The sequence below is a fragment of the Xiphophorus couchianus genome, chromosome 2, assembly GCF_001444195.1.
Source record: "Xiphophorus couchianus chromosome 2, X_couchianus-1.0, whole genome shotgun sequence".
Classification (NCBI taxonomy): Eukaryota; Metazoa; Chordata; class Actinopteri; order Cyprinodontiformes; family Poeciliidae; genus Xiphophorus; species Xiphophorus couchianus.
In genome coordinates, this window is record NC_040229.1 from 24,625,093 (window position 1) to 25,178,280 (window position 553,188).

Here is a 553,188-nt window from a genome sequence, read left to right on the forward strand (position 1 = left end):
GATTGGACATTACTCTTAGGAAGTGCTTCTCAATTCCAGTAATCAGGCCCCCCTGCTCTGCATGTTTTAGATGTGCCTCTATTCCAGAACATCCGATTCGAAGGATTGCTTGACCATCAAGTGCCGCGGAAGCCTGTTAATCACCTAAATATTCAATCCAGGTGTGTGGCAGAAGGGAAACACCTACAACATGCAGGTGAGGTCCGGAATTGAGAAACACTGCTCTAAGGGAAAAGATTTTATAACTCGGCCCTGCTTTAAATTTCCCCACAACTGCTGTGTTCTTTGGTCTTCACTAACGTTCCCTGACAAACCTCTGAAGCTTTCACAACTGAGTTTATGCTGAGATTAAGTCACTCACAGGACTCTTTTTTTTTTTTTTTTTTTTACAATCACTGTCATTTTTGAAAATAAATGATTGAAAGGGACTACATCTATGGCTCACTACACTTCTTTTATCGTAAGATATTCTGACAAAACACATTAAAGTTTGCGTTTTTAACGCGACAGAAATGTGAATGAGTTCAAGGGGTATGAACAACTTTTTTTTTTTTTTTCTCTTGCAAAGCACTGCAAAACCAACTTCACCCCCGGCATCCAAAGAGCATGCTTCAACATAGAGGATCAAACGTGTTTGTTTGATTATTCAGTGTATCAACTATGCATGAAGCAATTATGTCCTCCTGCCTTTGGGCTTGAAATTAAACAGATGAAATCCTGGTACAGCAATCCCTCCTCCTTCCCTGTCTGCACGTCCATTCATTAACCTGCTGGGCGGCCATTTGTTTGTGCAAACATTCATTTAGTCTACACGTTTGTCGGTTTGCTCAGTCACGGAAGTGTTCCCGTTTTTTTTTCCTTTTTTCCCCCCCATCGTCTTCATGACATGTCGGCGTGCTGCGACACAGTCTGCAGGGACTGAAGAGATGGGCTGCACTGACAGATAAAGGTCAGAGGTAAAACGGAGACCTCGGGACAGAGCCTGAGGTGACAGGAAAAGCGTTGAGACGGAATGCAAAGCACTGCATCTGCAGAAGCTTAGATTGATTGGAATTTGAGGACTGGGAGGGAAAATTAAATCTCAGGGAAAAGAGGGCGGGGAGAAGGCTGGAGCGGAGTGGATGGAGAGCAGCAGTCAGCATGATAGAGGCAAGCGACAAAATGAGATTTTTGCCCTGAGAGCACAGCCTTCACAAGCTTAAAGACGCATGCCTTAACACAATGTTACTCCTAATATGATCCCAATTTATTACTGTGTGTGTGTGTGTGTCTGGGTCAAAGAGCATGAGGATGTTGGTTAAGGAAACGTAAGAAACAAAAACATCGCAATGTGGAAATAACTCACCAGTTCAATCACAAAAGAAGAAGCTTTGCATGTTGAAGATACTATCTAGTGGTTTACAGAGGAGTAAAACAGCTGGGTACATAGGTAAAAAATTCCAGTCCAGGATTTTACAGTGTACAAAACCTTTAAAATGAGACATGCTAACTTAGCTCTTTGAGTATTTGGGTTTTAAGGCATCATGAAAGCAACTAATTGGCTGGTATTAGTATGCACAATGGTAGACAAGAAAGCTTTTATTCACGTTTGAGTTGCTGGGTGTTCAACCTTAACCTGGCTGGGGATCCAAACAACAGTACCTAGACTCCTCCTTTGTACCGTTTGAGAATGGTTTGTTTATGGTGGGAACATCATCAGGTGCACTTGAACCAAGCGCCTTTCTGTAGCCAGATGTACTTAGTAGAAGAGTAAACAAACTAAGAGGAAATGCAGCGTATCTTTTTCGCGATGCGTAAAGCCCACTGCAACTTTCAAGACATCTTTTCAGTCCACTCAGTGTACTTCTCAGGTAATCGTACCTAAAATAATAGACTTTTAAATTGACGATGTTTTCTACTAACGTGGAACATAACATCATCTTCATGTGTTTATATTTTGTAGTACTCCACCACGGGACACGTCTGAACAGTAAACGGACTGAATGTTCATTTGGTTTACTTTGAGTTTGTTCAGTTTTTAAAGAAACTGCATCACTGGGGGGAAAAAAAGTAAAGTCAACAAACTCATCAACTGATTTGGACGAGCCGATGATGGAAGCAACACGTGGCTCTGACGATGAGCATCTGCAGAAATTTAACTTGCTCTGATTTGCCTCCATGTATCTTCATCACCCATAATCACTGATTGCATAATCTTAAGAGTTATGTAATTTTGCACTGCTTGGAGTCTGAACTCATCATGCCTCGGCTTACCTCCGCTTCTCTCTTTCTGGCTGCCAATCATATTTCACATCATATTGTTTTTTTTCTTGCTTCTTACCGCTGGTGTTTACTTGAGTGATGACAATGCTTGGAGCTGAGTTGGAGGTGCATGCACACGGGGGGCTCGTTTTAAGACCTTGTTTACTCTCTGATAATTTACAAAACTGAAACTCCCTGCTCTGTTTTGCGCCTCCCTTTCACAAGCAAACAAGATTTTTGATAACTAAAATGGAGACTCTGTACAAAACCTGCTCAAAGGTGGAGTGTGTTTGTCTATATGTATGGATTTGATATTGTGGTGTTGTTAATTAAAAATAATGACACAGAAGCCCACTGACTAGCCCAACATGTCAGCTGTGATTTTCTCTACTGGAAACCATGACAACAACAGAGCAATTGTTTTAACACGTTTCTCCACAATCTATCTCTTTGTTTTGACTGTGGTTTTTTATTTATTTAAGTTTTTGGCTGAAACCATTAATGACAGAGAGCAAAACATAGAAGAACACTGGAGCTACAGCTATTTGTCCAAATAATAATAATTAGCCTAGCACTAACTTAGCCATGCACTGGATCTTCTTTTAAGTTCACAGTTGGAGCAGGTTGTGATGAAACATTACAAGGTATTGCAGGTTTTTCTTCCCACAGGAATCCCGAGGAGGATTCAGCACACATTACACTTCGGTTAAAAATGATAGCCGGACTAGCGTAGCAGGGGCTCAGGGGCGCCAGAGCTATTTCTATTTGAAGTGGGAAAACTCATTCAAACGTTAGTCCACTTGAAAATGTGAGTCTTGGTTCACTCGCATGTTATTCCTGATGCAGTGTAATTAATGGAGGATGGAGGGCTATCTGGTAGACCAAAGAGAGGAGCAAGATGCTGGCTAGCTTGCTGCTTGTAGCATCCTGCTGCTTTTTGCTTTAAAAGAAACCCAATTAGATTAGTACACCAAAATAAAAGCAGAAACGCCAGTCTAAATTAACTTAGTGTTGCTTCATTCTTGTGTTTGCTGAAAATGATTGATTTCTTCTCCTCCTTCATGCTTTTTGCCTTATCTTGAGCTGATGAATGAAGCCCTGTGTGATGTCACCAGAGGCAGGTGTGTGCAAAGGAACTTGTTTTTTTTTGTTGTTGTTTTTTTGGGGAGGCTAGATTTTATCATGATTGAAATAAAGAGGAGAGAGAGAAACTCACCGTGACATGTTGTTCTGTAAGTGATAAACTACACATCTCAAAGGAGTTGGGCTGATTTTCAGAGAAAAGCCCCGGTTCATACAGCTTCAGGATTCCTTCTCCATTTTGTGCTAACTGGATTTGGGGCAATGATTGATTTATTCTTAGGTTCCCTTTTCAGCCCATCTTAGATGTGTGAGAATGTGCATCCTATTCTTCCATCTGGATTCTTTAAATCCTTGTAATCCATCTTTCTCACTGTTTCCCTTCCTCACCTCCACCTCCTCCTCCTTCCTCCTTTTTTTTCTCTTTATCTCGCCTGCTTGATGGCTGCTGCCTTCAAGGGGAGGAGCTGGATCCTCCACGATTCAATTGGCAGCAGCGCGAGATAAACATGTTGTAGTGGACAGACGCCTGAGTCCCGGTGCGGAATAACAGGACGGGTTGGGGGACAGACTGGGACATGGGTGAGGCCCTGACCCCTAACCAGGTCTCCATCATCAGCGCACGCAGCATCAGGCGGCTCCGGCCCCTCGGCCAGCTGGTCCTGCTGGAGTTTGCAGCCCTCGCCTCTGTTCATCAGATTGCACCCGGCACGCTCTCCCCGTCTCTGCCTCATCATGGCCCCCAGCGTAGTGTCAGAGAGGAACCAGAGAGAATTAGCACCTAATTATAGGCTCCTCTCTGTGAAGAATGGTACTGGTGCCCATGGAGTGTGTCACCATGCGGGGGCTGCTTGGTTGACTCACTGTGGGACTCGGGCCTGAAAACAACGCAGAGGACAGAAAGAAGCACACACGCAGTTCATAGAGTGATTACACATGCAGACAGAGACGCAGAGCTGCTCCACCCTCCTTCTTCTTCTTCTTCTTGGTTGGTTTGTGCCTCAGCAGGGTCCCTTCCCCCTTTGTGAGGGGCGCCGCAACAGAAACCACTTGTTTCGTTTGTGATCCAACAGGATTAATTACACACACAATGGAAGCCTATGCCCTCAGGTTTCTGCTCTCCGTCGGCTCCCCTGTGTGCTGGCGGCGGTTCATCTTCAACGGGAACAATGGAGATTTGTGTTTAGGCATATATACAGATGTGAGCTTGAGTATGCTGCCATCTTGTGATTGCATCTGGACATGATTATAAATCAAGACGGCTGAGAGAAATGATGTCGGTGAGCTCTTGTTCATAATGCAACATCCAGTGGTGGAGGCGAATTAAAGATGAATGAGGAGCTGCAGGAGGCTCAGTGACTGGCAGAGTTCAGCCTGCAGAGTGTAGCTGCACACACAGCGCTCAGCAAAACCCTTCACACACACCTTAACGTTTTTCACATTTATTGGTCTCGTTCACTTTGACGTGTACTAATAAAATGAACATACAGCAGCGGTAAGTGGGAGAAAAATGATAAATGGAACATTCTAACCAATCAAAAACTGAAAAGTGTGGCGTGTATTTCTGTTTAGCCCCCTTTACTCTGACACCCTTAAATAAATACCAGCGCATTTGCATACAGACGTTGCCAAGTCAGTAAGTAGACCATTTTGTAATTCAGTTTTAGTATGAACAGAGCTGTTACAAAACAGTCTCAGTTTTTCTTGCGTCCTATTGGGACACAAGAAAAAAAAAAGATGCATGGTTTTCAAAATTGTTCAGTTTTTTTAAAAGAAAAAAGCTTATGCGTATGTATTCAGTCGATACCAAATCAGTATTTTGAAGTGCCACCTTTACGGATGCAAGGCATTTGAGGGTCTGAGGTTTTGCACATCTTAAGACTTAACATTTCTGCCAATTGCTCTTTGCAAAATACCAAAAGTTCTGTCTGACTGGACGGAGTGCATACAAGTCTTACCACAGTTCTTCAGCTTGATTTAGTTTGAACTTTGACGCATAAGTGTGATTTCAGTAGCAGCTCTGATTATATGCTTACAGCTAGTTTCATTAAACTGTAAAAACTCACATTTTATGAGTGTGTGCCAATCCTGGACTTAATCAAACAATAACTTCAATCACATTCATCAGGAAAGTTAGTAAACAAATCTTTATTAGGTCTTCAGAGACTTACCAAAAAAGGTTAATAACAAAAAAAAATCAATCTTTCATTCTTAAACCATACAAAAACCCCGTAACATCACACGTTAATACCTTCAGTAACTCCAGCATCTCTTAGCATCTGTATTTTGTCATCTGTCTACACCAAACAGTTGAGACAGAGAACATTTTATTAAACAAGCTTCACTCAAGCCCGCTAAGGAAGTCTGTAACGGCTACATTCCTGCAAAAGTGGATGCATAGCTAAGTTTTGAGTGCATTACTTGACTTCTGAAGTACATACACCGTGTTCAAAATTATTAGGCAAATTTCATTTAAGTGTCATAAAGATACAATTTTTTGTTGTGCTATTACATTTATAGGTGGTATATTGGCTCTTTGAATCACTATAATTAATTTCAGAGAGTTGCGTTGATTAGTTTGTCTGGTGAGCTCAATTAAAGGAAATCTACTTAAGAAGGATGTTCCACATTATTAAGCAGGCCACAGGTTTCAAGCAATATGGGAAAGAGAAAGAATCTTTCTGCTGACAAAAATCATCAGATAGTGTAGTGTCATATGACAAGGTATGAAAACATTAGATATTTAATGAAAACTGAAGCATTTATCGTACTGTGAAGAGATTTGTGGCTGATTCAGAACAAAGATGGGTTTGTACAGATAAAGGCATAATGAGGAAGGTTTCTGTTAGACAAATTCATCGGATTAAGAGAGCAGCTGTTAAAATGCCCTTAAAAGCAGCAAACAGTTATTTGAAGCTGTCCAGATGGACGCAGTAGTGGATTGGTGGTGGATGGCCACCACATCCCAACATGGCTGTGACGTCAGCAAGGAGGTGGTGGAGTCATGCTTTGGGCCGAAATCATGGGGAGAGAATCATTGGTCGGCCCCTTCAGAGTCCATGAAGGTGTGAAAATGACCTCAGCAAAGTATATGGACTTTCTGACTGATCACTTTCTTTCATGGTTCTTATAGAAGAGCTGTAACTTCAGTAGCAAAATCATCTTCATGCATGACAATGCACCATCTCATGCTGCAAGGAAAACCACTGTGTCATTGGCTGCTATGGGCTTAAAAAGGGAGAAACTCATGGTGTGGTCACCATCCTCCTCTGACCTCTGACCTCAACCCTATTGAGAACCTTTGGAGTTTCCTCTGGCAGAAGATCTGAATGCAGTTCATATCAAACCAGCAGCTCTGGGAAGGTTTTCTGACATCCTGCTAAGAAATTCAAGCAGAAACTTTCCACAAACTCACAAGTTCAATGGATGCAATAATTGTGCAGGTGATATCAAAGAAGGTTCTATGTTAACATGTAACTCGGTCTGTTAAGATGTTTTTGATTGAAATAGCTTTTGATTTTAGTACATGTGACCATTTAATGGTGCACATTACCGTTTGCAGTTCTTTATAATCCATAAAATGTTTAGAAAATCTGCTGTGCATAATAATTTGGAACAGTGCATTTTGAGTTTTTTATTTTTGAAAAAAATACTGTTCTCATGGGGAGCTTTGTTCAGTAAAATTTGATTTATACTGTAATAGTTCATGACTTGAAAATTATATTGACCATCATTTGCATTGACCATTTAAGAAAATCTGAGGAAATATCACTTGCATAATAATTTGGAACATGGCGTAAAATAAACAAAAAAACTTTGGCACATTTGATATTCAACCACCAGTAAAGTTGCAAGCAAAGATTTTCCTTGTGCTTCACACATGAAGACCCGAAGAAGCTTGACCGTTGTTTTGCAGATGATCAGAAAGGAGCGGAGGAGTAAAAAGGGTTGCATTTTGCAGTTGTTTTTTTTTTAAGGTACAGTCACTTTGTAGGGGCTCCCCGGGACATTATCGTCGCCCCATTTGACGATGACGGTGTAACTGCCCTTGTCCTTGACGGTGTAGGTGACGTTGTACAGCTTGTTGCCCATGTGTTTGACATAAACCTCCTCGCATGGCGCTAGGGGTCCGTGCACGCCCACCATCAACATGTTGGTACCTGGACAGAGAAGAAAAAAAAAATCCAGATTTAAAGCTACCAGCTTGACTGTTTTCCCAAAGCAGTCAAACTCGGGTTAAATTAAAACCTTAGAACTAGAAGTTATAGTAAGTTTTCTCATTGTTTTGGTAATTTGCTGTAAAAGCTTATTAAATCAAGACAAAGTCCAAAAACAAGCTCCCATTGGCAAGTGCTTCTGGTGACATCACATAAGGCAAATGGTTAATTGTGTGTTTATAATTAATTTGTTCCTCTACATCTGCAGCTTTTTAAACATATTTCACTTTAATAGAAGCAACAAAACACTTTGAGCTAAATGTGAAAACTCTTCATGGATTTCAGAAAAATTCAGTTTTAGAAACACTTGAGTCAAATTCTGACTCAGAAATGCAAAGTTAAAGTTTGTGCTACTCAAGTATACCTAAAATCGCAAATCTAGGTTGAAATCTGTCAAAAGTCACTATAACGTTTACAGATTAGCTCAATTCTTGCGCCTCTTGTGATGTCATCAAACCAAATACATACAAAGCAGATTTTTTTTTTTTTTCAGTTTTCTTTGCAAAACTGAATTTTGTAAAACCCTGCCGAGGAAGTCAAAACGTTACTACTCATGTACTGATGTGTTTTTACTCTGACTGTATCTTAGTGAGAGAATAACACTCCCGGATGGCATCACTAATGATCACGGTGACCGTCGGTCGCAAATGCATCCAAATAGATGGAAATTCTTCACACTTGGCATGTGTGGACAATTTTCCGACACTTCCTAAATTTATCCTCTCCTCACCTGCTTTGCTGCAGTCAACAGTGAAGTTATTTTTCTGCCCGACCAAAGCCTTGGACAGCCCCGCTCCGCGACAAACCACCTTGCTGGCGTCGCACGTCAGTTTGGCTGAGGTGGCGGAGGAAGACGAGCTGTAGGCGCCGCCGACTTTGGAGGTCTTTGTGACAGTTTCGACCAAAACGGAGGAGGTCTCATGGAGGCTGTGTCCCCCTGACAGCCGGGCGCCTGCGGGAGAGGGAGAGAAGAAAAAAAAAGAGACCTTATCTAAAACTGTATTGGTTTGGACACGGTTACATAACCACTGGGTATTGACAGCGAAACGAGGAAAGCTGCACCTTGGAGAAGTTCTCACAAAAGTGAGAGAAAGTGGCCTGAAAAAATATTTATTATGCCTCAAGGATAAAATAAACTTTCACAACTTGAATCTTTTGTATTTTTTTAAAATCACATTTTAAAAAACATGGAAATAAACTGGCAGCTTTTATCAAATAGGAGCAGAAGCAGCACAGACACACATTACATAACGTTGTTTTTTGTTTTGTTTGTTTTTTTCCAGAACTTCCACACTTTTTTCAGCAGAACATTTGTCTCATTATGGTGACATTTGTCGTCCACAGATCAGATGGGAGAGTGACTGTCGTGCAGACCTGTGATTTTGGCTTTGAAGGGGCTGCCCACTATGTGCTGCGGTCCGCCGTATTTGATGGTGATGAGATAGTTGCCGGGCGCCATCGGCGTGTAGGTGATCCTGTAGCCTTCTGGACACTCTCGACAGTCCATCTTCACCTTGGAAGGGCCGTCGATGTTGACCGACAGAGCGCCGGAGCCGGCGTTGCAGGTGTTTACCACGAACTCCGAGGGCACACCTGGAGGAACGGAGGGCAGGTCTTAATACGGCGGTGCCAAAATCGTCACTTCAAACATACATGCGGACCAAAAAAACCTGTCTAAAATGACAAAAAAATTTGCTTTTGTTTTTGCTCAACAATAAACGAAGCATGCAATACTTCTAATCGAACAAGTGAACGAGTCAGTTTTTGAAGGAAAGGAAGATTCAACTCACTGTAGATCCAAAACTGAGAGTTTTTCGTGTTACTTAAAAGAAAGTCATCCAGTCTTCACATTCTTTTGGACTCGGATGACAAAAATAAAGAAAGAAAAAGTCTGCCTATCCTCAGCAATAACAACTGAATTTCACTCTCTTTCAAAGTGCTTTCCGTACTAAGAGAGGTTTAATAAACTATATGGAAGCAAATTTGGGTTTTATAAAGTCTAAGTTGAAGTCAGTTTATAAACGTGATCCTATTTAGCATTGAATTTAAAGTGAAAGAAAAAACATATTTATTAAAAGACTTAATATTTTCCATTGTAGAAAATATTTGTCAGTAATAATTTTCTTCTCTGATTAAAGAAAAAAAAAAAATCAATAAAATCTCTATCTGCATCAACCACCTGTTGTGGCGGGCCAAACAGAGTCAGCCAAGCACCCACTAATGGCCCCCGGTCCGCACTTTGGACACCCGTGTCTTAAATATAACTCCTCATTTCCTGAACGTAAACACCCCAACGTGTGAGTGGTGTGTGTGGGATGTACCTGTGGTTCCTCCTAGCAGCCCGGCTCCGTGGGCCGTCACCAGACCGGGATCGGCGATCAGACCCGGATCTCCCACTCGCACGTTGAAGGGACTTCCGGGAATGTGGCACCCGTTGAACTTGACGTCGATGGAGTGAACGCCATTCTCGCGTGGAATGAAACGGATTGCACTTTTGTCTAAAAAGATAGAACAAAAATAAAAAAGGGAAAAATCATTCCTCCTGCAATAATCTTCTCCCTCTTGGTATAAATATGATCATCTGGGTTCTCTCTCCGTACCCCCGTCCAGATCGCTGACGTAGCACTCCTCGGACGATCCGGAGGGCGTGTGAACTTTGGCATCAACCACACCTCGGGCCCCGTTGCGCTGCACCATGAAGGAGGCCTCCTGAGTTACTTTCAAGTCCTTCTCCTAGAGGGAAACCAGATGAACACAACCTAAATTTACAGCCATCATCACCGCACAAACTAATTTCAGGTTTTTAATGAGGCGTTTGAAGTTAACTCACGGTTTTCAAATCCATATATGTTCATATATATACAAATATATGCACACCCACTAGTATTCGGATTAATATCCGTTAGCTGTGGAGAAGCCACGCGTTTTGTAGCCATCAACAAGCTTCTGGAATCATTTTTGCTGGAAATCTTCTCATCATCAAATTGGTTTGTGTCCAGGCACGAGTCCCACTTTTAATCATAGTCCATTAATTGTCAACGGGTTTGAGCTCAGGGCTTTGAGGAGGCCGTTTAGGAAGCCCAATGTAAGCCCTCCAAAGCTATTTTTGACTTGTGTTTAGGATTTTTTTTCCTGTTAGAAACACCAAGCTGCATTCAAGTGTCAGGCACCTGACCCAAATCGTTCCCCGATCACGTTATGAGAACTGCTCATAATATATATAATCAGGATCTACCCAGAAACCACCTTGGCTCTAGGTGATCCTAAGCTCCTGGAATGCCAAAGTCGCTGTCCACGCTGAAGCTGACCACTTTTTCCCCTTTCTTCTTCTACTACTTTGAATTATTTGCTGTCAAGTGTTAACGTTTTGCTTCCTTTTCAGTAACTTTCTCATCACAAAAGCTACATCTATCCTGGAAGAGAAAATCCAAAGTTAATATATGTCGTTTTTGTCCATGATAACTGTATGTGAGGCTCTCATAGGGAGTGATTGTGCCCACACCGGGAGGGGACACAACCTGTATGACTCATCAGCTCTAAAATAGCCCAGACTGAGTTTCTGAGAGGCAGAAAAAAGTTTACAGCAAAGCGTTGCCCCTTAAAGCGAAAACAACAATGGCTCCAACCGGACACACATAACTTCACACTTAAAACACTTCGGAGGCACTTCAGCTGGCTTTCAGTGTCATCCAGATCCCTAAAAACATTGCTTTTAGCTTTACGTCAGCATATAAAACAAACGCTCCTCTGCGATGGCTGTAAACTTGTAAAAGTATCTTTATCTGCCGCTCCTTGTTTTGCTGCCGCTCCAAGAGAGACGCGTAAACTGACGGAGGGCCCACATAGCACAGCTTGTTTTGCCCCACATTAGCGAGGGACAGTTAATCCAGCCCTTCATCGCCAGCCAGCGTCGCAGTATTACAGTCCTGCAGACTGCTCCAACACTGGCGTTCAATTACACTTCAAGGGCAAAGAGCTATGAGACAGAAATATCCAACACAAATCACACTCACCATCTGCTGCTCGGCTCTTATATTTTGTATATGTGTATGTTTTATGTGCTGAGAATTAATTTGATTTTTATCGCCGGGGTGTGTGTGTGTGTGTGGGGGGGGGTGCACCCACCTGAAGGCTCGTCACAGTGAGCCTGCGAGCCTCGTCTGACAGCGTAGCGATCGGAACGATGAACGGGCTGTCAGGGATGTGCTCGTTGTTGAATTTGATTGACACCTCGTAGTCACCTGGGGAAGCAGACATGTTATTTACTTTCACAATCAAGTGAACCGCGGGGAAGCGGAGGGGGAACAGCTGGAGAGCCGACTGGTGAGGAGACAAAAATAAACAGGCGGTGCATTGGCGAGGAGCAGCCTTCCGCGGGGGGGAGTCCTCACCTGGCTCCTTCACGACGTACGAGACGCCGCAGGAGCCGTCTTTCCTGTCCTCGAAGGAGATCTCCGCCTTGCTGGGGCCTTCCACGGCGATGGAGAGGCCACCGGCGCCGGCCTCGCGGGTCCAGATGCTAAATTCGGCTGGAGCGGGCGAGACAGAGGAGAAGCAAAGTCTGAAACGTCCGTCTAAATGAACGGACATCATCGAAGCTTAATAGAATATTACTGATATACTCGTTTGTTTTGATAAGTTAATTCTAAAAGAGCAGCTTGTACAAATTCGTTTACACAAAGGATGCTGGATTTTAAGCGTGTACTTCTGCTCATTTTGATAATTACGGCTCACGGCAAATGAAAACCCAAAATTCGGTTTCTCAGAAAAATTGAATATTACATAAAACCAACAAGAAAGCCTTTTTATAACTTCACAAGCAGAAAAAGCCATATTAGGTAATTGCTTTGTTATCTGGCTGCTTATCTAGGCCTATACAGGGAAAGTTAGGTGGAAGGAAAATGTGATAAAGAATTCCCATGTTAGTAATGTAAAGGATCCTGTAGTATCAGATAGTCCATGCACTCAAAGCTTCCTTTGCATAGCATGTTTTTTTTCAGAAAAAGCGAATTTGTTTTTTTTCTATCTTTGAGATAGAATTAAAAGTTTGAATTGTATCACTCTTTCTGTTCACTCAAATGACTGAGATTCTGTAAGGTTCTGACATCATTTCTGTCTTACATGGGGCTCCAGCTACGCCTCTCTCCAGGCCTGGACCTCCTGCGCGGACCTTGTGGGCCCCGCCTTCGCCCATCGGCCCCACGGTGAACTGGAAGGGGCTCCCCGGCACGTGCTGGCCCCTGTACTTGACGTTCACGGTGTGGGGTCCGATCTCCTGCGGGATGAAGCGGACGCTGTACGTGCTGCTTCCTCCGTCCACGATGTCCGCGTCCACCGTCTTCCCGCTGGGGCTCGTCACCTGCGCCGTCATGGCCTGTGAGCCGCTCTCGGCTGCCGGGTCACACCCACCAGGTTAGACGCAGTTGAGATTTTCACACCAAATAGTGCGGCTTGATCAAACTCCCACTCACGCTCGGGTCTGGCGGTGATGCCGGCGAAGCTGCTGAGGCTCTCTCTGCCCAGAAAGTCTCCGAACACGTCTCTGAAGGGGCTCCCTCCTCCTCCTCCTCCTCCTACCTGGGTGCTCTCCTCCACACGCACCTCCCTCTTGGTCTCCCCGCCGCGGGTCTTGCTGATCTCCGTGCGCTCCGTGCGAGTGTATGTGTGGCTGCTCCGGGTGAACGTCCTGGTTAGCCTCTCCTGAGCGGAAACCATCTGGAACCAGTTTCCTGCAGAAAGGAAGCGGCGGTGAGCATACGGATGGAGGGGTGTGTGTGTGTGTGTGTGCGGCGCTGGCCTCGTTTAGTCTAAAGCGCTCCACCACCGCTCTCCGAGCGTTTTCTGGCCGTGTGATGCGCTCACCTGGGATCTTGAGGTTGAGGCCGCAAGTGCTGCCCACTGAGGCGATGGAGGAAGCCTGTCTCTTCCTGGTAATGCTCTCCTTAATCCTCCCTTCTCCGGTCACCTTCACTGTGAAAGGACTTCCTGCAGGAAACACAGAGAAATGTTAGTTTTTTTGTTGTTTTTTTATTCCAAGTTGTGGTGGACATTTATTACATTGTTTATCATAATACGAATTATGGTTTATCATTGTCGTGATAAATTTTAGTTACTGATACTCAAAAAAAAAAAACAACAGTATAATCAGAAATGTTATTTTTGCTATTTTTTCCACTTTTTCTTCCACAAGAGCATCAATAAATATCAGTAAATTTGAAAACGTGAATATATTCAGTTGCTGTGAGCAGTTAAGTGATATAAATCCCTCTTCCTTTTATTAACCCTTTCATGCATAGTGGTCACCACAGTGGACAGCTATCTAAAAGCCATTTTCTTGTGCTTCTTGTGGATTTTTATGTTATAAATGCACACAGACCACTGAAGTGGACACTAATGCATCATAAAATATACCATCAACTACTGGCCATCAGCTGCAAATGCAGGAAATTACTTTTTGTTAAATCCAATATGGCCGACAGACAAAAAAGCACGCCGACCGACCCGGTCCCTCCTTCTACTGTAGACGACTCTTGCAGGTAAAAGAAATTACTGTGACATCAGATAGCCCCTAAAGAACAATACTACTGATGTATTTTTCAAATAACAACTTTGTATTTGGAGAAAATTACAACTGATTAGCTAAAAAAAAATTAGAAAAAGATTTTACAAACATTTTTTTCCCACCTTTTTTATGCCTTAAGAAAATAATAAAATTCCCGTTTGTTTCAAACGGGAATTTTTGTTTTTCAAGATCAGTGTTTATGTCTGTGGCACTATGCAGGCACTGTCCTGTAAAACTGTTTATTACCTAAAATAAGTAATAATACATAGTTGTTTTTTTTAAAATTAGAATATTCATTGTTATCACCATAGCACCACAAATTATTGCGATAAATTTCTAAGTCCATACCGCCCACCCCTAATTTGAAAGATCTGGTTTATTTATTTATTTTTCAGATAAAAATGACTTTTTCTAGTTAGTAAATAAAAATGTCCTTTTGTTTCATATGTTAATGCTTGTATTTATCTTAAAATAAGTTCTATTTCTAATAATACAACCAACACAACAAAAACATGCTGGCTTTTTCCTTCATGGTCCAAAAACTAAAGGTAAGCTAATGCTATGAATGCCAGTTTTAGCAACGTTTTTTCTATTTTCTTCTCAGTTTTAATGCAATATATAAAACATTTCCCCATAGAATGGCATTAATATTGTGAGGAATTTCCTTTTTTATGAGGTAAGGTTTTCTTTGTCAACAGGTTGCAATGCAAACTGGGGACTTTCCAGCACGTTTATATAATAATCTATACAAAATGGATTTCCCATTGAAGAAAATGTATTAAGCTATTGGTCTAAGTAGTTAGTTTTGCTTTTTTTGTTCAATTTTCTTCTATTCACACTTCTTTTCCCTTTCTTTTTTCCCCCACAATGTTATTTATTCTAACCTGGGATGTGCTTTTCAGCAAACTTGATGTTGACGATGTAACTCCCAGGTTCTGTGGGGCAGTAGGTCACCCTGCACGTCCCGTCCTCCACGTCTTCGCAGTTTATATCCACTTTGCTCGGACCCTCAATGGACAACGCCAAACCGCCGTAGCCTTGTGCACAAACCGGAACCAACGATCAGAGCCGTGTTTTGTCCAGACCTGCGTGCCAAACGGTCGGGACGCCGAGAGCCTACCAGCATTCCTCGTGTCCACAAAGAATTCAGCCATTTCGAAAGTGTGCGCCTCAACCAGCCCTTTCCCGAAGGCCTTCACTCGGCTGGCCTCGCCGATCTCCGACTGGCCGACCATTATTTTGAAAGGGCTGTTGGCCACGTGCATCCCATTCTTCCTCACGCTCACCTCGTGCTCACCAACCTCCTTCGGGGTGAAAGAGATGCCTGGTGCAAAATAGTCAAAGTGAAGAAAAATTGAAATCAAGACAGAAAAATTACAAAAACGGGCATTTCCTTGCAACTGACTACAAACGTCAATGAGCATCTCTGTGTTGGGATTTTATGAGACGAACCGAGGCAAAGCTGCGTGAAGTTACAAGGTGGAAAATGAAAATATTAAAGGGCTTTAGAATTTCATTAGAAATAAAAATCTGAAAATGCCGGCGTGCCTCCGTACTCCGTGAACAACAAGATCTCTGACTTTCCATTGGGAAGCATTATGCCCACCACGCTTTACAAATGCTCTGCTCTATTTTCGTCTTTCTGAGTTTTGCCGCCTCTGTCTCACCGAGGTGTCTGTTGGGCAGCCGTTTGAGCAGGCAGGGCTCCTCGTTGCCTGACGGCGCTCTGATGCTGGCAGTCAGGGAGCTCAGATCAGTCTCCGCGATCTTCAGGGACACGTCGGCTGCCGTGCCGACGTTGAGCTGGGATGTTCTGGTTATGGTGTCGTCCCCTGACATTCAAAGGGAAAGAAAAGATAACTTCAGATGTTTTTCTTCCCCCGGAATCTGGTTTACAGCCGTTTACTTTCACGTCTGCCTGCGAGACAGACGAGGCGTTTCCTCACCAGTGATCTTAGCGGTGAAGGGGCTGCCGGGAATGTGCTTGTTGTCAAACTTCACAATGATGTTGTAGTCTCCCGGAGCTGTGGGCAGGTAGGACACGGTGCAGGTGCCATCTTTGTTGTCCTTGCAGGTGATCTCGGCTTTAGAGGGACCCTCGACCGCAAGTGACAGACCACCTGTTTGAAAAAAAGAGAACTGGTGAGAATCGTTATGCAAAAGCACAAAATCTCACTAAGAATTGTGCTCTAGTTTTGAGATAATGAAATATCTTCAAAGAATAACTTGCAAGTAACTTTCCAGCAAAATACTTTAAACAGGAGCTTGTTTCAAGTCAATAACTCCTTAATATTGAAGAAAAAGTTGTAAAACGTTTACACTTCATCAATATTAAGGATTTACTAACATAAAACAAGCTCCTATTTCTTGCTGAAAATGTACTTGCAGGTTAGCTTTGTCTTTTTTCAACTGCCTCAAGATATTTGCACTAAACCAAAATACTTTGTAAAATGTTGTGTTATTGCAGCGTAAAACCTTAAAATCATGTAAAATGTTCTAAAAAAGGGCATTTAAAATTGCTTCACTGTCACCTTCTCCTGCGTTTTTGGTTACCACGGTGAACGTGGCAGCTCTGTTGACCATGCCGTAACTCAGACCCGGACCATAGGCGGTCACCACTCCGCTGTTCACAGCATCCACGAAGAACTGCAGCGGGCTTCCTGCAGAGGATCAGAGGGAGAAAAATAACTGGTCTGCTCATACAGTGGAATTGGGATACCATTAACAAATTCAAAAATCCTAAAAAAAGAGCCGCTGAAAGCCGACCTGGAATGTGATTTCCGTCGTATTTGATGTCCATCTCATGCAGGCCCCTCTCCGTCGGCTGGTACTTGATGGTGATTGTGCCGTCTTTGTTGTCGGTGATGTGCGGGCGGGCCGTCTTGCCAGAGGGCATCCGCACCTCACCTGCAGAGTGTTTAAATATCAGTGACCTGGGCAAAGGAGAAACGTTGCAGGTTTTTAAATGCGTCAGTCTCACCTGTGATCTCTCCTTGCTGTGGCGTGAACGGCACCAGGAAGTTAACGGGACGAAAGAGAGGATCCACGGGGTCACGGGGAACCACCGGCTCGTTTGAGGCCTGGTGACACGGAACGACAAAAAAAATAAGTTTTTAACGTTGGAACTTGTAGCGCACGCACCTGTAGCAGCTATTTGTTACTCCTGCACTCACCACCACATGAAAGGGACTCTTTGGGATGTTCTCCCCCCCAAAGCGGATGGTGATCACATACTTCCCAGGTTCTGGGGCCGTGTAGTAAATGTCAAAGGTGCCGTCGTGATTCTCCACCACGTCCATGTCCAGCTCCATCCCCTGCGGAGTCAGCACCTTGCAGGTCACCTTGCCTTTCCCGGCTGCCTTGGCATCCACCGTGATGACCGTGTCCTCAGAGGTCTGCAGCTTCTGGAGACTCGCTGTGTGGGGGCAGACAAAGGAGGGCATTTTAAACTTTGCTTCTGAAACAAATTCATGTAATTTAGCTGAAAAGAAAAGGGTAAACTCACAAACTCCATGTCCGCCAATTGAAACTGCAAGTTAAAGGACGAAATGAATACAACACTAAACGACTGGCTTTGAAAGTATAAAACCGCGGCACGGCTTCGTTACCCGTGAGGCGGCACTTGCTGGCGTCTCCCGTGGGAAGCGACTGGATTCGATACGGAGAGTAGGGAATCTCGTCTCCTCCGTACTTGATGGTGATCGTGTAAGGACCCGTGGAGTCGGGCACGTAGGACACGGTGTAGGTCCCGTCCCTGTTGTCCTGGATGGTCGCATTCTTCGGCTTGCCCTCTGGGTCCTGTGAACGACATGCAAAATGACGTTCGTTGGAGAAACAAGCTTGCGGCTCCGATGGTTTAGCGCACACAGCAGCGGAAGCTCACCAGAATCTGCACAGTGAGCAGTCCCTCTCCAGCATCCCGGGCATCAATCGTAAACTCAACAGGCAGGCTGGCAGACACTCCTTTGGTGTCTAGACCGGGGCCGCTGGCGCGGACCTTGCTGGCATCATGCCCAGGCTGAGACATTACCTTGAATGGGCTGTTAAAGGGGGGCAGAGAATATAGAGAGTCTGAGACAAAAAAGAAATAAGGACAGAAAAATTGCTGAAGCACACCTTTTTTATATATTTTAATGCAAGCAAGGGGAACTTTAATTAAGACGTATGTGAACATACAGCTTGGTTGTTCTTATTTATCTATATATAAACTCATTAATCTTATGCTGAACCTGTGCGGGACTTCCTGATCTGCATATTTAACAGCTACAGTGTAGGGGCCGTCCTGCGCCGGGGTGTAGTGAACTGTGTGGGTGCCATCGCCGTTATTCTTCACACCCATCGGCTCCACGGTGCCTGCAACACACAGAAATATTGCATTCTTAATTCGCTTTACCGAGCAGAGTGTGAAAGGTTAAGGGAATAATTCAGAATGTTTAAAGTGAGGTTGTGTGGAAAGGTTACAAGCAGTTATTATCTTAGTTCCAGTAGATAACTCTTTAGCATTTTTTTGTGTAGCAAAAACCCAGAGTCCCAGGCATCGAAGCTAACGGCTAGTCTGAAGTGGATTACTGTTTTAATTTGATCGGTTATTGAATTAATGAAATAATTTTCTGTTTGTTTGGTTCTTTTGCAGGCTGCACAGTGGCAATATGAAAAGTGTTCAACAAATAAAGTCTGATTTGCTTGATTCATAACATTGGAAGTACATGTAGGAAGTGGTGCACCACCAATTATCTTCCAATGTGGAACATATCTAGAGAACTTTACACAAAAAACGTCTCTAATTTTCTGACAGAAAAACAAAACCTTAAAAACAAGGACGTTCAAACGAATCACATGAATGCTAATCAGTATTTACACTGCTTTAGCTTTCTGTTAGAAAGTCATTCTGATTGGAAATGGTTTACATGTTTGCTTCTCAGAAAGTGTTTCACAGGGAAGATTATTTGTGGCATTCCCCAGTAGCTTCCTTTTCTTGAGTAAATAATCAGCAGATTTAGTAAATAACTTCCTGAAGTTAATGCGACAAAAGGTTCACTACATCACAAAGCTGATACTATGGTTTTGAGATAGACAATGATTTTAGACAGTCCTATTGCACCTTTGGGTTTTTTCCCCTCTTACCTAACTAAATGCTAGCTTTAGCATCCAAGACCAGCTGAACATTCTACTACACTAAATGAAGTAGAATGTAGGTCAGATATGCCTACAACCTTTTAACCTCCCTTTAAAGATTTGTATACTTGTCCTAATTTCTACCTGTGGGTCCGTAGAGTTTGACATCCAGTGGCGCCTGTCCAGCCTGGGTACAGTCTACTGTGAAAGTCTGAGGAACGTGGGCCCTCACTCCGGCGCCCAGTCCTGGACCGGAGCATTTCACCTTGGTTGGATCCACCGGGTCCTTCACGGGCACACGGAACGGACTGCCGGGGATCGGCTGGCCTCCGTAGTTGATATTTACGTCATAGTCTCCAGGAGTGAAGGGGACGTACTCAACGCTGCAGCTGCCATCTTTGTTGTCCTTGCAGGATATTTTGGCCTCTGAGGCTCCCTCGATTGTCAGGCCCAGGCCTCCTGTACCGGCACCCCTGAAGGAGAGAAGCCAACATGTTTCCTTCTTCTTTTCTCTATCACACCTCCTTATTTCCTTTCTAAAATCTAGTCCACTAAGGAAACAAAAGCTGAAACATCCATGATTGTAACTGGCTTACAAGTAAGTAACTTGTAACTAACCTGTATCTTTGTTAATTGTAACTAACATGCAAGTCAGTTCCAATAAACTTGTAACTGTTTTATGCTTGTTTCATTGAGCATAACACAAGCTCAATAAAAGATTTAGTATCCAAGACCAGATAAAACAAGAGCTTTTTTTAAAAGGAATTACTGACTTAAAACAAGCTATGTCCTGCTGAAAAGTTACTTGTAAGTTAGTTTTGTCTTATTTCAAATGCACTAAGATGTATGCTCTAGAACAGGGGTCTCAAACTCCAGTCCTCGAGGGCCGCATACCTACAGTTTTTAGATGTGCCACAGGTACAAAACACTGGAATGAAATGGCTTAATGACCTCCTCCTTGTGTAGATCAGTTCTCCCAGCCTTGCTAATGACCTAATTATTCTATTCAGGTGTGGTGCAGCAGAGTCACATCTAAAAGTTGCAGGACTGCGGCCCTCGAGGACTGGAGTTTGAGACCCCTGCTCTAGAAGGTAGAAAATACTGTGGATTTTGTGTTTTTGTAGTGAAGATCTTAGCAAAACAAGTTTGCACCTTATGATTATACTCTTTCTAGGACTTATATATATATATATATATATATTGTTTTACAGTAATACATTATAGGTCCCAGAGAAACTCCTTTCTGTTTTGTTGTGGGCTGTTTAATATAGATGAAAATATGATATTATTTCCCCTTTGTGTGATTAAACGTTACCTGGTTTCCACTGTGAAACAGTTAGGCCTGTTGGTTATTCCTCCCTCCAGACCCGGTCCAAACGCACGCACACGGGTTGGATCGCATCCTTCCACCACAAACACTCTGAAGGGACTCTTAGGAGCGGGCGCGCCATCGTACAGGACCTCAATCAGATGCATACCTGCGCACACGCAAAAACACAAAAGATCTTAACAACATTCTCATAACAGGCAGAAATACTCAGTTGTTGCACTCTTGCTTGTAATTATAGGCCAGCGAAAACTCCCTTTTAGGGAGATAAACATCTGTTTATTTATAAAAGATGCTATCTAGAGTGCAGACGCTTGGGTGAACATACAAGGCGTTACATCTGTTCCCTATTCATTATTCTGTTACAACATTTTTCTGACAGAGTGCTCTCAGTAGGCCTGTAAGGCAGATTCCCAGCCACACGGCTAAAGTATTAGAAGATGTCTGGTGAAACGAGAAGTGCTCTGTGATCTCTTAGCTTTGTGTTATAGGTCTCTATTAATATCCCCCTCTGTCATTCCCTGTGTGCAGGCAGCCTGCAGCATACATACCTGCCTGGTTAAGAGCTTCTGTTCCACAGCACACTATTTATAAAGCAGAGCCTGTCTACCTGATCTCTGTCACTCACATCATTGCTTGACTGCATCATTCTGTATTTATACCCCACACCTCGCCTGCTCCGTCTTTATTCCCCGAACGGCACCTAAATCAAGAAGCTGTTAGTGCTTTTTCTGTCCATCTGTGTGAGCTCTTTCCTGTCCAGGTAAAATCCTCTGCATTACACGGAATATTTAACATGTGTTTAAGTCAACGCAGTTAAATTAAACGTATTGAAGAGTCATGTCTTCTCTCTCTGCTCTTACCGTCCTCGAAGGCCGTGTACTCCACTCTGTAAGTGCCGTCTGCCTTGTCAGTGATGTAGGTGTCCGTGTTGGAGCCAGAAGGGTTGACAACGCGAACCTTCACGCGGTTGCCTCCAGCCTTGCTGAGGGCACGCGCATCCACAATGAAGTGGGTTGTGACTTCCCTGAGGACCCCTTGAAACACATAAGCACTTCTGGTGATTTGCTGCCCTGCATCAAATGGGCTCAATAACGCCAAGTCATCACGCGCCCTTACTCTTATTGATTTAGACACAAAGCGTTGGTGAGGTGGATTTTGTCGAATAGCAAACAGAATATTACCTCTCGGCTCCACTCCAGGCCCATAAACGTGAACCCCACTGGTGTCCACAGACGGTTCTACTTGCAGCACCTTTGGGAAGTAGGGAATGGCGTGCCCGCCGTACTTGATGGTGATGGTGTGAGTGCCATGGAAGGATGGGATGTACGTGACGGAGAATGTGCCCTCTGATGTTTTCTGGATGTGCACTTCGGCCTTAACGCCGGTCTCGGACACGATCTCGATGGTAAGCTCCGCGTCGCCCGCTCTGGTGCAGTCCACGGTGAAGGCGGCTGGTTCACCCGCCTTGGCCTTCTCCAGGCCCGGTCCGCTAGCCGTCACCTTGCTGGGATCGAAGGCCGGGCGGACCGCCGCTTTGAAAGGAGAACCGGGGATGTGCCGCTCGGCATACAGGATGTTGATGGCATACTCGCCCGCCTCGGTGGGAAGATACGCCACCGAGCATGTGCCATCGCCGTTGTCTTGGCACTCAATCTTTGCCTCGCAGGGACCCTCGACTGTCAGGCCAAGACCACCGGCACCAGCTCCTTTTGTATCGATGGTGAAGGGAGCTGGTTTACCCACAATGCCGCCCTGCAGGCCTGGACCAAAGGCTCGCACCTGTAATGTAACAGCCAAATCAGTTTGGAGTGAAATACCCTGAAAAAGTCATGTAAACTGTAAATCCATAACAATACAGCTGTTGGTTTTCACAAACCAGCTGTATTTCTACTAAGATTAAATTAATTTTACTAATAAAGTGATTTCTGAGAGCAATTGGTGGCACCATTCTTGTCCTCCAGAGCAACTTTTACATGCATTTCTGTTCCAACACAACTGAATCAAACCTTGAAGACGAGCGTTGAAGACTTCTGATTCAGGAGTGTCAAAGTACAAGCAGTCAAAGACAAATAATACTGTTTTTATTATTATTTATAAAACCATGTGCCATTAATCTTCCATTTCATAGTTATTCACAAGTTTGCAAAAGTCTCTATTGTTGAAGGGTGTAGTTGTAACTTTTACCTTTGAAGGATCAGCTGGCATGACCGCTTCAACCCCAAAGGGACTCCCCAGCACAGGGTTCCCATCATAGGTGACATCAACCTTGTACTGGCCCTCCTCTGGGGGAATGTACTTCACACCGTGAGTGTTTTTGGCTTTGTCTGACTCCAGCTTGCAGGGGATTGGTCGGCCAGAGGGAGAAGTCATCTTAACTCCTACGTTGCCCTGGCCACCGGCTCCCTTCGTGTTAACAGTGAACTCCTGATCCCTCCCAACCTCCACTTCTGCATGTGAGAGTGCAGCGAGGTTCTTAACTAGTACTCCTTATACACGGAGTGTGTGAAAATGTACAATATGGATGATACTTACTGGTATCTAACCCTTCCACTTTCACTTTTCCGATATCCAAAGCTGGTGCCACCGTGATGTGGAAGGGACTTTTTGGGATGGGATCTCCTCCGTGAGTCACGGAAATAGCCATGTTACCCTGATTAAAAAAGAGAAGATTGAATATTTACTAATATTCTAATATGAGGCGTCGTTACGCACGATGACACTTGTCAAACCAAAGCTTTCTGTACCTGTTGAAGAGCAGTGTACTTCACAGTGTAGGAGTAATCATGGTTGTCGATTATCTCAAAGTCCCGAACCGCCTCCCCGGGGCCTGACGCTGCAAAATGGACCTCAGGTTTGGCCTTCCCAGCTCCCTTTGTGTAGATGGTGAAGTGGGTTGGATTACCCACTTCCACACCTGAAAGAACAAGCATTTTCTAAGCGATGCCAATCAAACCATCAGATATAGCCGTAAATTCCCAATCAGACTCTGAAAGATCTCACCTGTCTTGTTGAGTCCAGGACCCTCCGCTCTCACTTTGCCAGCGTCATGGCAAGGGTCCACCTTCACTTTGAATGGACTGATAGGAATTTCCTGATAAAAGCATTAGAAACCGTCAGGATGACAGGGTTTGAACAGGTGGATGGATATAGCAGATGGCAGCTGTCTCTTGCATGTCAGCTCCAAATTCCTACCTGGTCAGCAAACAGCACCATGATGGTGTACCGGCCCGGGCCGGGAGGAGTGTATTTGACAGTGAAGGTGTCATTGTCATTCTTGATGATGTCAAAGTCGATGTCGGCCTCTGCAGGCCCGACCACCCCCGGGGCGCACTTGATTCCGATGCTGATGTCTCCTAATGGTACATATAAATAAAAATAAAAAAACAAAGTTGAGTCAAGAGAAGATAAAGTAGCCATCACCAAGCAGGGCTGGATTATGGGCTGGAATATAATGGCTGAAAAATGTATCACGATATAAAAGTTTCATATCAGTTGATATCAATAAGTATTGATTAGTTTTTTGTTTTAAATATCTCCAAAACGCTGCCAATCTGTTGACGTGACCTTTCTCTTTTTTATATGGAGTTGTTGTACTAATTGGGGCCTGCCATGCAAAGCAATGGCAGGAACCTATTGCTATTCTCCCAAGAAAAGTTTCTTTATTATTATAATTCTATATTTTTCATCCGTAACCGTTAATGCGGCTCATACCGCTGGGTGCACACCTACAAATGAGGTATCAAAACGTGCAGAAAATTCACGCCATTGGAGCTATTACTTTTGGTGGGATTTGGGGTTAACATGGCGACATAATTCGCAAAAAACTATGAAAAAAACCCCATTATAAGTCAATGGGACAAATCCTAGAAATACCCTATTTTTGAGGATTTTCCGTGTCGTCACGAATTCACGTAGAAATGCCATTCAAATTTCATTTTGTAGATACGTCTGTGATCTCTTCGAAAGTGAAGGCGGCTCGTCGATACCAGTTACGGTTTGTCCACAATTTGTCTCTAAGCGACCCAAAGTTTCTCATTTTTCCTAAAATTAGAGTGTGAATCTTCCTGAGTGCCCCTCTGCTAGAGTGAGAAATGAAGAGATTTTTTGAGCCCAAAATAATTTTGAAATCGCCATCACGCCCACAAATATCGCACGATTGGTATCAAAATCGGTCCTGACATTGATACGCCTGTCTGCTCCGGTAAAATGTTTTCGAAATTTATCTAGACCGTATGGTTTTCTGTCACGGTGCTTCAGAGCAAAGTCATGCGACAGGATTTTCTGAGGCTGTCTCAGGCTTTCTCCCATGTATTTGACTAGAATTTCAGATCTGGGCACAACATTTCTTTCTCTCATCGCTGTAAATGTTCTGAGTGAGGTACAGATATGAATCTCGGGACTATCGCAGAAGACACATAGGCCTCTCATACGCTCCAAACGCTTTTCAAATATGTATTACGGTTCCCGAACAGGAAGGATTTGTTTCCAATGCTTTTTTTCAGTAAAACTTGTTGGCTCAAAGAGAGTATTCTCTGTCCCAGCCTCTCTCACTAACAGTTCACACTTTGGTGAGAAAATTATTTACCATAGCAACGGAACTCAAGAGGCTATTGGCTGCTGATTAGGACTACAAATACGCATCACTGTAGTTCTATCTAACCCTTTACAACTACTTGCTGCTATGGGCTGTATATAACTGATTTAACTCAGTAACTGTTACACATGGGATTAGTTTGGCCCTTTGAAATGAAGCATACTGACAATTTCAAAATAAAAGCCTTGAATATTTTTACATCACGTAATTGCTCTTTTTGGCTTTATTTGACTTTTTCATCCAAAGCACTGTTACACATGGTATTAGTTTGGCCCTTTGAAATGAAGCTTAACATTTCAAAATAAAAGCCTTGAATATTTTTACATCAACTACTTGCGTTTTCAGCATTATATAACTGATTTAACCCAATGACTATTACACATGGGATTAGTTTGGCCCTTTGAAATGAAGTTTAACAAAAATTCCAAAATAAAAGCCTTTAATATTTTTACATCAACTACTTGTGTTTTGAGCATTATATAACTGATTTTATCCAATGACTGTTATTCCTGGGATTAGGTTGGCCCTTTGAAATGAAGCTTAACAAAAATTTCAAAATAAAAGCCTTGAATATTTTTACATCATGTAATTGCTCTTTTTGGCTTTATTTGACTTTTTCATCCAAAGCACTGTTACACATGGTATTAGTTTGGCCCTTTGAAATGAAGCATACTGAAAATTTCAAAAATAAAAGCCTTGAATATTTTTACATGACGTAATTGCTCTTTTTGGCTTTATTTGACTTTTTCATCCAAAGCACTGATAAACATAGGATTAGTTTGGCGCTTTGAAATGAAGCTTAACAAACATTTCAAAATAAAAGCCTTTAATATTTTTACATCAACTACTTGTGTTTTGAGCATTATATAACTATTTTAACCCAAGGACTATTACGCATGGGATTAGTTTGGCCCTTTGAAATGAAGTTTAACAAAACTTCCAAAATAAAAGCCTTGACAAAATTTTAAATCATACTGAATGGTGCACGTCCGCCTTACTTAACGTTCTTGTGGTTCTCCGCATGCTATTGATTACGTTGCGGCGTTCTTTAGCGTCGATGCCAATTTGTGGCGTGACAACGCCGGGCCCAAACCCACGGGCGCGCCTTGGCAGGCCCCGGCTAAATTTCTTCCGAAATTTTCTAGTTTTTTCTTTCCACTTCACAACGTTCTGTTTATTTACCAAAGAGGAAGCTAGTTCAGCTGGTCGTGGAGATTGAGCAGCTAAACCTTTTCTTCTGCCTACATCCCCCACAATGCTGTTTGGTTCTGGATCGGAGTTCAATGAAATTATTCAATATTCTTTCAAAGGTATTATCTATTGATATTGATCATGTGTTTATCCCCATAGTACTGTTGTTGGTTTATTTCCCAGCTAAGAGCATTACTGATACCTTTGTATCAGTAATAGTATACTGTGCTGCATGAGACTCTCCAGTTCTCCTTTTTATAAATCACAAGCTGGAGGAAACTTTTCAGCCAGCCAACACCCAGGAGAGCCTTTCCTAACCGCTCACATCAGCTACTCGTGCACGCTCACCTTGGCCGGCCTCGCTGCAGTCCACGGTGAAGTACGTCGGCTCGTTCGCTTTGAGCCCCGTCTTCTCCACTCCGGGCCCATAGACCTTGACTTTGTCGGGATGACAGCCCTCTCCAACCAGCACCTAATGAATTCACAGTGTACTTAAAGCAGAGGCAGGCGAGGTGAAGTGCAACTTCTGCAGTCCTCTTACTTTATATTTGGTAAAGTGTCATCGCATTAGATTGATTTAATTTTACATGCCGTATCCGTGGCTGAGCATGTATCTTACCCTGAAGGGGCTGTTGGGCACGTTGGCCTCCCCCCAGGTGATAATGATGGTGTGTTTAATGGGTTTGACAGGAGTGTAGGCACACACGAACGTGCTATCTCCCCTGTCTGTGATCTTGATATTGAAGGTGCAGCCTTCGGCGTCCTGGGTAGACACACAAGCCTCGCAGTCACTTCTGCTGTGTACCAGCCTTATGCAATATAAATGCCACATCCCTAAGAATAAAAACAAAGGCTCTGAAAGCGTGTGTGCAACTCCATACCTGGGCATAGATCTTCAGGTGGCCCTTCCCAGCCATGCGGGCATCAATGGTGAACTCTGTGGATTTGTTTACGATGACCCCAGTTGGCTGCAAGCCTGGTCCGTAGGCTTTTACCTGCAATTTTTTGTTTTGTTTTAAATGCAACAAATAAAGGTTCTTGAAATGTGGTTTTATACTGAAAGGAACAGGAGTTACATTTTCTGGGAAAATATCGTTAACAGCAGGAAGAATGTGAGCCATGAAGGGGCTGTCCTTGATGTCTTCGTCGTCACAGATGACGTGGACGGCGTAGTCGCCGGGCTCGGTGGGCCAGTAGCGCACGTCACAGGAGCCGTCGCCCTTGTCATCACACTCGATTTTAGCCTGCGACGGGCCTTCGATGGAGAAGCCTGGGGAAATTTAACATTCAGAGGCCGTAAAAAGCCTGGCTAGCAAAAGTATGCACATTAAATTTCTCACATTTTGTCTCGTTTCGCCCACAAACTTTCATGTATTTTGTCTGAGCCGTGGCTCTATGCAGAGATATTATTAGCTTTACAGTGATTGACTTCCTGTCAGCTTAGGAATACATCTGTGTTTTAGTGTCTTTGACGTTGTCCAAAATACTAGTCTGTATCAAACTACAAATAAATAATAAGCTTAGTAATTTTACAAAAAAGCAAAATACTTTTTACAGTTTCCAGGAACACGTGATTATAAAATATACCCAACGACTATAGAATAAATGGAAATCATAGAAAATTATTCATAACTGTTCTTCATTCAAGCCCTTTGGACTTTGGAGGTTTGGAGTTGCGTCGCACTATTTCCATTTTCAGATGCCGGACTGAACAGAGCTCTTTGATATATCCAAAGCTGGTGACGTTGATTTACAACCTAACCTCGCTTTAAACTTCTTCACTTCATCCCTGAGCTAGCTGCTGTGTTCTCTACGATGCTGTTTGTTCTCTAATGTTTCTCCAGCAAACCTCTACGGTCTTCTCAGAACTGCTGGATTTATACCAAGACAGAACTGCACACATGCTGAGTCTAGTTTCTAACTAAGGTGTATAATTTTCTTTACACCTCACAATCTCTGTGTGGGGTTGTGTTGTATATACAGAAACTTTAAAAGAATGCCAGTGTGCCCGCAAGAGGCTTCAGAACAGTTTGACAAGCTGAAAGTCTTACCCAGAGTTCCAACTTCAGTGCCGATAGCTTCGACCACAAAATCAGCAGATTTTCCCACCATGCCAGTCTTCAGACCCGGGCCCCAGGCCCTCACCTTCTGAAAACCTGCTTCGACTCCCACCTCCACTTCAAAGGGGCTGTGATGCACACAACACCGTCACTCGGCTTAAGCTTGATAATAGATGAGGACAAAGAGGCTAAAGGCAGCGCCGGGATCCTACCTGCGCGCGATTGGCTGGCCTCCCCAGGTGATGCTCACTGTGTATTTACCGGGAGTCAGTGGGTAATACTCGCACTCGTACACCCCGTTCCCGGCATCTCGCACTTTCACTTGCTCCTCCGCTCCAGCTGAGGATGAACACAGAGGTTTAGCACAGTCTGACTCTTCACTCAGAACCGCGTGATACGCAGATGTGAGTAAAACATTCAGACACCGAGCTCAAACTACAGAAGACGTTAAGAAAGGGAAAGAGAAGAAAGCGATGGAGAGAAAAGGGAGTCTGTGTGACTCACTTGGTCCTTTGACAGAGACGTTCAGGGCACCGCTGCCAGCTCCTTTGGTGAAAACTTTGAAGTCTGCCACCTCTTTCACTCTCAGGCCTTTAGGCTGGAGTCCTCTGCCAGTAGCTCTGCAAGCGTTGGGGTTTATGGCTGAAAGGAAGAAGTGCAAGAGAGAAAATTATTTTTTGGAGGGAAACGGGGACAGCGGTTTGACAGTAATGTTAGTATCCAAGCTGAATTCACTGGAGAGTCTTTAAACGCTGACGGAAAAAATGCTGAAAACAACAATGATGCTTTTTTTTTTTTTGGAACAACACACTAGACCAGATACACAACGCAAAGGGATAAACTAACACATTACGGTGCAGAAAGGAGCATCCGACAACATTTCAGTCAAGTCACTTAAAACTGTTGAAGGCAGGCTTTGAAAAGGAGAGATGGCTGATGCAAACTTTAGACATGATGGGAAAACAAACATGTCAACACCACAAGCAGAGATACCGAAACGAGGAAGAAAGCAGCAATTCACAGAAGTGCAAACGTAAAGACACTCTACGTCTATGGAACTATTTGTACAACACTGACGGTTTCTGAACAGGACTGAGCCACCAAGCAGCGAGAAGACGGAACAAGCGAACCAAGCAAGGCGTTGCGCTGCGGCGCCCTTAAGTTTCAGGAAAGCGCAGAGCCTGGCATAGGAAGGATGGCGCTGGGATGGTTTGACAAGCCCCTCCTATCAGATGCATACTAACTTGGACGGCCAGGTTTTGAGGGAGGGACACCCTTCGCTCCAGGAGGGGTGCACACTGACTGAGGAGCTATCTGCAGAGGAGCTCCTGGGGGAGGAGCAACTGCCGGAGCTAGAAATGACAGACAGCGTGGGTTACGGACAGTAGAGGAAGGCTCGGCTGTTTCCAGGGCAAAAACTAAATGACGGAAAATTGTGACAGATAGATCGCCCTGACACCAGGTTGCCCACTAAGAAATCTGATTTGTCTGACAGTTAATATACAACGCAGACGGATGGCTCACCCTCCGCGATGTTGACATTGAAAGGGCTCTTGGGGATCTCCTGTCCAGCAAACAGCACGTGGATGGCGTGAGGACCCTCCAGCACCGGGCGATAGGTACAACGGAAAACACTGTCGCCCTTATTTTCCAGGATGAGTTCCACGGTGTCCTTTTTACCCTGCGAATCAACGATGACCACGCTGATGTCACCAGTACCAGCGCCTGAGCATGACAAAGACATACAGGGTTAGCACCAAGTAAAGGAAGGGGTTTTTTTTATAAACAGTTTTGGTGAATAAAGTGTGTTTTAGTAAGTACCAGCTGTGTAGATGTCAAAGTAGGTTGGCTTGTTGGCCACGTTGCCTGTAGCATCCAAACCTGGGCCCCGGGCGTGCACTTTGCTTGGGTCGCCCATTGCTTTAGCCACATTGACGGAGTAGGGGCTCTTGTCGATGTCCTGACCTGCAAACAGCACCTTCACCTACAGTCGAAGAAGAAGAAGGGAAGGGAAATGAAAGACGAGTCTGAAATCCTGTGGAATCCAAGGTCTGTTTCCCATAAAAACATGCCTCGATTTCTGGCAAGACACGACAAGATTTGGGGGTGTAAGATTATTAGACAGGTTGCCCACATCACTAAACATTTCTCCTGTATAGGATGTTAAAAATTGTTATTAAAAGAGCATAAGATCACTGTTCTAACAATGTTTTCCTGACGCACTTTCATGTTTTTACACAAGTATGAGAAAAGCACATGTACGGTATACCATGACACAGAATGACATATTTCTGCCCACTTATACATTTAAATTTCAATCACATAATGTTAAAAAAAGAAAGAAAAAACATGTATTTATTTATCTTCTAAAATAACTTCTATTTTTTCATGTTTTTTTATACTAAACACTGGCAGTTTGGCATGACAGCAATACTGTCCAATTTTCTATTTAAAAAAGGCATTGATATTGCTATTGTAATTGAAAAAAACATTATTATTTGTCTGTATTTAACACTGAATATACTGATATAATAATATTATTTTTGCTCAAGTGATAATGATTATAAGATAAGTGCTATTTTAATGATAATACGGTATAATACTCATGTTATTTGGGTTCTTTCGTGGGGTTTATTGTCCTAAATAAAAGTAATGCCAAATAATTATGTTGCAAATATATTAATTAGTAACCCTTAAGTTAATAAGAAAAGAACTGTGAGTTTGCTCTTACCTTGTGGACACCCTCCACTTTTGGAAGGTAGGTGACAGTGTAGGTTCCGTTCTTATTTTTGTTGGGCTTAACTTTGGCCTAGAGAGTAAAAAAAAAAAAAAGTCAAAAAATTAAATCCCAAGAAAAGATGCCACACTTCGCAAAAACTTGAAGAGTCAGCTGAACGTCGATGTTGAGATTTATGACTTGCCTCCTCTTTGTGTCCTTCAGGATCCTCGACAAACACCAAGACTTCCCCGCTGCCCGCCTCCAGAGTTTCCACTGTGAACACGGCGGGCTGCAGGACTTTGTTGCCATGAGGCTCAATACCTGGAAATGCAACAGGAGGAGAGACGAGAGAGAGAAGAGGCTTTAGGTAAGGCAGCTTTTCAGAAACAGGAAATCATTAAAAAAAAATTTAAAATCTCAAATATATTATTCTTTCAAAAAATTAACAGAATTGAGCGATTCTACGTGAGGAAGGAGGGCACAGAGTTTCAGGAAGACTCAGACAAAATATTACCGTACAAAATCTTTGACATTTTAAATTTAGCTCATATACGGTGCCTTCTACTGACAATTTACCCTCTTTAACTTTTCTGCATGTGGACAGAAAGGTTAGGCTCTAGCTTGCATACCTGGTCCATAGGCTTTAACCTTGTCTGGGAAAAGCTGCTTGGGTTTTAGAGGAGCGCCGGGTTTCAGCTTGGCCTTTGGGAACTGAGACAGGTACGTCATGACCGAGTGCTCGTCCACATCTGGGTCCACGATTTCCTCAGGGGCGATCACCTGAAACCCAGAATGTGCTGCAGGGGTTAATTGGTCAAACTGCCCAGGATGTTTCTGTGCAAAGAGATGCTTTGGTTTTCACTTTTTTTAAAAAGAGAAAAAAAAAACAAAAACAAATGAAAACTGATTCTTAAATGAACTGTATGTCATTTTCAACAAGGGTGTGGATTACTCTTTCGGCATAATAGAATTGGATTTAAGGATTAAACGTATTTATTCTCTCCACCTCTGACTTCTCTCTCTCTCTCTCTTAAGGCACTTGTTTGCCTGTGTATCGCACAGTGGCACAAAGCCACGCTTCACAACGGTTATATTTAACCTTAGGACAACAGGGTTAAGCCACCATGGGGGAATTTATCCTGAGCCAGACCTCTCCCCACATCTACTTAACAACACCACACTGGATTCCAGTCCCCTCCACCCACCCACCCACCCAAAGGCCTGCAGAGCCGTGACAGTTCACCGCTGGCTATCTAACACAAGCAAATGCTCACTGGGAATAGATAACAACGTCTCTTAGCAAAACAAGTAAACAGCCCGCATGGTGCCCATTGTTATTCAGGGGAACGCTTACAAATGTACATGATTTAGTTGCTGGCATGAAGCGTGTTGAGAAATCTCACAACAAATTCGTGAACTTTACCAAATAAAATGCAATCGCCTACCGAGAGGTACAAAAAAAAAAAAAAACAGACTATGGAAGGGGTTGGGGGTGGAGGGAGGGAGGCAGAGCTGGGTAATAAATATTTCATTTCATTCTCCGGGATGTTATCCTGGGAAAACACCAGCCTCAAACATAATCCTGTTTTTAATTAATAATATTTTTTTATTAATTGTTTCCACTGGCAAACTATTGGCTGCTTTGGGTTGCTTTGTGCTTCTTCTGCGATTTCATTCTTGACTTTAAAGAGAACAGAGCAAACATCCCTGCTTCTGTTTGTTGTTCCTAAATGAGATCAGTCTCCTGGTGCTGAGCGGCGAGCCGCGCCTGGCACCTGGGACGGATCTTACCTGAGGGACGCCCAGCCAGTCGTCGGCCTGTTGCATGGCTTCTCTGGCATTCTGCACGGGCTGATTGGGGTCCCACCCCGCCCAGTCGGGACACAGACCTAGCAGGAACGCAAAAAGAGGCCAATTAGGAAGAGGCGTGCAACCGGTCTAACGAAGGGCAGCCGCTATAAAAAGGCCACTTAGGCTGTCAGTGCTATCTCTGCAGCGCTTGTATAGCACTGCGAGACTGGCTGACCTTACCCACGCTGCCCTGCTGCAAGCGATTCTGTATGTGTGACAGCGGATGTCTGTATCGGGAATTCACAAGAGGCAGCTTCGACAGACACAGCGGTGCGCTCGCTGCGGCCGAGCCTCGCATGCTCCGGGCTGCTAATGCCTAAATTGGATTAGTGCTGGCAATGGAGTGGTCTCTCACTCAGAGGGCCAATGAAAGCGCACCACAGAATGCTATGATCTGATCAATATTGACACAGAACCACTGGACACATGGGTTTCTTTAAAAAAACAAAACAAAAAAAAACTGAGTAGTGCATCATATTCAATAAATTAGAATATGAGTCTCGTTTATCAGACTTAAAGTACTTTCTGTTGTTAAAAATAGTTTTTTTATTGGTTTGAAGCAATATGAAAATGATGAAAGTTATCATAATTAGCAGAAGTAAAGGCATTCAAACATTCACCTTTGTGTAATTAATCGAACTTAGTGATAAGGTTCCTGAAATAAATTAGTTTTTCAATATTATTCTAACTTATTAGTGGGTCTATACTCTGTAGCAGTAAACATAACATAAAGAAGAACTACTGTATATATGGTCATAAAACAAAAGAGGAATTATCTATATCCTATTGTTCAGCTTTGTCATAGTCTGGTTAGTGAACATGCTTTTATAAATTTGAGTTAAATCAGAACTTTAGTGTTTCTGACAGAATTTCAGACCACAATTTCCAAAGTTCTAAATCTCACAATGAAATCACGTCAAGTATTTCTGTAGCGGTCACTTTGCAAAGGAAGAAAGTATGGATGAATTGCTACAACATTTATACAATAGTATAGGGAATAAGTGCAAATGTTTAATCCATGATCAATTTGCCAGTGGGTGACACATATCCCACAGTGTTCCAGACTTTTGCAGACTGTACAGAATCCCTGCACCCACCGCAGCTTCCTTCGCATCTTGTCTTAACACCAGCAGATGAGACAAAAACGACCTTGTATGGTCATTGCAGCAGCACTGTGTTTAAAAGATGCGTCTCCTCAGATCAATGGCTCCTATAAACACAGTCAAACACGGTGTTCCACGTTTCTTACTCCCCCACTTTGCTCTCGCCGAGGCAAACCCGAGGGAGGACTCGCTCTTTAGCATTCATTGTTGGAGGCGAAAGCCTCGGCTGGCCGTTGATCAACTCAGCGTCCTTGTGGTCATTGGATCTGAGGCTTAAGCAACTCCCTATGCCAGATTACGCTGCGTTTTGTTGCAGCCAAACATCCCCCCTCATGCCTCCCTCAACTCCCCTCGATGGAAGAGGAGGAATGGTGCCTAAATTTGGGAGTGTTGTGCAGCACCGAGGCTATAAACACTAAAGCCAGACTTGGGCCTGTGGGCTTTGTAACACTGGAAGTCAAATGGTTTAGTTATTATGGAACAGCTGACAGGGTAACTCTCCCAGCACAATCAGAAACCCCCTTTTTAATGCAACGAAACCCAAAATAGACACTCTATGACGACGATATTTGAACGGTGATCAGTGATTACCTGTTTATAAAGTGACCTGAGATCGCAAAGTGGGGTTTGAACTCCTTAACTGTCACTCAGAAAACACTTGAGGACACCGGTGTCAATAAGGGGTTAAAGCAGACAAAGGGCAACTGCGACGCACATTTTCTGACTCAGCATTTCCAGCTGTCACTTTGAGCTCCTTACCCGGGGCGCAGTTGTCCACCAGAGCTCCGAGGGCTTTCCCATCTCGCCAGTCGCGGTTGAAGTTGTTGATGGGCAGCTGCGGCACCTTGTTCTGAATCCAGCCCAGCAGACGCTGCTTGGGGGTCAGCTTCTTGGTCTCCTCGTCGTCCTCGTCGTCCCACATGGGCATCGAGATGGAGTAGTGGAGGATGAGCGTCCATATGAGGCCCAGGATGAGCTTTAGATTCCCGTCCACAATGGCTTTACTGTCTGCGGTGAGACAACAGAGACAATGGGGTTCATGAAGGGTTGAGCCGATGCACACATTTGGACAATCAAATGTATTTTGAAGTATTTAATGCAAAAGATTTTCTGAAAATCTCTCTCCCTTGCAGTTCTTAAGAGACGGCCGCTCTATTTTAAGAAAGAAAAAAAAAAGATGACTAGCTACAGAGGTGTAAAGAATGCAGCACTCCTCACAAGCCCCCCGTACCCACCAACCCCCCTGCTCCTCGAGGCATTTTCTCCAAGACAGCTGTCTGGCTGAAGACCCTGTGACAGTTTGTCATGCAGTCACAATAGTCCACTCTGAACGCAGTGACAGCTGAGGATGTGTGGAGAAATGGATCCTCCTCTCTGCATAAATGCCACTTGGATTTCAATTACCTCCCTAAAGTTGCTGCGCCAGAGAGAGATAAATCAAATAGGTGTAGATTAGAGTCCCCTCGCAGTGTCCACGCAGCTCATTTCCAAAAGTTCTCAGAGGGGAAAAAAGTTTGTCAAAGAGGCTCGCTGAGTCGCACTCGGATGCTGAAATTCAGCAATTAAAGCCAAACATTTACAACCTCTGGAGTTGGAAACTTTAAGGGTTTTTTTCCCCTTCTTCTACTTTTTCGATGATTAACAAAGTTGCTTAACTGAGGGCGGTTTTTAATGTTGCCTGCTTCGCTTTTCAGACGGTTATGTTTGATGTGTCGCTGCTCGACTGGCAGAGACAGGTGGGAGCAACGTCTGTCCGGCTTTACGGGTGACCGTGTGGCCAAAGAGGCATCCATCAAACGGTATCTAGTTACACGCCGTGACACATGTGCAACTGGCGATTCTTTTTGCCGTCCCCGATGCAGCGAGGCTCAAGACTGTATTTTCGGGGGGGGCTCCCTTCTCTCGCTAGAGTGTGCCAGGGAGTATAATGCCGGCGCTTTGATGATCACACCTTTTTTCCGTCAAAGCAATCTTGACCTAGGGCCAGTGAGGCTGTACAGCGGGGATGTCTGCGCCAAGCAGAATATTAAGCATGAGACTCATTAGCCGTGAGGAGCAGTGTTTAAGGTGTAATCTGTGATTGTGACCTTTGCTCTCCTGTGATCAGCAGCTGGGGCTGGAGATTGAATCTGGCTATTTGCAGTGTGGGTATACACACACACACCGGAAGGGTGTGCGGGGGGTCTCTCCTTCACAATCCGACGGCCAAAACCTCAACCCTGCCAGGAATTTCACTGAAATGTGGGAGCAACACTGAAACATATAAATACTGTCAAACTTTAAAAGGTGCTTCCTAGACAATTGGTGCTTTTCAAATCAAAACTCCCATTTTGAGCATTTATGATTCTTTTAAATTAGAAACAAAAGGACCTGCAGGTTGTCTGATAAAGTTTGGTCCTAAACAGAAAATGTGGGAACTCCATTTATCCTAATTTAGTCATCCAAGCATCAAGCCTGATCTATATCCGATTATAATTAGACTAAAACAGAGCAGATCAAAGTACACGCTGTGGGTCAGTGCATTTAAAGACCAATAACAGAAGGAGTTCTTAGTCGTAATGCATTTATTTAAATGATTTTATCCATTGACAAATCTGGTTTTGTTTTTATCAAAATTTTAACTTATTGGTTCCGATCAGAACCAATAAGAAATGAAAAGCCGGCTTGATGAAATTTTTAAGCCGTTTGACTCGTATGTTCAACTCATTCTGCATATATGTGCCATATATGTGACGAATAGCACATATATGGCAAACTAATACAACCTGTGTGACAGTCCCAACGGACTTAATGTGCCCGATATGCACAAGTGCCGTCGATGGCCTTAGATCGCCCAAAACGGGACCTCCCCCGCCCCGACCTGCCAGACACAGCTGTGTTTGTGAATGTGTGAGTGAGACTAATGCTCATCTGGTTAAAAACTGTATCATTCTCATTAGCACAACCTTGATACTTTTCCAGCCCATAGCTCAGCACACTGCAGCAGCAGGAGTCAGATCAAGCTGGCAGAGCAGCCGCTGGATAAGGGACCCGATCCAACTCTGCGACCTCGGTGACACATCCTGCAGTAACTTTCCAATAAAATCCTGACCCTCAACTCAACACTGTCAACGCAGAGGCCTCTGAAAGCCACGTCTCTGTTGCCTGGCACCTGGACTAATAAAACACCGAGGCGATTATACCTTTTTTTTATGAGTTATATTTCATTTTGGATTCCACAGCTAATTATAGGTCAGCATGCTTATCTAAACGTGACCAGCACGATGTTCAATCTGTCTAATGCAGCACATCACTCTGTAAATGCCATTGCAATAGTGAAACATGGTAATGGTAGGATCATCCTTTGGGATTACTTTTATTTAGCAACTACAGTGAGGATACTTAAAGCTGATTGGAAGATGGGTGGAGCCCGAATAAAGAAACCTGTTGGAGTCTGCAAAGGACTTCAAACTGATGAAGGTTTACCTTCCAGTGGTACGATGATGCTTAAAAAACTAGAGATGCAGTGGCATGGTGTAGAGCTATGGTTCTCAAACTGTTTGAGTACTCAGAAGAAATTATGCCATTAATTATTGGTAGAGTAAATACAAGCATAGTAACCACAATAGTGAACGATAGTGAGCCAATAATTGGTATCAAATCAGGCATAAACTGGTTCCAGAGGAAGTTCTTACCTGATAATTTCCCTGCATCTTTTTTGGTTTTTTTTAGCACCAAACCAAAGTGTTTACCGAAGAAGGTTACGCAGAATAGTGCGACTGATTAACCGGACACAATTCAAGAGGAAAAATTACAAAAAAACTATTTTTCAAAACAAGTTTTTAATTGCAAGGCGTCCAGGTTGGATTTATAGATCAGGATTGATGAGAAACCTCAGAACTTTCTGACTTCTAGGTGCCTTTCTGGTAGTTGTTTTTTTTAATTTTATTTATTTTGTATTTTTTACTTTAAGCATGTAAATATTGGACCCATAATTAAACTGTACCCTTCAATAACACCTAAAAAAAAGTCAAATTCATGTTGCATAAAACAGTGGTAATCTCAGCTGCATCCATGTCCTTTGAGAAGGACTGATTGAAATGGAAAAACACTTTGTTAGAATGCCCCAATTTTGCACTCAATCTAGCTCAGCTGTTTTTGAGGAAATTAGCAACTAGATGTATAAATAAATATCAGAGACACGATGACCTCCAAAGACTTGCAGTATTACCTGCAGAGAAAGGTCATTCCATAAATGCACGCCTGATTACACTAAATATCAAATCAATAATCTATATATGTTCAAATGATGTATAAAAAAATAAATTAAAAAAACCCCAGCATAGCAGCTCACCTATTGAGACCAGTTTGATGTGCTCCCTGTCCAGGAACTCCAGCGCCACGGACACGTTCTCCAGCTTCATCTGGCGGAAGTTGGGCCTGGTGTGGTGCTTCCTGTACATCTTCTTCTGACTCAGTACCTCCAGGAGCGAGATGAGCTTCAGGCCGTCGCTGAAATCCCTCTGCAGGTCGGTGATGGTCTTGTTGACGCACTTCAGGTGCTCGTTGCACCACCTGGTGAAGGTGTTCTGCTGGATCTTCTTCCACGGCGCGTCCTCGGCCAGGTCCTTCTCCGTGGCGGGCATCTCGTCGTCCTCCTCGTCCCCGAAGTCCGTGGCCTGGTAGTACTGCGGAGGCAGCTGGTCCTCGCCGTAGTTGTTGCTCATCATGACGGCCCTGTCCGCGTCCGCTTTCTTTTCTGACTTTCTTTCTTTCTTTTTTTTATAGCTCGGCGGTGACACCCGTGTGCGGAACTGCGATGGAAACTTTTAGCGGGTCGATGGCAAAAAGAGCGAGAGGGAAAAAGTTCAGTTGAGACTGAGCAAGGATTGTTCAGACACAGATGCAAAGAATCCCTCTCGTGGCGGTGATTTGGGGGGTTAAATGATCCGATAAATCAGGAGGCTTTTCTTCTTTTGGCACCTTCTGGAGAAGTTGTCCTGTGAGGATTGTACTTGGAGAAAAAAAAAAAAAAGTAGTGGATTTAGAGGCAGGTGAGCTGGAGCAGAGATTGTTTAACTTGCATGCAAAGAGGAGGACGGAGATGGGGTTTATAAAGGGGCCCCGGGCTGCGTCACTCTGCGTCTGTGATCATGGTCTATTTGTTAATCCATGAGGAAAACGGGAGTCTGGCTCGGGGAGTGGGGCGGGGGCTGTGATTGGTCAGACCCCTAGCAGCGCAACAGTTGTGGCATGCGCCTTATTTTTAGGAGCTCCAATTCGGGCGACTGAGAGGGAGGAGTGGACCGGGACTCACTGACCGATTGTTGTGGATGTGTGTCATTCTGCGAGGGGGGAAGGGGACAAGTGGATGAACAACTTGACTAAGAAAAGAAGGAGTAGTGAGTCCCTGGGGGCCACGGGGTTTTCATGTTACAATTCAAGATTTTTTGTTTCTCTCTCTCAAATGAAAATCCTCCAGTGAGCCCGACAAAGAAGAAAAGACTGTGGGTTTTAAAGAATGAGGTCATTATATGAGGTGACTGAATCGTGTGTCTGACCAAAAATGTGTTGGTCTGACAGCTATCTGCCACCACAGTGAGATATGCATTTCAGGCAAAGGTCAGCGTGCTCGCAGAGGCTTATGAGATTATATGTTGTACCATATGGGCTATGTTTAAAAAAAATAACTCCTTATTTGGACGGGCAGATTCGAGTTCTTGCACTTTGCAGTTGCAGAAGAACCATGCAAAAGGATTCATGGCCCTTTCACATTTTGTCTCAGTGTGTGTCAGCCACACGCTCAGCAAATCTGGCATTTGTAGAAAAAAGTGCTCTGATCGGAGAAAACTGACGTTCCTGGCCTGTACTGCAGAATGCCGTTTGTGCCAGAATGTCCTGAACATGTCATGCCTTCAGTGCAACATGGTGAGGGCAGCATTATTTAGTATTTCTCTTCAACAAACAAACGAAACCAAATTGGGGCTGTGGAAGACTGGAGGCTTCACCTTCCAGCAGGATAAATGTCCCAAACATACAAACAGAACCATTCCAGGTTTCTTCTGCTGTTGCGCTTTTGTTTCACTTATTTCACATCATCAAACTAATTCTGAGGAAATGCAGAAAGTCGTTTTCAAATCGTGATTTTATTTTCTAAGTGAAAAAGGTGTCCAAACCAGCCTGGCTCTATGTAAAACTTGCACCATGCCTCTACGATCATAAGTGAACTGTGATTAACAACAAAAGCAGAGTTCAGATTCACTGGCCACATGACAAGGAGCAGGTTCAATGATCACATCCTCTGGGGGTGTGCTGTGGTGGCGCAGGGGTTAAGCACAACCCATATATGGAGGCCTTAGTCCTCGATGCGGCCGTCGCAGGTTCGATTCCCAGCCTGGTAACCTTTGTCGCATGTCTTCCCCCTTCTCTCATTACCCATTTTCCTGTCAATTCACTATCAAATAGATAGAATAGACTATCAAATTCACTAGAGTCAATAAAACTTAAATAAAAAAAGAAAATATCCTCCCCTCATGTAAAGAAATCCAAGAACAGATAAGAAACAAAATCACTGACATCCATTAAACTGGAACAGGTTATAATCCCACATCCAAGGCTTTGGTGAACCACAATAGGAGCCATTATCTAAAAATGGTGGATGGGCTGGACTTATTTAGCACTTTATCAACCCCAAAAGCCCTTTACGCTACATTGAGTCATTACCCATTCACACACACATTCACACACCGGTGGCAGTGAGCTACTACTGCTATTGGGTCAGGGAAGTGAGGCTGCCATGCACCAGTGCCACTGGGTTCTCTGATCGCCATCAGTAGGCAAGATGGGTGAAGTGTCCTGCCCAAGGACACGACTGGCACAGACGGAGTTGGGATTTGAACCAGCAGCCCACTGGTGACATACTTACACACTCTTACCACGGTCGCCAACCTGACGACTTTATTCCAAAATTTCTCTGTGAAGTCTCAAAATAAGACAGGAAGAACTCTAAAGCATGGCAGACTTCCATTCATGATCCTAAGCTTTAGTTAAAATGGGTTGTAAAGAAGGACGATGCTCTGAAACGTGAAGTCTTCCCCTGAATGGCTCAAAAGACAAAAGTGAAAATTTTGGATTGGCCTAGTTAAAGTGTACACTTAATCTCTCTAATCAAGAGTCAAGCAGTTTGTTCGTGCTTGATATCCATATAACATGGCTGAAATAAAACTCTTTTGCAAAGAAGAGTGAGCTAAAATTCCTTCACAGCAACATAAAAACCAATTTCTGGTTATAGCAAATGCTTCGTGGCAGCTAATATCACTATGGATTGGCACAACCAGTTACTATGGATACATCTTACATATAACCAGGTTGGCTTGGGTAGAGCTGTTCTCAAAATGAAGGAAAACCATTCGTTGAAAGCATTTTGCATTTACTCAGGTTTTTGTCTGATGCTAAGCTACAGTAGATATGTCCAGTTTAAAGATTACGAAAATCAAATTTTCAGCCCAAAAAGCAGTTGCTGCAACGTGAAAGTTTGTTTTGTTGAATTTCCAGCAAGTGAAAGTGTCATCTCCAGATCTGCTCACTGACAGCACTGTGAGGAGGCAGTGCATAAGTTTATAGAAAAAATTTTTTAAAAATATCTTGAGGAGTCAGTAAATGTTGTGTTTGCAGCAGGTCCTGGGATTGTCATGGTGTTGTGACTCAGCACTGGTTGACACCAGCTGCTAGCTCCAGCTTGGATAAATAAGTGGGAGTTAAGAATAACTGTGACACATGCAGAAAGCGTTCTCGGGAGGGCGGTTGCAGCGGGGGGGGGGGGACCCCAGGTGGGTCTCCTGAAAGGTCATCTGATACCACAAAACATTTGAGGCGTTTCTTCAAACCCTACTTTCTTGTTTTACTTCCAGCCTACGTCGGCGTAAGGCAGTTATCTGATCTAAACATGGAGCATGTAGTCACTTAAAGTGAGTCAGCGCCTCTCTGAGGGCTCAGCGGATGTTCAGGTGTCATCCTGTTCAAACCAAGTTTGCTTCCAGACGGGAGTGCTCACCTCCTCACTTTCAGTCATGACGCAGCCAGAGCGGTTACAGGAAGGCCTGAAGCAGGCGCCGGAATATTCTGCAGTGATAAGAACCACTTAACAAATAGAGATATGCTACGAGCTGGAAGAATTACACAGCCAAATGAAAATCTTAAAAAAAAAAAAAATCACAAGACTTGGGAACATTTACGAGGAGAAACTTTGTTGCTATAAACTAACACCGCACGTCATCCTAAAAATACCACTTCAGACAGATTGGTGGCTGCATTATGCTGTGGGAAATGTTAAAAAAATGTTTGGATTATGTCCTCAGACTTTGGGAAAGTTGGCGTTATTTCCATTTATTTCAGTTCTTCTTCTTGCTGCTATATTTTACGAGTCATCGTTGACACACACCCTTTAAAGCTGTTCTAAATTATTTTTATTTAAAAATAAAAATACAGAAGTTTGGCAGAATGTATTTTCATTCATCATAGTTTTACAAATACAAAATTGCAAGACTTTCCCCATCGACTCCACCCTTGTTCATAAAATGCCTCTCAATGTGGTTCCAGCTCTTCTGCTGGAGGTAAGTGATCAGAATGGTCTGAAGCTCAGTTCATTTATTACCTTTAAAAAAAAAATAGTCAAAAAGTGATGAAAATAGAGCAATTAAATAAATAAATCGCTGAGCCTCATCTGTTGATCTGGCCTTTTGACTTTTTTTCTTTAAAGCTCGCCTGTGGCTTTTTCACTATCTGCCTCGCACCTTTTTTTTAATTAGCTTTTCCCCTGTTTGCCTGTCAGTTGACTGTATTAATTATTTAAAAAGGGATTTGGGGTGAATTTGCTGTGCAGATAGGCCCAGGGCCATAGGCTGTTTGATCAGCCCATTAAGACACTTTTTAATCCTTTAGCTGCAACTCTTGACAGAATGAGACAGGAACCTGATTCAGAATCCTAAGGGAGGTTTGGCAGACTTGGGGGGGAAACTAATTTACTTTAAACCTAGGCTAGCTTTTTACACATTAAGCTGCACATCCAGGGTACTTTCGGAACATTAGATTCCCCTAATCTCAGCAAACCCATGAGCTGTGTGCAGTGCAGCAGCGGCTTGGGGTTCGGAGGCCTCGTCGTCAGCCACGTTAACAGGCCACTTCCCCGCCGCCTGCCTGCGTCCAAACTGCGGCTGTGGGATCGTGTCACGTCTGCAGAGTTATTAATATCGATACAACCCGTGTGCAACACGATGCCTCCAGAGGGGCGACTCCTGCTCCTGCTGAATGTTTTTCATGAATGAGACTCCCGGACACCTTACACCTTGTGAGCCTGACGGTCGGTGAGGTCAGCCGCCCGGGAAAGAAAGTGCCTCTCAGACATCATGTGGGTTGGATATATTTATTTTCTCGACTCATTCGCAGTGCAAAATAGACATCCGGGTAACAAAATAGCCGCGACTATATATTGAAGAAGAAGCAACGCAATAAATATGCAAAAGCGGTGAGCTTCGAAACACTGTGCAACATTGACGCTTCGCAAACAATAGTAAGAACTCTGAAAGAAAATAAAAATCAAGACAATGTCCTAAATTGCCCGGCAGAGGCGTTTGTACTAGTTGATCTTTTACACGTTTTTGTTTTATTTCAAAAGACAGACTTTGAAGGAGTTTCATGAGGATCGGGTAAGACTGACGTAACGTTTCTCATAATTGTGACATGGAATAAAAAGGATTTTTTAGGCTTGTCTTCAGCCCATTTTACTCTGTTACCCCCAAAATAAAACCCAGGGGAACCGATTGGCTTCAAGAGTCTCCTATTACGTGAATAACCTCCACCTGTGTGACTTAATCTCATTATGAATCCAGCTGTTCTGTGAAGGCCTCAGAGGTTCGTTCATGAACAAACAACATCATGAAGACCAAGGGACGCAGTGGAGAACAGGAGTTGGGTTACAAAACAATATGAGCGCAGAACGGAACTTTTTCACCAACAAGCAAAACACCGTGTGGCAGAAAACCAACACTTGCAGGTCACCCTGAATGTACCAGCCCCACTTTGAGACATGGTAGAGGCAGTATCATGCTGTGGGGAGTATTTTTCTCCCGCCTCTTGCAGTTTTACGGAGGGAAATCAGCGAGAGACTGTGGCCAACAACGACCCAACACATACAGCTGGACGTACAAGGAAATTATTTAAACCGTTTTTCTTTTTTGGAATGGTCCAGTTAAAGTATAAATGTGAGTCTGTGCAAAGACTTGAACATGAATGTTCTCCCTTCAATCTGACTGAAGCTTGGATGAGTTGCAAACGTTTTCTTTCCACTTCATGCAGTCCCTTGCGTCGGCCCGTCACATAAAATGCCAAAGAGATAAAATGCAGTTTGCAGTTTGTAAAGTGACAAAACGTGGAGGCATTCAGAGCGAATGATTGCTTTTGCAAGGCGCTGAACATAATGCAATATTTAATAGGACTTCAGTTTGTGTGACAGGTGGGTCAAGTAGTGGCAGCTGCAGTCCTGTGGCACGCGTCTACTTCATAAAATCTCATTGAAGGCAGATAAAGCTCATTAAAACTCAGTTTGACAATAAAAGTGTCTGGAATTCAGAAGACTGACCAAAAAAAAGGAAGGTTTCATGTTGGGTAAATGCATGCGACGGCTGCCAGAGGGTTTTAAGAAAGACGTCTGGAAAGTGGTCCTCTGACTAACGATACCATAAATAAACATTTACATAGCTTAGAGTTTGGCTATCAAATATACAATGCTCTTTAAAATAGAATTAACTTTCTACAAAGCTAGTACAAATGGATTTAAGAAAGAACTCTCTCCCATAGTACTGCATGTTGCCTCTATTTACAGGAAATAGGAAAAAAACAAATTCACATAACCGACATAAATATAGTTTTGTGCTTCTATGCGTTTCTAGCATGCTTTGAGTTCGAAGCGATTGTCACAAAAGAAAGAACATTTCACAAATGTAAACTATGTCCTTTGATTACATACAGAAGTCAACAGTCGATGATACTTAGATAGGTTTTATGAACTCCTATGTACAAGATTCAGACACAAATCACGTCCTATTCTAAACTTCTAATAGATCCTCAAAACAAAACATTTGGTACTTTATCCGATCTTCACACTGAAACTGGCAGTAATCCTTTTCTAACTGTGTACCTTTAAAAAGCTGAGGAGGTTTCCCAAACATTTAGCCAACAAAGCCTGACAGAGTAAATATATATATATTTTTTTTTTTTACATGAGACTGAAATGCATCTCAATAAATTAGAATATCATCATATTATGGTCGCAAAGTTCGTAATTATAGCTTACAGCTGCTGCAAACCCAAATTCAGTTTCTGAGAATATTAGCAGATTACATAAAACCAATGAAAATACTGTTTCCATTCAGAAATGTTGAAAAATAACAGGGAAGATTACAGAGTTGTTCAGCAGACACTGACAGAAGCTCACAGGGTGCTCTATGCAAGGACACTGATGGAAAGTTGAGCGGAATGAAAAAATGTGGTGCTAAAAGTTCCCTGAATTTGGCGGAGTGATGAGGAACTGAATCCAAGACGCTTGAATGTAAAGTTTCCAGATATTCTGATAGTTTTGGGAAGCGTGTCGTCTGCTGGTGTCAAAAAGTCCAAAATTGGAACCGATGTCTACAAGAAAACATTGGAGCGGCTCATTCTTCCCTCTGTTGACAAGCTTTATGGAGATGCAGATTTCCTCCCCTCGCTGCCAAATCAGTAGCTGATTTAATGACCGTGACTGGCCTGACCAAGCTGGCCTGACCAAAAGCCCAGAGTGAATCCATGAAGTGGCAATTCATGCACAAGAAGCCTTGCATGGGACACGGTGTAGTATTTAGTGGGTCGACTTTTCTGCACTAAGACCGATTTATGAGTCTAAAGCGATATTCAAGTTTTCAAATAAACAGAATTTTGGGTTTTCGTCAGCTGTAAGCCATAATTATGAAAATCAACAGACAAAGAGACATCAAACAAATTCCTCTGTGTGTAATTAATCTCTAAAACTCCAGAATTTCCCTGTTTTTCAACAAAATTACTGAAATAAATTAACTATTTGATCCCATTCTTCATCAATTAGACCATTTACTGTGTGGGAGTTTCTTCAGAAAGCCGATGAAATGTTTGGTAAGGAAAGATAAAGACTTCAGAAAATTTTACTGCAGGAGTTTGATGCAGAAAGTTTGAAGTGCGAGAATTCAAGCCAGAGCGCTTTGTTACACGATTGTGAGTTAAAGGCGAAAGAGGAGTTGACTCCATCCATAAGAGGATCATTACTGGAGTTTTACCATAAGAAGAAGGGATTTATAAATACAGGAGTGTAAACTGACTGGATGTCACGTTTTGAGCTCGCTTTGTTCAAACTTACAGACAGAGGGTTATTTTCATTGTTATCAGAAACACCTACCTAACACAAGAAGAAACATAAAATTTAGTTATTCAATTTTACAAAGTAATTACATCCTAACTAGGGAATAATAAGAACAAACATGTCACATATTAAAAGAGAAGAAGATCATATTCACAGAGGACTGTCACAACACAAGCGTACGTCTATTGAACAGATTACTTCTCGTTCGGGCTGCAGCGCTTAGACCGAGCCCATCGTTCCCAGTCCGTGTTTTCGTGTACCATCTCGCTGGAGAACAAACTTCCCACGTTTTCACGTGTTACAATGAAATGATTTCTGTTCGGTCGGCTTAGGTGGCGAGAACGCAGGCTGGTCCGAAGCGGACGTCCGTCCCATCCAATCAGCACCGGACGAGAGCTCTCAACAAGCCGGCCATTGCCAGTAGCAGGGCTGTGGCTGCGGAGAGAGTCACAATGGAGTTCCAACCTACCTCACTCCCCTGAGGGGACAGACAGACAGAAAGTGTTAGGACATTTGGAGAAGTTTTGCCTTTACCCACGTTCTGGTAAAAAGTTCGGGCAAGCCGGTGATCCATCTAAATGTACATTTAAATGTTTGGCTTTAACTGACGTGCCTGAGCTGTTTGTTTTTCTCCTGGTGTGGCGATTAAAAAAAAACCAAACTCTAACATTATCCTGGATGGATGTTTTTTTGGCTTAAATCCAGCTTGTAAGCATAGCCCATAAATTTTCAATTAAGTTGAGGTTTGGGCCAAACCTGCTTTATCTGATCTAAACCCAGTTTTTTTTATTTGCTTTTGCAATCATTGTCCTGTCGGAACAAGCAGTTGTGTGCAAGTTTTAGCCAGCTACTAGTTGGGCTAAGAGTTAGAGAGAGTCCTCCTTCTTCATTTTTGCATCCGCATTATGTACGTAGCATGCTAGTACGACCTGTATCAGAACCCACACCATGATGCTGCCACCACCAAATCCGACAGTGGATGCAGTGACTTTGATCCTTCCTCTTGCCAGTATGGACAGCTGATTCAAACTTTACGTCTACTAACCATAAAACCCTTCTGCACACGGCAGCTGCAAATTATGGTCAAACTTAAATATATTGATTTTTGATCATGTTTTGTTTACTTGGTCTGCGGGTCGCAGTTTGGGTCCGATGGAAAATTGATCACTTTTGAACCACTACTCAAAGGCAGGTCCATACAAGATGACAAAAATGAACCACTTCATTTACACAGGTCCAACTCTCCAAGGGACCAAACGGTTCAGAAGGTGTTTATATCCAAGCATGTTAATTCTGGAGAAAATTCTGATTTGTTCACCAAAATCATGTTTTTGATTGAAAGGATTTTATTTTTTTTTTTTTTGCACCATGGAAAAGGAATAGTTCAGATGTACCACTAAAAGCCTAGAAAGTGTGACTTTCACACCCCACAGGGACTGAATATTAACTTCTCACTGGAATTGTATTCAAGGGCATTTAAAGAATAGTTCAACATCTTTAGGAAATCTGAATATTTGTTTAGGAACAGACAGGACATCTGCAAACATCTTGCAGATCATCACATTTTCAAATAGATTACAAACACTGAGGCAAATCCAGCCATATCAGACTCCACCGGTTGTGGTGAGGATCTCAACCCACCCTCACAAAACCACTAATTATTGTTTTCAGATTTCTGATTGCGTACACGCTGGATAAACATGACACAACGTGGTGTTCACAACTCAAGTATCCAGATGTTTTTAGCTCGGTGTTAGCCAAGATAAGTGCAGCCTGGGCCGAGTCGTCGCACACTCGCTGACACAAACTGCTTAGACGTCTTCCTCGGCTCTTAACTGAGTTTAATAGAGGCCAGGTAACAATGGCTGGATGGTTCAGACAGAAAAATGACCCAAACCCACCACACATGAAGAGCAACTGGACAATACAACCGCCTCATGCTGTACATGAGAGCCAAATTCATCCAGCCTGTCCAAACTTGGGCATTTAATGGTTTTTGTCAGTAAGTGTATCATAAAGCATCGCCAACAGAGTTCTGTCTTTCTTAAAGCTGTAAAACATTTTAAATAAAAAGTAGAAGAGCCTTTTATTTAGCCTATATATATAAAACTGGCAAGAGCGATAGCCAGGGATTTACTTTAAATTCAAAGTTTTCATTTAACAGTAGCAAAATCTTTAATGAAAGTAATTACCTCTCAGTTCTTAATATTAAGTCACGTTTACACCTGACTGATTAGAAACCACATTCAAGAAAAAAATATACTTTTTAAATAAAAAATAAATAAATAAATAACAAGAACAGCTATGAACATTTGTTTTAATCTATTGATATGGATATTTAAAAGTTTATCTTGTCTATTTGGTGAACTTTGATACACCATGAAGTCTCCAGATCTTTGCTGCAGAGAGTAATGCACATTTTAAAGTTTATGAGGCGCACCTGGAACCCTCTTATGGCCTTTTGATGCCATGTTTTCACTTAAACACAAAATAAATGTTTATGAGATCATGTTTGTCACTGGAGACAGTGCAGCTGCGCCTCAAAGAGGACGGCACTTATACCGAATGCAATAAAAGCTCCTCTTGCATCGTGTAACAGTTAAAACGATCAAAATAAAGGCGATTACAAACCTGTAAACTTGATAATATCATAATTTTTGACTCTTCTTTTCTAAAACTCAAAAGGGCATTTTGAGATTTAGAGGGGGTTTTGGTTCTGATTTGTCAAACTGCCCACCCGTCCTGTCATGTTGAGCTTGCATCATAAAACTAAATCATATCATTTTGATTTGCTGGATTAAGATTAGAATATTTCAAACATGCAGAACAAATTCAAATCACAGTCTTTCAATAATCTGTAAAAGTGGACAAAAAGGAGTGAAGTTATTAAACAGTTGCTCCTAAAAATATTCAACCACCACTTCAAATTGTTTGCAACAAAATGCTTTAATTAATTAAATAGACATAGCATTTGACATATAATAATAATAATAATAATAATAATAATAAAGATTATTTCCTGTCACAAGCAGAGGAAAGGAGGACACAACAAATTGGTAAAGGCCTTGAATTTTTGTTTGCGAGGCTAAACTTAAAGGAATATTACCTACATTACCTGGAATCAAGATGGATTCAGGTTCAAGAAATCCTGGTTGGAAAATGTCTGTGAGGACGCTACAGCTTGAGCCTCCCCAGATCAGGACAACAATGGTTACTGCAGACAGCCGTAAGCTTGTATACTTAGCAAATAAATATAATTTGCAGAGGTGATTTGTCTCATTTTCGTAAAACTGTTTTAAAACTTTTTGCTTAAAGATTAGGATCCTCCTCTTTTTTTGCCACAATTGAGTCATTTCTTTACTTTCTTTTTGAATTTGTTATTTAATTAGATACTTAGCTAGTTTGCTTAGCTCTACTGGAAGATTTTCTATGAAGCATCTCAGGTGATGTTTTGTTAGGAATGTCCAGATTAGCAAAAAAAAAAACCCAAAAACAAAACAATGCATCAGGTAGAGATAAGCTCCTTGCCATACCTTGCTCTCTGGGACGCCAGCTCCGACAACCAGCACCAGACCACAGCCACAATAATAATCATTCCTACGAAGGGGATGGAGAGAACAGGGTGCTCAGATGGATGGATGAATCTCTGAGGAGGGAACAGAAAACAAACACAAGGACCATGGAGGTGACAGGGGTGAATGAATGGATGAACTGATAGAAATAAAATAACAATAAATATACACACCAGAACAATCACAAAAAAATGAGACATGGTCTAATGCTGGGATTTACACGGGGAAGGACAGCAATGGAGCAATTTAAACGTCCTATAAAGCAGACAATGAGTGACTCTATGATGGCATAAGCATTAAGTCAAGATGAGAATGTGTGCTCAGGATTTGTTGTCAAGCGTGTGATGGTTTGAATAGCCCGGAAACAGAAAGACAAAACAATGCAAGGGGACGGTTTGGAGGCATTTCATTCTCTCTATCCTCGTTATGCCGCTAATTTGTCGTCTGACAGGCTGAGAGGTCATGGACATTCAGAGAACAAGGACAGCGTCAGAGACGGGCACGGGTAGACAGCTTGAAAAGACGCAGACACACTGCTTCACTGCTGTTGAAGACAAAACATGAGGTTTTGGTTTTTCGTCCTGTTTTTGTTTTGTCTTTGAGCACTAATGGATTCAGTTTTTACCTAATTGGTCCCAGCTTTAGAAGATGAATAAATATAAACAAGAAATAGAAAGGAAACGTGTGTTTGGCTGTTTATTTCCTTGCTGTAAGTGTTGAAAAGCTTGTTGATTTCCCCACATAGAGCTTAGTATGTAGGTTGCAGACATAAAAAAGATTTCTCCTCTCTCCCAAGGCCAAACGGCTTTTGGTCAGTCATTGTGGTCACTGTTCAGAGATGAAACTGTTTCATGACCAATATGACTCGTTTCTTTAAACTTCACTATCCCCATCTAGTAGACATGACCAACTAGCAGAATGAGCATAAGTAATTAGTTTTCCTTCCGGCTCAATTTGAAGCAGAGGCATTCAAACTGTAGCCTGAGGGTGGTTTGTAGCCGTTTGTAGCCGTTTGTAGCCGTTTGCGCGACTTTACATCAAAATACTACTCTTAGCCTGCCACCACATGCAGAAAATCGTGTTCAAAACAAAGTACTTGTCTTCGTTCATACTTTTGTCTTTGTTCACACTTTCTGCTTTCATTGGACGTTTGTTGCTGGACAACAAAAAACTTTGTTCAAAAGTTTGCAGACTTCCGCGCACACATTGATTACATTTAGCTAAATAGTGCAAGCGTTTTTGAGAGTAGACAAACATATTTCTCCACCATTCAAATCATACTTTAGGAGATTCTGTCTTTTAATAAGAAAAACATAGAATAATTATGTGTTAATTGATTACTCTTCTACAAAGATTTAAGCGCTTTGTCTCTTTTAATAAAATGTGGTGTGAAGATTGAGTAGGTAAATATAAAAAAGATCTCCCTTGAAATTATTTTTGCAATTTCATTTTAGAAAAATGTGAATTTTTGGACTGGAAGGTAAATGTTTTTTAAAAAGAAATAGCAAAGCTTCAGCATGGAATAACATTTACTTCTATTAAATACATTTTTCTATGTCTTTGCTCAACAGTACAAAAGAAAAATCGGGCTACGTTAGCGTCAGTGCGCTATAAACCTTTAGTTATGGAAAGCTCAACATCCCCACACTCTGAAAAATCGTTTAACACATTAATATGGAAATTAAACTGCATTTAAGTTTTTTGCTGAAATAATAATTGTGCAAAATAGAATTTAAAAAAAACATTTAAAATGGGTCCTCAAAATATTTTGATAATCATAATTTATTTAGTCATCCATAATCTTTTTTTTCCATTCTTATTTTTATTTAATAGTGTTTTTGTCCATCAACAGTATTCAAGCACCATCGTCACAGAGAGGTCAGGACACAGACAGCGTGGACGTGAGGGGACGATTTCCCCCGGCCCAAAGAGGAAAGCAAATGCTGATATGAGTCGACAGGCCAGATCAGTTCATATCAGAACGTGTATCTCCACAGTATGGGACACATAAAAAGTGAGCAACACACACAGGACACAACGAGGTGTAATGCGAGTGCTATGTGTTAGTTGTAGCTGCAGAGGAAAAAGCATTTCTTTCATTATGCAGAAAATGTCTGGTTTGAAAAGTTAGTTTAGAGAGAATGCATGTCATAAAGTAAATGCCAACATTTTTAACGTGCATTTGTTCAGAATTGCACTGTATATTGTCTTAAGCATAAGCATAGGCATGAGCATATTCATATGCCTGGAATGTTTTCACAAATTTTATTGAGATTTCATGCGACAGTCCAACATACTGTCACAATTATTTCCAATTATCAAAATAGTTCATAATTGTAGAGTCAAACTATGCTTTACTCGACACCAATGTGGTAAATTGCCTTAAAAAGTTACAAAAATGAGCTGTAACCGGAGCAAAAGATGGTTCTGCCAAATATTGACTCGGCAGTGATGAATAAAAACACAGTTTTCAGAAATCATTAAAATCCAAGAGTTCTTATCCTTCCACTTCACAATCTTGTCAGTCTCTCACATAAAATACCAGTAAAATACACTGAAGATTTTAGTTGTAATATGTAAAATCTAAAAAAAAAGGGTATAGATATGACTGAAAAACATAATACATGCCTAACACTATTTTGTAATTCATGTTTTCCCCATTTTGACATTGACGTCTGGTCACTCCTCACCTGAGAACCCCCTGACAGCTTCTGTAGCTCCGCCTTGCAGCGCTGCAGCTCCTCCTCCAGCTCCTCCCTCTCCCTCTGACTGCTGTCATACAGAATCTGCAGCTCCTGCAGCTCCATCTTCAGACCGTCACACTGGGGAGAAAAAAAGATCCAAACCTTTTCCTTGTATTTTATGTCCAGCCTCTGATCCACACAAAACATGTCGACAGACTTAAATATGAACATCCTGCCGATGTGTCGTACCTCTCTCTGAACCTGCGAGGCCCTCTCCTCGGCCTGTTTCAGCTGGTCTCTCAGTGAGAAGATCTCCCCGATCCCGCCGTTCCAGCTTGTCGGCGTCACCGGCTTCCCATCAAAAGAGATGTTCTTCTGAATGGAGGCATCCACCAGGCGACAGTTCTCAGACTGGGTCATGGTCATGTAACTCCCGGTCGTGACCTCACCCGAGCCAACCTCGCCCTCCTTCACCTCTTTGCCCTCCACTGCATCCTCCTCTTTGAGTGACAGATAGACACTGGAGCTGTGGAGAAGTGATTCAAAACGCCATTTGTAATTCGCTTGGGACAATTTGTTCAAACACTAAATGGTGGCATTTAAATCTCAGTTGTTTCCAATTGCACATCAACTAATAACATTATTTCAGTATTTATGCATCATCGAGCTAGGTTTATTTGTACAGCAAATTTAAGCAACAAGGCACTTCTGGGGTATTCTAAACGAGCTGCGGTAAATAAACAGGTGGGAGGTTTTTTTTTACATGACACATGGCAGTGCCTCGGGGTAGTATTCCAGAGGGTATCCCCACCAGCTGACGAAACGAGGACAGCTCATGATTGAGCAGCCATTGACCTCTCACCATGTTCTCTGTCTCTGCAGCAGCTGCAGCTTCTCTGTGAGCCCCCTGTTGTTTTCCTTCAGGGTCTGACACTCCTCCCGCAGCATACGGCACTCCTCCTTTAGAAGGTCTACATCACCTAAAAGAGACGACGGCAAAAGGTCAGGAGACAGAAGGGCTCACATTTTGCTCATGAAAAAACATACAGATATCATCGAAGCCTATTAATAGACTATGCATGCCTTAGTGTTCAAAGAAAGGCCTAATGTTTCACATATCCTGCTTACCGGTGTACAGATTGGGTTGAAGACGATTGTACTTGGGAGGCTTCAGGAAAATGTATCAATAATAGGCAATGAAATACACAACAACATTTCTTTGTACAGCTTCCAATGATTATTTTATTGAATTTTAATTTGACCAATAAGTAGTTTTGGTCAGCCTGAAGCGGGAGTTACATCCAGTAGCTTTTTGGCACAAGTGTAAAAGCATCTGCTTGAGTGTGATTGAGAATGAATATTATATAGCTGGTATAGTGTGGTACGGTACAGTATGGTACGGTATGGTACGGTATGGTACAGTATGGTGCGGTATAGTATGGAATGGTGCTTTTCTTAAATCGAAAAAAAACACCTAAGAATCTAATTCTTAATCTAATTTGCGCTCAATTTGTATAAAAATTTATACATAAAGAAACTATTTATTTATTAATTGATCCAAAACTATCCCGAAACCTTCAAGTAACTGATTGAGGGATTTTCTTCTACCATCCTGCAGCAGACAGCTGTGCTGCAACACTAAGCATGACTTGCATGTAAACAGAAACAAGTAAATATTCATTATCAATTGTGTTATTTATTTCTTCCTCTATAGCCACAGCTAACCATATTTTATCATCTCTGCATAATAAAAAATGACCCATTCAAGAGAATTATACCAAAAATTGTTTTACGGTATTTCTTTACCAGATTTTAGTACCAACAAACTGACATTTTTGTCAGTTCTCCACTGTAAAATGGCTGGAACTCTGAAAACCTGCAGACGAAGTGCAAACCGACAGCATCCGTGACTATGTTTCTGGAACTGCTGGGGCTGCGTGAGGAGGATGTTTTTAAGGGTGATGTATCATGTTAGTTTTCTTCCACACAAAGTAACGGCATGTAAGCCAAAAACTTAGATTTGGTTTCATCATCCAACCAGAGTGCATTCTACCACATGTTCGCCATGTCCTCTGTTTGCATAAACATAAAGTTAGGCTGATTTTTTTTCTTTCATTGAAAAAATTTAAACAGAGAAAACTATGAGATTCCCTTCCTCTGGCTCAGCTGCTGAACCCGGCGGTGAACTTGTGTGTCCCTCCCTGTCATGACTTCATGTTCCTGGTATCCAAACGACACACATGCGCCACTCCCCTTCCCAACAATTTGCAATCACATCTGTATGATGTGTTATTTATTGAAGCCTAAAGCTGATTAATGTGCTTGACAGCAGGATGCTAACATGATGTCAGGGAGGACTACCCAAACTCTTGTGTTTATTTCATGGCTCATCAGAGATTCTATGTGATTTTTAGAGAATAGGTTACATTTGATTTTAAAAGCACGTCTTTCACTCTGTCTCTTATTGACACCAGATCCATTTGTAAGCATTATTTGTGTTTTATTTTTTCCTATTTCTGCACCACACCGATTCCTCCTCATGTCCTCACCCTCTCTCCTCTCGGCCTCCCGCCGCTGGCTCTTCATGCTGATCTCCGCCCTCAGCGTCGTGATCTCCAGCTCGTACTCTTGGGTCTCCTCGGTCAGGCGCTGCAGCTCGGCCCGCCGGCGGCACAGCTCCTCCTGCAGTGACGCGATGTCGTTCTCGCGCTCGGCAGCGGCCTCCTCCGCCGCCTGCTGGAGCAGGAGCACCTCCTCCTGGGCCACGCGCAGCTCCTCTTGGGCCTCGGCCAGCTCGCTCTCCTTCTCCTCCTCCAAACTGTTCATCTCCTCCTGCACAGAGCGCAGCTGGGCTGGGGTAGAGCGGGGAGATGTTAGTGTTTCTTTATGGAAGGCGGGTGTGTGTGGGAGAGGCTGTGCTGTCAACCTGAGTGTGTGTGTGTGTGATCTCACCTGAGCTGTTGCTACTGTGGGTCTGTGTGTGTTTCTGGGTGGGTGGTGTGTGCTTGCAGAATGCAGAGCTGATGTAACTCAATGTAACCTTATAGATTTTTCAAGATAAAGTTAGGATTGTTTAGTAATTACAGGAAGAGAAAATACTCTGCTGAACGTATAACTTAGATTTCTACATGCCCTTCGAGTTCTAAAAATATTAAAGGCATTATAAACAAAATTTATTATTATTATTAGTAGTAGTAGTAGTATCTATATTTACATGGAAAATCTCAGAAAGATTAACTGATATTTGCACTTCAGACTTTATCCACTTCAAAGTTTTATTTGAATAATTTTTGACTGTCTAATACAAAAATATCAAATACGACAACTGTACAGTTTTTTTATATTTTCAATTTATTACAGAGGCATCATTCCTGAAGTTTTGCCATTTATCCTCCTCCAGCTGGACTTCTATAACACTTCTGAGGTAGAAAATATTGTTCGGAATGACTCTTTGATGATTCAGGCTACTCAGTTCAGTTCTTTGAGCAACTCTTTGGGCACCATGAGTGAGAAAGCAGCATACAGTAAAACTTGTATAAGGTAGAGTACAGTATAAGAACTAGTATAAGAACTTTCTCAGTTTAAAAACTTACTCCAGAAAAAGTGACATGACAAACCAAAGGATTTTATCTGCTGAGGTTTGTGTTTTGGTGATACCTTGTAGATTCTGGATCTGTCGAGTGAAGGCCTCGGCCTGATGGGCGCTGGCCAATCGCTCATCCTCCAGCAGACCTGAGGACATGTGAGAAAAGAAAGAAGAGATGAAGAGTGTGTGAAGAGGTAAGAGAAAAGAAAGAAACACACAACATATCAGAAGGCCAGAAAGAGAGAGAGAGACTCGATAAGCTGCTAGAACCTGATGCATGACTGGAGGCCACAGTGAAAACCTTCAGCATATTTCTCTGTTGGTATTCCTGTTATAGCAGCTCATAATCAGAATTTTTTTGTTTGTTTTTGGTTGCTATTTTCACATATTTATTTCACTTCTATTTTTAGTTAGTTTTTTTTTTCTCGTTAGCTTTTGGTTCCTGCTTGCATAACTTGTGCCAGCTATGTTGTTTTCAACCAGAGTTGTGGGATTTAGTGCTGAGGACAGATAGCAGACTGCTGAGGCTACCACTGGGTGAAAGACAGAGAAAACGAAATGCCTCAGGACAGTGAAAACCCAGCATAAATATGACAGGTATTATAATCCAGGCAGTATTGAGTCACCAGGTCTCTGTGTCTTTAGCCCTCCCTGCTGCTGGTCTCAGTCAAGGTCACATGTCTTATTTAATGCAACCCAATGCCATTTTTAGATGGCTAACAAGTGTGTTGCGTTTCAAACTCCTCTTTAGTTTGTCTCACCCATAAAGTCCAGACCTGTCCACTTGGAACTGAATTGAATTTTGCATGTTGTTTAAGAGTTTTCTTTGTTTTCTTTCACTTTTAATTACATTTTTGTTTCATTTAATTTATTCTTAATTAAGTTTTGAAATGCCATTTTTCTTAACTTATTGTTTTAAACTTTCCAAGTACGAGTTTATCAAATAAAATTTTTATTCAAAACCACGTCAATGTGGTTCATTTGCCGACATCTTTCCCAAGGTTTATACTGATGTCTGTAGTTATGGGTTTAAACTGCTTCAGTGTTCAAACTTCCTCTTTCTTCTTTCAAATGAAGGCAGAGATTCATTGCAGCAGATCTGTTTTTAAGTGAGATCAGACTTTTTTTTAATATGGTTTTATTATCCTGAACAGGTATAAAAGTGCCCAAGGAGAGTACCTTAATATCTACAGCTAATATAACCAATCTGAGTCATGCTATTAAAAAAAAGAAAGTGTCTTGTATGTCAATTTTAGGGGTTTTATTAAAAATTATCTGCCGTTCCCCAAGTTCTAAAAGTATTTTAATCTAACACCAAGTGTACTAAACCAGCCATGCACTGGGTGATCAGTGCATTAAAATTGAGCATTAACCTGGCTCAAATGTTTAATAGTCGCAGCTGCAGGACAGACACCTAGCATTACTTTTCATCACGTCACATCCAATGGGAGTAAGAAAAGCAGAAAACACACTTCAGAGTGGGCCTGGGTTTAAAGTCAGACGACCACGATGATGGAATGTTGCCAAAATATGCAGAAGAAAAAACATTGTATAAGTTAAAATTTGTATTTATACCTTTTTATTCTTCTTTTTTTGCTGATACGCATAAATGAGATCCAGTTAAACAAATTGTTAGAGCACATAACTGAACGATTAGTATCATGAAGGTCAAGGAGCACAGAAAACAGGTTTAGGATGAAGTTTAAAGCAGGATTAGGGAATAAAACAAAAATGCTAAAGCTTTATACAACTTGTTGAGAACTGGGCCAAGTTCTGTTTGGTGAAGCATAATGGTGACAGTATCATGCTGTGGGGAGGGGTTTTGTCTGCAGAGCTAAGGAAGCACATCAGACTCCACGAGGCGGAAATTCTACTATCAGCAGGAGAAAGACCCAAAATATTCAAACCAGACCTAAATCCAAATAACTATCCACGGAAACCTTTCAAAACCTCTAGATGTTAAAATATTGACTCAGAGTGGCTGCAAACAAATTCAAGCCACACGCTTTCGATTTTTATTTTAAAAAACTGGCATCACTTTGTCATCACCTTCACAATTATGCGCCACTTTGTGTCGGTTTACCAAATGAAATTTGAATGACTAACATAGAAGTTTTCAGCTAAAGCGAGGGGGGGGGATTTGAAATAGTTCAAGGCACTAATCATGTAGATTACTGTGAAATTTAATGGCTGCTGTTATGATCTGCAAACACAAAGTGTGCGGAGTGAAACACAGGAGCCATTCATTCAGAGCAAAAACTCATTTCTTCAGGCAGAAATTAAAACAGACATTAAAATACCATTTACTCTACCTTGAAGCTTTTGCTAACATGCCCCAATGTGCTTAGATATGCCTTAAAATAAAGATGAAGCGAAAATATAAAACACACCAAAATAATCAATAATCTTTCCTTCTTCCAAACTGAAAAGCCTTTCTTTTGTGGCCCGACTCTTGCAGAATTACCAAAGTGTCCAAATGTGCCTAATTAGCTTTGGCTTGATTACACTGTTAGAGAAAAATGCATCTGAATCACCCCAGTGCTAGCCACACCGAGTCTCTGGTTGTTCCTGACTTAACCCACAGCCATTTGTCACTGTGGTCCAGGACACTTGGTCTAGAAGCTTCTCTCAGTGGACACGTGGTTGTTAGAGGACCGCCCGCACCACTGCCAGACAAACCACTGACCTCATGGTGAACTCTTATGCTCACACTCATAAACACAAGCTGAGCTCAGAGCGGCCTCATACCTGCGGGCTTAACTCACTGCAAGGCTCCCTCAGCATTAAGACCGTCATTTCTAAGGTGTGAAAAAACACCCCGTCTAGCAGCTATGAACAATGGAGCTGGTCACTGGCTGCATTTAAATGAGACTGATCTGTCTTTAAAGGGAAGTTCAGCTGTTCAGAAGAAAGAGAGCTGTTTTTTTCTGGGGTTTTTTGTCATTTTGGGGTTTTTTTACTTTTGCTTGTTGGTCTTGATAGGCATCTTGTTCAAATAAAGCTGAGTCAAATAACTTAGACTTTATTTTTACTATATATAAAGTATAGTTTTAAACCTAGAGGGAATGCTAAACACAATAAACTGAAAATATTGCTCAAAATATTTTATTGGTTAGATCCTTTTTTTAGAGAGAGTTGAAAGTTATCGGCGAAAAACATTCAGCATGTTGTCTTAGTTTCTTTTCTTTATCTTTCTTTACTAATACCCTTTGTATCTAAAATACAATTCTATATTTTCTGAAATGTTCTTTACATTTATATAGTAGGCAGAATTGTGAAGCAGAATGAAAATGATAAATGACAAAAAATACAGATTGCAAGCAAAAATATGAAAGGTAGGTTGTGCATTTGTAGTCAGCCCCCCTTTACTCAAACACCCCTTAATAAATTCCAGAGCCACCGACTGTTCTCAGAAGTCAACAGGTGTCCACCTGCATTTAGCTCCAGCCATCGTCTTATTAACTTATCAACTGTCCGTGCTGGATGAACGCATCCCCACAGCATGATGCTGCTACCAACATTTGTTACCATTGGCTCAAGATGGTGCCCAGCATCCAAGGTTTCCCCCAGAAAACCTACTAAACCCGGTGGTTTGGGCGCTCGGCAGTCACTCATCCAGTGGCCCGCCGTGTTTTTGAGTTAAAAAATGTTTAAAGTTGACAGGAAATTTGAAAATATCACTTGATAATTATGTGTGATTGGAAAATTACCTGAACACCAACTATAAAGTCTTAAAAAATGCAAACATAAAAAAATAAATAAATAAATAGGCAATGCTAAGCCTGGTGGGGGTCCTTAGTAAAGCTTGGTGGCCCGCCAGGCTTATGATACACTGAGGGAAGCCGTGGCATCAGTGTTCCTCCACATATGCGCAGCACATCTGACTTTCTTCCACAAGTTTCAGTTGTTTCAAACATGACAAACTGTAAATTGTGCTTTTTACAGCTTCTATACATCAGCTTTCCATAAAGGTCAGATTTGTGGAGTCCTATTGAGAAATTCTTCCACTGGATCTGTGCATTTCTGCAGCTACACCGGTAGAGATTATCATTGCATTGAAAACCAATTCAGCATTTCATCTTCCTCATCACACCCGGTGGTCTACCACATATAATACTTGTGCAAAAATCTTGACGTTTAAAGTGGCAGTGAGAAAAGCATTTGTCTGAAGGGCATTCATACTTTTCCACAGCACTGTACGGTGTGTTGATTAGCTGAATTATGGTTCTCCACATGACGAGTGACGAGTTTATAAATAAGGTTTCCATATCAAGGCTGGATGTCTCACCTTGTAACTCATGGAAACTTTCCTGGTGCTTGTTGGACGTCTCCCTGGCCTCGTCCAGCTCCAGCAGCAGCTGCAGAACCTGGGCCTTCAGCTCCTCCAGCTCCTGCTCCTCCGTCAGCAATTCCTGCTCCTTCCTCCTCTTCTCCAGCCCTTCCCCTTCCCCTTCCTCCTCCCTCAGCTTCCTCTCTTCCCCCTCGTCCTCCTGGGACCGCTCCTGGTCCATCTCCTCCTTCTCGTTGTCCTCCTCCAGGACGCCTCTCTCCTTGGCCGTCATCTCGTTGTCCATGTTCGGGCTGCTGGCGGCTTTCAGATCGCTGGGATCATCTGATGGCGGGATGCGGAAAATAGAAAGAGAGATAAAAAGGAGAGGTTGATGTGTTATGAAAAAAAAAAAAATCTCTGACATTCTCTGGATTCAGCCATGCTTGAAACAACAGCACCATCTTGTGTGATCCAAGTGGCACAAATTGTTTTGCGCACCAACTCTTACTCCACTTATGCCATCTGAAGATTGTGAAAGAATCATAAATATCTGCTTGTATTTAAAGGAAAAAAATGGAAAATGTTTGGGAAAAAAATACAACACTCGCCTTAAAAGCAACTTACAGCGTCACAATCAGGATGTAGAGTTAAAGTCATTGAGCTGCACTGTGAATACAAATATTCAGCCAGTAGGTGGAGTGAGTTAGCTGACACATTGCGGCAAAGAATACTAAAAAAAAAGGGGGTGGGGGCGAGCCAGTGTGCTGAAGCAATCACTATGACTCACCATTTAGCAATGCACCTCAAAGTCCATAACAACACCAGCTACCACTCATAGTAAGACAGATGAGACACATGCGACTCTCACATTCACACAGCCTTTACAGAATCCTTTCTTTGCTTGTTTCACAGCCCGATACAAACATGACTGCTTATGTGTAAAGCAAAACAAACATGTCAAAACTGAGGTAGAACAATGCAAAGAGGCTTTATGTAGATGTAAGGAGGCCTGCACAGACAAAAGAAGATGATCGAGGCCTTTCCGATCAGTTGGCTGAGCCTCCTCTAGGGAGTTTGGTCTCTTTAGGGAAAGAGATTGCTCACGCTCCTTTTTCAGTATCACTCCAAAGAAGTCTGCTCACACTGCAGACGCACTGACCCGCCATCGTTTCTCTCTCACCTCTCGGCAGCGCGTTCTTTTAAGGTCGAGTCCGTTTCACAGCTAAATGAAGACGCGGCGTTACAAATTTGTGTCTGAGTGCCACAGAACTGCCGGTTAGTTCGACTCAGAGAGGGAGAGTGAGATGTGCAGAGGAAAAAGGGAGCAACAGGGGACGGGTGGCGTATTAACTACAGATCTACCTAATTAGGAGCCATACACACCGGTGTGTAATCATCACTCTGGGGATGCTTTCGCTTCTTGAGATAATTATTTCTCTCCCTCCCTCCTGACTGGATGTAACTATAGAGCAGAGTGGGGAGAAGTTTTACTTTATGAAACAATTTCCCAAGCCTCAGGTATCAAAACGGCTTACCAACACCGCAAATTTCCCTGTGAAACATGGTGGTGGCAGAATCGTGCTGTGGGGGATGGCTGTATCTAGAAGAGCAGGAAGGTCAGACATAGCTACCGTAGCAATTGAAGTTTACTAAACTCTACTGAAAATCAGATTTATTTTCCAAATTTGGCATTTGCAATAAGTACACGGTACACAAACAGTTAAAATAGTTAGTGTAGAACTAAAATCAAAAGAAGTTGCTTCAAATTCAACCACAAAAAAACGGGTTTCCATTACTACTAAAGTCTCTAAATTATTCAGCCCTCTGACAATAATTCTTTACAAAAGTAAAAAAAAAAAAAAAAAAAAACATTGCAAGGTTTGGTATCAGGCACAATGCAGGATGTTATTAGTTGTGGCAAGTGTCACTGAGATAGAAAACCTCAAAAACTGGTTAAGATGTTTGTTACACTGTAAGTTACAAATATAAGTCAAGAAAATTATCCACAAAGACTTGGTGGCAGCCGCTGAGGTATCAGTTTCCATCTTAAGGTTCATAATGGATATATCCTTGAACTCCAAGATGCAAATGCCTACTGACCCAAAATCACAAGAAACTCAGCTCAGATTTGTTAACAGTTTCATAAGTACAGCAAAATATTGGCCAGACCTACCACATTGAGAATCTGTGGCAAGAGCTGAAAGTTCATTTCTTAAAGATACTCTTCATCCATGCTGACTAAGCTTGAGATATTTTGGAAAAAAGAACAAGAACATTTTCAGCTTTTAAATGTACAAAACTAGAAGAAACATGCCTCATAAGATTTGCAAGTGTTATTGCGGTGAAAGGTTCTGCAAAGCATCAACTCAGAAGGCTTTAATAGAAATACTGGTAATTGCAAAATGAAAAAAAGAACTAAAGGAGTGTGAATACATTTGCAAGGAACTGAATTTGCATGACTATTACGCACTTGCAAAACCTGTACATGCTTTATACTCATGAGACCCAATTTCTCTTTTTTCATAATATTGTTAATTCAAAGAAGGCAGCCTCTGAGGGGAAAGTGAGAGGTTTCGTGAACACAGGGCTATTTTGTCATTAAACTTTGATGCTGGCGTAATGAGTTAGTCATAAAAAGCCGGAGCACATTAGCAGGGAGGGAGGGTTAGCTGCTTGTATAGCCAGCAGCAGATAATGGCCATCAAGAGACTGAACACTTCTCACTGAATATCACTCAGATTCTCTAGGATGTATGATTAGAAGAAGGATTCATTCTTTTAAATAGTCTCTGCTGTTTCTGGGAGTAATGCAGCCTCATTCAAGCTCGTTTTTATGGCTATCTATCCATCCACCCATCCATCCATCCATCCATTCATTAATCCAGACAACCTAGACATCCCTCTCCTTGGCAACATCCTCCAGCTCATTCTGGGGCATCCCAACACGTTGTCTCCTCCATATGTATCCCACAGGGAGTATATAGGGACCTATGAGATACATAGGTCTCCTCCCAGTGGGACATTACAGTAATTTCTCCAAAGAGAGATGCCCAGGAGGCATCCAGATCAGATACCAAAGCATCTCTGGTGGCTGACTCCTTTCGATACAGGAAAGCAAAGGCCCCCTCAGATGGTGAAGCTGTTTACCCTGTCTGCATGTGGACATCCTACTGAGGAAGCTAATTTCAGCCCCTTCTGTTCAATATCTTGTTTACATATCTCATGACATGATACGATACATATCTCATGACCCAAGGTCAGTATATGAACAGGCCGGCAAAATCGAAAGCTTTGCTTCTTGGCTCAGTTCTTTCTTTACTACAACTCACCAGAGCAGCATCTGCATTACTTCAGACGATGCCGCAATCTCTCCACCCATCGTCGTTCATCCTGCCATCAGTCGTGACATCAAGGTACTTAAACTCCTCCTTTGGAAGCAGAGGGAGTAGTCCACCTTTTTCCTGCTGAGAACCATGTTCTCATTCAAGCTGCTTCACACTCAGCTGTGAAAACCAAGGATGAGAGCCTGCGGTTCCCAAACCAGGCATCCTCCTCTCAATTATTATGTATTGAGATCTTTTTTATGAACACCTCAAGCAGTACCGGTGACAAGAGTCCAACCTACACCAGTACAGGCGTTTTTTGTGCCAAGAATGCAGACATATCTCTTCCTTTAGAGATACAAGAATTGGATAGTCTTCAATAACTACCCAGATACCCCATAATAATGGAATTACCTTCTCCCAAGTCCTCAGGCTCCACCTTCTCCATGGAGGACACGAAGTTTGAGGTCAACCAACAACCTGTCTCCACAGCCTCTCCCGAATTCCTCTAATAGACGAGTTTTTGCCTCTTCAACCATGTCAGCCGCTTAAGGAATCCCTTTAGTTTTGTACCCATACTGCATGCATTTCTTTAGAACAGCTACGTTATTGTAGTCTGTTAGTTTAATTAGAATGTTAAAAAAAATCACATCAAACATCTTGCAACTCCATAACACCTTTCTCCAACAGCACAACCACACCCATGGTGCAACATCGTTTGCCGTGTATTATTTGAAGCTCCTTAAATAGAGCTGTTACCGACTGTGCTGCACACATTTAATGGCTCCCTTCTGTTCCTCACTTCAGGCACTTTTGCAACACCATTTAAAAAAACACAGCGATTGTCACAGCCTAGCTGAAAATAAGTCACCTTCAACACAAAGCGACTACAGGTTGCAAATTCTCTACTTCATAAATGCTACAATGGAGAAAGTTCATATCTTTCAGAGAGTTTCCGTCCCCCACAGCTCTCACTCAGGTTTCCTCCACTGAAGTGTCAGTCATAAAGATTTTCAACTACTTTCCCCCCTCTAATGACTCAGGGAGGGCATCCGTCTTGCAGCTATTAAGTGTGACTAGTGTGGCATTTTAAGACTTGTGACATCGCAAGATTTGTTGGAAGAGTGCTCAAGCAAATTGGTTTAAGCTCATGCAATGACTAACTTTCATACATTTCATAAAATGAAAACAATGAAACAATTTTAAGGTGGAAGAGAGAAGACTTTCGGCATGGATAAATCTGGCTGTGCTCACTGTTGACTGAGACCTGGATTAAGAATTTTATATTCTTTTTGAACATCTCAAAAACTAAATCTATTAAAGAATATTACATTCAAATAGGACTTAGGAATATAAGATTCATGAGATGATTAAAATTTTTATCAAAAGGAAGGTCAATGACAAAATCAAGGATGTCCTGATTTGTGAAACTTTTGCTTATTCATATAATCCAGGATGCTCCCTTTTTGTTGAACTAGGAATCATTTTTGTTCTGAAATTGAGAACTCTCCAAACTTTTCAACGGTAATGAACCCAAACAGTGATTTATTGGTGCTTCTCAAACAGAATAACGTCTTTTAACAAATTAATTCACACGGAATAACTGAACCTCGTGACTTCTATTTTTATTTTGCTCATTGGCACCCAGCAGGTCCTGTAATGAGTTTCTGAATCCTCTGACTACAATAAATCATTATGTTCAGAGTACAAGCCTGAAGGGTATTTTAGATCTGGCCGTGCCCAAACAATATGGGCAAATTAAGCTTCTCTCTGCTGGAATCAGCTCCACTCCTTAAGTAAACATTGTTCAGAGCAAAGCTGCTTAATTTTTATTTCTCTTTGCAACTGCTTCTGAACAGCATGGCATCTTAACTTTTGTGCATTGTATTTCAGTAGTTGAATTTGTGTATTTTGATCTCTGCATAAACCCATGTATTTTGTGAAGGCTTTGGACATTTGTTAGAGAACATTAGGGAGCAAAAAGCATCATAGAGGCCAAGGAGCAGGGAGGAAGCTGCAGAGAAATTTAAAGGGTGAGAGGCTACGAATCAACACGTCAATCTCTGAACGTCTTCCAGATCACTGTTCAATGTAGGGCTGTAAGGATTCCTCGAATGATTCGAGTACCTCGATTATTAAAATTCCTCAAAGAAAATTTATCTTCCTCAGAAAGAGAGAGAGAGAAAGATTACTCAATTAATCGTAAAAATAATCGATAGATTACTTGATTACTAAAGTATTCTATTACAATAGCCCTAGTTCAATCCATTATCTGAAAAATGGAAACAGAGTGACACACCTACCAAGACATGACTGTCCACCTAAGCTTACAAGCTGGTGAAGGAAAGGCAAAAATAAGAGAACAAGAGAAGTCCCATGGTGAATCTGAAGGAGTTTCACAGATCCACAGCCGAGCTGTGAGAATCTCTTGATACTTGAACTTTTGGTGAATGATAATTGGTCCAGAAGACCCCGAAGCACCTCACACTGCTTTCAGTCATTCCCACATACATTCACACGCTGATGGTGGTAAGTTACATCATAGCTATAGCTGCCCTAGTGTCACTGGGCTCTCTGGCCACCACCAACAGGAAAGGTGGGTGAAGTGTCTTACCCAACGACACAATGACTAGATAGATTTAGTTGGGGTTTAACGACAACCCACCGGTTACAAGACAAATTCCTACCACTGTTACAGCCAACATTATGGAAGATGGATGAGAGAAAAGCCATTGTTGAAAGAAAGCCAGACAAAGTCCCAATTAAAGCTCGCCACAAATAACTGAGCAAACAAGCAGAAAAAGGGTCTCTAGTCAGATAAAACCAAAAAGTTTACATTAGATGAGAAATACTATGTATAAGAGAAACCTAACCCTGTGCCTCACTCTAGGATGAAGTTGGAAATTTCATGATTTGGGGATTCTCTTCATCAGCAGCAACAGGGAAACTAATGTGAAGATAGATGGAACCAAATACAATCCTGGAAGAAAACCTGTTATAGGCTGTAAAAGACTCAAGTGGTGTTTCACCTTCCAGCAGGAAAATGACCAGCCACAGCTGCAATAAAATGGCCCAGTCAAAGTCCAGACCTACATCCAATTTAGAGCATATTCATGATTACCATTCACGTACATGTTCCCCATTTAATGTGACTGAACTTGAGCTGTTGTTGCAAAGCGGAAAGGGCAAAAATGGTAGTGTCTGATGAAAGTCTCGGATCTGCAATCCCAGTGAAAGACTCCCTTGTTTAAATGTTTTTATTATTGTCCTTGTACTTCACAAACAGGCACCACTTTGTGTTGGTTTATCTTATAAGATACCAATAACACACAGTAATATTTGTGGTTGCAGCTTTACAAAATGTGAAAAGAATTCAAGGGGGCTGAAAACCTTTGCCAGAAATTGCAAACAAGTCAACTTTCCTTTCACTGTCTGAAGACCTCGCCTCACCTTGAGAGCGAAAGTCGGCTGCGGTCACACCTGCGATACTGGCGCCGCTGGTCCTCGGTCACGCTGCGATCGCGTTAGACACGGGGGCGCAGCACGCATGCGATGGACAGCGCAGTCATCTCAGCAGCTCCAGGCGGAGGGATAGCTTTATCTGTGTGCGGCACATTCCCTCCTAATCGCATTGCAGCAGAACGCATTCACCACGTTGGAACAAACAATCTGTCGCTTTAGAAAAGAGGGAACACATGCAGGTCAAGAGCTTTCTGTGGGCATCTCAAAATACCTGTCTGAAATTGAATTTGCACATTAATGAGGCAACACGTCCTCTTTGTTTCGCCTCTGATTGGGCGCTCAGTGCCGGAGCGGCTAACGTAATGGAATTTGCACTTTGCAAATTTGAATAGAAAAGTGAAAATTTGGCAAACAAAGGCGTGCAGTGAGAGGGAGGGATGCGACGCATGCAGACAAGCTGTTCAGAGATGAAGGAGCAATTCTGCGGCTGTCATGCTCACGACAAATAAAACCTTTATATTAACTGTTCTGACAGGAAACACCCATAAATTTAAGATGGAATGAATTTACACATTTTTACAGACTCAATTTGGCGAGAACTCTTGTTCTCTGAGCAATAAACTCTCTCAAGAAACTTGACAAATGGTCCGAGGTGTTGAATCCAAATGTGACCAAGCTCCTCCGTGAAGAAATCACAAGACTGACGACTTGGCAGTCTTTTACAAGGCAATACTTTTACATTGCCTCGTAAAAGTATTCACACACCCCAACTTTTTAGCATGAAGTCTCGTTAAAACCCCAAACTTTTTTATACGGTCACTTTATCTGAACAAAGCAGTGCATAAATCGTATTTCACAAAAAGAAGTTCTAATGAAAGGGTGTCCTTTGGGTCTTTAACACACATCACATACATTGCCAATGAACAATTATCTTACTCTAGTTAAATCAGAAGTTTTGCTTTAGAATAGAAAAAAATTTGAAGAGTATGGCAAGACAAAGGTGCCACAATTCACCACTTTTCCAACTAGAAAAATCATATAAAGCCTACAAATATGAGGCCTCCACAGAGAAGACCTCTGGCTGATGGACCTAGGAGTATCTCCCACCATTATTAGTATTTTCATACAAAATAATAAATACATAGTTTTTGATTAACATTTGATACTTCTGATGTGTTGATTTAATAATCTAAACTGCTAAATTAAAAATATTGTAAACAACTACCTTCAAATTATTATTAAAAATTATTATAATTTATTCTCAGTAAAAGAAAATCAATATACACTGCTCAAAAAAATAAAGGGAACACTTAAACAGGTGTTTAACACTTAAAGTGTTCCCTTTATTTTTTTGAGCAATATAGATTAAAGTGGAACTCTACTCCAAATCATCTCTTTTTTTATTTGTTTTTTTGCTGGTAAACTGTCTAAATAGGTCATTTAGACATTTCTATTTTCATGTTTTCATGTGAATTTAGACATTTTTGTGAAATTCTTTCAGCTTTGCATTTTGCCTAAAACCGTCTCACTACTTCCCTCTCTGGTAAGCGGTATGGCTTGGTAAGACTTCGTCACTTCAGGGTGTAAAACAAATGTGTGATTTATTTGCAATTTGAACACTTACTGGAATGGGTCCCCTCTGCTCTGACTACTGGTGAGGGTATGGTGTTGAACAGATGACTGTGTGAGACTGGCTGCAGTGCTGAGGAAGCAGGAGAAGCTAACGGCAGCTATCACTGCTAGCTCAGGACAGACAGATTGCCTGCAGCCATGAAAGCCTCCAACAACACAGAAACAGAGTTGCTAGATTTATCACAAGTTGTTTTGGACAAAAAAAGTTGCTAGAAGGGACTGAAAAATCGATAAATACAGCCACAAAGTGGATAAGCTGACAACAGTGCTTCTTTCCTCTTCATCAGAGCCCCGCTCACTCCGTCCGCTTCTGTCTCTCTTAGCTCCGGCCACTTTGCTTGAATTTTTCTAAATTTGCCAGAGGCGTGGTTTAGCTTTCAAAGGGGAGCTACTTACAAGTTAAGCTAGGAGGAGGAGGTTCACCTTCATAGCAAGACAATGGCCGTGAAGTCTTATTCTACCACAAACTGATTTATTGATCTTCCCTTCAACTTTAACCAGTTTCACTATTGTGCTTGATTAAATGCATTCCATCATCATGATGCAGCCACCATTATGGTTTGGTATGTCCTCAGGCTGGTATTTTTCCACTAAAAATAAGCCAGACAGCTCAATTTTAACAAACAATACCTTTCTTCTAGCTTCTCATTTGAAAAGTTAAGTGAAAGGCACAGCTAATCGTATCAGTAAAGGGGGATGAATATTAAGGCAAGTCATAGATTTGAGGTTTGCTTTGAAAAAACTAATTGAAAACCACATCTTTTTTCTTTCATACTTGTACACTATTTTGTATTGATGGTTTACATAACATTTACCAGTTTTATGATTGTAACGCTACAAAATGTGGCGATACCATTTGCAAGGTAGAGTGAACACGCCCCCAGTGGAAACCAACGTGAGCCGGGCGCTTGTAAGGCTACAGCAGATTATGTATTAAATATGGATGGAAATTTGCAGAAGGAGAAACTCAGAAGTGAGGAGCTGTCATTTCACCCTAACTTCTTCTGACAGCCTCCATCCAAGCTCCTCATTTCGCATCTCGGAGCCAGGTATAATATGATCCGAAGCAGGGTGCAAAACTGTTTTTTGAATGCCAGCGTGCACCTTAGCAATTTCCCAGACTAAATAAAGTCTGATGTTGCTGTTGTGAGAGCAACAGTTGGCTGCGAAAAGCAACAACAGCAGGCTGAAAACTGGAAATGCAGCTTTTCACAGGTGCGGTGTGATGGCGCCTTGTGCTGAAGCATAAAAATATGATTAGACAAGTGTTGGTGTCAGTGGTGTGTGTGTGCCACATATGTATCTAAATCTGTGAATACGCTGTTTGCAATAGCTTCTGTATGCGCTGTAGCCTTCCTATTTCTGCAAATATCCAGAAATTAAGGCACATGTTGAATAAAAGAGATAACTTCATGTCTAACAAACTTACACAATGCATATAGGGTATTGTTAGACCTAAAATTATGGCCTAACACTGGATTTCTGCTAGGGGACATGTTAGAAGAAGGTGCTTACCAAGCATTGTGGTTTGGGGTCTTTACAAACCTCATTTGCCTTCCAGAGCAATTGATACTATTGGATCGGTATGTTGGAAGCTTGGAGGCCGAACATACACATGCCGGTTACTTGGTATTATTAAAGACATTCCTTAGCAGTCTGTGAGACCCCACTGCTTTCCTGCTGGGGGTTTAGGGGAGAGGGAGGTGCTATTGCAGCAGCATGCCTGTGAGCACCAGAACGAAAGATTTTAAAGCCTTTTTAAAGCACTAACAATGCATTTGAAATTGTTGTATCACCTTTAAACCTTTTCACATTTATCCAGGCTGCAACAACAACCCTTAATGTTTCTTCAGAGCAATTGAATGTGATAGACCCAACACAAAATTGCTTCAATGTTAAATGGAAGGGAAATGATGCCAGATTAACAAAGGTTTTTACAAATTTTCTGAAAAAAAAACAAACAAACAAAAAAAAACATTTGGCTTGCATTTGTATTGAACCTCCCACTGGCCTTGTTCTACTTTCTAGAACCGCCTGTTGCTGTAATAACAGCAACATGACAAAAAAAAACAGAGTTTCATTAGTGTGATTTTTTTATTTTTTTTACAAGGTGTTTCATCACTTGCTTTATATTTCAGATTATTAGTGCATCTTATGGGCAGCAAGACAGCCATATCTTCAGCATGTGTGTGTGTAGGAGGTCATGCATAATGCACACCGACCCCCTCCTGCTCCAGCTCTGAAAGCAGCCCTTGCTCTTTCTGACGTCGTAGCTTTTCCCCTGCCCTGCCTCACTTTCTCAGCAACACATAATACAGAGCTGAGGGGGTGGAGTGGTGTGGGGGGGACAGGGAATTGCAAGTAAGTGAATGGGAGCGACAAGCGAAGACAATAAGAAACATGCAAGGATAAGGAGCTCTCACTTCAATCGAAGCTCCACATGCTGCTCCCTCCTTGCCGTTAAGCTGTAATCAGGAGCAGCCATGTGCTCAGGTTCATCCCCACCGCGACCCCTGTGGACCGGCGCTGAAACATATGGATCGTCTCCATGGTAATTCAGTTGGGTTTTCGTTCACGGGTTGGTGTACCATGGAAACCTGTCTGTCATTTCTGCTTCCTTTTCTTTTCTTTTATGTTTAAACCGCCTATCCTGAGAGATCTTATCAGGAGTCTGTTCACCGGGGTCGACAGTGCAGGAGATTTGCTGACTCTTGTGTTTAGTGACCAGCTAAAAGCAGAGATGGAGGTCCTGTGGGGTTAACGTGAGATTGTCTTTTTCTCTTTAGTGTGCTTGGAGTCGGAGAACTCTGGGGAGACCGAGGAGCAACAGCAATAAGGGCGACTAGAAACGCCAGACGCATTCATTTAGCTCACTGTGTGAGTTAAATAACAATAATAATAAAAATGTCCGTGTTTTCACTTTCCAAAAGAAATAAAGGGAAAGTGGGTCAATGGAAGAGAAAGATGTTGCGGAATGTGTCACAATTTGGCCTCATTAAATGAGCATGCAGAAAAATTGTGCGAGTCTGGATGGGTGATTTCTGCAGGGATTGTGTGTTTGGAGGACTTTGCGCATCCGTGCGGTAATCCATTAGGAGGGACGAACAGCAGGAAAGAACAAGGCATGAAAAATAAGTGATGCAGCAATAATCCCTTTGATCACATATCAGCAAATCCCACCTGAAAGCCATCTCTTTGCGAGGTTTGACATCGCTTCGGTCGCACCAACTGAAAGAGAGCAACACAAAGTCACAGCGAAGCTGCAAAATTTCGGAAAAATAAAAAGACTAATGGTGAGGAGGGGCACACTAATGATGGCGCTACAATGCCAGCCACTTTTTCCCCCCCCGAGAGGCTGGAAAATATGAAGTCAGCAGAAAGGAGCCGCACGAGTTCCCGAACTTTCTCAACTCACTGGAGAGCTTCAAGAGTTCTCCCATTATGGAACAAAGCAGCGACAAAACAATGTATGGCCCACTTATTTTTGCAGAGTGCTTTGAAATCATTTTTTAAATGGAGCACTTACATGTGCGCGAAATAAGTATTGTAAAGGAAGAATAATTATTAAAAACTTTAGACAAATCGTTTGGCTCGTCTTCTTCCTGAAAACCCGGGTCCTCTCAGCGGGCGGGGCAGCCGCTAGAAAGTGGAACCACCACACTGCGCGTTGATGTCACAGATCACAGAGTTTAATTCTATATGAAGCAACACATGAATCAATTAACAAAGCTGCAGAAATACAGAGATATACTCATTACCTGTAACAGGAAAAAATAGAGAAGGAAGAACACGAAAAGACAAAGACGCGTCTTTGGAGAAAGCTTATGTAAAAACCAAAATAGGGGTAACTTTCTGAATTATTACTCCTGTGCACGAACTCTTATACTGAAGGTGTGTTTTCCTTTTTAATATATTCAATTAAGGCGTACCTCTGGTTGACCAACTGGAAGCTACCTTGGACACTCAAAAAAACTTAGAACTCCTCCTAATTTATGCCAAAGATCAAAGGCCATTTGCTCTCTGGTTCACAAAAGAGCGAACAGCTGCATCCTGGCCTCCTGGTTTCTACGGTCATTTGGGTAAAGAAAAACATAAGATAAGATTTCACAGATACTTGTGGAATCCGGAGTCTCTCCCGTTATCTCTCCTTACATAAATTCTCAGGACAAACTTAAATCCAGTAATTTGGTTCAAGGAAAGGTTATCTTCACAAAACCCCATTTAGCATAAATCCTGAGCAATTTTCTAATAGTAAAACAAAACATTTCATTGTAACAATTTCCATTTGCTTCTAATATTGTCACAGATAATACAGTTTTCAAATACATTCATCATTTTGTAGTTTAAAAATGGAATAATACAATCTTCAGTAAAAACATGGTATTAATATTTAGAAATTAAATGTTAGGGTTTCAATCTTTTATTTTGCATTCATTTTACACCATCCCAAATGCTGGCCTCTGGCAGGTCTCCCCCACTGCCTGCAAGAATGTTAATTTTATGGCTCTGTGCTCTGGCCTCTGCGGGAGGCCCCATTTGAGTGATCTGCATTTTGACCCCTGTTTGTCTGATTCAAAATAAGAGTGTGAAATGTACCTTTTTCCGCCTGCCGTCAGATTAACTATTTTAAACACTAAAATAATAATTTTCCTCAACATTATGTCAACATTTTTCCCCAGGAAGTATGTTTCGAATGGAAACATTTCTCGTGTTAAATCCACTCTGTCAGTAACAGCCCAATTCGTCAACACATGCAAAGAAATCAAAGCAAATAAGTTTATCAATTAAGTTATGTGCATACAAGCAACAGATACCGAAATTTAAGAGCGAGACAAAAGAAAATTGCTGAAATCTGTCCGTATTTAGAGGGCAATGTTGCTTCTTACTGCTGCACATTAACATTGGCTGGTGTAGTCCTAATTGATGGCCTATAAAATGTTTCTCATTTCAAGCCGTCCATGACAAGTAAAAAGCAAGGAACCCTCTCTAAACCTTTGGAACATTATAGCTTGCAAAATATACTGATGGCATTGCCAACAAAAGCATATCAAAAGTTCAAGTTAGCAGCAACGGCTGAAAGCTCTCTGAAAAACTCTCTAAATTCTCGATTCTAAAGAAAAAAAATGAACCGAGTCAATGAATGACTCAACTAGGATCTAATTCAGATTATATAGAAGAAACAAAAGATTGGATTGTTTAGAAAAGGTGCAGACAGCCTTTGTTGGATAAAAACCACAATACATGAGAATGGAAACAAGATACAATGTGACAAAGGTTTGTCTGCTGCATACTTGATTAATTACAGTAGGATCGTTCAATACATATTCCCTGGCCATTGCACTTTATTACACATATCTTAAATCATCATCCAATTGCAGTTTTTTTTCTATTTGTGGATTACTAATGTTATTAACAACAGCTGGTGTGAATTTCAAGTCAACAACTTTAATTAGACATAACCAAATGAGAAAAACGCATTCAATACTATTTTCCCCCCAGCGTATTTCTAAGGAGGTCACGACAGATCAGCTTAAAAATACCAGAGGGATGGAAAAGCATGCACTTTTTATTTTCTCTTGGTGTGTTTCAAAGTTTCCCTAAGGCGGCACACTGTGCTGTTTATGACTTCCAGAGAGCCTTAGAGGATTCCTGTTTGTGCGCCTTTGGAAAGTTTCACTGCTGACGAGGGAAATTTTTTTTTTGTTGCACCAATGCTGGAGAGGAGCTGCGTGGGCCGAGGACACTGTCAGGTGCAAAAGGGTTTGTGCGTGAGTGCGCGGGCGTGCATGTGTGGGCGCTGGAGAGAGCAGAGGATGGCAGCGGTAACAGAGGGGGAATCAGGAATCGAGTGAGAACGAATTGAGAGAAATGCTTGGCGGCTCGAGCAAGTGGGAGGACCAGCAGAGGAGAATGTCTTTAGACAGCTGCAAATGTCTGATGATGTTTATTGATTAGTGACAGCATGTGTTTGTGTAAGACCTTTGTTTTTCCTTTTTGTCCTTGTGGATTGAGGAGCATTTTCCCCCCCACAGTGATTAGATAATCTTTCCAAGCATTACAGAAAAACAAAAAAATCTCTTTTCACATGCCAGATTGATGACTGATGTCTGGCTAGAAATGACCTCAGTCAGAATAAAGGCGTATTAAGACATTTAGACTCGCAACTCTGTGTAATTCTGAACATGAGCTAATGTCAGCCATCACTCTGTCCACTTTACGCTCGCTTGAGTGTTATTATTTTGAGGACGGTTATTACTGAAGAATACACACTTGCCATCACTGCACGCTGAATTTCCCGCGTTAACAGCAGGCCTCGGGCTATGATGAAAGGAAAGAGGTCCCTGGAGTTACCACAACAGGAACAAGCTTGTTAGGGAGGAAGAGTTTTCTCCTGAGACAGCATCCATGTGTTATGACGGTCAATACACAGCCTTCAGCAGTGTATTAAGCAGCATTAGCGAGTACATACAAATGATTCAGTAAGTCTATTTTGTGAGTTTCAGACGCTTAAAATGCTCCGGGATTTGTTTGTTTGTTGGTTTAGGAAGGTAAAATGCTCCCTGATTAACCAGAAACTGGTTTAATAAGTGATTGTAGCTGCAGATCCTTCACTCGTTAAATCTGGAAGACATTTCCCTAATGCCAGGCTCAGCATTGCATAGGGAGCCTGAAAGAAAAACCAAGTGGGTTTTACTCTGTAACCTACGGCTTTTTACAGCTGGCAAATCAGTATTTTATTTCAAAAAACAGAAAGTGTGTCTTCTTTACTGACTGTGAACAGCAACTAAAAGTGTTTCAAGTAAAGCCTGAAAAACTTTCAAAATGTGACAAGAACTAGTAAAGCTGGTTTACTAATTATAAATAGTGATTATATACATATGGAATCATACAGATGCAGATAATTATGACACTTGTACAGTGATTTTAATTAATTATTTTAAAAAACATGTTTGTCACAAACAAATTTCAACGTATTTTATTGGGATGTAACGTGATTTTTTTTAAAAAGTAGTTTGTGGTTTGAGATATTTTTACAAATAAAAATATAAAAATCAGGCATCCATTTGTATCCTGCACCATTTTACTCGAGTACCCTTAAATAAAATCAGTCGCTTTCGGGCGTTGAGAAGTTATCAGTGACCCTTTGTGTGTAAATGAATCTCAATACAACTGATTCTGGCCTCAGAGGATTTGTTGGAGAGAACTTGTGAACAAAAAGTGTTCACTAGAAAGAACATTTAGGTGACAAACTATTGAGTCGAGCTTGGAACATCTAAAGAAGCATCAACTCGTTATCTGAAACTAGCTAGCGAAGTACATCAACCTGAACACTTCATCCCACTGGTAAGGCTTGGTAGTGGCTGCATCATGCTGTGGGGAAGCATTCATTCAACAGGGAAATAGAAACTTGTGAAAAGTAGAAGCAAATCTATGCTTTAGACTGGTCTAGTCAAAGTTAAGACCCAATCGTGATAAGGAATCCATGTCCAGATGTGAAAACTGATTTTCAGAGACGCTCGTAATCAAATTTGACAAAGTCCAAACTATTTTGGAAAGATGAATATGCAAAAAAAATCCCACCCGACAAGAGTGGGACAACAATGAGTCTACAAAGTGTTGACCGAGCAGGGCTGAGTAAAAATAAATGCTCACACTTATCAGACTTTTGATTCACAAGCAAACATTTGGATGAAATCCCACAAAGTACCGTAGACTGATGTTTTTGACAAAATGTGAAAAAGTTGAAACCCTTTACGAGGCAGTGTGCGAATGATTTAGGCCTCACCCAGTTCACATACAGAGGCGGCCCTCTAAAGTTCAGTTTAAGGGCACGGCTTGACAGGAAGCCTGGACGCAGGCAGACCGGCAGGCCTCTGGACCTGGCTTTCTCTCTACACTGATAAACATCCTCAATGCAGAGTTCCTCACAGGGCCGCCCTGTCTGCACAACCATTCAAAACATGCAAAACAAGATTCTTCTTTGTTTGGACACACACACACACACACACACACACACGCCTGCATACACAGAAAACATTCCAGAGATTTTTCTCAGTAAAAATCACTGATTTAGAAAACAAGAATGCTCTGTGTTTAATGTAACAACGCTCCATGGAATAAAGCTGCAGCTGTTCAGCACGACCTTGCAGAGGAGGGAAAAAAAAGACAATTCTCAACCCTGACAATAACATATGCTACTCATGTAACAGAGCCAACACTGGGCCTACATTATACTATTGGCTGGCAGCCATGTCTCACCTCACAGTCTCCATCAAAAGTGAGCATATGCCCGTAGCTGACCCCACGGTGCCCACTCATAATGAAAACAATCATCTCCCTGTCTCCTCGCGCGCTATCACCTCTCCCCAGCTCCTCTCAACAACCCCTGTAGTAGCTAGAAACACTTCCTCAGCTGAGATAAACATCAAGCCGCTACCTTTTCTTTCCCCCTCTCCTTTCTCCTGAACCTACGTGTGCTGCGAACAGCAAAAAACGCTGACTAAACGAGCAGCAGCACCGACCTGTGGAGTCCAGAGCCTCTTCTATGAGTGGAGGCAAGCGCAGTCCATCCATATCTCCCCCCTCTCCTCTGGAGAAGGCGAGTGGGCGACAGAGGGTCAGAGGACTCCGCGCGCGCCCACCTCCGCCGCCGCAGGTGGACAAACACACGGAAACGTACCGAGTCGAGTGGCTGGCTCACACGGAGAAACCGAGCCGAGCGGTGTTTGCGTTCCCCGGGAGGATCTGGGGGAGTGGGAGCGTGGGAGAGATGCCGAGAGGACCGAGGGGAGGAGCGGAGAAGGAGGGAAGGATGCTGTTTTGCCAGACGGCAAGCTCCGTCTCCCTCCGCGCGGTCCCTCCCTCCTCTCTCTCTGTCTCTTTCTCTCTCTTCCTGTCTGCACGCTGTACTCGCTGTTTACTACATGGGCATGTTTTTTTTTCTTTCTACTTCACCCCTCTTCCTTTCATGTGCTATTTGCTCCTGTTTGCTTCACACTACTACATCTTATGAATGCTCACCACATGCTCACAAACACGCATTCACCCATTCATCACAGCACTGGGATAGGGCTCATAAATCAAGATGAATCCTGTTAATGGTTTCCATTCATCAGAATCAGATGAGACTAGACAGACATAAATCATAATCAAGTCTCAGCATCATTCGTAAAATCATAGTTCTTTCTTGTTTAGGGGAAAAAATATAATCCAAGTGCCTGCTGTAGGTAGATATGGAAGAGGCTGCATGCAGGGAAAGGTGAGGTTGAATGAGGATCTGCTCTGTCCTTGTGTGCAGGGTCGTATTGGATTAATGTGCTTAATGGCTTTTCTTGCTTATCCATGGTTGTTTAAAAAAAAAATAGGAGATCCTTCTTAACTAATCCACATAATGCAGACTCGTTTAACATTTCCCATGAATGTCTGCAAGCTAAAGCTGAATAATGCCTGAACTCTGGTGATCCCCTTTCCCAGGAACACTCATTTCTGCAAGTCAATTCAAGAGTCTTCTAGACCAGTGGTTCCCAGCCTCGGTTCTCAAGCCCCCACCGCCAGTCCTGTATGCTTTAGGTGCCTCTTTACTGCCACACAAAGAGTGGCTTCAGCAACTCTAGGTGGCATGCAGAATCATGTCAGGATCCACAACACCGTCTCCTCCTCCATCACCCTCAGCCCTGGCTCGCCGCAGGAGTGCGTGCTGAGCCCCCTCCTCTTCACTCTTATGACGTTTGACTGCTCAGCAAGACCCCAGCTGTCATATAGTAAAGTTTGCAGATGGGACGCATCATGAACAGTGATGAGTCCAAATACAGAGAGGAGGTGGAACAGCTGGTGCAGTGGTGCAGAAAAAATAACCTCTGCGTCAAAGTGAAGAAGACCGAGGAGATGGTGGTGGATTTTAGAAGGGACAAGGATCCTCTTCAGTCCCTGTACATCCGATTAGCAGCTGTGGAGGTGGTCTCCAGCTACTGGTACCTGGGTGTGTACATATCCAATGACCTCACCTGGAGTACCAACACCTCCCGTATGGTCAGAAAGGCCCACCAGCGTCTCTACTTCCTCAGGAGCTTCTATCGCTGTGTGGTGGAGAGCGTTCTCTGCACCTGCATTACCGTGTGGCACAGCAGCTTCACTGCTGCTGAGAGGACGGCTCTGCAGAGGATGCAGTCTTCAAGCTGCACAGAAGACTGTGGGGAGCAGCCTTTCCTCCACCTCGGACCTCTACACAGCACGATGCAGGAGGAGGGCGCTCCTCATCATGAAGGACTCCACCCATCCTGCACATAAACTGTTCCAGCCGCTCCCCTCAGGCAGGAGGCTGAGGAGCATCCAGATCAAGACCACCAGGCTGAGAAACAGTTTCTTCCCTTCAGCCGTCCGACTCCTGAACTCGGGCTGCACCAAATGCAGCTTCACCTCATAGATTATTTACACACATAACCATATATATAAATATATCACTTAAATTACTTTATTGTTCATTAGTTTATTTATTAGTTTTATTTATTTATTTTGTGTGTGTGTATGTCTGGATTTCTTGATCTGGGACCTGAGTACAAATTTCGTACCGCAAATTATCAAGGTGGTACGACAATATAATATCCTTGAGTCCTTGAACAAGTTGTGCAGTCATTTGAATCAGGAGTGCTGAAACAGAGACACATCTAAAACATGTAGAACTAGGGGGGCCAGAAGTCCAAGGTTGGGAACCATTGTTCTAGACCGTAGTGGGTTTACAGGTAAAGATCTGCATGTATCAGTGATGTAAACTTGTAGTGCTGTCACAAGAGGTGAGGCAGCATTTCAAAGAAAGACAGTGAAGAATAAGACACTATGTTGCTGTGCTTATTTTCATGCAGAGTGAGGTATTGCAAGTATTTATAACTTTTCAGATGACATATCTGTTAATCACTATCCAATTCCTCCCTCTGGTTTACTTTCTCTTTGCTTCACCAGATAGTCTGTTTAGGTCTTTTTGCACTGCAGGGCCTGGAATGGGTTCAAACGAGGGTTCGACGTAGGTGCGTTTTTGAGGATTTGGGTTTTCTGTGTGTTTATTTAGCTCCTGTGTTGTCCCGTCTGCCCCTTGATTGTTCCCAGCTGTCTCTTGTTTCCCCTGATTACCTTCCTGTGTTATACCCACCTGTGTCTCTTGTTCCCTGTCGGGTCTTCGTTTATCGCTTACAGTCAGTAGTCTTACTTCAGTTCTTGTAATTATTTACCAGTTGCTACCAGACTCAGAGCTTTGCCGCTGCTCACCTGTGCTGCCTGGATTTTGTGAATTGTTTGTTCATTAAAAACCATCATTTGCACCTTAACCTGGGTCCAACCGCATCTACCTCACCGCCTCAAACCTCAAATCATGACAGCATTAGCCTATGGCTCAATTCCACCCAAATCTTCTTTCGTCAGCCATTGACGAAATAAGTCACTGGCTGACTTCTTTCGGGCCAGCCCTTGAAGTCAGCCATTGTCAACACTGCTCATTCTCTTTAGTAGTCTGCTGCTGGTTTTTGCTTGAGCTCATTGTTTTAATTATTTGATGGATTCTACCCCATTACATTTTTTTTCTCCTCAGCTTCCTCGCTGACGTGCCTCAACAACAGAAGCTCAATGTTGCCCGTTGTTGTTTTCCAAATGAAATGCGCTCACATACAGATTGCCACGTTTTTGATATAATGATCCCCGCCATCTTTTGAGGCAACATTCAGGCCAATGCAAACACAACCAGGGGCAGGAAGTGCAAGAAGGCTCTTTGCTTTCCTTCTGTCCAGCACTTCCAAGTGAACCAAGACCCACGTTTTCAGTGGAAACAGAGTTTACTTGTTCCAGATAAGCTTTAGTCATATCAGTATTAGTTCCTTTGTAATAAAATTGCTTTTTATGGTCCATATTAGTAAGTATTACCCATCTATTGTTCAAGGAAAGGGTTTACAGAAGCAATGTCCTGAGTGCAGCCCAGGAGCTATTTATGGTCCTTGCGACGATTATGCAAACTCCATGACTGTAGTTGAATAATGGTACCAGAAAAGGCAGCTGTTACAGATGTACACTCAATTTAAGAATATGTCTTTATTGATTTTAATGTTAGAATAACTATGATCACAAATATGGGCATCCCCATTTACTAAACTTGGCAAAATTTACTTGGTATGTGTGATCTCGGTCCAAATGGAGAAAAGTCTGGACAGCACTGGTTTACTGGCTCCAACAGATGAATTGGTTTTAAATAGGCACCATGGGTGCTCTCATCTGCCAACTCACTGTTTAGCATTGTGGTTTCAACTATCTGTGCCACCGTCTGGTGGTTTTCTTCTCCTTTAGCCTTTGTAGTTTTCTGTTGATGTTCATTGTGGATGAACAGCTCTATGCATAGTTTTGTTAAACGTGTCGCAGTTTTACAGTCCCTTGCTCTTGTGGTAATGTTGTGCTTCCTTGTTTTATTTTGAGTGTCTGTACTTCCCAGTTGGTTTTGCTTCATGCTCACTTCACACTCTGATACAGTTTAGTTGCTTTCACATCTGTCTACTGTGACTTACTGTATTACTTCCTTCCGTGTCTCCCATGTTTCCTTTATTTTTTTGCCACATCTTTTGTCTTTGTTGTACTGTGTCTTTCTCTTCGTGCATAGACACCTTTAATCTTTTTTTTGTTTGTTTTGTTTTCTGCTTTCATGCAAACCCTGCCTCAAAAACAAATCTTGTTTCCAAAGATAATTTATTCATTATTCATCTGTCTTTAGGCCTCCACTGATACAGGACTAGAGCCGGTTACAGACATCAAACTGTTACAAAGGCTGTGGAGTACTGAGGATGAGTGTAGTTGGTAAAAGGGACGATACACACTGGACATGTTAACGCTTAACTTGAGAATGACTGGCATTGTGAAGGAGACTAGTCAAAGTATCAGAAATCAGACTGGGTTTAATCCAGTGATCAGCAACACAAGCTGTCTTGTCCAAGTGAAGGTGAACCAATCTAACTCCAATATTACAATTAACAAATGTGTGCACATTTGTACAATAATACGCAGAATGATTGGCGAGGTGGGGTTTTATAAGTGCCCTTGCTCAGCAGCATATCAACAGACAACATTTGGAAACCAACCCCCCAAAGTTTGGACTGAAAAGCAACTATTTTTCCCCCCACTGAGCCACAGTTGCCTCCAAACGATACAACCAGTACGTCTCACGCAACTATGTGGAAAGGAATAAGTACAAACAGAAGCAATTTTAAAAAGTAGCAATAAGCAGCTGAATGATTTAGGTACATCTATCAAGGCTATAAACAAAATTCAAGCAGGGCCTTTGAATGAAAAAGAGCTACCAATGTCTGTCAAAATGTGTGTAGTTGTGAACATTTCTTGGTTCTTATGTTGTCGTCCTTCAGACTCACAAATGTAAATCCAGGCGAAATCTGGCCGCTGTTCAGTTGGAGCTGGCTCGGTTCTGATTAGCTGGAAGCAGAACACAGTGCATGGTACCAGCATGACAGCCCAATCTTAGTAGTTCTGTTTTCTGAGAAATCATTGTTTGTTTGTTTTTGTTGTTGTTGTACATCAATTGGAAAAAAAACAGACTAAACATAGCAATCAATAACCAGAATGAGATATTTATTGTCTTACCTACAAGTTTTCTTTCAAACATCTCACTAACTTGAAAAATAAATACACTTCTCCTGTGCTCCACTCTTATTTCTGGCTGCAACAATTAAGCGGTCTGACAGAATACAAGAGCGGCAAAGCGTTAATTGCAACACTGCAACAGTATTTGAGCAGAAACTTGCTTTTCCAGTCGCAGCCAAGCCGCATGGGAGGAAGTCTCGTAATGAGTGCAAAGAAATGTAATAGAGCAAACTCGGTTTTCAGTGCCACTCAGGGAAATCACAGGACAAAAAAAAAAAAAAACATGAGCCAAGTCTTACCTCTCACTGTTTTTCATTGTTTCCGTAATCACACAGAGGCTCAGTTACTTCCTCAATTTGCTCATGAACATTTCGGTCGGAGGCTCTGTGACCAAATTAATTTACCCATAATGAGATCCAGACGGGCTGTTTGCAACAGAGGCTGACAGCTAGCTTTGCACATTACTGATCACTTCCCCTGCATTGTTCATTTCCTCCCCTTCTGCATGCCGAGTGTGTCTCACTGTCTGCTGCTTGCCAACGCCACGCTACAAACATAACACCACCCCCACCGATTTTCATCACCGGCATACTCTTTATCCTCTGTCTGTCCCTCACTTCTGTCTTTCAGCTGCTATCACATCAGGCAGCTCCTGTCGGTGGGGCACGTTAAGGAGCCAGAAATGTGAGGCGTGTCAGGAAACTCTGAGGACGTGTCAGCATGGAGACAAGAGAGAGAGAGAGAGAAGGCCAGACTCAACTTTTGTCTGTCCCTGTAGGAGGATATTCCTATCAAAGCGTTGTCAGGGAGCAGGAAGCGCTCAGCAGGCACACTGACACGAAAACGAGATACGAACACACATGTTTGGGTCTCTCTACAACCTGCTGACGTCTGAAAGAGGAAGCGTCGAGGAGGGAAGCAGAAGTTTCTGAGACGGAAACAGAAAGAGAGGCGCTCAGCGAGGGCTTGTTCCCACCTGCTGTGAGCAGCAGGTTGTTTTGCAGGAAAGGACAAGAAAAAAACTGATGAATAAAGCTTGTTCTAAAGCAAAACAAAAACAAGGATTGCTACAAACATTTTACCATGACTTGAAATTGTACCCTTGTTGACGTTTTATCTTCAACAAGGGTTGGAGATAAAACCCTTATCTTCAAGGTTCTCTTTTTTTTGCCGTCTCTTTTTTTTTTTTTTTTTGAGTCGGCAAACTGTGTCATGCATCAAAGCATCTTTAAGTACCTTAGAGAAAAATAAATACATCAAAAGAGAATTGGCTAAATCCATGGAGAAAATAGAAATAACCAGCGCTCCAAAAATATACAAAGATTTTAATATTGGCAAAAAAAAGAAAGAAAAAACACACACAATGTGTCTGTATAGAGATTGAAGGGCTTTTAAGCCAAAAAAAAAAAAAGGATCAACTGAAGCAATCAAAAACCATGAAGCACATAAAATAAGATGCAGGAATAGCTAAAATGACAATATGCAATTATCTTTCAGCCTCATGGCAAAGCTGCAGTACATAGAAATGTGTTCAGTTTCTGCACATCTCAGTTTTGTCAGGAACTCCCTAGCTGAGGAGTATGGAAATCAAATGCTGCCTCGTTCGTTTGTGAGCTTCATGAAGTGGCCTGTGGTGGCCTCTTACTCAGGGATGACTCAGGTGCATCTGGTTCAGTTTGGACTGAACCAGATGATATTCATTTGCGCTGCCGAGGGTTAGGATGGCTTTCTGATCACTGATAGATTTCAGCTGGTCTCTTGGCTTCTCATGCCTTCTTCAGCCTCCCTTTCTATATTTTTTCTCTCCGTTGTTTCACCTCATTACACATAACTTCATTTCTGAACTTATTTGTTTTGGTTTCTTTCTAAGTATGGATTGTTTGGGTTGAAAATGTCAATAGCACTATCATAGTATGTTTACTATCACCACTTGTGATGTGCTCGATATTTATTTTACCCACTGTATGTGTCAAAACAAGTTCCATGTAGCAAAGGCATCTCTGGTCATCTAAGACCCAAGTGTATTGTACAATGCCCATTCCTTTAGTGGTGGCAGTATCATCCTGTGGGGATGCATTTTCTTAGCAGGGAAAGGACGTTGGTCAGGGCAGATGGGAACATGCGTGGAAATACAGTACTAACTGATGCAAGTAAAAATAAGTGCACACCACACTATTCAGAATTTTTATTAGTAAAAACAACTAAAAGCCAATCACCTTCTGTGCAGCACTTGGAGTTGTTTTTCCACATAAAATCCCAATATTACCTCAAAGTCTGAGGCTTATATCTGATGAAAGTGTGAAAAAGATGAACGGGTATGACTGCATTACCACAGCACTGTATTGACTTCTGCATGGCCACACGCTGCGCTGCTCCCACAGTTATAATCCCCAGACGAGGAGCCAGAGCAGGGAGACATCTTTCAGTTCAAATTCCTCCCACACTTCGTTCACGCACACACACAGGCACGCACGCACACACACACACGCACAGAGAGAGAGAGAGAAGAAGGCAGAGAACTAGCTGACAACACATGACAGGGTGTCGATAATGAGCTGACAATGTCTGGCTTCAATCCACAAGTGTCACTGTGAAGTGGCAGCAGTCTGTTTGCAGAACAGACGACAAAGAGGGCATGGAGAAGCCATCAAACTCTGATCAATATATATACAGTACAGACCAAAAGTTTGGACACACCTTCTAATTCAATGGGTTTTCTTTATTTTCATGACTATTTATAAGGCAAGAAATCCCACTTATTAGCCTGACAGGGCAGGTTGACCTATGAAGTGAAAACCATTTCAGGTGACGACCTCTTGAAGCTCATCAAGAAAATGCAGAGTGTGTGCAAAGCAGTAATCACAGCAAAAGGTTGCTACTTTGAAGAAACTAGAATATAAGGGGTATTTTCAGTTGTTTTACACTTTTTTGTTTAGTGCATATTTCCACATGTGTTATTCATAGTTTTGATGCCTTCAGTGTGAATCTACAATGTCAATAGTCATGAAAATAAAGGAAACTCAATAAATTAAAAGGTGTGTCCAAACTTTTGGTCTGTACTGTATATATGTACAGTACATATATATATATATATATATATATATATATATATGTAATTTGATCTAGACTTTTGCATGTGTATTTCTCAAACTGGTTTTTGCTTTTACCAATTCATTTGACATGTTTCAACGTAACTGTGGCAATAAGAGGAAAAATTTACCTTATTTTTATTTGTACCTTAACATTAAATGGTCAGGTGTATTATATCAGTGTGTATTTGGATAAATCCTGATCATCCTGTAGTGGGGGAGTGTTTGAAAGACGGCGTTTGTTCTGTAACAAAGAGTACTTCCATAAGGTGTGAGATCAGGAATCTGTCCTGCAGCCTTTCCCTAAGTTTTTCTCCAAATGTTAAGGCATGCACATCTTCCCAAAGTTCCACTCCATTTCGCCAGAACACAGAACATTTTCCCAAGAGTTTTGGGGATCATCAAATTTCTTTTGGTTTTATTGTGAATCTGGCCCTTGAGTTATTTATGGTCACGACTGATTTTGGTCTTGCAACTCTCCCGTAGGTGCCATTTTGTTATTGTTGAATTATGAGGACTAAACTCAGCTTAGGCAAGTGAAGAGTCGAGGTGCTTTGGATGTTGTTCTGGATCCATTTGTGTCGTCATGGATGTGTTTTTGCTCATGTGAATGTGCACCGCTAACAGCTGTGCAGTCAGAAAGAAAGGTGGACATCCATCCAGGTCTCAGTAAGTTTGTACTTATGCCATACTTTGTCCATTTCAGACAACGAATGGAACAGTGATGTTGCTTAATTAAAAACCAAATCCCACTTTAAATTTCTCCCCAACCTTAGCCCTTTGCGATGCTGCAGCAAAACCTCAGAGGCCTTCACTGAAATAAGATTCAAATTTCACACAGTTGGATTCTTGTTACTAATTAGTCGATGTAATGCACTTAGTTGCACTGGATTTTATTTTGCAGTCACACCAAAAGGGATCGCAATAACAAAGTTTACACATTTTTCTTTCATTTTCATGCACTACTTTGTGTTGCTCTATCTCATAAAATCCAAAACAGAGGAAAGAATTTTCCACTTTAACTTGAAAAAGGTCATTTTTTGTCACACTAAAGATGGGTCTTTCTAAGTCATGTTTTGTTCAAAATCCTTTTTTTTTTTTTTTTATTCAATTAAACGTTTACCTTTTATTTGGTGTAATTGTGCTTGAGTCTTTTCTGAATCTCACAAAAAGTGTTTGTCCTGTTTGCACTTTTCAACAAACATTTCAAAGCCAAAGTTTGTCATGTCCAATCCGTCAACTGTTAACCGATTCGTTCTTCTTCTTCTTCTTCTTCTTCTTCTTCGACGGTAGTGGTCAAGTTGCAGCTAACACACATTCAGCTGACATAGCGTGTTAGCTTAGCATACACCGGAGGGACGAACAGCGCCGGATAATTACTCAGCGGTGACAGTGTATCATTGTCGCTGTCAGCCGGCCGTGTAATGGAACCTCGGAGCTACAAAAGACAGTGATTCAACCAGCAATCCACTTTTCTTCACCCCGCTGGGTTGTAAAGCCTTTAACTTCGAGCATCGCCGTGGCGCTCCGTGGTTGCCTAGCAACTAAAAGAAATTGGAGGTGTCTTTGAATTAGGGCATTATAGGACGTGATTTATACGAAGCTCTTAATGACAAATGTCTCCATAAAAAGAAAGAAGAAGAAAAAAAAAAAGTCCCCCATTTTTCACCAGCTATTTATATCTCTTCGTAATTTGAAGTTCTAATTCTGATCACAGACTCTGCGGCGTCACCGAGCCGCTTGTCTCGAGGTTAGTCGCGGGCAGCATTGCGTGTTTCTGTGGTTCTCCCTGACTATTTCCATGACACCATCAAACAGGAAATGGGAAGGGCGCTACACGACCAGAAGAGGCTTCGTAGAGCTGGGTGGAAGCTGCTAAAGAGGTCACAACTTTCCCATAATCCGAGTTCATTCATGGCTGGCCCACAAATTAAAGCTCGACGCAAACAGCTCTGGGGGAAAAAATGAAGAGTGCACTGCAAACCTCCTGGTTATTCCACCAGGTTTCTGAAATCTTCCTGGGTTAAAACATAAGCATTGTTGTTTCTAAATGAACATGAACTTCTTCTCTTTGCATTATTTGAGGTCTAAAGGCACTGCATCTTTTTTTTGTGATTTTGACTATTTCTCGTTTTCTGCAAATACATTTTTTAAAAAATTGCTTGGAATTTCGGAGACATGTTGTCAGTAGTTCATAGAATAAAAGAACAATGTTCGTTTTGCTCAAACATATACCTATAATGAGTAAAATCAGAGAACTGATCATTTTGGTCTCCTAATTTTTTCCAGACCTGCACTTTTATGCACTTAAGCTGAGTTATGTATACAGTGCCTTGCAAGAGAGATAAAAGAAAGCACTGTGCATTTCACTCTTTTTGGATTTTTATTTGCAAAAAAAAATATTTTTAAACCACTTATAATTGCTTTTGATAGTGTTTCTTTACTTCAAAGTATGCTCTGTTTTATGTGAGACTATATTAATCCCAGCCAAAACAAAGGAGACATCTAAACTTGTGTAAGTAAGGCAATAAAATATTAAAAACTCCAAGGTGTGTGAATATTTATGCACTTAAAGCCCCCATCCACATGGATAACACATTTCATTTCCCTTGTTCTGCTCCGAGAGAAAACAAGACAGTATGGCCGTCCTTTTGGTGGCCTCCTTCAGGTCTCCATCCCCCCCCCCCCACCCTACAGTCGCCATGCCAACCCACACAAGGAGGAGGCTTTGCTGTGGCCCCCCTCCTCAAAGAAACTTGATGAGGTCCTGGGATAATTAGGAGCTTATTATGGAGCTCCGTGAATAGGCCAGCGGGCTCCAGGAGCCACATAGGACCGCACAATGAAAAACACCAAATTGAAGCTGAGATCAAAGGGAAGCGCTCGGCCGCAAGATAAAGAGATGAGAGAGACCTGAAAGGAAATATTGCTCTACATTAACACCTACAAATATAGCTCATAATCCCTGTTTTTAAGCCTCTGTGTGAGGGCGTTGCAGTGTGTGTTAGGATCTTTGTGTCACAAATCAGAGGGGTTTTTTTTTCCCTCCCCAGGGGACTTGGATGCTGCAAAAATGTATGAAACATTGCTGGTTCTCCCACTCAGAGGCACACAAAGACATGCATGCATGCTGTTCCCCATTATACCACTACATTTGAGCTCAAACATGAGCTCTATGCAGAGCTAGAGAGTTCCCATTGCAATTTAGCATATGGATCTGAACAAACTATCACTACTGGCATTAGCAGACCTCAACGCAGACTCTAGTGCTGTAGACACCATCGTTCTATCAGGTAGGCTCAAATAGATTCAAACACCTGGTTCAAATCATATCCCACTGATGGAAAATTACTTGTAACTGTAGGAAATTGTTTATCAGTTATAGCTGGAACTATGGTGTACCTCAAGGTTTACTTTTACGTTCTCTACACCAGTGACACACAAGTCCACGTTCACCAACTGCGTCCTTACGCACACCTTCATAGTACCAGGTAGGACCGCCTCTAGCTGTTAGAACGTTGTTAATTCTAGAAAAACTTCACAAATGAGACACGACGGATCAATCCTTCCACATTGTTTACACCAAATTCTGACTCTGCTGTCTGAATGTCTGGGCTGAAATCAAGACCAATCAGACCAGGAAACATTTTATTTACAACCTGTTATTGTCAAACTTTGGTGACTCTATGCTAATCATGGTATCATTTTTATGTTCATATCTGACACGAGTGGCACCAAGTCTGATTTACTACTGCTGTACCCGATCTGCTGCAGGGTTAGCTGGGTTGTATGTTCACAGATGGTATGCTCCACGCCATACCAACAAATGTTGCCTGTGTATGACCTTGAAACAGTCTTCTCATTCTCGTCTGACCTTGGAAATCAACAAGCGCGATACCAACCACACCACTTGTCTCACCGAATAGTTTCTTTTTTTCAGACTCAATAGAGCTCCACTTTTAGAAATACTCAGAACCGCCCATCTGGCACCAACAACCACACGCTTTCAGTCGCTACAACTCCTGTTCTTTCCAATTTGGATGGAGAAGAACGTAAAACCACATTTTACGTTAAAACTTACCAGTGCATTGTGTTGCTGACATTTTAACTGGCTTATGTTCTGTTTGTGGTAACAAGCAATTGACCAGATGTACCTACGAGCTGACAAGTGGATGTAAATGATCATGTTTCCCGATGACCCAAGTCCAAATTATGCCATTTTTAACAGCCTTTTAGATATTAAATCTTGGGCAGCTGGGATTTTTCTGCTTAATCAGAACAAAATTGATGTGTTAGTTTTTGGCACCCAGACACACATAAGAATAAGCAATAAATAGAAAACAAAGAATGCTTTTAACCTAAGTCATTTCTTTATCAAAATCAATCAAATTTTATTTGTATAGCACATTTCAGCAGCAAGGCATTTCAATGTGCTTTACATCGTATTAAACACAGAAACACAAAGTCATCAAGTGGGGGGCTCTTGCTTTTGCATCCATAAAAGGTTTACCATTTACACTCCTACTGTGTTATATGGAATGAAATACCTATTGGTATTTTTATTCCCACTCACGCTCACAATCACGCAGTTTAAAACGATGTAAACAGCCTTTCAACTGGCTTCCGGCACGAGGCTCCGTACACATCTTTCACGGAATTTTGAGCAAGGACTCCGCCGTCCCTCACGGATTTTTGTGCAATTCTATGGTACCTGTTAGTGTCTAGAATTTACAGGGTTTCCGTTACACGCAGTGATCCTCAGTCACTTTAGTTCAAATATAAAACCTAAGACAATGTATACAGTTTCCTGTATATTTAAGATATTACAAAAACTGCACAAAGGTGTGCAAAGACATACTATTTTACAAGTATACCTGTGCAAAGAGTAGCAGTAATGTAAACGACTAACTGGGGTTGCCAGGAGCAGTGATGGTTACTCAGTGTCATAGGCGTAACTTCCTGAAGGACTGGTGTGGACATGTCCCCACCAACTCTGGCACGAAGGGGACAGTCCCTACCAATATTTCCTGGACCTTTTTTTCTTTATCTATGTAACTTCATCTATGTAACTCGGGTTACATACACGTTGTATTCAAAGCATTAACAGACAGGTAATGCTTTTTAAAACTCCTTTGTAAAACGTAAATGGCAAGTCCGCTCAATGATCTAGTGCCGCGGTCCCCAACCTTTTTAGTGCGCGGACCGGTCAGCCCTTCGCAATTTTGCTGCGGACCGGTTGTTGTCTCCGATGTTGTTCTGTTACTCATTCAGTTGCAAGTTGGCTCAATTTTGACGTGCAAGACGTAACCGGTAAGATCCGGTTTAGGATTTTCAAAAATAAAAGATCCGGAAGTAGTTCATTATTTCTTGCGCGGCCCGGTACGTCCGCGGCCCGGTGGTTGGGGACCACTGATCTAGTGGATTGGACATCACGTGACTAGCTGTTGCTTTGCATTGAGTCAGGAATATCGGTGGTCGGGGAAATGACACAATCAAGCAAAAAAAAATCTGAGAAGGGGACGCAAAGTTTTGATATTGTCAACACTACGATAGCAAGATAACACGGTCCAAAGGAGCCAAAGTTTGTTAAATTTTAAATCATGGCTCCTATCAAGTAAAATTAAATTATGGGCCACCATAAAGAGAAATTCGCTTTGTTCTCTCTTGTTTCTAAAACTGACAGAAACCAAACTATAGATTTATTAGCAGAGAGAATATATATTTTACATATCCAAACATCAGCATCTCAGTTTTAAGCCACATTTTATAGAATCCAGTCATATCGATGGTCACTCTATTCACCAACTGCCCCAATCAGACCCATAAAAGGTTTTGTGTCTTTATTATTTGTTATAATCATATCATCATTTATTGAATAAGACTGTCTGGCATTCACATGTAAGTTTTGGCTTTATTCTTAGCACTAGAAAAGAAAAGGCCTTGCTCAGTATGACTGCTGCTGGGAGGAAGGACATATGATGACGCTCCTTTGTGCATTTAGGATGCAGCAGCCTATCACTAATGGAGCTCTCCAGTGCTTTGTCAGGCAGCCATTTTTCCATGAGAGATGTTGGTTTTACTGGAGTTTTCCTGCACTGGGTTGAAGAGTCATCCCAGGACAGAGCTGGTCGTCTTGATGAGCTCAACTAATTGTTTCCTCTCAGCCGAAGCTAAACTGCAGAGTCATCCTAGAAATTCAAATGTATCCATTTAACTGTCCGTTTAAGCATTAAAGAGGCGATTTGATCTTTGCATAGTTGTCTGTTTTTAGCCTCTGTGAAGTAGTTTGTGCTACATCTGTTTATATGAAACGTATTCTACAAATAAACTTGATTTTCACAGCTACTTGTCAGTAAGCACCTCTACTTAGATCTAAACATTGTCTAATTCAAAAGTCTCTTTTCTTCTTCTGTTTTTTTTTTTTTTTTAATTATTATTATTTACTTCCACTTTTGCTTGACAATTTGATCTGTGCAAAGCTTTCTCCGCGTCAGGCTGGCACCTGGAATCTGAATATTTTTAGCCTCTGATTAACATTTGGCAGACAGTTTGTCTCTGACAATAATTCTCTTTTCATGACATATGGGTGGGGGTGTATATATTGCTGTCACTTTGTAGTTGAACTTAGCATTGAGGTTACAGGTTCCCTTCTGGTGACTCATCCGTGAAAAGCCTCTTTGTGCGTCGGTGCTGTGCAGGGAGCAGTGCACCTCCAGCAGCTTTAACAGCAGCAGCTACTATGGGAAGAGGGTCCATTGTTTTATCACCTTATACATTTTCAGAGGCAGCAGAGATTACAGGACGGAGCCATTGTGATACGTCCTTAAATATGCTTTATCAGAACAAGTCAGCTTTATTTTTAGATCTCAGTCAGCAGCATAGGAAAGTCCAGAGTTGCTTAGTGTTTCTCTCTGGTTTCCAAAGTCTTCACCACAGTGATCTAAAAATACAGCTGATGTTTGTATTTCCCATTTATCTGAGCCATAACTGTGACGCTGCTGACCACACTGGCTGTTTGACGACGCTAAACTCGGTCTTTAAAGTTGATTTAATTGGAACCGAATGCGTCCCTAATCGTCTGCCCTCCCGGAAGCTAAATCAACCCGCCGCATCACACGTTCATCATGCTACGGAAAGCATCCTTGATCACAGCTGTCAACACAACCTTTAACACTGACTCTCAGACTTGACACTAATGGACCGCATAGGAAAAATGTAGCCAGATTTTTATGCTCAGCAGCAGTAAGACGAGATTCTTGCTGCAGGAATTCTCCTTGGTTGTTTTTTTTTTTTTTATAAAGCACAGACTCTGACAAAGAGAAATCAATTTGTCATATAAAAAAAGAAAGAAAAGGAAAGCATGGTGGGATGAAGTCAGTATTCTGCAGCTCTTCTCAGCCCAGTCAGATCAACTGTGAAACATCTACGCCCCCAAGCGGTCGTATCAGGAAACTGCAAGCACTATTGCGGCACACTCCTATCAATTCAGTTTTTTTTATACATCTGAGAAAGACTGAGTGGCTGTAAAATGATACCGGGAACCTAACATTCAGCATTGATTGTTCAAATGTTAAGTACCTACTTGTATTTAAAATTTTGCACATCAACTACTGTTGTAAGATTCTGTAGCTGCAGCCAAGGAAGCCTCTTTGAACTGATTTTTTCAGCAGTTCTTAAAATTTAGGGATTTTTTTTCAAATTCAAAATCCTCCTGTCATTATTTTAACTCATATTTGTCACCCTTAACATTAAAGTGTAATGAAGGGTTTTCTTTTCATTTTCCCAGAAAGCTTCCATGTCCAATGTGTACTTTTTGTAAAAATGATGCTATCTAAATGCTTTATTTTGAAAGCGTGAGAAAACATTTGCCTCAGTTTTGTGATTTTAAGGAAGGAAACCTTTAAAGAAACATTCCCAGAATGTTTTGAACATCTAAAATGTTTTACCTGCACCTTCCATCAGTCTTTTTCTCCCACCACTTACCTGTGGATTATCTAATGTCTTGGTCTTTCAAAAACACAATAAAAAAAAATATACAAAAAAAAAAAATCTTGCTAATGCAGTGTTTGTAAAGCAAGCTGAACAACTTCAGTGTGGTTGCAGTAATATCAGACTCCTGTTGCAATAATCGCCCCGGGAAATAAAGGCTGAAAAGACAAAACCTGTAAGTTAATCGATGCAGAAAATACTCAACGTCCTCTTCGACCATATAAATAGATCCTTTCCTGAAACTGACTATGCAAATTTTTAATTTTCCTCCACTTCCCTCTTCAGAACAACGAAATAAAGACATGTAAAGCCTAATTGTCTGGTGGCATTTCCCAACTCTCTGTGCAGAAATAGTAGAATACTAGTAGAAGAATCCCAATCGTGCAATACTGCAGAAAAAAAACAAAAAAAAAAACAGGCTTCGCACAGCAGTTTTAAACCTGTGTAACATGTTGATTAAAAAGGTTTGTTTAATTTAACAGAAATGATCAGACAAAGGCACAGAATGCATAAACATACAACTGATTGACCACAGTGCACCAGAGAAAAATACAGAATGTAAACGAGATCATAGCTCTGCATGGAGAAACTTCCTCAAATGTGTCAAAAAAAAAACAAAAAAACAAACAAGAACAAATTTAACCTATAAAAAAGGTGCAACAAACCGTGACAAAAACTGTGCTACTACGGATTTCGAAACATCAGTGGTCCTCATACATTTATGTGCCGTCCTTCTAGACGATGCTCATAAGATAAACATAAAACATTACATTAGTGATTCCAAAAACATTGGCTTGTAGTTAATCACAAAACACAGTGACGCGTTCCTCTGAAACTCGAGGCAGTTTATTAAAAAGAACTGCCCTTAGTTGTAAGAAAAAAAAGCCCCATCTCACAGTATAATCCACCCGCTCCACGTTACATTATTAGAAAACAGAGTAATGAAACTGGGTAAGCCCTTAAGACTTTTATAACATAAAAAACCAAGCAACAAGATGTGGGTTTGTGCCTTTTTGTGCATTTGTGTGTGTCTGTGGCTCCACTGGAGTACTGCTGTATTGTTGTTACCAGGCTACCAGCAAGATAATGCAGCTCCATTGATTTTTGGCCTTTAAGAGAGGAGACAGCTGGTTTTATCAGAGTCCAGCAGTGGGTTAGATGTTTATGGATCTCTCATGTCAGCATTGATGACAACTTCTTTACAGGTTTCTTCAGCAATAAACCCCTGTCACCGCTGTAAATCGGTAATGTAAAACGCTCACTTCTTTAAGAATTATTTTAAAAAAAAAGAAAAAGAAAAACAGTGCTCCAAGACATCAAATATATTGCACATTAAACAGCAACAGTTAAATGAGACAGACGAACACAATGCAAACGGTAACAGAGACTAAGAATGATGCCCAGACACATTAGCTTTAGTCTGTAGTTTCTCCCTTAAATAGTTTGATACTTGGGAAAGCAGCAGTCTGATGGCGTAGCTCACACATACGGTGAAAAGCAAGTTGCTGACAAGAGTTCTGTCCAAACGCAACGAAATCTGCAAATCAAACTTCTAAATTGAGAGCCTCTGTTTCTACTTTGCATATTTTGGAGAACATGTCTTTTGAGTCTGTCAAATGAGGTTAGCTTAGCAATTTGATGGCGTTTTGTGGGCAGAACTCCGCTAAATAGCTATTAGCACAATCTAACAAACAAGTAAGTGTATTTTAAAAGTTTAAAATTTAAAAGTAGTTTAAAAGTAAGTGTATTTTAAAAGTCGGCAAACAATAGTTTCTGATGTTGGCTTGCTGAATTTGAACAACTCATTTGAGGATCTCAATGTGTTTGTTTAGCTTAGCTAGTTCAGGAATGTGTTTCAAATTTGATACTAAGCTACATTTAGGTTACCAGCAAGAAGGAAGCAGGTAGGCGTATTTGTGCAAGTTTCCAATTTCGCTTTTAGATAAAAATAAATTAGAAATGATCTCTTCCTCCTCTAAACAGCTTATTTCAAAATTTTCAAAGACAGAAGTCTAATTGCTTATTTAACAAATATTTAAAATAGGTGAAAGCTTCTAGCCTAGCACTGTTCAAAATTTCTAAAATTCAGACTTTCTCCATATTTTTTAAAATGCCAAATATCTAACAGTCAAATTAGAAGCTTAGCTTAGCAATTTGTTGCTTATTCATCGCTAAACTCAGCCAACTGCTGACCTGCACAGAGAATTAGAGGTAAGTAGAGGAAAGTGAATATTAGAAATGCCTGGAAACCAAACCCATCAGAATTTAAAAGTTGTAGTTTATATCTTTTAGGGAGCATTTTTGTCTTAATTGACGTGATCAAAATAGCAAACCATGACTAATGTGATGCAAAGTTAGTCTTACTTGCTGCTAAAGTAAGCAGTGTGTTAGCAGTTGAGAGAAAGCAGAAAGGTGTATTTTAAAAGTATTTTCAAAACAAACCTCTAAAAATAGTGTTTTTGGTTCTAGTTTACAATTTGGGGTAGAATCTAGCTTGTGAGTTTTGAGATCCTTAACTTAGCAATTTGCTGGTGTCTTAATGCTAAGCCAAGAACTTAACAAAAACAAAGGAAGAGTATTTTTAAGGTGCCCAACCACTCTTTTAGACCAAAAAGTGACTATTAGTATTAGTAACATCTTGTTCCTGAGTGTGTTTCCAATCATGTTGCGTCATAATCCGACTGCAACAAAATGGGACGGAATGGGCTGTATTTTTCTTCAGTAAACAAGCTTTCTCACCTTGTTTAATTCTGGCTTTGACCTAAAATATTATGTGAAAATTTCAATGAGAAAGTAGCAAAATTGACTGAAACATAAAAATAGTACTTTTTTTTTTATAGTTTAGCAGAGTTAAACACATTCAAATTCCATTCAAACAAACAAACAAAAAAAAGAATTTCAATTTAAATCGGCCTTTAAAAACGCAAACCTCTAAAGGTGACAGCGATCGTGTCCAAGAAGATTGTACAACCAATCTTCTAGACGCCTATTGCAACTAAAGGTGATTAAGTCGATCATAGTTTCAGAGTGATCTTCTCGTTGTTAATCGGCCATCAGCAGTCTGTCTATGGCATACTGTAAACGGTCCCAGTTCTTCCAGAACATGGTCAGAAAGCACAAGCCCAGCAGCGTCGCAACCATGTGATACCGGCTCTTCATCAGCGGAGCGGCGAACTTGGCAGCGGTGGAGACGCACACCAGGATGACGGTGATGATGGCTAGCATGATGTTAATGCTCTTCCCCAGTAAGACCCGAGCATCTGGGCTCTCGAGCTGCACCGTTTGCTGCTGGTGCTGCTGCTGGAGCTCCAGCTTGGAGACGCGAGTCTGACACGACTCCAGGGCTTCCTGAGACACACAGGAAGAGATGCTATCAGTCAAAAGGCTTCTCAGTTTGCTGCGGTTGCTTTGGGTGACGTTCTAATCATCAAATGACATTATTAAAAAAAACAAAAAAAAAAAACTATGACGTTGGAAGAATATCTGGCCACAAATATTTGAAATGTAGCATCTCAGTCACGCTCAGCTAACAGAAAATAACTGAATGTATCACAGGTCTATTGTGTCTTTTAGAGTAATTCTTCAGAGATTGTACAGCAGCAGAACATAAGTTTTCTATCTGACTCTCAACAATGTGTTCAAAAAAAATTTAAAAGGATGAAAAAGCATGAAAATCATTCAAACAAATTAAATGTTATTAACAGACACCTATTATTATTATAAATTAGGAACTACAAAACCTTTGAAACAAATGTGAGAAATGTAGTGATAAAAATTGTGGATCTTTTAACGCCGAACTTGGTTCATCTGGATCTTACCAAATTGATTTGGGCCTAAAATTAGGATTCAAAAAACCAACATTTTTTAAAACACCGACTGAGAGAGTGATCAAAAGAATTTGAATATCAGGAAATACAGAAGTCAAGTTACTTTCTTTGAAAGTTTTACTTAAAGTAGGCCTGTCACAATAACAAATTTTGCTGAGCGATTGTCTTTTTACACTGATTTAATAGAAATGGAAATGATGTAATAATGCATGCGATTTCCTGCCAAAGATAGATACACTTTATTTTCAAAAGAACACTTAACGCTGCAGCTGATAAAACAACCAAAAACAACAATAAAATGGATTCTCAGTCTCCATCAACAAAAAACGCACTTGAATAAAACCTAAACAACATAAAGCCAAAGTGGAAATAAATACTGCATTCAACCAAAAGAGTGCAGATTATGAAGTCTGTATATTATGATTTTCATTCAGTCAGGACTGACACTAGCCACATGCATTGCAGGTAGATTGTAGTAAAGCATTGATTAATGCCTGGTTTTAAAATTAGTTCACTGGACTTGTAGCCATTATTTGGTGCCCGTTGTTGGACACCACACAGCAGGAACAAACCCAATTTCTGTGGGCTAATGTGTGGTCTCTCAGGTTTTGAAAATAGGCCAACAGCTCTAAAATCGTGTAGTGTGCGCTGGGCATTACACTACGGAAATGAGGAAGGCAGAGGTCAGTGGAGAGCACCGGAGTTGACCCTTAACGATAAAGCCGATAATTAAAATGAGGTCGATAGTTTTAAGTTATCGTGCAATGAACTGATTTATTGTTTATCACAATAAGCATACGTAATAGTTTTTCAATCTAACTTCTAACTTGAAAAAAAGATGAACATGAAGTCACTCTTCTTGAGGTTTCGCATCAACCTCAAAAACTAACCTGGCCGCCGTGTCTTTTTTTGTTTGTTTGTTTTGATTCCCGATTCCCAATGGCTAATTTTGATTTAATCTTGCATCTAGATCCAAATTATAACTTCAAATTTGACTTCGCGTCTTAAAAACCATCTAAGAGATATCATACTGAACAAATAAGAAAGTTCTGAAAAATCAGAAAAAGACCGCAATAAATAGAAGTGTACTTTTTGCAGGTTCCTGCTTAGACTTAAGCATCATAAAAATGTATTTGACCTGTACGAACCTGTATGTCCCGGGCTCTTTCCTGGGCCTGGTAGGCCACCCGCTCCTCTATGCTGGCCAGCTCCTGCTTCAGATTTGCCATCTCGTTTTGATGAAGTTCTGTCAGGTCGTTCAGCTGATCCTCCAGATGCTCATACCTGCCAATCAGAACGCAGAAATACGGATTGAAGAAACTATTTTTGCTACATAAAGAAACATGCTCGGAAAGAGTTTACAATTCCTCATTTTAAAACCCTTCAAGTGCTCAAGTTCTCAATTTTGAAAGAATTTATATCATATACTTCTACAATGACTGGCCCTTAAATGCAGAGCACACATAAAGACGGAATGAATATTGGATGAATCCGAAATAATTTGAAGTCTCTAATTTTATCATCTTCAAACCTGGAGGAAACTTTAAATTAAATCAGATTCCATGTTCATACAAAATTCTCCACTTTATAAAGAAACTGTGTCTGTGCTTTTTCACATTTCCCCCCCAAAAACTTGGGTTTAGTTTGGGTTTTTTTAAACTCTGGATCAAATCAGGTCTGTTGCTGAACGTTGTGATCAGGAAGCGGTAAACAACTCACCTGTACCTCTCCTCTTGTAGTGTTTGGCTCAGAATACCGTACTCCCTCTTGAACTGCTCTTTAATCTCATCCATCTCTTCCTCCAGCTGGCTCTGGACCTCTCTCATCTCTCTCACCTCCTCGAAGCACAGCTCCAACCTGCCCTGGCCGTCTCCCGCCGGCTGTTGCCCCTGCCCCGCCACGGCTCCACCCATGCCGAGGTTCCCATTGCTGTCTGCTGAAATTGAGGAGCATTCGTCGTCGCTGGGATACTTGGCCTTGCTCACCAAAGACGTGCTGCTGCTCAGCCCCTTTCCCGCACCGTCGGACGACGCGTCCAAGTTGCTTTTGAGCTGAGCAATGTTATCTGCGCTGCCAAATTTGTTCCGGATGAGGTTGGCAAACTCCCTGGGCTTGCTGAAGAAGAAAGGAGGGGAGAGAGAAACGCCGGGCCCGATGGTTTTGATCTTGTCCATGGTCGGGTGGCGCCCGCTGCTGGTCATGTCCCTCAGCTGTCGGGGCGACTCTCTGGGTATGGTGCTGCGTTTGGCCAAGGGCGGCCGGGACGGTGAGCTTTGAAGGACCTCGCTGTCCTTCATCTTTCGATGGTACTGCTCCAGCTTCTTCTGCATCTGCGCGATGTTCTGTGACGACTTGTTGTTCTTCTTCTCAAACACCTGCTTGATGCGCCCCAGCTGCTGCTTGTCCACGCTGTTCACCAGCTTTAGATACTCCACCACGTTCTCATCTCTGGCGGCCTGCTCGATCTTCAGCTGCTCCGTGACTTTCAGGATCTTCTGCTGGAGGTTGTCCAGGCAGGAGCGACTCCGGTGGACCTCCGAGACGAGAGCCTGGCAGGGGCTCCCGTCGTTGAAGTCCAGATCCAGGTTGTTGTACGAAGAACCCCGACGCATCGATAGAGGCAGGCCGAGGAATCCGGCCTCTGTGTTCCGGTCCTACGGTGCAAACAAAAAGGAGAAGCTCTATTTAGGACCGATGCACTTACAGAGTACATGTTCTGCAACAGAAATGTGTCTCATCAGCAAAAGTGTCCATCCCAGGAGGAAATGAAAGTACAACTTCATGCGTTGACAGCCCACAGGGTATGGCTATTACTTCATAAATGATGCAATCCTTTGCAGGTTTTGCAACCACACATGGAAATTCCTGTAAAATCCTTCTGTTTCTAACTTGAATAGAAAAAAAAATCTTAATTATACTCTCAGGTTGCACTGATTGCAGTTTTCTGACTGATGATCGATTTTTTTAAAAGCATGACCCTGTTGTCTGAAAAGTCTCTACGTATTGCAACACAGTCGCAAAGTTGGCAAAAGTGTACTGACTGGTGCTAACTGTACATGGGCAGATGTGATTTGGAGGACGGGTCAGTCAGTCAGTCCTCTTTCACGGCAGAACAAAAGGGGACAGTGGCTGATTTTCAGACCTTTATGGAAGTAGATAAGATTGGTTTCTAATTCAAGTATTGGCCAATCGCTGACCTTCCAAAATATTGGTCGGCCGATTTATTGATGCAACCCATCTTAGGCATAGTTAAATTAAACATACCGTTTATTCACACCAGCCGCTTTAATCGAACTCTAGATTGATCGTGGCTTGTGATCTTTCGCCAAAGAGAAATCCTACATCTGCTAAAATCTGACGCTACTCTATTTTTGTTTACAATTTGCGAAGAAGACATGTGCTCATGTCTTCTTTGGAGGTTTTCGTGTCGTTTTCTCCAGTGGTACTTGGTGCAGTGCCACCACAGGCGAGGGGGTGAACAGGTTTTACAAAAGGTTTAGATAGTTTGACACAATGTAGTGTGAAAGTGAACCAAACCAACTGAAAATACAATACATGTTGCAACTTTGATCCCCAATCGAACCCAGTCCACCGGACTCTCAGGTGTGGAAAGACCCTTGGTTACATTAAAAACACTTTTAAAAATAAAAATAAATTTCTATCCTGTTAATTGTACATGAATTACCACATACTTTAATACTTTGAATCCTAATGTACCCAACTGTTCATGTTAAACTTTAATTTGTGAGTAGGTGCCACTGGTTACAAATGAGTACGTTTAAATTTTACCAATACTTCTCTATGTTCTCTAACGGCCTTCAATGCTTGAGTGTGAACCTCAACTCCAAATAGCATTTGCACGCTACTGCACTGCTGACACTGTGAGAACATCTGGGTGTGTCTGTAATGCTCTTATTTGGCACATCTGCTCCTTTTTATGAGCCAGTGTGTAATCCCATTTGTTTATGCTGTTAAACGCAGATGACATTATTCAGATTGCGTCTACGAAATATGTTTCAAAGAAGTATGGGCATGTAATGTAGGTCAGTCATAACGCAACGCAAAAGCCACGGGGCTCAGAAAATCCCTGTCCCAGACGCAGCCTTCCCTCCTTTTACAGTTAATTAGCGTTTCCCCCCAAAAGGACTGCACAGTGCACTCACTTTGTCACTGAGTCAAAGTCCAGTGACCAGAAGAGTACCAATGCTTCTTGGTTGCTCATTTTGAGGAAGTAAAGAGAGACGCTTAGAGGCATGCGAGCAAGCTTAATAATGACAGGAAACCAAAAGACGCTTGAAGAAGAGGAAACTGCAGAGAAGAAGTAAAGTTTGACTCTTATTGGGTTTCTGAAATGTGCATTTTATTTTGCAAAGGAGTGGAAATTAATTAACTTCCAGCGTAGTGGAACGGCAACAGCGGCTTGGTGTGGCATCTAAAGATCTGAATACAGGCTCAACGCTGGCGTTATGATAGGAAGTGTAAGCTGTTATAAACTACAGTAAAGTGTTGTACAGCGAGCACCGTGGGTGGTACGAAGCTGCGCTAATCCCCAGCAAATATAACGCCGTTATTCAAGCAAATAAACAGATCTCAGCTGAATTAAGAGGAGTTAGGCCCACAATCCTGCTTAGCATTGCAACATCGCCATGGACTGGTCACATACGGCGAGCTTCACATTTGAGCAACGGATCGCCACATTCTGACGTTAACGAACACATGACTGTCATGAGGAAATAAGCAGAGGCTTAACCCCAAAGTGGATGAATTATAACTAGATGTGTGCTGACACAGACTGAATAAATCCTCAGACTGAAACAGAAAGCTGTTTCTTCACACATCTAGACTGAAGTTTGATCCAGTTATCCATGCAGATTCCAATTACTTGCCAAATTATGCTAAGAATATCTGCATTTTACACAGACAAAAGCTTTTTTGACATTAAGCTGTGGATTCCAGTCCAGTGCTATCCCTCAGATCTCATGAAATGTTTTGAAGAACTTTAGCAAAATGTCCGATGTAAAGCTTTTCCATAATTTCCAATAGATATGAACGCAAATAGATTTTTCAGGTGATGTGCTTCTGAAATGGCAGCACAAGTTATCATCATTCCTGGATTTGATAAAAGCTTATAATTTATTTATTTTTTTATAAACCTTCCCTCATTTCAATACCTAATATATTTGGTAATTCAGGAGCCATTTAAGATTTATCCATTTCTCAACTGGTATAAAGGACAAATATTTCAAGTTTTTAATGTTAGTGTTATGCAGGCATGGGTCGGTTACAGGTATCAAGATTTTTAAAAAGTTCTCTAAGCAGAAGAAAACTGATGTTGCTTTTTAAAATAGAAGCAACTAGACTATGTTTTTCTTAATGTTATCATACTGCAAAAATCTCATCCCAGCCCAGAACTGATGTCAAACCCCTTAGGTTGCACCATGCAGATTCAGCTGCAACTTCTTTATGTGTGGTTCCTGAACAGAGTGGCCAATGTTCATATCTTCAAGCCTGCTGGTGGGGGTGGGGGGCATTTCAGCGTCTGTCCTCGTCCCACCCTCCCAACTGTCCTCCTTGGACACAGAACTCTTTTTGTGAGGGAAATAAAGCCACTTTGTCATGTCCCACTCAGCTCCGTCTCTGACCGAGCTCGATACATATGGATTGACGTGTGTACAGTCCGAGGAGCCCTGTGTCCAATCACAATCCAGCTCTGTCCAGTGTCTGTAGAGATTATCTAAACCACACACACATACCAAACACTGCCGTATCGTCAAACCAGTTTGCCATACGAAAGAAAGAGAAGCCTATCTTTATCCTTTAAAAGGAAGTGTGAACTAGGCTGGTATGTTGGTCTCTTATGCTGCCAAGTCTTTTTGGTTTACAAATTATGAACACAACAAACTGCCTGTGCAACCCAGCAGGAGAGGAAACGAGCTGTTCCTGAAGCACTGGATCTAAACCTTACCCTCAGGCAACCTCTACATCTGGTGCTTACTTTGTAAAAACATGAACAGCAGCGGTCCACGCATCTTCTTCGCGACAGCTCGATCACGTATTTAAGACACGGTGATCGGTGCATCGTGTTTGTGTCGATCAGTGTATTTACACTGCTGCCAGAGCGCAAGCCATCTCTCCGAGTTTGTGCTGCACAGCTGAGGGCAAGGGCCGCATACTTTGAGAGACAAAAAAACAAGGCCGACTTTGGCAAGACGAGGCCTAATCAACATAACAGGATTATCACACACAACCCACATCTTCATTCATGAACCACAACTCACTAGCGAGTATGACATCAGCCAGCTTCCCGGTGAGAGGTTTGATGGAACCATATTTCAACTGAATGAACCCCTTTTTATTGCCACTGCTGGATACTAAAGAGTGAAAGTCACTCTGATGAGAATTTGCTCCCTGGATGACTGGCTTGGCTTAAATGAAGTAGCCTCCCGCTGATGGAAATATCCACATAAATCTGATGCTGTGCTGCCCTACTTTTCACACTTTCTTTACAGGGTTAGAGGCAGCAGGGTGAGAAATGGTCTGTTCAGAAGGGCCGGGGCCACCGATGAAGTAATGAGGAGGAGGACGTCCTCACCAACTCAAATTTATGACTTTTTAAGACTGTTGTGAGTGGAATTTAAGGCCTATATCAAGGCAGAAATGTACAAAAGAAAATCGCAAATAAGTCACATTTGTATCAGAACAGAAGTACGTAAACCAATGGCTACGATGAATATCGTCAACCCAACTGGCAATAAATTTGCACTTATCCATGATGGATGTAAAAAAGCTAGCTTGCTAGCAAAGCTATATTAGCAGCTAGTTAGCGGTAGCTGCAAATGATTCCAGTCATAGAATGCAATGAAGTTTTTTGCACGTGACTCAAAGCTCAGCTTAACAGAAAAACTGCATAGACTATACAAGATTAAATAGTCATGCTAAGACAACATTTAAGACCTGTCACTAATGTATTTAAGGCCAACTTATTTTTTCAATTAACTTAAATACATAAATTTTAGTTAATTTAGCCAGACCAGGATACACGTCTGGCTACTCCTTAACTTAAAGGTCACTGACTAACACCAGGTATTAGTATAATGAGGCAGAAATCATTTGGTGTTTTTGAACAAGACAAAGCACTTGTGCATGTGTCTGGGTTTAATTAGTCACAGGTTTCAAAACAATCAAAACTACCCCTCATTCCATTCATGCGGTTTAAACTTCCAATAATGTATTGCAAAATATGGTAAATGGTTTACTGTGATCAATTGGAGTGTGAATTAATGCCCCTCCTCCACCTGTTGCTATGGGCAGTCAGTAGCTCAAATTGATATCAATAAGTTGGCGCACATTTAAAAAAATAGTTTAACAAAACTAGTCAGGTATTTTTCTGTGATTCCTTGGCTACCAGAGATCCACCAATCATTTCTTCCAATGACTCTTTTTAAGTTGTTGGAAGAAATTAAGAAATGAGCTACAGTGTGTTAAAATGCACAGCAGGAAAGACTTGATATTATTTGACATAAACATATCTGAAACAAGAGTTTAAACAAGCCATCATCATCATCAAGTTGAGAAAATAAACAGCACCTGCTATGAACCAGCTAAATACTGACCAACAGAAAAGCACAATGTTCTGTGGAATTAGTATATTTATCTCAGAACTTTAACTAAATATATTCAGGAACAATTCTTTACTTTTGTTTTGTAAGTAACCTTTTAGAACGTTGTGGTAGCTCATGGTAGACCTAACTTAAATTATGTCTTTAAAACCAATCTTAAATGTTTAAGACACTGAACGTAACCAGTGTGTTTTCTTACACAGTAAAAATAGTAAAAAATATATGAATAACTGCATGGGCTTTAACAATAATAATCAATGTAATGGCAATCTTTGAAATATTTTCTTGAGCAGAAGCCAATATAAAATGTTATGGCGTCATTAGAACCTTATGCTAGTTAATTGTAGCATTTCTTCCTCTTGATTTGTAACAACAAATGTCAGGGTTTTTATGGGGTAGGAGGGAGTTCCCTCAGGCTGAAATATAAATTGTGATTTCTTTGACATCTACACCCCAGATGTTCACCCACCGCCTGATTCCCAAGTCAAAGGAGATGAAAAGCAGATTCGCAGGAGTGGAAAAACTGAAGCAAGGCAGATAAGCGAGGTAAGCTAAGCAGCTCATATCTCAACAATCGCCATCATATATAGCGACATACTTCACTCGACTCTCCTTGTGACCTCTGAGTGGCTCTTCCATACCGCAGTCTGGTAAACCCCCGCCCCCTTGTCACTCACAATGCCCTACATATATCAAACCAAGCATCAAGACCCACTTAAATCCTCTGTGCACACAATAAAGATCCATCTGCCTGAGCCTCAATCTTAACACAAGACATACATCCAAATCTGAGCACAGTCAAAGGAGTCGATAAAAATCCTGCAGATGCTGCTTATCTTGCACTGCAGTATGTCCTCCTCCTCCTGGATCAATGATGTAGTTGGTGGTTCAATTTTTCTTGCAAAAGCAGCTGCAGCATTATAAAATAGGGGCAGAGTGTTGGTCTAGATCTGAACCAGAGCAGGGCTGAGAGCTTACAAATTATTTAAGACAGACTGGTATGCAGAGGGTGTTTCACTGACAAACTGGTAGGATAAATATTGGTCCAGGTTAGTACAGCGCATAGAAACCTCTTTGCTAACCTCGCTTTCCCACCCCTCCGTTCAGAACAGTAAAAGAAACAGACATTTTGGTATGCAAACAGGCTGTGCACACTGTTCCCTCGATGAGGAAGTTATGCTTCTGTCTGCGCACAGTTGCAGCTGTGTTCTCTGGAATCCACCAGGTCGGGTCTCCACGACATGCTGGGGGGGGAACTCCGGAACAGGTGTCAGCGGTGGCCCGAAGCCGTCTGATCTGCCTAACAAGACCCTTATGTGTCGCACATGAAGGGGCACCTATTAGGCCCGGCCTCTGGCAGAGGGCAGTCCACATGAGCATGAAAGGGGAATGGAGCTGGCATGCTCACGGAGATGGAACAAACCCGTCCCTTCAGCGGAGAACAGAACCGCAGAGGGGAAGAAGCCTCCGCAGCTTATTGGTATTCCCTCCAGCTGATCCTCATGGATACAGACTCACACAGAGAGATGGAGCGAGGACCAAAGACAGAGAGAAAAGGAGAGGGAGAGAGAAAGAGCAACAAGGGGCACATCTTTCATTTTAGTCCAAAAGCTGACCCAACATCTCCTCCTCCCAACTGCGTCCCACAGCTGCCTGTGTAGTCCAAACTTTGAATTCTTTCATCAGCATGAAACCAAACAACGACCCTCATTCAAAGCAGAAAGGAGTGGGGGGGGGGATAAGCAAAAAGGTTTCCTGAATGAAAAATCCCTATGAGATCAGGGGAATTAATCGCGTTAGGGCACATTCACTATTATCTCATACAGATGAGCTGGTCTGGGACTAAATCAATAACCCATTAACACTACTAGTGTCTGCTTGCTGTGTATTGAGTGGGATCTAATTACAGTAAATATGCTAGTGTAGTCAGTGTAATGATTCAAAAATGGGATGAATAATGGAGCCGGTGTTATATCAAGGCTGGTAAGGGCTTAAAGCGCCTAATTAACCATGAAAAATCTAACGGCCCGCCTGTCCTGAAAAAGGTTTGGAGCATTGTTTCAGAAAAATGTTAATGTGTGTGTGTCCTCTACCTGATGTAGAAGAGGTGTTCATACGGCGTTAGGAACCACATCATGACTCATGGCATGACCTCTGACCTACAAAATCTGCTGAAAAACAGTTTTTTGAGGAACAAACCTAGTGTGTCATGGGCAGCAAGCAGAATGTGAGAAAAAGATGAAGTAGTTAGGTAAGCATGAAGAACTCAAATGTTTGTCTCCATTGTTTTTAAATGTTGATATTTCCACAATGCCATCTGGTCGTTTAAGAAGATAGTTCAGATTTGTATTTTTATTTTGTGTGTGTGCGTGCGTGTGTGTGTGAGATTCTGATAAAAGGTGATGAGGTGTTTATTATGTTATCTTTTCATCATGTAGCGCAACCCCCGGCTGCGGACCGGTACCGGTCCGTGGACAATTGGTACCGGGCCGCACAAGAAATAATTAAATATTTCCGTTTTATGTATTATCCGAGTCTGGAGGATTTTTTATTTTGAAAATCCTTTAACTGGATTCTCTCGGTTACGTCTTGCGTGTAACATTGAGCCCACAAGCAGCAAAATGAGTAAGAAACAGATCAGACTTTAGAAAGTTTCTTTGGGAAGGAGAAAAGGGCCCAGAGAAGAGACAGAATGGATTTATCCCGGTAGGTGATTCCCACATTCCAAGCCCGCTCTGCATGATATGGTGACCGGTTCACTAATGAGGCAATGAAGCTTCAAACTGCTTCGCCATGTAGAGTCAAAGCTCGCTGTGAATAAGCTACACTTCTGGTGTCATCGTCTCTCATCACTCCCTGATGGGACCGTCTTGTTGCAGAGAAACAAGCTCAGGGCTCCCATTGATTTATCGTTATCATGAGTTAAAATTTTCATGAAAGTAAAATGTTCGTTTTTGTGGCGCATCTGTATCTTATTTTGAAGGTGTAAATGTTACCATAGCGACCAGAATCAGAGAGCGTTAGGGCAGTAGTAGAGAGGAGAGGAGTAGAGCTTGTGAGTCTTATGTCTGGTTCACACGATTTAAGGATTGTCGACCGATTTTCCAAACCTGTGATCACACAGAAGCCAATAAAAGTCCTACAGGTTCAATTGGTTTGTGTGTCCAGCCACACGGCAGGAGCAACACACCACAACACGAACCGATTCCACTCAGGAACATCCCGATTCCAGAAGAAGATCCAGTAAAACCACCAACATACTTGAATTTAGAATAAACAAACACAGATGACGATGTAGAAGCAGTAGTGATAGTTTGTGGACTCATTTTAAGCGAGCTAGTGTCAGCATCAAGTCCTGATTGAATGAAGCCTTATCGTTATAACCTATTTATGTCAGGTTAATGACAGCTGAAATGTCATTAACATTAACCCGGTAACAACTGAAAAGTTACCGGGTTTATCAACTGCGGTACCAGTTTTGCTCCAGTTCCTCTCATTCTCATTTCTGTTGATATTCCTTGTACGAAATGCTGAATAAACATTCATGCTGTTTCCACATACTGTATCATCTCTGCTGATGTCCGCCAGACTCTCAGTTGCGCCATGTCAACTGTTTGGGATTCCCCTCCGTGCTTACGTCACCGCGCTTTCTGATTGGCTACCTGTCACATTCAACAGGTTGCGTTCTCACTCCCAGTCAGGGAAAACCCCACAGGCTGCGATAATTGGGCCAAGACAATTCAACATGTTGAAAATGCCCGATGTTAGATCGGAGCGGTCCCGACGTTCTACATAACACACAGCACTGCGGGATGATCGGTATCGCAAGCGACAATCTTAGAACTCGGAACGTTCTAAGATTGTCATAAGGGGAAAACTGGGGCAAAAATTTTTTAAATTGTGCCATGTGAACTAGGCTATAGCGGGCACATGCAGAAGCCTGTCTGATGGATCACACTCCCCAAGGGCATAAATCCCATCTCATTATTGGGGGGCATAAACGGGGAAATTTTTTAAGAGCAATTTTGAGGGGGTCGGCAAAGTTGCATTAAAATGTGGTTTAAATTTGTGTGTCTGTGTGTTCCAGCTGCACCATCAAAAATAACTAGTAGCAATGAATAACAAAAGTGTTTTTTCTCAGTAAACAACCTGTTGAGACGCATAGAAGTCAAACTAAGATTCAAATGTTGCTTAGATATGAGTTTAGTTCAGTGTCACAGATCTAATCTCTGCTACACCTTTACAAAAACTTAAGGCTCTAAATAAAAACAAGTTTTAATAAAATTCCTCATAAATATTTATTTATTGCAGTGGTTCTCAATACAAGTCATGTGTTATTTAAATGATAACTTAAGTTGCTTTAAACTTTTTCTTTTATTATTTATTTTGCGGGGAATGGGGGGGGTTCTTGCCCTGGATGGCTGAGAACCTATAAATTTGTAGTAATTGAATATCTGGGAAGTACCGTCACTTAAACTTAAAGGTCAGCACCAGAGTTTTCTAGAAAAATATTCAGATTTCATTTTGTGGTTTCAAAGGCTCCACGTTGAAAATGTTAAGAAATAAAGGCATATTTTATTTTGTTTAACTGCCAGCTGCAACAGCCCCTCTGCTCTGGGCTCCCATACAGAGCTGTCGGCTAGTGCTAACGCTCAGCCGCTTCATCCCGTTTTAAACTCTTCTTATTAAAGTAAGAGTTAGAGAGCTAAATATAATTGAAATACTGGCTACCTTCGACAGAAAAAGAAGCTAAGTCTATGAAAGCAATGTAGCCAGTTTTGCTAGTTTTGATACAAGGCATAAGGTGGCAGTTGGTCGTGATTCAGCCAAAGTAATGAAATAACGAACGGTGGACTGATTTTTATTGTCAATGTGTTTCTTCCTATTGAGCAGTGAAAGTAAATAAAACGTTTTACATGTCTTATGCTTTAAGTATTTACTTACTTGAGGGGTTTTTTTTGTGCTGCAGAGCCACAGATGACAGTTCACTCCTCACTTCAGCGGCTCTAACGGAGCCTGTGCAGTTCAGCGCTGCTGTTGCTCCTCCTACACGTTGGACTGAACCATTGTTCTAACAATAGTGGGGGGGGAGACCTAAAAATTAATTCTTATTTTTTTCTTAGCTGAATGGCAGATTTAATTCGTTCTTTGTTTCTATTACCCTTTCTATTACCTTTTTTATATTGATATTGTTTAAATACAAGGGTTTCTTTTATAATTTCTTTTTTTTTGGGGGGGGAGGGGTACAATTCTAGACTTTTCCCAGATTGGGAGGGTCCGGCCCACCGGGATTTACGCTTATGACACTCCCCCCTCCTCCCTCGCCTCCTACCGGGCCGCAGTAAAATTGCCAAGCCTTGACCGACGGTCCGCCGTGATGAAAAGGTTGGGGACCACAGATGTAGAGCACAGTGAACAGCCTTGTGGCTGAAAAGTGCTACACAAAAGAAACATGTCTTTCTACACAGAATGTACTGGAACATGTTTTTGATCCAATTTATCAACCAGTCATATCAAAACAGAGAGAACGCAAGCTAATGCTAGGTTAGCCTCTCAGAAAAGTTAGCTCTGCAATCATTTTGAGTTGGACTGTTGTGGTTCTTTCTGAGGAAAGGCAAAAGAAAAGGCTAAAGTCTCCGGCAGTACTGAACAAAGTAATGTAGTGACACCCCTCCCCGACCTGTTTCTGACCAGACACAGTCAGGTGGCAGAATATAAGCTAGCACATTTTCCCCTCAATTGCAACAAAGACAAATCTGCCTGTTTGCAAAAACAATTTCAGACATAAAAAAAAACACAGAGCAGCACCAAGTTTCAAAACTACATTTAGATGCTCAAGTTGTTCTATAAAGAGCAGTATGGCTAAAATACATAGTAATAACAATAATAATATTCTTTGCATTACCACTAAATTCTGCAGGAGTCTGATCTATATTTTGTCTTGCATAACTGAATCAAAATCAAACAAATAAGTACCATAAAAAGCATTCTATACCTGTATTAATTAATAATTGATGGTTAATACACCATAATTGTTGGTTTTCTGCTGTTACAAAGGGTAGGGCCTCTTGGACCTAGTTCCAGCCACACCAACAACTTAATCTGGATTCATAATAAATGAAGGTGCAGAGAGGGTTTTCTACAGCAGGTAAGATATTTACTGCTTAGAAATTTTCAACAGAAGCTCCCTTCAGAAATCCTGAGCTGTCATTTTAAGTGTGAAGGTCTCAAACTTAAAATGAAAACACTTCACGATTTAATCAGAGTTTTCCCTTGTTTTGTAATGAGGTTCCTTATTAATATTTTTCAACCAAGCCCAGAAACACGGACTGGTGTGGCTCCTGACGGTGACTCAGCTCAGGTCTAAGGGTTGGTTCAGCTATAGGTGGAGACTTCCTTGTGGTTAAAGAATCCCAGATCCTCTCCTCTCTGCGTCCCGGCCACCTGGAAAACCTGCTTTGTGTCATGCTTTAACTGACCAGAGCGAAATATGAGGAAACTTCTGAACTTATCAAACATCACTATCAGGAAATGTTTCTGTAGCTCGAAACCAGAGAAGCAACCCCTGTTTCTATGGGATTTTGTGTATTCAAATTTGAGGTATCTAAAAAAAAAAAAAAAAGATTGAACTATTAATTGTGCAGATTATTGCTTTTTTTTCTTTTTTTTTTAAGAAAAGTGAAGTGGGGAAGAAAAGGCAGACAAACTGGAAACTTTACTTATAAATATATACTGGAAGTGTATATATTTAAAAGAAGATTTCCCAGTTTGTGGGTAATTAGAGTGTTTAAAATATCAAAACACCATCTCATACTACATATATTCACAAATTTGCCATTACAGTTTAATCAGTTTGTAGCACTACCTAGTCTATAAGATGATTATATAATAAATGAAAGTTGTTTTTTCTTAGAAAAAAGGAAGTATATGTTTAAGGAACTGCTCAAATCACGCGTTTGATGTCTCCTTATTGTTTCATATCCGACTTATCAGGGTGAGAAAAACAAGTGAATTATAACAAACGTTTCATGACATCGATTCGCACCCAGCTTGGGGATTCATAGTACCTGCTTTGATAACCTCTGATTTGAAATAACTTCAAATGGTCAAATATGGTGCCGATAAATATTTTCTACAAGCAGAAGGTGCTTTGAGTGGATCAGGACTCGTATTCTGTCATGAGAGCCAACTGGTTTATAGGCAGATCAGAACTGCAATCAATGAAAACAATGCTTAGCATAAACCTTTTGGTACGTCATATATAATTAAACTACATTATCTAAAAAAAAAAAAAAAATTACTTCCTAAAGTATATTTGTCAATAAAAAATAAACTGATATGCTTGGTGACATGTATTTTTTTAAAAACTGTATGTTGTATATTAAATTAAATTATAACAAATGATGAAATTGACAAACAGTTATGCGACTGGTTCAAAAACCTTTCTACGTTATTGGAAAAATAATTGTGCTATTGGGTTCTTTACATTAAAAAAACGATTAAAACAAATATTACAATATTGGTTACTATGTGGTGTACTAAATTGGTGAGGTGGCCTGGAGAATTCCTTTGTTTGTTTTTTTTTGTTTTATTTTATCATCACGACTGACACTTTGAGATTTGTGGGGAAGGAAATAAGAGGCTAATTAAATAACAACCTGGATCAGAAACTGACTCACTGAGTGACCACAAAAAACCAGAAACCTCCATAATCCAGTGCAACACTTTGTAATTACATTACTCAACCTTTTTAGTTTCTGTTCAGATGATTAATTTTGTGATGCTGATGACTCAGGTGTATTGTGTTAGCGCAGATTGACCCACTGTTGTGTTGAATTGCATTTGGCGAAACTAGAGCGAGCCTGGATCACAAACAGCAACTACATTTGATGCTCATCATTTATTAAAAAGTGAAAAGATTTCTAGGAAAATAACCAGATGTAAAGGCAATATGGGACTGGTGCGAAAGGAAGACATAGGGATAGAATTTTTCTACCTTTGACATAAATAATAAAAACGCATAAGGAAAATAATGAACTTCATTAATCTTTTGGACAGCCTCTTGTCGTGGCCATCTATTTCCCCCCTTCTCAGCATTTTGCTCGCAGACACCCACAGCCTGCATGTCCTGCCACATCTTCTGCATCCATTATATCCGCCCAAATGCATAACCGGGTTACTTAAAGCTCTTTGTCTGGAGAAACTGTGGCGCTTTAAAAGCGGCGCAGCTGCTGGCCTCGCATGACGGAGAGCCGAACGGACAACAATGCAGCGCTGGTACCGCGTGGGAAGAAGCTCGGTTCCGACACACGGCGACCCGCTAAAAGAAAGCCAGGGCAGCGAAACTCGCTCTGAAATTACTCACCATCCGGCTGCCGAGGTATTTCTCCACTTCAGACAAACTTCGCACGGACACGCTTACCCCGGGCATAATAACCTCCCATCTGGAGCCGGAGAGGCGCTACCGGGGGCTTCAGTTCGGTACTGGGACCAGTTTCCAACTCGCACAGTCTGAGGTCCGACGGCTCATGTTCAGCCTGTTTAGCGCCGTTTTGTTTTTTGGGGGGGGGGTTGCGCTCTGTGTGTCCCACGGTCCGCACACGGTGACTGTGCTCTTGCATACAACAACTGTGTGTGAAGGTAACTCCGCCTGTTCTTCTCTGCAGAGAGGAGGGAGGGAAAGAGAAGGGCTTAACCCTTTCGGCGTGCCTGCCTATCAGTGGTAGATTAAAAACCAGTCGAGCGAAAAAGGCACAGAGCCTTGCGAAAGTATTTACACTCCTCCTCCTCCTGCCCCGAACTTGGCCACATTTGGTAACAGAATTCTGCATATTTCATCGGGGTTTGATGTGATAAGAGCGAAGCAGTCCGTAATTGTGAACATCAAGTTGTCGACATTTCGTACAGACTTTACAGCAGACCACATGTTACATCTTTAAAATAACAATTTCTGAACATAAGATTTCCTGTATATCTAGGGCAGCCTGTTCTTCCCTTGCAGAAAAAAGGTGGTAACCTGTCGGTATGTCAGTCTCTGTAAATTGTGCGTACTTTCCCAAAGTTGTGACAAAATTGGTCAGGGAAGAGCTGAAAATGTGTTTAGATTTACTCTCACAGCACTTAAAGTGGTGAAGGATGTCGTAAGATGGCCGAAAAATATTGTGTAGTGTTTTTTTTTTTTTGACTCACCCAAAGGCATTGATACTGCTGATCATATCATCTCGGTAAATCGTTATCTGTTCAGGCTGTGAACTGGTTCTCAAACTATCTGGTAGAACACTGCGTCCAAGCTTTCGGGTATCTTTTCCTCCTCCTTTCTGCTTTAAAGGGAGTGCCTCAAGGCTCCTTATTAGGGCCATTGTACACAATTCATGTGAACAATATGTGCGATAACTTGCCTGATGCTAAATCCTACCAGATGGCATGGTTATTTGTTGTCCGTCTTCTTCAGGTTTTCAATCATTAAAACATTTGCAACCTGCATTTAACTCTGCACAGCTTTGTCTCACTAAGCTCAAGCAAATTTTGAAAGCAGAGAAATATCCAAATGTGATAGTTAAACCTCACTATAAACCAGGGAGAACCTGTTGCCAAGTAGTTGTGCACTCCATATATCTTGTATTTAATGAAAAAGTGGCAAGAAGATAGACATTGTTGAAATGTTTGCACTGAACTAATACTAAAATATTCTTAGTTGTACACTAGAACTATTTATTACTTTTTGTTTTTGAACAAAAAAAAGTATAAACACGTTTGTTTTGGAACAAGAATGAATACTTGCTGGGTGAGTATTTTCCATTCTGGTACATGGTATTCAGTCATGTGTGATGGCTTTCTCTGCCATGACATGTTTTTGAAGATATGCCCTTATCAATAATGCTGGTAGTCAGGCAGAAGCTGACCCTAACCCTAACCCTAGCCCTTATCAGGAAAAAGAAGAAGTACGAAAGCAGCAGCATCGTAGAGTAAGCACCAAGTTAAACCTGCTACTAAAGTTCACCAACTAATCTAATCGTGGGATATAATTTTAATATAAAGATTCAAAAACATCTATAGTTATTCACTTGGTAGCAGAAAATAAAACCATGAGGTTGGTCCCTCCTTGTTCATCAAGTGATAATTAGAGACAGTTTAATTATTTTTTGTACGTAATCCCTGGGCTTGATGGGTAAGTCCAAATATAAAGCATGATGACTGAGCTGAAATAGCCAAATCCGCGAATGTTCGAAATGAGGAACAATGAACGTTCTGAAAAAAATGTTTAACGTGTCAGCAGATATATATTGCACGACAGGAAGTGTGCTTCAGATGCCTAATGTGTATCATAAAGAGAAAGCAGTTTAATAAAATACTCTTTAGTTTTGGCTTTTCCAACTGGTTTTTAAACTATATTTGACCATTAGTGCCCTGCGACAGACTGGCGACCTGTCCAGGGTGAACCCCGCCTCCCGCCTGGAACGTAGCTGGAGATAGGCACCAGCAACCCTCCCGACCCCATTAGGGACAAGGGTGCACAGAAATGGATGGATGGATGGATGGATTTGACCATTAGTGAATTTTTTTTTTTTTTTGCTTTTTTTTTTTTTTACAAAGAACACACAAAGGCCTGACAGTCTCACCATTTGGCAGAAATGATCTTGTTCTTGTGGCACAGAACAAGATGAAGTCTGTAAGAAGAGAAACACGTTTTTCCACACCAGTGTATCGTTGTTTATTTCTGTAATCAGTGCTGCTATTTCGCAACACACCTCCCAGTGGGAACAATCCCACTGGTCTTTCAGCTCACATTCATGTAACTTGGAACGAGCTTATCCATCCTGCATGAAACACAAAGGCCTGAGTTGCATCACAAATCCCAGACCCCTTCAATGAGGGGCTTTGTCGTTCTGAACTGTTACGAAGCGGCCAGAACGTTTTCATAGGCGTGTCCATGCCGAGACCGCGGCTCTCAGGTTCACTTTCATCCCCGGCTGCTATTTAAGGATATTTGTTGTATTCATTCTGATTTACATATGCGTGCGTGCCTGCAATGTACTAGTGGAACGCAATCACTTGGAAAAGATCGGAAGTGGATTAAAAACAAGATGTGCTCTGAATTATTGTGAAGTTATTCAACGTGAAGATTTCAAGCACATAGTGATGGAGTGGAAAGCATCCATAAACAAGAGTAGTAATTATTAATTAATTATATATGCTTGCTCCAAAACATTGTGAGTGGGTGTATGGTGACAAATCTGTCATGGCAGGGTCTGCTCATTTTCCTGCTCCCCGCATGTCAGATGAATAAAAGAGATGCTGAGCAAAAACATAGTTCTTTTTAGTGATTTGGAAATTAAACTTTGGAAAATGTACAATATCTCAAAATATATATATAAAAAAAACAACAACCATTTGTTAGTTAATGTATTATATTCAATGGTTTGACTGGCTTTTTAGATTTATTTTACTTTTTACGATTGCTTTGCATCAAGTCAAACCTTTTTTTTGCTTATGCCAGCCACCTAAACATAATTGGCTCAATGTGATCACTACACAGCAGTTTTCATGTTATAATCTTGTGCAGCGTATTTATACATTTTTAACTCTTTGTGATGTTTCGTGTGAATGTGTCTTGATGCTGCTACATTTGAATTTCCCCACTGCAGGACAACAGATTAAGTGAAACAGGACCAGTTCCACCAACCAGTCGCCGCACCAGTCTCCCTGAAAGAATGGTGGGAGAATCTGTTGACAGGACAACAATTGGTTGTTCTCTGCCACAGATCTAGTGTTTCAGAAGAGTAGCAAGAGGAAAGCCGTCGCTGAGAGAAAAATAAAAGGAAGTAGCCATTTACAGTTTGCCGTCTGCCACGTAGAAACACAGCAAATATGTGGTCAGAAATGACTCAAATGTGGCTTTTTAGGAAAACACTCTCTGTCGAGAAATACTGAATGCGCTATCAGTTAAACTTTTTGGTGGTAGTATCATTCTCCAGCAGCATCAAGGACGCTTACAGAGTTAACGGGAAGGCAGATGGAGCTAACAAGGCAGTTGTGGAAGAAAACCTGTTGAAAGTTGAGGTTTAAAGAAGCTCTTCATCCAGTCAGCATGAGTTGTTTTCTGAAGAAGAATGTGCTGAAATTTCTGATCTCTGGATGTACAAAGTAGGCAAAAACAGAGCAGCTTTTTTTCTAAGGGTGTAACTTCAGAATAAAAAAGATTAGCAAACTATCGCCCCATGGTACAAACGTGCAAGAAGCATTATTTGTTTTGAATAAATTTGTAACTCACGTTATGTAATATTCCACTTCATTATCATGCCTTACTTTGTCTATCATATATTTTCTGTAAAGTACACTGAGTTTTGTGATTGTAACATGATACGTGTGGAGGTGTAAAAGTACTTTAGTATTATCGCACATCCAAAAAAACAAGGGGATAACGTATTTTTATATATAAAGACTTTAAATGGATGGTGCTCTATTATATCTCAATATTTTTCATTTTAATTAAAAAAAAATTGGGACCATTGAGAGCAACTAGAAGTCTTATAATAATCATTCACACATTTAGCAACAGAATTTGGACGAGAGACACCATGGCCACCCTTCAAATAGCTACGCCCCTGCTCGGGAGAGAACAGCTTAACGGTTCATACAGAGGTCACCCAAAGAAGCTGATAGATGGACCTCACTACCGCGTCCTAGAAACGGAGCAGGAAATCTTATTTATCATCTTTTATCACCGACACTACTGTATTAATTAGCTGGATGTCTTTTCAGGGTGACTAAAGCAAAGAGAAGCTCGCAGACGCCACTCTTTGCTGAGCCCCAATGAAATATTCATCAGCTAATAACACTCTGACAGTCTAGCCCACTCTGCAGCGCCCAGCAACAACTTACTCACAACAAGTCACTGGGGCAGGAGAGAGATTTGGCATTATTAATTCAGAACCAGCATGTAAACAATATACCGTTTACAGAAGGAGAGGCGAGTTCCAAGAAGCAGGACGAAGCTTGTTTTTTTCTTTCTTTGCTTACTTTGTAAGCGAGTCTGTTCATTGGCTACTTGGATCCGAGATAAACGTTGTCAGGAGGCGGTGTACTTCCAACAATGCACAAAACTCCGGAATAATTTTGATTAGTTAATTGAGTTGGTTGTCATAGCTTGATATCTGTCTGCAAACATGTTTAAATGTTTTTTACAAAGCTTGCCAGATTAATGATTTATATAGACCATTTTATAGGCATCAGCATTCATTACGTTCTCAATTCAAAACGTTTGTGTGTAAATTCTTCCTTCATGGCCTGTTTAACGTGATCTTCTCATTTTAAGCACAGGATTTGTTCTTAGCGTTACAGTGATGGGTGAGAAGTTTAATTACACCACCACCATCCGTCCATTTTGGTTATTTGGTTCATTCCTTTCCAGGAATTCCTGCTTACAAAAGCAAGAGTTAAGTGGAAGTAGCTCAACTTTCACAGAAGTCACTTAAATTTAACCCTATTTAAAGGCCAACTTTAACTACCAAGTTCATGGAAACTTAGAATTTAACCTTCATTGTGAAACACCTAAAAAAAAAAAAAAAAAAGACTGAAAGATGTTTTTATTTTCAAATGACACGACCATCTTTATCCATCAACATTTTCTTGTCCAAAATGACAGAATACACAAATTACCAAATGTTGACTGTATAGCTTTTTTTTTGGTGCATTTGATATATAAATATATATACAGTTACTTCAGATCCGCATGATGCTAAAATGCTGCTAATCCATCGGATTAGCAAACTAGTGAGCCATAAATAACCTTTGACGAGAAGAGCTCACAAATTTATTTCACATTTTCTTTTGTTGTAACCACCCTAACATAAAAAAGCATGGCCATGTCGGAGAAGTAATGAATACAAAAAAAACCAAAACAAAAAACAACAAACCATGCTGCTTCAATCAAAATACAAATGAGTTTTTCAGAAAAACAAAGGCGTAAAGGGTACAAAGCATAAAATACTATACAGTAAAAAGCTAACTCTGCTATGCAGGTTTTAAGAATTGAATTCTCAGAGTCTCTGCAGGTTGTCCCATTAGCGAGCTGAGCCCAGCTGACAGCGTATGGAGAAGAGAAGCTAAGAGAGAAAACAGAATTGAAAACGGATAACGAGCCATGAATCTAGTTTGTTATACTCATTCAAAAACCGGTTTGATGAGTTCTCTAAATGCTTTGTTTGCCAACCTTTTGCAATCCAAATGTTGACTTTTTCTTTTTCTTTGTTAAATGGCACTGTCCGTTTGTCAGACACCAGAGCCCGCTTGGCTGTTATAATCAGTGGATTCCATCTTGAGGATGTAAGGGATGATGCTGTCAATCTGCACGTTGCCGATGAGCCCGGCGAAAAACAGCTCCTCCGTGACAGCTGCGCTTATTAGCCTGAGGGCCGGAAGACGCAGCAACAGCTTGGATAACCTGGGAGTAATGAGGCAGAAAGGAGACATGGATCTAAAAAACACATGAAGCAAGCACATCTGGGACAACATCATCAATCTGTCCCACTTTAAAACAGCACCGCTGCTTTTTCAGCACCGTTAGCTTCGAGCAAGTACAAACCGATAAGAGTCCTCGGGGTAGGTCCTCGTAACGTAGTCCTGCAGCTCCATGTACGCTTTTTCCTGGAACATCTCGATCTGCGGGATGTTGTCTATGCCGGGGTGATCTAGCACAAAAACAACGCGAGCACAGAGTAAGGAAAAAGGAACGTGCTAAACATGCTTTATTAACAATAACAATACAGATAAAAAGAAAAAAAAGAACAAACTTGATTTCACACACCAGGGCTGAAGAGAACAATAGCTTTGAGGTAGGCATATTCATAAGAGTCTGGGGACAGCTTGGACATGCTGTTGCAGAACTCCTGCATCCTCCAGATGTGCTCCATTACCACTTTTCCTCTCTCCGGGGACAGCTTTTCTAAATAAGAGACAAAACAAACAACTGTGTTAAAATAAAAAAAAAAAAAAGAACTAAAACTCAGCACAACCAAATGACTTCCCATTTCAGACATTTGACTCCGTTAATGGATGCTTGCAGCCACCCGCAGAGCCCTCCTACCTTCCTGTAAGCTGGTCTGCAGATGGTTGATAATAGCACTTAGAATGGTACCAACATTCATAATGTTGGAGCACTGTGCCAGGCCCAGGGCAAAAAGTTCATTCCAGCAGGCTTTCATCAAGTTAATGTCATTGTCTTGTCCACTGTAAGAGAAGGAGTCACAGACTTATGCTTAATAAAGTGTGGGCAGAGAAGAAGAGTCTGATGCATTTTATTAGGATTTATGTGATTTCCTGAGTTAATGCACTTCATGGAGCGAAGGTTTAATATTCCTTCAAGAGTAACCACAGACAGTGTTTCTATGTTAATATCTTCCTGTTCATAGGGAATTATTCACATATTTTATTCTTTTCATCTTTTATTTTTCTAATCAGCAACCTAAACGGTTCCCGTTTTGTTATATTTTATAAATATGTCTAAGTTTATTCATATTAGAAAAACATGTTGCTGTTTACTCAGTCCATATTTAATACAGCTGAAACAAAATAATATTAAAATGTGTGTTTGGTTTTTTATTTTATTTAGCATCTTAAAATAAAAATGTAGCCCTTTATGTTCTGGAAAGACAGTCGGCCCGCTTGATACAACAGAAAAGTCAGGTTATTAAGAAAATGGCAGCTTATCAATTAATCATTAATCGGCTGATAAAATCAATCAACTTTAGATTAACGCAATCGACAACTTGCATCCACGTAGCATAATGCTGCCACAACCGTGTTTTACAATAAATGGCAGTGCAACAGTAATATGTTGGCCTCACACCGCATTGTAGATGGAGACCAAACCGTTTCATTTTGCTCTCTCTTTACACAGATGGACCCGATTCACCAAGTGGGTGACTGTGACACAAAATCCTAATAAAATACATTGAAATTTGGGTCAAATCTAAACAATTCATCACTTAAACAGAAGACATCATCTCACCCTAAGGCTTGAAAGGCAGGTATGGAGCGTGCCCAGTGCATAGAGAGAAAAAGTAGCCGGGACGCGGACTCACAGATGTAGTTGACATTGAGGTACTCTGGTACCGGCAAAGGCATCATAAGCTGGAGAGAAATCATTTCAAAGCATAAAGGGGGAAAACACGACGACATTGTGCATCTTAAAAACAAAAAAAAACTGGAGTAAATTTGAGTTGACACGAGTAGGAGCTTTAGTGCAACAGTTCTGCTTTTACCTTGAAAGGGATATGGCTCTCAGAAAGCACAGGCCCATCCAGCTCCACCACTGGACCCGACTGGTCCCCCGACATCAGCTGCATGGTGGTTTCTAAAGATTCTCCGGCCGAGCCGTCGTCAGGATGTAGGACTTTGGCCAACGTGTCGAAAGCTCTGGGCATAAGAAAAAATAAAAAATACAAGAATAGGCAGACATTAAAAAGATAAATGTTTGTTTCTTACATTTAGATTAAAGAAAGCAGAACATTTATCATATAAAAAAAAGGCACTGGAATAGACACCCCAATACAAGATGGAACCTTTTGGGTAAAGCTAATAAGATTCATATGACTGGAGTCAGAAACCACATGGCCCTGGAAGAAATTCAATTAAAGCATCAAGAGCAAAGAGAAAAAAAACCCAAATAAAAACAGGTCCTTGGTTTCACTCTGAACAAATCCAGTCATTACATTTAGTCATACGAACAGGACAACAAGCACAAAAGGCGTCGAACTCTAACCTGGTGATATCACTCGCAGTGTGATCTTCAACTTTGATGTCCGACATGGAGCCGTCGCCGTTGCTGAGCGTTTCGGCTCCCAATACGTCGTTCCCGCCGTCGCTCAGCTCCCTGGCCTTGTTGAGGTGGGCGAGTGATGACACTACATTTGCTAAAGTACCAAGGTCCCCTTGAGATAGATCATCCTGTCGAGAAGAGAGATTCTTCAACTATTTTTCTAATAAATACAGAGGTTACCTATGAATCTACTACACATAGTTCCAGGGTACCCAAAAATTGTACTCAAGTAAGAGTAGCGCTACTTCAATATATTTTTGCTCAAGTAAAAATAAAAAGTAGCCATCCAAGAAATGACAGAAGAGTAAAAAAAGTATTTGGTAAAAAGGCTACTCAATACTTCATCAGAAGAACCAAAATGTAACGTAGAGGTTTTTGGTATTTTAAAGACCAAAATGAAAACAATTCACGTAGATAATGTAATTACAAAATAACAAAATCAGGCAGAGGAAACATATTTTCAGATCAATTTCTTTCAATAAAACAAACCCATTCATACCGGTAACGCAAACATATTAAACGTTGAATGTTACCTTATCAGGGGAGGCTGGAATCAGGATGGTGTTTTCCAGCTTAGGGAAGGGCTGCTGGATGTTGAGCAACATGCTAGACTCAAGCAAACTCGTAGATCTGAAAGTAGACATTGATTATTGTTATTATTACACAACCATATTGAATAAATTCAACTGTATCAGGGATTCCCCCAGTGTATTACAAGCCTGGCGGGCCACCAGACTTTACTTGACCCCCCACTAGGCTAAGCGTTGTTTGTTTATTTATTTAAACATCAGAAACAGTGATAGCAGAGACGGGTTTTACGCTAGATTTATATATAATAAAGCATTAGCAATCTTTAGCAGACAATTATCCATTTAAAAAAAGGTAATGCATTTGATTCTACATACAAAAACTACAGAAATACTAGTTTTATTTAGTGCATCGCTATATTTTCTTTATTGATGTTTTATTTTTAAAAATTTCTGTTAATTTTTTCAAAAACACAACACAATGGGCAACTGGTAGACTTCCCAATGGGTGTTTGATTACATTCTGCTACGATAGTATTTAAATAGCTAAAAACAAACATGAAAAAGGATGTTTTTAAGTATGTCTAAAAAAATGTTTTAGACATATTTAAAATATTTTACTTCTGTGTGCTATTCTGCTATAAATATGCAAACAGAACATTTAATGTTTGATATCAACACTGCATGTATAGTTCAACGTCAACTGGACATATCATTACTGCGCTATCTTGGGGTGAATGTTACGTACCGAGCAGTTTCCTTCTCAGATACAAAAGTGGGCGTGGCAGCCAGAGGACTACAAAGGTTCTTTCGGATGTAGATCTTTTCCGTGGAGGCCGCACAATTCATCGATTTCTCTCTGGTGGCAACTTCGACGGGCTTGCGTTCACACTGCACAGCTGGAAGACGACACAGTACCGGACGGTAAGGCGCTTGAATCCTTGCCGACACGTTATCCAAAGTGTTTTGAGTAGTTAAAAAGGGTCTCTTACAATCCTGCTTCATGCCCAAAGCTATACAGCGCTGTAGTCGGCAGTACTGGCAGCGGTTTCGGTGTAGTTTGTTAATGGCACATTCTCCAGATCCCCTGCAGGTATACACCAGGTTCTTTCTAATGCTACGTTTGAAGAAGCCCTTGCAGCCCTCGCAGCTGACGGCTCCATAGTGACGCCCTGAAAGAGAAGGAAATGTTACAGCTTTCTACAAACACACACACACACAAAGGCTGGCTTAAAGTACACAAAAATACTGACAGTATTTAAATAAAGTGTTATTTCTACCTGATGCCTTGTCCCCACAGACAACACAGTACTCCACCACAGGCTTGATGATAGACTGGTCCGAGCTGTCAGTCACAAACTGACAAACAAGCACAACACGATGGGATGATTTAAAGACAAACGCTGCGGTAGGTTTAGCCTGACTAAACAGACCCATGATTCAGTCATATGCTCTTCCAGGGGCTTGTTTATGGAAACAGAATTGGGGATGAAGTCGACGTGCTTTGGACAGTTACCTGAATCTGCTGTCCTGCCAGTTCGGGGGCAGCAAAAAGCAGCTGGTTTACCCCGGAGCCATCCGAAGAGGCGAGGATCACCTTGTTAGGAGAGCATTCCTGCTTGGCCAGAATCACCTTCCCGCCAGGGGAATAGTCGGCATTCGCCAAGATGAACTGTTGCTTCCCCGGGGAGGATGACTCAAGTGCTGTGACAATTTGGATCTTCTGCCCGGTCTGCTGATCAGTTACGATCTATCAGAGGAAATAACATACAAAGTGTAAGGGGAATATCTAGTTGTTTCTTTTGCAGATAGAGCCTAAAAGCACATTAACATGAATTGTGAAAAGGGTGCAGAGGCCCCTCATTCACCTGGATTCGATGTCCTAAAGCCATGCTGTTGTCTGTTGACACAAGCTGAATCTTGTGAGTCTGTCCATCCATTCTAATACTGCCCACACCTTCATCCACCGCTCCTCACATCAGTGCCCCATGAGGCATACACACCTGTACGGCAGAAATCATCACACTAAGATACCAATCATTTTGAAGTCCAATTATTTATTCTGGTAAATAATGACATTCAGACAACATTTGCAGATTCATGTTACTGGGACCTGGGGGGGAAAGGCTTTTCAAGGTACAAATATTTTTATAATAACCTGATTAAGACTTCAATTTCCCATGGCTTTAAAATTGTATTGATATTTTGTAAAACTTGGTTTATTATGAGCTATGAGCCATAATCATTGAAATCCGCAAATAACCCTTGCAATAGATGAATACACTTTATTTATATTCTAAGATATTGATGTCCAGCAACAAGAAACAATAGATCCCGACATAAAGCAGCATGATAAACCAAAACAATGAAAGCACTATCTCAGCAAAAATAGATTCTGGTTGCGTTTCAATCCGACTTTATATGTTAGCATCTCATTCTCTCCCCTCTACATGGCACATGCAACACGCTAAAGCATCGATTTGACTTATATATCTGTGATTAAGGGTACACTTGTGTCAGTTCATTGAAAATTGCCTGGGTCGGAAAGTATAAACAACCACTTGGTTTATTATGTTGGATGTCAGGACGTGTTAATAATATGGAGCCTGCTGGAAGCAACCGAGCTAACGTTAGCCAAAACCCCGCAGAAACCGCTCAAGAGCTGAGTCCGGTGATATCCGATGAGTGGTAAAAACACTATATTTACACATGCCACTGACAGCCGGATACTTAAAATCTGTACGGAAGATAAAGGTATTTCTTTTCCTGTCGGTGAAAGGTCAACATTGAAGGGTTAAAGCACACTAGGGTTCAAGGCCCGCGATGCCAACAGAGACAGTTCCGTTTGCGAACCACCGGCCAAAATCCGTTTTGGGAGGCTTTGGATCTTCACCCACATCATCTAAATAACAAGACAGCTGTCGGGTTGACACCGCAAACCGTTGATATAACGATTACCTGCAATATGGATGCCTTTATTTAGGAATCTATGGAGCAGCGCTAGCACCGAAGGTAGCAGTAGCTCTATTAGCTGACGCTGCTAAGCTAACTAGCTGGCACCTTTTATCAACATTACCTTCGTTCAGTGTCTCTTAAAGTCCACCTACTGGCGCATGAGGCTAGTAAGAAAAAGTATGACTTTGTAGGAGCATTCACATACCAAACCTCAGTGTAGCTCCAGACTATGAGAAGCTATGTTAGCTGGTTGTTAGCTAGCAGCTAATGGCAACTTCCTTCCTGCTTCTCCAACAGCGCGATACTCATGAGTCTCGCGTACTTTCGCAGTAACGAATGCCTCCTACCTTTTGAAAATCCGATATGTAATAAAATGTATTGCTTTCAATGCAATAATATTGGAAGTGTTTTCTGAAATTGTCGAGAGGGTCAGAGTTCGTGACCTTTTTCATCCATAACGCTTTGACGCGCATGCGCATTAACGTTGCTGCGGTTTATGTGTGACAGCGGCTGCGGTATGTTGACAGTCTGTCAGCTCTGCGTCCGTCTGTCTCCTTTTACTGGTTGTCTATAAATAATGCTGGTGGCTTGGATTTAGAGTGTGAATTACAATAAAGGTAAAAATGACAACAATCAACATTGTGTTTTGCTTAAATTCATTTTTAAATTACTTGCTTGAAATAGATAAATGTAGATAAAAGTTTAAGCTTCATTTTATCATTTATGTACCTGGTTTTTAAAAGTCTTAGACATTTTTTAGACTCAGTGCTTAAAGTGTTCTTCTATAGACTTCCTCTCATATTTCGGATTGTTGAGTCCAATTGTTTTTGTGTTTTTTTTCAGGATTGTTTAACTGCATGTGTATTCCAGTAAGTTTCTGAATATTGTCTTGTATGGCTTAATATAATAAACACTGAAACAGTGTAATGCTATACTCTAGACCTTCCTTGTGTTTGTATCGCTGTTGTAACTGCAGGCATGTGACTCTTTTTAAGCCGTCTAATTCACTTCACCTCACTGAAATTTGTTTATTTGCTAGAAGAAGGACTTCACAATTTTTCTTCTTCAGTGGTTCTCAAAGTTGGAGTCGCAAATCAGCAAGTGTGGGGTCTCAATAGTCCCTTCAGAAATTAAACTAAATCACTATTAATGCTTTACCATTATAGTTCCATTTCCATTTTTGAACTATGAAAAACCCATCGACAACTGTGAGTCAGGAAAAAGTCAAAAGCCTGTTAAATGTGGTGTAAAAATAGAGGAGCATTTCATAAAAACAATCAGATAATGGTAGTAGTGTGATGTTCTGGGTCGGCTTCAGGACTTGGATGATTTTCTGGAATTAATAGAACCATAAATTTGTGTCCTGTACCAAGAAACTCTTAAGGAAAATGGATATCTGGTCCTTAGTTTACAGATATTTCTAGCCATTATTCAAACTCCCCTCTGAAAAATTTCCAAAAGACTGTTTTTTTGGAAACCAGTCTTTTGGTCAACATACCGCAGTTTTGGGTCATTCCAAGTCATGTTGTGGAATGACCCAAAACAGGCTCATGTTCAAAAATCCTCCAACATGACTGAATTTAGCCATTTCTGGAAACGAGCGAGTCATTGTAATGTACAAAAATACTATCAGATACCCTAAATAAAATGTAAATTATACAAAATTAGGAAAGCTGATACATATTTTCATAAATGACTGAATATTCAACATGGTATTTTTTCTGTTCTTTTTAATAAACACCAGGTGTTTGCCCTTGCATACAGTGCAGTAAAGTGAAAAGCAATGATACAAATATTCACAGAAGTTTGATTTTATTTTTCTCAGTTTACATGCAAAATTCTACATGTACATAGTTTTAAGTGACATAAGTGCAAAATATTTACAATATTTTTTTTTTTTTACAGTGGGTGTTGAAAATGTGTAGCATCTTATATAGTGACAGTGTGGTGTCAGGCAACAACAAACAACCTTTGCACGATTTTTTTCGACCTTTTAAAGTTAGAACAGAGCATAGGTCCAATATTTTTCATAAATTTGCAGCCATCATTAACAAGTCATAAAGTGCGAGACGAGAGCCTGACATTATTGAATACTATTAGTACTCAATGAAATACCATAAATCCTGTAGGCAAAGAAATTTGCTCATATATAAAAATAACATTTACAGGAATTTAAAAAATCTAACAAGATAAAAATGGAGGGAAAAAAAGTCACTTCAACTAAAATTGTGCCTCCAGAAGACTTTTTTCTTCTTTGTAAAAGCTATGGAGCACTGAGGTAAAATACAAACCCCTCCACTCAGAGATCTTCAACAGATGTTACAACACGACTGCCTCTTTGAACGTGTCAATCCATCTATTCACAAAACAAACGACAAAAAAGGAGCAAATATTTTTGAAATCACTGCTGTCTCAGTGTGCCACAGCAAGCTGCATTTATCTTTTCTGCTGCACATACCTTTGGGCTGTTTGCACATCGTCTGCCCTGAAAATGTAGTGAAGTATGTTTTTGTGGACGAGCTTAAACTGCTGCTTCTGAGAGGAATCCACTTCTAACACGAAGCCCAACAGGGGCAGACTCTCTAAGGCTGCCACATCCTGGAGGTAGAACCAAAACAAAGGTAAATATCAGGCTAGTTCACGTATCTTTCTGCATCGGATGAACACGGGGAGATGTGCCTACCTCACTAGCAGCGTACGTGTATAGGACTTTGTCTTTAATGACAAACCACAGCCTCTTCCCCTGCTTCTTATTGTGCTTGATCCTCTGCAGATATCCACTCATGGAGGAATTATCCGTGTTTGCGGACACCTGAGACAAAAAAAAAAGTGAGTTTTTCGGTCTAAATTAAAAAAAGCTCTTGTGTTGTGACAGTATAACAAGCTATTTTAGTTTCAGTCCTCAAAGCACATTTGAGAAAGTGAATATTCATAATTGTGTTGTGTGTTTTCTGCAGAGTGCCCTTTAAAAGTATACAAACGTGATGTATCCCCAACTTCCAATGTATTTTATTGAAATGTATACAAGGCAATTAAAGATTAAGGTTTTATTTTGCTGTATCAGAGTAATAAAGGGCCTGATACAAAACAGATGGCACATATTGCAGATTTTTATTTGTGAATTAATTTGTGTAGTTTTGCTTCTACTTTGCATTGATCTATCACAAAAGAGTGCGGCTTGTGGCTCTAAAGCACATGTGGCTTTTTAGGTCTTCCACACAAGCTCTGAATAACCTTGGCTAAAACTTATATTGTACCACATAATTTTTGAATGTATAAAGAATAAAAAGGCTAGTTTTAGTAGTTTTTAGTTAATATATGCATCAAATGCATGTTTGTTCTTTTTGGATAATTCTTGACAGAAATGGAAGGAACTGATAAGTTCCTCTCAACATTTTCTCTCCGTGGTTCTAAAAGTATTTTTCTTCTTTGTCCTAAAAACTAAAAAGAAAAATTTTACCAAAAAACAAACAGCTTTTCATACATTTGTATTTATAAAGCATAATAAGTTAACTTTTTCTTCCTTAGTTTTACAAAATTGATAATAAGTTAGGTTCCTCAGATTATTAAGGCTGCTGAGTTCAGGTATGTCACACTTCTTTCATTGCAAGACATAATAAACATGGAGCATGAATACTTTTGCGAAGCACTGTATGAACAAAGTGTCATTCAAATTAGGGCTGGGGGATATGAGGAAAATATAATATCCTGATATATTCTTGCTATATCACGATATATATCACGGTATTCTTAAATGAGCTCCAATGTTATTTTAAACTATACTTCTTGCAGCATGGTGTCACCCACGCAAGTTCCCGCCCCCATTTCCCTGCCAGACTTAAATGTAAGCTCATATAAAAAGGGATGCAGTGTTTTGCTATGAACTGTCTACACTATGACTAGATAACAAGGTGAGAAATAAGTTTTAATTAAGAGAAAAAAAATAGCGAGGGAGAGGGAAGTAGTTCAGTTGTGCTTGACTTTGACAAACTTAACAAATATATGTGCTGTGGAATAAGGTGTGTCTTGGTTCAGCTTAAAAATAAAAAGGCGACCTACACACAAACTGACAGAGCATCAGTAAAGCAGGTGTTTAAATTAGCTAATAAGCCACCGCTGTGGCTAATGGCACCAACAGCTAATCTACCACAGTGATGATCACTTATTAATAATCGCAAAATGCACATCAAGTCTAAAAGCATAAAACTGTAACGAACTGAATGTTCCGCTCTGTGTGGGGGTAATGTTTGAGTGTTTTTGGTGCTGAATCCTGATAAAGTTGCATTGTTGTCAGTTGCTATGGCAACGAGTCTGCGTGTATAGTAAAGCCGACAAAGAACAGAAAAAAGAATGAGTGGTTTTGAGTTATTATTCCCATTACAGATCACTAAACGAATCATACCTACATCTCCAGGTTTCACTTTAACGAAATAGTTCCGCGGCGGCGGCGCGGAAACGGCATGGAAAAGAATAGTCTGATTAGGCAGTGAAATTAATTTGTGATACAACCTTTTGTTGCAATAGTTTTATAGCATGTTTCGCAAATTACCTCATTTTGTTCGAAATCCTCCATATAAAAACCACTGCCAAATTTTTGGTTCAGCGCCGTTTCTCTTCGGAATTAACAGAGTTTATCTGATTCCTCTTCAGTTACCGTCTCATTCCAAGTACACCGCTCGCCTCAAACTCTCGCTGTTTGTTTTCTCCGCAGCGTGATTGGTAGAAATATTTCAAGTTGGGAGGCGGGAGGGACTAGTGATGCATTCATAGGGTGTCGGATACAGTTTATTATTTGAACGACAATTTATACTCGATGGTTGCGATATAGCCATTTTAAATATCGCAAATTGAAAATATCGGGATACATCGAGTACACTCGATACATCGCCTAATTCAAATCAGGACAAAGCATTAGTACCTCTTTCAGGGCCGCTGGTATCCTCTTATGTTTCCTGTTAAATGCAACTGTTGCCTTGGATCCAGGTGACAATGTTGCTGCTGAGGCAATTTCACCTGTTGAACAGAAAGTGCTTTAACTCTGAGAACATGTTTATGAACCTCCGGTGTCTGTTCTAGGGATATGTGACAACCTGAGAGTGTAGAAGAATATGCAAGAATGGCAATGTGTTGGTATCAGATTGAAAGCAATGACTCTAAACATGTTCAGGCTTACTTTTATGTTGAAGAATGTCGAAGCACTGGTCACACACTCGTGCTGACTGCTTCTTTAGATATGCAAGACCGTGTTTATTGGAGGAACAAGCCTGGCAAACCACCTGGGGGGATGAAACCGCAAAAACATTTCGGTAACATGTTATAAATGCCAATACATAAATCTGTTTAGTTGTTTTATTTAAGCACTTTAATTGTCAGTTTGGAAGTTTTGATATGTTATTAAACAGCAATTACATGTAGCAGAAAGATGTCATATCACTGGAACTATGGAAAAGTACAAAAGTAGTAGGGGAAGCTAACAAGCTAATCAGCCATACAACATTTGTTTTAGCAGACTTTAGCCGACAAACTGAAAATGTTTAAATCAGGTAGGTAGAAGTCTCTTTGATATGAACACTTAGACTACTGTTTTCCTAACAAGTCATTGTCAGAGTTGATGTCATTTCACTCAGTCAAATTATGTTAGCTTGTTAGGAATGTTACTTACTTTCCAAACAAGCTAACACTGAAATTACATCTTTTTATAACAGCTAATTAATTACCTCTTACTTCACAAAACAGCTCTTTAAAAATCTCCAAATAAACCCTTTTAATTTTCTCAGGGTTTCCCTTACAGTGTCCTACCAAAGTAAACATACACCCTGCAACCTCTTTACATTTAAAATAAAATAATAACTTCAATGTGTTTTGATCCAACTTCTTATGAAAGATCAACACAAAGTAGTTTCAGCTCAATAATTTCATCTAATCATCTGTTTCGTCCCACTTTTCACATCTAGAAACCTACAACTATTTTGCCTTTTTTTTTTTGCAAAATAGCTGTAGGTTGAAGAAAGAGCATCCAAGAATATACATTTTTAAGTAAGATCCTTATTCAGCCATAGGTCTGGACTTTGGATGGGCCATTTTAGGTTATGATTTAAACCTTTCCAGTGCAGCCTTGCTTCGGGTGTAAGGATGTTGTCATGCTGGGATCGGAACAAGTATTTTCCAGACTAACTTAGTTTCCAGGACTGTCCTGATTTTAACTCCATTAATCTTCTCCTCAACTCTGATCAGTTTTTCTATAACTGCTGTAGAAAAATATCCCGACAGCATGATGCTCCCACCACTGTGTTTCACTGTGGGAAAAGTTTGTTCAGAACAATGTGTATTCCTCCACACATTACCATGGTGCTTTTGACCTTTGCTGATGAAACAGAACTCTGTACGATTTTCAAAGCCAGGGAAATTGTTTTAAAAGCTAATTCTGCTTAAAATGTTTGCAAAAGTTTATTCCTGTGTTACCATGATGCTGTAACAAAACTCAGTTTGAACTCTGTTCGTTAATTATTTGACTGGTTGCACTAGGTATTATTTTGGAGCATTAGATGAAGGTTAAGAATGCAAAACTATTTAGATGTTCATTTGTAAACATATATAACGTGTCACTTCCTACCATTTCACATCTACACACCACTTTGTGTTAAGTCAAGAATGTATACAAATACTTTTGCAAGGCACCACACATTTTCTACTGGATGTATAAAACAGCTGCATAGTTCTTTTGAAAGGGGCAATCTATAGTTCTTATTTGTCAATAAAAAATGATTTCAGAAATTATACTTGTCCTTAAAGAGTATAAATAAAAAAATAACATAAAAAAATCCTGCATGTATTTGTCTACGAACCTTTCCACATGCACGGCAGTGGTGTCTCCTCCACGTCAGGGTAAAGTCACAAGTGCAGATCATGCACATGGTGGTCCGTGTGTCCGGGATCCAAATGGGGGCTGTGGATCCCAAAGGTGGACCATCAACGCTTTCGCCCAAATTTTCCTGGATGAAAGCAAAAATGATGCATTGAAGTTCCCACTCGCTGTTGAATCATGCACGCTAAAGTCTGAGTGTTTAAATCACAGTGACTTAGGATTTTAGATCACAAAACAGAAAAGCGTACGCTGAAAAATGTTCTTACCTCAGCTGGCTTATTATTAGATATAAAGCTAATTTTCTTCTTTGTATATTCACTGATGGCCGAGGAAATAGTCTTGAGCCATTCATCTCGCTCTGCAGCCGAACTTTAAAAAGAGAAAAGGTAAAACCCTCCACATAAAACCAACAGAGTGATCTCATATTGGCGATGGATTGAGAACAAAAAGCCTTTTTCAAACTTACCTTGCAGAGAGAATAAAGGAGCGCTCCACACTTTCTATGTTCAGCTCATTCTGATAGGCCTCTTGACTGGGTTTGCTAACCTGCAATTATTAGCATTGTGAACGGCTTTAGCAGCCTGAAACTCATCGAGATCGTATGAATGTGATTACATGAAGGATGGAAGAAAAAGGCGAAGCTCTCACCTTCATCCCAGCCAGAGACAGCATGTTTTTAAGCTTGTACTGGCCTGACTGAACAGGGGTGGTGTACAACAACACGTCGCTAAGCTGAAAGACAGACAAAAAAAAAAAGAAAAAAGCAGACATTTTACATCCATTATGTAGCATAATGGATGTAGCGGTTTCTTGTTCTCTTATGTCACCACCGAGATTTGCAGCAGAGTAACTTTGGTTTCTCTACAGACTCAGAATATGAAGAGTGATTCTTTTTTTTTCCACCTAGGTGACAGATTTATCATGTGGAATCCTATTGTAGGACAAGTTGAAGTTTTAATTATGGTGCTCCATTTATTAATGTGATCCTGGTTGAATGATTTTTGAAACCTCATGCTTAAATATTGGCAATCTTCCTGTTTGGATATGATTTCGGTTTGATAAATCAAAGACTTATGAGGACTTTTTTCTGATCTTATGTAGGAAAATATGTCTACCACTTGAGGTTGTTATAAAATTCCAATATTGAAAGATTACATCATTTAATAAAGCGTTAAATAATAGTGAATTACTTACTTATCATATAGTAATCTAATTTATAATAGCACTAATCGACAAGGCAGAGAGGAGAGGAATTAAAGGGAAGATTAATTTTAGGCTGAATGCCTACATGGTACTTAAAAAAATAGAGTAGTTCTTTGTTGTCAGCTTAATTCTGACACATAAGCTCCTTATATTAGACCACAGTGTTACTTAAATCACAAAATGTTCTGCTGCATTTGGGGGGGGAAAACCTTTCTTTTTGGACTGATTGTGGAACTGGTTGAGATAAGCAGCATATTTGTGCTTGCATTACTTTTTATTACCCAAAAAAACAACAAATATGAAGAAGGTAGCAGTGTACTCTACCAGGAAGAACATTCTGGGCTGCATGACCTTCCGGGACAGCTTCATCAGGACGCCCTCTTTGATAAAGCTCTGGAGCATAAACACCAGAGAAAACATGTTTATTTAATTTAGCTGCTTTGGTCCAACCGTTTTTATTCATAAAACGTGAAGAGTAAAACCGATTCTTCGGTGTCTCACCCGTCCTGGTTGGACGATCTCATGGTTGCCGTTCAGACGACACTGAACCTGAACCAGCTTCTGGAAGTTATCCTGGAATGAAAGCAGCAACATTAACAGGCGTTTCATATTTATGTTATCAAAATTCCCATATGTGTTTTGATGCAGCTCTCACCCCATGTTTCATGATGTCATTGGCATGATTGGCCACCTCTTTCACAAGAGAAAGGGCAGCTGGTTGGATTGAGAAAACGTGTTTTAATTTGTGTTTTCAGATGAAACGCATTGATTATCACACAGTGCCTTGCTCAATATAATCCATTCAAAGCAGTTCCCTTCACAATTTGTCAAATAGGTCATTTTTTAATATTCATCGCAGGGCGGACAGGCTTGATAGGAAGATGGTTAAGCTGACCAAGAGCCCTTTACCTTTCCTAAACCTTCTTTAACCTTCACCAAAAAGCCACAAGTAAATGGTTTAGATCAAGTTATATTGATGTGCTAGAGGGTTCCAGACCTAAATCCAATTAGGAATTTGTCTTAGACTTAAAAATTTATATCCACTGGCATTTTCCTTCCACTTCATGATTATGGACCAGCACATAGAATCCCATTAAGAAACATTGCAGTTTGTAGCTGTAATATCACATAATGGGGGAAAAAAAGCTATACAATATGAATACCTTTGCGAAGAACTTAATTTTACATTACGTAATAAAACACGGCTGTGAGTTTACCTTCTGTGTCTTTGTAGTCATCTGAGTCTACTGACAGATTTTTTAGGTACTCTGCAAAAGAGGAAAAACGATTTTAGAGTCAGGATCAACAGCAAAGGCGCATGAAGGGAAAACTTGAAATACCACTCCGGGTTTCAACTAATCGCTTTTTGGAGATGTAAATTCCAGGAATGTTGTGGAAATACAATCCTGGGTGAAAGGGTCTGCAGGTCCTTATGTAATGTAATTACACAAGAGCAAGTGACCTGGAGAATTGTTCACATTTTTGGACTTGATCCATTTGACGCACAAAACACTTCGAAAGCTTCTGTTATGTCACTAAATCTGATTTGGGCAGATCCTTAATAATAGGTGGACTGTTGAAGTGAACTAACTTTTAAGTTTTGGACACTAGAGGGCAGAATGGGGTAGAAGATGAAACCTTGAAGGCTGGTTAGACACAAACAGTTGATATTCCACAACAATGATAAAATTTTAAGCAAAATGAATGCAAAAAGACCTTGTCACTCAATAGTAGATGAAGATATTTGTGTTGGACGTACCTGTGAGCAGCAGCTGGTACTGAGGGATCCTCTGAACTGGCTTCAGCAGGTAATGCTTCACAGCTAGGTTGGCACAGCGAGGACTCGTCTTAATAAAACGAAACAAAAAGAGACATCCTTCTATTATATTCTGACACAAACAATGTAAAGCCACCAACACAGATACACCTCCCCAGACTGGTTTGGCCAGCAGGATTACCTCAAATTCTTTAACCACAGCGCCGAATGCAGAGTTCTTCTTACTCTGCTCTACTAGTAGGGCCACATTCTTGTCGAACTCGCGGATGTAAGTGGAGTACATCTTTAGATAGGGCCCTTTCTTCAGGAAGATATCAGCCACCTGAGAACTCTCATCCCTGTAAACGAGACAAACCGAGTCAACTCGATCTAATTAGGAGGTTGCTGACGTTCCGGTGGTTACCATTGCCTGCATATTTCTTTACAATCTCAAAAATTAAAACTGAAAAATGCTTGAAGATTTCGTTTTCCTGATTAACTCCGATTTAGTATTTATCTGTTTATCTAAAGTGCCTGAGAACTGCTTCACATATCTTTTGAACGGAGCTGACAGATCTCTGTCACCTGTAAGCCGGTATACCAGCCCAGGACCACTGGACTAACTCCCACAGTTCCTTTGCAGTTCTTGGTTTTGCTTCAGAGGCATCATGGTTTCTATTTCATGGAAGTTTTTTGGCCATTCTACAAAGCCAGTCTTATTGGTATGGAAACTAGACGTTACTGGCTTGCTGGTGTTTTTGGGGTTGTTGTCTTGCTCAAATGCTCATTCCAAACACACCATCTCTTCAGAGTAAAAAACACAACATGGCCAGTTCAAGTATTTTGATGCGTTTGAACTGGTCCCTGATAAGCAACATGAAAGATTAATTGTTGAAGAAACGCGTGCCTATGATGATACCTGAACAACCATTCTTCACAGAGAAATATGGCTTTAAATCAATGTTTGGGGGTCACCTGATGTGGCCCTTATGTCCCAAAACAACAGTCTCGCTCTCATCAGCTGCACAGTTTCTCTCTCGTCCAGTCAGTGTGTTAGTTTAGAAATCATAACCTCAATTTTTTTCAACCACGATGGGTCTTCATGCTAACAACTTGGCTTAATTTTATGAGTTAATTATTTTCTCCACTTGCATGTTGTCTAATGCCTTCATCCTTAGACAATGGTCGCCTGTACTTTCACACAATAAATGACCCGATTTATTTTATTACTTGCATTAATAACTTATTCATTATGCATGGATATAATTGCAATCAAAAACACATGACTGATCTGGTTAATGACATTGGACTGTTATTGTCCAATATCACTGACCAGGTGTTGGACAGTAGGAACATCTATGTAGCAGCAACAAAACTGCTGCTGTAAAGTCTGACTTTTAGTCAAATTCACAGCCTTAGGTGGGTTTGATATTAAAGGGACTCACACACATTTGTGCATCTAAAAATTCATAAATATAAAGTAACTTTATACCAGTTGGCAACTCTCTGCTCCAGCTCTTTAAGCAGATCCTGGTTGAGTTCATAGAGCTGAGGGAGATAGTACAGGATCTGATTGAGATGACGTTCCTCAATCACGGGCTTCCCGTTCTGACGAGATGCCTTGTGCACGGCCTCACGGAAGTCCTGTTGGTCAGAGACGCGGATAACATCAAATTCAGGAATTTGATGTTACACACACACACACACATAAAAGACAGGATTATGCTGAATAAGGCGCCTGTAAATCTGGTTTGAGTTACTACATAGGTTCAGGCATTGAACGTCCTGTAAATCACTAACCCTTGCCTTAAAGCTGACTCAGCCATACTAAAGTTTTCCATTTAAAAGAAGACCAAAGAGGAAGTCACGGGCTACATCTCAAGCTGATTACACATTAAGAAGTCTTACATTTCCCAAAACTATGACTCAAGGCTGAAACAAGAGGGCAGAGAAGCCAGAGGCGTCACTAAACAAATCTTTCAGATGACGTGGCATCTTTTAAGTGGTTTATAGGGCAGGTGGCAAATAAAACTGCTTTTTAGTCTAAGTGCCAGGAAAAACAACAACTCCTGTGGTGAACATTTTCTGCTCCAACAGCTGATGCAGAAAAAGTTGGGTCACATGGAAATGTTGCGGCAGCAAATTAGGGAAAGGGGATAAAAAAGAGAGGACTCTGCAGAGAAAACCGATAACTGAGAGTAAATAATTGTGTTAAAACTCCATAACAAGGCCAACAAACTGCTGTGGTGTTCTATTTGGTGGATTTTGATTTTTCTTTTTGCTTGTTCTCCAAACACCAGATCTGAATATGTGACTGTTCTGCATTACTGGACATTCTTCCTCCGCATATATCAGGGATTTAACCACTTCCCGTTCATGTGCACATGATTCAGCCCAACTATGCTCTCATTTCATAACCTTTCTTCTCCTGCAAATATCAACTACGAGGTTGCATGTACGTTTTAGAAAATAAGGATGTAAAAAATACAACAATGGGGGGAAAAGCAAGTATGTTTGTTTTGGGGTTTTTTTTTCTGTTCCCAAAAGGTTCAGACTCAACGTAAAGAAAAATAAATTTGTATGAAATGAATGGTAAATAATTTAAAAGTTTTCATTTAATAAGTAAGAAAATTGTCCTCCGTAACATTGTGAGATTTAGAACTGGCCTCCATTTTGTCCCTTCCTACATGTAAAACTATTTCTCACCCATTCGCCTGAACCTACATCTATCAGTTTAGATTTCTTTTTATTTCAGTATCCATATGAATAGTCAAAAATGCTCAAATCTCATGTATAAGTTAATTCAATAATGTATCATTTTCGAAGGAATTTGCAAAACATCATATTTCAAGTTATTCTGATCCAGATTTTCATTTGGATCACTTTACTCTTACGACTCCGACAGACATCTGACTAGGGATGTGCTGATTACTGGCATTAAACTTTTAAAAAATGATGGTTTCATACATATTAAACTTTCCATAGTTTAGAAGCACTCAATGGTTTGGGTTTAATTTCTTTCCTGGAACATTTACTGAATGTTTCACTTCTCTTTAACACTTTTTCTAGCTACTGAACTCTGAGATAAAGGCCATTGGTGACAGACAAACAAACAGACAAACCCAAGAACTCTGAGTAACCTTCTGCCAGTAGACATGACATATTATAGCTGCACGTCCCCAATGACAAAAAAACTAACTAAAGCATGGTCAATAAGAAACATCCTGTGGCAGGAAGCTGCATTTTGTGGCTGAGAGAGTCGGGTACGAAACAGTCAAAATTACAAAAAGGCATGAATGGTAAAGGGGCAAAATGACAGCACTCAAGACGTTCTCAAATCATTAGATGGAGCTTCAAGACTTTGGTGTGCCGGATTCTATAAAAAAGCCATTGAATTTTTGGCCATACAGATGGGTTTCCCCTTCACTTAAAGAAAAAAGAAATCACTATACTGTGACAGATGTATTTGTTACCATGGTGTAAGCTCTGTCTACCAGATGGCGTAAAAAGAAAAGTAAAAAGTTATAGTTGTTTAGCTGGTTTTTTGACTGTGGGAGGAAACCAAAGTACCCAAAGAGAAACCACGCATGCATCAGAGAGAATAATGAAACTCCATGCAGAAAAACCAGAGGCTTCGTTTCAAACCCAGGACTTTCTTGCTGCAATATGTGACAGTCCTGCCAACTGTTCCGATGCGTAGCCCTTGTTGCGATAGTTAAATCAAAATGTGCTTTTCATAGGCGTTATCAGTCATGTGGTCATAAAACTGGCTATGTCTCAAGACACAAATAAGGCCAAAATCTATGTCCATTCAAAAATGGCCCTAATAGAATCACTTCAAGGCCTGAAGACCATCAAGAAATGGCTGCGATGCATGCTTTTCTTACAACGTATGCTCTGCTAAGTTGTACATTTTTGAAAGAAGCTCTGCAGGAGTCTGTTTTTGTTCTTGAACTTTTTCCAAGTTGTCCAACAGTTCCAAATTCAAAGTGAAGATCTTCCAGACATCCAAGCCTTGAAGTAAGAAAGACCATCGCCACTGGCGTATGTCAAGTGACCTCAGTGGCTTTCTGTTTCCAAATGTGTCTCTAAGACAAAGAGACAATTTAAAAGGGAGCCCAAAGCCTGTGAGGGTGCAGCTGGTCACCAATACAGACAATAATAAAGGCAATGGCATGTGCTGAACTCAAACATGCTCTTTGTCCTTGGCCTAGGTGGACCCTGATGTAAATATTTAGTCAAAATATATGGTACTAGATGCAGCTAGTAGCTTTATTTAGCTTAAATATCAAGTCACATTTTAGTTTTTTAATGAACATTAAATCTGTCTGTGTCAATTCTTGGTGTTGCAAGTTTCACTGAAAGCTTTTCTTAATAATTCAATAAATCGTATTCATGTCACTATGGGGTTAAACAAAACAGGGCAAAAGTGAAGACGCGAGGTATGAAGGAACAGGGTGGGGATTGTTGTTGTCGGTCAACATATACAAAATACCTGCATTCTTTAATGTGCGCTGTCACTTGTAAAAAACACCTTACAGGAAATGTTGTGGAGGAAACTCATAATCATTTGTGCCTTTGATTAAAGATTAAATTCCTTAGAGGAAAGAAGAGGTTTGTCAGTCTAAATAACAAATTTCTTCCATCTGAGTTTACTGACAGTCCGGGGAACACCGAGAGGAATGTGAAAAAACAAAACTGAGGGCGGTTATGCTGCTCAGGGAGTGCCCCCGTTTCTGTCACTAATGAAACCCATCTGGAGAAACTGAGCTCAGGCAGCTTTGAGGCGCTCGGTCTAACAAGACTCTGTTATTGTCACGACAAAAACAAAAGGGGTTCTACGTGGACTAAAAGGCCATTTTGATTGGATGTGCGGTTACTTACAACATGAAGCAGCTTCAGGACGTCAACAAACCTACAAGAAACAGGAATGGAGAAAAAGTAAATGAGGGTGCAATCAGCGAGTGAGGAGCTAATTATTTTTAAAATTATACAAGTATTAGAAATAACCTTAGGCACATATTTCCCTGTAAAGACTGAGCCAAATCAAATGAGGCCTGTTGGTTCAAAATAGGTTAACATCATACATCACATGCATATTTATAAAGTGAAACAGCTTCAAAACCGTTTCATGGAAAATGTTTCTGAAATAAATTTATCTTCTATGGATATTATTTGAAATTTTTGTTAGGTTTCTGCATTTTGTTTCCATTTAGTCATTTCTATCTAAAATATACCAATCCAGAGGAAGTCATATATCTCAAAACTAAATTAAAAATAAAACCAAAGCTAATAACCACAGTTGATACAAACTCTTCAAGTTCCATACAAATGTTTTCATTGCTTTTTAAAATTGTGTCCCATTACAACCACTAATGATGAGAATTGATAGGCCAAGCAGGACAAACGTGTTAACTGGAAGGTCAAATTAAGCAGGTTTTCAAATCTGCCAAGAAGTAAAAATCTTAAAAGTGTGGCTTGCATATGCACTAAAGCAGGTTGTCTCTTGCTATGTGTCCCAGCTTTGCACATCTAGACAGTATGGAGCTTTCAGCATTACAAAAATGTCAGAACAGATGGAGAATGTCTGTCGCATCAATTTTCAAGTTTTGCCAAAGACTCTTGGTAAAACTTGTTATATTGAGTTTTGGGTTTTTAGCCACACAGAGTTTACATGTAGGCAAAACAGCTCTGAACTAATGAGAGCATAACCTGGCCTTTGCCTTTCTACACAATTCCACTAGATTCTCATCTTCCTTCATTGAGCTCAATTTCTCAGGATGAATTTTATCCGGGCCAATTAGTCCCAGATGAAATTCAGAAGGAGGAGTTGTGAAAGATGTCGATTTCCTGCACTGTTTTAGAATTGTAGCCTGTTTATGGATGTAGTTTGTTAATGTTAGCATAGGAAATGAACGGAGCCATTCAGCCATTCTCGTTTCCACCAAAGATTTTCTTCTTGACAGTTTTCCTTGAAGGCCAGGTTTGTAGAGTGCACAGCCAATTGTTGTGCTGTCCACAGTTTTCCCACCTCAGCTCTGTCTCCTGCTCCAGAGTTACCATGGAGTTATTGTAAGCTGCTCTGTTTCCTGGTTTCCTTGCTTGACCTGCCAGTTTAGGTAGACATCCATGCCTTTATTCCTGTCATCGTTTTGCTGTTTGTTCACTAATGTCCTCTAATAAACCTCTAAGGCCTCCACAAAGCACCTGGGTTTATTCTGAGAATAAATTAGACACTAAATACTAATTAGGTGACCCATGAAAGAGAATTGGTTGTACCACATTTTAATTTAGATGGAATGAGAGTATAGGATGCTGAGTACAAATGCATGCCGCACTTTGTAAAAAAAAAAAAAAAGCTAACTTGGAAGTCATGTATTATTATGCATTGATAGTCGACACTGCACCTATCAATGCTACTTTGCATTAGTCTGTGACAGAATATAAGCTTGTGGTTGTAACAAAACATTAAAGAGTCCAAAGGAGTTGAATACTTTTCCAAGGAACCACATAACCTAGAGAGCATGTGTGAGAGAGATTAATAACATTTAACTCACACACTCTCGGAGGTCATGATTTCGGTAGCGATGTGTTGTATCTTACTTTTCTTCTGTCCACTCTGCACCTATAAAAGATGCAGAACCAGAGTTTCATTCAGCACATTAAAATGTCTGTGTTACAGACAGTGAGCACATTCAAGCAGAGCTTCCATTTCAGTGCTGAAGTGAACAATGAGAAGAAAGGAAGGACAAATGCTGTGAGGTGATTCTAGATACACAAACCTATCGACGTCTGAACCTCACCGTACAAGGCGCTGGATGCTCGGTGTCGTCTTTGTCTGAATTGACGCTGCTATCATCTTCATCGTCCTCATCGGAGGTGTTAACTGCGATGTCATCATCGGAGAGAGAATCACTAATAAACGCCGCCTCCTCATCAACAGAGTTTCTGTTCAGATTGCATGAAAATGTTAGTACAAAATTAGCAAATTCTGTATATAACACACAGACATGTTTTGACACGTGGTTAGCAAACAGGAAAGAAAGCTGGCTTATTAAAATAGTGACTGAGCGAGATAAGAGGGGGTTTTAATTTATAACACTTGCTTCAGCACATTATCTGATGACTCGTCCGCTACAAAGAAAGCTTATTCTTTCTCTCTCTCTCTCTCTCTCTCTATATATATATCATGCTCAAATTGAAAGGAAGTTTTACAAACAAAAACCAAGAACAAAGTTAGCATGCAAGAAAAAAACCCCTCTGAAATACAAATGATCACTTCTGTCACGCCCCGCTAACACCAGTCCAGCTGCTTGTATATAGTCAGAGAGTGTTAATTTGGATTGATTCTGCCAAACCCAACAGGTGTCTTGAAAACATGAACCAGGCATAAATTACAAACCATGACAGAGATCAGTAAGCTTGCAGCTTACTGTGTTCAAAAAGATTACAGTGGAAAAAAAAAAAATGCTTTCAAGATGCCTCTAAAATTCCACAATTCCCTCGGGGAGCGCTGCAGCTGAAACGGCGGCGCCACCCTTAAAACAACTGCACAGAAACATTACAGCCAGCAGTTCAGAGTGTTTAGGTCATACTGTGTTGTGTTCATAGGAGCTGTTGCTCTTACCTATGAACCATTCTTTGAGATCTGCTCAAAGTGCTTTCAGTATATATCTGTTGCTCAGTTTGAACTACAAAGACGAGGGAGGCATGTTTGGCCGTACAAAGCAGAAACCCGACAGACTTTTACTGTGTTCATTCTTCCTATTTGTGTGCACACATGCATTTCTAGCAATACTAGTGCAACATGTAGACAAGCAGTACAAACACACAGACCATATTAAACTTGGCATTTTCTGTCTGTTAAGGGACGCAGTCCTTAATAATCCCTGTGGAATACCTCAAGAGTCCTTTCCTCTTCCTGTCATTTTACTATACAATTCTTTGAGGATCATCGTTTTTAATAATTCAGTTTGATCCACATTTCTTCAACAGTAGCTGTGCTTAGCAAAAACATTTGAGATATACAAACATAAGTTCCCATATTACAGCCAAGGCTTCTTGCGCAGTTGTGGAGTTGGACATTTATGTTTTAATTATATCTAGTTTAGATTACTGCAGCTCTTTGTACATTTGCGCTTGATTGGTCATCATTAATGTTTTTGTAAGCTGTATAAAAGAGTCAGGTTCTGCCAGTACCCAAGTATTTTGTAGATGAACTAACAGTGACATCATGCAGCACACATTGATGAAGAGAACTGAAATTTAAGTTTACCTGTGGTATTCTGTTGGTGTCTGATAATGTTCTGAGTTTTTCACAAGAGAGAAATATGGGTCCTGTAGCTCATAAATCCCCTCATCGTCATAAGGAGATCTCGGCCAGCCCTCTGTGTTGAAACCTGGAGGAGAGTGAGCCTTTCCCACATTTACATTCTCATATTGTGGAATATCGTCATATAGAGGAATGGTCTCGTAGATGGGAGACACCTTGGGTTCAGGGTAAAGCTCATCTCCGTCAACACTCTGTTCAACGTCGGTTTGTGAATGATGGAAATTATTATCAGTGCCAACAAATACTGGGAAGTTCTGCTGTACATAAGGATCCCTGTGAGGTTCCGGTATGAAATCATTCGCAGTGGATTCATTAGTCCGGTCTGGTTTTGCTGGCGTCTTTGGTGGAGTCTTCTTGACGAGCTTCAGTTCTAGCATTTTCTTGAAGGTATTTCCCCTTTGTCCTTCAGAGCGACTGCAGTCAGCAGTAGAAAAGGATTTCGCTTTCTTTTTGGCGGTGCTACTACGAGAAGGCTTATTGTTTCCAGCCGCTGCATGTTTTTTGCTGAGTTTCTCGTCAGGAGTTAAAGGCAGTTCCCTTCTCATCAAGTCCTTCGATACTCCATCTGGTGCAGTACTGGCTTGCCTTGCCTCAAAGTCTTCTAACTTATTCACACCTTTACCCTCTAATATTTCCTTCTTCTGAATCAGTCCCAATGAGCTTTTGTTTCTACGATGCTTCCTTGGCATTTTGTTTTCCATCCTTTTGTCCTCTGTTGGCAAAATGGTGGTTGGAAGATCTTTGAGTTCAGGTTGTTTAAGCAAGGTGTGAAAAAGCAGATGGTTACTTTCTACCTGATCATCCACAACTTTCTTCTGCATCTTGTCAACCTCACCATCAACACATAACTCTATCTCATAAATGCTGCTGCCCCTGCTCAAATCTTCAACGCGCATGTCCTTAGACGGAGTCTGCATAGAAGGGGAAGGTGTGTTCAAATGGTTAGATAGCAAAGGCTTTTTCCTGAAAGGAGGGACTGGTGGTGGACAGGCTCGCCTTGCAGACAGAAACACTGGCGGCCTATTTTCATTACCGGGTTCGCTGACGGATAAGGATGAGCATCCTTTTCCGTCTGTTGATACCTCTACCTCTTTGACACTTGCTTCCCACTGTTCCTGGACAGCAGTTTCATCCCTGTCGTTCTCCACCTTTTCCTGATGGGCAGGGACATATCTCCTGGGTTTCCATGGAACAGGAAACCCAGGCTTCCTAAGGACTGGTGGGGCACGTTTGGGTTGTAACGCACTGGTTTGCTCTGTGCCAAGACTACCAGCCTGTTGTCCTGGTCCACATACATCTGGATGTATTGCACTGGACTCTATACCTTCACTTGATGATCTGGGAGATGGCCCAACACCGTTGTCAGTACTGAGACTGTAAGAGTCAAAGTTGTGGTTTTGGGTCCTGTTGACTTCATAATGATTAATGATGTGATCATTGCTTGAGGAGTTGTTCATCACTTGGGACTTGGTGTTGTTTGTTTTCCCTCGGTTGTTATCCTGAGACCCCTGAGGTATAGGAACAGTCTTTTGATTTTCTTCTGGCTTGCCTACTACGTGTGATGATTCAAAGTCTTTTTCCCCCTGCTCAAGTTTCTTGTTCTTGACGCATGCACAGTTTTCTTGGCTGCACAGGCAAATGGGAATAATATAATCCCAGTCTGGCTTCTTACTATGTGAAATTCCATTGTGAGAGTTAAGAGTAGCGACTCTTTGATGGGTTTCTAAAGCAGGTTCTTGTTGCGTCCTCTTCCAAATCAGGGGCTTGGATTCTGAAGGAGAGAGAAGTTTAGCTAGGCAGGGCTTGGGCGGAAGCGCTGGTTTAACCTTTTTTGGAGAGCCAGGGTACAGAGGCGAGAGGCCATCTCTTTTGGGGACTGGAGAAGACAAGACTGGCCTCTGCTTGGGAATGAACTTTGGCTTGGGGGCTACAGGTGGCTTTTCCATGCCTGAGGACAGAAACGTAGACAGGGAGCTTAAATGACAACACCAGACAATAATCTCATTAACTGGAAAGAAGTATGCAAATAATTTAAGAGAAAGATATTGCAGACAAATTAGCATGTGGCTGAATCAATGTACAAATCCTAATCAAACACAAAGTAAAGCCAATGTCTTTGGTTTTATTTTGGAGTTCAAACATGTGGGTTTGATAATAAAAAAGCACAAGATCAATATTTCAGCTTTTATTTTGAAGTATTTCTATCTATAGCTGATCCACAACTCTGAATATAGCCTTATTTGGAATGCAATACCAAATTTTTTACTGAAGAAAAATATTGGAACATGTGACAGACAGGTGTTGCCCAGATGTCTCACATTATGCTAATTACTCAAATAATCCATCCATCCATCCATTTTCTAACACCCTTGTTGTCTCTTAGAGGGGTCGGGAGGTGCTGGTGCCGATCTTCAGCTAACGTTCTGGGCGAGAGGCGGGGTCACCCTGGACAGGTTGCCAGTCTGTCGCAGGGCAACACAGGACACACAACCATGCACACTCACACCTAGGGAGAATTTAGAGAGACCAATTAACCCAACAGTCATTGTTTTTGGACTGTGGGAGGAAGCCGGAGAACCCGGAGAGAACCCACTCATGCACAGGGAGAACATGCAAACTCCGTGCAGAAAGACCCCGGGCCGGGAATCGAACCCAAGACCTTCTTGCTGCAAGGCAACAGTGCTACCAACTGTGCCATTGTGCACTCAAAAAATAAGAAGTGATAAAAGTCTTTTCCCAGTTGCGGTTTACCTGTGGAGACTTTTTAGCTGAAGATGTAACCAGCATAAAAAGAAGTGAGCAGTCTGTGGGTGGAAAAAAAAACCATCAAGAAATGCCCCAAAAAACAAAGAAACCACTGGGTTACTAAGTCAGAGACAACAGCAGCTGATGACAGAAATACTGTGTGAGGAAAAAAATAATTAGAATAACTTCTGGAGGCAGCAATGACCTCCGGATGGGAGGACTGAAGGTGCCACAATGTGCTGTACTGTTCCAAGAAGAGTTATATACATACAGTGCAGCCCTTCCAGCATGTTCTGGGTCTTATTTCTGAGAAAAGCCTCCAAAGAGCAATGCAGAGGAAGCACCCCATCAGTTGCAAACCTTCCCCATCCGATGATGTAGCTGGCTGGATGATGAGTCCAGCCAGCTGCTCAATTCAGCCTCTTGTATCCAGAATCTCATTCTTTCAGTCATGATCCATGTCTCATGACTCATCAGAATCTAGACTGACTTGTAAATGGACAGTCTAGTCTCTTTGCTAAGCTCTTTTTTCACCACAGTGGAAATGACTTCCCACAAAGACTCCCCCCCTCATCTCGATTTACATCATGTTATCACTTGTGACTGAAACAGCAAGATATTTACCTTTAACTACCGGGTTGTTAAAGGTAAACCTGGTTGATTCGGGTTGAGATCAACCCTGAACCAGGAGGGAACAGTCCACATCATCAGAACCATGACCTTAGATTTAGAGTCTCCAGTTTTGATCTAGATTGTTTCATATTCAGCCTGGATCTGCTCCAGTCCATGCTGGAGGTAATAGGCTGAAGATGTAATCAGAATCATATCATCTGTTAAGCACAAAGACAATATCCTAAATATTCCAACCAGACACCATTTTCTCTGCTTGACAAGATCTAGTTAATGACCCAAAGCATCAGTTATTGAGGGGCATTTCCTCACCTAAAAATTTTATATTTTATATTTCAACTAATGTCTTCTTAGCTGTGTATCAGATCCAAATGTAAGTACCAGATAATATGAGTCAAAATGTTGGACTGTCCACTATTCACCCCACGCTGTCAAACCCTTGTTTGGCAAAAAAATAAAAATATTGGCCTTACTGCTCACTCTGTAAATCTACTAATCCCAACTACTAAAGAACCCTAAGGGGCTCCAGCGAAAGCGGTTTAAATATCACATGGCTTTCTTTATCAACCCCACTCCACAACACAATAATCCCACTAATGGCTCATGTCAACAAGCAAAGGAGGAGGAGTTGAAATGGGAGATGAAGAAGCTGGAGGCAAGCTGAAGAGGAAGGGGTGCAGGGAGTGTCAAAACAAACTTGCACATCTGGCTGAACTAGTGTCCCTGAATCATCTGTGCATGGCAGAAAAACATTCTGCCCTGTTGACAGAAAGGGATGAAGCTGTCGCAGACTTCCTTGTTTACAATGGCACAATGAGAACACCTGAATCAGAATAAATCATTCAGGAATAAAAAAAAAAAAAAAGAAAAACTCCATGTGTGTGTTTAATCCGCAGCCTAAATAAAGAGAGAAACGCGGTCAGATGCTTTGATAGTTTCATTCTAACAGTCTGTTAAATCAGAGATATTCTATACTTTAGAAGATCTTTTAACGGTATTGTTTTGTTTTTTTTATCTTAATTTACAAGTCATCGCAACCCTACAAGGATAAGCGTGTAAAATAACAGATGGCTAATTTCTAAGTATAGTTAAGAAAATACAGATTCCAAAAGAGGCGGTGAAACCACTAAAACTTACACTCTGTTTCTCAGCTGTGTAATATTGATACAGTTAAGCTGAACAGTTAATCTTTTCGGGTTGTATTGGCTCAGTTGGACCAGCTGTCACAATCAAAGCGTTACCAAAAAAAAAAAAAAAAAAAGAAGTCAGTCACTTACCTGGGTTCAACCTGTCCTCATTCACTTCGCCTTTAAAATGAAAACTGGAGCCCAAAACAAATCCTTCATGTCCGGAGAAGCTCCACGGTCGGCTCAGCGGAGGTTATCCGAGTCAAACGCTGACATTTTTATCTGTCTCGGGATCGAACAGGACTCGTAATGTTTCGACTCGGTAGAATGGACCCGCTCCTGTCACCTGAGACGCGTTAGTGAACTTCCTTTTTGTTTCCCTCGACCTCTAGGGGGCGTCAGAGGGCACATAATTCAGCAACAACCAAAACAAAAAGTGACTGGAGAGAAACTGGACTGCTATAAATATGGGGCGTAAAAGAAATTAAAAAATATATATATATATATATTTAACACAACATTATTTTCCCCTTTGTGTACCCTAGAGGCTCTTCCTTGTTGTATTAGGTTATAGTTTCTTTAAATTGTCTTTCATATAGCGTATTGTGTCATTGTAAATTTCCAGTCTCATATCTTTCCACATAGATCATCAGTTGTAATATTAACAGTATGACTAAGGAGCCACAAATATGATTGGAATCAGACTGGCAGACATCGTCTTCATTTTGTCTTCTACGTGAGATGTGTGAAGTAGAAAGTGTTTTCTCTTCCTGTTAGAGCCGTCGTCACGCTGTGCAGCCTATTTGTCTGCAGGCTGGTCAGTTGGTTCAAATGATGTACAGGAATTAAAACGAAAGAGTGGTAAGATCAGAAAAGATACTTGTCAAAGTGAAACAAAAAAGATCCAGATAATTTATATTTTAATAGATCTTTTTATACTTGCAAGTGTAATATACCCCCTTAAACTTGTATACATGTTACCATGGGCAACCATCTAATTCAAAGTATTTTGTTGTGATTATATGTCATTTGCCAACTAAAGTACCACATAATTGTAAAGCAAAAGAAAAATGATGCATGATTAAATTTTTATATCTAAAATGTGAATACTGAAGTCTATTGTCTCTACTAAATTTGCATATTATGACTAAAGATGTTTGCTCTCTCCAAGTAGAAGGAGATAATCTGTAAACAAAAATGACCAGGTCTCAGCAGAGATTTTTAATTAGACCTAGGTCTGGACTTTGACTGGGCCACACCTCTGCCTGAATGTTTAATAAAGGGTGTTGTCCTGCAGGAATGGCACCTTTGCCATAATTTCAAGTATTTTGCACTATAGCATGTTTTCTTCCGGTATTATTCTGCATTTAGCCACATCCATCTTCCCATGTACTCTGACCAGCTTCCCTGTCCCTACTGAAGAAAAGAACCTTATGACATAAAATGTATGAATGTTCAAGGAAAACTATGAAAACTAACAGCCGATGAAAAACGACTGCTTTGTAATTTATTTCTGTGGAGCATACATGTCGAACACAGAGGGGAACAACAGGGTGTTATTATTGGGATGGCTCATTAATTTACATTTTTCTTGCTTAAAAAAAGAAAAAAGAGAGAGAACACAGTAATATCACACCTTTATTATATATCCACATATTGTGTAGGAAAAAAACAGTGAATGAACTGAAAAAAATAACAGTATAAGCATATTGAACAATTTTTGAAGCTTTAAATCTGTTAAATAGTCAATAATGAGGAAGAAACTAGTTACATTTGCTTGTGTGCCTGTTAGGAATAAAAATACTTTTAGGTTTAGTTTTACTACACCACCACAGGATAAGCGGACAAAAATGGATGGACGGATGGATTTACTAAACCAGAGTTTTTGCCTTTATTTGAATAATACTAATATTTAGTAGTTTCTTGAGTAAAATTAAGCAGTCAAAACCTAGCAGAACTAATGTAATCATGTTTTACTCTGAAGTACAGAAATATCTTGGAAGCACTTTTAAATCAGCATTAGCAAAAACCAAAATAGAGTGTTTTAGAGGGAAAAGATATTTGCGTAACATGTCCAATTAGTGACATTCAATAACAGAAATGAGCAGTAGATGAAATCATGTATGTTGCAAAGTTACTTCTTCCTTCTTCCTCAGAAACAGCCGTCTTGGAGTCACATCCTGCTGTTCTGACGCAATCTATGCTTCTGTGGCTGCAGGAGTTTTTACCACATCACTGTGATATTAAGAAAAAAAATCTCACATGGGTCAAAATGTCATGTGCTTTAAACCCATCTTTTATTTATAGCTTAAACTGACATGAGGCCACATTTTCTCAATAGTTCTCTGGAACTGGTGACTAATTGGAATAACTTCTCCGTCCTTACTGCCTGTCAGGGTGAACGTGGCGCTAAGCGATACCTGAACTTGTGGTCCGCAGGGAGACTCAAACCCAGTCTGGAGTCCCTCCTGCTCCTGCAGATTTGCCTTTGAAGATCCACAGCAGAGCAACTATCACCTCTGAGTATGTAGCCCAGAAACAGCAGCTTCCCCTTGAGGTACATCTTTGGGGCACACACACAAAAATAAAGATTTTATGTTTTAACATGAGCTTTGCAAATTTTCCAGACAAGCAGCCAACAGATTGACGGTAACTTAAGAAAGGCTCCAGAAATCCACAGTTCAGGAGGGAAAGCATGTCTCAAATCTGGCGAGAATTACGATGGAATGGTTCAGAAAGATGTTAGAAAAACCCAGTTCAACTTCAGGCCTAATGAACAAAACGTTAAGACTCAAGATACACACTTTTCAGATTTTCATTTGTACAAAAAAAATAAAATAAATAAAACCAGGTGTTAAATCATGCAATACTTTGTCTTTCACATAAAATTTAAATACATTAAGTATGTAATGTCACAACAATTTAAAAAACAAATCTGTGGATGTAAAGAGTTTTGAAGGGCACTGTGTGTTTTTAATGGGTTGAAATATATGAAACCATTAGAACTTGTTCATATAAAAAGCTCTTATTTTTATCTCCATAAAGCAGATTGGAGCTTTTTTTTTTTTTTTACAGTGTAAATATTTTTACATCTCCCATATGTGTGTGCGCTAGCAGCAATCTTTTCTGAGGATAAGATCCCTTGAGTTGCAGAATTTAAGTGCTGGTACAATTTCATGCTGCGCTGACTTTGGTCACTTTTGTTTGATTTATGGAGAGAAGAGTCATTTTTCACTGCACGGCACAAATCAGCCGAGCAGATATCATGACTTTGGGCCAAAGATTAGCGCTGTCTTTAGTGATTAAGAGGCAGCTCTTCTTGATGCTTGTCAGCTCAAAGTATCTTCAGGATAAATGTGAGACACCGCTTCATTACTGACCCTCTGTGCTCTCTCACGAGAGCTGCTGCTGCCACCACGTGGCTGCAGTGAGGAGTTACAGCGCTTCAGCACGTTGCCGCCTTGCTGCAAAGTCTGCAGTGATCTTCACCTACCAGGAACATCCCAGGAGCGGCACCGTGTCGCTGCTGCAGCAGCAGAACGTTCTCCGGCCCACAGCCCGCCGTCCCGTCTGACATCTCGTACCTGACCAGGCGAAAAGAGTCCATCTGGCACTGGGGTTTGAAACACAAAACAACCTGTTACAGGGGTTTTCTCTAAACTGCTGACTGGTCTGCGTGTCAGTTTCTGTTCATCTGTTTATGCAACACAGCTTCTATCCTTGAAAAAGTGCATCAGCGTCAATAAAAAATCCTGCTGATTGAACTTGATGTTGACAACAGTGATGCGACCTGATGACGATGCATGCCCTTCTGGATAAATTAGAGACTTAGTTTGGTATTCTTGTGTGATTATGCATGCAGTGCATTTATCTTCTTTTGACTTAAAGCACTGCAGAGTGTTCTCACACCTGGGTGCATGGCATGGTCCTCTGCTCGTTCCTCCTCCTGTAGAGATCCTCCACATCAGCCCACCGGCCTGCTGTGTGTGTGTTAAGCGGCTGCTGAGGTGTGGTGACACACACCACCAGCATCTGTTTGCTGTCGAGAGGTTGGCCCATAATGAAAGCATCATACTCCAGGTCGGTGACCACTGGCATCAGTGTTGCACTGCAGCAGCACCTCCTCTGCCGCTCCTCCCCCCGCAGGGCAGCTCTCAGCAGAGCGGGGCACGTTGCGAGAGGGACGGAGGGAGCAGCGGGCCCCCCGTCTGCACCACAGCTAGCAGGAGGAGTTTCAGGCTCAATGCTGCGGGAGAGAGTCACTGACCTGGGAGACGATCGACAATCAAAATACGGTTGAAACCAGATGTTCACATTCGCTTTGTGCAGAAACACACACCAGATCTTAGCTTTTGACATTAAATCAGACTCAGTGTTTCCTGTTTTAGGTCAATTAAAATTATATATTTGCTGCATTCCCAGAATAATAAAAGAGGGATTTTTCTCATTTTATTTCACATTTTATTTTTCTTAGAAATGTTTACTCGCTTTCTTCAAATTCTCACTTTTTGTTGCATTTAAGTGAACCAGAAACACACCTGTAGATGTTTTTTTTTTTTTTTTCAGGTAACAACTCAAATCCAAACTGCACAAAAACACAAAATCCTACAAAGTATTTTTTGTCTAGTTTCTGGTGCAAAATTAACTCACAAGTAACTTTTCAGCAAGAGATATGAGCTTGTTTTGAGTCAAATATTCCTTAATATTGATGAAAAAGTACTACATATAAGTAAAATAATCGACGAGATTAACAAGACATTTTTATTAGTTAAAATGTCTTGCGCCACTGGCAGATTATTACTTATAGCTAATACCTTTTCATCAGTATTGAGGAACAATTGACTTAAAACAAGTTAATTTCTCCATGAAATGTCTCTCTGATTCTTCTAAGACGGAGCATGTAGAGATATTTCTGTTCATTCTCCCTGACCTAAAACAGGAAACTTCTGTCTGACTTAATACCAAACATCCATCCATCCATCCATTTTCTGTTCACCCTTGTCCCTAATGGGGTCGGGAGGGTTGCTGGTGCCCATCTCCAGCTACGTTCCAGGCGGGAGGCGGGGTACACCCTGGACAGGTCGCCAGTCTGTCGCAGGGCAACACAGAGACATACAGGACAAACAACCATGCACACACACACTCACACCTAGGGAGAATTTAGAGAAACCAATTGACCTGACAGTCATGTTTTTGGACTGTGGGAGGAAGCCGGAGTACCCGGAGAGAACCCACGCATGCACAGGGAGAACATGCAAACTCCATGCAGAAAGACCCCGGCCGGGAATCGAACCCAGGACCTTCTTGCTGCAAGGCAACAGTGCTACCAACTGCGCCACTGTGCAGCCCTAATACCAAACATGAAAAATAATAATAATTGTTTTAACAGTTTTTGTAAAGAGGGTCTTACCCTGGTTCGATGTTGCCATGGATTCGAAGGGGTCCGATTTGTGTGACAGGAGGCTCCTTTCTGCTTTCCTTTGGTCTCCTTGAAACAAACAGGTTTGAACTATAAATTGATCATTTGTTCAGGTTTGTATGCCGTTTTGCATTAAGTTTTGTTGTTGTAGTATTATTATTTTTATCCGTTCCCTCTTTCTGGAGAGCACTGGATTTAATTTAGGGCTCATGTGTCAAACTTAAGGCCCGTGGGCCAAATCTGGCCCGCCACAGCTTTTTATGTGGCTCTCTAGATTCTAGACAAACATTAAGTGTGCTTAAATATTATGTTATCAATCACATCAATGCCATTTTTATCTGTCTACTGCTAGATTATATCAATCAGTCCCTCCAGTTTCTTGAGAACTATTGTGGAAATTCACGCAAAATCAACAAATCTCCGACTTTTTTGCGCTAATACATAATTGGGAGTTTATTGCAGAATTTTCTGAAATTGTCAAAAACTTTCTTACTTGTGCTAAACAGCTTTAATTTAATTACAGTCCATGACCTATGCAGCGAGTAATAAAAAGTTGCATTTACCGTCATAAATAGGCGCAAATATAGAAATTATTACCAAATTAGTACCACAAGCACTTTGATTTTTATTGCAAAAAAAATCACAAAAAAAATCACAAAATCCTGGGTGCACTGAAAAGATGTTTGATTATATTATTGAATTCATGAGAATTCATTTTCTTAATTGAAGAAAGAAAAACTCTTATACTCACAAACTCTTATATTTCAAGAGTTTGTGAACAGGTTTTATCAATACATTCTGGAACAACCGGCCCTTTAAGAGCATTCAAGATCTTGATTTGGCCCTAAACAAAAATAAGTTTGACACCCCTGATTTAGGGGTATCATATTAAGGGGCCTAGCAGATTGTATAATTTCACTTCATATGTGTTTGAATATTTAATTAACTCTAAATAAAAACAAAAAACAAACTTTGAGGTTTTTGATCAATTATGAGATGGTTAGTGAGGTAAAAACAAATGAAATCTCTTTAGATATTTATTGCCCGAATCTTACCAAAGGTCACCCTGCTGATTTATTAATGAGCTAATAGGACACCAGCAAAACTCTCCACATCAGTCAGCACCTCTGCATCTGGACGAGGCGGTCCTGACGTTTCTCTGCTGATGCTGAGTGGCGTCCGTGACTCTCTCTGAGCTCATCCCTCCTGCTTCTCCCAGAACGCCGCGGCGCAGCCGCTGCGCTTTTGGGTGAGTTTGGGGAGGGTAGAGCAGCCGACTGCGGCGCTCGTCTCGGCCGGGCCCGCGGCGGGGCCCCTGGCAGTCGCTCCGCGTCAGGACACTTGATACCTGAAGGAGAGGAAGAGGTCACTGACGTGCGCAGCCACCGAGTGACACGAGTGACCGTGAACAGGATCCCGATGGAACTATTCGATAATGTTGAGTTTGCAGGATGAGGTGATACTGGAACGTTTTAGCTTCAGCAAACTACTCCTTACAAGCCCACCAGGTCGGATTGTCTCAGTTTCTGCGCTTTGCACCAGGGAAGAGCTTTCTGAAGTGTGCAGACACATTATAGACGCAAACAATCGTCAAATACAGGAAATGATGACTAGAAATGATTATCCTGCCATATTTCTGGCGCCCCGTCTAGTGTAGCACCCCTATGTGTTGCATAGTTTTTGCAGCACTTCCTTGCACCATGAAATGCGTCTGGCGTTCAGCATCCTTATGCCACGTTGTCATGTAGTGATGATGTGGGGATGAATTCAGTTTGTGGTTACCGACAGCAACGCGATAATAATCCAACCAGCCCTCCGCAGCATCCCGTACTCTCTGCTGTAGCCCCTGCAGCTCCCGCACGGCGTTTCTCCGTCTTCTCCACAGAGCAGACGGCTTCACCTGCTTCTCCTCCTCACTGACCGCCTGGTGAATGAAGCCGTAGAAACTTAATTTAGTGACTTAAGGTAGATGTTCATGTCAAAGGTACTGATAAAAAAAATACATTAAACCTGTGATTTTGATCTAAAATCCCTGCATTCTAATCAGAGGTGTGTAAAGTACCCAAAAATTATACATAAGTAAAGTAACTTTTACTACAGTAAACGGAAAAAGAGACAGTCCAGGAAATTACTCAAGTCAGAGCAAAAAAGTATTTGATAAAAATGGCCCTCAAATACTGCGTAACTGAACAAAACATAAAAAATTTTGATACTTAAAAATTACATCAACAGATGGACCAAAATATAAAGTTACTTTGGTATTTTAAAGACAAAACAAATAATAAAAAAATGTAAATAACATTTTTACAAAATAAAAAATCAGGCAAAATCAATCAATCAATCAATTTCCAAATCAATTTCTTTCAATACAAAACTTGTTAAATTTTGTTCAAAACTGCTGCTGTGTGTCTGTGTCTGGTGAATGTTTGGTTAAAACAAGCTTGTTGTTCATTCAGTGGTAGAGAGTCCAGGAATTTAACTTCATGATGAAGTTTTAATCAAGTAAAAGTAAAAAGTACCGTGGAGTAAAGCCACTGCTAAAAGAATATTTTTTCCAAAAAGGTTGTTCAAGGAAATGTAAGTGCGTAAACGTAACTAGCTAGTACCCCACTCTGGTTCTGGTGCAGTAAATAAAAGGTCCTCACAGGTGTTTCCCTCAGGCTCATTTTGTTCTCTGAGACGCCAGCAGGACTTTTTTGCTCCTTTAGCAGACGAAGCTCCTGAGCAGCACCTGAGCTGAATTTGTTTTCCGCCTGTAAACAGGGCTGCATGAAAAGCTGATTTTAGAGAGAACTGTTACGAAAACCTTTTTATTTTTGTAACTACAGGAGAGTTATGATCTCACCATTTTCTTCCTAGTGACAAAACGAAGAGGAAGGTGAACACGCTCCTCTTCACATCTGAAGCTGAGCACACCAGACTTCCCACTGAACAGCTTCACTGAGATCTCCTCTGAGACCTGCGGGAATCAAAGAGAAGAACTTATTGTTCTTCTCTTTGATTCCCGCAGGTCTCAGAGGAATGAACTAGTTCATAATCTGATGACCAGAGTCTCACGGTTTGCCGCTTTCAAGAACACTAAATCTACTTGACCTGTCAAGAAATCTCAAGACAAAATGCAAACATTTCCGTTGCCATTTCTACAACTCACTGCGGCCAGGTTGGGGTTATTTAACATGTCTGTGTGAATACTTCAACAACGTCAAGGTTATTACATCACTTACGATGTTATTTCATTTTTACATGGACAAATAAAAAAACAACTTTGCTCATCTTTTGTTTATTCAGCTGGTAATTCCCACCTGCATCATAATATTTCTCCTCAGTGGGCGATATGTCGGCCAGCTCCACTCCTCCGTCGTGTTTCCGTAATTGTCGAACCTGAATCCTCCGTCCTGATCCCACACGGCCGAGATGGTGGAGCTGCAGGAAGAATCCAACAAAGTGTGGCGACAGAGTGATAACAGGTTTAAAGCTTTACAGCACTACTTCTGCATTTGTAAATACAGACAGAACAAAAAACAAACAAAAAAAATATTATTTTCTGTTGTCATACAAATATTGCTACCTACCTAGATCGTTCTTTATTACATTATTACACTGAGCTGAGAGAATAATTACTGGCCCTCAAACAAAGTGTGAATGTTGAGTGATAAAGTCCAGAAACATCATCACCAGAAATGTTTATGAGACTTGAACAAAGAAACATAGCTATGAAAAAGTTCGAAAAGTAAATAAAAAATAAAAAACACCTAACAAGAATAGAAATCAATAAATAAATAAATTGGGGGCCTGAACTGACCTGACGGCGTCTGTGACTGCCCCGTGTCCAAACGCCGTGATGGTCAGAAGAACGGCGGGACGCTGGCCGTCGCTGAACACGTTGGTGTAGAAACCTCCGTGAGGCAGACCGGAGCGACTCTGGCACACCGCCACGCAGCCGGACGGGTAGCTGAGGCAGCAAGGTCAAGGGTCAAGAGGTCAACTCCTCTGACACATTTTACGCCGTGTTTACTTGGACTGCCACTTGACATAAAACAATTACGAAAGGATACTAAATAAATGAGGAGCCATCGTTTGTCCTGTAGTGCTGCTTCCTCTGGACCGGATTCATTTCTGGTATCTGGGGCAAAATGTCAACCAGAGGGGCAACTGCCATCCTTCTTCTTCTGTCATTAGTAAGCTCACCTCCTCCATCACCATAATCACGGAGAATAGGAGCTGTACTCGGATCTTGCTCAGGTGGAGGCAGATTTCTGAACATTAGGGCCATAATCATGTTTTAGATCCTTTCTTGAGTAGCTACAGTGCCTGGCTAAAATATTCATACCCAAGTACTGCATAATTCTAAAATTATGCAGTACTTTACGTTGGTCTTTCACATAAAACCCTAAATGTAAGGTGACAAAGTACAGTTACTCCTCGTTTAAATTCTCTTTAGCTTGTATTTGTAAGGCCTGAATAAAGTAAAGTAGCTCCTCATTAGCCACACAGTTGTTGAAGCTGCAGAAGAAGAGAGTAAAAACCCACTGTGGGTTCCGGGCCGCCCTCAGCCGCTCCGCCACCCACCGGCTCACTCTCATTATCTCAGGTTCGTCACAGCGGTGCTGCTTTGGCTGAGCGATCCCACCTGGACACACACCACATCCCGCTGAGGCAGCAGAAGCGCAGCAGAGACGCAGTCAATAACACAACGCTGCAGCGCCGCGTCGTACCTGCATCCTCGCAGCTCCAGACTGAGATGGAGATCGTGACGGCTGTGGAGTTCAGAGCGGGAATGAGTAGCTTTGTCATCCTAGTGGCCCAGTGTAATTTATTCACACGTTAGATTTGTATGAGCACGTAAGTCAATGAACCAGGAGCAACTCGATAGCCTCGCTGCCATCCATTCACAGAGAGGAGGGCCTCTGTACTGCACTCACACATCTGATTTGGTAAACCAATACCTTCACTTCCACCAGGCTGCAACTAAAGCAGCCCTACAGGAGCGTTTACAGCTACAAGCTTTTACTGAAAAGTTTGTAAGTTGGCTGTGGAGTAAATACTCAGATTTTAGTTCATTTTTAGGATGCTATTTATTTCTGCATGACTTTCTCTTTTAAACACAGTATAAGATGTGGGTTAGGAAGATGCTTGATGCTTGTCTGGTTTCATCTAGTTAAAAGGGCAGTGCTTTCACCCCACTGTCGCCACATGCTTGGTCAGCAGAAGGGATTATTGTAAAGTCAGAGGCTTGATAATAACAGCTGACTGTTTACCAATTAATTAACTGAATCTGGTGTCAGTATAATCCAACAATGACTATATTTGACTATGTCTAATTACCGTATTGTTTGGAGTATAAGCCGCTACTTTTCCCCCACGCTTTGAACCATGCGGTTTATAGCGCGGTGCGGCTTTTCTGTTGACTTTTCTTCAACCAGCAGGGGGCTCTTAAGCAGGAAGTGAATCATTGGAAGTCAAAATTGGAAATCAAAGAAGAAAGCCCTCATTTTCATTTAGAACAAGCGTATGCTAGCAACAGACACGACGGAGAAATTTCTTCAAACTAATATGATGCAGCTTTTAAGTTGAGGGAAATAGAGCCGCTGCACGTAAACTCGGCGTGAACGCAACCATGGTTCGGCGTTGGAATAAATCCAGCAGATTTATTAGTCTGTGGAAAACCGAGACCGGCAGAAATACCAGTGGCTTATATAATTTGAACAAGACAGATATTTTAGTCATCTTGCATCTATGCTCATTTTCACGTCTCCATCCGTACTCATTGGATTTATTTTTCTCCTCCTGTTTTGTCTCAGTTTGAACATTCTGTGGTAAAATTGGTCTTTTTGAGACTTATTGTGGCCACTGTCAGTGTTTCTTTCACTGTTTTGCTTCTCATTCTTGATCTTTCTGTTCCTTTTTGGACCGTTCTTTGCATCGCCTCCATGCCACTTCAACTATTTTAGATTTATTTGTTCGCCTTTTAAAACTCTGAAGACTTTTTTTCTTTGTCTTATTTATTATATATTCTCACTATCATCAAATGTCACTTTATCTGCCTCGAGACAACTGGATTATTATTTATTATTGTACTTTGACACGTTCAAAGTACAATTCACCTTATGCTAAATTCACCTTATGCTAAATTCACCTTATGCTAAATTTACCTCCTTTTGAGCTTCGTTTTTCCTTTCTTTCACTCTGATTTGCTTTATCTTTTGTGAGAAATGAACCAGCATTTCTCCCCACGGAAGAGGTCCTCTCTCCTGTTTCCTCCCTGGCGCCGTCAGACACCCGTCGGGGTGTTTTCTGCGTCTCTGGGGATTCTTTGGGCCTCCTCTGGTTCCCTGTCATCGCCGCTGGCCTCCTCAAGCGGAGCGCCGCCCCTGCAGTCAGATCGTGCCAGGAGTAATCCAGGATATTGACAATGCCGCGGGGGATGCGGTCGTCCTCCGACCACTTATGCTGCGAAAGCAGACGAGCCAAGTCGTTTAATAAATGAGGGGCCGCTCGCCTGTAGGCGTCCATTGGATCCTTTGGCGCGGCGCTGACAGATGATGATGAAGGATCATGTTCTTCATCCTCACAGGCTATACCTGAGGGGTTCTGGTTGCTTAAACTGTTACTTTCACCTTTTTGGTCCTCCTCTTGCTGACTGCGAGGAAATGGGTTGTTGTGTTAGACGCACAGCTCAGCAGTAAAACTTACAGGAAGGATCTTACCACCTCAGTGGCGCGTCTTCCAGCTGTGGTCCCGCACTTCTTATCATGAAATTTAAAATGTTGCCTTCAATCCGATTTCGCCTTGTTGGCTGTAGGGAGGTAAACAATGAATGTGGATTAATTTCTTTTAAAATGCAGTCTGCAGAGTGAATGTACGGAAGCCCACCTGGTCAAAGAAAAACACGGGGCCACCTCTGGTCGCCTGCGCGCCAGCAGAACCCAACATCTGGAGGAAACAACCCGAATTTAAGCAATAAAATTGATTCAACTGTTTGAACACTTTTTATTTAGATTAATCAATAACATTCTTATATAAGTTTAACACTTAACAGACACTAAAATAGGCAATATTTGTCAGTTTATTAATCAGCATCTGCAAAAGCAGCAGCTGGATTTAACAAGATTTCAGCAGATTTTTAATGCGTCATAAATACAAACTGTTTTAATTAATTTGTATCAAGTGTACAACGTTTCAGGTTTGGTTTGACCAGCATATATACAATGTGTCTCACTACAGTATAGGCTACGTTAGTTTAAATACTAATAGATAGGCTATTGAAAATGATCTTTTTAATAAAAAAAAAATGTAACAGACTGAAACTTTCTTGAATATCAAGCCGTGTTTTAAAGGCTCTTGGCTCAGCGTTGAACAATTCGGGTTTAAAGAACAATCTTATATTTAAAATGTTGAACCTGAAATGACCAAAGGAAGAACAAATTCATTAAAAATGGTGAAATCGCCCTTTAGCTTAGCAGATGAGAAATGCACAGATAGCCTGACAAGAAGTTTATTTGCAATCCATGTCCTGACAAACAGCTCAAGAACTACTTCAAACATTTTGCTACGCTTAGAGAGACAAACGCCTTCATGTTTAGGGCTTATAATGACAGCAGGTGTCATTTGGGGAAGTTTCATGGATGTAATGGATTCTCATCAAATAGAAATGTCTGCTGAGTCCTCCCTTGGGAGAAGAATCGACATTAGTTAAGGATTGTGACTGAAGTGTTTCCATCCAGACCAACTAATTGGAGGCTTTCTGCTCTTCTTCCCTCTACAATGGAAAAACTAGAACAATAAGGCACAAAGTTTCAGGAAGTCAGCAGGACTTCAAAAGCTGGACCCGCTCCACGGCACGGCAGAATTTGAGGAGGAACCAGAACAAAAGGAGAAACCCGAAGCTCTGCTCTGACAAAGCTGAGCTGTAACACCGTCCAGTCTGATCATCAGATGACATTTCTTGTTTTAAAGTCAGAATTGCCAGGTTGTGATATCGATGGGGCAAGACTTCATCGACGGAGAGCCTGGTTTTCTGTCTCTCTGTTGCCTGACAACCAGAAAGTGAGGTGGGCCCGTTTTCCTCTGCTCTGTTAATTCTTATAATATACAGTAGAAATAAGATCTTTATGTACAACATATGATGGAGCAATGATCATTTATTACATTAAAACAATCAGACGCAGAAATCTTCCATTTCACAAAGCATTTGTTTTTGCTTTGCGTCAATATGTATAATTGTAATTACCAAGTGTATTTAAGCCGATACTGAATACCAAATAAAAGTTACATTTTTATTCCACTCTCAGTAAAAACAAAACAGACAGAAAAACATATACTTTCCACTTCTACAGACCTACCTCTTTCCTACTGTGCTCACCTTGTTGCTAAGATACGCACTCCTCTGCACACGTCTCCTGGTTTACGCACCATCGATTCATCAGATGCAAAGGGTATCTGTCACAGTGCAAACAGGAAAACATCATCCCCGATAACAGTTGGGGCCCTGAGACGTTTGTAGACCCGCGGAACAAGAACCGTGCCGGCCGGGCTGCCGCTGTGGCAGTCAGGTGTTCACCGCCAGGTAACCCGAAACCCTGACGCGCCTGGAAGCTCAGAGAAAGTGAGGAGTGCAACTTTGGGAGGCCACCCGCCACGAACACACACACACACACACACACACACACACACATCTAAGCGTTTGAGCCAGGACAGGCTTAACGTTGAACTGGGGACCAAAGCAGGACTTGACTTGAAGTCCCGTCACTGTTTTCTTTTTTCTTCTTAGTTTGAACTTCATGGATTTCTCTACTCACTCAGTGTTCTTCACAAAAATGGTCACAAAAAATATGAATAAACGCCAGCAGCAGAAACAAAGAGTCTTCTGAGTTTCTTAATATGTTTTAGTTACATTTAAAATTAGTTACTAATGTCAATGTTTTTCAGTTTTTCTCGATTTCTCTGTTTAAAATCTTAATTCTCATCGCTGTTAGTTTAACCTCTTCGACATTCAGTCATTTGTGAACATCGCATTAGCAGTTCCTCATTCCTTTCAGCAAAATACAAAGCCTGATGATCAACGCCTTCAATTCTCTGCTGACCATAACATTATCGTTTAGTCATGTTATCTCGGTCCAAATGAACTGAACTTGTGAATAATCATTCCACGTAAAACTAATAGTCCTCATGTAATCTCCAGTAAAAAATACTGAACTAGTTGTCAAAATCTCTTTCAAGTGTCACCAAGATCTGAAACAGAGTGAACTGTAATATTATAAACAAGGTAAAACCAACAGACTATCTTCACGAACAATGTGTCGGATAGATACAACAAATGAATCGCCCATTTGATTGAATAATGTTGTCTGAATCGGCATGTGAATCTGAACAAGTTTGAGCAGGATAATCTTGATGACCAATGTGCATGTCCACAACTGCAGCTGCAGCGTTCCCAGCCTTTAGTGGACAGAATCTGTCAATGGAGGTCTGAGTATGGGGCAGTTGAGACCCAAAAGAATACACACTGATCTGCACCTTGAACAAGTTTTCTATGACTTCTATGAGTGTGCGGTCGCTGCAGGCTGCTGAGAATGAGATCTCAGAAGGAGGAGGTCGCCCACTGGACCACCCAGGGCTGGATTTACAAGGATGTGGGCTCCTGGGCCGCAGCCACCTTTGGCGCCCTATCGGCTAAGGAAAATTTATTTTACTAATCCAAATTACAATAAGTTGATAGGTAGTTCTACACTTCAGCGGATACGATTTGATGCACGGAAGGTTAAATATGTCTCCTAGCCAATAACTCCGTGTTGTTCCCAAAGAAATCAACTATAACGTCATAATTTTTAAATGTTTTAATATTGTTTATACTCATAAAGACCCTGAACTATTAATGCACCTCCTTTTCTCACCTAATTTGAAAAAAGCATTTTTTCCCCCAAACACACATTCATTGAAAAAAATAATATTTGAGTAAAATATAATATAAATATATATTTGCAGTGGGTTATTACCCCTTTAAGGCAAGTCTGGCCCAGGTACCGCTGATGGAAGAAACAGCTCTGAAATAGCAGCGTGGTTCACTTATGTCTGTGGCCGGCTCTGGTTGCAGTTTTGACCCAAATAATTGTTTTGTAAAAGCCTAAAAAAGCAACAACAAACAAAAAAACACGAAATTTTTTTATTGGTAGCTACAAAGACGCATCTCCTCCCTCTATTCTCACCAGGTGAAACTGTCGTTAATAAGTCATTACAGTCCGCTGACTTTTTTTTTTGTTTTGTTTTGTTTTATCGGCTTCGACCACTTGGAGGCTCCCAGCAGCCTTACTATGCGTCACTTCGCCTCTCTCGGTCGTCGATCATGGCGGAGCCGGAGCCACAGCGCAAAGTGGAGCCTCAACTTCTCAATGGGGACGACGACTTGAACGACGAAGAAAGAGAGGACGCGGACGCCAGCGAGGCAGTGAAGAGAAAGAGAAGAAAGAAGAAGAGGAGCCGGACGAGCGGGCCAGGTGAGGCGCATCACTTTGGTAATCTTGGGGGTTGCGGGTTGCGGGTTGGGAGGGTTGCAGCGCCTAAATGTTCCCCCCTTCTTTATTTCTCTCTGGCTCGGTGTAGTAAAAGAGCGTAAAACACAGGAGAGTTTCCAACCTGTCAGAGGGAGTTTTTCTTTTTTTTTTATTCTTTTAGGCTGCAAACACAGTTTTGGGGAAAAAAAAGAGTGATTTTCAGAAAATGATTCAAAGTTGTCCTGCAAGTACAAAATGAGGGGATCTCATATTAATTTAGTTTCATTTCATTTAATGGGAGCAGCAACAGTTCACTGCAGGAAAAATTATGCAAGAAAGAAAAGAAAAGAAGTCACCGCATTATGGCTACTTATTTATAAGAATGAGGCAAAATATCTTTAACAAAAAAAAGAAAAAGAGAAAGGTTGAGGGGCTTTTGCTGCATTATAAGCCGTGTTTATACCACAGCACTTAATGTCATAATGCTGCAAGATACATATGCCCTTGAGGATAAAGACTAAGGTGTAGTGAAGGAATTATTCACAAGCTCTGCCAAGTTCAGAGCATGGCGGATACACTTTCTTGGAATGAACCACAAATAATCAACTCTATGTGTGTGTGTGTGTGTGTGTGTGGGTGGGTGCACATGGATGCACAACAGTATGTGACTTTGCAGCAGGGACAAACGAAGCTGAGGGAAACTCTGGAGAAGCCGGAGGTGTCGGCGAAGTGGCAGCGCAGCTGGAGCAGCAAACCTTGGAGGAGAAGGAGAGGCCTGAGGATGCAGAGGAAGGTATCGCCTTCATCTCCCACAGTCATCCTCACCAGCAGCAGTGGTGCTGCTGGAGCTCAAAGTGTAGTAAAAGTGCCACTGCGAGACTCGGCCGCCCTCGTCTGCAGCGTGCGGACGCCCCGGGAAATGTGCTTGCATGGAGTAGGGGAGGGGGGGTTCATCAATAATATTTCTTCGCTTTAATAGTTGCGTCGCAAACTAATGGTTCCTTCAACAGATGGCGATGAAGGGGAAAACTCAGCTGTCAAAAAGAAGAGGAAGAAGAAGAAGAAGAAAGGAGGTAAGGCGCTTGAGGTTGGTGCTACAAAACGAATCAGTCGACAACCAACCGGTCGACAAACTGACTCAAACACTCAAAACTTATCCGCATTTTAACATGCGACAAGTTCATTTTTTTAATGTAGTTTTTTGTTTTGTTTTTTGAAGCTTTAGTTTGTATTACAGTCCAATAACATAATAGTGTACAACTGTGAAGGTGGAAGGGAAATGATGTGTGGTTGGCAACATTCTCAGTAAATATAAATATAGAAAGCTTAATCAGCCCTCTTTACTCTGATACTGGCAAATAAAATGAAGTTCTTTCAAAGCTTTTAACATGGCGGTGGCAGCATTGTGCTGTGGGAATGCAGGGGCAGGGAAGTTGGTCAAGATAGATGGAAATAAACAGGGGAAAAAAAGGCTGGAAAACAGTTAAAGACTGGGGTGAAGGGTCACCTTCCATCAAACCTCAGCAAGCTTAAAATGAAGCCATGCTCATAGAACGGCCCAGTTAAAGTCCAGACCTAAGCCGAATTGAGAATCTGTGGCAAGAACTTGAAAAATGATGCTTACAGAGCTCTGTTTCCTATCTGGGGTTAAGTTTGTTTGCAAAGAAGAATTGGGAAACATTTAAGTATCTAGAGGAGCAAAATACAGTATGTCAGAGGCGAACCATAAATCAGAGAGAAAGGCGGTTCTGCTCAGGGCGCTGAATACTGACACACAACAAACCCTTAAGAAAATTATTTAGCAAAAAAATAAATAAATAAATGTTGAAAACCACAGGTTACCTTCCTTTCTCCATGATTTTACACTGCTACAGGTTGGTACATCCCACCAAATCCCAATTAAAGTTACAAAAAGTGTGTTTAGCATGCATGCAACAACAATAAGCAATATAAGAGACAACAGAAGCCTTCCTTAATAGCAGGACAGCAGGATTTGTGTTCTGAAGTGTAAATATCAGTGTTCATTAACTTGTTTTCCTGCCCTGTATCCCTCTTCTTTCCTGCGTTTCTACTTTCCTCTATCTGGGCCACAGCGAAGGGACAGACTGACCCTCCCTCAGTACCTATTTGTGAGCTCTATCCCAACGGGGACTTTCCAAAGGGAGAGGAGTGTGAATACCCCCCATCGAAAGACGGGTGTGTGACCTCCACACTCGGCCAGAAGTCTCCTGCAGTGCCTAATTTTTTTATTTTATTTAGGTCCCCACATAAACCTTGAATACGTCTATCTGCCAAAGTGTGTCTTTTTCTCTTTGACAGCAAATAATAAGTGCCACAAACCCGTCTAGGCGCAGCGCCGCGTGGCGGACCACCAGCGAGGAGAAGCGGGCGATGGACCGAGCCAACGAGGAGATGTGGAGCGACTTCAGGCAGGCGGCCGAGGCCCACCGACAGGTGCGCTCCTACGTCAGGAGCTGGATAAAACCGGGGATGACCATGATCGACATCTGGTTAGAAACGAGCCGCAAAGCTTTCTTCAACGATTCGCCCCCTCGTGTTCTTCGTCCTTCACCGTTCGTCTTTGCTGCTTTCTGTTGGTGGCAGCGAGAAGCTGGAGGATTGCTCCAGGAGGCTCATCAAGGAGAACGGGCTGAGTGCCGGCCTGGCGTTTCCAACGGGCTGCTCCATCAACCACTGCGCTGCCCACTACACCCCCAACGCCGGAGACCCGACCGTGCTGCGCTACGACGACGTCTGCAAGATCGACTTTGGTACACACATCAATGGTAGGTGCTCTTTTCCCAGCCACGCCAGCGTGTTTCACACTTAGTGAGAGAAGGGAAATGGTTTCAGTGTTTTACCCCAGTAAGAAACAGCTTTTGTGTATAACTACACTTTTAGTTGTTTGTACCCGAAGCATTTTGTGACACTGCCACCACATTTTAATTGATACATCAAGTATATTGTTGCAAGATGGCAGGAAAATGATGAACTTTTAAGTTTTTACACGAAAAATGTTAAAAGTTTGACATGGATTTGTAATGAACCCATTTTACTGTAATGTCCCTCAATTAATCAATCTGTTGAAAGCAAACATAATTCACAGGGAGTAAATAAACCATGTCCTTCTATATGTGAACAGAAGGTAGTGCGGGGACATTTTTACGAATTACGCCTTAAAAGTAAATATTGTTAGAAAGAGGCTACGGGAAATCCACTGTTGAGTGAAGAGCTGAACGTCAGAGGCTGCAAAAGGCTTCGAAGCAGGTGGAGGTTCACCTTTCAGCTGGATAATCATCTTAGACATAAAGCCAGAGTCACATGGCTTGGATAAAAACCTTATTCATGTGTTGAAAGGGTCTAGTCAAAGTCCAGACCTAAAATAAATCAAGACTCTGCGACATAGGCTCTCCATTCTAACAGAGGTATTTAGCAAAGCAAAATGGGAAAAAATGAGACACACTCCGAAACAATTACAGAGAAAGGTGAAAGGTCAGATAGGTTCTGTAAGATATTGACTGAAGTCATGCCACACTTTTTAGCTTTTTATTTACGTTATTTTATTTTATTTTTTTTAAGTGTAATTATGCTCATTTTTCTTCCCACTCCACAAATTCTAATCTACACGGAGGGCAAAATAGGAAAAGAATAGCATATGTTTAGAAAAGTGATCATTTCATGCGATGTGAGAATGAGAATTTAAATCGTTTCATCTTTCAGGTCGAATAATAGACTGCGCATTCACCGTCACTTTCAATCCAAAGTACGACAGGCTGCTGGAGGCTGTGAGCGATGCGACAAACACCGGCATCAGGGTAACACCGTTTTTTCTCCCCCACACGTTTTTAAAAATCTTTCTTTTATAATAAGATACACAATTCAGATACAATAACTTAGATTCATGAGAGTCTACATTTCCTGCCTTCCAGGCATATTTACGGAAACCATCTTACTTAACTAAACAGAGCTTGTTTGCGATTTCACCTCTACCCTAATGCCACGGTGCTCTTGAGAACCTGCTTCAAAAGGCTGATTCAGAGAGAGAGAAAAAAAAAACGTCGCTGGGTAAATATGAGCAAATGTAACGGAAAAATGCTCTGTAAGCAAACGCCGTAATTCACAGGGGGTAAATGGGACATGTCCTTCTGTATGTGAACAGAAGGTAGCGTTGGGACATTTGTACAAATTACTCCTTAAAAGTAATTATTGTTTGGAAGAAACTTAAATAAAAGGGACCTTTATTACCTTAATCCCCTATCACATTATGCCACTTTATTTGTAAAGCACTTTAAGCAGTAATAAAGCTGGCCACAGTGCTGCACAGCATTAGAGGACCAATTCATGTAGTCACATATCGTTACGTCTCAGCTTATACGTCTTTGGGAACATTTAAAGCATCTGGTCCACTTGGTCCTGTTGGAACGAGACGCTTCATATCGGTGCAGCAGATCAGAGGGACAAATGGAGCAAAGTTATTGAGACAAACACGAAGATTTTTTTTAACAGGAAGCCAAAGTTGGTGAGGGCTTCCAGTTAAAAATCAATCGACTGTGTTTTATCGCAGTTAGGGGAGCAGTGGAAGCCGTACTTTTAAGTAGGAGGACAGCACTGCAGCGATCCAAGTGAGAGGCGACAGAAGAATGCATGTTATTGTCTCCTGGTTGGTTTTCGGAAAGGACAGGTTTCATTTTTGACACTTGCTCGAGTTTACTTGACTATCAAGTTTCAGGTTTCCATTTTTACTCCAAAGGGATTTCTCATAGAGAAGACCGCTCAGTGTAACGGATACTGCGTCGAGCATTAGGCCTAGACAATGTCGCTTCGTTCTTGCTCTCATTGAAATCGTAAACATTTTATGCCAACCGACTATTTCAGAGCTAAGAACTGAAACATTTAAGAGTTTCTCTTGATAAGGGTGGCATTTTCAAAAGTATCAAATCAGCTTTTAAATCCAACAGGAGAAGCTATTCTAAATTATTTTATTATGGCTATGCAAACCCAAAATTATTATCTTCAAGTAAAATCTCTACTTGTTAGGTGAGGTTAAAATGAAGCAAACCCTTCAGTTTTAAGAGTAAATATATTTCACGCACATATCCGCTGACCCAGAGTACCGGATCTCTCCCAGTGTGCAGGAATCGACGTGCGCCTGTGCGACGTCGGCGAGACCATCCAGGAAGTCATGGAGTCTTACGAAGTCGAGATAGATGGAAAAACGTATCAAGGTGAAAGGAGGCTCGTGCCTTGCATCCTCTGACCCGGTCAGTCTCTGTTGCGAACGCATGAGTGAAAGCTTTTTTTGTTTCCTTCGCAGTGAAGCCAGTCAGAAACCTGAACGGCCATTCGATTGGACAGTACAGGATACACTCAGGGAAGACAGTTCCCATCGTAAAAGGTGGCGAGGCGACCAGGATGGAGGTTTGCACTCAAATTAAGTCGTTGGCAAAAGTGTTTGTTCCTAAACTCTGCCGCATAAGAAGCCAAACGCTGCTGCTGCTGCTGCTGAAATGAGGCACTTCTTGGCTGTTTGATCTTATAAATAAACCTTTTTAATTCTTAAGTGTAATTGGATGAAGATTCAGCTGGCTGGGCTACAACAAGGTGTGGGGAGGCGTTCCACTTTGTTGCTCTGTAGTCGCACTCATCATCAGCACTTTAATCTTACATCTCTAATCGAACGGCTGGCCAAAGGATTCAGTCTCGTTGAAAACTGCAACATTTAACCTGCTATATGCCAATAAATACCAGCATCAGAAAAAAAAGTTTCTGTTCATATCACATTTATGGAGTTCTTTATTTAAATGTTGAAATCTAATCCATTGGGGGAAAAGGGGAAGAAAAACAATACATGGATTTTTGGCTATTTTACAAAAGGTTACTGTGAAATCCTTGAATAAACTTAAGTGCAGCTAACGTCATGAGGACTAAGTAGAGCCCTATGCAGAATTTAATCTTAGTATTACTTATTTATTCAACTTTTTAAAACAGGAAGAGATAAAACTGGGGTACTGGGGAAAAAAATTAACTCTCCACATGTGCAGTACGAATGGACTCACAAGATTTGCCACTGTAATTGTTGCAAAAGGTGATTCTAAAAAGCATTAAAACTCTTCAGAGTTTTTTATTTCAACAGATTCTTTTCTTTTAAGGATAAATTTCCTCCCAGCTCACCAATCGTGCGCCGCGTTGCGTCGGCCCATCGCCGAAAATCCACAGGCCAGGTTCTGCCACACAAAGAAACCGAGCCTCCTCTAAACACAGCTGCAGTAAACAGCTGCATTTGGACAGAAGCAAGCATTTTTAATTGGCAAGTTGCTGCGTCGAGCTTTTTACCTGAAGGCTGCAGGAGGAGAGGATTGGGAAAAGGGGGTGAAGGGGGGAGGTCGGCTGCTGATGTGGCACCTTTTGCACATTGTATTTTTAGCTGAAGTGTATCGGTGTAACGGGGCCATTACCCCCGCTTTTGTGATCAGAGAGTGGAGTAGCAGCTGGGCGTGCCGCGGGGCTGCGAGCACTTTGACTGATTATCGGTGCAGCGACAGAGGGCGGCGCGGCGTTATCAGCTAATACCACGGGGGGACTCCGACATCAACCCCAGGATGATAGAGGCACAAAATGTCAGCGAGACGCAGCCAATCAAAGCCCGGGGGTCTCTGCCATCCTTATTACACCTCAAGTGAATAAATCAGCAGCTCTGACAACTGGAGGTTTTAGTCAAATTCACTCTGTCATTCAGCCCCCCGTTTTTGCTGCGATGCCTGCGTCCTCTTGTTCCTGCCAATTTTTGTTTTTTTAAATTTTTTACGTTTACATGGCAATTTTTCACATCATGTCAGCAGGGTAATGAGTGCCTCTTTCGCTGCCTTTCAGGAAGGTGAAGCCTACGCCATTGAGACGTTCGGCAGCACTGGAAGAGGCGCCGTCCACGACGACATGGAGTGCTCGCACTACATGAAGAACTTCAACGTTGGACATGTGCCGATAAGGTTCGACTTTTGCGTTTATCCTTCTCACATGGTTAACTTTTTTCAGTATTTTATCTGTGGTTTTAAATGCTAAAGCCAACACTTTCAATTGTTTTTCAGACTACCGAGGGCTAAACACCTGCTGAACGTGATCAACGAGAACTTCGGCACGCTGGCTTTCTGCCGCCGCTGGCTGGACCGCCTGGGCGAGAGCAAGTACCTGATGGCGCTGAAGAACCTGTGCGACCTCGGCATTATAGACCCCTACCCGCCTCTGTGCGACATCAAGGGCAGCTACACTGCCCAGTACGAGCACACCATCCTGCTCAGGCCCACCTGCAAGGAGGTAGTGAGCCGAGGAGACGACTATTAAGACCCTCAGGCGAAACCCGAGGAACATGGCAGCTGAGCTACACCGAGCGCCTCCAGACTGACAGCAGTTATGCAATATCTCTCTGCCCTAACTTTACGCAGCTCCGGACCCTTTAGGTACAGCGTCTCGCAAACTATTCGTAGCTAAATCTTTTTGAGGCAACTGCAGCTCCAAGTTGTGGCTCTACTGGCTTTGCACGACTACAGAGTAACATTTTTGCCCATTTTGCTTTGCAGAACAGCTCAAGCTCAGTCAGACTGGATGGATAACGTCTGTGAATATGCAATTTGAAGCCTGGCCACGATTAAACAATAATCTGACCATTCCAGCTTGGGGGATAAGCATTGATCAAAATTGCAGCTCTGGCTGTACGTTTAGGGTAATTGTACTGCTGGTGTTCAACTAATAATCGGCCTATCAACATATTTTCCCACATGACCTATTGATCTCTGCAGCTCCTCCAAAGGTACCTCTCTGATGGAAGGGCTTTACATACTCAGTCTCACAGCTTGTTCTTGCCACTCCTTTGTTTCTGGTATTAAATTGGACAGAACTTTATGCAGCATTTTGGAAAAACATTTGCACTTAACTTTATTTTGTGGTTTAAGAGTAAAAAAGGACAAATACAAATGTATGCCACAATCCTTTTTTATTTTAGAGAAAAATAATTTTTTTTAAAGCCAGGCATAATTTTTTCTTCAGCTTGCCTTGTGTTGGTCTATCACATAGAATCCCAATAAGTAGATTTAAAGTCTGTGGCGATAATGTGAAAAAGTTCAAGTGGATCTTCTGTATCACACTGCAATTGTAGCAAAGCAAAAACCTCGTATTACAAAGAGTGCTTACTTTTGGTTTTCTTTTAAGGATCAAGCCAGCAGAAAAAAAATGGGTGTATCTTTAATGAATGTAGCATTGCAGGCTTAGTTAAAGGTGCTGTTTTTAGAAGATATGCAAAACTACTTTATGCAACCAAAAAAATAAAGAAAAGAAACATTGATTAGATAAGCAGCTGTCCAGAAAACACATTCAGCTTTATTGTCATGTTAGGACATCTTGAGGGGGAAAAAAACTGCTATAAAATATTTATATTATAGTATTCTGCTGCTTTGTTTTCATTTGATGCATTTTTTTTCTAAAAAAATAAAATAAATTGTTATAAATCTGGAACTAGTGACTATGCCTACATTTTGGTTTTGTGGATATTATAAAACTCTGCATTCATATCACTATGCTGCACTGATGGCTGTTCAGATAAAAAAAAAAATCCATTAAAAGAAATGTGGCAAAAGATATCACATGCAGTAGTAAGTCATTACTTTAAGAAACCTTTTACTGCTACAGTTTCCTCACCAAATTCTCTGTCCTGTTTGAATTGGGGATAAAATAATTATTGTAGTCAACTGATTTCTAACTCAGTTTTTCCAAGGACTTTTGAAGGGCGGCTGACCAAAAATATTTGGTAGAATTGGCTGAAATTGAACTGCTTAGTGATCAAACACTGAATTTAAACATTTTTAGTCTACATTTAACCACTTAAAAGAATCAAGGACCTAGAGTCCCACAATCCAGCGTAAAAATAATTTGTCAATTAAACGTTTATATATGTTGTAGTTACTGAAATTGTAACAAATATCTATAATAAATGAAAAATTGTATCAATCATTTACAAGTTTAAATAGTTTATTAAATCCACAATGCAATAATTAACCGTCAAAACATACAAATAAATTAAAACAGATGTTGTAAAATGATGATGATTTATATAAATGTAGGCCAACGTATTTATTTAATGCGTGTATACCCATTTCTATTCTAATAAATTTGTTTTACGTGTTTGACACAACAGAAGCTGCAACCGGAAAAAATGTATAAAAGGATTTCTTATTACACACCTAACTGTTAAGTGATTCTTCTTCCTCTTGGTTGCATTTTTTACTTTGTGTTCTTAGAGTTCACTAAAATGCCATATAAAGAAGTCAAGACTGTTTTGTTATCTCCTAACCAAAAGAGGGCGATAAACACACACGGCTTAATCAGCAACACATGACGTAAACATATTCTGGATATCCATCCTTCACAATCATGAACAAACAAATAAAAAGGTAGATTATGGAACAGAACAAAAAGAGACTTACTTGGAATAAACGCACTCTTTAATGATAATATCTTACTATAAAAGAACATTTACCCTGTTTGTTTTGTGTGTGGACGTCTTCAGGGTTAATGGCTGATGACTTAATTTCTGAGGAATTCTTTGCATCTCTGTAGGCTGTTTGTTGCTCTCCTTGGAGACAGAACATCAGATCTATTCCTAACTGGGCGAAAACGTCCAAAAATGTCCTGTTTACTCTGGTTCTGAAGCACAGCCAGAAAAAGACATGTTGAGCGGACGTCTACAGACACAAATATGGGCTTATGATCAAACTGTGCTCTCAGACGGAAGAGGATCTTTCATAAGAGACAGAGAGAGAGAGAGAGAGAGAGAGAACATCCTGATAATAAGTAATTGGTTGGCCGAAGAATCTGTGTTCAACTGAACTGGATGAAAGGCTAAATTAGCATATTGTCACCTTCCTAATGTATTGGCCGTTTTTTAGTCGTTTTTTGAAGAAAGTGACTGGCAACAATAAAACAAAAAGGTGCTACCAAAAGATGAGTTAGGCCAAAAAAAATTACATCTTTTTTGGAGATATTGTAGAGCAAAGAGGTTTTTCTACCAAGGAGTCACACACACGTTAATGTCAGCTTGTCATAATTTATTCATATCTGAGATAAAACAATTATATTGTAAAAACTGTGACTTTGAAAATGTTCAAGTACTTATCAATAAAATAACCGGGGACAGGACAATAAAAACTTTTTGCAGATTTTGGCAAGGAGACACAATATAACTCTGTGTGTAGTTTAAAAACAATCTGTAAAAAAAAGATCATAAGTCTTTTTCTGTCCTATAAACTCCTCAGTAGAGGAGATAAGAGTCATTCACTTCAGCATCCAAACAAAACAGTCTCTCTGAAGATTGTTGGACCAGATTTTGGTCCAACATTCAGATGGATCAACAAACCGTCTGCTTGTTGATCTGGGCAGCGTTTTACCTGCGCCCACAGTCTTTTCTGATAACGTGAAGGAGTTTGTGTCCCAGGCTCGACTTCCATGGTTTAACAAAACTCCTGGTGTTCACCATGAGCCAGCCAGTTTTCCAGTTCTTATGGCCAGCCACTACGTATTCATCTCCTAGGGAGGAGGACAAAAATGTAGGAAACGATCAATTATCCAGATACAAAAAACGATACAAATGAGCACCAGTAGAGAGAAGCCATCTTTAAAAGAAACAAGTGTTAAACAACTACTGCTCCAGCTTGAGCTTTCCTTCTTCTCCTTGGTGTTTTCTTAAACATTACAACTATTTTATATATAATACTATATATTTCTTTGACCTTATTCCGGTTGGAAAATGTCTGGGCCATGACTAAAAACTGGGTCTGTGCCAAAGGTTCAAATAAATCCTTAAAAGGCTCCGAGTTATTATGGCATTCGTGACGATGCTGAATGGACGTAGACGCCGAAGCTAACCTGGATTGAGGATGGGACACGTACAGCCTCGGACAGTCCAAGACTCGGGAAACAGTGTGACGTTTCCGTGCTGGATCTTCATCTGCGGGTTCTGCTGTAGAACCTTTTTAATCTTCGCCTCCACCTCGGCATGGGAGCCTTTATCATGAGCGGACATCACCTTCACCACCAGAACTGCAACACAAACAGTAGATTTTTAAAGAATCTGTTGGAAACTTTATTAAAGCTTCTTTCCCACAGCTGTCACGCTTTTGAACGCCTCCTGACATAAAACATAAACTATAAGGACTGTACTCCCCTATCCTCTCATACAACAATAACACATGGATTATACTCACACACACACACACACATCACGGACTGTTTTCTTCACACACACATACAACCTGTAAATTTTAGCTGCCATTATTTATCTATAATCCATTCCCTAACATTCTTGTATATTCTGTATAATCTGTATAATCTGTGCATATAGCTCCCATATTTATATTTATACACAATATCTATATCTCTTGCTATAACCCCTTATAGTCCATACATACATAGTCTTGTACATCTGTAAATAAATATTTATATCTCGTAGAGCACTTCTGGATAGATGCAAACTACATCTTGTTGCTTGTACTTGTGACAGTGCAATGACAATAAAGTCGAATTCTATTCTAAAGTCCTGCTGATATCTGCCTGTGAAACATATCGGTATTTTTGCTGGGTGGGAGGTTTTCTTATACAGTCAGTTATTTTTAGTTGAGACTAATTTCATTCATACAGACTTCTATGATAAACAACATCTGGATTCTTTCTTTTGGGTTGAGTCGTTTTGGGATGCCGTCAGATATTTTAGGTCACTTGAAAGTAAAAACCACAATGAAACAACTAATTTTCCTGTCTGATAAACCTTATGCTCACAAACAACACGTCAGAGTGAAATGATGTCACTGTACCGGTACTGTGGGTCAGAGTTCACTTCAAACTTCCCTGAGTTTCATTAAGCAGCAAATAATTATCTCACATTGTCCTGTTTCAGTTCTTTTGTGTCTGGAAAACAACTTTTTTCCCCCCAGTTTCCTAAATACAGTCATCTTCAATAAATTAGAATATACAGTCCAATGAGCCTCATTTGTCAGATTAAAAGTACTTTTAATCTGACAATGAAACATACTTTTCATTATGCCCACGGTTTTTTTTGTTGTTGTTTTTTGTAAAAGCTTTCTTATCGGTCTGATGTGTATTCACTCTAAAAAAATTTATCTACTTCATGTATTTCACTTGGTGATAAGGTTCCTAAAATAAACGGGGTTTTTAATAATAATCTAATTTATTTTCAGTGAGATTTGGCTACAAAGACAAACTTTTTTTTTTTTTTTTTACACCAGAGCATTTCATTGAAAAAAAATATATAAATATTAATAAAACAGCTTAGGCATCCAAGGTTTATGCTTCTTTTTTTTATCCATGTGCATTTACTTTAATAATATCAACACTGCCAACATGCAACACCTCATCTTTTTCTGCAGGTTTTTAATTACATCTGAATTATATGGTTGCCTGCCCTCTGTGTAATGGCTGTCTTACACAGCTCTGAATAATTAAAGATTTCTGCTTACCATAGTCAAACTTAGCTACGCAGAACCATTTAGGGCTGCCCAGGGTACCTTCAAGGCATTCACATTTCTCTGCAGCACAAAATAACATAGCATGATGCATATTAAATGGTACTTTCTTCAACAGATTTCTGGATGGAAACAGGTGACTAGTTCCTCACCAGAGTGGTGCAGTGCAGAGAAAAGCTCCTTTGCTCTTGATAGTGCTGTCTCACTATCGTTGCTGCCGTTTCCTGGGTTTCCAGCAGCTGCATAGAGGACCTCAGCACCTACGCTGCACAGCAGAGGTAAAGTCAATTAGACGCAACACTATTCAGCGTTAATACAGAAAAAACAAAACACAAAAATCTCCCTTCACAGTATGTATTGCCCTATCTTGATTTATTTACGCTGATTAATACGAATACGTTTAGGCTCTCACCCAGATACGCAGTCGCCGGTGTAGGGGTCGCAGTCTCCCGTGCAGTCACATGGACGGCAGCCATATTCGTGAAGCCCCCAGTATCCCATTATGCACTTGTCACAGTGGGGGCCTCCCACACCAGGCTTACAAGCGCATTCCCCGGTGCTGGGGCCACAGATGGTGCCACCAGCTGAGAGGACCGAGCCAACAGGGTGGCAGGAGCAGGCTGTGAAGCAGACAAGTACAGAAGACAAGTGCATGTTAATACGTCTGAAATGTTTGCAACTCTGGCACAGAGTACAATGAGAATTACGTCATAGTAGGGGAGGAGGGCTGGGCATTTATCGTATTGTTTCTCACTCATCGTGATAAATTTCTTATGATGAGACTTTTGATTTATCACCGTCACGATGAGTTCCAATTAATGATGTGCAAAACCCAACAAAACTGTCCACATCGTCAGGATTGATAGTTTTACTATTTTCGTCACTATTTGTTCAATGAAAGCACTAATAGATATCAATACATTTGAATATAGAGTTACCATGTGGAGCTTTGATAGCAAAGACAACCTGAGAAAATACAAAATACCTTTTAGAATCAATTACATCATCGATAGCTCCGGATTAGAAATATGACTTTAGTTGGATCATCTACAATGTTTTTTTTTAAATTTATTTATTGTTTTATGTAACTCTGAAACAGATAGTTTGTAACATTTATAATAAGCTACATAGTAAAATGTTTAGTTTTGGAAAAGGTGGTTTTCCCAGCGCAGCATTCGTGCAAGAATGACCGATTAGCATGATAACATAATTATTGTGTAGTGGGGACATTTTTTATAAACTAGCAATGTGGGGAAAACAATGAAAGTCCACTTAGAAAAGACTGGAGTTTCAGTGTTTTGATACAGTGGAAAGTAATGGATGCTGCACCAAGAAGCGATTAGCCTGATTCCTCCTTGATTCTCCAAACTGGGATCATTCTGACTTTTGTCTACTGCAGGTGAGTCACTGACTGCTTCAGCAGCTACCTGGAGGAATGATTAACGTGTTTTCAAAGGACGCAATGAAAACAAGCTTCATGAAAATCCAAAGTCTACTTGTTCCACTTGTGTCCCAATCTCCCAAATTTGTGACAAATGTTCTTTCCAAAAATGGCAAAAATAGACAAATGCAGCAGCATTCCTTTGGAGGGGGCGGTGAAAGTAAGAATGGGAAAAATGTGCCCAGATGGACCATGAGAAATTCCTCTGCTGTCGGACGTTACAGTCACGTTCCCAAGCGGTGACGCAGTTGGTTCAGGAGGGACAACGGATATTACAGCTTAAGATAAGGAAGGGGTCATCCTGTCACATGCTCCTATCGGGGAGATCAGCGTACTTTAATCTGGAGGCCAACAGGGAAATCAGCCTCTTAATGAGGCTTTTCTGCTGCCGTCCATTTATGGTGCGAGGCCACAGGAAGGTCCAGTCTGGACAGGTTCACGTCAAATGCTCTTACGTTTGCAGGAGTCTGGTGCGGTTTTGGGACGGCTCAGGTCTCTGTAGAAGCCCCTCTTGCAGTTTTGACAGTGACGGCCCTCTGTGTTGTGGAGACAGTGGTCGCACACGCCCCCTCTCCGCCGTCCCGTAGCTAGCCACAGTCCTCGACTGAAGTGGCAGCTCCTGGCATGGTCGTTGCACTTGCATTCTGCGTTCGATCGGAAACGCACAGGTCAGCAAAAACACGGCGGTCAACTGGCATCAGAAACTTCTTTCACTTTTTGCCTCAGTCAAATGCAACCTCACTGCCTTTTATTATCATTTTATGCAGTTGACAAACACAGAGCTATTCATCATTGTGAAGCGGAAATTGACTTTATTGTGCTTGGCCCCATTTACTCAGATACCCCTAAAATAAAAGCCAGCGAAACAGAGCACCATATCAGTCTAACTTGTAAATAAAGTAACGCTGACTGTAACTAAATCTTTTCAAATAAGTTTTGTGACGATCTTGACAAATCAAAAAGATGGCAGTGTCGACATCATGCCTCGTTATCATCAGAGGCAGGGAATCTGGGCGGACTTAAATACGCCATTTTGGGAGGAAACGTGTTAGGGCTCATGTGTCAAACTAAGGCCCGTGGGCCAAATCTAGCCCGCCACAGCTTTTTATGTGGCCCTCTAGATTCTAGACAAACATTAAGTGTGCTTAAATATTATGTTATCAATCACATCAATGCAATTTTTATCAGTTTACTGCCAGATTATATCAATCAGTCCCTCCAGTTTCTTTAGAGTCATCGTGGAAATTCACGCAAAATCAACAAATCCCCGACTTTTTTGCGCTAATACTTGGGAGTTTATTGCAGAATTTTCTCAAATTGTCAAAAACTCTTACTTGTACTAAACAGCCTTAATTTAATTACAGTCCATGATCTATGCAGCGAGTAATAAAAAGTCGCATTTACTGTCGCAAATATTGCAAATTGTTCCAAATTATTACCACAAGCAATTTGATTTTTATTGCAAAAAAATCACAAAATCCTGGGGGGACTGGAAAGATCTTTAATAATATTATTTAATTTTAAGAATTCATTTATATTTTAAGAGTTTGTGAACAGGTTTTATCAATACATTCTGGAACAACCGGCCCTTTAAAAGCTTTCCTGATCTTGATTTGGCCCTAAACAAAAATGACTTTGACATCGCTGTGATAGAGGCTTCAAATGACTTGAAATCGGGTCAAAGGTTATCCTTCAAGCAGCAAAATGTCCCGAAATAGGAAACCTGAAGTTGTTTCAATAAAGACATGTACTAGAATGGCCTAGTTAAAGTCCAGATATAAATCTAATTGATAATCTGTTGGAGAACCTTAAAGGGGCAAATTTACCGAGAAGAAACCAATAATTCTAGTCTGTAAAAGTGGGAAGTCAGTAGAAAAATATTCCGAAAGACTAATTCTAGTAGAATTTAATTGTAAATGCAGGGGGAAAAAAGACAAATACTGATTAATTAGTCTGTAAATGTGGAAACCACGCCTTAAAGATTTTATTTTATTTTATTTTTTTGTGGGCTCTAGTGTCCCTTTTTACAAAAGTAGGCTGACAGGAATGGGGAAGGAGAGGAGGGAAGACATGCGGCAAACGTCGCCGGGTCCGGGAGTCGAACCCGCGACGGCCGCGTCGAGGACTCAAGGCCTCCAAATATGGGTCGCGCTAACCGCTACACCACCACGGCACGCCCGAGATTTTATATTTTTGAAATAATTTTCGCTTCACTTCACAAATGCGCAGCACTCTGTTAGCATTTTGTGTTAACCTAACACATTTACGCTTACGGCTTTTGATGCAACAAACCATAACAAAGGTCATGGGGTACGAACACATTTGTGACCCAATCAGAGGCTGAAAGCTCGCATGTGATTTACAACACCCAATTCATTTTCAGGATGTGTCAACATGCAGATGCTCCCAATCTGCTTTCGACTTTCTAGCCCCATCACTCACTCTGGCATTCATGTGGTGTACCCATGATGCCGTTGGCCGCCTGCCACGGCAGGTCATTGTAGAGAGGGGCACAGCGCTCGCAGTGGTCGCCGGCCGTGTTATGTCTGCAAACGCATTTGCCATGGACCTGCCAATCGGACAAGAGACAGGAAATGATTTTAAGACATTTGGAAGTCGGATTGCATGTGCGCCTTCTTCAATAATCCTTGTGTTAGAGTTTAGAGCCGCCGCCCTCCTGCTGTAGCATTGCAACATTTGCACACCAGCTTTATTTACACCGAGTAAAAAGGCAGCGTGGCACATCTAAACTCCTTTAAGTTTCTTGCCAATAAACCAGTAGGCTGCAGAGAATGAAACACCCAAGATTAAAGGTCGTTAAAGTCTTAGGCTCAATACTATAATTGAGATTTCCACATCGTTAAGACCCTGTAATGGTAGGTAAAACAACAGCTTGACGTCAAGTCTTCACTTCATCTCTCAGCTCAGGCAGCACATAAAGAGAGTCAGAGTCGGTCTTCACTAAATCGAAACTCACCACACTGCTGGCCTTTTCCGGGCCGGGTTGATAGCCTCTGGCGGGCACGCAGTGGTCAGCGTGTCCGTTACAAAGGCAGCTGCCTTTGACAACAAAATCATAGATAGCGTAGTGGTCCGTCGGGAGAGAGGCAGCTCCCGGATGTTTGGTCTGGCACGGGCACTGCTGTCTCTGCAGGAGACGAACTCTGAGGTTGGTGACAGTGAGCTGGTTCTGGGCAGCTAGTCCGTAGGGGTCCACCGAGCGCCAAGGGGACAGGCCTCGGTAGATTACCTGAAGAGCAAAGGACAGGGCAAGATGAAAACCAGGCTTATAAAATGATCTATAAAATAAGTTTGACAAAAACAAAACTCGTGTCTCTTACAGTGATTGAAAAATGCAATTTCTCAGAAAATTACTGTATAAGCCACAAATATATATATATATATATAAAGGTCAACTTGATTTATATGTCAACATCTAAGAGTTTGAAGAGTTGAGATGCACAAAATTCACGTTGTCTGAGGTTTAGTGAGTCATTTTCACAGTCAAAGACAATTGGCAGAGCCGTGTCATCTGCTGTTTTTGGTCCAGTGTTTTCATAAGACCAAAGTCACTGCAGCTGCCTTCCAGGACTGCATCATAGACTTTTCAGTAGGTCCACATTTCTGTATGAAAATATTATTTTACTGGTTTTACATAAATTACTCATTTTCCAAAAAAACTAGACTTTGCATTTTTGTCAACTCTAAGCCATAATCTTCACAATTAACAAAAATAAACACATGAAGTACATCGGTCAGTGTGCAATGAACCTATGTGTACTACTTTCACTTTTTTTTCTCTGCAGAATTTGAGTGCATTACTTTTATGTTTCTCATACACAGTAAGAGGGTTAGAGAAAAGACTTTCGCGCAGTAGACACGATGAGTGAAGTGGAATTATTCCCACAGATTTAACAGAAGGTCCATTAAACAGCAGGCAAATCTGCTGATTAGAAAAAATGACAAATGCAAACATAATAGGTTTGGTATGTGCTAAGACACACAAAAAAAGGTTCAGTGACTTCAAACTTGCCTGTCAAAAAGCTGCAAAGCAAAGATTACAAAGCAAGCTGATTATGAACCAAATCCCTAAGAGCTCAATAGTTCTTCTGAGGGAAAAAAATAGAGAGAAAGAAAAGAAAGAAGAAGTAATTTCTTCCATTTGTTGCCAACTGTGGCCTGCTTGTGAATCAGACATTTTTGTGTCTCAAACCCCTGGAAAGGTTCTGCAGGTCTCTGTTCTCCTTAATAATGAAATAAAAAGCTGGACCGTGGCTTTATACATGTGCATGTCTGAGCAGCAGGAGGTTTTAGAGAGAGGAACCCGTCTGGAAGGACTCAAAATCAACATTCTGGCAATAAACAGAGAGCAGCAGACGGCGTCTGCTGCTACTGGGTCAGGATGACAGGTGGACACTCGCATCCCTGTGATATGACTTTTCTTTCTCTTTAAGATTTCCATTTTCTCTCACTGTACATTTAACTCAGAACCTTTTACTTCCTAAATTCCCTAAGCTAATATGGATTGACAGCTTCTTGCAAAAGAGTTTTTATCACCTTACGTTTTGTCACATTTGGACATGTTTTATTAGGATTTTCTGCGATAGACGAAGAAACAGTAGTGAGTAATGTAGATTTAATTAAAAGCTGGAAAGTGTGGCATGCGTTTGTTACCAGTTATCTCACTTTCATGGCATTTAAAATGGACATCTTTTTTCTTAAAGTAATAATTGACCATATATACATTTAAATTTTAGTGCTAAGTGTGAGAAAGGTAGGCTAAATATCAAAGAATTTAATCTTTTTGCATTCAAATTTTACACTTGGCGCTCCATACCTGTCTCTATGCACACATTTCTCTTCATATTCACACAGAAGTGTCTGAAACTTTCAACAGAAAACATCTAGCAATGAGTGTTTAGCTTTAGGCATTTTTTTTTCTCCCTTGCCTGTTTTCTGTGTTTCAGGACTATAACCGAAATCAGCTGCAGAATTTCAGTATTTTATTGTGCTCTATTTTGGCCCGCTGTTGCATGCTAAAGGGACCCTCACCTCTCCTCTGGTGCAGGGGAAAGCTGCTGAGTATTTAGAGGTACATGTCGCCCCGTCTTCCTCGAGAGGCAAACCCTCAGCCAGGCCGAACATCTTCTCACAGTCCTGGGCAAAATATCTGAGGGTCCTCCATGTGCGTCCAAAGTCCTGGGAGCGTTCCAGCAGCATGGCAGCGGGGCGGGGGGAGCGGAACACCAGGATCAGATGAGTGAAGAGAAACTTGGTCTCCAGGTCGAGCCGGAGCGCCTCCTCCTCCTCCAGCCCCCCAGCAGACTGCCACCAGGTGTCCGGGTGGCGGAACGAGGAGTCGCTCATAGCCGAGGCAGGGTGCGCCTGTGCGGGCTTGGCGGCGTTGCAGCGGGCGCATTTAGCCGCGGAGCAGGACGGCTTGCCGCGGGGCCCGGCGGTCTGTTTAAAGAAGCAAAAGCGCTCCGACGAGTTGGAGCCGCAGACGGACTGCGTGTGCAGCACTCTGCCCGCAGCCAGGTTACCGATGCCGGGGTTGCAGGCTCGGTCAAGGCAGCGGCTGTGTCCACCTGGGCTCTTCACTTTAGATTGTTCTGGTAAGAGAAAGTGGGTGGAAAAAAAGTAGCAAATATTTTATCCTGGGTAAAGAGTTTATTCCAACTTAAGTTAAAAAAAATCTGAAACTCACCGGCTGACAGAGAGAAAGATGAGCACGTCAAAGTAAAAGCTAATAGAGTCCCCAGTCTCATCCTGCAGGAAAGGTAACTTCCACAAACAGTGAAATAATCCGCTGCAGAGCATTTAAAGGCTGGATTTAGGAAAACCACGCATTAGTTACATTAGTTACCTCTTCCTGATTTAAAGAAATAGTTTCGAAATATTTGCAGAGGTGAGATCACATCTATGTGCGGGGATATGTAACCCTTGTTAATCCTGATATTGTTTTAGAGCCCCGCGGTTCATATCACGTCATTCCAGGATTCAGGATTCTCAGTGGAAAGTTTCATTGACATTGGGCACTGAAGGGCATTAGCTCCGCCCACCTCAGACCACGCCCACTATATCTCTTATAATAAGACTATAAGAGCTATAGCTCCTCTAACCAAGCAAATAATAAATCTTCAACGTTTTCTGTCACACTAAAAATACTTTTTTTTATTAAAAATAAATGTATGTTTTATAAAATGCAGTGCAGCCAAGTGTCTTCAAAGGTATCTTAAATAATAATTGGAGACCACCTGTGTGTAATTTTAGTAATTTTATCTCTATGAACGCAGCTGTGCTGTGAAAGTCTTATGGGTTTGTCAGAGATATTAGAAAAAAACAGCATCATGGAGACTAAGGAACACAGTCGACAGGTCATGGATAGAGTTGGATTCAGGTTTTGAAACGAAGAGTAAAGCTTTGAGCTGCACCAATACACAGACATCCTCCTATTCTAAACCTTTACACGCTCACATTTTCACGTCGTTTTAATGTTATTTTTGTAACAACATGGACTAAGTATTCACCTTGAATTTCTTGCTCAGAAGTCAGATCTCCATCAAATCATGAAAACACACAACGCTGAAACTGTCTTTCTTTTGTTTTCTCCAGAGTGATATTGGCCCATTTCACTACGGTACTTTTTTGGCATTTAGATGTTATTGTCTATTATGAAATAGACAATAGACAGGGTCTATTGTCTATTTCATAACCTTTGCACTTATCAGTTAGGGTTTGAAATATCCTAAAATAAATGTAGTTTCTCTAAAGAACATTCTGCACGCATAAATTCAGTTTGTGAATTTAATGGCCTTGTTGTGTATGTTTTATTTATTTTTTTTGGCATTTTCGCAAGAAACGTCGACAGTTCAACTTGAATCTGAACTTTAAATTTTTTTCTTTTAAATGAAAGCACATTTATTCAATGAATTAAAACCCAAATTACAGAAGGGTCAAATCTCAAAAAGGAGCAGTATAACATTTAAATCAGTAAAAAGAAAAAATCTGGAAAATCAAATACTTCAGTGCTCAATCTTTTTTCTATAATCATCCAGACCTGGAAAATTCTTTTAAAAAAAATCATGAATGCCTTTCAAGATTTTATGGGAACCTCAAGTTTTCTACAAGCCTTATGGTGAAAACAGAAAAAATGAGATTCTCTGGCCAACATGCGAAATATTAACACATCAACCTGAACATGTATACGGGACGATTTCCAAATATAACACATGTGGGTTTGTGGCTGTGAAAAAGTTCAAGGGGTTGTTTATGACTTTGGGAGGCACTTTTTTCTCATTTTAACAAATCAGTGGCATTAGGTGGAACAGAACGTTCCGGCACAAAGCGAGATTCATCTGTGACCAACATGCTGTCAGGAGAAGCTTTAAAGCTGCTACTGGTATAAAACATTAACTGAGACATGAAGATTGCCTCCACATTCCTGAAACGTATCATTAGGACTACCTGGCATTTATTAACCACACCTCGTCTGTCTCCTCAGACAGACAACAGCCCTGGACCTGGGGAGCAGCACGACCCTTGACCCATTAATCATGCGGCTGCATGCATGCCTTCTGGCCCGGTTATGGATTTCAAAGTGACATCACCTGACGGAGTCCAGAAAGATTTTGTCAAGATAATTAATACAATCTGCACATGTTTAGTTTGAATACACAGCCTGTGACAACTAGCCGTTTTGTTAAATAGCCTCGCAGTCGTCAAAAGACGACGTGGTGAACATTCATAGGTTTTTTTTTTTGTTTGTTTTTTTTCCCCCCTAAAGCGTGACATTCCTGGGATTCTGCTGCTCTCGTCACAACGACGCTTCAAAAGGAAACAGGCTTGATCTTGGAGTGTTTCTAGATTTACATGGTGCATTTAGTTTTTTCCCAGATCATTTGTCGCATAGCAGACCTCCTTTTTTTTTTCTTTCCCCCTTCAAGTTCCAAGAGATCACGATGAAAACTGTCTCAGGAAGGATGTCTGATTTTGGCTGATCTGTGTTGTATTCCCTTGGCTGGAAGAAAGCTCTGCACATTACAAGCAACTTCCTCTTGCTCTCCAAAACTCCCAACATTTATCCATAACAAGAAGAAAAAAATATGGAGTGGAATATGACTAACAGCCACAATTATTTAGGGAAGCTGACTTGATTTTGTTCATAATTGGCTCAATCTGGCCATCAAACTGAAGCTTAGGAATTAAAGTACGCTAATGTTTGATTTGACTTTACGGAGATTCAGATTAAGTTGCTCAAAAAAAAAACAACCCTCAAATATATCGATATTTCAATCTCATTTTTGACCTTAGCTGCTTCTAAATGTTGTCGTCGTCAATTCTTCATCGTTGGATGATCTGAGGAAGGGAGAAATGGATCCACATTTGAATGTTTTGGTTCAAAATCTTCACCAAGCGACAAGAAAAGGTGAGGAGAAAATTTTAAAAAGTGATTTCTTTTTTTATTCAACCACCTCTAAAGCACGGTGACGGCTCTGTCATGGTGTGGAGTGTGCCTACGCTAGGAGTGTTGATCAGCTTTTTGCTAAACTGAATGGCATTATAAAGATTTGTATCCATTGCTTTCCATTACAACACATCTAGATAACTACATGTTGATTCCTAAGCTGGAGAGTGACCCCACATGGACTGAAGGTTCGCGATACAACAGTCTTCTGCTTGTCTCCAAAGAGCTTTAAGAAATCTTAGGCATCTAGACTGGCAGTCTGAGCTCAAGGTCTGGAGTCTTAAGAAGGTCGGTTCAAATACATACTACATACTAATGTTAATTATTAAGTTAATTAAATGCATCTTTTTGCGGATACACAAGTAAAACACTTCAAATTAGTGATTTTTACATGGGTTCAGTTGCTAAAGTTCAACGGTACGTTTTAACATGAGATATTTGCAATATGATCTCTGTTGTGCCTGCTGTGTTGTCCTTGACCAGGCACATATGTGTTGCAGTGGTCTCCTCAGCAAGAATGCCAGACCTGGGTCAGACTGGCCAGCTTTATTTCCAGACTGTAAAAGGCGATGCTTCCCTCCTCTTTCACGCAGCCTGGTCACCTTCAGCTCACTGAACCCTAGCGAGAAATCTGTCCACACTTGTGCAGAAGCCAGACAAAAAGCCAGACATGCGACATCATAACTGCTTTATGATGTTTATACAACTTTGTCAAATGTCACAGTCTATGTTATTTTTTTCTGTCTTTGTCCAAAGTGCCGTCTGTTTCTGCTCTGTTTTTAACACAGAAGGATTTTATGTTAAACTTGTGGGTAAAATGCGGGCAGTTCTCTTATGATATTTTTGTTGAATCGGACGCACTGTTTGGTTCGATGAAATACACACATTTAAAAAATTAGTTAATCTGTGGTTCCTGCGAAAAATGTCAGAAATGTCGCTACTATTAATTGTGTTGAGCCGTCAGCGCCACTATGAGTCCCTTCGATAGCTCAGTTGGTAGAGCGGAGGACTGTAGAGGCTTACAGCTGAAATCCTTAGGTCGCTGGTTCGACTCCGGCTCGAAGGAGACGATGTTATTTTTGTTCATTGCGATTAATGCCTTTGGTTAACACTGACAGTTGTTTTTACACTGCTATGACGCAACGCACGAACCTTAGTATATAGGTTGCCCGTAACACGTTAGCTAAAGCAGGTTTTACCATAAGGTGAAGGTGTGTTTGCCTCTGTGTGTGTGAAAGATTACTGCACAGTGCTTAAAAGGCTGACGTTTACCCTCAGGTAACATATAACTGACTGCCTTTGGGTCAATCACAAAGCAGACGGTAAGTCTCGTACATCGTTACCTTCAACACAAGCATTAAGAGGTGCACGCATGTGCTTATTTTCTTTCGTGGTTACGTTTCTAATTATAGTTTTGGAAAAATAGAGTAGAATAAAATAGAAATATCCTTTGTTGTGCCACATTCAGGGAAATTCAGCAGAAAAGTCAAGTCAAATGTATTTGTTTAGCCCATTTTCAGCAACATGGCAGTTGAAAGTTGCTTTACGCAACAAAAGAGAGTAATTACAACTATAACTAGAAAATTCCTGAAGAAATTTAACCGGGGCCTGCCAAAGTGTGCCCGTCGGTTTGGACCCAGCGTTCTGATGCTAGAAATTAGCATCAATGCTAGAGAAAGCTGCAACGTAATCAATAGCATGTGGAGAATCACAAGAATGTTAAGTAAGCTGGACGTTCACCATTCAGCATGATAAAGTAAGTATATCAGCTAAAATTAGCAAAAATGCTAATGTTAGCGTGATTGCTGTCAGTAGCATGTGGGACATCACTAGGATGTTTTATATAATTGACTTACTCCATTCATTATACTAAACATGGCTAATAAGTCAGAAAAATAGCTAATAGCTTATTTAAGCTAAAATGCTAATGCTAATGAACCGCCTTGCTGCGCAAGGCAGTTCCCTAACCTGAGAGAAAAAGATAATGCAGAATAATATTATTGCACCGCCTGTGGCGGTGCACTAACCTGGGGGGCATATTGAGGCTTTTATTTTGAAATTTGCAGTAAGCTTCATATTAAATGCCCACAGTATTCCATTGTGTAACAGTGCTTTGGATAAAAAAGTCACATAAAGCCAAAAAGACTAATTACATGATGTAAAAATGGACAAGGCTTTTATTTTGAAATTTTTAAGCTTCATTTCAAAGGGCCCAACGAATCCCATGTCTAACAGTCATTGTGTTGAATCAGTTATATAATGCTCGAAAGAGCAGTTATGTGATGTAAAAATATTCAAGGCTTTTATTTTGAAATTTTTGTTAAACTTCATTTCAAAGGGCCCAACGAATCCCATGTCTAACAGTCAATGGATTAAATCAGTTATATAATGCTCAAAAGACTAATTACATGATGTAAAACTTCTCAAGGCTTTTATTTTGAAATTTTTGTTAAGCTTCATTTCAAAGGGCCAAACTAATCCCATGTCTAATAGTCATTTGGTGAAATCAGTTATATAAAGCTCAAAGGAGCAAATACCTGATGTAAAAATTTTCAAGGCTTTTATTTTGAAATTTTCAGTAAGCTTAATTTTAAATTGCCACACTAATACCATGTGTAACAATGGTTGGATAAAATCAGTTATAAAAAGCCCAAAACACAAGTAGTTCTAAAGGCCAGCTTAGTCCTCCTCTGTAGTAAGTGACAGTTCCACCATGTTGTAGTTCTGACATTAGAAGGGCATTAGAATGTTGTCTGTAATTGACTTACTGCACTCAGTATATTAAACATGGCTAATAAGTAAGAAAATAGCTAATAGCTTATTTAAGGTAAAAGGCTAATGCTAATGAACTGCCTTGCTGCGCAAGGCAGTTCCCTAACCTGAGAGAAAAATATAATGCATGCTAACATTATTGCACCGCCTATGGCGGTGCATTAATCTGAGGTGGATATTGAGGCTTTTATTTTGAAAAAATACATAAGCTTCATATTAAATGACCACACTAATTAAAATGTCTAACAGTGTTTGGGTTAAATCCGTTATTTACTGGCCAAAACAGCCAATAGTTCTAAATGGCAGCTCAGCCCTCTGTTTTAACTGAGTATTGATTAGAACTACAGTGATGCTGTAACAAAATCCTCGAATAAACGGGAAATGTACACGCTCAAGTGAGTCCTTTTACTTCTTTTTATACGAATTTGATAATAAGCATGACCATCAAACAATGCTAGAAAAACGATTTCATTAATGAAAAGAAAGAGGGGACACCTCAGCGCACTGAAGCGGCTACTAGCTGCCCGCTACATTTAATCATCAATTGTTTTCCTGAAATCATAGTATTTTACCCGTCATTCTTTAATTTTTTACAAGTACACCATGAAACAGTCAAATCTAAGACCATAACCCAGCCTATAAATCAAAAGAAAAAGAAATAGTTCATCAATAATAATAGTCCATCAAAAAAGTCCATAATTAGGCAATCCAAAAAAAATAAAGTTCCGTTTGCGCAACAAAAAAACAACGCTGGGGCCCAAAAATATTAATCCGTCTTCGTGCACCAAAAATACAAGAAAGAAAGAAAGAAAAAAAAAAATTGGAAGGGTCTCACCGGGTCGGCGTTTGTGTACCCGGGCGGTTCCCTTCGTCAGGCCTGGATCGCGAGCGCCTCGGGTCCGGTCAACGCTCCGTGTGGCTCTACCTTGCCTCCAGAAGACTTTTGACCCCTTTCTGAATTGCTCTGGCCACGCTTTTAGTCCAGCAGTCAGTTCTCTCCGGGCTAATCTTGCCAGCTCCTCGGACCGTCGCTCGGCGTCTCTTCCAGCGTGTTGCCCCACCCCTTTCTCCTCCGTTCCTTTTTATAAGTTCCGGTAAAAGTTGTGACCCAGATATATTTTTACTAAGTGGACTTTCACAAATAATATATACATACATACAAGACATCCTTGTATACATATCAATACAACAAAAATTATGTGTATTTTATTAACCTATATTTTATTCTCGGAGGTTAATTTTTTTTTTTTTTGCTTGGGATACCTTATTTCATTGTGATGTCACAGATCCCCCCCCCCCTGCCGGAGGCCCTTGGACCTGAACTCCATAATAGGGTTTTAAGTTCACCACATTTACTGTATCCGTCTTTCTATTCTGATCTGTCCACTGTATCTGGTAATTCACAGGACCCAGTTGTTTCCTCACTACTGCTGGACCTGACCATTTAGGCGCTAGCTTAGAGGAAAACTTATCAGTAGCTTTGGAGAGGGGATGAGACCGAACCCAGACTAAGTCTCCCGGAAAGAGCTGTACACTTCTCCTACGGGCATTATAATACTTAGCTTGTCTGGCCTGGCTCAACCCTATCTTCCGCTTAACCTGTTCAGTCATTTCTTTATGTCTGTCCAAAAGTTTATAGGGCGTCTGTTGAGGGCTAGGAGAGTGGCCAATGATTCTCTCCAGAGGACCTTTGAGAGGCCGACCCAGAGTGAGCTCTGCAGGAGACCTTCCAGTTGTCTCATGCTGAGCAGCATTGATGGCAAATCTAAACTCTTGGATCCATTGGTCCCAGTTGGAATGGTGTTCTCCCACAAAAGAGGCTATCATGGTCTTTATTGTTCGGTTTGACCTTTCAGTTAGATTGGCTTGGGGATGATAACTTGTAGTAAACTTTTGAATCACCCCCCATGTGCGACAGAACTTTTCCATCTCATGGCTTGTAAACTGAGGGCCACGATCTGATACTAGCTCTTGAGGGACACCAAAACGGGTAAATATTTCATTCTTCAAGATGCTGGTAATTTTCTGAGCTTTGCTGTCTTTGAGAGGAAACACCTCTATCCACTTGGTAAAATAGTCAATGATTACCAGCAGGTATTTATTTCCATTCTTACTGCGCGGTAGAGGACCCATTAGGTCAACACCGATCTTCTCCCATGCTTCGGTTACTGCAGTAGGCTGCATAAGCCCTGCAGGCTTTTTGTTGTCAGGTTTATATTTTTGGCAGGTGACACAGGCTTTAACGTAGGCCCACACATCTTTTCTGACCGAGGGCCACCAGGCGACTTCCAGTATCCTTATCAGGGTTTTTAACTTCCCTAGGTGCCCACTTAGAGGATGATCATGGAAGTAACTGAGAAACTGGATTATCATAGACTTAGGCACGACCAGCTGAAACTTTTCGCCTTGGTTCTTGATAAAGGATTTCCTGTACCAGACATCCTGTACTTGACAGAACCCTATTCTGTTGGGGTCTTTATCAGCTGACTTCTGGACCATGTCAAGAAGAGCAGAGTCCTGCTCTTGTGCCAGTTTGATTTCGGCCAATGATGAAGGTAGCTCTGACTCAGGTTTGGACGTGACTGCTGCAACGTACATCAGGTCGGTTTTCTGCACTGCTCTTGACAGTGCGTCGGGTACTAGATTATGTAACCCTTTTCTGTATCGAACACTGAAATGGTATTCTTGCAGCCGAAGCACCCACCGGGTCAACCGAGAGGATGCCTTTGGACAATTAAAGGCCCAAGTCAATGCTGCATGGTCAGTAAATAGTGTGAACTCAGATCCATCTATGAAATGTCGCCACTTCTCAACTGCCCACACTACAGCCAAGCACTCTTTCTCTGAGGTTGAATAATTACACTCTGCACCCCTCAGAGCTCTAGACGCATAGGCAATGACCCTCTCGCCCTCAGGTGTCATTTGCACAAGTACTGCGCCGAGGCCTACATCACTGGCATCTGTGTGTATCTCAAACGGCCTTTGGAAGTCAGGTTGCATAAGTATAGGGGCCTCCACCAGGGCCTGTTTTAACTTTTCAAAGGCCTGCTGGCAGTCTGGACACCAGTCCCACTTGCTGTCTTTTTTAAGAAGATGGTATAAAGGTGCAGCTATGTCAGCAAAATGGGCAATAAATTTGTGGTACCAGCCCACTAGCCCCAAGAATCGCTGAAGCGATCTCTTGTCTGTCGGTCCGGGGTAATTTGTGATGGCCAAGCATTTACTTGCATCTACTTGAACCCCCTGCCCAGACACTATGTGACCCAAAAATTTGAGTTCTGATTGGAAAAAATTACATTTCCCCAGATTGAGGGTCAAATTTGCCTGGTGTAATTTGGAAAAAACTGCCTCCAGATCTTTCATATGTTGTTCCGGTGAGGGAGAGAAAATGATCACATCATCAATGTAAACAAAACAAATTTTTCCTCTCAACTCTCCAAGCACTCGCTCCATGAGTCTCTGAAATGAGGCACCCGCATTTTTCAGTCCAAAAGGCATACATTTAAACTGATACAGCCCAAAAGGTGTTATTACAGCTGTCTTGGCTTTACTTTCTTCAGCCACTGCCATTTGCCAGTACCCCGATTTCAAGTCCAAAGTGCTGAAAACTGAAGCTCCATTCATGGACTCTAGCAATTCATGAATCAGAGGCATGGGATAAGCATCTTGGCGAGTTTTGGCATTTAAGGCCCTGTAATCCACACAAAACCTAAATGACTTGTCTGGTTTTGGGACGAGGACCACAGGAGATGCCCAAGAGGATTGAGAGGGCTCGATGATGCCATCTTGAAGCATTTTCTCAATATGCTCTTTGATTATCTGCCGTTTAAAGGGTGACACCCTGTAGGCTCTAGATCGAACTGGTATCTCATCTGTCGTGTAAATGTGATGCACTTCCAGGGATGTCTTACCCAAAGTATCGGTGCACACTGTTGGCCAGGCTTGCAGGAGATGCGTAACTTCAGGGGTTTGATTAAAAGCTGCTGGTCCTCTCTTTGCGGGGAAGTCATCCGTGTCCGTAATGGGCAGAGCCATGATCAGACTTAGAGAAGATGAGCTAGGACGCCCAGCGGAATTGCTCGGGGGTGGAGCAATGAAAGGGTAAAATGAATAACCTCTGGGCCCTTTGACTCCATAAGTATGATCACCTAAGTTGATGATGGTTGATGTTCTGGTCAGGAAATCCAGGCCTAGAATAATGGGAAATGTGAGGTTAGCATCTTCAACCACAAACGTGTCTAACGACCACATCATGCCATGCCAACAATAGAGGATAGTTGTTTTTCCCATGGCGCTGTAAGTTCTCCCATTTGCCAGGGCAAACCTTTGGTTGTCGGCTTGTTTTAAATGTTCTTCTGTCCGGGCCATTTCCTGCCACTGGCTATGCCTCATTAGTGTAAAAGTGCAGGCTGTATCCAGGACAGCATGATATTTCTTATCTCTGATCTCTACAGGAACATATAAAAGTGAAGACGCCAGCCTCGGGCCTCGTTGAACAACAGACACTACATCTGCTGGTCTTCTAAAGTTCCCTTTAGATGGAGGTTTTGCTGGAGCTTTGCCTTTGGACTTTTGATGATCAACCTTTCCCCAATATGCCTTAGCCCCTGCACAGTCTCTTTCCACTTGGGATCCTACTGTAACCAGCTGATCCATGGTGGTGACAGTCCCTCGGAGGCAACCAGCCAGTTTAGGATTACAGTTATTTAGGATCCTTCTCACCAGTTCGACCTCTGAGATATCAGGCTTCCACCTCAAGCACAATGCTCGGTAGTCGAAGGCGAAGTCTCTCAGGCACTGCTCAGGCAACTGCACCATCTCCCGCAATTTTTCTTCCACCTCTGAGAGGTAATCTGGGGGGAGAAATGCAGCATAGAAGGCTTCCTTAAAATCCATCCAGTTCTGGATTTGATTCTTGGCTACACACCACCAACTGTGAGCGGGTCCTTTTAAAACACCAGTCAAAGCCCCAATTAATTCAGGGTCAGAGAGTGGTCTCACAGACAGGAATGTTTCACACTGGTCAATAAAGTTCAGCACATCTGCTACGTCTCGTGCCTCACCAAATGTGGGAAAGTCCAAGTGGATGGGAGGTTTGGCATAAACTACAGCCGTTCTACTAGAAGAGAGAGGTACAGCCAAGTGAAGGGTAGATACTCCCCTACTAGTAGGTGGTACGGCTGGCAGCTCTTCGGAAAGCCCAGGTGCAGGTCGATCCTGATCGCCAGAGCATGCACTTTGATGATTTTCACTCAGCCTACATGAAGCCAATTGTGTTGAATGGATTGTGGGTGGCCTCTGACAAGTTGAAGTATACACTACTGGTGCCTGCCCTGTAGAAGGTGCCATTTTAGGTGTCCATTGAACATCAGAAATGTCCAAATCACGTTCAGCCCTGATTAGGGGTCGAGTAGTAGTAGATCGATAGGCGCGCTTCAATTTCTCTACCTCTACCTTCCACCTATCATCACGTCGTTGTAAACACTGAACCAACTTTTCTTCAAACTCTCTTAGGGTTGTAATCATACGCTGTTCTAATGCCTCAACACTACTATCTATATAAGTTCTTATATTTTGTTCTCGATTTAAGGCACTGGCCACCGAGTCCTGATAATTTTCCTCTAAAGTACTAACCTTCTCAACCACAGCTGTCAACTCATCTTTAAATCTAGAGAGATCTGCAGGAGTAAAACCTGGTATCTCTTCTTCCTCCTCCTCATTATTCTCCTCATCAGATGCATACAATGAGCTAAGTAAAGAAGTTATTTCCCCCACCGGATTTCTCCGGGTTACCCAGGAATCACCTCTTGGGACATTATCTGTTTCTTCCGTCTCTAAAATGGGACCTGAAACTCTGTCATCAGATTCCTCAGCTTCTGTTTGATGATGGGACATTTCTTCCATTATGCCAATAAAGGTATCCCTTTTACTGACACATTAATTGTTTTTAACAAAACCCCAAACAACAAAAACATTCAAATGCTGTACATCACTTTAGTCATACTCATAAAAAAAAATGTCCCCATACTGGCCACCACTCTGTAACAAAATCCTCGAATAAACGGGAAATGTACACGCTCAAGTGAGTCCTTTTACTTCTTTTTATACGAATTTGATAATAAGCATGACCATCAAACAATGCTAGAAAAACGATTTCATTAATGAAAAGAAAGAGGGGACACCTCAGCGCACTGAAGCGGCTACTAGCTGCCCGCTACATTTAGTCATCAATTGTTTTCCTGAAATCATAGTATTTTACCCGTCATTCTTTAATTTTTTATAAGTACACCATGAAACAGTCAAATCTAAGACCATAACCCAGCCTATAAATCAAAAGAAAAAGAAATAGTTCATCAATAATAATAGTCCATCAAAAAAGTCCATAATTAGGCAATCCAAAAAAAATAAAGTTCCGTTTGCGCAACAAAAAAACAACGCTGGGGCCCAAAAATATTAATCCGTCTTCGTGCACCAAAAATACAAGAAAGAAAGAAAGAAAAAAAAAAATTGGAAGGGTCTCACCGGGTCGGCGTTTGTGTACCCGGGCGGTTCCCTTCGTCAGGCCTGGATCGCGAGCGCCTCGGGTCCGGTCAACGCTCCGTGTGGCTCTACCTTGCCTCCAGAAGACTTTTGACCCCTTTCTGAATTGCTCTGGCCACGCTTTTAGTCCAGCAGTCAGTTCTCTCCGGGCTAATCTTGCCAGCTCCTCGGACCGTCGCTCGGCGTCTCTTCCAGCGTGTTGCCCCACCCCTTTCTCCTCCGTTCCTTTTTATAAGTTCCGGTAAAAGTTGTGACCCAGATATATTTTTACTAAGTGGACTTTCACAAATAATATATACATACATACAAGACATCCTTGTATACATATCAATACAACAAAAATTATGTGTATTTTATTAACCTATATTTTATTCTCGGAGGTTAATTTTTTTTTTTTTTTTTGCTTGGGATACCTTATTTCATTGTGATGTCACAATGCGTATTTGTAGTCCTAACCAGCAGCCAATCCCCTCCTGTGTTCCGTTGCTATGGTTATCAATCCTCTGCTAACTGTCGTGTGTGTGACACAGAGAGGTGGACAAAAAATTCTATCTCTGTGAGACACCCCATTGGTTTATATGGAAAAAGCAGTCCGAACAACTCCTTGCCGTTCAGGAACCGAGAGACGTATTGGAAAACCGTTTGAAGCATATGAGAGGGCTATTTGTCGTCTCCCATAGTACCGCAAGTCATATTTGTAGCTCACTCACAGTAATTGCAGTGATGAGACAAAAATGGTGCATGCAGAGCTCAGACATTTTTCAGAAATACATGGAAGTGAATCTGGGAGAGCGTCAGTTATCCTGGCGCATGATTTCGCTCTGAAGCACCGTGACAGAAAACCGTAAGCCCTAGAGAAATTTCGAAAACATTTTACCGGAGCAGGCATGCGTATCAATGTCATGATCGAGTTTGATACCAATCGGGCGATATTTGTGGGCGTGAGGGCGATCTCAAAATCATTTTGGGGTCAAAAATTCTCTTCATTTCTCACTCTAAAAAAGCGGCAGTTGGTGTCAGTTAGGCTCTGCGTTTCGGCAGTTGGAAATTTGGCTCGTTTTTCGCTTTTTACGTCGCCATCGTAAGTCCAATTCCTTATAAAAATAATAGCTCCCTTCTCGGCATCGAGCCGCACGTTTTGATACCACTTTTGTGGGGGTGCACGCAGCGGTACGAGCCGCATTAACGGTGACGGAAGAAAAATAAATAAAGATATAAATAAATAAATAAAGAGACATTCTATTGGGTGTAGAATAATAGGTGCCTGCCATGCAATGCATGGAGGCAGTACTGCTCTCCTTATGCATTGCTATGGGCAGGCCCCAATTATCTTTGTTAAGCAACCAGTTTATGCCACTGTTTGTTTTTTTATTGAGAAATGTACGAATTATGTTTCTTTGAGCAATTTTATTTTGAAGGTCTTCTATTGCGTGCAGTTTTCCACATGTCTACGTAACGTGCTCTCCCTCACATTGCCGCAAAGCATTGAGAAGGTATGTCATATTTAGAGAAATTGCTCCGGCTGTTTCTATAAAAAATGTTGTAAATATTATATTCTATGTTATTCCACTTGGACGTTATTCACTGGTTAATTTAAAGTGTTACTGTGACTATTGGCTGTATGGGAAAATATGTTTTATTTACGTTTTATGCTCAGTGGGCGTGCTTTACAGCCCCCTCGTGGCGAGTGCCTGTAATTGCGCTTCATTTGTTTGGCTTTTATTATTTGTGTAACAATAATTTCGTTTCATGTAGGAGTCAGAAGTGCACATGAAATCCAAAAGACAGCCAGTGTGTGGTTTTGATGTGCTCTGCAGATATATGTATCATGTTTAATTTTAAAGGGAAGTTCAAGTTATTTCATTCAAGATTTTTAAGTCTGTTAAGTGTGTATTGAAAATGCTTAGGCCTAGTTTAAGCAGTATTGTCAATTAAGTTTTATTTTATTAAAAATCAAATGAGAAAATACTTTCTTAACGTTTCTAAACTCCTGGGAATAGTTGTTTCTTTCTTGCATAGCAAAAGTTAATGTAACACTAATAACACACATTGTTGCCAAGCATTGTGGGGGAACCGGAAGTTCACATGAAACCCACAAGACAACTGATGTGTGTCTTTATCGTTTTTTTGTTTGTTTGTTTGCTTTTTTAATAAATGCAGAGCAAACAGTACACCCATGTGTTGGTCTTCTGTAAGTATCTGTTTCACAATCACTTGATGATTATATCTTATTCACTTACTACGTAGAGCCCTTAACCAGACCCTAAATTAAAAGGGTCCTTGTTATCTAAAAAAAAAAAATCTCCATGCTGCCTCTGAAATAGGTTAATATCGACACCTACTGGTGCAAATGGGAACTGAACGTAAAATGGTGATTACAAATGACAAAAAAATAAAAAGAAATCCTAGCAAAGCTTGTAATCAGAGGTGAGTAGAACAGTCAGCGATTGTTCTCAAGTAAAAGTCGCACTTCTTCGACAGGTTTTCACTCAGGTAAAAGTCAAAAGTAGCTGTCCCAAGAAATTACTCAAGAGTAGAGGAAAAAACATAATTCGAAAATCTGATTGGATGTTTTTAAAATTATGTAACTACTTCTTCCATTGACAGATTATTTCACTTATAATGACATTTTTTCCCATGTTGTAAGTACAATAATCTGCCAATGGAACAAGTACTTTTTACATCAATATTAAAGAATTTCTTTACTTAAAATAAGCTCCTATATCTTCCTGAAAAGTTCCAGTTAATTTTGCCTGATCTCAATTGTATTAAGATATTTGCACTAGAAACTAGATAAAAAATACTTGGCAAGATTTTGTGATGAAAATGTTCCGAAGAGATCAAATATAAATGTTTGCGTATGTTTGAATATAACTTATTTAATGAGTTATAGATGATGAAGGGTTTTACAGTTGCAGATATGATCAATCAGGACACTTATTGTAGAAGTAACAATGAAACATACAACAATTTCATCCATCTATCCATTTTCTAACACCATTGTCCCTAGTGGGGTTGGGAGAGTTGCTGGTGCCTATCTGCAGCTAACGTTCCAGGCGAGAGGCGGGGTTCACCTGGACAGGTCGCCAGTCTGTCGCAGGGCAACACATAGACATACAGGACACACAACCGTGCACACACACACACTCATTTAGAGAGACCAATTAACCTGACAGTCATGTTTTTGGACTGTGGGAGGAAGCCGGAGAACCCACGCATGAACAGGGAGAACATGCAAACAAGACCCCGGGCCGGGAATCGAACCCAGGACTTTCTTGCTGCAAGGCAACAGTGCTACCAACTGCAGCCCCAACAATTTCATGCAGTTAGAAATATAACAGAAAAATGTGATAATCTAGCAAGAGAAATGCAATTTAAAACAGACGGATGCATAAACATCACATAGCAGCAAATTACACACAAAACAATTTTATTTACGCCAACAAAGCCTGAAACTGAAGAAATAAAAACTACATTAGCAACCGTAGTCAAGAGTAATGCAAGTTGACTGCAGTGCTGTCAGGGTAAGTACAGAAAATTACAAAACTTAATTTTCCAGATAATAATACCATTTGTAATGTATTTCTAAGTAAGCAACGTATCGCCACAGATTTTCATGTCAGGAATCTTCCACTGTCTTACTAATAATTAGTCTTTGTAACAATGTTTATACTTTTGGCTTTTTGATCAGTAAAAATGATTCCAGCAGAACAGTAAGAAAACAGAGTGAACTTGATTTGAAGCTTTGTTTCACTCGTGACGGACGCGCTTCCTCGGTGACGCGGGGGGATCCAGCGAGAAGGCAGTGGGGGAATTGGGTCGAGACTCTGGGATGTATTCAGTCTGATATTTGTCAATGTAAGGCTTGGCCACCTTCCACACCTGAGATTGATAAGAAAGCATTTTCAAAAATCTTTTCCTTCTACTTCACAAATGTGGGATTTTTTTCCCTTTTACATCAAATTTCACTAAGATACATTGAGATTTTTGGTTTTGACTCAACAAAATGACCTAAACTTCAAATATTTTAGCCTCTTGCCTTCTGGTCCAGCAGGAGACGGTGAACAGCTTCGATGTCTGGCGACATGAATCGGTCTTTCATCCATGGCCTGTTACAGTACAAGAAAATGAGGAAATAGGAGACAAATATACTATGTGTACATACTTTTGTGGGCTTGAGATCCATCTAATTTACTTGACAACGGTGCGCACAAGGTCGTAGACCTTCTCCAGCGGGGTGGTGGTTCGAAGAGGGCGGAGGAACTCGATACCCTGGCAGGCCGCCAGCAGCTCTATGGCAAGAACTGATCACAAAAATCATGTTAATTGTGCTAAAGTGTAGAATATCTTTATGTGCGTATGTTTTGGGATAAAAATGGGCTAATCAAACCGACTTCTAATGTCGCTTTATTTGGTCATTTATACAACAGCTTCCTGTTAACTGCCAGGTCATGGTCGCTTCTAACATTACAAAACAAATACATTGTTGACTTGAACCAAATCTTGTGTAGAAACAACCCTGACCGACAAACTGTTTAACCGTTTCCACTCCACGGCTTGTTATAACCTTTGAGGTAACGGAGTGAAAATGAGTGAAAAAAACAGCCAGAATCTGAAATTGTTATTCAGAAAGGATGAAAATGTATTTAAGTCACTTTGAAAGATTAAAAGAAAATCTGGCAAGTATTAAGACATAAGGCATGACTCAAATTTTTCACTGAACTGCATTTAACCCCTTAACCCTCATACAATGGAGAAACAGCACACGAGCATTCCATTGCAGGTTAAGGGGTTAATGAACTTTTACTAGACTTGACTTACTTAACCGATATGCAAATATGCTGTTGTTGCATTAACCTACTTTAGCCTTCTGGTTCTGGTCTGGTTCTGCTCTGCGTCCCCATAATCAGAACCAAACATGGAGTAGCAACATTCAGTTTAGTGATTGCTCCACTAAGCTGGAACAAACTTCCAGAAAACTGAAAAACTGCTGAAAGACTGAGACTAAAAACCCATTTGTTTAACGTTGCCTTTATCGGTATTAACTGAAACATCATTTTAGCCTGTATTCCAACTTTTCCATACTTTGCCTGTTTCATGTAAAGCACTTTGAATTATCTTGTTGCTGAAATAAACTTGCCTTTCCTGTTGCTGCAAATTCACAGTGAACTTTTAATTTTAAAGTTCAAGAAATAAGTGAGACCTTTGGAATTTTATTCTGAAAAACCATGTAAACCAAAAAGAAATCTGCACTATGACCTGTTTAAAGCACAGCCTGAACATTAATTTATTATTACTTGTGTTGGTTTTTCTTCTCTAGTAGGATACTCTGGATTTAGCATTTAGATTTGCTGTGAAATATTCCGGTCAGAGCCTTTCACCTTGCTCCACATGTTCCACAACCCTCAAGGCCTTCCGAGCGGCCCAGCCTCCCATAGACACATGGTCCTCTGTAGCCGCGCTGGTGGACAGGGAGTCCACAGACGAAGGGTGGCACAAAACTTTATTCTCTGAAACTAACAGGAATAGATGTCAAAATGAGTTTTTACTGAGATTTAATGATTAAGAAGAAGCGCAAAAAGGGATTTTGAATAAAAAATGTTTTAAAAATGTGCATTTCCTGCGAAAATGCAGTGTCAATGCTGTCTCTTGCAGAAATGCAAGAAAGCAGCAGAAAAAATCAAAAGTTTCCAGAACCCAAATTGAAAACTGTACAAGAGTTTAAAACAACAAACAAAAAAACTTTCACTCAAAGCAAAAAGCCCACAAACAAACAAATTTGTGCAGAACACTGTTCACAAAGCACATCTGTTTATAAGCGAATATGGGGAAAAGGCTAAAACTAGCTTTTCTAGCCTCTATAACCGTAACCTAGAGGCTAATATTAGCTTCTAGGACTAGCATCTTGGCTTACAGCAACATACTCAATTCAGTGCGAAAAAAATCTAAAATCTAAAATTAGCTAGAAAATGGCAAAATAAGCTAAAGTAATAATGATAGCATCAAGGCTAGCGCTAGCATGCTGATCCACAGTATTCCATGCAGTGTGAAAGAACAAAAGAAGAAGAAACGCACAAAATGCAAGGAGAAACATTAAAAAAGTTAAGCACTGACTAAATTTAGTAGGCTTTCATGAAATGTAGACCAAATAATTTGATCAAAAATTTCTGCCCTCATGCCATTAGGGTTGGAAGGAGGGTTAGAATTAGGATTTCATGAAATATGTAATAGATGTGAAACAGCTGAATTAAGCCTTTTAAAGTTTGAACGGCGTTTTTAGCTGAAGTGGAAATAGCTAGCTGTGTAAGAGTGCAAAGTTTTTAGCAGAACCTTTTCAGAAATTATGCAGTGTTTCATTAATTTCAATTGGGCCCAAGATGATCACAAAAAGCTTAATATTTCATAAACCATAGACGATGTCAATACCAAAAGACATCGTCCGTAATGTCCTGAATGAGCAGAATGTGGTAAAAGTTGAATGACTGAAGCAGCACACAGGATGCAGAAGTTAAGTGGGGAAAAAGTGAAGATGTTACCTAAAATTCTCAGGTAACATTTTCATTTGTTATATTCACAAACCAACCTAAAGAAGCAGCGGTGCAGTGGGCAATCATGAAGCCTGAGTTGAGGCCGCCCTCATTAACAAGGAAGGCAGGCAGCTCACTCAGTGAGGGGTTACATAACCTCTCAATCCTCCTCTCGCTGATGGAAGCCAGCTCATGGACAGCGATGGACAGAAAGTCTAGAGCCTTTTAGAAAAAAAAAATATGGCATTAGGAGTTAATCACTTCCTCAAAGGTCATGAGGCTGTTTTATTACCCACAAACCTTTGCTGGGTATTCTCCATGGAAATTCCCACCAGAAATGGTTTCACCTCTTTCTGCAAATACCATCTTGTACGGCCGTTAAGGTAAAAAAAAAAAAAAAAAGTGGAAGTCCATGTGCAATCTTTTTTTTGAAAAAGTGTGATCTTCTTGGAAGACACTTGTTGTTTCATGGTTACATGACACTGAAGGATACAGGGTTGTCTGTGGCGCTGTTGATTTCTGTGTTGATGATGTTCTGCACAAACATTATTGTGTCATTTGCTATTCCATGCACCTGCATACAAAGACATATGCTAATCAAAAAACAAATCCAAACACCACATATTTAAATACAAACTTGAATCAATTCAAAGAGAAATATCTAAAACCAAAAGGTCTAAAACATGTTCTCGCTAAGTTCTGATAATTTAGCAAATAGAAACAATTTTGGTAATTCTAACTAAGCCAACACAAGAGAAGTTTGATCTAATTTAACTCCAGCCAGTGAGCAAAAAATGTGTCTGGTTGCGCAGCGCATGTAAACTTATGGTTTAAACTGCTTTCAAATCTTCTGAGAAACTAGGTTTTGGCTTTTGTCATCTGCAAACTTACGAAATCAAAATTAACCTGAGAGTAGTAAACGTCTGCAGTAAACCTCCATAGTTTCACTTTTTTGAATTGCTGACGTTTCTTTTTGTCTTTTCACTTAAAGTCAAATTTATTAAGACACACCTGTAAATGATCAGAATTCTTTTTTTTTTTTTTTTACCCTGATTACTAATGATGATAAATACCAAGTACTAAATCTTAGTTTGTTTTTACTATATGCTGTGAAAGACAACCAGGGCAAATAATTGGTTCAGAATGTCTTGTAACTTTATTCCCAAATTAGGTGAAACTTATATGACTTTAACTTGAAAGACTTCTGTTGCTTAGCTTCAACATTTTGCTACTCTGACTAATTAAACAAAATTTGACCTGAAGTTACCTGAGGACAGCAGCGCATGGTGTAGGCATCCTGGACCCTGTCACAAAACCTATGACTCTCTGAAAATAGACATTAACATTACACATATGGACATGTAACATAGCGACATAACCATGTTTTCCTAAATCCACATGCACAAAGACACCTTGACAAACCTTATTATGGGTAACAAATTTGATGTTTTAAAAAGTGGTTTCATTAATTAATGCTCCCATTGAGTTTGCGTCGCTCTGCTAACCTGCGATCTCAGATGGATGGTGGTCAGAGTCCAGCAGTGAACGAAAGCGTAGGGCAACTTCCGTCTGGCCTGGATGGGGACGCAGTGAATGGATGTCTGTGGGAAAACGACAATGTGTTGGCATGAATTGTGGGTAGATCCACGTCAAGTAGAAACTTTGACGTGGATTTATCCACATCTGCTCTTCCTGCTGTTGCTCACCGCTGTCAAAGGCCTTAGTGGTTCCCTTCAGCACCTCCAGCGTTAGAGCAGCAACGATATCCGCCTGCTGGGCGATGGCCCGGGCGCGCTCCACCGCCTCCGCCCCCAAAGAGGTGATCATCTGGGTACCGTTGATCAGAGCAATGCCCTGGGCGAAGGACGGACAGAGGAAACTGTCTATTTGTTTTTGACACGTTTACGAGGTGGTGGACAGTGGGAATGTAGGGCCTCAGCTAACAATTATCTTAGCAATTAATTTATCTATCGATTATTCTGACAATCCATTAATCAGATGGAAATTTCTGCAGATATTTTATTTAACCACTTCAATGTTTTTAGTAGTAGAGATACATAAGATTGAAATAAACAAATAATTAAATTCCTGTTTTAAACAAAATAAGCATTTTTTTTTCCTTTAAATGTGGTAACGCAGCCTTGTTTTAGTGTAAGTTTTATTATTTGTAGGAAAGGATGCATCTGCATCTTCAAACATCAACATGTGAAAATCATTCAATCAATACAGTGTCGGGATGATCTGATGACAGTTTTTTTATTTATTTATTTTTTTTACAGAATTTCAACCCAATAAAGTCAACTACAGTACATCACTTGAGAGGTTCTGGTTAGAACATATTTACAACGTTTTTCATTTCATTTTATCTTAAATGCAAAATATATAAAATTTTTGTACAATTTTGGCAAAATATCTTTTTGTCTAACCTGTATACTCCAGTTCACAGTTAATCAATCACTGACTTGTTATTTCAATAACTGATTCATCACCTTTAATCCATCATCCCTATTAAATGCATCAACTCAGTCATTTCTCATCAAAATAAATATGACATAAATCTGGGCATTCCAATGAATTTTTACAATTTTTCTTTTTTAGGTATGATGATGGATACGACCTCAATGATTTTTTTAAAAACAAAATTAGCTGCACACTAGCATCTACTGTAATTTTGTTTTTAATTCTCACAGGTCTAAATAATGGATAAATGCTCAAGTAGTAAAGGAATGGTTCAAACGTTTTATTAATTCAAGTGGCATTCATGATGACTGCCCGTACACTTAAGCAAACTGTATTTAGGTTTTATTTACTTTATTTTAAACCTGTTTTTTCATAAATAATTTAAAAATAGATAATCGTCTGTCTGTCCCACTTAATACATGAAAAAATATAGCATCCTGTAATGTCAGAACAAGTTGTGTACTTTGATTCCTTAATCTCAGATAAACAAATACTACACCACGTGTATATTTTTAAATGTTACCTCTTTGGGTTTCAGTGATATAGGCTTTAGTCCGTGGGCCTCCAGGACCTGACCAGGAGTAAAAGAGAGTGTGTACAAAGACAGGGGTCATCAAAAAGCAAACATGTTTCCCCATTGGACCTAGCAACCTTCTACTTTTCCAAGAACGACCCTCATTTCCTTTAGTTATCATTACAGAGCTGATGTGTCGAAACTATGGAAAGGTGACTGTACATATTTGGCATCTGCCCATCCGCTCTTGGGGGACCACATTTTCCCCTCTCCCATCAGTCCCAGGGCAAGGTGCGAGAGGGGGGCCAAGTCTCCGCTAGCTCCCACCGTCCCCTTCTCTGGAACGAAGGAGAGACAGGAGGCTGCATGGGGGCAAGGTAAGTTGGAGAGAAGGATTAGTCAGAAATCAACTCTGAGCCTTTTAAAGAAGTGATCAGAATAGCAAATCAGCTTGGGTAAAATTATTTGGCATCTGATGGGTCTAGTAAGTTGAAGCTTACCATTGAAGGCCTGGATCATGGCTTGAAGGGTTTCCAGAGAAATCCCGCTGTAACCTTTAGCTAAAACATTGATCCTCAGAGCGAGCAGCATGCGAGTCCTCTCGGGACTCAATGGGTTCCCCAAACCTACAAATCACAGCAAAAACTCTAGCGCCTTTCCAATTGCAACAAAGTCCAACATATTGAAGGCTCAGAAGTGTCAATCTCAAGGTTTTACAGATTTCTACCTGCTGAGTGCGACCGCACCAGGTTTTCCTGGAGTTCCCTGTGGAGCAGAAAGTGCGTGGCACATAAAAGAGGATCGTTCTGTATCAGTTTACAGAGATTAAACCAGAAAAGGTTGCCTTTACTTGAGCTTGCTGACAGGAATGACAGTTCGGGCAAATTTGCCGAAACCTGTCGTTATTCCGTAGACAACTGCAGGAACGACAGATGCAGAGAAAAAAGTTCATGGTGGCATCAAATTGTGGGAAAACGAAATTCTGCGATCACTGATTTACAGCAAGCTCTCCACAGTTAATCAGTTGTCAAATGCGGGTTTACCTCGGTTTTCTTTGACAATGGTGTCCAAAAGTTCTCGTGATTGCACAACCTTTTTCTCTGCCTCCAGAGTTAGCTGGAAAAAAATTTTGGTGGAAGGAGGGTGGTCAAAGATTTACCACAGACAGAAAAAACACAACAGTGTTTGATCATTACCTTTATCTTGTAGAGTCCTCTGCCTAAGTTGACCAGATCAGTGGAAGTCAGGCTGTTGCCATCCAAACTAATGTACTGCACAAGAAAAATGTGTGTCACAAAAACCAAATCGGACATCCTTTTTTAGGTGTTCAACAGAAAATATACCTACTTCTGCGGGTTCTTTGTATGCAGCTGTGCTGTTTTGAAGTCTAGTTAAGAATACACTTTATCCAAATGTGTCTACTGTATGTTGTTGCTACTTGGATTTACTTTAATGTCTCTAATGTCTGTTTTGCAGGTCTAAGGATACATATTCGAAACTCCAGGCTCACATGGGATGAAGTCAGAAGACATGGTGTCTCCCTCAATTGCTGGAAGCAATTTAGGAGAAAAATGATATTAAATTTTAAAAAATCCTTGAATTAAGCAATACTCATATGTACAGTTAGAGTTGTCTTGCATTTAAGCCTAAAGTCATTACCAAGTTCAACAAAGTCATTATCCTCCAGCACATCATCGATGGTGTCATCCGCGTCCAGCAAGCCCAGGCCCTGGCACCTGCGCACTAAGAACCGCGTCTCCTTCACAGACTGGATGCCGCCGTTGTCCGGTTTGTTCTTTATGTACCGCTTCAGCGCTTCCTGTCCGAGCCACTGGATGCTGTTGGAGGTGTCCCGGCAGGCCACTGCCACCCATTCATCTCGGATGTGGACGGTAAAGCGAGGCATTGCGCGTCAGCGAGGCTTGGCCGCAGTGAGCGCTGCGCTCTGGGCTCCCAGGTTTCACCTTCAGCCGAACGCCTCCCCAACACCAATCAGATGCGAGCTGAGGGAGGCACGCCTCGCCGGAATAGCACCTTTTGTTGTTGTTGTTTTTTTTCTTCTTTAGAGACCAGTGACCTCCAAAGGTCGTTCACATAGATGTTTGATCTCATCGACCAAATGCGGTTACAACAAGCCAAGGGGGAGGAGGCCTTACACGGGGATGTGCTCCAGTTTGAGGGAAAATGGCTGTTGTAGCAGAAATTATTAACCCTGGCAAAATGAAGTTAAGAGAATCAATATGTGAATATCTTTTGTAATTATGACAATTAATATTCAGGAAGGTCTTATACGATCACATGATTCCAGAACCATTTCTGCTAAATCTTTAAAAACTCAAATGAGGCACGCCGGTGGCACTACCTATGAATGGTGGCCTCGGTCCTAGACGCAGCCTGTCACGGGTTCGAGTCCCGGCCAAGTCTTCCCACCTACCCTACCTGTGAGGTAAAGGCCGCTACAGGAAAAATGAAAGAACCTGCTAAAACTGTTAGCACATTCATGTAATGATAAATGAATCGTTTTAGACTGCCTTTCTCCCAGAAAAAACATAGTGTCAGAAAAAACATCTTTCAAACAAATATTTATTCAGAAGTCAAACACTGATCACTTCGGTCCAGTTTCCCCCCCATTATTTGTATCAACTCACTGCGTCGGGGCTCATTTTTCATGTTGCCTCTGAGGTGGAGATGTGAACCTTCAGATCTGGTTGACAACCTTGCAGGTTTCCGGGGGGCTGGTGCCAAGTGTCATTGGGCAAGAGGTGGGGTTGATAGTCCATCACAGGGAAGGACATAGACTTGCAGGACAAACAACTGCACACACACACACACACACACACACACACACACACAAACATAGGCACACATAAGGGCAATTCAGAAAGAGAGAGAGTTCCCAGAGAGAATATGAACGAACAGGAAAAACATGCAAACTCAACGCAGAAAGACTCCAGGACCTTCAACAATGTTACCTACTGACGCTTTGTTAAAATAGGCAATGTATAATAATAATAATAATAATACAATCATGATGCAACGAAAACTGTTATCCAGTATTGTGTGATGCACAAACTTTAAACTTCATTCAAACTGCTGATTCAGTTCCAGATATTTTCTGGATTCATTTGATTCCTGTCCTCTTTTGCCCAGCTTTACCGCTGCTGTCTCCTCCACCCTTTGATGAATGAACATCCATAACTTGCTGTACATTTATCAATAGGCAGTCTGGGGTGATTGTACTGCAGCATCAGCCTGTGTAGTCAGCTTCAGAGCAGGTTGTTTGCAAACTAGAGATCATAATCATACAAGCAATGCAATTTAACTAAATGAAAAGATGAAAGAGAAAGTTGTTTTCTTTCTTTCACTGTTACGTCTTAATTTCACCAGGAAATCTGTCAGAGAAGAATCTCAACAAAATTGAAACTTAAGTAGGGAACGATTATTCTAAAGCTTACCCCTGTTGGCACATTAGAAACTTCCAGAAACTATTTTTTTTTCTGTTCAAATTTCTATATCTGAAAAGACAATTGTCATTTTCAACAGATTAATGAGCGCACTGTCTCTGCCTGCTGGACCGCAAGGTTTTCATCATGTTATATAATTCAATGTAAAGAAAAGTTTCTTTCTGCTTTGATCACTTATCTGTAGTGTCAAATAGGCCTGGGCACATAAAGCTTCTTCAACACTTTATGCATCACATAAAACTGCTGGAAAATGTTTCACTTGATGAAGCTGTACGTGCTCAACAGTGCCCCCTGCTGATCAAATGCTAAATGTGACTACAATAAATTGTCAAAAGTCTCATCGTCACTTGCTGGATGGTTAAATCTTTGAAGTTGTTGCTTTCTGGAGATCTGAATCCACATGAGTATAAATTTATCTTTAATACATTTATTTCTGATATATTTAGAGTGAGTAGGGCTAAATAACTCATCAAAGAATCCTAGACTACAGGTGTTTTACTGCAAATATAAATGAATATATAAATAAAATATATATTTTTTTATAAACCTATGTTTTAAGTTGCCCTGCTTTGTTCCACACCTTTTCTTAAATGGATTGCGATTTGCATTAGCATACACTTGATGAAATAACCCAAACGTCTAAATATACATTGTAACATAAACAGTAATGTTTTCTTAACTTGTTACCTGAAATTAATATGATTAGAGTATAGAGACACCGGGTGTGTGGAGAGTGTGGGGCATGTTTAACATTTCCATGCTGCTCTGCATTATGGCTCCCTGACAGAACTGGCTTACAGTATCCAAGTATATATTCAATTTAGTTCTCTGTGTTGTTGTGTTATTGTTATTATTACACCCCAGAATTTATTTAACGTTTACTGCCTGAATTAATTTACAAGTGCATAAAAACATGAACTTCTTGTATTTTTGCTGTTATGGAGATATTTCACTAAATTTGGATAGCTGGAGCACAACAAACATAATAGATCTAAATGTACATATTTAGGATGAACATTGGAAAATTTGGCATATAACCAAACATGCATCTCTGCACATAACAGCAACTGTTGTTTGACTTGTGGTGCTGCCCAGAGCAACACGCCTTGTATGTATTAAAAACTACCACCTTCCTAGAGCCTTTATGCTATTAACACCTTTACAGTAAAGCAGGTCAAAACTAGTAAAAAATGGATAAATGGTTTTGTTGGGTGAAGTAAAGTTAGGGTAATCCACGAACAGTGCTTTTCAGAGGTGGGTAATAACTAGTTACATTTACTTGAGCAACCTTTTGGGGAATTAAATACTTTTAGGTAGTGTTTTATATCGTACTTTCACTTTTGCTTGAATGATATTATAAAGTATTGCTACTCTTACTTGGGTAGAAATGAAGAACAAACATATTTTAACCAAAAATGCACCAGACACAAATCAACAGTTTATCTTAAAGTGAGACTGCAGTCTACAAACTGTTATTTTCAGTCTTTTCTGTTATATATATATATACAGTACAGACCAAAAGTTTGGACACACCTTTTAATTCAATGAGTTTCCTTTATTTTCATGACTATTGACATTGTAGATTCACACTGAAGGCATCAAAACTATGAATAACACATGTGGAAATATGCACTAAACAAAAAAGTGTAAAACAACTGAAAATACCCCTTATATTCTAGTTTCTTCAAAGTAGCAACCTTTTGCTGTGATTACTGCTTTGCACACACTCTGCATTTTCTTGATGAGCTTCAAGAGGTCGTCACCTGAAATGGTTTTCACTTCATAGGTCAACCTGCCCTGTCAGGTTAATAAGTGGGATTTCCTGCCTTATAAATAGTCATGAAAATAAAGAAAACCCATTGAATTAGAAGGTGTGTCCAAACTTTTGGTCTGTATTGTATATATATAAATATAAAAGTGTTTCTTCTGCCTAAATTTTTTAATTATGTTATTTATTTTTGTAATATTTTTTCATTTTTTAAAAAAAACCCCCCAGCATTTATGTTTAGGTTTTCGTCTGTTTCTCTTTGTCTACTCTTTTGAGTCATTTCTTGGATGGCTGCTTTTTTTTTAACTTTTACTTGAGTAAAAAAAAAAAAAATACACTGAATTAGCGCTACTCTTACCTCAGTACAACTTTTGGCTGCATTACCTACTTCGGTTCTAACACTTGGAAAAATAAATCACCAGATTTTTTTTGTCCCGTTGTAATTGCGGCAGCTTGAAGCCAACGAGGCGTTCCTGAACGCATCACAACGCTACCGGTGATTGTCAGTTCACGGACGGTAGGAGTTTCCGCCAGCGTGTGTGCGGACAGAGAGTAGGCCCACTGCTGGCCGTCGAGGAGGGGAGGAAACGTGTGTTTACACAGACGGCTAACTGCCTGGGGAATCGTAGGGGAGAGGAAGTCAGCCGGCTCTGCGTCTGCCTGCTCCAACTTCCTGCTCAGAAAAAGAAAAAGCCCAGGATCCGATTTCAGTCCAGCACAACCGTGCAGACCAGGAGTCAGCATGGAAAAACAAGGGATCACGCAGTCTTCGACGTAAAGTTTCGCGGAGTGAAGAGACCCAGCCGGAGATCGCAGGTAAAGTGAATCAAAACTGGCGTTTCTTGACACAAAAGGGGTCTTTGTTGGCTGTCGGGAGGTCTGCAGAGACGGGAACAATGCAGGGTGAGAAGTTCCAGCGGTGCTTATTACCCACTTTATTAGAAAGTGTCGCGGCTACGAGCTTCTGCTTCTTGGTGAACTTCCTTTAGAAATACTTTTCTAAGAGTTTCAGGCTGTGAAAGTAGAGATTCGAGTCGGACACGGTGCCTTCTTCCGGTCCGAGCAACATCTTGAAAATGAGTCAGTGGGGCAGGAGGATGAAGCAGACCTCCGTGGGTGAATACATACACCCTCTGGAGGCTCTCTAAAGTGGAGCTCGGGACTTGACTCTCCTAAAGACCTCCACAGCGCTCCGGGAAGCTTTTCAGAGGGCTTCTTACTGCGTTTTTCCACCGACTGTGAACAGGAAGAGAGCAGATTTGGTCATGGCCAAGTAATGTCTGCATACACCATCTAATCTCATTAGGAGTTTCCGTTCAGCCAACACACTGCGTGGCTTTGTGTTCACTGAGAAAGACCTCTTCTTCATCCGAGCATCAGCAGCAGGACTCCTCATCTTCACCTCCCCCCCCCCAAAAAAAACCCAGCAGAGATGTTCCTAGAAAGAGCAGGAACATGTCTCCAGATCTCCAGGCTCGCTCTAGGTTAGCACCATTCTCTTATAGATCACTGTGTCAGTCATGTTGTGAGGCTTGTGCATCAGGAAGTGCAGCATCTTCGGCCCTACAGGCGTTTCAGCTCGCTGGCCCTGAATGAACAAGCTTCACTTTGTCTTTGTCTAACAGCCACAGTGAAGTGCAGGTTCAGAGCAGGTCACTGGGTGGACCTGAGGAGACGGGACAATGATGTGATCTTTTGACCTCCTCCCTCTGGGATTGGAGTGGGAAGTGTGGCCGGATCGGGGAAACGCACCCCTGCTGCGAGATCCCCTCACCTCACCATTTGTCCTTGGAAGTAGAATAGGAGGAAGTCCTGACTTTGACAGGTTTGTGGTTTCACGTGGCAGACAGGAGACTCTGGGGCAAAAAGCTTGTGTCGGAAAACCAGTCCCAGTCCTATTTGGATGGTGAAAAAAAAAAAAGCTTCTCTCTTGTCACAGTTTTTCACTTGTTGCTTCTCAGATAGCATAATTGTTAAATCAATCTGTGTAAACAGTGCCTTTTTAACATTTTGACATCTTATAACCCCAAACTCCAGTGCATTTTGCAGGACCTTAAATGAATAGAACTGTGGAAAGGTTTTCAGGTTTAAAGTTGTCAATAGTCTATCGACCAGGAGAAGAAAGGCGAGACTGAAGGTCTGCATTACTTTCTCTTTAAACACCATCCACACGGTGAAAAATGGTGGCGGCACCATCATGCTGTGTGAATGGCGTTCCTCAACAGGGATAGGGAAGCTGGTTAGAGTTGATGGGAAGATTAACGAAGGCTGAACAAACGTTCAAGATCCAGCTGGACGACTCCAAACACCCGGCCATAGCTGCAATGGAACGGTCTATAGGTCGAAGCTCGTTCATGTGTTAGAATGGCCTAATCAAAGTTCCTAGTCTCTAAATGTGTAAAGCTGGTAAAGAAATACCCTGAAATACATACCATTATTCAGCTGAGTTACAATCCATTATCAATACACCAGTTTATTATTTTCTTATAAACCCCGAACATATTTACTCTGTAACACAAAACCAATCAATCCTCTGTTGCTTATCTGCTAACAAATTGATAATTTGAGCTCCACATTTGTGAGAACTAGAGCAAAAAAAAAAAAAAAAAAAGAAAGTAAAATGGATGCAGGATTTTTAATCCGGTCGTGTTGTTGGGGACAGAAAGCTCCTAGTCGGCAGACAGGAGCTCGGAGGCTGCACATTCCTCCATTAAAGGAATAACCCACCCTGGGCCCGTCATGCTTCCTGTGGAGAGAGGGCCAGGTTGAACCGCAGCATATTTCTGGCTTGAGCTGTTGTTCCTGCTTGTATTTTTTTTCTCTCCCCTGCTGCTGCTGCTACATTACACCATATTCTTTTACACACACTGTTCTATTCATGACGGCCTGCGCTCAGACGGGCCCCCCCCCCCCAGACACACACACACACAAGATTCAGTCTGCATGCGGCTAAGCCGTGTTGGCAGGAATACATTTGAATCAGAAAGTGAGAGTGATGCGAGTGAAAGTGTTGCCTTCCGCTGGCTGCAGGTATGGACAGCGCCATCACCCTGTGGCAGTTCCTGCTGCAGCTGCTGCTCGACCAGAGCCACAAGCACCTGATTTGCTGGACGTCCACGGACGGCGAGTTCAAGCTCCTCAAGTCAGAGGAGGTGGCCAAGCTGTGGGGGCTGCGCAAGAACAAGACCAACATGAACTACGACAAGCTGAGCAGAGCCCTGCGCTACTACTATGACAAGGTTATTCCAGCCAATCATGAGCCGCTTACCTCTTCCTATGCAATAGTCTGACTAATTGTTCCCCTGCAGTTTTTTTTCTTTCTTTTTTAGCTGAAAATTGCATTAAAAGATGATAGTTTCTAGAAAATACTCTTTACTTCCTACTTCCTCTTAGGTTGCATCCACACCATTCCTGTTTAGTCTGCTTTAATCCAACTCTAGTTCGTTTTCTCGGAAAGTTTGATTCGTTTGAATGCGTAATCGAACTCTGATGCAGATCTGGTCCATCTATAAAGGTGTTGTCACACCTGATAGTCCGGGAGACTCGGTTCGATTTGGCACCAAAATTGCAACATTTGTTGCATTTTCACTTTTGCACTACGCTGTGTAAAACAATTTAAATCGTTTGAAAAACCCGTTCGGTGCAAATGGACCCTTGGTCACCAATTGAACCGAGTCTACCGAACTATCGACTGATGCAGTTGACGCTATGATGAAACTTCAGCCACTTTCTCTTCATTGTTGCTAATGTTTGTGTTGCAGAACATCATCAAAAAGGTGATCGGCCAGAAGTTTGTCTATAAGTTTGTGTCCTTTCCTGAGATCCTGAAGATGGATCCGCAGGCGGTGGAGATGGGCTTAGCCTCTGGAAGGTTTCCCCTCCAAGAGGGAGACGCGCCTGAGCTGGACGTGGAGACAGAAGAGGAGGAGGACAGTGAGGAGGAAGTCCAAAGGAGGACCCTCGCAGCCTTGGGGGCACAGCAGTGCCAAAGGGACTACCTCCACTCAGGCCTCTACTCGTCCTTCGGAATTAGCTCCTTGCACAGGAGCCTGCGCGAGCGCCAGGACGAGCCGCGCTCCGTCATCCGCTTCGGTGCCAACACCGGCGGGAGGAGCTCCCCTCCCTCCGTCAAGTCAGAATCCTACGCCTCCCCCACGGCATCCAGACTCCCCTCGCACTCCCACTCTCCGTCCTCCTCGCCGCACACCCAGCCCAGACGAAGCTGGAGCCCCGCCGCCGAGGAAGAGGACTCGGAGGACTCGGACCAGAACCCTCAGCCACTCAATCTCTCCTCTGGGCACAGGGAGCGAGCCCTGCAGCCTCCTGAGAAGAGGAGCAGCAGCAGCAGTGGGAGGAGTAGCTCCATCAACAGCAGCGGGGACCAAGGGGATGAACTTCCACCCAAAAGCAAAAAGCCAAAAGCTTTGGAGATCTCCAGCCCATCCCTGCTCCTGGCGGGGAGCGACATCGGCTCCATCGCCCTCAACAGCCCGGCGCTGCCATCCGGCTCCCTCACTCCTGCCTTCTTCACCACACAGGTGAGGCGCTTATCTCAGTCACGCACAGCTATCTTAAAAAGTCCCATCAGGAAGCTCAATATGTGTGAAAAAAAGCAACACCATTTCCTTGTTTCCAGATGCGAGTCACTGGCTTAAGAATGATGGGAAAACCCTGAGTCTGTTACGTTAGACTCCTAAGGTGTTTTCCACCCTCAAGGGGATCAAATGCTCAGACAGAAGTGACACAAGCAGCTACAACATTAAACCCACGGACAGGTGAAGCAAACGGAACAGTCAGCGGATCAAAACTGAATCCCTCTAAATCGTTCCAGACCAAAGGTCCCGCTTCCTGTCAGTCACTTTAGATGAAGCTAAACATAGTCAGAAAGGTGTTTTGATGATGCGGCTGCTGAGTGTTGTATGAGGTGAACCGGGCTCTGAATCTACCTTCACCTCTAACATGCCACAACATGTTGCCACACCCTTCTCTTTCCCACTCTCCGCACCAGTAGTCAAACCGGATTCTGTCACTTTCTTCCAGCCGAAAGCGGTCCAGCTCATAAATCACGAAAACACAAGAAAGCGGTTCCCGTCTTAACGGATGTTCTGATCAAACTTTTTCTGGCTCATATCCATTTCCAGGTTTTCGCTGAAGTCTGCCCTGCTAATTCCAGTTTTGACGGACCTAGGAGAGAAAATAAATGCTGCAGATGTGAATTTAGCACAAAATGAAATGATTTACTAGGTTATTACCTTGTACTATCAAAGGGATTTTCCTCCAACATAAAAAAGTGCTTCATAGTACATTTTGTGTTCATAGATCAAAGTTTACGGGAGTTCGTAGTATTCATGCATTTAATGACTAAGAAAAAATGTCAGATTTTTCAGTGTTGGACGCAGCTGAAAGCATTTACAGCCAACTAATCCCTGAGAGCAGCAGATCTTTGCAGTGCTTTAAGAGTCCTTAATAGATCCAGATTACACTCATTCATCACAAGCTATTTTTTATTTTTATTTTCCTTTGTTGTTCTATTTTTGTCGCTAAAACCTCTCAGTAGATAAAAGGAATTGAAACAAAAATTTAAAAAAATTTTCACTTACAAAATGTAATAATTTAAGTAGTACAATTTATTAAGCTATTTGATATATATATATATCAAATACCATAAATAAATTTTAAAATAAAATTTATCAAACTATTGTACAGGTTAATCCAAGTTCATTAAATAACATGTTTAAATTTATCAAGTAGATTAAATATGACTGGTATTATAAAGTTAGTTAAAATAATAAGATATTTACTAGGTAGGTATAAATGTAATTCATTAAGTAAATACAAACTAATTTAAAAAATGTAATTTAATTAAATGGGATTCTTAAGTTATTAAATTGGTTAAAAATGAGTTTCAGACGAGTCAGAAAAGGCATTCAGTAAGTATTTTATAAATTTACTGTGTCTGATTTGTCGCCATATTTGGAATTTTTCAGACTGCAAAAAATCGGCATCGGCCTAAATCGTAATCGGCAGGCCAGGAAATTGCAATCGGTGCACCTGTAGTTAAAAGTAATTAATAAGAAGAAGAATCTCATTGAATATTCTGACAACCTGTTTTTTACCAGAAAAAAGGGAAGCAATTTTGCGTGGTGACATAAATGTTTACACCAATTGAGATTGATTTAACGACCGTTTGTCCTATTTTTTTTTTTCAAAGAGGTGTGTAATATGCTTCTTAGAAAATGCTGTGCTACAGGTAAGGAGCACTTGTAGCAACAGGTCTGTTTCTGACTCAAATATCAGTCACATTTTCATTTAAAATGTCAGCTCGCTCATAAATAATGGAAACCTACTAAATTAGCTGCCCGTGACCCGACAAGTCACTCTATGATGCTCATGTTCTCTATATTTGTTGACGGTGGCACACTTTTGGATTGTGGCAAAAATCCAGACTCGGTTCTGCATCAGCTAATATTTGATCATCCGTTTTAAATAACATCATGTTTACTTTGGAGGCCTTTTTTTAAAAAAAAAAAAAAAAAAAAGATCATGCAACACCGGCATTAAGAAAGATATTAATAGTTTTACAGCCCGCTGTCTGTTTACGGGTGGAGGAAATCAGAGGAAAAACAAGCAGTTTACTGAAATCTTCAGCAAGTGGGGCTGTAAAAGAGCAGAGGGGGGTGGAGGGGTGGTCCCTAAGCGATGCCATATGCTCCAATAATTCCATTAATAATGGGAGCAGGGCTGGGTCCGTCCTCTGCAGCTCTGGCTCACGTCGCTGAGGTGACACAGGGAGAGAAGTGTGTGTGTGTGTGTGTAGGGGGGGAGGGGAATAGATGTAGAAATTGATTTCATATGTTTTCTTTCTTAAGGATCAATGCCCCCCACTACCCCCGAAAAGCCCCCTGTATTCAGGAGGAGAAACCACAGACTTCCTTCCTGCTCCCTCAGTTTGTTTTTCCAAACGCCAAAGCGCATCCATTTACCGTTTCAGCATGTTTCACATTACTGAAACCTCTCAGAGCAACGTTTTCCCAACTCCGTTTCCCCTTCAGTCTTGGGGAAAACATTTTTTTTTATTATTATTATGTTTATTTACCGGTCTAATCCCTCATACGTTTTGGACTTCTCGCTCACAGACTCCGTCGGGTTTGCTGCTGGCTCACAGTCCGCTGCTGTCGGGGATCCACTTCTGGAGCAGCCTGAGCCCCGTCGCCCCGCTCAGCCCCGCCCGGCTGCAGGGCCACGGCTCCCTCTTCCAGGTAAGAGCTGCGGCGCATGTGGGTGTGGCGCCGATAAGCGGAAGATAAAAGGGGCCAAAAGTAGCTGAAGAGAACAACAGAAGGTGCAACACAGAGAGTAATTATTTACTGGAAGCTCTTAAAAAAAAAAAAAAGACAAAGGAGGAAGTGGCATGCTGGTAAAACACGTGCTTCTGCAAAAAAAAAAAAAAAAAGTTGGTTAAGATTTTGCTTTTCAGCAGAACTTTCATTATAAATGCTTTAAAAAAAAAGATTTCCAGTACGTTTTATTTTTTGTTATTTGCAAAGCGGCACACACCGAGAGTTGAGAGACATGCTCAGACTTTGGAAGCGGGTCTTGCAGAGGTGTCCTGTTTCAGAGCTTGTGAGAGGGAGAGGAAATCCTGTGAATACTTCCTGTTTGAGCCCAGGGGAGCCAGGCTGAACAGGGTGGACTGGTTTGAGAGCTGCTCCTCATTTATGAAACACACACACACACACACACACACACACACACCGAAGACACCATCTCTTCGGGCACACACAGATATAACACGGTGGATAATGTTTTGAACAAATAATACACAAACTCCTCATTCTGATGTGGAGCTTTAGGGTTACCGAGACGAAAAGGAAGAGGAACAATAAATTAAAAATTAAAGAGGAAGGAAAAAAAAAACAGGAAAGCAGAGCAGTGACAATGCTGCAGTTCCTTACCGGAAAGCAGCCACCCGCTAACTCTCAGCCTCGTCTCTCTCTTCCCTCCACAGTTCCCCAGCCTAATCAACGGACACATGCCTGTCCCCCTCCCAAACCTGGAAGGAACACCCTCCTCCCTGCTCCTGTCCCCCGCCACCCACAAATCCTGATCCAGGGACTGTGAAAGAAAGAAAGAAAGAAACACCGAGCATCATCGTTTAAAGTTTCTCAGTTGTCTGTTTGCGGTCGAGTTCATGTTCAAATTCAGCTTAAAAAAAACAATAAAAACAATAAAGAGACGTGACCTCACTCCTTTTTGCACTTGAGTTGCTCCAGATTCTAGTTGTTGAAAGCACTTGGTAAAAAGCCATACAGCAGGACGTCAGAGACGTCTGTGGTAGAGGAACAGCACATTTTATCCACGGACAGGCTCATTCTCTGCAGAAACTTTTTTTTTGTTTGTTTTTTTAATCTTGTACAAACATTATTTTTCTCCTCTTTACAAGGTGAAACTGCTGGTTTCACCAATGTGGTAATGTAATGTATGCACTATGCTTTCCTGATAGTACCAGCTGTGCCTTATTGTCTATTTGTTTTTTTGTTTTTTACTTTATTACAAAATCTTTTAAATGAAGACGAGATTTCTGATCAATAGAAAATTTGTAACAGTTATGTACTTTTTTAATACTGGACTTGGCATACAGTTATGCATTCTGTATATGTTTTGTATTGTAAAAAATGTCATTTCCAATAAATAAGGCATTGAATGCGTGAAAACGTAAGGTTTCTATTTTAACAGCCTTCTGAAAGTATTCATTCTCTGTTGTCCTACATGGAGATTTTAGGCAATAATTAGGAATTGGAAGGAAAATGAGACATGGTTTGCAACTTTTCCTTTTTTTTTTTTTTTTGACATATAAAATATGAGAAGTCTAACATGCATAGATTAAATTAATCTAGTTCAGAAGAAAACTGCTTGCAGGGCCGGCCCAAGCCTCCATGGGGCCCTAAGCGAAATGTGGTTTTGGGGCCCTCTAGTTCTGCTAACAACATGGACTGGCTGCAATCAGCAGCCCGATCATTAGATCATTCACACACCTGCTATAAACCTACTGCATCTCTGACAGTGCTTTTTACATTATATACATGTATAATATAGGATACATTTATTAGCCAACTGATTTATCCACCAGTTGATTTCTGGGCGCCGATTTCCTTAATTTTGGGGGATTGTGATCGGCCGATACTTAGATGTGAAGCCCATCTTAATCCCTTACCTGATCTTCGTCAGCAAAGGTTTATAAATCATCTCTGTCCTCTTCTGCTCTGCAGTGAGAGGTCTGACAGAACGACCCACCAGGTCGGGTTTGCATGTTTACACTTAACAATATTCAGCCCACTGTTGCCAACTCAGTGACTTTCTTGCTATATTTAGCAACATTTCAGACAAAAAAAAAATTCATTTCAGCCAAAATCAAAATCAGCAGATCAGGCTTTTTAAAGATCGGTAACCAGGGATCGGCCAGAAAACTGCAATCGGTGCAGCCCTGCACACATATTCATGACATTCTTTGATTAAATAAATTTCTCTTAAGCGTTACTCCAATAGCTAAAAATGTAATTTATACCAGGTGAGTCTTTCTCCCCTGAGAATGTGGACCGGTACCGGTACCAGGTTGATTCTCAGCCTTCAAATGATTTTAACAGAAGTTTCACATAACATAGAAGTTGATCTAAAAATAATGTTTGTTTTAGCCACAAAATGATTATGCAAACAAATCCCCAACTACAGCATAGAGCAGCTCATCGATGTAGCAGCCATGTAGCCTGACGTAGAAACATTTTGCTAGACAAAGTCAAACATTGAGAAGTTTTAATTATTGTTATCAAACAGTGTTTTGAAGCTAAAAATACCTCAGAAATATACAGAGATGAGAATCAACTCATTTAAAGGTTAAACTCAGTTTCACACAAAGACCCTAGCATAAATGTTTAGCTGTTGAACTGGATGTTCCAGGTCGCTATCAAGCTAAGTTTCTATTAGCAGCTTCACTTTTTATCCATAAAATAATGATTTCTACATACATTATCAAATATATATTATTGTAAAAACAAATCTCGTTAAAGTGAAATTGTGTGTTTTTGATATTATAATGACATAGAAATTATTACTAGAAAAAAAATTAATAAATCAGCTCCACTGAGGCGACCCCTTAGTGGCCCCGGGGCCCTACGCGGCTGCTTAGTTTGCTTATGCCTTGGGCCGGCCCTGACTGCTTGTGTTGGGTTCTACTCGGGCGTCAGATTAAAAGAGGCAGAATAAAAATTGCATGTCAGACTTTGTAGTTCTATTACACAAAATCCCATTAAAATACATGTTTGCACTTTAAAAAATAAAAAAATCAGCTCTTGTTCTACATTTTGCTTCGTACAGCGTGTCTGGACCCTGGACGGCTATTGAGAAGCTAATGCTAATGTTTGGCCGCTAACGTTTAGCCGTGACGCTATGAAGCTTACCGGAAATAGGCTGCGCTGTAAACAACCGTCCTCCACTGCCACGAGAAAGGGCAAAGTCGAACAAGATGATAACTCAATATTTGAAGAATGTGACCATCGCAGCCTGAACAGCTTCGTTTACTGCCACCGCCGCCATTGGTAAAACTACAATTTTTTTTTTTTTTAGTTTGGGATTGTTTTATGTTGCAGAGATTATTTCATCTATCACAGCTTCACACAGAGGAGTAAAACTCGTTTTCATTTTGGGCCATTTTGAGATCTTGGATGTCATTAAATGGCCGGTTGTGCAAACATATATCCATAAAAACCGTAAAACTTAAAATATTAATAAATTACTGTTTCTGCAATAGATAAGTTCTTAAAATCAAACAATGCTTAATGTCTTTTCACATTAATCGGACCCTTCATTTCGTCATTGTTTTTTGTGATTTTTTGCAATCAGAATCACATTTTTGTGATAATTTCCTTTTTTTTAAAAAAAAAAAAAAAAAAAAAGGAATTTCGCAATTTTTGCACTTATGGGTACGATACATGTTGTAAAAAGGCAATTTTTAGATAAAGGTCTGAAATTTTCCACAAAAAAAAAAAAAAAAACAAGTAAATTTATGGTTATAACGTCAAAGATTTGTTAGAAAAAACTCTGAATTGTTAGATAAATCCTAGAAATGTTGTAGAAAAGCAACAAAATTTTTAACTTGAAAAGTCAAAACATTTTGTGGAAAAAACACATTTAAAAAGAAAAGCAATTGCAATTGATTTTGTAGATTTTTGTCTACAAAATAAATGGTAAAATGGCAATGGTAAAACTACAAGCGAGTACAATTCTAAGAAAATTTACGTCATTGCTCACAACTTCTTCTGTTTGCTGATTGGCTAGCTTGAAAGCTCAGACTGAGCCGTGACGAGAGTTTCAAACTAGCGGCATTTCGTACGAAAGCAATGGTTAAGTACGACAGAGGAAGGTGGGAAATTACACGGAGTATGAACACTTCTCAGGGAAACAGAAGCTGATGTAAAAGACAAAAGCAAGACATTTGTTTAAACTTTAAATTTAATTTGTTTTACTCTGGAAAAAAAAAAAACTCAAAAATGGGAATCATCTCCAACAAAATCCCACACTTGTTATTCATTATTCACAAATAAAGTTAAAGAATATTATACAAAACATCTGTTGTAACACTGGCAGACGAACGATGAGACTGAGGGGGAGGCAGAACTAGAGATGGTATCTTCCTGTTTCAGGAGTTCACTAGCTGTGGCATGCAACATATAGATGGAGCTGAGAAAGAAAAAAAAAAATTACATGTCCCCCAGAATAAAGTAAAAACATTGAGGTGTTTCAACGAGGATTTCTTCCAGCAATGCCCGTTAGCATTTTCTTTATCCCTACTTTTGTCTCATTGGTCATGAGCGAGAGCATCCTGGGACGCAACCTGCACTTTGCAGCTCGGGTATCGTCTTCCCGTCGGGACGAAAGTCATCACTTGTCATACGAGACCTGGCTTTGAAAGCCTTCAGAGCAAGTGGTCACCGATGATTTATGCAGCACCGTTGATAACAGACAGAACATTTGACCTTCCTCCGAGTTGCTACAGAAACATTGCTGTCTGCAGGACAGCACAACAAGGAGCTTTCAAGGTGGGAGTGAACATGTTAACAGTGAGCAAAAAAAATGAAAAATAAAACTAAAAAAAAAATAAAACTAAAATTCAAAAATATATCACTTCAAAGCTCAAAAAAGAAAAAAAGTTAAAAATCTATACAAATGGCATGTATTCATTAAAGTGACTGAGCCAGTTAAATTCTAAACAGTAGTTTGACTTAGCAGCAAATTCAATAAATATAAATGTACAGTAAATAACGTCTCTTATTGGAGCCAGGCTTGGCTGAACCTGGGAGAAGGATGGAGGGATGGGGGTGGGGAGGAGTCGTACTGTGGACAGGCAGCTTTTCAAAGTATTTTGAGGGGAGGAAGGAAGAGGAGTGATGAAGATGATTAAAACACATTCATTCATCCATCCATCCATCTTGAACTGATCTGTCTTCAAGGAGGTCCTTCTCATCAAAAAACAAAACAAAAAAAAAGTAAACCCACAGTCCGGTCTGGAGTTTTTAAAACAGCATGCTTTGTCTTCTGTTCTTCCCATTGCCTGGTGGAGAAAAGAGAGGAAAAACACGGATCAGAACCATTTAGTTTCTGTGATTTAAAATAAATGGTTTTAAAGCCAGATGCGGGATTCCCTGAAGGTGAGTGTCTAAACTAATACAAAAAAAATAATCAGAGTGGACATAAAACAAAGCAACATGTTGCATTTTCTTGTTGGCATACGCAAAGGTTTGTGGGTAATGAGTCAGTTTAGGGCTTGAAGCCATTTCACACGGCGGTCAGGCTACTGTAACACAATGTGGAGACTCAGGGATTTTTATAACCACCGTTGACCAATCCACAGTTACATTTTCTAGCTGCAATATGTAACTATGGATTAATGAATATAAATAAATCAAGTAGGATTAGCAGTACTTCAGTGCATCATTTGGTTTTTTATTCACGTAGTATCCCACTGACAAACAGGATATTCCTTCAGGAAGCTGAAACATAATTTGTTATTACTGATCTCCACTGATTATTAGTCTGATAGCAACTCCATTTTACTTCTATATTAAATAAGTGCTAATGACATTAGCACATAGACTGCATAAAGTATGAGGAAAGAAATAACGTCAGAATAGTAGCTTGAATTTAAATTTGAAAAGATGTGACAGAAGAGTTTACACCCTCACAGATTTGATCTATCTTCGCTTCTTTTGTCACATATTCCAGATTTCCAAAATGAAATATTAACTTTACACCTTAGATGTTGTTCTTGGTTTTTGTTACCTCCCAAATGAGCTGCTTTTCCCCCCCATTGAGTCGTTTTGTTAGGTCAGCCACTGCTATGAAGGTCCACCACTGTTCTTTCTTTTTCTCCACTTGTGGGTAATGACTCCAATGGGTAGTTTGAGTCCCAAAACCTTAAAATGTCTTTGTAGCCATTTTCAGACTTGATATCAATGAGTTTGTTTTTCCTCCTGCTTTTGAATTTCTTCAGATCAGGACATGTTGTGTTGCTTTTTCAGGCCTGTTAGTCAGGCAGACTAAGTGTTTTGTTGATTGGACGTGAGGCGGTAATCGAACCATGGTAAGGAATGTGAAACTGAACCTGAGCTTTGCTTGAAAATTAGATCAACCTAAATAATATTTGTGTTAAACCACACAACTCTATGGTTGTTGTGTTGGTAAAATATGTTTTATTCCAAAGATTTTTTCACTATAGTTGCATGCCAATTAGAAATTATTACATTCATACAATGTAATGTACTGGAACACTTATTAAGTACTCGTCACAGTTGTTATTGTGCCAATACCTTCTTGGAAACCTAAATGCTTTTATTTTCAAGGATTTATGTAAGTAAATAAATGAATAATAAGTGAGTTTGTGGTCAATTCATCCCTTTGCAGGTTTGTTCCCCTAAACAGACCACTTTACAGTTTACTTAAGGTCATTTATCACGGTAGTTTGGTAATAAATGCTAGAAATATTTTTGTTTTGCTTGAATTTAAAAAGACAAATTCTATTGCAAACCATCATCAGTGACTGTGGCTCTGATTCCCATTGACTGATATGAAATATGAACCAAAACAACTTGCAAAAGTGTTCACACCTCTTAAATTTGTCATATTTTGCAACTACAAATGCTAGTATTTGTGTGTATTTGTGTCAGATTTCGTGTAATTTAATGTCAGTATAAAGACAGCTGTTCTTTAAAGAACAAAGAGAACCATGACGACCAAGACCGTCATGGTGCTAAAGACAGTCTGTGGTGTAAAATCCCTAAAGTGAAACAGGGTGGTGGCAGCATCATGCTGTGGGGAATGCACAAATAAGTATTGTGATGGGAAGAGACAGAGTGCTGCTTCCTGAAGGTAAACGTGTTACGGGCTGCAGAAACACATGCCTCACTGAAGATAATATTTTAATAAAAAAATGCAGCCTTATCCCATCATCCTCACTTTACAATCGTGTACTTCAAAATCCAAATAAAACACATTACAGTTCACGGTTATAGCACAAAACAAATAAATAAATACTTCTGCCAGGCAGAATCCTATGGCTCCTCTGAGCATCTCACCTGATTCTGCATGCGAGGAGCTCCGGTAGCCGGGGTCTCGCTGCAGCTGCACCTCCTTCAGTGTGAATATGGACATGTCTGCAGATGAGACACAGTCTGTCACCTTTCGGTATAAAAGCTCAGACCGATCCCCTCCGCTCTCTGGAAGAGCTCGTGAGCTGTGTACCTCCCTGGCTGCATTTCTGCATCACAATGCGATTACTCACTCTCTGGCAGCGTGTGCACGCGTGGCCCCAGGGTCCTGAAGTACGGCTGCCTCATTGCTTCATCAGCAGAGATCCTCTTTTTGGATTCGTACTGAAATTTGGGACAAAGGGTTGGCTTACGGTTATTAAAGAACAGCTTAAGACAGCACAAGAATCACTGCAAAAAACCCCGCAACATCTTACCAAATATTTTTTGTCCGGTTTCTGCTGCAAATATCTTAGTACACTTTAATTAAGACAACTTACAAGTAACTTTTCAGCCAGAAACACAAGCTTGTTTTAAGACAATAACTACTTAATATTGATGAAAAATACTAGTTATAAGTGAAGTCTGGGAAAAATGTGTCGCTCCACTGGCAGATGATTTCACTTATACTTTTTCAACAATATTAAGAAATTATTGACTTAAACTCCTAACTGGTACTGAAAAGTTACTTATAAGTTAGTACGTTTGAAATAAGACAACACTAAGATACTTGACTGAAAATACTTTAACAAAAATATTATCCTAACAGTAATCCGCTCTGCTGTTAGTATTGCACCATTTCTGTCAGGTAGTTAGCGACTCACTTTTAGGAATGAAGACAGCAGGTCGATTCCATCGTTATCCAGCCTGCATGGAAAGGGGGAAGAGGGGGGATGGGAGAGAAGAGGGGCGTGGGGTCAGTAAGGTGGGGTGACTCACAGATGCTGGCGGCTGTAAGGAAGGAAACTCGGCCAAACAGAGTCAACTATTCCACAGGATTTCCTTACAGGAAGTGGCAAAGCACACACACTCCTAGCTAAACAACCCAGCTACACGAACGTCTACCATTTAAACTGCTTTCAGTGAGCTCTACCGCTGTACCTCGGCATCACGACAAATACTTGCTCATTCCCACTTTCAATAAGAGGACTGCCAGGAATAAGCGGGGGGTTATGTTAGTGTGAAGGTTGTTAAAAAATAAACCCTCATATGAAGGATGCAGTGCAAAACACAAAATCTTACCAAGTATCTTTGGTCTGGTTCCTAGTGCAAATATCTTAGTACCCTTGAAATAAGACAAAACTAACTTAAAAGTAACTTTTCAGCAAGAAATAAGAGCTTGCTTTAACTCAATAACTCCTTAAATATGAATGAAAAGGTACTAATTAAATAATCTGACTTTTGTCCTATGTCATAAATTAAAATGTCTTGTTCCACTGGCAGATTATTTCACTAACTAGTACTTTTTCATCAATATTAAGGAATTACTGACTTAAAACAAGCTTCTACATCTTGCTGAAGAGTTACTTGCAAGGTATTTTCGTCTTATTTCAAGTGCATTCAAGATATTTGCACTAAAACTAGATCAAAAATACTTGGTAATATTTGGTGTTTTTGCAGAGTAACAGAGAATGAATATCTGTCCTACCTGGGAGCATGATTGATTAGCGGCTGTGGCTTGTACTTGGAGAACTTGTAGGACCTGAACTCATCAATGGAGGATATTCCAGGCCAGCTGTCTTCAGTAGGAGTGCCTGTGTGGGGACATTTAATCGGAGTCAGGCTTCACTGCGCCAGCTGGAGGGGCTTTTTCATGCACTTAAAGTGTGTGTGTATGTGGTGGAGGGGTTTACATGCCATGGTTGATGCGATTAAAGGCTCATGTTCAAAAAGTTTGTTTGTTTTTATTCCCCCGTCACCAGGGGGCAGCACTGACCTAACAGTCTGAAGATGAGATGCAGCTCGTCCTCCACTGTGGAACCGGGGAACAGGGGCCTGCCGGCAGCCATCTCGTAGAATATGCAGCCCACTCCCCTGAAAGGTCAACAGATGGTGGAGAGGGGTCACCAAGAGACGACCGAGTTCAACTTTCACCGACGTTCGGTGTCGGGTTCCCCAGAGCAGGGCATTCAGAGGCTGCTTTCAATTCGTCACTCATAAAACTCACACAGTGTCGAAGCGTCTGTGAACTCTTTAGCCTTTAAAAGTATTCTACACCTTTCCATGTTTTGTCAAGTAAGAAACAAACAAAAAAAACTCTTTCCATAGGATTTCTGGAGGAGCTGTAGATCAAAACAGTTTATCAGTGCAGATCCAGTCATATGCCTAGACAGCGATACAAAAAACATTTAGCAGCAATATGAAGTACCTTTAACCCCTTTATCTAAATTATTCTTCATTTCTGGCTTCCATGCAAAGCACTAAGCATGGCAGAAACCTTTGACCATCTCACCATGACTATGCTACTGTGCCACATGGTGGTGGTGACCTAACAGTAAGGTTTACCTGACTGGCACACAAATAAACCTTACAGGAAGAGTATGGTTTAGACTAAAGCTAACTAAAGTATTAACTCATGGGTGTTGAACACAAATGGATAAAAAAAACCAAACATTTTCACTCTTTTTCTTCAGATTTAGTAAAAAAAAAAAAAAAAAAGTTACATTTCACAAACATTTCATAATTTGTGTTGGACAATAAAAACTACATTATACTTTGTGGTTCAAATGTAACAAAAGGTGACAAAGTTCAAAGTACTTTGATGAGAAAATAATAAAATGAGAGGCATTACAGTGAACTCTTGCTATTTCGCGGTTCACCTTTCACGGTCTCGCTGCTTCGTGGATTTGCATCGTGCATTGTGTTCTGCATTCTGATTGGCTAAACAGTCTCTCTGCTTCTTCGCTACCTGTGTGTCAATAACTTTGCGGGTAATATGTACACGTACGTAAAACAGCTTGCCATATTTAAGTTAGCAAATTCTCTTGCAATTTCAAGTTTCTGTAAAACCCATAATGTCGACAAAACGTTCTGCACCGACAAAGGCACTTGCGGTCGGGCCCAAAAGGCAGAGGAAGATGGTCACTGTCGCAGAACCTTTTATAAGAACCTTTTTGCCCAGAAGAAAAAAGAGCGACAACAGCTACCAATAACTATGTTCTTCTCCCGAACAAACACACCTGCACCGCCGGCTTTAGAAGACAAAACGCGACAGAGCGGAGTCAGGAGGAGCAGTGAAATACAGGTGAGTCACTATTTGTCCAACTGCACTTTGTATATTTTTCATAATAATTTTTTCCCCGTTCTAATCCAATGACTCGGGTCGCGGTGGGGCGGTGTTGATCTCCGCAATTTGAAGCCTTCACTTCGTATTGATGATTAAAATTCTTATTTTTCAGTACAGTAGTTATTTGTAAAAAAAAAAGAAAAACATTTATACAGTACTTTTGTTAAAAAAATGCTTGGCCCTGTAAAAATGTTTTGTTCTTTGTTTTAAATATATTATGGAGTATTTCATTGTATAATAATTGTTAAAAAAATAAAGGTTCCTACTTCGCGGATTTCGCTGATCGCGGGTTCTTTTTGGAACGTAATCCCCGCGAAAAACGAGGGATCACTGTACACCTCTGTTTGCACACAGACCAGACTGAATCTGTGCAGAGGGAAATCTCCCTGTTTTAGAAATCTACCGGCCCTTTCCTCCACAGTGCAGACATATGGAAGTAGAGACTCTCTCCCCGCAGAGTGAGGCCCACTCACCACATGTCTATCTGCGTGGAGTATTCAGAGGAGCCCAGCAGAACGTCCGGAGGCCGATACCAAAGCGTCACCACCTCGTTGGAGTACGTCTTAGTGGGCACGGACTTGGCCCTCGCCAGGCCTGTGTAGAGCATGTAAAAAAAAAATGTTAAAAATCAGAACAACCACACAGAAAATTCCTCAATTAAAAAGTCAGGTAGAGATTTGGGTTATTTTTTTTCACAATAAAAAAAACAGAAGATGTGATTACGGCGTTGGACCTCACCGAAGTCGGCCAGTTTGAGCTCTCCTCTGTCGTTGATGAGCAGATTCTGGGGCTTCAGGTCTCTGTGGAGAACTTTCCGTCTGTGACAGTAAGCCAACCCTCTCAGGATCTGGTACAAAAAAATCTACAGGAAGAAACTTCTGTGATTAATAAGACAAACATGTCACAGAAAATCATCCAACCAAAAGCCTGTGAGTGCGTTGTAAATTGCTACTCCATCCAACAATCTAAGTTTTGCCGACTTTGGTCAGAAAAGTATTAAAATCTTTAACATTTTGCACTGATTATTCCAGTGTCTACACTTTGCCACCAGGGGGCACACAAGCAGTGTTTCTTAAACCAACACCAGCAGACAAAAAAAACAAAAAAACAATCTTGACAGTTCATTGAGGCAGCTGGGCCGGCAGGCTCACCTTAACGTTCTGCATGCTCAGGATGTTCCCGCAGTCGTCCATGTACTGCTTAAGGTCTTTGTCCTAGAAAAGAGAGCGAGGCCGTTAGAGCGGAGAGGTGAGGAGCTCATGAACTGCAACAGTTGGTAAACTAACCGCCTCCCCCAGACTCTGCATAAGGTCATGAATAATAAACGTTAAGAAATGCATAAATTTTAGCATCCGCGATGCGAGGAAGGCGCGAGTCGAGAACAAGGTGACAGCGAAGGTGAAGGCAGCCTCACCAGGTATTCGAAGACCAGGGTGAGCGACTTGTCCGTGTGGACGATGTCGTGCAAAGTGACGATGTTGGCGTGTTTCAGGTCCTTCAGTAGAGACACTAAGACGATAAAAGAGAAGAGGATGTGATCTCATCCAACAAAGAAAAACAGTAAGCAAATTTAAGACAAGACTAAATGCTATTTCTGACCTAGTATGGACGTTCTTTGTGGTTTTAAGACTGTTAAGGGTTAAAATTACAATGATTAAATTTAAGAACTAAGTCTTCTAATTTTTCTATAGAAATATTTGGGTATTCTCACGTCTTGCCTCTGCTGAGGATCTTTGCCCAGGGAGCAGGTGCTGGGCTAAAGCAAATCAGCAAACTGTCTTGATGCGAAACACGGACAAATGTAGTTTTTTGCAATTCCACCCAGTTTATAGTACACAGACAAAGCTTGTAGAAGACGTTGCTAAGTAATGTTGCAACTAATGACTGAAGCTGCGCAACACTGGAGCTCCCTTGCAACAGTCACTGTAGTTTCAAGAGTTTGCAAAATCACAAAGGCGAAGGACTGCCTGGATGCAATATTTTGTTGGCTGTAACATTTCAGGCGCCATGAATTCAAGCTCCGCTAGAACCTAATTTAGGTCCTAGCGACAGAGATGCTGAAAGATGCTTTTATAAGTCAACTAAGCTCCAGTTCCTGCTGTCTGGATGTTTTACCCTCACATTGCTTTAAGAAAGTCCTGCCTGTTATTGCTGCTGATCTGATCCAGATAGTAAACTCATCGCTCTCATCAGGCGTTTTCCCCCAGGCTTTGAAAACAGCAGTAATCAAACCACTGATAAAAAAGAACAATCTGGAGAAATCACTACTGCAGAATTACAGGCTGACCTCTGACCTCCCATTCATCAGCAAAGTTATTGAAAAAGCTGTGTGTAAACAATTAACTAGCTTCCTAACTATAACCAACCTCTTTGACTCCTTCCAGTCTGGTTTTCATGCTCACCACAGCACAGAGACCGCCCTCGTAAAAGTGTTCAATGACATCCATATAAATACGGACTGTGGGGGAACCACAGTGCTGGTTCTGTTGGACCTCAGTGCAGCTTTTGACACTGTTGACCATGACATATTACTGAATCGACTGGAGAGTTGGGTCGGACTCTCCAGTCCAGTGCTTAACTGGTTTGAATCTTACATAAAGAACAGGGATTTCTTTGTTTCAATTGGAAACTTCTCATCAAAGAGGTCAAAGGTCACATGTGGGGTACCCCAAGGTTCAATCCTAGGACCCCTTTTATTCAATATTTATATGCTTCCACTAGCTCAGGTTATAACAGGAAATAATATTAGCTACCATAACTATGCAGATGACACACAGCTCTACATTACGATGTCACCAGGTGACCTTTGACCCCATCCAATCACTGAACAGATGCTTAGAACAGATAAATGTGTGGATGTGCCAAAACTTTCTCCAGCAGAACAGAAACAAATAAAGACAGATACAAAGTCGGCCTTCTATCACCTGAAGAACATATCCAGGATTAAAGGACTAATGTCTCAGCCAGATCTAGAGAAACTCATCCATGCGTTCATCTTCAGTCGTATTGATTATTGCAACAGCGTCTTCACAGGTCTGTCCAACAAATCAATTAAACAGCTGCAGCTGATCCAAAATGCTGCTGCTCGCGTTCTCACTAAAACCAGGAAGATAGAGCACATAACACCAGTTTTAAAGTTCCTACACTGGCTCCCTGTAGCTCAGAGAATAGACTTTAAAATACTGTTGTTAGTTTATAAATCACTGAACGGCTTCGCACCACAATACATTAAAGATCTGCTGTTATTGTATCAACCTTCCAGACCTCTCAGGTCTTCTGGTTCTGGTTCTGCTCTGCATCCCCAGAACCAAACGAGGAGAAGCAGCTTTCAGCTTCTATGCACAAACTTCCAGAAAACTGTAAAACAGCTGAAATACTGACTTCCTTTAAATCTCGACTAAAAACCCACCTGGTTAGGATTGTATTTGAAACGTAATCAATTACAAAGTTAATGATAACATTTGACTTAATGTCATGTTTTGATTGTTGATTCTATGTTGCATGACTTTGTGCTTTTGTGTTTGTTATGATGTAAAGGACTTTGAAACGCCTTGCTGCTGAAATGTGCAGAGAAAAAAAGTAAATATTACACAACACGTGGATGATTTAAATATTTCATTAAATTAGGCAACTAGCAAGATTTGAACACTATTTCCACAGTAAAATTCAAGCACTTTTCAAGTGTTTCCAAGATAAGTTTTCAAACTTTTCCACTATCACATTTTAGAGCTAAAAACAATACAAATGAACTAAAACAGATGGTCTCAGTTCACTACTATACATCATTTATTACTATTAAAAATAAATTGTGATGATATTCTACATTTTACAGCAGGGACAAAGTAAAATGTCACAAATATTTATGTTTTGAAATGTCTCACACTACATACCTTATTTCTCTGAGAAAAGAAATGAAATCTCTAATAAATTATTTGTGGTATATTTTTCCAAAAAAAAAAAATATATATATATATATATCTCCTTGCTGAAGAAAAGCAACCCCAGAGCATGATGCTGCCTCCACTGTGCTTTACAGTAGGGAAGATGTGTTAAAGGTACGGTCTTCCTGTCAAACGTAGCATTTAGGTTTAGAAGTCTAAAATCTAAAGCCGCATTTAGCATTAAATTTGCTACTTTGCAGCAAAATGCCTTTGGCTGCTTGTTGCTGTACGCCCAAGTCTTCCCACCTTCTCTGATAGCCGTGCACGGGGCCCCCTCCTCGTGCTCCAGTCTGATCTCCTTCAGCGCCACCAGGTTGTCCGTCAGCTTGCTCCTCCCCTTGAAAACCGTTGCATACGTTCCCTGGAGAGCAGGAGGAGAGGAGGATGATCAAAAAGGCCTCAGAGCTGCTGGACAGAAGCAGCATCAGGTTAAAAACTTTATATCTGTCCACACGTTCAGCTTTTCAGCTCTCGCATCTTTATGTATATCTTAAAGTATTAAATGAGAAATTAAGCAAGAAAAAGAAGAAAGCAAAAGATCCAGAAAATAGAAAGAAAGAATGAAAAGAGGGAGCTGTGTTGGTTTTATCAGTCACAATGAGATCGTTTGCGCCCGGGTGACAAGAGGAGAGACGTCTAGCATACCTCCCCCAGTTTGTCCAGTTTGATGTACGTCTCCAGCTTCCCGAACCCGATTTCTGACTGGAGGAAAGAAGAGGACAAACAAGATTAATGTGGGAAGCATCTTTATAAGCAGCGACAACATTAACAGACATGGGGACGAATCCTTACGACTGCCTGGTGGCATGAGACGAGGGGCGATGTAAGGAGGTCAAACGCCCAAAACCGAATCAGAACTAATCAGCTGTGACAAAAGAAAGTTCGCTTTTGGCTTTAGGGATGAGTTCGCAACCAGGAAGGCTAAGCAATGACGAGCTTTCCAATCTCCAGATTGGTGTTTCTTCAATCTGGAGAAACATCAATGTGGATTTCTGAAGGAAACGTTTAAATTCTCTAAATTTCTTTCCAAACTGAGGCTGGTTCATGTATGAATGTGAGAGCGGTGCCTTTGCAGAGGCCAGAGCTCCTGCCGAGCTGAAAGGTCAGGGAGTCTAACACTTGACTGAAGCCATTCAGAGCTTTATAAACAACCCTGCAGGGAAGAATGTATGCTAATGAAGCCAACTGGGCGGGGGACAGGGTTACGTGTTCCTCAGTTCCGCTTTTTTTTCTTCTTCTTTTTTTAACAATGCAAATTCAAAGCAAAATCTCAAGCCAATTACTGACGCTTGCTCACAAAGGGAACGCTGCGTTTTAAAACACATGGCAACAAGCTGGGAGGATCAGATTCGCTCACTTCTGCTTTTAAGTAAGACAGGGCTCTCGCAGTCGGCTTTATTATGGAGCAGCCTCGCCGCGACCCGACCGCTCCGTTTCTATTAAACTCTCGTTTCTCTTACTCACAGGCCGCCAACCTCAGATGTTGGCAGAAGGAACTCAATTTTGTCGAGTTGTGTTTAAAAGGCGACAGTTATAAGATTTCCTATGGAAGTGCATTTTCAATGAAACAGCCGGTCCAATATTGCTTTTTACAATGTCTCAATTTACCTGAATAGAAGCACATTGAGAAAAAGAGAGGGAAAAACTTCTAATCAAACTTATATTTTTTATTAAATCCTCCCTGGTTCGGATGATTTTCTCTGAAGGGTCTTTGTTTTTTCTTCTTTTTTAAAATTTTTTTAATAAATATCAAGTCAGACGACATACCTGGCCTGAAAAAACCATTCCGGCAGCTTTGATTCATTGTTATGCAGGAATGTTGCTCCTATAAAAGCCCCTGGGAAAAATCTGAGTGTCTTTTCCCCCCCAGTCGGTTGCATTTACCGTGAACCCATCTCACCAGGCGCGATCCAAACGTGTTGGGATTCCAGTTAGAGGGAGAAACTGCATCTGTCTTCTAACCAAACAACTTGTTCACACCGCTCCTCTTTGCTGTTCTTAGGTTTTATTTACGCAGAGAGAAAGCAGCATTTACTCTGGATGTGGTTCAGAGAAGCTGACGTCACAAAATGTCAGATTCTTGAGGGGGAAAAAAAAAAAGAACCTCTGACTTCAATTTGTAAGTCTGAAGGAATCAGAGCAGGCTTTCTACAGAAGTGACTCTGGATTTTAGCTTCAATTTTAACACCTTTGAGAGCAATGCTTATGCTATTTTCCCTTTTTTCTTTTTATCAAAATGATTTTTTTCAGCTACTAAATAATCCATTAGTTAGCACAGGCTCTCTATTAAAATCCAAGCATGTTCCAGTAAAATAATTGCAATTGTAAATAAAAAACAAAAACGTTTCTGACCTAAAGACACACTCCCCGTGATCCCTACTTCTTATTTAACGTGTTTAATGTTGAGAACTGGAGCTGATTTGAGATGCTCCCTCTTCCTATTTGACCTTTCTGGACTACAACGTAATTAACCCGACATTAAAACTCCTCCTTTTGCTCACCAGCGATGCTCTGCGGGAGCGTCGGCTCAGCGGCAGATCGAAGGCCGGGCTGCTCAACTGCAGCTTCTGCAGGTAGCCGTCGGGTATCCGGATGTCGGCAGGTAGGGACAGACGTTTGTTCAAGTCCTGCAGATACACCCGGATGAAAATATGAAACAGATCTTAGGAAATGTAAAGAGAAACAAAAGTTATCAGGAATCTGCAGATCTTCAGCTTGATTGGTTCTGACTGAAACACAGAAGAGACATTTTTTCCTCCAAACATGCAAAGATGCGAGAATGGATTTTAAAGAATAGTATTTTCTACTATGTGGATATGTGTCTCCTGCTCATTCAGGCGACAAAAGAGTGAGAGAGAGCAAGACTTCCAGCAGACAGCTGAACAAACTGTATGTTTTGAATACTTAAGCTCAGCGTCTTGACAATATTCAAGTCAAAGGTTTGCAGCTATAGTTTTAGAATACATAAAAAAACGTCTGTTTTTAGCAATGTTATCTGTCCTAACCATGGAGATTTATCGTTTAAGACACCAAAGATAGCTCAGAGTCAACTCTGTAATCATTTCGTCTTTGCTTTGAAACAATCAAACCGTGTTTGTTCTGGAATCAGCCACAAAATTAGCTTCAAATCAAAATCGATGTCAAAAACCGTCTCAATAAAACATAACAGGTGTGTTTACATAACACACCTGCAGCAGAATGTTTCTTTTTTTATTCTAAAGCACCTTTTGTTATATTACAGGTTTGTCCCTTTCAGAAATCTGGAAGAGAGGTCCTGGAATGCCCCGCCAGTCCACTGCGATCCCACTGACATGTTATATAAACTCAAACAGACTCAACATCTGGATCCTACCCAAAATGCATCTCCAGTTGGTTAGATCACCGTTTTTAATCCGGCCTCTCTCGCTGCTTTGACTCTGCCTGCAGCTGGAACATTTACACCTAAACTTCCTGTTTTCAGCCAACGCCGACTTTTATGTAACCAACATTTCAGCACATTGGAAACTGATAGATCTATACCAGCCTTCTGGACGGGTCGGCTGACCCTCAACCTGTCATTCAAACACAACAGTGACCGAAGTTTTAGGCCGTTTGCAGCTCAAAACATTGAGGCAGGTAGTTTAATAAACAGGAAGTAGAAAGCAGAACAGGTTGATAATCTGCTGCACAAGGTGAACAAAAATGTGCTCCATAAGTGGCTGGCGAATTTGCAAGCTTATTATTAAAATGTTACATTTCCAATTCACATTTAAGACAAATTAGGTTTAATCAATGCAAACTGGTTTGTAAATTAAACTGCATAATTACTGATTAAATCTAAATCACTTAAAAGTGTGACTTTTTTTCATTATGGTAGCATACCATTAATTTTAATAAACTTTATAAATGTGTATTAAAAAAAACTTCAGTAGATATTTGGTCAAAATATTTTGTTCTGGAGCCAACTAGATGTTTTTAAATTAGATCTAAACTAAGGGATCAAATGATTAATTGCGATTAATCAATTATTAAAATAATAGTTACCTAATTTAGTAATTGAATAATTGTTAAAGTTAACAAAAAAGGACATTTGCTGAAAAATCAATATATTCAGAGCAGCAGTTACGCAAAACTATACAATATATATCTACATTTTGCATCCAAGATAAAAACAACTTGGTCTGTAAATAAGTTTTAGCCAAAACGTCTCAGGTGGCACAGTTTTACCGTCACCCAGTTCAAATGTACTGAAGTAATGCTATGTTGTTGCTTTTTAGGCACTAAAATGTAAAAAAATATATATTTAAAGTCTCTTTTTTTGCATCTTTTACTGCATTTCTAGTATTATATAAAAAGGCGTAAGTGGTAAAATGAAAATCCTGTAGAATGTGCCAGTTTTTTATTCGATTAATTGTCAGAATAATCAAAAGAATAATTGATCACTAGAGTAATTGCTAGTTGCCGTCCTAATCTCAGCATTTCCTTTGAAAAATGCTTCAGATTTTCACATCCTGTTCATCGGCGTCTTAGTTTGTTTTCATCTGAAGCCATCAACAAACACACTGCGGTTCTCGAACGGGCATCTGTCGCTCTTCTGTACATTTTTTCGAACAATTTGCTGATGGCAGATTATTCAACAGATGCTCGGCTTGGTGGCAGGCTGCTGGGATGTTCGCATGTTTCCAGAAACATTCCCCCCCGCCGCCCTGTCGTTCCCGCACGCGCGTCCAGATCTGGCGGTTTTGTTCAGGCGACGTCCATCCACCGCCTGATCTTTGCACCCACGTCTCCCCTCCTCCAGTCGTCCCGCTCTAATCCCTTACAACACGGGCCCATCTGGACCGCATTACACTAATCCTGGTGATGTAATCCCAAAACGGCAGGGCTTCCTCTGCAGAAACGCAATCCGCCACCTGAACACGCACAGGGACGCTCTCGTTTCTCTCAGTCAGTGAAGCCGCCACAAAAGACCCCAGTGGCTGCTCCTCATTAATAATAAGTTTGCGCTGTTGCCAGGTACCTGCCAGTTTCTCTGTGACTTTCATTGTAATGAACTTTTTCTGCTTGTGAAACAGGAAGTATGAGGTGTGCTGCTCTCTCAGAGTTCAACTCTGTTGTGTGGGCAGCACAAAATTTACACCACAAGTACGTAATGGGTTTTTTTTTTTTTCCAACCACATGCAATCTTCCGTGCATGGTGTCTTCACCGACTGTCTGCAAAAACAAGTGTTCATTAATGATGAAATCACCTTGTTTGAACTAATTTATCCCGTTTTCAGTTGGAACCGCAAAGAAACTTGACATGTGAAAACAGCGGAACATGCAACCTTTTTTTATTGCGCCACGTTTTAATGACAAAAATGACATCCGTTAAAATGTAAAGATGAAGGAGGGACGTTCGTCTTCCTGAGGATTCACTTGGACAGACATTTGTCCTGATTCCTGATTGATGTCGGCTGTTCATCCTTTAAATCTCATCAGCCCATTAAAACCTGAGGCGCCCTGCAAGCGGATGCAGGTGCCGCATTCGCTTCTAACGATCGGAGACGCACTAGATGCACTCACTACTCGGATAAACGCATATTAGACCTAAAGTACCAAGACAACATTTGCAGGAAGATTTTAATAAACATGTTGATCAATATCTTCTGGGGGAAAAGTTGGTAAATTTAAGTGAATAAACTTTTTCTTCAAATTTTATAAAAAAATCTAGCAGACTTTCACTCTCAAACATACATATTTTTTACAGGTTATGTTAATAAAAATCTTTGTTAGTGATATCAGTCTCATCAAGACGTCTACAACTTGTGGCTCCAAAGGAGCAAGAGGATCTTTGGACATTTAACAATGGTTCTTAATAACATAGAATAACAAAATAATAAACAAGCTAATAATTTTAAATATAGATGTAATAAGAAATGCAGGTTTTAGCTGCTTTTTATGGAATGATTACACTGAATTTCCACAACAGAATATCACTAAAAGTACCAACAACATGTTTTTAAACCTATTTTTCTTGTCATTACGTTGAAAACTGTTTTCAATATTTCCCACCCCATTTAACTCATAAAAGAGAGAAAAGCCTTTTACTGTGTAATGAAGAGCAATCTCATGAAGGAAACAAAGAGACAATCAGAGAGTTATTCCTTCATCTCTTTGCATTATGTAATCACAAGAGGTACGCCGAACTTGGGTCGCTCTCGGCAGGATGTGTGAGAGAGAGAGACGGAGAAAAAGGGCTCGGAGTAGGCGGACGTAGTGACAATAGTAAAAGCTTTCGAACCACGTTTTAAAACTCTGCTCTGAAGAACAATAAGTGGAAGAAGACGGAGGGTGTTCACGCTGAGAACGCGCTGAGAACACGCCTACGCGGCGATGCAGTTTGTCTGCTGAAAAGGCTTCAGTCAGATGATCAGACTTCCCTTTATTCCTCTGACATCTTCAAAACATACATCCAGCCACGAAGAGGAGGCCAAATAATCTGATTCGGCAGATCTGGCTGAGTTAATACGCCGGAGCGTTTTCAAGCGTCAGAGTTTGTTAAGACAGACTCGCATCCAACAAGACGTCCACAGTTTGACGAGCGGAGAGGAAAAGTGAGGACATTACCAGTCTGAAACGTGAGACTGGAGCTCATCTCACCTCAGCAGAGATGCGTCTGTTCCCTTTGTTCCTCAGACAGACTCCCGTGGGCGACTGCACCTCGTCGGAGGACGTCCCCGACGCCTGATCGCTCTCCCCGTCTGACCCCATGTTTATGTTCTCATGGACAATATCTGGACAATAGGAAGGAAAACAGTAAGGCAGGGATGTGCAACATGTGGCTCTGGACCAACACAAGGCTCCTAAATACATCTACAGGGGGCTTCTTTACCTTACATCTAAATTAAACATACAGAAAGTTTAATATGTTTATATATCTAACAGTTTCATGCATGACACAAAGTTTTTACACCAGAGTAACTTTCACAACATTTATCATGATGAAAGACCACATTACCAGCTTTCAAGCTAATGTAAACACACAGTGTACACATTATTTACACTGTGTACATTGGCTGCTATATTAGAACACTTAATAAATTATAAATAAAAAAATCTAAATTAGTTTGCATCACCCACCTTCAACTAGACATACTCTGATAGATTTAGATTTGAAACTGTTTAATTCCACCAGGAAGTTTGTCTCAGACAGAAACTGTCTTTTTGCAGAGTCGGGTCATCAGTTAAAAATGATTAATTAAGCTACGCTTGCCGAGCAAAGAACAGCGGTCTGAGACTCTAAAGGAAGAAAATGTCGTCGCTGCAAAAAAGGAAAATGTTTGATGATCTTTATACATGCTGTGAGTTAAAAAAAAATTTAACACAGTATTGTGGTTTGTGTTTTCAGTTTATAGTCATTTTTATTTAACAAAAAAGACTATTTCATGACTTCTTGTTACTATTACAAAAACATTAAATTTCCAATAAATCTGGGTTATCTTTCTATTTTTTTGTAAAACTGATCCCATTAACCAAAGCTAAACAATGTATTGAAATTAATTTGCTGATAGATGCAAAGTAATTAAGTTGGTCAAGTGTAAGTTCAAATTATTAATAAAGTTAGAGTTCTTGCCTGTTTGGTGTTGGAAAATGGAGCAGCTTGCATTTACATCGCATGAAGTGGCATTTATTTTGCTTCTGCATGAATCATATTTTGGCCCTTGTTCACAAAGCTTGTGCAACTTTATGTACAAGTTTATGTACAAGTATGGTTACACATTATTTAGAGAGGGAAAGAACAATACAATGCTGTTTGGAGCAGGATAGCTTCAGACCTTCTGTGTGTTAATGTCAGAGGACACAGAACAAGTAAATAAGGTTTAATTTGTGTGGCAGATTTTATTTATGTCACTGGCGATGAGCCTTATGGGGAAAAAAAGCACAGCAACAAATATAATTTTCCTCTTGCCTGAGCACATTTAGAAACAAAGCACATTTCTATTCCCTCTGGGCTTCATATTTATGTAAAGCACTGATGCATTATGAACTTGAACCCTTGCTTTGCCTTGAATAATCTCCATTATTTCTAGTTATGTTTATTACAAATAAACATGTGAAATAAAAACAGGCCTTCATTGGGGTTTTTGTGAACTCTGTGCATGCATGTGTTCCCACATCAGGAGGTTGCTCTATGCTCACGCTCGTTAGACACAGTTGAATTGTTTCTCTTCAGGGTTATTAAAATATGACATTTTCTGAATCTTATTTAAATGTTTTAAACTAAATTCACTGGGGTAAAATCGACAGAAGTTCAATATGGAAGAAAATTGAGATTTCCAGCAATATTTTCAGTTCTGAAAGCAGAGCTCACCGAGGCGGCTGCCGTTGCGAGGCATGACCAAACCCAGCCCTCCTCCGATGACGCTCTGCGGCCGTCTCATTGGCGGCTTCTTAAAGGAGCCTGTGCACTGGTGAAGGTACGAGTGGACACTGTGGGCCGAAGAAGGACGGCCGTTCCTCACCATGGGCTCTGCAGGACAGAGGACACTTCCTGTTATGAACACGTCCACTCTAAACAAGAATGTATCACTTAATGACATTCTAATAATCAATTTTATAGAGAAATCAACCTTTTCATACAACTAAAAGTCAAATACTTACAACAAAATATATTATAGTTAACACTATATTTTAAAAAATATAATTAAAACAATCTAAGACCGACTTATTCTGAGCTCTTTCAGTTTCAATTTATCATCAATTATTAGAAGATTTTCTAACATCTAACTTTTTGTAAAACTCAAACAAGTTAAATAAGGCCAATGTTTTTATATCGTCTTTTATAGGTTTGTGTCCAACACTAGTAAAAGGCTGTCAAAACTTATTTTATCGGAGGCAATGCATCCTCAAAATATTAATGTTTTTATTTACTACTACATCCCTCCTCTGATACTACATTACCAAATGTAAACATAGCGGTGAAACAGCGTTATCTGTTCTGCGCTGTGAGAAATGACCAGACAGAGATTAAAGTCAATGAGGAGAAAACGGATCTGCAGGGATGTTGTACGACTTGGAGACGGCATCAGGCTGCAGCTCTGAGGAGGATTGTTCCATCGGAGCTATGGATTATGCAGATTAGTGAGTGTCAATTCAGGGTCAGAGGGAAACATGTTTTATGTGTTTATGACTGATGGATTTGACTGGCTTCCAGCTTCAAATGCTACAGCTTAGGCTTTTTGAACCAGTAAAGCTGATTTTTGTCAGCAGCAATTCAACTGCATGCAAAGCTTATGAAGTTTACAGATGGCATTTTTCGTCAAATTCAAAAATATTTTATCCGGGTCTCAGTATGGGTCCTCAAACATGAAGGAAATATATTTAAATTTTAGATTTATAAGCCCACTCAGCTTGTTGAAGGAAAGTTATTACACTGGTTTTGATGTTGGTATGGAAATATTTCTGTTTGTAGGAAAAAAACACATTGTAATTCTACTTAATTAGGGCTGTTTCAAAAACAGACAGCTGGCAGCAGGGGCGGTCCTAACCTGTTTGGTACCCCGGATGAACAATCCCTCCAAATGCCCCCTACTGGACCCCCGGGGGGCAGGTACCTGCTCCACGGTCACTAATTGCTTAGATCACCTTATGTCAGCACAGACTTTATTTATTAAATACATATTTTCATCTGGAAAAAGGTGGAACAAACTAGAATAATAATAAACACCCGTAGCAATAAACAAACATACTGTACAGAGAAGTTCAAAGCCTACAATACAAAAGATGAAACATAAATATTATGGAAAATAGATACAATAAAAATAAGGCATTTCTATACTGAACCAATAGTCAAACATTTACTATTAAGTTTGTTATGTATAATGTGTACTACCAGTACAGTTAAAGGGAGCCACTGGTTGGCAGGCTAAGAGCAGCATGAGGCTGGTTACTGGAGAGGATAAACCAACTAATACCAGCTTGTCAGTCTTGAGTGACTCTACAATGAGCAGAGAAAAAAACCAAAAAAAAGGATGTAATATCCTGTACAGTAAGTGCAGAACTTTGTATTTGTTCTGTATTTCTAATCACGTCTATTGAACACAATTAAAATAAAAATTTGATCTTAATATAACAATAAACATGTACATGTTAAATTATTTTGCAGCAGTAGAAATATCTGTTTTTCAGTTTTCAATTAAAGCAACTAGGTGGCCTACTTTTAGGTGTTTTTTCTAGTTATGTCTTTCTCTTAACATAGCTGGTCTTACTTTGATTTTTTTTAAAAACACAATGAAAAACTTCCTATAATTCAGATGAAAACTGTGTACATGCACTTCCTTCTGTCACTTCCCCTTTATCTCTGGGCAGCTGCTGCTGCTGGCCTGATTTATGGGTGTTGCATAAGCAGATCAGCACCAGAACCAATCACACAGTTCAGATCAAATCTCATCTGGCTACTCCATTATGCCTCGTCTCTACCCTGCTTGCTGGTAAACAGGCTGCAATCTTTCCTTCTCCCAGAGAAACGCGGCGATTCTGCACCCCATTATACGAGCAAAGAGCGCCGCAAACCTGGTGTTAATCACAACAGAAAAAGCTCATTGCAAAGCCCAGTGAGTTCTCAGAAAGAGGAGAAGATGGGGGAGTGCGACCGGAGGGTCAACCTCTGCAGCCGAAACTAAAAGAAAGGAAGAGTTTAGAAATGCGGGGATTAAGAACAGAGGAGGCCATGAATAAAGATGCCTGGATGATTGAACCAAGTCAACCAAGTCGCCGTGGCAATGTCATGGAAATTCAAGACTGTTTCCAGACCTTGAGAGCCATAGCAACGACATGATAGCACACCGAGGCATGCCGGCCCCTCCTCCCCTCTCTCCTTCTCTGTAGATTTTGCAAAAAATAAATAAATAAATAAAGAGGAGGAGCACTGTGCCACCCAGCTTTAACCTGATGCCTCGAAGGCCACAACCTTCAAAAGGATTCAGGGAAACGGCAGTCTTCGCTCGAACAGTACAAAATGTTTTTACTCCGACATTAAAACATGGCAAAGTGGCTGCAGAGTGGAGCCGTGCAGAGAAGAGTCGTTTCTCTACAACTTCTCTTCTTATAGGCAAAATACCACAAAAGAAAGACGGCTTAAGGACTGCATGGGTTTAAAATAAAAGTGCAACAGTTACATTAGTCTGTTTCACTGATAAATGCAAACTGAAGTGAGAGGTTAGACATTCACTGATCCAGATTTTTTAGGTCTGCTTCAGGTTTTATGCAAAATCTGATCAACTCATTTCCAATTTGGAGAGTTTCCTTTTTTTACCGATGACAGATAAGCAAACTAGGCTAATATATGTTCCTAAACTACATTTGATTCTTATTAAAGAAAAAGAATGCATGTTTGGTTGATGCGCAATTTTGATGCAATTAAAAGAATCAGATTTTAAAACAAAAATTGGCTAATTCTACTCTGGTTGACGAAAGTCCAGATTATACATTTCAGTTTATGTTCAAAAATGCCCCATCATACTGAATTATTATTTATTAAATAAATATAATTCAAAGCATAACCATCACTGCACATATCTGCAGGAAGTTTAAAGTCAAATATTAAATGAAATTGACTTCATTAAGAGTTCTCTGTCCTAAACTCAGCCATAAATAAATGTTACAGAGGAGCTGAGCTATAAAGCTGTGATTTACCTACATGCAGTCAGATCTGTCTCTGTGTTGTTGAAAAATCACCAAGGTGATTCACTTCTCACCAGGCAGCATTGCTGTGGGAAACTATGCTCACCTTCTCTGAAACGTGAAACAAGTCAGGGAGATAAGCAACTGCGAAAGAACATCTTACTGACAAATTCAGTTTCTCAGGGAAGAAACGCTGGAATAAAATGTCCCTTCTTTTATATAACATAGTGATATAACACTGTTCCAATGCCGGAATTTCAACAGAATTTATATAAATAGAGAATCCGTTCCTTTACACTCTCTTAACCTGCTAATGTTATGCAAGACTTCTGCATCTGGCTCACAGCAGCTATCACAACTTCGTCAACGCTTTCTGCAGTGCATGAGGCTTACTGGATGATTTAAAATTCACCCTTGAAACAGAACGAGATGTGAAAATTTACATTTTAAATGACGCAAGGAGATAAGAGTCAGGCTTCATCAGCCCACATGCAGCAAAGGTCATTCTGACCCTAAAACACACAAAGCGCAGCATCGTTTTTGAGGCGCATGGCAAAGGATGCACGGTTTTGAACAATTTTCACAAATAAAATTCTGAAAAGTGTGGTGTGCATCAAGAGTTCTTAGTACCAGATTTTGCTGCAGTTACAGCTGGTTGTGTTTTGTGGTATTTCTCCAACAGTTTGCTCTTCTACAGCCTGAAATGTTGGCCCATTCTTCTTTGCTGAAAAGAACTAGCTAAACTCTTCCCTGCTGAAGAAAAGCCGCCCCCACACTATGAGGCTGCCACCAAGTGATGTGCACCGTTAGCCTACGTTTACATCAGCAGAAATCACACACTCTTATTACTTGTTTTGTAGTGTGGAATGGTAGAAAAGGCTCGATGAAGAGAGCAATAGTCAACAAAAATACATACGAGAACAACTGACCCATTTACTATTATCCTGAGTGCGGGATGCAAGCGGCGGACTAAATGCTGGAGCAAAGTGCTTCTATCGCTCATATTGGGGATTTTAGATGCAAGTTGATATAATATCAAACTAATGTCGGATCGGGACAACCCAGACTATTTTGTGTTAGTCTGTCACATAAAACCCATAATAAAAAGCTGTGACGTTAGAGGTTGTGGTGTGTTTAAAATCTAAAAAGGTTGAATAGTGGAAACGTTTCCAAGGCGCTGTCCCTTTATTCAACCTCTGCAGATTTTGTATTTCCTGAACTGGATTCACCACTATGCTTGTTTTGTCCTCCTGATCATTATTTTTTTATTTTAAAAAAAAGAAGAAGTTTTGGCAGATGTTTGTGATTGGTGATGTGTTGATCTCAAAGCCCCTCTACTGTTTCTTATATCTAAACATTAACTCGATGTGCAGTAATTGATGAAATGCGATGTTTGTAAAGAGTGTCAATATCGAGGACATGAGGTCGGAACGTAGATTCCACTTTACGTGACGACAATAGCATTTAAACATAAATGAAGCTCACCGCTGTCCTTCTCGTCTATCGTGATCTGCTCAGCCAGCTCGGACAGAGACTCGTCGATGGTGTGGCTGCCTCGTAGCGTCTGACTGAGACGTCGCTTGAACCGCTTCATCTTCTCCATGGAGCTCTCAGGAAGGGGAGGCCTTCGAAATGGAAAGAAAATAATAATAAAATGTTAGGGGCGGTAATAGATACAACTTGTAGACTGTCTTCCTGATACAGGCCTTGACATTTCACACGGTGAAATCTGTTACATAAACCCGTTCTGGGTGAAGACACCTCATCCGCCTGCTGTCTTGTTTCGCAATCCCACAAAGAGACGTAGTAAGAGATCACCAGGAATCCGACGGGGCAAACAATGAAACGGTACAAATCAACACGGTGACTATATAATCATGACTCAGCTCTGCGGGCCTCCCTCGGGGCGAAAAGCATGACAGGTTGGTGAGAGATTCCTACACGCAACTGTTTTACAGCACAATTACTGGCACACTGAGCTATGAAGGCCAATCACAGGAACCAGCGGGGGATCAGCTGCTGAATGGTTGAGGACGAGCCCGGGCTGCACCGAGTCCGCATCACACATTCCAGCCTCATTTACGGGCTGCGTGAGAGCGGCTGATTGGGGGCGTTTGGAGACGGTGCGAGAGTACGCGGAGGGTGAGACTCCAGCGATACGGTGTGTGTGACTTTGAATCAAGACCGGTGATATTTGCAGATTAAACAAACAGCCTCTCCCCGTGATCTCATGTAGGTATCAAGACGCCTTCAGCAGATCTGGACATGTGTCTGTCTGCGATGCCGATGAGTAAGGCCAGAGACAAAAACACAGGAGGAGCAACAGACCCACAGGGTTCACCGTTAGGTAACTGCTGCACAGGGCCACATATATCACAGATAAACTGACACAAGTCCAGAAAACCCGATCACAACCAGGTGCTTTTAGAAATTCACATAAGGAAACATGTTTATCCAAGCATTAGGCAACCTCTTGCAAAAGAATAACCACCTCCAGTCTTCCAGATGATTGTATAGGCCTCAAAATTGTCCCAACATCATGTTAGAAAATATTAGTTTCTGATCCAAAGTGGTATTTAGACACTAGAGTCAGCACACTGATTCAATTATTAAGATAGAAACTAGTGATCAGGTCCAAAATCAGAGTGTGGTGATGGACTCAGACCTGAACATTCAGAGACACACAAAGCTAGTTACAAAGTTGGCCTTCTATCACCTGAAGAACATTTCCAGGACTAACAGGACTAATGTCCCAGCAAGATCTAGAGAAACTCATGCATGTGTTTGTCTTTAGTAACATTGATTACTGCAACAGTGTCTTCACAGGTCTGCCTAAAAAATACTACTAATAAAATAAAGTTAATCAGAGAGTTGCAGCTGAGTCAGAATGCTGCTGCTCACATTCTGACTAGAACCAAGAAGATAGACTAACCATCTCTCAGGTCCTTACACTGGCTCCCTGTAGCTCAGAGAACAGACTATAAAATACTGTTGCTGCTTTACAAATTACCACAGTACATTAAAGATCTGCTGTTGTCATAGCAACCTTCCAGACCTCTCAGGGCTTCTGGTTCTGGTTCTGCTCTGCATCTTCAAAACCAAACATGGAGAAGCAGCATTCAGCTTCTATGCACCACAAATCTGGAACAAACTTCCAGATAACAGCAAAACAGCTGAAACACTGAGTTCCTTTAAATCAAGGCTAAAATCCCGTCTGTTTAGATTTACCTTTGATTAGCAGAAAGTAGAACATTGATCAGCATATTTCATGTGTACTTGCTTGATTATTCTGATGACCATCGGTCATGTTTATCGTTTCATAATTGGTCACCATCATGTTTCTATCATGTAAAGCCCTTTGAACTGTCTTGTTGATTAAATGTGCTACGCAAATGAACTTCACATCAAATTAAATTTGGGGTTTTCATTAGCTTGTAGTCATCAAGCTGAACTGAAATAAGTACTTCAAATATATCACCCTCTGTAATGAACCTAATGAGTATACAAGTTTCTTTTTGGCCTCATCTGGAATCGCAGCATGACGGACGACTCTTATTTTTAACAACTTAGTCTGAAAATAGAGCTGAAATTGAAACTGTTTTTTTTCTGGACTTCCTTTCTAATTGAAAGAACCGAGAAGAACCGAGGTCTATTTTCACACTGTGGGAACCAAATTGCTTTTGTTGAGCAACCAAACAGATTACTAAACAAGCCAACTCAGATATTGACCAAATGAAACTGAAAAGCTGTGGCATTTAAACAATTTTTAAAGCTTTTACTGAACCAGCTGTTGCTAAGGCGAGTTGCCGGAATACTCTCACTTTAGTAGATTTACAGTATTTACATGATCAATATTATTCTGATTTAGGTTTAAAGCAGGGGTTAAAGTTTTTTTTCCTCTAAAATCTGTCCTCTGAGGTGAGAAGCAGCGAGCCTGTCCTTATTCGCGCCACGCGCAGCAGGCCAAGACTGACCCGGGCCACGGGCCAAGGCAAATGGGGACAGTGCAGAGCAAAATACTAATCTGTACATCATGCATCAGTACATCGAGCTCCACATAAAACTGAGCACACCCATTCATCCAAAGAGGGTGTGAAAATAAGCAGAGAAACTGAGCAAGACGGTATTAATTTACTGCATTCAGTGACATTCCTCAGGAACAGAGTGTTACAAAGACCTGCTGTCAACATTTAGTCATCTTGTGATGATAACGGTAAAATGAGAAAGCTTCCAGCTGCAAGAAAAAACAGTCAAGAATTTCACAGTCGCTCTTTTTGTTGCTGAATGTTTGAACTTGGTTGTGATTGAATTGAAATTAGCATTAGTTGCCCGATTGGCTTGCCAAAACTGATTTTGTTTTATGTAACAATGTTGGGTCTATAAGTACATGTGCTGACAACCAATTGGCAGCTTAATAAAAATCAGATGCAGAAGGGTACTCTTGTAATTCTTTCATTTTCTGTTGGATTTGAACAGACTGCTTTTATTAACATAACCTGCAGCACATCTTTCCTTTTTTATACACAAAGAAAATCGGAAATTAGTAGGAAAATCCTGATCCACACATCTGTAACTCCAAAAATGTAAAATTCTGACAAAATTGAAACAATTGTATTAAAAGGGAAAGTTTATTAGTGAAGAAGGAGATTACATATCAGCAAATATCACTAAGTATTCTTGATAAAATGTTAAGTCTACCAATATTTCATTCAGTAAAAGAAGTCAAACAGCACCGCGGTTGCATATCTGAGTCCTTCAATCATCACAGCAAAGTACTGAGAGCATATTTTCACAAAAATAAATGTCACTTCAGCCTTTTCTCCTCGATTTGTTCCCAGCTAGTTATTCACCGAGTTATTCTTAGTAAAAACACAATCAATCTGATTTTCCGCGAGGCAAGATGAGGGAAAAGGACGTTGGCTCGCCTGTCACAACATCAGATCTGTCGGTTCCGCCTCGAGACACGTCAGCGGCAGCGTGGACCGGCAGTCCGTCATCTCCTCGCCGCGTCGCCTCGCTGTCCCGCCGCAGTTGCACACACACACAGCCTGCGACATGTGTGCAGCGCACTCACAGCTCCACTTTTCTCAGAAAACAAATGCTACTCATTACCGCAGAAGCTGATAACCTCCCCAATAGAGCACTCACTTTAAATGAAGTAAATGAGGGTTAGGGTAACCCTAACCCTGTCACTGCCTCCCATGCATTGCATGGCAGGCACCTATTGTTCTACACCCAATATTACACTTCAGTAATATTGCAGTGATGACCATGATGAATACGGCAAAGACATGAAGGCTTTTTCTTTAGGTAGTTTTCAGAAAAACAGCTTGACAGATGAATCAATGACCACCGTTACTGATAGTGGCAGGCCACATATATTGCTGCAATAAATCTGGAAAGCGGAAATCCCGTCTGTGTTAACAGTCAGAGAGATAAGATTATGGGATTATGTGGCTCCAAATGAGAACAGACGACCATTTCACTGCCGTTTCTCATTTTCCAGATTTTTATTCAGAAGTCCCTGTGCTAATTCATGAATCTAGATGACAGGAATGTAAAGGTTTGATAACTTAGGGTTATGTGAAAACGAATGTTTTTCTTACCATTTTCTCAGGTGTTTGTTTTTTTTTTTTTGAACGAGCAAATCAATAAATAAAAGCAAATTCAAAAATATGATTAAATGAAGTCTCTGTGTGCAGTTTGTAATTATGTGGCATCCTGAAGAAGCTTGTATCAAATGGGGGTTTTTTTGAAAGGCAAAAATTTATATTTGCGGCGCTACGAATACCGCGCCATGGAGTCACCTTAAGAAGAAGTAATCGATTTTAGCATCATTTTTATGGTTATCACAATAGTATTACAAAATATTGTGATAAAATTCTTAGTTCATATCGCCCACCCTAACAAGGACGGATCGACAGGTGAATGAATGAATAAATTGCTGGGGGGGTGAAAAGATGCAAACAGATGTAAATATTCACAAATATTTGCACACTATTTACTTTTCCTATGCTTAATTATAATCAAAAACATAATAATCTTCTGACTACAAACATCCAATTGGAAACTTTTCATGTCCTCGGACCCAGAAAATAAGACCTCAGTGAAAACCTAAAGGGCGTTGTAGCAGAAGAAGAGCGTCTCTGTAGCGCTCCAGTCCGGCGACCCACATTCCTGTTCCGGGGTTGAGTGTGGAGCTTTGTCCCTGCTCCCAGGAGCACACCGGCCCGCGCTCTGAGCTCCAGATCTGCCCTGGGAGGAGGAGAGAGACAGGGGGTGGATGTGGAGGAGAAAGGGAGCCCTGAGGTGTGGAACGGGGGGTGTGGGGGGTCCGAATACTGTGCCGTTTCCCCATCATTTGTTGCCACGGCAACCCCTACTGTATTTTCCGTGCCGTGCTAAGCACTGCGGGAAACTTGCATACGTGCTGCTTTTCCGATTCCCTTCCTCTTGCATCCGAAGCCAAGGCCTTTCTCCCCCACCGTGTCTCAGTCTTTATGCTCATCACAGGTCTGGGCCTGAGGTAACGTCTCCTTTAGCCTAACAACGCTCTGCTCCACCTATCCAGTAAGAGCGGGCAGAGGTGAAGCTGATGCAGGGAAACAAAGAGAGAGGAGGAGGAGATCGCTGCAGATGCTAAAACACATGGATTCTGTCCTTTTTTCACCCCCGATCCTCACGACAGCAGAGCAGAAACATATTTTTTTTTGAGGACATGAACTGCCAAGTGATCGCCTCCATCTGGACGAGCAAGGTCGAAGCCCCCACATGACCCCCGCAGGGCTCCGTAAACCTCTCAACGTCACTCCCTGAAAGGACAATGGGGGGCGCAGACAACACTCACGTCTCATTCCCGGCTGCTGCAGCGCTCACGCTCGGGAGAATGAAACATGGGAGAAGCATGACGCTTGGCGTGATTCATGGGTGAGCTCAGCCTCGGGTTTTCTGAATAGCGGCCTTTTCTCCAACCTGACCGAGACAATGAGGACACGAGTGAGGGGCTGCTGGGTCTGTTACTGAGGGTCTAATATAAAGGCTGCTCTGTGCCGAGTCAAAAAAATAAATAAAAAGTGGGCGCCTTCCTTAGATATGAGGAGGAGCGCTGCGTGGTGCTGAACAAACGAGCATGCGCTCGTCACTCACTGATGTAATGTGTCGTTTGTTCCTTATCTTGACTCTTTTTGTCTCATTTGACATATTTTCCCGCTCACGGCGCCATCACACCAGCCTCTCGTGTCGCCGGCATTCAAAGGCTTTGATTGGAGGCTGACCGACAGGTCAGAGATGATGGTTGTGGGGAACTAGGGATGCACAATATTAGTTGATATCCAATATGCCGTTGTACTAGAAATGATTTGGCCGATAACACAGATAATATCGGTGGTCATATCGGTGTTATTACTGAAACTAAATGGCTTTCTCTACTGTGGAGTTAAAATACTGCATTATCTTTTAGCCTGCTACAAAATGCTAAACAGGAGGCTGATGCAACACTTTCAACTTATTATGTTTAATGTCAAATGTATTCATGACATCCGCTCTCTCTAGGATAATGACAACACTCAAACGGCGCAAATTTGTAAATCTTCACAAAACTAAACTCAACCTGTTCAAAGCAACAAGTGAAAAGCACATCAGTCGCGCATTATATGATGCTGTGCTGCAGCAGGCATCATTGTCACTGGTTTGTCTTATAAAAACAATACTTTTTATATCGTTTAATTATTTTTGACAGAATGGCCGATGTCTAGTATTAGATTTTATAGCTAATATTGGCCGATACCGATAATATTGTGCATCCCTATGGGAAACAAAGTGGAAAAAAAGGAGCCAGAGGTGTCCCAAAGCCACAGATCTCAACAAGATTCAACAGCAGCAGATTTAACACTGCTGCTATGGTTACAGCAGCCTGAGTGGCAGGCTGGCTCCTCTCTGCTCTCACAAACCATTTAATTCACCATCATAAACACTTCCATGCTGAAAACAGCTTACAGAAAAGTCAGAGATCAGAAATCAACAACAGAAATCTCCAATCTGAGTTAGCAAATGAAAGCAATAAAATGAAACAAAAATGCCCTTGTGATTATGGAAATTCTAGCATAATTGCCTATAATTATGTTACAATTACTTATAACAATTTTCAGAATGACGACTACTTCATACAGTAATAGGCAGGAAAGGGCTGTGGCAGCTATCGTCTCAGTTTAAATGCCTCTGATTGCTCATAGTACCTGATCAACAATCCAGACTAAGTGTTCAGCAGAGGACAGGGCTCTCACAAAGAAAAGTTCTGCTGCCATGTAAAACACTGACACATTTCCATAAAGTATAAGATTTGCACCATTTTCCAATGACAACTGTGAGCAGAAATCTACACACTCAACCAGAGCTGCGCATTCTCTTGTAATGTGTGATAATTTGGTAAATAGTGCCAATTGACTCATGTTGACTCAAAATTAAAAGTTGATCAGAAATCAACTTTTAATTTTGTTCCCAAAAGGCTCTCTGTGTGTTTAGCATTTTGACCTCTATCTTAAGACTGGCCGTCGCTATCTGAATGACAAAATACATTACTGCCAGGCAAAATTGTGAACCCATGACTTCTGGAGATATCATAGCCTATTACTTGATTGAAAGTAGGTAACTTTACTGATATATTTGGAAAGTTTTATCTTGATAAATATTATATCCCAACAGGAGTTCCTTAAGGACAGCCCACAGCCTTCAATGAACTCCCATCTTGCTCCGGCTGATTAGGTCTTAATGTTAACCCGTTTGTGCTAGGCTAACATTAGCTTGCTTACTCTGTTTTGATAGGACTTGTTGAAAGTTTCAGTCGCTCGTGTGCAGGTCTTGGGGCCTTCCTAGTCTTAGCCATTAATTTCTAGAAAGGTCGATCAGATTTTTGAAAAGTGGAGCAAGAGGACGTCTGACATTTTGGCCTTGTTAATTGCTTCACTAAACCGGTTCTAAAATATGCTCACTTGTGTAACACGACGCGATTTGTCACTGTAATGACTGACACTTTAATCCATAAATATTCTTTTGTGAGCTCAAAGCAAAACAATGAACTGCTTCTAAGAGGTAAGCAGGCATTAGAGAAAAAAACATGACCGCAAAAAAGCCTGATTATTGAAGCATAATTAGCCAAGGGTTGAATTAAGACAAAACTAATCAAAGGTTCAACCATTTGTACATAAACAGGTCTTTGTGATGCAGTGTTTTATGAATGAAAAGTCATCATCAGATGTGACGTGAACTCCATCAACCCTGCATGCTTTAGAGGTCAACAGAGTGATTTAAAAATATATATTTTAAAATGTTGTTTTATCAAATGCTTCTATTTGGTATCCTACGAATTTAAAATGATTAAAGTTTTTTTTTGTTTTTTTTAAATCAAGAGGTAGCAACAGAGCTGATTTCAGGTACAACGATGTTATTAACTAGTTTGAATAGTCATGGAGATAATCAGACTCATCTGAGACTCGAGAGTCGCCGGTTCTCCGTTTGAGGGCCGGACATTAGCATCAGAGAGAGCGACAACGAGTTCGCCCTCGCAGCATCAGCAGCAACCCCTTTGTGGCTGATAAAAAGCGGAACAACAGACTGGGAACCAGTTGGGATGTATTCAGAACATCAGAGATTAAATCAAAGTGTAAACACAAACAGCGGCCTCTGTGGCAGCTTCAGGCAGACTCCGTGGCAGTGTACCTTTCCTTTCTAGGGCGACTAAATAAACATCCGTTGCAAAACTTACTTTGCTTTTGATTTAATCTTTAACATTTGAAACGGCACTGAAAAAGAAGAAAGAAAAAATGAAATTAATGAATCATCGAGCATCCACAACGTCACACAAAAGGTTGGGCTTTTCAGGTGCAAGCGCCTGCCTCTGTTTGTTGTGTAATGTGATTGTTATCATGCTTTTGGCAGCTGATTTGAGGGTTGTGAAATTGTCACGGCAGGCTGTTGCACTGGTTTCTCTGTGGCTCGATCAGGTAGTGAGTCAGAAGTCCCACTCTGCCCCCAAAATTTAAATTATAGATTTAATTAAAGGAAACAGAAGGTACCACAAACACAAGAAGTGACTTGTTACACTAGACAAGCCAGTCTGGAGTATGAGATTCAATCTTGATAAGTAGAAAAAGAAGTATAAATCAAATGAAGACTCATTAATTTGCTTCAGCTGTCATCTAGAAATCAGACGTGGATTTGGACGACTGGCTCGTTCTGTTGCGATCGGTTCTGAGAGCGAGATGTGACCAGAGTTGTGCCGTTTTATTCTTTTTGAGCTTCAATCTGTGTCTGGAGCATGCAGGGTTTTAAAATGCCAGCAGCCTTCTGGAAATCTCACAGATCTACATTTTCTCAGGCATACACACACACACAGGCGCACAGGCGCACACACGCAGAGAGACTGCTGTTGTGTTAGTGCAACCTGCAATGCTAATATAAGATGCTGAAGAATGTCAACTTTGTAAGCATTTTGTAAAGCTCTGTTTTACAGCCATGGCTCGCACTGAGGCTGTTGTAAACAAATATTTTAGTAATCGAGTAATCCATCGATTATTCTTACGATTAATCAAGTAATCACATAAAAAAAAGATAAAATAAAACATTGGTTATTTGTCATTTCTTTCTTAGAAAAGAAAGCAAGAAAAAAATAATCAGAAATTGGATCTGGTATGAAACAAATTTTTGATTTTATTTTTTAAGTGATGTTGCCCAGTCCTACTGTATAAGAAAACGGAAATGTTGGTGTATTATTAAGAAGTGATGAACTGTGTTCAACTAGAAAAAAACTTTGATTTTAACCCAAATGTCTGAAGCCCTGTGGGTCTAAATTTAGATCGAAAAAGGCAAAACAGACACTGAAACCCAAGTTGGATTTTTATTAAACCACGGAGAAGTTGATTATGAGCACATGACACCGAGCACTGGAAATATGCACAGCTTTGCTGGCTCTAATAACACGGGCTCAAATGAACCTGTGTTTGTCTCCAAATAAAGACCAGAGCGGTGTTCAAGCATCTCTCGCTAAACCTGCCAAGAGCGACAGGAAAAATAAAAAATAAATCAGGCAACAGTCGTCCATCACCTGTCTCTAACTAATGCAACAGATGACGACAGAGTTGCAGAGTAAGTCACTAATAGAGGAGTTAGACAAGTCGTCCGCCGAGCGGCTCTGGGCTGCATGGAGATCTGTAGGATCAACAGATACTTGAATTAGAAAGAGACAAAGAGTCAGGGAGTGGAGGCTGCCAGACATGCAAGCAGCGACCGCATGCCGACGGTAATGAAGAGAAAACGAGGAAGAGTTTGTGTTCATGGCTATCTATAGACGGGAGTGGAGGCTGCGACAGAGCAGCTGCCCCCACCCACAGAGAGGAGTGACACAATAACCTTCAGCCAGCTGTCTCAGCCTGCAGCTTTACCTCGCAGACAGAACTTCCTGGACTTCAGGCTACGCTGCGTTTAAACACCTGGACTTTTAAATTTCTTGTTGGTTTTTAACCTTTTTGTTCCCTGTGGCAACAGAAAGAACAGCTTCCATCTGTACACAGGTTAAAGAAACGGAAATAAAACTCCCAGCTGGACGGACTGAAAATATATTTCAATGAAATCCACTCGTGTGCATGCTTACACACCCTCACACGCCCATTCCTTTGCCGGACCATCATCTGATCCGCACTGGGACTCAGTTGGGATCAGCTCGGCAGGCTACAGCTGTTTCCACAGCGGGTCAGGTTACCCTGCCACCGACCGTCCCCAAGGCCTTCACCAGGGAGACGGCCCCGTGTCAAAACAGCACACACGTTCATCCCGCTGCCTCCGACAACTCCCTGCTGCCCTCCCGTTTCTACCCAGCCCTACAGCAGCTGAACGCTGACCCGCTCTGAAGAGGCCCTCGCCTACCAGCTCGATACCAGGTCTCCTGGCAGCTCGCTGTTGTCAAAATGAAACCTGCGCACAGGAAGTGAGCATGAAAAGAAGTGCTTGAACTGCACCTTCATTCACTCAAGAAAACATGAGAGGCAGCAGAGCATGCAGATGTGGCCTTACTTTATACCTCAACGAGTTTACCAGGTAGTTGGACGGAAAAGTTGCTTCTAAGTATTTTTGCTGATAACACAGATACTTAGTCATTTAGTCTGATCCACTTTCAACAGCCGGCTTAATAAATGGCTTTTAGGAGGATATAAACACTGCAAAAACACAAAATCTTACCAAGTATTTTTGGTCTACATTCAAGTGCAAATATCTTGGTGCGTTTGCAATGAGACAAAATTAACTTGCAAGTCATTTTTCAGCAAGATATAAGAGTTTGCTTTAATATTGATGAAAAGGTAGTAGTTATAAGTGAAATAATCTGCCAGTGGAATAAGACATTTTCCCATATCTTAAAATGTCTTGTTCCACTGACAGATTATTTCCCTTATGACCAGTAATTTTTTACATCAATATTAGGGAATTACTGATTTAAAACAAGCTTAAAAGTTACCTGTAAGTTAGTTTTGTTGTGCTTCAGGTGTCCTAAGATATTTGCACTAGAAACCAGACCAAAACTACTTGGTAAAATTTTGTACTTGCACAAAAATATTACTACGTGATTATAATTAAACAGTACAAAACACTGGTGCCAGAGTTTTAACTGTGAAAGATAAAACCAAATCAACAATTTTTGATAAGAGATGCACTAATCTGGGTTTTACTGGCTGGTAGAGATTATAAGGTTTTGTTTTTCTTTCCCTTTCTTTTCTCTTTAGACACATATTGATTAGATCATGACCAACTATTACTATCAATGCATAGTGAGGTTTTAAAAACTTGCCGTTTCAAAACTCCTTAAAAATTATGCACAATTCATATATTTTCAAATACGTTTCAATTCGAAATTAGTTGTTGAAGTGCCTGGAGTTTACTGTGGCGTAAAGTAAGGCAATGTTGTCATTGCCTTAATGTTTAATGTTATTTTTAAGCATAATAATCAAAAGATTGCTGCAATAACACTTTTTTTTTTATTTCCACATTAACACCATGAACCAAATGAGATGCTTTTACATTATCAAACCAGCCCAAGTCTAATACCAAAAGATTTGAGAAATGTTTGCTTTGATTCAACTGAAGCAAACATTGGCCAGGTTCCTTATTAGATGCAGCAGTTTTAAATCCAACAGAAAATGCCAAGATAATCTACATTTATGCATCACAACAAAACAAATAACATCCTGTCTGTTGATCCGTTCACAGGCCACAAAATGTACCAGGTGTGCTTTTTGTTACCTTTAATGAAAAGTTGAAAATTCAGTTCAGTATCTGACCTACCAATCATCAATCAAGCCCGGTGGTTGGGGAGCTCAGGCAATCATTCGGCCAGCGGCCCCGCCGCGTTTTTGAGTTAAATATTTAAAGTTGACAGGAAATGTGAAAATGTCACTTGATAATTATGTGTTATTGGAAGACTAAAGCATGAACACCAACTACAAAAAAGGCAAACATTAAAGAAAACGTAAATAAATAAGCAATGATTAACCTGGTGGGCCGCCAGGCTTATAATACACTGAGGAAAACCTTGCAACTCGTACCACTCAATGGGACCTTTTGTAGAAACTTTGACAACCGACGGCTCCCTGAGATGTTTTTGAGCTCCCCTGAAGCTCGTCTTTGATTATTCGTCAACAGGAAGACAACAGTTGACACCAGCTGTCTGAAAGACCTTCGGCGGAAAAGTAAAATCAATGAGAATAGCAAGATCCAGAGATAAAAATCAACAGTGTTACTCACTGTCCCTGTCAAAGGTTACAATGCTGGAGCAGATAACCTGGTTAATCACATCAGCCTGCACAGTCACTCAAAATGAAACTAACTTTTCTCATCTCTGATTTAATTAATTTTAATCTCGTGCTTCTAAAATACAGACGACCTTTTGAATCTTCTGCAACATCCTCTCAGGGTTTATCCCTGCCTCAATAGGAGATTGTAGGGATTCACTGAAAGCTGCAGGAGCGTTTCAGTCAGGGCCTTCACACAGCAGCCCAGTCAGGGCTTAAAAGCTCCTCTTCCGGGGCTGTGTGTGAAGGTTGAGGCCGGTGTCAAACCGCGGGGCCCCGAGGACGGGACACCTCAGAAATGTGGGTCACTGGATGTTTGGGTGGCCGCTATGCATGAGGATCCAGTTGGAGCAGCCGGCCAACCAGCCCTCCCGTTTCACACAGTCCTCTGACAGCTTCCCCGCAGGCTGTTCGTGGAGCTCCGGGTGGTGTGAAACAACAAAGCTGGCACAAATATTTCCCAAATCACAAACTCTGAGCCTCTCTGAACTTAGTTCCCCAGCATGCAGCTGCCCCGGTTGTGTCTCGGTAAACTGCGGCCACTCACTGGAGACGCACTCAACAGCTCTGCGTTCAAACAGAGCCTCTAAAGTCCACTTTTTTTTTTACACTGTTGCATCGTTATTAAGCTTTCTGTTTTTCACTTCCAGCGTCCGCGAGGCTCAAAGTTGAGCCAATTTAGCGAAAATGTAGTAAAAAATGACCCTCACCAGAAGCGACGCAGGCTGCTCCGACCGGAGTCCCCGACCTCGGAGCGTCTTTTTCTCAGGCCGGATGCCGTCGTTCCCTGCGAGCGTGAAAAAAGAAATACGGCGAAGCAGCTGCTTCTGCTTTGTGGCTTGTGTGAGGTCGATACTTTCTCCTCCGCAGTGTCGCTTACACCAGCGGGGTCGTGGCGTCCAGCACCATGATTTGTGGCTTACGCGTCAAAAGTTTCTCTTCCTGTAGAGGGCAGGAAACCTTTCGACGAGCAGACCATGGCAGAGGGGACGGCGGCGATTACTAGTGGATCTGTGTCAGTCCCTCCACGCCACAGCTGACGCTGCCTTCTGCCACCACACCGCCGCTGGAGCTGTCTATCACGGTTTCAACAGCGCCATCTACCGGCAGCAGCGAGAAAATACACCACACCAAGTTTGACTCAACGGCGACATCTGCTGGAGAATATTAATATGATGAAAATGATGTGGATAGAAAATAAAATCACACGCTTTGAACCGTTTCGTTTTTTTCTCACGTTACAAAGGTGAAGGATAAAATGGTTTCCTGATAAAATTCAGAAAAAATGTGGCGTGGATATCTATTCAAATGAGTATGCATATTCAATTCAAGTGGGAGAATCTAATCACAGGACTTCTGCTACAGGTGCAAAACGTTTCATCTTTGGATGTGCAGAGTGAAGGCTTAAACCAAAAATCTTAATGCTGTTTGCAACAAAGGTGACATAAGTTATACTTCATGTGGGACACAAATCATGTGGAGAAGGTGCCCTGAAGTGTGAAGATAATTCAATAAAAAAAATGTAAAGCAAAGTATTAATACATGACTTAAATAGTCAATGTCAAATAAGATCAGTTACAAAGGCAGAAATTATTAGAATATACAATAGGATAAACATATCTTGAATTAATGTATTTTGTCTAAGAACACACCATGAATTATTTCATGTATTTATTTGAATGATTCAATACAGAAAGTGTCATTGTTAATAGGCCAGAAAAAATGGTCTGTCCTAAAAAATGAAAGCAACTTTTTACTTAAAAACTTACTTAGTCAATCATTTAAATGGGCTAAATGCAGTTAAGAGTTTTCAAAGAGAGTTTCATGGGAATAAGCTAAGATTAATATTTATATCAACAAGTTAGGAAATTGTACAAATTTGAGATCCTATTTCAGACGTTTTTAATCAAATGGCATGTTATTGCTGAGCAGGTAAAAAGAAAATAATTCACAATAAAATTATTTGTTGCACTTTTACCTTAATTAAGTGTTTTCAAACAGGTAATTTTGGCCCATGATGAAAAAAGTTTGGACAGTGTTGATTTAGGTAAATTCAGGCAAAATCATTGGAAACTAGGCTGTGCGATGACGATGATGATGTTTGCACGCTCCCTTGAAAGAAGAATACCTTTTGTGTGGGGTTGAGTTTGTTCTAAGAGACCCCTGACCTTTGACCGGCATTTCAGGTTAACTTAATGTCGCAATTCAGTTTCATCCGTGCAAGTCAGAATCATTGACTCCGAACTAAGCGAAACATTCCCACTTCTGTCTCGCCTTCTCAAGTCCTCCCTGCGATTTCCTCTCACTTTCCCGTGAGCCAAAGCACCACCAGTTTCAAATTCCTCACCAAACATTAGGACATTCACTGTTTTCTGGGGCGCAGCCACGATCCACGTTGGAAAACTGTCAAGTATGCGCAGGGCTGCTCACTCCCTAGCTCTATTTATGCAAAGCAGACGGAGTTGGGGTGTGGGGGGTCGTGCGAAGGGGCCCACATTCAGGAGGCCTTTGGCTGGAAATCTGTGCATCAGTTCTTCAGCTCAGCTGTTTTCTGTCACTGGAAGTTAAATATTTATTTGTTCCTTGTCCATCTTTTTCCTACCGCTGGAATTACTCAGAGCACTTCTTCATAATCAGCCTGTATGACTGGGTTTGTATCCTTCGCCGACTGAAAAGTCGATTTAAATGAGCCTTATTTGCCATATGTAGAGTGGAAATCTAACACATCGCTCCTGAAAGCACTGTGAGCTCATTGCAGTATCATCCTGTGGGGGGAACTTTTCTTGAGGGGGATGCAGGGGAGCTGATCAGAGTTGATGGAAAGACAGATGGAGCTGCAGAAAACTTTAGCTAAGGGTTCAAACTTTTATCTCAGTTAAATAAGGAAAACAGATGATTACATTGTTTCATAATTTATGCACTTTCTTGCTACTTTCTCACTTGCTTTTACTCTCAGATGTGCAAGGACTCTCTCTCTCTCTCTTTGTCTCTCTCTCTCTCTTCTGACAGGTAGTCCAGATTTCCCTGAACTCTTCCGCCCTCCTCTAATCCCAGTCTCAGTCATCTCTGTCCCTCCTGCTTGTTTTTCGACTCTGGTTTCTCCGAACACATCAGGACACGGAGTTTAAAAAAAAAATGTCCTGGACGTATGCAACCCTCCTGGCTCTCCTCGCAGTGCTGCTTGCACTGAGCTGTGAGTTTGATGTTTATAAACTCTTATAAGGGACTCTGCTGATGTCTGTTTTGTCTCTGTTTTACTAAGATGTGCTTTTCTAAATATATTTTTAGCCAGACCTGTCTCACTTCTGTCTCCAAAAGCAGGGTCTCCAGAGGCAGCCGAATCCGCAGCTGTGGGTAGCAGCACGAGAAATGCAAAAAGCCCAGCAGGTGTGGAGATGCATTTCACAACCGTGTGTGACCTCTTGTTTTGTCCTTCAATGCTGAAAAAAAAACAAAAAACAAAAAAATCTATTCCCCCACCTTAGGTCAGCTGAGGAGGATCTTCATGAAAGAAGCTGATGCCTCCAACTTCTTCAGGAAGCGCAGCAGGCGAGCTGTGAAATCCCAGGACGAGATCATCGGTGAGTTGGTGGAAAGTGTCCGGTCAGAGAGGCTGAGGCGTATCGCTGCATGTGGATACGTTAACGTGGTCGCTGTGGGAACCTGTGTGTTACCGTCAAGGAGAGGAGAGTTTTACACAAGAGGAATGTGGACCAGTTTGTCCTGTTGAGTTCATTTAGAAATGAAATGCAGATCAGGACAAAATAAAGCCATTTAATTATGCACATTATTACCTTTATTATTATTATTAGTAGTGACCTAAACATGGAACATACATTAGCATGTTTGCAATCCTTATGCCACTAGAACATGCTGAGATGATAATGAACACTATCGCCAATGTATTGTAATGCTTTGCACATCTGATGCAGAGCTGGTAGATATATTCAACAACAAGCTGCCAAAAAACAAAACAAAAACAACGACAACAAAAACGGTGCATTAGTACTGATTGATGCCATGTCTGAACCAACCTGAAAAGTAAATGAAAAAGCACAGCACAAAACACGCTGCAAATGGAAAACATGTAAGAATGTAAGAGAGCTCATTCAAAGAAAATCAGTCTTTTATTGTGTTTTCATTCCAAGAGGACAGATAAAATGTTCTTTTTATGAATTGTTTGTAAAAACCTGGACGGGTCGCTGTGGTGCTTTGGTTAACCTCTAGCAGATTTACCCTCGCTAACTGATCACCTCAGTCTTTAGTTACATTACAAACAACACGCTGCTGTGAAGCCGGCGACCGTCTGCCTGCTTTGGTTTCCGAACTTGGACCGACTGTAGAACTGTTCCCCTCCCAGCAGCAGGAGTCACAGGCCAGCATGGAGCTCCCACACCCACACCAGGCCACGTTTCTGAGCGCAGCCGCTTTCTGTGTGACGGCTGACGGTCTCAAGAGCGTTAAGGCGCGATGCTGTTGTAACATGCGGCACGTATGTCTGCCAACAAGGTGGAAAAGAGCGAGAGAGACAAAGAGAGAGAGAGAGAAAGAGAAAAGCTGGGAGTGGGATGGAGGAGTGAGTAGGTGGGAGAGCGGCTGGAAGTTCAATGAGGAATTTGCAGCCGCGACCAAATAAAAGACAGACAAGAAGGACAAACTGGCCACACATTTTGAATGCTTCTTCCTGGATTCCACAGACAATAATAATAACAATAACAAAATAAAATTACAGTCAACCTCGGTCTGTAAGTCTTGTTTAGTTTCAGGATGTTCTGCAGTTAACAGTGGAAGCACAAACTTGAGCAGCCAAGTCTGAGGAAAGGTCAGGGGTCGTGGCCTGTCTTTGGAAAGGTCAGCACTGCGATCTCTTTTCCGATCAGAGCTGATGTCCGCACCGTTACTGCAGACGGTGTGAGTTTCACTGACAATCTGGTTGCTTAGAAAAAAGGCTTTCAGAGATACGACCATGTGAACAAAAACTGTCAACCCCAACAGGTTTTCTGTTTTTATTTTTCCTTTCTTTCTTTTATTCCATTTAAACATTTCAGATCAGCAGCTCTTTCATAAAGATTAGATTTGCAGTTGGTGCAAAAGGTTCTACCAGCAGAGCTGTGGATCTGCTGTGGTACCGCGGGTCTCCCTCTTCTTAACGTGCTCTTTAACCGGCCGATAAGTTTACGTAGAAAGCCACAATTTTCAACTCTGTTTATATCTACTTTTGGATAATGGATTGATGAGTTATTTCCATAAAAACTCTTTTAAGCTGACGTTCTCCAAATACTGTTAATGCACCTGGTGTGTTTTAGTCTGATTATGTGATTTTGTGTTTCCTTTTATTTACTGTTTAGCAACGTTTTACCAGCGTTTCACTGAGAAGTAGCTTGCGTAACGCGCTCAGCAGATGCGCAGTTCCATCAGGTGTTTGCTAATTGCTACTGGCTAGTCTGAAGGAGCTGAGTCAGCGAGTCAAAGGGAAGGGTCCCTCTGAGAGTCGGAAGGTCGAAAGCTTGGAAAATGCAGCTCTGAGGAGAATAGAATAGAATAGAATTACTTTATTCATCCCAGCAGGGAAATTATTTCGCAGTTACAGCAGCATAGAGACAAGACACACAACAACAACCACTGAGTAGCAATTGTAGACAAAATAAAGAAGGAGCTTTGTTGATGAGAGAATAACATTATAGAATAACGCATAGCTCAAAAAAGTTGATTTTACATAATACTGCCTCTTGAAGCAATAGCCACAAAATAGAAGAAAAAGCAGAGAACCAGTTTGAATCTAAAATCTGGATCATTATCAGCTTATCTGATTTCTTCTGTGTTTGCAGCGGAGCAGAGGCAAGTTCTGGCTGCTGACGAGCGAAAGAGGGAGTTTCACGAGGAGAAGAGGAATGAGTTTGAGAGCTATGCTGAGGAGGACAACGACGGTACGCGTCGCACGTAGAACAGATGCAGCTGAGAGGAGTTTAGACAACTTTGAAGCTCAGGTTTGTCTCCCTGATTTCTTCAGAGCAAAACGAGAGGACCAGAGAGAGCACTGAGCAGTGGAGGGAGTTCCACTACGACGGGATGAATCCTCCCCACGAGTACAACCGTCACACCGCCTGAGACCGCCGCAGCAGGTCCACGACTTTACAGCTGACTGACTTTAAAAAAGAAAAAAGAAAAGAAAGGCTCGATAAATACGCTTTGCTCTTATAAAAACATAAATTTGATTAGTTTTCAGGAGAAATGTTCTCCAATTTTTATTCTAGTTTTTTAAATTTTCTATGTTGCTTAAATCTAATCCTGTAAAAGTTCGTCAAAATGTTTTATATTTTTGGAAAGGAGATCTAATCCGTAATTTAGATGATGCTTATTGTTTCTCATTGTTTCATTTGTCTGTCATTAGCCAGTTGGGTTATTAACGCCAGGACTGATTTAAAAGAGCAAATTCAAAACAAAATTGAATAACAAAAGTAAATTCATTTCAGATTTGTTCAAATTTGAAACAAAATGACATATTTCCTGCAATTTACAGTAAAATAGGTAGAAATGATCAAAACAAAGCTATAATTTTGTTGTCATTTTTTTTTATCGTGGCCTAAAAAAATTTACCTTTAATGTCTGCAACATTTAATTGTCTGATTGAGAAAACAATGAAATTATGTTACACCAGGATATTCACAGTAAAAAAACAAATCAAGTAGAAAGATAAACCTCTTTTCTTATCGACAGGGTTGATATTCAGTACTCTGTAGAAATGAAAGCTTAGATATTGTTTACAAAGATGTTCGCTGAATATTAAGTACTTATTTTAAAGTGACGATGCATATCTGTGTTTTTCTTATTCATATTATTCAGCAAGGGTTAAAAGGTATTATTTTTATTGTAACAGTATCCATGCTATACTGCTGTGTAGTAGTAAATCTAATTTACTTTCCTTCAAAGAGCAAAAATATACAGACTATAAAAAGTAACGCTTTGCTGTTGAATTGTCAAGCTTTTCCAAAGTAAAAATGAGAGGTAATAAATTATTGTACTAAAAATAAAGTAGATACAACTCACTTGAAAAAACAACTGAAATCTTTTGGGTTAAAAAAACAAAAACTCACTTGAAAAATAATGTAGTTGCATGTGTAGGCAGGCCCTAGAACCAGCCCCAAATCATGGGGTTTGCTTTGTTGTGGACATGATTTTTTATTTGTATTTAATAGGTGGAGACACTTCTGATATAACTTTGCCAATAATTCTAACGTGGTTGTGAAGATGTAGCATATTCAACTCCCTCTCCCTGTTTCATTCAGCAATAGACACATTTCTGCAATATGGCGTTTAATGTAAACTTAAAATCTTTTATTGCTTCACATTTTCTTTAGGGTTGCTCAGATTGCAGATTTCTGGCCGATTACCAATGTTTTAAAAAGCCTGACCTGCTTTCCGATTCCAATTTTAGCTGATGCCAATTTGTTTCATCTGAAAAATTGCTCAATATAGCAAGAAAGTCACTGAATTGGAAACAGTGGGGTGACTATTGTTAACAGCAGATGCCTGTCAGTCAAACCTCCCTCACGACAGAGCAGAAGACAGTGGTTGATTTTTAGACCTTTGTCACGGTAGATAAGATCGGTAGATAAGATCGGTGGATAAGATCGGCTTCACATGTAAAAATCGTCCGATCACCGGATCTAATTAAGGAAATTACATGGAATTTTTGGAGGAGATTTTCCACTGGAGCTTGGAGAAGAAAAATGCAGGGAGATAAAGCGGGTTTGCTTTGATTATCAGTGATGAGTGATAAATCGGGAAGGTAGCAGAGAAATTTTTTAAAAAATGTAAAAATCGGCACCGATGAATCAGTGTACCCCCAGTTTTCTTCTCATGATAATTTACGAAAGACTTAAAACAAAACACGCAAGACTGGTGAATGTTGTAGAGTTTTTGTATTTACAGTAAGTATACTTCCAAAATCTTTGATATTCACCACATCTTTTGTTATTAAAGGGTGGCAAAACCTTATACACTGGCCAAGCACTTGTTACTTTTCTAGAGTGCTTTTTTTTTATTATTCCACATTCATCTTGAGTGATTAAAGTTAAGTAGAGAAAGCACAAAGAAAATACAGAGACGGACCCCTTTCTCTTCTCTGTCAGAGGCAGTTTTTACAGAGCGACAGAGCAGGAGGGGAGGGGATGAGGACGGAGTCTTTCAGCTAAATTCAACAGGCTGGTATGAAAAGCACAGTGATTAAACACAGAGTCGAGCTGTTCTCAGAGCAGCCACTTCAGGGGCGGAAGCAGAGCACGATGCCTCAACTGCACCACTGCAGTGGGAGCGAAATGAAGCAGAATACCGTCACATTACTGGTTTGTTCTCCACATCCCGTCATGTTCAAGGTTTACCGAGAAGAAACATAGTGTCAGGAAATAAACGTCTATCCCTGTGACACATGGGGATAGGAAGCTGTATTTAGGTGTTTTTCTTTTCTTTTTCTAAAATTTCTTTCAGTAAGTCACATGAGTCAGTTGTGATTGATCACACAGAGGCGTTTGGTTAGATTCAAGCACACATCCCTGCAGATCCCTGAGAACTCATAGAGCGCCCTCCTGTGGATGAAGGAGGACTTTACAGTCACATCGAAACTCGTTAAATAAAACAGCAATTACAAAGTCACATCTATTAGATACTGTATTTATGTGGCAATGACTGCAAGTCCCGTTTTAATAAACATTTACACCTCTCAGCAAATTATATTCTTACAAAAAGTCATTACATGTAATATAGGAAAATAAATATTCCCAATAGATAATCAATCGTTTGCACTCTCTCTCTCTCTGGAATCACAGGCATGACTGATGCGGATTGTCCTGCTTTGATTGTTAACCGAACTTTTAAAAAAAATAAAATAAAATAAAATAAAGCAAAGACACAACACTGACAGCCATACTGTTGGAAGTCATGATGCCGTGAGCTGTCACAGCAAAACACCACAGCGGATTGGAAAGGAGCCGCCTGAACAACAGCAGGTTCAGAGTGCAGATGATGGCACGAGTATTAACCACAGCTTGAAGCTTATACGTTTCACCTGCATGACATGACTCTACAGAACGGTTCCAGGCAGGATATTTAAACAAGGCATACAGCGGAACGACTTTTCACAGTCAAGCTCCAGCAGAGAGTTCCCTTTAGGCTCATTGCTCCCTCAGCAGTCGCTTGTTTGTTCTCCTGCCAGACAAACCATTGTCTCCACAGAAGCAGCAGCAGCTTCAGGTGAGTCTTCCCTTTCCCCCCCTTCATCTGAACTTCCATGTCTGTGTGAAGACGTAAAGGGGAAGCAGCGCCATGCAAAACGAGGCCGAGCCAGGGCTCCTCAAATTTCCTCCCTCGGGGTTTGGCGTTGGCAGAAGGGAGGCGGCGGGATGGAAAAACTGGGCAACCGTGTCGCATCGTGAGACCCCCTCAACCGCGGTCTCAAAGCTCGGTGGTCTCCCAGCTCACCTCCCGCGGAACCTGGCGTCATTTAGTCCCAGTGTGGATGACCGTGACGGTGGAGGGGCGCGGCCGAGCGGGTTCGGCCACCACCTGGGGCTCCTCCAGGGACACAGGAAGGTCAGAGTCCTGGTTGTGCACTTTGACGACGGATGGAAGAGGGGCGATAGGAGGACCTGCGGGAGACATCGCATGAATTAGAAACAGAAATATGCTGCACTAGTTTATGTAATGATGAGTTGCTGGCTAGTTTAGTTCCATGATGTATTTCGAACTTTTCAGCAAGATGTTGGAGCTTGCTTCAAGTCAATAGTTCCTTAATATTGACGAATGGAACTAGAACTTTTTCATCAATATGAAAGAATGATTGGTTTACAACAAGCTTGGATTTCCTGCCAAAAGGTTACTTGTAAGTTAGTTTTCTTATTCCAAGTGTACCAAGATATTTGCACTAGAAACTAGATCAAAAACACTTGATAAGATTTTGTCTTTTTGCAACGCAATCCTGTTTCTCACTTTAGCAGACCTTGTGTAAACAGCTTTACTCACACTGACATTAAATCAGAGACAGTGAGATAATATTTTCCTTTGGTCATACTGGATTTAATTCAGGCGCATCAGAGTAGTTGCACTGCGCTTTTCCAATTTTTTATTGCTAAGATTTTGTGAAGTGGAAACCCAACTTCAGAATGTATGAGCCACTTTGTGTTCATCTAGCCCACAAAATCCTATCAAAATACTTTTAGGCTTGTTTGTTGCAATGTGTAAAAGGTTTAAGGGATATAAATACTTTTGGAAGATATTGTATGTCTCATATCAGCAGCGCTGCAAAAACGCTTCTTCTTCCTTTTTTTAAATTTTTTTTTAAAGAGATTATATATTAAACCCAAAGGTAGCAGAAGCGTTGATCATCTTATCGGAGCGGGCAGCAGAATGAAAGTTTGACTAAACTCCAAGCTGGAAGTTAAACACGTCTGTTTTGATCGCAGCTGGCATCCGCAGAGTCACTTACAGTCCTTCAGGGACAGCGGGGCGCAGTCCACAGACTGGCTCTTGGCCGGCGCTCGGCTCTGAGGACTCGGTGCAGGCTTGGCGCTTTGGATGCTGCTTCCGAAGCTGCTGCCGAGCTGCAGACGCCTCATGTGACGGATCACAGCTGTCGCGTTGAACGCTTGCTAAGCGGAGAAGGTGCAAAACAGAAATTACTCTGCTTTTTTTTTTCCCAGCAAAAAGAAACGAAAACATTGCATTTTTTTTGTTTGTTTGTTTTTTTTTTTCTTTGGTAAATAAGATGTAAAGTTTCACATACCCTCCATTTGCTTTTGGCAAAGTTTTTGCGCATTTGTCGACTGACAGATTCGTGTATGTTCTTGCACAGAGCAGTGTCTCCAGCAATCCTGTAGAGAAAGAAAAGAAAATACACACACACAATCAGTGGAAACATTCCCACACACACACCACCACACCAGCATGCACACCCCGTCCTGCCAGCAGAATGATCCCCATGCTGTTTTCATATTCAATCTCTGCGTTTATTTCCATTCAGCTGCAGCACTTTTTGAGTGATGGGCTGCCGTTTCTGCAGGATTCCCTCTAACATTCATCATCATCACATCTCTTTATGAAACCCTGTCAACGAAAGCCGTTTCTCTCCATTACGGCATCTGTTCCCGCCGGTCGCATCAGAACGACCACCTGCCCACGACCCACAAATATTCCCATTCCTCCCTAACAGATCTGCCGGCCCCCTCGGCGGGGATACGTCAGCCCACGCCGTCTCGGCCTCACTAGGACTGACTCAGACCTGGGAATACATCCCAGTTGTTCATTAAGACTTCAAGGATCCTTGAGGATACAAGCCACTAATTGGCGGGGATTTATTCAGAAGATTTCTCCCCGAGATGCTGGCGCTGCCCGGCAGAGGTGGGCCTGCTGCTTGGAGCCGTGCTGACAGATGACGGTGGGAGGACAAGCTCTCCATGACACATGCGTAAGCCTGGCAATCTGCGTCACACCGCTATGAAACGAGGTGCGTGCGTGTGCGGGGGTGTGTGAGTGTGTGTGTGGTTCCTCACCAGGGGTGCTCAAGAGCCTCGTCGCATGTGAATCTCTTCTCAGGGTCCTTCTCCATTAGGCAGCTGATGAAGTCTTTGGCTGTGAAGAGGAGAAGAGGAAAAGTCAAGTGCACATCCAGCTGAGGACATGTTCCTCACTTTCTGGCACTCGAGGTTTTATGTTTTCATCTGATGTCTCACATTAAGCATCACAATTCACAGTTACTGACAAGAACAAAGGAGATTGGTAGAAAAAACTAGAAGGGTTTTATGATGAATGAAACAAGCCAGTTTCTCTTGATTGGTTTTAACTAAGCAAATAATTTTTTCCCCTCCTAATTAAATGCCTTGAAACATTAAACGCCCACTCTATTTTTTAAATGGATCAATGGATCAACATACAGTATGTTCTTTGACACGCCTTGATCTGAGTTTAGTTAAAAGTTAGAAGAAAGTAAGGAACTGTGCATTAATGCATCATCATCTGAAATCTACAACCTCTATTTAGGAACCTGCAACGCAATTTCTTATAGCTACACTTTACACTCGTGATTTGAATATGCTCTAATTTTTAAAAAATAAATTCATACATTATCTTGTATATTGGCAAAACATAAAACAGATCCTACAAATAAACAAATGAGAACTAAAAATATGCATTTGCTTGTAAAAGCCTTACTGATGCATCTCTATTTTTCTTTGTTTTAATAAAGAAAGACATGATATCTGTTGAGTGTGTTGGTAAGGTTTATATGTATGTTTTTTTTAAAACTTATAATTGACCGAAAACACTAAAAATAATCAGAGCTTTAGATATAAATGTCTGCGAATGACGTCTAAAATGCACAAAAAACAGTTTTAAGGTCAGTCGTGAACATGTTGCAGATTTTGTTTCCTCATATTCTTAATCTCAATCCATTGAGCTGATTCCAGCCAGAGAACGGCTCCAACTACGAGTCACTACAGGAAATGGTTAATATGACTCCTTCACTCCCAGGATCAGGTGAATCTGAAGAGGATGCAGGAAGTTCTGCACAGATAAAATTTGCATCACATAAATGATTGCAATGTGTGACAAAAGCCCAATTCACAAAATGCTGACGTTTAAAACAAGTCTGTGGTTAAGATAAAGTTAGCAGGAAACTACATTTGTCTACTTTTTTCCCCTCTCTTAATGTCTGCAGGTGAATGATGATTTCCTGAATCCTTTGAATAAAATTCATGTGTGTGTGCCCATTTGAGCATTAGACTTTTTTTTTTGCTTTGTCTGCATCACCAGTCACATTTTCACAATTGATGTAATTTCAGGATTTGGTGACTAACTATGATGACTAAAATCTCCAGACTGTTTTTTACAACAACAAAAAAATATCATTTGAAATAAAGGGACTAAATTTGGCAAACAGGAAGCATTGGTAGCAAATCCAAATTTAGTAAAGACAAACCCCTAACTTTGACAGAACAAGATTTTGTGTAATTTAATGAAAAAGTGGTACAATAACAAGGCTGATTGCATCTTTCCTAACTTTTTCTGGTCATTTTGTATGAACAAAGAATCAATTTGTTTGACACCAAGGACATAAAGTGATATCCTATTACATGACTGTGAACTGTATCCGTTTAGCTGTATTGGTTTAATCAGGGGTCATGACCTCTTTGTTATGACTCAACTGAACAAAATGGAGGTCAGAACCAAGCTAACTGGAAATTGGGTAAAATTCTAATTAAATATAAAAGTAAATTAAATATACCTCAGACGTCAGTATTCATCTTCTGAAGTCTGAGGAAATATTTGGACAAGAATTTGAAAGGGAGGTTTAAAGAAAAAAACCACGAACATTTTAAATAGGAAGCATTTAAAATGTTTGTTTCTAACACGTGTAGTTCTAATCCTGGCCAATTTGGCATGTAAAAAAATGTAAAAGAAATAAAAGAAACACTGTAATGACATCTCAATTCCAATTTTACCTGGTGCTAGAAAGCAATGACATGCAGTCTTGGCAGTGTGCTCCATTACACAACTAAAGGATAAAAGGGTTGTGCAAAGAAGTTATTCCTCTTTGACACACGGCTGTGAAAGTCAACGATTTACACTTTGTTTATGACATTTCTGACTCCACTCGGAAGATCTGCTGTCACTTTTCTGGCTGTGGTTCTTTGTTTTCCCCTAAGCCAGAAGAAGATTTAAATATGACGCTATTTTAGGCAAAACAGGAGTCCCACGTTTGTTGCCGTGGGATATTGACGCGCGCTTTCCCGACGCAGGCGGCATACACGTCTAAAAACGCTGAAAGTGGACAAACCGTAAGGCTGGTGCCCCCTAAGCTAAGCCAGATGCAGCTACTGATACGTGTCCACTTTAAAATAGCTTGCTTTTTATGTTATGACACCAAACGTGGGATACAGACATATTGCAGCATTAAGTTGCCATGGCAGCTGCTGAACTGTGTCCCCTCATTACTTTACTTTTTGCCTTGTTATGCGGCTTTAAACACAAGGTTGTTAGCTCCGGCAGAGTTATGTAACGGCAGAATCTCTGGGGGTCTTGATTTACCCTTTATTTCAAACGCAGTGGGAGAACACACACACACACACACACACAAACTTCAGCTTACCAGAGTCGGAGATGTCGTCCCAATACGGTGCGTCAAACTCATAATCTGCCTTCAGAATCTGCTCGAAAAGCTTCGAATCGTTCTCGTCGTAGAACGGAGGGTAGCCGCAAAGCCTGGGAGCAAGATCAAGTTCAAAAGATTACACAACGGTGGGCGTGAAGGTTGTTATGCTGCTGATGTTAGAGTCTTCAACCCGAATTTAAAAAGGATTTACAGTGACCTAATCCCATTTACTGGCAGATGGATTTTTCTTTCCCTATGTAATGCAACAGAAGACGGCTCTGAGGGATTTTCAAGAACATAAAAAAAAAAATACAGGACAATAGGGATCCAGTGTTAATATATAGAGAAAAATAGGCATTTAGGTTTTTCATCTGAAAATAAAACTGGGTATTTTCTACAAACAGATGTGGAAAAAAGAAAAACTTCAAACTCTTATCGCTTAATCAATGGATTCGATTATTTTGCTTGCTAATCAGTGAAACTCTTTCGCTTAACAAGACTGGCAACCTTTGTGCAACACTCTCTACTGAAAACCTCCGTGTTACTGGAGCTGTAGGGATCCCTCTGGCTGCCCACCGCATAGGTAGGTTACTAATGAATGAGCTTCAACCTGGAATCTGGTTGCATTTCAATAATTAACTTAAGGTTAAGCAACAATCTCTGTCAGCGACAATCCTGGCTGAATGTTTGTGATCTTGAAGACGTCAAAAAGCTGCGATTGAGATTAGGACGTTTTCTGATTCTTGAATTGTCATTTTTATTTTACATGCTTTTCATGCGGAGTCACACTTTGATACTTTTAGAGTATCAAAGTGTGAACACTGTTTAAGCTCCCTGCTGGTTTCTGTTCTGAGCCCATGTTCATTCATAAAGCAAACTAAAAAAATGGTTCAAATTTTAAATGCTAGATAACGACAAGTACTCACAGAATATAAGCGATGACCCCAATGGACCAGCAGTCCACTGCTTTACTGTACGGCTTCTGCGCCAGAACCTCAGGAGCTGAAACAATGAAATGTTTTATTGATCAGAAATACTTTCATCTGTGCAGAGGAATCTAGTAGCAGGAGAAAAATGTTTGAGTTTCTGAATGAAACTGGTTAATCTGGATTTTATTTAAGAATGTTTAAGGAAAATGGGGGTCAGCTACATTTGCATACTAAACTTTTCACTTTTCTCATTTGTAAATAAATTTGGTCTATCACAAAAACTCCAAATGAAATAAACTGAGGTTTATAGCTGCAGTCTAGTAAACATAAAATGAGGTATGAGTATTTGCAAAGAGCATCTTGCACTTTTTCCCAAAGCCACAGCTGGGAGGGCAACCTTACCGACATATCCAGGCGTCCCGCAGGCTGTGGCCATGACGCCACCTGTGCCCTCCATCTTGGACAGGCCAAAGTCACTGATCATGATCTTTGAATCGTCGTGAGGACTAAAGTAGAGCAGGTTCTCGGGCTGAAAACACAAACAGGAAGCAGCCACTGGGTCAGTCTCCCTCGTCTCAAACCATCCAGGCTAAGAAGTCGGATGGATTTGTCGTTTAAAGAGCCTACAGTTCCTACGGTTTACCGAGAAGGAAAATCCCCTGACATTTAATCTCTATGGGTGATCACCGCAACGTGTGACAGAAACCCACGCAGGTTTCAATGCCAGGGACTCCCCCTCTCAAGCAAAAAAAAAAACGCCTACACACCAAATGTGAAATACTGCCGTACCTTCAGGTCCCTGTGCACTATGCCCATGGAGTGAAGATAATTGACGGCGTCCAGAACCTGACGAATTAGCCGACTGGCATCCATCTCAGTGTAGAAGCCCTTTTCTACGATCCGGTCAAACAGCTCACCACCAGAAACCCTGTTGGCGCCAAAAGCAACACAAGAAATGACACAGAAAAAAAAAGAACAAATAGCATGAAGAAGATCTAGTGGGCTTTAAATGATTAGTTAATCCAGTGGTTCCCAAAGATTTTCTTCTGGGCCCCCTTATAGATTACAATAAAAGCCCTCCCAAAAGAAAAAACAAAATCAACTGGGCACACACATCATTCAACCAGACATAAACCTATACACATATTTTGTTTTCAAACTCCACTGAAGTTTATTTTACACTTCAGGTTGCAACAAAACACACTACAAGCCATCTTTACTGTTTTTGTTTTTTTTATTCATCCATACCTCTTTCTGCGCCCCCCCCCAGCAATGGCACTGCGCCCCCTCTGGGGGTCGCGCCCCACACTTTGGCAACCATTGAGTTAATCCATGCTAGTGTATCACATTAAGCTTGTAAACCAGAATACTAATGTTGTTGTTCAATATTTTACATCCCTTGCTTGCTAGTTAATGCCAGGAATAAACCTGATTTTCCTTTGTTTCTGTACAAAGGTTGTGCTCACTGTTGTTTTCCACATATTTAAAAGAAATCTTTATTGTCACGAGAGGAAGAGCAAAGAGAGAGAGAGAGGAGACATTAGGCCAGAGGTCAGGTAAGGAGTGATTACAACTTGATGAGAAAAAGGGAAAGAAAAATGAAGCTTAGAATGTGTAGGAATTTCAACCTTTTGTGAAACAATATTATGGCAAAAGTAAATCTTAACTTTTTGGAAAAGCTGCCGGCAAATCGGTAATTTTAGGCCGCAACAATCACAAAAAAAAAAAAACAACAACATTGCAACATCCTGGAGGGACTGATAATAGGCGTCAGTGTTTCCGAGTTATTGCTAAACATCGTGACCGATGTTCTTTCACCTGAGCTAACCGGACCTCTAAAACAGGCCCAATATGACAATGGAAACAACAAAGCTGGTTTTGTGATAGATAAAGAAATCTGGCATTACGTTTGTTGAATATTTCTGGCTTCACCATAATTAATAAAAGCTGAATATGTCTCAGGAAACCTGCTGGTTTGAATCAACCGCACCCTTTCTGCAATGAAAAGTGGTCAAATGTTTCTGTTCTGAGCCCATGTTCCACCACCTGCTAAAAGTTTAAATGTATGTGGTGGAGTATTTATATGTTTTAGTCTATATGAATAAGCTTGATCACAGTTGAAGTTGAGAAAACCTACAATGAATTCAAACAGGTGGATCAATTTCTTGTTTTTAAAATGTATTCAAATTGGACATTTGTACCATCAATCCACCTAATTGAAAAATCAACATATTCATCATGAAGATACATTAAACATAAATACATATTTGTAGAGAGAACACCACTGTAATTTATATCTCATTTCATTTTCATAAGTTTGTTTTGAAAACAACTTTTTATTCAGTTTTGTTGATGTCTTCTGTAACAACACTGCAACTGACTGACTGAGGTTAGCAGGCAGGTGATTATTGAATTTGAGTGAAGTTCATTTGACTCACAATTCCTGTATTGAGTTCAAAACTCCTTAGTGTTCACATTTTTAATTTTCTGTCCTCTTTGAAGCTAAAAGTAGCAACAAAATATATGCAGATTCTCTTATTTTGATAGCGATTATTAGAGTCGTTGAGCAACGTTCAGGTAAAATCATAGCAGCAATGTTTTGCATGATGTTTGTTTTTTTTTCATCTCTCATTTCCATAAAGGATTATGGACGTCATAAGCTTGCTGGACACCTGTCCCATTAATATCCCTTGGGGTTTCTAACTCGTGCTATCTGGCCAGCCAGATGTAGGAAATGAAGATCAGATCTAACTCTTTTATTGTCGTTAATAATAAAATACTGTAATACTGTGTTTTAGAGGCACTTTAAAAGCTGAAGACGTTCTGCTCCTTACTGCTATCTAGAGTGGAAATTCTACTCAGAAATCTTTTTTAGACAGTTTTCTTGGTATGCACAGACAGATTGTGATATTTAAACCAGGTTGTCTTTTTACTGGTTTTATTGGTCATAGATGAGCTGAGGTTTGTTTTTGATGCTGCCTCATGTGACAACAGTACCAGGGATGAATTGTCCGGGACGTAACCCACCTCCAGACCATTTTCCCCCTCACTGTCTGACATTAAATCAAACCAAACCTTTCATGGTTAGGTCAGTTAGGATTACCAAAATTATTTCTATTAGCTAAATATCACAATAATGACAAAGTTTTTGTTTGTTTGTTTGTTTGTTTTTGTTGTTGTTACTTACTTCCAAGAATTTGGGAAAGCCAAGACGATGATGCCAAGCTTGGTAAAGCTTTTGAGTAACTCACAAGGTGGAAACGATTAGAGGCACATCTGTGAATATATTTTAAGGCGACAACTCAAAAATACTTCCAGAAGCAGAGGGCCTTGTAAAGACGCTGACAGAAACGGGCAAAATAATCATTAAATGATCCACGTAGCAACATGAACTGAAAGAGAGGAAGAAGCCGAGCTCCAAATGCAACTTAAAACATTAGCTTGTAGTTTTCAAATGCACTCAGGAAGATAGACCTTAATTGTTGGGGATTAGTCTTGTGTTCTGGTGAAGCTAAAGCTAAATTGTTTGACCACAATGACCATCATTACATTTGGAGGAAACAGGAGGAGCAGCATCCCGAATGGGAAGTACGGTGGCGGCCGCATTATGTGTGAGTAGCATGGTGCAGGAGAGACTGCTGGAGTTTACAAAACGGACAAAACCGTAAAGAAATAACTTTATGTGGAAACACTGAAGCAATGTCTCAAGATATCAAACTGAAAATTAAAGTTTGGGCACAAATTTGTTCATTAAAGGAACAATGACTCCAATCATGCTGCTAAATTAGTTACCAAAGTAAATCAAACTCAACATTTTATAGAAGCCAACATAGAGTTACATTAGTTCTGTCAGGAGGAATGGGCCAAAATTCAAGCCCGCTAGCGGGGTGGTTGACGCAATGTCAAACAACAGGTACGACTGCAAACTATTTTAAGTGTTTTTTGAAAGGACAAAAATGATTACCCAATTATATTATTCATATAAACGTTCCCAATAGTATCGACACACTAACATTATAATACACAATAACATTATGCGTCTCTGCAGCATTTGGGCTTGATGAGAGAGCCATTCTGAACTCCTTCAATCTGCAATTAGACGAGGCAAAGGCATAACAAGTGACTCATTAAGTGTAGCACCAAGTGTGAGTTCGTCTCTGCTTTCACAGATGACTGGCAATCAGTGTTTATTTCAGAATGAGGGAAAGGCAACAGCAAGCAGCTTTCAGAGACAAAGGGAGGGCAGCGAGTCATTGGTTAAATACAGATGGTTTAGTCACAAACGCTGTAAAATAAAATGTGGGAGAAGGGGTTTTAAAATCATGAAGATGTGCATTTTACACAGTGAAAGAAACTAATGGTACGAGTTTCATTCGCCTCAGGGAGATGAGTTAAAGTTTACAATATATTTGGTAAAACCTGTGCCGTAAAAGTGACTAATAATGTAATATTACAGTAACCTGAACTAAATAATCTGCGGTTTAAAATTTAACACTAAAATGAAACTTGATTAGTTACCATTTTGTAAAGAAATAAAAACATGAATTTAACTTTCAGATCCTTACTTGGGCTGCACAGTTTCAGGACAATATTTAATTACAATAACAATATCAATATTTCTTTATCATAACACAATGTCTCTACTACTCTTTCTAAGCCCTATCAAAATAAGAGAAAACCCAAAGTTTTGTTAATAAACCCTGAGTGAAGTTTGCACTTTCAAGCTAAAAGTTACAGGTGAATCATAATTTAGTCATATTTAATACTTCTGCCAAATGTCCTAAGAGGTCCCACCAGATCAGATCCTAGAATGCTTAGAGAAATGCCAAAATACCCAAAAGGTTAATCTCATGCCTCAGTTAGCATGTTAAATGTCAAAGGTCAAGCTATGGCTAACAGCTTAACTAGTAGGGTTTATTTGGAAGAGTTGCCAGAAAAAAAGGCAAACGGCAGCACAACTTGCGAAGCGTGAGCTTTCCGAAGTTAGAGCTGAATCCACCTGGATGAACGATGTCTGTTGGATGGATCAGATCAAACTGGAAATATTTCAAACTCAAACTGAGCCCATTTGCACAAACGCCTCACGGCAGCTGTCGGACCACAGCGGCGCAGGGGCTGGGGGGAAGATTTGGGCTTATTTTTCAGAGTCAAGTTGTGAGTAATTTCCTGTCATTAAGTCACCATCTGTATGTGAACATGTTATAGAATAAAATATAAGGTTATCTGTCAGACAGCTAAAGCTTTACCAAAACTGTATCTTCAACAGGACATTGATGTCAACACCAGCGGCCCATCGACAACAGAACAAAAAAAGAAAAAAAAACGAGAACTACTATGATGTAATGGCCCAGTCAAAGTTCAGACCTCGACCTCAAGGGCGTGATGGGAACTTAAATGAACTAACCTCAAGGAGCTGAAGCAATGTTTTAAAGAAGTTGAGAGAACTGCTTCACATCTATGTGAGAGACCGACTGAATTATGCTTCAACTAACCAGCGATTCCTGAAGCTTAAACTTACATTAGCTACAGCATCTTACATGTGTAATCTATGAAAAGATGAAATGTGAAGATAAGTTTCAGTTTTATGGAGATTTTCTTGAACTGAGCATCTCCAAGTTTCTGTCAACGACAAGCGCGCATTAAGTTTTCCATCAACATTTGTTGCCTTGGCTGTAAAATAACTGCAGTTTGTTCAGATATTAAGACAGAAAGACTCCTGATTCGGTTTCACACTTACTCAGAAAAGACAGTAGCATCAATATCGTCACCTGAATCCAACCAAGAGACCCTACTTCTTTATTAAGAAGCATTGCTGAAGTAACAACTTACTCTTTTTTTACACATTGCTGCATTCACTTAAGCAAAGATGCCTCAAGGGCACCGCAGACGCTCACTCAGGCTCAGCATGCAGCACATTATCGAAATGATGGGCCAAATGGGAGGCCGAGAGCTGACCTAAACTAACAGCATGGTGGGCTGATGTACTTACAGCTGCATTATGAGGTACAGGTGATTGGAGCTTTCGTAGATGTCCTCCAGAGCCACAATATTCTCATGTTTTATCCTGGAGGGGGGAGAAGAGAAGAGAAAATCCGCTTAGCAACAGCTGAAACCGCCTTCAGCCGTCTCTTAAAATGACACCCAGCCGACAGAAAGCAGATCTGTCTTTTCTTTCTGTTACACTTCTTTGTTAGAAGAAATGTGCGCTTGTCAAATATGGTGCGTTGCAAAAAGGGCTGAACTTATCTGCATTTTGTCACACCACGACCACAATGTGTTACGTGTCTTATTATGTGAAATACCAACATGCAGTTGTGTGTAAAGTGAAGCAGGATGAAAATGATACATTCATTTACATTTTTATTTCAAGTAGGGCAAAATAAAGTAGAAACTTGTAGTGTAATTTAATTCAGTATGTTCCAGAAATAGACCTTATAAAACCATGTTCTGCTTCAATTAGACTCTAAGACCTTCAGGAGTAACGTCTGCCTTCTGCAGCTTCGCACACTTACGGACTGAAATGCTGTATTCTTATGTGCAAAATACCTCTTGCTCAGTCAGAGTCAATGGAGTCGTCAATAGACAGCAACGTTCAAGACTTTTCGATTAGGTCTTTGGTGTAAACTTTGACTGGACCATTCTAGCACTGGACCATTTTATTTAAACCCTTCTATTGCAATTCTTGGTGCATGTTTGGAGCTGTTTTCCTCCTGGAAAACAATGCTAATGCTAATCTCAAAAGTAACAGTTTTTCCCATAATTTTTTTTTTGTTTTTTGGCTAGCTTCTTTGTCTGTGATAAAAAAAAAATAAAACACTCGCTTTCGCTCTGGGTTTACGACCCCAATGCGACCAGCATGGACAGAATAAGAACACTGACGTCACATAACGCACCGTTTAGTGACGTATGTGACATGGTGGATGCCACTGTCTGTTTTAAAGTTTATTCAAGATAAAGGAAGCTAATAAAAAGAAAGAACATCTAATAGAAATTGCATGTTGTGGCGCACTGACTGCAACTTCTGTAGAGAAATCTGCTTGGATGTGCAGTCAGAGCCAGAAGTGCATGATGCTACGTCTTTTATAATTTCATAATCATGATTTTTCTTTTTTAATCACACTTTGTTTGCGTCCAATTTGGCTTCTTCTGGTGCAAACCTATGATGCGTGTCTCACCTTAATGATGTAAAACGCGGATTAAATGCAACATGATCGTTCAGATTGTGGGCGCCTTGAAAACAATCGATTTTGTATTGCTTTACATATGAAAGAGGCTCAACTCAAATTTGGGAAAAGATCCCAATTGGGCCGTTCAGAATGCAGAAAAATAGTCGGATATGGGTCCCATTTGGGCAAAACAAAAAACAAACAAACAAAAAAAACTGATGCACCGCAGCCTATGTGAAATCCAAAGGAAGTCACGCTGGATTTTTTTCAAGGTGTAAAAATAAAGGGAGCTAAACTGAAATATACGGCATCTTCTGAAAGAAATGAATCATTTCCTTCCACTTCACGCATATGCACGACTTTGTGTTGGTCTACCACATGAAACCATGGCAAAAATCTGTGCAAACCCCCAAGGGGAATGATTGCCTACATGTTAAACTATAAAACCTCAGGATAAACGAAAAATAAAAGCACTGAGTGCATGTGGCCGGGCGGGCGAGAAGAAGCTACAGGCAGCGTAAAATAAAGTTGACAAAAGGTCTTCAAAAAGGGTGAGCGTTTAAAAAGAGTGAGGCGGAGTTGGAGGAGGAGGAGGTGAAAGCCTCAAAGGACCAAACAACCTTCACAACTTCTCTCCTTTCCAAGTCTGGAATGAAAATGAGGCTGCAGTTAGAGGACTGTCAGAGATGAGAAGAGAGTATAAAGAGTGGTAGAAAGAAAACAGATCACAAACCAAGAGAAAGACAGAGAAAAAAAAAGAGAGAGAGAGAGAGGAAAATGCAGCTGTAACCAAGCAACTACAGCCAAGCAATGCAATGCTCACTTTAAAAATGACTGATAACTGAGCTGCTCTGAGTATTGATATATCAGCCCCTGGAGGAGGATGTGTCACCTGGTGTCAGTGCAATCTTATCAAAGCCACCTGGGCAGGTGTGTGTGTGTACGTGTGTGTGTGCGTAGGCGTGTGTGTGTGTGTGTGTGTATATCGATAGCTGGGACTAGACAGGGCAGCCACTTAAGCTCGTCAGTGATGGCTAAATAAACAGAGACTAAATAAGCGGCCAGAGAAAAGAGAGCAAGAGAACCACAGCTTGGCCCGAGGATAAAACAAGGTGGGCGACCCTCTCCTAGAGCTCTACCCCAGAAAACAGCTCGGTCACTCGGCGGGGCGTACTTCCTAAGCACGGCGATCTCGTTCTCGATGCTCGTCTCCTTCCCCTTGAGCGCCTTCTTGGGGATGCATTTGATGGCCACCATCTTTCCTGTGGCTTTCTCGCGAGCCATCACCACCTCAGAAAACGCACCGCTGCAGGACACAGACAAAAAAAGGAGAGACAAAGAGAGGAAGGGGTAGGGGGCATGTCAGTTCAGCCATATACGAGCTCAGACAATATTGACACATCGTCAGTGAGCGGAGAGCGGGCACTCAGAGGCAGACGGGCCAGAGTACACAAACAGCATATTGTGAATATTTACTGAGACTCGGGAAAGTCCATGGCTGTGGTCAACCACCCGCCGCGTGGCCAAACGCACGGCAAACACTTTTAACCCCCACCTGTCCTAAAAAAGAAAAAGAAAATCTGCCATTTAGCGGGGCAGATAGCTCGTCTTTTTCTACCATCTGCCTCCACACACGAGAGTGTTTGAAAACAAAGCAAATACAGAATTAGGGGAATATTTGCTCAAGCAATCCATCTGTTGCTATGATACCACAGATATAATAAGTCTTGCAAAGCAGACACAGTGGTTACTTTTTCCCTCCTCGTGTCACACGCTCTTTTCCCTCCGCATATGTTTTGATTGGCTTCATGTCAGCATCCGGGATAGAGCTGAAAAGCTGCAACTCTTCTGGGTCACATTCACCAGGACTGAAGCTGACACGACCTAAAATGCTGCAGTTATCTTCAATTAACTGGAGCCTGTTTTTTTTATTATTATTATTTTACAAGACGATATGAGACATTTTTCCCATAGAAATGTTTTAAGCCAATTCTAATGTTTTCATGCTTTGTTTCAGGACTTTCCTGTTGCACACTAAAATGACTAATGCTCTTGGTTGATGAGTTTCTAGATATAAAAAGTGGAAGAAATTCTAAGTTTTGATGCATTTAATGAGTAGAGGGAGAAATATTTTTCAGCATATGGCCTTCAGGATATCAATCAGTGTATACCAAGGGAAAATATGGTGGTTTTGATCTCTGGCTAACTTATTGATGAAAACATAGATGAAAAAAAAAATATTTTGATTTTAAACTCACAAAGTGACTACAATGCAAACACCAGAGTTTTTTTTTTTTTTTTAGAATCCCTAAAACAAAGTGAGACAAACCTTGAACAACCACTTTGGTATAGATTGTGTTGTTTACATAGTGCATTTAAACGCATCTAAATTTTCAGACACAGAAAGCCTTTTAGAGGAACAAGCAAGGTGAGCTATTCTGAAACACGTTGATGCTGCAAATTTACTCACCTCAAAATAGAGTGAAAAATATTCCATTATCATGACATAACTTTTGATTTTGTCCTGATAATAAATCATTTTACTTACAAAACGACAAGAAACAGGTCTATAGCAACGATTGGACAATCAAGGTGAGTCTAAGAAAAAAGTTTGAATCAAGTCCTTTGCACATCACTTTGGATCTCTGAGTTGCTTTAAAGGCTCTTCAAATATGAAAGCAAAAGCTGTTTCATCAGCAACTGGATTTACACCACTGACTGCTGACTTTTGCTTCGGCTTTTCTCAGTTAAGGACTATAAGAGGACCAGGTCTGACCGAGAGAAACGTATTGAGCTTAAAGAATGGGAAAAAAAACAGAACTGGTGGCAAAAATCCCTTAAAAATGGCAAAGACCAGTATAAATAATGAGCATTGCAACAATGACTTTGCATCCATCCATCCATTTTCTAACACCCTTGTCCCTAAAAGAGTCAGAAGGTGCATGGTGCCGATCTCCAGCCAATGTTCCGGGCGAGAGGTGCCGTACACCCTAGACTCTAATTTGGATTACAATAATTATGAAAAAAAAAAAAATCCGCTGATTTTAAAACATTCCTTTTGGTATGTGCTTATTTGGTTCCCCTGATGCTATAAATGAAAAAACTTAATGGAGAAATGCATCAAATAATCACAATTCCAGTCTTGTGCAACATAATTATGCGCAACTGATTATTTTTTGTATTTTTCCACATTCAAATAGTAGTGACACAGACCCCTGTTCGCTGCTAAAAGCAACCCCGGAGGGAAAGCGAGCATCACAGCAGGACAACAGAGCAGCAGAAGGTGACCCGAAGTGATGACTCAAGCTTTTTCCTTGACATCATATCTGCATTCACCTGAGGAAAGATAGCAGCATGGCGCATAAAATATTGACTTTGATGTTCTGCTTCAAACTTCCTTTAACTTGGAAAAGAAAGCACTCTGAGCTAACCACAGAACGATTGTTACTCCCTGTCCAGCTGTCCATGAGTTCAAGGTGCTGATTTGCCCTAAATCTGTTACATTTTCAGCTGGCGCGGTTCGCTGTCACACTGCACCGTGTCAAACAAACCAAACCCTTTGGAGAACCCGTTCCTTCCCTCGCCTGTGGTGGCGCTGCACCAAGAACCACAGAAGGAAACGACAAAACCTCTGAAGAAGACACTGAGCAACTTCCCTGCTTCATGAAATGTGAACAATCAGCATTTGTCTTGTTGTTGGTAAAAGACCACAAGCCATTTCTCGCTAGTGCTAGAGTTGCGTGGTTGTTTAGGTTTTATTTACCCAGAATGCCTTGCGCTAGTGTTCACTTCCTGCTTTTTGAGTGGTCTCCCATCCGCTTGGCGTTCACATATGACCTGCCCCAGAGTTCACTTGAACTTAACCAGAGGTAAGGTTTTAGGTGAACCAGTTTGTTTTTTTTGGTCCACATCAGAGTTCAGTTTTGCATTCACATCTCCCCAAACGAACCGCATTTTCTAAGCAAATGAACTGGAGTTTGATTAAAAGGGACCAAACAGGACTGGTGTGAATGCACCCATATTTAACAAACCTTTGACCTCTTGTAGCTAATAGTTAAGTGGGGATCCAGATATTTATACCATATAATCAGGTGACCTCTAAATATAACCGTTGATCTTATTGAGGTTCAACAGAGTGATGGAGGAGGGTACAAATGCACCAAACCTTTCAGAAAACGTAGAAAATCGCACTTTTAGGTGTTTTGTTTAATAAATCAATTTCTTTAGAGCATCGATGATGTGCCAGGCGTGTAATAACTTCCTCCCCAAAGCCTCTGATTTCAGTGCCACGGTCAGGTGCTGCGAGTCGCACCACGGCCACACTAATCCCTCAATCCTCCATCACACACCGAGGGAGAGGCGGCCTGAGCACGCAGCACACAAACAAGCTGCGCACCAACAGAGCACCTGCATGGCTTCAGGTGCGGCGGGGTTTAACGCAATCACCGCAAACACGACAGAGCGAGCTCGGCGGCGCGTGGGCCCCTCTGACGTGTCCTCATTCTGACACACGACGCGCGAGAAAATGTAAACGCTGGGAGGGTGTCGGCGAAGAGCTACTTGTCGGCCTATTAGAGCGCCGTCTTCCCACTGCAGCTCTGGCCGTGGGGACAATGAGCATCGCTCCCATTCAGCAGCAGCGCACACCACGGATCTCCACAGCTGGTGTGGACGTCGGGAGAAGCGCCTTTCCTCGACCATCTGCGTGCCGAGAAGCGCGCAAGCGAGCAGCGGGTTTATTTTTTTTTTTTGTTTTTCTTTTCAGAGCTCCTCGCTCTGTCTCTCTCTCTCTCTCTGCAAGAGAAGAGACACGCTGATGAAAACCACAGGAAACCTGTGATCTCAATGGGGAATTGTGCTGAGCTACATTTTGTACCCCCACCCGGTTCACCACACTGACAAGCAAATACATCACTTCCTGTGAATGACAGCTTGACACAAGGCCGCCACTTCCCTTGATTTGTCAGAGCATGAACCCTGACAAGCTGGGCTGCAAAAGCATTTACTCTACGAAGCCACAATTCACAGAAAAAGAGCGTCTTCGGCGTGTGGAAGAGACATGCACATGGTAAAGCTGCTGAATCTCCACCGTAGCCAACAGTTTTCAAACATTTAATCCAGTTAGCTGCTCTGTTGCAAAGTAACGATTATTTTTAGCTAGTCGATTAATTGGATAACAAAATTGTCACATTCTGCAGATTTTTTTGTTTGTTTTTAGCCGTTAAAAGATGCATGTAAACAAATAATTGCCTTTTTTTTTAAGTGGGAATCTAAATATTTTATTGCTTAAAATGTAACAACATGGTTTTCCTATAATGAACGATTGAGCATCAGTAGCTACAGGATGCATCTGCAGCTAAAAAATACTTCTGACATCAACATGCGAAAAGCTCGGCTCTTTCTGCTTGACATCAATATAGTGCAGGGCTGATCTGTTGGTTATTTTTGGATTACCTGACCAACAAATGGATAGCAGAAGGTGATTAACGGGAGAATACAGATGATTTTTTATATATATATTAAATGAAAACTGTATATATTCTTTGATGTACTTATGCGTGTGGCTGCGGTGCATCTTAACGAGTTCAGCACCAGACATCAGAAAAATCTCCATTCGATTTCAATCTTATCTCGACCTGTTATGCATTACAAATGAATGCAGGCTTCCTTTGCAGCGCTCTGTGCTCACAGCTCTGGATGAGCAGAGTGTGACAGTCTGCAGTCACACAATGTGCAGACAGCCAGGCCAAAAGCCGGCTGACTAATGCGAAAGTGGGCTCCTTGTGAAACCGGCGGCTGTTGCTGCAGATGCAGAGCGAGCCCAGCCTAGAAAACTTTTCACAGCCCCGCCTGCCTGCTGGGGGCCGACTGCGGAAAAACGCGGGGAGGAGCCGACGGCGGCGCAGGAGCTCGAGGGTTGAATAACTGAGGCTCTGCTCCTGGATGCTGGAGGCCGGTGCAGGTATTGTGCTGCTGCTGCTGCTGCTGCGTAATTGCACTGAATCATCTTCTGTAAGATGCATCACGGCAGGCGGTTATGCAACATGATGGAAAAGTCGAGAGCTGATGATGATGAAGGTGAAGCTGCTGGCCGGGGAGCCGCCCGGTCAGAGTCACCTTGCAGCAACGACTACAGCCTGACCCAAAATGGAGGATCCTTTCACCACGTCAACTGACAAATTTATTTCTGTATTAAGTTGCCTGATGTATCAATGGCAGGATTCACACTACCCTGTTCAAGAATACCTTGCAAAAGTATCCCACTTATACCACTTGAACTTTTTTAAAATGTTGCCTGTTTACAGCTACAAATCCCAGTGTTTACAGTAATTTAAGCAGTAGAGCAACACAAACTAGTGCATAACTTTGTAGTTATGCACTTTGTATTTTTTCATTTTTTAGCCATAAATAAGCATAGTAAAAGTCTCCAAATCAGTCTGGAGTCGTTTGCAGCCTCTCACAAGTTCTTAGTTGCCACCACCTTGGTGTTGCTATGGTGACGGCAAAGTTAAACTTTGCTCTCATCTTCTTCCATAAGCAGCGCTCTTAACAAAAGTCCACGTTAGGGATATGAACACTTTCTACAAGAAGCCGTGTTTTTATTTTGTTAATTTAAACCGGACAGTTTCTGAACTTTGCGGTGACATTTTATGAGCCTTGTTTTGACCGGCTTCGTCGTCTGAGGTTTCAAAATACTTTATCAGATAAGTGATGACTACGTACTCGCTGAAACTCAAAAGTTTTTTTTAGGTTGTGACCACTGATGTAAAAACAACAACCTGTGATCACACCTAGTTGAGAGGATGTGGGTCAGACTGTGATAAAACTGCCGCAGTCGCATCTTTATCAGGGTTTTTGACTTTTACTGGTACCTAACAAATTCTTAGTATTTTTGTTTTAAAGATAAGATGTTTTGTTATGGTGACAAGAGATGAGTATAACATTAGTGGCAGTGAACCAGTGATTAAACAGATCAAATGTGATTGTTTCATGGCTCCGATTGTGTACAACACCATAAGAATATGCTGAAGTTCAGACCAGGTGCCCGGCAGTTTCAGTAGGGGGAGACACTCTCCAGCTCATTCTTGGGGATCCCAAAGCCTTCCCAAGTCAGAAGGGACATATAATCCCCTCCAGGGTAATCATGGTTCTACCACGGGTTCTCTTCTAGTTGGGACGGGCCCAAACTGAGAGTCACTGAAAGGTGGGGGCCTGGGTTTCTCTCCTAAAATGAAAAATGGATGGATGTTTGGGCAAAAGCCTGTGCAACATAAAAGAGCTATTTTACTTGGATATCAAGTCATCCATCCATTTTCTAACACCCTTGTCCCTTAGTGGGGTCGGGAGGTGCTGGTGCCTCTCCAGCTAACGTTCCGGGTGAGAGGTGGGGTCACCCTGGACAGGTCGCCAGTCTGTCGCAGGGATATCAAGTCATTCACTGCAAAATGTGCTGGAAAAAACAAACAAAAAAACACTTAAATTGTTGCACAGATTTTATCTCACTAAGAAGTTCGTTCAGAAATTTAAGTGTGGTGGTAATGTCATCGTTCCAATGTTTTTCACTATTACCTCAATTTTACTCTGGTCTTAGAAATGTAACGCTTAGTGACCCAAACTGAGCTCTGATGTGACCATAAATTCAGTAATGCATCAAATTAGTTACAGATAAATTCAAACTCTCCCATACTTCAAATGTTAATTAATCTTACATAATATATATATATATTTTTTTTATTTTGGATGCTTTAAAAACAAGCATTTACTGTTTTTACGTAATATCACCCATTTATTCCACTAATCAAACACAAATCCCTTGCAATTTATCCACATTTCTCACTGCTTCGGTTTCAAAAGCATACAGTGTTTTGTTTTGTTTTATTTCCCCTCCTCATAAAGCTAATAATAATAACAAAATGGTGGTAGACTAATGCTACGTTTTCAGGACTTCTCCGATTTCCTGCTGTCGCTTCATACTTTCACCGCTCTTTCACCGAGCGTCATTGTAAAACATGATACAGGCTTAGGATTGTTAGAAAGGAAAATTCACTAAAATAACTATATCTGGCTAACTCGATGGCTCTCGATCATTTTTGGCCAAAGTCGATAAAACCGTGCATAAAACATCCTCATGGCCACATTCAGTGAGTGTCCTCTGGTTCAAGCAGCTTGATTTTTTAGCTCTGCACTGTTGGATTCAAAGGTGCCATCTGTATTGTCCTCCTGATTTTATGCATTTAGCTGTGAGTTCGCCAAATAGCAATAAAACACACACCGATCCTGGTTACCAATATGAAATCAATTCACCCGGATCGTATTTCCACACTATTTTGCCTTCTAGCCAGAAGGACGTATGTAGTAATTAAAGTAATTAATTATTCAACATTTGCCAATTTTCTTTCAGGTATCTTCTAATTGGATTAGGATTACAGTGGATTAGGATTGTAGTTGATCTGTCATGTCTATGTCTGTTTATCAGGCTGCCGGATCAGTTTAACATCCATCTGTGGTAACAGTGAGCAGCACTCTGATCAAGTCCAAAGACTCCAGCGTGCGTTACAGTACAGTCAGTCACTCACCCTTTTGTACACACATTCACACACTGATACTGTGTGCTACATTGTAGCCACAGCTGCCCTGGAGCAGACTGGCAAAAGCGAGGGCTGCCATTCAGTAGGGGCCACCACCAAATATAGTAAATTTCCCCTTTGATTTCACCTTATACATATTCATAGTACTGTTTCTTTTTTTGGTTTTGCTGGGGTGGCTAAGTCAAAGCAGTGGCATAACTATCACAGCCACAAATCCAACCAGTGCTGAGCTGCAGTCATTATCAAGAGACCATCTAATACGAGAAATGTGTCATTCAGCAGAATCTGAAAGTGAAGATGTGCCACAAATCATCGGGTGACCAGATTCATCTGATTTTCAGCTTAACCAGCCCACGCTGGTAAACGATCAGTCAGAAATGCGAAAAGCCAATTACTCCCACCTTAATAAATGCTTATCACCCACATGCTAAAAGTAGGTCAGTGAGCCGCTGACAACAACACTCTTCGATGTGGAAGTTGTCACTGTGAGAAGAAGATTCAATGTAGCTGTTTTAAGTATCAGCGAGGTCCTTAAATATGGTTGAGAGCACAAAAGTTGTAAAAAAAAAATAATAATAATAATAATAAAGTCACATTTATAAACACTCCCACAGCAGATTCAGTGAGAACTGGTCATTTCCTTTGCCAGTCTGTACTTATCTAGTTTTGGGTTACCGAAAAAAGTTGGGCACTTACAAGGAGCCATCAGCTCGGATGTCAGGGAACAAACTTCAGCAATACAAGAAAAAAAACCAGTAACTTAGTTGCTCTATAGTATGTTTTAGATATGTAAATTAAAGAAAAAGAATGATCCATTAGTTGTGCTGACAGGTTTTTTTTTTCTTTTTAAATAACCATCTACCCCACAAAACAATAACAGTCACAGATTACTGACTCCAGATCCGTCACACACAATATCTAGCATGATGAGCTCAGCAGATGCGAAATTCCACCAGGTGTATACAAGTTGCTGCTGCCGCTAGTCTGCAGGAGCTGTGCGGGGAGATGAGGGGAGGGGGGCGAAAGCGCATGACATTATAGGATAATATAAATCTTTTTAAAAAAGTCAATTTAGCTCCCTTTCATAAATGTAAACTTTTGTTGAAACCAAAAACAAAAAAAGGGGAACTTCAGTCGGGATTAACATTCAGTAGGAGGCATTAGACAGCACTGTGTTCTGTAATACAGCTGGCTGGGTTTAAATGTTGAGTTCACTGGATGGAAATACATCAAGACTCAAACCGGCTGCAGTGACATGCACACGTTTGTGCTTTACAGCTCAAAGTTTCAGAAAGCGAAGCTTCAGGACCAACAGATTTAGAGTCAAGCATTTTGTTTTCCATCGTTTTCCAGTGAACCTAGATTTCACAGCTCTGATGTGTACAACCTTCACCAATCAACCAGAAATCCTGAGCTACTGTAAGCAGTTGCCAAGCAATATGAAAATCTGAATAACTGGTGCCGACAAAGGAAGAGCAGGTCAAAAAAAAAAAAAAAAAGGACAACAAATCGTGTTTTCTTCAGAGGAGTTTTTCCAGTTCCTCATTTTTATCAGGAAACGCCAGCGGAGAGGGAAGAGGCCAGATTTCTGTGTGCGGAAGAGCAAATGCACGTCCAGAGAGAGAACCGCTCATTGCACTGACAGAAAGGCAAGATAAACAGCTTCACAACAAATGAGATTATGAGACTCTAAAGTGGTGGTGAGCTGTTCAGCTGCTAAGATCTGATAGACGCTTTGACAAGTTTATAGTGTTTAAATCAGTCCGTTTATGGGGGCTGCACCAAACAACTGGACAGGCAAAAACCAAGGAGACTGCAGAAACAGTTCAGACTTGTAAAGACACAAACAATACAAAAAGAGCTCCAGGTATTTACCCTAAAAGGTCGTCCGATATTAAAAAACGATAATACCGCTGCAGGCCTGGGGGGGAAGCAGGGGCGTTAGGAGTTGTGCGTACATCCAGTAAACAGGTTCTACGCCGTTAGATGCCCAAACCTGCAGTGTAAGGTTAGCAGAGAATACAATGAGGAGTTTAAAATCCAACTTATGGAAATCTATTGATTGGAATTGTTTATCCCTTGCAGGAACGGCGTTCCAAGATGACGACACAAGTGTTCAACTCCCAAGAAGAGCAGAACATTTCACTCTTGGATCGGCACCAACTCACTGAACTCTGAAGTCTAGACAACTTTGGTAACGCGCTGAAAGAATGTGAAAAGATTAAGACAAAGTCCAAGATATGTCAAAATGAACAAAGTGGTTTGGGTTTTGTCCTTTTCCAGGTACGTCCTCCAAGGTTGTGGGAATATAATGTGGAGATTTACATGAAAAAAAAGGGGCTTCCTCCACATGAAGCATGGTGTGGGGTTAACCACAAACAACACAGCAAATGTTTTACTTGAAAGGGCAGAATGATTTCAGATTAGGTTTTCCTTTACTTCAGTATTTGCAACAACAAAAATGTTGAAGTGCTGGTTATTCTACACATTCATCCTCTGTTGTTTTGCTCTTTTTGCACCTGAAATAGTCATTTCGGATGTAAGGTGTCACAATGACACCTTACGTCCACTCATATCCCCCAGGGACGCTTCATACTTGGTTTGAAAATTGAGGATTTGGCACAATTTTCTGATTTTTATTGTTAAAAAAAAAACAAAAAAACTTTGTGGCTGACAAAAAAAAAAAGATGCACCTGCAAGAGGACTTTCATTTTCATTGCTGAACAGGTTCTTAATATAGTTTGTTGTTTTCAATCAATGCAATTTTTACTCCGTTATTTCCTGACTTTTTCTCACTCAGGGGAGCTAATCACAGAAGACAAAGCCTCCAGATTCCAATCGATACCTGGAGCGATGCTCTTAAGATCTCCGGCGTGCAGAGGCAACCGTGGCTGGAGCTTTGGCTTCACAACACTCTGCCCACTGGGGATCTGTGAACGTGCTCGCGGTTCGTTTACTTAACTTGCCTCCTCAGAGCATCAGCAGCTTAAGGGGCTGGAATTAGCTCCAAGGCAAGACAGGCCCCAGATTCAGTGACGGAGATCTCATTAACGCTACAGCAAGACACACGTGGGAGAAGAGCAGCCAAAGCATTCGTGGCACGGCCCCCCTCCCCCACCATGGCTTCCTGTTCGACCGCCATCAATATCTAATTGGTGCACAAACACGCACATGCAGCAGCACCCGGCCTCCAGCTGCTGATCGGGATCGGGCTCCCTTTCGCAAAACGAGCAGCTCATTTTGCAGTCCTCCAGTGTTTCAAGTTGGCAATTTCAAAAATACTTTATTGATCCCAAAGGGAAATTACATGTTGTTGTAGCTCAAGGAACTGTTGTAGATGGTGACGGCGGTGGGCAGGAAAGATCTCCTGTAGCAGTCCGTATCACAACGAATTTGAAGAGGCTTCCGACTGAAGACACGGCTTTTCAATAAGTATGCGCAAATCTTTCAGTGTAGTCTGCCGATGTCAAAAAAATACAATTTTGCAATTGCGGTGTTTCCATTAAATAATAAGAAACACAATTAAAATCACGTGTGAAGAAGTGCATGGCGTCGGCATCAAAGGCTGCTCTAAATGCAGCGTTTTGGGGAAACTGTAATCTGGGATTTTACAGAAGATCAATGGATTCAACACTTTCAAATGACACACAACGTTTGAAGAAGAGTGTGATACTAAGAGTGCTCTAGTGGAACTACAAACCAGGAAGAAGACTACTTCCTCTTGTCTTCTTCGTGGTTTCCGCCAGTAGTAACAGCCGGCTGTTGATCACGTGACTTGTGTGATGTGAAAAATGAAGCGCTTTCATTACAGCTACACACGGCTGAAAAACCACTTCATCCCAGCACAACTTTGTTTTTTTATCCAAAATTGTAACTTTTTTTTTTTTTTTTCTAAATCGCAGAGTTTCCGATTTCTTAAATCTGAAGCAAATTTATTCTCCTAAATTCAATTTGTGCAATTCTAGCTGAGTTTAATGGGAACTCAGCTAATGACAGTCTCATGAAGATGATGGTCAGGTTTGTCCATCATCTTAATTTCATGTAAAAAAACAAAAAAAACAACTTTTTTTTTTTTATATTACAACACAGGCTTTAGTGAAGAGCACAACGCTAACCAGGCCTTGCCCTACATATTTTACCCCAACCTAAGTGGAGCAAGGAGAGGAAGAAGATAATCTCTCTCCTCCTTTGGCCAGCAGGCCTTCCTGTTCCGTTTTTAATCCCCAGGCAAAGCTTCCGGCCTGCTGGGCTTTTCTAACCCAGGTGTCCTGTTGTGAGCCCCGCTGTGAGGCAACGAGCCTCCCTCTGATTAAGACCCGGGAACAACTGGGCCGCAGCGCCAGCCTGGCGGCGAACAAGCGAGAAGACGTGACCTGGGTGTTCAGTGGGCGTTTCTTTCCACCTGGCCTGCGATTCGGCTCGCGTTATTCACACACTCCTCACGCACACTGGGTGAAAGCCCGGGTGGGGGGGGGGGGAAATCAGAGCCGCCCTCCAGGTAGGAGCGACTGACCGCTCCGTCCGACAGCTGAAGCGTGGAGTCTGACTTTGTGAATCAGCCATCTGGATGAGGATTTTGCGATGCGGCTGCTGTTGCTCCCTAAAAAAAACAAAAAAAAAAAACAAAAAAAAAAAAAAAACTGCGGCGCATGCTCGGCGCTGTTGCTTAGAAAAGCCCAAAGGAGGCAGAAAACTAAGAGGGACGAGTGTATTTTCTCGTTTATTAAAAGCGGTTCAGCTGTAAGCATTTCTGTGATGCTTTATCGCCAGTTTTTGTGGCCAAAAATGAAAAAAAAAAACAAACAATAACAACAACAAAAAAACAGACCAATTCCCATAGGGAGCCCTCTTCCTCTGCAATAAATCTCAAACATGAGCCATGAGCTGGACGGATGCGTCTTCAGGGACGAAATGGGTCACAGAAATACGACACAAAATGTGTGTTAGCACCTTAAAGCATCGCCAGTCTGAGTTATAGGCTTCAGAGGAACTCTCGTAGGGTCTCTAGGGTCGTTACCGATTTTGAAAAGATAAAACCAGACTGAGCTCGCTGCAGACAAAAATAAACTCTGGAATTTGACTGCTCTGTGCTTCGAGAGACAAAAAAAAACAACAAAAAAAAAACCTTTGATCTAAAGGGGCCCTCGGTTCTCATAACTGTTTACAGCTGTACAGTGTCTTGCTCGGAAAAGTCCTCACACCCACTGAACTTGTTCCCTTTTGGTCCCACCACAACCACAGAGTTTAGTGGATTTTATCGGGATTTTAATGCGACAGACCAACATAAGAGCAAAAGAACAAAGAAAATGATCTTTTAACATTTTTTTACTTAAACACTTCTCAATAATCAGTGGAAATATTGGCATTCCAACAATCAAACCGTTCCCATAATTGATGAATCGCTTTTTCCTTTTTTTCCCCTGCTACTTTCACTACTTAACTTTGGTGATGAGCTCAAAGTCTTTAAGGTCGGAAGGCCTGTTGGCCATCACCTTCATCTGCCACAGATTATCCAACAGATTAAAGTCAGGACTCCCACCCGGCCTCCGCAAAATCTTAATATGACTTTCAGCCAGAAGAAACACGCTAGCAAAATCAAAAGAAAGGAAGTTGGATGATTTTGTGCTTTCACTGTTGCTCCATCAGCTCTGCAGGGCTTTCCTGTTTCTGATGATGAAAAGCATCCCCACAGGATGATACCGCCACCACCATCTTTCTCCGGTAGGAATAGTGAGGTCAAGGTTGATGTGCCGCGTCATCATCGTCAGTCTAGCATGCGTAGCGCTTTGCACTGAGGCCAACAGAAGCTTAAATCTGGTCTGATGTTGCCTTCGTCCGCACGTTTTCCCCGACACGGCTTCCTCTCACTTCCTCTGACTTTCGTCTTGCCCCGACCATCATCTGTCCTTCGCTTTATCAGATAACAGATTGAAAGTTGCTGCTTAAGCTTCTCCATGATGTGTTCCTTGGTTTTCGGTGGCACAAAAAAAAGTGGGTACGCACAATTCGTGACGCACAGTGGGCGCTATGTTAGAGAGGGCGCCAAAATGGTGGCAAAAAAATTACATATAATCGGCATTTTTTGTATTTTACGGCTCTTTGTGCATTTGTAAATGATGTTGTAAATGATCTACAACAGAGGCGCCTCTATTATGTGTCCGCATACATCTCAGAAAGTATAAAGTCGCATCTTTGATCTTCTTGAAGCTGGTGGATACCGGTGGACGCCTTACTGCTAGGAACCACTGAGGGTTTTCACTGTTGCTTTTTTTAAATTTAGGGCTATTCAAGTAAAAAAAAAAAAAAAACCTGAATATAGAGCTTTGGAAAAAATTAGGAGACCACTGAAAATGATCGGTTTCTCTGATTTAACTTTTTATAGGCGTATGTTTGAGTAAAATGAACATTGTCCTTTTATTCTATGAACTACTGGCAACATGTCTCCGAAATGCCAAGCAAAAATGTAGTATTTATCTGCAGAAAATAGAGAAATAGTCAAAATAACGAAAAATATCCAGCGCTTTTAGACCTCAAATAAGTTCCCAATCATTTAGAAACGACACTAATGTTTTAACTCAGGAAGAGTTCAAAAATCAATATTTGGTGGAATAACCATGAGGTTTCCAATGGGCTTCACTGCAGAGGTCTCTTTAATTATTTTTTTTACAGAGCTGTACTTACATATTTCCTGTTGCTCTGCGCACTTAAATTCCCAATAAAATGCTTTTTAGTCCGTGATTGGAATGTGACAACATGAGGAAAAGTTGACGGCCCTTGAGTCAATGAGGCCAGGAAACCATGGAGCCAAACGCGAAAGCTTCTCAACTCAGACCTGCACCTTCCACCGACCCCTCCTTCCTGAAGAGGAGAGAAAGTGACTAAAGTCGCTGCAGATGACTGCATGCATGTCGCTGTCATTTGCTAGTTTGTGTATGCAAACAGGCGCCGCTCTGCAAAAGCGAGCACAGTTAAATAAATGGCTGCCAGTTACAAAAGCGCTGGATTCAGTCTTGAGTGGATCTGAGCCCCAACAACGAGCTGCTGCAGTTTGTTTGTTTGCTTGGCTATTATTATTTTTCTGAATGAAACGACACGACGAAGCGGCGCCTTCCCATCATAACACAGCACGTCTTATGAATGAGAAACGAGCCGATGAGGCGTTTGGAGACGATCTGTGCGAGGGCAAGCAGAAGTTTAAAAGGCGATATTCAACAGCTGTCAGTCAGCGCAGCGACTCTGCTCTCTCGTTTCCGTTCAAACGCCACAATGAGGCAGGTTGTTTTTTTTCTTTTTCTTTTTTTTTTCTCTCTGTCTGCAAACTTTTGTGATCGTCGCCTTTACTCACGTTCCGAGGACTTCCTTGAAGTCGAAGATGCTCTTGATGTCGTCTACGTGCTTTTTCCAAGACCCGTCGCTGGACTCGCCGTTTTCTTTCGCCATTTCGCACCGGGCTTGGTGGGAGAGGAGAGGATCGGAGGAGGAGGAGGAGGAGGAGGAGGGAGGAGGATGGTGGCGATGAGAGAAATGAGGAGACGCTGCCGGAGGATCAACCGCACTCGTCTCACCCAACCCAAAAAAAAAATAAAGAAGAAAGAAAAATAAAAGTGATGCACTCTTTATTTCTCCCAGCTTTCTGGCTATCCGTCAGCGCTGTCTGTCTGTCTGTCTCACTCATGCAAGCAAGGCAAGCCCGAGGCGGGTGGGTTAGGGGGAGGAGGAGGAGGAGGAGGTATGTCCTACCCCGAGAGGTTATTTGACTAATCTATCTGACGTAGCGGATCCTGAGCCAGAGCCTCCCCGCTGATCACATCACCGAACGGGGGAAACACATGCAGGCTCTCCCCGCTCCTCCTCCTCCTCCTCCTCCGCCTCTTCCTGCCGCTGCCGGGGCGGGGACCAGGCGATGCTGGGAGCGGGAGGTCGGAGGACTGCAGCCGGCCGGCCGGCGCTTGGAGCCGCTGCTGTGCCGTGGAGTCGCACACCGACGGACTCGCTCGCCCCGCGGTTGTTGCAGCGACAGGAGGAGTGGGAGGCTCCCGCCGTAGCTACTATCTGACACGGCTCACACTGCACCAAACCCCGCAGAGCAAGGTGGAAAGTCCACCCCGCGTTTCAGGAGCTGTCTCCATGCTCAGAAATAAACGCTCCTCCTTTGAATTTAGTTTCAGATTCAGTAGCAGGGGTGCAACAAGGAGATATTGAGGTCCGGGGGCAGCAATTCACCATTGCGCCCCCCCCCCCCCCCCCTTCCCCTCAGACACCCGTTTTGAATTTCTGTCTTTTTATTGACCTTTGGTGCCTCAACAATCACATTTACAACCTTTTATTGGCTCACTTGTGACAGGGTGAAGCTGCAGTGCGACTCAGGTGTGTGACACCTGTAATTACAGTAATCTAATTATGAATTACAACGCAGAGGGTCCAGTTCTGAGTACTCTGATTTATATTGTTTACACACATTGTGCAAGGAGGAGATAGAAGTTGTGTTTCTGTTACAAATGTGCACAAAAACTCACATTTATCGAACAACATGAGCTTTATAGGAGTTGACGCGTTTCCATTAGGTGAATTTCTTTTCGAAATATCAAATTGCGCATTTATACAGTCAATGGAAATGCAGCTAGCTGCCATTTGTCCTGTTGACTGATGATCCTACCTGAGCTGGGGGCTTCTGCAGCTCCTCCAGAGCCACCATGCACCTCCTGGCTGCTTAGCTGGCCAACGCTCCCCTTGCTCAGTCTGTTGGTTTCAGTGAACGGCATTATACAAGCATTTTATAACAACTGAAGGTATAATTACTTGACTGTGCCTTGAAATCAAATAATTTTTGATTTTCAGGGAACCAATAGGGAAATGTCTAATAGGGAACTAATAAAGAGAAGCTAAAATAGGAGAAGTATGACCCTTTTACTTTTATTAAACAAAACTCATGGCTCTTTCCTGCTTGGTGGACTTCCGGATAGAAACATTTCTTATTTTCGCAAAATTGCAGAAGTTAAAGAAGGCATTCCGCGAAACCTCTTAATATAAATTAAAGTTCAAGAGCATTAAATGAGTGAGAAAAACAAAAACAGAACCCTGAAGAGCAAGAAACACAGACGTGGGGAAGTTTAAAATAGAGTTCAGCTACAAAACAATAACCCAAGCTTTGGACATGTCATAGAGAGATGGTCATCATCTGAAAATAGAAACCAACCAAGACACCAGAGCAGCCATGTAGGGACAAACAATTGACCCGAGGCGTTTTTATAAAATTAAACACATTTATATACAGGTAAGCTCAAAATTATTCATACTTCTGGCAGAATTACATATAAAGCAATATTTCAATTTTATCAACCAAGATGTTTCGTCTTACTAAAATATCGTTTGCGTGGCCAGAGTCCTGAATTCAGTCTGAAAGGAGATCCTGTGGAGGGAATTAAAGACCTGGAGCTCATCAACCGTTTGATAGATGAGTGGGTGGAATAATATTTAATAAGATTTTTGAATTATTGAGGAAGGATATGAACAATATTCAACAAGCCAATTTTTTGAGAAAATGTAAAATGTTCCTTTATGTTCCATTGTATTGTCTTTAACTCTTATCCTATCAGACAGGAACTAAATATAAATCGAATTTTCCAAGGAATAGAGTAATGTTGGGCTTTACAAGATTAAGTGCAAAAATCTATTGGTTAGTGGTAGAAAACTGACATTTTCTTTGACAATGGTGAGACATGGAGGTATTTTATTGTGAAGGGAAAACACATTCAAAGCAGTGAACTCTTATTTTCACTCTTGACTCTCAGCTGAATTTAAAGAAACAAGACAAAAAAACCCCCCATGAAAATAGATTTATTTAAAATGTTTTGCTGTATTTACATGAGCTGTTCAAGATGTCAGTCTTTTATTTCTTTACAGCCTTCGTGTAAACAAGGATAAAATCATCTCAGAACATCATCTACGTACAGAATCACAACTGCAACAGTTTTCCCTGTTTCATCAGAAAATGCTTCATCTCTTTCTGAGCTACGTTTGTTTTGCACAACGCCACACTTCCAAGATTAATGCTGCATGTCCAACGACTTAAACTGATATTTTCTGTTTTCAACAGCACAAACATGGACGCTTTTGTGTGTGACGTGACCAGAGGGGTTTGGACTCCTGAAAAAGGGAACCTGTAGAGGATTTATTTCTGCAAATGCATCCCTCCCATCATAAAAACAGAAGAGTGAGGCGTACCGTCCCTACAATCATCATGTAAACATGATCTCTAAGGCTTTGATTCAGACAATTCTAAATTCAAACACACACAAAAAAAAACTGGCGTAAAACGTGAGAACATTAAAGACAATGCTTTCAAATTACTAAAATTAACACGCTAAACTACGCGGCAACAACTCAAATTATGAACGTTATTCTCTTAAAGACATTCGTTGATTGCATTATTACCACTGACCCTGTAGTGCAGAACTGCTGCCCGTGTTCCGCTTAGTTTGGTTTCAAGCTTCACTTCAGGAAAACGTAGCTGTGAGGATGGCCTCCTGCTGCTGGTGATGAAGGGTCCCGATGCCGACGGCGGGGGCGGGAAGGGCAGGGCGACTCACCAACCGGAGCTGATGTGCAGACAGTCCGAGATGACGAGAATGAGTCGTTTGTGAAACGGAAAGATGTTCGCATTAAAAGCTACTTCACGCTACTTTACCTTGCAGGCCAGCTGCTTCTCGAACCTGGGCGCCACGAAAGACCAGGGGCCCATGTTTTGAGGTTCCTCCTGACTCCAAATAAACTCTGGGAGGAGGAGAAGAGGGAACAATTTCATTTTCTCATGGTGAATTTCTGCTGCTTCTCTTTTCTCCTTCTAAAATCAAGCTGCCTGACTTCGGTGTTTGCTGGGAACAATGCACTCAGAAAGCTGAAGTGAAACCAGGAGTTTCAAGGTTGGTTGCAAAAGGAAATGTTTGCTCAGTCACCTTGACAGCAGAAAGAAGAAGAGCTCTGTGAATACAGCGCTACACTCTGAGCAGGTAACAGGGTGTCTGCAGGTTTCAGCAAGTCAAATTTAAGACCGTTGTAATGCTGCCTTGGATTAAATTTAAAAACTTTGGTTTTTTAGGGGGTTTTTTGCATCTGGCCTTGTATGGCTTGGCAACAGAAGTGAGCCAGTGGCAAAAATAAATGTTCTCCAGCCAACTGGTGATAATTTTGCCATGATAGTGGCAACAAATCTAGCTAGCAAGGGCACATTAGCAGCTAGTTAGCAATAGCCTACAGATCCAAGATTAAACACAACAGACCTCTGATTAATGTACTTGAGGTCAAATTGAATTAAACTAATATTAGGCATTTTAAGGTATTTATTCTAGCTTAATGAATTTAAGACTTTTTAAGTCTCGTTAAGGATGCGGACACCCTTGAGAAGGTTTATCAACTTTTCCTCATGTTTATGGCGATATACTGGAAGATATTAGGTCATTTATTTTAGAAATACACACATGTGAAATGCATTTCTTTTTTTCCAAATGTGTATTTACTGCTATTTTTCATGAGAAAAGTTTTTATTTCTCTTCACATAAATAAGCAGCAGAATATGTAAAAAAAAAAAAAAAAAAAAAAATCCACAACTCTTAACTCTTCCACATGCCGACTTCTAAAGGCAGCAGGTTAAACTGAACTGTAATTTGTAGAGTTGGATGTTTTCATAGTAAAACTGCAGCATTCTCAGCAGGTTGGTGCTGTTCACACCACAGTCCCAAACTCGTGAGATATAAATTACAGCAACGTAGTCCAACTGAGATAAACTGGAGGACACTTCATCTTGAAATGTCAAGGCTGCTGCTCATAACTCACACTGGGGCTTTTCACTTTATGTGGCGTTTTGTAGAGTTGTGTTGGTTTAATAGTGGGTCACAGGGAGAGGGCCTGTCAGAAGCGAAGGTGTCCAAACCTTTTGCCAAATCGTCAAGGCCACAGTACCAAGAGCAACAAAAATATATTTTTGTATTTTTTTTTTTTAAAAACAACTTTTTTTTTTTGCCAGCTCAACAATTATAATTTTTGTGGTAAAATGTCCAAAGTTTTGACTTATTCTAGGAGGTCACACAGTTTGACAAGTGATTTTATTCTCTCGTACATTCCCAGCAACAACGCGTTGCAAAAGTTAGCAAAAGTAAATAAATCAATTAAATGCAGATTGGGCTACATCCCGGCATGTTAGCAATAATCCTGAGCTTCCAGTTACAGCACCTATTCAGCTGCAGAGAGAAGGAAAAGGTTCTAGTTTTGCTTTCCCGTCATGATGGGTGTGAGGGTGCGCAGCACATGTGGTGTGTGTGCAGCAGAAGATCCAACAACCCGACTGCAGAGTCTTGAGTCAGAGCAGCAGCTCGACAGCTGACAACGGCGAGAATTTAAGTGAGACGAGAAGCAGGAGCGCTTCCTTCTGCTGACGTAAGAGCATGTAATGCTGCTCAAACCGGATCTGCATGTGAATTTGGGATGGAAAATAAACCCCGTCTTAGTTTTAATTAATCCTAATGATCAGACAAAATCTGTGTTTTCACTGGAATTTTACCGGATCTTATTGGACATAATTAATGAGACATGGTGTTTGAAAAAGACTCTTAAACTGCAATTGAAACTGGGCCCCGCCCACTTTTATTCAAATTACCTTGAAATTACAGTTTTGGGGATTTATTTCAAATGAATACTAATTCCTCAACTCCTCAATATTACATAGCTTTCTGACATCATTTCATTTATGCTCAGACTCAGTGACAAATCTGAGTATTTTTTTATTATATACTTCGCAAGACTTCAACTTGGAGAAACACTTTTTGCACAGTAATTAAGATTTATTTATTTATTTTACAAAATTCAGTCGTATTTAACTGTTAACTCTACCAGAAAAAAAATGTACCAAAAATAAAAATACTTTTTTTTCCTTTTCAAGCATGTGACCATAAAATGACATCCAGCTTCAAGGCACTAATCAGAAACAAATGTTGAAACTTTCTTAAAAGTAAATTGGACTCTAGTTGACATATTTAACAATGCAGACAGCAATAAACATTTTTTCTTATTATTTAGTCTTTTTGATTTCTTAACCCTTTTAACAAAGACACCATCTTTTTTCCCTCCTCCACTCTGCGTGTGTCCTGGTGTGTGTGTGTGTGTGTGTGATGTATGTGTTGCACTTTAAACAGTCATGAAGCAAAAACCGTTTTACCTGGATGATAAAACTCCTTTAAAGACAGAGAGAGAGTCCAAGTTCGGTCCGTATTTCACGCCAGGAAACGATAAACAAACGCTTTGGAGGTTCTGTGAGATTTACTGGTTGGACACAGAAGCGCAGAGCGATGCTTGAGCATCAGATGCTGCTAATGAGACGACAGAAAAGTCAAAGCCTGGGCCCACGCTTGATTGATTAACGCTCTGCCTGCGCGTGTTAATGTGCAGAGTTTAGGCAGCCGATCAGACCAAATGTGCACCTGCCTGGTTTAGTTACGTCAAATGTGATTTTATCATCTCAAACAACATTTAAACCATGCAAACTCCTAAATAATGCATGCAGCTAATAAATGTAGTTGATATCTATGTTACATGTAAGAGTTTATTTTTAAATTTTTCATCAGGCTTAAAAGAAGCTGAGGCAAACTTAAATTAAATCTGTTTCCTCTCATCATTGATTTTTTTACAACATGCTAAATAATCATGCTTTTTATTTTTAAACACATTATTTGATTTTGTTAATGCTACTCTTCAGACTTTAATTTCTGTTTTACAAGAAAAATCAACCAAAGAAAGCTTTACATTTTTGGAGAAAAATTACTCCTTTCATTGGCTCCCAGCAGCTCAGAGAATCGTTTTTAAAATACTTTTGTTGATTTATAAATCACTGAACGCTTAAAGTGAAAAATACATTATCGACTTGCTGATGTTGCATCGACCTTCCAGAACTTTCCCAGAACCAGAAAGAAACAGCAGACGAGCAGAATTCAGTTTTTATGCTCCACTAATTTGACACAAACGTCCAGAAAACTGCAAAACAGCTGAAACACTGATTTCCTTTTAATCAATGTTAAAAACCCACCTGCTTGGAGATGCCTTTGATTCATAGCAAATAGAACATTGATCTTTACATCTGATGTATATTTCTCCATGATGACGGCATTTGACAAAGTGTCACATTTATTGCTTGTTTTATAATTATGTGCTAATGTGTCAAATAACCTTGACAGTGGCTGTCAAGCAATCATTTTATGTTTTCTAACCACTCTTCCACATCGAAAACGTGGACCGTCCAATAAAAATGTTATTTTTCAACCTGGATCAGATTTTAGGACATTAAACAATTGTCGATTTTAATTCTTTATGCTATTTTAAGAAGAATTTTCTTAAATTATGCTTTGAACTGTCATGTCAGAGCTGATCGAATGTCCTCTTTCATGCCATGAAAATGTTTCTGATCAGACTACAGAGCGTAAAATTAGGGCTTTTTGTAATTCAGGATGATTACAAAACACTTTATGAGATCTGTGTGAAAAAGCCACCCAGCAATGCTCCAGTTAAGAGGACAATGAGTCTAACCATGCCCTGCTCTAACAGCCTGGTCTGGAGTAAAAATGAGACACATTATCCGACTCTGATTAGAGCATTTAGAAAAAGAATTGGCCGATTTTGATTTCTGTTTTCCACTTCCCCAAAACAGCTCACAGAAACCTCCTTAAAGAGGAAGTAGTCTCTTGTAGAGTATTCGACTTTACTCATACTGTCAATTAAAAAGCTCTCGTTTGGAAAAGCTCCCCGGCAAATAGAAAATTAAACACGCTTTTTATTACCTTGATTAAAAATGTTAATGACTTTAATTTATTTTGCTAGGCAGAGCTCATCTCCCTTGTGTAGTCGTGGACAGGGCAGCACTTCCTGCTGTTGCAAAGGGGAATTCCTTTAAAAATAAAAACGGCGCAGGCAAAACACGGGACAGGTGTGCTTTTTCAAAGAGGAACCCCGAACACAAAGAGACTTCAGAAAAAAAGGTGAGCTGACGCTGAACAGGAAGCTCTCCAAGGCAGAACTACGCTCACAAAATGTACCATTTAATATGCGGCACAATGCTTCAGGCTATAAACAAATCAAAAATGCAAAACAAAACTGAAGAGAATGGTGGAAAGTACTCCATATGATTGAGATTTGGAAAAAGGAACTTGTAAATGTTCGGTTTTTAGTTGCACAGTAAATCAAAATCATGGCACAATTTGACTCGCACTCATGTGAAGATAAAGAAAAACCTCAGGTGTGATCGCATCTTTAAAGAGTGTGTTATGAGTCAAGGGTGTGTGTGTGTGTGTGTGTGTTTGTCAGCGTGCAGTGGCTCTCTCTACCTTTAGCGTTAGGATACTTTCTGAGCTCCTGCTGCAGAGGCTCGACAGGAAACGGACACAGCTCCTCCACACGGATCAGCGCCGTCTTCTGGCCAGCAGCTGACGTCTCTCTCTGTTTCAGCAGGGCATAGTAATGCTTTCCAGAGCACAGCACCACCTTCTGGACGCTAATGAGAATGAATCAGATATTTTTCAGTCCCTTCTGAGCAGTGCAACAAAAGACAGAAAAGATAGAGCTCGTGAATAAACAGCTCATGTTTTAAGTTTCGAGATTTGTACAATGCAATATTGATATATCTGTTACCTATTCCTTAAAACCATGATCAAAATCACGCATAAACCACTTTACAGCTGGTCTAAGTTGTGGTAGACAAACTTGAGTTCAGTAAAAATATGTATGTTTCTTGAAAAATGGAATTATAAAAAAACATTTTCATCCTCAACTTGCAATTTTAAAATTTTTTAATAGTTTAAAAGGCAGTTTAGGATCTCCGGTATACAGAATAGAAGAAAAGCATCTATTCATTTTCCAGAAACATGATCAAATGTTTTTAAATCTGTTTCAAGAACCTTGATGAATACAGATATCAGAGTTCAGCTGGTTCTGTTCTGACTGATGACTGAAAAATCTGATTTTTCTCCTTATTGGTGAATGCATCACCAATAAGTGCTAGTTAGAAAAAACTCTCCCTACATCTGGAAGAGACACAATGTCAGCTTCACTGAAGTGTGAAAAATTAAATCACAGGAAGCAGAGAGATGTAAGATGCTTCTTAATGAAACTTTTTATTTTCTTTCAATTTATTCCGGCTGCGACAAAGCGAGAGAGACCAAGACTTCAGTGAAACGTATTTGTAGGTCTGACACTTTTCATTGTGATGTTATAGTTTTCTTTTCATAATTTTATTCTATTCTAATTTTACATTTTTCACAGCAATTTGTTGCCGTTTCAATCTGTTTTTCAAAGTGCTACATAAATAAACTTGCCACTGACATTCAGAAAAACACTGGAAGGTTTCCACCGTCTCATCTTTTTGAGATTTCAACATCCGTCTATCATCTGATATTCTGAATTTGGAAATGTTGGAGATCTTTTAGAAATTTCAGAGCTGAGATAACTTGTTCTAGGACATAGACAAGGAGACTTAAGTCTTGACAAAACCTAAAAGTCGAGATCAAAAATCAGTCACAAAATGAAATACTCAGTTTTCCCAGTTAAAGGTCAGAGCGTGTGTACCTTTCTGCGGAGACAGAAGCATCCCCCAACACCGGCCTGAAGGACGTTCCCGGTGCCAGTTCACTCAGACTGGACACCGCTCCCTGGAGTAAACAAACATCTTTGATTACTTCTCATGGAAATACTGGAGGAAAAAGAAACAACTCGTGCTCTAAAAAGAAAAGCTTCCTCTTACAGAAAACCTGAGCAGCGTTTTGGGCCCGACCACAATGAGAGGTTTGCGGAAGTTTCGGATCATCTGTCTCCTGAGGAGGTGGAAGTACTGGGCCGGAGTGGTGGGGTTGACCACCGCCATGTTGACGGTGTCGCCGTCCACACCCTCTTCTTTACTGTCGCACATCTGACAGATAAAAGCAAATGAGCCAAGCCTGATTTCCTTCCAAAAGATGACAGGAAATGAAAAAGCACTGATGCTTAAATGTTTTATTTTACGTGATCTAAAATCTGGTGCAGAGTGAAGCTGAAACAGACTCAGCTTCAACCTGAAACCACATCTAGGCTGCCACATCCTAATCTCTGGAGGATATCTTATACATTAACCCTGAAGAGTGTAATATCTTGGCTGTACCTCCTTTACACTGATATACAAGATACATCTGAATACATTGATCACAAGAACGACTGTCATTATTTAGATTTTTTAGCAATTTGCCTAAATGTTTCTTTTTCCAGGGACAATTAATCAGACAAACGTTTGTGGGTTTATTTATAATCTATAAATTGTTTTGGATTTAAATATGTAGCGATAATGTTTGGATAAATGTCCCTTAGCATGTTGCAGGGATACCGCTTTTTTTTGTAGCAATCAGCGAGCCTCTGTCATGAAGCAGGATGGAAATTTGTTCACTCTTCTTGGCAGGTTTTTCACTGTGTTTGTGATTGACTTGGAGGTTCCTGGAAGCCAAACAAATTTATTCCATCTGAAAATGACAGTTTAGGTCAAGGGGCTGAAATTTGGGCATAAATGGGTCTTTCAACAACACAATAATCCCAAACAGAGAAAACCCTCAAATCTAATAAACATGTATGAGTTATGCTTAAATTCCTGGTCCACAATAAGAAGACAATGCATTTACTAATTCTGCAAAGAAGAACGGAAACCATCTAGTTAGATTTTCCAGTAACACTTTATCTGAAAGCGTGTGCAGAAGACAGACATCATACAGTCATAAACATGACACACCTGTTATGAACATGAAGAAGTCTTCATGATTGTTTAGGACTGCTGTCACAAAGTGTCATTCAGTAAATAATAGGGAAGCCGATTTTATCCACCGATCTTATCTAGGTTGGAAAAGGTCTAAGAATCAACCACTGTCCTCTTTTGCTCTCCGGTGAGAAAGGTTTGACTGACAGACTGGCCCACCAAGTTATGTCTGCACATTTACAATTAACAATAGTCACCCCACTGTTGACCACTCAACAACTTTCTTGCTTTATTGAGCAACATTTCAGATCAAAGAAATTTGTATCGGCTAAAATCGGAATTGGCAGTTTTAGCTTTTTAAAAGATCGGTAATCGTGATCGGCCAGAAAACTGCATCCGGTGCACCCCTAGTAAATAATGACACTTTTATTGCAAAGTTGTACTAAAACTTGCATTAAAAGTCCAATAAAAGTGTCAACTTTGCATCAAAGGTGTTATTTTTTACCAAATGACACTTCACACATTCATGAAGACTCCTTTATTTCCATAACAGGTATTATATAATTTTTATGACAGTATTATGTCAGTCTTATGCACACCACGTCAAATAAAGTGTTACCAATTTTCCTGTTGTAGCGATTAATGCAAACCTATAGTGAGGAAATTGGGAGTAATGTTTGACAACAGTTTAAAATTTGACAAACAGGCTGATCACGTTGCCAGAGAAAACTGCATCTGGCTCCGACTTCTTATTTCTGTCATTTTTTTTACAAGCATGTTACCCAGTCAGAGCTCTTTGTTCTAATGACCTGGAAGACCACAGGTCAAAGTTCAAACAGTGGGGTAACTGTTCATTTGCTGCAGCTGGTCCAAAGCTGTTGAATTTATGTACCGTTTGAATTGCGGACCATCAATGATCTATTTTTGTTGAATGCTCAGCTAAAAACGCAGCTGCAGTTAGCACATAGTAGCTAGACCTGACCTTGCTGTTTTGAGACTATTTTCAAGTCATATAACTATAAGTAAAGGTAACATTACATTCTAATTCTATCCAAAATAAATCAACAACACAAACCACAAATAAAATAAATTATGAAGTCTCTGTGAGCAAAATTGTCCTTCAAAAAAGGGACCAAAGCACCAGACTGACGACTTTAGTCATCCAGTTTTTGTAGAAAGAGAGAAAAGAGAGAAGCTATAAATGGAAATTATTGATCTTGTTTTAATTTATCATGCGATTAATTGATCTATCACTGAATAGTAGCACCTTTACACTTCTGTGATTCTGCTCATTTTGATTCAGCACAATTTTATAAAATCCAACTACAAATCTGTAAAATGTTGTTTTAAATGTCTGCATTTAAAAGCGTGACATGAACGCAGAGCTGCACCTGGAGGAAGCGCTCCATGCGGCAGGACGAGTGTTCGGGTCCGGCTCCGTCGTAGCCGTGAGGCAGCAGGATCACCATCCCACACTGGAGCAGCCACTTGGCTTCACCTGCAAACCAAACAGCCAAATCAGTCGCGTTTCACTTCACCTTAGCGGGAGTAATTTAACCGAGGCCGACCTCCTGAGATGAAAGTATCGAAGATGATCTGAGCCCCGTTGAAGAAATCCCCGAACTGCGCCTCCCAGATGGGCAGCAGCTTGGGCTGGGCGATGCTCATGCCGTACTCGAACCCGAGCACCGCCTCCTCCGACAGCGGGCTGTTGCACACCTGAACGCATAAGATTGTTTTCCAAAGCAAAAACATGTCCTGACTGGTCTCCAAACTGTAGTAAGTTTTTATTATTTTTACCTCGAGAAATCCCGCCTGCTGGGAGCTGATGTGGTTCAGAGGAACGTAGGTGTCGTTGGTGTCCTGACACACCAGCATGGCGTGTCGCTGGCTGAACGTGCCTCGTCCGACGTCCTGGCCGCTTATTCGGATATGAAAGCCTGCAACATTTATAAATCAATATTTACACCGAAGAGAAAATGTTACCAAGTCGTTTTGTCTCGTTTCTAGTGCAAATATATCAGCACACTTAAATTGAGACAAAAATAACTTAAACGTAACTTTTCAGCAAGACCATTTCCACTGGCAGAGTTTTTCATTAAAAACAAGAAATATGTCAAGAAAAATTCTTTAAGTTTATATTCAAGAATTATTGACTTACAAGTGAAAAGTTGCTGAAAAGTTGTGTTAGTTTTCTCTTATTTCAATTGTACCATCACCATTCAAAGAGCCATTTTTGCCCCAAATCCAGCTAAATAAAACTCACATAGAGTCACAAGTGTTACATGAACATTTGATAAAAGACCATTTTTAATCTTTGACACATATCTACTATGGCAAATTTGTTATTTTTAAAAAACCTCCATTTTATTTCTATTTTTTGGTTTTAATATACAATAAAACCCCAACATTTTTTTGCAAAAAGAGATACCAATGGTAATATTGGCAAAAAAAGACAAAAAGGACATTGTTTTCCACCTAATGACATGAAAATTAGATGTAAAAATGTTGATAATTTTAGCATCATTGTGTTGTGGAAATTCAACTAAATTATTAAAACAAAAAACAGTAAAATTAGTACAACTTCCTTCTTCACAAAATGTAAAGAAAATGGAGTGACATCAAATTTTAGCAGTTGGAGGATTTCACTCAGTAAATGGTAAAATTTGTTCTTAAATCTATGCTTAATAGTAATAGTTGTTTATATTTATAATTTTCCATCATCTGTACTAAGAGCCATTGTGGAAGGTCCAAAGAGTCACTTGTGGCTCCAGAGCCGCAGGTTGCAGACCCCTGTACTAAGCTATTGGTAATGGGATTTAGACAAAAATAATTGGTAAGTTTTAGATTTTTGCAGTGTTAGCAAAACACAAACACTCAAAGGGAAACGCTGTAAAGGCAAACACACCCTGGCAGAGCAAAGAGCCGAAAGCCAGGGCCTCCGCTGTCGACCAGTCCAGCTTGGTTCCCTCCTCCAACTTTTGCAACCGAGCCTGAGTTCAGAAAGAAAACAAGACAAAAGCGCTCAGCCTGCGAAGCCAGAATGAGACCCTCCGGCCGAGACCACTGCTGTACCTGTACGTGGGTCTTTAGGAGGTGGTTGTGCAAGCAGATTTGTTCGGGGATGTCAACGGACTTCGCTCCGACGAACTGCAGCAGCTGGGCGGGGACGCCCGTGTCCCAGGTGGTCACTCTGGCCTGGGGCTCCACCAGGTCCCCCCAGCGGCCCTGTAGGTTGGTGGGCGGGGGGCTGTACAGGGTCATGCCGGACAGCTTGTCGTTGAGCGTGCCGTAGTAGCTGGACTTGATCTCTGCTCGCTCTGCCTCCGTCATCAGACCCTCAGATATCAGCTGGTCCGAGTAGGAGTCGGGGACACTCTGGCGCGATCTGAGAGGAGGAAAAGAGACACAAAGAAGAGATTTACAGACAGTGAATTCATGTCTGTCTGTCATGTAGGCCTGTCTGTCGCAATAACCGATTTCAATGGACAATAAATTGTCCGAGAAAGTACTGCGTTTAATGTTAATACTGTCATTTTGAGGCCATTTTTGACTATTATAATAATAATAATGGCATATTAAAGCAAGTGCACCCTCTCAAAGACCAAAACAAATTATTTCTAAAGAACATTTAATGTTGCAGCTGGAAAACATGTTAAATGTCCAAAATAGACAAACAAAACAACTGAAACAACAATAATGGTAATGTGTTATGAAGTCTAAATGTCTCAGAAAATATTAACCATTCAGCCTAGATAGAGACAACAGGCAAAATGACAGGTATAGTTAAAAGATAAAAAATTAGGTGCAAGCTATTTTGTTCTGGGTGCTTTTTCAAAATTGTGGCAATAATAAATAAAAGAGAGCATCTCTGATGATCCAGCCGGAAATCGTCGAGCTCATCGTATTTGATCGTGTGATTACTTATTTATGTCTTATTGAGACAGACTTACTCAACCGTTGACCCATGAGGTAAAAATGGACCGACCTAATGATCTTGTACATGGCCGGGTTGGTGAAGAACGGCTCATCCAGCTCGTTGTGGCCCCACTGACGGTAGCAGATCAGGTCCAGGATGATGTCCCTTCTGAACTGCCGCTGGTAGTCCACAGCCAGCCTGGCGGCTCGCAGAACTTCCTCTGCATCGTCACCGTTCACATGAATCACTGCACAGTTCACCATCTTACCTTCGGAAAAGAAAAACACCTGGATGTTTTGCTTTATTTTGATCAAGGCTGAAACGATAAACCGGCTTAATCGTGATGGATCGATTATGGAAATAACCATCAACTAATTTAGTAATCAGTTAATCATTACCTGAGTATACAGACTCAAAAAAACCACATGCTCAGAGCAGTAATTAAGATTATAACAAGTAAAATTTTACAAAAAAATACAAGCATTTTGAATTTAAGATAATAAAAAACACTTTGTCTGTAAATCTGTTCTATCCAGAACTCTTCAAGTGGAGGTTTTAGCTTCACTCACTTTGTAAAAAAAACCCAAAAAGGTTAATATTGCATATATTAATTAATATTAATTAATAATGCATTAATCCAAAAAACCAACAGAGCCGCCCTGCACTGTACTGATGTTAAATCAAGCAGAAAGGACTGAGCTTTTCACATGTCGATGTTAGAAAGTATTTTTCTATCTGCCGATGCGTCCTTCTCTCCAAAAATCAAGCATTCACTGAAGGAATGCTGTTATCGCATTTTAGGCAAGGCATTGTTGTTTTCTTATTCAAAAAGGAACTAAAATTACTTATTTATTTGCATATTTCAATGCATTGCCAATATTTTATAAAAAGGCTTAAACAAAACAAAAAGAAACCAACAAAACATGCTATTTTTTATTTGTTATCATATAATATCATATAATAATGATAACTAAAATTACTGTTAGCTGCAGACCTAATTTTGAACCATCTATTTGCTCTGCAGACTCAGCTTGAGAGTTTAACTCACCAACGTCGCTGCAGTACAGAGAGGATCTTCCTCTGTCTGACGGAGTGGTGTAGCCCACTTGGTTGTTCACTACGAGGTGAATGCTGCCGCCCACTCTGTAGTGAGGTAAGTTTGAAAGGGTCAGCGTTTCTGGAACGATTCCCTGGCCGGTAAATGACCCGTCACCGTGAACCTGGAAATAAAACAAATATAACAAACTACCAGGAAGATTGAACAGTACAGAAAGTTACAAAAAGGACATCTTTGTAACTTTCTGTATGCTAAAGTGACTAAATACTTTAGTCACTTTAGCATACAGCACCATAGTGAAGATGTGCAAAAAGCCTTAAAATAAGCTATGCTTTTATGACTGTAGCAAATTCTCTTTACCAAAGTATTGAAAAAAGGAGAAAAAGTGAGACGAGACTATTTGGTAGAGATTTTTTGCTGATAAATAAGCCTGTGTCGGCCTGAATCAATCTGTCGATTGGAACTCACGGGCTAAAGGCAAAATAGCATCTCATGTTTGAGATTTTAGACAATATTTTTCTTCTAGAGTTTTATTTTTCTCTCAACAAGAGTTCTGAAATGTGTTGAAGATTTTTACCAGTCTTAAAATCTTGATGCAGGATTTTCCAGCTATGAATTTTTAACTTTCCCACTTGGATCGGACTAATCAGCAGCAGATATTCAGGACTATTGCCGTCTGTGCTTAAATGCATGCTGCAAGTACCTGCAGACAGATGACCTGGTCCCCAGGGTAGGCGCCCTCCTCAGGCGAATAGTCTCCCTCTTCCCTCAGCTGCTGCCTCGCTCTCGTTTTGCCCTGGGCCACCGGGTTGATGGCCTCCAGGTGAGATGGGTTGGGCAGCATCGTGACGTGAAGAGGGTGCCCTGCTCCCATGTCTAACTCCACAGAGGAGGTGAGATGAGAGAGAACGTCGCCGATAGCGGGGGAGGTGTCGGGGAACTCGCTGAGTCCACGCATCTTACGGAACATGAGCTGCAGGGGGGAAGCAACGAGAACAACCTGCTTTAGCGCGATTACGGCTTCCAGCTTGGAAGCAAACTGTGACTTTATTGTAGCTGAGCAATCTGAGCGTTGTCATGGTTGCCCTGTAGCTACAATGTTTTCTTTAATCACATCTCTCTGACCTCTGGTGGGAACTTCAGCAGGCCTGTCAGGAGGTTGAGGCGGCCTCTGTGGGGCATCCCGATGACGACGTCTGTCACGCCGCTGTGGGCCGACTGGTGGAAGAGCTCATAGAAAAATCCCATCATGCTCTCTGCTCCTTCTCCTCCGTAGCGCTTCACAGTAGCAAATTTAGTGGCCAGGAAATGGTCAAACTCCTACACACAGGGGGGGGAAGCCAAAACATTTCTTTATTTCCCCACCAGACTGGATGCAGGTGATACCTGCTCACCTCCTCTTAGACCTACCTGAGACTCCAGCATTAGCTTAGCCAGGTGCTTCTTCTCCTCTGGAGAGAAGCCTTCCCTCTTGAGCTCCTCGAAGCGGTCGGCAAACCACTCCCTCTCCTCCAGACTGCTCAGCTGGCCGACCTCCACGGACAGGTGGCCGCAGTAGACCTGCTCCAGGTAGGTCTGGACCTCCTCCGCCGAGGCCTGAGCCTTCCCAAAGTGACGCAGGCCTTAGCAAGGAAGAACACACATCGTTTACCTGAAGACTAGGTCTGCGCATAAGCAGAGAAAAGGGAAACAAAACCTTAAAGATTGAAAAGCTTGAAACAGCGTTTCAATTGGTTTTAGTAAGTTGGAAAAATGTTCTATTTAACTTAATGTTTAAAAATGAAGACATCTCTCTCAAAACTAAATGCAATTCAAGAGACAGCTAGAACAACCTGATCATATTATATAATCATATCTATTTTAAGATAAATTCAGTTTCAGGAAATATTAATTTCATTTACTTGAAAAAAACAAATCTAATATTACTTGACTAAACAGGTATTTCAAACTACCTTTGATAATTTTGTAAATTAAGCCTAAGTCAGTCCTCTGAAACGCTTCGTTCTGCAACAAATTTACACAAGTTATTTGGTTACACTTAAAAGCCAACAAATTGTTCCTGAATACTTTACCACTGCGATGTTTGTTCTGCTCACTGAATTTTATCATAAATTCACAATGTGCTGTATATGACAAATAAATATTGAAATAATTACATATGCACATGCTTCTCATTTGATCTCATTGTACACGGCAAATAAATTATAATTCTAAAATAATGTGTTCTATTTTTTTCCTTCATTTTCTGCATGTAACTACAATGTATTTCATAATTTGAAAATACATTTCATGTATGTCTGTTATTTACTTTGGTACATAAATATACATAAAGTAAATATATACTTTCCTCATTTATAGAATCATGTTTTTTTTTGACTGCTGATAACATCTTTTTTCCTTTGTGTTTATTTGGTTGTAACTTGGGTCAAAGCTAAGAGCTTCAGATGGAAATTTAGATTTTTTTTCTTTGTGTGACGCTTTAATTTAAAGCATAAATATAAGCTCATTTGGAAAGAAGAAGTAAGCCTGTCACAATATGTTTTGCTGGACGATAAATTGCCCCAGAACTTATTGTGATAAACAATAATATTGTTGTTTTGAAATCATTTTCAAGTAATATAATAGACATAATGGCATAAAAATGCAAGAAAACGTTCTCAATGATCAATAAACTTTCAATTATAATGAACATTTAAACACTGGAACAGAGAAACGACAAATAAATTGCATTATAAAGTCTCTGTGAACAAAATTATCTTTCAAAAAAAGGGATAGTTGAGACCAAAACACCAGACTGAAGACTTCTATCATTTGGTTTTTGGTAAAAAAGAAAGAGAAAAGATTAAAACAATAAATCAAGTAAGTGAAAATTATGGTGTTTCTTTTCATTTATCGTACGATTAATTGATTTATTTGAAAGACGTTTCAAATATGTTTGTATTTGTAGCAACAAAACCTCACCACACTCAACCCAGACATACGTCTCCGAAAGAAAAGAGATGGAGAAAAATTTTAAAGCCTTCATGGACGGGTTTCCTTGTGGAGTTATTGTGCAACATGAAGGAGAAGCAGATCTTGACGATTACACAAATATGCCAGAGAGAAACCTGAGACCTTGTCAAGCATACTATCTAGACGGAACAATAGATATCTTCAAGACTTTATTTGGCAATTTCACAAGTTTATCAACTTAACATAAAAATCAGAATGTATCTTTTATTAAACGTTTTTTGAATAGTTATTTGTCTACAACTAGCAGTAGACAAAACGTGAAGCAAGTCCGGGCTGGTACTTTCTGAAACGGGTTGGTGAGTTAATCCTTTCCTAAGGTGCAGGGATTCAATCATTTGTTTTGTTCGCCCATCCTTGACAACGCAAGCACCTAGATAACACTTTAACTTCCTTAATCTAAAAAGTAGACAGAAAAAAAAGGAAAATAGAAATGTGGCATTAAAGACACCTGGAATGAGTGACATCAAATCCTACCTGAAACTCCTGGCTGAGCGTAAATACAGTAAATTATTATTCATGCAGGCAGTGAAGACACACGCTGTCATTCAACAGCTGGTTCTTCCTCAATATTTCCATGAAGTCCAACATTTGATGTTCAGAAGTGAAGCAAGACACAAACAGCTACAGAGTCTGAAAAAACATATTCCTGAATGTGTGTACGACACGACCCTGACTTCTGTAGGTCTCTATGAAACTTACCTGACGTGTTGAGCGTTCCAGTGACGGCACCGGCCAGCATGTCTATCTCCGGGACATGGTCCACGACAGGCTGCTGAGGTAGTAGGGGGTTAATTTTAGCAGCCTTGTGTCCATGTGTTCTGTACGCCTCCACCAGGCGGGCGAGACCATGATCTGAGCAGAGAACAAAAAAAACATGCTGCAACTAAGTACGGGTGAAGCCAGAAAGGTTTGGACAGGGTGGAGGATATACCAGAATATAATGATCTTTATAAAGTATGCTGCTAAGGTTGAACGTAAAATGTATTCATTAAAAACAAATACTGAATCTAGCATGAATAAATACATGTAATTTGATCTCTTACATAACTGCAGAAAAATATGACGCATACGCATGCTTCTCAAAAGGTTTTTCAGTTATTCGGTTCAAAAAGCTCACAATATTTAAAGCATTTATTTCTGCTAAATCTGACGACCACAATGAAGCTTGAATTCATGAATGAATCAAAATTCATTTTCCCTGAAAGTCTGATTGCACTAAAAAGCAGTTTTAATAGAAGGGTTTATGTTACGCTCATACTTGGTTTAATGGCCACTGTGTCTGACTGGCCAGCAAACTGTACTGACAATCTCCATAAACAATCTGAGGCATTGCAAAGAGGAGGATGACAAACATCAGATAAAGCTTAGATGAAGGCTGCTGTCAAGGAGGTGTTAAGAGTTAACACCTGAGCAAAACCACAGACTGATCCACACTGCACTCATGCAGTAATCCATGTGAAAAGAAGCCCAGATTAAAAGATTTTCACCATGTCACAAAATGCGCCACTAAATAAACATTCCTCTTTTTCTTCTCCCATCAGTCTGTGCGTAATGAACCTATACAGGTTTTATATTTGGACTGAATAAAAATGAAATAACTGTAAAGTCCAGTGAAGAGGGTCATCGTCGCCCCCTATATCCCCCTTGCTGTCGCCTCTGCTCTGAAGAAGAAACTCGACTCTTCCTCATAAACACAAGTGCACTGCAGCTAGCTGCCTACAACACACGAAGAGCTAGCTCGAGTGGGTGATGCTCAGATCAATACATCACCCAAAGACAAATAATTAGCACACATTTCACGACTGTAGCCTCCATCTATCCCCTCCACGTCCTTATCGGCTCTCCGTGTTGTAATTCAACCCGTACCGACCTTGGTTCAGTGCAGCGATGCGGTCCCTCTGTGACTGGTTGCGCTCCCCGGCGAGCCGCTTCGGTCGGTACCCGTACACCCCTCTCTCGGTGTGATAGTGGCAGGCGAAGAGTTGCCTAGCAGCACTTGGTGGGAGTCTGCTCAGAGACCTTTTCAGGAAAAACACGGCCGACATGTTTCGAGTAGTAAATGTTTAATCCCCCCAGCGTGACAGTGGCTCTCCCCAAGCCGCAGGGCTACAAGACGGCGGCCATTACTGCCGTCGTACTGAGAGGAGATGCTGCGCCGGCTACCGATTGGCCGAAAGGCATGGACACGTTTCACAACGACTCAACATCGAAATCCATCCATCCATCCATCCATTTCATTTTCTGTTCACCCTTGTCCCTAATGGGGTCGGAAGGGTTGCTGGTGCCTATCTCCAGCTACGTTCCGGGCGAGAGGCGGGGTTCACCCTGGACAGGTCGCCAGTCTGTCGCAGGATCGAAATCCATATTTTTATTTTATTATTCAGGACAAATATTACATCTAGAACCGACCCTACGTTGTCGTGTTTCTGCTTATTAGAAGACGCGTGTATTTGATGCGACCACCTGAGTTAACGTACGTCTGATGCGTTCAGGTGCCCCTTGAAATTTCTATACCACTCTCTCCCCCTCCCCACTTTCAGTTCAATGTTCCGCTCCGCTCCTGGTTGTATGTTTACATTTCTTAGACCAGCGGTCGGCAACCCAAAAGGTTGAAAGAGCCACATTGGACCAAAAAAATAAATAAATAAATAATCTGTCTGGAGCCGCAAAAACGTAGCAGCCTTATATAAGGCTTATAATGAAGGCAAAACTGGCTATAAGTGTTTATATTAGCCTATCATCAAAACCACTAAGTGCGTACATTCATGAGCATTCATGATTAAATGTTTATTTTCCCCTGCTGTCCCAAATGCAGTTTCCATAACAACGATCGCTCTTTGTAAATAATCACGTTAAGTGTGTGAACGAAAAAAAACAAACAAAACGGAACGTGCTTAACGTGCCACTTCTCTGGGCAACAAACGGAGTGCAATAAAACGCAACCTGCAGTTATAAAATAAAACAACTGCAGCCTTTTGAAAAGATAAAATATATCATATTAAATTAATACGGTTTAAGTTTGATTTCTGTGCAAATGCCAAGCAAGTCAGTGCAATGGTAAAACACAGCAGCACTCTTCTTTTTTGACGCACAACATCCTCCGAGGTAAGAGGGTGTTCAACATCCTCTTACCTCGGAGGATGTTAAACACAATAATATCGCTAAGTGTCATTCTAAATATATACTGACAAAAATCACTAATCAATGTATAAATATGTGCCTGTGGTAGGATTGTGTTCTTACGTGTTTAATGCGACTTCTTTTTACGGACATCACTGGACAGCTTCTCGGGCTTGTAAGAAGTAACTTTAATCTTGACGCCTTCCCTGGAAATGTCTTTCCACATTACCATATTTTTCGGACTATAAGCCGCTACTTTCCCCCACGCTTTGAACCATGCTGCTTATAGCCCGGTGCGGCTTATACATGTACTTTCCAGTTTAGATTTTTTTGTTTGTTTTAAAAAAAAAAATGTGTAGGTGCACAGTAAAGTGCGCTCTACAGTCCAGAAAGTATGTTTTTTTGTTATTTGACAACTTCTCGCTACAGAGCAAACATTCAGGTAGTCCTTCCGCATTGGCAATGAATGCAAATGATTCGGTCCAAGAATTGTAGAATCTCTCCTCAGCTATTTTTCTCTTCCCACCAGGCACCCGTCGATTTGTTTACAACAGCCATGCGCCCCGCCCGGCTGAAAGAGGAAATGTTGAAATTTTATATTTATTCTACACATTTTTAGAGCATTGGAAAACATTTGTGTCACATTTGTCTCCCTACAGAAATCATATTAAAACAAAAAATAAATTTCCCGCCCCCATCTTTTTCAATTTTCAAACATTTTTTGAAAAAGCTCCAGGGAGCCACGAGGGCGGCGCTAAAGAGCCGCGGGTTGGCGAACAGGTGTTATGCAAACTGTCTTGCAGGCCACGTTGTCCTGGTCAGTCCAATCTGGATTCGTGTTCTCTCATACAACCACGAATCGCTATTGTGACCACAAAACATAAGTCTTACTTTTGCAGCGCTAACATAAGTTTATACACTCTCCATTTAGAGAAAAACAAAATAGAAACGTTATTCTGTAACGACCAGGGAGTCTGAACAGGACAAACTTTTTGGATTTAATCTACTGAAAATCCATGCAATTTTCCTTCCAAGCTAAAAAAAAATATTTGCGTACTGCTTTGTGTTGGCTATTTAAAATCCAAATGAAATATTGTTTGTGTTTGTGGCGTAACAAAATACTGAACGGTATATAGGCCTCAAGGTTTTGCTGGATGGGCATGATTTTAATGAGCTACCATGGCTACATAAAACCAATCCAGGTCATTGTTTCTTAAATGGGTTGTCCACAAAAAAAAAAAACACTTCAAAACACTGTGGCAGGAAAAGTGATCCTACATCAAACCTACGTAGGCAGCCAACATATAGGTCTGTTGTGCAACCAAGGGACAAACCTATCAGTGACCCACGTTTCATACTACACTCCACTCCAAATGTAAAAATGTACATGTACTTACCTGCAGAACCCATTTATATAAAACCCCCATGATCCCAGTTTGATAACAGCATAGTGCTTTTCTAAACACCCACCAGACCTGGATACCTACAAAACCTTTTTCTTTCTAATAGCCAATTCTCACATGGATTGAGAAATAGTAATGGAGATTAAAGAAAAAGCTCCATCAAGACTTAACACGGGCTTTTGTCATGGTGCAAAATTCAGTTTTAAACGTCAATTTGTACCTAATTTCTTGATTCATTTGATTACTTTACCACTGGGTGGCGCTACTGTACAGCAATGCTTTGGTACTTTTTCTTAAAATGTTACCTTGTTTAATACGTTTAGATAAAGAGGTTTTGGACTGAAACGTTGGAGTGTAAACTGTAATATGGCAGTAGGCCCTCCATCCACATTTTTATGTTTAATTTTTTTTTTTTTTTGTAATGTTGTAAACACGTTTGTGGTTTAAGGGCGAGGCTCTTTGGCATGTTGGGTAATCATTTGGGACCGTGATGCCACAGAACCAGACATGACATGTTGTGCAATTATCTCCTGACATGTTAAGTAATTATTCACAAAGATGATGAATAATTCGCTCAGGAAGTAAGATGCTTTTCAGAAGCAAGCAGTGGATTTTTAAATCTTCTAAGCAGGTTGTAGCAAATTTTCAAACACTTTCAAAGGCCAGATTGAAAACGCAACATGCAACTATTAGTGATCCTGTCAAAACATTGTCTCCATTTCTGGTCAATCACCAAAAAACCCCTAAAAACTAAGGAAGTGTGTTTAAGGTTAAAGTAAATTGATAAGTAGAACCAAAAAAAACTTTTATTCTTAATGGATTTCTGCTCCAACTTCATGTCTAGCTCATATTGGAAATGGACTACATTTTTAATTAGCGCCAAAGGTGTTTAGCAACCTTGACATGAGATCTGCAAAAGCTTGATTCACATTAAAAAGGCTACAGCAAAGAGAAGCACAAGAGAGACACGACACACTGGGAGAGGGAAAGGTGGTCCATAAAATGTCTGCACAACACCGTACGAGCACAAAACAGACAAAGACACACAGTCCATATTAGGGGAAATGGTTTAATTTCGAGACAGAGGCAAAGAAACACACCACACAAACGAACACTGATCAAAACAAAAAAAAGAAGGAAAAAAAAACGAAAAAATCTTCCAGCTACACACTCCGCTATGGTGGGAAGGAAAACAAAAACTACACAAGTAAAAAGCAAAGCTTTAAACTAAACACGCAACTTCTTAACTAAGACAATTATCCACACAGGTTGTCAAAAAATCCTGACCATTAAATTATGTGGAAAGCACAATCACTAACATGAAACTTACCACGATTAGAGGATCCCAACCCTCCCCCGAAACTGATTAACAAAGTGAGGACCATGTAGAGATCCGAGTAAAAATCAAACTAATCTTTTAGAGGCTAAAGCAGGACAAAAAAAATAAATAAAAATCAAAGCTAGACATCGCCAAAGGCCAAACTCAAGACCTGGTCAAGGCAAGGCCACGTTGAGAGGCCGGACATGTTTTGTTTTATTTATTCTTTTCAATATAGATGTTTTGTTTTTTTTTCCTTTTCCTTTAATTTCCAATATAAAAAGCTTCACTGGTACAAAATACATATGAACAACCAGTTGTAGAAATCGGGACAGCCTGTATACGTCTTTTTTTTTTCTTGTTTTTTTTTTTTTAAATCCCACCCTCTTTCCAAAAGTTTGGACAGAAATAAACTCTACTGTGTGTATAATACAGCTCACATCAAGATGCACTCACTTTGGCTTTCCTCGAGACAAGACGAAACATCTATTAAATTATTGGTGGAACATGAATAAAGTCCTACTGATTAGTAGACAAGAAAATAAGGTTTTTTTTTCTTCTTTAACTTGTTTTACCCCAGATCAACACATCTACAGAGATGCAAAGCTACCCACACACAAACAAAAAAAGAAAAGAAAAGCACTTCAAAATGAGAAACAGCAAGAGTCAAAGTGATTGTTAGAGCTGATGGGAGATTTGAGATGGAAGCCCCTGAAGTGAGTCCAGTTCCTGTTGGGACTGCTCTGACTATACATTGTGCTTTTTTTGATGTTTTTATTGATTTTTTAAAAATGTAATACACCATGAACTACTTTGCAAGACACCTGCGATCTAATTGTCTTAACATGTGACCCCTCACAGCTCACTTTTATGCTTTAGCTCGCTTTTCAACTTCAACCCCCCCCCCAAAAAAAAACCAGATGATCACAACACAGTTGGCATCACGAAGTGTTTCAATACGCACTGAGACGCTTAACCTTCAAATGTATTGGGAAGTTTATTGTTTATCTACATTTTTTTTTTTTAAAAACCAACTGTTCAAATCGAGTACATCACAAAACACATTTACCAATAACGCAGCACAGAGAAAGAGGGAGAGAGAGAAGGGGGGAAAGTGGGGATATTAGCAGGTAACAAAGAGCTTTATGACACTGGCATTAACAGACCAGAAAAAAACAGAACAAAAACAAATTAAATGGAAAAAAAGGCAAACTGCAGCAACTTGTAAACCAAGGCCTAATAACAAGTGTAGGCAGTTTCTAGACATATATTTATATATGGCACTTTGAATATTGTATTGCATTTGGATAGAAAAAACACTGTAAAAAGCACATGCCCATATTAAAAGAGAAATCAGTGGTACCTTGAAAATTTTGGATCAAAATCACACACACTCACCACATTCTGTCAAAGTGTTTAGCTCCCACAATTGTGCTTCACATTTCCTTACAAAACTAGAACACTTTTCTTGAGCGCTGTTGCAAATTTGGTTTTTTTTTTTTTTTTTAATACATATATTTTTGGGTTATATTAAAAGGAAACAAAAAAAAAAATCCCAACTTAAAAAGATTCAAAATGGTGAGAAAAGTGTGCATTTTGTGTCGTAATCCTGCGTGTTGAAGTTTTAAACACATAAAAACCCCTGAGTTGACAACTCTTTAGCGCCACCAGGTAAGCAGTTTGTTTAGGAACCCTTTTTTTCTTTAACTTTTTTTTTTTTTAAGGGGTGGAGGGTGGGTGAAGTGGTTTTTCTTTAGCAGGGTTGTTTTAACAATGTGTAGCACAAGAGAGAAAATTTCCCCCTGATAAAAAAGTGTAAACTTGGTGCAGAATAATGGAATGTATTTGTATCCCAACACTAAAGTGGTGGAGCTTTTCAAATGTGCCATGCGAGAAACAAAATCAGAAAACAGCAAACAGGTTAGATAAAAAGCAAACGTGTGTCTAAAATGTGCAGAGACCCACAGGTTGTGTTTTTGTCCAAGTGATCTCCTCTTCAGGGGCTCCCACTGATGCAACCACATTAAGTGTTGCCTGTATGTGTGTGTGTGTGTGTGTGTGTGTGTGTGTAAAGAAAAACTAGATATTACAGCAAATAAACCCTCCAAAAAGTTGTGTATTCAAAAACAAGAGTTTGACACATGGGCACTTCAACAACCAAAAAATAAATAAAATTAAAACATTGTCCATGGATGATTAACAGACATTTTAAATCATTTTTCAAACATGAGGCAATCCAAACGAAACCAAAGTGAAACATCCATCGATTAAGTTGGTAATGGAAAAAAAAAAAAAATTAATAAATTCACAGAGTCAACAAGACGTACCTTTGAAGTCGAACACTTTATAAAACAGGAAAAAAATTTAAAATAAAATTAGCCTCAAAATTTGACCCTTAAAATTCTCAAACCAGATGTCATTTTTAATTAAACCAGAATTTTACTAAATTTACTACAAATGACCCGCAAATGGTCACCAAACTCAAATTTTAGTCCTTTTTTTTAAAGAAAAAGAAAAAAAGACTAATAAACTGAAAACACTCCCCCCTCCCGCTCCCCAACATAGATGACAATACAACAAAAATCTACAAAAAACCCAAAGTTGTGCCTGGGTTGTTAGTTAAACCTCTATAGATTCAATGGTACAAAATATAGGTAATCTAAGTGTGCATTTAAACCACAGATTGTCTATTTGTGAATCAGTTCTAAAAAAGTTGACTCATGTAGGTAGTCATTTCTCTCAGCAGAGCAAATGTACCTTTTATTGTGCCATCGATAGTTTAATAAAAAGGTAAATACACTCATTTTTGTAAATGAAAAAAGAAAATATTTTAAATAGCCTTGATGTAAATCGTCACACTGCCCACATAATGTAGAGATCGAAACAAATCGCCGAGAGCAACTTTTACTTGTCAGACTTTGGAAAAAAATGTTGGAAAAGTGGTCTGTAGGATCTTTTTTTTTTTTTTCTTTAAGAAGCCAAAATATTGCTAATGGCACCAAATAGCACATATGTGTGCCAATCCCTGTATTCAACTTTCAAGTGAACTATTACTGAGAGAGGTAAAAAGAAAATACATAGCTAAATTAAAAATTAGAAATCCCACAGGTTTTTAAAATATTAACAGAAAAACAAAAACGTCTCTTCAATGAAATCATTGCAGCTAAGTTTTCACATTAATATGCTTGACCTCTCTCCTGCCCGTCACATTTTCTTATAGAAAAAAGCGAGAAAAAAAAAACAAAAAACAAAAGAAAAACATGATCATACATGCAGAAAAATCAGGTTGAGCTAAGGTCAGGGTCAGTGGGTGGCCGGGTATTGGTCAGGCGAGCTTAGAGAGACATCACAGACAATGGTGGGATGATGAGGCCAGGGAGAGGGGGTTTGGCTTGGCTTTCAACATCATGAAGACATGCTAGGCTAATGATGAGCAAACAGGCATGGAGATTTGTTCTAAAAAAGGAACAAAAATACGAAGAGAGAGAGAGAGGAGAGACAGGACAAAGAGGAGAGAAGAGAAAGTTAGGGGCACAGCACAAGAATTTTTTTTTAAGCCATGAGGCACAATAAACAACAAAAAAAATAATGCAAGTCACCACGTAACAGCAAGGACAGCAGGGTAAACACGCCCCCCCCCCCCCCCCCCCCCCTCTCTCCCGACACACAAAAAAACAACACACCGATTTACAGAAGTGACACCACTAGGACTATGGCAGACTCTGGCATGCACATACTTTTATACTTGGCACCGAAAGAGATCCATCTAAAGCCCAGTCTCTTGTGGGAGACTTGGAGGATGGATGGAATGACTGGAGGAGGTTGTTAATAGAGGGAAAAAAAAGAGGTAGCCTAGCTTAAAATGGCTTAGGCAATGAATGTAAACAGACAAAAAAAAACAGAAGAGGGGAAACAGAAAAGACTGCTAGATATTCACGACAACGACGACACAACATGAGACAGACTACAGATGAGAAGTGAAAAGCAGGTTGCAGCTCTGGCTCAGGGTCTGTGCGGCCTCGCTTCAGCCCTTCAACAACAACGACTGATCCTTAGTCAACCTGGCTCACTTGACCTGAAGGCAATGAAGTGGCATGGAAACACATCTGATGCTCTCCACTAAATACAGTGACACAAAATACCTCCAGCAAACACTGACTCCAGTGATAGTCATAAATAATCATATACATTAAAATATTTCGGACTCAAAAGTACATAATAAAAACCGCAGGAATGAAATACAGCAAAAACGTGGAGAGATCTTAGCAACCTTTTTTTTTTCGTTTGTTTTTCTTTTCATTTAAGGAAAAGGGTGAGTCTTCCTCCTGTGGTGGGCTCCTGTCCCCTTTGACCCCCCCCTGAGTCTCTGCTGTGGTGACCTTGGCAGGAGGGTGAACTTACCCTAGCAGTGCTAGAACTGAGCTGGGGAGGGAGCTGGGGGGGAGGCCCCAGGCAAGGATCAGTAGGGCTTGCTGTCGTTCTTGGAGCGCTTCAGCTGAACCTTCAGCCTCTTCATGCCGATCTGGAAACCGTTCATGGCCTGAATGGCAGCCTGCGCGGAGACAGGATTGTCATAGCTGACGAACCCTAAAAAAAACAAACGACAACAACAATCACACGTTAAAATCTCATGTGATTACTGAACACAGTACTGTTTGGCATTTATAGCTACATCTGTACTGTAGTTAAGATTTGAAAGATTTGGTTAAAACAGGAACTGAACCGTAACACTATTCTGAGTAGGATTAAACTGGCTGGTTTCCTGCCTTAGATGCAGCTTTTAAGCAATAATAGAACGGAGGTCAGGGGTCAAAACACAAGCTTATCGTCAGCCTGCTTCATCCATTCCTAAAAATACTTTGTGTAACGCACCAACGCCAGAGACAGCATGAAAGACCCTCTGCTTTACAGCATAGCCCAAAACACTCTGCCCGTTTAATCAGACAGTCTGGATGCTTGGATACATTTACTCGAGTTGCTATGCAGACTTTAGACCAGTGGTGCCCAAAGTCAGTTCTCGAGGGCCGGCATCCTGCAGGGTTTAGTTATCTCCCTGGTTTAACGCACCTGGATAAAATGATGGCTCGTTAGAAGGCCTAAGAAGAACACTAACATGCTGAAAAGGTTGTTACTACCACCAGGGAGAGAACTAAAACATGCAGGATGCCGGCCCTCGAGGACCGACTTTGTGCACCACTGCTTTAGACTCTAGACTTAATTGTTGTAACATTTAGTCACCAGTTGGGGGCAGTCTTGCCAGTTAAATGACAAGGTACTGCAGTATCTGCTAGTGTTGATCAAGTTTCTGTATTGGTTTAAAGAGGATGGACATTTGGTCTGAAAGTGATTCTAAAACATATTTTCAAATTCATCAAAATTCCCAAGCATCCTGGATTCAGTTTAAGATTTGGCTTTCCTTGGATTCTTTCTGAAATCCAGTTCAACAATGTGCATATATTTGGGGGAAAAAAATAATTACACCATACAAACTAACAAGATTTTAGTTTATGTGGCGTAAACTAACTAAGATATATGAAAATGTGTGACTGAAGCAATTCCAGGCAGTCTTGTGAATTGTCTCTCTCAAACTGGGAGCAACATGGAGACGTGCTGCACTCCATCCACCCTAAAACCCACCCCACGGCTGTAGAAAGGCTTCCACGCTCTCTGACTTGATGGAAAAATGAAATTTTTTGAAATATTTTCAGCTTTGAAAACCAATCTTAGAAAGCAAAGTAGAGCCATCAATATTATAATTAGACATCATCACCTTATAAATTACATTTAGATATTTCAGATTTTCCAACACTTAAGTTGTCGATGGCAGGGTGGCTACCTGAGCAGGTAGCTCAGCTAATTAGCCCGCTGACAACTTGTCTCACTTGTGTCATTCTTTATTGGCATTTCACAAAATTGTTGTTTAAAATGCTGCACAGTGAGCATTTTACTTAAACTAAAATGCATGAGGAGAGGTCTTTGAGTATAAATATGTAATAAAATGTTATAGATCCAGGATGACCAGCTGTAGTTCTCAAGAGGAGAACTAATTAACAGATGGTTAATAGGTTCCTGCAGAACCTGGACATGCTGTGGAGAAACTCCCAGGTGTTGAATCAGCAACATAATAAAAACATGAAGGGGTCTGCCTCTTGGTCGACCACCGAGTAAATCACGTCCCGTTTTTATTTAGTGTTACATCGAGACAATTTTTGATTTACTCAGGGTTTGACTCAAGTTCCTAATGAACGAATCACATCTAAGTCAAGCTGCTAAAGTGCAAAATCAAGAAGTGAACAACCTAAAACTGCACCGATATCCAGTCCCTCATCTTTAGGAAATGGATCCTTTCAAATAGAAAACATGATTTCAAAGTATTTACTAAGCTACCCAGAGTAATAAAACTCTGATCTTTACACAAAAATAAGTAATATTGTTTCAAACCAAACCACTTTTTAAGGTGCCTCTGTCAGATCCTGTGGTAATTTAAGCTTAACCATCACCCCACAGCTATTCACCAACCTATTACACAACACATCTATATTCACTTACCAAAGCATTTGCTCAGATTGGTCTGTTTGTCAATAAAGACTTTGGCAGAGACCACGTTTCCGAAAGGCATGAACATCTGCAGAAGATCCTGGTCCCCGAACTCTTGCGGCAGGTGGTAGATGAACAGGTTGGCGCCCTCTGGCCCTACTCCATTTAGTAAGAAACCAGGAGCTAAAGTTACATACGACCTTGGAAACATTCAACAGTAATTACTCATGTCTAGTTCAGCAAATTCTCCATGCGCAGCGTTTGGAAAGTGTTGTGTGTTCGTTGAGGATGTATTCACCTTCCTTCTGACTGCCAGCCACGCTCTGCTGCAGCAGAGACTGGCTGTAGAGGGAGGGCAGGGCTGAGGCCGTGTACTGCTGCATCCCTGAGTAGGCCTGTGTCAGTGCATCCATGGAACTTGCAGCCGAGCCGTTGGCCATGGAGGCTCCCAGGCCTCCGTTCATGGCCCCCATACCTGGAACAGCAAAGCAAACTGATGAGTTGCACCCAAATAAAACACTTCGTATTTAACGGGTCGGGTTTCTTCTTTAGTGTTTTCTGAGGCGTACGAAGAGGAGACTCACCACTGACACCGCTAGTGAGAGCATTAAGGTTGTTGAGGCCCATAGAGGTGCCAGTAAGACTCTGCAGTGTGCCCAGAGAGGCCAGGGTGTTCATGGCAGCACCAGCACTGGACCCTGCTGTTGAACCTGCAGGCAGATTTTTTAAAAATGTATACAAAGATAATTAGTTTCATGAGGAAAAGTGGTCAATTACTGAAATACAGTTGAACTAAAAGGTGGAAGACAATAGCTGAGTTTCCATTAGAAATGTGGGGAAAACTTAGTCAAAATTCCTCTAATGTTGAAAAACACAATTTCACCATTACGATGTTTTCATTAAATAAACTCAATTAGAATCACACGTGGATAAGTTTGTTCATGTGTCATTTAAAAAACATGCTGCTACAACTTCGTCTTTTCGCCAGTAACATCATCAGGCTGTTGGTCACATGTCTCGTGTATTTTCCATTGCAGTTCTGTGAAATACTCCAATTTCGATATAGCCCAAAAAAAACAAACACCTCATCCTAGTGCAAATACTTTTATCAAAACACTGAAGGTTTTTTCCCCTCAAAATTGGCATGTTTTTATACAATGAATTAATTTTTGTAATTCCACTTTGCACAATGTAAACGCATCTTCCACAGGACTGGCTTAGGAAACCTTAAACATAAAACGTTAATACATCTGATGGGAAACAATGTTGAGAGATTAAATTCACCAAATTCACCCACATAAACTGAAGACCACAAATATGCAGGCTGGTAAAGTAAAACCACCTAACTTTGATCTGAATCCTGCAAATAAGGCTAGTCTAATTCTGAGGTTTGGACCTGGGTCTTCACTGCTATAAACTCATAATGATGAATGGGGGAGGGAAAGCAACTAACTGAGCTTATGTTTGACTTTAACTCACCTGGACTGGTGAGAGCCCCCAGGGCTGCACTGCTGGCTGACAGAGCGCTGGTTGAAGTCGGGCTGGCAGAGCTCTGGGCTGCAGCTGCGGCCGCAGCCAACGTGGCCAGGTTTTGCAGCTGAAGAGGATTCACACCTGCTGAAAATACAAAGCAGCAGAGGTAATACGGATGACAGCCATGTTTAAGCTCCTGTTCCTGCAGGCGTGAGCCTTTTCAAATTCTCTTGCAGCGCAATTTTCTGTTCAGAATGCAAGCATAAAACAATATATTCTCTCTGCTGCCTTTGAAGAATCCAACATTAAACTACGTTATTTTAGCAGTCTGCAGACAGAGAGCTTCAGTATGTTAAATTCATGACTTGTTGACCTTTAGTCCCTTTAGGTTTTAAACCTAAGAGCTATGTGGGTTCTGAAAACCTAACTTGATAAATTACTTAGAACCTTCAGCATCAGAATAAGCTACATTAGACAAAAATATGTGCAAACAAGGAATCTGACACCACGTACAGACAACATCGATATAGAACTTTAGCAGAAATCAAAAGTAAATTTTTTTTTACATATATTTGTACATGCACCAAATATTTCTGTCATTTACTTTTGCAATTATTTTATCATTAAAAGAAAACGTTCTTTTAAGCAGTTAAATGTACCGTCACACAACTGCAGACTTTTAATTGATAAATTACTGCTCCAGCAGAAAAACTCAGCCTTAGATTTAACACTGGACTTCAAATTGTTTTTTTAATACCAACAGCTGCACTACATTAGCTCGACTAATGGAAAAGTGCTGTCAATACGAAGGCCTTGCAGTATTACAATAGCTCCAGGCCATGTGCAATATCCCCCCGATGTAAAGCAGCAACACGATTTATTATACTTGAACCACATGGTAGAATCGGTGACATAGAAACTTCCCTTTAACAGTCCGAATAATGAGATAAATGGTTTATAACATTTGATAGTAAAACTCACCTCCTAGCCTCTGAATGCCATTGAAACTGCTTTGATTACTGGTTGATGTCGCCTGCTGGAGCAACTGAAAGCAGAAAAAAAAAAAAAAAACAGACACAGATCAAAGAGAGCACTCTCTTAAACTCTAAATTATTTAAAATCTATATAAATAGAAACTACTGGACACATTTCAGCATGAATTCTGCACGTTTTAAAATATTTACTGAGGATTTTTGCCCTCCTATTTAAAATGTATATTTCAGATTGACGAAATAGCAGGCTGCCAGGTTTTTGTCCTCGTTTTCTTGGCAGAAACCAAACGGCTCGTCTGTTCATGCTCAAGTCACATGGTGTTTGGCTCAGCGTTACAGAACACTCGTGCGAGTCACGTGCCTTTCCTCGTTAGCCAGGACACAAACTGGGAGTGAAGATGTTTTCTAGTCTGAGCCAAGAAAATGGGTGTATAGATCAGACTTAATCACCAAGTTTCTGCATCTATGAAGCTCCACAGAACAAAACGTCAGACCAGCAGACAATGCATCAGCGCTGAAATGTTGCCCTTTTCACTTTCTGCTTCATTTGTTTCATCAAACTGTATGAAATTTGCAGAAGGATTTATACTTCTTGATCACTTTTCCCTTTTTAAAACCACAAACATATTCTATTGGGATCATATGTGATGGAGCATAATTGTGTAGAAAAGGAAAAATGGAGCCATACTTAATATAAAAAAAAAAAAAAAAAAACAAAGTCAAGAAGGTCTTCATGTATTTTGGCTCTAAAATCTAAAAATTAATATTTACCATTTGTTCTTACATGAAAGAGTCAGTTTTGGGTGCATCAACTGTAGTTACGCACGTTTAAGGCCAAGTTGTCAAAATCATTTTCATTTCAGGTCACATGAAGATTCTAAATTTTCTCAAAGGGTCAGTTTTGGCAGAATGTATTGAGAAAAATATCTATTAAACTGTAGCTTTCTCTAAATTCAATGATGACGCAATTAAAATTAAACATTTAATATCCTTTCACACTGATTGTCACTGTAAAAAATAAAAACTGATTTGAATCGACTGATTAGATGTGATTTTGAAGTTCTACCTATGTGGCCCTTTGGAGCATGCGTGTCAAAATCGAGGCCAGAGGGCCAAAACCGGTCCACCATAGCTTTTTATGTGGTCCACTGCACTCTAAAATTCAAGGCAACAGTTGTGCACTTAAATATTTTATCAATCAAATAAGAGTAAATTTAATTTTTATAGTGCCAAATTATAATGTGGAAATATGTTCAGTATTTAATTTTAAGAAGTCAGCTATTTATTAATATGTTGTAGCAATTCTTTAATGGGTTTTAATTAATATTTTCTGCCACAACCTGCCCTTTAGGGACATTCATCATCCTAATATGGCTCAAAATGGAAATGGATGCGACACTGCTGCTCTAGAGTCTAGAGGGAAACATAAATAGTGGGCCTTGAGTTTGACACGTGGCTTAAATATTAAATTACTCAGAAATAAACTCTATAAATAACGAATGCATCAGGTTGAACTAGATTATATTTGAACCCAAACTTTCTAGGTTTTTTCAATTATAAAAAAAAAACAAAAATCTTTTTTTTTATATAATTACATGGTTGCAACCATTTGCGGTTAGAGAACGAAAAAATTCAAGGTGTGTATCTACTTTTGGAAGTTATAAATGCTGTAGAGGTGTAGACAGTTTGTTTGTCGACACTTACCGCTAGATACTGCGGTGTCAGGGTTCCCAGCCCTGCCAGGTTTCCCCAGGTGGAGGCGTTGTTAAGCTGCTGAATTTGCTGCACGAGCTGCTGCTGCAGGCGCCGCTGCTCCTTGTCCCTCTGGGTGTCAGCAAACTTTACAACCAAAGGTGAAGAACAACCCTGAAGCAGTAAAAAAGGTAGGGGACGTCAAACTGGTTCCAAAGCGCAGACCCACACATAAAGACATTAGCCTTTTATTTATCAATGCACAGTCACATGGTGGCAAAGGAATTAGCTTTGATATGCATTGCACACATGCATATCAAAGCTAACAGAGAGGACATCTGCCATGCATTGCTGAGCCAGGCTACATTCCAAAAAAGGGGGTATGGGACGATGGTGCAGACAGTGAATAATTTTAGCACTCTGCAGAGCTAAACTCAGTCCACAAATATCACACAACATATGGACACAACGTTTAAAACAAAAAAAAAAGAAGAAAATAAATGATAGAAAAAAACAAAACACTCAAACATGGATGTCAGCGGACGTAACGGGAAAAAATGCAATATATTACACAGAACCTCGCAAACATACAGTCACATATTGTCCAGACAGACGCATGGACAAGGCATGCGGTGCAAAAGTATTTTTTTTCAGAGTTAAGAGCCAGACAGGGACCAGGCTGGATAGGGAAAATGGCTTCTGCACCAACAGCACCTCCCATGGCAGCTAAGAAAATCAGGGAGGAAACGATATCGGGAGGAAGGGAGAGGAGGGTAGGAAGTGGTGACCCCCAATGGGGCTTAAATTTAATCTAGTAGGAGGAGCGTTCTGTTTGGTTTAGCTCCTAATTAGACTGGGTCCAACACTTCACTGGGGAGCCTCTGACCTAGCTGTCAAATTACTGCTGCTCTACTTCCACAAAGACTCCACCGGCTAATACGAGAGTACAGCCCCAGTTCTTCCAAGATGTGGGAAAGGGTTGGCTAACTCTATTTTCACCTAAATTTGATGCGAGTGGGTTATTTTCACCGTGACAGAAAAAAAAGACAAAATAAAATACCATTAGATCCCTATCAGAACAGAGGTGTGTTTATTTCAGCTCTAAATAGAAGAGGACAGGCATTTTTATGAACTATAACAAACAATGTTTTTACTTTTATTCAATTATTCTGCAAACGATTTGATATTGTAATAAGCAGTTGCTTTAGATACACCTCATGCCCTATTGAATTCATTTCTGATGGAACAAGGTCTTCATATTTCCAACACAAGGGGGCAGCAAAAATGTACGAGGGAATAAAAAAGGGGGGAAATGAGAAATAGGTGCTAAGGGGTACAGTACCTCCATAGTTTGAGAGTGATGCATGGTTTTGATTGCATTCTGTGCCATTGCCCTGGTAGCAAATGTGACAAACGCACAGCCTGTAGGGGGGATAACAATAGGAAAGGGGGGGAGGGAGGGACAAGAAGAAACAAAAACAAGACAAAAAAAGGTTTGGACAACTCGTTATGAACCCCAAAAACAGACATTACAGTACAGAAAATGGCAACTCCCAAGCACACAGAACCACCCTCACTGGTTAGCACACGGAGAAAAAACACAACGAGGAGAACAGTAAACACTGGTCACATGAGCACAATGATCAACAGATTAAGTTGCCACCAAGAGGCTCGACTATGTGGTGTCAAGGGGAAGACGATCGACGTGATTGTATCAAAACAAATGCACACATACACACAGTGATTGGCTGAAATAATTCAGGCCTGGAAACAACAAAAAAAAAAAAACAACTAATAAAGCTCATTTATAAATGTGGCTACACTCCATATATAGCTAGAAAAAGCAGGAAGTTGAAGCTAACTGCGTTAAATGGAGGCTGAAGCGTATATGTTCACTAGATCTCACTGCAATCCGAGTCCTTATGCAACAGAAAGCTATGCAGAAGATACGAGGTAATTCCAGCCTTTGCAGTGTATGATTAAGGATGTGGCAAAGGAGCAGCTGACCTGAGGTGTCTGCCAGCTGAGCCAATGAACACCAGCCGCCAGCAGTTGCCAAGGAGACGGGCCATTGTGCCGGGCAGCGAGTGCAGCAGCCCTTCACCGTGACATGTGGAGGCTTGGAGTCACAGCGACGGGGAGGACAGGAAGGACTCTACTGAAGGTATATATATAAATTTTTTTTTAAAAAGCTCTCGATTCGGGGATTGTTGGAGTTTAAATTAAATTCGGAAGGAGCGCCATGAATTCTTAATGAGAATATCTTCTTGGCTGTTCAGAGGGGGTGGCGACTGTAATGCTCAGAGCTGAGTGCCTGGACGCTAAAAGCGCACTTACCTCTGCTCTGACCGTCCGGTCCCCGGAGAATTCGGCATTCTTCGATCTGCCCGAAAGACGAGAACATCATTCTGACCTCGTTCTCGCCGTATTTCTTCGAAACCATTCCCACAAACAGTTTTCTGTCTTCCACTGCTGCAGATGGGATAAAGGAGAGCGGTTATTCCTGGACAACTGAGGAGCAGTGAAAAGAAACGGTCGATGTTACACCGCTCCGCCTGAACCTCCACTCGCTGTCATTTCTAGCACGTTCTGTCTTTCACTCAAAGTGCCAACTTCACAGCACTGTTTTCCCTCTATTTGAGTTTTAAGCCAATTGTCTATACTTATCCTTTTTCAAAGCTCTTCCTCACAACAAACAGAAAATGCATACTGTGGTGTTTTATGAGTTTAGTCCAAATATGGATGTTTTCAGCAAAGACTAACGTTTACCAATTCAGTTACAGGAATCAATGAGCTTTGATAATAAGCGCCACCAACACTCAGTTGCAATATGCTATTAATAACAGAATTATAAGGTGACAGTAATTTTTTTTGGCATAGCTTTTGACACGGATGTTTGGTTCAGTGCAAACTGTTAATTTACGCAAAGCCTTTAAGCCACTGCAGTTATTTTAAAAACAAACATGGATTGTTCATCATAAAGCTGGTGATATCCACCCTTCTTAAACTGAATAAATTGCTTTATGACAGGATCACCTCTCTGATGTTTACATTTATTTTGCTCAGACTGCCTTGAAATTATACACAGTTCATCACTGAGGTGCAGTGGTGTCCTGTAGCCAAACATCTCACTGTGTTAAAGCTATATCATATCTCCTGGACAGGTACAAAGGTACAGTCTGAATTTATCAACATTCTTTAGCGGTAAATCTTTGACATAGCACTGGAGGATAAATCGATTTTATAAATTCATCAGATTTTCTGGTTTTGAAGATTTAGTTTGTGAAAAATCTGGATTTTTTTTCTTACCAATGCACTTCTTTGGTTTCCAGTGAGACGTCAGCTCACCCAAGAACCACCATCTACTTTTTTTTTTTTTTTGACAAGCGTGTTTTATAGCCATTTATTTCAACTTGGAATTCAAGTCAAATAACAGAAGGAATTATTTAAATAAAAGCCTGTTTTAGATATTTTCTTTCTTTTTTTTTAAGGAAAAAACTTAAGAATCGGAAATCAAATTTTGGATTTCAAAGAAAAATTTCAGATTTATTTATTTTTGTTAAACGATTTGTCAGAACTATAAAAAAAACACCGGTGTACACCATGACAACTACAATGCTAGGGATTTCAGCAGCAATACGTTAACCAGTTATTTCCTTTTGGAGACTGTAGATGAATCTCGATTCAACACAAACACATCTAAACCCCAAACTGAATCTAAACAAACTTGAGATTAAGATTTTAGAAACCTTTACTGCAACTGCAGTCCTCAGGTATCAATGTCCTGCAACTTTTGAATCCCCCCCCTGCCACATCACACCTGAATCAAATGAATGGGTAATGAAGAGGCCTTTTGCAAAACATGCTAAGGACGTAATTCAGTCTTTTGATTGAAGTGTGTTGAAGCAGGGATGCATCCAAAAGTGGCGGTAGGGTGGAAATTGAGGACTAGTTTCAGACCTTTGCTTTATTGCATGTATGAAAAACAAACAGTTTAAAAGCTTTGTGGGGCAATGACTGACATGAGAATCACATCCACAATGTATAAACAATCCAACCTCAGACTGAACTCATTCTAATCCAATTGCAGCTTTCTGCAAAACAGCTTTTAGTTTCAATTTTGCAATTCAATTTTAGATTTTAGTTTACAATTTTTCATTTACAGCAACTAGTAAAAAATGAATGAAAATGAATAGAAAAAAATTATAAAGGGGCAAAATTCAAGGCATGACTGGATGCCCTTTTTCCCCTCCATTCTGTGTCAGTGTTGACAACAGTAGTGGGCATAATTAGAAGAAACTAAATATAGAATGAAGTGATTTTTCCTTTCATAAAAGGCATATCCATAAGGTGGCCACAGAGTTCATTTTGAAACTGAAAATGTCAAATTTCTCACTTTTTTCTCTCCATCTTTTCCTCTAATTCTGTAGGCATTAATGGGTTTCACTTTACAGTTTCCAGACAGGACAGCTGGCACTGCAGACTGACCCGGTGCACCCGCTCCAACCACTGAACCATGAGTCCTTTCCTCTTTTTTTAAAAGTCAAAATATACCCCTTTGTCAAATCCTTTGGGTTTTGTTTCAAAAGCAGCCACCTACCACTTGTTTTCTCACTGTCAGCAGGTTTCATCTGGATAGGATGATGCATCTGTGGGAAACAAAAAGAAATGATTAAGACTCAGCCAGGCGTCAACATAAACCATGTAAGACACTGCTGCCATCTCATCACATTAGTCTCTTAACTTCACACATCTTCAATCCAGCATCTCATTTTGTTCTGTCACTTTAAGACCATACTATACCAGTTTGAGATACTGGGCAGGTGTCTAAGCTGCTGGAGGATATCAAATCTCCAGTATGCAATTTCACTTCAGGCTGAATATATCGATTCTTCCTCCCCACTTCCTTCTTCAGAACAATTTAGAGATGTTGACAAGCTGGCTAACTTTAGCATTCATTTAACAACTTTTTGATCCTAAAATACTTCTTTCACACCATCTGATCATGTCGAACAAGGAGTGGCAAATCCTGGATGTGAGCAACCTAATTTTAGCCAGAACGACATCTCTGAACACACTGCTCATTCTCAATCTTGTTATAAAAAGAAAACGTGGCGGCAGGATACATTAACCCATTAAGCCTATAGATTGTCTACATACCACGAAACATGAAAGAAGGCAGTTGCAAGCCTGAGACGCCCGAGCATGTTGTACTTGAGAAATAGCTGGTTTGTTTTTGACAAGGGAAGCGACAGATGGCCCGCTCAGTGTGGGGAACAGCTAGCGCCGACACCCAAGCAGAGAGCAGCAGCGGAGAGGCGAGATAACAGAGAAACTGATACGAGCCTTTCCACCGTGACACAAAGCTAACTCAGTCACACCTGCAGAAATGCCAGTAACAGTAGGACCCAGGATTGGCATTTGAAGCGCACCATTTGAAATGTCGAGCTGATGGATGGTCTTCCAGCGAAGAGAGCCACCGCTATACACTGGGCCTCGACACTCATTCATCACCCCGGTTCAATACGAGGCTATAAGCTCACTGAAAAGTGGCTCCCCTCAAACAGGCTGAGCTACGGTTTTAATCGACACCTGGACTTGTCTGGTATGGATTTAATTGACTGCAAGGCGTCATTTAGAGCGACCAGGAGGCGTGACAGATTTGTAGCTTTAACAAGCCCTTACTCCAGTTGAACGCGCTGCAATCTCGCCAGACAAATCGGATGAAATATGGCACCACTCAGCCTAGCTGCTCTATACTTTTAAGGCTTCAACTCGGAGTTAAAAATGTACACAGACATCAATGATTCATAAAGTCATGCCTTTAATAACTTCAGGGTATCTGCAGGTTTCTGCAAGTCAAATTTAAGACTTTTATGAAGACATTTTCAATGGCACCATGAATGAAATTTAAAAGAAAAAAATATATATATATATATTTTGCACAGAATGTGCCTAGCTTCAGATGAGTTGGCAACAGAAGTGAGCCAGCGGCAAAAACAAAAATACATTTGCACTTAAAAAGGGCTCGACACACAGGAGACGACATCAGTCCCTCTCCATTAATTTCTTGTGAAATTTTGAGCTAGTACACATAGACGTGCACAAGCAAGTTTGAAAAATGTTAAACTTATGTCAATATTGATGCTTTTGCATCCCGAGTGGTGACGGCTTTCGCTTGTCCCCGTCAATCCCCATGTGTCAAGCCTATCACTCACTGACGGACACAAAGAACTAGCAACTAGTTAGAGGGCAAGGGTATAATAGCTGCTAGTTAGCGGTAGCTAACTTCAAAACACAAAACGCAATTAAGATATCAGCACAGAACTAAAAATTTTTACTTGACAAAAAGTCCTATGAGAAAAAAAAAATTCACATATACGGGTGAATAGCCCTGCCACAACAAAATAAAACCTGTGACTAACGTGTTTACGGTCAACTTACATTATTTTATAGAATTTGGGACTTTTTAAGGATGTCCAGGCACCATGAACTCGCTTTATTTCATGGAAATCAAACAACACATCTGGCTGAAGAATCAACAGCATGAATCCCACCTGAATGCATCTATGTTTAACTCATCGGCTCAAGTGTATTGAAGTTCAGGACAGTCTTCATTTCAATGTTACTGATAGCGGGGCTTGATATTTTTCCAGGGCCAGACAGGCCTTCAGTGAACCGAGAGCTCATTACTGGCCAGCGTGCAGCTCCCAGCTTGCACCAGGGATATGGGGGGTGTGGTGGGGGCTCGGGCAGCTAAAAGCATCCCATGCTGTGCTTACTCACCCCACTTAAGGTCTTTATGTTGTGCAGTGCATTCTGGGCCTCCAGTGCAGCTTTTCTTGTATAAAAAGTTACAAAACAGCATCCTGCAGAGTGGAAAAAAACAAGAGGGACAAACAATGGGAGCGGAGAAGGAGACAGAAACGACGTTAAAACGCAGGGGAAAAAAACAATATATTAAATGAGACAAAGCATGCTGTAAAATATAATGCACACAGAAAAGGATGGTGACAGAAATCTGCAAACGTTCGGCTGGATCAGCCCCAACTTGGGGTGGGATAGCTGGAACTCAAAAATCCAGTCTTCTCATAACAGTGAAGGTACCACACCCTAACATAACCAGGCTACAGTAAGATCACTAGAGTGGTGGAACAACTCAGAGTTAACCATGTTCAGTCAGTGAGATGTAAAAAAGTAAACGTATTTAAAGAGGTGTTTGAAAAGAAACTACGATTTACATGACGTGTCCGTGATTCATTAAGGCTGTGAGAGTAAAATGTTTAGCAGACAACAGGAAGGTAACGTTACAGTTTTATATTTTTGAATATTGGTTGTTGAATAGCTGGATATGGGAGTGGAAGAAGCCTTTTGGAAATCTCAGATTTCACAAACTTTTCAATTATCTAGTAAGACTTTGTCAAATTACCTCAGATCTAAAGAAAATATACCTGCGTAGCCAGTTTAATTTTGGTATCTAAAATATAAATTAAATGAATTATTCCTCTCAATTTCTGCACCAAGCATGACATGTATGCCATGCCTAAATATGACATACATTTTATAACAATACATTTTCACCCTTTTTTATATAAAACATTTAATGACTCATTTTTAAATTGTGTGACTATTAAAAGACATGTTTTGCAATTCCCCCTCATGTATTCATGTAGAAACTTCAAAATAATAACTTGGTCTATGTCTTAGTAGGTACTGCAGCCATCTTGGATATGAGTCATCTGTAGTACCTGGATTCTCCACCAGAGGGTAAACAAATACGGGATTGGATACAGCAAGTTTTTGAGGAAATAATCAACTTCATTATTGCGATCGAGGGCTCACAAATCAAATTAATACCGTCAGTGTTGTTGGTTAAAACATATTTAAGAACTGGCTTAAGAAATGCCATCGGTGATTCGGCTTCAATGCTTATAATTTGATGCGATGTTGTAGGCAACAGTGACACCGTGCAAAACAAGTTAGATAGGACTGACATGTCCAGAGAGATGACCAGTGGTGGAAAGCTGTCAGGAGACACCGATTCACAATAGGCGGGTCCAAACAGCCCCGGCAAGCCGGGGCAGAACAACCAACATGTTTGTCCGAGTATTTCAGCGTTATGCAAGAATCAAATTCAAGAAGTGTGCACGAGGCATGGAAAGAGCACAAAGAACCCAAAAAGAGAACGAGCAAGAAGATAGATGATGGGGGAGGGGCATTAAAAAATGAAGAGCGGGGTGAGAAATAAGAAGAAGAAAAAAAAGCCTCTCATCCTTCCGTCCCAGTAGACCGCCAGTGGCGATCCAGCCTGTCAGTTTCACTGGGTTGGGGAAGTGGAGCACTGCAGCGTCTCTGACCTACATAGTGTGTATTATTCTGTTACTGGAGCTCCCAGGCTGTGGGGAGGGCTGTTGAACTCTAATATGCATCAAGCTGCACTCTTTCACAACCAGCTGAGAGCTCCCTTTCTCTTCTGCTTAGCCTGGACTCCAATTTGTCGGAGCTAAATAAACCTCCCAGAAAGGCATGAGAGTCAGATGATTTTTCATGACCTGTGCACAATGTGACCTAAAAGCCATCGGCAACCTGAAGGCCTTCGATAGATCAGTAAACAAACAGAATCTACGCTGGTTGCTAAAGTAGTTCATCTGCAGGATCTGTTCGTATTTTGTCACACTGCAACAAACTAAGGTGTTTTAATGGGATTTTAAGTGATGGACCAATGATAAGTAATGAATTTGAAGGGTTTTTTGTAGGGACAAATTGACACGGATTCCTCAACTGGATGCAGAATGGGGCGTTGACAAGGCTAATCTAATATGATTTGATCTAAACCAGGAGTTTCAACCCCATCAGATGGTCTCTGGTTTGAATAAAATTCACTAAAATTTGTAGTTGTAATGTGACAAGATATGAAAATGTCCGAGGGGCAGTACTTTAGTGAAAAATAATCAATTTCCTAACAGGAAAAAAAATATGACAAGCTAGAAAAACGAGTGGTTGAGCTTATAGCTTTTCATACATAATGGCAGATGACACTCAGCCATTATTATTTGGTTCAAATTGTTATGGCTTTACACAAGAGTACAAGGAGTGTTTGTGTTCAGTTTTATCACTGGAGGAAATTTATCTCACATTTTAGGTGAGCCAAAGGCAGCTATAATCAGGCCAGATTATCTATCAGAATAAATTTACATGTCATTATCATGTCAATAGACTATCACAGCTGACAGAGTAAGGGAGGGGCCGATCTTAAAAGGAGGTCTTTGAACTCTTCCGATGAACAGCACTGAGGAGTCTATGTTTTCACGTTCAAGGAGAAAAACGAGCTCCGTGGGGTTTCACTGCTCTTCGGGGAGAGGCACCACCAGTAAATTTGAAAAAGTGTAAATAATTTGGAACATGCAAATGAACCACAGAGACATGGAAGATATGTAAAATATATATATAAGAAAAAAACTGTCATCTAAAAAGAAGAAAATTGCAGAAGATAATTCATAATCAGAAATGTTGATCTTGAATCTCAAGTTTCCCGCCCTTTAAACTAAATGATGAATTTTTACCTTCATCCCTAGCGACTCGCCGACCAAACAAGGCAAAATAAATTCAGGTGACCACTGGCATTTCTATTTATTGTAAATAATACAAAGTCATTGCTGCCTGCTGGTAAAAAAAAAAAAGAATAAAAAAAATAAAACATCAAAGAGACAATCATTACTGTCCAAAAGGGTTGTTAAACTTGTAACAGAACTGATACAATGACCACTACTGTCTATGTGACCAGGTTTCAGCCGAAGGCCATGTGTTGCATTTTCTCCGCCAAGGTTGCATGTAAAGCGCACTAACCATTATGAATCGTTCCACTGAGTCACTGTAATGCAATCACAAAAAAAAAAACAAAAAAAACTTCTAGAACAAAAGCATGACCAAAAAAATAATAAAGTTTTCTTACAGGTATGTTAAATATGGACAATGTTTATTAGTACTTAAACAAAATACAAATAAATGTAGATTTTAAATTGAGAAAAGAAAAGCTCATTTGAAGCAATTTGCATTGGTTATTCAGGTTTGCGTACTTGTAGAAAATCATGTGTGTAAGCAAATTAGGTTTATAGGTTTGAGAAGTTTGGAAACAACCGACTGCCGATCCGCAGCAGAAACGATCGTGTTCCTCTGGAGCTACACCTGCAACATTTGGTGTTATTTTATAGCTCAAAGTGACCGGACAATGATTAGTTAAGCTGGATAATCAAAAGTTGCACGGGAAAAAAATGATGCAGAACAAAAACCTCAAATCAAGCTGAACAAATGATTCCAGGCAGACACCACTGGTTGTAATCTGTTGAACAAAGGTCAACCGTTTGCAGCAAGACATTAGACACTGACTGGTATTAGAAGACCACACATTTGAATATTGCAACCTCCTTTGGTGCTTAAAATCTAAAGAACATCCCTAGATGCTCTAGGTATTGGTCTCTGTCAGTCAGTTGGCTGAATATAGAAAACAAGCCCTAATATCACAAGTTAATTTATCGAGATTTTACTGTACTGTCTTACTGTGACTGGCTAACTATGCAATTATGGTTTTCTTCTTGCATAGAAAACCTCCAAAATAAACACGCTTGTGGTCATACCTTTACTCTGAGGAGGATTCTGAGTCCGGTCACGGAGGATGTTGATCTGGTACACGGGTCCAAAGGGCTCAAAAAGTTCTTTTAGTTCTGTTTCCGTCCAGGACCGGGGAATCTGTCCCACAAACATTTTGATTGCGTCGGGGTCGGGCTGGTCCATGTGCTCCAGTGACCCATTCATCTTGCTCCCGTTGCTAGGAGTGACAAAACAAAAGTGTCAATATTAGGCTGGGCTTTATGCAAAACTCACAAAGTTTCAGTTGCTATTTTTAGTTGCCACAAACTGTTCTGCTGTCCAAATTCGGATGGCAACTACTACTACGTAGAAACTGAAACATGACGCATTTCCAATGACTTCATGGAAGGATTGCCACAAACAGCTTCATCTTGAGTTTGCGCAAGAGCATCCATTTCCTCCCAGCTTAAAGTTTCCTGCCTCTCAGGAAGCCCAAGGACTATTATCTGCTTCAAAGTGTTACTTTAGTTTATCTCTTTCAATGGTAATGGTCCCAGTGATGATGCACAATACGACCACTTTCAACAAACTGGTTCTGTACACCAAAAAATCTGAAACAAATATGAAACATTTCTAGGTTTGAAAGTAGTTCAGAATAAAAAGAATTAGGAGAAACGTTCCATAACTTAATTACATTTGTATTTAAATAGAAGCAACATCTTCATATTTTGTGAGGGAGCTTGCTTTGTAAGTTAACTGCAAGAAGCAGTTAACTTACACAATAACCGTGACATTTTATTTTGATGGAAAATATTTCCCCCTTATTCATGAAAGTGTCAAGACCATGAAATGCCACCATTTGTGCACAACACATGCATCAATCATTTAAGAGAGAGGAACTGCTGTAATTTCTTCATTTTCTACTGGATTTAAGACTATCACCATCGTGGAACTTGTAGCACCACCGTTGTGATACGCATTAGCCAAAATAATCTGAATGCGACAGACCACCCCCCCCCAAAAAAAAAGTTACATCATGTCAAACATCAAGTAATATTGGCAGTGGGTAAAAACTCCTTGGAGGAAAACAAGATATAAGAGTAAATTCAAAAACAATGGTAACCAGGACATGAAACTCCTAACATCAATTATTACAGGATTTAAAAAAAAAAGTTTAACCAAAACACAGGTACATACAGACCTCTGGACACGAGCCATCCATCTTTTATAAATCGAGCCCAGCCGCTCTGCTGAAACGCCAAACTCCTTGAGGGACCTCAACGACATGCTAACAAATCGTGGTTTGGTTCCTTTTCGTCTATAAATCCCAGTCCCTGCCTCGGAAGACTTCTCTTTCTTTTTCTCCTGGAGCCTGTCGATGTTTTCAAATCATGACGGAGCAAAGCTGTGGTGAAACAAAAGCCACTATCCTCCAAAAAAGAAGAAAGGGGTGAGCAGCCCCCCTCCTTCTAGCCTTCTCCTGTAGCTAGTAACAGCTACAAGAAAACAGCACTGCAGAGATCTGAACCTCAACAAATCGCTGGTTAGCAGGCAGAGATTTTGCAGTGCATCTTCTCTTCAGGGGCTCTGGCGATGGTACAGAGTAACCTACAGCTTCTTCGCCACAGCAGGCGAACAATATGCGATTGTTACCCCATGCTGGAGAACACTATTCACCGTTCCTCTGCAGCACAATGGGCCGAGTCAGAGGGATGCTTTGCAACACGTCGAGGGTTTCGTCTGTGCAGGCCGCAGCCCTGGTGTGTAACACTATTCAGCGTTGCAAAAAGGTCTTTCACACCATTTTACTGAGGGGCTTTTGATCAAACCCTACGTGTACAGAGAGCAAACATCTCGAACCACATCTGTATTAAAGCATTAATACTGCCTCTGTACAGAGTGGATTTAATGCCCAGTAATGTCCTAAAACTTCACTTGATGTCTATAAAATATGTTTAAAGCTACATGATTTAATCTCATTATGCTACTGATAGCAAATTTACCACATTGAAACTGAGGATTTGAACTGTAAATATTCAACTACTGCTTTACCACACAGACAGATATGATCATAATGACCAGACTAATCATTAAAATGACAGCCTTGTATTGCAAAACGGGTTTTTCTGACAGGACATGCTCAAGCCATTTTGAACCAAGTGATTTATATCTGCTGTAAATCCTCCCAACACAGGGAAAAAAATATATAATAGATTTAAGCAAAAATCACTTCAGGTAAAACTGTAATAGCTATAGAAGAAAATCTATGAGCTGGAGTGCTTTCCTAGGAAATGGAGCGACAATAGTACACACACATAGATTTTTTTGAAAGTTGTTTTTTAAAAACATCAATGGTGTGTTAAAAACAAGTTGACCAAGAGAGTACAGTAATTTAAAGCCTTCAAAATTAAAGGGAACCAAAAAAACCGTCTAAAATGAAACCAGAGATTTCACACACAAATGTTATTACACATTGTGTGGGAAGAATCCACTTTCTGTTGCGTAGCGGTTAGCAGCAGGTTTGTGATACAACACAGTCTTAAAGGTAAGGTTTCCAAACCACCGAAATTCAGCGTTGCGTCAGTCCTGCGCTTCAAACTCATGACTCAGACTGGTGCTGCCTCTTCCCTACTCGTCAGCACTGCAAGCCATTTTCTACAGCTGAACATAGAAAAGGAACCAGACATGAAATCCAGAAGAAATTGTATTCAACCAGTGATGTGGTAACCGCTTCTTTACAGCAAAACCGAGTCAGCCTGTCGGTAAAATAACCGATGTTTATCACATTTTGTTTATCTAAAACTGTAGGCTTTAGATAAACATCTACAAACTGCAAGTATGAATATATTGCAAATTTATCATCACCAGAATGTGTGCAAGAACTGATTGGACAGAAAAAAAGTTAATTACATCAATAAAGCGCAGTCATGTGTTGTTCGGCCAGAATGTATTGCTTGTTGTTTTAAGTAATAGAAAATGTTTCAAAAGCGTGTTAATAGATTTTGGTAAAGTCATTAAGAAATTGCGTTGCCACGCAACTAAGTTATTCACTCACCAATAAATCAGCTCCAGGCAAAGAATGTTGTTCGATAATCTTCAGATTACTCACCATCTGATTGCTTATTTGCAGTTCAGGCTGCAGCAGCGTGAACTGCAATCATTATTAATCATTAAAGTAGAGCTGATTATTACTACAAAAATGATTTCTTAATAAAAGTTTATCCATTGTTCACACAATAGATTTTTTTATACTCGGTAAAAAAAAAAAATCTACAACATTCTGCTGTCACGGCGAGACGGTTTACATTAAATATAGACGTCTCAACTTCCAACTGTCACAGAGCGATGGAGACTTTGTGCAGCTCGTCCATCAACAATTTTGTCAAGCAACAGTTCGACAAGCTCAGAGACGGCCTACGGCAGCTGACCCGTCACCCAAAGCCAGAGTCCGGACCGCCGGAGGTCTACTGTTGCAGGTGATTTATCTGGACCGCGTGTGTGTGTGTGTGTGTGTTTTGGGGGTGTGAGCTTTGATGCCATGGACACCTCTGCTGCGTCCATCACACAAAGAGCCATTTTGCCTGATTCTGCACATTATTTTAAAAGCTCAGCACATGTGTTTGAACATTACTCATAGCTAAACCATGTCACAATACCCTGGGTGTTTCCACAGACAATGATGGAAAGCAATCTCATGGCTTCCTGTTCTAGTTTAGAAAAGTTGCAATATTTCTAAACAGCAACAGGAACCATTTCTATTTCTAAACAAAAGTCTTTGTTTTTGACAATTTTATAAAACTGTAAACCCCTGAGAAGAAAATGTTTAGTAACAGGGTCTTATCTTTGTGTCACACAAACCATAAAATAATAATTGATTAATTCGAATTTGTCAGTAGGTTAAAACGTTATTTGCTACTTCTTAGCACCTAAACCTTCAATCACCCATTTCTACTAGTTGATTGTCCAACACGAATGAAATTTATGGTTGTGATCTTTGATTCCATTGTTTTATTTATGCAGGACTTAAACAAGAAAAGGCTAAAGAAGTATTGAAAAGGTAGTTTGACTTTTACTGAGTTTCAATACATTTGTGGAAATAATGAGATCTAGATAATGAAAGAGGGAATAAAGTTTGGAAACTTTTTTTAATACACCAAGACATTTTTTTCACTGACTTACCAAGAATTGAAAAGAAGGTACAACCCAAATCTCAGACTCCAAGACTATTAACCTGGTATTACTATGGATCTATAAATGTGACAGTATTTGATAGTGCTGCTTTAATTATTATTGATTAAACATTTGCTGTTGTTGTTTAGTGCATGTTAGAGAAACTGAAGCTGAGAGAGCCTGTGGTTGTTTTAGTCAAGCATGATTTAAAAATCCAATAGCTCAACATCTTAAAAACCGTTTTCTAAGAGAATATTGGCCATATCAGTTAATTCAATAGCACAAAAACAGGTTTTATTTGAAAGCAGACCAAATTTTCTGTGTCACACAAGAAGATTGTTAAAGAATCTTTGACAACATTTTGTTTTATAGTCATGGAGTGATTGAAAATAATCACTCCCGCAGACTTAAAGCTGCAGCTTCTCAATAGGAAAACAGGGGCAGGATTCACAAAGCACTTGAAAATCCTTTGATGCAGAATTGCTCTGACATATGTTTTGCGAAACAAACCACCAAGAATGGATGTCGCTGCAGGCGCTAAAGCAAAAGGAGGGATAATGTCATTTGATTTCCATACCAAGTGCCTGAGCTAATCAGCACTTTGTGGTTCCGATGAGAAATTAAGACGTTTTCCTTCTAGCATCAACTCCAATTCAGCTCGAAATGGCCCAATTCCATTGTTGCATTTCCCCTGATGAAGACAGACGTGTTCAATCAGCCCCTGAACAGACTGCGTGTTAACAGACGGCCAGCATCTGATGACAAGGCCAGGCCCATTAGCTACATAATCGCACTAAGTGTCCCTGGCGGTTATTGATGACGTTGGCCAATAAAAAGCTTTTGTTAGCCAATAGTCAAGCAGACGAACGACAAGAAATTTATTTAAGTCTTCAGCTGGAACTTGACTTCAGCAATGCGGCTCTAAGGAGACAAAAGCAACCACATTTGATTTGAAGATGGTTTTAGCCAAACTTACTTTATTCTCCAGTTTCTCCTAAAAGTAAAGCTACCTTTTAACAGATATTTGTAAGTTGTAAAACTTTAACAATTTAAAATACATGAACCCAATGACAGGATTTCCATTTCGAAACGCTGTCATTTTTTCCTGGACTAATTTTTCGAGAGTAGTAAGGGGCTGCTTCTTTTTGACATCTGGGTAAATTCAGATCAGTTCAAATCTAAAAATCTAGACTAGAAATTGAACACATCCTTTTAAAAAAAAAATCTGCTTGTGAGCAGATTTGCCTCAATGTCACAAGATGCTGAAAAGAAATAGGCACATCAATGCTTTGTTTAGATCTGGGGTGTCCAACGTGCCGCCATTTGCAGCCCCTAGAACTATTCTGAGAGGCCATCCATCACGTTTCAATGGCCTAAATTTGGTTTGCCAGCTCAGGCAGATGATGCAATTGCACAACTTTATTTCTCAAACATTAGGTTGCAACCTTTTCATTTGCACTACTTTAAAAAAAAAAATTTCAAATAAAATTTTATCTTAAATGTAATATAAGATACAAGTGTATTTATACTGTGTTTATTGCCTTAATAGTAAATAAAACCAGAAACATCAAGTGACTTTTGACAAAAAAAAAAAAAAAAAAGATGTAAATTTGGCTGAAGCCAATTATTAAACTTGAACAAAGCAAGACTGAGTCATCCTGTCTAGAAAGACTTGATTAATACAAAAAAAATAAAAATTCAGGATATTGACTGTTAGGTGTTTTACACATTGCTTTTCTGCAGAAATTAGACTGCTTTGCTTGGTTAATTTACTGTCTTTTTAGTTTGTTTTTGAGCAGGTAAAACAAGGAAAACAGTTCTTGCAATTTTAACCTAGTGTAGATATCAGTTTACATGTTTTCATATCAATCTGGGAGCAGAAAATCACAAGAATCAAATACCATTATTTTCCAATCTGTGGAGAAACCAATGCAAAGAATGCAGTGACGAATATTCAATTCAAATTCAACAAAAGCAAAGATTTTGCCCCACAAATGACTGCGAGACCCGTTTCCCCCCCTTGTCACATGCTCCATATCCAGTCTGTCAGGGATCCACTTGACTTGTTCACTCAAGACGCTCTTTAAAAACTCGACAGCTGACCCAACTTGATGCGAACAACAGATACTCACCTCTCAATCGCAGCCACACGACCCTTTTTTTATAACTTTTAATAAGTTGCAGCTATTTGTTTTACACATAAACTTCAGATGAAAAGACCTCTGATCTAGACGTTTATGCAAAGGTGAAAATATTAAGCATTTTCCGCGATATTTTTTGCTTGCGGAAGAATTTGGTCAACCTTTGATCAAAATAACCCCCTGCTGAACATGGCAGACATGATTATGAGCGTTTCAAAGCTGTTCATGTGGCTCCAGTCTTGTAATTAACAACTTCAAAACACAAGCAGAAGAGGCAGAAAAACAGGTGACAAACCAGATCTGAGCACTACTTATTTTCTGGCTGTCCGTGTCTGCTTTGATAACAGCTGTCCTTAAGAGTCCCAAAACGGAGAAGAAAAAGATCAGCTAGCCCGAGCGGCTCCCTGTTGCCGTGCCAAAGATCTCCCGCTTCAAACTGATCAACAGCTCACCAACCACAAGAAAAAGGATTACAGTGTCACTTAGCTCGCTGGCATAGCATTATGACTCTGCTGGCTGCCAAGGGATCACATCTAAGCCCTGATATCCACCCATACTGTCAACAACCAGACAGATAAATCAATCAAATGCAACTTCATCAACATGTAATCGCCACCACAAGTCCTGTAAAATAAGACATTCTGGAACGAAAGCGTGAACAAAACATTATGTAGTGGAACAACATTTGTACTAAAAGGAACTCGTAGTTTCACTAGCTGCAAACACTGAACAACTGACTTTAAAAAAACAGAATGTCGGGACAACCCGTCGGATTATTTAACCCGTAAAACACAATGATGGCCATTATACGCTTACTTCCAAGATGGTGGAAGTAAGCGTCTTCCACCATTTTTTTTTTCTTTGTAGGGAAAAAAAGCTACACTCTTAAAGGAATAGTATAGATTTTCCCACGAGTCATCTGTGAGAGTCCTGTTATTGCAGGAGAAAGGTGTTAACACTGTGGGTTTGTAGAGAAGTAAAGAATCCCTCAGAGCGGAGCAGCTGACTGTGAGCCTGACCAGATAATTTCCAAGGCACTACAAGACCTGAAAAAGCCCAGGAAAGCATTATATTTGAAGCCGTTTCATAGAAGACACCTTGAAACAAAATCCAGAAAGTTTACTCCATTCTTGGCCGACTAAGAACAGACTGACGAGTCACAGCTGATCGGGGGGATTGCCACAGCCTCCAGCTTCAACTAGAGTAAGTTTAGTACAGCAATATGAACAATATTCAGCTGAAGAAGAAGAATGCATGAAGTAATTTGTAGTAGTTTGGGTACCTGATAAACTAACATCGCACTAAATTCCACGGATATGAACATTTTCAGGATTAAATGTACAAACCTGCAAAAAAATAAAAACAATCAATTATGCTACCATGTTGCCTATTAATATATTTTTAACTGAAGTTATGCGATTATTTATTTTTCCTATAATTGCTTCCTTTTGCCTGTCAATGTCTTAATACATAAAGAACAATAATAATACGGAGGAACAGGATCATTCTAGACTGAAACAGTGTTGCAAAAACACTGGCTCTGGGGCACACAAAACATTTTTACATTGTACGAAAGAATCCTGTCCATGAAAACGTATTCACCAGTAGCCCTGCGCAGTTTTTCTCTTCCTGGTCCTTTTTCATAATATCTTCATTGGCGATCAACCACAGCAGCAGGGTTAGTTGCTACGGGTTCCTACGTTTCTGCTCTGATCGTCCGCTTCAGTCTGGCTCCCCCATGACCCGTGTTATCGGCCACGTTAGCCCACCAGCGCCTTTGCAAAGTCTGTAACCACAGTTTTCCTCTGTGTCCCTCTGCCACTTGTTGCTGTGCACCTCCAGTCAGCAGTATGAAATAAAATAAATAATAATAAGAAAAGCTACTACACTTAATCCTTGTCTAATACAAACACAAAATTGTCTTTGGAATATTTCCAGTTGCATTTTTTATGCATAAATTCTTCATAATTAAAAATATTTTAAAAATTTACACCATGGTATTATTACCCATCATTATACAGCAATAATCTCATCCCAATCCATGCCTATTTAAATGTTTTAATACAACGCTCCAGACAGAACCAAATGTTACAAGATTATCCAAGTTCAGCCAAAAGTTGCCGCCATCAGTGGTTCTTACATTAAAAACAGTCTCTCCAGTTTTACACCTCCTCTTGGCTGGGAAAAAAAGCATCTTGTGACATTATAATGAAACCGAGAATGAACAATAAATACCACTCGGCATTGGTTAGTATGACATTCTCATAATGTTCTGCAAAACCAGAGTGTAGTAAAACAGAAAGGAAACAATTATTTCTACCCCTGCACATTTATTACAGTCATAATCCTGTGGATAATTATTAATCTCCAATTTAATTTCTATACATAGATTTAAGCTTAAGCACAAAATGTACAAGGTTTGCAAATATTGTGCTTATTGCACAGATTATCCTCTTTTTTTTTTTCCTGCAACACAGATGCCATTTATAGCTCAGAGCTATTCTAAAACAGTTGCTTCAACGCGAGTGAAGGTTACTGCTCCAATTTCCACGTTTATGATCGCTTCTTAAAACTAGACATTTTTGTAAGTGGCCGTATTGCACACGAGAGAAAAATGCCGTGGTCTTCTCTCACCCAGCTGACTAAAAGAACTACATAAACTCGGGTCACTTGGCTCAGTTCTCTGGAAAAGTGTTTTTAACCCTGGTCCTCAGGGTCCACTGTCCTACATGTTTTAGATGTGCCTTTCCTTCATCACACCTGATTCAGTACTAGCATTTAGGCCTGTAACAAATTGTGCTAGACAATTTGTTACAGACATTATTGTGATAAACAATAATATTGCTGTTTTGAGACCATTTTCAAGGAATATAACGGTAATGGCAAAATAATAATGCAAGAGCACATTCTAAAAGATCCATAACCTTTAAGTTCTCATGAACATTTGACACTGGAGCTGGAAGACATTTTAAATATCCAAAATTAATAAACAAAAACAACAAATAAAATGAATTTTGAAGTCTTTGTGAACAAAACTGTCCTTCTAAATAAGAGCTAGTTGAGACCAAAGTACCAAACTAAAGATTTTTATCATCCAGTTTTTGGTAGAAAGAGAGAGAGAACGGAGAAACAATAAATCATACCAATGGAAATTACTGAGATTGTTTTAATTTATCATGTGATTAATTGATTTATTGATTACTGTGACAGGCCTACTAGCATTTTCCCCTGCATGACATCAAGTGCTGCAAGCCAACCAAAGTCTAAAATTGTTTTGCTATGCAAAATTATTTAAATAAATTGGGGAGGAGGGGGGGAACTAAAACTAGATTATCATCTCTCTTTTCTTTTTTTCCAAAACGTATCCGGAGGGGCATATTCAGAAATTAAAATGTAGGAAAAAAAGACAACATCCAAGTTTGACGTGTCATTGACCTGCTAAATTTCGTTTGCACTACATTGCTCAACTTCCATCTTGTTTCCCAAACAAAATTAGGTAATGCTATGAGAGCGGTGCTGGTTAGCACCCCCAGTTCCCTGCCTTGTTTACATGCTCTGTCACAAGACGTCCATTAATGGCTCAATAATGTAGCAAACCACGTGTTTTCTGCCGTTAAGCGCCCACATTTCAACATGGACGTTGACAACGACGTCTGTTATCAACACTGAAGGGGCCTAAAACAAGCCTCCGCCTGTGTAGCTGCTGGGGAAATAAATGCCAACGGAGCCCGTCAATGTTCAGCAAACACGAGTTGAAGTGGTAGAGGAAGTGGAATCGGCTTTAAAGCGATATTAAAACCGCCTTCCGTTTTGCTTAAGCACTCTGAACCTGTTTGCTTGTACAACGCAAGGCTCCAAACGTGAAGGCGGTGCTGCGTTTGCTCAGTTACAGAAGCACAAATAGATAAGAGCCCAGTGTTTGGACAAGCTGCCCAGGGTTGTTTTTCTGGACCGATACTGAAACGTGTGATCTCCGGAAGCACATGTCAGCCGACTGCGCTGCGCCCCGCATAGCTAACTGCGTTTATTCTTCGACACAATACATTTTTAACTCCCAAACAGCGCCCGGCCTCTCTCTCTCTCAGACACGAGTTAATTGTCCCAACTAAAACCCAGCTGCTCCCCTGTTTTGCAGTCTTCAAACTTTAAAACAGCCAAGTCTGAACTCCAGGTGAGCGGATCCCGTCACCACTGTTAGCAACGTTAGCATACCAGGAAGCTAGCGCTAGCCTCAACTGTGTTGTTTTTTTTTTCCCCTCCCTCCCCCTAAAAAAATAAAAAAATAATAAACCACTCACGGGGCTTTTCGAGGCCGAAGAAGCGAAATGGCAACACGGCAGAAATTGATTCCCGAGCTACTTACATTGTGTCGCTCGAAGTCATTAACCGACTTTCGGTGAGGGGCAGGAAATCTAGGTTGTACGTCGAAGTCATGCTCAGAAACAGCGTCGAACAATGAGGGAAGCGACGCCCGCACAGAGCGAGAGGCTGAACTCCTGCGAGACGAGAAGACGAAGCGGAGCAGGTGCAGGGAGGGAGGCAGGGGGCGTCTTCTTCTTCAAAGCTGCATGGGAGAGAGAGAGAGAGAGGAGGGGGGCAACCAGCCAGCGTCCGCCTTGGTTCTCCCTGGTCTTCCGAATGAAATAGACTCAGGCAAGGCAAGCTGCTTTCTGTCTCTGCTCACCGAACTGCAGCAAAGCAGAGGCGTGGCCAGAGCCACAAAAGTCTGAAACCACGCCGCCAGCAGCATCTCTGACCCCCATGTAAAATTAATCTGTGCCCCACTTGGTGCTCCGTGGAGACTTTATTATCTATTACTGGCAGCAGAATGGCTGCTGTGCTTCTATGCTGAAAGATTCTCTCTCTGCAGTCCCATTTAGAAATGGCCTGCTTGATTCATATTCGTGCGGATATTACAGTCACTGATAAGGGGCAAGGCTATTTTTTGAGGAGGGAGTTTTAGAGAGATAACAGCAGTTTGAAAAGAAATAACAGACGTGGAAAAAAATAATTTTTGATATACAGTACAGACCAAAAGTTTGGACACACCTAATTAAAATGGGTTTTCTTTATGTTCATGACTATTTATAAGGCAAGAAATCCCACTTGTTAACCTGACAGGGCAGGTTGACCTATGAAGTGAAAACCATTTCAGGTGACGACCTCTTGAAGCTCATCAAGAAAATGCAGAGTGTGTGCAAAGCAGTAATCACAGCAAAAGGTTGCTACTTTGAAGAAACTAGAATATAAGGAGTATTTTCAGTTGTTTTACACTTTTTTGTTTAGTGCATATTTCCACATGTGTTATTCATAGTTTTGATGCCTTCAGTGTGAATCTACAATGTCAATAGTCATGAAAATAAAGGAAACTCATTGAATTAAAAGGTGTGTCCAAACTTTTAGTCTGTACTGTATATATATATATATATATATATATATATATATATATATATATTTTTTTTCTTCTTCTTTCCTCGAATAGCGTTTTGTAGTTTGAATACCCCTTGAACATTTCCACCTCTTGTCTTGTCAACCCTCTTGTAGGTTTTGATTTATTTTATGGACATTGAGTCCGGCACAAATGTGAAGGAAGGACAGCAAATGAAACAAATAAAAAACTAAGAAGTGTGGCTTTTATTTGTACTCAGCCCCATTGACACAATCACCCCAAGATAAAATCCAGTGTGAAGTCACCTTTGTCCCATTTAAGTACAGGACAGTACAGGAAGTGTTCTGAAAAGGCCCGGACGGTTTGTTAAAAACACAAATCATTATGGTGACAGAATAAACATTATCATGAAGACCAAGGAACACAGCAGGCAGGTCAAGAGTAAAGTTGTGTAGAAGTTTAAAACAGGGTTGGTTGTAAAACCATAACCCAGGCTCTAAATATCTTACAGAGCACTGTTCAATATAGCATCCAAAAACTGAAAGAGACCTTAATGGGTAGGCATTACATAGAGAATCAACTAAAGAAGCCATGGTAACTGCAAAGATTTACAGCTCAGGTGGGAAAATCTGTCGACAGGACACCACAAAAAACGTTGCAGAGTTGCAAGAAGAAAGCCAAACATCACCCACAGAGCACAGCAAACGTGTGAAAGAGGACGGGTCTCTGGTTACACGGGACCAAAACCAAGCTGTTTTGGCATTCATAGAAAACGCCATACGTGGAAGAAACACCATGCATCCTTATGAACACATCATCTGCATCTCAAATCATCTCGGCAACAACATGTGTGTCGGGTTTCCTTCGGCAGGGCGACGGAAGCCGGTTAGAGTCGATAGGGAGATAGACGGAGGTAAAATTAGGGAAGCAAGACAGAAAATCTGTCAGAATTAAATCATCTGTCAGGGATGCCCAGAGTCGGTCCTGGAGGGCCGGCATCCTGCACGTTTTAGTTCTTTCCTTGGTTTTAGTAACAACCTTTTCAGCAGATCAGTGATCTTCTTAGGCCTTCTAACGAGCCATCATTGGATCCAGGTGCGTTAAACCAGGGAGAGAACTAAAACATGCAGGATGCTGGCCCTCGAGGACCGACTTTGGGCTCCCCTGCAGGAGTGCCCAAAGTTGGTCCTCGAGGGCCAGCATCCTGCACATTTTAGTTCTCTCCCTGGTAGCACCAACAACCTTCTCAGCATGTCAATGTTCTTCTTAGACCTTCTAATGAGCCATCATTTGATCCAGGTGCGTTAAACCAGAGAGAGAACTAAAACAGGATGCCGGCCCTCGAGCACCGACTTTGGGCACCCCTGCGGTAGACCAAAGCTTATTTGTGAGTTGGAACGGCCCAGTCAAAGCCCAGACCTACTTCCAGTTGAGTATTCTTGCAAGACTTGAAAACTCCCACTCACAGGAGCTTTCCACGCAATCTGACCAAGCTTGACCTGTTTTGCAAAGAAGGAATTTCGATCTCTACATTGTGCGACGCAGAAAAACGTTTCTGCTGTCGTTGCGGATTAAGGTGGTTCCACAAAGTTTTGAGTCGTTTCATTCCAGTGGAAGCTTGTGCTTGCGTGACAGGATGTAAAAAGATTTGATTGGTGCTTTTTCTGGGCACCTTGGAATAAAGCCTACATTCATAGTTTTCAAATATCCTCACTGATAAAAAAGATGATTAAAAAAAAAAGACTTGGAAATGCAGGAAACCGCCTCCTCCCATTGGTCAGTGGACACAGAGAGTGAAAGATGCTTACGTAATGGAACGAGTGACTGCAAGTCCACAGCTGAAAATGGAGGTGTTCAGACAAAGATGGAAGCGCATTAGTGTGTGAACCACCTGAGTGCTTTTACCGCTGCACGCCTGGGTAAGACTGGACCATGAATCTCGTGCTGACCTGAAATGTCCTATCCGAATATTTCTCTTTGTTGGAACGAGATTTAGAAAACAAATGTGGAAAGCACTGAGCTCCACTGAATTTGAATAGTTTTTTTTTTTTTTTTTAAATAAACGGTTTAAAATAAGAGTACCGCAGATTTGATCAGAGCACTAAAAATGTTTACATTTTGTATCAGTTGCTCTTCCATTTATCTTTTCTGCTGTTTTTTTTTAATTTTTACTATTCATTTTAAAAGGTCAGTAGGTTAGTCACCTTGATGTTCCAGCTCGTTCCATAGTTTATGTTGCAGAAAAGCCAAAAGTGAAATAGCTGAAATGCGTTTTTTCTTGTGTCCCCCCCCCCCCCCCCAGTGTCACAGGTCATATCCCCCTTTGTGCCAGTGCTGAGCTGTTGTTTCTCTGGGGGAGGGGGAGTCTATCCTCCTTTGTTGAGCCGGATTTGCAGGGCGAGGCCCTCCGCGAGTGGAAAAGAGAGAGGGGGCCGATGGGGAGAGGGGGTCGATGCGGGGTCGTTGTCAAGTGCAGCTCAGAGAGACAGGAGGGGTTTTTAGCCTAATTATCGAACCGTTCATTATTGGCCCCGGCAGCTGCGCGGTCCTGAAATATTATTCATGGCGAGCGTCAAGAAACAGCCCATTTATGAAAGCTGACTTAATCCTCGTATCCATAGCGATTTCAAGGCGACCTGGCACCGGCGTTCAGCACGCTCTATTCAATAAATAGTGTTTATGAGGAGGGCGGCGTGCGTGACGTGATAATGCAAGCTATTCTGCGGTACGTACAGAGAAGCCCATGATCCTGCGTGAGCTACCATTAAGCTTGAGGGGGGGCTGCTATAAAAAGGTTGTGCAAAACCTCTCTGGAGAATCAGGTTTCATCAAGATGGAGGCTAAATACAGTAATGTAAACCCATCTGAAGAGCACAAACATTACCTCAGATTTCAGTTGGAGGTGAAGGATGCATTCAGCATATGTATATATATATTTTAATTATTTCTGGCATGCATTTGCTTTTGCTATAAGACGTCTGTTTTGAGTTGATGCCACAGGCCGCCGGTGTTGAGTTGCCGGCACCTTCCAATACTTGATTCTTAATCTCAGATTACTTCTACTGTAATCCCATTTTAATCTTCTCCATGCCGCCATGCTTTCGTTGTTTACATCAAACACATCCTGCTCATGCAGTAAACTTAAAAAATAAATAAATAAATAAAATCTCATCCCATTCATCAACATCACCATCCTCAACATCCTCAGCATCATCAACATCCCCTGTGCATTTTAATTCGCTCCACTTCAGCAAACTGCAGGGTGTAAAAATAGGTCAGCTTCAAATGAGATCAGCTCCTGAGAGCACACTTTTATTTCTCAACTCTGGATTTTTTTTTTTGGTCATAAAATTATTTGAGGAGCAGCTGAAGGGTTCTCAAAATGGAGAGGGTGAACTACGTCTTATCAAGTTGTGTGAAGGGAATCTGCCCCGGTCCAGATAAGACTGATTGCGCACGGTTTTGCCTTGTCGCTTCACTTCTGCAAATTTGCACAGAAAGGTTGCTCATTATTTACATGGCAATTGATATTTTTAGCTGTTCTGAACATCAAGGTGTCTTTTGTTGATGTCTTATCTCTGAGTTTGTGTCCATCATCCTCTTCTCTTTTAGTCACATTTCTTGAAACTATTGAAGAACTTTAAACCAAATGCTGTAAGGTTGAGATCTAAGTTAAAACAAAACAGACTTGTCTCCATCTTCCTCTGTCTCCCGTGCGATAATTAGTTGATTTAAAAGCTAAACCCAGTCAGAGAGATGACACACACACACACACACACACACCCACACACACCCACACGCACCCCGACACCCACACACACACTTATGGAAACGCAACACAGAGACCATCCTGCCTACAGGCGCGGCATGGGAGAGAACGCTCAACTGGAAACAATACATCCTGTGACAAAATCCAGTCCAGACAAAGAGACAGTCCAAATACAGGCTGCTCCACAAAAGCCTATCCAAAAGTGAATGAGGGGGCCAGCCCCAGAAACGTACCTCATAGACAGGTCCTCATTCCTGACAGAGATCCCGGCCGCAGAGGGGGGGCAGCGCATGCTGTTGGCATACAGACTCTGCACCAGGGCCAGCTCAGAGGAGTGCTCCAACATCGGTGCTCTGGAAAAGAAAATCCAACTGATGCAATGGACACTTTTTTTTTTCTGTTTTTTTTTTGTTTGTTTGTTTTTGTTTGACTCTTTCCGCTCTTTCCTCTGTCTGTGCGATTCCCCTTTCCTTTATCTGTCTCCCACCCACTCTTTCTCCTTGCTTCAGTGCAGCAGAGCAGCTCCCACCCCCTTCGCTGACTGTGGTGGCTGAAATAATCCTCTCTGACAGCTCATCGTGTGCTAATGCATTGTGCCGCCCGCGGCAGCCCGGCTCGCAGGCTGTGGAACCGTGTCCATGGCAGCGCTCGTGTACTAATAGAAAGTCATATTTGGGAAAACTTCAGAACATTGACAACGGGTGATGAATTCCCACTGTCAGCTGAGAGAGAGAGGGATAAAGAGAAGAGGGGGATATGAGGAAACGTCACCTGAGATGCCAGAAGATCTCATCCTTGGCCCGTTTATGGGTCTGTGACACATTTCTGTGGATGCTGGCATGAATTTGAAATGGTGCTCCCAATGGTGGCCCAAAGCAGAACAACTGTATCCTACAAACTTTTTTGCTATAGCTGACTCCATCATTCTGCTTGTAAATACGGATCTTCACGTATTATGACTGAACGTGTAGTTCGGTTTGTCTGTGTAGTGCCAATTCACAACAATATTCAACAACAGACTTCGAGTCCAACTCATCTCGTTAGTCAGCTGACAGTAAGCAGAAGTGCTTTGCAAACATACTCACAATCTTCTATTAACCTTCACATGTTTTGCCATGTTGCAACCAAAAATATCAAAGTATTTTATTGGGATTTTATGTAAAAGATGGAGACAAGGCAGCACACAGTGATGGAATGAACCGACCAGAAATCTGAAAAGTGTGGTATGTTTTTGTATTTAGCTCTTTGGAGTCAGAACTGCCTGGAAGTATTTGATGGCATAGTTTTGCACTAGATCCAGACACTGGATTTTTAGAGTGACCAGCATGTTCAGCACAGCCTCCATGTCCTCCACTGTTGTGTTTGTGTCGCACACGGGTCACGCTACGCTATTTTTCGGATTCTGGAACCTCCCTGCTATGACGACCATACCCACTTCGAACTGTTCCTGAATGGTAATGGAGAGCCAGCTGGCACTGAAAGGGCCAAATCTGGGTGTGGTTGTCATAGCAAGGAGGCCCCTAAAGTAACAAGACATGATTTGTATGTAAGAACATATCGAAAACATGCATGTTTTCTTCTTTTTGGACCTTGGTGTGATCTTTCAGAGTTGTCATTTTTCTCTGAATACGCTCTGTCGACGTTGCAACTTTGTAAAAATTGCGGGTTCGATTCTTGTAACGGAGTTACATTTTGCAGGTAGACCCTAAAGTCCCACTGCGATCTCGTCCGACCAGAGCGCCGTCTTCCACGGGTTTGCTTGTGGCAAATTTTAAGCAGGCTCTGTCGCGCCTCTCTTTCATAAATGTTCTCCATGTTGCGGCAAATGCAGAACCGATAATTGTTCTTTCAAAATCCCCTTCCACTTAAGGTTACTCACTTACATGCCTATGCTGGTCGCCTTCTTCTTCTGCTCGGACCGGCCAGCGACATACAAGAGGCAACTGGTTCCGATGGACCTTATTTAGAAGTGCCGGTGTAAAGAAAGAACATTTTGTACCAAAACCGAGACATCCTCTGAAAGAAACAGTGGACTGCTCTCTCCAGCTTGGGGGTCTAAAGTTCAAGTATGTTGATGTCTTGTTCGAGGAATGATTGCAGGGTGGAGCGGGAAACAGAAGAGGACCTCTTTCACAGTAATGAGGTAGAAAGTGAAAACAATTACTCATGAGATTTAGATTATGACTGAAAGAATAGGATCACTGATGCAGCTAGGTAAAATATACTTTACTCCACACTGTGGCATATTTTACAGATCGGGGGATGAGCTTCATTATCTGGGGTAAAAGCATGGTAAAAGCTTTCTGGATGGATGGATGGATGGATGGATGGATGGATGGACAGAGGCCAAAATACACATTTCCAATTTTTATTTGTGAGACATTTTAAAAACTGCCGATCATTTTCATTCGCCTTCGCGAGCGACTTTGTGTCGTTCTACCAAATGGGATCTCTCTACAATTCATCTAAATTTGTGGGTGTAATTTGAAAAATTGTGGAAAAGTTAAATGGGCGTGAACACTTAACCTTCTGACAGCTGGCGTACTATTCCTGTCAGCCTCGCGTCAGTAAATACCGATAACAATAGGATTTTTGGGAACCCAGAAAAGGCTGGCAGGCAGAACAGGATGAAAACCAGCAGACATGTTCGCCGCTTCGGCCTACACACAGCCTGCATGTGGTCCGGCGCTGTTGGAAAAGAAAGGTCACTTATAGCTTAGACAACCGTCGCAGGCAGCTCTACTAGTCCCAAAGCATGGCCTGCATATATTTCTACAGTAGGATGAATTTTTATTACATCTGAATATAAACCAGGAGGGGCGAGGAAGAGAGAGGGGGAACTATCTGATGGCAGGATTCAGCAGCACGTTGGAAAGACTCAAAAGAGAGCCCAACGCCTTCATTTGCATTAGACAAAGCTCATTTGACTGTGTTCTGAGCCGTGTAGGTAGGAGTGCGAGGAAGACAAAGCCGCCTTTGAAGCTGCAAAAAAAAAAAAAAAAAAAAGAAGAAGAAGAAAAAAACGCACTTTCCTCACATGACTAACGCTGTGAAGACTCTGCAGGCGTGTGCCTTCAGATTAAAAACCTGGAAGCCATTTATTACAATGTTACTTTCACAAAAAAAAAAAAACAATCCCAAGAGGAGCTGAATGTAGGTCTGGGTCTCCCACAGGTATTGGGTCCCCACTGTTTGTAATGTGACGTTAAGCCGAAAAGTCATCTGAAACAGGGTCAGCGTGTTTGTGTGTGTGTGTGTGTGTGTGTGTGTGTGTGTGTGTGTGTGTGCGCTTGGTTTCACACAACTGAGAGAACCAGTTTGAAGGAAGGGGGATCTAGTTCCTCTTAGCCGTGCCGCAGAAATCCTCTTCATTTTAACTCTGGTCTTTCTGCCAGCATGAATATTTCAGGCGGCGAAGCTGAAATCCACTTTTATTTTATTTTTTTCCCCTTCTTCTTCTTCTTCTTCTTCTTCGTCTTCTTCATGCGATGCTGCTAAGAATTACTGTCAGACCCACAGGCAACCACTCTGCACACAGAAACACTGGCAGACTCTGCTGCAACTCTGATCTACCAGCACATGAGAGCCTTCCTAATGTCATGTGTGCTGCTAATCCTTCAGAGCTAAGAACACCCTGCAGAGATGAAATAATAGCACAGGAGTTTGACGATTTTTCCTTCCTATTATTTTTGGGTTTTTTTTAAAAAAAAAGAGCATCCGAAGCACAAGAAATTTGTGAGAACCAAACTCATCTGAGGTGCGTGTGTGTGCAAGAAGCGGCCACATCCTGCTTGCATTCACTGCGAATGTGAAAGGGAGTGTTGCCGGGGCTCCAGTGCGCGCGTGTGTGTGTTTGCTGCTTCTGCTTCTGCTTCTGCTGTGGCTGAAAAACAAAAAGCACTCAAGTCTGCAGCGTAACAAGTCAAATTACTGCAACAACATGTTTAGGGCACTGCAGGTGGCCTCAGGATGAGCGAAAGCTTTCCCTTTTTACCACTCCTCGGCTCCTCTGGGGACCGTTCGAGCAGACAAACACCGTCTGTGTTTCTGCGGTTTATAACCGAAACCGTCTCAGCTCGGTGAGCATTCTGCTCTGCGGAGCGTGTATAAGACAAAGAAGGTTTTGTGAGCTTCGGCGTTAAAGAATTAAAACTAATCAGCACAGGTTCGTAATGGGTGTGTATCTCGTACAACATCAGCATGGCAATGTGTCGCAGGTGGAGGGCCTCGTAGGGCCTCTGAAACTTTTGATGTTTTTCCTTTTTTGGGGGTGCGGGGGTTGTAACATTTTGGCTCTTCCCAGCGACACGTTTGTTTTCCTGTCGCGATTTTACTTGATAGACCAACACACAACAAAACAGCACACTGATTTCATCTGGAAAATGACGTTGCATTTATTAGTTTTGGTCCGTTTTCCTTACAGAACAACTCAAACTGGAAAGCTATAGCATTTGGGATTACGCATCCCCCTAAACGGGTTCTTCAGAGTGGTTGCAGTGTTTGATTTCTGGCATTTTTAGGCCAAATAGTTTGATTTTTAAAATTTTTTTAAATCTAATCTTATCGTAGATTCTCCCACCCGAGCCGTGGGACTTTGCAGCCCCTCCAGAGTAAGCATATCGGCATGTTTCTGAGCTGAGCTATTACTGCTCTCCTTTCTCAGCCTGTCAGTTTAAGTGCGCGGCATACTTCTGTTTTCTGCCTGATGGACTGAACCGCTCTCTGTGACACACGTCTAAAGGTTTGGGATATATTTTTCTTTTATCGCCTAACCTTGGCAAACAGTTGCATTGGATGTGATTTTGGTGTGTCAGGCTAAAAAAGAAGGGGGGTTTAATACAGTACACGAAACTCTTTCCACCTAAAAATTTCATCAAAATCCATCAAAGTTGTGTGTTGAATATGTATCTTGATGGAGGGGAAGAGCTCAGTTAACCTTAATGGAAAAGAGTTTTTTTTTTCTTTGGTTTTCTTTCCTGTCAGATGTCTCACAGCTCTATCTTCCAAGGCAACGTACAGTGAAATTTATGATCCAACAGATGTAAGCCACAAGCTTTGACTGTATGAGACCTGACACCGGGTCGTGTGACCAGGAGGGAAAGCTGACACTTTCAGCCGTGAGCAAGCGGGAGTTTGAGTGAGAGAGAGAGAGAGAGAGAGAGAGAGGAAGGTTTCATCCTGAACATAGCTGCAAATAATTTCAAAGCTTAATCATTTCATTCCTGAGTGTATGGCTGTGTGTGTGTGTGTGGGTGTGTCAAACCCTTGTCCGTGATGATTGACTGCCTCGCTTGCGATCGAGGCTGCCGCGCCGCGTTAAAATGTCAGCATGTTTTGCATGGCCGGCGAGTCCTTTTACTTCCCCTTTCTTTTGGTCGCACATCAATTTTTCCACTTCCTCCTCGATTCTCTTTCATCAGATGACACCGGGGTGGATTTCCACCGAGGCCATCTGCACAAAGAGAGACAGAGAAGAGGATAAGTAAAAGATTTATTTTTTTTTGTTCAGCAAAACTTAAAGAGTGAATGCTTGAGAAAAAAAAAAAAGTCGAAGCAGCTTCTTGAATCATTGGGCGTGGCACATTTAGCTTAAGTTACATTAGCACCTGGTGCTAAACAGCAGTCAAAGTGAGTCTGATTCTGCACTAAGAGCTTAACTTGACACTAAATATTAGATATATTAAAACTAGCCTGTGCATTTACCTTAGTTGTGTTGACCACAAGTAATTTATCTTGATTTTATAATATTTAATTGCCTCTAAGATGCGATTTCAATGTGTAGACTTCCCCATTCAGCCAGCATTCATTTGCCGACTGATTCCAGAGTTTCACGCTGCAGAAAAGTGAAGAAGAAGAAGAAGAAGAAGAAGACGAGTCAGTCGATGACTACTAATGAAAGCTCCTGCTGCACATGAAAGATCTGGCTTCTCTTTCTCCTGCAGGCAATTCAGTTCTGCACTTCGCTTCAAAGAATGGAAAAAGTGAGATCACACATGTAGGCCCCACATCATTATATGTTGACTGATAACTCAGGGAATCCTGTTTTACAGTGCCTTTTTTCCTTTTTTTTGGTTTTGTCCTTTAAAGGCCTGCCTTTAAAAGGCTGCTGAGGGATCGTAAAATATGTAGTTGCTTTGCACAGAGTGCAGAAAACAGCAACGCTCTGTGCAAAAATCATTTGGGTGGGGGAATCTTCTCAAGGCCGTGAAAAACCTGCGCAAAGCTTTCTGCAGAAAGGAACGGCAGCACTGCACCGTCTGACGGGACTAGCTCAAATTAGCTGGAAAAATGGCCAAATATGGTCGTGAATATTAGAAAACAAATGTTTACTTGTTTTACTAGAAAACCCCCGGTAAGCAAGTGTGTAATTATAAGCAGATGTAACGCGTTCTTTCTGCTGCGTCAGACATCCAGAAGGCAAACCCTCAGCCTGAGCATGGGCCAGTGTCAAGTTGAAAGTGAAGCAGTAAAGACGAAAGAAAGAAAGAAAGAAAAAAGAGCTAAAAACTAAAAAGTCAGGCGAAGACGAAAGGCGTACAGTGTGATGTTGGCCTCTTGTCACGCTCACTCATTTCAGATCAACCAGATTTTCAATATAAGAGACTGATAACCAAACAAAAAAAGAGGCAGTTTTCAAATGGCAACATGAGAACCACCCAGACCCTGTTTGAGAAAAGAAATTACCTCTTAAACTGGTTGGCAGCAACATCAGTCGTCCAGTCGGATGCCAGCGGGGAGTCTCTCACATCGCTCTGGAGGAAGTTTGAGGAATTCTCCAACATTGGAGGGTTTTAGAACGTGAACAGACCCACAAGGTTCCAACTGCAGACATGGACTGGGCCACTCCAGAACCTTCACTTGGCTTTCTTTAAGCTGCTCAGAGATGGACCTGCTGGCGCGCCTCTGATCGCTGTTCTGCTGCACACCCACGTGTGTTGTAAATAAATGAAATTCTCTAACATGAAAACTCCTTCTTGTGATTATCCAGGCTCTTTTGTTTTTAAAATTTTAACATTTGTTTGATGATCTAAAACATTCGACCAGGACTTAAAAAGGAGGAGAAAATCTGTAGATGGGGAAATACTTTTTCTAACGTAAACTGGGTTTTCATAAAAAGATATTTTTAACAACTGCAGTACTTAGCAATAGTCGCGTATCTTGTGACTCGCTTAACGTTTGAAGGGTGTTTCCTGCTGAAAGTAAAAGGTAGCAGTGAGCCGTTAAAGAGCACATCAGGATTTCAAGATGGTTCTCCGCTCATTTCTAAAGAGAAAACATTTCATTGTTATGAAGAGGTATAAACACTAGAAACAGCAAGATGTGTCTAACAACAAATAATAATTTTTTTTCCATCATACGCTAACCTTCTCACAATAGATAAAGCTAGATAGATAAAGATAGATAAAGCACAGCCTCCCAAAAGTTGTTGAAAGAGGAGCATTGTCTTCCCCTCAGACGTATCTTTCAAGGCCTTGAGTCTGCAGAGCGTGTGCGTTCGTGTGAGCACCGTCCTGCTTAACGGTGTTTCTTTGACCCCAGAGACGTTCCGACCACACTGTCTTCTGGAGACGGCGTTTGTTTCCCGCCCCTCGGCCTGACTTGAAGCAGTGCGTTGAATCCATCGGGTGCAGCAGCTGACCTTGCTTCTTCTTCTGCCCCTCAAACGGTTTCTGGAGCCGTCATTTCTGAAGACATTTCTCTTTCGCTGCATGGTTTTGGCCTCCGATTAACTTCAGCATTACTGACCTCTGACCCCTTCCCTCCTGCGCTGCAACCAAGTAGGTTGCAGTTCATGACTACTTCGGCGCTGCGATGTGTTTGGATAGCCCAGGGGTCTGCGACCTGTGGCTCCGCGGCAGCATGTGGCTGTTTATGACAATCAGCCAAAAAAATTTAAAAAATGACAGAAATGAGCAACGATATGAAGACAAAGAGAAAGGCTGCAGTACTTCTTCTACACGTTTACATGCGATGTAAAATCTCGTCAGCATTGATCTTTAAGTCCTTTTAATATTAACAGTCATAATAATGATAGTCTTTCTTGTTATTATAAAAAGTAAAATGGCTGAAAAAGAAACAGGAGGAGTGATCCATATTGAGTTAAATGGTAATCAAGTTGAAAATCAGGTGCAGACGGAAGGCGCACAGTGAGATGAACGCCTTCCGTACATCACACTGTGATGTAAATTAGATAAATTAGGTTTACCTGAGTTAATTTATTAAGTTGTTAAATTCAGTAAATGTTAATAAAGTAAGTTTGACAAACTTTGTTCGACTTTTTCCAAATCGAAGGTCCATCCTCTTTTTCAGTGTATTTTGCCAAATGTGTGCTCCGTTTATTTATTTATATCCAATAAAGAGATTTTTAGTGGCCATTGTTTCAACTATGAAGACGAATAAAAACTCTTAATATAATTCATTTCTCATTGCAGCATTACAATCTCAGGCTAAATGTTTTTGTTTTGTTCTGCTTTTAGCACAAACAGTGACATAAGGGTAACAAACCAAGGTTCAATTTAACAAAAGAAGATTTAGGAAACATTTTGAAACCTGATGTATATTAATAAACATTATATGAGCTTTAAAAATCCATCTGGTCACGTCTTCCCTCAAATCAAAAGGCAGTTCAGCTGCTGCTCTTTGAACAAAATGAACAATGAATAGATAAGTATAAGAATAATTAATAAAGAAATGACCTAATTATGTTTTTGTTTTTTTTTAGCTTATCTTTATGCTTTTTTAAAGGTGGAAAACAGTTTCACAATAATACAGAAGGATTTTATTTGTATCTCATATCTGGAAAAGCCGGTAATGCGAATCAAGAGTGACACCGTGTGGTCATTTATGGAGGAGACGGGGGCATTTTAACTACAAATGGCAGAAGGCACATATTTTTTAAAATGCATTTAATGCACACAATGTTCTACTATTTTTAAATGTGTTTCTGCAAAGTAAGTTCAAACAAATTCTTCTTAAAAAAGAAAAAGTGTTCGCAAACAGGCGCAGATGTGAAAATGATGCGATGTGACGCTTTCTTTTTGAGTCTGCGGACGCACAGACTGTTCACCTTTAATATTGAAATATCAGCAAAAACGATTTACATTACGAGCACGGCTACAGTATATGACTCCGAGAATCCATGTGAAGAAAAAGAAAATAAAAATACAAAGTTCAAATTTAAAAAAAAAAAAATGTACAGAAATTACAAGGAAAAACAGTTGGATTTTAAAAACCGATAAGTGAAAGTGGTTCAAACGAGACGATCCTAAGAACAGAACGCACTTGGGTTCCAAGGTGGTATTTACATATTTATACATGCCTGATGCAATCATCTTTATATACATGACATTTCAATGGCACTGCAGGAAGCTGCAGAAGGGTCCGGCGGTGAGGCCCGGCCTTCCTGCAGAAGAAGGGAAGCAAACAGACCGACGGTGGCAGACCTCTCCCAGGTTCAGCTCTGACTTTCTAAAAGTTCATGTGGTCTTCGCAGACAAAATCGGCAGGAAACAGCCAGCAAAACAGCCGGGGGAAACAAAAAAAATAATAATAACAGGCAAACGTTTTGCAGGTGATAAAGGAAAAACAGCCCCGCAGCAGGAGTAAGGCTGAGTATGTGCTGGTTAAAGCCGATTCCTCTCCCCGACTCGCGGTGCATAGCAGCTGACCTCTTTTTAAAAAAAACAACCCCCAAAAAGTCACCGTCAGCCGCGGAGTTTTAGTTATTCTTTTTTTGTTGTTTTTTTACAGCAGTGCCGCCAGCGATCAATAATGGCTTTATAGTTGAGGAAATCCCAAATCTGTCCGTTTGTTTATTTTATTTTATTTTTTTTCTTTGCATAGTCTCAGTGGGGTTTGTGTTTCTTCTTCTTGTGTTTTTTGTCCTTCTTCTTGCTGGAACATTTTACGCAGAACCACGGCTGGTCCTCCGGGGGCGGCGTAAGGATCCCGACACAAGGCCTGAGTGGAAACGAGGAGACAGGAGTTCACACGGTGAGGATTTGTCTGCATTAGTGTTGACGCGACGCGGAAACGTTTGGCTGTCCTAAAGAACCAGTAAAGATGTGAATGAGTCAGAAACGTCTCACTTTTGGACCCTAAAGGTCCAAAATTGTAGAAGTAGTTAATCTTTAATTATAGTAGCCTAACCAAAAATATATAAATTATTTTGAATACACTTACTAGAGGAAATTAGTTCAATTCAGTGTTAGTTAATTAAGTGTAGGGCTGCAAATAACGATTATTCTGATGATTAATCAATTAGTCGGATAAGAAAAGTCGGCATATTGTGCAGAGTTTTTTTAAATTAAGCTACAATATTAGCTTTTCCTATGAAATTATTAGAAATGCATTAAAAGACAGAAATTAGCAAATGATTAAATTCCTTTTTAAAATAAGAAAACAAACCTTTTATTGCCTAAAATGCAGCAACATAGCATTTTTTTTAAGTGAATTTGAACCAGGTGAATATTAAAAAAAATGCCACTTGAGGAGTTTTGGGTAAAACATATCAACAGACAGAGGTTTTTATCTCGGATGTGAAATTCATATATTTTTTCTACAAATTTGGCTTAATTACTGTTCTAAATACGTTGATTTGTTTAGCAAACGGCCTCTTTTTGAGTCTGTGTACTCCAGTTAATGATTAATTGGTTACTCAATTATTCTATTGCGATTACTTTAATAATTGAAGTTAAAAAGGTTTATTAGTGCGTCTCTTACCAGTGATACCAGTCGTCACAATCGTCACATCCAATCATGGGGCTGCCGTCATCCGCTTTGTTACATCCAGGACAAATCCAGATTTGATTTCCCCATTCATCCCGGATCTAGGACACAAACGGACACCACAAAGGATTCCCGAGGGGTTCCACGTCAACTTAACAGCTGTTATGCAGATTTATTAGATTCACGCAAACGATGAATTATTTTTAAGGCGAAATGATTCATAATCCTCCAAACAGCACTGCGGTAAAACACGCTCCACTCATGGAAACCCACCACGTAAGTACTGACGGTCTCGGTTACGACGCTGCGGACCGGCGGCTTGACGGAGGCAGCAGGGGGCAGCATAGAGGGCAGAGGCAGCAGAGACCCTGGCGGGGCAGGAGCGGGCTGCAGCGGGGAGGCGGGCGGCAGAATGGGAACCACTGGGGGGAGAACCGGCGGAGGTGGCGGCGTCCGGGGACGGTTCCCGGGGGCCGACTTGGCAGCAGGAGTCTTGGTTCCTGGGGTCTTGGGCTCCGAGTTCGGAACCACTTTGCTGATAACGCTGGAGAAACAAACACAGGTTAGCATGAACCGCCTGGCGTCTTTGTGTCATGGTTCTGGCTCTGCTCTGCATCCACTGAACCAGAACCAAACACGGAGGAGCAGCATTCGGTTTCTGCGCTCCATTAATGTGGAACAAACTTCTAGAAAACTGTTGAAACACTGAGCTCTTTTCAATCAAGGCTAAAAACCCATGTGATAATAACTGGAACATTGATCCATATCTTTCATATATATTTGCTGGATGATTTTGATGGTGGCATTTGACAACATGTAATGTTTATTGCTGTTTCATAATTGGTTACTGTTTTTATAGTAACCAATTACTGTTGCTTGATTTGACTTACCTTGTCACAAAGATCATTTAAAAAAAATGAGCTCTACCACCAGAGATGAGTTTTAATTCCAGAAAAGAAAAAGTGAAAATATTTAAATTGCAGACAAGAGTGTGTAAAAATTTATAGAAAGTTAAGTGGAGGGAAAAAGTGTGGTAGAACAAAAAAGAGCACAGGCTGCAGGTATCTGCGCAAATATAATTTATCTGTGCGGTACTGTGTAATGAATCGATGCGACAATTCATTTCCACATTTGAATTGAATAACCTGACTTCAATTAAACTAGTCAATAATGTTCTGATCTGTTGAGATTCACCTGTAACGGTTTATATGCAGAAATCCAAGAGAATACAGGTTTCTGGATGGAGTTGGGGATTGTGGGAAACGTCGGCAGACTTACATTTTGTCCTGACCTGCTCCCACCCTGAGGGTCAGCCGGGGAATGACTGGAGACGGCAAGACGACTGGAGTCTCCATCTTCACCTGAGATGGCACCAGCAGCGTCACCGTTAGCAACCGCCCCACAAACAACAACAAACAAGCACAAGCCAACGGTTACCTTCTCCAGACGAATCTTCTCCTTCTCTTTTTCCTTCTCCTTCTCCCGTTTCTCCTTTTCTCTCTCCTTTTCCTTCCTTTTCTCCTCCTTCTCCCTCTCCTTCTCCTTGGCCTTTTCTCGCTCCTTGTCCTTGTCCTTGTCTTTCTTTTTCTTCTTCTCCTTCTTGTCCTTTTTCTTCTCCTTCTCCTTGCTCTTCACCTCCTTGTCGTGCAGGATGGGCGCTAACGACGGCAGCATGGAGGGCACCCGCAGGCAGGTCGAGGGGCTGAACAGCGGCGGGAGGTCGCTGAGGGAAAAGGTCGACAGCGACTGTTTCTGCTTGTCCTCCTTGTTCCTGTCTTTATTCTTCTCCTTTTTGTCTTTGTCCTTCTTGCTTTTCTCCTTGTCCTTCTTCTTGTCTTTATGTTTCTCCCTCTCCTTCTTGGTGCCCTCTCCGTCTCTTGATTTTATTTTGATGGGGACCTCCGGTAGGGTGAACTCTCGTGGCATGAAGAGGTCGTCAACCTTGACATCCTTCCAAGGCATCTTGAGCTCCTTGGAGAACTCCTTGTTTTTGTCTCTGTTTTTCTCCTTGTTCTTCTCCTTCACCTTGCTCTTGTCCTTTTCCCGATCTTTGTCCTTCGGCTTGTCTTTCTCCTTCTTCTTCATCTTGGTCTTGAGGTCCTTCTTTAGCTTCTTCTTCACATCAGGCGGTGGCGGTGTGATCTTGCTCTTCTCCTCGAACACCTTGAGCAGCGGCTCGGGGGTGGGCGGAGACGCCGATCCCGACGACACATACTCGGCTGGGATGGGGGGAGGAGGAGGTGGCGGGGCCGACGGACCGCCCTGGTTGGCTTTGCGGACAACTTCGTTGATCGAGTCGTCCAAAGTCCAGTTGCCGAGGCCTATGTGGACGTGTGGGTGAAGCGGCGTCGAAGTGTCCTTCATGAAACCGCCGATGCCGGCGGGGATCTTGGGCGTCGACGGCTCCATGATGGTCAGCCTCCTGGGGCTGGAGAAGCCGTTGCTGTCGGAGTCAGAGCCGGAGGAGAAGGCGAAGGGGTCGGGCTCGCGCTCGGCGCACGCTCTGGCGATCACGGCGTCGATGGAGTCGTCGATGGCCGTGTTGTCGGGCTCCAGCTTCTTGAACGAGACTTCGGGGAACTGGGGGTCGTCGTCGACCGGACGCTGGTGGACGATCTCCTTCCCCATCCTCTCGCTCAGAGCGGACAGCTTGTGCAGAGCTTCCACTTTGATCTGAGCTGGAGGCGCTTTAAGAGAGCCCATCTTCGGGCTCTTCGGGCTTTTCGGACTCTTGGTCCTGCCCGGGGACTTTTTCCGCTCCTTAGAAGGTTTCGGAGAGTGTATGGGACTGCCTGCGACCGCAACAGGAAGCGCCCCTTTCGGGGACTTAGTTCGTTGCCTGCCAGGGGACGAGACCTTAGGCTTTCTAACCGGGATGGCGAGTGCCTTCTGGTCCGAGTGTTTGGGTAGGACCAGCAGAGGCCTGAAAGGAGGCAGGGGCCCGGATGGGGTTTCAGGCGACAGGGGGTCGAGGCTGTCGTGGGAAGGCAAAATGCCTGGCGGGACGCGCTGAGGGTTGAGGGAGGTAAGGGGCTCCCTGGGCTCCGCGCCCCACTCTGGGCTGAGACCGGGGTACATCCGTGGCCTCTTGGAGGTGGGCATCATGCCCAGGGCCGCGTCGGGACTGTCCAGGTGTCTCTTTAGCGGGTGGTTTTCGTCGTTGACCATTTCGTCTTCGTCTATTTCATCCTCGTCTTCTTCCAAGGCCACCTGCATGGCCTCAGCCGAGGTGCCCATGTCAGGAGGAACCTCTTCCTCCTCCTCTTCTGCTGAGCAAAGATAAAACAAACCAGATAAGCAACTCTAGCAACCTTAAAACCCATTTCTAACCCTGGAAAGGTTGGTGTACGCATTTGTGAACATCTTATAATAAAATGCACAGTTGACAAAAGGGCTTTTTGAGAGCATTAAAGAAAAACATCAATGTGTTCACTCATTTTAAAACCCAATCTATGTCACTTTGAGTTGTGCAAAATGCAACAAAGAGAATACATTTTCTGAATCAACACCATTAGACTAACCAGGCATGTATAGCAGATGAACCTTCATTATGTGAAAGAGTTTTTGTTCACTGAACAGTTACAAAAACCTTGAAACAAAACAGAGCACAGAAGACAGCAAAGACAGTCAAACTTACTCCAAAGGAAAAATGACGGACTCACCCTTTAAATTGGATTCCTAAAACAAATACCAGCACAGGTTTAATTTGGAAAATGGATCAGCAGTTGGAGCAGAGTGTTTGCAGACCTTAACAAGCCGCACCTATTGGCAACCCTGTTGGTAGATGCACCTCCTTAAAAGATTCACATTTAATAAATCAACACAGTGACGGGCTAAAGATGCTGAGTCAGCTGGGTCTCAAATATATTTGGAGAACGTATAAATAAAAGAAGTGGACGAACAAACAGAACGCAAGACGGAAAATTCAGAGCAATACGACAGTTTGCAATACGTTTCATATTTAAGGGCTTCAGCAAACTACAACAAGCCTCGGTTAAGGTCTCCTTCTATGACTCAACAGGAAAAAATGGCCTCCATAAGAGAGCTCCAAGTCCCAAAACCACTGTTGACCAAACAGAAGATAAAGACCCGCCTCACATTTACCAAACAAAAAAAAATCTGATGTTCCCCCAAGACTTACAAGACTCCGAATGTGTGCAGCATTCAGGACGACTTGCTGTGAGTGGTGGAACAAAGAAGTGTGGCAAAAAGCAGTACGACCATCAGCTTGTGACTGATGCACAACTCTGAATGGATCTAAAAAAAAAAGGTTTTCGAGTGGCCTAGTCAAAGTCCAGTCCTAAATTTGAGTAGGATTATGTGGTGTAAACAGACATGCTTGAAAATCCTCAAAAATGGTTGAATTAGAACAATCCTGTACAGAAGAATGAAGCCAAAGTTCATCCCCAGTAATTATTGCAATAAACGTTGATGTTGGTTTTTTTCCTTATCAAATAATATATTATTAATAGCGTAGTAATGTAAAACGATCCTCTCAAAGACCAATACATGTTAATTTTATGAAAAGCCCTTAACACGGGAACTTTAAACATCCAAAATAAAACACGACAACCAAAAATAATAATTAATAAAAACAACTTACAGACCATAAATAAAATGCATTATGAAGGTTCTACAAACAAAATTAACCTTCGAGAAAATAATCAGCAGAATTGAAAATAATTATTGATCTCATTTTAATTTATCCTGCGATTACTTAATTAATTGTGACAGGCTCAAGGCTCACTTTCAAATACTTGACGGCAGCTATCGCCATCAAGGCGTGAAGCAACCAGTTATTAGGTGATGGTTATACTGTAATAACAGTCCGTCTTGGTTTGGACAGATTATTTCCTTTAGTAAATGAAAACAACTCATCGGAAAACCAATATTGCAGTTCGTCAAGTTATTGTTGTTGCAAAAACTTGCACTATGTTCAGAACCATTTAAAACAGAAGAAATCTGGAAGGGAGAATAATACTTTTTCACAGTACTCTAGTCAACAAGCATGCTGACCTTCTTGTAAGGAGACCAGAGGCGGCATGTGCTCTGGGATGTAATCCTTTCTCTCCTCTGCATCTCTGACTCCAGGCTGAGGAAACTGCAGGACGTTGTTCTTGTTGAGGGGAAAGAGCGGCGTCTGATGGGTGAACGCCACGGGCTCCAGGTTGTTGACGTAGTCTTCCAGCTCGCTCAGGTTGACCCCCATCAGTCTGAAGGCCTGGCCGAGGTCGTCCAGAACCGGGTCTGTTCTTCCGTCTACAAACACGGGATCAAAACAAGAAGGTAAACCTTTAATCTGTAAGTTTAGGGCTGGATAATCTGACTGGAAGCAGAAGCTGGAGATGATCAACAAGTTTTAGGGTGAACTAAATGAACACTTCAGATGAATTACACAAAACGAAAGCGCGTTACAATTGTTCTTAGTGAAAATAACCGTAAAGTAAGCATAGTGACCACTGAGGTGTGTGGAAGCCGGTCAGGTATTAAGTTACTGCACTTTTTGACACATCAGCCTTTGCTAGGGGGCGCTACTGAAGGGAACAAGTCAACAACAACGTGATCGACAACTTCTGGTTTATTGGAGCAAAAGAAAGTAATCAGAGTATGAAACAGAGAACTTACACAGCTCAGAGTAGCGATGGCAAACCCTTGCCAGCTGCTGGATGTACCTGTGCAGCACATCGGACAGCAGATCGCAGGCTGTGAGCTGCACCGCATCCCAGCCCAGAGCCTGGCAGATCTGCGCCACCGAAACACGCAGCAGCGAGCGGGCATAGTTCTCGCACATCTCGCCGGCTTCGCTACGGTGAAAAATACCACTCAGTTCCGTTTCAAAGACATGACCCCGGTCTTCATGTTTCACCGAACCCCCAACGGACCAGGGGAAACCCACTATCTCGGTTAGTTTTGGACATTTACTTTAGTAGATATATTGGCGCTTTCGCCAGAGTCGCCATCTTGATTCCATCGGTAAAACCCATCCCGGAGGTCTAGTCTGCACATGCGCAAAAGTGATTGTCAGTCAGTGATGGGAATTGGGTAGATGTGAAGAGATCCGAACCTCTTGGCTAAGCTCAGCAAAGCGAGATGAATGTTTCATTTTTTTGGTTTTTATAATTAGGTCTGATTTTATTTAATTAGTCTTTTGTTTATATATATATATATATATATATATATAAACATTAAAGGGTTTGCAAGATATATAAACATATTGCATATATGGACATGCTTCTTACACTTCAGGATGCCATTTGACATTATATATATATATACATATATATACTACTACTACTACTACTATACTACTATTGCAACTAGAATATTCTAGTTGCAATATTCTAAAGCAATATTCTAGAATATTGCTTTTATTCTAGTGCATAAAAGCAATAGAATAAACAACAATCTATAACATATATCTGAATATGTATCCTTCCATCAAATATGCTGTCTTTAAATTGTCCCTCCCTTTGATTTATCCTGGTGATCCTCATCCTGGCTTCTGTAATTTTCTAACTTAGCCCAGATTGATTGATTTTATCACTGATTCTGGTCTGTCATCACTTGACACACCAGAGGCTGTCTGTGGCTGTTTCAGTTCCTCAATAGCTCCCTCTGCCGTCACAATATGCAATGATCACACAGTGTAACACTGCACTTCCTTTATTTTTTTTTTGTAATGATCTTTAACTCCTTATGCTGGGCGAGTGAGACACTGAGCTTAAGGGAGAGTGACAACTGACTATCCTTCATTAGTGTGTGACAAATATTAATGTCACGTGTGCAAAAAAAATGTGGTCATCGGTCACGGACGCGAACCGGCCAATCAAGTCGGCTCAGTCACGAACAGCACACCCCAACTGCTTGAGCACATACAGGAAGCCCCGCCGTCGATAACAGATCGTTGGACGAAACAGTCAGGGGCAACATGGTCGATGTTTGAGCGCCGTCATTGTCGAAAAGGAAGCTCTCGAGACAGACTCGCAGTAGTTTTAGCTGGAAAATATGAATATAAAAGTTATACCAAGGGTTAGTTCTAAGGTTTCGGCTCTTAACGCAGAGTCAAATCTCCTTCGCACTGGTAGCTTCTGGCTAGTAACAAATTGGCAGCGAATAAGATCGGCGTGTTCCTCCCCTTGTTGAAGTTGTTGCGTTTTAGGCAAACTAGGAAATTTCAGACTCGTCATTGTGTTTCAAAGTTCAGGTGAACGTAAACGATATCGGCTCGTCGGTTCTTGTTTTTTCGCACCTTCTATAGCCTACACAAGGTGGTGCTGGATTATTATGAAAAATAAGACCCAGTGATTTGTAGTGGCATTAATTTAAATTTCTATTAAAATGTTAACTGTTGGTGTTCAGTGGTATAGTAGTGGTAGAGGATAGGACACGTTTGGAAGCTTGTTTTCAGATAGCACCTTTTCAAGCTTGGTGTCTTAGTCGTTTCTTTGTTGATAAAGCTGTGATGGTGCTTCTATTTACACCTAAATGTTTCAGATCATCAAACAATTTTATTGTTAAGACAAAGACAAATATAAAAATGTGGTTTTCAAAAGATGAATTGAACACTCGAATGGTACTAATGTCAAGTTGGATAAAATACTTCAAAACGCATCATGCCCTGATCCAAAGAAATTGAAAAACAGATGAGAAAAAAAAAAAAGTGATTCATTCCATCTGTCTGAAAATGGCAACAAACAGAAGCGGTAATCTAGAAATGGAAAAAAACATGAAACTGTGGCAAACGATTCAAATACTAAAATTACTCCAGGAGTATATTGTGAACTCATTTAGGTCAAAGAATAACCAAGAACTACATCTAAAACACTTCAAATCTCCCCATTCCCACAATTCCCAGTTTTCAGGGTTAGTATTAATACATACAAAATAAAAGTAGTCAAGGGAAACCGCATTATATGGATTGATAGCAACCCTGCATGTAGAAGGGGTTTAAGCGATGGATAGACATTGCTCAACTCTGTTACCATCAGTACTTATGATATGTTGTTAGCATTAATGCATCTGTGGTTTATCAATCAGTCACCATAAAACCGAGACATGCGTAAGATGATAGCCTCAAGGCCTGAAGAGATAAATCAAGCAAGAAAAACTGACAATATGGTAAATATTCAGTACCGCTTGAACCTTTTACGCAATTAGCCTGAATATAACCTCAAACTTAATGTATTCTAGTAGGATTTTATGTGATGAACCAACACGCAGTGCATAAATGTAAAATTGAAGAAAAATGCAAGGCTTTTTCTATGAATGAAAATTAATGGTGTGGATTTGTGTTCATCCCTCCTGACTCAATACAACTTATGCTGCAATTTCTGTAGGTCTTTGCAATATGTATCTTCGAGCTTAGCACATCCAGGGACGACTTTCTTTGCCCATTCTCTTTGGCTAAACAGGTCACAAACAAAATGAATGACGACCATCTAGAACCGACACAGACCGTCTTTTGGACTTTGATCAGGCAGTTCTCAAAAGCAGAGATGCTTTGATTAAACCACTGTAGCCTCTGGTTGCAGGTTTAAGGTTTCAGTCTTGCTGGAAGGCGAGTCTCCTCTTCAGTCTCGAGTCTTTTGCAACTTCGACCAGTAAAGTGCAGTAAAATTCAGGACTGTACTGTTGTCAACGCCCTTAATCTTCACCGTCCCTGCTGACCCAACTTTTGGGTTATAAAGCTACTTCAAAACATCACTCCTGACCTGTCCTGGGTCCAATGCTTTTTATGTGATGCTGTTTGTTCACCAATATTCTCTAAAATATCACTGATGCCTTCAGAGAACAGCTGGAGTTAAAATGAAATTGCACCCATCCAAGTTTCAGAGTATAATGTGATGGATACAAACAGTACAATTTTTGAGATTTATATTTGTAAAAGAACCATCTATCATTTTCCTTCTTGACTATTATGCTCTACTTAGTGATGGTCTATCACAAAAAGAACACTGTCATAATAACCTGGGGTATTTCAATGCTTCTTCAAGGCGCTACACAAGTGTTGCATAAAGCACCAAATAGAGCAATTTGTTTCAGAAACAATTTTTAATCAAGCAAAGTGACACAAGTTGGAAATGAAAGCTCTTTCTCAAAATAGTCTTTACATTTTTATAAACTTATCCGGAGCTGAAAAACACATTTCCAGACTGTGCAGAAACCCCACATTATCTTTTGGTGTGGTGCCTTTCAAGTTTTCCGCAGGTGCAACAACTGGGTGTAAAAGCCCAGATCCTGCACATACCTAAAACTGAATTTCAAATGAGTCGGCTTGACAAAATCTGGTCTCTTCAAGTTTCAGACAGATTTATATTTAGAAGAAAAATAGTTATCGAACATTAAGAAAATAGAAGTTATTCTCCTAGATACAAAAACAAGATTTTAAACCGGTTTAAACACTTAAAAAACCAACATACAAACTTTAGACATTAGTTCTTGTTCTAAATAAAGTCAGGAAATACTGTACAAGTGTAATCTTTAAATATGTATTGCTAATAAAAAAAGGACAAAACGTAGCTTTGTTGAAAATCTATACAGTCAGTATGTCGGAACAAATATGAACAACATAAAAATCATTTGTAAGTGGATTTACATTACAATGTACAATGTTGAATTAAATTACAATACAAACTGCGTTCAAACAGCACAGCTGCCAGCGTCTGCCAATCTATCCAATAACTGAATCATTACCGAGGCTATACAGAAACATGACCGGAACAGCCTGTTGAAAGATAAACTGATAATTGTCACTTACAAAAAAAAAAAAACTCAACAGTTAAGTTAGTGAAAGGTTAGCTACTCATGTAGTAGGCATTTTAAATATCCATGACTGGTGGCTTTTTAATTCACACATACAAAGAGCATTTGATTGTTTCATGTTTCAGAGAGTGAACCTGATCATCAGTTCAACCCTTTTCAGTCAAACTCTGAATATTTCTGTTGAAGACTTTGTCAGAAAAGTGTTCAACGTCATTGTCAAAATCCCGTTCCTCTCAAAGGCACGGTCTGTTGTTGCATCTGGAAAAAGAAGGAAACCAAATTAGAGCTTTTGCAGAGAGTAGTAAGAGAACATGGCCTCAAGAAAAAAAGAAATCAATAATTTACTGGATTTTACGTAAAACTGACTGTGAATGCTTTAAGAAGAAGAAGAATTACTTTATTCATCCCAGCAGGGAAATTATTTCGCAGTTACTGCAAGAATTTTTTATACACAGATTAACACACACGACGGGAGCTGCGTCTGCAGGCAGCCAGCTGAGCCGGCCATTTTTGAAGGAGGACATGCAGCAAAGGTCGTCGGGACCGGGAGTTGAACCCGCGACGTCCGCGGGTCTAAGGCCTCCAAACGTGGGGCGTGCTAACCTCCTGCGCCACGCCCCAAGATGCCATTTTTAACGCAACCTTTCTTAATACCTCCTGCTTTCTGGATACACTGAAGTGCCTGGTTCAGTAACAAGTTCAAGACCTTAAATCAGACTGTTTCAGGCCAGTTTGCAAGACCAAAATTATTTATATTAATTCAGAGGTTTAATTTTTGGAGACGGCTCCTGTCGTCTGACAGAACTAAAACTGTTGAGTTGATTTTAACAATCATCTTTATTTGGAGGAAAGCTCGGAAGTCTGCAAACACCTTCCCAACTGTAATGTGAAGGAGTGACGACATGATGTGATGGGAGTTACAACTTCGGCAAAAATGGGTTTTCCAAATAAACTATGACAAAGCGTACTGCAAAACTGGTTTTAAAGTGGCTTAAGGACAACGAAGTCCAGATTTTTGAGCTACCATCACTTAGTAAAGATGTGTGGGTCTTATAACTTTAGTAATCCAACCTAATCTAAAACAGGGAAAGTTTAGTTTAGGTTGATGTCAAACTCAGGCTTCATTTAAATTACAAGACCTCTAAAACCAACAAAAAGCATCAAACATAGTTTCTCACCAGTTACAAAAACAAGAAAACGAGACGATACATGTTGGACTTGCAGTCGGAGCAGACATGCCAGATAATCTGGTTGATCTCTAGTCATCTGGTCACACTCGTGGTAAGGCAAGACATCCAGTATATCAGCATCTTGGCACCAGTACATCAACAGCTTCTTCTCGTTTGCTTCTTCACTCAACCTGGATTAAATGTTCAGAAAGGTAAAACTTTAACATAAGACTATCATTAAGACAATCCTTCTGACATTTAAATAGGTAACCGTTACAAAAAACAAAGTTGAATTGAGTCATATTGAAGTTTTAAAGTCACATTCACAAATATTCACAATAAAACACAATTGGTACATGCCTGAGGACACATCATTCATGCAAAATTGGATAAGGTTACAGTTTTAGCCTAAATTGATTAAACCTTTACATGTGAATTGTTTTATTTAGAGAAGGGAAAACCTTTGTTTTGTCTGAGGTCTTATCAATACGCCTTAAGATTCTCTGTGAGGTGCAGGCCAGTTTAGTTTGCCAATCACCAGCAGATGACAAGGCGCCACAAACCATCACTGACTGTGGAAACGTCAGACTGGACCTGAAGCAACATGGATTCTCTCCACTCTTCCTTCAGACTCTGGGACCTTGAATTCCCAAATTAAAAGTAAACCATATTTTTATCTGAAAAGATGAAACTCTTTTTTTCTCCTTGGCCCAGGTTGTCTCTGGTTCAGGACTAAGCTCAACACGAGGAACCTTATTTTATTGGAAAACATCGAGCAGTACCCATGAAGCAGAGCAATCATGTTTAAACTCCTCATGAGGTAGTGCTCTGAAATATAAATGAAACATTTAGAGAATTGTTGTCCAAAGCTACTAAAACGAAACCCTGTTCCTTTATCCTTTCAGTATTCCCATTTTAAAAACAAACAAAACTGCAGAGCTGCTGTGAGCCTCTTGTCAAAAATAACGTGCTCAGCAATATTTTGCCTTTACAAAATCACAAGGTTTGAGGTCAGATGAGGACAAACTGACAAAACAACGTAAACCACCAAAAAAGTGGCCTAAGTTTTAAGTTTCCTTGTGGTGCAAAAGGAAAATGGTGAACAGCCAGCTACTTGAGCACTGACCTTTTGTGGCTTGCCCTACTTTTGGAGAATGTCGATGACTGCTGAACATTTGTCAAGTCAGCAGTCATCCCCAGGACTCTGTGTCCTGCTGACCTGGACTGAGAAACCATTTAAAGGCTCAGAAAACCTTAGCAGGTGTTTTGAGTTAACTAACTGTTCATGATGTGACACCATGAGTTTCCAAAATGTAATTTTTTCACAATATTCTAAAATTATGGAGACAGATAATCTATTAGCCGTAGTCATCAACTTACAAGATATAATAGGTTAAATATTTCACTCTCTGTAATGAATCTAAATGACATACGGTTTTCACTTTATGAAAAAACACTGAACTTTTTCAAGATATTAAATTTTTTCGATATATGTCTGCACTTGAGGAAAACTTTCCTGTCAAAATAAATAAAATAAGCAAAAATCAATACTGTATAACAAGTGTGACGTGCCAAGAGAAAAAAAGTGACATTTTTTTAAAGAAATGAAACCAACCTTGCGTTTTCTTTCAGGCGACGGCTGTCTCTGTAGTGCAGCATCCATTTCCACTTCCCCATCTTGCTGAGCTCTTGCAAGATTTTGGAGATTTTTTTCATGTTGCCTGCAAATTCACACAAAGTTGATACAGTTAGGTAAACTAGGAGAAGGAGGTTCTTTAAGAACCACTGAAAAGGATTCAGTTAGGTAAACATACCAACGCTGAGGGGCTCCAGCACGGCTCTGTCAAACATTACAAAGCCAGCCCGGATGAACAGCTCTTGGTGGGTGAGATTGATCACATCATCTGGTTCATCGATTCCAGCAAACAGCACACCTGGACTCATCTTGAGCTTGAGCAAATGTGGAATCTGAAAAGTTGAGAGCAGACATTAACTCCTGATCCTATGTCCTATAACAGATGTTGATTTGTTTCGCCCGCTTATTCCTTTACCTTACAAATGTGCTCTGCAATATCTTCGTTTCTGAGGATAATGAGTAGCGATGAAGAACCGTCCTCGCCAAGGAAGAATTCAGATGGCTGCACAGCAGTGTGGCCCTCTGTTTCCAGCTGAGCCTTTAAAACGGTAAGAAACAAATAAAAAAAGACAACTTATAAATAAACCGTTGCCATCAGTGAATCTTTTATTGGTTTGGCATAAACATTAAAAGGAAACGTGTGCATTTTTAGGCCTGAATAGACATGAAAATATCTATATCCGATAACCAAGATCAACCAATACTGTACATATAAAATATATTTTCCCACCCTTTGCATATTTGTATAAGGTGAATGGATTAAGGTTTAAATGTGGCGGTCAAATTGACACCTTGTGGCCGTTCTAGTGTTAAATTTCCCAGCTCTGCTTCACCTTGTTATGAAATTAAGATAGGAAAGTAGCTGATATGACAGGAAGAAGTGAACAGACAGAGAATGTTTTTTTTTTCTCTAATCATACCCTTTACGGCTGATAAACACAGAAATGCCATCTACTCCTCTCGGTGGAAATAGAGCACCTTCATAGCCTACTCATGAGTGTTGCAGTTCATTGCATAAATCATTTCCATTTTCAAAAGAAAGACTGTTAGTTGATGATGTGACTGAAATTACGCACCAACATTACTATAGGGCAAAATTGAGCATGTGCGCCTAATATACAAGGTGTGTACGAAAGGTGACAAAACAGCTCCATGGCTATTTCATATCAAAAATGAATCTGCTGCCGTTTGATGGTCAGCCTTCGGTAGTTTCTATAATGCTGAGTGAAAACAAAACGTGCCAGAAGTTCAGGCCGTCATTTCTGGGTTTCTGCCAGAAATTGTGCACCAACAAAATGTGGCTTTGCTTTAACTGGTCTTATTTTATTTTGTCTTTTTTCTAATTTGGTTTCAAAAACCATAAATGAATGAATAAATAAACCCCCCATTATTATTCATTTTGGTGGAAGATAATTTAGTGAACGGGTTACTCACAACAGTCCCTTAAGTAAACAGGATTACTTCTGTAAAAAAAAAAAAAAATGTCTTGGCACACCATCATGCTGAAGTACCCTCTACTATTCATATGTAGAAAGCATTCTTCAAATCAACAACTTTATGATTGATTAAACAAACATCCTGAACTCTCATATATCCTTGCAAGTGGAAAGAGCTGGTTCAGTGGTTCCTTGATCCGATAGAAAGCCAAATCACTGCTTTTCAATATGAGGCTTGACTGTCACCTGGAGTCTTATCTCCAGCACCATAGTGATTACTTAACCAGTGAAACAGAGATGTATTATTCTACTATGAATAGAAAACATCCTCTGGTTACCCCCTATCGAAAGAGGGACCACCACCCAGCCTATTAAGTCTCAAGAAGATACTTGGCAGCTGGCTGATTGAGAATATACACCATTTATATAAGGTAATACCTTTATTCCAAGACATTGCCACAACACAAAGTATTAAAACCAAGCTGCTTGAAATTCATTTTACCTTTGTTTCTTTGAAGAAGATGTCATCAGATGTCACCAATATGAAGAATCTGTACTTTGTTTTACAGGATTTCTTCACAACGGCATTCAGATTACTCTGGAAGGTCTCATCTAGCTCTTTCTTCATTTGATCACAGAAGTCAAAATGGTTACTTTTGTCAGTTCTCGGGTCGCTCTGATGACCTTTTCTGCTTTTAGATCTGGGTGGGACCTTTTTGGCAGAGCAAACATCATGCATCCTTGCATTGTAGAGTCTAGCACATTCTGCAGTCATTGCAGAAATCCCAGGTTGCTCCATTGGGTTGCTGTTTTCCTGAGACAGAGCATGGATCACCTTTCGTTCCTCTGTGAAAGCCGTCTGGACCTTACTGTTAGACATATCCACCTGTATCTTTTGTCTAACAAGAGGGGTGTCCAAAAACTCCATTGAATCCTCTTGCTCCTCAAGTCTGGAAAAGCTGATAGTCAGAGGACTGGTACAAGACGCTGAACTGTTATGAGTATCCGGTTGAGAGAGGGGTTCCTTTTTACTCCTTTTCAAAAGATTTTTCATCTGTTCTGAAAAGATGAGGCACTCTTGCTCCATTGACGCCCGAGTGATGTCATTCTGAAGGCACCTTTGAGAGAGCTGCTCCAGAAAAGAGTAGGGCCTCTTCTGACCAGAATTAAAGACTGTGCACTTGAGTGAACTTTGAGGATCTGCAATGCGACCATCGTCACTTATAGCATCATATTTGTGACAAGTTAGTAACTTGTCTGAGCTGTCTCTCTGAGTAACATGTATGATTATATTCTCAGCTGTCCCATTTGCAGTATATTCCATAAACTTGGGGTCTTGATCCCCCAATTCAGGGAAACTTTCTTCAGATTTAGAGCATCGCACAGATGATGTAGGTGATGATGAAACTTGGTTGAGCTTTGACATGGTTCTTCTGTAGTTCTGATGAGGAGAATTTGATAGGGAATCTGTGTCTGTCTCCTCCTCTGTGTCAGATTCACTGGAGATTGTGTTTGCCAACCAACGGGTTTTGGAAGAAGGCTTACAGACACTGTGATTACTATCAATTTCATCAGACTTTTCTTTAAAAAACTGCTTTGTCTCCTTCAAAATCATGGAATTTGGTGATAAGTATTTGACAGAATTGCCACTAGCTTCTTTACACTGGGAGGTAGGTTTAGGATCTATGTCTTTTGACTGCCAATGCGCCTGACTTTCCTCGCTTTTAGATGGTTTTACTGCCATGACTGGACGCTGAGAATATGGAAGGCATTCATTACTTAAATTAGTTTTTTCCTCCTCTTCTAAAACTTCCCCTGAGACAAAAGATTTGTGGGGAGGAAAATCTGGGTCTGCTAGTGTCTCCTGGTGGTTGGGAATCTCAGTGAATTCGTTTAAACTTCGCAAAACCCGTAGCGTTCTTATTTTGATATCAGGACAAAGGCCAACAGGGGGATTTGGATTAGTGTTAACTGTAGAAGTTTGGAGTATTTTATCCAAAGGAAGATCATCTGTAGGTGTTGAGTTTTCAGTCACATTTTGGTCGTCTTCAAAATCAGTGAGATCAACGGTGCTTCTGCTGGGGCTTGAACAGAAGTTTAAATCACAAGGTTTTTCGTCTATAGTAGGAGTTGGGGACCTGCTATCAAATTGTTCCCTAAACATTTCTGGTGTGTAGGTTTCATCAAGAAGTGATGATTTGCAAGGGGATAGTTCTCCCTCAGTGCTAACATTTGATGCGACCGACATTTGGTCAGGTAGCGCAGCTATAGGTTTAGTAGCGTCACTAATTAAAGGTATTGGCTCCTGATCTTGAACAACGTTTTCTACCCTGTCTTCAGGAGGTACAACATGTACCTCACCCACATCTTTGGGTGGGTGTGTTGAATTTAAAACCAAATTTAAACTTTTGCTCCCAGGTTGCAAAAGTTTGATGAAACTACTTGTTTCATCACTTTTGCTCCCAGGTTGCAAAAGTTTGACGAAACTAGTTGTTTCATCAGTTTTTGAATCAGTCTCGTCAGTAAGCTGTTCATCCACCTCACACACATTATTGCCTTCACATTTGGATGGGGACTCCTGTACTTCTAGTAGAGTTTGCTCAAGATTTTTCTCTTCACATTCAGAATTGGATTCCAAACTTTGGTCTGATGTTTCCATTTTGTTTGGGGATTCAACACTGTCCTTTTCCTGAGGAAAACATGGAGCTGTGGGAGAGTCATAGCTACTCTCACATGAGATGGGCAACACCACCTTCTGACAGTCTGTATTGTTTATATCCAAGTTTTCCTGTGATGCAGTGTCTTTAAGTTCAGGTGCAATTTCTGATGGAGTGCTAACAGTTTCAAAGGAGGGACTTTCATGTTTAGACACACTGGGATTTACACCCAGCGAAGAATCTTCCATGCTGGCTGACAATGACAGCTGTTCATCTACTTGACTATCCTCTGAAATGTAACCCTGCTGTGCACGACCTCCACACAGTTTGGGTAATGACTCATTTCTCAAGTCTCCATCAATGTCAGCATTAGAAATCCAGCTTTCGTTTTGATCACCATCTTTTTTCACACAAACATCCTCATTTTTAAAATCTTTCACCCCAGCTGTCGTACAACAGTCCATATTTCCTTCTCGATTGTCAGTCCTGTCTAGTGAGGCTGGACTTTCCTCACCTGGCAGCTTTTCATGTACATAATTTCCATTACAAACAATATCAGATTCTTTGTTCACAGACTCCTTGACTCCTGTTGAATATGTGTTCGTCATATCCGGAGAAGGACCTCTACTGCCATCCTGGCAGATTTCCTTCTCCTGTAGTCCCACGCCTGTATGAATCACATTGCATTCTTCTCCACTGTTTACCTCCTTGTCCATAACAGATGTGGGTGAGCACAATGCATCTTGCTGGGGTATGGTCCTTACTGTATCCTCTTCATTTTCAATGCCAACTTTCTTGAAGCTGATGTCTTCACTGCTTTCGTGAAGCACAGGTTCAGTTCCCAGTGTAGCTCCATCAGATTGAGGCTCAAGGGGTAAATTCCTCATCACCTCTGATTGACAAAATATCCAGTCACTCTTAGAAGAAGGAGCTTCATTGTGATCAAAATGTAATAGTTTGTCTTCAGTTTCAGCTGTTTTACTCTTGATGTTTTTATCATCTTTGACCTCACTGGAAATATCTCTGAAAAGCACCATCTCTTTGTTGAACTGTAAAAGAATGTGGGAAAGAAAGAAAAAAATTATATTTAAAAATTAGTACTGCCTCTCTGATTTAAAAATGCCAATGTTTTACAATATATTTAACAGATTACCAACAACACAGTTTATAAAAACACAATTACAACTAGGTATAAATTGTGTTGAAATGTGTAAACACAGAAATTATTTTAGATAATTGTTGTACTGTGTATTGTACAGTTTGTTAATAAAGAAAATGTATGAGTTAACGTGAAAATGCCCTGTTAATTAATCCTAGGACTATCATGAGTTTCTCATAAGTGGTTCAAACATTACTGTTTCAACAGGAGTCAAGGAGTGTGTTGTTCCCGTTAGCATGTCTAAGTGGATCAAATAAATAGGTCATCACTTAAAATGGCTGTCATCCCGATTGATAGTTATAAAACAGTCACTGACGCTAACAACATTGCACACCCTTTACACTTTCTTGTTAACTCGTGTCTGTTATTATCTCTCCTGACATGGTTGTTCAGAGAAATGACATTGGTCAATCAACTTCAATCCTGTTTTACTGATTGGGTCACCCCAAAACAGACAATCTCTTAGGCAAGATTTGAAGATTGTGCCTTCACAAATGGCATTTGAAGATTGTGCCTTCACAAATGGCTATATTGGCCATTTATTTCATTTTTACTGGTATGTCACCAAACACCGTCCTAACATGTGAATGCCAACTACCCAATGAATGAGTGTGTATTTTTGCTAAGTAGTCCCCAGATGCTTTTATTCATTCGTTTACGCTTATTGCAGAACAACTTGCAGTTGTCCGTTCTAGTTTAATGAGCCTCCGACATCTCCTGAAGCATTACACCCCTTCACATTCTTTTTAGGCAGGTCTTTCAAGTTTGTTCAGATTCAATGGCCGTTTGGCACGGACTTTCCATCTTTAGCTCAAGTTTCAATGGGATTCAAGTAAAAGCTTTGTGCAAGTCAGTAAATAATTAGTGTAGTCTTCTAAATGTGTTTTTTTTTTTACCAGCAGTGATGTGTGTTTTGGACTATTCAGACCCAGGTTTGCTGCTCTGATAATAAGAAGGTTTTCAAATTTATGTAAACCAATGATAGTCATCTTTAACTACAGCAATAAGTAGTTTTTTTCTTTAGGAGACTGTGCAAGTGTTTGCAACCCCAGGCAAACAGACTCAGAGTTGGCTATCTATTAGGTCTACATCAAAAAGGTAATCTCAATAATTTTTTAAAATAATAATAAGAAGACGAAAGCCAAACCTGAAATGCTTCTTTCTCCTGTAGGCCTGGTGCTGGATTTAGGGCACTCAATGCTTTTAAGGGCGTGTTGGACACAAGAGTCACTTTTTTGTTGAGCTGTTGCTCCACTGAAACCCATTTAACGTCAAAGTTTTTCACTGACAAATCCAAAATTCCAGATTCTGGTTGCGAGACAGCATTGTCTTTTTTGCTGAGGTCCAGCAGTTTTGAAGCGTCTAGGTCTGGAGTCTCTGTTAGACCTGAAAGATCCACAGCTGAACAGATCTCAGGCTCACGCCTCGTTCGGTCTGATAACGTTCCACTGGCCACATCCACAGATCTACTCTCCTCTGAACATTGCTGCATCAAAGTTGGATCCACTTGAAAGAACCTGGATGTTGACCGGCTGTAAAACAAACCTATCCACATGTGGAAGATGAGTCGCACTTCTTCAGCAGTGTCTTGCATGGAGAAATCCCAAGGCCTATTGAAAATGTAACAAATATTATACATCACCAGGAAATGTTTAGCAAAACATGAAATTACCCTTCAGTAATTACCCAAGTATGAAACCAAACATACCCGTGCAAAGCTCGGATGATGACTTTGTCCTTTGCATCACTAGTAAACCTGCTGTCTAGATTGAAGTTGTAGTTTTCTTCCCATTTTCTTGTGACTTGAATGGATTTCTCCTTCATTACAAAGGTGCGAGAGTGTTTTAACTTTCGCCGGTGCTTCTGCAGGTTTTCTGGAGTCTTGGTGTGTTCACCTATGTCTCCCGTACTGACAGAAGGGTGTAGTGTTTTAGCTCCATCGCCATACATTGACTGGTGATGGTTCAGCAGTCTGGTCGAACCACTTAAAGGTGGTACCTGGAAGGTTGCACCTGACAAATCCAACAGTAGAGAAGATGGGGGCAGTGAGTATGCATGATCTTTAGATATCAAAGAAACCAAATTATTTTCTGCCACAAGGGAGCATTTTGAAGGGGATTCGAGAGACTGAAGGGCTCTAGCAGCAGGATTTCTAAGTAGAGTGTGGAGAACTGACTCTTGATCAGCACTGGAAAGACTTTTTGAAAGGTCACATTTCTTCACACTGTCCTTAGGCGTTCTTTCAAGTGTCTGATTTGGTTGTGGAGGGACTTTGTCATTACTGAGTGCCAAGTCAGCAAGTAAGTTCAACGCATCTGTAGATGTGCAAGTACTTTTCATTTTTTCTTTAACAGTCTTCCTGACAGTTTTATCACTAGTACAGTCATTGTATTTTTTTTCAGTTGTAAAACAAGCTGGAGTTTGAAAATGCAACCACCCTGTGAAGACAAAACAGAAGAGAAAAAGAGAAAATGCATGAAGGTAAAAAGTAGCACATTGAAAGCACATGAAATACACCTTTGTTTTACAATAAGACATTTGTCACCAACAGATATTGTCATTGCTTAACAAGGCAGGTGTAAGCTTTATTTAATCGTGGCATGCTTTGACACAACAAGCAAAAATGCTGCATTAGCAAAGAAAAACTACATTTTAAAGTGCACAAAGACAGTAAAGAGTAGCAACAGCATGCTTAGGATAGTTACAGAGTTGACAGAGCCAATGAAAGAACAAGCTGGTATCAACGTCAGACATTTGCATCACAGCCCAAGAGTATCTAGATCTAAATAATTGAAAGACATGACTTACATTTCTTTTTAACGTTTTCAGCAGAGATGCCCTGATGCCTTTTCAGAGTCTTAATTCTACTTCTCCTTGGGAAAATTGATAGAGGCCTTAGACTTATTTGTGGCTGTTTGTCTAAGGGGGTATGTTCCTCTTTCTGTGTTGAATCGTTCCTCAGCAGAGCATCCACTTTCTTGGTTTTTTGAACATTTTCTAGATTCTGTTTAGGAGTCAAGCCTAAGCAATATGCAAAAAGGGGGTCAACCGATGCCATTTTTGAAACATTGACACTTTGAGGAGTTGCATTATTACCCTTGGGTGTCTCAGTGTCAGAGTTCACTTTGCTTCTCTTAAAACAAAAGTCACTTTCTTGGTCAACATCTTCCCTCTTTTGTGGCTTGGTGGGGAGGTCTAATTTTCTTTTTCGTCTTGAAAGAACCGACTTTAGTTTGCTAAGAAGGAGTTTCCCTTTTGGTGAAAGCTCGACTGGAGAAAAGATTTCAAGCTGTTTGGTTTCAGTAGTTTTTGCTAAATTATTTGTGTCATTTGTTGGAGAAACAGAACAAAAGTTAGGAGTCAATGGTACTCGCCCACTATAATCAACGGGCGGTGTCAAAATGTCTTCATGATCAAGCTGACGGTTTTCATCATCAACAGTGCTTGTGGATGTGGCTTCAGCAACTGCTGTCTCTGAAGCTGAGCCAAGTTGCTTATCCATTGTGACTGGGTCAGGAAGAGTTACAGGAACATCGTGCGAGACCTTTTCAGGGCACTCATCTTTTTTTGTACACAGCATAGACTTAACCTGATCAGAAAAATCTACAGAGCCAAAAGGAAGCAAAATCCTCCCACATTCACTCAAGACGGGCTTCAGGTCCCAGCGCTCCATTTTCTTTCTTAGAGGCAAGACCTCTAAGAAACTATCCCCTTGGAAACTCACCAGTCCTACATCTGGTTTCATCTCTTCAGTTTTGTCTGAATCAACAGCAGATCTAAGTTTGTAACTTTTTGATGACAGTGTACCAAATCTGCACTTCCGTCTGTTAAGTTTTTTCCACTTCGGTTTTAATGAACTTCTCAACTGAGGAAAATGTAATTCCTCACTGTGCTCCTGTGTCTCGCGGTTTAAATGTTCAACCTTAACTGAGGAGACAGCAGTCTTTAAACTATGAGTCTTGACAGAAGAGCTAGAAACCTTCTTTTTCACCACAGAATATATTCTTCGTCGTTTCTTTCTTTTTGTACTCTTGGTGACCTTAGGGAAATCCAAACACCTTTTTGCTTTGTCAGACAGATCAATGACAGAGTTTACTTCTGCTGTTTGTAACTTAGCCATGGTTGAAAGACCAGAAAAATTAAAGTCAGTATGCTTGGATGTAGATACTTCATCTGGAACTTTTCGCTTTGCTGAGGTTATGCTGACAATGAACTCTGCAGGAAGATCCTCTGATGTTGGAGGAGTTAGTGGGTCTTGAGCTCCTGGATCATCAGCTTTGTTAGATTGATCAGTGAGGTGAGCGCATGTTGGATCATCTTTGGTAACAATGTCACTCTGCACATTGTCTCGCACAATATTCTGAGACATGGGTATTGCAGCAATTTGAAATTCAGGACTTGGAAAATCAATATCCATAGAAACCCTAATATTACAAAGCGATTGCTCATCCGGTGACTGGTCTTCTGCTTCCATGCAAACTGGGCTACTTTGCGCTTCCTCTGGCGATGACAGACAGATGTAGACATCATCATCAAGCTCCTGTCTTCGCTCCTCTTGTCCTGATGCCAATATCTCTGAAACCTTAGCTATTGGAAGTTGGAAGGAGTCTGGTTTGCTCATGTATGACTTAAAGGTTTCCCAAGTTCTGTTATTCCACTCAGGAGACAAATAGAGATGTCTGTGCGCTTCAGCCACGTCATATTGATCTGGAAACATCCCTAGCTCCCTTGAAGGTCTTGAAGGACTTGAAGAAAATCCTGGATTTATTAAAGTGGCATAACTTTGCATGTGTTCAGTCAAAACTTCACAAAGTTCATCCTCTGGATCCATGGACGTTTTCTCAGCTTCGCCCTCGGCGTAACTTAGCACTGGTAGAATATGTAGAATTTCAGATGACAGGGGACAGTTTTTCTCTCGAAATTTTGTGTCTGTGACAAATAAAAAAACAACAACACATTTTTGTGTTTAGTTTTGTAAAGTTTTATGACAGAAAAACAATTGTAATTAGCCGAGTAGTTTGGAGAGCCTGAGACAAAAGTCTTTGCCTATTCCTCTTTATTGAAAAGTTCAAGCTAGGCCATACAATGACTAAATAATTTTGGACCTGAAGTCTGGCCTAAAATTCTCTGCATCCTCTTGACATGTTTCTTTATTGGATACCCCTGTATTTAGCTCTACATTTCCCTGCTAAGGAAAAGCCTGATACCCACAGCTGCCACCACAACGCTCAATGGAGGGGTAGTGTGTTGAGGATAATATACAGTATTAGTTTCCAGCTACACAGCACTTCACATTATGCTACAATTGTCTAATTTTGGCTCACTGGATGAGCACGCTGTTCTTTATGTCCCCGTAGCTTGTGGCAAACTGTAAATTTTAATTGTTATGGTTTATCTGGAACATTGAATTTCTTTTTGCCAATCTACCATAGAGGTAGATTTGCCAATCTACCTCTATGCCAATCTACCATAGAGGTAGATTGGCAAAAGGAACATTGAATTTCTTTTTGCCAATCTACCATAGAGGCCAGAATTGCTAAGTGGTCCTATCAACAGTTTCACCTCCCACCTGAATACTCATACAGCTTCTATAGCATAGGTGTCAAACTCTGGCCCGCGGGTCAAATTTGGCCCACAGTGTAATTATATTTGGCTCGCGAGGCAATTTGAAATTAATATTAGAGCCGGCCCGCCGGTATTATACGGTGGCGACACTGTGACGCCGCATTCACTGCTTATACTACAAATCCCATAATGCTCTGCTGTTTTTTGGTGCGTCAATCAGGACAGAGGCAGACACGCCTCCTCCTCTGTGTCAGTAGCACTTATGATAGCAGACATGGATGTATTAGGAAGGTGGTGATCCGTCTTCTTGCCCACTCCTTCGGTTGAAAGCCCCGGCGCGCCCCGCATCTCTCCCCCAAACCACACTGCGACCTCAAACTACAGCCGTCACTGTGTTACCCTACCAAAAAATGGCGAAAAGAAAGGCAGAAAATAGAACTTTTCTGGACAGGTGGGAGACAGAATATCTGTTTACATATGTATGTGAGCAACTTTTCTTCTCAGTGAAGATGACGAAAACGTCTCACAGGAGACGTCTGACTGACGAACACCTTTGTTCGATAATGAAGGTTTCCTCAGCTCAAACTCTGAGCCCCGACATTGATGAACTGGCATCCAAGAAAAGATGCCAGATATCTGACTTGGCTGCATCAGAGTAGATCAGTGTGTCGCAAAATGAGCAATAAATAAGTTTTCTATGCACCTTTTCTTGTTACTCCAAGGCCTGAATGGTTTATTCATAGTTTATTTAATGATTTATTCATAGTTATGTTATTTTATTTTCAAATTTATTAGCCTGTGTACAAAGCTAATTTTGGCATTTGCCTCAGAAAGGAGGCATTCAATTTTTATTTAAATTTTATTTAATATGCCATTTATATGTTTTATTATTATTTTTAGCAACTCAATTTTGCACGCCTGCACTTTTAAGTTATATAAGCCTTGCTTGTTCAATATTTATTGTTACATCAAAACTTGTTTGGGTCCATATTAAAAGATTCATTTGTTCAACCTTGGCCCGCGGCTTTGTTCAATTTAAAATTTTGGCCCACTGTGTATTTGAGTTTGACACACCTGTTCTATAGAGTAACCATGACCCTCTTAGCAGCTTTCTAACTCACAATTTTCTTGCATTATGAGTAACTATAGGTTGATAGTAATTTCTTAGTAGGCTTGCATTTTCAGATGATGGATTCAACAGTGCTCAATGAGATCATAAAGCATTAATATGCTTTAACATCCCAATGCTTTGTTGAAGTAACACATCAAAGTTTGATTTGTTACTTCAAACTTTGATTTGAAGCAATAACTCAAAGTTTGTTTCTTCAAGTCAAAGTAACAAAACTTTGATTTGAACCTCTCCACAACTTTATTCCTGGCCTGAGTTTAAATAACTCACATGTTGACTATTCACCAATTTATTGGACCAATTAGTAGCACTGGATTTAATTTAGCGTAGGAATAAGCGTAGGATAATGAACTGAATAATGCATGCCAGGCATTTTAGATTTTTTTTATTTGTAAGACAAACGCTTTGAAAACCTTAGGTGGTTCAATCTAATTTGCATTTGCAATGGAAATCCAGATAAAACTAAAGTTGCATATTAAGTCACACAAGTAACAGGTATACCATAAATGTCAAAATGTAAAAAAAAAAACGCATTAATCACCTCTCCTTACAAACCGTGAGTCAGGAAACACAAAGAGGCCTTTCATGACCTCTGCCGAAGCAGACTCCGCATCTGGAAGAGCAAAAATGTGCAAAATGATGCGTCTGTCTCATAGACAGAATTGGAGGTGCAACTGACAACCTGTATACAGTCTCATTTTCATAGCTTACCATCATATCTGAGAAAGTGCGATGAGTGCATTAAGATAAGAAATCCTCCATCAATCAGAGGAATGATGAGAGCCTGTGCAAATGCAAGCAATGTTTTTTTTTACGTTAGAGATAAAAATAAACTTAACCTCAAAAGCAATCTGGTGCTGCATGCAAAATGAAACATTGCATGAATTCCCATTGCATGTTATTATGATGATTCTTTACACAGATATTAAAAAGTAAAACAATCCAATAATAATTTTGCAGCTTTGGTGCACAAACTTAGTGCTGGAATTTGGATTTGATCTACATCACTTTAAATTAATAACAGATTTTGTTAGTCATTTTATGTAAAACAGTAACTAGGCTCTACAGACTCACAAAATCTTTCTCCTTGATCTCTGAGAGCAGCAGAGCAAATGAGCTGGCTTCGTTTGCTTCAGAGGATACAAACTCACACAAGTCGCAGTACGAGCCGTCCAAAAAGACTGAAAGAGACCAGAAAACAGAAACATCGACATGTGTGGCTGAATTAACTCATCCAAAAGTCCTGGATTGAATGTGTAAAAAAAATGCTTTAACTTTTTTTTACCTTCCTCTGTATAGCTCGTTTCAAAAACAGTTCTTGGCAACAGGCTTCTCAGAACTGACATGTGAATGGCTTGGTTAACCTTGATCACTGGCGGTCTTTAACAGAAAGGGAGAAACAAATATTAGGATACATTTTACAAATTAAAGAAGAAACTACAGATGAGATGTTAAAATGCAGATTTAACTTACAGTTGTACAGGAACAAAGGCCACGGCAGTGGATCGGAGGTCAATATGGTAAATCTGGTTCTGTATCTGAAGCTGACCCCTCCATGGTAAGTAGTGATGAACTGAAAAAAAATACAAATAATCTATGATCACAAGTTACAACAATATCTGTGAAGAGTTGGTACGTTTATTTATAGCAATTTCAGTATGTGCAAGGAGTAAAAAAGAAAAGAAAAATCACTTTTTAAAAGAATGTTATGACTATTATTTCCTGCAACAGGTTTTAAAGGTTGAGAAGATTTTTAAAGACAAACCTTTGAGCAACTGTGGTTTGGTGTGCTGTGATTTACAGCTTCAGAGCTTCGCTTTCAGGCCCACTGGGTGGTGAAATAAGATGTGCCAACTACTGCACTACCCAGAGAAGCCTTTTCATTTAGTGACTGTGTGTTTTGGTATTGTGATTTGAGACTGAACTGAATGTACCGTACTCTGTTGAGTGGTTCTACATTCGGAAGCCACATATATGTAGAAATAAAAGAAACTTGTGGAGTTTAAAGGAGATAGAGTATTTGTAAATAAATTAATTTGTTTCTCAGACAATATTTCTTCCTTTACAGTGTTAGAAGTACTTGCAAATGTACACAAACCACTAAAGGCAATTACAGGAAATGAGTATGTTTAAAAAAAGTTTTTGCTACTGCTCAAATTGTACTCACCCTGTTTTTGCACCTCACTAAAAAGAGAAATTGGGACATAATTAAAATGATTTTAAAACTAATATTAAATATATGTAACTAAAACAAACATGCTGTATTCAATAATACCTTTTCCCTAGTGTAACAGGTGATGCTTTTGTATCCATATATGAAAATGACACAATAGCAAATGGACATGCAGCGCTGGGAGACTGAGATGTTTCACTGCTTCCATCATGTAGCAGCTCATAAATGTAAAACTGAAAGAGATAAAATCAATTCTAGGTGCCTGGTGTTTGTAGCAAACTACAGTAACGTATTTGACACGGCTGTGACAACAGGAGCACTTCTAAAGACTGAAATCTTTACCTGAGTTCTCTCAAAAGCAAGAAAGGAGCTGGTTTTGGAAGACACAGAAGGCAACTGGTCCGACACATGACAGTCACAGCCCACAGTGGGCTCTGTGAAATTCTGTGTGTAGTTCTCTGCGACCTTTTTAACTTTACCCTTTACGAAGACAACAAAACAACAATTAATAATCAGCGGTAATTCTTCCAAACGGATGTTCCATCGTTTTGTTTTTCAGTACCTTTGTCAGCCTGATGATGGCAATGTATCCAGATTTCCCATGATACCAACGGTTTATATCCAAACAATCAGAGTACATCGATATGTAAACACCTTTAACAGAAAAAAAAAAACATTCACTTAAATACATGTTTTTAGAATAAAGTAAAAACAGCAACATTTACTATTTGAAGGCCTCATAGGAATGCTTTAATGTTCGATGTGAAACAGGTTCCCAGAAACCTGCCACACCCCGAGAAGAACAACCACACCCTGCAGAAAGGCCGCGTCATTGTGAGAGACACGCCTTATGCAGGAGAAGAAATGTGAATGATCTCATTGAGTTCACAAGTGGCCATAATCCCGACATTTATCTTCATGCCTCTGCTGCTGAAACATGCAGAAAAACAATAGAAATACAGAAGGGAAATAACTTTGCCCCAAATCAACAAAGCTATCATTTGTTGCTGTTGTTTTTGGGGGGTTTTTGCTACAACAAATGCAATAAAAAGGGTAATTTCTCTGTATACTGAAAATTATTATTTGGTATATGAAAAATATAAATAGAAAATGGGTAAAAGTCACTGAAAGTTTTGTAGGCTGCAAAAAAAGAGAAAGTCGCAAATCTGGTTTTAGTGGGAAACATGAGCAGTCAAAGACCTGTCAGGTGGGTTCTTTTTCATTATGCTTTGTCAGCAGTTTATAGAAACAGAGTCCTGAAAATAAAATCAGGTTTGAATGAGAGAGAAATTGACAATCTGCTGCAACTACCTTCACAGTCTATATCACACAAGAACTGGATCAAAAATCCTTTTAATAACCAGCAAAGTGAAGTTCACAGCACAACTATATAGAGTTACATCTGAAACAATAAAGCTTTTATTTGTTTGTGCTCTTCCATTGGCCTTTTGTTCCTCTGTTCACTAAAAAGGATTTCTAAGGAACAAATCATCAAAACAGATAACACTTCAACTATATATTTATGCAGAAAAATCTGAGAAAAGTGATCAAGACTGCTACAGTGATGCTACTTCTGAAGTAAATACAGTTCAGAGTGGTGTGTACATATACTGTGATTTAGAGTTTCACTTTCAATTTAGGATTTTTTTCCCCACTTTCAGTTATATACATTGATGAAGCTCTGAAACTTGCTTTCACTTTCAAAGGGACTACTGCACTGCGGGACAAACAACAGTGTCTTTCGACTGGGAAGATGGATGAAGACTTGCTTTTAAAAAATCATTTTTAACGGTAAGTTCCTCTGAAATATATATACATATACTTATATCTTAAATACTGCAGTTCTAGTCTTATTCGCCTGGTTGCATCAGACTTCAGGGTGTGTACATAAGAAAATGAGAGGTTTACCTTTTGCTGGATCTCCCAAAGTTGTACATGTGCTGTTTCCAGAGATTACACCAGTTTGTCCAAGTGCATTAGCCTTTAAAAATATTAAAACAGTTTTAAAAAAAAAGACCCTCAGCAACATTTAATTAAACACATATTCTCTGAGCTGTGGAGGTCACGGCGAAATGTACCTTGCTACCGTCGTCAAACAACAAAAAGCCGTATGTTTCTTTGAGATCATCTTCTGAGTACCCTGCGTTTGTTTTCCCTGCTCGAAATGCGTTGTACTAAAGTGAAGAAGACAATCAGAAATCTATTTGAAAGCTGACACAGTCGAAAGAACGTTCTACTTCGACATAGACAATATTAAAGTCGCACTTTAATGTCATTATATTTTTCAGAAAAACAGTGGAAAGGTTATTTAAATGAGCTAATATACAATATTCATATTGTAAACATGAACTTCTTTTGAGTTGTGATTAGTGTTGAACAGAGGCTGTGTGGTGAGGAGGAAAAGACTGAGCTGACCTTCTTCTCCAGATCAGGACTCTTGACTAACACAGCAGACTTGTATCTGAAAAACTGCTGCGACTCTTCGTACAAGTAAGCACTTTGAAGTGGAGCCAATATATTGCTCTGAAAGGCGTCCGACGATTCCGACACAGGTATTAAAAAACCTGGTGTGTAAACAGAAAACATGGCCATGAGCGGAACATATACAAAGAGCTGAAAAATTACAGAAAACTGCAGTCAGTGAGCAGGGGAAGAAAAAAAAAAAAAAAAAAAGGTATTTCACAATCCTGGGACATTCTGACCTGAGAACCAACACCTAGCATTTAGGTGTCTATTTCCTTTAATATGCTTCAAAGTGGTTACAATATTACAAATGGATATTTCCAATTAATACCCATTAAAAGAAAAGTCCTAAAAAACACTGAAGCTCGTCACCTTCACTTGAGGCTCCTCCATTTCGACTTTCCATTGCTTATGAAATCTGTCCTTCTCCCTTTGCTTGTCGTTTTAACCAATTGTCCCCGTTTCTGAACATCACAAACGACCCATAAAATCCCATTAATCCCGAAATGTCCGACGCTCTCAGAGTCCCTCGCGCTGTCGCTTCACTTCCAACTGGCATGTTCACGCGAAAACCAGGAAGTTACAAAATACCCCCTCGGTCCAAACACGAAGGAGCAGAAATGTCCACATTAAATTCACTTCTTCCGCTTTCCAAATGACACAGTCGCTTAGCTACGCTACTACATGTGTTCCCCCGCGAGGTTCCTGGCGTGGGCAACCAACATATGGGCTCTACGCGACGAAAAAGAAACAGAAACCTATTGAGCTTAAAGCGTCCATCTTGAAAGTGTAGACTAAACTGCTGCTGCTGCTGCTGGAGCTATGGCGTGGCGAAGCTAGCTTGCGCCTGCGGTTCACGTCTCGTACGTCTTTTTTTTCCCCTGCATTGCCTTTTGGAAAAATATATAAGACATAACCACTCTGGCGATGTGAAGGAAGCGTGAGCTTTTACCGAAAACGTATGAGGACAGGGCTCGGTTTAATGTGGCTTATTGTAACTATTCTTAGTAGAATGAGGAAGTTAATTAGGCTATCTGTTCTATAACAGTTTGGGTATTTCCCTTATTCATACTTTCAAAATATAGAATCTTCAAGTAAGCAACCGGCTCAACTTCGGCAGTGCATCCTATTGGAAATGAGAAAAAAACAACCAATATCGTTGAAACTGGTTGGTATGGCAGTATATCAGCCATTAGATGATCTCAGTTACCAAGAGGAAGTGATATTTACAGTAAAAAAACAACAACTGGAATCCAAGCTTTAGCTGATTTATACCTGCTTAGAGCAGTAGATTATAACCAGCATATAATCTAAGACAGTTTCCTGTTCGTTTAACTAAATTCTTTATAAATGCTGAAGAGGATAACAGAACCGAGACAAACAAAATGATAAGGTGGGTCCTCCTTTAAAATTGCATTTTCCTTCAGGAGCAGTTTCGAATCAGATTAAGCCAACTTGAAACTGAAAGTAGCTGAAGGTAAGAATTTGATCAAATATCTGTTGACAATGCATTCTGTTGACGTTTGATTTTAGCTATCAGAAAAAAAACATTAACCTCCACTTTGGATAGAAAGAAAACATCTTTTTTAAAAAAAAAAAAAAAAAAAGAAAACTTTCACTGTATGTAAAGGAGCATGTAACCGTGGTTGTTTGCTGAACAGCACAATGAAACCATAACATTACCAACACCAATGTGACAGAGCTAACAGTAGCTTTTGGGATCAAAAGAACCAAAGAAAAGAGGATGAGAAAAATGGACCAGTTTTGTGAAAAATTAAGAAATAATTAAAACTTGACCGATGTCCGTTGTTTTACAAGTAAGATGATGAAACAAAATGAGTCCAAGTCTGTCTGTACATATAACACTGACAATAATATTTCCAGATCCAAAAGCGCCCAGTTTTGGCTAAAAAGTAATTGAATGCAGGACAAAAATACATCTGCTGTTTTTAATCAAAGCATTTAAGAAGATTGACACACCTTAAGACATCCTAAATAAATACGAGTGTAGATGCATAGTTTTTATAATTGTAACATTATAAAAAATAACGATCATACATTATTGAAAAATGTATTAAAGCTTAGGACATTTATGTTGCCGTTGCAGCCTTGTTTTATCTCACTGATTAACTTGTCTTTATCTGTGCACTTGAACTCAGTGAGTCGTTTGATTCTCACAAATTCTATTTTACAGTCTGTTTTTTTTTTGTTTGTTTGTTTTGCATTAGATTTGTTTTTTCACCGTTTGTCTGACTGGAAATTCTCCATCTGGACATGCAAGTTCTTGCCTGACTCTGCCTCATTAACATGCATGGTTTACTTCTGGGTCCAACATTATTTTTGTTCATTGGCTGGCATACTGTGGTGATTATTTTTTTATTTGGCAGTTTCCTTCCACCACTACTACTACTTGGATTACATCCAGTTGTATTTGTCTTTTAATCGTGCATTGGTGTCCTCGTGCCTAAATTACTGTAAAACTCTTCTCACCAGTGTGACTCAAGATAAATCATAAATTTCACACCTCCTGGTTATTCAGTATTCATCACTAAGACTTTTCACAAAACCCAAAGTAACATTACACCTGCTCTTTACACTGGTTCCCAGGAAACTTTAGAATATGTTTTAGAGTATTCACACTCATGGACTAAGGTCCAAATGGCAAAGAAATTGATTATCTACATCAACTTTTAACAAAACACGTTCCATCTTGTATTGATCCCAAAGTCAGAATCTGTTGGTTGTAGCTTAAAAGCTGCAGGAGTATTTTATAAGATGCTTTAGGGACCAAAGTTTCGAAAACCTGAACACCAATTCTGAGCTGGACTTGTTTTTAGCCCTTTATCTCAAGAAGATATTCAGCATTCTTATACTCAACCCTAAACCACTACTACAGTAACACTACCCTTGGTCTCACCACTTCCCTGTCACATATCCTTATTCCTTCTCTGAATTTTGTTCACAAATTGTAAGAAAGCCACACCAACTTCCTGTGCCACAACAGAACACACTCACCTCTTTTCGACCAATGAGACGGTTTTAAGGAAGGAAGTGACATTAGATAACCTGTGGACTCAGACAGTTCAAATTCGGATATCCTCACTGACATTTAGTTTTGGATACTGGTGGACGTGAATTGGGGTTTTGGATTGAATTTTCTCAGAAAGAAGATGTTTTATATTAGATATCATATGAAAGGATATTTGCAAACGATTACAGTTAAACCAAAAATATCTTGCTATCAACATTCAAAGTGTTCATAACCTCTACCTAAAATTGAATCTCAATATATAAAAGTATATTTTACTTTCACAATAAAAGTAAAATATACTTTTATATTTAACTTTTGCTATTTTTACCATTGCAGCAACACATCATCAGTAGGGTAAAACTAACCTGTCTCACAACGGTCTAAACCCAGCTCACGTTCCCTATCAGTGGGTGAACAATCCAACGCTTGGTGAATTCTGCTTCATGATGATAGGAAGAGTTGACGTCGAAGGATCAAAAAGCGACGTCGGTATGAATGCTTGGCCGCCACAAGCCAGTTATCCCTGCGGAAACCTTTCTGACACCTCCTGCTTAAAACCCCAAAAGTCAGAAGGATCGTGAGGCCCCGCTTTCACGGCCTGTATTCATACTGGAAGTCAAGATCAAGTGAGCGTTTGAGCTTCTGCTCCAGCAGTAAAATATACTTTTACTTAATGTAAAGTAAGTAAAAACAAATATTGTTTTTGGTTTTTACAAACAAAAAATATGTTGGTCAACATTTTTACAAACATATTTGTAAATGTGTTTGTTTGTTTACAAATATGTTTTTTTTACGTAACATATTATATTACGTAAACGACATAACATAATATGCTATGTAAAAACATAACATATGTAAAAAGAAATATATTTTGGTTCAATTATAATTTCTCAAAGCTAATATGAAATTTTCCTTCCCCACCAATCAGGGAGCATGAATTATTCAAAAGTGTCTGCTATCAAGTGAAATGTTCAGCCTTCCGGTAGCTTTTTATCTGAACTCAAGTTCATTTTAGCAAATTTAATAAAATTACAGGACTTTGTCATGTTGTACATTTTTCCATGCCATGCCAGATGATTTGCTTAAATGGCTCCTTTTAGTCAAACCTCAGCTTCCTGTCTAAGTCTTTGTGGCTTCCACTACCATCAACAACTCAACCATGAATATGGCTGAGTGGAAATTAACCTTACATAAAGATTGAAAAAGTTCTTATTCATGTCAGACTGATTTAAGTAAAAATATGTTCTATTAATCTGAAAATAATTTAAAACTTAATTTAATTTATTTACTAATCATCCCAGTGAAACACATTATGTAGGTGAATTATGACTGAAGCCTTTGTTTATTTAAGATTATTTTCCAATTACAGCTAATGAGAAGACATCATTTGAGATTAGAATATTACAACAAGACAATAAAAACACTTTTAATACACAAATGTGGGCTTGATGAAAAGTGTGTTTTATATCTTGTTCTTCTCAAAAAGTACTTTTTAATCTGAGAAACCGGCCTCATCGGAAATCATTCTTATTTATTGACCATGGCCGTACTTTAAAGGTTAAAAACTGTCTGTTTGGACATTTGTGTTAATCCCACCTGATATTGTCACGACATTAAACAAAAAGTCTTGTGACTTTGATGCACAACACTTACTGCCAATAAGTATTATTACAACCAATAAAAGATCAACCAGACCATTTTTTAGAACTTTTTTTTCCCATTAATTTATATAGTCACAAAACTTTACTAAATGGAGTTCGGTCTGTGTTGAAGAATCATTTTTCAAAAGGATAGCAAATAATGGCTTTCAGAGAAAATTGTGAAATGTATTAAATGTCAAATTTTCTGAGCTCATTTTCAAGCGCTACAAAGGATAATACTGACGTTTGGACAGCACTGCGTTTTATGTAACGTCTATGGCCCCCACCCCCGCCTACATATCCCAGAATCCTCAGACATTGTTTATTTAGCCTGCACCCCGGCTGCTCTCTCTGAACAGGACTCTGCTCCACTGCCAGCTGTTATTTAGTAATAATGCGCTGCTTACATGCATCCTTAATTCTTTACTTCAAAATGAAGTACACATTCGGCTGAACCTGCGCCGAGAGCCGGAAGGAGCAGAACGGGAACATGAAATGGAGATAACCCGGGTCAGACCGTCGCTGTATGGAGAAATCGGTAAGTAGCTTACAGTGTGTGACTAACCTGAGATACCAGTTTATAAAAAGATTTGGCCAATGATTATGTGAGCTTGGTAGATGCAGTTTTATGTTAGCGTTCATTTATTGGCAGGGAACCTTAGCGTGGTTTCTTAAAGTAGTGATAGACGGAGAGCATGGCAGCAGGCTTTAAGCTCGTTAGGAAGGAGAAAAGTGTTTGAAGTCGTCAGTAAGGGCGGTCGCCCAGGGCGACATTAAAAAGCATGGGGCGCCAGATTTAAAAGGTGCCACTTATTTGTCAGATTTGTCTGGAATATTTTTCTATTGCTTTTAAGCATTTGCACTCAATGCGGAGTATGTGCCCAGTGGCACAAAACATGGCTGTGCACTATATGTGGTGCACATTAGGTGCGCCAGGCACCAAAACTATGATGGAATAAATATTTATAGTCTGCATCTTCTATATCTGACAGATGTTTGTGTATTGAACACCCTCAGAGGGAGCATATTATATTATATTATATTATATTATATTATATTATATTATATTAAAACATCTCAGAAAGTACTTAGCTGCGTCCCTGTATGTGCTTCATGCTTGCAGCTGAGACTAGGTTATGTGAGTCGAGGCCCACTGAGTTGCCCCTGGGACAAATTGGTCACCATACCAAATCATATAGAATAAACTGAATATAAATAAATAAATATCTACTGCTTGACCTTTATCAGAGTGTCTTGGGTACTCCATCTGGCGAACCACAAACTCTTGTCTCTGTAGTGTAAATATAGATTTTGATAGGAACTTTCCTGCAAACATTGCGTGGCTAAATGACTGTCACTTGAGTTGTAAGATGGTTGCTGTATAACACCACTGTTTGATGAAGAAGCAAAATGCTCAAAATGGGACCTTGACGCTGCAAAGTGGTGCAATGACAAAGAATTAAAGTCTCCGTCGTCTTTGTGTTTTTGCAGTGTAAGATACAAGCTATACTTCATGCCTTACCCACATAGAAATAAAATCGGATTTGTCCATTATTATGAACAATGATAATAATAAAGTTGTGACCACGAGATATTAAGTCATGCCCACAATGTCGTGGCCATGATTTTTTTTCCTCTCCCACATCACTAGACAGGCTCCGTAGTTACAAACAAAACAGAACCCCTAAACTGACATCAGCAAGAACATAAACAATGTTCTAGTAATTAATGGCGCAATGTGATTCTTGTTAATCAGGATCAATCAAAAACAAACTTTGAAAATGCAGCAATGTGAGTTCTTTTGTATTTATTGTTAACTTTAAAGTATTTACATATGAATGGACGTCCACCAGGAAAACACTGACATCTCCCTAAAAGGAGCATTAAGCCTTCCTAGAGATTTCGCTTGTCGGTTCCAATGACGTGTGACGTACTTGCGTGACGATAATATAAATATCCAAGATGGCGTCGCGGCAGAATCGCTTCAAACTATAGTTACATTTCAAAAAGAATGAGATACTACGGCCGGTTGCAACATGTGCGGAGCTTTAATCACAATATACTGTAAGTCTAAAATACATTGACATCCTGAAACAGTTCGCCACACAGCATGTGACTGATTTATACGAACGTAAAGTGTTTGATACGTTGCTTAGCGACGGCGGTGACCTTTTGGGGGGGAGGGAGGGGAGGGGACAGCGACACCTGCCATGAATGTCCCAGGTAACGTTATTGTACTCATGTTAGCGCCATCCTGTATGAATAATCTCCATCTCATATTAACATTTACAGTCTTATTCGCTAAATTAGGGTATGGGTTGCGACGAGGTTCGTTTGTCACATTAAAAGCACCTTTAGAAAATAACATTTAAGCAAGTTCTTCATGAGACCCACAGTTCTGCATTAAGAATGTTTTCTTATTGGTCTGATGTAATATTCCAATCTTAAATGTCATGTTTTCATTAGCTGTAAGCAAGAAATCATCATTGTTAATAGAAATAAAAGCTTTAAAACATCAGCATGTGTGGAATTAACCTATGTATTGTGTACAACTTGTGAGTTGAGTTACAGAAATACAGGAGCTTATCGTTAATATTCCAATATGTCCAATATGACTGTAGTTGATGAGGACTGCCGGAGTGATGCTCGCTCAGATGTAAGCTCTTGTAGACTTCTAGCTACATATTTTGTTGACGGAGGGAAGACTAAAATGACAGAGGCGAAAAGAAATAACATCTGAACGGGCGTTTTCCACAGCTGGATGCGCCCTGAGTCTTGAAAGATTGTTCCTTGTGCAGACATTTGCATTTCATCTCAAAATGTTCATTTGCCAGAGGGATTATTATTTTTTAAGCCAACTTTAATTTCGCTTGAATCAAATGCAACATGTTGCATCTTTTGGGTTAAAAAGTTTATTTAAAAACTCGACGAGAATCAATAGGAGAATCAATAAGGAATCAAAACGATAAGTGATATCAATTCCCATCCCTACCACAGTGGAGGCTCTGTGGTGCCGTGGGAAGCTTGTGAGATTGGATGTAAATGTGGTACTTTAAATAAAATTCTGCAATACCTGCGCACTTCATAAAAGTGAATTTATCTTTAATATTTTTGCACATTTACGATAAGAGGTACCAATAGGCGTAGAGGACAACGTACGTGTGTATCTGAAAGATCAAACTGGACAGCCGAAGACGGATCACAGCCCCACGCCTCAGACATGAGCAGGAGTGCTCAGACTTGTTTTGCTATTTTGTGTCTGCAGCTCATGGCCTCGGATTCTGGACGGACCGGTCAGCGGTGCACGAGGCCGCCGCGCAGGGCCGAGCCCTGCAGCTGCAGCAGCTAATTGAGGCGGGCGCTGCCGTAAACATCGTTGCGGTGGACTCCATCACTCCGCTGCACGAGGCCTGCATACAGGGTCAAACCCAGTGCGTCAGGCTGCTGCTGGCCGCTGGTGCACAAGTGAGGTGATCCCGGTGTGGTTGTACACATGAAAGTGGCTCGTCTAGTGTTTTTTACATGCGATTTCGGGGCCGTCCTGCAGGTGGATGCCCGGAACATCGATGGAAGCACCCCGCTGTGCGATGCCTGCGCAGCCGGGAGCTTGGATTGTGTCAAGCTGCTGTTGGAGTACGGAGCAACCGTCAATCCTCCACTCTTCACCTTCTCTCCTCTTCACGAGGCGTGCATGGGAGGTACGGGCTCATGCAGACAGCGTTGCAAGTCAGCAAGATATGCAATCTCGAGATAGGTTATCATGCTCACACTTCCTGGGGGTTCTTTTGAAAATCCTCTCAAAGCTTTCAAGGCGTTTAGTTGATTCCGGAAAATGTTTTTTATTTATAGTGGATAGCTACAAGCCATCTTAAGCTTTATTCTGGTGTTTTAATTTACGGTACACAGAGGTGTTGTTGAAAAGTCGAAAAGGACTTAGCTAGCTTAGACATTTCCTCTTTCAGCTCTTTTAGGTTTTGTTAAAAAAAAGAAAGTCATTGTTGTGTTCTCTGTTTTAGATATTGCTCACGTAGAGCTGATATAGATGTACAAAGATGTAAAATTAATTCATTTTTTAAATTGCTGTAGCACAAACCTGTGCTCTAAATTTCAGAAAAAATATATTTGTTACCTTTACCTCCTTGACAGTTTATTTATTTATGTGTCCTTTTTTTTTTTCATGTACACATTGTACTTTTTTGTTTCTGCTTAATTAGATTGTCTAGAAATGTTTACATTTTGCAATAAACAACTCCCTTTTTCTCTTGGGTATAAACATAATTTAACTCAAAGACCTTATTTTGTTAACCACTCACAATCAAAAGCACAAAATGATTTGCACGTTTAGTAAGACCTGTCAGTACTTCATGAAATGGCAGCTGGAAAAAAAAACAAACTTCTATCCTAAACTTTCCCATTTCAACAGTTTGAGCAATATTTAGGCTCTTTAAAACTAGAGATGTGATGAAAACATCGGAACAAGGACTGAAGTTTATTTTCCCACCATGCTGTGTGAAGAGGATGACATGGGAAGTAAAAAAAATATATATATATCAACAACTGTTTTAGCATCTGATTACAATGCCACAAAAGTTGACAAAAGACCAAACGTCACCTTGCTTTTTGATTTTGAAAAGTCAGAGAGTGGCTCACTGTTTCCATGCCTCTAATAAAGATACCTTGCCTTTCATATCAGGTAACTCAGACTGCGTTCAGCTGATGATCGATCGAGGCGCCTTCATGGAGGCTCACGACTGTCACTATGGAACGCCGCTTCATGTAGCGTGTGCCAGGCAACACTTCGACTGCGCCAAAGTGCTGCTCATTGCAGGTAACTGAGCCGACCCCCTCCAAACAGGCTGGCTACCATTTTGCGTCATTACAATCACAAACGTCAGTGTAGACTATTGGAATATTATGAGATCCAACCAATACAAAGTAGCGCCCCCGCCACCTCTGACGATATGTGCGGAGTTGGTGTCTAGCTAAAACGGGGACCTCTGAAATTGTTGTAAGTTTTTTTGCAGCTTCTAACAGCAAATACAAACACAAATGTATGCCACACCTTTCACAGTTTTATCAGTAAAACATTTGGAAATAATCCATTTTACTTTTAGCTTACAGTCATGTGCTGCTTTGTGTTGGTGCATCACACAAAACCCCAGTAAAATACATCAAATTACTAGAAAGTGTGGAAAAGTTAAGTTGGCATGACCACTCCTGCTAAGTTCTGCACGACCAGCACACAAACATAAATGCCTCATCCAGGAACAATGCAATTTCCTTATTTCTCCCAGGAGCAAACGTGAACGCTTCCAAGCTCCACGAGACGGCCCTTCACCACGCCGCTAAAACCAAGAGCGCCGATCTGATAGAGCTGCTTGTGGAGTTCGGGGGGAGCGTTTTCGTTCGAGACAACCTGAACAAGAAGCCAATCCACTACACCGGCGTGGGCTCTCCCTCCTACCTCTGCCTCGAGTTCTACGAAAGTACGTGTTCTCACTTGAACTGACCGTTCCTTTTACAGGGCGAGAGCTTCGGCAAATACCAAACATCTGGTGTTTGCTCTTTCCCTCCTCAGATACGCCCCTGAGCCTGCAGCAGCTCAGCAGAGTGGCTTTGAGGAGGACTCTCGGCACAAGAGCGCGCAAAGTCATTTCGGAGCTGCTCTTGCCCAAGAGCATCACAAGATTCCTCTCCTACATGAAGCCTCTTGTCATTGAAATATGACCCCATCTGACAGACTTAAGCGTAAATCTGTGGAGGATGCAATGTGGCAGGCTGTTGAGAGAGCAAAAAAAAAAAAAAAAAAAAAAAATCTGGACTGTAAAACTAGCCAGATGTTTTAAAAACAGGCAGGCTGGTTGAATCTAGAGTCTAAACACTCAATTACCTTGTCTAATTAACAAGTACATCTCCTTATTAAAGCAGTATGAAACACAGATTTCCGTTGTGTTGGCCAGTTCAGATCTTTTCTTCAGAAATGTGTATGAAATTACAGAAGAAGTCCTTGCACTTGTTACTGCAGGCCACCTTCCTTCCAATGTTACAGCTGTCGCCTGGAATCTGGCGTTTCATGTTTCTTGGAACTGCTTTCCACCGAAACGATTAGTTTGAATCACGGCAGCACGGACTTTGGAGCACCACTACTCATTTAGGTGGGGTGGAATCTGTGTCTACGTCTCTGCTAAATCAGAAATATATTTGCTTGGGCATCATGGCGTACTGTCCTGACTTCTAGGAAACAAAAACTCTCTATAGAGTCTTATGTAGAGGCAAACATTATGTGTTTTCCTCTTTGTTCACTTTATTTAACATATATTCCAGTCCCCAAACAACCAAAAGACGAGGTTTTAATACAGTGGAATACATACGTAGCTTTTTTTTTTTTTTTTTTCTGGAAGTTTTATTAAAGTCTCTAATGATAAACTGACTCTAAACAAATGTATTGTTCCATTATTAGCACTGTATAATCGTGTGTACTTGTATATATTCTGTAACTATATTTATTTTTTATGTAAATATGTAAATATTTATAAATAAAGCGGTCATACCTCTATGAAGTTCATGGAAGTGAAAAGAAAACAAAATTGGCATATTAAGAATTGCTTTACATCTTTTGTTTCTAATCAGTCTTTAATTTTTCTTTAGATCAGTTGTGTCGTGATTTGTGGAGGTGATTCGTGGATCAAGGCAGAAACGGGAGTGAGTGTTGCTGCAGGTTCAAATACAGTAGTGTGAGAAAAATTTTATAAACGTTAACGCTAGCTAGAAACTCTGAAATATAAATACTGTGTACTTTTTGTAAAAATAAAAAAGAGAACTACATTAGAATGTAACATTAATCCGGTTATCTGATTAAGCCTGTAATATCTCAGAGAAAATAACTATTAACTTTGTACTTTCAAAGGAAAATTAATCGGTGTTCAACTCCACCTCTCTCTAATACAAAGTGAAAATTAAATTTATTCAGTAACTTATTTCACTGTTATACTCAAAGTCTGAAAGCCTTTAAATGTATTAAATATGATCATTTTTTCCCTTAAATCTCATGAAAACATGAAGTTTCCGATTAGAATTACGTCAGATCGATGAAAAAAATAAATAATGAAGAAACGTGGGCTTAATACCAGCTTAAATGTTATTTTCAGAAGGTACTTATATCTGGCGAATATGACTGTATCATGATTACTGTTTTACTCATAAGTAAATAAATCTGTAATGGCAGATATTGTTGGTAGAAAAACAATAATAAACCATGCTGCTCTTTTTGAAACGCATGAATAGGTCCATGTCATTAGAAGCAGATAAAACAAAGAAGCTCAAGATCAGATAAAAGCAACTGCAGTAAGTCAGAAATGAACTTCAGACCCCACAAAACGTACTCTTGGTGCACTCCCATGATTTATGCATTCATTCTGTCTGAGCTGCACTGCAGCATGACTGAACATGAAAAACAATTACTCGGCTCAGGCTGTAGCAAACACTGAAATGCTTGTCTTGATTGTGAATGAAATAGCCAAAAAAATTCACATTGATTTCAATATTATTGGTCTGCTAAATTACAATGTGAGCATCTGAAGTCAGTGTTTTACATAAAAACTCAAAAGTACATGTAAAAAAAAGGGGGTGGGAAAAAAAAAGCCAATTTAAAACAATATTTCTAAAATTAAACGTGATACAAATCAGAAATTTGAAAGAAACGGTGGTCTATAATTGGATATTAGACCCTGAACACATATTTTATTCATATGATTTGACTAGAGGAGTCTCAACAGGATTTGTTATGGAAGTGTTACCTGACTGTGGGGTTGCATATGGATTAGGAAATAGGAGAGTCATTGTTTTGGTAAAAATAACAGGAGAAACTAATCACAGTTTCTCCTGTATAAGCAGGAATAGAAATATAAATATGGGTAGTTTCTATACATTTAATAACGCGCCGTCTTCCCCCGAAATGAACCAATATGCTTTCAGAGTTCCTTCTGCACCGGCGGCTGATCGCTACAGATTAGAAATCTGAGCTGAAACCACGACTTTGGGGCTTCAACCCCAAAGTCGTGGTTTGTTTCGAGATTCTGCTTTGAAAATATAAATCATTAACCACAGTCCTGAACGGGTCAAATAATGTCCAACATGTCCCAGAAAAAGCTATTAAGGTGTTATGAAATAAATTCAATAGGGTTCCTGTTTTATATAAAAATTCCACACTTTTCCCAGCTCAAATTTCCAACGTTCTCAAGCAGACTGTGATCAAAGCTTTACTGGTGCAGAATTACATAGATGGAAAAAATCTGATTGTTACCTTTATGGTGGAAAAAATAGACAAACTAGTGAACACATACAGAATAGAATAGTATTACTTTATTCATCCCAGCAGGGAAATTATTTCGCAGTTACAGCAGCATAGAGACAAGACACACAACAACCACCACCACTGAGTAGCAATTGTAGACAAGATAAAATAAGAATAAAATATGACATGCTGTCAATATAAAAAGAGCAGTCCTTGCAAAGATTCAAAAAATGCAGATACAGTATGTATATGTAAATATATGTACAGCAAGTGTGCCACGGTGCAGTTGTGCAAAATTGGACTGATATATGAACAAACAGGTTGACAAATGGATGGGTAAACAGAAAAACGATTAACGAATGGACAGATAGGATGGATGATTTACAAACTGATTAGAGAACAAATGGATGGACAAATCAATAAATGCATACTTGTAGAGGGTGGGACAACAGAAAGAGAGTTTAAATTAGAAAATGCTCTTATCCTGACTACAGCTAAACTTTTCCAAACTGCAAAAAAAACAAACATCCTGAATTTAGATGAAGAAATCTCAGAGAAAGAACCAAACTAGGAGAAATATCACAATGTGGAAGTACTTTTAAAGAGCTATACCCAGTTTTCAATGATCCGTTATCCACGTAAGATTAGAAAAAAAAGAAAAATCAAAGACACCAATTTATAATCAAGAGCTTTCCAATTGACTGTAAAATGATTCAGAAAGTCAAGCTATTCAGAAGTCTAGCTTCACTTCCTGAAGTCTGAGTCGGTCATTTGATGCTACTTTAAGCCCAAGCTGTTTATGACATGGGGGATGGGAGGGGTCAGGTGCTCCTAACTGCAGAGAGGAACAGGATGACAGAGACGAAAACCAACAGCAAACCACCTCCTCTGTGGACTATTAACTGATCCGAACACACTGAGCAGACCGTCTCCTGCAAACAGCACGTCCATTTACGGAGAAAGAGGGTTTTCAGTCAGACTGCTATTGATCATTTACAGCTGAAGCCACCATCTGCATGTCAAGCAGTTTGTCGCTTTGTGAAGGTCTTCTCAATGTTCAGGAGGAAATGGGATTATTGAGAAACTGTTTTAAAAAGAAAGGCAGCATATGTAGGACTTCAAGGTTTCTGAAGGTTCTGAATGTTATTGAAGAAGTTTGTTGAAGTTTAGAGATATTACCTGGTCACAGCGATGATGTAATCCATCTGCAGAAATAATCTCATTTCCTTTTAGGGGAAGGGGAGCAAAGAGGGAAGTCAACTTTGTGTCTGTTTCTCATTTAGGCAGTCGGCTACTTTTCTTTCATGTTGGTTTCCTTATATTTGCCAATGGTAAGAAGCAGAATTATCTTATTGTTTTAATGCAAATAATAATAATAAGGCTGAGTATGACATCATTTTCAAAAACTGCTCACTGTCAAGTTAATGACTGATCAATTTGGCTACTATTTACATATATGAAAATGATTTTTTTTCCCTTTTTTGCATGTGTATCAGGTTGACATTATCCTTGCAAATCCTGATTTCTTCTTTCAAGCAAGAAATGCTTCTGACTCAACTGAAGTGTTAACAAGCTGCTGTCAGCCATTAGAAAAAGGAACTAAACCTGCATCAGACTATTTTTTTTTAACCAGTCAACCACACAAAACAGGAAAAAAAAAGCCCAAATTTCAGTTCAGGTCATTATCTTTTAACACTTGCGCAACTCTAAGTTGTAAAAACTCAAAGTTCTTTTTATAAAAAAAAAGTATTTTAGAGAAATGCAGTGACACTGTGTTTTAGAAAACCCATCAGTAGCAGGAAGTGGCTTAAGGGGTCAAAGTACAACTGAAAAGTGAATGCAGTGCAAACACCCCCCAGCCAATAACACGCAGTACAAAGAGTAACGAGCAAACACGTTTTACTTATTTTTGCCATCCAGCTCACAGGTTTTCACAGATTACATTTATATACATTTTTATTTCAGTTTTTATTGAACATAGCAATATCTCGATTGCTATCTTGCAGCAAACACTTTCAGACCCGTGTGAAGCTCAGATGTCACCTTGGTTTCGTCATCCCTTTATCTCGGACCAGATAACTCAACGTACGGCTTAACGCACGTTAAACACATCGACCACAGAATGAAACTTGAGAGCAACAAGTGGTGTAAAACTTTTAACTCAGTCAAGTGAAATGGATCGCCTTTTCCTCTTTTTTTTTTTTTGTAAACTAAATACATGTTTTTAAAAAAAAACAACACAAAAACACATTTTGGACGGGGGGAGAGGAATGGGAGCTTCAGTGCAGCTAAAAAGACAAGCATGATAAGAGCAATGAGACAAACTTGACTGACAGGACACATGCTGAGGATGCGTCTGTCAGAGAGAGGCCCCTGTTTGGGTCTGCCTACACTCCGGTTTCCTTCCTCCTTTGTGATCCCTGTAACTTCTGCTCCAGCCTGTTTTTGGACAGCGTCTGACGCCGGAGCTTCGGGCCGGGAGGTGGCGGGCAGTTCTCGTCCGTCTTTTCGTCACAGGCAGGAGAGGGGAGGACGGGCTGGACTCTGGCTGGAGCCCCCTGCTGTTGGGTGATTGCGGTGCGCAGACAGTTGAGCCACTGCTGTTTGTGGTAAACGTCGCTGACGTGCAGCGTGTGCGACTGGCCGTGGGACGGGTCCATGGAGCTCACTCGGAAAGCGTTCTTAGCTGCAGAGGCATAGGAAGCAAAGAGAGGGAAAAAGTCAGAAAAATAATGTTATTTTGAGAAAACAAAAAACAAAAAAACACACACACCATTCCTTGGCCAGAGGTAAAAGAATCAGATACTTAGCTTCACATTTTTTAGATTAGTTTTATTATTTTTTTGTGTGCTTATTTTCATCCCCAAATGTAAAAATAACAAATATTTACATATATTATATATATTTCCCTGCACGTTCAATAAAGGACGTAAAAAACATAAACTTCTTGAGTATCAATAACTTCAGTGTTGTCTGCAGGATCGTCTTTTTGGAACTGGCATCTGCATGAACACTGAGGTGAAGGTGAGTTTTAGCAACATTTTTTGCTTTTCTCTGCTTTTGTTCTAGAATAATATCAAGACCAGACTGAATCGTACTGCAAGTTCAAGAGTGGGCAACAGAAACTGGTGTAAAAGTTACTTTGTCTGATGAATCATTTTTTTGGGGGACCCCTGATATCATCTGTGCAGAGAAGAAAGGCTGTGTGCTGCTACAATGAGTTCAGTCTCATGCCCAAACCGAAGCACCACTATAATACAGTCCATTGTACTGGATGCAACATAATATTACACGTTTTTCACAGATCATAACCCGACTGAGTACCTGCTGTGAGTTTTCACAGCACGGCTGAACACAAAAACTAGACCTGCAACTAGCGATCGTATTAGTTATTGATTAATCTGTCAATAATTCTGATGATTAATCGGATAAAATAATTGGCCTATTCTGCAGATTTTTCATCTAAACTATTTCATGCAATATTAGAAATATATTAAAAGGTGCAAATAAACAAATAATTTAATCTCTTCTATAGTAAGAAAAAACATTTTATTGTCTAAAATGCAATGACGATGCATTCCTTTAGTGAACGCTTGGTTATTTCTAGCAAAGGATTCATCTGCAGCTAGAAAATACTTCTAATATCAACATGTGAAAAGCTCAGTTTACTGCTTTACTTAACATCAAGACAGTGTAGGGCTGATCTGCTGATTATTTTTGGATTAACAACTAGATATCAACAGGTGTTTAATAGGAGTTTTTTGTCCAGAATTCGAACTGGCTGACGCTAAAACAATCCCGCTTGAGGACTTTTGCATAGAACATATTTATAGACAAAGAAGGTGTTTTTTTTATCTTAAATGCTAAATGTACATATATTTGGTAAAGTTTTGTCTTAATTACTGCTCCGAGTATGTTGTTCTTTCAGCAAATGGCATTTTTTTGAGTCCGTATACTCCAGTTAACGATTAACCGATTACTAAATTAGTTGATGATTATTTCAATCATAAATTAATCACGATTAATCGTTTCACCCGTAGCGGAAACCGTCATGTACGAAGCAGGACTAAAGAACAGCAGACCTGAAGGAATAAGTTGGAAAGCAACACAACCCCCTGCAGCGTCACTGCGGAGCACAACTCTACTTACCTTTCTCTCCATTTGTGAACGCCCCCCTGAATGACCCGCCTAAGCGGACCTCTCCGTCCTGGAGGTCCTCCAGAACCAGGTCTCTCACTGGGATGGGCTGCCGGTACACCTGGAAGCAGCTCCTGTCGTTACGCGTCACCGGTCGGGTCAGAACCAGCAGCTCGGAGAAGAGGAACACGTGTAGCCTCTGGAACACCATTTTAATGGAGAAATAAGCTTATATTTACTGTTTCAGAGAGAGGTGAGGTGACGAGGGGGGCAGCCGCCGTTCTCACCGAACCGCTCTTGGTCCGAAGCTCGCCGTGACACAGCAGGGTCTTACAGTCGTGTATGAGAGGGTCCCACTGCTTTTCATCCAGGAACTCCAGTTTGTCTATGTAATACTGGCACTCAGACTCCCCTTTCGTCACGTTGATGTCGGACAAAATGTCCTGAATTATTGTGACCTGGATCCCAAATGGAAGAATGATTTGGAAAAGCGGCAATGAGTAAAGTAGAGTTCCAGTCAAATGTTTACATACGCTCATCATCAGCACGAATGTTTCATTCATTTGGAGCTCTTAGTGAGTTATGTGAATGATTGTTGTTGTGGTGTAGAGAAACAATACAACTCTAATGAGTTCTAAAAAGAAGAACTGGGTGAACATAATTCTCACAATGTCAAAGCTCATATATATACATGCATCCAATATTTGAAAAAAAGAAAAATGTCTTTCAAGACTTTGCATAAAAGCTACACATTATATGTAGTCAAAATCAAGCTTCTGGCATAATTTTAGCAACTCTTATTGCTTTTTTAAGAACTCTTGCTACACTGCTGCATTTGGGTTACATAATTACTTCACAATGCACACAATCATAAAAATTTTATTACCTAAATATATCTGTATGTATGTGTGAATTTTATGAATTATATTGTCTGAGCTACTACTTTTGAGTCTATTTGTCTCTCATGTGACTTGACTTGAATTGAACCGAAATGAATTAAGCACAGTCCCAGGGTTTCTGCAGGTGTCACCGACTCAAATTTAATATGTTGTGCTCCATCTTCAGCATACTGGATCAGCTGCAGCTGGATGATTTATTTTTTTTAGGCAGGTCTGTGAAGACACTGTTACAGTAATCCATGCGACAATAGATAAACGCATGGATGACTTTCTCTAGATCTCGCAGGGGCACTAGTCTTTAAATCCTGAAAATGTTCTTCAGATGACAGAAGATCGACTTTGTAACTGTCTTTGCGTGACTCTGGAGGCTCAGGTCTGAGAAAACCACAACTGTAAATCAAAGTGTGTGTGAAATCACCACATGTCACATTAGACATGAGAACCTACCGCTCTCTCCAGACTGGTTACATCGGGGTGATTAGGAGGAGTGTGCCTGAGGATCTCCTTCAGCAGCAGAGGGTACTTCACCAGACGTGAGCGCGGGATGTCCAGGAAGCTCCACAGATCCAACTTCCTGCTGAAAGGCGACTCCAGGCAGCGCTGCAGGAAGTCCTGCACCCGCTTGTCCTGTTTCTTCTGGTCCAGCAGTGCTTTGGCTGCAAGCTGGTTGCTACAGTAGTTTTTGTAAGCGTTCAGGCCAGGAAGCTAAAAGGACATTTTACTTTTTAGTGCACTGAAATAATATATGTCGCATTACGTCTTCCTGCTTGCATACTTACCCAGTCTATCACTATCTGGCCGATCTGATCTACTGTTCCATCAGGGCCTGTTCCCTCTGTGAGCTTCATCGTTAAGTCTGCAGAAAAAAACAAAGATCACCCAATAAGGAGCAGTTGCTAGGAACAAATGGGGCTTTAAGGGACAGGCTGGTCAGCAGCAGCTCACACTCATGGAGGGGGATGTATGCGTCCAGGTCACCAAAAATGTGAGCTAGTTCCTCCTGGGTCATGATGGAGAGCTTGAGCATGGGGTCGTGGTAGGCCTAAATGCGGGAAGCGCCATAAGAGGGTTGTGAAAACATTTAATACGAGATGTTTCATTTAATTTGCAGGACGTTTTCCCAACCTTTCGTGCCAGTTGCAGATCCTCGATGAGGTCCTGCTCGCCCCTGCAAAGTTCATAAATTGCCTGCAGGATAAATATAATCTATTAACCTTCCTGTTTCCTTGTGCCATCTTGAAAATGTTGACTCACACTACCTCTTGTCTTTTGATTTCCTTAGCAGAGAAGGCGCTCTTCTGATGGATGTCCAGCGTCTCTGACCACAGCGTGCTGTTCCTGCGTTTGGTGGGAGTCATAGCAGGGGCCTTGCTGGGAGCTTTGAGAGTCGTCCCTGGCGACTTCCCATCGTTACGTAATGACATGGACTGGGGAGAAATGGGGAAATACAAATTCACACGTTTGTAGGAAAGACAGTTACACCTTATTTTATGGTATAAATGTGTGAACAGGTCAACGTTTACCTGAATGGACTGGCCGAAGCGCCGCACTGCTCCGTTTTTCGACGGAGATATCAGGTTGACGAGAGACGAAACTTTAGCCAGGGTTCGCACTCGCTTATTACTGGGCTCCTGGAAAATGCCATCTCACATTAGCTCTACTGAATTAATATATGAAATCGTCAATATATAAAGTCACTCATTCCATCTTTAGGTTTTATTCCACAGCAATAAATTAAGATGATATTTGAATTTTTTGAGAATGAGTGAGCACAGAAATGCCTATTGCCCACAATGTAATGAAAAGATTCAACTTAACAGTTTTTTTTAACCTTTAAAATAACATGTTTAGTTATTATGTGTAATATATACTGTATATATATTTTAATGTAAAATTCTGGTCAAGGAATTTGAATGACGTGGTGCTTGTAATAAGATTCGGTTTATGTGTTTAGACCATTTGCAGCTCAAAGAAACCAAAATGCAGGTCAGGACAAGTCTAGCAGCTCCTGCAGCCTCACAAAACAGGAAAGAGACTCAATAGTACTTTCCTGTTAGAACAATACTTATCAGGTCATACGGATTCTTCAAAAGTTTAACCACTCATTTAGACGCGTCAGTCTATGAATGTAGACTGAATAACTGTATGGATTGCAGCAATATCGAAGCAAAAACAACCCTCAGAGAGGAATGGCATGTTTAAGGTTTTCTCTTTATATTTTCCTCAGGTAAAGTGGTTTTCATGTACAAAGTTTTAGCAGGCTAAATCTGAGCTCGTTACATGTGAGATCTGAGTCACGCAGATGGATTATAATGTACTGTATGGATTCTTTCAATAGAAGATCTGTATCGAATACAGAGGATGATAGCTCACCTTGAGGTCAAAGCTGGAAAGGCTGACGGTGTCATCCTCTTTATCTTTGCGCTTTCTTTTCTATAGGAGCAAAACAAAAGGTTATTGTTTATTTTCAGACACCCGATTAAAGATAAACAGAACAAATTTCATGTAAAACGTCAGCGTCTTGCCAAAGTACATATCCACCGTCTGTAAATGGAAAGAGTTGGTACAAACAGTTCAACTAATTAACTTCTAGGTTAACAGGATACAAAAAAAGGATGTAATAGATAGATAATTATTTACATTTATCTGGTAATCTCATCATATAAGTCATTAGTAAATAAAAGCAGCAGCACTGTCACATAAACTCACTAGACTGAAGTCCCAAGGCGTCCCTGGAGTGAGGAAGGTGAACGAGCTGCCTCTCTGCAGTGACAGTCTGCAGGAAAAGACACAAATGTTCTGCAAACATTTCACAGTGGAAACAAGTGAACACCATCCGCACAGTAACAATACAACTCTAATGAGTTCTAAAAAGAAGAACTAAACTGTAAACCGCACGACAGTTTACACTTTATAAGCTTGTAAACTGTCTTATAAATTTGGCAAGTCAAAATGATCTCAAAAATAGAGAGGGACACACCCTATTTTCAAACTCTCCTACAGCTGCAACTACATGTTGCAGCTGTAGTAGAAAGGATGTCATTTTCATGTCATTTCATTAACTGAATGATGTTAATATTTAAAGCCTTGTAGGAAGTCGTTCAGCTGTGTGGCTCTAAAAAAAAAACAAAAAACGGTCCGTTATATTGACCAAACAGTGAAGCTACAAAGTGTCGTGACTCTCAGAGGGAGCCATCAAAAGCCAGCTGTACAAACTGGCCCAGTCTTATGCTTGTGTTCATCACATGACCACATTTTATAAAGACATTCACCGGCTTTTTGCTCTAGTTTAGCATACTAGGTTTGCTTTTATTGTGCAACTTTTAAGTTAGTATCTTGTTATATATTTTAAGCTATTTTTATCTAGTTATTTATTTTTTCCCCCAACTATTTTATTGTTGTTCATATTTTAAAATGAGTTTATACTTTGTGAAACACTTTAATGATGATTTGACATAATATTTGGCACATTGCTGAACGTTTGTAGTTGCTACATGCTGTGAATGCAGTGATCCGGCTGAAGAAAACTCCTTATCTAACTCCTTATACTATTTGCATTTATTAAAGTTGACAAATACAAAGACAATTTGAATGCATGACATAGTCTATCACTTACTACAGTGTAATAGTTCAGCTGCAGAAACGATTAAACTGTTGATCAGAGTTAAAATATGTATTCCACTTGCTATGTTATTTGAAGATACACTGAAAAGGCTGATACTTATTACACTTTTCTTTGACCTGCTTGTTTTCGCTGATTCAAACTGTTTTCATTTCCTATCGACTATAAAATATCAAACCAAAGTAAACATTTTAAATTCAACAATAAACTGATTAATCACTAAATTATTTCTGCTTATGCATCCAAGCATGTTCCATACCTTTATCTGATTTCATTCATCTCAAATAAGTGCATCAAAATATATTTCTGGTTGACGCATAGTTTTTAGTTTTGGTGCAGTTAATAAATGAAAAAATAAAAAAATAAAATAAGATTTTTGAAAATTTTCCCTGTCCATTACCAAGAGAATCTTCAATAATCACAGATTTGATATCTTTTACAATTTGATAGTCAGTTGGGCTGAATAATGTTAGTAAATTCTATTGCTCGAAATAAAATAAGCAATTTTGTAATATTTTCTGACAAAAACAACTCCTTGTAACTAAGCTCCATAATTAAGAGTTTATAAGATGACTTCATAAACAATCATTCGAGAATTCAATTGATTCTACCTTTATTACTTAAGTTGTAAGAGGAATTATTGTCATTATTAATTCTTTTTTATTCACTTGAATTTTCTACAAACACTTAATGTTATTAAGTGGCACATCCGAGGAATCTACGAGGCGCACCTGAAGGCATCATTTGCCAGTTAATGCCAGCCCTGCCCGTCTCAGTCGACGAAGTGGGGCTATTATCACGGAATAAACCTATTTTTTACCTAGGTGTTTTACTACTTAGTGCTACCAAATGATGAGCGGGTTTTTTTTTGTTGTTTGTTTTGTTTTTGCAGCTACGTACGTCGAGTTTTTTCTCCGCAGTCTTTGCGGGGGCGACGGCTCTGCAGCGCTGATAACACTCGTAGTAGACGTCCTCGATGAAATCCTCCGCAGTTTCTGCTTCTGGGTTCCCACCGTCCTTCCGCGAACTTCCTCGTTTTCTTCCATTTTGTGAGTCAGTTAGTTGTCCAATATCCTATACCGATGTGTATTAATGAGTAGATGGTAAAAAACTAAGTCCGAGTGTGTGAAAAGTTGCTTTATCTATACAAAGAAAACACGGAATCAATGACAACACACACACACACTGGACGGCGGAAGTTTGAATATGGCGGATTATTGGAAATGGACCAATCAGGAGAAAGCTCAGAACTTTGCTCCTCCCACTAGAATAAATAAAAACCGACAAGAAATGGCTGAAACTCTGTCCTACAAAAAACGAACTTATTTCTGATTTCTGATATAAATTAAATGGAGTGGATGTCTGAGGTATTTTTCTAACTACTATTATTACATTGCCCTAACAAAAAAAAGAGTTATTTACTAATTTATTTTCGCTTTTATGGTGCAAACCTTTCTTGTAATCTTTTAAAGTAGTTCTAATAAGTATTATATTTCTTGAAGGTCCCACAATTATTTTGGGTGCTTTTCTTCACCGATTGTTGAACCATTAGTCTCTTAAACTCAAGGGTGCTATATTGGACATTTATTGATTTATTTTTTGTACAAATAAGGTAATTTGTTCAGAGTTGAAAACTTGGCATATAGTAATAGCTATGTTGGTGTTATGTGTTATGTCCGATCTTCTGCTAGGTGATCTTTGTTAAATTTTCTCACACTGTAGATAGAGTTTTATCTACTAGATTTTTAAATAACTTTTTCTTCTCTCATCCATGTTTGTGCTTCATTTTTAAGGGCAACTTACAGTCTTGATTAAATAAAACGTCTGGAAATACATGATTAAAACAACAGCAAATGTTTTATGGTCAGAGACAAACATTAAAACATTTCCAGAAACCCTTAAAAAGTATCAAAACCAACTTAAATAATATATCACATAAATGTTTGGTATTTTGAAAAGCAAAGCTTAGTGTAACATTTCCATGTTATGACTTTCTGCCAGAGAAATCCCTATAATAATTAGCATAGAACAGAACTGAATAGCGATATATTTTATTGTTCCACAATGAGGATATAAACATTCTACTGTTCTATATATAATGTTGAAGCCATGCGTTTATTTACACTATTTAAATCCAGATGGACATTTTTCTCTCAGTGTCTAAGAAAAAAAATAAAAACACTTAAAGGCAAGTATGAACACCTTGGAAATGTTCAGCTGTTATACCATTCAGGAAGAAAATGGGTTCTGTATCTCAGACTTGAATGTGTTGCACCAAAAATATATTGTGTATAGATGCTGACAGAAGCTGATAAAGTATTATTGTCCGCAGTGAAATGAGTTCTGTACTAACACAGGCCAGTCAGAGAAGAAGTCACTAATCCCAAGTCTAGAGAGCCACATAAATACAACTTCAAGATAACGGTTTTGTGCTTAAATATTATTTCGTCAATTAAATCAAACCAGTTTTTATCTGTATAGTACTAAATTACATAAATGTGAAAAGATGCAAAATATTATTTCATTTTAAGAAGTACTATTTGAATGCACCTGCAGCTACTTACCAACAGTTTGTTATATCAATACATTCTTCCACAACTGGTCATTTGAGGACATAAGATCTTGATAAAGCCCCGAGAGGAAAATGACTTTGACGTGTAGTGATGTACATGCTGGCAGTCCGCCTCCCAGAACACTGATTTCATGTGGTGCTAGAACTGGGTACAAAACATCTATGCTCCCAAATGAAATCAGCTCCTGAGGGCAGATTGTTGGACAAAAAGATTTAAATCTTTAGCTTCATGCAAAATTATACAGAAAGAAGGAAATTCTTGACACTGTAGGAGTCGATCCAGATGCAAAGCCAAGCTGAAAGGCTCTTCTTTCTGCGAGTGGCTCATTCTGCGGATGGACACCAGGGGGGGTGCTAAATTAACAAGCAGTCAAACCGGAGCCAATTGTCAGTGTCTGAAATTTTAGAAGTTGGACGGCTTACTTGCAGAGCTTGGGTGGAAGTCCGAAATGTGACCTGATGTTCCACTTCCCTGGATCAACCCGTGTCTGCAAAAACACAAAATGAACAAAAAGATTGATGTCTCAAGCAGTATCATGCTTGCAATCATATCTAGAAACGTTAATGTATTTTCATTTTAGATCAAGGTAATGTATCTCTACTGAAAGTATTTAAATTAATTACACATAAAAAAAAAGCACAGCACTCATTTTACTTTTAAAATGTTTAAAATCTTGCTTTGATAACCATCAGTGGGGCTTCTTAGCTGATGCAGCATTTTGGATATTTCCACTGATTTAGTTTTGGCGGTGAAGTCCGAGTCTTTTAGGTTTGGATGCAAGTAAATCAATTACTTTATTGAGTAAGAAAAGATTTGGCTGCCTAAAATGAAATAATGTAGTGTTCCTTTAGTGAACATTTGATCATTTGTTGGAAGTGTTGCATCAACAGCTAAAATAATAGTGTCTACTAGTCTGCTGATTATTTGTTTTATTAATAAATAGATGGGAAAAGGTGCTTGATTGTAGATTTTCATTCTTTATATATATATAGTTCCTGCTCTGTGTTGTTCTTTCAGCAAATTGCCTTTGAACATTATTTCATTGATAATTAGTTTAATTTGATTAATTCGATTAACCATTTCAGCAATAATTTCGATTATTTGTATTTTTAATATATTTTCCTAAAACATAAATGTACTAAAACTCGAGGTTATATGTATTTTTCTTACATTTTCATTGTGAGGTGACGAAACTGCAATTTAAATGCATTTATTTGACTTTTTTGCACATTCAACCTGAGGTGGCAGTTAATGTGAAGGTGGATAGAGATATTACTCATGCAGTTGTGCTATAACTGATATGAGTCACAGCCCAACAAAGGTGTGAAGATGTTGTTAAAGACAATCAAAACTTTATTGTAGCTGTTTTAGACACATCAGGTTGGCGAGGAACGTCCATCAGAATTACAATCTTAGGGAAAGTTAGTCCATTTTTCAGATGTGGGAACTTGGGAATTAAGACATCCACGTACAATTTAAACTCAGAGTTAGTCATTTACGCAAAGGTTTCACTTAAATGGGAATTGAAAATGGGTGACGTTTTTTTTTTTCTTGTGACAAACTCTTTGTCATCCCATCATCATCCTTTGATTTTCTCCTTTCACTGCTTACTGAATAATTCAGTCAAAAAGCAGGGACACACATATCATCTCCATTTTCATCCAAAGAAAGGACTGGTGTGAGTGCTACATCATATCGCATCTGGATGAAGTTGAATTTTACCTCCTAGGAATTAATTAGTGCTCAAGAAAAAAAAAGAAAAAGCCAACTGTAAACGAGAGTCCAGGGATGGGGGAAGTCATAGCTCTGATGGACGTCAGCTTTGCCTTTTCTCTGTCCAACAAATTTCCCCTGGTGTCAGCAGGCACCTGACAATTGAAGGCAGGAGTGAGTCAGCTGGTCATCATCCAGACTGAAAGAGCAGAGGTCACACTCATGCAGATGGAGATGAGCATGAAGTTCTTCCTGAAAGGGGCTGGTCTCTACTCAGCACTCCATTAGAGCAAAGTGCGAATGAGAGAGGAAGAGAGGAAGAGAGGCAGCTAACCTCAAGACCGGAACCTTTATGAACTGACCAAAGTCGATCTGAGAAATATGGTTTCGATTCTACGGTGTCGGATTGGTTTGCGTGCATCGGCTAGCACCAGGTTCTAAAACAACACATCAGCTCAAGAGGGTCTAACCAGAGGTGTTTTCTCTGAAGGACGGAGCTTCAGCTTCCCAGGTTAAACATCTGGCCAATTTGTTTCTGGTGAAGGATGTAGAAGGGACTTAGAAGCACGACGGAGTACAATAACAAGAAGTGCTGACTGTATTCAATACCTGTCGTTGCCTGATGCTTTGAAACACTTATCTGCCCATTTGATCCATTAAGCCAGGGGTCTCAAACTCCAGTCCTTGAGGGCCGCTGTCCTAAAGTTTTTAGATGTGCCACAGGTACAAAACACTGGAATGAAATGGCTTAATTACCTCCTCCTTGTGTAGATCAGTTCTCCAGAGCCCTAATGACCTAATTATTTTATTCAGGTGTGGTGCAGCAGAGGCTCATCTAAAAGTTGCAGGACTGCGGCCCTCGAGGACTGGAGTTTGAGACCCCTGCATTAAGTTGAAAGACCCTCCAGGGGAAAGCTTTGTGGTCTAGACATAATTCCAGTTTTTGAAAGGCAGCCCTAACATCTCTGTGCTCCAACTCGAGGTGCCTGGTTATTTTAACAAGTCTATAAACATCTCAGGACTCTTTCCTCAATAGTTACTAAATGTCAGGAATGTCTGGTTTTGGTCCAAGTCAACCATTGCACCACAGGGATTACACACCTAGTCAAGTAACAAAAGATTGGCATGTACTTGATACAGTGTTAATTAGAATGTGTGTCATTTACCAACAAAACCGCTCTTATTCCTCGACTTCCTTGACAATCAGGGGTTTTTTTTGTGTTTGACAAATGACTCACAGAATCACTTACAAGTCGTTGTGCAAACAGAGACAGAGTAATGGGATTAGTTATGCCAGGAAGTAGAAATGTCACTTAATTTGATGCTACAAGATGAGTAACAAGGGGATTTCAAGTGCCAGCAAGTCATTTAATAGTCTGGAGCCTTATTACCTTCTCTGAAATCAGCAGTGAGGCAAAGTGAAAGATTTTATCTCACATGGGCTTAAATGACATTATGGGCTTTTTCAAGTTACTTATGCATGCTGCATGCAGTGCCGTTGGACAGCCTCTAGGTGTGCTGACGTGAAACACAAAGGTCATCAGTAAAAAAAGAACAAGAAAAACATACATACATATATATATATATATATATATATATATATATATATATATATGTAATTATAATAGCAGTTGAGAGAAAGGAAACCTTTTAATTTCAGTAGTAATGTCTTTCTTGCTATCTTTAGAGCAGATTTTTCCTGACCACTGATAGAGTAATTAGTTAGGGTCAGAAACACAGTCAGCCTCAGTGCATTTAAACATAGTTTAAACTTCTCTCTGACAACCTAAAGCTTTCTGATTCACCACGTTACAAAGTGACTGTTCAAAAACGATCTAAAGTTAAACTGCGGCATTTAAAGACATGCAAAGAGGTAAATCCCTTCATGGGAAAAACAAAACAGACCGACGACTAGAAAATACGAACCTGTTGCAAGTGAACCATCCCCTGCCCAACGACGCACAGCTCTTTTCCCTTCGTGATGTTTTCTCACTCGCCGGTCGGACCTGGAGCTGAGTCCTGCTCCAGGCGCCTAAAGATCCGTGTAATGGACTTTTTTACAGTTCGTGCCTCGGACCAGGATGCGTTTCAACCCAACGAGCAGCGGGGAGGCTCCGAGGCGCTCAGCCCTCACTCCTGCTTCTCTCTGCCGGCTGCAGTCAGAGCGAGACTTTCATCCGCTGCGCTGCCACAGTCATTATCGGAGCTCTGAGTCACCGTGGGCTGAAGTAAACACACGCACGGAGGCGCCGTGTGTGCCGTGTTCGTGCTCATGTGAATGTGGAAGATGTCAATATGCGAGGTTTCGCTAGTGCGCTCTCTCTACAAGTGAAACCACCCGGATTCACCGTTGCCCGTCGTTTCTCACACACGCTGTTACACACCCAGCGTGACGAGGCATCTTCGAGCTCGCAAACGCACACAGGGAGCAGCTGCATTAACGCCACACATGTGATTTGTTTGGACCATGATTGCTTTGCATGCTCTGATAAGTACTTTTTTTTGTTATCATTAAAAAAAGCTTTAATAAAACTGTGATTTTTTTTTATTTATTATTGAACTAAACTCAGCATGAAGTAGCAATGCTATGCTGTATAACTTCTTCCCCGAGAGCCAAACCACACAATCTGGGAAATTCCCTGGCCAAGAGAGAAAGGAAGGATGAAATGGTATCCATATGGGGATGGCAGGTGAAAGGTCACGAGTCACAGCAGAGGAATCCCAGCCTGCATTCCTGCTGGGTGACGGGGAACTGAATAACTGTACCTCTGCTGAGGACCAAAGGCGTCAATTGTAAAGGAAGCATGCACAATCCCCCCCCCCACCATCAAAACCACATGGGTTTTTTCCCCTGAAATCCGGTGAGTCAGCTGACCAAACGATGACTCCTCTTTTCATCTGTCCAACACTGAAGAGGACAAGGCTGAGTCATGTATACTTCCCACCCTGATTGCTTCGCAGAGCCCCTCCTCCTCTTCCTCAGCTTCGTTTCAAGGAACAGACCTCGATGCATCTTAACATAAACTCCACTTGCTATTCTCTTTCGCAAGCTAAAAATCGATGTATGGATTCCATGTGGTTCAGTTCCTTTTAACTCATTTGATGTGAGGAAAGGAGAGACCTAACGTATTCCTTCACTTACCATTCAGACACAACATGTGCTTCTCTCCTTGACTCCTTCTCCCAGTGTATTAGAAAGGAAAGAGCCGCCCTGAGTCTGCAGAGTGCTGACTTATCCTCGTGTCCACTAGCTAGTGGTAAATTGTTTCATTTACACATAGAAAGAAGATAAATGCAAATTGAGTCAAGAGGATCGTTTTAGTTTGTGCGTCTCAAGTTGATGGCATCCAGCATGTGCAGTTGATTAAAACATGAGTATCCACAGGAAGTCTTCTTTCCTGTGATGTTAAAAAAAAAAAAATAGAGGTTTCAACCAGCTACTGAACCTCGACTTGATGAGGTGCAGCAGGGATTTTCTTCTTATTGTGAAACAATGAGTCAAATCTTCACTTTCACAGAGTTTGGTTGACCAGTCACTTGACACTTGTGTCGCAATGTACCGCAGATGTAGGGTTTCTTTTTCCTTTTCTTTTTTTTGTATGTGTAAACCTTTATGGCACAGTGTCAGGTCTGACTGATCCAAAACGTCCTCCATCACCAATCATCTTTGTGGATCTCTGGGTGTAGTCATGGAGAGGAGGGTGTCTGGTTTTAGTTTTCCATTTTGCAGATGATGTGGTTCTGTTGACGTCTGCAAGCCGAGTTTTGGGTGACCGAGTTAAGAATGACCCGGTCTAAGACCCAATTCACACCTTTCTGTCCTCTCCATCGCCTCTGTTCTCTGCAGATTTCTTTAAGCAGGACACATTTTGGAATGGTAAATTCATGCAGAATCCTATCTGTCAGCAAATATTCTTTAAATATTTTTAAAATTCTTACATTGTGAGGCAACTCTCTGGAAACAAACAAACAAAAAAAAATGCAGGAATTTGATATACACTTGTCTTTTTCCCCCCACAAAGTAAATATGCATTTGATTTGTGACGTTTTTAACAATATATGCTGAGTTCATCTTTGCCATAGAATGTATCACCCAGCATGCAACTCTTCTGTGTTTTTTTTTTTGCCATAGTACGTATCATATCCTTAACACATTGCATCCACATAAAGAGGATAAATCACTGATAATCATATAAAAGAGAATTAGACAAAATATAGAATCCTGTGGGACGCCAGCTAATAAACATAGGACATTTTTCAACATTTGCTATTTACTACTATAGCAGAGCAGAAACAAGAACTAATATGTATGATTATATGTGTATAAATCTTTTTTTTGTATTGGTCATGGAACGCAGAGCTGCCGTCCTTTACCAAAAACCTTTACCCTGTTCTAAGGATTATTTTGTGGCTGTTTCTGTAAAATGTTTAGGCCTGAAACGAAAATGCAACAGAGGGGAATTTGTTTTATGATGATCGGTAATCTGAATTCTTCCAACACTTCGCCTGCTGAATTATAAGCACCAGGTGGTGGTTTCTCTGAGAAGTGTGTATTTGTACAAAAAAAAGAAAAAAAAAAGAGTGTGATGTTAAATTTTTTGCCAGAATCCTATTTTCTGTATATGTGACTCATTTTAGCTGAGCCACATATCTTTTTCAGAAAACATCGAGTGACATTATGCTATTATTTCACATTAGTGAAATAGACGGCTGGGTCACATGTGGAGACACAAAGTGACATTATGTCTTTACGCAACATTTTTAAATACATAAGTCTGGTAAACAGCGAATGTATTTTATTTTAATACGTGGCATAAATGTAAAATGTAAAAGCCATTTAACTATTCAGTCAGCTCTGAGAACATTGGACCTGATCCTGCAGCTCTGTCCTTTTTTTAAATTTCATATAAAATGCTGTTCATAATGGCTTTAGGAGAAGCCTCATTGCTTATCATGAAAGGAATGGAAACACTGACCTTGTTCTGTTTGAAGTCAGCTGAAAGCTCTTTGATAAAAATGTTTTATGCGAGATCTCTCTGATATGTAGTGAGTCCAGCCTAATAAATACTACGGGTGATTAAAAATGGAATGATACCGACAATGCCTAGAAGGGATTGCTGTTTTCTTTGTTGCATTCCAGGTGTTGGGAGCTTTGGCACTTGCTAGGGAAATTGCTTTAGAAATACCTCAACTATTTTGTTTACATAAAGTCTTTCTAAAAGAAGAAGACTGGAAACAGTTATGAATGTTTGCACTTGCAAAAAAAAAGGTAAATGTAGCACAAAAAGTCAATCTTATGTTTTATTTTTATGGGAAGTGAAGTGCAAGAAACCAACCCCAACCGGCACACCTGATATTCAAAACAGTGTTACTTGCTGTCTGTTGACCATTACTGTTGCCATTACCATTAATATACTGTAGCTCCAACTGCTTACTGACCTAAAAACTTTCTTGCACCTGCTCTGCCCAAACTCCCTCTGCCCAGCTTTATTGTTGGTGTAACATAGAACACAATATTATATTCCTCCTTGGCCTCACTGAATAAAACATAAAGGGAAAACACATATACATACAACAGCTACTTTATGCAACAATCTCATTGAAGTACCATCCTTAGTAACGGTCGTCATGGCCCCATTGCAGAAATGGCTGGCTGACATGACAACAAACTCAGTGACTTTGCAACTCATTTATTGCTAAGTTTAGACTGTGGCTCTTTGTCCAGTTCAGTGAAAAACAATTTTTCCCTTAAAGATTTCTTCTTCCATTTGCTAAATGCTTCAGATCACCAAACTAATTTTAACATCAGACACACTGGTCCTCACACCCGTGGCAAACTGAGGTATAAAGGGATCTTTAACTTTTACCAACTTGTTTCTTTTCGAAGAAGTGTCCCAACTTGAATCTGCGGTGGAGATTTTAGATTTGGTTGATGGCAAGAAGGGCTTCCAGTCTCACCACCAAAGAAACATTTGGGAAGAATCTGAGAAAATACTCAAAAAGCTCATCAGCAATTAGAAGAAAGGGCTGATTGCTGTAATGACAAAATTATTTTTTATAATTAAAAAATAATTATAATTATCAGTAATAATTTCCAATTATTACTGTGAAGAACATGAAGGAGTTTCAACATACAATTTTGTATCTTTAATTGTAAATAAAACAGACAAAATATTTTCTTAAAAATTGATACTCCGACTCTTTCCAACAAGGCCTTTCCATTACGCTGCTTACAGCCGTTCTTTGGAGTGTTGGACTGAGACGTAGTTAATAATCTCAGCAGACTCTCAGTTCCACCAGATGTTTGCTAATCTGCTGCCACTAGTCTGGAGGAGCTGAGTGGGCGACCCACAGGGGGAGAGGTACTCTGTGAGGCGGAACCTCGGCTCCAAGGAGGAGCTTTGTGGAAATATGCGGCACTTTGTGGGAGTGTCTAGGCACCCCGAATGGTTGCCACGGGAGATTCAAAGATTTTTCAAGCAACAAATCAAAGCAACTACTTTTATATTTTTGACATAAGATTGGGCTCAAAAAGAATCACTTTTACATAATATCCCCCCTTTATATTATCCATTTGGGATGAGATGTGAATCACACCAGCAGTTGTTATTCAGTTGTAAAGTGACATATTATTTGGCCTTTCTGAAATACCAAATACCAACATGCACGCAGCCACAAATATTCTCTGCTTTGTGTTTTTATTTCATTTTGCTCATGAAAACACTGCTGCATTTAATTAGTTAGTTCTTTGAAATTCACCTTCCAGCTGAAAAGACATGTCCTTCTAATATAAATGCTTTATTGCCTTTCTTTTAACAGCAAAGCTCAGCAGAGAGCAGTAGTATGCAACGCTCTTCTTTTTTCCTATAAATTTAATAAAGAAAGCAAGTGAACAGGTACATACTTTTCCAGTGAAATGTTCAGACATGTTAAGGGACGTTGGAAACAATATGTGTTTTTATTTCATCACTGAACTTACAGGTTACTTAGACTCAAAACAACAGAGGTTTAAAGTGCAGCTAATAGATCATAAAATGAAGTGCAGTTAATTACAGGAGATACAGACTAACACAAATACAGAAAACTATTTCTCCAAACCTTCCTGAGTCGTCTCATTCAGCTAAATTATTGCTCAGACAAACATTAAGTCTTAGATAGATTGTGATGAAGTGAGCGCTGCTTCCTCTGTGGCTGACCCAGACGTCAGTTCTGGTACGGAGACCACAGCTTCATTTCTAGTTTAGTCTTTTCTGGTTTTTGTTATCCGAGTATCGCCTGAGGATGAGAGAAGCTGTTTCACTGCACCGAGACACGTAGTGAGCTGAGGGGAGGTCCAGTTTGAGCGAATAAGTATGAAGCGGTTGCGTAATCTGAAAAATGTGGGATGAGAATAACGAGGAGCTTCAACAAACTACAAATAACTGGAAGTTAAAGAGGCAAATCGTCCTAAATGTAAATGTTGACATAAGAAAACACTCTTAAGAGTCTTGAGTTTTGGTCCAAAACAGTTTCACCAAACATGCAGTCACCCGCTTCTTCCTTAAATGAGGCAGCACAAAGTGTATCTACAATCATGTGATGCTGAAACTCACATATTCACCGACACCAACAGCAACTCGACTAAAATGACAATCAGCGTTTCACAACAATGACCGGCCTTTGACGCCTCCCACTCATTTCCTTGCAAGGCATTTTAGAGGAAATCACAGCGGTTTCATTTTGATCCTGCAGTCTGAGTTTCAGCTTCTCAGCTTAATGTCTGGTCATTGTGAATTTGTCATTTCAGCTGGTATGCTTTTCGGTATACAAGACAGTGGACCCTTGGTGTGACTTTAATCAACAAACAGTGTTTCAGCATCATCATATTTATGTGCTATAATAATGAGCCAAGAGCTGGAAGCAGTCATGCTGCAGAACGATGATCTCTTATTCAATTTGACGCCGATTATCATCTCTCTGATCGGTTATTTTGTGGTTTGCTGAGAATAATCTTCCCTGTCAATGTGACTCATTCCAGATGACACGACGGGTAAGTTAGCATTTCTTCAGCTGCAGACCAGCAGAGTAAAATACAGATATTAGTCAGAGAGCTTAGTCAGAAGTTGATAAATCAGTATTTGCCGTAACAACCTGCGCTGGTGATGCGTTTGATGTATCAAAGCATCATAGATATAGCACATACATCTACATTTAGAGGAGTTTTTTTTTCCACCTGATGGGACATATATGTGACCAAGAAGGGACATATGAAACACACTTATGAGTCACTAAACACGTGGCTGTGGTAAACTTGGAACTGCCATTTTATTTCTTGAGTTACACTTCTTTTTTTCCTTCCAGTTATTTTATTATTTATTTATTTTTGCCACAAAACACAAAGGAAGAAAGCAAATCAAATGGCCACAAATCTGATGGTTTGTTAAGTTTGGACAAAGAGACATGTCAAAAACAACACGGGAGCCGAATGAAAACGTTCCTACTTACCATATAAGGAAAATGGGCCGATGACAAAAACCGACTTCTGTAGCACTCAGAGATGTATGCATTCTTTTTCCTTAGCCACAAAAATCATGTTTTACTTCTGTTTTCATTTCAGTTTGCTTTGTTAGAAATATACTAAAATCTTGCTGCTGAGTTTTGAGAACAGTATGATTGTTAATGAACTGATCATTAACGTTAACATTGACATCATGTCTCATGATGCCGCAACAGTAGCTCTCCAATTCCAGTGGAGTCAAGTTTTTAGCTCAGAGATGTGGCATAAATCCATGTTATGCAGATAAAAACGCTGCACACATATGTACCTCTTCTCCTCAAACAGTAAGTGGGAGGAAACCATGTCGGATGATCTTCAGAAACCAAACGGTTTTATCAGTGAAGATTGACAAATGGAAACCTAAATTGTTTATATATATATATAGATATAGACCAAAAGTTTGGACACCTTTCTAATTCAATGGGTTTTCTTTATTTTCATGACTATTTATAAGGCAAGAAATCCCACTTATTAACCTGACAGGGCAGGTTGACCTATGAAGTGAAAACCATTTCAGGTGACGACCTCTTGAAGCTCATCAAGAAAATGCAGAGTGTGTGCAAAGCAGTAATCACAGCAAAAGGTTGCTACTTTGAAGAAACTAGAATATAAGGGGTATTTTCAGTTGTTTTACACTTTTTTGTTTAGTGCATATTTCCACATGTGTTATTCATAGTTTTGATGCCTTCAGTGTGAATCTACAATGTCAATAGTCATGAAAATAAAGGAAACTCATTGAATTAAAAGGTGTGTCCAAACTTTTGGTCTGTACTATATACAGTATGTATATATATATATATATATATATATATATATTGCAAGTGCACAGTCAAAACACTAAAAACTTAACAGGAATCTCAATTGTCAGACCCTGCAGGAGTAAATGTGTTAAAATGATATGGTTAGACACAGCTATATTCAAGATTAAAATTTTTCCTGTTCATTCAAGCTCAACCTTTTTTTTCCCCCCAGTTTTTGGAGTATATCCTTAATAAGTCAATTTTTCAACATTTGAGCTACTCTAATCAAGATTTAAATCTCATTCTCAATAACTTACAAAAAAAACCCCAAACCAAAACATGAAACCACCCCACATCATATTGCTGGCACCACATGACTTTTCGGATAGTTTGGTATAGTGCAAGTGATGAACTGTGCCTGGTTTCCTTTCGTCAAACAGCTGGAGTCTGATCTTTGCCCGACCTGCAGAATCCTTTTTTGTTCAGCTTCACATGGCACCAATTCAACTCCATCTGTGCTTCAATCCGGAAGTGTGAGGAGCTGAGTCACGGTGATTGTGAATTTCCAACATTTTTCACACCCTTTCGATCTCTGGAAGCCATTGTTTATATAACACAAAGGTATTCCTCAACCATATCCCACCCCCCACCAATAAAAAAAAAAATACACATCTGCCAACATGTGACACATTCAGTGAGGAACAATTTAGACTCATGTGGTGCTTTGCCCTGAGAGGAGGATGGTTTCCTGCTAAAGCTGAACTCAAGTCTATCAGGAGCGTCTGGTTTTACAGCTAGCAAATACTTACAGTAGCTTTTGGGTAAAGCTGACTATTACAAAGGGCATCACGCATGTGTTGGAAAAAGAACGAGCAGATAAAGAATGTAAACACTGTAAATGGCATGAAAACCTGTCACAGCAGCACAGGTTCCAGTCAACCGGGTTGTTGGTTTATAAAAACAGAATAAAGCATCCAGCAGGTCAGTTGTTTTTGTTTGGTGGTGCTTTATTTAGCCTGATTTCCCTTAAACATTGGACTCCATCATTTCTAGGCTTCACCGAGGCATTTGGTTGTTGGTTTTGGCCAGCATAAACACTCACCTCCTTGCATAGTTTTTTTTTAATACTTTGCATCTGCTTTCCTGAATTCAAGGCACTCGGGCCTAATGATTAAACTAACCAGTGATGCACATCTTTACCTTGTTTGCACTTATAAATCCTGTTTGCTACTGCCGTGGCACGGTTGGTTTTACACACTGATATCGAATGTCATTCATTTAAAGGTAAACTGGTTTGTGCACGTGACAAAAGACACTGGGTTGCTACGCCATGGACAGTTTTGTGGAAAAACATTTTGACATTTAAAGCGGCTGAATTTGAATGCTTTCACTTCTCCGCGTCTCGATTTGAGTTTATTTTTATCTTGTTGCAGCAGCAAATGTCCTTGTTTCCCCTTTAACCTCCAGTGGTTAGTTTATCCTGCAGAAAAAGAGGAAACAAAGTTAGAAGGCGATGAGAAATTAAAGGAAACTCTAAGGTTCAGCGTAGTTTACATTTTAGTTCTTACTTTCTTGGCGTTGTCCACACACTGCACATAGGCCGATGCAATGCCTGAGCAGGTCAGAGTTCTTCCTGGGTTTTCCTTGTAGCATTTCAGGATCTGACCCTGAAGGTCTCCGCACAGGGGCTGGATGTTAAAACGTCTGAAGGGGAAAGAGCACAAAGAAGGAACGCCAAAGTTAATTTCTGTAATCTATGTGCAAATATGAATTTGAGAAGTGCTGGATGTCTAAGAGAGCCAATTTAGACTCATCAGTTCATCAAGCTGCCGAGATGCAAATTAGACCTGGCTTTGTGCAGAACTGCAATGATGACGCACACACACACACTTCCTGAGACATTTCTCCAGCTGATCCAAAGCAGTCTTGGCTGTAGTAAGCCGTGCTACAGTGACCCACTTCCAAATGTGTGTTACCCATGCTTTGGAAGACCAAAAAAAAAAATAAAAATCTGGATCATGGAAACCCTCACCTCTTATGCACAATAGATCTGAATCAAAGATGTTGGTAGGTTTTTTTAAAAGGTTTTGTGCAAAAGGACTGTAATTAATCTCACACACAGTACAGATTCAGACAGTAGAACACAAAAACCCGAGGGAAATCCAGAGCTCAGGGTTGGGTCTCTAAAAATTAATGAAAAATAATCGTTTCACTAGCAGATTGTTTTACTTATACAAGACATTCTTCCAAAGTTTTGAGTGAAATAATCTATCAGAGGAACAAGTACTTTTTCATCATCATTAAGGAGTTACTGACTTAAAACAAACACCTACCTGGCTAAAGAGCTGCTTGTGAGTTAGTTTTGTCTTATTTCAGGTGTACTAAGATATTTGCACTAGAGACCAGACCAAAATACTTCCCAAACTGAATGTGAAAACGACCATATACTCTAATTTTTCCACTGTACATGTGTTTGATACATTAGTGCCAATAAGTGTGATCCTGGTTAAAAAAAAAAGAAGAAAAAGGCAGGCCTTTTCTGTATTTTCAGTCACTTGTATCATGAGGATTATTAGCAGTAACAAAGGTTCCTGTGAGATTTGCATGTTACTTATTTTGATGTAATTTCCAAGAAAGAAAAACACAGAGTAAAAACTTACGCAAAACGCTTGCGAGTCTCCTCTTTGCCTTCCTGGAAATTTTCCGCTGAAACTTTGTAAAACTCTGCGCACTATGAGGAGAACAGACATGTTTAGCAAAAGAATGCAAACGATGGAGTGAATAAACGAGTCACCTCCAGTGGTTCAGTGGAAAATGGAGTCTTGCTGCCTCTTAGTGGCCAACGATGGCTAAAAATCAGACAGATTCAGACATTCTTCTCTTACTGCTAAATCACAACTGAAAAAGGCATTATTCTGCAAACGTCCATGCCCCAGTAAGAATGAAAAGAAATTATGTGCGTGCAAATATTAAAGCTAAAAAAAAAAGAGAGGGTGTGTTGAGACCTGTGCAAATTTATTTTAGTTTTATTACTGAATGCGTTTGTGTTAAATTTAGGAGTGAAAAAAACCCCTAACAAATAAAAACAACTGCTTCATCAATTTGTGAATATTAGAAAGATTACGTTTTAAGCAATATAGTAAAAATCTCTTGCCTTGCATTTAAAAACATGAAAAAAAATGTATGTCTCCAACAGTTTGGTCAAACCTAAATACCAACATTGTCCCAGCATTAAATGTTTCATCGTATCTGGAGGGAAAAACCAAAGCAACAAGCTAAAATTTTCCCAACTGCTTTATTTTTTTCCTACTGCCCCAGACTCTAAACACTGATTGAATAAAATACATTTGTAAGTATTTTTGTTTTAAAATTTTTGCGCAGTATCTCCCTCAACCAACCTGAACGGGTGACGAACTTCTAAAGTTTTAGCTTACCTTTGCTTCTAGTTTGGAAACATGCTTCTTGTAGAGTTCATTGCGCTTCTTCATCTCTTTCTCTCTCTCCTCCAGCTGACGAGCCTGCATGAGTTCAATGTCAGTATCAGCATAACGGTTTCCAAATAAACAAAAAACCCCTTGCACGTAGCCTGAACATTACAGCGTTTTGTCACGTTGCAACCACAAAGTCCAACGTACGTTGTTGGGATTTTTTGAGACAGACCAAAACAAAGTAGCACAAAATTTGCGTTAAAAGGAATTATTTGTACTTTTTTTTAAATTGATGGATTGCATTTGTATTACTCTTAATTTAATTTAGAGGCATTAGTAGAGAGGGAGCCGATTTAAAAAACAAAAATCAATCAACACTTTGATTTTAAGTGTAGGAAATTTCCAAACTATGGTTAATCACACAAAACTTCAACAAAACACATTTAAGTTTGCTGTAGTAAAGCGCCAAAATAAAGACAAGTCCAATTGGTGTGAATATTTTTTGCAAGGTGCCGTGTGTTTAACCATCACCCACATGCTTCTTACGAAAAAAATCTCTTCATTTACTATAGAAACCACAGCACTAAATAACACCGCAAGCTTTGAGGTGTGACCAGAACCGACATGCAGCAGTGAGACATGCGGACATCAAGTTGCTCCTGCCCTACCTTCAGCTCCATCCACTGAAACACCAGGACAAGAAAGAAACACGGTAAGCAGATGAACGTTTGCGTTAAAAGAGAGAGATCCTGTTGCATTCAAAAGAGATCCAGACTGTGTTCTCTGCTCACATAAAGCTGCGCCATGAGCTTCTCGTGCTCTGCCATCGTCTTCTCTCTCTCCATGGACTCCGTCAGCTCCTCCATGCGCGTCGCCTTCTCGGCCTCCAGAGTCTTTTTCACCTGCTCCTCCACCTCGGCCCGAGCCGCCGCCGTCGCCTCGGCTCGCCACAGAACCTGGATCTCCTCCAGCCTTCGCAAACAGTAGAAAAAAAGCTGATAAAGGAACAAGTCCTGGTGTTTTCAACTAAAACATGAGGGCTTTATCTTGCATACTGATTAAACACAACTGATGCATTACATATCAAATATCTTTATTTCTAAACTCTATATCTTCAATTAAAAAAAAACCAAGAGAACATTGTCCTTAATTTGCTCACTTTTAGGCTGATTTGCAGTTTATGAGTAATCATTATTGTTTCTAAGTTTACTCTGTGATTACTTTATTTATCTACTTTGGTTCTTGGTCTTTTTAAAACATTGATAAAATCTTTTTAGCACCGAAATTGTTAGCTTTAAAGTGATCTTTAACAATTGCAGAAATTTAATTAACCAGCCCGGAGGTAACACTGTCGTTTACTTGTGTATTATGAAACAGGACAATGACTTTATTTAATAAAAGCTCTACTATACTTCAATTAAAGAGAAACATGAAATCGTGGCAGGAAGCGAAACCTTACTGTTGCTGCAGCTCCCATCTCTTCTGGCTGATCTCCTCCTCCAGACTTTTCTGCATCTCTGCTCTGATTTTCTCTCTCAGTTCCTCCTCCATCACTTCAGGGGAAGTGGGCAATACCAAAAATAAAAACATTTTTTATTTTTTTGCAAGAAAATAAAAAATAAAACAAAACAAACAAACAAAAAAAAAGCAGATTTTCTTACTGGTGTTGAAATGTAACAAAAATTGTGCCAACAAAAAAAAAATCACAATATGGTGTGTGGAAGTATTAAGTATTACATTCCAAACCTTACAATGTTTTAAAAAAATCAGTTGATATACTTATTTTGCACACAATAGCAATTTTGTTTAACTGGGAAAATACCATAAAAACCAGAAAACTTTTATTTTCAGATACTATGTTCGATTATTGAAGCAGCCTCCTCGCAGCCCTGCCAGGGCAAACCGGTCAATTTCAGGGATTTAGCTTGAGGTCGAAGTGAGACAGGAACAGCTGCCTGACGCCTCCAGAGAGAAGATGCAGAATCTTATAAGTCTGGAAAGCGACTTAAAGAAGTTTCACAAGAATCAGAAATCAACGTCTGAAAAAGAGTCCACAAGTGCAGGACGTTCAAAACGACTGCCAACATGCCTGGTCCGATCGTCCTTCATTTTGAAAACAGGCTGCAAGACGCTAAGAGAAGTCTCCCCAAACGCTAAAATGAAACTGCAGCACCTTTGGTTGGTTCTTGCTCTATTGATGTGCATCAGTAAGAAACTTTCAAAGGAGGTAAGGAGGAAACCAAGGCTAAAATTATTCATTGGACTGGTTGAGATGAACCGATTACCGAAATAATCGGTCACTAACTTAGTAAATCAATTGATCGATAGCCAGAGGTTTTTATATTAACCTAAAGTTAAATTTAAAAAAACAAAAAATATAGGAATCAACATGTGAGAATTTCTTCTGAAGCGCCTGAATGGGATGTTTTAATGTTTGTATCTCAGGAAGAACTTAAAGCTGCAAACATTAGCACAGTAATTAATCACACCCCTTCAAGCAGCACGTTAATGAGCCACATGTATGTCAAGACTTTTGTTTATAAAGAAATAAAATCTCAACCTTCTGCAGGCAGCGGTAGTAAGGAAGGCTCTTCGTCTTCCACAACAGGAGGCAGACCTGTGGTCGCTGGTGGCTCTTTAGGAGGCGGCGCTTCCAGATGTGGCGGAGCGGGGACCACAGTGAGCGCTTCATGTCGACGTGACGACGAGGCTTCGTGTGAAGAAGACTCTGGAGGAGCTCCAGGTTGGGCAGAAGCAAGAGGTGAGGGTGAGAGTACTGGCTGAACTGGTGTGGCAGCAGACTCAAGAGGCTCAGCAGCAGCTGGTTCAGAAGGCGTTGGTTCCTTCACTTGTTCTATTTGAGGAGTAGTCTGTGTTTCTAGCTCTTTGGGTTCAGGTGGTTCCAGAGCAGAAGGTGGAGTTAGAGATTGAGGCACTTCGGTGTTTTCAGCCCTTGAAGAAGGGGCAGGTGGAGTTTCTGGCTCCGGAGATGGAGGAGGGAGGGAGAGGAACTTCACAGGAGGAGGAGGGATGAGTTTGACAGGTGGAGCAGCAGCTTCCACTGACGGAGACGTGGGTACGCCTTCCTGTGTGGGAGGAATAGGAGGAGTGGGTATGAGCTGAGGTGAGGGAGGAGCCTGGAGAGGCAACAACGGTTCGCCAGTTGGGGCCAGAACCGGAGCTGCAACCTGAGTTGGTGGATCAGCTGAGGAGTGAGGACAGCTGGTCTTTGTCGAATTTTTCATCCGGTTGATGACTCTGTCCGACAGCTGAGGGAAAACAAAAACACACACATACTTTATTAATGGGATCACCTTCTGCTAGGAGATGATTAGAGTTGGGCGATATGGCGGAAAAACGTATCACGATTTAAGGGTTTCGAATCAGTCAATATCGATTATTGACTACTTTTTTGTTTCAAACATCTGAAAGTTTTGACATTATACGTTTTATTCACAATTTCCTCTTGAGCTATTGTATTCATTTCCCCCCAGTAATGAGACACTGTGACGAGCAAGTTACATAGCAGGTTATTGCTAGGTAACCAAAGAGTGAGAGCGTTAATTGATGCCTTGCTTAACTGTGAGGAGTCAGAGTGGCTAAAGCCTCTCCTTTTGCCTACATCCCCCAGAATGCTGTGCGGGTCTGGATTGGCATTTACATATTTTCCATTTGATATTGATCTATTGTCTATCAGCAATATATTGATTTATTGCATAGTCCTTTTATTTATTGTGATGTAGATGTTTATTCAAAGAAACTTAAAGATACAGAGCTACAGAGGAATGGTTTTAGAATGGCCTTGTTAAAATACAGACTTTTGTAATTGAGATTCTGTAAAAAATAAAAATAAAATAGCAGAAATCCACGTGCACAGAGGGTGGTCCACTCTGTCCTTCCTGCATCAGTTATAGATCACATCATTTACACACACACACACCTACACACACACACACACACACACCAATAGTTGTTAAATACAGAAAATGCTGACTAGAAATTATTTTTACACCATGCTGCACAGCGACCTTACGCAAAGCATATAATGCTCTTATATGACTAATGGGCAAAAATGTCCGTCTGTAAATTTCCAAAGCTGGTAAAAACATATCCTGAAATACCAGCACAAGGTGACAAAATGTTATGGGAGAAAAAAACGCATGTAGGAAGAGTACTTTTTAAAAAAAACAAAAAAAAAAAAACAAACTGTGAAGTTATAAAAGAAACGCGTCGTGCGTCTTATTTCTGCCCTGAATGCCAGTGACAACAACCTGTGCTCCGTCTAAATTTATCACAGGGGCTGGAGGAAGCAAAGTGACAACAAACTCAGGAAGCTCAGTTTCTGTCTTTTTAAAACGACACCACCAGGTCACGGACCGTGGACACCACTCCAACTAAAACCTCAGCTCTGACGCACGATCCCCTAGATGCGTGATTTCAGCAACAGCGTGCATAGAGTTGCATTGATTTTCCACGGAGCTTCCCACTCACCCGAATGCCCTTCACAAAAGCTACCCCGCCTCCTCCTTCATCCTCCGCAGGGAAGCGGCTCGGACCGTTTCCCCCCATCCGGTTCTGCTGGGTCACACCGAACCCCGCGGTTCAGTCACCGACACAAACGAATTAATTCAGATAATGTTGGCTGATCAATCCTCTCACAGCTGCTCCAAGTCGGCCTCTTCCACCTCTTCGTGGGAACAACCTGCGCTGTCATTGGACGGAGCTGAACTACAGCTGTGTGGATTGGTCCGATGGCTTTTAAAAACCAGTGAGCCGTGAGAGAACTGTCTGTCCCAGCACTGGATGAGAGGAGGAAAAAAAAAAAAAAAAACCTTCATGTTGCATAATATTTATTTTAAAAAGCCACAAGAACCGGCGAATTATTAAAATTAGTTTAATTTCGAAGAGCACGGAGTGTAGAGATTGTTGACACCGGTCCAACGCACCTGAGACAACATGGTCTAAGAGCAAGGAGCCATATAAATAACCTGCATACTCATGATTCATTATGCAAGGGTTTTCAGGTTAATCTCACACTTTCAAAAAAAAAAATAAAATAAAAAATCTAAACAGCATTATTACAGACAAGACAAAGAAATTGCACCATTGGTCAATGAATGCTACTGAGGTACAAATGCTAAAACAAAACGGTAGATCTGGTGACAATTGTGTTTTTTGGCAAAAAAGAAAAAAAAAAGTAATGAAAAAACCAAAATATTGGATTTATTTTTCCAATGCGTTTGTGAGCTCAAAACTGGCTCCTCGCTTGGGCTGACGAAAGGCATCCTAGTGATGGCAGGACACCCTATAAAGGAGGTGGTCAGATTTCAGAAATTAAGAACATTTCTACAAATTATGTATCACATTTTGCACCAATATGTGTCTCACTTTGCAGCCAGAGGCCTAAACCGCAGCAATTATCTGCTTTAACCAACATCGGCCCCCAATATAAATGTTGGTGGGCATAATACAGTAAAACTCTGATTTATCTTTACCTCTGTGCATAACACGACTAGTCAAATCACAATAATCTGCTAAAAAAAAAGAAGTCACGTCTAAACACTTGTTAAGGGGAGAATAGGGTAAGAATGGAGTGTACTGAGGAGTGCTACAAATGTGAAAGTTTCTGGAACAGAAGGGGCAAAACTTTAAAGTGCAAGGCTAAACTGTGGTGCAGTTTAAAAACCGTCCGTTGGTCGACCTTATCTACTGGAGCTGCATTAGAGATTTATGCAGTAGCTTACAACCTGCATGTTCTGAGCGGTGATGGCGAGCTGAAGAGGTCAGATCCAGATCTGAATGAACTGAATAACCATTACTCCTTCCCAAGCTCTCTAGCTATGTCGACGAAACCTCTGTGCTCTTAGGTGCAACTGCTTGATGGCACAAATGGCAGCACTTAAGTTCAAGTTGAGAATCAGCATAGGGAAGAAAGTCAAAACTTTGATTATCTTGTTACTGTTAAGTGTATCCAGTAAACTCAACTATCAGTGCTATAGCATGTAAGACTTAAACAGATGGGCTACAGCAGCAGAGGACCACACCGTGTGCCACTTCTGAAAGCTAACACCAAGAAACCGAGGCTAAAATTAGCGCAGAACGAACAAAGTGACCAAAACTAGCTGCAACATTCAGGCAGTGGGGTCAAAATCCTGCATCGATATCATGAAAATATGCATCCAACCAGCATATGACAACCGCTCAGACTGATGACGGTGGTATCATGAACCTCTTACTACAAGCTGAGCATCGTTTAAAACACCACAGCCAACCTGATTATTGCTGGTGATCACATCTGTCCCGTTATAACCAGAGTTTACCTCTCTTCTGATGGCTACTTCAAACAGGATGATGCACCATGTTCAGATCATCTCACACTGGTTTCTTACAAACATGAAATTGAGTTTAGTGTACTTTAGCGGTTTCCAGTCCCCAGATCTCGTTCCAACAGAGCAGCTCAGGGAGGTGGTAAAATGAGGGGAAGCAGGTCAATGCAGTGCTGGCAAGGTGTGGCTAAGAAAGCGTAAAAAAAACAAACTATTGTCGATTCATAACGTCTGTGCTCCTTTCAGAGACGCGTGGACGCTGATGGGAAAAGATTTGGTGTCCACCATTTTTGGTCTTTTCATGACATTTAATCACTGAAAAGCAGATTATTATCAGCACCTCCTTTAAACTGCAGTTGGTAAAACATGTAGGATCAAGTATGAAAACAAAAGGACCGTATTTGTATAAAACTACCACAGGAGATTTAAGAACATTTCAAATTTGCCCAAGGGGGCAGATTTTTTTTTTTCCCTTTACAATCTGCCGGCGGTCTCTCCTTCGTCACTCTGCCTTCCTCTCCTTGACTCCGGCCCCCCGCAGAGCCGCCTGCACGCTGCTCCAAACCTCTGTGTACAGCAGGGTGCCAATGAAAACCACAGCTGTGCCCACCCAGTGCCAGGCGGTGAAGGGGTTTTGGAAGTACAGGATGGAGAAGATGAGGCTGATGAACTTTCTGAGGGTCACCACCAGGGTGACGGTCAGCGAAGTGCACTCTGTGGTCAGGATAAAGACGCCACGGATGCACACGTACCTGGAAATAGGGTTAAGGTCTGCAACAAGACTGAAAGAGCGGCCATAAATATATATATATATATATAAAATAAGAATAAAATGAATACTGGAAAGGCTCTTCTATGGGTTATAACTCTAAAGTATTTTGACACCTTTGTAACTAGTCAAAGTTTTGGATCCTTCACTTTCTCCTCGCTTACAATGAAACCCAAAGTCAGCTGTTGTCTTGAAGAACAATCATGGTGAGGAAACAAGCAGAGCCCCACCAAATCGCTCTTAATAGGACCGCCATGTTAGAAACATTCTGCAGGTTCACTAGCCAAACAGGCTAATCAGAAAAATGTTACAGTTCTGTTGTTTAATGAAGAGCAGAAAAGCAAAACGGGACAATATTCTCTGCAACGAGCACTTGAAAACTAACTCTAGTGTATATTTGCTCAAGCATAGGTATCAAAACTAAAATAATGAAAAGTTCTAACATTATTCTAACTTTAGTAATCCTTTTACGAGAAAAGAATCGTAGATCTTCTGTGTTAAGCAAAAGTGAGAATATTCAAACATTTTTAGTATAAATGATGTAAAAACAGTTCTGTGTTAAGACACATCAGTCCATATAACATAGGAAAGAAGAACAGAAAAACAACAGGATACTGTGTGACGACATTGACCAGCAGGTAGAGCCACATTGTCGGCATGGTCAGCCCGACCACAGGAACAAGAACGGGAGCTGCAACAAAACAATAACAGCAAAAAGAATTTGTTCACCCCATACGCTAACATGTGTGTCCCTGAATAACTGAAGGTATGAATGTTAATTTCCCTTTTGTGAATTGAATTAATAATCTGTTTAAACTCACTGCTCTGATTGAAGAGGATGCAGTGGTTGTAGATGTCAGTGGCCAGAAGCAGGAAACCGGGTAGGGGCAGGCAGTGCTGAAGACATGGGCAGATGTTAAATTAAAACGAACTAACTCAGACGTTTCCCCTTTATTCGGTGGTGGACTGAGTCGGAGGAGCACTCACGTTGTAGAAGAGCGCCTCCTTGGAGTGCTTCCCGTACTGCTTGTAGAGCGTCTCCTGGAAAATGCCCATCCTCGCAGACATCAGCAGGGCAAAGGTCAGCATGGCGATGCCTTGTTGAAGATAAAGCCACGCGTGTAAAAGTAGCAACAGAAAGGCAGGCCGATAATGTTCTGCTGCTTAACCCTTTTAGCGTAAGCTTATGAACGAATTGCAGCCAGCAGTCCCTGAGCATTATCCTACCGCCACCATGTCTGACTGTGGGTATGAAGTTCTGTTTCTGAAATGCTGTTGTTTTTCCTGCTAGATAAAATCAGACTCTCTACACCTAAAACATTTTAGCTTTGTCTTGGTCCATAAAATATGTCCCTTTAGCTCTTGATAATCGTAAAGATGCATTTCGGTAAATGTGAGATGAGCATCTGTGTTCTTTATGCTCAAATTTTTTTTCCCCACTCATATGAAATTATGGACAACCATGACCATCCTCTTCAGGCGGTTGTTCTATAAAAACACTGTCTTCAGTCAGAGGCTTCTTCCGAACCGCTGTAACACAAACTGCAAGTGAGGTCTGCACTTGCCTCACATTTTGTTCTGGATCCCTTTGTGACCCAATCGTACGATTGTTGCATATTTCCTCTGTTTGTTTGTAATGTCGCTCACACTGGTTTGCCGTAGTCAAAGCAGACTTAAAAATGTCTTTGCAACCCATCCCACACTGATAAAGGACGTTAAATTTGTTTCTGCTCCGTTCCTCAATTTCATTAATTTAAGAAATAATGTCTTGCTTTTTGGGATCTTTTAGTTTACATCATGTCTGTACACAGGTTGTGTCTAAGAGATTGTTTTCTTTTTTTTGTCTCGTCAAATTGAACTCAACTTTCCAAATATCACGGTTATTCTCAATTAAATCATTATAAAACAACAGAGAAATCAGTAAAGGACCAAATACTTTTTGCCACAAAAATGAGAGATTTTTTCTCCTGTATTTCTTGCTCTATTTTTAACCAACACTCACCAATAAGCCAGTGCATAAAGGCATAAAACCCTTGCTCCTCCGATCCATCACTGGACACCTCATGCTGAAACAAACCAGTAGATGCTCTGGATTATTACTGGGGCGTAACAGCGGTTGAACTGGAAAAGACAACATGCCTGCAGAGGACTCACCACTTGTTTGGCTGACATGATGGTGCATATGAAGATACCAGTGGAAACTAGAACAATAGAGAGATATTTGCTGGCTGAGTACCTGCAGGTAGAGAAGGTGAGATGCACTGAATCCACAGGAAGATATTTAACAAAGCAGAAGGAAAAGCAGAGGAAGAATCACCTCTTCTTCAGGATGATTATTCCCAGGATCATGTTGGCTATTAGTGATCCCTGAGTGGAAAAGAGGAGAAGCTTAAACAAAAGCAATGGAGGAGAACAGGAGGAGCTTAAATGATAACAAGATGCGACACTTACTGATCTGAAGATCATGTGTAATGGCATGGCGATGTTAAAGTTAAGAGCATAGTTGTTGATCACGCTGACAGTGAAGAACATGGTCACCATGATAAAATAGTTACTGAAAAAAAAAAGAATAATTTCATTTAATATCAGCGATTGGTCTTACCCGCAGCATCTCATTTAAGTGTAGTAAACTGTTTTTTACCTGACAGGAATTGCTGGTTTCTTTCTCCCAAATTTAGTTTCAAATATGAAACCTTCTAAGGCAATAAAGACGAACTGAGCAAAGGTGACTATGTTGCCACATCCTGGAAACTGTCTGAAAAACAGAAACGGCCCTTTAAAACGGAGGCAAAAAATCTGAAATTATTGGTTTTAAAAAAAGGAACGCTCAATAAGAGAAGAGCGAGTTTATGGATACAGTGTCACGCAAAAGTATTGAAGCCCCTCGAACCTTTCCACGTTTGGTCACGTCACGGCCATAAAGTTCAGTATATTGTGAACAGATTCCTTTGTGATCTACCGACGTGAAGTGGAGAAAAATTTTGAAAACGAATGAGCAGAAAAGGTTTTCAAGATTTATTTTACTAATGAAAATCTGCAAAATCTGATTCGTATTGTATCAAATTTTAATTTGTGAAATCCCGTATTGTTAATCGAAGCAATTGGCCAAAAAACAACAACAACAACAACAAAAAACCCTGAATTGGTAAATAGTAAATATGTGATAAAATCTCAGTATAAATTCTCTGAAGGCGTCACGTGTTTGCTAGTGAACAAACAGCATAAGACAAATGAACAAACCAAATTTTCTTGCCATTTGTTCTAAATGACAACCGGTTCACATTCGACTCTTCTAGTTAACTAACTAAATAAAATAGATATGTGAAAAAAAGAAGAAAAAAAAGCAACAAAGAGGACAGAATGCTGGAAGAAAACAGTTGCAAGCACTGAAGCAGAGCTGCAGTAGTCTACATCAAACCACACTCCTGTGTTAAAGTGGCCCAGTCAAAGTCTGGATCTAAATCCATTGGATCACATGCAGTCAAACTTAGAAAACTGATGCTTTCCAGCTAAGGGACACAGCTGAAGCTATTTTGCAAGAAGGAATGGGCACACATTTCAGTCTGTAGGCCCTCCATGCCATGCATATTATTATTTCTTTTCTTGAAAGACATGCGTCATTTTCCTTCCACTTTACAGATACCAGGGGCTGGTCTGTCACACAAAATACAAGGAAGAGGAAAAGTCGAAGAGGGGTGAAATACTTTCCAAGACGTTTTAGAAGTGAAAATGTAATTTGCTGCCAAGGGCATAAACAACTCATGGATATTTACTGCTCAGGTTAAGTCTTACTATTTAACATTTATGCTCTTCTCCCTTTGGTACTGCTCTTATCTCATTCTAATGAAAGTTTCTCAATTTTAGAGAAAATTGTTTCTGTCCACTGATGAAAACTGATACCAAGAGGTGCCTTGCGGTTACCTTGTGTAGTAAAAATACCGACTATCTACTCACACACATATAGAAACTACACATTCACTTAGAACCCCGCTTCCAGTTTGCGTAGGAGTCCTAAAGGAAATAAATCTGTATAGTTTGCTGACGTGACACAATCGTACATAAACCTGAACGTCCCCGCTTCAGCTAAACTAAAATTGAAAATATTTTATGCGCATTAACCTAAACTTTAATGGCTCTCAGTTTAGGTTTGTGACTGACCTCACCAGCAGCTCCAGATACACCACATTGCTACAACAGCCGACAAAAACAAGGACCACAGCAAACGCGGTCCCCATGATGATTGACGGCCGGAAGAAATTACGAAAATAAATAATACGGCTCACTTATTGGTGCGAATAAATGAGAGGAGCATGCTTGAACATTAGCCGCTGTTTGTGTTTCAGAGGAGGTCTTCTTTCTCCGCAAACTCCTGTGTCATTTGAACGCGTCGACATGTGACATTTCGCTCTTCCGGTTCACTAGAGTCATGGTAGTTGTAGTTTATTTTAAAAGGCGGAAATGGACACCCATTGAACAACTTTTCCCGTTTTTTTTTATTTAAACAAAACACAGTGTATTATACTTCAGAATCGGTTAATCTATTTTAGCAAAGTGCCTAAAATGTAACAAATGAATGAGCTCGTCGCCTAGCTGTCACGCGCGTAAACGCTGCAACGTACCGAACTCGGTATGAGTTAAAATACAAAGAGCTATCACTCTGTTTGAATTTCTGTGTTCGAGAACATCGTTGGAAAGTTGGTTCATTTTATTAATACAGTTCAAAAAGTGTTGGAAACTTTTCTACCACATGGATTTATAACACACAAGGGACAACAAAACAGATTGCTATATTACAAGATATTGTTTTCGTTGGTGCATTTCTGAACCCAACATACAGTTTATTTTGAAAATGTGAATGTTTCATTTGTTATGTAGAAATGTTTTCATTTTCCGTATTTCAATACTGATATTATACCTTAGAATACAAATATTCAAGTTTACCGATCTGCAATTTATACATATTCGAATTAAATAAATGAATTTAATTGAATTAGATGAATGTTATTGACTTGTTATTTTATCAGTGTTTGTATATCAAACTCCAGTCTTAGCATTACTTTTTTGTTGAAATATATTATTTTCCGTCAACATTTTCCACTTAATCTAAATCTAAATTAGGGCTATATATTAATCTAAATCATACTAATAATCAAACAAATGAGATCCTTCTCCCAGCAACTGGGAGGAAAAACACTGACTCTATAACTATCACTCCTCCTGACAAACTCAGTAACTGTTGTCCTACTCAGTTGCTCATTCCTTGGATCATGGTATGGTATTTCTGATAACTATACAGTATTTTAAATTATAATCTTGTACCTAGTACATTATTCTTTATTTTGGTTGTTGTTTTTATATTCTAATATATATTCTAATTATTTTTATCTTTGTGTGAACCTACATGCCCTGATGCTGATTGACCTGAACCTCTGTCAAGCATTAACAATTGACTAAAAGTTCTCTTATGATCCCAAAAGAAGCTCGAGAGTCTGATGTTTGTGCGTGATGTCAATATAGACGATCTCTGATGCATTGCGTGAGTGCGTACGTGGCTCCATTTGACGTGGTGGCGCAACATACCGCTAGCTTCGCCCGTGCTTGTGGCACTACAGCCAGCGTAGCAACAATTGAATTAGCTTCTGGTCTTTAACAGTCACAGATTTTAGGAGCGGCGGTCATCGTTTGGTTTGGTTAACTCTTCGGAAGCTTTCAAAATGATTTCACTCACGGATTCCCAAAGTAAGAGTTGTTTTGTTTTTTTTCTTCCGCCGTTCTTTGTCGGTAACTAACTGTGTTTAGCTAAATGTACGAGGCTAACAGCGAAAAAACGATTGGTTGAGAACATCATTACGTCACTGTGGAGGGTTTATTTCTTATTTAGACATTTACAATTTACTGTATTATGTGGGAAACTGTAGACATTTAAATCAGCAGCTACTTCATTAAACTCATGCCCTCCTTTATTCTAATCGTGTTTTCATTGTACGCTCTTCCTTTTATTGCTTACATGTGAACAGCAGTGATTAACGTAATACTGATCAAATCTCTTGTTCCCTAAACTTCGCAGAAATTGGGATGGGACTGACGGGGTTCGGTGTGTTTTTCCTCTTTTTTGGGATGATGCTGTTTTTTGATAAAGCTCTGTTGGCGATAGGAAATGTGAGTTCTTCAAACACTCTTCCACTTCCACTGCATGGTTTCACAATATTAAAAGTTTTTTATTTTTTATATATATACTTTTTGGTTGTTTTGGTCAGTGACATCACAGAAGTAAGCTGTCGATAGGAGGCTAAAGTTACAGCAGACTGGTGAATTTGCATAGACAGAAGCATTCTGGAGTGTTTGAGTTGCCACTTTGCAGAATTTTCTGTAAAATCAATCAAACTTGCATTAGATTACCCACAGAAAAATCATGTCCTGGTCGGGTCCAATTTATTAAGCATTTCCTTCTGGCAAATTGATTAAAGCATGAAAAAAAAAATGTTTTCAACAACAAATGTCTGAGTTTTCGGCATGATATGAGGAAACTGACAAAGTGTCTTCGCTCAATAGTTGTGTCCTTTTATTTTTATCGGATAGTATCTCTAAACCTTATAATATTTTGCATCTGCATGCAGATTCTCTTCGTGGCAGGCCTTTCTTTTGTCATCGGCCTCGAGCGCACCGTCAGGTTCTTCTTCCAGAGACACAAAGCGAAAGCCACTAGCTTCTTCCTGGGAGGCATTTTTGTGGTTCTGACCGGCTGGCCGATCATCGGCGTCGTCCTGGAAATCTACGGTTTCTTCCTCTTGTTCAGGTCAGGTCAAAGGCTGATAAAACGCCTCACACTCGCACACACTTTTCCGCGGCTCACGTTGCTCATGCTTCGCGTTTACAGGGGATTCTTCCCGGTGGCGGTTGGATTCATCAGGCGAGTGCCTGTTATCGGCTCTTTGCTCAGTTTACCAGGGATTAGGACGGTAAGTGTCACATGGGAGAAACGTGTACAACTCAAGGTTGGCGGAGATTTTCAGTGGTCATTTTATTGCTTGCTGTCTTTCAGTTGGTGGACAAAATTGGTGAGAGCAACGCTATGGTATAACATTACGCTGTCGACGCAAAAGGGGGGACCTTTCCACAATTTATCATGGATTTTCATCGTGACTGTACGTTCCAGTCCTCGTCACTCCAGAAAAGTTCATTCACACGTTTTTCTGCAGAAAACACACAAATGTGTCTGTAAACATTCCTCTGACAGCATCCGTTCCCCTCGTCCAGACACAAGGAGTATCCGAGTGAGACTGAACAACAATGCAAATGTTTGTCTTTGTTTTTTTCTTTTTTTTTTTTAAATAAAAAACTCTTTGTACCTTTCCTTGGAATATTTATGGACTAAACACTTGGCAACACTGGACTATCTAAGAGGAAAGTCAGTGCCTCGGAGCAATCCTGTATGACATGTGACTGGATTATTGATAATGGATTTTGAATTAAAAAGATGGTTGTAATCTTTACAGAAATGTGTGTTTCTGTAAAAATATGTTTTGAGATATTTGTACTGTAATTTTTACAGTAATTTTTCTAAATGTATACCTGCAATAAATTGTCCTTTTTGCAAATGTGTGTGTGGGTTTTTCTTTGTTCTTTTTTGAATGACAGATGAATTTTATGTTCTCTGAAAAGCCAACCTGGATTTTTTTTAAATTCAAGTACATTAAGCATCGTCCAGCTTCAGGTTTTGACCATGTGACAAACTAGAGTAAAATATCTTAGTTTTATGATATCATGGTATTAATACAATTTAAAACAAAAGAACTGTAACACAGTCTAGTATTAATGATGTAAAATTGCAAATAAACATTTAGACCAGATATGTGCAGTACAAGCTTTTACAATTTTTAACTCCAGTGTAAAAGTCTTCAGTATTTGTGTCCAAATAGTTAAAATTGTAATTTTTCTTCATTATTTCTCTCATGACAATCTCTGGTGGAATCTTTTGATTTCATTATCAAATTGCTTAATTCTGACCATTTAAGTAAAAAGCTGTGTAGTTTTCTCACCGGGGTTCAAGTGATCAGCTTCCTGTCTATCAGTGACTCGCCACACAACTGCAGAGTCACCAACATGTTACTGTAAACGAGGTAAGTGCACAGTCACCCTGCAGGGCTCCTGTGCTGACTGCACCGAGATGCTTTAGATCCCTGAGCCTCATGATCTGTCATGTGGACCAGCAGCTCACTTAGAAGGACCAACGAAGAAGAACTCGTCCACTTTAGCTTTTATTTTGACAGCAGATCCATTTTTGTAAGACCATCTTATTGTTGGCAAAAGAAGTAAATATTTAAGGTGCTGATTAAAAGATCCCGCACACACTTATTTGGGCGAATTTAATAATTTGTCATAAGTAGATTTTTCATGTTAACAGTTATGAAAATTGACTGATGCAATGCAGCTGATTTCCAGCATGGCTTTTTTAAACATCTTAAAACTTTTATTGGATAATGGAATTAAACAATATTTGAGTTATTAGGTCGGTTAAACAACTTTTAAAGGTTCGGACATCAGAAATAAAACGTTACTTTCTCAGCAAGGAGACAAAATCGAATAGAACAAACTCCACCTTGGAAATGTTATTGTTCACCTCTAGATGGCGCTAATTCACCTGCTTTCACTGATGTCTGTACAGTAGAGCAGTGGTTCTCAAACTTTTTTCAGTGATGTACCCCCTTAAAAATATATTTTTAGTCAAGTACCCCCTGACACGGGCAAAACATTTTTGGAATTAAAAAGAGGTACAGTGCTGTAAAATCACTGTCTGATTTATTAAAGCCAAACAACTTATATCAGTGAACCTGACAAATACATCCATATTGCAAACATTGCATGGTTAAACAAAAAAGAAAAACAGAAGACGGTGACCACCAGGAAGGTATAAAACCAGTCAAACTGTTTTATTTTAAAGGATATTGAAACTAAATACTGAATATAAAATTCAGTGCATGAACACACATTTATATTTTATCAAACTTTTTACAAAATAATTTTTCCCAAGACTTATTATGAGGAGCCACTGATTTTTTAAAGATATTTTGAAAAGCTTCACGTATCCCCTGCAGTACCTCCACGTACCCTCAGGGGTACACGTACCCCCATTTGAGAACCACTGCAGTAGAGGAGTCGTCTCCAACCCCCGGTCCGCGGATCGGTACCGGGCCGTGGACCAATTGGCACCGGGTATTGGTTCCGTTTTATCTATTATCTGAGTCTGAAGGATCTTTTATTTTGAAAATCCTTTAACTGGATTCTCTCGGTTACGTCTTGCGTGTAACATTGAGCCCACAAGCAGCAAAATGAGTAAGAAACAGATCAGACTTTAGAAAGTTTCTTTGGGAAGGAGAAAAGGGCCCAGAGAAGAGACAGAATGGATTTATCCCGGTAGGTGATTCCCACATTCCAAGCCCGCTCTGCATGATATGGTGACCGGTTCACTAATGAGGCAATGAAGCTTCAAACTGCTTCGCCATGTAGAGTCAAAGCTCGCTGTGAATAAGCTACACTTCTGGTGTCATCGTCTCTCATCACTCCCTGATGGGACCGTCTCGTTGCAGAGAAACAAGCTCAGGGCTCCCATTGATTTATCGTTATCATGAGTTAAAATGTTCATGAAAGTAAAATGTTCGTTTTTGTGGCGCATCTGTATTTTATTTTGAAGGTGTAAATGTTACCATAGCGACCAGAATCAGAGAGCGTTAGGGCAGTAGTAGAGAGGAGAGGAGTAGAGCTTGTGAGTCTTATGTCTGGTTCACACGATTTAAGGATTGTCGACCGATTTTCCAAACCTGTGATCACACAGAAGCCAATAAAAGTCCTACAGGTTCAATTGGTTTGTGTGTCCAGCCACACGGCAGGAGCAACACACCACAACACGAACCGATTCCACTCAGGAACATCCCGATTCCAGAAGAAGATCCAGTAAAACCACCAACATACTTGAATTTAGAATAAACAAACACAGATGACGATGTAGAAGCAGTAGTGATAGTTTGTGGACTCATTTTAAGCGAGCTAGTGTCAGCATCAAGTCCTGATTGAATGAAGCCTTATCGTTATAACCTATTTATGTCAGGTTAATGACAGCTGAAATGTCATTAACATTAACCCGGTAACAACTGAAAAGTTACCGGGTTTATCAACTGCGGTACCAGTTTTGCTCCAGTTCCTCTCATTCTCATTTCTGTTGATATTCCTTGTACGAAATGCTGAATAAACATTCATGCTGTTTCCACATACTGTATCATCTCTGCTGATGTCCGCCAGACTCTCAGTTGCGCCATGTCAACTGTTTGGGATTCCCCTCCGTGCTTACGTCACCGCGCTTTCTGATTGGCTACCTGTCACATTCAACAGGTTGCGTTCTCACTCCCAGTCAGGGAAAACCCCACAGGCTGCGATAATTGGGCCAAGACAATTCAACATGTTGAAAATGCCCGATGTTAGATCGGACATTCTACATAACACACAACATTTAGAACTCCAAACGTTCTAAGATTGCCCTAAGGGGAAGCTGGGGGAAAAACATTGGAAACCGGGCCATGTGAGCTAGGCTTTAGCAAGGACACCAACATGCAGAAACCTTGTCTGACGGTTCACACCCCTCATCATACAGGGTGCAGAATAAATTATTTGGTGTTTATTGCCCCCCTTGGTGATGCTGCCCTTGGCAACTGCTCATAAGATAAGCCACTGTTGCATTCATCATTTCCCTTATGTCTTTCAATTTTCCTTAGAAGTCTAAATATCCATGTTTGACTTTGGAATCATAAATAAAACGTCCTAATCCAGTCAGAACAAAAGCTGTAGCTTCTCACCAACCCTGACTTCAACATGGCCGCCTTACATATAACACTCATATAACACTTCTTCTCTCTTGTGGCAAATATGAACATATTTCGAGGCCCAGGATGTCCTCTCTAAGGACCAACAGGATTTAACATGTATGGTTTCAGAGTTATGAACAAAAAAACCTATGTCCTCCACAGAGGACAAAAATGTATTGCTGGGTCTCAGGCTATACTGACGTCACGCTGTCATCACGAGTCTCATTCATAAGTCAAACTCCATGTAGCGTGTGACCCTGCAAAGATCCTCTGTAGATTGGAGGCTTCAAAGTTCAAACTTCTCCCCAGCGCATGTTGCTAACATGAAGAGACAGCCTCAGCAGCACCTTCCACTCCATCCCAGCTGGAGTGTTAGGTGTGACGTCGTTAAATCACCTGTCAGCCTCATCGCTGATGTCACATAACGAGCTGGTTTACTTAATATGCGTCTTGAAAGGCAGAAGGAACGTTGATCCAACGCTTACACAAGCTACAGCCTGCAGAACAAAAAACTCAATAACAGTAAGACTGCATTATTATTATTATTATTATTATTATTATTGCAACAAATAGTTACTATTGGTGATGCCTAGGGTGTACATTTGGATTGAATTCAAATTTATTGCTCTTATTCAAGCCTTAGTTAGCGAGTTGGATGATTGTCTTTTAAAAATGTTTTACATATTTATTCACATGTCTCAAATTCCAAAGTTAGATTTTAAACAGCAGTATTTATGTTGCCATCTACTAAAGGTTTAACTTTGCTTACATTTAATGCCATCTTGTGACAAGATTTATAATAGTGACTGTTTATGTGTGCTTCTAACGTAGTGTTAGGGAAAGTAATACTCCACTTAAGAGTCTGCTATGTATTTTAAATAATTCTAGCAAAACATTGGGGATAATTGGTAGCAGGATGTATGCAGTGCGTATGCTATGGTATAATAGCATATAAGTAAGTGACACCATGTACAGGATTAGAAATATGAGGTACAATTTGAATTCGTTTGTAGATGCAGAGCTAAAGTGCTGACAGTTTGCTGGTCAATAAGTTATTTTTCTTTGCAGGCTTAAAAAATGTCTCCTAAGGTCACTCTTCTTGTGGTGTGGTTGGTTTCTCAGTGCTGGTCCGCTCCATATGTAAGTACAGGCTGATTTTTGATAGAGGTATTTTCCTGTCTAGAAGTAATATTGCAAAAAAAAAAAAATCTTTTAATTATTTGGTATTTTTCTCTTCCAGAGGAGAAACTGGACTCCTCAGGCAATATTGTATCTTAAAGGCGCACGTAAGGCGAACATTTACAGCAAGAAAAAAAATAAAAATGTAGGCAGTTTGAAGCTGTTTTGTTGCTGAGGAAAAAATGTTGACACGTTGCAGAGGGACACCGCTCAACCCTGGAGCGCAGCAGCAGAGAAGAAGGGGACGCTTTACAATTAGGTGCGTCTCACATTTATTTATTTATTTATTCATCTTTTTCTTTACGCCGTTAATCTTGCAATTGTACACTGATACCAAACGCAATTATTTTAGGAGGGCAATGTGTATGGAGCATTACTTGAAATTTAGTTTGGATACCAACAAATTAAGTAAAAAAAAAAAGACATCTTTAAATTCATATTTTCAATTACTACAAATCCACTCAATGTACTGTATGTGTTAGAACAGGCTCCTTTAACCTCTTCAAAATGTTAAAATACTGAAAGTCTTGATTTAAATATGTGATCTTGGTATGATTTGAGGGTCTGGCTGGGAGTGAGTAATAGACATAGAAAAAAAAAAGAGTACATACTAATACAAATAAATTAATAAATGTTTTGATTCATCACCATGTTTCAAAACTTCTCCTAAATTCATGCATAAAAAATATGATGCATCCAAGGCCAGAGGGACGGCAACAACCAGTTCCTGTAAAACTATACACCAATTTATTATGCTAAAGATTTTTCAAAGTTTCCAAACGTTTCTGTTTTGTTCCTCTTAAGTGAACTTTAATCAGATCAACGACGGGCTGGGATTGTCTTCAGCTTCTGTCGAGCTCCTGCAACAAGCTGCAGAAGAAGGTGAACTTGCGCTTCCTTTACATGCTCTATAACCTGCTTAGAAGTTAAAATCTCTTCATCCTTCTTCAGGTGGCGGCAGACACGTTTACCGAGACTCGAGCTTAAAGCATCTCTGATTACTTTTTGCCTGATCCAGTTGTCGTACTTGCTGTTGGATATTTGAACTCTAAAATGTCGTTGTTGGTATGAATGGATAATCTGCAGCAAAGAACTCTTAAATAAACTTCATTGTTCTAAAAATGTAAATTGATTATGACTGACTACATTCTCGTGCTGTGATGTTTGCTGGCAGAAAATTTTGTTCGGTTCCTCTTTCAATGTGCTTTTTAAGCAAATGGGTTCCTGTTGTAAAAGTTTAGAAATTGTTTTCAGTATGCTCCTGGTATGGTAAAGTTGGGAAAGGAACATTTGAAACAAATTTAGTTTTTCAAACTTTATTCTTTACATGTTATATCCTTCCTTTCTTTTTTGTTTCCTTCTTTCCTATCCTGTCAATTAAACATGTCACCTATTAAGATGCTGAGTGAATATCAACAGCTTGCAGTCAAACATCACCACCCTGTCATCACTGAAGGTGCCATGTGGGGGTCAGACATGATGCTCTTAGCTGACATTAAGACACAGTGATGCGTTTCTGCAGCACTATGACCATAACAGAGTATATTTAATGTCAATAAGTGAAGCCACACCCCAGTAAACTTTCTTTATTTTGTATCAAAGCAACACTTTGTGTGTCTGAACATGTACATCAAAACATTTCCCTCTGTTTTTACCACCTTCAATCTCCTCACGAACATTTATAAATGTTCAAAATGACACCTACGGCTGAATATGATAAGAATCTACAGGAAGCAGTGAGTGAGGCGCAGCAAGTGGAACTGAATGGTTTTCAGTGACTGCAGAGTGAAGAGCAACCGAGGAGATGTTTCTGCATCGCCCCCTAGTGGTGGGCTAGATGTCCCGCAGGTCCCTCTGGATGTCCCACAGCGCGTTGGCGCTGGCCTGCACCTGGGCCACCTCTTCATCTGTCAGGGTCATGTTGACCACACTGGCCACGCCTCCGCTGTTCAGCACGCAGGGCAGACTCAGGTACACCTCGTCGCCGATCCCATACATGCCCTGTTGAGGCAGAAACATTAAAGTCAAAAACCAAGTCGCAGGGATTCCTGATTCCATCCTGTTGCAGTGATGTTTAGAATGAGAACAATCAATCAATCAATCAATCAATCAAAAAAAAAAGAAAAATATTCGTGTGACTTTACAACCACAAAATAAGACTAGGTAGCTGGATAGATTATTTTAGATTAATAGGTAGATTAATAAACATAGATAGATAGATAGATAGATAGATAGATAGATAGATAGATAGATAGATAGATAGATATGGAATCATCAGGTCTGCCTGCTGAAATATTCCTTGAGCTATAGAAAAATTATCAAAATATCAGATCATTTCCTGAATTAGATATCTATTTTTCTTATAAACTGAGAAGCTAATAAATATCCAACTTGATTATAAGGCAGAGAGCATTAACATTTCTGAAAAGGGCGCTATAAGAAGTAGAAGTCAAATACGAGTTACGTATGAATGAGTGAATGAATGCATTTATGCTTTACCTGCACCATGGTGGAGACCGGATGGATTCTGTTCATGTTCCTCATGAGGCTCTCAGTTAAGTCGGCCACACTCAGACCGATGGCCCAGTTGGTGTAACCCTTCAGCTTGATCACCTCATACGCGCTTAAAGACACAGAAATACACAGCTTTACACGCAATAAAAGATTTCACTAAATAATGCCTGGACCTAATTCTGCTGAGACTTTAAATTTAGCTAAAGTTAATGTCAAATTACAAAACAAACTCCATGTAAAGCACATTTTGTCTTGTAAAGGCATCTTTGGGGTTTTACTGTGTTTTAGGGAAGACGTACACCAAAACTGCTTTCTATTTATGTCAAAACAATTATCAGCCCATGCTGGAGTGTGAGCAGAGAACATGGTTCCATAAGCGGCGATATCTGGGTTCTGAGTCTTGCCCCAAAATTAAACAGCTAAAAAATGACAATGACACATTTATTAATACTCTTAAAATGACTGCTGCCGTGGTTGTTGATCAGAGTTTCTATGATCATTTAATAAATTACCCATTTTCTGCTTTTCAAGGGAATACAGGCGTATTCTTAAAAATGGGAAAGATGGGAGAACATGGCACTCAAGCGATTCAGATGTCTCTTTATGTAAGACTGAGAAAGAAAACAGCCACATATCGACAGCTAAATAAGGTAACAGACCTAAATCTCTATGCATTTTTATTTATCCCTCTCCTGTGTAAATCATCAGATAAATATGTTGTTCTTTAGAATATCTTAATGTAAAACCAAATGACAGATGGACCGAACATAACAAAGAGCCTCTAGAAAAAAGGTAGCGGCTTCCCAATTTGACCTGATGCTTACCTATCCACCACCATCTTATGAGTTTCTTTCCAGTTCTCTTCATCAAAGTCTGTGCCGATGTTGGGGTTCAATGTCTGCAGGCTGACTCCGGCCACATTTGTCCCGCTCCATACAGGCACTAACATGCACATTGTGAGATTGTCATGAGGCAGTAAGTTGAAAGTGCCAACATATATCTAAGTAAAAACAAACAAATTCCTCACCACTGGTGTCTCCGTGTTCTCCCAGGATCCACCCGTTGAAGCTGCTGGAGTGGATACCAAGCTTGTCCGCCATCAGGAAGCGGAAGCGGGCCGAGTCCAAGTTGGTGCCGCTGCCGATGACGCGGTGCTTCGGAAGGCCGCTCAGTTTCCAGGTCACGTAGGTCAGAACGTCGACTGTTAAAAGCATTTTAGCGGTATTTAAAATAAATATTGCAATCTTTATATGGAAGAGGAAACGCTGTGTTTTATATAAAGGAAGGGTTGGACATGCCCGGGTTGGAAACAACAATGATGATGCAGTCGGGGCTGTATCGTACAATCTGAGGGATGATGTGCTTGAATATGTTGACGTTTCTCTGTACGAGGTTCAGCCTACTCTCCCCCTCCTGCTGACGGACTCCGGCTGTGACGACAACGATGCGAGAGTTTGCTGTAACTGAGTAATCTGAAAAGGAAAAATGGCAGTTAATAAGTTGTGACAAAAAAAACAACAACTTTGCAGTTTAAGATGCAAGTCTATATTTACATCTACAAATAGATGGTAATTTCTCTAATGTGCAGTCTTGTCGACATTACAAAACAAACGGTGACTTCTCACATCAGTAACTGCTTCACCTCTCTCTCTCTCGCCACTGTTCAAATGTTTAATTATCACTTCTTAATGAGTCTTGTTGAATCATTAACAAACTTCATGAGCTGGTTTGGGCTAAATGTTGCTGTCAACAGAGTGAAGAGCAAAGGACTGAGCACACATCCCTGAGGATCTCCTTTTCCCAGTTTAATACCGAGTAACGTCTTACTTGCACTTTTTGTTTGATACTTGTCTTAAATTTTTATTTCTATTTTCAGTATGAGCTGGAATATAATGTTCCATGTTAATAACCGTTTGAATAGAAATGTATAGTGGAGATGTTGTTCTTCAAAAGTTGTGCTGTGAAGGTGTGTAGAGTTTGTGCAAGAGTCAACTGTTGGCAAAAAACAGAGGGTCCAGAGGAGGTAGGAGGCTGGCCTGTATGTGCCCACAACTAATGGGAAATAGTTAATTGCTAAGAATAACCATCAACATTAGCAGCAGGTTGAACATCTTCTAAGTGTTTTTAGAAAAATAGATTTACCTTTGTCTGCGACTATTTTGGGGGTTTTGAGGAAAAGGCTGCCGTGCTGCAGGTCCATCATCTCTCCCTTCAGCTTGTCCTCCAGCACATCCACCAGGGCCAGCTCATCAGCCAGCTCCTGCGACACACCGCGTTCACGCAATTTATTTTAAAACTCCAACATTTAGCGCTCAACCTGCAACTGCTTATGCTGTATCCCTCACATGTTTTGTCACATTCCAGCCACAAAGTTCAACGTGTTCTATTGGGATTTTATGAGACAGAGAAACAGAAAATAGTGCATAACTTGGAACAGGAAAAGAAGTGTATTGTGCACTTGTATTTGACCCTCATTATTCTGAATACTCAAACTAAAACACTCAGTAAAGCCAACAAAACTCTTAAGTCTCCATCCACAAAAACCATTTGTACGTTCAGGCCTGGTTGAAAAATGCCATTATTTTATGCTATAATTGGTACTACACAGAATATACCATGTTCACTGTGAAGCATGGTAGTGTAACTATCATGCCGAGGAGATGCTTTTTCTCCAGATTATAACCAAAACTGAGGGGAAGATAGGAGCAGCTAAATAGAGGGCAATTCTGGAAGAAAACCTGTCGGAGGCTAGAAATAAATTGAGAAAGGGAGTGGAGCTTTATCTCGAATCACAACAGTGATCCCAGTCATTCAGCCGGAGTTAAGTTATAACTTAAATTGTACCAAAATATATAAAAAAGCATCGCTATGCTTGAATCCTTTGGTAAGCCACTGTATTTTTTGATCACAGAAATATGCTACTCAACTACTTCCTTGAATCTAGATGCTTTAGACAAACCTTCCTCAGATTCAGCTTCCAAACCTATCATGAGAAATCAGTTATATTTAAACATTTCATTTTGGGGTCAGTTTTTGCTCTACCCGCTATATATAGGGTGTAACTGTCCTATTTTAGACATTGCGAAAACAGTCTGACATGGTTCAGTAGAAAGTGCGTGTAAGCCACCTCCTTTCATGACAATTGGAAATAGAGGGGATAAGATCAAGATCAGAGGCCAAGAGATCAGTAATCTGTTGTCAATCCAGGGAATTATCCCGTACTGTGGCAGAAGCAGGTGGGGAGGGAATGTTGTGCAAAAGGCAAAAACAGTGGAAATCTTACCCTGAGCAGGATACTGACAGCACAGGCCATGCCGACCTGACCCACACCCACTACTGTCACTTTGTTCCTGGGGGGCTCGGGTGTACCGGTGAACAGTGGGGTGATCAGCTTTTGCAGGACTGAAGCCATTCTCAGTGCTGAAACGTGTTAATGAAACAAAATGAAACATTTTACGGTCGAACAATAGCCAAAAGTTAACCGTTTCAAAGAGCTCTGCGAGCTGCCCCGCATGTCTAAACTTCATAAATACTGCAGTCTGTCAAAGTGCAGCAGGATCAAGAATTAAAGGTGGCAGTTATCTCGGTATCATTTCTCCCTTTTTTTTGTTCATCTAAATCCCATAATCCGCCACTAGAAGCCACACTTCCTGAGCTCTGTCCCACACATGATTTGTCAGCAGAGTTCACCTTGAAACGACACGCAGTCAGACACAGAAAGAGCAGCAATACTTGCTTTGTTCGGCGACGCTCCGAGCTGCTAGGTATAAATACCACCATGTAATCAGCATGGCAGACTGGTGGGGACACCTAAGGCGTGCTTCCCTTAGAGCTGCATCAACGAAACTTCCCAGAGTGGTGGCTGTGCAGTCCAGAAAATCGAGGCAGGTATCCTGGTGTGCTGCAGTAGCAGCAGCAGCAGCAGCAGCGGTAGCAGCGTAGAGGACATGTGACTCAGGACCGGATGGAGGAGCTGCGAGCTGCACAGATCTCCTCTCTCCTCCTCTCCCTGAACCATCCTCCCCTCATGGAGGACGGGACACTATAATCTCACTGACTGCACACTGCTAAAGGAGTTACTGTAATCCCTTAACACTGCTTCCATCTGCTGCACCTGCACTACCCAGGAACCTCGACTTTCCCTCTAGTAATACTCTCATGAAGTGAAACTTCTTCCTGTTTGCTTTAATCTAAATGAAATTTGTACATTAAGAACATTTATTTATGGAACACAATTACCTGCATCAGCAGCTCTTAAAGGTATACATAGTTTTAGTTTTGATTAGGGTTAGGGTTAACCCTAACATAACATAAACATAATTTAAAAATGAGAATTTGAATTAAAAAAAGCTCAGTAAATTAGCATATCGTTACGAATGTACAGTAATACACACAGAGTGATACATTTCGCATCTTAATGAAATTTAGATTATTATAGCTTACAGCTTAATACAAAGATTTTTAAACTTTTGCATATTCATGGTAAGTTGAGTGGAAGGAAAAACTGTTAAAAAAACAGGAGTCCAGTTTTTAAAAGGACTGACAATAAAATAAAAACAAATGTTATTTTCAAACTGTTTGCTAACTAATAAAAACATTATTTTTCATCCAGAATGGTTATGTTGTCTCCATGTAAGTGGTCTAGTTGCAGCATTTTTGTTCACAGAATGCTGTATCCAAGCTTTAAAATGGAAGGTTCAGTGGAAGGAAAAACTGTGGTAGAAAGCAACAGTTTTTTAACAGTTTAACTGCAGCTTTGAGATGATTATTTCATATAATTAGTTTTTCATGCTTTTTCCGATTTTTAATGTCAAAAATGATTTTAAAGTTTGTTGAGACTGGAAAACTTCCAATGTTTAATAATGTTCAATGGAATAAAGTTGGTACATAAATAAATAAAAAAAATCTTCTTTACTTTTTAAAATTACAGTTATTTCAGCTTCCTAATTTGCATGTTCTTTTGAATATTTTATTCGTTTAAAATATTCTAGGGGGCGCTGTTGAGGAATTAGGCCACGCCCACCAAATATTGGACTGCATTCCTGTCGGGGGCGGTGGATAAGGATCGATCCCAGTGATTTTGGTGCAGCTCAGCTGAAATACGTGGAATTTAGAGCCAAACGTATGGCAACGGCGTCACCTGTAAATTCGCCACGCCCACCTGCTCCAACAAAATCTCTTTGCGCTTTAAAGCAAGTGAGACCAGCTAGTTATCTGCCTTCTGACACAAGATCATCTTGATTAGTTCAAGGGGGTCAGAGACAGACAACAAACGGACATAATTTTGGCAGTAATAACAGCTTTACAAACAGGAAGAGTTCAGTCTGATTTCATGTCAGACTGAGAGAAAAATTATGTTTCTATATACAAATAACAAATCTTTATGCACAGGCAGACGTTACTGACAACAATATACCGCTTACTGTAAAACTGTGAGTCTGTCCATTCATTATGACTGAGTGACACTGGATTACCCATGAAGAAACAGTCAGGGATCACAAGAGTGCTGTGCCCTCCAAGCATGTAAACATGGGGAGGTATTTACATGGCTTAGCACCAAGGTCAGGAAGAAGGGACAGCAGTTCTGTGTCTTCACAATAAAAGCATGCTTTCATTTACAACAATATCAGATATTTGTGTCTCATAAACGTGTAAGGTCCGTCATACAGTGGCGATGGAGAAAATGTGATTTGAAATTCTAATTGGGTATATACATATATTAACTTAAAAGAACATGCATTGGAAAAAAATTAGACATACTGCAGGCATAGGTGTCTTCTTTCAGATGCAAATTATGTAAAACTAAGGGTAGAAAGCAAATAAATTCTGAATCATAATGCAAAATTATGTTAAACTGTTGTTTTAAGAATTTAATGCACCTTTTTAGAACACATTCTTTACTACTTTTGGACCTATTAAGACATTTTACAGATAAGGAATTATAGAAAGTAAAACTACACATGATCTACCTGAATACTAGATCTACTGCTTTAAACCTCTTTCTTGTCCAAATGAACTTAAGCAGCCTTTCTAGATCAAAGAGCCCGTCCTTTTCTGATTTTAAAAAGCAGCAAATAATATCAGGCTACAATTGTTGACGGGATTGTTCAAATCACTTTAGCATGAAAATAATAATTTTTTACCTTTTGTCTTGAGGTACTGTGTACGTTAGTTGAAGCTGCTCGCCTTTTCTCCAGAACAAGAGGATCCGCTGTAGACGTGCCGCTCTGCCTGCCTGCTGTCAACCTCCTGGATTTATTTCACTAAGCCTCTCCGTCTCCAGTGGGTCGCCTCGGCTACACAGACCGACATTCACGGTGTCTTTTCTTCAAAAACACTTCAAAGAAACAAGGTTGAAAATGTAAACAATTCACAACAATTATCACAACTTACTGGTAACTTTTGTTCAGTCAAAAACATGATTGTACATTTATTTCTTCGTGATGTTTGTCGTTACTGTTACTCCTTGTTCTGCTTCAAGGAGTTGAAGAGGACAGAAATAAACATCCAGACGTACGGAAACGAGGTTTCTTTACTTTATCTCCCATTCAGCTTTTTACTTTGCGGCAGAGGTTTTGGATATAGTGAAACATTTTAACTCCCTACTTTCAATTTTATTATAATGTGTTTTAGTTATTATGGGTGAAAATTGTCCTCATTGCACCTTAAAGAGAGCCTACAACATTACAGACACAAGGTGAATGACTTCTCCTTCTCTGCAGTTCAACCATGGATACTTGATGACTGATTTCTTGCAGATGCTCGTCATGTTGACTCCATAACCTGACTGTGAGTCAGTTCCTCTGGGAGGACCTGTTGCCTTTTCTGTTTATTTGTGCGATGTTGACCTTAATTGTGGATGCACAGGTTTGGAAAATAGAAAAAAATGAATAATTCATCTGGTTGGGAAAATAAGTTTTACGTCAGATCTTGTGGTTACACTGTAAAACAGTGGCATAAACAAATTATAAATGGAAAATTGTTGCCTGACGGTTCACTGACGCAAACTTTCTGGAAATACATTTACAAACCTACAATTCCAGTTTTGTCTTTGTAACACAGGTCTGATTTTATCAGCATTTACAAGCCAGATGGCTCACATAAAAGATTCAAATCATTTTAGGGAGGTGTACTTCAAAATGTATTTATTTTTTGCAAATAAAAAAATAAAAAAACAGCCAGGGATCACAAGAGAGCTTGTAGACAAATGATCAATGTAGCATACTTGTAACCAAAGTCAACTTATTGTAGATGTTATGTGTTGTTTGCTTGAGCTTTGAACTTCAGCCAATATTGGTAGCCGACATCCGAGGAGGAGGCCTTCACAGCCACAACAGACTGATTCAGCATTTCAAGATGAAGCATCTCTGGTCCAGAGAGCTTCCACATTTCCCACTACAAAAAGTTACTTTTACATACATGCTGCTTTTTCACCCTCATATTTTAAGACATTGTAGATGTTAAAAGTACACAGTATTACCCTTAACCCTTCTTGAACAGTAATAAGTCCTATTATCTCTTGGATCAACCATCAATGAAACAATGCTTAAGCTAACTTCCAGTATCTTGTTTTATTACCTTTATGGCATCTAAACACTTGTCTTGAACTTGTCAAACTTGGACTAGTTTCATAGACTAAATGTCAGGTCTATAAAATAGTTTGTGCACTTTGGGTCCTTCGTTTTGTTTGTAACAGTATCTTAAAATTTCCTATTTTACTTTCTTGGCATTTTAGAGCCAGCATAAGGATTGTTGGTTGTGTTCCACCTAAAGTAGACTGACTCTTTATTGATTATCAATCAGTGTGGTCACTACGACTAACTCTATTTGCTGACAGGTAAATCAAAGACAAAATGTGGTAAATTAATAAAAAACAATGGGAAAACTACTGCATTTATTCAGCATTATAAGGCTATTGAACATTTCACCATACTTATCCAAAAAACCTGAAAGCAAAGTCCATATTATCAAAGACTGTATGACACAAAAAAAACTGTTTGTATAAGCAATGACTTTACGCTAATAAAAAGCTAAAAGTGGACAAAAAGAAAATGTGGTGACAACCGAATTTATTTTTTGACACACAGCCTACATTATCATAAATAAACAGATTAAAAATCCTTACCCACATAACCCCAGTCATTTGTGTCCATTGTTGGAGAGCTGCCTGAAGATGAATCACTTGTAATTTAGCAAGGTTCAGATTTACTGTACAGTATTACTCGCGTCGCTAACATATTGCTTGAAATCGTTACCTTAAAATGTCTATAAAAAATGTTGAGCATGCCACTTTAGAAAAATATCAAAATAGAAACAAAACCCCTGCAGAAATCTGTGCCACTCCAAACGTCACCTCCAAGTGAGCGAGTCCTCACTTCTGTTGAGAAAGCGAACCAAAGTCCAAGCATTTAACCTCGCCTTTAGTTTGGCGCTGACTAATGTAAGACTGGGTTAAACCGCCCTGAAGCGAGTTACTTTCCTCCAGATGTCGTCTTTGCGGCCGTTTGAGGCGGGCTATGTGGGTGCACTGCAACAGCCAGCCCTGTATGATGGACTGAAGGATCAAAAATCTCATAAACAATGGTTAAAATAAAAAGAGACGTAATTGTGAACACAATTCGGCGGGCATAAACTCCTATGGGCTCATAGATAAGGATGGAATATAACAATTACATTTTTGAGTCCTCCTTTAAGTCAAATATATGGCAGTTAATACAAATAAAAAAAAATACACTAAATTTGGATTTTCTTTTTGTAAATTTACGACAATGCTGATAAAAAATGCCAAAAAAAAAAGTATTCAGTTCATAGTCAGTTAATCATGATTCCAATACCGAGTTTAGATTTTACTCATCACGACTGAAAGCCCCTGGGAAAGACAGGAAAACATTAACCGGCTGATTTTCCTCATTCGGTGGCCTGCTGGCACCGCCTGTCTCTCCTACCACCATAAAACGTCTGAAATGAATCAACCTGAGCACCACAGACATAAAAATAACTACCTTCACCTCTACTGCTACAAAGCCAATTCTTTTTTAATTCGTACAGAAACATGAGAACATTATGGTATTAATAGAAGCGCTGCTTTGTGTGTGGAAAACAAAAAAAATAAAAGAAGAGTGAAAGTAATAAAAGAAGGGGAGGGGCACTATGTGCTAACAAGTGTCCAGGCACTTCACAGTCAGAAAAACACCTGGCACAGCGCGTCGGATCAAAACTACAGTATGACAGTCAAGGGGGAAAAAAACAAACAAAAAAAAAACTACAATCATGCACGGATAAAACTGGCCACTCCGCTCCACACTCGTTTCTACATATACGGGTTAGATGCACACAAAGACACAAACGATTTACAGATTAAAATCAACATTTAAGTCGTCTCTTCTGACTGTCGAGCAACAGCGTTATTCAGAAGCTACTGTTTTGAGGAACTCTCCCCCCTGCTGTGGCGGGAGAAAAGTTGGAGTCTGGTAAAATGAAGTCTGTCGTTCCAATTAAAACTTTGTCTTTTTGTCCAAACGTGACAGGAGAAAAGGGGGAGTGGCCTGCTGTTGGAGTTGTGGCGCGCTGTGGCATGGGAGGTGATCCGGGCATGGTGGCAAGCTGCTGACGGTCCTTTAGTTGTCGGGGCTGCTGATGGCGGCGGCGGTGCTGCCGCCGATGCCAAGGTAGTTGGCTGCTGTCTCCACAGCACTTTGGACCGGGACAACGACGGCATCTAGGAGGCCTTTCAGGACGTCGATCTGATCCGAACTGAGGTTCTGGTACGCATAGTATAGGGAACCAACCACCACAATGAGGAGCAGGAGTTTGATCAGCAGGGAGAGGAAACCTCGTCTGGGCGGGGCTTTGCTGGAGGAGGTGGAGCTGATTGGCTGAGAATACATCTCGGTGTAGCTGCGGCTCTCTGTGTGAACAGTGCGCTGCACACGAGACTCGTCCAGCCAGTAATCGCTGGGTTTTAATGGCCGACCGGCTGCCCCTCTGATTGGACGCCTGCAGGTTGCACTGCACCCAAAATAAATACACCAATAAAAGATCAACTTTTAAATGAATTAGCTGATTAACTGAAACACTAATTGATTGGTTTAATGGCAAAAAAATAAGACTGACCTGCAACTAAAAACTCTGAGACTATTGACCATGTTTTCAGAACTTCTTCCACTACTGCTACTCTCCAATTTGCATAATTTGCTGTTGTTTCAACAGTTAACTTTATGTTTTCTCTTAGTTGTCTTTCTTTCCATAGACGCTACATCTGGTCTGGCGTTACGTTTGGCTGTGATTCCTTCCTGGAGGAGCATCAGCTGAGATAACGCTGCTTTCAACTAATCGTTCTCCTCTCCTACTTACTTTTTATCTTCATGGACATAGAAAGTACTCCTACATCAGTTCATCCATTTCTTTTTGTGTATCTGCTCTGTCTTCTTAAATCCCCAGTTGTACTCAGCCAGGTTCTGGTTTTGCTGCATTTTTCTTCCTGTTAAAGTGGAATTTTCTCCTTTCCGCTGTTGCTACATGCTCGGCATGAGGGACTGCTATAAAGTCAAAGATGACGCAAGCCATTGTCGCTACGTGCTTGTCCATGACGAGTGAAAGCTGAAAATCAGCGGCTCGATGTAATCTCTTGGGTTTCTTAGATAAAAACTTTTTCAACTACTTTGAATAATTAGCTGAACTTCCTGCACAGTTTCACAACTAGGATGAACTGGAATGCATGTGTGATTGAATCGGTAAAGTGTCTTGAGATGACGCTGTATAAATAAAACTGAAACTGAACAGCAAAAGTAAACCTATAACATAAAACGTAACCTCAATAGTTACCTGATGCCTGTGGGTGTGTTTATTTCATTGGCAAGGATATCTTCAACCACACTCTTGCTGGCTTTCTTTGGAGTCTCTTCAGTGATGGCCTCTTCTACAACCTGCCGGTGTAGCATCAAACATTCTCAAACAAACTCACACCAACATGCGACCGTTCACATTAACTAAATGGAAAAGCGCGACTCGCCTTGGTTTGTCGTCTGCTGCTGGTTCTGACTGTGACAGGAGTTTTTCCTCTGCTCCTTACAGGCTTCTCAACCACAGGAACCGGTTCTGGTTCAGTGGGAATGATCTCTTCTGAATGAGAAGGAAACGAACCACACACTTATTTAAAGGTCTATATAAGAATACTAAATGTGTGCTACTGGCTATTTTGCCCCAATAAACCTATTCATGTCTAAAATATATATATAAATTACAAGGGAAGTGATCAGTGCTCACCATCTTCTTTGTCACTGTAGTGGTCAGAGTTTGTGTTGCCGTTCTGGTTGCTGTCTGCTTTGGGGAGAGTTGTGACGTCTGTAGGAGCTGCAGGTTCAGCCGCATGCTCATCCAGAAGCTTCTGCAGCTTCTTCTCGTACACCTTACGGGTCGAAGCTGAGAAGACAAGAGAAATGCTTTTTCTCCAAAGAGGACAATTGGATGTTCTGCTTCAGGGAGCGATAGCTGCAAGCATGTCCAGTCAAAACCGGCTGATCTGTCATCACTATTGTTTTGAGTTTCGGTCTTTGGAAAGAAACAATTGATATCTACTTTCGTTTTCATTTTCCGTCAGATTTGAATACAGAATTTGAAGCCATATCCGTCATTAACTCCACCCAGGTTAATTAGAAAGAAGCAACGAGTGCAAACAGATATTTTATGCGACAATAGCAGGATTGTAAAATAGCTTTTACAATCTTCTATTATTGACCCAGAACCGTTAGATTGAGACAACTTTTTTCCAATTTCTAAAGACAAACTAAGGACATTTTCCCAATTGTCAACAGCTTCCATTTTCAGTTCAATAACCATTTTACACAAATCACATTTTTACACATCATTTTAAGTGAAGCCAATCACAAAGGGTAGTTTTATTACCCTATTTTATTTCATTTATTAAATAATTTGAACACTACGGTGACATTTATCCATTTTTTATTCATAAAAGTCCTCTTGATATCCATCTACTTAAAGACTTTCACATTTTTTAAAACTAAAGTCATAACCTTAGATTTTGATCCATTGTAGTACTATTTATTGACTTCCATTCAATTTAAAAACTCAATTTGTAAACTTTACTAATAAATTCCTAATCCTAAACTTAATTCACACTACAGCGCTAACAAATAGACATAAATAAACATACAAATAGTTAAGGTTAAACAAGAAAAACTTGATTATTTGACCTAAAATAGGTGAAATTTTACATGAAATATGTAAAATAAACACGTTTTATTTAACATATGTTATTTTACATACTTAAACATATTTTAAGTTCTGAAGCTTGACAGACATGATGTCTTTGTAAGGGTTTAATTTCAGGATTTATCCATCTGCTTTATGGCTTATTTAAGTGAAATAAAAAAAAAATTCACTCATTCATTTAATTTTATATAATTTACAATGCGCATGCTAACGAATTGTTCTTCAGAACTTAATTTTTTACCAGATTAGAAATTGAAAAGGGAGAGTTTAAATGTTAATAACATGTGCGTGCTGCGTGGCTCTGAGAAAACCCACCAACAATAGGTCCAGTGTCCACACCGTGCTTTGCCAGCTGTTGTTTCAAATCTTCATCTGTGAGCTCCGTCACCTCCACCTCCTCTGTGCGCGGCTTGTCCGTCTTTTTCGTTGCTTTCTGGTTAGAAAAGAATACATAAAGAGCAGCATTCAATTAGAGCAACAGGGATTGCCAGGAAGGAGAAAACAGAAACCAAATCACAACTTTTTAAATCAGGCGGTGGCCCGCAGACAGCCTCGCTTTGGGGAAAAAATAAAATAAAAATCCATGCAGCCTCTGAATCAAACTTACTCTTCCAGAGCGGCTCCTGTTGGAAACAACCGGGGTGGGCAGCTCTTCGTCGCTGGAGAATGTGTCTAAAGGAGGACTATTCTTGTTGTTCTGTATGGTCAAGTTCTTTAGATACAACTGCACGTAAACCTCCTTCTTCTGGTCTCCGCTCGGAAGCGGGACATTGTGCGCCGTGAGCTCGTTCTTTAGCTTATCTTTCGTGAGAACCGACGGATCTTCGAGAAATTCTGCCATGCTAACTTATATTTAGAGATAGCCTTAAAACGACTTCAGAATGCGGTCTCTTCCTTTACTGCTCGCAGCTCAGAGGAATTACCTACTCCAGTAAGCTGCTCCGAAAGCAACAACAGCAGAAACGTGTGCGAACAGCGCTGTTGTCAAACAGAAGTGGCGCCTACCCGCTTGCCTGCTCAACTAGCACCGCCAAAGCGCTTTGTCAAAATAAACGTCCACTTCTGCTTGTTAGCCTAGGAACAAAAATGCTCCCATGTAGCTCGGAATTTTTGGAAACGGGTCTACGCATATACTGGGACAGAAACCCGCTCAAAATCCAGCATTAACGGGCTTTCAATTGAAATAGTTAGCTTAGCTTCCAACCGGTCCACTTGCTTCTGTCTGTCCTCGGCTGCAATAGGGCCACACAAGAATCTGTGCCGCTATTGGACGACACGCTGCTGTGAGCTTTAATTTGATTGGCCGGCTATGAACGGCACAGTGGCAAGAAAGAAGCCGCCACAAAGGAACCGGACGACGCGTTTGAGTTTGTTTTATACACGATATCTTTGTGTAAATACTGGCGACCAAATGTGCAGTTAGGTTTGAATATACGTGCTGATACCACGGAAAGCCGAGGAAGGTAGTTTAAGTTACTAATGTAAATCAATTTTCTTTGAATTTAATAGTACCGACCATTTAATGAGTTAATTAGTTTCCAAATAATTTTAGCTATCTTATAGCAAGGATTTTTCAGTTTCCCAGCCTATAATCAGCTAATTTTAATAACAACATTACATAACAATGCAAATATTAAGCGGTTTAGATTTAATCATCCCTCATGTACCACAAGGGGGCAGCATATCCATATACTTATGAATTATAGAGAAGGATTTTTTGTAAGTCAATACGCAAAATAAAATAACTTTGTAAAGTTTCTGTTCACTTTCAGTGAACTTAAAAAAAACCTGAGACAGAACACATTAATAGCTGTAATAATTGAAAATAACGGATAAATAGAAAGAAAAATGTCTGTAAGTTGTCAGAATAGCAGCAGAATGATTGTATTGATAGCTTAAAATGATTTGAGACCTCTTGAGAAGAAAAAGCAGAGAATCGTAGAGTGAAAGGAGTAAAAAAGAGTAAAAAAAATTTTCAACTAACCTCTGACCCTTCACAGGGTCAAAGGAATTATAAAGTTGGCTTTTAGGAGACCTGGAATGTGGAAATCTTCAGGATTTTCTGAAACCGAATAGATCGAAAGCATATTCGTTTCAATACGAGACCTCTCTAGAAGGATATGGCATTGTTTGAACATATGTTCCAGCCGTCTTTAAAGGGTCTCTGGGCGTGCAGGTTTCTAACACCACCAGCCCTAGAGGGCATTGCTTGGAAGTGACACTGAAGTGGCTCCCCACCTGTCCTTCTAACTACCTCCTCTGGGGTACTTTCTGGGATGCTGCTGCTGGACTCGAGCAATCGATGCTCACCTCAGCTCCCAAACCACAGAGAACACAACTTTTCAAGTATAGTTCAACTTTTCCACAGCAGATTTGCCAGTGGAGTGAAAGCATAAAAAACTGTTGAGCCCTTGAGAAACACCTCTTAAGCTTTCTTTGTGTGTAATTTGCACAGAAAACAAGGCTGTGGCCAAGAATCATACAGAGAGTCTCTTTAAGCATAACAGACATGGCCTCTGAGAAATTATCAAAGCCTACTATTTAATCGTCAACGTTCATATTTTCAGAATGAGATCATCTAAAATGGACCGCCCCACCTGATGTCAACCAGAGAGAATATTTGACAACATTTCTTGACGGATCATTCTTTACTGAACCCGATGAACAAATGAAACAACTGGTCACAGACAGGCTTTCTTAATTGATTTGGAAATAAAACATAGTCAGCAGTTACATAAAGTCAAATAGGAAAATTAATTATGAAATGCTATGTGGTATTTGGAAATGACGGTGCATGTCAAGTGAAGGCCAGCATCCATCGGAAATGTTCTAACAGAGGATTTCTGATCATTGCCAAATATGTTGAACACAGACTCCTCAGTGGAGCGTGTCTTGGATTTACAACCATTTCTTAACCCCAGTTAAGCCAACGACAGAAGTACCTTTGGAAAAGTCAAAACTTCCCATCCAGGGAATATCTGATTGAATTCCACTGACGCAACAAGCGTTGGTTTGCAATACACTGTTTATATCACACATGCCCCTTCTACGGCTTACATCTGCTGCTCAGTCCAGATTTATTTTTCGTTTCCAAATTTACGCCATACTGATTTAAATAATCCCCAAATTTTGGATAATCATGTACCACCATAACTTTTGTGTTTGTCTCTACTAATCTGTCACCACAATCTCGTATCTCCCAATGATTCTATAGCTAAATGCCAAACCAATTAAGTTTAGCTTCTTTGCCGTTTCCTGTACAAAAAAAGGCTGGGTGGGATGTGGGCCGCAGGGCCAGTGCATTTCAACAAAGTTGGGATTTGTGTCTCCTGGCCTCTGAACAGCCATGTAGAAATGCTAACGCAGTATATTTTCATCTGTTGACAATCTAAACTCCACTTTAAGGACACACACTTACTTAGACATTCCTGTCAAAAGGAAAAATGAGACTGCTTCTCTGGCCTTGTTGATGCCCAGTTGGCTGCCTGCCTATTTGTATCAAAGGCACTACTCCGTTTATTTGCATTACTATTATGTTTTGGGCTTCTCCCATTTTATTTGGCACTTTAATACAAAGACACACTTGCTCGTGTCCTCGCTGAACTTAAGGCAAACATTATTGGTTGTGAAGTGAGTGAAGACACCCACGCTCAGGACGCCATGGGACATCTCGTCGGATCATTTGTTGGAAACCTTATTGTTCATGTCAAATAGATGTATACAGTTTGAGCTTAACAAACATATAGACGATAGGAAAAAAATACAAAATGTTTTTCCTCGTTGAAAACAGCAAACGTTTCCTGTTGTCTCTTAGTTAGGATTACCACAACTATTTCTATTAGCTGGAATGCCAGCCAAGAGGTTTACATACCCCATCATTACTATTTCAAACAATTTAGGAAAGCCCAGACGATGATGTATTTCTAAACATTTGAGCTCATTAGAGGCACACTTGTGAATCTAATTTACGGCAACAACTTAAACACTGTCTACTTGTGTGACATGGTGGGAAATTAAATCAGCCAAGCTACATGAAAGACAATTTTGGGCTTCCTCATGTCTTTTTCGACTTTTACTATAATTTCTAGATGGCTGACGCTGCCACACTCATCTGCTCATAAGGCAGGCATTTACATTATTAAACAAGGCAACCTAGTGTAATTACTCCACTGAAGTTCTGTCTTTGTGCCAATAAAGGCATAGTAGTCTCTGATAGATATCTGTTTATTGGTTTGTGGTTGCAATATGACAAAAAATGCAAAGTCAGTTCAAGGGATTTGAATACCTCTACTTGGTGGGTAGGAAATGTGTGAATGGCCTATAATAGGTAACCACAACTGTTGAAGCAAGGTAAAATTTATCTCATCATTTATAGACTCAAGTCCTCAGCACTGGCTGATTAATACCTTAGTGTAGTTTTTTTCTCTTTTCAAATAACTTATTTTTAATTACTATTGCAAAAGATGTTATTGCAACATCAAGTCTAAAAAAACTAATCAAGGTCCACCAGCAGGTGAATCTTTTCGAAACATGCCTGACAAGGCTGAACAGTTCGGCAGATGGTTCAAAACTGAAATGAGGGGGCGACCTCACAAAGGTGACTGCCAGACTCTTGGGTTGACAGGAAAGAACTATTTCCGTGCTTAACTTGGCTGACTCTAACAGGCTCGCCTCTGCTTAGTTTTTCTGTCCGCATGGTTGAACACTGGTACTGGACCAGTTGTGGAAGAGCCAAAGTGCCCTCAGAAGACTTGATATCCCCCTGCTGTTCCCTTTCACCGTTTTATGTCCTTGGTATATGTTTCAAGTCCAGTGACCTCTTTCTTAATTGAGTTGTTTTACCTCATCTTTAAGCTAGCCTTGTGAATGAGAAGTGGATAATTAACGGAGACTTAACAGCACTTGTCGGTGCAAGTGCCAGATCAGCGAACATGCCAGCAGCTCAGTTGTTTCAACATTTTTTTTTTGCAAAGGTTGGCAGGTTTTGAGCTCAATTTCCAATAAAGTTCCTGAAAAGAAAACGAAGTGGATTTTATCAAAGCTGCCAACAAGTTACCTCTTTAGGGATCTTTGTGTGAGGTGCCTCTGTAGACTAAGTTAAATGTGCTTGTGATTTCCTCACTGGTCGATGTGGGGTTTTTTTTGGTGTCAGGTTATTCTAAGTAATAGCCCTCAACTCTGTATCTATAACAGCCAAGACAAACCTGGTACTTCAGCTGATACAATCTTATCTGTTTAATCTTGAAAATGAAAACGTTTGGGCCTCCGTCTCTCGCTGCTGGTATGAACTGCCCCCAGACTGGCCCCCTTCAGCAGAGCTCATCATTATGTTGGGGGAAAAAAGCACTTGCTGTCATGTTTACCACTCTTCCAGGAGGCAGCCTTGAAGTCTACAATCTTGTATCAGCTCATAGTTTTTGGTAGTAAAGTTTCAGGGTTCTATCAATGCTCCGAAGCCTCACAGCTTGGCTTGGCGGTGCCAGCGGTGACGGACAAATGTGCCAAGTCTGGTGGGTTTGGCTCTTTTCACACCCCCTGGCGTCCAACACAGATGTATCCAGCTGAGGTACAATAATTTGACACCTTTTAAGCATTTGGACCCGTTAGCGTGACAACCACTGCTTTGTTTTATATTCCTGCCTATTTTGAACGCAATAAAAAAATTACAGTCAGCAACATCTAAACTGTGTTTTTATTCACTTTGGACCTCTGCCCCTTCCCACCCCTTTCAATTCCCTTTATTCCTCCCTTTCCTATGTGGGATTTAACATACACTTTGTGGTAACCTTGCTAGGTTATCATTTTTTTCTATGTTCTCTCGCAGTGAATAAAGGCTTGTTTCTCAGTGCCTGCTTGTTAAGACTTCAAGGACAGCTCCCTCCATCTGGTATTAAGTATTGCTGGTGTCAGTGTCGGGTTAACTGACACTCCTACACTTCTACTAATGGCAGCAAACATTCATCTCCTATGAGGTGCTCACCTTGGAAAGAAAAAGAAGAAAAAAAATCACTAAGCCTCCTCATCCCCAATCACAGTGGGGCTCTCACCACCCACTGAATGAGACTATGGTCATGAAAAGGGGGATTGTTTCACATTCAGGCACACGAGAGCCAAAAAAGTAATACGCATGTTCTGTCATGGATTTGCTTTCCTTTCAATTCCAATGAGATGTTGAGAGGTGTTAAAAGTAAAAAGAGAAAAATCAGCATTTTATTGTTTGATTAGATTACGGATCGAGACGTATTGCCCAATATTTTGGTACAGTTACCCTCATAAACAAAATACGGCAATATTGTCTTTCTAAAATTGTTTGTAACATATAATTGCATGGAACTCCTGCTGCTTCTGTTTGTTGTAGGGATTCAACACAAAACAATATATTTTATGCTGTTGCATCAGGTTGTGGGGAAGGGTAGTTGTAGCTTTTGTCAGGACTGTCTGCACTCATGTTTCCTCTCAACGTTCACAAACGTACAAACATCCTTAAAGGGGCAGCATTATGTCTTGTCCAGCCACCTAAAACCATTTTATAGCACAATCCAGAAATTATGTCGCCTTCAGTTGTTAGAAACTAAAACCAAAACTATAGCAATGCTGTATATATCAAACATGACTTAAAAGAAATTTGACTTTGCGATTTAACGCCTTGAAATTGTGCCTCTGTTTCTTTAAGAAGCTCCTGCTTTTTCCAAAACTCTGCCTTTTGAAAGTCATCACAACAGCATTCATCTATTAAGCGTTTACAATGTACTGGATGAGAAATAGATCGTATGATGAGCTCAGCAGATGGAGTTCTACCAAGTATTTGCTAATTGCTGCTGGCTAGTCTGAAGGAGCTGAGTGGGGGAATTCCCCAAAGCGTTATACATATATATAACTTCAATGGTTGCCATGGGAGATTTGACAGATTTCTCAAATATGCATGACAAAATTAAAGCAGCATCCCAGGTATGTTTTTGATGAGAGAATAATATTGATAACATCATGTAAATCTAAAAAAAGTTGATTTTACATCGTACTGCCCCTGTAAGGGCATTGTAGAGCAACCAATGAACCTAACTGTCATGTCTCAATACATTTTAATAAAAAACAAACAGTTTTTAAAATTAAAAACTGATTAAAAAAGCAGTTTTTAATTCATAAATATCTTGTCCAAATGAGTCAGGAATAAAGACAAGTGCTTCTCAAACCACAGCAGCTCAGCATCAGCACCCGTCCTCCTCTGAACCGCCTTCTCTGTGGAAATCTAAACAGCTTTTTAAGAATGAAGAGGTTTTTCAGTTTGTTGCTAAATATAGACCACCTGGTGGGCGGCGACATGTTCCAGAGCCATTTTCAACAAAGATGAGCCCCAGGTCCAGCCCTGCGCCCAGCGGGTGGCGAGTGCCGGTGGTCCGCCTTTCTCTTATGCACTGGCTCTAAAGCAAACACTGCAGTCCTGCGGTGAGCAACAACATGGCAACGAGCGAAAGGCCTCTCTGTGCAGATACACACAGCTTTGGTGTGTTGTCTCTGCTGGCCCTCTCAGTCTCGGCCCTGCCCATCACAGGGGCCTGGGCAGGGGTCGAGGACCAGAGACAGACCTTGATGTTTGATCCCAGAAACCTGCTGGGAACCTGGTGGTGGTGTGGGGGGAGTGTTGGACACCTCTAAATAAACATCTAAAGAAAATGTTATATATATACTAGTGTTTGTTAATTTTGAGTAACAGGGTTATTAAAGTCTAACAAGAAAGTTAAACTTTATCCACCATCGTAATGTACTTCTTGGAATGATTTCAAATAAGGAGCCTAGGTAGAAGATATTTATTAAATTTTTTATGCTAGGTTTAAGCTAACCCAATGAGAGCATGGGAACAACAACACGATATCCATGGAGAAATTGTGTAAATGGGTTGTTATACTTCTGATCTGTAAAAAAAAAAAAAAAAAAAATATATATATATATATATATATATATATATATATATATATATATATATATATATATATATATATATATATATATACTATTTTGCCATAGAGTAGTGAGAGAAACCTCAAGTCTGATCAGGAAATGTATGAAATCTGAGCATTTCTATGACAGAGGCGGGGTAATGGGCCATTAATCATCACTATCATTCCCAATAAAGACTCAGATTAATCAAAACAGAGGACAACTGAGCACCCCAGTCCTTATCCACTGAGGAAAATAAGGGGCAACAGGTAAGCCTTTATCCATTCAGCTCTGTTCTTGCATTGCTCTCCTATACACGAAGATCATAATTTAGGGAGTATCAATGGCTACCTGAGAGGACCACAGGGGTGGCAAATAGTGGGGGCTGTGGCTTTCTGAGCTTCTTAGCGGTGGGAGCAAAAGGATTTACGGTAACTCTCAGACAAGCGTTCACAGCTTGGACATTTGGCCGGGAATTGATATTGTGTCTGGCTGAGGATCAAACCCACTGAACCCGAGGTCCAAAAGTATCTACACAAAACCTGAGGATGTTTGAATGATAAATCGCCGACATTTAGTGGTGAAGCAGAAAAAATATTGGCCTTGCTGGAGATATCAGCTTTAATCCTAATTTACAGTGAGCGTACATGCTGGGTGGCTTGATTGACCAGAGATCGGCTTCTGGTTTAATTTACACGCTTCTCTTACACGCTCCTCTGAGCGAGGATATAGGTTTTCCTGCAGATTCAGCACAGGTGTAATAAGAGAGCTCAACCGTGCAGCGGAAGAAATGTAGTCAGTGGGGGCATTATTGAATATCAGCCACCGTTTCAGGTAAATTGTCCAAGTTATCTATTAGTTGATATCCATTCCTGTTAGATCATTTCTCCAGGCAGCTGCAACTTATTTGAGTCCCCCATAAGCCCTGAGTGATTCTGGTTTTGATAATAGAGGAACCAGCCATGGGAAATTTCCTGAATACTATTTAATGAGAAAACCACATGGCTTCAATAGCTCAAGATGTTAATATATCTGATGTGCCGAGGAAAAAAAATAACTCAACCGTGCAAACTTTCCTGTTAAGAAGAATAAAAGTTGACATAAGAATGTTTTGGGAATACTTTATGGGATTTTCTTGTGTGTTAGGCTCAGGTAATAGCAGCACCACATATGGCGCCTTCCAAAAGTATTCACATCCCTTGAAATTGTTCACATTTCGTCAAATTATAACCACAAATTTCTATAAATTTTGTGTAGATTTCCTGTATTAGACTAACAAGGAGTAATACTGAGTTGTGCCAGTGAAAAGAAAATTATACAGGTCTGCAATTATTTTTTACAAAAAATAAAAAGAGTCAACTCCTTTTACACCTAATGCAACCATTGTATTTTAACATCAGAAGTGATCTACAAATAACAATCTGTTAGGATTTCACAAATTTTGATGTTCTTGAGTTATTGTGAAGTCCACAAATATTTATGAAAGAAGCTCAAATTTGAGGTTTTTCGAAGGGAAAAAAGCAAACATCTGTACACTGGACATCACTGTAGGAAAACATGGTAGGGGCAGCATCATGGTGAGGGGATTATTTTCTTCACCACAGACAGAAAATGTGATTAAGCCTGGGACGGAAGTTCCCATTTTGGGAAGGATACCACCCTAAACATGCAGCCAAAACTGTAATGGGAAAGTGTATTTAGAGTGGCTCAGTCAAAGCAACCTGTGACGACACCTCAAACAGAAGTTTGCAGATCTAATCCAATCAATCTGACTGAGATTAAGAAGAACGGTGGAAAAATAGCAAAGACAAACCCCAGTATACTTTTCATCTACAATTGCAGCAAGAGTTGGTTCCACAAAGGGTAAGAAAACTTTTGAAAGGCACCGTCGGTCAGATGAAGTTCTTTACACAACCATGGCACAAAAATGACTAACTTACTAATCCTAACTTACCAACTATCACCCAGTAGGAAAAATATTCACGGTGCTAATATTAGGGAGACTGATTAAGGTGCTACTATTAGGCCTTGGCATTAATACTGGTCAAAAGTAGGAACGCCCTCAACACTTTCCTTTGGTGTTCATGCCCTCTGTCTTCAGTGGCACTCTACATGAAATTTTGAGGAGCCAGACCAAACATGCCAAGGCAGACCACAGGGTTACTCACAGCCGCTGCACATTCTTTTGAGGCTGAAATGCAACCTGGTCCTATTTTTCAGCAGCTTGTCAGGCTCAGTGTGGTGCAGAGAGGCAAACTAGGGAGGAAAACTGTTGTCACCTTTCTATAGCTTTAACCCCTGCAGATGAGGTGGAAGCTTCGGCTGTCGAAGGGCTGCTAGTCGGCATGCGTGTGGAAACAGAAGATCCACTAAGAACATCAGCAGGGGCAGAGGAAAATAAAATAAATAGAAAGAATAGAAGTCTATTAGCCATGGACACGCTTTGGCGAAGCAGTAAGTGCACAGCAACCACAAATAAACAAAACCATCTGCTAGACTGAAATTGTAGCGACAACATAACAATTTGAAGCAAATTCAGTAAAAATCGTTGTAAAAGCCGAAGGAAACCACACCTTCCCCTGTTGGTACTTAGAAAGTAGTTTTCTTTCTTTTTATATTTATTAATGCTTTGTCTAAGAGCATCTCTTTCTATTTGTCCCGATTCTCCTCTCTCTTTCATTGGTCCCCATTGGACAGCGTTCAGACTTGGCCTGGAAACAGTGCAGGGCATTCAATATGTTTGAGCTTGTCATCAAATCAAGCTTACTTTGAAAAATGCTTGTTATGACTGCAGCCAACCGAATCCACCAACTCTGCACCCAGCGAGAGGGGATGCAGGAGAGGAAGGCTTTCAGTCAGTCGCGTCACAATTAATCCAAGGAGACTTTGAAATAATTGTCCAATAACAGACAGAGTGATGCAGTACAAAGATGACAGGTAGTAATGGAAAAACTTCATATTGCACTCTGCAAAAAGTATTTATGCTCCTTAAACTGTTTCACATGTCAGCCTGCAACCACAATCTCCCATGTATTTTATTGGGATTTTTATGAAATAGGCCAGCACAAGTCAGAGCTTAATTGAGAAGTGAAAGGAAAATAAAATTTGATATTATTTTACAAATAATAAACCGAAAAGTATGGAGTGATTATTGTATTAAAACTCCCAAAATCCAGTCCAACCTATCTATAAAGTCCACGTGTGCATTTTAATGTTAGTAGAAATAAATATTCAAGAAATTGGAATATGACTGTATTCTAATAAGCAGGTATAAAATATACTTAAATCTATATTTAAAAATAATTTCTCTTTTTATTGGTCTGATGTAATGTTCTAATTTTGAATATCATGTTTTCAATAACTGCAAGTGAAAAATCCTCACAATTGACAGAAATAAAGACTTTCAAACATCCATATGTGTGTAACTCATCAGGGGTGTCAAACTCATTTTCATTTTGGGCCATATCAAAAATCTGAATGTTCTTTAAGTGCCGGCTGTGCCAGAATGTATTGATAAAACCAATTAAACTGTTAGAATATCAATAAATAGCTTTTCCTCCAGGATTTTGTTCTGGGTTTAGTGTTTTTTTTCCAATCAAAATAGCATATTTTGTAGAGCCAGTTTAGAAATGTTTGTAAGAAATTTGTACGACTTTTGCTCTAATGCCTCTTGTTAAATGTGGCCTCTTTAATAACTCACCATGACTATAACTTGACATCAAGTACAGCTGAGGCAGCAGTCACTGAAGCTCAATGTCTTTGACCAATTTTGAGAGAAATTTGCGGTAAAATAAGAACAAAAAGATTTGTTAATTTTGTGTAAATTTAGCAGATTTCTAAAAAACTGGAAGGACTTATTGATGAAATTTGGAGTGTAGAGGGCCACATAAAAAGCTACGGTGGGCCAGATTTGGCTTTGAGTTTGACATATGTGATATAAAGTGTTCCACTCTGTGATAAAGTTCCTGAAATAAATGGAGTTTTCAATAATATTTTAATTCATTGAAGGGATCTGTAAAGCTGTTCCAACGGAGCCTCAGAGGTTTGGTTTTTGAGAAAAATAGTCACCTGGATTGTGAAGGCTAAGAAGCAATTCCAGACAACAGAAAGGTGTGGAGAAGAAAGTCGTTTTTTAAAGAAAGCCTCATTCAACGTCTGACAGAAAATTCAGTAAACATGTAGAAGAAAAAAAGCTGTGGTAATGTAAGACTAAAACTAAACTTCTGAGTCTACATGCAAAAAACAAAACAAACGTGCTATATGTACTAGTTTGTGTTGGTCTGTAACATAGAATCCTAATAAAATACATTGAAGTTTGAGGATCACCTTGAAAACATTCAGAGTACATAGGGTTTTACACTGTAAGAACATAAAGAAAAAAAAAGATTTTTTTTCCTTTTGTGAAACGATTTGATGGCAATGTTATTGCTTTTGGCAATAACTTTGCCAGTGCTGCAGGAATATTCCCTGTCCATACCAAGGGCTTAAGCAACCGGTCAAATATGTTATGAATAAACCTTTTACAAAGTCACTGAGATCAGACCACTAAAATCTGGCTTTACCATCTACACTTACCATTATCCACTTATGGCCGCCAGATGACAAACTGCAAACCCTTTAAGCTGTCTGGTCAACTTTGTTTTAGTATTTTCTGACATTTCCTTAAGTGCCTTCTTGCATCGACTGCCATTTTCACTGTTGGTTTCTGCTGAAGAGCTGTCGAGTGATGGAAACAGAATGGCAACTCTAAGAAAGTCAACGCTTTAATGAGTTCAAAGAGCACCAGGGTGGTAAAACCCAACTTCAGACATGTATTACAATAAACCTACTGTCTGTGATTAACTTCTGAGGTGGCTTTTGTTTTGTTCTCCAGCCAAGGGTGGATGTCCTCCAGATTTGTGGGTCTATGAAAGTCATAAAATTCATTGATCATCAGTCCAAAATAAAGATATCTGGAAGGTGAACATAATACTCTGCCCTTTCTCACATTCTTTACCAACGTTTATGAATTGTTGCACATTTTGTCCAAGCTTGTAGATAGTCAAACAGCCAACAACCTTTCCTGACCGTTCCCTTTCTGCAGGAACGCTGAAACATTAGTGCTGACATGACACTTTCCTGGCCACTCACCTGCAGGAAACAAAGTGAAAAAAAAAAAAACAGTTTTCATTTTAAACATAAAAGACTGCTGATCAGCTTATATTTTGTTTTCAGCACGCCAATCTACAAGTTCCTCTAAGTCCATGGCTTCCATCGGCCGCAAAACCTACACATTCCTCCTCTGGGTCCGACCGCAGAGGCAGCTCACCTCCTCCGTTGACCCAAACTCACTGTGAAAGTTTCAAAGAGGAATTGACTCTCCAAGAAACACTGCCAGCTTTACCACTGAAATAGATTTCAATAAATTTTAATTTCCGCAGCCACTTTTCCTGGTCTTGAGAAGGTAATGAATTAGCAAACAAGGGCCTCAAAAGAATTCCCTCCCATTACTCTTTGCTCAATGAATTACTGTCGACCACACAAGAAAAACAAAGGATGGTAAGTTTATTTTGCTGCGGTGGGCCGTTTCAACATAGCAATTATTCACTGACACCACCATCAAAGGTTCTTCAATCAAAGACAGAGTACTCTGTAATGCATTGTCACATTATTATTAATAAAAAAAAATAAAAAATGGAGGCATGTTTTGTATATTTTTACACAGGAAAAACTTACACTTGCTCAATATTAGTGCTGGAAGAATGTTATTGCAGCAAAACTGACTAAAATGACGTAAAAAACAAACAGTCACATAAAGTCAATAATCAACCTAAACTACAGTGCAGTTACAGTTATATTTAAGAAGACATTGAAAGTATGTTTTTTAAGAACAAAAATACAATATTTACTGTACAGTTCTGTAGAAGAAGTACAGTTTTACACACAACTAAGCAAATTTAGTCTATTCACGGTAAATGTCAAGAAAACAAAAATGTTTAACATAGAAAAAAAGCAAACAAACAAACAAAAAAAACCTTCAAAAATTGCAATCACTACCCAAACATTGTACAAAAACATGTCTTTGCACATACAGTGAATTACAAAATTATCAAAAGTTTCAGAGATTTTTGGGATTCTGTTTGAAAGAATCCCAAAAAAGAATTCTTTTAAACCCTTGATATAGTGCTTTGATGTGAACGCAAAGCACCACATCATTGTGACGCAGAAGAAAAAATACATAATTGGATTTACTAACTCTACCACAGATCGCCCTTCCGTAAGGTTTTGTCTAGGCCACGTCGATGAATAAATAATTCTTGACCTATCCTGACACAAACACACTAATAAGGTTGAAGATTTATCAAATGTGAGAAAACCTCTCACTACTTTGGTAAATTTGGTTGCTGCTGTTGCCAGAAGCGTACCCGTTTTTATCTGCGTGAGCTTGCAAAAACTGTGGCCGTGTGTCTGTGTACGTGTGCGCTTAAGTGGCTTGTGTGTGGCCAGACTCGACGGGCTGATCTTGGCCCCTGGCTCCTGCTGGCGTTCAGCATGTCTGTAAAGAAACAGCTGGAGGCAAAGCCAACACCGGTCGCACTCAGGAGCTCGGCTCTGCCGGCGGCGACAGATTCCAGAACTTTCCACCGACCTGCGTTGCCACGCCAATGGGTCTTGGCACGCCACAGCTGTCCTCATCTGCACACCTGGCCCACCAAGGGTCCAGAATCACCTCTCCTGTCGCTGTGTGATGAACAGGTCATTTACAACCCAAGTGTTTGTGTGTTTTTCAGAGTTATGGGCCCAGGTAAAGAAAACAGCACGGCACTGGACCTCCAGTGCTTCGCTCTAATCAAACAGAGCCGAGGATCGTAGCCCTGTAGAATAGCTGGGCTTAAATTTGGTCAGGCTGTTGCTGTGGAAAACCTACATTCAAAGAGAAGACTCCATTAATAAAACAACAGTTGAGTGAGGACTTGTTTTTGATTGTCTGTGATCGGATGTTCCTGTAGCTTGAGTTGGACTTACTGGGACGGACAAACAAGATTTGCAACTCCTACAAGAGTTAAATCGGTTCTCACAGACTGGTTCTGTAGATACTTCCATATATATTATTGTAAAAGACAATTTTTTTTCAAACGCGTTGGTGCGGTGATCTTTGCCAACAGGTGGGGTAAAGTAAGGTCATTTTATTTATATACCACATTTTCAGCAACAAAAATGTATAAGTTCAAAGTGCTTTACATGAATATAGATGGAAATGGAACAAAACAACAAACCAAAGGAAAGAGCAAAAGAAATAAAGAAAACAAAAAAATACAAAACTACTAGTTAGTTCCCCATGTTTAAGAATAAGTAGTACGTAATTTATAAACAAGTAGGGTTTTTTTCTGGATTCTTGTTCTGATGAAACTAGATGGTACTTTCTAAGTTTGTTCTAGATCTGTAAACTAACAGGAGTTTCTCTAGGTCTTAAAAGTTTAATGCTAAATGTTGATCTAAGGTAATGAATAGTTTCTCTAGAAAAACTATTAGGAATTTTCTCTGGATTCTAAGTTTGTTCTAATTCCTGTTCTAGGTTGAGTGAAGTATATAAACTAGATGCTCCTGTCCTGGTTTGCTATATAAGTATAAGTACTTTATAATTCATAAGCTATAAAGAGTTTCTCTGGATAATAATCTAAACAAGTAGATAAACAAGCAGGGGTTTCTCTGGATTCTTGTTCTTGACAAAACTAAATGTTGCTTCTCCATGTTTGCTTCTACAAAGTAGATTTCAATGTATTATTCTGATATCCTCCAAACATTTTCTTCTTGTCTTGAAACACCTACCTGCAGACAAGATACCTGTGTCCTTGAAATGTCTTGTTTGTTTCATCAACTCTTCAAGCAAATTAAAGTACATTAATTAAAAACACATCAGTCGGTGTGAATCTGTGGTGTGTGGTTTAGTTGTAGTCAAAATCCTCTGGTGTTACTATGACTTCATACACATTAGTAAAAACGTTACTGGTTCCAATGTTTCAAAACAATTTGACTTTTTACAACAACAACAAAAGAAGAAAATCAGATTCACATCAGTGTGATAAACAGTGACGTAAGTAAAGAAATAGCATCGTATTTCACAGACTAAAAACGAGATAATAGATCATAAAACTAGAAAAACATTGCGTTGTACGATGGCCAGACTGAGACCATTACTCTCATTACGGAGGCTTAATGTTGCACCACATTTACCTTCAGAGTTAGGAATGACCTCACACCCTTAACTATGTTTTGTCTGCAAGTCAGAAAAAACGGTTGAATTTGCCCAATGTTTTGCTACGTGACCTGGCTGTAATTTACCATACAAGCAAATAACCATCACCTGGCTTTTCGTGTCATTACGCAGGTTATAGAGTCATATTCAGTGAAATGGAAAGTGCCTATCTTTAAGTTCTGCTTTTAACAGAAAAACATCAAAATGAACAGAAATAAAAACAACCGTCTCTGTGTAATTCATCTACTGTAGATAATGTATTGCTGACATAAATGATGTTTTGTAATTTATTGAATATGACTTTTAACATGATAATTACTAGTAAATATGATATATTCTGTGTGTTTGACTGAGTACAAGAAGTACAACACCCTGGGTACATTTTAATGGATATATTTTTCTTCATTTAAAAGCAAACTCTAAATAAAGCGCATGGTGGCAGTGGACAAGAATTACTTCTCAGTATTTACGGTCATCTGCTGCAACTCACCGGGGGTCGAGAGGTCAGGAAAAACAGAGACGTGTTGGTCCAGGATGAGTTTTTATGGGAAGGAATATTTCTATCAATGGTTTCAACCAGAAATCACTGAGTCAATAATAATTACCATGGAACAGATTAACAAATCAATTACAGTAGCAGTTCTGCCAATAGCTTTGTCCTGGAAAGAGACACAAGTAAACACAGAATCACTGTGTCGCTTTCAGAGAGCCGAATAAACACAGAGAGAATTACAAATAAAATGCCAGTCCATTTTAAAAAGCAGAGTAAAGGTACAACTCATTTTAGATAAATGATCTTTAATAAGGTTTTGCATTCCAAACTGTTTGAGGAGATTTCCTTTATGTAAAGTGAAGCTTTGTCAACTCCAGACCTTTCACATGTTTTTTGTTTTTTGTTGCTGTTGCCCAGAGCAACAACGGCTCTGTTTTTAGTGAAAAATGTCTTGGTTCATTTTGTTTTAATAGATCCTATCATTTTACTTTCTTTATGAGTCAGGTAACAAAAACATTGCTGGTGAGTGTAACCAGTTGTTGTCGTGTTAGGCTGTGATTTTATGCTATTAGATAAACATATAATTGCAGAACAAAAATACATCACATTTTTGTTACCAACATATCTCTGTATGTTGGTCAAAAAGTAAATCAAATATTACCTACCAAAGGGAAAACTTCAGTTGGACTTTTGGTGTTAAACTACTTAGTTTATGCTCTGATGGAATTGGATTCTGTAGAGAGACGTCATCCTTAATGGCCAAAACACAAATAAATATAATTGATTAGTAATTACGAGTATATTGTTCCTTAAAAAGTGAACAGCATGAAATTGTTGCTGAGAAAGGACGACACTTGATGCTGTAAAAAGGGGATTTTTACCTCTGGAGCCTTGAGTTGTTTTCAGACATAAACTCAAGATCTTGGCAGCAAGCTAACGATTTGGGGATTTTTGTACTTATAACCAGCCATTCTAATTCATTTTTGAAAAAAAAAAAAAAAAGTCATAATCTGATATTCAAGGAGGAGAAGTAAGAGGTTAGGCACATCATAAAATGCACATTTCACCTGGTTTATTTTGGCTCAAACATTTTTAAAGCAAGCTTAGTGGAGAAACCTTTTTTTGAATTTGTGCTGGACGCAGTCGCCACCCAGGATTCTCCGAGTGTAAATTTACACACAAACATTCTCTCCCACAGTCGGGGTGGAGCATAAAGAGAAAACATGATTTGTGCATGGATGTCCGGCATGTGAACATTTTGATTGATGGGCAGCTACAGAACACAAGCCGATCCTCATTGAAGGCTAGAGGCTGCCAGCTCTGACGGATGCGTGGGCTTCGTTCTCCTTGGTAAATGATCAGGTGTTTGACTGTCTGGTAGGAAGGAAGTCCTTATTAATTTTGAGAAGGCCACGGCTCAGCAACCTCAGTTATGCCTGCTCACACACACACACCTACACACACACACACGCACACACACACACACACACACACACACACACACACACACACACACACACACACACACACACACACACACGTGCGCGCGCCGATACATGCTCACACACAAACAGAATCCCATCCAAACAGCACACGCCTGCTCTCACTATGGTTCTTTACCGTACGGGAGAGCTGGTGTGCTGTTACATGAAGAGGCCTGATTGGGTACAGAGACGAACAGCTGCAAAGGTGTTAAAATAAATCTAAAAACATCTGGGTGATTTTTTTATTTCCTAGATTTTCTTGCAGTAAGATATTTAAAATTTGTATATTTTTACCCACTTGGCACTGGTGGGACTATTGAACAAAGAGAGTAAGGGTTGACCCAGCATACACCTGAGTGTCCTATCCAAACTAAACTCAGATTTACGGATTTGACGCCAGTTTCATCCACAGTGTTAGCTGGTGAGCCCTACAGCCCAGTTTTGCGCAGCTATGCTTTTTTTAAATGCACATCTGGAAAAACTGCATCACTGCTTTTGAGCAATATTTTGATGATCTAATAAATGTGGATTTTCCCTAAAACTCTAGATGTTTCTCAAATCCCCAACGATGACTTTTAGAGTGCATTGGCCGTGACTGTGTGGTATTACGTGTTACTTATTTGGTTGTGCTTAGATGTCATCAAAGTGTCTGTGTAGACCACACAGCAGATTTTACTTTGTTCAGATCCAAAGCATTATTGTCACTATATCCAGACAATAATTTGAGACAGATAATCTAAGAAAAAAAGTAAGCTCATCTGCCTCCTCTCAGTGGTCCATCTGTAGGAATGCCCCAATCCTGATCAGAAATGACCAATCATAACCAGGAGGAGGGTTTTAGTGCTGACAATCATCCTTATGCATGCATTACTCACGTTGCTCCCCCTTGCTCTGTGCTACGCTGCAGCTAGTTCACCACAAAATAGCCTGAATGAATGCTCAGTCCATAAACAATTTTCCTGAAACGTTAAGTTGTTTCTCCACCATTCGCACAATGAGCAGCATGTACATGAGCATAATTGACAACACTAGGAGCTTTCTCCTTGCTCTGATTTGTTATTTCAAACCCTAATCTTAATCCTTTTGCACAGAATTTCTGTCTCATACTGTACTGTCACGACACAGTGATAGTTTTAACATATATATATAAATACTGTATATATATAATAGGTGAGGTTTCATACCGCACCTTTAATGTTCTACAACATTTCTTTGATTCTCATCGGGCTTTTTAATATTTCAACATACATGACAATATAGGAACCAGAAAAAGCAGGTTAAGTTTTGCTGGATCTTTTTTGGAATTTAGGAAAACATTCATATTCATATATTTTGATTTGTAAGTAATCTCTATGCAAAACTATAGATATGGTTAAACTCTAAACTTAATAAAAAAAAACTTTAAAAAAAACTTCAGTATTTTTTCCGTCCCTGATTTTCTACAGAATCGCTTAACTTATAACCACTTCCTTGACAATACAGCATTATTTAAAGTTTCAAAGTGGTCTTTATGCTCGGTAGCTGGCATGGGAATCCCCCCGTCCCCCACTGACGTGAACAGAAATGACTGGCCTGCAAAACGAACATATCACACCTACACAGCCACTTCTCTCCCACCATTAACACCAAACCTTAAGCAGCTACAACAGCTCCTTTCCCCTGTAATCCATCTGCACCACAAAGCTGCGCTCTCCCTGGGGGCACGGTAATATAAACATGTTCAGCTTGCCTCAGTATTTCCAATGCCACCCATGCAAGCCTTACCCCATCTTAGAGAAAGAGGATCTCAGTCTGAATAAGTGCTGCTTTATTTACGATTCTTACAAAACAAACTTTAAAAAGCTAATTCCCTTTTACTCATGCAGCGGAGACGCAATGAAAGCCGGGCGTTATGTTACAAGGGCCGGGAGACCATTGGCAGCATTAAATAAACAGTTGTGAGCTCTGACTTCCTTCCTTGCTTTACAAGGGGATGCAGATTGAAGAGACGCATTGGCTGTTGTGAGCAAATTTGCCTCATGGATTTAGACTGCTGGAAAACCACATTCCGACAGAAAACAAGATGTCTGGCTAGGGCCCATGTTTGAATTACACTTGGAGTGGATTTATCTCCAGCCCAGAGAGTAATTGAATGTTTAATAGACTCACTGTTCATTAGCAGATTTACATTTCTGCACATTTACATAATAAGAACCTTGTTGTAACATAAGAAAATGCTATTTTTGAGGTTTCCGTACACCGGGTGGCCACTGGGAAATCGTAGAAATCTTCTCTAAAATAAAGATGAAAGCAAGACCTCAGCAAGATGAAACAGTCACAACAGTTGTCACAATTTACAACATATTCGTAATACATCCATACTTATGTTTATGATGTTTTAAAACAGTTCTTAATGAAAAAAAAAAGCAAATGAAGTTTAGTTTTAGTTTCAGCTGGGTCGTCGCATGTTTGTTTTTGATGGCTGTGCTGTTAGCTTAGCTTTTTTTCATTGTTGGTTTCGGAAGAACCTTGACAAAAATCAAAATATTTAAAGTTTTTTCATGTTTTTGTTTGGCAGTACTTGCTGCTGAACACAGATTGCACATGGAAGAAACTCTTCTGATTTTGGGTAAGTTTCAGTTTATATAGGGGTTGATCTATTGAAAAAGGAAGCAATGAGTTTTTAATACATTTTATTATCACTTGTCACCTTCATGGCAATAAAATCCTTAAAATGTCTTGATAAAATTTGAAGCTCACATCACTGCTATTCCTTATTGTTCACCTTCCAGTAGGAAAACAACCGTAAACATGCAGTCAGGCTGATTAAAGCTAAAGGATATCCATGATTTGGAATTATTTTATCAAAGTTTAGACTTAAAACCAAGTCTGGGGGAAGAATTTAAAATGACAGTTCATAGATGCCCTTCGTTTAACAAGACCATCACACAAGATCCCGACGCCGCAGTTTGTTGCTGCGGTGAGACAAGATTCAAGGGGAGGGGTGTAAATACTTTTGTGAGGCACGGTATCAAACCTTAAAATAAAAATCTAAAAATTCCCCCACTGAAGTTTCTCCAGTTATATTTTCTAGTACTTCGAGACTTCCTACTCTCTGGTTTCTACATTAATGTCCTCTTGGGTTGTCCAAACTCTAAAATGAGTGCCACGTTCTCCAGTTCTCTCGGAGAGGCAGAAAACTGAGAGGTGAAAACTGAGGCCTGGGAGTGCCGTGCCAGTCACTGTGCCCTGGTGAGAACGAAGCGGGTGGCCTCGTTCGACACAGGATAAAGCTGTCCAGAGGCTGCCTTCAGCATCCGCGTCTGTCTGCCAAGCACTGTTAGCGTGTCCCAGGGCTGGCCGGGAGGACAAGACTGCTCAACAAGGCCTCTGCATTGAGTGCGGTCCATTTAAAATAACCTACGGATAAATAAATACAAGACCAAAGTTCACTGTGCCGTAATTGGCCAGGAAACCAACAGAGACAAGCTCATTTACTGTAAATGGATCAGCTTAGAGTCTGAGAAGTGCACTTGGCCGGGGCTGTGCATTATAACGATTTGGAAATTTTCAAGTGAAGCATAGTTTCTCGCGTTGAAATATTCACACTGAGATGGCTTGTATTTTTTCACGACCAAATCCTGACTGCATGGGTATGCCAGAGCAAGTAAATATAGCTTGATGTCAATAATTAAAAAAAAAGAAAAGACGCTTATGAATGATGTAGAACAAAGCGATATGCACACACGCTTGAAAGGATGACAAATTCTGACGTCAGGATTCTTCAGGCTAGATGGAAAAGATTTTTAAGGCTTAGGTGTGTAATCTCTCTCTTACCCTCACACACCCACGCACACACACACACCCACACGCACCCAGTGGTTTGCCTGGCCAACCTTGTTGACCCACTAGCTTAGCTGTGGTTGCACGCTGGACGCAAAGCACTCATTAACGATTTGAGCCCGCTCTTCACTTATGCAAACAAACAGAGTCAGCCATCATTACTGTAACACCACATGCGTGTGGTCTTCTCAGTCAGACCTCTATTGATTATTCAATTTTATTCTATTTGGGTTTTTTTTACTTTTGCGTAAAATAACACGATTTGTCAGGCGAGGAAAGGACAGGAAAATCTCCAACAGTCGCCACAAAGCGTTTCAAACACCAGTGGGCATCATCTTCAGATATTACACTCGTTGCAGGAGCCGCTGCAGCCCCACCGCATCACTCAAAGCCACAAAACATAAAACACCACAGTGGGTTTTATGTTGTGTGTAAAACGCCACCATAACTTAGGGCGTTCGCCCCCTCTCCGCCGGCTCCGTTTTCTACCCCGAGACAGAGCTATCTTTACATGGACGAGCTCTGACTGTGAGCGCTGCCCTGTATGTTGCTTGGCAGCCGGGCCGAAGTTTATGGTAATGGTTTGGGTGATAGGTCAGGGGCATGAGGGTGGTGGTCACTGTTGATGGCTGTGTGGGGTGTCAGGCCGCGTCCAGCTGGCCTACGAGTCGCTTCTGAGGTCAGTGTGTTTGTGTGAGGCTGGAGGGGTGTGGGGGGCTTAGACATTGGGCAGCTTGTGGTTTAGGTTTGCGGGACAAGTGTGGGGTAAGAGCCCTCCCGCTCCCTTCTTCCATTAAGCCTGGAGCACAGGGCCCACTGCAGAGAGTCAAGACCTGCGCCCCTCCAACCCGTCACCCCCGCCAGCATCACTGCAGCTGCCAAGAGAGAAATGCTAATGTGCTGGGCACCTTCCGAGGCCAGGTCAAAGACTGAAGCTGTTGACTTATTTTTTGAGTTTGGAATCAATCAGAAATACTTTCTAGGACAGTTTTTTTTTTTTTTTTTAAATCACAAGCACACAAACAATTCAGCTTTTACTTGGAAATTGAAGTGTAAAAAGCACCACAGGTCAGATGAGCCTAGCCGTGCCAGGGAGGAATCATTTCATCTTAGAAATACATTTTACAGGCAAACCGTCCAGTGGCAAATATTTCCTGTCTGAAAAATAATGATTTAACGTACCTGCACTCTAGACTGAGTCCGGACAACAGGCTTTTGTCCTCGCAGGACCTCCCCGACTCGCTGTCTCCAGGAGCCTGACATTTATGGCGAACATAAAAACAATATGTAGTTGTAAATATGAAATCAGCCCTGCAAAGCACTACCTGAGGAGGATTACCATAAATCAAGCAGCTGAAACAGAAACAGACAAATCTTACAGCTCTGTTCGGATCAAATAAATGTGCGGCACAGGAGGCCATGTTTGGTTAACCCTGAGCAGGAATTAGGTAATGTTCAGGATGTATGCCTCTTAAGTGGTGAAGTGGCGACCCTTCTCTGACACTCTGACTAAACACTCCATTGTGCATTGTCGGACAAAACCTAAAAATGTGCATTTCGAGTTGGAGTTTTTCCACTGAAGTGTGTAATGCAAGCAACAACTGTGAAGTAGTTTAACGTGTTACGTTTAACGCTGTTGAAGTCATGGTTTGGGTCTAAATTCTCTTTCTTAGGACAAAATGTTTTTTCCTTTAATATCATTATTTGATTGTATTTTCAGAGGAGTACCAGCAATATTTCTACAAATGTATTTTTGCTTTGTTTTTAGTGGCACAATGACATTTTTAATCTTAATTACTCAATTAGTTTCTATGGAAACTATATTAATTTAGATTTCACTGCCACCCATTTGATTTCCTATGAGGTTTGGAGCTCTCTTTTACACAGCACCATTTGTAGTGCTCGGTAATAGTCAAGCCAAATCCACATTTTATTCATTCCACATTCAACTGATAAATTAAATCTTTCTGGATAATTTATCTCTTACTAGCTTGCTACGAATTCGATTTGTCGCATTGAGACCTAGGAAAAAAACTAAAAAGGATCAATATTAAAGGGACTGATCAGAAGATTTTTAGTGAGTTTATATTAAGTGGTAACCAGGAGTTCATAACTTTCGTGCAGTAAATGATTCTCTTGTCGCCACTTTATTTAAATCCAGACTAAATGGTCCCTAAAGCTGAAGCGAACAGCTCGTCTGAGTGGACTTTTACTGTTTTAAAGCAGTTCCAGTTTCCACATTATTTTTTAATCCAACTGGCCTGAAATAGAAAAAAAGTTTAATTTCATTCTAGTTAGAAATTTGCATAGCAAAAGCAACATAACTATTTAGTTTCATAGTCACATCGGAAATCCTGTTGAACAATAATTGATGACCTCATTTTGACCTCTTCACTCTGAACAAATGTTGTCCTTTTTCTGCCACTTAAAAGCAACCGTAAGTTATTATGCTGTGGTTGAAAACCACCCACTAACCTAACCCCAGCCTTAAAAAGTAAAACTGTCTTTTTATGGACTGCATGAAACCTGGCTATAAAAAATGACCAAGAAACCACTGACTCAAAAGAAAACCAGTTGGATCAACTCAACGCTCTGGTCTGTTGAACATTTATTTGAAAGAAGCCCAGCCTGAGAAGCAGAGCTGCTGAAAACAGCCAAAGCTGGAAGAGGTAAGGGAGGCTAAAGAGCTTTCCTCACATGACAGTTATGATTAGTAGGTGTGAATGAGATGCAGAAGACTCTCCAAAAAAAAAAAAAATGCTCACAATAAAACATTTTAAAGCGTGCTTTAAATGAACTATCTGAAATGGTCCGTACAGTAACGCGTGTTAAGAACCCATTAAGAGGGAAAAGCAGCTCTGCAAATGTAATTTTTCAAGTGAGGTTTTCCAGGATAACAAACTTTAGGTTCTCATATGAGCAATTCAAAGCCATGAATGCACCATAAAAGGGACAAAATATACTTTAAAACATCAAATATTTGAAAAAAAGAAATAAGAATGACATTTAGTTGTCTCAGTTTGAAACGCTACCATACTCAACCTGTTTGAAGACGTCTCGGATTAGGTTAAAGTGAAAACCTAGCGCATGTTGTTGTTGTGTAATAACGTCACTAGGAAAGAGAAAAGTTTTAACCAATACATCATGTACTTTATGTAAATTGCATGCTGAATAAATGTAACAGAAGTAGGAACTGTTGCAGTTGCCCAAGCCAGAGTTTATGACATAATAGGGTGGGTCTTTTCAGGGAACGAGGACAACACCTCTAAAAATAGGTTTGAAACGCTCTACGTGAAATAAATGTTTCTCTTGATGCCGAGTGCATGGCCCTGTTGTTTGGAGAACAAGGGCGCAAATACTTAGAAACCTACCTGGGTGGGTGGGCGTGCTTCGAGTGTTGGACGTGTGAACGTGGAGTCGGTGCGGTGCAAGAGAGGGATGAAAAACGAACAGGAATACTGTTCTGTGTTGAGAGTGCAATTTAGCATGAATCAAAAGCAGCTTTCCTGGCTCCTTTTCCACGGGCTTCAGTCTGCCAGGAAATGGGATTTTTTTTTTTTTTTGCAGGTAAAGTCTTTGCAGAAAGGAATCAGATGAGGTATTTTTTCCCCCCACGAAACGGTAAAGTGTTGGGGCTGACTCTCTGGAAACAGAAGAAAGTTTGATTTTGGAGAGAGCGCGGGGGTCCCACAGCTCCAAAACCTTCCTAGACTTAGGGCTGAACTGAATGATTACTGCTTGTAAAACATTCAGTTTTCTATTAAATACCACCAACCCGACTTGCCCAACTATGCAACTAATCATCGCCACACAAAGACATATTTTACAGATTTTAGTCAGGAAGGTAAATAAATCCAGAGAGTTTCTGCATACAACCGACTGAGGATTTGAAATAGATTGATTGGGTTCATGCTTGTTACATCATAAAAGTAATAACTAAAGAAAAAAAATTTCATTATTTCTCCTGTTCGCCAGAGTTACATCATATAAATTGAAGGACATATATCATAACTTTCTCCAACCTTTTCCTCCCAATTTTTCAAATCTCCACATCCATTGTTGCCTCATAAGGTGATCACTTGCATATTTTTTTTCCCCGTGTAAAAATAAGGACAAACTCTACAAACATCACAAAACCTTTGCAGGATATTGCAAAAGTAAAGATGTTACGAAATATTTACAAGTTCACAAAAAAAGAAACGTTTAAGAAAAACAAGTTTTTGCCTATCTGCGGGTAAAGCTGCAATTATCAACTTTTACAAAAAAAGTTTTTTCTTTCACGTTTGCTAAAAATGTTATCATTGTCAAGACAGTGTAATATGAGACAGATAATTTGTGAAAAGATTAGTTTCTTCCATCTTCTCCCTGAAGTATTATTGCCATCTGAAGAAATGCACCAAAAACAACCAATCATAGCCAAGGAGGAGGGTCTTGGCGCTGTCAATCAACCTCATGTGCTCAATGTGCTAATGGTGGAGAAACGACTTACTCTTACTGGAAAACCATTGATCAGTGGCCATGCTAACTAGCCTCAAAACAGGCTGTGCTAGCTGCAGCATAGGAGGGAAAGTGAGAGGGAGGTATAGCCAGCACCACACGGAGAGTGATTGACAGCGCTAAGACCCGCCTCCTGTCTCTGATTGGTTGTTTCTAGTTAGCTCTGGGAACACTGGGAGAAGCCAGAGGAGCTCGATTTTTTTCACAGATGTCTCATACTGTCATAAATAGTGACAGTTTCAACAAATATGTAAAAAAAATATATATTTTTTTATAAAAGTTACTGCAGCTTTAATGGCTGAACACATGAGATGGGTTGCCAAAAGTTCCTCTTTCACTTGAGTTTGTTGCTAGAAAGTTGTTTTTTTTCTGGCAACCATGCCCAATTAAAATTTCTTACTAATTGCAAGTTTGTTGGATAAGACATGGGAAAAATCAAGAACCAGCTGCAAATATCAAACCAACCAAGGCAAAATTACGTAATTTTGTTCTTTAGCTCTCAGATAAAGAAATAAAGTCTGTGTTCTTGGGGAGCTCTTATTGGCCCTATGTTTCCTTACCTATTCATTAATCATGGCAGTCTCCTTTGAGCTTACATAATGCAGAGAAAGACTTTGCAAGTTCAACCCACTGGTACTCAGATTGCCGGCTATGTCACACAGGCACTGTGAAAAATAAATCCCCACTGCAGCAAAAGAAAGAGCAATAATTTATTGAATTTAATAAAGATAAAGTCATTTGTGGACATGCACAGTCATATTGTACTGACAGAGCTCACATAAAGGCAAAATAAAAGACCAGAATAAGACACCCAGTTTTATTATCTGGGAAACTTCACGCTTGGTCGTCTTTATGAACCAGATCTTGGTCCCTGCTCGAGTAATTTGATCATAGGTGAGGCACGAACCGTGTCGCGCCTCGTGCCTCAGCCTTGGCCATCACTCCACTTGCTTCATAACCCTTCGACAAAAAGTGTTTTAAACAACTTTATTGGGCAAATTTCAACATGTTTTTTTTGTTTTACATAACCATTTTATTAAATTACGCATTTTCCCTACCAAGTCGGACTGTTAGGAAAAGTAATAAGCATCTCTAATAAGCAGCTGGATATTTTCCTGTTAAAAATGTATTTTTATTTTGTCAAGAAACAAATTTGTTTTCTTTCTCAGACAATTTGTAGTCAAGCAGTCAACACATCGTCATTATCAGAGAAGAGCATATTTATTTTAGAAGATGTGGTCCCAAACGTTCTTCTTTAAATTTTTTCTACGTGGTTTTAAACCATCTTCTTACAAGTCAAAACATTGACTAAAATGACCATTTGACATGACCATAAAGTGCGATTAAAGAAAAACGGACCACCAACGTTATCTCAGTCCACCAAGAACGCAGGTTCCCATCGACGAAGGAACAGTCACATAAAACCTTGTAATCCTTGCACCATCTTTATGAACCATAGAGATGTTAAAGGAAACATAAAAGGATCACTGAAATCTCTGGGTTTTAACACAGTACGCTCTGTTGCCGAAGGAGAACTGGTCAAATCCCAGGAATGATTCATGGCAACGTTTAAACGGATTGCACCAGACATAAACTGAACCGAAGCAACAGCGAAGGACTCCTGGTAATTCTGCGCACACCCACACTAAATCCGATTTTCACTGTTAACTTTCATTTGTTTCCAATTACAGTATGCAATAATTACTTTGAAAGCTTGAAGGAACTGCAGAACAAACTGTACCAAATAAGAATTTATGGGACCAAGCTTTCCAGCTGCGTGATGATGAAAAAAAGAACATAGGAATGCAGTAAAATCTCTGTGAAAATGTAATTTTGTGGTATCTATAGCTCTTTTTTGTCCAGGAAACGCAAAACAAGGAGTACACAACTGTTGTTCAACTGTTCATTTTGCGCATTTTGAAACACATTGTCTTGAATAGCGTCTTGACCCCATTACAACTATAATTGCCGTCAGAAGTCACCAGGTGTGTCTAACTTAATCTCAGAATAATTACAGCCGTTCTTTGACGTCCTCAGAGGGTTTTTTTGGGAACAGTGGTGAGCAAACAGCATCACGAAGGCCTAGAAACACACCAAAAGGTCAGGCATAAATATATCTAGAAGTATGAAGCAGGGTTAGGTTGTAAAACAATATCCAAAGCTTTGAGTATCTCCTGGAGCTCTCTTCAATCCATCATCTGAAAATAGAAATAGTAAGGCACAACTGCAAACGTACGAAGACCGATCACAGAATTGGACAGGCTGGACACGGTGAGAATTAGACAAGAGAAACAGCACAGAGGTTCATGGTGATCAGATTGTCACAAGCCGAATGGGAAAACTCCCCCAAAAACAAAGACAAATGTACGTTGGTTTGTCCAAAAGTCTAGGTTTTATGGAAATGTGACAAAAAGAAAACCATTGTTAGAAGAAAAACGAAAAACATCCAGTTTGCAGTCCATCACAAAGAGGACACAAAGGAAAAAGCTTTGTTCAGTTGAGGACAACATTGATTTTTTCTTTTGGTACATGCAAGATGATACATGTTCCAACAAAAAAAAAATACAGAAAGGACACTTCAAACCACCCCAGAAGAACCATCCCCATGGTGACCCATGGTGGTAGTATCATCATGCTGTGGGGATGCTGTCCTGACTTGACTTTAAGGCAGGAGGCTGAGGTTGAGATGAGACTTAAAATCAATCATTCTAACCCTACCAATAAACAGCAGTAACAACTAATCACTGAAAGAGACCAACAGAAAAAGAAAACAACACGTCTACAGCGCCGGAGGAGACCAGTGGAGTTTTTATTTAACCTTGGCTTCTTCCGGCAGGAGCCTTTTAGGGTTACACATTTTAAACTAAGAATTATAACCATGCAAGAAAAGGCAACAGCTCATGACACAACCTTGCCACTGACCTTGCAAACATCATTGGAAAATCCCTCATTTTTTAATCCACGCTGTAGTTTTTTCCTGCTGATAAAGTGTAATAAATGTAAAGCTGTGTAACATCTCACATGCAGTTGTAGCTTGCACTGCAGTACTTGAATATTTCTTCCCATGGGCAGCTCCAACACTAACCTTTGGAGTATTTTCACATCACTTTGTCACAGAGTTAATTATTTTTATAAGACTTGATTCCCTATCCAAACAGCGAATCTGGGAGTAAACAGAGCCGCCATAAAACGACGCACTCTTCTCTCTGCATTAGGTGAATATGTGAGCCCCCCCCATCAGAAGCCACAGTGACCATTCGGTGGTGAGTTGGTTTGCCGAGGCAGAACGGCGGTGAACTGAACGGTCTGCAGCGAGAGGCTGTGGGTTGGATTTCTTTGAGGTTATGGTCATTCTCCCCTGGGAGAGTGGTTAGGCCGAGGTGTTTACCTTGGAGGAACCCTGCCCCTCGCCTTCAACCGTTCACTCTCCACTTGGTTAGCGTATGGTTACCCCTATACACTAATGTTTTTTTACAAAGGATTCACCACTGCATGCTTTATTTATGACCTTTTCTTGTTGGGGTGTGTGTAAAAGTGTTTGATATTATTAAAATAACATTTGCTAAAGAGTTTCTCTTTCTTTCTCTGTGTGTGGTGGTCCTTCGGGCGTCTTTCCATGTCACAGCAGGTGTGTGGGTGTGTGTGGGCGTGTGTGTGTGTGTGTGTGTGAAGGGTAAGGGGGGAGGGACAGAGGTGAGGGGTTGGAAGGTTGGGGAGGGTGCACAGACTGGATCGAGGCTGAGGTGGCTGCATCTTCACCTAAAGCGGAGTTTAACTTTCACTCAGCTCCTCTCACACACACAGGCTCCCTCACTGCGCAGGACTGAGATGTTTGCTTTCTCGGCTCGGGCCACCAGAGATGATGATGATGATGATGCTGCTGCTTCAGAGTAACTCTTCATAGAGCTTGCTGGAGAACAGGGTAGCGTTGCAACGCCGCAGCTAATGGGGCTGCTGCTGCTCTTTCTATCTTTGTCCCTCTTTTAATTTGGACGCTGGGGAGAAATAAATAGCTCCACACACACTGTTGGGAGGCAAATGAATGGAGGAGACTCGTGGGGAATTTCCCGAGGCTGACGTTACACCAAAAGAGATACTAGATGGACCAAAAAATGCATATGGCAGGATAATTTCAAATGTTTTCGAGCATATTTTTCTCTGGAGTTTAACTTCTTAACCTTTGACGTTTTTCGTGGAATTTAACTGGAAAGGTTGTGTAAGTTCAGTTTTTTTCCCAATCTATTCATTTATTTGTTTTAGTAAACATTAGAAATCAGTAGATAGCAGTAAATCTTAAAATCTAAAAAATGAATAAGATACGTTTTATTTATTTATTCAGTAACTCATAACGTGATTTTGTTCTTCAGATTTCTTTGGATCAAGCATGTTTGCTTTAGTGCTGCTTCACCAGTGGAGTCTGGCTGTGTTTTTGCTCTGCTTCCCAGTGACTTTTGAAGGGAGAGCAGCTGATGTGCTCATTAACAGAACGTAAGTAATATTTTACAGTTTACAACTGAATGCATAAACTTTAGGATTAACATAAAAATACCCTTGTGCCGAAATGCATCAAAAAATTCAACAAATTTTATTTAGAAAGTGCAGAACCATTTTACATGGACATAATAAAGTAAGAAACATGTGTGTGTGTGGGCGTGTGGGTGTGTGTGTGTGAGTGGGGTTCTTTCTCTTAGGCTGGTCTTAAAGTCAGAGTAGTGACAGGTCTCAGACATGTTTGTGCTGCCACCTACTGTACTGAGGTTTCCTGAATCCTGACCATAAATTTTAGCTGCCTCACATAAACTCAACACTGCAGAGTGAAAAAACCCCAAGCGCTACAGGAAAAACTAAGAATTGTTGTTCTAAATATTTAAGATATGCCAAATAAACATTTGATAATCATAAGAATGTCAAAAAAGGCTAAAAAAAATAGCACATATTGTCAGTAGATTATACTGAAGCCCCAAACATCAAAATTAAGCTTGTTTTCAACACTTTCTCTCTGTTTTTAACAAATCCTCTTTTCTGCTTCTGTCAGGAGAAGGTCAGTGAGCCACGCCCAGCTGCTGCATGACAAGAGCCGCTCCATCCAGGAGTACAGGCGCCGCACGTGGCTACAGGAGCTGCTGGAGGAGGTGCACACGGCCGGGGAGCACGTTCCACCTGCGCAGAGCCGGACCCAGAGCCAAGTGTTCAGTGGGAGCAGCCTACAACAGAAGCCCCAAGGGGCCAGCAAGGACCTCCTAGAGAGGGTAAACCTGGACGAGGCGGTTCCCCACCTCACCCAGGAGACCAACAAAGCCACGGCCTACAAGGAGCACGACCTTAAAGTTACCACCAAGAGGAAAAAAAAGGTCCGGTTAGGGCGACGGAGAGAGAATGAAAAGAAGAGGAGAAGAGCCCGTGCCGCCATTGGGAAGGGGCCGTGAAGAGACAAAGGACCCCATCTATAGAAACCCAGAACGTTTTTTCTTTTTTTTTTTTTTTTTAATGGTACTGCACTAAGACACTGACACAGACTGATCCCTGACAGACTGTTTCTGGAGTCAGGGTTGTGCTTGTATGATAAACTGTTTGTATTTTGCATACTTCCTGGAGTTTCAACATGAAATCTTAGGTTCATATTTATTAGGAAGATCGTCCCACCTCTGTAACTTGGTCGTCCCTGGGACGTCTTTTTGTATACATTGTAATCTATAACCAAACGTGTACACAGGCCGAGCAGACGAGGAAATGCTTATTTTCCATTTGCGTAAGAACCTAAAAGGAACAAGAAATCTGACAAACTGCTCAGGTCATACAGTCATGTTAAAAAGAAAGCACACCCTCTTCCAATGTCATAAATTAATGCTCTGAGCTTAATCGGCTTTTAAAAGTACTTCTCTCTTACCTCAGGTGTATAAAAACCCTCAACAGATTTCAGCATGTCATTAATCATTAAACAAAAATGAGGTCAATATGGCTGAAAGTCATTACAGCCTATCACTCAATAATTTGCTGAGCCACCATTAGCTGGATGTAGTCACTCACATCAATGCGGATCCCTTTTCTGCCCCACTCCTTCCTATACAGCATTGTTTCATTGTTTCAATGTGATTCTAGATGAGTTAAATGTCAGTAATATGGCTTCAGAACAGCCTCATGAGAACATTCGCGTGCAGACTAGCTCATGTTTGACTCACAGGCTCAAAGGTGAGTCTGGGTCCTCTGGTTGACAAGCAAGCCCAGATCATCAGCCCTCCACCGCCGTGTCTGAAAGTCGGGCTGATGCGTTGACGTGATGGTTTTGTCTCTCACCAAACCTGGTCAAGTCAAGTTTTCAGTCTTGAGGTTCACACAGATGCATTATTGCAAACCTGGCAGTATTTTGTGACGTAACAGCACTTTTCCGGCAAACCTCATTAATAATCTGACACTTCTGCGTCCTTTTCTGCTTGTACTGTCATAAACTTTTACATTTACAGGCCTGTAGAGTATGAGATGTATCTTTATGGATTCTTTGGCATTGCACATTGTGGAAGGTCCTCTCCTGGGAAGATTGTCAACTGTCTTAAATATTTTTCACTGCGAAATAAACAACTCAATGTAGACTGAGAGGCATCAGCAGCAGGTTTTTCTCCCTGACGCTATGGCAACAAAGATCTTACACCTGTCAGTGGTTAATCAATCAAGCTGTTTCAATTTGCAGAGGGTTAACTTTCTTTTTGCCTGACTGTGCCTCTGTTCAAAGGGTTCAGCCATAATTTATTTCACTTTGAAAGTCTATATTTATTTTGTGAATGTATCACGGTGCTGCTGATTTAATTCCATTATGCACTTTAGTTACATACATTGTGGTTGAAATTTAGCGTAGCGACTGTTGTCGATGGTACTGCTTTCCTTCCTCACCTCAGATCCCTTATGGACTCATAACTTATCAGAGGCATCGTCAGAAAAACGCTTCTGTTGAATTAAGTTACAGTTTGTTTGTTTTGCTTAGAATAAATAAGCCAAAGCTCAACCCAGCTTCGTTGTTCTGGACTTGCACTGAGGGAATGCTGTACATGTTTCCAGTTAATCAAACATTAAAACGGTAGCGTTTAGGTACCTTTTGATTCGTGTTGTCTTTATTGACCTTGTTGCCAGATAGGGTCAGTTCAAGTGATTTTACAGTTCTGGACAGTAGTCAGGCTTGGGTTTGGCTTGATAAAGTTGATCTCAGCTTTTGTAAAAGACGTGGTCAATCACAGTTAATTCATGGCCTAAAACGGGATAACTCCTTTAAGTGACATTTCCATTTAAAAATGCCACTTTGTAGTTCTGTTCATCTTTGCATGTCATTAAAATAAATTCATTAGTTGATCTTAAACAACAAGGCAAAACCAGCAGAATTTAGTATTTTTATGATGCTGCAGCTCCCTGGGAAGACTAAAAATAAACATTGATCTGAATTATGAAGTATTTTCAACTTCTTTAAAAACCATATATGTTTATATATTCCGCAGACTATAAATGTGAACACTGCTACAATGTAGAGCTAATTAAACTGCAGGTTAGGCATTTTTTCCTAATACAATGACATCATGAGTGTGTGACGGAGTGTAATTAGGCTGCGATTCAGAGTAATTTATGGGTTAAAACTTACCTTAGAGGTTGGTGTGGAAATAACAAAAACATATCGATGCTTATGTTGACTTTTTGGCTCATGCATCACACAACCAAGCTGTTAATGTCCCACTGGAGGACCCTGTGGCTTTTTTTTTAACAACCCCCGATAGAAAAGACACAGATACTGGTAATGGTGTGGTAACCAAATGCATCAACGTCAGCTATATCCTGTGCTAACAGCAGCAGTGTACACCACAGGCCATTAGCTGACACAGAGCCATAAATGCTGCGGAAATCCTGATAAAGCCACAGTTAGGAGCCTGCAGATCGCACAGGAGAAATCAATCAGAGCAATACGGAGAAACATTAATATCTCTGTTCTGAAGTGGCTCATAGTATCATAGTGCGACTGATATTTAAAACAAGAAAACAGTTTTCAGAACTGGGTCATTTTTAATCAAGACTGTAGCTGGATCAATGCATTTGCAGCATTAAGAAACAAACTAAAACTGAGCAGAAAACTGGAAAAGCTCTGGGAACATTTGTCATGTATCAAGCTAAGCAATCAAAGACTTTTCTACAATGAAACAACACGACATGGATGTTATTATGGCTTGTAAACATTAAAAACCCTTTGCAATGCTCTATATATTTGTTTACAGCTACAGCTGAGCACATAAAAGTGATTAAGTACGGACGTTTCACCGCCAACCTGCCAGGCACATGGAACATGTTACTGCTCTCTCTCTCTCGGTCTCTAGACAGCGGAGAACGTTTCTCTTTAAACCCAGTCGACTAGAATCAATTTGGTTCAAGCAATGTTTGCCGTTCATGCGCTCACCTTTCGCTGCCACAGTTTGTCATGAGGCCAAAGAGGCCAACGGTCTGCCCTGGTTGGAACGTTTCAACGAGACAAAAATCAGCAAAACAAACAACTTAATCCCCACGCGTTATGTGGCACTTTCATCTACAGGTGCAGCAGAGAAGGAACAGCTGAGGAACAACAATGGTGGGTGTAACTATAATTATTCCTCCTTTATTGTACTGTTATTGGTATTAGTGAATGTCAAATAGGCTCGCTTTACTCATGTTTATGAATTTTCTTATAAATGAAGATCTTTCCAAGAACAATAACACAAGTTAAAACAAAAGTTTATTTGTTTTCAGAGTATTTTTGAATGTTTTTTTTTGCTTTTGCTATAAAATTGTTGTCTAAATAAACACCTAAATTAATAGTTTTCTTTATACAGTTCTTTACAAAAAACATTTGAAGTAGTTTTATGTGCAAAAACTGTAACAGGAACTACAGACCAGGTCAATATATCTGATAAGTATATTTATTTAAGTAACTCACTTAACTAAGTGAAACTAATTGTATAGATTAATTACAGACAGATTGATGTTTTTAAGCTTTTATTTTTGTTAATTGTGATGATTTTTGCTTATAGCTATTAGTGGTCTGATGTAACCTCTTGAATATCACAACAGACCAATAAAATCCAGGCTGATGAAAAGCATGTTTAGTACCTTGCTACGGGTTGTTATTTTCAAAAGGTACTTTTGACAAATGAGCATCATCAGGAAGCATATTCTACTTTATTGAATATGAATGTTGTCAGGGATGCTGCCAACAGAATGACAGTAACATTTAATTTTCCCTTTGACAAATTCAAACATTGTTTTTTCTGGATTTTATACAATATATGCAATAGGTGTAATAGGTGGAAAAGATATTGAAATGATTAATCGGTGTCTTATTTAACAAAAAGTCAGAAAAAGCTTGCATTTTTTCAGGGATGTGCTGATGTTTTAGCAGCAACTGTGCAAATGCAGAACAGAATTTTCTTCAAAGACAAAATGACAGTCGTAGATTATTTAACGTTCACTCCCAATTACAGGCTGTTCTGTGTTCATATAACACATGAAATCCACAAAAAAATATCTAAAAGCTTCTGGTTTCTGGTATCAACATGTGTGGAAAGCCCTAGACGTACGAAAACTTCTGCAGCACACTGGTTCGTTTAGAGGAAGAACATAAAATAAAGCTTGAGAAACAAAACGCAAAAGTTTGGAAGTAATAAAAGACATTTTTTTCTTTTTTCAGGTGACCAACAAGTGCTAACATGGCCGTTCCCAACACGTATGGGGTGATCTTTGCTTGTGTCTGCGGAGTGATCCTGGGCATTGGTTTCTGTGCCAACCTGCTGGCTTTCTCCTTGTTTGCCAAGAAAAACACACTGCGTAAGAATCGCCTGGACATCCTTCTTCTCAGCATGACCCTGGCTGATTTCCTAACCCTCCTCCTCATCCCCTTCACTCTGCACTCCGCTGTAAGTCACTCTTGGCCTCTGGGCGACATCTCTTGCAAGGTCTACCAGTTCCTGCTGGCGTTCAGCCTGGCGGCGAGCACGTACTCTCTGTGCGCCGTTTCCATGACTCGAGCCATGATCATCACCAACCCGTACCAGCCTCCCACCATGGACCTGGTCATCCTCATGTTTGTCTTGGTCTGGGCCCTGAGTTTCTTCATCAGCCTGCCTCTGCGAATGTTTGCCACCAAGGAAAGTCTGAACCCGAGCCTGGCAAACTTCAGCTTCTGTCTTCCAACCATTCATGAGCACCACTACCAAGTGGTCATAAGCCAGTTCGTGCTTTATTACTTTATTCCAATGCTGGTCATCGCCTTCAACTACGTTCGCCTGGCACTCTTTCTCCACAAGAGCCCCGTAATGTCGGTGTCCAGTGCCAGGAACACCCGTAGAGCCTCTGTCTTGGTGTTTTTGGCTGCTGCTACTTTCTCCGTATGCTGGCTGCCTGGATATGTGCTGGAGCTGTGCGTGTACCTGGGACTGTACCGCCACGGACGGGCTTGGGAGACGTTTTACTTCATTTGCACCATGCTGCAGTACCTGCACCCCTGCATCAACCCGGTGCTCTATGTGCTGCTGTCCAAACGCTACCACCACAGGAGGGCAGCCTGGCTCTTCAGCTGCAGCAGGAACAGAGTGCAGCCGCAGGTCACCAGCGTCACCACGGACAGCTTCTGATGGCAGACACGTGTCGCACCATGGTTATGCTCATGTTCGTGTTTTCTGTTTTGTAATACAGTTTCAGAAACTGCTATTATTATCCAAAAAAAAAAAAAAAAAAGTCAACAACGAGAGGTTGGTTTGAAGACTGGATGTGGTGCAAAAAATCTTTAGCAATGATCAGCCTCCTAAAGTTTTTGATTTGAAGCATTGCGTAAAGATATACACACTTAGAAGGACAATGATGGACATCGAGTTACATTTGTTTCACATCAGAAGACTTCTCATATCTCTTTAGTAAATGTTGTTCCGTTTCGCGTTTTTTAAATCATGCTGTTCCCTGAGTTTTCACAACAACATGGCATGCATTATGATGCCTTGCTCTTATTTTCTGAATCAGCTCTTATTGCTGAATCTTACGATGTCAATGACAGGGAAAATATATCGCTGGTTCCTTTTATAGGCACCCCTCAAATATGTGTAAAAAATGTTAGTCTTTTATTAGAGTGGCATAATTTGATACTATTGCCAATACTTTGCATTTCTCCCTTTTGTCAACAGGACAGCACTCAGCCTTCTGCTTTAACATTTCACAATAATTCTTCTCACAGTACTTCAGAGTCCTTAGTCCTCTCCTGCACGCTCTTCTCTTCAGCTAAATATGCAGGTCTTTTTTTTATATTCAGGTCTTTGTTTAGTGTCCGGTGAACCAAGTCTGTGCTTTAGAGCATTATTCTGTTAAAAGAACCCAGTTGTGACCCATTTTCAGGTTTCTTTCACCAAATTTTTGTTTAAAACTGTTCTGGTATTTCTAAATGTTCATGATGCAACACACTCTAGCAAATTTCCCAGGACCTTTGCCTGAGAAACAGGCCCGCAGCATCACAGGCCCTCCACCATACTTGACTGAGAATATGAGGTATTTTTCTAGCTATCCATCCTGTGTTTCACACCAACCCGGCCTGCAGGTTTAGTTGCTGAAAATAATCTGTCTTGTCTCAACAAAGAGCATGGAGCCTGTAAAAGTGCTAGTAGAATTTAGCAAACTCTACATGTTTATGTTTGTGGTGGTAGGACAGAAAAAGGTTTTTACCTGACGTGCCTCCAAAACAAGATATGGAAATATTTACATATTTATAACAGAAAGTTGTAACTTATGAATTTCCAACAAACTTTGATCAGTCAAAAAAAAAATGTAAATCTTCAGAGAAATTTATTTTAAACATGTTAAAAGTGACAATTATTTGGTAAGCAGTCATTTTAATTCCTTTCGGACTATTGTACCACTGAATAAATTAAGGTTTCCTTTTTCTTTTTTCTTTTTTTTCCAGTATAATATTATCCTACTGTAATTAAAGGCATTTACTGAGGTGCCAAGCAATGTGTCAGACTCTCTATAACTGATGTTCAATTTAAAATAATTGTCCTATTTAGGCCATATAAGTAAATGCAATAATTTAGATGACTATTTTAATTAAGACAGTTATATTACATCTAGTGGCGTAACACTGTTCAGGGAGAGATTGGGAGCTATTTCTGCCTTTTCATACTATCAAACTGTAATACATACAAGGGCAAACTGATAAATTTACCCCCAACAGTGATGCCAATATCTGTTCACAGGACAGCTATTCTACCAAACAGCAATAAATCACTCAGTGGGATCTGCTGCCTCTGTAAAGGACGGCCATTAAATGTGAGCCTCATGATCCCGAAAGTGTGAGGCTACAAAAAGAGAAAGGTAAAACCGCAGGCTGAGCTGCAGCCTCTCTGTTTTAATAGAGTCATCGTAAGAGCTATTTTCAACAACCCACAGCTTAATCCCACACTGAACAAATTTAGGAGATTTCTTAACATTAATGGTGTTTTTCAATTTTAAATGCTACAATTGAATGCCGCAGATGTGCTTTAAGCACATTTTAAAGCTTTCTTTGAAAAACAACTTGTACTTGTATAGCATTTTATCGAGTCCAGAGGAGCCCAGAGCATTCAGTCACTCTCCCAGTAGCATTGTGTTAGTTTCATTAACCACTGAACTGGGAGAGTTAAAAATGCAAAAATAAATTTGGTTAATGGAAACACGTCAATTTTGGAAATTCTCAAGTTATTTGATAAAACATTTTTGAGATAGGATGAGGTGGTTTATTGGCCACATTGAAACTGCAATGGAAAGACTTTTTTACAGGAGTTAAGTGATCTGCATCTGGAAACAATGAAGAAGTCGACAGGAAGTAGTAGGAGGATGATGGTTAGTTTTCTTTTTTTTCAGACAATGTGCAGCCGGCTCCACTCGAGCTAGACCACTAGAGGAGCATCTCACAATTCACCAGAAGTTGTGCATCATTTGAAAGTGTTGAATCCATAGCTTTTCTGTAAAATAGCTGACTGCAATTTCCCCAAATCGCCGCATGCACAGCCGCTCCCAAGCTCCAACGCCTGAATGAGACCCGGACGTCTCCTCTGACGGCCAACAGATGGTGGACATTAGCGTCACAGCTGAACTATGAATATATCTTGAGTGAGTATTCACATCTGTCACTGTCACGATTTTGAATGACTTATCACGTGAACACGCTTATTCACATGTGATTTTAATTTTCTTTCAAAACACAGCAGTTGCAAAATTGTGGTTTTGTTTTTTTGACATAAGCAGAATAACGACAAAGGTTTGTAAAGAAACGTTGCTATTGAGGGGTCAGTTTGGACATCACCAACAGTCGAGGCGGGTGAATTGTCTTATCCAAAGACACAACAATGTAGATGAACAGAGTTTGAACTGGCTGCCCACTGGTTAAAGGACAGACTCCTACCACCATTTCCCAGTATTTTAGTCTAATTTGTTTTGTAATATGGATTGAATTCTCCTTCTCTACATGTAACTTGGGTTTTGTGTTCTCACAGCCCACTCTTGCTGGGATGAATGCATTTTTTTCTAGTTTAACCCAGTTGGATTCCCCCACTGACTAATGTTGTTATTATGTTTAATCCACAGTAACCAATCTCTTATCCTCAGCAAACCTTTTGAGAACCAATATGTAAGAAAAATAGCTAAAAGCTTGGTAATATTATTGCATCCCCTATGGCGGTGCACTAGTGGGAGGCAGTGAAATGCTAATGTTTGTGCTAATGTTAATGTACTGCCTTGCTATGCAAGGCAGCACACTAACCTAAGAGAGAAAGATAATACAGGCTAATATTATTGCACCCCCTATGGTGGGTGCACTAACCAGAGGGGAGTATTAAGGCTTTATTTTGAAATTTTAAGTAAGCTTCATTTTAAATGTCCAAACTAATCCCGTGAGTAACAGTGATTGGGTTAAATCGTTTCTATAATGCCCAAAAGAGCAATTACCTGATGTAAAAATTGTCAAGGCTTTTATTTTGAAATTTTCAGTAAGCTTAATTTTAAATTGCCACACTAACCCTGTATGTACCAATGGTTGGTTAAAATCAGTTATAAAATGACCAAAACACAAGTAATTCTAAAGGCCGACTCATTCCTCTTCTGTAGTAACTGACAGTTCTGCCATGTTGTAGTTCTGCCATAGTTAGAACAACAGTGATGCGTTTTTGTAGTCCTAATCAACTGCTCTGCCCTGCTCTTTGTTCTGTTGCTATGGTAATGAAGCATGTCTGTCAGTTGTGAGTGAGACACACTATCTGTTTGAGCCAGCCAGTTTGACTGAAAAAAGCAGTCCGAACAACTCCTTTCCATTCGAGAACCGTGATACATATTCGAAAACCGTTTGAAGCGTATTAGAGGGCTATTTGTCGTCCCCGATAGTCCCACGATTCATATCTCTACCTCACTCACATTATTAACAGCGATGAGAGAAAGATGGTGTGTGCGGAGGTCTGAAATTTTTCAGAAATATATGGAAGTGAATCAGGGAGAGCGTCAGTTTACCCAGGCACATGATTTCGCTCTGAAGCACCTTGACAGAAAACCATAAGCCCTAGCGAAATTTCAAAAACATTTTACCGGAGCAGGTATGCGTATCAATGTCATGACAGAGTTTGATGCCGATATGGCGATATTTGTGGGCGTGACGGCGATTTCAAAATTGTTTTGGGGTCAAAAATACACTTCATTTCACACTCTAACGGAGCGGCAGTTGGTGTCAGTTACACTCTACGTTTCGGCAGTTGGAAATTTTGCTCATTTTTCGCCTTTTACGTCGCCATCGTAACTCCGAATACCATTACAAGTAATAGCTAATTTTTCAGGGCCGCGCGTTTTGATACCACTTTTGTGGGTGGGCACGCAGCGGTACGAGCCGCATTAACGGTGATGGAAGAATAATAAATAAAGAGGCGTTCTATTGGGTGTAGAACAATAGGTGCCTGCCATGCAATGCATGGAGGCACTGCTCTCCTTATGCATTGCTATGGGCAGGCCCCAATTATCTTGAAGAACATACATGTTTAACAAGCAAGAAAATCTAAATCTCCAGTTCATCTTCATAAAAAAAAAAATCTATTAACACTCTTTGAGTCTTCACCACCAACTTCTGTTGGTGGTGAAGACTCAAGCATGTGTGCTACCCGATAAATAACTTCTACACCACTGCATTCAGACTGATCTACAGTTTCCCTTTCAAAGAGATGGAAATTACTTCACCAACATGATCATAAACCAAGATTCATTGGAAGAGAGACTAAAGGCCAAAACATGCTGCAGCCCAACCACATCATTTGAATTCCTGAGAGACTGCATTCTCAACACGCTCCATGAGTTAACCAACGTACATAGCTGACAGAAAATAGTTGCGGCAACACACTGTAAGATCAGATAGCTCCTGCCATGAGCTAATCATTCCATGTGGCGAACAGGCGAGTGTTGAAGGAGCGCTGGCTGTTTATTTATAGGCGTCTCTAAGGTTCTACCACAGGGCTTGCACTTTAGAGATAGATTCAGTTACAGCTCTGGTGAACGACAAAAATACTGCATCTGTACTGACACAAGCTGGGCTTTAAATTATTGATACGAAGCTATGGGGAGACAGTTCTAAGAACATGTAATACTTCATATGGATTTACATTGCGACAGAGCTGTGATACAGAGCGTTGCAATTACAGACTTCCGTGTTTTATTGAGATTTTGTAAGATTAACACAAGGCTAACACAAAGTACTGTATGATTGTGGAGTAGAAATAAAATCACTGTTTTTTTTAATAAGTGGGAAAATGCAGGGCAATCCCAGAAAAACCCCAACCATAGGCTACAAAAGGAACATCTTTATTGCTTTTACATTGGTATCATGCACTATTTTGTGTATTCCAATCACACACAATGACAATAAATAGATACTTTTAGTTGTCATGTAGCAAAATGTAGAAAGGTTTATGATATTTGAACCTTTTCTCCAAGACACTGTGAACAAAAATTCTGCTTTTCCGCTGAGTGAACAACTCTCCAGGTGCTGCTATCTTCCCCAAAACCAGGCAGCAAGTTTCCTCAGAAATAAATCCAACAGTAGCATTTATGCGCTGTGAAACCGAGTGAAAGAAAGCTCTCCATTTTAATGGATCCGTATGGATTCTTAAGGCTTATTTTAAAGCTACAGGATTTCCTTGCAGTGTGTTCAGTCACAGGGCATTAACCTGAAGCCCCCAGGACTAGCGTGGCCTGACGCTGCAGTCCAGGCGTTTGTTGACATTGTAAGTCTTGTTGTAATATGTAGGTACATGACAGGTGAAGTGCAAAAAAAATGGAAAACGCTGGAGTTAACACTGAGTAAACTAGGCTTCAGAACAAGTGAGGCCTTGTAAGCGCCAGTGTAAATGTGGCACTTCCTACAAAATAAATAATCAGGAGGAGAAAAATCTGCGCTTGCTTCAAATAACTCCTGCAATTATTTTTACAGGCAGAATGTTTTAATCATTTGATGATTTAAAAACAGCTTTAGGCTTAGATTTGTTTCTGAACACACCTCTGTTCAGCGTCCAGTGGATTGTTTTTGTTGCCACAATAAATAAACTAGAAGCAACTTTGCGTGGGGGTCAACGTCCCACTGGCCTTGCAGAGGAAACCATGCAACATTCACTGCAACATTTTACTGCCCAAATATCAAGAAATGCTGCTGCTGGAACTTCTTGTGTTTTCTTGTGCATTTCTGAGAATACAATTTAAACAGCAAGTTGTTGTCTGCATTGTTCAATTCAGAAAGGTTGCACCAAATTTACAGCAAATGTCATTTCAGTGTACTTTCAAAGCAATCACATCGAATTGGGAATGTCAGTCATGCTTGCTGCAGCTGTGCTAATGGTGGAGACACATCTTAGCACTAAAGGCAAACTGTTTATCCGTTGTCCTCGGTGACCAGGCTAACTAGCTTTAGCATTCATGACAGGGGACTAGCTGTCGCTCTGCAGAGAGCAGCAGGACCACAGGGAGGAGGCAGAGGAGCTGGATTATTTTCACAGATTATCTGTCATGTTATTCTGTCAGGACGTGGCGACAGTTTTAACAAATATGTAAGGAAATGTACTGTTTATAAATTCACATACACCTGACATGAGAGTTGGAAAACTCCAGTTACAAACAAAAATAGGAAGTAAATGGAACAGTGTAATCAGGGAGACAGACAATAATGAAATATGTAGAATTACCAAATCTAAAAGAAAAAAGAAAAACCCTTCCTGTTTGATTCATTCAGAAATTCTACCTTAACGGGTGGGAACCCAATTTCAATACCTTATTTGAACACGGATGGATATTTCTAACTCTAATATTGTGCATGTAGGAAACATTTTTGTTTTTTAGCCTGTTGTATTCTTGTTGAGAGAGACAATTGCCAAATAATATTGTGTCAAATTAGAATTCACGATAAAATAGCTTTGAAAGGTGTGACCTACAGAAACACAGTGGAGCATACCAGAAATATCCGTCTGCTGATTGACTCAAGACTTCAGCTGGACTTGGAAAATAAAAGATTGAGAGCATCTCTGGGTAATAAGTTATTGTTTTACTTACTAGGATCACCTAGAAAAATCAAATCTGAGCAAAACTACAGTGTATGATACTTTTTTCCCCAAAGGGAATATTCATCAGTCACACAGAAATATTTAATGTCTAAGGAAGTCAACAGAAGCTCAGGCAGAAGGCTCTGCATGCTAATGTCAGAGGAGTCTTAGAGTAAAGCGATAGCAAAACAAAGTTACTAATAAAAATTTTCCTGAGACCTTTGAAGTCCCCCTTGATTAACAACCCATGTGTGGTCCTCCTGTGAACTGATCCCTAGTCGCACCCTGTCTGAATGCTGGACAGCTCGGTCTGCTAAAAAAGGAAAAAATTTGATCAAGGAGTGAAACAATAATCCAAACTAGGAGTGAGACCCGCCCATGCCAAGGTAATTCAAAGGAACCCATCCCTCCGGATCCGAGATATCCGGTGTCATGTCTTGCTGCATGCCTCATCGCCGATCAGCAAAAACATGAACATCAACTTCAGATGACACCGGGCTAAATTTGGTGGCTATCAAAACGCAGGAACTGGCAAGGAGCTTGGCCAGGGGGTCCACTTTCCCTCGTGGAAGCCCTTGGTTTGAGCACTTTACTTTGATGGATCTAAGTTGAAGTACGGGTAATGAGGACAGTATAAACATAGCGTAGGCTCACTGGGCCCGAAACTTTCACACTAGTAATTAGAGGCAGCTGCGCTGCCCTCAGATCGTTGCCAGGTGATCAGGCTGATGAGTCTGGATTACATGTAGTATTCACGAGTTTGCATCATTGACGCCCTATCACTGACTAATAATATCATAACTTCATCAGAACTGTACAACACGGAGGGAGAAAATCCATAAATTCTTTTTAATTAACATAAGCCTGAACCATAATAAATGAAACATTGTCCAACACTTTGATGCATAATGATGACTCTTGACAAAATGTAACTTTCACTTGTTTTCTGTGTGGTGTCTCATTTTTGCATTTTTGTGTTTTTATGGTGCGAAGCACTCTGAACAGCCTCATCGCTGTTCAACATCGCTGAAATATGCCATACAAATAAACTTGACGCAAACTTGATTGATAAGATTCCAATTGAAAGTGTGATCCAAGATACAATTAGAAGTGACATTTCTGTTTACTGTTGCATTAACATCCACACTGTGAAAAATATCAATCCTCGTACCAAGGATGGAAGTTGGTGGGAATATGTGTGGGGGCACTGAGAAAGATTCCTTGCAGACAGCAACCATTATCGGTCACTCTGTGTCGTAAACTGAGCTCAATGTTTCTGTTTCGTTGTAGCCATCAGACTGGTGACCCTTTCATTGACTATTTGCATTATTTTAGTGCCAAAAAGACCAACTCACCTAGCAACCTTTGTTCCTTTCAGCCACTTCTCTTATACCAAAGATGGACCAATATTTATTTGATATTTGTTGCCTCATTGGTAAGACTGATGTTTTCTGAGATACCAGTACCATCTTACACACCTTACAGATTCACTGTATGACACAATAGACATGAAACAGCTTGACTTGACTTTTAGCCACTTTGGGCAATATCTATGCATGAAGCATTGGCTACAAAAGACCCAATTTCCCACAGTATTTCTGACAACTGAGGGCAACGACTTGACAGCCTGAAAGACTTAAAAAAACGACATTTGTGGACATTCAACGTGTAGAAGGAAGCGTTTCTCACTTCCCACAGAGTTACATCAGTGGCATATTGACTTAAAACGTCTTTCACATAAGATTGTGGTTGTAATTGCAATTTGTTTCCAATTATGATCCTACTCCTCACATGCAATGTCAAGGGAAGTTTTTTTTCTTTCATCATTGTAAAATGAAAAATGAAAATGAGTCTTTCACTATTTGGAAAACTGTGATGTACCTCATTATTTTATTGCTTTCCAACAGATCTTTAAAGTAATAATGTTTATTTACTTGGTAGCACTAGAAGAAGTGGAGATGGTGGTGAAATGGACCTTGTTGTTCACCTGCACAACAGGCCAGGAGACGCAACTGGCTGTCTACAAGAACAGACAGAGAAAATTATGCTTCGGTGTTTGCAGCAAGATGTATAATCTGGAGAGTTAAATCTTTTCTACCATCAGCTGTGGCTTACAAAACTCTGATGTAGAAGTCTGGTTTGGTTCTGGGGATCGCTCTGGAAGCACTGAAGATGATTGTGCAAATCTTAATCTTAATCAAATGAGCAACATCGTGGACAAACCTGAGCATCGTCTTCATAAGACTGTCACAAAACAGCAGACTGTCTTCAGTCAGAGGCTTCTTCTGATTCGCTGTACGACAGACTGCTACAGCCATCACCATCTACAACAACTCAGGAATTTGGGAAACATAATCTGTGAAGTCAGGTAAAAGTTTTGAAGCTCCAAGTTCTGAAAAATACTTTGAGTTTTATGAAAGCACCCTGTAACTCCATGGAAAGAAAACAGTATTTTACAGGAAAGGGCCTAGTAACGTCCAAAAGAGTAAAGTTAAGGGAAAGTTCAGGCAGCTACACAATAGGACCACAGACCATAAGTTCAAGATTTCTGAGAGAACCCGGTATTTTGTTAGTACCCTAAGTTCTGGTATAGTAATCTGAAAGGTCTAGTAAAGTTCTACAAACTGCAAAACAAGTTCTGTAAGAAGCTCTGGAAGGTGTAGAAAAATAATGCTAAAGTTTTTAAAGCTACTGTGCTACTTATAGGAAAGAAACATTTAAAGTGCAAGAAAGTTGCATAAATAGTTTGAACAGTTTAGACAATGAACAAGTAACTTTCAACTAAAAAACCAGTAAAATTGAAAGTTGAAAATGAATAAATAAGCAACATGTATTTTTATTGACTCTGTTGCTGTGCACTATTTCAACAATTTCAAAAATGTATATCCTTTAACAAACCTGATATATTTTAGCCCAATTTTAGCTTAAACAGTTGTTTTAATGAATGGCAATTATTAAAAACGTCTCTGAATTTTGTTATGTAAAAGCAATATGGATTGAAATGCTAACAATTATTTGTGCTCTGATTGTCATGAAGACTGAATAGAAAGTATTGACATTGTCATCACACACACACACACACACACACACACGCACGCACGCACGCACACACACACACACACACACACACACACACACACACACACACACACACACACACACACAGGCACTATTTCTTTATTTTAATTTGAGCAGAGTGGATTACCCTAAAACATTTTGAGTGCTACTATTGACCATCTAAAAACTTCCCTTTCAATTTATTAAAATCTTTCACACTCAAACACGATATGCACCTGTATTCACTTACCACTCATACGTCCACGCAGACACAGACATGCATGCACTCAGTTCAAATAGTTGGCCTAGGGTTCAGGAAGACATGAGAGCCGAGAAGAGTTGCTGACACAGGCAGTTACTGTGATTACCTCATGTCTGTCATGGCTTTGAAAGGAAACCCATCCTCAGTATATTTAGACAAAGACAAGCTTTAAAAGATGGAATAATAAATAATACTGTATAGCCTTGCAAAGGTATTTATACTGTCTATTTTTATTCATATTTCGTTACTTTATAACTGCAATACCTAATGGTAATTTATTCAGATTTTATTTTCCAGAAGTTGTGCAATATTTTGAGTGATCCACTTTTCCTTTACTTTATATCCCTAATAGCTTTGCGTGTACGTAGAGACTAATTATTTTTGATTATTCTTCATTTCAGATAAATTCGGGTTCAATCAAGTGGGACATTGCTGGGTTTGTTGACAGCAATGTCCATCTGTGGTCACAAATTTTCCAATTAAATTTGGTTCTGGACTTTGACTGGGTCTTTGTGGCAAATGAATAACCTTTCATCTAAACCAGGCCACAATGCCACTACTTCATCGCTTAGATAAAAATAGATCCAACTGTATGTGTAGGGTTGAGCTGCTGCTGGGAGGTGAACATCTCTCGTTTATTTTGCTATAACAGGTTGTTTTTTTAAGCATTGTTCTTTATTTAGTTTGTTATCATTTCTCACCATCGTTTCTTTCCATGCCCTTCCCATCTTAAGATGTTAGACCGAAGAGAGTTAGATGAAAAGTTCAAAGTTTGGGATTTTGGTACCTTGCTTTAACCCTCTCTTCAGTTTTATCCCTTATATTGATTTTAATGATACTTTTTGTTCATTGACATTCACAAACATACACAAATGCATTCCCTAGCTTCCAGATGTTTATACAGTATTTAACACGTTTTGAAAGCTGTGCATTATGCAAATATGCACTACTTTGTGTTTGTTTAGTAAGATAAAGTCAACTAAAATACATCAAGGTTTGTTGTAATGATAAAGTTTTGAAAGACAAGGCGATATGCTGGGACAGACTTTAGAATGGGCATACTGGGGCAGTAGGTCGGGCAAAGATTTGTATTTTCTACCTTTTTTTTCATCATTTTGCGAACATATTAGTCTATATAAATCTAATTCATGTGAGTTGCAATATTTTAGGATTTTTATGAACATGAACTCAATTTCTTGGGCAACAACACGGACAGATGATTGTTGGCTAGAGGACCAATTAAACCTGCAATGCATCAGTCAATGTCTGCTGATGTTCAGACAGCCTATTAATGTAATTTGCATGATAAAATAATTTTTCCTTAGTGGATAGGACACTAAGACGTGCTTCAGCCCAGGGACCCGCATCCTTGTAAAGCTGGAAAAAATGAAAACAAGAGGCCTAAGATTTCTGTAACTTTAAGAATAACAGATTAATGATGCTAACACCATAACACCAGTCAACAAAAATATCTCCATTTTGCGTAGCAGTTTTGGTAGTTAATCTTTACCAACGAAAATGACATGCAAGATGAGTGACTTAACAGTATTTTGTCACTGAGGGGTCTCCTGCCTTCATAGGTTGAGCCATTAATAACGATGGGAGGTCCCTCACTGTCAGCAGTCGTTCGTCCTGCCAGCGTTATGGCACGCCTCCCTCAGGCTTCATTAGGACATTCTGCCACACAGCTTAGTCCACCCTATATCCCTCCACGTATCCCTCCACAGAGAATGCAACACACTCGTGTCAAACAAATAGCAGCTCGCAGAGCTGAAGGCTTCAGGGGTGAACGCTTCCTAAAGTGGAGGAATGTCACGGCGAATGCATTTTAAACAAATACGCTCTTCACATTTGTTCGGGCTGAATTTAGAGACACAGTGTCCGCACTTGTTTGTTATTGTACGTTTCCGTGGATACAGTCTTGACCTGACGTGGCTGCATGACCCAGATGTCATTTGCCGCGTGCTACATGCTAACACACAAGCAGCAGGTGACACCTAGTCCATAAACTTGATATTTTACTTTATATCCTGCTCTTTTGTTCGACAAAAATCACGCTCCTCTGATGTGAGATGTAACCCTCTGAGAGTGAAAGGGTTCTTGTTTTCCTCATAGCAGGTTTGGAGCTACAGCACATTAATTCAAACCATCCGTCCTGCGTTTGTTGCACTGATTAGCACCCCCCCCTCCCCATGCTATTCTTGGAGTCATTGTTTAGCCTACAACTGTGGTGTCTTATATACAGCATTATGAAATGACTGCAATTGAAAACAGCTAGTTATAATTAGATCACAGGAGTTTACAGTCTATAACTGGGCCACATTGTCTAAAGCTTGAGTCATTCACTTTGTGTGGGAAAGACTGAAATCAAGAAAGACTTAAATGTACTTTTAATCCAACACTGGTGCTTTTTCAGGAGCTTCCCCTGATCTAAGATCTCATTTTGCAGTGAATGTATTCTTCTCTACCGTGAGAAACACTGAGGCCACTTGTATTGCAGACGTCGCTGCGTTCAAAGTACTACAACTGAGCCCTTAGAGTGCAGCTAAGGATGAATGTTATTTTGGCTGTGGCTTCATGAAGGCGCTATCCACTCCCACTACTCAGGTGTCAGTGAAGCCAGCACTTTCCACTGGCTGGGTCCAGGATGGCCACTGGCTTTATTCGAACATTCAGGGTCTTTTGCCTTATTAGTTCCAGGGCACATCTAGCAGGAGTTGTAAGAGAGGAGAAACAACGTCATTCTGCTTCACAAGTTGTATGTGTTTGGTTATAAGGATACCTGTCAAGTCTCCGGTTTGGCTGGGAAACTATCGTATTTTATCCCTCTGTCCTCTATTAGTATTCTCCCGTAAATGTCCCGTAGTAGAGTAATTACGTCGCAATCCACCCCACGTTCTTAAGGTAGTCGGTAGTTTTCTCCCCACCCTTTCTTAAGATAGTCTTCTTCTCAGAATCCCCCCCACACCCTACGTTAACACTTACCCTACATACCCCATCCTCCACCCATCCACCTCGGACAGATAAATATTTCCCGTATTCTCAAGTCCAAAACTTAACAAGTATGGGAAGGGGCGCTGTGACTCAAAGTAGATCCAGTCTGAGTCCTGGAGGTTCCCAGTGAGACAAGAATAACCTCCTGACTTCATGAATGAAGGACTTGCAGGGATCAAGACTTCGTTCCTGAGCTGAAAACAACCTGGGCCTTCAGTAATAAATACAGTGCCTTGCAAAAGTCTTTGCCCTCCCTAAAAATGTTTTTATTTATTTTTTCACACACACAAACTTCCATTTGTATTTTAGGTCAACACAAAGTTGTCTAATCTGATGCCACTGATTCAAAATTCACTTTTTGAGTTTGAGAAAAGGGAATTTGTGTAATTTAATCTCAGGTCTTAGAGGTGCAGTAAAATTACGTAGTGTCAGGGTTACAACTCAAGTAAAAATAAAAAGCAGTCGTCCAAGAAATTACTCGACTGAGAGTAAAAAGGTATTTGGTAAAAAGTCTGCTCAACTACTGAGCAACTGATCAAATCTCAGATATATTTACTGAAGTAACTTTTTCCGAAAAACACAAAAACTTTTAGGAGTATTTTTACTATGCTGTACTTTTCACTTTTACTACAATAATTTTATCATGAAGTATTGTTACTTTTACTAGAGGATAAATTGTGGGTACTGAAGGAAGAACCACCTTATTATGACCAAAGATTCACAGACACACACCTGCAGTTTTTGTTAAAGCTTCATATTGCAGTTTTATATTGAAAGAAATTGATTTGGAAAAATGTTTCTTTTGCCTTCTCTTTTGACATATTGTAATTATTATTACATTTTCATCTATAAAATACCAAAATTTCCATACAACTTTACATTTTGGTCCATTGATGAGGTAATGTTTAAATATTAAATGAAGTTTTGATCAGACTTTTTACCAAATACTTCTTTACTCTCACTTGAGTAATTTCTTGGACGACTACACTTTTTACTTTTACTTGAGTGAAAATACGCTGAAGTAGTGCTTCTCTTACTTGAGTACAAATTTTGGGCTCTCTGCCCTCCACTGCACAGAACTACAAAGACCAAGCAAAACATGTGGAAGAAGGTGTTCTGGTCTAGTCCAAGCCTCAACGTTTTAGTCTACATGCAAAACACTGCGTGGTGTGAAAACCAAAGTGTAGATGCGAAGACCTATGAAGCTAAAAGCAGAGTATTTTTAGGAGAAAACCTGCTTAAGGTTTCCAAGCTTTATCCGAACATTCAGGGTCCCCCCCCCCCCCCCCATAAAACTGGGTCTAAGGTTCACCTTTCAGCAGAACAACACTAAACATACAGCCATAGGTACAAAGAAATGGTTTAGGTCAAAGTGTTCTCATGTTAGAACGGCCTAGTCAAAGTTCAGAGCTAACAAGATTCTATAAATGTCACCATTTATGTTTACAGATGCGCTCCATCTAATTTGGCTGAGCTTGGTCTATTTTGCAAACTTCAATAGGAAAATAATAATAATAATAATAATAATAATAATAATAATAATAATAATAATAATAACTGTAACAACGTTTTAAAGAGCCACGTGGGATTTAATTTCTTTTTCATGATTTTATTTTTAGCTTGTGTTTGTCACATGACAATATATAGATATAAATACTTTTGCAAGGCACTGTAAACCAGAGGACTTTGAAGCAAGACACTGTAAAGAAACCGCAAAATAATTTGGAAAATTGTAATCAGTAACCCCCCCCCCCCTAAATAAAAAAACACACACAAAAAAAAACAAAGCATCCTGGTGCATTCACTAAAATGAGACAGAAGGAGAGGGACAGCAGCAGCAGCAGCAGCAGCAGCACCAAGTGTCACCCGGTCCCCCAACACGGGGAGGGCTCTGGAGTTTAAAACGGTGTGAATATGATAGCCCATCTGGAGCCTCTGGTCCTGCTTATGCAAGTGGAGATCTCCGTGCACGATTCAAAGTTGTCAGTTCGGAGGCACTAATCTGACAAGAGGTCGGTGTAAATAAACAACAGACAACGACTTTTGGCTATCCTCAAGTAAGTCGATTGGAGAGGAAAGTAAAAAAAAGAAAAATGAGAGTTTGATTTTATCTTGGAGTGGAGGCCCCGCATGAGAGATAAGGTTTTGGAGGACAAAAAAAAATCAGGCACCAGGGAGGTGAGTGGCGGATTTACCCTCAGAGGGGGTAAAAAAAAACCCAACAACAACAAAACATGACTGTGGTGTCCCAGGACAATAAAGAAGAGGCTGTGACGGTCACTCCTTTGTTACAAGATGCTGCTGACTTGGAACCGGCGGACCAGGAGTGCAGCGAGAGGGTGGTCATCAACGTATCGGGCCTGCGTTTCGAGACGCAGCTGAAAACCCTGTCGCGCTTTCCGGGGACGCTCCTGGGGGATCCGCGTAAAAGGACGCGCTTCTTCGACCCGCTGAGGAACGAGTACTTCTTCGACAGGAACAGACCGAGCTTTGACGCCATTCTCTATTATTACCAATCGGGAGGACGGCTCAGGAGGCCCGTGGGTGTACCTGTGGACATTTTCCTGGAGGAATTAAAGTTTTATGAACTCGGGGAGGAAGCCATAGAGCTGTACAAAGACGACGAGGGCTTGCCGAGAGAGGAGGAGCGGCCGCTGCCGACCAACGAGTTCCAGCGGCAGCTCTGGCTCCTGTTCGAGTACCCGGAGAGCTCGGGACCCGCGCGGTCCATCGCCATCGTGTCCGTTATGGTTATTTTGATATCCATCATCATATTCTGCTTGGAGACTTTACCGGAGTTTAGAGAGGTGCCCCCAGAGCCAGAGCTGCACGCCAACGGAAGCGCAGACAGCAAAGCGCTCAGTCCCTTCACGGATCCCTTCTTCATGGTGGAGACGCTTTGCATCGTGTGGTTCTCCTTTGAGTTCACCATGAGGTTCCTGTCCTGTCCCAGCAAAGCGGCCTTCTTCAAGAACATCATGAACCTGATCGACGTGGTGGCCATCGCGCCCTACTTCATCACCCTGGGCCTGGATCTGGCAGAGCATGAGGGCAGCAGTCAGCAGGCGGCCTCCCTGGCCATCCTGAGGGTCATCAGGCTGGTGCGCGTCTTCCGGATCTTCAAGCTCTCCAGACACTCCAAAGGCCTGCAGATCCTGGGCCAGACTCTCCACGCCAGCCTCAGGGAGCTGGGGTTGCTCATATTCTTCCTGCTCATTGGAATTATCTTGTTCTCCAGCTCGGTGTATTTCGCCGAAGTGGAGGATCCCGAGTCGACGTTTTCGAGCATACCCGACGCGTTCTGGTGGGCCGTCGTGACGATGACCACGGTGGGCTACGGAGACATGTATCCCTCCACCATCGGGGGGAAATTCGTTGGTTCCCTGTGCGCAATCGCCGGAGTGCTGACCATAGCTCTACCTGTTCCCGTCATCGTGTCGAATTTCAATTATTTCTACCACAGAGAGAACGAAGAGGAGGAAAATGTGCAGTACATCCACGTGACCTGCGGGCACCCGGAGCAACAGAGCTCCTTTGGGGAGACGGATTCCACAAAAAGTAACCAGTCCCTCTCCAAAACCGAGTCCTATCAGGGGAGCGACGACCTTGAGGTCCTGACTCATCCAAACGCGACTCAGCCGGAGGCTTACACAGGAAAGCTGACGGATGTGTAAACAAGACAAGTTTTTGTTTCTGGTGAGTTTTAGTTGCGGAGGGGTTTTTACGATGCACGGCCGGTCCAAGGTTTTATGGGGCCCGAGGGAGAGTTTCATGTGGGGTTCCATTACAAACTCCAAAACACGTAGACTTTTCCAGATCCGTTTTACTGGGGCGCATGAGGCAGCATTTGTCTTTCTTAATCAAATATCAACAACAGAGTCGAGTGTCTGAAGATCAACTTTATGAAATTACAAGACATTACAGCTACTTGGATGAAAGGAAGAAAAACAAAGAGAATAAATTATGTACTTTATTTTACAAAGCAGAATGCACTGAGAAGCCACTGGTGCATCTTTAAAATCTACAAAAGTTCAGGATGTCTTAGAAATGTTGCATAAAGTCAGCTCCACTCAGTCACTTTATTAGTTACACCGATTGGGCCAGTTTTGCCTTAAGCACTGCTTTCATTATTTATATTCTATGGTAGAGATTCAACAAGATGTTGAAAACATTCCTCATAGATTTTGGTCCTTATTGATATGAGGACATCCATGAGTGGCTGCAGATTTTGCAGCTGGACATCTCAGAGATGTTACCTGGTGTATCTGGAGGCCAGTGGATACACAGTGAACTCCGTAATAATACTGAGGTAGACTGTGGCCTTTAAATTATTCTCAGTTTGTACTAATAGCGTATTTTCAGGGTGCCCTGAAAATATTGGCCACAACATTTTGCCACCAGCAGCAGCCCGAACCGCTGACCTAAGGCATTATGGAGAGTTACTTTCGTGCTGTTTATGCCAAATTCTGACCCAATCGCCTTGATTGCTGCAGCCGAAACCAGACCAGGCAATGTTTCTCCAATCTGTTGTTTTCCCATTGTCCTGAGCATGTGGAAACTGTTGCCTCGGTTACCGTGTTGACAGCTGACAGGAAACAAGCGTAGCATGTCCTTCTGCTGCCTTAGCACATCTGCTTCCAGGTTCAGAGGCGGTAATCTGCATGCGATTGTTGACCAGATTATTTTACCTTCTGACATCCTCAATATTTTTTAGACAGCCTACTAGTGCATGTTGTCAATTACAAATATATAACAAAAAAATTAAAGTTTTGAAGCATATTGCAGATGTGAAACCACACCCTTTTATTGGTGCATCTCCATGATTTTGAAAAAAAAAAAAAGTAACAATAATTACTGTAATTGTAATTTTTGGCCTAAATATTTGTGATTTAAGGGCGGGGCCATGAATGAGTTAAAGAGATTTAGAAAGAAGTACTTTTAAAAAATAAAAGTAGAATACTGGTTTAAATAAATAGATAAATAAATACATAAACACAAAAGCAAGTATTGCGACTCAGAATGTTGTGTTTTTCTCCCTTATGCATAAAAGCTTGACTGACCAGAAGAGACCAACTTAATTTTTAAATGTGGCGATTCTTCAACCTCACACCTCACATTCTGCATTTAAAATGATTGTACTCGAGTTTTTTTTAAAAACACACCCGTTCTCGCTTGAGTAACTTCTCCCCTTTTCCCACACAGTGGGGTTATTGTTAGAAAAACTACATGACATCATGACAGCGCATATAAATAAGCGTGCCATTTTTGGCACATAGCGCGTGTCATGTCTGTGCCTTTAAGCTTTTCTGGTGTCATTTTACGGTGTTAAGTATCAGGCAGGCCATTTTAAGGCGTTAGAATGACGTTCAGAAAGTTTTCAGGGTGGGGCAAGGCTTTAGGGTGGGCGTCCTTCCTCGAGACTGCAGCGTCAAATATTAACATGAAAAGAAAAAAAAAAGGAAAAGAATGTTGATGAAACCAAATTATGAGACCCAGACTAGTTGGGGAAAAAGTAAAAGCAGAAAATAAACTAATAAAAAATGGATTACTGCTAGCTAAAACTGATAGAAGTTATTATCCGTTGCTGAAAGTTAGGCAAAAACTATCTTTGCGTGTGTTTGTGTGTGGGGGTGTGTTTGCCCATCTGTCGTTCCATGTTTGTGAGTAATTTTCGGCTTAATTCTGTCCTTTAACAAAGATAGTTTTTCCCCCAGTTGTGTATTTATCACTTGTGGGGACTTCACATTGACTTCCATTAATTTCTAGAGCCTGACCCTTATCATAATCCTAACCCTACCCATCACAGACCTAACCACTGACCCAAAAACAACAATTTGCCTCCTGGGGACCAAGAAAATGTCCCCACAAGGAGCAATGGTCCCTATAACCCCAAATTGTAGACAGAAATATGTTCCCATAAGGATATGAAAATCTGGTACCACACACACCCACACACAGACACACACACTCTACAATGCCAGTGTTGTGTCCTAGCGCTGGCATTGAAGAGTTCACAGCTTATTGGTTTGGGGCCTGCATGGGACTGCAGCTCCCTTGCAGGTTACAGTATGTCGTTTTCCCCTGCACGTCTTCCAGCATCATCACTCTCCCACATGTGACGCGTTCGCCTGTGCAGCATCAAAGGCTTCTAACTTTAGGATGGTGTGAAAGTGTTAAAATTCTTCTGACAACGTTTTTGAAGCACGATCATCACATCTAATTCACCCAGCCCAAGAATATGTATTATTTACGTAATTTATTATTTTTTATTTTAAAGTGTTTTCCAAACTTTTTATGCATTTGGGTGACAACATAAAAGAGTTGCAACCCCTCTACTACTAGCCACATGGACATATTTATCCAAAAATAAACAGTAGATTAGTTTATCAATTACAGAATCACGAAAGTAACATGAAAGTAATTAATGCTTGCAATCCTGACGAGATTCACTGACCTGTGTTACACCAACATTTATAATCAAAGAAAACAAAAGAATACAGATTATCGTTAATCAAATTAACTTTCAATATCTTGTCTGTCAAATGCCACAATTTCAGAAAAATTGCAACTTTATTTTTTGAAAGGTTGACTTTTTTATGTATGTATAATCAGTGATGAGTTTCACTGATATTTCCCAATATTTTATGAATATTGCTAAAGAGATCTTGCAGTGCGCAGCCGTAACCCGACCAGTGCTGATCCTATAAGTGGTACTTTAGCGCCACTGTGTGGCCGATTGATGCATCTGCAAATAGCAGAACAAATTCTTGAACATCTTTGCACTGTTGAAGCGTTGACTGACTGTTAGAGACGATCCGCATTGATCTAGAAATGATCTGTCATTTATGCAAAGTTAATTGAATAAACTTTTGCTTATTTGCAGGAGACAGAAGACTACATGAAGCTTTTTTCCCCCTTCAGTCACAAGACTTACGTCTGGCATTCTCTTTGAAATGTCATGGATTTAATTTTTTTATTTGAACTTTTGTGCACTGCAGGGACTTTAAAGTGGACGATCCTGGAAAAAAAAAGCTCCTGTCAGTTGTCATAAACGTCATGTGCATTATTTGTGTAAAGTAACACTATTTTGTTTTGGCATTGTAAATTAATTTATATGAAAATTCTAATGTATATACATTCTAATTTTGTAATATTCAAATGTCACTTTCTTATGCTTGTAATGCAATGTGTACCTTGATTTTTTTTTATTTCTTTTTTTTGTAGGTTTTTGTTGTTGTTTTGCAACCAGCTTTAAACAAAAATCTCCTGGAGCCGTATTGTGCCAACATGCATGGCATGCATTCACTGTAACTTTTTAAATGTAATAAAAGACATATATTTTTCTAATTTAAACACAGATCCGAATGTATCTCATGTTTTCTTTTTCTTTTTTTAAAGGAATTATTGTGAGTAAGATATCATCATGACTCCAGTTTTATTATTTCTACTGGTGCATCGCAGTCTGAACAAGAACCTGACATACAGATCCATTTGAATACATTATAAAAGGTTCATTTACTTCAGTAATTCAATACAGAAAGTGAAACTCACATTGATTAATTACAAGAAGCGACAAATTTCTCTTCATTCTGATAATTATGACTTATAATTTACAAAACCTCCCAAAGTGGCTTTCTCAGCAAATAAGAATATCACATAGCCCAAATACATTACATAGCAAAAATAAAAACATTATTAATACTGAAATATCAGCCTGCTGATAAGCATGACCACCTGTTTCGATGCAGTGCAACGTGGAGGTGGTCAGTCTGTGGCTCTGCTGACACGTTCAGGAAGCCCAGCTGATAAAGACTTCAGTTTGTCTTTATCGTTGGCTCTGGTGTCTCTCGTCTTCTCTGTACATTTTCTATGTGGTCAGGTCAGTTTTTGGGTCAAGCAACCTCAGTGAAGCCATGGTTAAAGCAGATGTTGGTGCTTCCTGCAGTTTGATTCGGTTCAAGTCCTGCCAAAAAAAACAAGAAATCTCCATAAATCATAATGAGGACTTATCATTAATTTCCTGCCTGATGACTGAGTTGACTTTGGGCCTGCGGAAACAAACCAGCAGCACCAAACCAGCAGAAACTCCCCACTGGACCCCAACCAATTTGAATTTTGTTCCTCTCCGTTCTTCACCTGCAGTGTAGTACCTTGATTTCCAAAATAAAATACACTGAATATGAAAAGAGCGCTAAGGTTAAGATGTGCCTTACTGCAAGGAATGCCACAGTTGTAGCTAATATCCTGTGGTATCAACGAGTCTCTAGTGGGCAAATGTTAAGTCCACAGTTTTTTCTATTATTGAGTGACTCACACCAAGTATTTCGGCATTGAAAACACTTTTATTGGTTTTATTCAATAACTTTCAGAGAAGCCGAATTGTGGATTAGTTGTAAGTCACAAGTCTCTCTGTGAAATTAAATAAGTGACTAGAAAATATCAAGTTGTGTAAATCGATTATCTATTAAAGATAAAAATTATTTTTGGACTCAATTACTGAAATAAATTAACGTTTTGATGATGCTCAAACTGACTGAGATGCTTCTGTATAATGTAAATGTTTGTAACAACTTTGGTGTCAAATGATAGAAAAGAAAAAAACAACAACAGAGGAATCGTTTGATTTGCATTACTTTAATAATAAAAAGAAAAGCCCTCAGTGTGATGTCATAGTGTCAGGTGGACATATTTTAGCAAAAATGATCCATAGTGGATTTTTGTTTTGTTTGTTTGTTTTAAAGCTTCGTTTAGAAAGTTTTGAGTCAGATGTATCTGGGGAACATTTTGTGGTTTTCTGAGTAGGAGCCATGATTTTCGCTCTCCGTGGTCCTGAAAGTCTTTTGTGTCCTCTGCAGAGCGTTTTTCTTTATCCTCACGAGAAATGCATCAATATTCTTCCGTTTAAAAATAAAAACAAACAAACACTGATATGCTTCAGTCAGTATCAACAAAACCCAACTATGTATAAATGTCAGCTGCAACATCCGCACAGCCAATCAGGATGTTTTATTCCTCCTGACCAGCTTTCTCCGAGCACAGATCTGATCCGAGCTGTCATACTACTGAGACTTTTCGGATGATCTGTGTGTGCTTGCAGTCTGCAGTGCTGGCACACAGGCGTTGGTGTTTTTGTGCTGTGTGGAGAACTTCTGGCGGCGTCCTTTAGTGGAGCCGGTCTGCATTGCGTCGAAACCCTCCAACTCCTCCCCTCCTCCACCCCTTCCTCATCCTCCTCCTTCCTCCCCCCGCGGCCCCCCTGCTTCCTCTTATACTTGCATGTTAAATGATCAAGCCAAACATGCTTGACATTGCTGAGAAACCGTGCGGACGTCGATGCCGCACTCGTCTGTTTCTCAGCCCTCATTTTTAATTGTGTGTGTGTGTTTGTATTTTTATTCCTTTCTTTAAAAAATAAAAAAAATAAGAAAAAAAATCGCGTTCACCGTCCTGCGCCGGAGCACATCCTGCCCGTCATCTCGTCTTGTGGCAGATTTCTGCTGATGCAGGGATGTCTGGGAATGCCAAGGGCTCGCTCGTTGCCCCTTAATGCATCTCTCTCCGAACTGCAGCGCAACATCTCCTCCTGCGGTTTGCTCATATGCCGTTTGCTCTGCTCACCACCGTGCCGCTGCCAAAGCAACCTTGGGGCATCGCAGGATAGCAGTTCCCCTCTTTTCGCTCTTTTATTTATTTATTTAAAAAAAAAATTCCACCACCTCTCGTCTTTAAATTACACAGCTTTCCTCTTCGACTCGTCTTATTTTAAGAGTGCAGCTTAGATGACGCGAACTCTCGGGTGCTAGGCTGATGCAACTTAAAAGTTTCACACCTTAAACGCCTCTGCTGCTGCTGCTGCTGCTGCTGTTGGATGATTCTGCTCGAAGCTGTTCAGGACCTCTCAAGATCAAACCACGGTAAGCCTCTTAAACTGAATACAAAAGTTTATGTAGAGCTTTAGAGCTGTTTTGTTCCCCAACACCCCCACCCTGCAAGACTAACACACTGCTGCAGTGCTGTGCCCCTTGCTTTATCCATTTGCAAATTGCCACTAGCTTTGTAGGGTTAAAGGCATGCAGAAACTGTACAAAAAAGAAAAAAATAAATAAAAGGCTATGCGTCACAGTCCAACTCAGACTGGTGAGTGTGGCGGAGCATAAATTGCTGCCTTAAGACAAGCTAAAACAAACATTCTTGCAGAGACATGATGTGACATGAGGACAATGCTACCTCTCCAACCAAAGCAACAACAAATAGTTGTTTTTTTTTTTTCCATTTTTGGCTTGAAAACCTTAGAGAATCGAAGGACAGGCACTTCGAAGTTGCACATAGAGCTAAAAATGTTTTCCCCTCTTTGAAACAGCATTGAGAAATTCTTGTTGAATGAGATGTGTTTGACATCATTACTAACTGCTCTAATTGCAGCCCCCAGGGAAGAAGATGACTAAATAAATAAATAACTAAACTGCAGAAAGTGCTGAGCCAGCAAAATATCTCGGCTGTTTGATTCCATTATCCCCTCCATCCCTCCCTCCATCCCTCCCTCCTTCTCTCTTTGGTTGACAGAAGCAGCAGCAGCGACTGCTTCACATGCACTGGGGAGCTGCAATGGTCAAGTCAGCGAGAGCCGCAGTGGAGCCGCACTGAGGCAAAGCAGCCAACCGCCCCCCCCACTCGCAACGGGGACGCCTCCAACGATCTGTGGGGTGTGGGAAGCTGAGGAGTGGAAAAATTTCTCCCAACCGTGAATGCCTGGCCAGTCAGACTAACGGACACCCCTCCGTGATTCCTGCTCCGTCTCTTGCTCCGCTGCGTCCTCCTCCACCTCTTTCCCCCCGAAAATGACCGTTGTAGCGGGGGACAACATGGACGAGACCTCAGCCGTCCCGGGACACCCTCAGGACACCTACCCCCCGGATCACAATGACCACGAGTGTTGCGAGAGAGTGGTCATCAACATAGCCGGCCTCCGGTTCGAGACACAGTTGAAAACTCTGTCACAGTTTCCAGAGACTTTGCTCGGTAACCCCAAAAAGCGGATGCGGTACTTTGATCCCCTGAGAAATGAGTACTTCTTTGACAGGAACCGGCCCAGCTTCGATGCAATCTTGTACTACTACCAGTCAGGGGGCCGGCTAAGACGGCCGGTAAACGTGCCCTTGGATATGTTCTCAGAAGAAATAAAATTTTATGAGCTGGGAGTGGACGCGATGGAGAGGTTTCGTGAGGATGAGGGTTTCATCCGAGAGGAAGAGCGTCCGCTGCCTGAGAAGGAGTTCCAGCGTCAGATCTGGCTTCTTTTTGAGCATCCAGAAAGCTCAGGCCCCGCAAGAGGGATCGCCATTGTGTCTGTGATGGTGATCCTCATTTCCATTGTCATATTTTGTTTGGAGACTCTACCACAGCTAAAAGAAGACCCGATGGGTCGAATCGAGACATTCGGGAACATTACAATACGCTACAAACCAAATATTCTTACTGACCCCTTCTTTGTCATTGAGACTCTCTGTATAATCTGGTTCTCGTTTGAGTTGATAGTACGCTTCATGGCATGCCCCAGCAAACCGGCCTTCTTCAAGAACATGATGAACACGATTGACATTGTGGCCATTATCCCATATTTCATTACACTCGGCACCGAGTTGGCAGAAGACCCAGAAAACGAAGGGGTGGGGGAGCAAGCGACTTCTCTGGCCATTCTCAGGGTGATCCGTCTGGTCAGGGTGTTTCGGATCTTCAAGCTGTCGAGACATTCCAAGGGACTTCAGATCCTGGGGCAGACCCTCAAGGCCAGCATGCGAGAGCTGGGATTACTGATCTTCTTCCTGTTCATTGGAGTCATTCTATTCTCCAGCGCCGTCTACTTCGCCGAAGCCGAGGAGCCGGATTCTCACTTCGGCAGCATCCCGGACGCCTTCTGGTGGGCTGTCGTGTCCATGACAACTGTGGGTTACGGGGACATGGTCCCAGTCACTATCGGGGGCAAGATTGTCGGATCTCTGTGCGCGATCGCTGGAGTCTTAACAATTGCCCTCCCAGTGCCTGTCATTGTATCCAACTTCAACTACTTCTACCACAGAGAGACGGAGGGAGAGGAGCAGGCCCAGCTTCTCAATGTCAGCAACCCCAACATCCCGTCTGAAACCAACTCCAGCCGCCGTAGCTCCTCCACCGTCAGCAAGTCAGAGTACATGGAGATTGACGGAGACATCAACAATAGCATCGACAACTTTAGGGAGGCGAACCTTAGAACTGGAAATTGCACTATCACCACTCAGAACTGTGTGAACAAAAGCAAGCTGCTCACAGATGTTTAGGCATCAGCTAGGAACTCTTGGTCGTTTGTGTCACACGGGGAGCAGACCATCTGATAGGAATGCTTCATTTAGCTCCCAGAGCGCTCTACTGGCATTAGGCCTACAACTATCCTCAGCCGGAAAAAAAAAAAGAAAAGAAAAAGATACACAGTTGTTACAGTATATACCAATGTAGATAGAATAATTAATTTTATTGATCCAATAACTATAATGTTAAGGAAACATTGATTACTACACATATACACAGCTCCTTAGAGGACACAGAGCACACCTTGTCTCGTCAGATGATGGTGTGATAACTAAAAATCTTATGCATGCACTACAGATAACTGATCAGCAAGCTGCACAATGCACCAGAAATGACTGCAGACATTCAAGCCTCTAAGCCAGGTGGTTTCCGCCAAGAAGGTAGATGACCCCCCCACCCCAAACCCTTCGCCTCCCCGCTCCCACAACCCCTTTCCCTCTCCCCCTGCAAAGGATCTGCTACTCAGCAAAGCACCTTATAGTAGGAAGACTGCTCTTCTCTCGTGTTTTTGGATGTAAACAGATGGTGAACTGCTTGCTTCACGGACATCTGCAATGCTGCTGTTCACGCAGCAGCTGCCGTAATTGTGTTATCACCAAGTGATCCAATGCCATGCCCTTTAGATGCATCACAGCACAACTTGTAAAAGTGAGCTTCATGCGAGCATGATTTTAGAGACTTTCCATTTGATACCGGCATGCATGAGGCATATGTCACAAAGTAGGGGAAAGGATGTTCTTTTGGATGTCTGCCTCCATTTCCCACTTCTCCCTATGTTGCCATACAGAGTGCACTGGATGAGTTCTTTTTCTTTTGAACTGCTAATCATTTAGAAGTATACAAACTGAATGTTAACTCTTAAGGGAACAGTGCATAAATGAGATCATAGCATGAAAAAAAAGTAACTTGCATCATGGCCTAACTACTAAGGTACTTCTGTATCCTGGTATATTTAATGTACGATGTATACAGCATGATGTATACGGCTTGTTGCGGTTCATGCGTTTCGCAGTTCCCCGTCGTCGGGGACACTTAAGGAATCAAAAAATCTGGGTCTTTCTGAATTGTGATCAGATTTACAGAAATCCAACTGTTAGGCTGCGGAGTTTCTCATTTAAAAGTAGACTAAGAAAGTTACTAAGTAATATTGGAAAATGCATATAATCATTATAAGCACCAGTTACAGTATTAGTCAATAGAGGAGTGCATGGACGTTCTTGGAGAACAAAAACAGTTTATATATATTTTCAGTCATTTCTTTTTTTTCTTTCTTCAACCACAAAGTTTAGTAGAAAAAGAAAACGAATCCACAGAGAAGAATCATGTTTCATAGACGTATTCTGAGATTAGTTTCCAGTGCCTTTTATCCCTTCCACCAACAGGATCAGTGAAAGTGCCTCAGTGTGCAAACGGTGTTTGGGTAGATCCGGTGTATATCAGTGTCAAACATTGCCGGGTGTGATGTTAGTGAATGCTAGATGAAGTGAGGTTCACACAGCAGGTGACTGTGGTACGTGCACAACCAAATGTTCGTGCTGGCATGCGTTTAATGATGCCATTAAGCAGCAATGGATTGTTCTCTGCATGTTTACCATATTCATTCAGAAAAAAAAAGAAAGAGTCTTCATCCACTCCTGTTTTACTTCTTTGTGCACCGTGCATCCTTTCAGGGTTTCTACCTCAGCGAGGTCATTGCAAACTTGCGGAGCTGAAGGCTTCAATGCAGGGCTTCCAATACCTATACCTACACATGCACATACACTTACAAAAAATATATATATATACAGTATATATAGTTAGATAACAAAAAATAGAACCTTAAGTGTAAACTGCAGTCATGCAATATTGAATGTGAGAGTCCCAAAGCAAAGCCTTTTACAGAAGCACTTACATGTATGGGGAAAGTAGGGTGTTGCAATCCTGCTTCTTGTTTTTTTTTTTTTTTCCACTAAAAGCTGCGCACAATCAGCCCGTTTGTTTGTATGGAGTTCGTAGAGACGGCGCGACTCTCTCTCCACTGACTGTTGTAAGTGTAAGTTATATTTGAAACAGTGCCATGTCAAGTGAAGTGTCGTCACAGGGGAAACAGCTGAGTGCGTTTTGTGTAAAAGAAAAGCTGAGAGCTGCCATATTGCAGCAGCAGTCGTGGGGCATTGTAATGCACGGCAAAAAAAATAAAAAATAAAAAAATGCAATCCATCTGTTTTGCACAACCGCTTCCTTCCATTGCTGAAAAAGAAAAAAAATTTTTTTTAAATACTGGTTCTGATATGTTCTGTCACAGTGCTGGCTCACAGGAGAACAGCAAGCAGATTTGGTACAAAATGTGCTTGAAACTCTGCAGCTACTGTACACCAGTCTGCTCTCCGTACTGGGAGGAGTTCATCCATGGAGTAGTAAGAATCGGTACTGTACTGTAACGCTCCTTCTTCTTATTTAACACTCTCCCAACAAAGATCCTTGGGACAAAAAAAAAAAGAAAAAAAGCTGCACTGCAGTGCTACTCAAATGTCTTAGCTGTTTCTGCTGGTGCAGTGGCCATCCTTTGTGGTGCTAGTACAAGACTACCACTGTTGTGTTGTTGTCACAACACAATCTGAAGCAGAAACGCGACGAATTACGCTCTAAATGCCTTTTTTTTTCTTTTTGGAAGCAGGAAGGTGGCTCGGTGTAGGAAACTGTCGTTTTGTTTGAAACAGATCTTTGTACTGTACTTTTGAAGAGCGTCCTCCTCAGGCAGAGTGAAAAGTCCTACTTATTACAAGTTTAAAACAGAAAAAACAAACAGAGGACGTGACTCAATTTGTCTTTTCTTTGTAGATTAGGATGACGTATATACCGAATAACATAGAATATACAAGGAAATTATATCAGCCTCAAATGCAGCTGCAAAAAAACTGTTTGCTGTCATCACATTTTTCACGGGGGGGGGGGGGGGAACAAAAAGCGCAGCGATGAAGAAAATACTGATGATCTTTCTAGCAGAGAGGACATATACAGATGGTGCTATGCATTCAGTTACCCAATGAAAAGTGCATCCTAACGAGCAATAGGACAACATATAACCTGTTCATGTTAAAGACTGTACCAATCTGTTACCACAACTTGGTACCGACCGGGACGTTTGTCCTCAGATGTAGTTACTATTATTTTAGTTAGAGAAACACATACAGGGCTTCATTGAAGCAAACAAGAAAAAAAGAGAGATAAATAAAAAGCTGCTAAATGGCTCAGTCAAACCTGCAAGGTAGAGCCAACAATGCACTCAGAGAAAAGTTCTTGAGGTCGTTTATGGTGTGAAAATAAGAGAAGGTGCCTGAACATGTGTGTGTTTGATAATATGCTTCTGTAAACAAATGTAATCAGAGCTAAATATAGCCAAATTGAACAAACAAAAACAAAAGAGAAAGGGAAAAAAAAGCTTCTTTGATGCTAACAAGTTAGAGAAAAGTAAACAACATGTACTGAAATTATTAGGAAAAAGAAGTAAAATGCGTTATTTTCCAGGTTTTTTGTTTATTGTTTTGTGTATGGTGGCACTGTAACATGACTGATTTAGGACAAACAAGCCTTATATATCGGAGAAAAAAAAGAATGTGTTCCTCCAGCAAGCCATGTTAAATAAAAATCACTGTACGACGATCACTTCCTGTACATCCGATGATGCAGACGGTTATGTAGACACAGCTGATTTTTGTTATTCTAGTTTCAAAACGAAGAAACAAACAAACAGGAAATAAATGAAATCATTCCTGCTGTTCATGTTATTTTGACCAAACTTTACTCCTGCTGTAACGTATCTCTACAAAAACCTACTAAATGCAAAAACATTAAAAAAAAAACCAAGCAAACAAACAAACAAACAAAAAAAACTGCATGGGCGATGGAAGACTGCATGAGCTTTATCTTTCAAGCTGCGGATTAACTACGACACAGTTGCATCGTTTTTTGGAAAAAGAAACCCTTGCTTTCATCTGCAACCAAACTCAATCGTGAAAGCTGTTGTGATTTCTGAAAAAGCACCTTAGCGCCCGGACGGACGGAGCTTGGCGTCCGATGTGGGATTGATGTGCAGGTCGGTGCTGAATGTGAGCAAGGACAACAAGGGCTAGTTTCTTAGACTCTTAACAGCTCTTCAATGTGACACATTGTCCACTGTTATCTCAGTCATACTGTATTGTGAGTGTGTTATGTTGGGGGGCGGACATGTGAAACACACAATCCTCTGTTCAGATTTCAGGGCATTCTGGGTTTTAAAAAGTGTTGATGCTGGACTGCTTTTTATTTATTTATTTATTTATTTATTTTTCACCTGCTGTAGAAACACTGAACTGAATTGATCTGTTGGGGTGTTGTGTACCTTGCTCCAGGAGTTCCCGTTTGTTTTAAGGAAGTACGATGGCTACGAATCTGTGTTTTCTGTCCCGATCGCACATTTACCTGCTCTCGAGGAGCGCAGCGCCGAAGGACTGTCGAAGCATTCTGCTCCTCTTTCCATCCACAAAGCAAACCAAACTCTTAACTGTGTTATTTAATCCAGCTGTCATTGTCATGTTGTGTTTACCAAGGATTATGCTGGAATGTGTTCAGTTTGTCAGATGATGACAAAAGGCATGGTCTGTGATCTATGCAAGGGTTTTATGTTCCTAAGTTCTTATGTTTCTGTTTCCTATATCACCTCTGACTACATCTTCCATTAACCTGAATAAATTTTTAAGGATCAGCTCGTGTAGGCTTCGATCATTTCTGCTTGGGGCTTGGCCGGTGGGGGTAAATTCACTCTCAAATTCGTGGATTCAGTTCGGGGTCAGAAGCCTGCATACGCTCATCATCGGCATGAAGGTCATGTTAAGTTTAACTTTCGCTTTTGAACCGTTTCGGTTTCATGGAGTACTGAACGAGCGAGTTCAAACATTTTAATCTGTTGTTGATTTTTTTTAAGGCCTTCATTTGGGGACTAAAAGAGAGGACAAGTTTAAGTCTTGAAGTCTAAAGTTTTGTGTTGTTTTTAGGATTTATCTCTGTAACAGAAAAAGAAATGAATTACATGTAAACATCAAAAGTTAACCCTGTTTTGCTCATTAAGCAAAAGATACAATCAAAGAAGTGTTTTCAAATTCAAGAAATAGTTAGTTCACCCCTAAAAGCAACTATAAAGTTCCCCTTTCTGTCTGTGGAAAGTATTGACAGACTGCTCACTTTCAGCTTTGAGATGTTTGACTTATTTTCATTTCGTGCGCGAGACACAGGCAGCAAAGCAGACCCCTCAGCCTGGTGCTGCCACCGCTACGTCTAACTGTTGCTACGTTTGAAAGCCTCACACTCACTCCTGAGATCAAATGATGATCACTCTCAATCTCCTTTAAAACTTATTTGAGAAAGGCTGTTGTTTTTGTGAGCAGCTGCAAGTTTCAGCTATACTTGCAGGTGTTAAATTTGAAAAGAAGGAGAAGAAAAAAGCGCTTCTCTCCTGGTTTGCACCCTCTCTTACCCTCTGTGGATGAGTGGAAAGTGGCTGGGGTGTTTCAGTATTTTCCAGTTGAATCCCTGCCTGATTCTTCCTCATAGCTCCAAAACATCCTGACAAACAAGTTTAAGAGTTTGGGTCTGACCTTCGACACATTTGGGTGTCATCAAAGTGTGTTGGAATAGATAAAGCAGATTTTTAATTGACTAAAGTTTGTTGTGTGATCATATGATCATTAAAAAGTACCATTATTACCCCAGAGCTGATGATGAGTGAATGTAAACTTCAGGTCGCCGCCATGTTGTACGCGGCTCTCTCTGCGCGACGCCATAGCAGCAGAAATATGCTGTAGTTCTGCAGAAGTGTCGGTGTCCCTCTACTACAGCTCTCTCTCCTAGGAGCCATTAGCGATGACTGATGTGACTAAGGTAATAGTTTCACTCTAATCGTCTCGTCCCAGCAGGGGATCATTTGCCTCTGTCACCTTCTGCAAGTCGACTCACACCTCTGACGCCTTCAGAGCTTCTGCCTCTGCCCTGGTGTAGCAAAAATCATTAACAAAAAAAATAATTAAATAAAGAATGGCATCTCAAATCTTAGAAGCTGCAGCAAAATGTTATTTTTGACATCTACAGTACTTGTTGATTACTTTGATTCTTGTTGAGGGTTTGTTTGATTATTTTAGTTTGTGAAAATTGTTTTCAGGAAAGAGCAAATATTGCAATTTTACTGGTGAAAAAGGTAATAATTATGCACACACACACACAGAGAAATTAATGGAGGGGAACCGGTGAGCCATTACAAAAAACATTTTGTGTTCAACACAGAGCCACGGTTCCCCTTTTTGTTTTCAGCGAGAGGGCAAAGTAGTATTTCCTCCGGAAGCCTTCCCAGATTAAAATGCCTGGGAAAACCTTCACTGATGACCACAGGTTCTCTGTGAAAACCATTTTACTGGCACCAAAAATGTGTCTTATACTTAATTAGACACTATTGTTCGCTTTTACTGCAGTGTCTTACCTAACAAGCATACAACATTTTGAGATTTCTCAGTAACAGCGGTTTTACTCTGAGGAGAAACAATCGTGAGTGTATTTTGTTCGGCATCGTTTCTTCTCAACATTGAATTATCTACTCAAAGACAATATTTGGTAGGAAATGATATTCAGTGTGCCATGCGTGCAGATTTTACATGGCAGTAGAGTTTATGGCCTGTGGTTTAGATTTTTGGTCAGTCTGTGCCTGATGTATTTATTCAGTAGCCATTTAGCTCAGGTGGCAACGTTGTGATAACAGATGTATAGAAAGTAGGAAAATTGTGGTTGATTGTAACTGATATTGCAATATTCTGTAACGGTATTGCAATGAAATGCTTTTCTCATTTCTGACAGCTCTAATAGCAATGCATTTTATTATTATTATTATTATTATTATTATTATCATCATACAAAAACATACAGGGAATACAAATTACAAAGTATTCACTAAGCTGTAGCTTTCTTCGGTTGTATTACATTCATTCTCTTTCTGGTGTTAGGCTAACAGCTAGGCACAGCCTTCATCTTAGCATAGCTAATTATTTAAACTAAATAAATTATGTTGGTATTTGTTGCATACAATGCTGTAATTATGATGGTAGAGTCTATCTCAGGACTTAATGACTTCATTTCCAAACAACTGCAGCACAGAAACAGCCCATATTTAATGTTTTAAGTCAAACGTCATTAAAATTCAAACGTTTTACCCGGTTTTTGTGAACGTCGATTGAAATGATTGATAGCCGGTGCAGTTGGCAACTTGGACTTGTGCAACTCAAGCCTGGTAACAGATTGCTCGGCTGGGAAAACAGCATAAGCTTAACAAAGGTCTCCTGTGACAGTGAAACTGTTTAATATCCAGTATTATAGATTTCAATGTTTGATTTGATTGTGGTTGATCGACTGAACAGCAATCCCTCCCCCAAAAACGTACAGAAAGACATTTATATAAAAAGTACTGCAATACGTTGTTTGTTGCCATATAATCATCTACTACCTGTCAGTCCTTAACAAGCTCTTTTAAACACACAGATGTCATAATTTTAGGTGGCAGTTCTCACTTGTCTTCACCAATTTTCAATAATTGCAATAATTCTTTCTGTGTTGTTGACTTCTATCCTGAGGGCTGAGATCAGGATATAAAGAAAGACATTTTTGCTCCGACTGTTTTGTGACATTGAATTTGTTCAAACTTCTCTCTATTTTTTTTTATGTGCCCCTTTGATGCTTAAAGTTCCTTTGTAATATGATGAAAGCGGTCCCACAGCATGATACAGCCTCAACCATGTGTTCTTACTCACTTACAAACAAACAGCTCTACGTTGGTCTTTTCTGTGAATACTTGATTTATTTAAGGTAAAAATGTCATCTTTTACTTGCACTTATGGGGATGCAAACTCTGCTCCAAATGGGTCACTATTAGCTCAACGCTCTCGAGATGAAATTGTGTGATTTTTTTTTCACCTTCACATACAAAAGATAAATGATATTTTTAACAACAATGAAACTTTGTAGTAATGGAAAGGTAGCTATTTCAGCTGGTTTGGTTAAGATGCTGTAAAAATGTAATATCTGTTACCAAGATGATTAAATGAAGGATCACCTCTTGCTCTCATCAGCATATAAAAATAAATACGTAGAAACAAATCAGTAAAATCCCCATTTATGTTAAGCACTGGATCCATTTAGCTCAGGTGAGTCCTGTCTGTTGTCTATTGTTCGGCATTAGTTTCACTAAAAACCCTGTCATTTCTTTTTGCAAAATGAGGAGATGGAAACAAGTCGCTTGCCTTCGTCCTTCTCAGGTGGCTGCTTTTGTTTGTTTTATAGAGTGTGGTGACCTGAACAGAAGCGAACCTCTTCCCCCTTCCTCTGCATTGCCCTCAGGAAATGCAGCACTCCTCTCTCTGCAGGCAGCAGCAGCAGTAAGGGTGGGGTAGGTTGGCGCTGGGCCCACTCTTCTTGCACCAACGCTCTCTGTTACTCTAACTCTGTTTATATCTCACTCTCTTCCTCACTTTACATCTATTGAGTGATTTCAGCACCTACTTGCCATCTTCCAGATTCAGATTTTCCATGATACAGCAGAGCAAAGAACATGGAGTTCTGATTTTTTCCCCTGCGTTTGTGAGTCGATTGTTGCAGCTGATGAGCTGATCTGCTTTAAAGTCTTTCAAAACGATACTGAGGCTTTCTGTTTATCTAGCGCTAATTAACTTTGTTAGAAAAGAAATGTCCCTTTTTTGGCAGCAGTTAATCTTTCTGAGTGTTTTAAAACTATCAACATTACATTAAAGGGGCCGCATTATGTGAAATGTACTTTCATGAGCTCTACATCATGTTAGAATGTTATCCCCTCACCAAAAACATACCTGGTGTGACTCTTTCATGCATGTTTGAGAAGTCTTGTAATCTCCCATGGCAACCATTCAGCTGTGCTAAACGCCTGGGTGGACCTAGCGCCGCCTTCGAGGCGCAGTCCCTCCTCGAAGTTTGCAAGCTTCCAAGTTTCCGCCTCACAGAGCAGCCCTCCCACACTCAGCTCCTTGAGACTAGCCAGCAGCAATTAGCAAACACGGCGCCTCTGCTGAGCTCATTTTATGAGCTGCTTCTCTGTGCAACACTGATTAAAATGTTGTTAAAGGGTTAGTAGAGGAGCCATGTTGTGATGACTTCCTGAAGGCGGAGTTTCAGAAAGAGCAGGAGTTTTTAAAGAGACAGGGACCCAATTTCAGGGCGTTAAATTACAAAGTAAATTGTTTTTAAGTCACATTTGATATATATAACGTATTTCAAACAACTGAAGAAAACATAGTTACATGATTATGCTATAAAACAGCACTGTGTGCCTGGAAAACGCATAATACTGCCCCTTTAAGAAAAAAGAAATTACACATTTTTGAATTAATTTTCTTCTGGAGCTTCTCCCAGTAGCAGGCTACATATTCAGGACTTGTCCCCAGTTCAACCCAGACTAACAGACACACGTTCACTAACTTTCATTCTGCAACAAAAGGATATATGAGTTTCCAGGTTGCTGGTGGAAAATCTGAAGCACCCAGAGAAAACCTCACGAGGAGAAGATGCCAAATTCAAGGAAAAGCTTCTGTGAGCAGCGACGTCCACAATAACAGCATCCTGCAGACCTGATGAGGTAATAAGTGAGTATTATTTTTTTTGTTACTCTAAGCTGTCATTAAATTGTGAACATAAGATGCTTTTCAAGCCCCTTAAACTTTTGCATGTTTGTCACACCACAACAGGAAACCTCAGTGTATTTCCTGGCTTTGCCAACACAAAGTAGTGAGTGATTGTGGAGTGTAATAAAAGTGAAGCCCAGTTTTCACTCTAACACAGTAACATGCTTTGCTCTAAATCACAGGTGTCAGACTCCAGTCCTTGAGGGCCGCTGTCCTGCAGTTTTTAGATGTGCCACAAGTACAAAACGCTGGAATGAAATGGCTTAATTACCTCCTCCTTGTGTAGATCAGTTCTCCAGAATCCTGCTAACAACCTAATTATTCTACTCAGGTGTGGTGCAGCAGAGGCACATCTAAAAGTTGCAGGACACTGGTCCTCCAGGACTGGAGTTTGACACCTGTGCTCTAAATCATTTTAATTTATCTCCCCAAGTAAGACATCGTCTTCCATCTTCCCAACAACTCAGTTTCCCCGTTCCTTGTCTACAGCAAGCATCCCCACAGCATGATGCTGCCACCACCATATTTTTACTTTAGTGTTATGTAGTGTACATTTTCCAATACACGTGAGGTTCTGCATAAGTAGTTGAGTTTGAGTCTCATTTGATCCACTTTTTCTAAATGTTTGCTGTGCCCTTCCACAGGGTTTATGGCAAACTTTTCTTTTTAATTTTTCTCAACAAAATAGTTATTTTGCCAGATTTCCAAATTTATTGCATTTAGGGGAGGGAAGGGAAGTTTATTTATATGGCACATTTTCAGCAACGAGGCAATTCAAAGTGCTTTAGATGAATTAAAAGGAAATACAAACAAAATGACAAACCAATGGAAAGAGCAAAAGAAGAAAGAGAATCTAATAATATTGATCCATAGTATATTAACTAGATACTCCAGGCATAAGGAAGTATTCCCTGGACTTTCTAAGCACGCTTTAAATTTGTAAAAATAGAGAGTACTCCACAGTTTCTAAGTAATGATAAAAACTAAATGTTTCTGTTCTGGAATAATCTTCTTTTCTTTTCTGGGTTCTAAGTTCATTCTAATCCCTTTTCTGGGTTTCAGTAATAGGAGTCTCTCTGCATAATAATCTAAAAAGTATAATATTGGTCTAAATAGTGATTCTCTGGATACTAAGCTTGTTCTGATTCCTTTGGGTTAATAGTGACACAGTTTCTAACAAGTAATAAAATAAAAGGAGGAAAGGACAGATTAGGGAAATATGCACATAGCAACATTCAGACAACAAAAAAGACCCGGATGGAAGACGGTGACAATAATTTACTAATTAAGTGACTTCTGAAACAATTATTTACACCAGAGTTGGAGTGACTATAAATAACATGTTCAGATTTTTATTTGTTAAAAAAAAAAAAAAACACATATAAAAAAAAGTAGAAATCATGCCTCCCTTATTTCCACTGGCTTGTGTTGGTTTGTATGCCACGAAATCCCAATTAAGTGAACTGAAGTGAACATGATAATTCAGATAAGGCTGGTCCTGTGTGATCATGGGTTTGTGCAGCTGGCGCCACAGAGTCACCTGCGATGCTGGAGAGCAAAATGTTCTTTGTGGTCATCGTTTTTCTTCTTTTTTCTTTTTTTTTTCTGTCAACTGCAGGCAAATTTATCCCTCTGTGCTGTTTTGAAAACTGCTGTTGACCGAGGCTCTTGTTTGTTCTCTGACAATGTTTTTTCCTAAATGACAGTTTTATTTTTTCTCCCAAGGAGCGAATTATTCAGAAAAGAACAAACATATCGTCGTTTAGTAAATTCAGGTCTCATTTGCACTAAGTTTAGAGTTAGATTAATGCCTTTTAACGAGTTGCAGAGAAACCACACGTCTTCGTAGCGATAAGTAAGCTTATGGTTCACTCCAGTTGGTTGATTTCTCTGCATGAACGCAGCCTTTAAGCACAGTTTTTAACAGCACTGAAGTTGGGACCATTTCAAAACCTTAATCTTAGTCTCCTTTATTCATTCCCAAACCAATTTGTGTGCTTATAATTGCCTGATTGGACCATGCAGTTTTGTCCAAGTTTATGATCCAAGAACCACCATAAATTTGAAGCCGGGAGAACTTCAGTGTCACTTTCCACAGTAAAGGAACTTTACATCACCGTGTGCTGAGCCGGTGCTGATGGAGAAAGAAGCGCTCCACAAACGTAAATATAATTTCAAATCAGTGGCTAGGTGATTAAAACTTGGACACAGATGGGTGTTTCAGCAGGACACTGATCCCACACACATCAGGCTGGGTTTTGGATTAAATGAAGCAGGCTAACACCGAGGCTAAAGACCACAGTCATAATGAAGATTATGGAATTTCAGATTTATGAAGATTTATTTAGATTCTTACCTGTGCCAGGATGCCATGAATAAAATCTGTTAAGACAGGTCAAATATTCTGAAATGTGTATATTAGATCTTGTACGTCTAACTTTAGCCCTCAGAGAAAATCCACAATAAATTAAATCTTGTGCATCTTGTGCGAATGTAGATTCTGGCCAAAGTACAAATTGTTGGTATTTTACTTTTTCTCAAATGTTACTCGCAACATAATTTTGCGTTTTGTCTGTTGTTTTTGTTTTTATCTTTGTGACACATCAGTTTTATCAGCTAAGCTGGCAAATGTTTTAGTTTGAAAGGCGCCAACCTGAAGTCGCAGCAATAATGAAACTTCTTAAGTTGTTTTTGTGCTACATGCAGCTGAATAAGCATTGGTAGCGTTATCTGAAATAATAATTTCTCTCTATTAAAATTTCTTTTTTTAAATCCTTGTATGAGAAACATGACATTCTGTAGTATTTTTATCTAAAAGTTTACAGTTTAATGATTTGGTCCCTGAAGAGGAACATTTGCTTTTTGAATGAGCTGCACATCATCCTTCTTTTTCTCTGTGAACGCCCGTCTCAAAACGTCTCCAACATTTTTTTAGTTTTTAATGGAAAGCCACCTATCAGCTGTTGAGCAGGAGTGTTTAAGGAACGAAGGCGCACAGTGAAAATTTTCCATGCCTGCATGTGCAAATCATCTTTCTGACTCACTGTCCAATTTCATTTGCTTTCACCTTTACACACTCTTACAGATACGCACACGCACACACACACACACACACACACAAAGAATGGTCAGTTTGCCTGAGTCAGGCTTCTTGATATTCCCAGGTCGATTTCTCTGAAGACAGATGCTCATCCCATATCCTTTGTACAGAAGTGCCACGCCATTCCTGTTGATGTCATCCAAAATGCCACTCAGAAGGCTTTTTTCGCTGCGACCCAATCAGCTGTGCATGCACAGTATCATATGATTATTCTAGATCAAATCACAAGTGTCCTCTGGTTGTGACTTTATAGCCCTGTGAAGCCAAATTGCAGAGTTGCCGGTGCACATTAGTCCAACAGCTACAAGCGTCTTCTGAATGTTAATAACGTCCAAAATAGCTTTGACAGCACTATTGGATCTCCAGCGCTTCATCCCAAATCTCTGGGGTCTAAAGCTACTGTACCCTGAGGTCCGAAACCCACTCTCCTTGCTACACCCTCCGTCCCTAAGGCCTGCTCTCTGCCCCACTTCCTCTTTGCATTACCTCCATCAGGCCAGGCTGCTGACACACTTGTTTAATAATTAAGGGCAGGTCCATAATTTTCTCGTCCTTGTGGAAGTCCACAAATGGTTTCTGTGAAACTCTGGACCTCTTCAGACTACTGACAGCCCTCCGTCTCTGTAATAAAACACCAAATGGATATGAAACCAAGTGAAGGATTACCTGGTTGACAGAAAGTTTCCATTGTATCATCAAAGCTGATGAGACTCTGGGAACTACGAATGTCTGGATGGACATCTTCAGAAAAAAAACAAACGACTTTAAAACAATCGAAATATTTGCACCTTAAACCACCAACATAGACGAAATATACATGGCCTTGCAAAAAAGTATTTAAATACCTTGAACACTGTTATATTTTGTTACATCGCGACAAGAAACTTAAGTGTAGTTTAGTGGGATTCAGTGATAGTCCAAACCAGAGTAAATCATATTTGTGGTTTTCAGTGTGTCATATATTCAGTCTGCGTTTCTTTGATACCTCTAAATAAATTCTGTTGCAATCAGAATTACTGGATCACCTAATTGGTCCAGAAAAAACATTCCACCCACCTATGGCACAACTCCAACCCTATACCAAAACATTGCCATCACCCTGAACTCCATGACAATGGAGCTGATGCTTTCCATTAAAACTGATTGAGTTTGATTTTGATAAGAATAATGAGCAACGTTGTAAAGCCTAGATGTAATAAACCTCAAAAGACCTATAATTGCAGGAAAATGCACATCCCACTTGTTAGATTTTGTATTATTTTCCATTTATCTCACCATGACGCCTACTTTCTGCTCCCTACTTTAGCTACAATAAAATACTCTGTTCTTTAAGGTCGTAGCGTAATAAAGACGAAGCTCAAGAGGTGTGGGTCCATTTTGGAAAATACTGTAATTAAAATCAATCCATCCCTAAAACGTTCAACATCGTCTCTCTATGCATCCTGTTGTTTCATCAAAGTTCTTATCCTGAGAACGTCCTTGTAGTTTGGGGACGATGTGGATCTCATCTTACGTGCTTCAGTCGCTCACGGTGCAGAGTCAGCAAGCTTGTCTGGGTGAGAAACTGTAAAAGTTAACATCAACGAATCCGCCGCTGTGACCTTCCTGCTTCAGTTACATCACCGCACGGCGCTCAGGCAGCCTGGCAAACACAAAACCGCAAAAGCATATCACAGTGAGGCACGAAGGCCCTGCTGAGATATGGACAACATGAGCACGGTTTCCGCGTGCTGACCGGAGATGTATGAAGCCCTAACAAAGGTCACCGGCTTTATTGCTGCAAGTGTGTTTCGACAGAACAAACGTGCTGCCAGAAAAAGTGTGAATCTTATGAAATGATCTGCCAGTGATGTGTTTATGCAGAAGTGAAATCAGAAGAAGAAGAAAAGCGGTATTAGTCTTCGATACATTAAGGAAACCTGCATGTAGCATGTGTTAGCATGTGCTAGCAAAGGCTCTCTTTGTGGGACTTCAGTTGCGGCTGATAGAACATGCTCAGTTAGGAAATATTTGTCACTTTATATCAGAGTTGAAGGGAATAATTTGTATATTTAAAGTGAAGTTCAGTGATATTATTTATTATCTTGTTAAAATGCAAATAAACCCTCAGATATACAGCATCTGATTTAGCTAAACCACTATAAAACAGCTCAAAGTGCAAATGTTTGTGTCAGTGGGATAAGATGTAGTGTTTGCAGATAGTAAGTCTACTATTTATTTATTTTTTCGCTGAACAGCATTTGTGTTCCTGTGTTGATTAAGCCCGCTGACTTTCATCAATACATCTGGTCATCTGCTACGCATCAGTCTGCCCAACTTATAGATTTTGAGTTTGACTTTAAGTTTTTGCCTTAAAGTGCTTTCCCAGTCTCATAGTTGTTTCAAAATGAACAAGACTGACCAGCTGATTAAACCAACCATCTTTTCCCTGATGAATTGTAGACTGCTATAATCTGCCAGCCTTCTTTTCTCCTGATATGAACATTTTCAGTAGGAGTTATTTTAAAGTTGAAAGTCGGCTAAAAGGAGACGGAGTAAATCTGACTAGATTGTTAGTTTTCCACCAGTCTAGGAATTTATTTACCTTTCAACAATCTTTCTACTATCTGTAATGAAACTGTTACTGATAATAATTTCACAGAACTACTCTTGAAACATCTGAACTGACCAATTGGGGTCACCCATCAAACCCATTTATAACCAAATGCAACAAACAGCTCAGAATGTTAATTCTGCAGCTATTTTGATATTATTATTATTTTTTTAAATGAGTGGAATGCTGTTCAACTGCAGAGCTGTGTAACGCCGACTGCTCTCTCTAACACACAGAGCCTCCAGTCGCTTTCAGTCCTGAGAAAAAAAAAAAATCATCCCTCTCAAAAATACTTCTTAAAACTTCTGTAGCGTCACAATAAATTAGCACAATTTTTAAACAATCTAAAACATGAGAGTAGATTGGAGTTTTTCTCTGCTGAGAGGCTGGAGTCGGCTGTTATGATATGAAAAAAGACATTTATGCATTACAGCACGTGTCTACATTTTCAAGTGTGCAAAAAATAAAGAAAAAAAGCTAATCAGCAAAAATATACTGCAATTTCTTTAGCTGTCTTTTACTTATAGACACTGTTGTGTCATAACTTGGAATGTGTTTCTATATTTTCAGCGATAAACAAAGGGACAACTCTATAAATTTGGGTCTTTTTGAAAACGGTTTTCTTTTAGTGCAAACATTTTATTAGCAAGTCAGTCCTATGACATTAGTTTAGGCATCTTCATCTATAAAATGTTTGTAAGTTTGTTTAATGTCCTTCAGGCTGCAGACATCACAGCTTTCCTGCAAACCTTATGACAAAACCTGAAAGCCTATTGCTCTTTTCGACTGTAAGAATGTGGATATTTTTGCAGCAGATTTCTTTTTGATTTGTTTGTTTTTCAATGTCTTAATAAAGAAACCAACTATGCTTAGGATAACAAATTCAAATATTGTCAGATAATCTCTTAAACTATTCACAGAAGAAGAAAAAAATAAAAGCAGCTAAATTTCCTGCCCAAAATCCTTCAAAAGTGAATATGCGACAGGAGTTGTCTCTCTCTTACAGGCAGAACTCATCGTTGGATTTAAAATGCTGTTCATGTTACATTCAAAGGATAGAGTGGTGAGGGAGCCGCAGGTCAGTTTTCCTGACCAGGACACATTAACTGGACCGCTGGATGAATTTACAGTAAAGGCTTGTGTGAGCCAGCGGGGGAGGAAGATATCTTCTCAACATCTTGGGTAAGTACAGACTCATCAATGTGAGTCAAAAAATTGCTCCTCAATGGGGGGCAGAGGGAATGACAGAGATTTGTTCCCTTCCTTTTTTTTTTTTATCAACGCCAACAGATTTGAAGAGATGACAGCCGACGACAGCGAGGTGAGACGTGGAGTCAGATTCCTTCATGGACACGGTAACGGTTGTCATGGTTTTCACAATATCACTCATGCTTTAAACCATCATTTCTGATCTCTATTAGCTATTAATCCATCTTCCTCTAACCATAAAATCATTGCTCTACTTCAAAGTGAAAATTACAATTGCAAGCGTTCCCATTTTTCTTCCAGAAGAGGATTTAATTGTTAGGTTTGTTAAAATAGGATCGACCAGACGTTTTCTCGTATCTTTGTCTATGTCTATGGCATCATGAAGCAGTGCGTGAAACACTCAAAGGTCGCACATCCAGGTTGTGGATGTGCGACCTTTCAGAAAATTCACGTTCTACGAAAGTCAAACCCTGATATGAGAGTGTGTGCTTGAATTTAGTCAGCAGCTGCTTTGTGCCCTGTGTTGCAGAGAGCAGTAACTCTGAACGCAGCTCGGGATTAGTTCCACAAAGACCAATATCTGAATTTTGTGACCTGAAGCTATGGAGTTCTTTAAGAAAAATACAAAAGCCATTACACCATCATCTGTGCTTTCTAAACTTGTTTAAAGGCAACCTGACTTTGGTGAAGGCTCTGAATTTGAAGGAAGCAAAAACAAATCTCTCACTATTTAGTACGTCATTTAGAAAAATATAATTAATTTTGGTCATTTTAAGTGACCTTCGGCGACAAAAACGTACAGTATTTTCACATAATTGCAGATTGAGAAACTTTTTATGTTTTTGCAGTCTATGTAAATACCTGGTTTCAATTGTATAAACATTGTTTTTTGATCTAATTTTTCACTACGTCTAAAAATGTCCTAAATCACACCGGCCTCGTGTCTCAAGCTCGCTTTAAGCTACTTTTTTTTTTTACATACATTAATCTTGTGGCTTTCACGGTTTGTCAACCATTTTCATTGTTCAGCTGCCAGGTATTGTTTAAACCTGCCTCGTCTTTCCCTTCCTGTAGGCGCAGCTTGCCTTCTACACCAGCCACTGCAGTTCCTGTGCCCTCCAAACATGCCCTCATCCGGTAGCTGCAGTCCTCAAGGAGCGCACAGCTTCAGCAGTTTAGCAGGCCGAAGCCCTGCAGAGGGCATCACAGTGGAAGAGAATGAAAACCCGACGTAGCGCCTCGACGCTGTTTGGACTTGATTTATTGCGCTTTAGTGTAGATCTAATCACTGGATGTGAGAGGACAGCAATTTATATATATCTGAAGGCTGTAAATAAATACTCTGTTATTAGTAGAAATTACAAAAAAAAAAAAAAAAAAAAAAGCAAAAAAACAGCTTATTTTGTTTAGTAATTTATTTGTGTCCTTTAAAAATTTTTTTTTAAAAAGAAAGCTAAAATACACAGTTTTATTAAAGACGATCAATACTCTAGTCATTATTAAAAGTTGGCTTCTAAGGACATGCATTGTGCCGGTTCCGATCCCACCAGAACCGAAGCTCTGCTGCTATTTCTTGCAGCTCCATAAATTAACAGATAGCATTTTTTTTGTGTGTACGTCAGGCATGCATCATCTCCCCGATCACATAATCAACCCCCTACTACTCCACTCCCTCACCCTCCCTGCCTCCCCAAGCCTCCTCCACTGTATTGCTGACTCATTGTCATGGCCCCTGAATCTGCTGCCTGTCTGCATATCTCTGCCTCCGCTGCTGCTGCTGCTGCCTCTTCAGCACCACAGACCCGGACCAGATGGGGCTGCCCCGGCCGTCCTGCGCTGTACGTTTATCTGTGTCTCGTTACGCCGTAAACAGCCGACTGCCCAGCGGGTGTAATTGTTGTAAAAATTGTCACCATGCATTTCTTTTCCTTTTTTTTTTTTTTTTTTTTTTCCAGCCGTGTTAGCTATTTCTTTTTCTTTGCTGTAAGGTCTGAGTTACGGAAGAGGATTAGGGCCACCGAAAAAATAAAAATAATAATTCTGACTTTAAAGTCAGAATTCTGAGATTAAAGTCAGAATTCCGAGTTTAAAGTCAGAATTCCGAGATTAAAGTCAGAATTCCGAGATTAAAGTCGGAATTCCGAGTTTAAAGTCGGAATTCCGAGATTAAAGTCAGAATTCCGAGATTAAAGTCAGAATTCCGAGATTAAAGTCAGAATTCCGAGTTTAAAGTCAGAATTCCGAGTTTAAAGTCAGAATTCCGAGATTAAAGTCAGAATTCCGAGATTAAAGTCGGAATTCCGAGTTTAAAGTCGGAATTCCGAGATTAAAGTCAGAATTCCGAGATTAAAGTCAGAATTCCGAGTTTAAAGTCAGAATTCCGAGATTAAAGTCAGAATTCCGAGATTAAAGTCAGAATTCAAGTCAGAATTCCGAGATTAAAGTCAGAATTCCGAGTTTAAAGTCAGAATTCCGAGATTAAAGTCAGAATTCCGAGATTAAAGTCAGAATTCTGAGTTTCTGACTTTAATCTCAGAATTCTTTTTTTTTTTTTAGGTGGCCCTAATCCTCTTCCGTATATAGTAGCTGTTTGGCTGAAAGCTGTTTGCACCAAGGCAAATCTTCAAACACTGTGCAACACTTATTGCTTGAGAAAAATATGGTTTGATTATGTAATATGTTTTAGTGAAGTCCAGCTCCACACAGCATGCTGGATCCTCCTCCGTGCTTTAGTGTGGCGTTTTCTGGTCACAGTAGTTTTTGATGCTGGAATCTTGAGACAGCAGGTCAGTGATGACATGAATGGCACCCCGGTAGGTCGCCTATTCCTATATTTTTAAAGAAAACTAAAGTTCTATAATTTTGCTTTAAAAAAAAATTAATGTAGAAAAAAAAAAAGAAAAACGACAGCTGCATATTTCTCTGTGTATCCTAGCTGTCGTTCTTTTGAGCAGTTCCTTTTAAGAATGAAGTTTCTGTGAATCTCCAGCAATGTTTTAATGATTCTTAGCCAGTAGAAAACTGACATTTTAATCTTTAAAACCGTGGGAAAGCTTTTGGAAACAGGCACTCAGCTACCAGGATCAGTAAATAGTTATAACTGCTTATGGTACATTTTTTATTGTCTGGACATGAAACTGAGATGTTTTTTTTGTTGTTTGTTTTGTTTTCTTGAGTGCCAATATTGTCCCATGATTGAATGACACCCTGGGCGGTGAGCCACATTACCCATATTGAACACAGCCACCAGTGCAACTTCCCTCTGATTATGAAAACATCATTACAGACACCGTTTGATCTACAAATAAATGTGTTTTACTCTTGTGGGGGTTTGTTCTCAGTCTACAAGCAGAGCCTTGTCTTCATCATTTTTGCCATGTATTTTACAACTCTTCACTACATATCTCCTGGTCAGCCTCAACTCTTATAAAACAAAGTTTCAGTCACATTTTAGTGCGATATGTATTAACGTGATCGTCATGGTAACATTGTCCAACCTGATTAAAAGCAAATAAAAAGGGCGAGTTGTCTGGTCATTTGTGTATGTTTTGATGCAATAATTCTGGCGAATGCTGAAGATTAACAGGAATGAATGTAAACTCTGCATTTAAGTACAGTTTTTGTTGTAATTAAGTTGAACTTTTAGTCAGATTTTTCCTGTTACAATAAGCAGCATTAAGGAACACATTGTACTCAGTTTCTGTGATATCGGCTTGAAAATTCGTTAGTGATTTCTTACTTTCTTCTTCTTGGCATGAAGGGGGGGGGGGGGGGGGGGGGGTGTTTTTCTCTCTCAGGTGCTGCTCAAAATGGGAAAGACAAGAAAACTTGCCATTGAATTGATGACGTCTACCTGGACTGTGACTGGAACTTGACGGAAGACTGATCGTTTCATCAACACACAAAGTGGTTTTGGTTAGAAACGCAGGATGAAGTTGCGGAAAAGCACCTCCTGCCTGTTGATGTGTAAATGGTTCACGGACCAGTTTCTGTTCCAAAGTCCATAAGAATCCAGTTAGAGTGAACTTTTTGAGATACAGGGGCGTTTTGGAGAGAAATCAAATGGTCTCAGCCAGAAAACCGAAAGAAAACGAGGAACCTGGCCAAAAAGCAATCAGATCCAGAAGGTTGCTGCTCATATTCTGACTAAAACCAGAAAAATAGAGCAGATGACCCGAGTTTCAAAGTCTGGTTCCCTTTAGCTCAGAGAATAGCCTTTAAAATACTGTCTGCTTATTAAAAAAAAAAAAAAAAAATCACTGAGCAACTTTGCACCACAATACAGTTTGGGGCAATTGAAGGCTATCCATTTTAAGGTTTTAACATGGATGCCACTGTGCAATTACATTTAATTTTGAAAAACTATGAACTACCCACCAAAAATATATCTGATATCGGTGTCCATAAGATACATTCACCAGGAAGAATGCAGAGCTGCAAACCAAAGTACAGAACATGCTCTTCTTACTGCAGCGCTGCAACCCTGAGGGGAAAAAGTCACGTCTAATTAAAAGATAATTCTGATATGCATTTAGGTGAGCAACTAAACAGGACTAGGAAATGCGGCATCTAAAATATCGTACTATTAAAGTCATTCGCCGT

At 40.6% G+C, this 553,188-nt stretch overlaps 30 protein-coding genes, 2 long non-coding RNA genes and 1 other non-coding gene across 62 annotated transcripts; 12 read left to right on the forward strand and 21 right to left on the reverse strand.

The window, feature by feature from the left end:
• Positions 1-7,267: 7,267 nt before the first annotated feature.
• Positions 7,268-39,183, reverse strand: LOC114160393 (filamin-C-like). Of its 2 annotated transcripts, XM_028042976.1 has the most exons (47): positions 38,397-39,183; positions 34,823-35,071; positions 32,901-32,998; positions 31,739-31,889; positions 31,312-31,430; positions 31,122-31,199; positions 30,212-30,374; positions 29,915-30,115; positions 29,635-29,742; positions 28,895-29,032; positions 28,603-28,729; positions 28,382-28,518; positions 27,407-27,600; positions 27,212-27,325; positions 26,950-27,093; positions 26,679-26,802; positions 23,738-23,898; positions 23,546-23,636; positions 23,290-23,459; positions 23,078-23,195; positions 22,730-22,992; positions 21,727-22,324; positions 21,406-21,579; positions 20,531-20,693; positions 19,360-19,688; positions 18,330-18,453; positions 17,984-18,140; positions 17,709-17,898; positions 17,606-17,629; positions 17,274-17,515; positions 17,081-17,180; positions 16,867-17,007; positions 16,632-16,760; positions 16,047-16,220; positions 15,768-15,932; positions 15,221-15,424; positions 14,985-15,137; positions 13,401-13,523; positions 13,010-13,267; positions 12,660-12,929; positions 11,930-12,067; positions 11,664-11,779; positions 10,139-10,271; positions 9,860-10,036; positions 8,913-9,131; positions 8,269-8,490; positions 7,268-7,481 (listed from the first exon to the last, which is right to left on the reverse strand). In XM_028042976.1, the coding sequence occupies exons 1-47, from the start codon at positions 38,770-38,772 to the stop codon at positions 7,294-7,296; spliced, it is 8,235 nt and encodes a 2,744-aa protein (XP_027898777.1). In that variant the 5' UTR covers positions 38,773-39,183; the 3' UTR covers positions 7,268-7,293. The 2 variants fall into 2 exon arrangements, with proteins under 2 accessions (XP_027898777.1, XP_027898786.1); XM_028042985.1 differs by lacking the exon at positions 29,635-29,742.
• A 4,264-nt stretch (positions 39,184-43,447) lies between these two features.
• Positions 43,448-83,255, reverse strand: LOC114154373 (coiled-coil domain-containing protein 136-like). Of its 4 annotated transcripts, none has more exons than XM_028033440.1 (9): positions 82,917-83,255; positions 60,597-60,920; positions 56,380-56,454; positions 55,272-55,574; positions 53,585-53,702; positions 52,972-53,248; positions 52,729-52,860; positions 50,000-50,112; positions 43,448-46,944 (listed from the first exon to the last, which is right to left on the reverse strand). In XM_028033440.1, the coding sequence occupies exons 2-9, from the start codon at positions 60,880-60,882 to the stop codon at positions 46,932-46,934; spliced, it is 1,317 nt and encodes a 438-aa protein (XP_027889241.1). In that variant the 5' UTR covers positions 60,883-60,920; positions 82,917-83,255; the 3' UTR covers positions 43,448-46,931. The 4 variants fall into 4 exon arrangements, 3 of the variants coding, with proteins under 3 accessions (XP_027889241.1, XP_027889224.1, XP_027889232.1); XM_028033423.1 differs by lacking the exon at positions 82,917-83,255 and adding an exon at positions 77,517-77,846; XR_003597559.1 differs by lacking the exon at positions 82,917-83,255 and adding an exon at positions 77,517-77,846 and having other exon boundaries at positions 46,840-46,944; positions 50,000-50,063.
• A 12,219-nt stretch (positions 83,256-95,474) lies between these two features.
• Positions 95,475-113,865, reverse strand: LOC114160109 (transmembrane and coiled-coil domain protein 3-like). Of its 2 annotated transcripts, none has more exons than XM_028042540.1 (4): positions 113,507-113,865; positions 99,242-100,176; positions 98,671-98,806; positions 95,475-97,043 (listed from the first exon to the last, which is right to left on the reverse strand). In XM_028042540.1, the coding sequence occupies exons 1-4, from the start codon at positions 113,570-113,572 to the stop codon at positions 96,738-96,740; spliced, it is 1,443 nt and encodes a 480-aa protein (XP_027898341.1). In that variant the 5' UTR covers positions 113,573-113,865; the 3' UTR covers positions 95,475-96,737. The 2 variants fall into 2 exon arrangements, with proteins under 2 accessions (XP_027898341.1, XP_027898347.1); XM_028042546.1 differs by lacking the exon at positions 113,507-113,865 and adding an exon at positions 110,086-110,229.
• A 4,844-nt stretch (positions 113,866-118,709) lies between these two features.
• nr2c1 (nuclear receptor subfamily 2, group C, member 1) lies at positions 118,710-126,326 on the reverse strand. 4 transcript variants are annotated; one of them, XR_003593400.1, is made up of 15 exons: positions 125,564-126,326; positions 124,356-124,490; positions 124,004-124,237; positions 123,768-123,846; positions 123,480-123,659; positions 123,236-123,386; positions 122,494-122,590; positions 121,904-122,088; positions 121,404-121,557; positions 121,151-121,272; positions 120,227-120,369; positions 119,948-120,085; positions 119,726-119,831; positions 119,354-119,584; positions 118,710-119,246 (listed from the first exon to the last, which is right to left on the reverse strand). XR_003593400.1 is itself a non-coding variant. In XM_028001219.1 (14 exons), the coding sequence occupies exons 2-14, from the start codon at positions 124,425-124,427 to the stop codon at positions 119,413-119,415; spliced, it is 1,833 nt and encodes a 610-aa protein (XP_027857020.1). In that variant the 5' UTR covers positions 124,428-124,490; positions 125,790-126,326; the 3' UTR covers positions 118,710-119,412. The 4 variants fall into 4 exon arrangements, 3 of the variants coding, with proteins under 3 accessions (XP_027857020.1, XP_027857029.1, XP_027857008.1); XM_028001219.1 differs by having other exon boundaries at positions 118,710-119,584; positions 125,790-126,326; XM_028001228.1 differs by having other exon boundaries at positions 118,710-119,584; positions 125,648-126,326.
• A 911-nt stretch (positions 126,327-127,237) lies between these two features.
• On the reverse strand, positions 127,238-148,468 carry LOC114159807 (FYVE, RhoGEF and PH domain-containing protein 6-like). Of its 2 annotated transcripts, XM_028042001.1 has the most exons (22): positions 148,251-148,468; positions 146,350-146,402; positions 143,542-145,546; positions 142,070-142,214; positions 141,824-141,891; positions 140,151-140,181; positions 136,759-136,910; positions 135,469-135,625; positions 135,270-135,357; positions 134,728-134,778; positions 134,166-134,224; positions 134,012-134,083; positions 133,835-133,903; positions 132,956-133,039; positions 132,774-132,853; positions 132,574-132,676; positions 132,288-132,434; positions 130,616-130,718; positions 130,361-130,455; positions 128,126-128,254; positions 127,901-128,040; positions 127,238-127,798 (listed from the first exon to the last, which is right to left on the reverse strand). In XM_028042001.1, exons 3-22 carry the CDS (start codon positions 145,542-145,544, stop codon positions 127,762-127,764), a joined length of 3,813 nt encoding a protein of 1,270 aa, XP_027897802.1. In that variant the 5' UTR covers positions 145,545-145,546; positions 146,350-146,402; positions 148,251-148,468; the 3' UTR covers positions 127,238-127,761. The 2 variants fall into 2 exon arrangements, with proteins under 2 accessions (XP_027897802.1, XP_027897795.1); XM_028041994.1 differs by lacking the exon at positions 146,350-146,402.
• Positions 148,469-149,611: 1,143 nt separating this feature from the next.
• Positions 149,612-158,313, reverse strand: LOC114152981 (uncharacterized protein C3orf20). The gene is made up of 14 exons (XM_028031183.1): positions 158,235-158,313; positions 158,050-158,149; positions 157,575-157,775; positions 157,322-157,471; positions 156,822-156,942; positions 156,365-156,478; positions 156,165-156,284; positions 155,302-155,443; positions 154,645-154,867; positions 153,511-153,588; positions 152,010-152,367; positions 151,594-151,713; positions 150,521-150,663; positions 149,612-150,335 (listed from the first exon to the last, which is right to left on the reverse strand). The coding sequence occupies exons 1-14, from the start codon at positions 158,311-158,313 to the stop codon at positions 150,299-150,301; spliced, it is 1,986 nt and encodes a 661-aa protein (XP_027886984.1). The 3' UTR covers positions 149,612-150,298.
• A 1,338-nt stretch (positions 158,314-159,651) lies between these two features.
• Positions 159,652-160,531, reverse strand: LOC114152997 (uncharacterized). Its single transcript, XM_028031207.1, has 3 exons — positions 160,393-160,531; positions 160,227-160,315; positions 159,652-160,159 (listed from the first exon to the last, which is right to left on the reverse strand). Exons 1-3 carry the CDS (start codon positions 160,450-160,452, stop codon positions 159,652-159,654), a joined length of 657 nt encoding a protein of 218 aa, XP_027887008.1. The 5' UTR covers positions 160,453-160,531.
• Positions 160,532-163,808: 3,277 nt separating this feature from the next.
• On the forward strand, positions 163,809-172,186 carry LOC114134482 (methionine aminopeptidase 2-like). Its single transcript, XM_028001113.1, has 11 exons — positions 163,809-164,012; positions 164,671-164,802; positions 165,020-165,082; positions 166,103-166,205; positions 166,358-166,519; positions 166,614-166,795; positions 167,730-167,824; positions 169,138-169,234; positions 169,324-169,427; positions 170,880-170,995; positions 171,095-172,186. Exons 1-11 carry the CDS (start codon positions 163,862-163,864, stop codon positions 171,345-171,347), a joined length of 1,458 nt encoding a protein of 485 aa, XP_027856914.1. The 5' UTR covers positions 163,809-163,861; the 3' UTR covers positions 171,348-172,186.
• Positions 172,187-173,009: 823 nt separating this feature from the next.
• On the reverse strand, positions 173,010-183,972 carry LOC114134474 (netrin-4-like). Its single transcript, XM_028001102.1, has 11 exons — positions 183,682-183,972; positions 183,027-183,586; positions 180,952-181,224; positions 180,417-180,543; positions 178,430-178,618; positions 176,946-177,153; positions 176,686-176,798; positions 176,528-176,596; positions 174,921-175,094; positions 174,443-174,581; positions 173,010-173,702 (listed from the first exon to the last, which is right to left on the reverse strand). The coding sequence occupies exons 1-11, from the start codon at positions 183,740-183,742 to the stop codon at positions 173,501-173,503; spliced, it is 2,115 nt and encodes a 704-aa protein (XP_027856903.1). The 5' UTR covers positions 183,743-183,972; the 3' UTR covers positions 173,010-173,500.
• A 3,447-nt stretch (positions 183,973-187,419) lies between these two features.
• On the forward strand, positions 187,420-187,507 carry trnay-gua (transfer RNA tyrosine (anticodon GUA)). The gene is given in 2 exon segments: positions 187,420-187,456; positions 187,472-187,507. It is a non-coding gene; the product is annotated as a tRNA-Tyr (tRNA).
• An 11,504-nt stretch (positions 187,508-199,011) lies between these two features.
• hal (histidine ammonia-lyase) lies at positions 199,012-207,921 on the reverse strand. 2 transcript variants are annotated; one of them, XM_028039104.1, is made up of 22 exons: positions 207,903-207,921; positions 207,617-207,710; positions 206,914-207,466; positions 206,743-206,803; positions 206,602-206,629; positions 206,451-206,525; positions 206,298-206,370; positions 206,105-206,171; positions 205,982-206,019; positions 205,755-205,880; positions 205,477-205,616; positions 205,264-205,311; positions 203,987-204,134; positions 203,786-203,881; positions 203,548-203,606; positions 202,774-202,854; positions 202,581-202,646; positions 202,337-202,502; positions 201,135-201,269; positions 199,949-200,057; positions 199,793-199,862; positions 199,504-199,635 (listed from the first exon to the last, which is right to left on the reverse strand). In XM_028039104.1, exons 3-22 carry the CDS (start codon positions 207,158-207,160, stop codon positions 199,504-199,506), a joined length of 1,965 nt encoding a protein of 654 aa, XP_027894905.1. In that variant the 5' UTR covers positions 207,161-207,466; positions 207,617-207,710; positions 207,903-207,921. The 2 variants fall into 2 exon arrangements, with proteins under 2 accessions (XP_027894916.1, XP_027894905.1); XM_028039115.1 differs by lacking the exons at positions 207,617-207,710; positions 207,903-207,921 and having other exon boundaries at positions 199,012-199,635; positions 206,914-207,160.
• A 3,027-nt stretch (positions 207,922-210,948) lies between these two features.
• Positions 210,949-219,195, forward strand: LOC114157925 (ETS domain-containing protein Elk-3-like). The gene is made up of 5 exons (XM_028039131.1): positions 210,949-211,302; positions 213,517-213,725; positions 214,248-215,024; positions 217,623-217,745; positions 218,495-219,195. Exons 2-5 carry the CDS (start codon positions 213,519-213,521, stop codon positions 218,591-218,593), a joined length of 1,206 nt encoding a protein of 401 aa, XP_027894932.1. The 5' UTR covers positions 210,949-211,302; positions 213,517-213,518; the 3' UTR covers positions 218,594-219,195.
• A 2,778-nt stretch (positions 219,196-221,973) lies between these two features.
• LOC114160653 (cyclin-dependent kinase 17-like) lies at positions 221,974-258,829 on the reverse strand. Its single transcript, XM_028043326.1, has 17 exons — positions 258,475-258,829; positions 245,418-245,557; positions 240,622-240,780; positions 238,911-239,044; positions 234,791-234,916; positions 232,935-232,991; positions 232,536-232,650; positions 229,763-229,857; positions 229,500-229,562; positions 229,087-229,210; positions 228,822-228,942; positions 226,999-227,096; positions 226,711-226,816; positions 225,887-225,929; positions 225,317-225,407; positions 225,111-225,188; positions 221,974-223,090 (listed from the first exon to the last, which is right to left on the reverse strand). The coding sequence occupies exons 2-17, from the start codon at positions 245,533-245,535 to the stop codon at positions 223,053-223,055; spliced, it is 1,566 nt and encodes a 521-aa protein (XP_027899127.1). The 5' UTR covers positions 245,536-245,557; positions 258,475-258,829; the 3' UTR covers positions 221,974-223,052.
• A 1,388-nt stretch (positions 258,830-260,217) lies between these two features.
• ucmab (upper zone of growth plate and cartilage matrix associated b) lies at positions 260,218-264,814 on the forward strand. Of its 2 annotated transcripts, none has more exons than XM_028028628.1 (5): positions 260,218-260,957; positions 261,083-261,151; positions 261,250-261,345; positions 263,593-263,691; positions 263,775-264,814. In XM_028028628.1, the coding sequence occupies exons 1-5, from the start codon at positions 260,900-260,902 to the stop codon at positions 263,870-263,872; spliced, it is 420 nt and encodes a 139-aa protein (XP_027884429.1). In that variant the 5' UTR covers positions 260,218-260,899; the 3' UTR covers positions 263,873-264,814. The 2 variants fall into 2 exon arrangements, with proteins under 2 accessions (XP_027884429.1, XP_027884436.1); XM_028028635.1 differs by having other exon boundaries at positions 260,223-260,957; positions 261,086-261,151.
• An 856-nt stretch (positions 264,815-265,670) lies between these two features.
• On the reverse strand, positions 265,671-297,337 carry camk1db (calcium/calmodulin-dependent protein kinase 1Db). 2 transcript variants are annotated; one of them, XM_028034876.1, is made up of 11 exons: positions 295,933-297,337; positions 281,174-281,305; positions 278,823-278,897; positions 273,623-273,761; positions 273,236-273,362; positions 272,831-272,906; positions 271,902-272,014; positions 269,308-269,386; positions 268,542-268,629; positions 268,245-268,407; positions 265,671-267,408 (listed from the first exon to the last, which is right to left on the reverse strand). In XM_028034876.1, the coding sequence occupies exons 1-11, from the start codon at positions 296,025-296,027 to the stop codon at positions 267,260-267,262; spliced, it is 1,236 nt and encodes a 411-aa protein (XP_027890677.1). In that variant the 5' UTR covers positions 296,028-297,337; the 3' UTR covers positions 265,671-267,259. The 2 variants fall into 2 exon arrangements, with proteins under 2 accessions (XP_027890677.1, XP_027890684.1); XM_028034883.1 differs by lacking the exon at positions 295,933-297,337 and adding an exon at positions 281,476-281,889.
• A 1,074-nt stretch (positions 297,338-298,411) lies between these two features.
• Positions 298,412-316,478, reverse strand: dhtkd1 (dehydrogenase E1 and transketolase domain containing 1). The gene is made up of 17 exons (XM_028034864.1): positions 316,195-316,478; positions 315,024-315,176; positions 312,723-312,934; positions 312,438-312,632; positions 312,016-312,285; positions 311,304-311,475; positions 310,325-310,523; positions 309,412-309,724; positions 309,245-309,329; positions 308,137-308,276; positions 307,905-308,055; positions 307,728-307,834; positions 305,365-305,529; positions 305,190-305,272; positions 303,953-304,119; positions 299,275-299,360; positions 298,412-299,185 (listed from the first exon to the last, which is right to left on the reverse strand). The coding sequence occupies exons 1-17, from the start codon at positions 316,367-316,369 to the stop codon at positions 299,084-299,086; spliced, it is 2,775 nt and encodes a 924-aa protein (XP_027890665.1). The 5' UTR covers positions 316,370-316,478; the 3' UTR covers positions 298,412-299,083.
• A 3,418-nt stretch (positions 316,479-319,896) lies between these two features.
• On the reverse strand, positions 319,897-357,380 carry LOC114153609 (CUGBP Elav-like family member 2). Of its 8 annotated transcripts, none has more exons than XM_028032306.1 (14): positions 357,149-357,380; positions 341,494-341,684; positions 337,646-337,728; positions 335,460-335,508; positions 333,197-333,331; positions 332,202-332,281; positions 330,872-331,033; positions 329,157-329,220; positions 328,182-328,316; positions 327,287-327,412; positions 327,001-327,177; positions 326,715-326,858; positions 324,567-324,752; positions 319,897-323,621 (listed from the first exon to the last, which is right to left on the reverse strand). In XM_028032306.1, the coding sequence occupies exons 1-13, from the start codon at positions 357,259-357,261 to the stop codon at positions 324,625-324,627; spliced, it is 1,587 nt and encodes a 528-aa protein (XP_027888107.1). In that variant the 5' UTR covers positions 357,262-357,380; the 3' UTR covers positions 319,897-323,621; positions 324,567-324,624. The 8 variants fall into 8 exon arrangements, with proteins under 8 accessions (XP_027888107.1, XP_027888099.1, XP_027888091.1 ...); XM_028032298.1 differs by having other exon boundaries at positions 326,715-326,861; positions 357,149-357,379; XM_028032290.1 differs by having other exon boundaries at positions 328,182-328,319; positions 357,149-357,377.
• Positions 357,381-365,946: 8,566 nt separating this feature from the next.
• taf3 (TAF3 RNA polymerase II, TATA box binding protein (TBP)-associated facto) lies at positions 365,947-373,651 on the reverse strand. 2 transcript variants are annotated; one of them, XM_028043444.1, is made up of 7 exons: positions 373,269-373,651; positions 372,660-372,902; positions 369,081-370,909; positions 368,922-369,004; positions 367,917-368,187; positions 367,638-367,744; positions 365,947-366,875 (listed from the first exon to the last, which is right to left on the reverse strand). In XM_028043444.1, the coding sequence occupies exons 1-7, from the start codon at positions 373,432-373,434 to the stop codon at positions 366,761-366,763; spliced, it is 2,814 nt and encodes a 937-aa protein (XP_027899245.1). In that variant the 5' UTR covers positions 373,435-373,651; the 3' UTR covers positions 365,947-366,760. The 2 variants fall into 2 exon arrangements, with proteins under 2 accessions (XP_027899245.1, XP_027899236.1); XM_028043435.1 differs by having other exon boundaries at positions 369,081-370,912.
• A 3,024-nt stretch (positions 373,652-376,675) lies between these two features.
• Positions 376,676-398,228, reverse strand: tasor2 (transcription activation suppressor family member 2). 4 transcript variants are annotated; one of them, XM_028036053.1, is made up of 22 exons: positions 397,165-398,228; positions 396,745-396,893; positions 396,408-396,503; positions 396,238-396,310; positions 394,892-394,983; positions 394,672-394,809; positions 394,432-394,562; positions 394,324-394,340; positions 393,630-393,729; positions 393,442-393,536; positions 393,231-393,337; positions 392,868-392,940; positions 392,698-392,769; positions 388,271-390,391; positions 387,171-387,474; positions 386,610-387,072; positions 382,149-385,352; positions 380,626-380,748; positions 380,389-380,542; positions 380,190-380,295; positions 378,584-378,765; positions 376,676-377,663 (listed from the first exon to the last, which is right to left on the reverse strand). In XM_028036053.1, the coding sequence occupies exons 1-22, from the start codon at positions 397,196-397,198 to the stop codon at positions 377,566-377,568; spliced, it is 7,932 nt and encodes a 2,643-aa protein (XP_027891854.1). In that variant the 5' UTR covers positions 397,199-398,228; the 3' UTR covers positions 376,676-377,565. The 4 variants fall into 4 exon arrangements, with proteins under 4 accessions (XP_027891854.1, XP_027891845.1, XP_027891870.1 ...); XM_028036044.1 differs by having other exon boundaries at positions 387,171-387,900; XM_028036069.1 differs by lacking the exon at positions 388,271-390,391 and having other exon boundaries at positions 387,171-387,900.
• A 220-nt stretch (positions 398,229-398,448) lies between these two features.
• LOC114155965 (uncharacterized) lies at positions 398,449-432,746 on the forward strand. Its single transcript, XR_003597877.1, has 3 exons — positions 398,449-400,281; positions 414,078-414,085; positions 432,734-432,746. It is a non-coding gene; the product is annotated as an uncharacterized LOC114155965 (long non-coding RNA).
• On the forward strand, positions 401,654-408,054 carry asb13b (ankyrin repeat and SOCS box containing 13b). The gene is made up of 6 exons (XM_028036113.1): positions 401,654-402,001; positions 404,729-404,928; positions 405,011-405,161; positions 406,157-406,291; positions 406,758-406,949; positions 407,042-408,054. Exons 1-6 carry the CDS (start codon positions 401,959-401,961, stop codon positions 407,188-407,190), a joined length of 870 nt encoding a protein of 289 aa, XP_027891914.1. The 5' UTR covers positions 401,654-401,958; the 3' UTR covers positions 407,191-408,054.
• LOC114155918 (neuroepithelial cell-transforming gene 1 protein-like) lies at positions 411,639-419,632 on the reverse strand. Its single transcript, XM_028036072.1, has 12 exons — positions 419,315-419,632; positions 417,502-417,568; positions 417,166-417,225; positions 416,316-416,423; positions 416,052-416,219; positions 415,918-415,980; positions 415,738-415,834; positions 415,572-415,648; positions 415,240-415,497; positions 414,181-414,351; positions 413,906-414,092; positions 411,639-412,442 (listed from the first exon to the last, which is right to left on the reverse strand). Exons 1-12 carry the CDS (start codon positions 419,458-419,460, stop codon positions 412,144-412,146), a joined length of 1,701 nt encoding a protein of 566 aa, XP_027891873.1. The 5' UTR covers positions 419,461-419,632; the 3' UTR covers positions 411,639-412,143.
• Positions 432,747-432,958: 212 nt separating the features above from the next.
• Positions 432,959-440,135, reverse strand: LOC114155928 (MICOS complex subunit Mic25-like). Of its 3 annotated transcripts, XM_028036088.1 has the most exons (10): positions 439,896-440,135; positions 438,593-438,673; positions 437,965-438,490; positions 436,864-436,957; positions 436,196-436,376; positions 436,073-436,087; positions 435,411-435,494; positions 434,637-434,707; positions 433,545-433,680; positions 432,959-433,456 (listed from the first exon to the last, which is right to left on the reverse strand). In XM_028036088.1, the coding sequence occupies exons 1-10, from the start codon at positions 439,971-439,973 to the stop codon at positions 433,433-433,435; spliced, it is 1,290 nt and encodes a 429-aa protein (XP_027891889.1). In that variant the 5' UTR covers positions 439,974-440,135; the 3' UTR covers positions 432,959-433,432. The 3 variants fall into 3 exon arrangements, with proteins under 3 accessions (XP_027891889.1, XP_027891876.1, XP_027891881.1); XM_028036075.1 differs by having other exon boundaries at positions 437,965-438,673; positions 439,896-440,134; XM_028036080.1 differs by lacking the exon at positions 436,073-436,087 and having other exon boundaries at positions 437,965-438,673; positions 439,896-440,134.
• A 147-nt stretch (positions 440,136-440,282) lies between these two features.
• slc35b4 (solute carrier family 35 member B4) lies at positions 440,283-446,914 on the reverse strand. Its single transcript, XM_028036103.1, has 10 exons — positions 446,658-446,914; positions 445,141-445,254; positions 444,951-445,053; positions 444,817-444,866; positions 444,654-444,735; positions 444,502-444,565; positions 443,487-443,596; positions 443,321-443,396; positions 443,115-443,190; positions 440,283-442,482 (listed from the first exon to the last, which is right to left on the reverse strand). The coding sequence occupies exons 1-10, from the start codon at positions 446,732-446,734 to the stop codon at positions 442,233-442,235; spliced, it is 1,002 nt and encodes a 333-aa protein (XP_027891904.1). The 5' UTR covers positions 446,735-446,914; the 3' UTR covers positions 440,283-442,232.
• A 1,142-nt stretch (positions 446,915-448,056) lies between these two features.
• golt1bb (golgi transport 1Bb) lies at positions 448,057-450,097 on the forward strand. 2 transcript variants are annotated; one of them, XM_028026050.1, is made up of 5 exons: positions 448,057-448,244; positions 448,567-448,658; positions 449,117-449,295; positions 449,377-449,458; positions 449,542-450,097. In XM_028026050.1, the coding sequence occupies exons 1-5, from the start codon at positions 448,214-448,216 to the stop codon at positions 449,578-449,580; spliced, it is 423 nt and encodes a 140-aa protein (XP_027881851.1). In that variant the 5' UTR covers positions 448,057-448,213; the 3' UTR covers positions 449,581-450,097. The 2 variants fall into 2 exon arrangements, with proteins under 2 accessions (XP_027881851.1, XP_027881857.1); XM_028026056.1 differs by having other exon boundaries at positions 448,058-448,238; positions 449,542-450,093.
• Positions 450,098-453,552: 3,455 nt separating this feature from the next.
• On the forward strand, positions 453,553-455,933 carry LOC114158142 (spexin-like). The gene is made up of 5 exons (XM_028039424.1): positions 453,553-454,495; positions 454,596-454,641; positions 454,734-454,793; positions 455,339-455,416; positions 455,486-455,933. The coding sequence occupies exons 1-5, from the start codon at positions 454,433-454,435 to the stop codon at positions 455,530-455,532; spliced, it is 294 nt and encodes a 97-aa protein (XP_027895225.1). The 5' UTR covers positions 453,553-454,432; the 3' UTR covers positions 455,533-455,933.
• Positions 455,934-456,105: 172 nt separating this feature from the next.
• On the reverse strand, positions 456,106-463,410 carry ldhbb (lactate dehydrogenase Bb). Of its 3 annotated transcripts, none has more exons than XM_028039393.1 (8): positions 463,192-463,410; positions 460,332-460,468; positions 459,191-459,308; positions 458,347-458,520; positions 458,076-458,249; positions 457,873-457,990; positions 457,034-457,157; positions 456,106-456,535 (listed from the first exon to the last, which is right to left on the reverse strand). In XM_028039393.1, the coding sequence occupies exons 2-8, from the start codon at positions 460,458-460,460 to the stop codon at positions 456,368-456,370; spliced, it is 1,005 nt and encodes a 334-aa protein (XP_027895194.1). In that variant the 5' UTR covers positions 460,461-460,468; positions 463,192-463,410; the 3' UTR covers positions 456,106-456,367. The 3 variants fall into 3 exon arrangements, with proteins under 3 accessions (XP_027895194.1, XP_027895189.1, XP_027895190.1); XM_028039388.1 differs by lacking the exon at positions 463,192-463,410 and adding an exon at positions 462,472-462,490; XM_028039389.1 differs by lacking the exon at positions 463,192-463,410 and adding an exon at positions 460,785-461,075.
• Positions 463,411-464,923: 1,513 nt separating this feature from the next.
• tmpob (thymopoietin b) lies at positions 464,924-470,533 on the reverse strand. 2 transcript variants are annotated; one of them, XM_028039413.1, is made up of 6 exons: positions 469,887-470,533; positions 469,595-469,712; positions 468,314-468,469; positions 468,060-468,166; positions 467,873-467,973; positions 464,924-467,056 (listed from the first exon to the last, which is right to left on the reverse strand). In XM_028039413.1, exons 1-6 carry the CDS (start codon positions 470,118-470,120, stop codon positions 466,666-466,668), a joined length of 1,107 nt encoding a protein of 368 aa, XP_027895214.1. In that variant the 5' UTR covers positions 470,121-470,533; the 3' UTR covers positions 464,924-466,665. The 2 variants fall into 2 exon arrangements, with proteins under 2 accessions (XP_027895214.1, XP_027895207.1); XM_028039406.1 differs by having other exon boundaries at positions 468,060-468,169.
• Positions 470,534-499,485: 28,952 nt separating this feature from the next.
• On the forward strand, positions 499,486-502,829 carry pthlhb (parathyroid hormone-like hormone b). The gene is made up of 3 exons (XM_028028830.1): positions 499,486-499,962; positions 500,114-500,234; positions 500,782-502,829. Exons 2-3 carry the CDS (start codon positions 500,131-500,133, stop codon positions 501,170-501,172), a joined length of 495 nt encoding a protein of 164 aa, XP_027884631.1. The 5' UTR covers positions 499,486-499,962; positions 500,114-500,130; the 3' UTR covers positions 501,173-502,829.
• A 1,311-nt stretch (positions 502,830-504,140) lies between these two features.
• On the forward strand, positions 504,141-507,510 carry LOC114161638 (galanin receptor type 2). Its single transcript, XM_028045072.1, has 2 exons — positions 504,141-504,339; positions 505,435-507,510. Exon 2 carries the CDS (start codon positions 505,454-505,456, stop codon positions 506,375-506,377), a length of 924 nt encoding a protein of 307 aa, XP_027900873.1. The 5' UTR covers positions 504,141-504,339; positions 505,435-505,453; the 3' UTR covers positions 506,378-507,510.
• Positions 507,511-520,929: 13,419 nt separating this feature from the next.
• LOC114134359 (shaker-related potassium channel tsha2-like) lies at positions 520,930-526,995 on the forward strand. The gene is made up of 2 exons (XM_028000915.1): positions 520,930-523,334; positions 526,522-526,995. The coding sequence occupies exon 1, from the start codon at positions 521,873-521,875 to the stop codon at positions 523,310-523,312; it is 1,440 nt and encodes a 479-aa protein (XP_027856716.1). The 5' UTR covers positions 520,930-521,872; the 3' UTR covers positions 523,313-523,334; positions 526,522-526,995.
• On the reverse strand, positions 523,780-529,225 carry LOC114134361 (uncharacterized). Its single transcript, XR_003593375.1, has 2 exons — positions 529,082-529,225; positions 523,780-527,601 (listed from the first exon to the last, which is right to left on the reverse strand). It is a non-coding gene; the product is annotated as an uncharacterized LOC114134361 (long non-coding RNA).
• LOC114134352 (potassium voltage-gated channel subfamily A member 1-like) lies at positions 528,879-536,703 on the forward strand. The gene is made up of 2 exons (XM_028000900.1): positions 528,879-529,552; positions 530,202-536,703. Exon 2 carries the CDS (start codon positions 530,477-530,479, stop codon positions 531,950-531,952), a length of 1,476 nt encoding a protein of 491 aa, XP_027856701.1. The 5' UTR covers positions 528,879-529,552; positions 530,202-530,476; the 3' UTR covers positions 531,953-536,703.
• Positions 536,704-553,188: the final 16,485 nt, after the last annotated feature.

Coding starts and splice junctions, on each gene's coding strand:
- LOC114134474 (XM_028001102.1), bottom strand. CDS start 183,742: ATGAGACTGGGGACTCTATTAGCTTTTACTTTGACGTGCTCATCTTTC. Junction 183,587..183,681: donor ATCTTTCTCTCTGTCAGCCG/GTGAGTTTCAGA, acceptor TTCTCTTACCAG/AACAATCTAAAGTGAAGAGC. Junction 177,154..178,429: donor CGCACCAGACTCCTGCAAAC/GTAAGAGCATTT, acceptor TCTGCTTCACAG/CCTGCTCCTGCCACCCTGTT.
- LOC114152981 (XM_028031183.1), bottom strand. CDS start 158,313: ATGACAAAGCTACTCATTCCCGCTCTGAACTCCACAGCCGTCACGATC. Junction 157,776..158,049: donor AGGGCGGCCCGGAACCCACA/GTGGGTTTTTAC, acceptor CCTAATGTTCAG/AAATCTGCCTCCACCTGAGC. Junction 155,444..156,164: donor TGAGCCTGAGGGAAACACCT/GTGAGGACCTTT, acceptor TTCATTCACCAG/GCGGTCAGTGAGGAGGAGAA.
- LOC114134359 (XM_028000915.1), top strand. CDS start 521,873: ATGACTGTGGTGTCCCAGGACAATAAAGAAGAGGCTGTGACGGTCACT.
- LOC114161638 (XM_028045072.1), top strand. CDS start 505,454: ATGGCCGTTCCCAACACGTATGGGGTGATCTTTGCTTGTGTCTGCGGA.
- LOC114154373 (XM_028033423.1), bottom strand. CDS start 77,568: ATGGATGGACTGCGCTTGCCTCCACTCATAGAAGAGGCTCTGGACTCC. Junction 56,455..60,596: donor AAGTTTCCATGAGTTACAAG/GTGAGACATCCA, acceptor ACATGTCCTCAG/GTCTGCTGGAGGATGAGCGA. Junction 53,249..53,584: donor CTGCAGAGACAGAGAACATG/GTGAGAGGTCAA, acceptor ACTTCTCCACAG/CTCCAGTGTCTATCTGTCAC.
- nr2c1 (XM_028001219.1), bottom strand. CDS start 124,427: ATGGATGGACAGACTCACAAGATTCAGCTTGTGTCAACAGACAACAGC. Junction 121,558..121,903: donor ACTGCGAGTGATATCACCAG/GTTAGAGTTCGA, acceptor TCTTATGCCCAG/AGCTTTCGACACGTTGGCCA. Junction 119,832..119,947: donor TATTGTTCTCTTCAGCCCTG/GTGTGTGAAATC, acceptor TTTTTGTGCTAG/ATCACCCCGGCATAGACAAC.
- LOC114155918 (XM_028036072.1), bottom strand. CDS start 419,460: ATGGAAGAAAACGAGGAAGTTCGCGGAAGGACGGTGGGAACCCAGAAG. Junction 417,226..417,501: donor CGCCTTGGGACTTCAGTCTA/GTGAGTTTATGT, acceptor TTGCTCCTATAG/AAAAGAAAGCGCAAAGATAA. Junction 415,498..415,571: donor GCCAGATAGTGATAGACTGG/GTAAGTATGCAA, acceptor ATGTCCTTTTAG/CTTCCTGGCCTGAACGCTTA.
- hal (XM_028039115.1), bottom strand. CDS start 207,160: ATGCCTCGCTTTACCGTCCACATCCGAGATGAATGGGTGGCAGTGGCC. Junction 206,172..206,297: donor CATTGTCAAAGAAAACCGAG/GTAAACCCGCAT, acceptor TCGTTCCTGCAG/TTGTCTACGGAATAACGACA. Junction 205,312..205,476: donor GATGGGCAGATGCCAAATAT/GTACAGTCACCT, acceptor ACTCCTGGTCAG/GTCCTGGAGGCCCACGGACT.
- camk1db (XM_028034876.1), bottom strand. CDS start 296,027: ATGGCGAAAGAAAACGGCGAGTCCAGCGACGGGTCTTGGAAAAAGCAC. Junction 268,630..269,307: donor GAGGCTCTTGAGCACCCCTG/GTGAGGAACCAC, acceptor CTTTCTCTACAG/GATTGCTGGAGACACTGCTC. Junction 267,409..268,244: donor CCCGCTGTCCCTGAAGGACT/GTAAGTGACTCT, acceptor TGTCTCCCGCAG/GTCCTCCTATCGCCCCTCTT.
- LOC114159807 (XM_028041994.1), bottom strand. CDS start 145,544: ATGGAAAAGCCACCTGTAGCCCCCAAGCCAAAGTTCATTCCCAAGCAG. Junction 135,358..135,468: donor CTGTGGTTAAAGAATTTGAG/GTAATCCTGCTG, acceptor CGTTTTATTAAG/ACGAGTCCTCGCTGTGCCAA. Junction 132,435..132,573: donor CTAATAATAAGCCAGCTGAG/GTAAGAACATTT, acceptor GCTTTCATCCAG/GAAAATTTGGGCGAAAGCGT.
- LOC114134482 (XM_028001113.1), top strand. CDS start 163,862: ATGGCGGAGCCGGAGCCACAGCGCAAAGTGGAGCCTCAACTTCTCAAT. Junction 166,206..166,357: donor TACCCCCCATCGAAAGACGG/GTGTGTGACCTC, acceptor AAACCCGTCTAG/GCGCAGCGCCGCGTGGCGGA. Junction 170,996..171,094: donor GTTGGACATGTGCCGATAAG/GTTCGACTTTTG, acceptor ATTGTTTTTCAG/ACTACCGAGGGCTAAACACC.
- tasor2 (XM_028036044.1), bottom strand. CDS start 397,198: ATGGAAAGTCGAAATGGAGGAGCCTCAAGTGAAG. Junction 385,353..386,609: donor AGGAGAAAGAAGCATTTCAG/GTTTGGCTTTCG, acceptor ATTCTTTTACAG/TTCAACAAAGAGATGGTGCT. Junction 377,664..378,583: donor TTTTCTTGTTTTTGTAACTG/GTGAGAAACTAT, acceptor TTCTTTTTCCAG/ATGCAACAACAGACCGTGCC.
- taf3 (XM_028043435.1), bottom strand. CDS start 373,434: ATGTGCGAGAACTATGCCCGCTCGCTGCTGCGTGTTTCGGTGGCGCAG. Junction 370,913..372,659: donor TCTGGTCTCCTTACAAGAAG/GTCAGCATGCTT, acceptor ATCTTTGCTCAG/CAGAAGAGGAGGAGGAAGAG. Junction 369,005..369,080: donor AGAAGATTCGTCTGGAGAAG/GTAACCGTTGGC, acceptor GTGCCATCTCAG/GTGAAGATGGAGACTCCAGT.
- slc35b4 (XM_028036103.1), bottom strand. CDS start 446,734: ATGGGGACCGCGTTTGCTGTGGTCCTTGTTTTTGTCGGCTGTTGTAGC. Junction 443,597..444,501: donor CTTTATGCACTGGCTTATTG/GTGAGTGTTGGT, acceptor ATCTTCAACAAG/GCATCGCCATGCTGACCTTT. Junction 443,191..443,320: donor CATCCTCTTCAATCAGAGCA/GTGAGTTTAAAC, acceptor GTTTTGTTGCAG/CTCCCGTTCTTGTTCCTGTG.
- dhtkd1 (XM_028034864.1), bottom strand. CDS start 316,369: ATGTCGGCCGTGTTTTTCCTGAAAAGGTCTCTGAGCAGACTCCCACCA. Junction 310,524..311,303: donor TCTGTACTGCAGCGACGTTG/GTGAGTTAAACT, acceptor TCTTTTCCGAAG/GTAAGATGGTGAACTGTGCA. Junction 305,273..305,364: donor AAACGCTGCTCAGGTTTTCT/GTAAGAGGAAGC, acceptor TGTTTACTCCAG/GGAGCGGTGTCCAGTCTGAG.
- asb13b (XM_028036113.1), top strand. CDS start 401,959: ATGGAGATAACCCGGGTCAGACCGTCGCTGTATGGAGAAATCG. Junction 404,929..405,010: donor TGCTGGCCGCTGGTGCACAA/GTGAGGTGATCC, acceptor GCCGTCCTGCAG/GTGGATGCCCGGAACATCGA. Junction 405,162..406,156: donor TCACGAGGCGTGCATGGGAG/GTACGGGCTCAT, acceptor CTTTCATATCAG/GTAACTCAGACTGCGTTCAG.
- LOC114153609 (XM_028032285.1), bottom strand. CDS start 357,261: ATGTTGGAGCACTCCTCTGAGCTGGCCCTGGTGCAGAGTCTGTATGCC. Junction 331,034..332,201: donor ATCACTCTCAAACTATGGAG/GTACTGTACCCC, acceptor TTACTGCTTCAG/GGTTGTTCTTCACCTTTGGT. Junction 327,178..327,286: donor TCTCACTAGCGGTGTCAGTG/GTGAGTCTCCTC, acceptor TTGCTGTTCCAG/GTATGGGGGCCATGAACGGA.
- LOC114155928 (XM_028036075.1), bottom strand. CDS start 439,973: ATGGGGGGAAACGGTCCGAGCCGCTTCCCTGCGGAGGATGAAGGAGGA. Junction 436,958..437,964: donor ACTACCGCTGCCTGCAGAAG/GTTGAGATTTTA, acceptor CTTCCCCTGAAG/TGATGGAGGAGGAACTGAGA. Junction 433,457..433,544: donor GTGTGGACAACGCCAAGAAA/GTAAGAACTAAA, acceptor CTTTTTCTGCAG/GATAAACTAACCACTGGAGG.
- LOC114160653 (XM_028043326.1), bottom strand. CDS start 245,535: ATGGAGAAGATGAAGCGGTTCAAGCGACGTCTCAGTCAGACGCTACGA. Junction 234,917..238,910: donor ACAGACGCATCTCTGCTGAG/GTGAGATGAGCT, acceptor GTGTATCTGCAG/GACTTGAACAAACGTCTGTC. Junction 232,992..234,790: donor GCTCCCGCAGAGCATCGCTG/GTGAGCAAAAGG, acceptor TCTTTCCTCCAG/TCAGAAATCGGGTTCGGGAA.
- LOC114158142 (XM_028039424.1), top strand. CDS start 454,433: ATGTCTCCTAAGGTCACTCTTCTTGTGGTGTGGTTGGTTTCTCAGTGC. Junction 454,642..454,733: donor ATTGTATCTTAAAGGCGCAC/GTAAGGCGAACA, acceptor GACACGTTGCAG/AGGGACACCGCTCAACCCTG. Junction 454,794..455,338: donor AGGGGACGCTTTACAATTAG/GTGCGTCTCACA, acceptor GTTCCTCTTAAG/TGAACTTTAATCAGATCAAC.
- golt1bb (XM_028026050.1), top strand. CDS start 448,214: ATGATTTCACTCACGGATTCCCAAAGTAAGA. Junction 448,245..448,566: donor CACGGATTCCCAAAGTAAGA/GTTGTTTTGTTT, acceptor TAAACTTCGCAG/AAATTGGGATGGGACTGACG. Junction 449,296..449,376: donor GGTTTCTTCCTCTTGTTCAG/GTCAGGTCAAAG, acceptor TCGCGTTTACAG/GGGATTCTTCCCGGTGGCGG.
- LOC114157925 (XM_028039131.1), top strand. CDS start 213,519: ATGGACAGCGCCATCACCCTGTGGCAGTTCCTGCTGCAGCTGCTGCTC. Junction 213,726..214,247: donor TGCGCTACTACTATGACAAG/GTTATTCCAGCC, acceptor TTTGTGTTGCAG/AACATCATCAAAAAGGTGAT. Junction 215,025..217,622: donor CTGCCTTCTTCACCACACAG/GTGAGGCGCTTA, acceptor TCTCGCTCACAG/ACTCCGTCGGGTTTGCTGCT.
- ucmab (XM_028028628.1), top strand. CDS start 260,900: ATGTCCTGGACGTATGCAACCCTCCTGGCTCTCCTCGCAGTGCTGCTT. Junction 260,958..261,082: donor AGTGCTGCTTGCACTGAGCT/GTGAGTTTGATG, acceptor TGTCTCCAAAAG/CAGGGTCTCCAGAGGCAGCC. Junction 261,346..263,592: donor ATCCCAGGACGAGATCATCG/GTGAGTTGGTGG, acceptor CTGTGTTTGCAG/CGGAGCAGAGGCAAGTTCTG.
- tmpob (XM_028039406.1), bottom strand. CDS start 470,120: ATGGCAGAATTTCTCGAAGATCCGTCGGTTCTCACGAAAGATAAGCTA. Junction 469,713..469,886: donor ACAGGAGCCGCTCTGGAAGA/GTAAGTTTGATT, acceptor TTTTCTAACCAG/AAAGCAACGAAAAAGACGGA. Junction 467,974..468,059: donor GCAGCAGACGACAAACCAAG/GCGAGTCGCGCT, acceptor CTACACCGGCAG/GTTGTAGAAGAGGCCATCAC.
- ldhbb (XM_028039389.1), bottom strand. CDS start 460,839: ATGCTGATTACATGGTGGTATTTATACCTAGCAGCTCGGAGCGTCGCC. Junction 459,309..460,331: donor CTGTCAGTATCCTGCTCAGG/GTAAGATTTCCA, acceptor GGTGTGTCGCAG/GAGCTGGCTGATGAGCTGGC. Junction 458,521..459,190: donor CAAAATAGTCGCAGACAAAG/GTAAATCTATTT, acceptor TTTCCTTTTCAG/ATTACTCAGTTACAGCAAAC.
- LOC114160109 (XM_028042540.1), bottom strand. CDS start 113,572: ATGCCCGGGGTAAGCGTGTCCGTGCGAAGTTTGTCTGAAGTGGAGAAA. Junction 98,807..99,241: donor CTACAAGAGGAGAGGTACAG/GTGAGTTGTTTA, acceptor TCTGATTGGCAG/GTATGAGCATCTGGAGGATC. Junction 97,044..98,670: donor AAAGAGCCCGGGACATACAG/GTTCGTACAGGT, acceptor TGTGTGTCTCAG/GAAGCCCTGGAGTCGTGTCA.
- LOC114134352 (XM_028000900.1), top strand. CDS start 530,477: ATGACCGTTGTAGCGGGGGACAACATGGACGAGACCTCAGCCGTCCCG.
- LOC114160393 (XM_028042976.1), bottom strand. CDS start 38,772: ATGATGAGCAACAACTACGGCGAGGACCAGCTGCCTCCGCAGTACTAC. Junction 17,008..17,080: donor ACAGCAAGGAGAGATCACAG/GTGAGACTGACG, acceptor AACACTCTGCAG/GTGAGGTGCGGATGCCCTCT. Junction 16,221..16,631: donor AACCAAAAACGCAGGAGAAG/GTGACAGTGAAG, acceptor TTTTTCAAACAG/GTGGTCTGTCACTTGCGGTC.
- pthlhb (XM_028028830.1), top strand. CDS start 500,131: ATGTTTGCTTTAGTGCTGCTTCACCAGTGGAGTCTGGCTGTGTTTTTG. Junction 500,235..500,781: donor GATGTGCTCATTAACAGAAC/GTAAGTAATATT, acceptor TGCTTCTGTCAG/GAGAAGGTCAGTGAGCCACG.
- LOC114152997 (XM_028031207.1), bottom strand. CDS start 160,452: ATGTTGGGTTCTGCTGGCGCGCAGGCGACCAGAGGTGGCCCCGTGTTT. Junction 160,316..160,392: donor CCGTGTTTTTCTTTGACCAG/GTGGGCTTCCGT, acceptor ACCTCCCTACAG/CCAACAAGGCGAAATCGGAT. Junction 160,160..160,226: donor GAAGACGCGCCACTGAGGTG/GTAAGATCCTTC, acceptor ATTTCCTCGCAG/TCAGCAAGAGGAGGACCAAA.